Source organism: Homo sapiens, chromosome 7 (assembly GCF_000001405.40).
Source record: "Homo sapiens chromosome 7, GRCh38.p14 Primary Assembly".
Classification (NCBI taxonomy): Eukaryota; Metazoa; Chordata; class Mammalia; order Primates; family Hominidae; genus Homo; species Homo sapiens.
In genome coordinates this window covers 94877097-95453812 of record NC_000007.14, presented here as the reverse complement: position 1 = coordinate 95453812, position 576716 = coordinate 94877097, and the positions used below count along the sequence as shown (strand labels likewise).

Genomic DNA, 576716 nt, shown 5'->3' with positions numbered 1-576716 from the left:
AAAGAGAAAAGAGAGAGGAAGGGAGGATAGGGGAGGAGAGGGGAGGATAGTGGAGGGGAAGGGAGGGGAAGGGAGGGGAGGGGAGGAGAGGGGAAGGAAGAGAAGGGAAGAATAAGGGAAGATGGGAGAAAAGGGTTAAAGGGAAGAAGGGAAGAAGGGAAGAGAAGGGAAGAAGGGAAAGGAGAAACCCTGGTGGAACCTGAATAAAGTTTGTACCTGGGCCGGGCGCGGTGGCTCATGCCTGTAATCCCAGCACTTCGGGAAGCCAAGGCAGGCAGATTGCTTGAGGCCAGGGGTTTGAGACAAGCCTGGCCAACATGGCGAAACCCCGTCTCTACTAAAAATACAAAAATTAACCAGGTATGGTGGTGCACGCCTGTAATCCCAGCTATTCGAGAGGTTGAGGCACAAGAATCGCTTGAACCCGGGAGGCGGAGGTTGCAGTGAGCTGAGATCGTGCTACTGCACTCCAACCTGGGCAATAGAGTGAAATCTGTCTCCAAAAAACAAAAAAAAAGTCTGTACCTGAATTAATAGTATTGTACCAACATGAGTTTTCTGGAGAGTACGTAGAAATTCTCTGTACTATTTTGTTGCTTCCTGCAAATCTTAAGCTATATCAAAATAAAAATGTTATTTTTAAGAAAATGGTACTGCTCGATGCACATAAGTAAAGATATTTGAAGTAGGATGGCAACTTGGAGGCTTAGGACAGTGAATAGAAAGATAGTGTGGTTATTAGAGTAGGAACAGACAAGTAGGTCAACCGCCCCATGCTTCCTTCTGCATAAAGCATCAAGCAAAAGTGGTACCTGCCTTTAGGCAGCAGTAACAAATGTAGGGGCCTCAATTGGAAAGGAAGGACTAGGGCCTTTAGAATAATGGTCACTGTCAGGACAATGAGGAGTATCTAGCCCAGAGACTAGCTATAGGTACACCCCAACCAGCAGCCTATTCTGCCTCTCCCCAAAAGCAGCTAGCGGCAGTCTGCTGGTCCACTCCAGCATGACTTTAAGAGTTTCTTCCATAAGCAGACTGGAGTGATTAAATTGAGCTTTCTTAGGATGGCCTGGCAGGGCCTCCCAAATACAAAAATGCACACATGAATAATTGAAGTAAGCCAGCATCATGAGACAGAGGCACCAAATATGGAAGAATGAACACACAAACAAAGTTAATAGAGTAGGCAGCACTGGACTTTAGAAACACCATCATCACTTCATTCAACACATATTTCTTGAGCCTCTCTAATGTGTACCGGACACTCTTAATTTTGAGGGACACTGCAGTAAACAAAACAGGCAAGGTCTCTACCATCACAGACATTGCAGTTTACTGATTGAGACAGGCAATGAAAAAATAAGCAAAACAAAATATCTGTAGGCAAAAAGTATTTTGGACAAAAATAAAGCACAGTAAGTAAGCGGTGGGGGAAAGAGAATACATATGAGGATATGAAGTGCCACTTTGGGTAAGGTAGCCAGGGAATCCCTCTCTGCTGAGGAAATGACTGTTAAACAGAGACCTGAATAATGTGCCAGAGCAAGCTCCTATCATCCAGGGGGAGACCACAGCAGCAGGGCTAGGAACAAGTGTATGTGCTTAGAGCTTTGAAATGTTGACAACAGCAGGGAGGCCAAAATGTTTGGAGCAGAATGGGAATGAGGGGAAAAGGTCAGAGAATGCACAGGGGGCCCTGTCATATAGGCCATTCTAGGCCATTAGATTTTTTATTTTATTCTAATGTAGGCCATTCTAGGCCATTAGACTTTTGATTTTATTCTAAGTTTAATTAATACAGTATGTTCCAAGAGATACAAGAGAGTATTTTCACCAGCAATTCTTTTAAAAGAATCAACCAGCAGGCCAGGCACGGTAGCTTATGCCTGTAATCCCAGCACTTTGGGAGGCCGAGGTGGGTGGATTACCTGAGGTTGGGAGCTCAAGACCCACCTGGCTAACATGGTGAAACCCCGTCTCTATCACAAAATTAGCTGGGTGTGGTGGCAGTTGCCTGTAATCCCAGCTACTCGGGAGGCTGAGGCAGGAGAATCACTTGAACCCGGGAGGTAGAGGTTGCAGTGAGCCAGGATGGAGCCATTGCACTCCAGCCTGGGCAACAGAGTGGGACTCCATCTCAGAAAAAAAAAAAAAAAAAAAAAAAAAGATCAACAAGCAATCACGTAAAGGTTTCATTTTTGAAATGGATCATTCAATAGATGAGTAGAATAGCAGATGGGACACCAAAAAAAGAGCAAATTAGTGAGCTGTACAAAAAAAAAAAATTTTTTTCTCAGAATACAGGACACACACAGAAAAAGATGTAAAGGAAGAAAAGGAAGACTTAAATGACCCATCCAGGAGATCCAAATTTATTTAATACAAGTGTTGAAAGAGACTATTAGAAAAGTCCATTTAGGAAAAATGAAGATGGAGCAACAATATTCAAAACAATATAAATATAAACATATGCTTGAATTTTTATTAAAATCTTTAATTTATAGGAAACAGAAGAACTCCATATCTAATAAAGATACAAATACTTATCAAATAACCATTCATTATAAAATTTGGTCATATACTATACCACAAAAGAGATCTCAACATTTTCAGAGAACAGTCATGATACCAATCATGGTTTTGGACCTTATTGCAATAAAATTTCAAACAAATAAATTGATTCCTTTTTTAAATTCCATGAATTTATAAATAAAATATATTCTAAATAGTTTGAGTTAACAAAATCAAATACCATTTTACATCCACCAGAATGGAAAAGGGGTAAAAAAAAGACAATACCAAGTATTAAAGAGTGTGGAGGTGCCAGACGCGGTGGCTCACGCCTGTAATCCCAGCACTTTGGTAAGCCGAGGCAGGCAGATCACAAGATCAGAAGTTCGAGACCAGTCTGGCCAACATGGTGAAACCCTGTCTCTACTAAAAATACAAAAATTAGCCGGGTGTGGTGGTGTACCTTAGTTGGGGGAAAAACTGAGAAGCGCTGGTTAAGTGCACAGGCTCACCAGAAGACTCAGACTGTAAAACCATTTTCCGCCCCCAATACCTTACCGCCAGATCACTAAAGGTAGAACGGGATGACTAGACTAGAGCTGTCACTGGGTATTTTTCTTCCCTAAGGTAGGTTAGGCTCTGATGAAACCCTAGTAGGTTAGGTTTTTGTGAAACAGTTTCTTCTGAGGTCACACCTTGTTAAGAAGAGTAGAATGCAATGAAGTATTTCAGAATACTTTTTCCCTCCCTCTACCAAAAGCAGGAGGGGATTTTTCTCTGACACTCACTATGAAGACTTGTCAGAGCTCCTGGAAGTAAAATTCAGAAAAGCATGGGAATCTCCCTATGACTGGCTTTCCCTGGGGTTCGTAAACTGTCAGACTTGACCTCACTGCACCACCAGCAGTTGTAATTCAGGTGTTCCTTCCCTGGCATTGGATGGTCTGGAGATTTCTGCTCTTGGGTTTCTGCTCCTGTAAGTTGTGGTGATTCTTTGTAGTTGCCTATTTCTCTAATTTGGGGGGTGGTAGATTGCCCTGTGACCTCACTTCTCTGATGGATCTAAGAAGAGTTGCTGATTTTTCAGTTTGTTCAGATTTTTATTAATACTTGTTGTTAGAACACAGTGGCAACTTCTAAGCTTATATGCCCTATATTTTATCTTCTTAAATAGTCTTAGCACAGTAAGTATATAAGGAAACTTCTTTAACTTGAAAAAAGGTATCTATCAAAAACTTAGGCCAGGCATGGTGGTGCACACCTGTAATCCCAAGACTTTGAAAGGCCAAGATGGGAGGATTGCTTGAGCCCAGGAGCTTGAGACCAGACTGGGGAACATAAGGAGAGCCCATCTTTCCAAAAAAAAAAAAAATTAGCTTGGCATGGTGGCACACACATATGGTCCCAGTTTGAGCCCCAGAGGTTGAGTCTGTAGTGAGCTATAATTGCGCCACTGCACTCCAGCCAGAGCAACAGAGCCTAGATGTATAATTTACATGTAAAAATTAATATCTTTTCTATATTACATTAATTAGTGACCAGTTAGAATATATGTCAGAAAAAAAGTTATTTCCTAATTGTAATGTCCCCTGAAATTCATGTTTACTCAGAACCTCAAAATGTGACTTTATTGGGAAATAGAGTCTTTGCACATGTAATTATTCAAGGATCTCGAGATAAAATCATCTGGGATTTAGGATAAGCCCTAAATCCAGTGACTGGTATCTCTGCAGGAGAAAAGACATGAAAATTTTAGGGACACAGGGAGGAAGGCCATGTGAAGATGAAAGCGGAGATTGGAGTTATGCAGCCACAAACCAAGGAATATGAGGAGCCAGCAGAAACTGAACAGGGCAAGGAAGAATCCACTTCTAGAGCCACTGGAGGGAGTGTAGCCCTACCTATACCTTGATTTTTAACCTTTGGCCATCAGAACTATGAGAAAATAAATTTCTGTTCTTTTAAGCCACTGATTTTGTGGTAATTTTGTTGTTGTTTTGAGACAGGGTCTCATTCTATTACCCAGGCTGGAGTGTAGTAGCACAATCATGGCTCACTGCAGCCTCAAACTCCTGGGCTCAAGCAATTCTCCTGTCTCAGCCGCCTGAATAGCTGGGACTACAAGCATGCACAATCATACCTGGCTAATAGTTTTATTTTGTAGAGACAGGGATCTCACTTTGTTGCCCAGTTAGGGCTCAAACTCCTGGGCTCAAGCGATCCTCCAGCCTTGGCCTCCCAAAGTGTTGGGATTACAGGTGTGAGCCACCATGCCTGGCCTGTGGTAATTTTTTATGTCAGCCCTGGGAAACTAGTATGCCATGATATCACAAAAAAACTATAAATTACCTAGGAATAAATAAATATGCACAATACTTGTGAAAAAAATAACATTTTTTACAGACAAAAAGAAGAACTAAATAAATGAATAAATACCAAGTCCAAGGATGGGAACATCCACCATTTAAAAAAATGTCAATTCTCCAAAAATTAATCTATAAATTCAGTGTACAACATGCCTAAGGTCAAAATGATTTTTCATACCTTTACCTGGTGATTATAAAATTATATGAAACTGTACATTTTTAAGAATAACCAAGATTTAAAAAAAAAAAAATTGGGCTAGAACAATAAACTCATTCAACCTAATGTGAAGTTGTATTATAAATCTATAGTGATTAAAATAGTGAGCTATTGATACGATAAGTAAAACAGCTCAATACACAAAAGGATAAAGATTCCAGAAACAGATATATATATATCTGTTTCTATATAAGAAAGCCAATTGCAGAATATATAATATATAAGAATATATAAGAAAGCCAATTGCAGAATTATAAATGGCAAATGAATATCCAAAAAGTTACTTAGCTTCACAAGAATTCAGAAGAATGCAAATAAAAAGGAAAATAAAATACTCTTTTTTAATGCAAGTCTGGCAAAATATAAAATTTTTAAATTATATCTACTGGTAAGAATGAGGGGAAGAGGTATTTTCATATTGCTTATGTATTAAATTAGTATAACTACTCTGGAGGGCAATTGGCAGTATAGTCATTGATTAAAATTAATATGTGCACCCCAGCAAATCTAATTCTAAGCATTTATTCTATAGAAACACCTGTACTGTTGTATAAGAAACCACATCCAGGATTATTTATTGAAGAATTATTTATGGTAGCAAAAATTAGAAACAATCTGAATGACTATTCATATAAGAATGTAAACTATAAGATACATCTATAATATTTTATCAGTAAAACAAACTATGGTACACCCATTCAATGAACTATTATGCATCAAAAAATAAAGTACTATTAATACTTTATTATATTTATATATTATATTAATAAAGTACTTTAATAATACTATTTAATCAAAGAACAAAGTACCATTAAAGTACTTTGTACCATTAAGTAAATTACCAAATACGTTTTAACACTTAGTATTAGTATTTTAAAGTACTATTAAAGTACTTTGTACTATTAAGTACAAACAAAGTACTATTATGCATCAAAGAATAAAGTACTAATAAAGAATTAGAACCAACAAGGATAGTATGCATACGTGACCACCTGCTCAGAGATAATACTTAAATATTTGTAACAGTTTTATATGGTCTTAATGATAGACAGTATTGATAGACAGTATAATAAAAGAGTTCAGGTAGGTTTTATGCAAGTTCAAAAGTCTTAATGGTTACATGGAAATACATTTACTTAAAATTTTTTTTTGAAACAGGGTCTCACTCTGTCACCCAGGCTAATGTGCAGTGGTACAATCATGGCTCACTGCAGCCTCCACCTCCCAAGGTCCAAGCAATCTTCCTACCTTGGCCTCCTGAGTAGCTGGGACTGCAGGTGTGCACCACCATACCCAGCTAATTTTTAAATTATTTGTAGAGATGGCGTTTCCTGTGTTGCCCAGGCTGTTCTCAAACTTCTGAACTTTAGTGATCCTCCTACCTTGGCCTCCCATGCACTGGCATTATAGGTGTGAGCCACTGCTCCTGGCCAGATTTTCTTATTTTAGCCATAGAAACACAAAATTTAATCAAGTGATGTTGCCAACTGGGTGAGGAGTTCACATTCTAATCTGATTTAAATTATGAGTAACTGTAATGATCAATTTTATATGTCAACTTGGTTAGGCCAGTATGCTCAGATAGTTGGTCAAATGTTATTCTGGATGTTTCTGTGAAGGCGTTTTTTGGATAAGATTAACACTGAAATTCGTGGAGTTTACGTAAAGCAAATTACTCTTCATAATGTAGGTAGGCCTCATCCAATCAACTGAAGGTCTTAATAGAACAAAGACTGACCTTTCCCAAGGGAGAAGGAATGCTGATAGTAGACTGCCTTTAGATTGAGACAGTACCTCTTCCCTGAGTCGCCAGCGTGCAAGCCTTCCTTGCAGATTTCGGACTTACAAAGCCTCTGTAATTGCATGAGCAAGGTCTTCAAAATAAACCTCTCTTTCTATGTATAAATACTCTGTTACTTCTGTTTCTCTAGATAACCCAATGCAGTGATGATATGGCTAAAATCCAGGGATGTAAGATAGGTATGTGGCTAGCTCACTCTTGAGATTGGTGCATATCATCATGGTCACAGTGGTTCACTCATATAACAGTTTATATCCTCTGTTTGCTAGGAAACACCATCAAGCAAAGAAAGCAACCTCAAAATTATATAGCAAAATAAGCTCAAAAATCATGTGAGATAACGTAAGTTTTCTTTAGTAGGTAAGCATTTTTCAACCCCAAGAATATTTGAAATTAAGTATATAAATGTCAAGATAAATCTGTATTATCAACAATTTAGTATTAAGAATTTTACACATATTTATTGTCTATATACCTGTAATAATTTAGATTTGGTCTAGTAGAAGAATAGCTTATTTGAACAACAGTCTTGTGATTCTAATTTTAAATGTATTATTAAGTAATTTATTTAGACTTGTGAGTTTAATTTAGTATCATTTCTTTATAAACATTAATGGAGCGGAACATTAAGAAAACTTAAGAATCACCTCTTTGGCCAGGCTTGGAGGCTCATACCTGTAATCTCAGCACATTGGGAGGTTAAGATAAGAGAATGACTTGATCCCAGGAGTTCCAGACCAGCCTGGGCAATATAGTGAGACCTCGTCTCTACAAATATAAAAAAATTAGCCAGGCCTGGTGACACATGCCTGTAGTCCCACCTACTCGGGAGACTGAGGTGGGAGGACTACTTGATTTTTTGAGCTCAGGAAGTCGAGGCTACAGTGAACCATGATTGCACCACTGTACTTCAGCCTGGGCAACAGAGAGAAAGACCTTGTTTAAAAAAAAGAAAAGAATCAATTTATTTGATATATGAGTTATTTAAGTACTCAAAAAATTTTGTTAAATCACACAATGTAGAGCTTAAAAAGGAAAAAGAATATGTCAGTTTTTGTGAATACAGCTTGACATAAAGAAGTCTAGGTAACTACATTTATAAATTGGACTTCACATTAATCAAAGACCTCTTACAAGTGATTGCTAAAATTTGGTTTCATAGCCTATACCTTTAATAAACTGCTAATTTTTAAAACCAAAGATAACCTTTGAAAAGTATTTTCTTTTCTTTTCTTTTTTTTTTTTTAATTTTGAGACAGTTTCATTCTGTCACCCAGGCTGGAGTGCAGTGGCATGATCTTGGCTCACTGCAATATCTGCCTCCTGGGTTCAAGCGATTCCCCTGATTCAGCCTCCCGAGGCATGTAGCTGGGATTACAGGCATGCACCACCACATCCGGCTAATTTTTATATTTTTAGTAGAGACAGGGTTTCACAGTGTTGGCCAAGCTAGTCTCAAACTCCTGACCTCAGGTGATCTGCCTGCCTTGGCCTCCCAAAGTGTTGGGATTACAGGTGTGGGCCACTGCACCTGGATGGTAGAGTATTTTCTATGGCAAAAAAAAGTCATGCTTGGGGCACCAAAAAATTAGTTGACAATATTGCTGAATATATACACACACACACACACACACACACACACACACAATAGTACCATATGTTTCTACAGGAACTTTTTTTTTAATTACACATATGAAAATAAGAGAATGATAATAAGTAAGAAAATAAGATGATGATAAGAAAGGCATACATCTTAAGCTGAAAATAGTGTTTTCTTCTAGAAGAAAGCCAGGGAGACTATAATTTTACCAGTAACCTTTGAATATTTTGCAATGCAAGAGCATTCATGTATTGCCTGTGTATGGAAAAATAAAGAAAGCCCTTTATCAAGTTATGTGTACCTATTTTGGGTTCAATAATCTGGGTCAACATACTTCTGACCCTCTATCTTGTCTCAAAATGAGTCTGTGTCAAGGGGGTTAACCTTGCTCTTTTTATTAGCAACAGAAAGCTAATCTCCTAGCACTACATTTTCCAACCACCTTTCTGCTTGAGGAGCTTCACATAACGGGCAAAACTAAAAAATACAAACTATATTCAGAATGCAATTTTGGCACTAACGTTGAGAGTTTAGTTTTATTTGATAATATGACCGTGGCAAGGAGTGAAACATCTTCTAATGGTTTAGGGAATATTAATGAGAGAAGCAAAAAAGCATGCTTGAAAAGAGTCACTGGGGTGGGAAGCTATTGTCAATAGAGACCATATTTTCCAAATATAACCAGGAGAAAACACTTGTTATTTTCAAAGGACTAAAGGTAGAAATCTTCTTGAGGAACTAAGACTCTTGTTTGTTTGCTATATGTTGGTGCAAAAGTAATTGGGGTTCTTGCCATTACTTTTAATAGCAAAAGAACATGCAGGCAGGTTCCGTGTGAAGTAATAGCCTTTGAGGCATGGTCTGGAAGAGAAGGCAGAACAGAGAGAAAGCTGAAATCCTTGGCATAAAGCTTTCATCCTAGGGCAAAACTGGGAGGATCCTAATATTGAAGCTGAGTGTTCTTTTTTAGAGACGGAGTCTCACTCTTGTTGCCCAGGCTGGAGTACAATGGCGCAATCTCAGCCCACTGCAACCTCTGCCTCCTGAGTTCAAGCAATTCTCCTGCCTCAGCCTCCCAAGTAGCTGGAATTACAGACATGTGCCACCACGCCTGGCTAATTTTGTATTTTTAGTAGAGATGGGGTTTCGCCATGTTGGTCAGGCTGGTCTCGAACTCCTGACCTCATGTGATCCACCTGCCTTGGCCTCCCAAAGTGCTGGGACTACAGGCATGATCTTTTTAAAATTATCCTTTTTGATTTTGTCTTGAAGAAAAAATAGGCAAAATAAAGTGGCATTACTAGAGCTTGTATACAAAGGTTTGAGGAAGATGGAATATTTAATTAAAATTACAGCTACCTGTTGAAAACCTGTGCTTACAAAATTCTATTAGGTTATAAAATCATGAGGTTTTAATTTTATTTATTATTTTTTCTTAAGAAATAGATCAGTGATGCATATTGTCTTCCTTGATAACGCTTTAGTAATTATCTGTTAAGATTACCACCTTGTTGAAATTATTATTATTATTATTTTTTTTTTTGAGACAGGCTCTTACTCTGTCAGCCAGGCTGGAGTGCAGTGTCACGAACACAGCTCACTACAGCCTTGACCTCCCATCTGGGCTCCAGTTATCCTCTCACCTCAGCGTCCTGAGTAGCTGGATCTACAGGCATGTACAACCACACCCGTCTAATTTTTTTTTTTGGTAGAGACAGGGTCTCGCAATGTTGCCCAGGCTGGTCTCAAACTCCTGGGCTCAAGTGATCCTCCTGTTTTAGCCTCCCAAAGTGCTGGGACTACAGGCATGAGCCACTGTGCCCAGCTCCTTGCTGAAATTCTGTGTGAAAACTTGCCCAGCATAGGAGACAGCCCCACTTTGAGCTGGAAACCAGAGCCTGTTGCTGAAAGTTCTGATCCAACCTTCCTTTTCTCCCATGTGTTAAGCCTCAGAAGAACAAGAATCTCAGGCTTTCCAGGTGAGATACCCAACTGCTAAGCAGAGCTGAACTCTGCAGGACCCTCCAGGTGAGCATCAGCTCTCCTCTCCATGGCCCACCAGTGTCTCAGTGTGGCTGCAACCAAGATCATTTATTTTTCCACATAGTCAGGATGTTAGGTACAATTAATCAAGCAAAGACCAATTGGGATTATTTACAGAGAAACATTTTTCAGTGCTTTTCTGGAACAATAAGTAAATGGAAAGGATTTTGGATTTGCCCTTTGGAGACCAAAGAGGGGGAAAAAGGTGCTGGAGAAATGGATTGAGCACGAGGTTTCGGTGAGGACACAAATCCAAACCATGTCAGTATACTTACAGTGTACTATCTCCAGAATTTTACTAAAAACCCATATTATAAAGAATCAGCATAGGCTGGGTGTGGTGGCTCATGCCTGTAATCCCAGCACTTTGGGAGGCCAAGGTGGGCGGATCACCTGAGGTTGGGAGTTCGAGACCAGCCTGACCAGCACGGAGAAAGCCTGTCTCTACTAAAAATACAAAATTAGCCGAGTGTGGTGGCGCATGCCTATAAACTCAACCACTTAGAAGACTGAGACAGGAGAATTGCTTGAACCCGAGAAGCGGAGGTTGCAGTGAGCCAAGATCACACCATTGCACTCCAGCCTGGGCAACAAGAGCGAAACTCCTTCTCAAAAAAAAAAAAAAAAAAGAATCACCCAGCACTTTGGGAGGCCGAGGCGGGTGGATCACGAGGTCAGGAGATTGAGACCATCCTGGCTAACACGGTGAAACCCCATTTCTACTAAAAAATACAAAAAATTAGCCAGGCCTGGTGGTGGAAGCCTGTAGTCCCAGCTACTCGGGAGGCTGAGGAAGGAGAATGGCGTGAACCCAGGAGGGAGAGCTTGCAGTCAGCCGAGATCGTGCCACTGCACTCCAGCCTGGGCGACAGAGTGAGACTCTGCCTCAAAAAAAAAAAAACAACAAAAAAGAATCAGCACTGGACAAAGTAGAATAAAATGGAGTATGTGTGTAGTGAGAGGCAATAGTTCTAGCAGTCAGACATCAAAGCGGGGTCAAAAAGTTTCAAACGTGGAGTACAAGAGGGAATGAGCTAAAAAAAACAAGAGGTGGTGATTGGAAGATGAGATCTTAAAATTGTGATTTTGGAGGTGTTGTCATTACCAGTAATGGAAAAGTCTTCAAGTATAACCACAGGAGTAGGTGTCAAAGTGGAGTAGAGACAAGGTCATTGGAAGAGAGGAGATTATGGAACTGAAAAGTTAGGTATGAAAAGGTTACACATGGATGCTAAAATCACCAGGAATTTTGATGGTGTGTTATAAAAGAGAATGACTGTGAACCAGGAGCTAGAACCTTTTGGAACAGGTGGGAAAATGTCCTGGCATTGGGGGTCAGTAGATAACATGAAAGTATTGAAGAGACTATTTAGAGATATTGTGAATATAAGGGATTTTGCTAATGATTGACTATGATTTCCAGGGGACATAAGGAAGGAGTTTGGGGAGTTGGGGGTGAATTGGGAGATGGAGAAAAGTACCCAACCACATAGGGAAGAGAGTCTGGAAGATGAGGGTTGCTGGGGGAACCGCAACTTCTTTTGGGGACTGAAGAAATCTAGATCAAGGGATACCACAAATATTGGAAGTGAGGCAGTAAGCGCTGAAGAAGAGAGCGATCTTGCCAGAAGCACACTCCAGGGCTTGCTAGTCACTCCTGCTGCTGGGGGTGTAGAAAGCAGGAGACAGGCTGTCTTATGTCAAGCAAAACTAATAGGAGATTTCTTTCCAACCTCCTATCCCCATCCGCTTCTTCCAGTTGGTTTCCAGGCTCTGTGGAGGGATAGCAAATAAGGTTTCATTCTCCATAGACACAGAATGACTGCCTGGAGCCAGTATGAATTTCAAGGTCACATATACAGATTCAGGGGAAAGAGAAAAGGACACCTTTATGTCAGCATCTGCTTTCCTTGGTTTAAGGTGATCCCTAAAGCTCAAATCAATTTCTAATTCTCCATTCTATTTCTCTGCCTTTCCCCATCTCCTAGCCACCTGCATACTGATAAAGCTGTTAGGAATTCTACTTACACCACTTCAGGCTACAGCCTCAAACCTTCCTGTAAGTCATTTACTCAGATTGCTACACTCTCGGTTAATGATTCCCAAGTCTCCATCTCCAGACAAGATCTCATTCCTGAGCAGCAGAAACTTAGCTGCAAATGTTTACTGGGCCTTGAGCGCATCAAATGTGCTATGTCCCAGGCCGTACTCACTATTTTGTCCTATCCCTGCCACCCCAAACTGTTCATCCCCCATCCCAGTTAATATGCTCCCATTCACTCATTTCCTTCCATGTTTTTTCTCTTTTTAAAAAAACTCTAATCCCATAACAGATTACACCCGCATTAAAAAAAAAAAAAAAGAGTCTCATTATGTTGCTGAAACTGGACTGGAACTCCTGGGCTCAAGTGATCCTCCCACCTCAGCCTGCAGAAGAGTCTCTGCCCACCCCCATTTTATTAGCCATTTATATCCATTCAACCTTCAAAATTCATTAAATCTGCTCCTCTCCACCATCCCCATACCTCTGCCTTGTACACATCTGTATCTTCTCTTGAATAGACTCCAGTCCACCTTCTCAATATCCCCAGAGCCATCATAGTGACCTTTGAAAACACAAATGTGCCTCCCTTCCTAAAAAGTCATTAGTGGTTTTACATCATACACAGAATAGAGATCAAAGTTCTGAGCCCCTGTTACAACATTGCATGTTTGTCCAACTGCCTAGACTCTGACCGCCACCAAGGCAGGGAAGGTCTGCCTCCGTTATCTTTGAATTCCCAGTAACTGCTTGGATACACAGAATATCATCAATATTAAGTGAATTACTGAAAGCAGGCAGAGGAAAAGTATAAAAAGCAACCTAGTTTTAAACTCTCCCTCATGCAAGTTTATATGATGCAATTTTCTACAACTCTCACTACCAGCTCATTCATCTCTGCTCTGACCATGAATAGCAAAGAAATAGAAATCATATTTTATTTGACAATTAACAAAAGACATATCAAGGTGGGTATGTGGTCTCAGTATAAATTTTTTTATACTAGGTCCTGACCCTACCATTTCCAGGTGTATAACCCTGGGTCAGAGACTTAATCTCTGGCCTCAATTTCATCATTTATGAATTGGGGATAATAATAGTACCTAATTCAAATGGTTGTTAAATGAGGCAGTGTGTGGAATAAGAAGTGCTCAATAAATTATACCTGTAGTTGTTACTTCAGCAGACCCCTTCATTAAGCCTGTTTCATTAAGGCTTCTAAAAGGAGTAGAACGTACGGTTCATTCATGGAGAACTACAAACAATGCTGCTTTGGACAATGGAAAACGTGCATGCATTTCCTAGAAGAGGATGTAACATGTCTTTACTTTTTCCATAGAGTTCAGCCCATCCAAAGTCAGCCTCACATGGAGGTTGGGGAGTTTTTGTATCTTTCTCTTCCTGCTCCCCTCTTTTCTCCCAGTGTTTTCTTCCTCTCTGTCCTCTTCCCCAGGGTTCAATGGCTCCTGGAAGAGAGGCAGCAAAGCCTATAGCTCTCCAAATAAATAGGCTTGGGTCTCATGGGGACAGGCAAGCCAACTGGCCTAGACGTGAAGTTTACAAAGAGCCCTAAATGTTGACTTTCAACATTATCTCACAATTCATTTATTCATACATCACAAAGATACAGTGACACAACTGAAAAAACTCATTCATTTTAAACTTGAGTTCCATGACTGGACCACTCTTCCTATAGCAAACCAGGAATAAATATTTTTTATGAATTGCATAATTATTTTGTAACTAGCACATTACATTGTATTTTATCTCTGTTTATGAATTTGACCTCTACAAACAAGTTAATATCATTCAACCTATTATTTGAAGATGTTAATTTGTTGAACATAAATATTAAAAAAAAACTTTATGTTTCTGTTATGCCATTTCTTCACTTTTTAATATGTTGGAATTCTCAGAAAACGGCCTGGCTGTGGGGAGGTTTCCTTTACTCTTTGAGAAGCCACGGAGTGAGGCATCTACAAGGCAAATCTTTCTTTTGCTGATAATAACCATCTTTGATAGCATCCCTTCAATGCATTTTTGTTCCCTTTTTAAAACAGAAGTAAGGAGAAGAAGGGATAAAAGGAATATGGAGGGCCGAACTCCCTGTCACATATTATATAAAATTACAATAATCACGAGTCACCTATTTCACAAATTACTGTGAGCGTTACAATTAAGAATACACTGCAAAGAACTTTAAAGAGTTAAAAGTACAATTATGAAAGGCAGTGTGCTCCAGGGACCATTTCAGTCTGTGAACTCTTTGTTTCTGGTCCATGGCTAGTTAAGTATAAAAAATTGAAAGTAAGCATTTAGAAACTGTTACAGAAATTTGACAAAGTAATTTTATGTCTGTTGAACCAAATAATAAAAGATTTGGGCTTGTATTTTGTATGTCTGGTTTTTTTACTTCCTCTTCCAGTAAGTCATTTTCATTGCATTTTACAAAGGCCAAGAAAAACCTGTCCTTCACTGCACATAGTTTGAGAAGCACTGATAAAAGGTATTATTATTTCTGAAATTTTGCTTAAAAAACCACTTAATAACCACTAAATAAGTCAGAAGTCATTATTTGAGAAATACTGTTTCATACCAAGTATAAGGAGTTGCCAGCACACAAGCAAGTTCCAGAACAAGTTTGTTTTGTATTGAGTAACTTGGTTATTTGGTAGTCAGAAACCACTTTCCCCAGGAAACAAACGTAAACCAGGGGTTATGTTCTTGGTGTGGCCTATACATCCTAGTTATCTCAAAAGACAGCTAAACTATACTATACAATGTAACAACCACTATAACATTCTTACAATGGTTTCTGATTTCCAAATTAGAAAATACGTCTCATCTCCATCCCCATGTGAGGAATGACAATTCCAGCCCTAGCATGGTGGTGGGGCTGGGGGTAAAGATGGATACTACTTCTGCAAAAGTTGCTTCAACCGCAACATTCAGAAAGAGAAAGAATATGGGGGTAGAAGATTCCTCACACAGATTATTGGGGGAACTCACTGGTCATGTTAATAAAGTTAAAATAAGGTTTCCATTTCTCTTGATTCTCTGAGGGTGAGCTTAGGTAGGTTTTGGTGGACTTGAAAGTCCTGGCTCATTATCACAAATGCTTCCATGCTAAATCCCAAGGTGTTGTTCCTCCTGACCACCCAGCACCAAGATGGCAAACAGGTTTCATCCTGAACTGAAATCTGTTCCCTAGCTCAGGGATTCTTATTTCCCTTTCGTTGTTGTTTTAAAAAATTGTGAGGACAAGTCTGGGTGTGATGAGACACTTTGCCAAAATCAATTAGTGACGCCTACCATGGGCCAGGGAAGAAAGGAAAGTCAGCACAAAAGCTGGTTTTGGTTGTTGTTGTTGTTTTTGCTATCCTGAGACTAGCCTAAAAGATGTAGACCTCCAACCCTTTAATGTCACCTGGAACCAGGTTGAAGAACATGACTATTAAGAACATGACTTTTTTCTTTTTAAAAAATTGGGAATAGCAAAAGGGAAATAGACAGAGAATAGCATATACTTGGATATTCTTATTTGCCATCTATGTGGTTTCCTCATTTTGCGGAACTTGTGGAAAGACACGGTAGCCTGGCTCCTGACCCAGAATCCATGAGGCATAGTTGTATGTACTTCCCTTGGGGCCTAAGAGATTAAGAGAGAAGCCCAGACAATAGTCCAAGGCCCTCTGCTTTAGGTCTTTCTTCTAAATTCTGATTCTTTAATTTTTTTTTTTTGTTAATTTTAATTTTTTTTTTGTAGAGATGGGTTCTCCCTATGTTGCCCACAATGGTCTTGAACTCCCCGCTTCAAGTGATCCTCCCACCTGGGCCTTTCAAAGTGCTGAGATTATAGGCAAGAGCTACCTTGCCAGGCCTAAATTCTGATTTTGTATCTGAGGCTCTTCTCTTCCTCAATAATTGACACCAAAAATAGTCCTAGAAAGGAGATTCCACCCTTCTCTAAACAGTCATAGCCTTAGCCTATGTCAGAGTTCTTAACCCAGTGGTCCATTGATAGTTCAGAGGAATTAATGACCTTGGATAAGAAAAAAAAAATCTTGATTTCAAATGGAATTTAGCATTTTCTTCAATTACAAAACTAGCAGACAAACCTCAGAAGCATTTGCAGTACTTGTGACTGTTACTAATGGAAATAACAGTTATTTTCATTATTTCATTATAGTTGTTTTCAGTATCATGAAAGAACATTTGCACTCCTCTTTATTTAAAAGAATGTTGCTAGATCTTGTTATTTAATATGTTAAATAATGTTGCACACATTACATTACCACATTACTATAGCAAAAAATTATGTTTTAGATATTTTAACAATTACATTTCAATTGTTGACCTTTAATTTTAAAGCTAAGGCAAAATTAATGTAAGTAGAGAGTTTATTTGGGCCAAGTTTGAGTACTGCAACCCAGGAGTATAGATTCAAGTTTCCCTAAATATACACTCTGATTAGCAGCAGTTACACATAGATTTTTAAGGGGAAGGAAGAGGCAGTTCCTAAATTCCTTGCGTTAAAATAACATAAGCTGTGGATTGGTTATACTTTGTTCTTTGTATCATAAATTCCAGGAATATGAAGATAATGGGTGGGACAGCTACTCGGGAACAAAATGTCTTTAAACAACTGTCCCCAGGCATGGGTATTGGGGCGTGACTGAAGTCCCATACTCATGTCGCTCTGGGCCTGATAAATTTTGCATACCTCACAAAGCTCAGACTGCTCTCAGCTATTTTTTTTCCTTACAATGTAATTGATTTTCTTTGCAATCTATACATTTTATTCATTTATTTAAAATTTTTTTTTCTTCTTTCTTTTTTTCATGAACCGCACAGAGAAAATTTATGCATTTTATTGTAAGCATTTATAAACATTATTCTAAGAAGTTATCCACAGGCTCACCACTGCCAGAAGGGTCCACGACACAAAAAAGGTAATGCCTCATGGGCTTTCAAAGGACAACTTTTTACTTCTCTTTCTACCATCCAGTATAATCCAATATCCTTAGGACTGAAGCAGAGATACACACACACACAGGGAGAGAGGTGTTTGTGCTTTTTTTTTTTTTTTTTTTTTTTGGTGAGAGGCAGGTGGGAAATTGGCATCCACTTTTATTTACTGGTTCTTTATAAAACTGATATTTGTTGAAAATTGTCAAGTGTGACCATTTCTGCCTACATATTGTAGGGTGGCAATTAAATACCGAAAACCATTAGAAGCTTATTTCAGATGTACTCATTTATTGTAATGGTATCAATCTTGATGGGTAAATTTCATTTTACTTTTAAAATTGTATTTTAAATTATTCCTTCATGTTACGGTTGTTAGAGTAAAAACGGAAAAGAAAAAAACTACACTTCTTCCCTTTGAGTTTGGATGAAAAAGACGTGTCTAAGTCCTTAAGTCTGTAGTCTGGAAGTATTAATAGAGGCTGGGCATGGTGGCTCATTCCTGTAATTCTAGCACTTTGGGAGGCTGAGGCAGGAGGATGGCTTGAGTCCAGGAGTTTGAGACCAACCTGGGCAACACAGCAAGACTCGGTCTCCACACACACACACACAGACACACACACAACTTACACACACTTAGCTAGGTGTAACGGTACGTGCCTGCGGTCCCAGCTACTCAGGAGGCTGAGGCTGGAGGGTCCCTTGAGTCCGGGAGGTCCAGACTGCAGTGAGCTATGATTGTGCCAATGTACTCCAGCCTAGGCAACACAGCGAGACCCTGTTAAAAAAAAAAAAAAAAAGTATTACGAGGCACAGGATGTTTATTTATTCGCAACTACGTCCTGTTATAAAAAGTAGTGATTCCAACGTGAAATATTTACACGACGCATCCCGTTACTTTCCCTCCCTTGGCCACCGACCCCCATCCCCAAAAGCTGCTTTCTATGTAAGTTTCTCACTGGAATAGCGAGTGAGAAATGTGTTTGAAGACTAGGGAAACGAGAAAGGTATGCGGGCTGCTAGAGGGTTTCGGGTGGGTTGTTTGAAAAAGGAAGTGAAGGAATTCAAAGTTTCACATCATGAGCCTAATGTAAGGCGTGTCCGGGCCGTCCCGAAGGTATCTGGGGAAATAGGTTTGTGAGGACAAAGACCAGGGCCAGGCCCAGGGCGGAGCCTCCGCGGCCCCGACGCAGGGACTCGGCCTAGGCGGAGGACGGGGCGGAGCGCGGCCGGCACCATCGAGCCGGGAAGATGGCACCGCCCACGGAGCTGCTGGCCAGGCCGGAGCGAGGCAGCGCGCCCGGCTCCCGCGCCATGGGGCGGCTGGTGGCTGTGGGCTTGCTGGGGATCGCGCTGGCGCTCCTGGGCGAGAGGCTTCTGGCACTCAGGTAGGTGGGACTCCCGCGCGCCCCTCCTCGGCGGTCCCCAGGCTCGGGGTGGCCGCGTGGTGCGGGGAGGGCGCAGGCTGGGGGAGGGATTCCTGCGGGACCTGGCCCTGCGGCCGGGGGTGGAGAATTTTTGAATGCTGTCCCTCCCCCAGCTAGTTGAACCCCCATCACCCCGACTCTCCGCTTCTAGTGAAAAAACTAGCAAAGTTTGGAGTGAATCGCGACACTTTCTTGAAAGTTTATAAGCCCTTGCTGCTAACAAAGTTCTCTTCTGCTTAGGCTGACAAGAGAATGCTTTGCAATTACCCAAGGGCCAAACTAGTGGTTTAAATTGAAAACAAAATGACTACTCATGCATTGAAACCTTAACTATGAAGATTTATTTCAGGTCATTGGTGCTGTTTCTCCTTGTTGCCCAAACCAGACCCGTCTTTAATAAAGTTGTTCTCCACCCATTTCTGCATAGTTTGAGAAACTCTTCAGCTGTAGATCAAAGACACTTGAAATATTCAGCTACTGTTCTTACTTCCTATTTATTCACCAGGGAAGCCTGAAGCCAGAATGCCAGACAGCGCAGACACTATTCCATCTCGCATTTTAGTTTTAATGAAAATCTCTGGTAGGTAGACATCATCGTTTATAAATTACCAACTCAACGTTTGTTTTTTGTTTATTTTATTTTTTGTAGAGATGGGGTCTTGCTGTATTGCCCAGGCTGTTCCCTAACTCTTGCACTCAAGCAATCCTCCAGCCTAGGCCTCCCCACAGTGCTGGGATTACAGGTGTGAGCTGTTCTGCCCTGCCTCAACCAAAATTTTATAGGCCTCATGCAAAAGAGTTCCAGAAAGACTGAGCACCTGCTATGTGTAATGTTCTCTCTTAGGCTTCTATAGTAGAGTACGACCCTTATGGAGTTTGATACAGGGGAAGAGAGAATTAAAATACAGTAAATGTATAAATTAGGATGTTCTAAGGACAGACACAAATGAACCGCATAGGCTTAAAGAGGAAAGATTCCATCCCCTGAGGGTGGAGTTCTAGAGGGAGGAAGAGACATTCGACCTGACCTTGAAGGGTGGGTGCAACACATATGAGCATGAAGGGGCCCATGCCAAATGTATAGTGCAGCAGGAGCAAAGGGGCTAAGGTGGGAAGTTGGAAGACTAGCAAATGGGCCAATTTGAAGGGAGCATAAAGTCAGGAGATGAGAATAGTAGGGTGGTGGGAAGGATAGGTTTTGAGGCCATTAAATATAAGTTGAAAAATGGGGCCCCACTTTCATAGGCCCAATAGTGCTTCAAAAGGGAAATATTGGTGGGTTTTGCTTTTCAACAAGAACTTAATATAACTAGTTGTGTTTTATAGAGATAAGCCTGGAAGGGGGGATTGGAGGAGAGCAATGGTTCTCTGTACATTAGAATCTCCTGGAGGGCTGGTGTCTGAGTGGCACCACCAAAGATTCTGATTCAGCTGTTCTGGATCAGAATCTACAGCTCACACCTGTAATCCCAGCACTGTTGGAGGCCTAAGCCAGAAGATTGCTTGAGCCCAGGAGTTAGTGACAGGCCTGGGCAACATAGCAAGATCCCACCTCTACAAAATGAATAAATAAATAAATAAATAAATAAAAAACAAAATTTGAGTTGGTAATTTATAAACTATGGTGTCTACCTACCAGAGATTTTTCGTTATAATTAAAATGTGATATGGAATAATGTATTGTTTGGCAAGCTGGCTTCAGGGTTCCCAGGTAAATAGATAAATAAGGAAGTGCATAATGTAAGAACAGTGGCTGACAGTAGCAGTGGCATTTTTTATTTTTAAAAACATTCCTGATAATTCTAATGAGCAGTCAAGGTCGAGAACTACTAGAATAGAGAGCAGACATGGGGTAACTGGTTAAGGTATTGCAGTAGGTCAGAGAGGATAACAGGGACCCAAACTCTGGAACCCCAGGGATGAGGGAGAAGTCAAAGGTGCTACCAGAGTTTGTGCCACAGCTCCACTGTCCCATGGTTGTAGTTTCATCTACTGATAAAGCAGTGCAAAGAGGAAGCGTGTGGTGGCTGAGATGGGAGTGAGATTTGAGGAAAGAACGCTTATGGGTAGGAAATGGACATGTTGACCTTAATTTTCATGTTAGGTAATGCCCATTGTGCTCTACAGAACATTCATGAGTTGGATGACTTTGTATATGATCTGTCCTGCTCTCCATTTCAAAGGCAAGACCACCAAAATTCACAAGCTTATTATGTTGTCACTAATGTGTAAGCCACCAGTTTTTCTGCAAGTTGGAAGTTTTCTCAACAGTCAAATATTCCCCCTTCTCACTAATCTTAAGGTTTTAAAGTTATAGCTGCAAATCTAAAAAAAAAAGAAAAAGTAAATAAAACTTATTGACAGAATGCCTGATAGTTTATTTACAGGTTTTTGTTTGTTTGTTTTTTGTTTTTCTTTGTTTTTTATTTTGACACAAGGTCTTGCTCTGCCGCCCAAGCCAGAGTACAGTGGTACATCAAAGCTCACTGCAATCTCAAACACCTAGGCACAAGCAGTCCTCCCTCCTCAGCCTCCTGAGTAGCTGGGACTACAGATGCATGCTACCATGCCCAGCTAGTATTTTTATTTCTTGCAGAGACAGGGTCTCACTTTGTTGCCCAGGCTAATCTCAAACTCCCAGCCTCAAGTGATGCTCCTGCCTCAGCCTCCCAAAGTGGTAGGATTATACACATGAGCCACCACCCTCGGCCTACTTTACAATTTGATGCACCTTTTCTTTACGTGACTGTGATGCACTTTAATGGGCAGTGACTTTATAAAATGGTAACTTTATTGGATATGTGGAGCCCCAAATGGGCTGACGTGAGAATGTTGGGGTAGGTGGTGGGTGGCTGGATTTAGCAAAGAAAAATGTAGGCTACCCAGTTAACTTTGAATTTCACATGGATTTTTTTTTTTTTTTTTAGTATAAGCATGAAATACTTATACCATACTTTTAGCATTAAGCGTGGAATTTGGGACATAATTATACTAAAATATCATTCATTGTTTATCTCAAATTAAAATATCACTGGGTACCCTGTATTTTATCATATGTTCGAGTGCCTTCTGTCAGAATTTGGTGACCCTTTGAGTCTGTTTTAAAAAGGAGCATGTTTGGCCGGACACAGTGGCTCACGTCTGTAATCCCAGCACTTTGGGAGGCTGAGGCGGGCAGATCACTAGAGGTCAGGGGTTCAAGACCAGCCTGGCCAACATGGTGAAACCCCGTCTCTAATAAAAATACAAAAATTAGCCAGGTGTGGTGGTGCATCCCTGTAATCCCAGCTACTTGGGAGGCTGAGTCAGGAGAATTGCTTGAACCCCAGAGGTAGAGGTTGCAGTGAGCCAAGATTGAGCCACTGGACTCCAGCCTGGACAACAGAGAAAGACTCCCTCAAAAAAAAAAGAAAAAAAGCATGTTCCCACCTCCCCATAAGGAAAGGCTCTTCAGAGGAAGTTGAAGGAACAGAGGCTTTATGTTTGATTTTTGCTTTAATCTGATGCCTACTGTTTGATTATTCAATATTTAGAGATGGTACTTTGGCAATCAAGTTATTTCTCTCCCCAGGTTGCCCACTTCAATTTTTAGTATAAGGATGTCCCAGAGGGATAAATGCCATCAAAGTTGTCTTTCTTCTTCTGAACTGTAACTGGGATTCCACACCCTCCTTTTCCACCCCTCCCTAGTTGAGCAATAAAGGGGAAAATAACAGTATACAAATATTCCCAGGCCAGTTCCTGGTGTCAAGGTACACAGCCATGGATGAATCATGAGGCTTGAGTGCATCAGAGACCTAAGCGTGGGCAGGAACCCCCAGAGTACCCATGTGAATGTTCTGCTTGCTGCCTCGCACCTTTTATGACAATTCCCACAAGAAGCTATGTGGTCTGTTTCTACTTCTGAAAGAGCAGCCTTTTTCCCTTTTTTTTTTTTTTAAACCACCATCCTTTAAATCATTTATTATGTAACTCTTGTGTGCTGGTCAGTCAGTGTGTCAAAAGTGTAAAAACTTCTTTATTTATTTTTTTAATCTATCTTTTAAAAAATATTTTCTTTCTTTTTTTCTTTTTTCTTCAAGGCAGGTTCTTGCTCTGTCACCCAGGCTGGAGTGCAGCAGCACAATCATAGCTCATTGTAACCCAGAACACCTGGGCTCAAGCAATCCTCCCACCTCAGCCTCCTAAGCAGTGAGGACTATAGGCATGCACCACTACACCTGGCTAATTAAAAAAACATGGCCGGGCACGGTGGCTCATTACTATAATCCCAGCACTTTGGGAGGCTGAGGCGGGTGGATACCTGAGGTCGGGAGTTCAAGACCAGCCTGACCAACATGGTGAAACCCCATCTCTACTAAAAATACAAAATTAGCCAGGCACGGTGGCACATGCCTGTAATCCCAGCTACTCAGGAGGCTGAGGCAGGAGAATCACTTGAACCCGGGAGGCGGAGGTTGCAGTGAGCCATTGCACTCCAGCCTGGCAACAGAGCGAGACTCTGTCTCAAAAAAAAAAAAACAAAAAAATTTTTTTGTAGAGATGGGGGTCTTGCTGTGTTGCCCAGGCTGATCTCAAACTTCTAGCCATAAGTGATCCTACCGCATCAACTTCCCAAAGCACTGGGATTATGGGTATGAGCTACTGAGCCCTGCCAAATTTCTTTATATTAAACCAAAACGTACATTTACTGATATTTGGAAAGAAAGCTCTTTTACTTTTATGCCTTCATCCAGTCTTCATAGATATCTTCCCTTTTACATTATAACTGTAAATACTGAGGTTAGAGAGGTTAACTAGTTAGTTCAACAGAATAATATAAATATTGAATAATATAATTAATGAATAATTAGTGCTGAACCTGTCGCCTCAGCCAGGTCTCCTGATTCCAAATACAGTTTGCCCCAGCTCCCCACAGTCTTCTAGCTTCTCTGCCAGTGGAGCAAATTTTCCCTAGGTTTACAGGCCTAAGCACAGATTCTTAGTTACTTAGTGCAAGTATTGCCAGAGCCCAAGGGGTGAATTCCAAAGGGTTTTTACAAGGCTATACATAAAAGATAAAGCCCTGGCTTGTATATCACTTGCACATAGGAGATAAAGCCCCAGCAGTTGTATGTAAATTTCAAAAGCAGAGAAGTATGGCACAAAGAAACTCCTGATAGTAACACTGTGTTCCCACTTTGCTTAGGGGCATATTGGCACCGTAGCATGGTACACCCTTACTGCTACCTGCCATGAGGCCAGATAATAGCTAGCAGCCCCTGGTCTCATTCTACTCTGGATGGGTACTGCTGTTTCCTGAATGAAAGACACTGAGATTGATTTCATGCTAATGACTGTTGGTTAAGAGTTCATGCTTTCTATTCACAATAGCAAAGACTTGGAACCAACCCAAATGTCCGTCAATGATAGACTGGATTAAGAAAACGTGGCACATATACACCATGGAATACTATGCAGCCATAAAAAAGGATGAGTTCATGTCCTTTGTAGGGACATGGATGAAGCTGGAAACCGTCATTCTTAGCAAACTATTGGAAGGACAGAAAACCAAACACCACATGTTCTCACTTATAGGTGGGAATTGAACAATGAGAACACTTGGATACAGGAAGGGGAACATCACACACCGGGGCCTCTTGTGGGGTAGGGGGAGGGGGGAGGGATAGCATTAGGAGATATACCTAATGTAAATGACGAGTTAATGGGTGCAGCAGACCAACATGGCACATGTATACATATGTAACAAACCTGCACGTTGTGCACATGTACCCTAGAACTTAAAGTATAAAAAAAAAAAAAAGTTCATGCTTTGTGGACAGGTAGCCTGAGTTCATTCATAGCTCTACTATTTACCTGAAACCTTGGACTAATTATTTCACTTTTCTGTGCCCCAGTGTTGTAATCTGTAGGATGGGGTACTGCCTGCTCCACAGTGGGACTATGAGAATGCTTAAAATAATGCCAAGCGCACAGTCAGCTCAATAAATGTCATCTATGTAGACAATGAAATTCAAGCATAATTCCTTAAACCTTTGTGCCATACATCCCTTTGGCAGTCTGGTAAAGCCTTCATTCCTTCTCAGCATCATGTTTTTAAATGAGTAAAATAAAATATATAGGATTACACAGGAAACCAATTAAATACTGCTACCAAGCTATTTAAAAATCTATGATATAATATGCTTTTTAAATTAAACCCTTAAATGGATCTAGAGGTAGGTAAATGTCTAACAGCAGATATTTTGAAGTTGCAATGAATGTAAATGGCACTTTGAGCTATCTACAACTGAAATGCGATAGAAAAGTATCTATAATTTCTATTAGTGACAGTCACAAATACTACTAATAGTATTGTGGTTTGTTGCTTATACTCATCATCAAAGGAAATACTCAATTTGAGTTAAAGGTTTAAATAAAGATGTATTTTTCCCCCATCCAAGTTCATGGATCCCTGAATTCTACCCATGGATTCCTTGGTCACTGGACTCCATAGGGGTCACTTGGGGAATGATTGTGACACCAATGAAGGAAGCCAGCGGATACTGTTTGCTGTATTATACCTACCATAGGCTCGTGATGAGGAAATAATAAAATAAATAACTGTAATGAAAAAGAAAAGAAAGGAAAACAAAAGGAACCTAAAACAGAGAAGGCAAATAGCTTTCCTTTTGAGTGTCAATTTTAACAGACTCCCTGTGGTTGCGAAACAATGTGTCTGAGGCTGGCTCTGGGTTAGAGGGAGAGTGCTGTTATTGATTAGCAATTCCTGCATGACAGCAGAGTGGCAACAGCCATGCATCTCTGACCTGGCACAGTCATAAGCATGTTATAGACATAAAGTGTTAGGGAACAAATAGGCTCTAGCAAAAGTAAAGAGTGTTCCTCCTCTCATATCATCACTTATATGTGTTTATACCATTTATGTTGTATTTTTTACATGAATACTTTTAGATTTATTAATCTAATCCAAAAAGGTTTGTATAGCTTTCTCTATATTAAGAGAAATATATGTATTTCTTAAATACACAAAGTTCTTAAATCTGATGCCAGCGAGGATTGCTTCCAGCCACAAGTAACATATATCAGATTAATAGTAGTTCATTCAAAGAGGGATTTATTTTCCTCACATGAAAAACAGCTCTGTGGGTGACCCAATATAGAGCTTGTTCATTGAGCCAGTGATTATATCAAGGAACTGGGTTCTTCATATATTTTCATTCTTTGATCTCCCCCTATTGACTTTATAGCTGTATCTTTCTCAAGGATGCAGAATGGCTGCCGCAGTCTCAAACACTGCGTGTGTGTTCAAATCATGAAGAAAGGAGATTGAGTGATGCCAGCTAGCTCTCTTCTCGTGACTCTCCTTTGTATCTAGAACACAGTGTCTTTCCCCAAAACCTGGGTCATATGACTACACCTCAATACAGCGGAGTCTGGGAAAGCAAATATTTGCTTTGCCCACCACTACAATAGAAACGACAAGGGAGAAAGAAAGGGGGTTGGGCATGGCGTTAATTTTGTCAGCCGCTAGGGTCTGCCACCCAGAAAACAGAAGTCCACTAACAAGCAGGGAACTGATTGTTCTGCCAGGGAAAAAGTCTGGCAGTTTCCTACTGAAGAAATTTGGAAGTCTTGATGGTCCAGGAAGGATAAAGGCAAAACCTTCATTTTCTTTTATCAAAAAGGAAAGCCAAGAAAAAAATTAGTTAAGTAGAAGTTATGCACAACCCTCATGTAACTCTTCCATGTTAATAGCAGGTAGGCTGCATATGAAAACATGATATTATACAAGAAAACTAGTTGATGAAGATTGCCCTATTTAGCACCAATTACTTACGCAAACCTAAGTTGACTCTGAAACAGGAACCCCATATTAAACTTTTCAAACACATCAGAATATGTTACTTTGAACAGATTTTATTTAATCCAAAGAGATTATCTTTGAAAAAGGTAGATGGTAAACATCGTTATCCCTATTTTTGTATAGTCAAATAGGCATAGTAGTAAGTTGTGTAAAATTGACATCCAAACCAATGCATGATACTAAAACTTGGTGTACAAACAGCAGTTACATCCTATTGCTTTGTATCTACATCTGTTTCTGGAGTCATATAACATTTGTAGAATCTTGGAGGTGTTTTAGGCTCATCCTTATTTTATCCATAAAGAAGACTGACACCTATAGAGATTAACTGACCTGCCAAGGGTCATGGCAGTTTCACTGCTGAGACAAGAACACAGATCCCTTTACTTCTTTCTGAGAAAAGTACAAAGTAGTTTAAAGCAAAAGCTTCCCTGCTTCCAGCACTTCTGGCTAAGTTGCGCCGTGGGAAAATTGTTTTGTCTGATTCAGTTTTCTCATCTTTTAAACTGGAATAATGCTACCTAATTTACAGGGTTGTTTGAAGAATTAAATGAATGCATGGAGGTAAATCACTTAGAACAGCGGTAAATTATACTTTTTTATTATTTATTTCCTTTGACCACCCACAATTATCATCAGTGTCATCCTCATCATCACAATTAAGATTACTACCACATTAGGCTACATAAACTTTTTTTTTCTCTCTCTGTTTTATAATTTCAATTTTATTTTAGATTCAAGGGGTACATGTGCAGGTTTTACATGGGTATATTGTCTGATGCTGAGGTTTGGGGAACAACTGATGCCATCACCCAGGTAGTGAGTATAGTACCCTATAGTTTTTCAGCCCTTGTCTACTCCCTTCCCTTCCCCTTCTAGTAGTCCCCAGTGTCTACCATCGTCATCTTTATGTCCATGTGCACCATTGTTTAGCTCCCAGTTAAAGTGAGAACATGCAGTATTTGGTTTTCTAGCTTATTTTTCCTCTCTTAAATCACTTCTGTGACACGTAGGCCATGAGATTTATTGTATTTTTTAATGCCTTATTTAAAAATTTGTATTATTTAATACATTTAATGCATTATTTTTTATTATATTTAAATATTGATTTATTTGTACTTTTTGCCTTATTGCTATATTGTTTCAAAAAATTTAACATTATTTGAGTTACATGATTTCAAATACATACTGATTAACATTTTAATTAGAAACTTTATGTCTGATATGAATTGCCAAAATGTGTAGTTGGTACAACCTATGAGTCATTCTGGGTTATCTAGAAGAAACTGGTAGCCTGCCCCATACTCCAGAAGCCTTCCCCAGTGTCTAGACCTCAGAAGCTGTCAGGAATATGCACAGGAGAAGGACACATGGCAAATAGCTATTTCGTCTCTTAAATGTATGGTATGTGGGAACCACTGAAAAATGTAAAGTTTCTACAAGGTGCTATTTTTATTATTTATGGCTCTAGAGAACAGAGAAGGTGAAAAATGTGAGAGAGAAGGGAAAGCCAATAGTATGTGGCCTTCAAAACAAAAGATCCCACAGATATTGTCCCAAACTGCTTCCTGGCCCTCTAGAGTGGAGAGGGAGGGGGAAGACATCCTATTAGAGTTCAACATTCTCTTATTATTTCCTTCTTTTAATTTTCTGGGTATACAACAGCAAATAGTTTTGCTGAAGTAGTTACAGAACTAGTTGGTGTTCTCCAACCTTCCTATTCCAATACATACTGTCATGGATGGGTACACTAAAATCTCAGAATTCACTGCTATATCACTCATCCATGTAACCAAAAACCACATGTACCCCCAAAAGCTATTGAAATAAGATAAATACATTCTTATTTAAAAAAATACTGTCATAGGGATGCTACCTTCTTTTCTTTTTTGTTAGTAACTATTTGTGGGATGTCTTTGGTGTGTCAGGCTCTGAGCAATGCCATTTTCTCTTGGCTTCTTTGCAGTCTCTGTGTGAGGCTTACAGTCATTTTTCACGTTTGACTCTTCAGAAGGAAGACAGGGCTACTGGTTCTACATCTGGAACTCTTTTCCCACAACACCAACACTGAGAAATGTGACATGGTGCTGTGTTTACATTTGCATAGGAACTTGCATTATAAGTTTTATTTGTTGAGTTATTGGCTTTTTTTTTTTAATAACCCACATCAGTATATAGAACTTTGCAATAGGCATTTTTGTTTTAACTTCATTTCTGGTGCAGTTTTATTTTCCTACCCTTGTCTTTCTATTTTCTCTTTCATCTGCTTTAGACTTAAACTGTGTTTTATGTATTGCTGTAAGCCTCTTTAAACCCTTTCTAAAACAAAGCAGGGAATACATAAACAAATAGTTTTTTGTTTTTTGTTTTTTTTTCTTTGTAACAGAAATCGACTTAAAGCCTCCAGAGAAGTAGAATCTGTAGACCTTCCACACTGCCACCTGATTAAAGGAATTGGTATGTATATGAAAATGCTTGTTGGGCACATTGCATTTTTTGGCCATTAACATTAAAACACTCATTAATGGCATTTTAGCATGAAATTACTGCTTTTCAGTGGATAAATCACATTAGATCAACAAAAACCTCTTTGGTCAACCTCTTGATCTGATGAACCCTGTATTTATTCTTCTTTCCTACCCTCACTGTAAATTATTCTTTTTTGTGTGTAATTCTATGTTTAGCATTTGATTTCTTGCTTGTTTTGTGACTTCTCTGAACTATTTTTGTTGCGTCTGTATTGTTTGTCAGGTATGGCCGCTGCAGTCTGTGTTCTGTGAGCCTTGTGGTCAGCTAGTGAAGGAAGCTTTATGTAGGCAGTGACAGCATTTACCCTGCTCACTACTCTATAACTAGGATCTGATCTTATGGCTAACACGTAACTGACCAATATGGTTTGGTTGTGTCCCCACCCGAATCTCATCTTGAATTGTAGTTCCCATAATCCCCACGTGTTGTGGGAGGGACCCAGTGAGAGGTCATTGAATCATGAGGTGGTTACCCTGTGCTGCTGTTCTCGTGATAGTGAGTGAGTTCTCATGAGATCTGATGGTTTTATAAGGGCTTTTCCCCCTTTTGCTCGGCACTTCTCCTTGCTGCCGCCATGTGAAGAAGGGTGTGTTTTCTTCCCCTTCCACCAAGATTGTAAGTTTCCTGAAGCCTCCCCAACCACACGGAACAGTGAGTCAATTAAACCTCTTTCCTTTATAAATTACCCGGTCTCAGGTATGTCTTTATTAGCAGCCTGAGAACGGACTGATGTACCGGCACTTCACAATATGTATTGTAAAAACTTGTTTTTATTTTATCTTCTAAGCTATGACTGCAGAGGGGGAGTCTCCCTCTTCCCTTGACTTTATGTAGGATGTATTGTGGAGTCTGAGTCTTTGAGTAGGGGTTCCTAAGAGCAAGCCCCAATTTTGCTATAGATAAGGAGGGATCTGTCCAGATTCTTCTCCAGCACTGAGGGTCTCTCTGGTGTGTTTGCAGTTTTTCTCCAAGGTAGAGTCTGTGTCTTGCTGTCTTTTACCCTTTATCATCTACTAAGTACATGTCCCTAGTACATAATAGACTAGTAGTTAGATTATCAATGAACAATAAATATTGGCTTTCCTTTTTTTTAAATTTTAATTTTTTTTTTTTTTTTTTTTGAGAGGTGGCCTCACTTTGTCACCCAGGCCAGAATGCAGTAGCGCAATCTTGGCTCACTGCAGCCCTGATATCCTGGGCTCAAGCGATCCTCCCGCCTCGTCCTCCCAGGTAGCTGAGACTACAGGCACATGCCCCCACTCATGGCTAGTTTTTTATTTTTGTAGAGACAGGGTCTTGTTATGTTGTCCAGGCTGGTCTTGAACTCCTGGCCTCAAGCAATCCTCCCAGCTTGGTCTCCCAAAGTGCTGGGATTGCAGGCATGAGGCACTGAGCCCAGCCAATATTGGCTTTCCTTAGATATGGTTCATGGTATGATTAGAAACAAAAAGAATTAGCAGTCAAAACACCTAGTTTCTAGTTCTATTCTGCCACAATGTAACCTTAGGCAAAGTTGGTTTTTGTATTTGTCACCTATAATGATGAGTTTGTGATTAGACTAATGGTTTTTAGACTTTAAAAAGCCTGGGACCATTTATTTATAATCTTACTCTGAGAGCCACAGTGTGGAAATAACTAGACTGTCATTGAGTCACTTCTAGTCCTTTACAACAACATCCTTCTCTAGAGGTAGGAGAGACAATTTAATATTTTGTTTTACTCTTTAGAAATTAAAACTCGGGTTACATGGAAATGTTCTCTTCTCTGAATAGGTAACATTGTTAAACAAGTTTTGAGTGTCCTTCCATCTTTTTCTTTTTATGAATACTCCTGTACATAATTTTTAAAAACATAAGTGAGGTCAAATTATGCATAATATTTCAAAACTAGCTTTTTGTACTTAATACTAGGTTTTGGAAACTTATGTTTGTACATAATGTTACCTTTTCTTCACAACTGCACAGTATTTTTTGTGCAAAGTTCATATAAACAGTGTATGTGCAAACAATATAGAAAGATATAAAATGGAAAGTAAATAAAAATAAAAATCTCTCATCAAACTCTTCATCACCCCCAACAGAAATAACCCCAAAGATAAAGCTCCCTTTTTTATCTTTCCTGATAGTTTCAGTGCATTTGCAAACAAATATATTGACTCTTTTTTTCACAAATAGAATTTTAGTGTAAATATTTCACAACCTTCTTCATTCCTAAAACAGTGTGAGCAGCTTTCCACATCAGCATATATAGTTACTTTGTTCTTTTTAATATTTTCACATTCCATGATTTATTTAACCATTCCCCTTTTAATGTACATTTGGGTTGTTACAGTTTTTTGCAACTATGAACAAATCAGTGAACATCATTGCTGTTGAGTTTGTGTGTCTGTAGAATATGTCCTTAACAATGGGATTGTTGTTCCCTTAGAATATGTGTTTAGAGTTTTGACAGTCATTGCTAAGTTGCTCTCAATTTGGCAACAGTAATAAACTCAGTACCTCATAGTTGTAACCACATTCACTCCAGACAGAGTTCTCAGCACTCTTTTAGTAAAAATAAACCATCAGTTGACAGTGCCACCTTCAGAGTTTCTCTACAAATACCTTGCTTGCCTCCCTTTCTTTTTTTCTTCTTTTAAATCAGCTTCCTCAGGTTGATCTGCCTCTCATTCCTTAGGCATCTGTTTCCTATGTGTTCTTTCTCCTTTTTTTCATTGATACTTTTGTATTTCCCCAGTTCTACCTCCCCTCCCCTAGACTGGTTGGCTGTCCTGGAATTTCCCTTCCTTCTTTCAATTGCCCAAACACTAAGTGGGAGGAGGCAAACTCATATCAAATAGCAGATTGACTACATCTGTGCTGGATCATGCAGACAGTTCAAGAGTCCCAAGTAACTTAGCAGCTTCATCTTGCCTTCCAGCTGCAATCAAGAAGAGCCCTCTCAGAACTGGTCACTCAGCAAAAGCCAGATGGCATTAGTAAAAGATGTTGGGCAAGGGTGGGAGTTTGGGCCAGTGATCTCTTAGGTTACTTTTGCTGCTGAGTTAATAATTGTCACATTATTAAACAGCCCTTGGCCCTGGGAAGCCCACCTTCTGTGAATACAAGTCTCAGAGTAGACAATAGGGCACAACCAGCCATGTTACATGACAGACTGCCAAGTGCATTCCTCTTACAACTCACTGGGATGGAGCGCTCCTCAGAGAAAAACAAGCCCAGCAACATTTGTATTCTGAACAGGCATCTGTCTATGTTTGTGACCTTTATGTTGTGATGTGTGTGAGCTGCTGTCTGGAATTGGAAAGAATGAGGAAATATGTCACCTATGGCCCCTCTTGTGAAGTGTTAAATGCCTCTGAGGCACTTCAAAAGGCAACAGAGCGGAGAGGATGAGTGATTAGAAGCACATTTGGGATACATTTTTAGATCTAATTAGAATTGTCCTTTTTTTTTTCTTTTTTGCTTTTGCCCTGTGGTTAGCACACACCATATGAACGTTTGTCGAATGCTATGTTAGTGATGCATAATGGTTAATAATAACTTTTGGTTATATATCTTTAACAACAGTTGCTTATTCACAGGTCTTTGATAAGAAGAAATAACAATGTGCTGGACACACATTTCTATACAGGCAAAAGTGACTTTTTATGATAGAGAGGGCTGTTTCTTATTTTCTGTTTTGAAAACAGTAGTAGCTATGCACTTGAGGCCAACTAATCCCTCTAAGAGGTGAACCTTCCTTCCCCCTTGCCCTTGATTCCCATCAACACACACATACATATGCACACACTACCGTGCTTCAGTCACCATCACTGGAAGTGAACTATGTGCAACTTTTGGGTGCTTTATATATATCATATCATATTGTGTCTGCTTTAATAAATCATAGTTATTGACTACATATCATACAGGATGTGTGCCTTCTGTGGGTCAGAAAATAAGTTCACTATTTAGTCCTTTTCAAAAATTCCTTCCCGATCTATCTTATAGACAGAAACTAAGCTTTTATACACCCAAGATTTGGCAGATTAACATCTGCATATTAAAATGTCAAGAGCTAGTTAACTTTATTTGAGGCTTAAAAGTTAAAAAATCTGATTTTCTAAATGTCTGGCCTTCAAAATTTGAGTGGACTGTCTTTCTCAAGATAACTAACAATTTTATGCACTTGGCAGTCAAGACCTTTACAATAACTGCTGCTTGGGAGATTGAGGGGAAAAAAGCATTAAAGTTTGTGGCCCTTATAATCAAGTACTTTACAGTCTACTGATGGGAGAAAAGGAAAACAAAACAAAACAAAAAACCACTGTGAGATATAGATATGTCTTTTCTTTCTCTAGCAGATAAGTACCTGAGGCTCAAGGAGGTTAAGCAACTTTTGCAAATTCACTTTCCAATATAGTGTCTTTTCCCAGGGTGACTAATGTATATACTTGATGAGTGAACCAGAAAAGTAGGAAATAATATGTTACATATGGGATGCTCTATTGGGTATAGTAAAGGATGCGTTGCTGTTATAAAATTATAGTCACTTAGAAAAGAGATGTTTATTTTTATTTTTCTCTCATCAGTCTTAAGGTAAGTGAATGGCCTAGGGTAGTTAGGTGACTGTGTTCCATATGGTCATTCAGGGGCAAATGCTGATGAAGCAACACAGCTGTCTTCATCTAAGACTAGAACTCTGCTTGTTGCCATTTCCCAGCAGGAAGGGGTTGAAAGAAAATTTATGTAGATTTTTTTTTCTACCCAGTAGTTGCATATATATTGTATTCTCACATCCTATTGACCCAAACTTAGACATATGGCCACATCTGTCAGCCAGAAAGGGTGGGCAATGTTATCTATAGCTGTGTTGCTACGTGCCTATTGCTAAAAAGGCTAAAAAGGAAGAAGGGGAACATGGATGCTGGTGAACACTTGGCCACCTCTGACACAGATAATTGCTAAAGTAATAAGAAGAGATGGAAATTAAATGTGCTAAGCTAGGAGACTTTCTAAAGAAAGGGTTTGTCATGCTACGCTGTGCCATTCATGTGTTTTTTTGCTCATGCTGTTCCTTGTGCCTGGAAATTCTCCCCCTAATTCCCCTGAGCAGTGGATGCAGTGGATACCCTCCCCAGATCCCCCCCAACTTCCCTGAGTGTTGGCTACCAAAAGCTCTGAGTGCACCCAGGGAGCTAAGTCCTCCTGCCCACAGGCAATAATGGACTGACACGGGGTAGACTTAAAGAAATAAGAGGCACATCAATCAATTGAAATGTGTGGGACCTTACCTGGACTCTGAATTAAACAAACTGTAATTTTTTAAAGCTACACCTTTTAAACATGATTGGCTATTTGAACACTAACTAGATATTTGATGATATTGAGGAATTATTGTGAATTTTTAGTGTAGTAATGATATTGTGGTTTGTATAAATATATTTAGGGATAATATGATGCCTCAGATTTGCTTTAAAATAACACAGGATGAGGATAAGTGGTAGGACTGCAAGGGAAACAAGACTGGCCATGAGCTGATAACTGTTGAAGGTGGGTACTGGGTATATAAGGGCTCACCACACCATTCTCTTGATTTGTGTCTATTTCCCATAATAAAAAGTTTAAAGAGAGAGAACCGATGAAGGGGAGGGAGAGAGTCAAGCACACAATAAGAGTGACAAACAGTGCCAAATCAGCCCACAGTATTAAGTTTTCACATATTTACATAAATATCACCTGGAATGCAATATTGAAATTAATGTATATCACTAGAATAAAAAAAGTAAAGATTTAATAAATTTGTTTTGAAATAAAATAAGTTGAAATACGAAAAAGACAGAAAAGGTTTTGAAAGAGGTTTTAAAGAAAAGTGCAGGATATTCATTGGTAAAGATGTTGGTGAGAGGCTTGGAAGCAAAACTTCAGGGGAAAAAGACAACATATGGAATTGACCACAATTGAATTTACAAGTGAAGTGGCTTTACAGAGGAATCAGGGGATGTTTCTGAGAGAGGAAATTCATTAAATTCTAACTTGAATATTTTCTGTTTGCCTTTAAGTCAGAGCAAAGGCTTTGAGTCCCAGCTTCCCAGTTTGTGACCTTGAGCAATTGCTTAACTTTTCCAAAGCCTCCAATAGTCTTCACTCTAAAATAAAAGATAATCATATGAGATATTGTATGCAGGGTATTTACAAGGAGCCTGGTACTTGGTGTACCTAATGTATGTTAGTTATTATTATTAAATTAGAGGAGCAAAAATTTCTCTAGCATTGACTGCTCCTGACATAATCACACCGAAGAGGGGATACACGATGATAAAACCTTCCTGCAGTAGTGGCTATAGAAATGATGACGGGGAGAAGATCTGGAAAATATTCCAAAGAAGGCTACAGATAGATACATTTTTTCCATTGGAATTAGGCAATGGAGTTAAACAGAAGTTACAATATGGTTGAAATAAATGTATTTTTTTAAAAAAAGATTTCTCTTTCCTTAATTATTAAAAAATATACAATTTTGTAGAAAATTTTAAACAAAGTATAAAGAAAAAAATAAAAATCATTCATAATCCTATCAAAGAAGCATTGTTAATTTTTTCTATATATCTTCTTTTTCCACGTGTATACTTGGAAATTAAATTTTCTAAAATAATTTTCAGGAAAAACAAATTTTAATTAATTGAGCTTCTACTAAATAGGACTGAAAAGCAAAACCTGGACTAGAATTCTCTCTCGGTGTGTGTGTGTGTGTGTGTGTGTGTGTGTGTGTGTCTGTGTGTACATGTGTATGTGCTGTGTATACATGTGTATGTGGTGTAGCGTTCCCCTGATTCTTAACTTATTACCAGTGGACAACCACCGTGGAACTAGAGTCTAGTCATTCTTAACCTTTTTGGGGGAATCACAGTCTCTTTTTTGAATCTGATGAAAATCAAGGACCGTTTTTACAGAAACGTTCTCATCTGTGCATACATGAGACATTTTGCATTGCATAGAATTTCCGAGGGTTCACAGATACTTTGAAGCCCAAAAGTGATCCACAGACCCCAGATTGAGAACTCCTCCGCTATGCCATGCTTAAGCTTATTTCTGTGTATCTTCTTTCTGAGGAGCAGGCAGATGGGTCATCTTTACAATGTGAAGTTCTTGGCATTTTTATTTTGTTTTGTTTTTCTGCACTACGATGGAGCAAGCAACACTGGAGGCAACTGGCTAAATGCAAACTCATGAAGCAAGACCAAAATGGCTGGATAGATAGATGCTGTTTGGTTTTGACAACCTAGAAATAACCTTGAAGAAATCCTATGGAGAAGTCTTAAAGAGGAAGATTGGATTTTGTAGACTCAAAGAATGTGTCATGGTTTGGCTTAATCTAAGCCATTTTTATTCTTCTTTTCTTGTGTTTGGGTCTATTATCTGTCTGTAGAATTTATACAGTGAGACTGCTGGGGAAAGTCTTATGTCTAATTATTTGCTGTGCTGTGTGGAGTGTACTGCAGACAGTCAATAAACAATCAATAGTAATTGTAGCCTGCCTCAGAGACAGGAGTTAGAAACTTCAACTGGCTTAGGTGCATGGTATTTTTCATTAATTTTCTTCTGCTAGTTTTTTTCTCTAATTTAAAGCCTAAATTTAAAGATTAAATAGAAAAGCTTTCTTTGCTTATGAGCACAAGTAGGCACTGTTTTTAAAAGAAGGAATATATAATCCCAGGTGTTTTACCTCTGTTAATGAGAAAGATGTCTGTTTGCTTCAGATTGAATGAGCAAAGAAGAGGACAAGGATATTTGCATGGTTAAATGCCTATGAGCCCTTCCTTCAGAAAGTAATATTCCCCTGATGTCAATTACTTTTATACGGACATCTGGATGTTTATCATGAGAGTGTACAGATGTCAACTTTTTCAGTATTATAGCTGGAAATGTGGTGATAACTTGACTTTGATTTGAGTAAACATAAAATATCTAACATTTAAAGTCAGAAGTTCACTTCAGGAAGGGGTTTAAACTGACATTTATTAAAAAGAATGGTTCCTTGGAAAAAACATCAGAACCATCCCTAAAGATACAGTCACTCTGATAAAGTAAACAGAGTCCCAGTTATGCTCTGTGTAACAAATAACAGAACTTGAACATGACATTTATCTGTTCCTTAAACTTACAGAAGCTGGCTCTGAAGATATTGACATACTTCCCAATGGTCTGGCTTTTTTTAGTGTGGTGAGTGTCTTCTTCCTTCCCCAAATTCAGCAGAGGAGATACAAGGGTATTTGATGAGGGCTGCAGAACAGTAAGTTGCTTTTAAAATTCATTTTCCAAAATGCATTCTGAAGAAAAGAGAGGTCAAACAAGATCTTGGAAAACTTCCTCCAGCTTTTCTAAATGTAGAGATGAAGACTCTTTGCCCATTGAGATAGTGTTCTTTATTTCCCCATTGCATTGCACTAAAATATTCCAATGCAATCTGTGTTTTGTTTTGTTTTTTCTTTTTTAATTTTTTTTATTTTTTGAGACGGAGTCTTGTTCTGGTTGCCCCGGCTGGAGTGCAGTGGCATGATCTCAGCTTACTGCAACCTCCGCCTCCCGGGTTCAAGCAATTCTTTTGCCTCAGCCTCCCGAGTAGCTGGGATTACAGGCGCCCGCCACCATGCCCGGCTAATTTTTGTATTTTTAGTAGAGATGGGGTTTCGCCGTGTTGGCCAGGCTGGTCTCAAACACCTGACCTCAGGTGATCGCCTGCCTCAGCCTCCCAAAGTGCTGGCATTACGGGAGTGAGCCACCACGCCCAGCGCAATCTGTGTTTTAAATGTGCACTATTAAGAGGGATATTTGAGGTCTTACTGTGGATACTCAATACTAACATTATACTATTTTAAATACAGCATCTACTCATCTTTCTATTACTATTCAACTTGAAGCAAATATTCTTGCCATTATTATTTATTTTCAAATATTATACCAACCTTGCCCTTTTGCTTTCTTTCTTTTTTCCCCTGAATAGCCAATCATAAGTGGAAAGTCATTGAGTTTATTTACACCCTTCATTTTGCCTTGATTCTTGTAAGCTGAAAAACAATATCCTTTCTGGGTATACAATAGAAAGACTTTAAAAACAATTGGCTTGTGAATATTGTTGTGAATATTGTTGAAACTAGCTTGTAACAATGTCCATTCTAATTGGAAATCCAGATAAGGGGACAGATGAGGAGGTTCTGACCACCTACCTCCCTGGCTTGGGCAGACATAGGAGTTCTTGGCATCTTCATAGGTCCAGTTTTTCTGGAGGAAGAAGTAACCAACTCTGACACCTGACTGTAATTATTCCATTTCCTCTCAACATCCATTATTTTCAGGCTCTGAGACTCAAGAGGGATGTGAAATACTGGGAGATACTTAGAAGGGAGTCACCACACTAATAAAATAGTTGTTAGACTTATGAGAAAGGTGAGAGAACTCAGGTTGGAGTAGAATGAGAATTAGAACACTCTTCAGGTTCCTGATGGTTTTTATGTGAAAGACAGTGAGCAGCTGGTTATTACCACTGAGGCAATAAAGAGATACTGTGGGCTTTAGCAGAAACACCAGTATATGTATTTAGTTTTTAAAATAAGGTTTTAAAAGGAATGTTTTATTTAATTGCCTACACAGAATGAATAAAGTGATATTTATAGTAGGACTCTGGGTTTGTTTAGGAGCACATGCTTGCACATGTGTGGCTTAGGAAAAACCACTGGGACCACTAGTCTAAAATATTCATAAGTAAAGATGCAAACATTCTGAATAAAGTAGAAGGCAGTTGCATTGATTTTTTTATTTGTTTATTTGTGTTTTTTGTTGTTGTTTTGCAAGGATGTGTTCTTGGAGATTTTTATAATCTAGAATTCACCTATTTCAAGATTTCTCTCCAGCCCCCATAGTAATAAATCTGAAGTAGGAGGGATGAGGTCTCCAAACACATAAATCTACAGCCATTTTAGCTTGGGGGCATGTTATAGTTACAAAGATCTTATAGCCATATCAATAGAACTTTTTCTGCTTTTTTTCTGTTACCCTCCTTTGCTCATTTGACTTTTTTTAAAATTTAGAAACATTCCCAGTTTGCTGCTGTTTTTCATTTACTTGGCATTGTCTCTAATAAAACCTAGAGTGTACTCTCTTCTAAATAAAGAGGTCCTACATTGTGGAGGTTGTTCATTCTTCTTCCTAGCATTTTAGCTCATCTAACCCAACCTATTTTACAGTTATGGGTTGAGGGTCACCTCAAAACTAATGTCACACTTCATGAAGAATTGGATGACATAGAATAAAATATAAAAAATGTAAACAATGTGAGTGTGCTTAACACCACTGAACTGTACACTTAAAAATGGTGAAAGTGATGAATGTTGTATGTATTTTATCATAATTAAAAATAAATTTTTAAAAAGAGAAAAAATACTTAAATAAATAAGGAGTGCGAACATAACCATGACTAGTTATCACCATCTGATAGTGCTTCCTTTGCATGTAAATCATGCTTTTGTTTTGGGGACATTCATAAAGAATAGGGATTAACTGAAGTGGCACTGCCATGTAACAATAGCATAATTCCAGTTTGTTCTACTTACCAGGCTTGCCCTCCATGAAAATATACAATTGTAGATAATCTTTTTTAATTGGAGAGATTTCCTCTTATGTCCAATTTTATACATAAAGTAAGACTTTTTTATTGTGTGCCTAAATTTGTGTAAATATGACTGCATCGTATTAGTAAACTGAATTAGGTAGTGCATTCACATAAAATTTAACATCACCAAGAAGGCTTTACCTTAAGAATGTAATGATGAATCACCATTTTAGATAGACTGATAGGTAATTTATTAACTGATTTAAAAGAGAAAAGACCTATATCATCTCAGTGAGTACCAAAAAGCATTTAATAAAATTCAATACTCATTCCTAAAGTTCCAAGCAAACTAGAAAGATAAGGAAAATTCCCACAAAACTACAGCAAACATCATTCTTGATGGTGAAGCATTGGCTGCATTTGCATTAATGCTCAGAACAGGAAGAAAATACCCAACACCACAACCATCAGTAATCTACTAGAGTTCTTAGTAATTCAGTAAAACGAGAAAAAGAAATGTGAGATAGAAAAGAAAAAGACAAAACTGTCATTAGAGAAGCAGGGACTGGCTCAATTGCCCAGGCTGATGTGCAGTAGTGCAATCATAGCTCACTGCAGCCTGAACTCCTAAACTCCTGCGCTCAAGAGGTCCTTCCACCTCAGCCTTCCGAGCAGCTAGGACTACAAGTGCTCACCATAACACTCAGCTAATTTTTTTTTTTTTTTTTTTTTTTTTTTTTGTAGAGACAGAGTCTTGCTATGTTGCCCAGGCTGGTCTCAAACTGCTGGCCTCAAGCAGTCCTCCCACGTCAGCCTCCCAAAGTGCTGGAATTATAGGCATGAGCCACCAGGCCTGACCTAAAGCTGTAGTAATTTAAAAAGTGTTATATTGGCACAGGAATAGACATGAGACATTAAAATAACAAAACAGAGAGTCCCTAAATAGACCAATATGTAAATGTCAGAGATCTAGCACATGATAAAGGTGATATTTTGAATCAGTGGGAGAAGGATGGACTGTATGCCAGGCACTGTTCCAGGCACTGGGATCTAGCAGTGAACAAATTTCCACAGTCAGTATGTAGATGTCACTTTTCTCCACCCTCAGCTCTCCCTGGAATCACCTAGTCCACCAACCTTCTGATTACTCTCTGAAGAGAATAAATCCCTGATCTTCTTTTCAGTTATTTTCAGGCTTTCAGTATTCCACCTCCCCGTTATTATTTTTTCTGTTATCTTTTCTCTGTTTTTTGAGTTTTTGTGGCTTTATGCCACTACTTTAACCACAATCTCTATTTATCCTTCATGTACAGTTCCCATGTTAGTCCATAAAAATACTTAAGCTTTTGTATTTAACATTTTTCACCGTTTTGGAAAGGGTCTAAAATTCCCAGGACTCCACAGCTTTGCACCAGATAAGCCTGGAGGAATACTAATGATGGATCTAAAAGAAGAAAAACCAAGGGCACGGGAATTAAGAATCAGTCGTGGGTTTGATTTGGCCTCATTCAATCCACATGGCATCAGCACTTTCATAGACAACGGTAAGAGCCAATGGGCTACCAACATTTAGTAACGTGTGATGGTTCACAAATGACTGTGAAAAATAGATTTGGATCATATTTCTAGGAAGAGAAGAACAATTAACTCATGAGTGATTTCTGTATTCTTCATTACAAAGAACTTGTTCATTTGCCTCTTCAGCTGGCAGTAAGTTATGCTACATTTTGAAATTCCTAACAGGTAACACCTGAAAGAATGTTTAGATTTCATAATCTTTTCATATACCTACGATCATCACATTTAAAAAAGAACTGTATTTTTGAATTAAAGTAGAAACAGATTATGCATGAATTCTGTATATGGAGTAGGAAACACTTTCTTAAAGGTCAGGGAGCCAATGATCAGAAATAACACCAGACGGACAGCAATAGGAAAGACAGAGAATGATCTGTTAGGTCGTCTAACAGCTTATACATTCAACCTTTCCTTGCCTGTGGTATTTAAATGTCAGTGCCTGCCCAGAGGTCCCGTAGTTATGTCTTGTAAATTAACTCTGTTCTTTCAATTCTTTAGATGACACAGTTTATCTCTTTGTTGTAAACCACCCAGAATTCAAGAATACAGTGGAAATTTTTAAATTTGAAGAAGCAGAAAATTCTCTGTTGCATCTGAAAACAGTCAAACATGAGCTTCTTCCAAGGTACTTCCTCATTTTGTTCCTTCTCTAATTTATCCCCAGCATTTGCAAACAATCCCTATGGTGGGTTGTCCTGTCATCTTTTATAAGCGCTAATGTATATATTAGCTAATATGTAAGAGCTAAAGAGCTTATATTTCCTTATTTATAAATGTGTGTGTATAGTTTCCTTATAAACCAGGGCAAGCATGGCATATGAAAGTTGATGTCACTCATACTATTCACTGTTCTATGCGGACTCCTTTGAGAAATGATGAAGTGCCCGACTACAGGGTGATACTCTTCAGGCCCATCTTGAGGGTAGAAGGCAAACCCTAACATTTTTTCCTGCTGTCACCCTCCATCTTAGATGACTCATCACCCAGATGAGTGTCTTGCCAAGGAAGAATGGCCTGTTTTTTATTGGGTTTGTATGCTTTGCATGGGACTTTATACCAATCGCTTTCATAGGGTTAGTGATGGTTGCATGCTAGTAATCCCACAGAATTAGAGCCACTCAAGTTGAGAGTGAGTCATTACACTTCAAGAACATAAAGCTGGTTGAAAATGTGGCTAAGAGAGAATCATGTGTACCCCCACCCCCAGTTCAGTGTGTATTAGCCTACTGCTTCTTTTAGTTTAAACTTGATGAATATTTTTAATTTCTAATGAAATTTCATTTCTAATGAAATTAAAAATATTGCCTATCTAGGGCCTATCTATGCCTATCTAGGGCATAAGCATGTAACTTCCAATCATTCCTTCCAAAAATGCACTTGATAAAAAAAAATAGGAGCATAAATACCATCCAAGCATTATGGTGCTCTTTCAGAAAAATGAGACCTACCTTCCCTGTAGCTCTATATTTTTCATTTAGCAAAGAATAAAGCAGCTCTTTCAGAAATTTTTGCATAGAGTAATTGGAATTTAAATTTAATAACACCCTCACCTAACTGGTCTTAAAATGAAATTGTTTTTAGCATATAAATCTCTCACCTGAAGCATTGTACTATGGCAATTTTATCATCCATCTCTCTGCAAGTGTTTATTGAGTGCCTGTTCATTCTCGGCATGTCAGCTTTGTGAAGCAGGTAGAAATTGAACAGTCAACCTTAGTTTGACTAATAACTAAGCCAGGGAAATTAGAAAAATCCAGGAACTGAGTAAATGGAAGCTAGGTAAATGTTACTGACTGCCTAACCAGCTCACCAGCCAATCAGGCTCTCTCCAGCTCTGTACTGTGGACAGCTCTGTCCTTACGTATAATTGTTAAACCCTACATTTCTTGCTGTCAAAAAACATGCCCTGATGGCACTAAGTTCTTTCTTCTCTTATGGTAATCCTGCCATAATTGCTAAATGACCTGTGTTCAGATTACCTGGTACCATACAAAATTGTTCTCTGGCAACAATATTATAGTATATTGTATATGACTATAGTCGTGATTTTTAGCTCGTCTTTTCCTCTTACCAAAAATTTAAAGCACATGTTGCATAAATCTTATGAGTACTTAATATTTAATATGGAGACCAACAGGCCTTTTGTTTCCTCTCACATGCTATTTTTCTTTTTCAGTGTGAATGACATCACAGCTGTTGGACCGGCACATTTCTATGCCACAAATGACCACTACTTCTCTGATCCTTTCTTAAAGTATTTAGAAACATACTTGAACTTACACTGGGCAAATGTTGTTTACTACAGTCCAAATGAAGTTAAAGTGGTAGCAGAAGGATTTGATTCAGCAAATGGGATCAATATTTCACCTGATGATAAGTATGGCCCCTTATAGAATATCTTCATTTTTCTTCAGTTGTGGTGCTGGCCAAATTCTTTACTTTGCTTTCTTTGTCAATGTGAAAATAGTTTTCTTGACATTTATGGTATATTATACATATAATATATAGATACACTATATATATAATTATATATGTTTTGTATATATATTTACATATACTTAGTCACATGTATTTATATGCAAATACAATACCATATTTAAGTAAACTATATAATACAGTAATATATATGTATTTATATATAATATATAAAGTTTGGAATACATCATTGTCAAATTTAATTTTATAAATATAAATTTTAAAGTGTGATCATACTGATGCATACATATTGAAGTATCAGGTATTTCCTTTTAAATAAATGTATTATTTTTATTGGCTATACATTATTCCATTATAAGGATGATCTTAAACTAATTTAACCAATTCTCTATTGATGGATATGTGTATAGGGGTGGGGAGTTCTACATAAAAAATATTTTATACTTCTTATTTACCATGGAATTTTAAACAAGTATTTTTTTTAAAGAAAAAGTCCCTAGGAGAGTGTTTTTTTTTTGTTTTGTTTTTTGGAGATGGAGTCTCACTCCGTCGCCCAGGCTGGAGTGCAATGGCATGATCTCAGCTCACCTCAACCTCCGCCTCCTGGGTTCAAGTGATTCTCCTGCCTCAGCCTCCCAAGTAGCTGGGATTATAGGCATGCGCCACCATGCTTGGCTAATTTTGTATTTTTAGTAGAGATGAGGTTTCTCCATGTTGGTCAGGCTAGTCTTGAACCTCCAACCTCAGGTGATCCGCCCACCTCAGCCTCCCGAAGTGCTGGGATTACAGGCATATGCCACCACACCTGGCTCTAAGAGAGTATTATAACATAATGGTTAAACTTGCAGATTTTGGACTCATACAGGCCTGGGTTCAAATCCCACCCAGGGCACTGGCTAAATGGTTCTATGAGCTACTTTTCTGTAGAACAGACCCCTAGAAATAGAACTATTTGCTCAAACAGTGTGATTCTTTTAAATGTTAACTTTAATAGATATTGCCAAATTGTCCTCCAGAATTATCTCATTATTTTTATATGCACAACCACAACCTATAAGAGAAGATATTAAATTCTTGATAGCTTTCTTATCTACTGCCTCAGCACACTGAAAAATTTAAACTACTACAAATACAACATAAAATAAATTTGGCACTCCTTGACAACTAAATGCCCTTATTTTTGTAATCCAATTTCTCCTCCTTTCTTGTTGACTATAGAAAAAGAATGTAGAATCATTTAATTTAAATTGTCTCTAACTGACCTGATCCAACCTCTGCAGCCAAATCTGTTTTTCACTCTTATATTTCCATTATGAGAGTCAAACTTTCCAATCACCCAAGCTAACAAAAAAATAACAATAATGAAAAGGGAGAATCAGCTTTTACTCCTCTTTCACCATTCCTATCCAGCCTGTAGGCAGGTCCTGTTGGTTCTACCTGTGCCTCCTTCCTCTACCCCCAAACTCCTTTCCCTTTGAGTGAGACCTGCCTAATTTAGGTTGTCATCCTCTCTGACTAGCATATGAGACTTTCTTCCAATTTGTTTTCTGTCTACTTGGATTTTTTTCACTCTTGCCAATTTTGTCTGTCTATCTCTATTAGCCTTGAAGGGCTCCCCAAAGAGGGAACTCTGTCTTCCTCACCTTTGACTCCTTATGCCAGTACAGTGCCAGGCACAAAGCAAATGCTCAGGAATTGTGGAACAGAACTGACCATTTGTTGCCACTTTATTATTCTAAGATTTCAGTGGAATCCAATTGCTTATCAAATCAAGGCAGGGTAAAGGGTTGGACTTTGTTTAACAGGCCACCTCCAACCTCCCTTTTCTACTATTTCCATGCTTTCTATGCTTTAGACAAAGAACTCATTGTTTTAAACATTCCTTCCTCTTCTTGCTCCTGTGATTCTGCTCTTGTGCTTGCTTCTGCCTGGGAAGTGCCTCCTCCGTCCTCATCTCAAATCTCATCTCTCTTTACACAGCCACTGCAGATGCCCCTTCCTTGGTGAGCCTTTCTGTGTCCTCGGAAGTTAGCTATTTCTAGACCTGAACTATTTCTCATGCTTATTAGGTGTTTAATGTGTACAAACCAGTGAGATTTGTTCCAACACACTATAAACTTTCAAGGAGAGAGGCTGTGTCTTCTTCATGTTTATATCTGCTGCAACACTGAGTTCATGGCTTTTCACACATAATTGCTCAACAGAGCAGGTGCCATGGAAAGTCAATTCAATGAGTAAAATTACCTCAAAATAGTCTGTTAATTCACTCACCTTTGAAGTAGACAGATTATTCTGCATTGATACTTATCTCTTACTCTTAAAATTCGCTATGTATTAATAAATATTTTATTGAATATTAAGGAATGATCACTATTTTAATAAGATGTTCTTTACCATATATTTCTATATGTACATGATAATTAGAAGTATCAAATTATATTGTGGAATGTAAAAGCTTTTCTTCTGAAGCCAAGCATTTGTTTTATTGTCATTTCAGTGGCAAATATGGACTTCATATTCAAAATGATGTTCTATATTATTTTTCCTTACAAGCTTTTTGAAAAACAATTTAATAATTCCATGATTGTTGTAGCACCACTGAATTGATTCTGAAAGCTTACTTTTTAAATAAAAATTGACCTTTATCAAGCATTCCTTGAGGGCCCATGATTGATTAACTTCTTGGCAGGTTATTAAGACTTATTCTTTCACACTGTATTAATGAAGCTTTATATTGGCATGGAGCTCTAACCACTGTGTCCTTTCTGCAAAGGTATATCTATGTTGCTGACATATTGGCTCATGAAATTCATGTTTTGGAAAAACACACTAATATGAATTTAACTCAGTTGAAGGTAAAATATTTATTTTTACATATAGACAGTAATCTATTATGCTTTGCAATGACATAGTTTTTCTATAAGAGTACCACACGTAGAACAAAATATGGATGCCAGTGTAGCTATTCTGGGTTTTTAAATACTCCCTACAACTAGAGAAAGCTCCTGTTTCCAGCGATCTCAAGAACTGACCATGATTACATGCAGCAGCAGGTTGAGAGTGATATTCATCAGATTTAGGGCCCATTCCATGAAGTATTGATGGCAGTGGAAGAATTCCAATAAGAATTTTCACAATTGAAAATACTAATAGATGAATTCTCAAATGAAGGTTTATGCACAGTGTCAGTTCTTTCAATAATACATGAAGGTAGAAATTGGGTTCCACACCATTATTATTTTCTTCCTACTCAACAACACATATTTTAGGTTGATTAAGAATTTCCTATCTTGCTTTGATTGAGTTCCTTGAGCTAACTGATCATTGTGCATCTTTTAAAGGAAAAGGAGTTCAGTTTTTAAGATAGATTTTTACAGAGACCGATTATCACCCTAACTTTCTTAATTTCAGGGAAGAAGAAAAGTGGCTCCAAACCAGTTTTTAATACATTCCTTTTAAGCAATATTGGTGTTAGAAGGTGGAAGCAGGGCGATGTGTAATTTCCTCACATGCATAGAGGCAGGAAGGTTACCTCTAAATTATTTAATCAAGTTTCTCATGTCATTTAGATTTTGACAATTTCTCATTTGGAAGGTACTTGAGCTGGATACACTGGTGGATAATTTATCTATTGATCCTTCCTCGGGGGACATCTGGGTAGGCTGTCATCCTAATGGCCAGAAGCTCTTCGTGTATGACCCGAACAATCCTCCCTCGTCAGAGGTTTTTATATTTTCAGTTTTTTAAACTTAATTATTCAAGTCCTTTTGAACTAATAATACAATAAATTGTCACAGGGATGATTTGTTTAGTTATTTTAAAGCAATAATATAATAAGCTTATGTCGTGGTTTTGTAATTGCGTTAAGCCAATAATTGGCAGAATGTTACATTGTTCAAATACTTTAAGAAAGGTAATCTTTTGATGTATTAAATTATGGTGGAAACTAGTCAAAAGGCATTTTTATAAAGACATGTGCCCTTCTTGGGTGGTATACTGGCAATTTTTAAAATATCTGATTTATTGTCAGCTCACCACATGATGTGATATTTGTTCATGTTGAAGTAGTGTGAAAGTAGGCACATTAGTATGAAAGTATTTCTATTAAAGCTGAATTGCTATAATAACACTAAATCCTGTGTTGGCATGGAATAACTAGATGGTTTTAAGAAAGTACTTTCTTTGAAGATTGGAGAAAGTACTTTAATTTAAACATTAAAAAGATTGGTAACTGCTATTTTCAACAGCATGTCCCCTTAATCAGTGTGTCATTGTGGAAAACAGGGCTTATTGATGATTGAGTGACATGCATGTACGGTGGTCTTATATTCATACTTTGTATCCCCTGAATAGGTTCTCCGCATCCAGAACATTCTATCTGAGAAGCCTACAGTGACTACAGTTTATGCCAACAATGGGTCTGTTCTCCAAGGAAGTTCTGTAGCCTCAGTGTATGATGGGAAGCTGCTCATAGGCACTTTATACCACAGAGCCTTGTATTGTGAACTCTAAATTGTACTTTTGGCATGAAAGTGCGATAACTTAACAATTAATTTTCTATGAATTGCTAATTCTGAGGGAATTTAACCAGCAACATTGACCCAGAAATGTATGGCATGTGTAGTTAATTTTATTCCAGTAAGGAACGGCCCTTTTAGTTCTTAGAGCACTTTTAACAAAAAAGGAAAATGAACAGGTTCTTTAAAATGCCAAGCAAGGGACAGAAAAGAAAGCTGCTTTCGAATAAAGTGAATACATTTTGCACAAAGTAAGCCTCACCTTTGCCTTCCAACTGCCAGAACATGGATTCCACTGAAATAGAGTGAATTATATTTCCTTAAAATGTGAGTGACCTCACTTCTGGCACTGTGACTACTATGGCTGTTTAGAACTACTGATAACGTATTTTGATGTTTTGTACTTACATCTTTGTTTACCATTAAAAAGTTGGAGTTATATTAAAGACTAACTAAAATCCCAGTTTTGTCTGTGTTTAATTCTGAAGGCATATGGCTAGGAGAAATGGGAAAGCAGCTGCTTCCTTATGGAGTTTGGATAGGCAAGCATGGCCATATTAATTTCTCTTGTGGAAAGCTGAAAGTGAATGGACTCTTAATTTGAAACAACAACAACAAAAATCAATGAAATATTGCAACTCAAATTCCCAGTTCCTAAGGAGGTTTCCATCAGCTCTCTTCCTTAATGGGAGTCCACTTTAGAGACAAAGAGGAAATAAGGGTTGGGACAGGAAGGTCTTGCCACCTCCTCATTGAACAGAACTGTGAACTAAAGCCAGGAGAATGAAGTCAGTCGTCCGTGACCACATGGTTAAGCAGCAGCAATGCTAGGATCAGGGCCGCGTGCCCAGCTCACAGAGGGAGAGTTTTTCTGCTCACTGTACCTCCTATAAAATCATCATAAGCCCTAGAGAGAGACTTTCATGTGTTTCTTTCCATTGTAATTTATCAAACCACTTTACTTCACTTCTCATACTTTTTCCCTATCATCATCATGAAAATATTTGTCAGTTAATTACAATATGCCAAACAATGCAATGAAAGTATTACATTCGTTATCTTATTTAATCCTAATTGCAGCCTGGAGTAAGTATTGATATTATATCACTGTTAACATTTCACAGATATTCAGTCTATTTCTGATGCCAGAGCCTGTACCGCTAACCACTACATGATGCTACTGCCATAGAACGAACTAGTATTTTATTACTGTTTTTCCTGATGTATACAGTTTCTTCATGTTTTGTAGATATGTTTGAGTTCTGCTTTTAGATGAATCATTTAATGGATTTTAAATTTAAATTTCAGTAGTATTCTTAAATTTGGCCTGTATCCATTTGGCCTGTGTTGTTATTTATATATTTAAGTAGTTTGCTACATATTGTATTGGATTTATTTCATGCTAAAATAATTATTTTCTTTTTTGTTTACATTGTCCATGGGAAAATGCTAAGTCACAGATGAATACAGCAAGATTAAATATTGCAGACCTAGGGATCCAAATGAAGAACTAGATGTTTTAGATTTTATGAGATTATATCAGACTATCTAAAAAGCTACATTTATAAAAAGTACTGGAATACAGTAGGCATAAAACAAACTTGGTTTCTATTGCATTTATTACAAATTTTAGAACAAAACCATGTCCTTTGCAGCAACATGGATGCAGCTAGAGGTCATCCTAAGCAAATTAATGCAGGAACAGAAAACCAAATATTGCATGTCCTCACTTATAAGTGGGAGCTAAACATTGAATACACATAGACAAAAATGGGAACAACAGACACTGGGGACCACTAGACAGAAGGGAGAATGAGGCTATGGGCTGAAAAACTAACTGTTGGGTACTATGCTCATCACTTGGGTGACAGGACCATCCATATCCCAAACCTCAGCATCATGCAGTATACCCAGGTAACAACTCTACACCTGTACTCTTTCACTACCCCCTCAAAAAACACTGGGGAGTACAATTTGCTGGATCATATGGTAGAAGTATGTTTAATTTTGAAGGAAACTGCCAAATTATTCCAAGTGGCTATACTGCTTTGCATTTGCACCAAGCAGTGAATGAGAGCTCCTATTACTCCACATCCTGGCCAGCATTTGGTGGTGTCAGTATTTTGGATTATACTATTATGAAGTGGTATCTCATTTTGATTTCCAATTACCTGATGACATAAAATGTTGAACATTATGCTTGTTTGCTATCTGTATGTCTTCTCTGATAAGGTGCCTGTTTATACCATTGGCCCATTTTAAAAATCTTCCTTTTGTTGTTGTTTTGTTTTCTTATTAAGTTTTAAGAGTGCTTTGAATATTTGGAATAACAATCTTTTGTTAGGTATGTCTCTTGCAAATATTTTCTCCCAGTCTGTTGCTTGTCTTCTCATTCTCTTGACAGTGTGTTCTGCAGAGGATATTTATTTTTAAAAACAAAATCAGGGCACCTCTATAAGATAATATAGCCACTTCAAATGATACTACAGAATATTAGCATAGACATGTACTCACAGTGTATTTTGAATAAAGCATGCAAGTATTTTAAAAAAATTTATTTGGACAAAAGTATATGTAAGTTAATAAGCACATGTATGGCCAGCCACGGTGGCTCACTCCTGTAATCCCAGCACTTTGGGAGGTTGAGGTGGGCGGATCACCTGAGGTCGGGAGTTTGAGACCAGCTTGACCAACATGGAGAAACCCCGTCTCTACTAAAAATACAAAAATTAGCCGGGCGTGGTGGTGCATGCCTGTAATCCCAGCTACTCGGGAGGCTGAGGTAGGAGAATCCTTTGAACCCGGAAGGCAGAGGTAGGTTGCGGTGAGCCAAGGTAACACCACTGCACTCCAGCATGGGCAACAAGAGCAAAACTCTGTCTCAAACAACAACAACAACAACAGCAAAAAAAAAAAAAAAAAAAAAAAAAGCACATATATTATTTATCTTAGAAATAAAAAAAATGAATAATCTCTGATTTTTGGCTTCTCTGGACCATGAGGAATTCTATCAAACTCAGTATATTGTGCACTTATTTATGGTGTCTTCTCTCTGATCTTATACTGAGCTGAACAATTGAAAACAACTGAAACTGTAATTGGGATATGACACCATGAGGTGAATATAGGTCTTACAGGTGTGTATGTGTTAATTCTTTTTACTCCAAGATTCCGTTTAGTGACAATAATTGTTTTTTTACTTTTACAAAACCTCAGCTCTTTTATAACAAATGTGAACATGAATACTTAATACAAGGAGTAAGAAAGATTAAATATAAGCTATAATACAGTATTTTTTTCATGTTGCATATGGATTAATCCTTAATTGCAACTCATATAAAGCTGATTCTTTTCTCTGGACTTTGATTTGCTCAGTTTGAGTCCTATCTTGGAGTCACAGCCAACCTAGGCTAGTGAATATCTACTCTACTCAGCAAAGCAATGAAAAAGTAACAGCTTAAAAGTAACCCACCGCCACACCAGCCACTTCTACCTTTCTGTGGCTACTTGTAGTTTTCATTACTCACACTGTTTTCCAGGGAAGGATTTCTGGGTGTGAGAGAAGGAGCTGGGTGGGAGAATCCCAGTAGCATTCTCTTTTAGCTTTCTGCCCCTGCTTTTCAGCACTTTTCTTCTACTGTGTTTTAATTTTCATTCTCTTTTTATGAGTTTAAGTACACTTTGAGATATTTAAGGAGATCTGTATTTATTTTTCTGTGAACTTTTTTTTTCCTTCAAGGATGCTGGCCTTTTTCTATGAATTTCTAGTTCTTCATGTGTAAAGGAGGGAATTATTTTTCCAGTTCATAACTAAATCATCCATTATGCAATTCTTGACAGGGATTGAAAACATCAGGAAATGATGTTTTCCATTAGAAGAGAAAGCAGTACAGATATTTTCAAACTTTTAAAATGGAACCTGGTTGTCCCATCATAGGCAGTATTGAGTGCAGAAGACATTACTCAGACCTTTCTTAAGAAAGGGCTAATATAAAAAATACATTTATTACATGAATTGATTCAAGGCCTGAAAATGATGATTAGGATAAACATGACTTTTGTCACTCCACTTTGAAGAAAACTCTCCAGATTTCTCCTACAATATAAAATGGAAACCACAGCTTTAAATGGACTCTCTGAGGCTGGGAACAGTGGCTGACACTTGTAATCCCAGCATTTTGGGAGGCTGAGGCAGGAGGATCACTTCAGCCCAGGAGTTCATGACCAGTCCGGGCTACATAGCAAGACCCCCATCTCTATGTTAAAAAAAAAAAAACTTTAAAAAAAATTACTACAGCTTTATATATAAGATATATGGTGGCACCTGCTGTAGTCCCAGGTACATGAGAGGCTGAGGTGGGAGGATCACATGAGCCTGGGAAGTAGAGGCTGCAGTGAGCCATGATCACACCACTGCACTCAAGCCTGGCCAGCAGAGTGAGACCATTTCTCTAAAAATTGTTTAAAAATGAATTCCCTGTTTTTCTATTCATATTGCTTCTGTTTCTTGGTCCCCATATCCATAAATACAGCCCTCTTTAGCAGATTCTCCAAGCCTAGACACCTTTCATTTCTCCCTCTCCCTCACCACCCCTTTGCTCATATCCAAACAATTGCCAGTCCCTCCACCTAAACATTTCTCAAATCCATACAATTCTAAGAACTTTGAGAAACAATCTCCTCACCTTCTCCAATCACCCTCACATATCTCACCCAGAAAGGCATCTAACTATCTCCTAGCCTCCAGGAAGGGTAAGTGCTCCACCTGCTCCATAATCCACTCTCATCATTGTGTAGCAATGTTTCTAAAACACCTGCCAAAACATGTTACTTCCAGTGGCTTCCCAATGCCCCTTAGAATATAATTCAGGTTTCTTAACTTGGCCTACAATCTGCCTTCCTCTCCAGATTCAATTCTCACCATCTTCTTCCCAAATCTTTAAGCTCAGTGATTCTCAAAGCATGGTCCCTGGGCCAGCAGCATCAGCATCACCTGCAAACTTGTTAGAGATGCAAATTCTCAAGCCCCACCCCAAATCTAACAAATCTCAAACTCTGGGTCTAGGACTCAGCAATCTCTCTTTTAAGGAGCCCTCCAGGTGATTCTTAGGCCTGCTGAAGTTTGAGAACCACTGCTGTATCCATACTGGACTATTTCTGTTCCAATTCCCCTACTTGCGGATACCCCGACCTCTTTCTGTGAACCTCACCACCCTTTCTCCACTTAATTAACTCCTTCTCCTTGTCATACAATCTGACAAGTTCATGTAATATGTTGAATCTACCTTGAGATGTGTTCCAAACTAGAGTCGCTGAGGGGCTACCAGATATTGATGAAAAATCCCCTGAAGACAGTTAAAGTGGAAGATAAATCTGGAAAGAACCTTCCTGGCAAAGTGTGGCCCCTCAAGGATCCCCCCATTCACTTGGTGCTTACATAGTGAAATGTGAGCCTGCTGGAACCCTGGTGCTCATCCTGCTAAATACACTCAGCGCAGATGATTCCTAGCACACCACAGGTTGCACCTGAAGTCCTGAGTGGGGGAACCTTCCCCATGGTGAGTTGCAGGAAGTCACCAAACAAGGTATCAGACTTTCACTACCTGACTTCATTATTAAGTGCATCTTCAGAATGAAATTGAGAATTTTATTTAAATTCAGATATACCTAAATATTTAATACTTAAATAAGTATAAATTTAAAATAATAAATTTTCTAAATAATAGAAGTCATTTCTTAAAATAATACAAATATCTGGTCCTCTAGCATTTCTCTCTTCTGAGCAGCACTAGACTCATTAATGCCATGTAGTCGTACCCAGGTTTTAAACAGTGGTTTCTATGGCTTAGGACAATGTTTCCTAATGTTCTAAAATCCATATCCTCTTTTTAAAAAACAGCTTTATTGCAATATAATCATAATCTCTTTTGATTTGTTGCTCTTTTTCTCTATCGCCACCTCTTTTTCTTGGCAAGATTCACTGATAGAAACAATCTTTTTAAATTAAAAATGTAGCGATTGTAAACATGATCAAGATATAAAGTTTGAAAATTTTAAACATTACAGAGGGTCGTACAGTAAAAGCAAAGTCTCCTTCCATACTCACTGACCTCCCCACTCTCCACGACCCCAATCTTCTGCTCTCAAAGTAACTACTCTTCAGTTTATGTCTAGATTGTTTATATATATATATATATATACACACACACACACACACACACACACATATGTGGATAATATGTAATTCCCCTAATTTTATACCTTAGAATTATACCACATGTATATTCTGCATCCCCCTTAATGGCATTTTGATTATCAATGGTGTGGGACTCCCTAGATCTATATATAGTATTGTGTTACTTACTGTTTAAACGTATAGCATTGAATTTGGTCTACATTAGCTCTTTGAAAGCCCCACTATACATATAAGGAAAGAAGGGTCCAGAGGTGGTGATAAGTGATTTCAAAAGATTAAAGGGCCAACTACAAATGGAATTGGATCTTGAATTTAGGCCTTTTGAATTTATCTGTCCTGCTCTTTCAAAGTCAACAAACCCCTTTTACAATACTGATGTACCTGTGGCCTCTTGACCAAGTCAATTTGGCCTATTGCCAAGAGCAGATTTAGATGGTGACACTCGATACAGTGGCCTCCAAAGTTTGGAATTCTTTAATGCTAATTTACCATGCTGGGGATTTGAATTACTGATTATGGTATTCGAATAAAAACTAACCACTTCTAGGGTTTAAAGTTAATGTATACACACACACACACACACACACACACACATGCACACACACACACAGAGACTCCTCTGCCTAAAGTGAAGAATTTTTAAACAAATTATAGCTAACACAGAACTTCAATCAATTGCCCAAGAATACGCTTCTTTCTTTACCCCCTTCTTCATGCTATGCTGCAAACACAGTGATAAGGAACATGAGCTCTAGAGTCACCTGATCTGAGTCCAGATGGAGGCACTGACACTTAGTTATGTAACCTTAAGTGAATTATTACTTTACCTCTCTAAGCCTCAAAGCCTCACTTTCCTTCTTTTTAGTCCCATCAAACTTGCAGCAAGCAATTCACTTTACTTCTTTGTAGGTAAGGTTAATAAGAAGTAATGTGACAAGGCATGCAAACGCTGAGTGAAATAATAATATGACTATTATTATTTCATTATTCATTCCATTTATTTTTTATTCTTCTAATTTTTCTTTCTCCCAAGTCCATATTTTACATCCATCCATCTAATCATATTTATTGAGTCATTATTAAGCACAAAGTTCTATGGATGGCACGGGAAAACCCAGTGATCAATGCGATGGAGTCCTTCCCACAGGAGCCTACAATCTCAAGCAAAGTTCAGAATTAATTAGTGGTTAATCTTTACTGACTTCATAAAACGTATCAAGCACAGTGCAGAGCACTTGACACTCATTATCACATTTAATTTTAAGCTACCTATGAGGTGGACGTTCTTTTACAGAAGAGGAATCTGTAGCTCAATAAAGCTGAGTACTTTATCTAGGCTGGATCCAAACCCAGGCAGCCTGACTCCCAAACCCTGCATGCATGTCTACATCACACCCCAGGCCCCTCAGCTCTGTGAGCCCTCCTGACTTCGATTCCTCCTCTGCTTGCACTCTTTTAACATTAGTCATCTTAACAAGAACTCTAATCTATACAATTCAAGACGTTACACTGTCCTTTTAATACAACCCTTCTTCCATAGATTTTCTAGAGGCAGCATGGTAGAGGCAGCTCAGTTAAGGGCCCAGATTTTGGAGTCTGCTGCTTGACAGCTGCCTGACCTACAGCAAGCCACATAAGCAATCTGTGCTGCAGGTCTCACCTGTAAAATTGGGGTAAGGCTACCCACACTCCAGAGATTGTGTTGATAATTAAATGCGTTAACATAGGTGTCAGCACAGGCAAAGCACACAGTCAGTACTGCATAAGCGGTGGGCTTCATTATTCATCCTGTAATTACGTATTCATACTAGAATCATGTATCCCATAGGTCAGGGACCACCTTTTCTTTCCTTAATACCCCCAGGATTGGCAAATCTTGCTCTCTCAACAAATAGTTTACTCGGTGGAACCTAACAGAACTAATATTTCTTTCTGTCCGTAAATAAAAATAGATCATGCTTGAATGTGCTACTTTGCCCGAACTCCCCAAGTCTTCCCGCATCTTCAGTTCCTCCCCCTCCAACCTGGTGTTCATCAGGAGAGGGGAAAGAGCATTTCTTGCCTGGCAGGAACTCAAGACCTAGAAGAAAGAGGGCCTACCCTGCCAAGGAAATGACCTTCCCCTTCCTCGCCTCTGCTCCTCTTCCCGTTTCCTGTCTTTTCCTTCTTTTCTCCTGGTGTTTCCTTCTCCCGTTAACTATGGGGACAGACGCAGCTATTCACAAGTCCGTCTGGGCAGCACACTCCGAGGTAAGGCACGAAGGTCAGGAGACAGGTTCCCGTGCCCCAAATCCTGGAGAAGATGAGTTAAAGCTCTTCGCTTCGATTGCCTTCGCCCTTCCCGCGTCTCGGGAGCAATTCAGTGTCGCCTCACGTCTGGCCTTGCAGAAGTCCGGAGTTCCGGCTCTGAACTGGAGCTCCCCGCCATTCCCGGGCCCTCCGGTTTCTCCCTCAGGCCATCTGAGGAATTGAGGTAGGATTTCGCGGGTGTTAGGAGCAAACTCCCACCACAACTCGGTCCCGGGCTCCCTCTCCGTTGAGCCTTGACCTCTGCCCAAAAAACAAGGAATCGTGGGCGTGAAGGCGGCCTTGAACCCGGGCGGCGGGGCTCGGCGGGACTCGTCAGCGCCCTGCTGCGGCACCCGGGCCGCTCAGGTAAGTAGGAGGCGTGTGCGGGCGGGGCCGAGCGGGCCCCAATCCGTACGCGAGGCAGGAACCGCCCGCCGCGCCCCCGAGAGCTCTCGGCGCCGCGCAGTCGCCGCTGGGCACCCCGAGACCATGGGGAAGCTCGTGGCGCTGGTCCTGCTGGGGGTCGGCCTGTCCTTAGTCGGGGAGATGTTCCTGGCGTTTAGGTGAGTGGCATCTTGACAGGGCGTCTTCGACTCTCTTTCTCTCCTCTTCCAAGTGAGGTCAGGGGCTGCCTGGCGCCCCCTTCCTAGCGGGTAGGAAAGAGCAGCTTTGGAACCTCACTCCTCCATCTCACCCAGCAAACCGCCCCTTGAGACTCGCTTATGGGGAAAGTGAGCTACTTGCGTTTCCAAAGACTGCCGAGCCGAATTAGTCCCATTTATTTTTTGAAGGTTATGATCCCCCACTTTGCTTTCTGAAGGTCATGACCCCCTTTTACTTTCTGAACGTGATGACCCCTTTCCCAGCTCGCCCTCAACATTCTGCTTGGGAAAAAAGGACGTCCATTGGAAACGCCGGACTTGGGAGAGAGGATCAGGCTACCAGTTGGATGTTTACGGCTGACTGAGACATTGCCCAGGTCTGGCTAACCATGCAGAAGTACTGGGTTATGGAACCTATCCTAGATTTAAAGAGCTGGCCAGACAGCAGGGCAAACCAGCTGAAACCTGCAGGCGGTAACTGGCATTTTGTAGGCATTTGACCTTTTGAAGTGGAAGATACAATGGTGATAGCCAGCCTAGAAATGTCTCAGGAAAAGTCAATACTGGGCTAGAAAGAAGAACCTTTAAGTGATAATACACATTCATGAGTGGATCGAAAGCCTCTGCTTGCTTTCAGTTGTCTTTGAGTGTTTATGTATTTCTCTTAGTTGAAGCTGGTCTTCTTAGAGGATCACGTCTAGAATCTGTTGAGGTGCCTGGTGCCTATTAGTAATACTTCCAGTTTGAGAGTTTTATTGTTACATTTGCTCCCAGTGCAACCACATGGAGAATCATAAAATAATAGTAATAATAATAAAGTAGATCTAAGGGTATTTTTTTAAATAAATGACTGTAAGATAAGTATTGAGTCTTTCTGAATATACTTTAATAAAAATTTTAAATTATCCCTGATATTAGAAGAATGTGGAAACATTCCTTTTCACTCTGGAAACAAGAAAATTGTGTTGAAAAATAAATCGGCCAATTGTTTAAATTGTGGTTGGTTTAATGAATTTACATACTTGCGGAGTAAGTCAGCATAAAATTTAAAAATTAAAGCAAAAGTGATAGAGTTTGACTATTAGGAGACCCTGTTGAATTTTGGGAAAGCAGTTTGGAAGGAAAAGTTCAAAGGGCAAGACTGTAGGGGATTAAGTGCAGATTTATAACAGACGATACTTTAGAAAATTAGGGCTATTTCGTGCATTTAAATTAATAATATTGTTCAATTACTCATACTATTAAATAGTGTCTTTTATTTGGGCAGCAGAATTTTCCATGTTGAATCATATTATACAGTTTTTCAGCAATAACTGGGTAAGGTTAGCTGATATAGGTAAAATACCCACATAATGTCTACATTATGTAAATAAACATGAAAGGAAGTACCTACTTACTTGTTATGTCATTCATAAATTATGATAAAGATAGTTAACCAACACGAAGATGATTGAAGTCCACATTTAAACATACATTTTGAATGCTGTGCCTTGACTTCCAGGGTTGGGTTTTATCTTCTACAGAGAAAGGGTGAATGCCTCTCGAGAAGTGGAGCCAGTAGAACCTGAAAACTGCCACCTTATTGAGGAACTTGGTATGTATGTGACAGTACCAAGAGGAGCCAGCACAGCTTCTTGGTCGTCATCCACCTGACTGAGCCCTACCAGCTCATTTAATTACCTGTCACTACTTAAGCCCTCCCAGTGGGACATCTGCCCCGTCCACTCTGCCCCATGCAAGGTCTTCAGGGGTGTACTAAATGACATTCTTTGTGGGTTTTTCTCAGCACATTTCCTTACTGACATCTCTCCACATTACCTAAAGAATGTCATTGACCACTCCCTGGTTTTCCCCTCACTGAATGCTTCTCCTTTCCCATCTGTGGTATTTCACTCTCCTCCTTGTCCTCTGTTACCTTTCCTTTTTTTGCTTCTTTCTTCTTTCCTTCCTCCCTCCCTTTCCTTATTGTCATTCCTGGCTTCAAGTGTTATTTTTTTTCAAATAATATGACTCAGCCCCTCCCCTCAAGAACCTCACAGCAGGCTGGGCGCAGTGGCTCACACCTGTAATCCCAGCACTTGGGAGGCCGAGGGGGGCGGATCATGAGGTCAGGAGATCGAGACCATCCTGGCCAACATGGTGAAACCCCATCTCTACTAAAAATATAACAATTAGCCGGGCATGTTGGCGGCGTGTGCCTGTAATCCCAGCTACTCGGAAGGCTGAGGCAGGAGAATCACTTGAACCAGGGAGTCATCGGAGGTTGCAGTGAGCTGAGATCGCGCCACTGTACTCCAGCCTGGCGACAGAGCGAGACTTTGTCTTAAAAAAAATAATAAACGAAGGAACCTCACAGCCTACCTACCTTCTTTTAAAAAAATTCATAAAAAATCCATGGCCCAGTCCCTAACCTTTCAAACTGCAGCCCTTCTTTTTTAGTCAGTTAAAGGGCAGCTCCAGCTCAAACTCTCCCTAAGCTGAAATCTATTTTACATTTCTGTCGTTTTCTCCCTCATCCTCCCACCCACAACCAGCTCTGCTTCTAGACTTTTCCTATGTATGGTACCCCCATTCTCAAAAGATTCAGTTCAAAATCCAGGAACCATTGTTCCCCGCTTGTCCCTCATGCTTCTACGTGAGACATGGGCTAATCTCACCTACTAGTTAATGCCACACCTGCTTATTTGGGCTCCACAGCTCCAATTCTTCCTGACATTGCTAACAGAAAAATAAAATAAAATCAGGCTAGATTGTGTTCCCTGTTCTGGGAATATGTTCTTTCACCTTCTCACCTTTGCTTATGAAATTCCCTCCAAACTTACTGATTCCTCTGTCTCTGCTTACTAAAATCAGCTGCAAAATTCATCTCCTTCCTCTGAACTCTCACAGCACTCTGAAGCTCCGATTCACTTATGACACCTGCCACATGCCTTGTATTATAGCTAGCAGTGTTCTCTCTTTCACTATCAGATTGTAAACTCCCTAGGGCCAAGAACTGTGACTTATTTATTAGAATGTGATGAGATAGCTTATTTTGGGATATGATTTTCTATTTTATTGCTATATTTAAAAATACAGAAAAAGTACCCTTTTGATTTGAGTTTTCTGCCTTTTCTTGCCTCTCAATTTCTAAAAAATAAAGTAATCTGAACCTTGCACTCCCTAGTCTTAGAGGTGGTTTGTGCTAGCAGCTGGAAAGCAGAAGAAACCAAAGAAAACGCCTTTCCTGAATTGTTTTTAAAAACCTGAGCCCCTTCAAGGGATTCTGTTGGAGAAGGGATATGAATATGTGGATATCTTTGAATAATGGGGATCCTTACCCCACTGGCTGACAGCATTCTGGGAGAGGAGCAGGACCTCAGAAGGAATGGTTGCAAGGTATCTTTAGGGACGCTGGACCCTGTGTTCCAGCTAAGGTAAAGACCTTGTGTCAATGCATTACATGGAAGTAGCAGAATTGTCTAAATTAAAGGGACCAGTAACTTTGGCAATGAATAATTCGATGATACGTAGTGTAGAATGAATGCCAGATGGCCTTTCCAAAACATTCTGCTTAGGTTTAGAACCCACCACTTAAAATGATTTCATAACCCTAACAGACAAACCCAGTAATGACTCAGATTGGATTTTCCATCAACTTAGTGGAATAGGATATCAGAGTGATTTAATTTGATTTTAAAAATAAGGAAATGTGACATTTACTCATTTGTTTACTGTTTTGTGGTGTAGTAGTATTCATATTCACTATACAAATAACTGTCAAAATATATAAGCCTGCAAATAATCAAGAGGTATAATTAGACTAGATGATTGGTAGGGTCTAGTCTGACTCGAATTGTATCACTCAACTAGATTTGAGAAGGTAAAATTACAGTTAATATTGTGAGTCTTAGGTCAATGTTCTGATTTGCCAAATATTTTGAAGAAAATGGCTTAAATAGTTGGAAGCAGGCTGGGAGCAGAAGAAAGAAATGCCATGTTACTTCTCATGTCTATTGGCATATGTTTGGTGAACTAAACAAGTTAGAATGATGATGGGTCATGTGTCAGTAGGACAATACTGATATATATGTTTTGAAAAAGCTGCTTTATCAAAGGCCTGGTGACTATGAGCAGCCTGTTGAGTCCTTTACAAACATCTACATCATCCTCATAACCAATTTGTAAAGTGGATGCTGCTATCTATGCTTTGCAGATTAGGAAATTGACATACAGAAGAATTAAGTTGCTTGCCCAATGGTCCGGAACTAGGGGGTGATGGGCTTAGCTTATGAGCCAAGATCGTTTCCTTCTATGCCTTTTTACTCTCTGTTGTGTAACACTAACTTTCTGATCTACTGACAACACATTTTTTATTTTGGAAGCTTCAGGAAAGTATTGCAACAGTGGAAAACAGAAAATCTGAGATGCAAACAGCTGAAATATTACTAGATACAGGTTAATCAAAACAAGGCAGTCTAGATATTTAAATTAAGATAATGGATAAGATAATACTCACAAATCACAACTGGTTGAGGAGTAGAGGCTTTACAAAGCCCTGAAAAGCTGCTGAAGGATTTTAGGTAGGGTATAGTAGGCTGTAACAGAGCTGGAGAAAAATTCTTATTTGTGTTTTCAAGACCCAGACTTTTGAGGTTTATTTTATTGGTAGAAGAAACTCTTATTTTGTTTTCCTTCTCCAGCATTTTTTTCTGGGAAGAAAAGTTGAAAGGTGAAATATATCTTTCTCTGGAAATCATATCTCATAGATCTTTTTGTATTACGTTCATCTTTTTATCCAAGGCTTTTGAGGGTCAAGGATTGTTTTAACCAGGACGTTATCTGGCTGCCCTTGACATCTAATCAAAGCTGCACTTGAAATATGAATACTTCAGTAGGACTTTCACTAGGCAGGATTATCGAGTAGGTGGCCTCTGTATTTAATACCTACGTATCTTCTCTTCCACTCCTTTCCATTCTATAGCTTCCCATGTCTCCAATATATGCTTCTACTCCATAATAGGTTCCATGTGTTTTCTTAGCTGGCTATCAGAAACTTCTCTCCAAGATGTGAAGTGACGATAATAAAATTAACTGATAGTAATGCTTTGATGTGATCCTTTATCAGAGTGCCTGTAGGGGATGACTGGAGAAATGAAGAAAAGAGTAAAGAAATGAAGTTATGCCAAGTAGCAGTAGGGTTGACAGGCTAAGAAGCAGTAGGCACCTATTCATAAGACTGATTTTAGACTTAGCAGTGGGATTTTAATGATAGTTGTGCATAGGCTAATAAGTGTGTGGGAAAGTCTCAGAGGAAGGTATCCTGGGGGCTTTTGCTCCCACAGGTGCCATTGTTGCTGAGATGCATGGGGCCTGTCGTGCAGGCGTAGTGTAGGTGACAGCTCCTTTTTCAACTTGTTCTCAGTCAAAACTTACTTATTATATGTCTCTTTCCATAGAAAAAAATGCTGAAAACTAGCTCTTACTGAGAAAAAAGATCTAACTAAACTTTCATATTAATATTCAGTAATCTTTCATATTCATTTATACTCATTAGTTTATTACTCAATAATTTCCCAATATGATTGTATAATGTAGCGTTTTAGGCTTTACGTTGGAAGAGAAGGAATGCTTGGCAGAGAGGCCTGTAATAAAAGACCTTCACGATTATGACTTTCCAGATTTTATCACTGAGTCTATAGAGCAGCCTTCTATGGGGGATAAAGCTGAATCTCTCAGGATATGCCCTGGAAATTGTTACTTAAAGAGTAAATCTAGGATATGAGTTTATTTTCTAGGTATTTGCCTTTTTCTCCTGAAAATGGGGTTCTAAAAAAGGATTTAGTATTTGAGGAGTCTGACTCAAGCTTTACTATAGAGTAGCATGCCTGTGAGATTCTCCAAAGTTAATATGGTTTCCCAAGTAAATGGTTGAACAAGTCAACAATTTCCAAAAGAAGTTTCCAAAAGATATTTGTAGTTTGGACTGTGAGACGTATTTTTTAAGCCTTCATATATGCATTTTTCTGATTCTACCCTTCTTTTGCAGAAAGTGGCTCTGAAGATATTGATATACTTCCTAGTGGGCTGGCTTTTATCTCCAGTGTGAGTATTTTCCATGCTGCTCTCATGCTCACATCAATAGCTGTATAGACAGTGCATTAATGTTGTCCTCTGGAGCTGCCAGATGGATCCCTATGCTCTCATCCCACCTCCGGGTAAACCAGTCAACTAAAAAAGCCAAAACAGAATTTTGGAGGGCTAATTAGAACACCACAGGAATGCCCAGCTTTGACTGCCTCATGGTGGGCAACTCCCTGGGGGTAGTGGCATACTCAGTAGGGTCTTGATAAATGTGTATTGATTTCCACTCGATTCCTAGGCTAGTCTCCAGTTCTGTCCTATTGCTATCCATTCTCATCATTGCCCTATTTGACTGGGCTTCCGCTTCTGGTAGTCATCTTCCCACTAACTGGTATTCCTCTCACCATGTCTGCCTTTATTTGGAGCTCTGCAAATGTTTGTGGATCGAATATTAACCACGTTACTCGATTTAAAACTCTAAACACGTTCCATCTTGGGTTCCCTGCCATTCTTAACAAGTCTTTCAAAGAGAAATAGAGAACAGACTGCATTTTAATTCCCAGTACTGTCTTCACAGGAATAATCAAGAAGTTACACCAGGGACAGCATTTCGGTAAACAAACAAAAAAATGTGTATTTATGAGATGTTGAAATTTTTCATATATTAATATTTGTTAAATCAATTGCATTTTGAAATGGGGATATGATTTTGAAAAAGTATATTTACCACATTTTCAATGTGAATTCTGATTGCTGGAATTGGATGTCTAATATTCCATTTGGGGCAATAAAATACCACCAAAGAACATGGATTTTGAATTTAAATATTTTTGGCCAAAAAAGGGGTACTTATAATAACCGTGGCCTGAATTTATAAATTCATAAGTACACACAGTAGAATAGAGTGAGGCTCTCATTTGGACCTTAAACTGCTGCTGGTGTCACTGCTGGAACTGGTGCTAGTCTGTGTGGGCAATATTTTATTTCTTTATTTTTCCATCAAAATCAAGGATAAAACAAAATGGTCTAGAAAAGTTTTTTCCTTGTTGACCTAAATTTTCTATTGTCAGTTTAGATTTTTTTTTATTATACTTTTAAGTTCTAGGGTACATGTGCACAACGTGCAGGTTTGTTACATAGGTATACATGTGCCATGCTGGTTTCCTATACCTATTAACTTGTCATTTACATTAGGTATTTCTCCTAATGCTATCCCTCCCCCAGCCCCCCACACCCTGACAGGCCCCAGTGTGTGCTGTTCCCTGCCCTGTGTTTATGTGTTCTCATTGTTCAACTCCCACTTATGAGTGAAAACATGCAGTGTCTGGTTTTCTGTCCTTGTGATAGTTTGCTGAGAATTATAGTTTTCAGTTTCATCCATGTCCCTGCAAAGGACATGAACTCATCCTCTTTTATGGCTGCATAGTATTCCATGGTGTATATGTGCCACATTTTCTTAATCCAGTCTATCACTGATGGACATTTGGGTTGGTTCCAAGTCATTACTATTGTGAACAGTGCTGCAATAAACATACATGTGCATGTGTCTTTATAGTAGCATGATTTATAATCCTTTGGGTATATACCCAGTAATGGGATTGCTGGATCAAGTGGTATTTCTAGTGCTAGACCCTTGAGGAACTGCCACACGGTCTTCCACAATGGTTGAACTAATTTACACTCCCACCAACAGTGTAAAAGTGTTCCTATTTCTCCACATCTTCTCCACCATCTGTTGTTTCCTGACTTTTTAATGATTGCCATTCTAACTGGCATGAGATGGTATCTCATTGTGGTTTTCATTTACATTTCTCTGATGACCAGTGATGATGAGCATTTATTCATGTCTGTTGACTGCATAAATGTCTTCTTTTGAGAAGTGTCTCTTCATATTCTTTGCCCACTTTTTGACGGGGTTCTTTGTTTTTTTCTTGTAAATTTGTTTAAGTTCCTTGTAGATTCTGGATGTTAGCCCTTTGTCAGATGGGTAGATTGCAAAAATTTTCTCCCATTCCATAGGCTACCTCTTCACTCTGATGATAGTTTCTTTTGCTGTGCAGAAGCTCTTTAGTTTAATTAGATCCCATTTGTGAAGTCTTTGCCCATGCCTATGTCCTGAGTGTTATTGCCTAGGTTTTCTTCTAGGGTTTTTATGGTTTTAGGTCTTACATTTAAGTCTTTAATCCATCTTGAATTAACTTTTGTATAAGGTGTGAGGAAGGGATCCAGTTTTGGCTTTCTACGTATGGCTAGCCAGTTTTCCCAGCACCATTTATTACATAGGGAATCATTTTCCCATTGCTTGTTTTTGTCAGGTTTGTCAAAGATCAGATGGTTGTAGATGTGTGGTGTTATTTCTGAGGCTTCTGTTCTGTTCCATAGGTCTATATATCTGTTTTGGTACCAGTACCATGCTGTTTTGGTTACTGTAGCCTTGTAGTATAGTTTGAAGTCAGGTAGCAATGATGCCTCCAGCTTTGTTCTTTTTCCTGAGAATTGTCTTGGCTATGCGGGCCCTTATTTGATTCCCTATGAACTTTAAAGTAGTTTTTTCCAATTCTGTGAAGAAAATCATTGGTAGCTTGATGGGGATGACACTGAATCTATAAATTACCGTGGGCAGTATGGCCATTTTCATGTTATTGATTCTTCCTATCCATGAGCATGGAATGTTCTTCCATTTGTTTGTGTCATCTTTTATTTTGTTGAGCAGTGGTTTGTAGTTCTTCTTGAAGAGGTCGTTCACATCCCTTGTAAGTTGGATTCCCAGGTATTTTATTCTCTTTATAGTAATTGTGAATGGGAGTTCACTCATGATTGGCTCTCTGTCTGTTATTGGTGTATAGGAATGCTTGTGATTTTTGCACATTGATTTTGTATCCTGAAACTTTGCTGAAGTTGCTTATCAGCTGAAGGAGATTTGAGGCTCAGATGATGGGATTTTCTAAATATACAATCATGTCATCTGCAGACAGAGACAATTTGCCATCCTCTTTTCCTAACTGAATACCCTTTATTTCTTTCTCTTGTCCAATTGCCCTGGCCAGAATTTCCAATACTATGTTGAATAGGAGTGGTGAGAGAGGGCATCCTTGTCTTGTGCAGGTTTTCAAATGGAATGCTTCCAGTTTTTGCCTATTCAGTATGATATTGGCTGTGGATTTGTCATAAATAGCTCTTATTATTTTGAGATACGTTCTATCAATACCTAGTTTATTGAGAGTTTTTAGCATGAAGGGCTGTTGAATTTTGTCGAAGGCCTTTTCTGCATCTATTGAGATAATCATGTGGTTTTTGTCATTGGTTCTGTTTATGTGATGGATTACATTTATTGATTTGTGTATGTTGAACCAGCCTTGCATCTCTGGGATGAAGCTGACTTGATCATGGTGGATAAGCTTTTTGATGTGTTGCTGGATTCGGTTTGCCAGTATTTTTTTGAGGGAGGATTTTCGCATCAATGTTCATCAGGGTTATTGGCCTAAAATTATCTATTTTTGTTGTGTCTCTGCCAGGCTTTGGTATCAGGAAGATGCTAGCCTCATAAAATGAGTTATGGAGGATTCCTTCTTTTCTATTGATTGGAATAGTTTCAGAAGGAATCGTCCCAGCTCCTCTTTGTACCTCTGGTAGAATTTGTCTGTGAATCCATCTGGTCCTGGACTTTCATTGGTTGGTAGGCTATTAATTATTGCCTCAATTTCAGAGCCTGTTATTGGTCTATTCAGAGATTCAACTTTTTCCTGGTTTAATCTTGGGAGGATGTATGTGTCGAGGAATTTATCCATTTCTTCTAGATTTTCTAGTTTATTTGTGTAGAGGTGTTTTTAGTATTCTCTGATGGTAGTTTGTATTTCTGTGGGATCAGTGGTGATATCCCCTTTATCATTTTTTATTGCACCTATTTGATTCGTCTCTCATTTCTTCTTTATTAATCTTGCTAGTGGTCTATCTATTTTGTTGATTTTTTCAAAAGAGCAGCTCCTGCATTCATTGATTTTTTGAAGGGTTTTTCATGTATCTATCTCCTTCAGTTCTGCTCTGATCTTAGTTTTTTATTGCCTTCTGGTAGCTTTTGAATTTGTTTGCTCTTGCTTCTGTAGTTCTTTTAATCGTGAATAACCAGATAGCATCATGGTGATGGATCAAATTCACACATAAGAATGCTAACCTTAAATGTAAATGGGCTAGGTGTCGATTTTAGATCTTTCCTGCTTCCTCTTGTGGGCATTTAGTGCTATAAATTCCCCTCTACACACTGCTTTAAATGTGTTCCAGAGATTCTGGTACATTGTGTCTTTGATGTCATTGATGTCAAAGAAAATCTTTATTTCTGCCTTCATTTCATTATTTACCCAGTGTCATTCAGGAACAGGTTGTTCAGTTTCCATGTAGTTGTGTAGTTTTGAGTGAGTTTCTTAATCTGGTGTTCTAATTTGATTGCACTGTGGTCTGAGAGACAGTTTGTGATTTCTGTTCTTTTGCATTTGCTAAGGAATGTTTTACTTCCAATTATGTGGTCAATTTTAGAATAAGTGCGATGTGGTGCTGAGAAGAACATATATTGTGTTGTTTTGGGGTGAAGAGTTCTGTGTATGTCTATGAGGTCTGCTTGGTCCAGAGCTGAGTTCAAGTCCTGGATATCCTTATTAACCTTCTGTCTCGTTCATCTGTCTAATATTGACAGTGGGGTGTTAAAGTCTCCCAGTAGTATTGTGTGGGAGTCTAAGTCTCTTGGCAGGTCTCTAAGGACTTGCTTTATGAATCTGGGTGCTCCTGTATTGGATGCATGTATATATACTTTTTAAAATATATATTTTTTATTATACTTTAAGTTCTAGGGTACATGTGCACAATGTGCAGGTTTGTTACATATGTATACATGTGCCATGTTGGTGTGCTGCACCAATTAACTCATCATTTACATTAGGTATATCTTCTAATGCTATCCCTCCCTCTTCCCCCTACCCCACAACAGGCCCCAGTGTGTGATGTTCCCCTTCCCGTGTCCAAGTGTTCTCATCGTTCAATTCCCACCTATGAGTGAGAACATGCAGTGTTTGGTTTTTTGTCCTTGCGATAGTTTGCTCAGAATGGTGGTTTCCAGTTTCATCCATGTTCCTACAAAGGACATGAACTCATCATTTTTTATGTCTGCATAGTATTCCATGGTGTATATGTGCCACATTTTCTTAATCCAGTCTATCATTGTTGGACATTTGGGTTGGTTCCAAGTCTTTGCTATTGTGAGTAGTGCCGCAATAAACATACGTGTGCATGTGTCTTTATAGCAGCAGGATTTATATTCCTTTGGGTATATACCCAGTAATGGGATGGCTGGGTCAAATGGTATTTCTAGTTCTAGTTCTAGATCCCTGAGGAATCGCCACACTGTCTTCCACAAGGTTGAACTAGTTTACAGTCCCACCAGCAGTGTAAAAGTGTTCCTATTTCTCCATATCCTCTCTAGCCCTGTTGTTTCCTGACTTTTAATGATCGTCATTCTAACTGGTGTGAGATGGTATCCCACTGTGGTTTTGATTTGCATTTCTCTGATGGCCAGTGATGATGAGCATTTTTTCATGGGTCTGTTGGCTGCATAAATGTCTTCTTTTGAGAAGTGTCTGTTCATATCCGTTGCCCACTTTTTGGTGGGGTGTTTTTTTCTTGTAAATTTGTTTGAGTTATTTGTAGATTCTGGATATTAGCCCTTTGTCAGATGAGTAGACTGAAAAAATTTTCTTGCATTCTGTAGGTTGCCTGTTCATTCTGATGGTAGTTTCTTTTGCTATGCAGAAGCTCTTTAGTTTAATGAGATCCCATTTGTGAATTTTGGCTTTTGTTGCCATTGCTTTTGGTGTTTTAGTCATGAAGTCTTTGCCCATGCCTATGTCCTGAGTGTTATTGCCTAGGTTTTCTTCTAGGGTTTTTATGGTTTTAGGTCTTACATTTAAGTCTTTAATCCATCTTGAATTAATTTTTGTATAAGGTGTGAGGAAGGGATCCAGTTTTGGCTTTCTACATATGGCTAGCCAGTTTTCCCAGCACCATTTATTAAATAGGGAATCCTTTCCCCATTTCTTGTTTTTATCAGGTTTGTCAAAGATCAGATAGTTGTAGATGTGTGGTATTATCTCTGAGGCCTCTGTTCTGTTCCATAGGTCTATATATCTGTTTTGGTACCAGTACCATGCTGTTTTGGTTACTGTAGCCTTGTAGTATAGTTTGAAGTCAGGTAGCGTGATGCCTCCAGCTTTGTTCTCTTAGCTTAGGGTTGACTTGGCAATGCGGGCTCATTTTTGGTTCCACATGAACTTTAAAGTAGTTTTTTCCAATTCTGTGAAGAAAGTCATTGATAGCTTGATGGGGATGGCATTGAATCTATAAATTACCTTGGGCAGTATGGCCATTTTCACGATATTGATTCTTCCTATTCATGAGCATGGAATGTTCTTCCATTTGTTTGTGTTCTCTTTTATTTTGTTGAGCAGTGGTTTGTAGTTCTCCTTGAAGAGGTCCTTCACATCCCTTGTAAGTTGGATTCCTGGGTATTTTATTCTCTTTGAAGCAATTGTGAATGGGAGTTCACTCATGATTTGGCTCTCTGTTTGTCTGTTATTGGTGTATAAGAATGCTTGTGATTTTTGCACATTGATTTTGTATCCTGAGACTTTGCTGAATTTGCTTATGAGTTTAAGGAGATTTTGGGCTGAGACAATGGGGTTTTCTAGATATACAATCATGTCATCTGCAAACAGGGACAATTTGACTTCCTCTTTTCCTAATTGAATATCCTTTATTTCTTTCTCCTGCCTGATTGCCTTGGCGAGAACTTCCAACACTATGTAGAATAGGAGTGGTGAGAGAGGGCATCCCTGTCTTGTGCTGGTTTTCAAAGGGAATGCTTCCAGTTTTTGCCCATTCAGTATGATATTGGCTGTGGGTTTGTCATAGATAGCTCTTATTATTTTGAGATATGTCCCATCAATACCTAATTTATTGAGAGTTTTTAGCATGAAGGGCTGTTGAATTTTGTCGAAGGCCTTTTCTGCATCTAGTGAGATAATCATGTGGTTTTTATCTTCAGTTCTGTTTATATGCCGAATTACATTTATTGATTTGTGTATGTTGGACCAGCCTTGCATCCCAGGGATGAAGCCCACTTGATCTTGGTGCATAAGCTTTTTGATGTGCTGCTGGATTTGGTTTGCTAGTATTTTATTGAGGATTTTCACATCAATGTTCATCAGGAATATTGGCCTAAAATTCTCTTTTTTTGTTGTGTCTCTGCCAGGCCTTGGTATCAGGATGATGCTGGCCTCATAAAATGAGTTAGGGAGGATTCCCTCTTTTTCTATTGATTGGGATAGTTTAGGAAGAATGGTACCAGCTCCTCCTTGTACCTCTGGTAGAATTCGGCTGTGAATCCATCTGATCCTGGACTTTTTTTGGTTGGTAAGCTATTAATTATTGTCTCAATTTCAGAGCCTGTTATTGGTCTATTCAGAGATTCAAGTTCTTCCTGGTTTAGTCTTGGGAGGGTGTATGTGTTGAGGAATTTATCCATTTCTTCTAGATTTTCTAGTTTATTTGCATAGATGTGTTTATAGTATCCTGTGATGGTAGTTTGTATTTCTGTGGGATCAGTGGTGATATCCCCTTTATCATTTTTTATTGCATCTATTTGATTCTTCTCTCTTTTCTTCTTTATTAGTCTTGCTAGTGGTCTATCAATTTTGTTGATCTTTTCAAAATACCAGCTCCTGGATTCATTGATTTTTTGAAGGGTTTTTTGTGTCTCTATCTCCTTCAGTTCTGCTCTGATCTTAGTTATTTCTTGTCTTCTGCTAGCTTTTGAATGTGTTTGCTCTGGATTCTGTAGTTCTTTTAATTGTGATGTTAGGTTGTCGATTTTAGATCTTTCCTGCTTTCTCTTGTGGGCATTTAGTGCTATAAATTTCCCTCTACACACTGCTTTAAATGTGTCCCAGGGATTCTGATATGTTGTATCTTTGTTCTCGTCGGTTTCAAAGAACATCTTTATTTCTGCCTTCATTTCATTATGTACCCAGTAGTCATTCAGGAGCAGGTTGTTCAGTTTCCATGTAGCTCAGTGGTTTTGAGTGAGTTTCTTAATCCTGAGTGCTAGTTTGATTGCACTGTGGTCTGAGAGACAGTTTGTTATAATTTCTGTTCTTTTACATTTGCTGAGTAGTCCTTTACTTCCAACTATGTGGTCAATTTTGAAATAAGTGCAATGTGGTGCTGAGAAGAATGTATAGTGTGTTAATTTGGGTGGAGAGTTCTGTAGATGTCTATTAGGTCTGCTTGGTGCAGAGCTGAATTCAATTCCTGGATATCCTTTTTAACTTTCTGTCTCGTTGATCTGTCTAATATTGACAGTGGGGTATTAAAGTCTCCCATTATTGTTGTGTGGGAGTCTAAGTCTCTTTGTAGGTCTCTAAGGACTTGCTTTATGAATCTGGGTGCTCCTGTATTGGGTGCATATATATTTAGGATAGTTAGCTCTTCTCGTTGAATTGATCCCTCTACCATTGTTTAATGGCCTTCTTTGTCTGTTTTGATCTTTGTTGGTTTAAAGTCTATTTTATCAGAGACTAGGATTGCAACCCCTGCCTTTTTTTGTTTTCCATTTCTTTAGTAGATCTTCCTCTGTCCCTTTATTTTGAGCCTATGTGTGTCTCTGCACATGAGATGGGTTTCTTGAATACAGCATACTGATGGGTCTTGACTCTTTATCCAATTTGCCAGTCTGTGTCTTTTAATTGGAGCATTTAGCCCATTTACATTTAAGGTTAATATCGTTATGTGTGAATTTGATCCTGTCATTATGATGTTAGCTGGTTATTTTGCTCATTAGTTGATGCAGTTTCTTCCTAGCCTCGATGGTCTTTACAATTTGGCATGTTTTTGCAGTGGCTGGTACTGGTTGTTCCTTTCCATGTTTAGTGCTTCCTTCAGGAGCTCTTGTAGGGCAGGCCTGGTGGTGACCAAATTTCTCTGCATTTGCTTGTCTGTAAAGGATTTTATTTCTCCTTCACTTGTGAAGCTTAGTTTGGCTGGATATGAAATTCTGGGTTGAAAATTCTTTTCTTTAATATCGTTGAATATTGGCCCCCACCCTCTTCTGGCTTGTAGAGTTTCTGCCAAGAGATCAGCTGTTAGTCTGATGGGCTTCCCTTTGTCGGTAACTGGACCTTTCTCTCTGGCTGCCCTTAACATTTTTTCCTTCATTTCAACCTTGGTGAATCTGACAATTATGTGTCTTGGAGTTGCTGTTCTCGAGGAATATCTTTGTGGCATTCTCTGTATTTCCTGAATTTGAATGTTGGCCTACCTTGCTAGGTTGGGGAAGTTCTCCTGGATAATATCCTGCAGAGTGTTTTCCAACTTGGTTCCATTCTCCCCGTCACTTTCAGGTACACCAATCAGACGCAGATTTGGTCTTTTCACATAGTCCCATATTTCTTGGAGGCTTTGTTCATTTCTTTTTATTCTTTTTGCTCTAAACTTCTCTTGTTGTTTCATTTTATTCATTTGATCTTCAATCATTGTTACCCTTTCTTCCACTTGATCGAATTGGCTACTGAAGCTTGTGCATTCATCACGTAGTTCTCATGCCATGGTTTTCAGCTCCATCAGGTCCTTTAAGGACTTCTCTGCATTGGTTACTCTAGTTAGCCATTCATCTAATCTTTTTTCAAGGTTTTTAACTTCTTTGTCATGAGTTTGAACTTCCTCCTTTAGCTCAGAGAAGTTTGGTTGTCTGAAACCTTCTTCTCTCAACTCATCAAAGTCCTTTTCCATCCAGCTTTGTTCCATTGCTGGTGAGGAGCTGCATTCGTTTGGAGGAGGAGAGGTGCTCTGATTTTTAGAATTTTCAATTTTTCTGTTCTGTTTTTTCCCCATCTTTGTGGTTTTATCTACCTTTGGTCTTTGATGATGCTGACGTACAGATGGGGTTTTGGTGTGGATGTCCTTTCTGTTTGTTAGTTTTCCTTCTAAGAGTGAGGACCGTCAGCTGCAGGTCTGTTGGAGTTTGCTGGAGGTCCACTCCGACCCTGTTTGCCTGGGTATCAGCAGCGGAGGCTGCAGAACAGCGAATATTGCTGAACAGCAAATGTTACTGTTTGATTGTTCCTCTGGAGGTTTCGTCTCAGAGGGGTACCTGGCCATGTGAGGTGTCAGTCTGCCCGTACTGGGGTGTGCCTCCCAGTTAGGCTACTCAGGGGTCAGGGACCCACTTGAGGAGGCAGTCTTTCTGTTCTCAGATCTCAAGCTGCGTGCTGGGAGAACCACTACTCTCTTCAAAGCTGTCAGATAGGGACATTTAAGTCTGCAGAGGTTTCTGCTGCCTTTTGTTCGGCTATGCCCTGCCCCCAGAGGTGGAGTCTACAGAGGCAGGCAGGCATCCTTGAGCTGCGGTGGGCTCCACCCAGTTCGAGCTTCCTGACCACTTTGTTTACCTACTCAAGCCTCAGCAATGGCGGGCGCCCCTCCCCCAGCCTCGCTGCTCCCTTGCAGTTCGATCTCAAACTGCTGTGCTAGCAATGAGCAAGGCTCCATGGGTGTGGAACCCTCCGAGCCAGGCACGGAATATAATCTCCTGGTGTGCTGTTTGCTAAGACCATTGGAAAAGTGCAGTATTAGGGTGGGAGTGACCTGATTTTCCAGGTGCCGTCTGTCACAGCTTTGCTTTGCTATGAAAGGGAATTCCCTGACCCTTTGCACTTCCCGGCTGAGGTGATGCCTCACCCTGCTTCGGCTCACACTCGGTGCGCTGCACCCACTGTCCTGCACCCACTGTCTGACAAGCCCCAGTGAGATGAACCCGGTACCTCAGTTGGAAATGCAGAAATCACCAGTCTTCTGTGTCGCTCATGCTGGGTGCTGTAGATTGGGGCTGTTCCTATTTGGCCATCTTGGACAGATGCATGTATATTTAGGATAGTTAACTCTTGTTGAATTGTTCCCTTTACCATTATGTAATGGCCTTCTTTGTCTCTTTTGATATTTGTTAGTTTAAAATCTGTTTTATCAGAGACTAGGATTGCAACTCCTGCTTTTTTTTTTTTGCTTTTTATTTGCTTGGTAGATCTTCCTCCATCCCTTTATTTTGAGCCTATGTGTGTCTTTGCACATGAGATGGGTCTCCTGAATACAGCACACAGATGGGTCTTGACTCTATCCAATTTGCCAGTCTGTGTCTTTTAATCGGGGCATTTAGCCCATTTACATTTAAGGTTAATATTGTTATGTTTGAATTTGGCCCTGTCATTATGATGTTAGCTGGTTATTTTGCCCGTTAATTGATGCAGTTTCTTCATGTCATCAATGGTCTTTACAATTTGGCATGTTTTTGCAGTGGCTGGTACTGGTTGTTCCTTTCCATGTTTAGTGCTTCCTTCAGGAGCTCTTGTAAGGCAGGCCTGGCAGTGACAGAATCTCTCAGCATTTGTTGTCTGTAAAGGATTTTATTTCTCCTTCACTTATGAAGCTTAGTTTGGCTGGATATGAAATTCTGGGTTGAAAATTCTTTTCTTTAAGAATGTTGAATATTGGCCCCCACTCTCTTCTGGCTTGTAGGGTTTGTGCCGAGAGATCAGCTGTTAGTCTAATGGGCTTCCTTTTGTGGGTAACCCAGCCTTTCTCTCTGGCTGCCTTTAACATTTTGTCCTTCATTTCAACCTTGGTAAATCTGACAATTGTGTGTCTTGGAGTTGCTCTTCTCAAGGAGTATCTTTGTGGTGTTCTCTTTATTTCCTGAATTTGAATGTTGGCCTGCCTTGCTAGGTTGGGGAAGTTCTCCTGGATAATATCCTGAAGAGTGTTTTCTAAGTTGGATCCATTCTTCCTGTCACTTTCTGGTACACCAATCAAACGTAGATTTGGTCTTTTCACAGAGTCCCATATTTCTTGGAGGCTTTGTTCGTTTCTTTTCACTCTTCTCTCATCTTGTCATCTCACTTTATTTCATTACTTTGGTCTTCAATCACTGATATCCTTTCTTCCACTTGATCAAATCGGCTATTGAAGCTTGTGCATGCATGAGGAAGTTCTCATGCCTTGGTTTTCAGCTCCATCTGGTCATTTAAGGTCTTCTCTACACTGCTTATTCTAGTTATCCATTTGTATCACTTTTTTCAAGGTTTTTAGCTTCCTTGTGATGGGTTAGAACATGCTCCTTTAGCTCGGAGAAGTTTGTTATTACTGACCCTCTGAAGCCTACTTCTGTCAACTTGTCAAACTCATTCTTCATCCAGTTTTGTTTCTTTGCTGGCAAGGAGCTGTGATTCTTTGGATAAGAGGCACTCTGGTTTTTGGAATTTTCAGCTTCTCTGCTCTGCTTTCTCCCCATCTTTGTGGTTTTTGTTTGGTGACCTACAGATGGGGTTTTGGTGTAGATGTGCTCTTTGTTGATGTTGATGCTATTCCTTTCTGTTTGTTAGTTTTCCTTCTAACAGTCGCGCCTCTCAGCTGCAGGTCTGTTGGAGTTTGCTGGAAGTCCACTCCAGACCCTGTTTGCCTGGGTATCACCAGTGGAGGCTGCAGAACGGCAAATATTGCTGCCTGATTTTTCTTCTGGAAGCTTCATCCCAGAGGGGCATCCGCCTGTATGAGGTATCTGTCAGCCCCTACTGGGAGGTGTCTCCCAGTCAGGCTACATGGGTGTCAGAGACCCACTTGAGGAGACAGTCTATCTGTTCTCAGAGCTCGAATGCCATGCTGGGAGAACTACTGCTGTCTTCAGAGCTGTCAGACAGGGACGTTTAGGTCTGCTGAAGCTGTCTGCCGCCTTTTGTTCTGATTTGCCCTGCCCACAGAGGTGGAATCTACAGCAAGGCAGTAGGCCTTGCTGAGCTGTGGTGGGCTCTGCCCTGTTCAAGCTTCCCGGCCTCTTTGTTTACACTGTGAGCACAAAACCGCCTACTCAAGCCTCAGCAATGGTGGATGCCCCTCCCCCTGCCAAGCTGCAGCATCGCAGGTTGATCTCAGACTGCTGTGCTAGCCGTGAGCAAGGCTCTGTGGGCGTAGAACCCGCCGAGCCAGACACGGGAGGGAATTTCCTGGTCTGCTGGTTGCAAAGACTGTGGGAAAAGCACAGTATTTGGGCAGGAGCGTACCGTTCCTCCAGGTACAGACTGTCACGGCTTCCCTTGGCTAGGAAAGGGAAATCCCCTGACCCCTTGCACTTCCTGGGTGAGGTGACGCCCTGCCCCACTTTGGCTTGCCCTCCATGGGCTGCACCCACTGTCCAACCAGTCCCAATGAGATGGACCAGGTACCTCAGTCGGAAATGCAGAAATCACCTGTCTTCTGTGTTGATCTCACTGGGAGCCGCAGGCCGGAGCTGTTCCTATTCCGCCATCTTGGAAGCTTCCTTTCAGTTTAAATTTTCAATGTTATGCCAAATATACCACTAAAAGTGATGATTCTATAACTAGGAAATTTCTTTACTGTTGTGAAATAATGTTTGTCCTTCCTACTGTATGTTTTCTTTTTTTTTTTTAATTTTCACTGGAACTAAAAGTTCTGAATCATTGCTATACAGGAAGTATATATTTTCATCACAAATAATTTTATGAGAAATGTTAACATGAAGTTTTAAATAATGGATCTCCTTTTGTAAATGAACAAACAACTTATAGGATAAGGATTCTGTTGTTTTGCTTGTTTCTAATCCTTCTGCACTGTAATAAATTCAGGACCTTGTTCTTTTGGTTTCTCCTTTTACCCTTTCTTGCCATCCTAGAAGATGTTTGGAAGTTGCTGATTTGGAGAATAATTCTGTGCAATAGATATTTCTAGTCTATTTAGGGATGACAAACAGGATATTTTCTTCCCTGCCTTGGGACTTGACATGCTTCTCTTTGACTCCAAGATTACTCCCTTCTTCACACTTTGCCAGCTAACTCCCACTTCTTTGTGAGGGTTCATTGTGGTGGCACTTTACTTCCTCAGGAGAGTCTTCCCTGGCACTCTCTTGTGGGGTGAGGTGCCTCTTCAATGTTCCCTCTTGAATATTCCCTCACATCCCCTGAGTTTAGGCTGTTATAGACCACACCATACTTAAGTGCTTGCTCTAGGTTTCAAGATCCTTGAACTCAAGACTTTGGAACATGTATTGACATGCCCAACACCGAACATACTACCAGGCATTTGCAAGTCCTCGAATATTTACTGAGTTCATGTGGTGATGGATGAGTATAGTGGAAGAGTTCATTGATTGTCCACATTTACCTGTAGTTTGTTGGGAAAAATAAGATTCCTGCATGTCTAGATGATGATTTTCATCACTTTCACCAGTGAATGGTATGAAAAGAATTGCTTACAGTCATTAACACACAGTTGGTTTGCTGCCACAAATTCCTACCTAACTGCTTTACACAGAAAACTAGGTGAATGTGAAGCCATTTATCAGAAGTGTTTCTTTGATCATCACACTTAATCTAGACCAAGCTTGTTTGCAGTGCCCTGCCCTTATCTATCTATCAGATTATTTTATTTCTGTAACATCCAGTCTTTTCACTAGCTGGCTATGCTCCACCTTCCCCCAAGCTACCAAGGTACTTGCCATTGTGTTCTGTCTTGAGCTGCCTTCCTGAGCAATACTGTTTACTTCCAAACCTTTCTGTATGTGTGGCAGAGAGAGTCTGAACAATAAATGATCTGAGTGATTTAGGCAAATCACTCTTCTAGGCCTCATTTCCCTCATGTGAAAGGGAAGATGTGAGATAAGATGCCCCTAATATATTTATATGTATATAATTATTATATATTTTTTATTTTTAACATATGTGAGTGTGTATATATATACATACATATATACACACACATACATATATATGTATACATATACATATATACGTACATATATACACACATACATATATATATGTATACATATACATATATACATTAAATTTTTTCTTCAGTACTACTATTATCTGAGCCATTGAGCTTGGTGACAAATTGGTTATGGGGAAAAGAGTAGACTGAAAATTGAATTTTATGTTCTGATGTTGGGGAGCATAGTGATGTCCTTAACTGAGAAGAATAGATATAAATGAGAGGATGGATTCGAGGGGAGAGTGTTGATTTTGGTTTTGACTAGTTGATTTTGAGCTGCCCTTTGGGAGGAGGTTGGGAAGGCAAGCTAGAGTTACAGAGTTACAAATAAATGTGCAGACTTGAAAGTCCTTGATATAAAGGAAATACCTGAATCTTTATGTATAAGATCTGCAAGGAAAGAGTATAGAGTGAGAAGGGAGGAGGGATCGATAAAAACAGAAGGAGGTATAAATCCAAGAGTCAGGAAGAGGAGCAGGATTTCTATCTGGGAACTCAACTTTTGACGTTTTGATAAGAAAGAAGAAGGTATACTGTAGTGTCAAATGCCACAGAGAAGCAGATCAGAAGTAGAAAAGTTATCAAAATAAAGTAATTTGGAGACCATTTATATGATCTTTATAAGGGTATTTCTACAAACTGGTGGGAGTGGAATACTAACTTCAGGGAATTGAGAGTTGGAGCAGTTCACATTAGGCAATAAGATCAGGTGATGTTTCTAAGAAATTTGATGGTGAGGGGAAGAGAGATAAATGCATATATGAAGAGGCAGTAAAGTTAAGAAAATATTTATTTCAAGGAAGGAAACCTTGTAATTTTTTAGGCCAAAGAAGAAGCTGTTAGTGAAAAATGAGTGGTAAAGCAAGAGAGAGAGGGTGTAATCTCTAGAGACAGACCCTAGAGAACAGGGAACCAAGAAAGCAGGTAAAGGATTTAATCTAAGAACAGAGGAGGGACATTTCTTACTTGAGAAAAGAGGGAGAAAGAAAGAGAATGAATAAAACTGAAGAAGAATTACTGGGACAGAAAGGAAAGAATTATAGGAAATTCATGTTAAATGACATGACATTTTCAGAGAAGTAGTAAGTAAAGTCATCCACTCATAATAAAGAGGAAGAAAGTATGGGCTCTAGAACAGTGGTCCCAGCATTTTGGGCACCAGGGACCAGTTTCGTGGAAGACAATTTTTTCCACAGATCATGGAGGGGGAGTGGGGAATGGTCAAGATAAAACTGTTCTACCTCAGATCATCAGGCATTAGATTCTCATAAGGAGCATCCAACCTAGATCCCTTGCAGGCTCAGTTCACAATAGGGTTTGCACTCCTATGAGAATTTAATGCCACTGCTGATCTTACAGAAGGTGGAGCTCAGGCGGTAATGCTCACTCACCTGCAGCTCACCTCCTGTTGTTCCTTGTAAGGCCCAGCTCCTTACAGGCTACGGACAGGTACCAGTCTGTGGCACAGGGGTTGGGGACCCCTACTCTAGAAGATAATGAAATAAATTTAGAAGTGAGACATGAGGAAATCCAATAGATTGCCTATCATAATGAGCCAAAAAAATCAATAAACAGTACTAAATGTCTGGCTGAAGTTGGGATAGTGACTTTGTAGTGGAGTTTTTCAATCTGATTTTAGACTTGCCCTATATAAGAGCTAGACCAAGGCAAAGGGAGTTCGCACAGAATGTGATAAGGAAGCAAAGGGTGTAGCTATTGATGACGACAGGATTATGGTCTGGAAGCAGAAGTTTGTGGCTAGGGACATGCCAATCCCTTCTCCAGATGTGCTGACTTAAGGAGAATAAAGAGGGAACAGTGCCTCCTCTGATGAGCTTCAGTAGTGCCGGTGTTGTCTGGGAAAAGCCAGGTTTCCCTCAGACAACATTGGGACATACGAATTGGGCATAGAAGGACTGTTCTAAAAAAAGTTTGAAGATATAGCTGGGGTTGTTCAGAAAAGATTGACTACCTCAAGAGGGAGCAGTGGAAGAGCCAGTAATAGTATCATAAGTGTATGTGTACGTGTGTGTAGAAAGGACAGGGAGAGGGAAAGAGGCAGAAAGACAAGGTGAAATAGGAAAGAGAGAATTGCAATAGACTGTAAAAGAAGATAAAGGTAGCAGAGAAGATATAAAGTTATTGATATTGATATATATCCAGTGATAGATAGGGGACATGGAGAGGAAGTGGACTGTTTTGTAACTGGTGTAGAATAAACCAACCCCAAGGTTTGTCACAGTGGACTCAGATGCAGCAAAGGCTTCATGCATTCAGGATGCCTATTGTTGATTAATAGCTACCTGATCCTAATAGTAGAAAGGACCACTGTCCAAGTTACTGGAATAAACTTTTTGTGATGTTTGAGTAAAGCATTCATGTCAGAATTTTCAGACATACCTATAGGAACAAAATAGGTCAAAAATAGTCAACTATATAAGACTGGTATCCTTATGTTAATTCTTAGCCAGCTATACTGTTTGCCACTACATGATATAATCGATGTAGGAATGGGAACAATACAATTAAACTATACACCCCTTCTCTCTGCTTTGAGGAAGGTTAGTTATAGAATACCAGGACCGGAAATAATCTTATAATCATGTATTTGAACTTCTTCATTTTATAGATGAGGAATGTGAGGTACGGGCATGTGAAGGGATTCACACAAAGTAACAGCCTAGTCTCTTCTGTTATATTTTTTTGGCTTAACTCCTTTTCTCTAAATTAAAAACTCTTCCTTATCTTGAATATGGTTCTTTCTGTGTTCATAGCCAATGTTTAGATGACATCAGTAACACCCCAGATCAGATCATGGAAACAGCTGACAGAGTGAAAAAGCCCAGTAATCTAAATGAAATTTAGAACTTTGAACATTTTTATTTGGCTTTGAGATTTTAAATTCCTTATGAAAATATTGTTTTGATATGTATATGTGTGCACACTTGTTCTTTATTTTTAAAAGGGATTAAAATATCCAGGCATGCCAAACTTTGCGCCAGATGAACCAGGAAAAATCTTCTTGATGGATCTGAATGAACAAAACCCAAGGGCACAAGCGCTAGAAATCAGTGGTGGATTTGACAAAGAATTATTTAATCCACATGGGATCAGTATTTTCATCGACAAAGGTAAAACCTGTATGTTTAGGGATAAGGGGGAAATGAGGGAAATAGAAACCATTTATCTCCAGCCCCTCAATATTTATGTAACAGGAAGAGAGAAGATGCTATTTTACCATACAGATGTGTTTTTTTTAAATGATAAATAGGTATAAAACCTTGTAAACATTGCATTAAAGAAGGAACACTAGTATTTTTGGCCCTATGTGGCCTCCTCCTCTTCCTTCTATCCACTTGTCTTCTTGTTTGACTGTCACAACCTGTTTGAATACTGTTCTCAGAAATCTAACATGTAAACTAAAGGCCCTTTAGTTTAGTTGTCACTAAAGACAACTGTGAGACGTTAAAAAACATAACATAAGGGGGAAAAAAACAAATTAGACTCATCAAAGTTAAAAGCTTTTGTGCTTCAAAAGACACCATCAAGAAAGTGAAAAACAACCCAAAGAATGAGAGATAGTATTTGTAAATCATATATTAGATGAGAGACTTGTATTCAGACAATATAAATAATTCTTACAACTTAACAAAACACAAATAATGTAATTTAAAAATGGACAAAGTATCTACCTAGATAGACATTTCTCCTAAGATACACAAAGGCCTGTAAGCACATGAAAGATGTTTATCATCCTTAGACATTAGGAAACTACAAATCAAAACCAGAATGAGATACCATTTCACACCCACTAGGATGGTGATAATTAAAAAGACAGACAATAACAAATGTTGGCAAGGATGTAGAAAAATTGGAACCCTCATACTTTGCCAGTGGGATTGTGAAATAATGTAACCACTTTGGGAAGGAGTTTTGCATTTCCTCAACATGTTAAACATAGAGTTACCACACAATCCAGCAACTCTGCACCTTGGTGTATGCTCAAGAGAATTGAAAACCTATCCATGCAAAAACCCATATACAAATGTTCATAGCAGCATTACTCCTAATACAAAAGGTGGAAATAACCCAAATGTCTATCAACTGATGCATTCATAAACAAAATGTGATAGGTATTTATACAATAGAACACTATTTGGCAATAAAAAGAAATGAACTACTCATGCATGCTATAATATGGATGAAGCTTGTAAATATTATGCCAACTGAAGGAATTTAGTCACTAAAAGCCACACATTATGTGATTCCATTTATATGAAGTGTCCAGAATAGGTGAATTCACAGACAGAAAAATTGTTGGCAGGAGCCAGGGGAGTGGGGAAGGAGGAATGACAGCTAATGAGTAGGTGATTTCTTTTTGGGTGATGAAAATGTTCTGGAACTAAATAGTGGTTATGGTTGCACAATTCTGTGAATATACTAAAACCCACTGAAGTTTACATTTTAAAAGTCTGAATTCAGTGGTGTGTGAATTATATCTCAAAAATATATTATAAAAACATAAGTTATCAATATACCATATATGCTTTAAAAACAATAGTTTCCAATATTATTTTTGACTTGTTCACAGTTCATAATTTCAAACATTTAATTTTAAAATATTTTTGGGTCTATACAGCATGAAGAAAATTAAGAACAGGGAAACTTCACTAACAGTAACCACATGAAAGGAGGACCAAATTGAAGTGCTAGAATTCCATGAAATCTTATATACACTTTTATTTGCTTAGCAAGCTCTGCTTTAAAAGATAATTGAATCTAACAATTTTTCATTGGTTTATAGTATACAAACTATTTTCATATATAATGGTGTCTTTACTTCTCGAAATAAAATCCTGGGCCCAACCTTGACACTTCCTCTCCCTGGCCCTTTTGATCAACTCATTATAATGTTTTGTTTAATGTATCTCTCCAATATCTCTCCAGTCTGAAATATCTGTCCATCTCTCCCCATCCTCACTGCTACCAGCAGTTCAAGGCCCCAGCATGCCTTCCCTGATTCTGCATGGGCCCCCAACTGTACCTTCCTTCTCATACCACCTCAATTCATTGTCATAGTAAGGATTTCTTTTTATGCAAATCTGATTATGTCCCTCTTTTCATCAAATTTTTCATATTGTTCTGTCACTCTGAGGATAAACCCCAAATCTCCAGAACGGCCTGGGTTCCTGGGTGCTTCCCCTGTACCTTCTGGCACCTGTATGCTCTCCAGTTTCACTGGAAACCATTCTCCTCCAGACTCTCTGGACCAGCCATACTGGATTTCTTTTCATTCAGTGAAGTGTCTCATGCCTCAGGATCTTTACATCTGCTGTTCCCTCTGCCTGGAATGTCCGTCTGCCACTTCTGGCTCACTCTTTGTCATCATTGAAGACTCAGCTTAAATATCATCTTCTCAGGGAAGCCTGCCCACCATCTTGTTCCAATTTGTGTACCTTTCTATATTTCTTCTCAATGTACCTCTTTTTTAAAATCATTCATTACGGTGGTAACTAATTTTTTTTTTATGAGATGAAGTTTTGCTCGTCTCCCAAGCTGGAGTGCAGTGGCACAATCTAAGCTCACTGCAACCCCTGCCTCCCGGGTTCAAGCAATTCTCATGCCTCAGCCTCCCAAGTAGCTGGGATTACAGGCATGCGCCACCATGCCCGGCTAATTTTTTGTATTTTTAGTAGAGACAGGGTTTCACCATGTTGGCCAGGCTGGTCTCGAACTTCTGACCTCAGGTGATCCACCTGCCTTGGCCTCCCAAAGTGTTAGGATTACAGGTGTAAGCCACCACTCCCAGCCTACAGTAGTAACTTTTTTTTTTAAATGTTAAAGGATAGGAATTTTCTTTCCCTCTCCTGCTCTTGCTCTATAGCAAGTTCCTAAACTTAACTGTTACTCTTCAAATGAATGACACTCTATGAAGAACGTGTCTCCCCACTCTAGTATTCTTTGTTTTAATTTATTTAATAATTTTTCCTCCTTGTTTTCCTCTCTCAAATATAATCACCATAAAAGCATATTGATTTGTCCATTGCTGGATTCTGAGAGTCTAGAACAGTATCTGATGCACAGTAGGTACTCTATGAACACATATCAAATGAATAAATAAACGAACCCTATAGGACAGGCAGAGCACATAGTAATATTCAACTTTATAGATGGATACAATGAAGTTTAGAGGAATGCAGTGAAGTGTGACTTCACTTCTGCAATTAGTAAATGGCTGATCCAGAACTCAGACAGAGGAGGTCTCACTTCTAATCCTGTGTCTTTTACTAAAATGAGATTAGGACTCTATTTAAATAATTTTAAAACTGCAACTGTTTTGCCTCACACTGTACAAGACATAAGATTCTGCATTGGAGATGGTATAATAAGTGATTAGATTTACCTGAAACTATTTCATTGCATGGGATCATATTAGAGGTAGAGGTGGAGGTGGGTTTGGGGCTTTTTTTCTTTCTTTTTTTTTTTTTTGTTTGTTTTTGTTTTTGTTTTTGAGATGGGACATGTTTATACAATAACAGTCATATAATCAGGCTTCCATAAGTTGAGTATATTATGATTCACAGCTTATCTTATTTGTTTGTCATCTCCCTTAATTATGTATTTAATTCATAAGGCCAAAATATTACATATAGAAATAGAGATGGAATGAGGAGATGGAGAAGAAAAGTACTCTCACTAAGTATATCTTATTTGGAAAGAGGGATTCAGTAGATGCACTAGAAGAAATGAAATCAGGCTAGCACAAGTGATTGTTCACTATTGTGTCTAGCAAAAGACTGAAGGTCCGTGTTGGGGCTGAAATCCAACCCATGTTCTGTTTGCCACGCCCTGAGCCTTGGAACAGAGCTGGATCAGACCAGAAGGAAGATTTCCTCTGTGAGCAAGCACCTTTCCTTAATTTGCATCAAAGTGCCCAGTGTGTTTCAGAGGTCCTGGTTATGAATTTTGCATCTCAGGGTTTGGGCTTGTTCCATCACGTGCTTAAAAACTACATTTGGGAAAGGAATAGGGAAGATGAATACAGATCAAGTCCTACAGTGGGAGGATGGGACCAGACCCTTTAAAACTCCAGAGCTCATCAAACCTAGAACTCCTGATAAGTCAGAAGACAGCATTCTCAGAGGCCAAATTACTACCCTCAATCTTGTTCACAGCAGTTCACATTCCAATTGAAATGGGTAGGTGACATTTCTGAGGTGGGTACTACCTAGAATTAGTTAGTTTGTTTTATCTCGCATTCATATTTACATGCCATGTCCATTGAGCTCACTAAATATTGTTATGTTGGCTTGTGTCAGAAATTCATTGTCTAGCTGGGAAATGTTGCTTATTTTAAGGTGTTTACACTGCCCTGACATTCACTGAGCTTCTGTTGCAATGTAGATAATTATTGTACACACACAACATCTCAGCAAAGTTTTGTTTGCTTGCACTCACTTCTCTTGCTGAAGGGCCATCTGGGGAAACCACATCCCTGTTTATGCATCATTATAGTTCTGTAGGCTCCTGTTAGACAGGTTATGCATATAAGGGTGAAGTGACTATGGCAAAACATCTTGGCTCTGCCACTTTGTGGTGATGAAATTGCTGATGGATCATTCGCCTCCTGAGCTTCAATTTCCTCAACTAAATCTGGATTCTGGCATTTGTCTGACTTACCTATCATGTAGACTGTGAGGGTAAAATGCAAGATGTAAGAAGAAAACTTTTGGAAGTGACCAAGTTTTAAAACAAGTCTAATATTAGTTGTGATAGGGGTAACTTTCTTGGAAATTATCCCTTTTTTCCATGTAGACAATACTGTGTATCTTTATGTTGTGAATCATCCCCACATGAAGTCCACTGTGGAGATATTTAAATTTGAGGAACAACAACGTTCTCTGGTATACCTGAAAACTATAAAACATGAACTTCTCAAAAGGTATGGAATGAAAGTATTGTGCGGTTCTATTTACTTTGCACCTCTGCTGTGTGCTTTGTATTTTTTGGTTCAGCAGGCTTTCTTAAACTTTTGTTTTGAAATTGTTTTGATTTTTTTCTAAAGCTTTCTAATGATTCCCATGGTGACTCTTCCCAGCGCCTCACTAGAAATTGCCATGTTAGGTATTGAATATGCCTATATTTTCGAGCATTTTGAAAGCATTTTAATCCTATAAAGGTGCTCAATTAAATTCCCAGCTCTAATTCCATTCTCTTTACCACGGCAACTCAATACCTACTATCGGTCTCTGTTTAAACACCTACACCCTTTTTTGGTTGTCCTAGTAGGTTGTGTTCTGTGAGCCTCACCCACTGGGTGTTATAACCAACCTCCAGATGAGCCACTTCTTTGTTTAATTACAGCTTTAAAGTAGAATTTTTTAAAAGTCCTTGGGCACTTATAAAAATTACATTTGTTAAGCATTGACTATGTGCCAGGCACTATGCCAGAATACTTAATTTAACTTAATTCTCACAAAGCCTTTAATAATAGGCATGGGTAAACTAAGACTTAGAGAAGGTTTGGGTTAGATAACTTGCCCAAGTTACACAATTTGTAAGTGGCAGAAACAGGGTATAAACCCAGATCCATCTGAATTCAAAGCTGAGCTCTCAATTGCAATGAACATCTTTCTTACTGCATTCATTAAAATAACAGGCTTTTCAGTGGAGAGGCTGCCTGTTTAAAGGCTGTAGCAAACAATAAAGAATTCATCTTTTATCAAATGGGCTTAACATTAAAAAACTGGCTCCAAAACAGTAAATTGTTTCATGGGATAGAAGAATAGGAAAAGAAAAGAAAGTTCATCTTCTTTCCTTTGCTCTCTTTCTCAACATCATGTATTAATTTCTCCCCACAGAATATGGGGGAAACGAGTGCAGAGCATAGAAGTAAGAGAAGTTGAAGTTATTGAACTCTGCTCCTAATGCACCGTATGGGGTTCTGAGGCCATAGCGGAGAACAGGACTTCCACAGGGTTGCTGGGAAACTGTGGACAAGTCACTTAATTGGTGCCTCAATTTCTTGAGCATAATGGGGATTCTCATTTGCCTGACTTACCTAACTAGTGGATTGCGAGGATCAACTGCTTTAGCATAGGATCTCACAGGAAGAGTCTCCCAGAAAGTGCAGCCTGAGGGCACACCTGATATTTGGCCACTTCATTAGGGAGTACAATCCCAGGAAGCAGACTTGAGAAACCAGTGTGAGGCAAGGAAGGGAGAAGGTTATGGGTTGAATTTTGTGTCCCCCTGCCCTCCCCACCCCACTCCCCCTGCCAAAAAATATGTTAAAATCCCAACCACCACTTCCTCAGAAGGCGACACTTTGGAAATTGAGTCATTGCAGATGTAATTAGTAAAGATAAAATCATGCTGAAATAGAGTACCCTTAATGCAGTAGAACTGGTGTCCTTGCAAGAAGACAGGCAGATATACAGGGAGAATGCTATGTGAAGATGAATACTGACATTGGAGTGATATATCTACAAGCCAAGGAATGCCTGGGACTACTGGAATGCCTTGCTGGAAGAGGCAAGGAAGGATCCTTCCCTAGAACCTTCAGAGATAACATGGCCCTACCAATAACACGGTTTTGGATTCCTAGCCTCCAAAACTGCGAGGCAATACATTTCTGGTGTTTAAGCCACTGAGTTTGTGGTTCTTTGCTGTGCCAGCCCTAGGAAACACATGCAGTGAGGGAGGTACAGCAAAGGCGTCATTAAGCCAACCGCTGCTAACTGACTGCTTGAAATCATGGACTTATCCTCCAGTAATCAGCGTAAGCTGCATCTCAGGACAATCTGGTCAAGGAGAAAAAGGGAGAAGGGTTTATCCACCAGCCCCATCTCCTATTAGTCAAAGGTTTGCCTCAAGAGGCCTTCATTTTCCCACATTCTTGGTTGTTGTGCATGTGCAAGTCTAGTTTTGTGGTATCCTATGACTCAATGTCAACATGAAATCTGGAAGTGGGAGGCAAGAGGCCCACAGTAGGCATGAGCTGAGACACTGCTAGGCTGCCCCTCTGGGAAGTACATCAGACCTGTGCAGAACTGGTTGAAATAGCAGCAGCTGGAACAAGGTAGGTGAGGCTATGAGGATCTAAAGAGGAGCCTGAGGGTACACTGGCACAGGCATTGATAAGCACTTACAAGGGGGCATAACAGAGAGCTACAGAAACAAATTGTGAGGCAGTTTAACCTAATTTATGATGTCAGGCAATACTTTTTGGAGTAAAGAATGCTTAAGCTGAGATACAAAAGGTGAGTAGCCGAGTGACCTTGGGAAAGTCATTATATGTCAAAACTTCAAAGTATTTCCTGATTCACCCAAATTTTCCTCCCTAAAATTTAATCTAAAAATGTTTAAGCATTATTTTTTCAAGTCACTTTTTTTTTCTTTTCAAAAATAAAAATGACTTTATTTTTCTTACGGATTGTAAGAATAAGACTTGCTCTATTTTAAAATGTCAATGATATTGAAGAACGTAAGAAAGAATATCACCCATAATTCCATCTACTCAGAGAAAATATAAAGGTCCAGATGAACTGGGTTATGCTATGATAACAGGACAGCAAAACCCTAACATCTTGGTGGCTCAAAACTGCCAAGGTTTGTTATGTTTTTTCATGCATGCTATGTATCCAGTGTAGGTGATTTAGGGACTCAGTTTCATATTATCCTCATTAAGGGCCCTAGGAGGACCACAGTCTCTATCATCATAAAAGTTGCTCATTACTGTGGAAACATGAGGGAAACATGGTGAAGCAAGCAGTGGTTCTTAAAATCTTCCATCCACAAGCCACTCACCTCATTTCATTTCATTTCATTGGCCAAAGCAAGTCACATGGCTGTGCCTAACTGCAAGGGGATGGGGAAGTGTAATTCCTGAAGGAGGATAACCATAGCTATCAGTGAACTGCACTACAACTGTCACAGATAACCATGATCAACATTTACAAGTCAACAGATTTTGGGGTTTGAGATTTATTTGTGAATTTATTTCTTTTCACTGATTTCTGTGAAAGAGAAGAGTAAGAAAATAACAAATGGCTAAAGAAAACCCATCAGGGCAATGCAGAATCATGATTTTCTGTGGAATTCCTTAATCCATACTAGTTCATGTATCCTTTTTCAAATTGATGAACGTATTAGTCTATGTAGAGATGAGTGATTTTGACAAGGATAAAGGATATTTAAATACCTCATGGGTCTCTTTTTCCACCTCCCTTTCACTTTAGTGTGAATGACATTGTGGTTCTTGGACCAGAACAGTTCTATGCCACCAGAGACCACTATTTTACCAACTCCCTCCTGTCATTTTTTGAGATGATCTTGGATCTTCGCTGGACTTATGTTCTTTTCTACAGCCCAAGGGAGGTTAAAGTGGTGGCCAAAGGATTTTGTAGTGCCAATGGGATCACAGTCTCAGCAGACCAGAAGTAAGCTCTTTTGTGTATTTTTCTATCCTTTGCCCTTGACATTTTCGTGGACTCCTTTCCTTACGAGGAAGTTACTTCCTTACTTAGGCTTACGTAGTGAATATATGTGTGGAGGGATCAGTTGTGGCCAGGGTTCACACTAAATCTGTCATCCTAAGCAATCCATTTGTTTCCTTGGACTTTAGGTTCTTCCCAGTTAAAGGAGGGATGTGGACTTAAGGATATAAGGACCTCATTCCAAATTTTTACATAACTCTTGAAACACACTTTCCTAACACACTACAAAGGAAGATAAATGAGCAATACCCCTGCCCCTTATGAAAGTACAAAGTATTTGACCACTTATGCTAAGTTCAGTTACACAAAAGCTCTTAGGAGAGAGGGAAGGCTACCTTAGATTGGGCATAGGGATTGTATAAGTTTCAGACCTACTGACTTACAACAGCAGACCATTCAATGAGAAAACCCTATTTTAAACAGCATGAAATTTTATGAGAAAACACTTTTAAAAAGTGTTTAAAAATTGGAGGTTTTTTTATAAACAGAAGTACCTTGAATATTAACATGTATATTTGAGATAATGAGCAAAGATGATCCCTGTAGAAAACACCTCTCAGTGTCCTTCCTCTTTTAAAATATTGTGATTGAGCTTTATGGTCATTTGATACTTTTTTTCAAGCACTAGTTTTTAGAAGTATATACACTTTTGGCCTTGTAAGAGATCCACTTACCTTCATTCAATTTAAGGAAAAAGTTGTGACTTCGAAGTAATAAGATTGAGCCTATATATGTCATCTAGAAACACCAGTTTCATTATAGTCATAACTCATATTCAAAGCCTGTTTAAAGCACTTCAAGAATATTAAAAATACTACCCCATTATCTTCTTTTACTGTGGTTTAGAAAAGGATTGCAGTGGTACTTTCAAGGAGTGTGCATTTTTATACCTCTTCTCCAAAATAAAAGTGAGTGTTGTCTCTCATTACCACTTGCTTAAGTGTAAATGTCATTTACTTCAAAGGTATGTCTATGTAGCTGATGTAGCAGCTAAGAACATTCACATAATGGAAAAACATGATAACTGGGATTTAACTCAACTGAAGGTAAGAGTACCCTGTCTGGCCCACACAATCTGACTTCTTACCTTAGTCCCATACTTGACCCAGGAATGTGCCCCTTGAATGAGGAAAACATGGCTATTTGAGAGCAATGCCAGTGAGATTATGCATGCGTTTCTAAAATACAGAAGCAAAGCCCCCTAAAAACACCAACTTTAGGTGCCAGAAGAAGCTGTAGGGGTTGTGGGGATGAATAGGGAAGAAAGCGAGGAATCATTGAGACAATGTCTTCACTACTCCCTCTTTGTTGTAAGGTGATACAGTTGGGCACCTTAGTGGATAACCTGACTGTCGATCCTGCCACAGGAGACATTTTGGCAGGATGCCATCCTAATCCTATGAAGCTACTGAACTATAACCCTGAGGACCCTCCAGGATCAGAAGTAAGTTCCTATACCTCTCTGAGCTCACAGGCAAAGCTGCAAGAACAAATTTGTTGGGGTGACTTGGAAGAATTTAAGCCAGTCACATTTGGTGTTATAGAACTAAAGAAATTTTACGTATGAGAAAAGTAAAGTTTTTGACAGGTAGGGAGATAAGGTTCGTTAACTCTTTTAGGCCACCATTAACTTTTCAATAACTCTTGCTGTTGGGAATAATGGAAAAACATAAGCTCGATTATTCATATTGACCCAGATTGCCATATCGTATTTCCAATCAGGAGATAGTCTCTGAGCAGGTAGGTCTTGCAGTTAGACAAAGAGAGAGTTGTATATGGTACCATCTTCTTTCACACTGTCCAACATGAAGCTAAGATTAAAGGATTTAAATAACTGTCGCCTCAAAATAAAATGAGTTTTTGCCTGTAAGTTCTAACATATACGATGGTGTTGAAAATTGTCTTATTTTCAAGATATCATTTGTGTTATTTTAAAATATCTCTTCTAAAACAATAGCATAATCCATTGAATTTTCTACATTAAAAACAACATTATAAGACAACTGCATTTTCTATGGCATTAAGGTTAACAATTTAAAAATCTTTAGTGAATTTATATATAGCTATAAATTCTAGGCACACATACTCAGAGATTTATTCACAAAAATTTATTGAGTACCTGTAATGTGTCAGACATTGTACTTATGTTTAGGATATATCAGAAAAAATATACAGAGATCCCTGATCTTAAGAAAGGGGGACAAACAATGAACAATAAGCATAAGAAATAAGTAAATTACATAGTAACTTTGAAGATGGCAAATTTTATGGGAAAAAAGGCTCAGCAGAGTAAAGGGGATCAGGATTACTATATGCAGCAGGATGAGCAGGTCCTACTACTAAAGTCAGAGATCAGAGTAGGCCTCATTGAGAAAGTACAATTTGAAAAAAATTAAAATGTGTGAATCCACATTTGGTGATTTGAGAAACTGAAATTCAAATTCAAACCCAGTAATTGGCCTAGTGGGTAAATTAGGACATACAGTTATTTCTACTTCCAGTATTGCTGTCTTTCAGTTAAAAATATGATTATTTCTTTTTTTATTAATGTATTAGTCACAGCTTCTTAAAAAGAACACAAGAAATGTAAAAAGAAACAAAAGTCCAACCTAAGCCTAGAACCAGAATTGTTACCCTAAACTAGGAAGCAATCCTTGCCTCAGATATGTACCCCTAAGAGTGATAGACAAAACTTTCCTTTAAAAGCCCAACCACAATGTCTGTCTTAAGGAAATGAAATATGATACATAGGATTATTGGAGAATTGTTTAGGATCTTTTTCGTATCTCTATTTTCAAGTTGAATTATTTTTAAAATTTTAGATAAGACTTTTTGTCACAATTACTGACACCCTTTAATTTTGGTTGAATCTCATGTTTTGTACATGAAATCAAAGCTTAAGTATTTTTGTCTAACAAACCTGAGATGAAGGATCTCCCTTAAGATAAAAAAAAGAACAAACTCTGTTCTAATAAGAGATATCAATATAGACTCGTAACTCATAAATTTCTAATTGTTTTCCTTTAATTCCAAAATAAAAATTTTATTTTATTTTGTTTGAGTGAACTTCATCCAGCCTATTTGGAAGCCTGAGTGCTTAAATATACACTGATTAGCAAAGTTAAGTGTATTAATCCTGGGATCAATAACAGTACTAGGCAGTGATGTGTCAAATGAAATTCCAAAGTAGTATCCATTATTTATGCTTTCTAGCAACTTTGCAGATGTGAAGGGGCTCCAGCTGTGATGACTGCCATCCCATCAGTTACCATGTTGGGTTGGCTGGATAACTGGGTGTTTCTTCATTATTTTGTCTTGTTTCTCTCCCCATACTGTAATCTCAAAGGCAAGATTCTTCCCACAGAGGGAGGACCACCATCCACTTGAGAACTAAATAAGAGCATCTTAACTCCTTCTGTAAGGGATGCCTGCACTAAAAAAATTGTGTAAGTCATCCCTGAGGAATTTGGCTAATGTCAGAAAGCCAGTTCACTTTGGTGCATAGATATCTATGACATTAGTACTTTCATCAGAAGAAGAACAATTTATTGAAGATATACAGATTTTAGCTTCTGATTTCTGAAAAATAGATTTATCCTAGAATGTTTGGGAAGGACATCATGAAACAGGTGTTTACTCACATAATATACTAATAAACGATCTTTTCTCGACAGGTACTTCGCATCCAGAATGTTTTGTCTGAGAAGCCCAGGGTGAGCACCGTGTATGCCAACAATGGCTCTGTGCTTCAGGGCACCTCTGTGGCTTCTGTGTACCATGGGAAAATTCTCATAGGCACCGTATTTCACAAAACTCTGTACTGTGAGCTCTAGACTCTAGATAGTAAAAAAAAAAAAAAAAAGTCTACATATTTTGTAAAAGTAAACTGATAATTGTATGATAAGTGGCACTGTAAGTAAATAGCAAACACCAACCAGTGAGTGTGGCTTTTCTTATGGATAGAAGTAAAGGAGCAGACAGAGATTCCTTGATAGCCATCAAATTGCAAGTCAGGTTAATGACAGTCCAACAAGAAGCCAAACTTTACGGATCTTTGTTAGCAGCCCCAATGTTCTTTCTACAATAAAACATGTGGACTATGTCCAGTGAGGTCTCCGACTCACCTAGAGGTCCTTGGTAACTGGGTCCAAGTTTCCTCCTACAGTTTTGACGTTCTGGGTCTCCTACAGTCCAGACCAAGAGAAAAGCTAATGTTCAAGTATTTACAACCCCTGTTCTCTCCCCGCAGTTGTGCTGGGCACAGACAGTTAATTAAGTGTACCAGTCTGCAGATAAAGAATTAGCATCATGTGATTGCCCAAAGCCCTTAGAACTTGCATTCTCCCAGGGTACCGACACATAGGAAATTGGGTTCTGAGAAATCTGACAGTTGGGCCTCAGAGGCTACCTTAGGGCAGGGAGTGCTTATCTCTAATAGGCCCTTATTTGTATTGATGCTTGTATCTGAAATACAGTTGGCCCTCTGTAACTGTGAGTTCTACATCTATGGATTCAACCAACCAGAGATTGAAAATATTTGGAAAAAAATGGATGGTTGCATCCGTACTGAACATGTACAGACTTTTTTTGGTCATTAATCCCTAAACAACACAGTATAACACATATTTACATAATATTTAGATGATATTAGGTATTATAAGTGATCTAGAGAGTACCTACATAGGGGAATGAACATAGGTTATATGCAAATACTATGCCATTTTATATCAGGGACTTGAGCATCCGTGGATGTTGGTATCCATCAGAGTCCAGGAATCAATCCTCCATGGTTATTGAGGGACAACTGTTTTGCTAACCTACTGGGCTCTGAATCTTAGATGAAGCCTTAAGGCAGTTATCTTTGACTGCCTTTATCTTACCCTTCTGGTTTATTCAATAAACAGTTATTAAGCAACCTCCAGTAAATTTGGCCCTAAGGAATCTGAAATGAGTAGAATGGTTCTGGCCTAATGTCCTATCTTGAAGACCAACCTTAAACTTAATTTGATGAGAATGAATAGAAGTGTCCTTTTTTGGTCCCAAACCAGTACAACCTTTAGCAAACAAACCATTAATTAAAGTCAGAGCACCCAAGCACCTCCCTTCCCTTTTTGTGACTTTTATTCGGGAGTGGTTGGTTGATGCTTTTTCTCTTTTGGGGAGACCATTTTATATGCAAAAGAACATTGCTCAGTTTTATGTAGGTTTGCTGAAAAGTTTTGCAGGGTAAAATTCTCCTTTTTTCCAGTGTAACCCATTGTGATTTTGACTATAAGACTTTGTAGTTTTCATTGCTTCAAAGAGGAATAAACATTCAGCAGAATGCTATAGTCAGTTATTAGATTTTAAATTTCAAAAGCCTAGCTATCAAGAGAACACAGAATAAAAAAGACATTAAAGACATAATTTAAGAAAATAAGTAGAGTCAGTTTTGAAGAATATAATAGTCTTTGTTTTAGTCCCTAGCCCTCATACTTACTATATTATAATGTTTACCAGACTAGGGGAGAATAAAGAGAGATAGGAAAAGACAAAGATAATTTAGATGCTGGTAAGTTCCTGAGAATTGATCCTGCTCTGCCTTCTCCTCAGGCCAAGTTAGAAAGGCTGGGGGATAAAACTTTCCTCAGGAAATTTGGGTGATCTGATTGCTGAGGGACTAATGTGTCCTTTCCCTGGGAGGGCCTGGGAAAGTCACAAAGCCTTAGGGATTCTCTGTGCTCAGCCTGATGAAAAAACAGAGAAGAAATGCTAGTGTGATTTACTGGGGATGGCATCACACCTACACTTGAACTTGGCACAGAAGCAAATTCCCACGTGCCCAGAGGGGTATGGGGGTTAGCAGAGAAAGAACTGATAGACTTAAAAAGGTCTTGCTGTCAGGAAAAAGAAAATAAGTAGTCATCTGATTCAAATGAAGACCGAAGTTTAGACGGTGACATCAAAGACCAGCTGTCTCCCATGATGCTTTAGCTCTCCCTGCTGGATTTTAGAGAAAACTCCCAGGATTGGGAGGGGGCTTTGGAATTGCCTTATATATTGATTTGTGCTTCCAAACAATGTGTGGGGAGTCAAAAACAAAATTACATGAGGCTGTGGAAAAAATAAGTTCTGTTACACTTCATGGTTTTAGCTTTTTCAGAATTGGAACAGGATAGAGTGGAAAGAACTTAGTCTTTTGCTAATGGACATGTGATTAGTATCTTTTATTCCTTGTTCTGTGGCTAAGACCAATGGACTATTAAGTTGGTTTTCTCCTGGAAATGCCAGTGGAAGATCCAGCATAATCTCTTTTACACTTCACCCCTGCTCTTGCTCCAAGTAGGTCAGTCTCAACCTTCAGCTACTGGGATCCCCTCACTCAGTGTGTCCTCTCTTTGGGAGAGGCCTTGGCAAAGTGGTTGAAGCTTGGATTCCTCCTGGAGTAGGCAATTTACCCATTCTTTCCAAAGGATAGGGTTGTTGATTGTCCCATTATCATCCTCTCTTTGCCTTGTCATCTCCCTTCAATAAGTTTTTTCTCCCCTTCATAGGGAGGCACAGGTTTACCAACAGGCCTGCAGCCTAGACAGTTATCTCAACCAATTTTCCCTTTGCATAAGCACCCCCAATCTTTATGTGATTATCTTGAGCCTCTTCACTCACTTGGCTTGGGAAGGAGAAGAATCGCTCCTCACAATAAATGCTGCATTTTGATAATTCATTCTCTTCTCTTCCCTAGTCTTTCTGCTTAATTATCAGAGACATGAATTGGGAATACAAGGGTGAGGGTTAGAGGTAGATGAACTCTTCCAGGAGCCACAAGCAAGCTTTGGTTGTGATATTTGACTTCAAGTATTTTCAGCAATTTTCAGAATGTGGGGTACTTGGTGCTTTGTTGTTTTTATCTTTGAGCCCTTCGATGCTGATTCTATAATCACAGAAAAATTCTCATTCTGTATTCCTTTGGCATCAAACAGGTTTTAGTTTCAGGTAGCAGAAACCACTCTATCTAGTTTTTGGGGAAAGTGATCAAATGCAGGAACTAATGCTTCACAAAATGCTGGGGTATTTCCTTTGCGTTTGGAAATAAGACAAAGATTCTCTATTTTACCATGACTGTTGTTTAACATAGGATTGGAAGTCCTGACCAATGCTATAAGATAAGAAAAAGAAATAGGCTGGGCACAGTGGCTGACACTTGTAATCCCAGCACTTTGGGAGGCTAAAGAGGGCAGATTGCTTAAGTCTAGGAGTTCCACACCAGTCTGGGCAACATGGCAAAATCCCATCTCTACTAAAAATACAAAAAATTAACCAGCATGGTGGCACATTCTTGTAGTCCCAGCTACTTGGGAGGCTGAGGTGTGAGGATCACTTGATCCCAGAAGGTCAAGGCTGCAGTGAGCTGTGATCACACCACTGCACTCCAGTCTGGGCAACAGAGAGAGACCCTCACTCAAAAAACAAAAGAAAAATAAATTAGAACTGTAAGAATTGTAAGGGTAGAAATAGAACTATTATTGTTTGTAGATTACATAATCATCTACTTGAAAATAAAACAATAGAACCAAGAGATATACCATTAGGATACTCAACAGTGTTGCCTGATACAAGCTAAATAATAACATTTAATAGCAATGACAATTATGAATTTGAATCATAGAGAAGATAGCACTCACAATAGCAAGAAAATCTATACAGCATCTAAGAAATAAATATGTTAACTGGCCGGGCACGGTGGCTCACGCCTGTAATCCCAACACTTTGGGAGGCCGAGGCGGGTGGATCACGAGGTCAGGAGATCGAGACCATCCTGGCTAACACGGTGAAACCCCGTCTCTACTAAATATACAAAAAATTAGCTGGGCGTAGTGGCAGGCGACTGTATTCCCAGCTACTCGGGAGGCTGAGGCAGGAGAATGGCGGGAACCCAGGGGGCAGAGCTTGCAGTGAGCCAAGATCGCGCCATTGCACTCCAGCCGGGGTGACAGAGCGAGACTCCGTCTCAAAAAAAAAAAAAAGTTAACCAAGAGTACACAAGACCTCTGTGGAGAAAATGTTCAAACTCTAATAAAAGGTCTAGAAAATATTTTGAATATGTAGATACATATTCTAGGCTCCTGGATAAGGTGAACTTATAAGGATATAAATTCTCTCCAAATTAATCAGTAAATTCAAAGTCTAGTAGAATTCTTTTAAATAAATGACATAAACTTATTTATATCTTAAAGGGACAACTTTGATTTCTAGCAATACAACAGGCTAAATAATTCAGAACAAAACAGCCTAATATAAACAACAAAAGATAATAGAGAAAATATTTTTGAAAGCATCAAATATCACACAAGATAATATAGAATCAGCAAATCATAATTTAAAGGAAAGCAGAAATCCAGAAAGGTAAGCAGGATTGAATTCGGTCTTGTCCTGAGGGCATCCTAACTGATTGATCTTGTGCTTTGGGTTTTAATGTCTCAGAGGGCAAGGGGAACAGAAGCCAAATCACAGTTCATCCTAAAATGAGGAGTCTAATAAGGGACCAACACCTATAAAACCAAAACCCTCTGACCCCAAAGGGCTAAATATTCCTCTAAGGTTGAAATAAATATAAATCTGTTCAATATTTCGACTCCCAGAAACCTAAAAAGAAAATTGTCTTGGGACTGAGAAAAGTAAAATAAATACATTTAATATTGCTGATTAATTTAATATTGATGAAATAAATTCAAGATTGTTGTTGATATCCATCTGCTTATCATCACTCAGATTTTGAGCCAAATTCCCACTGATTGAACGGAAAAAAAAAAAAAACTCAAGCTGTAAATTTAGTATAAAGTCATACCATATTTGTAGTATATTTACTCACCTGGCAGAAACAAACACATATCCTCTCTGGATTTTATCCTAGATCTTAAGAAACCTAACAAATAATTATCTAAGCAATGAGCAACAAATCATAGTAAATAAATAAATAAATAAATAACCAAAGAAACAGAGCAGGAGAAACAAAAGCCAGCAGAAACAAGTGATGGCAGAAACAGACTTGCAGAGACCCCAAATACAGAAATGATCAAATAGAGGCTCAATAACTATACTTACAGAGTTTAAAGAAATAAAAGACAATTTTAAACCCAGGGTACAGTAAATTGTATAAAAAAATTGCAACAGATTTGAAAAATATAAAATTGAACTTTCAGAAATGAAAATCTAGTAATAGAAATTTAAAACTTAATGAGTAGCCAGGAAACATTTTATTATTGAGGTATAGCAGCTTAAAAATTGTTCACATATACATTTATAAAGGGTCTCACAATCTGAGGGAAACATTTTCCACTTTTTAATTTCAAAGCACACAAAAAGTGTTACTCCATTGGAAAGGCTATGAGGATGACTTCTAATCTTCGGGACTCAAATGCCTCGGGATAGTCACTCAAAGCCTTTTTTTTTTTTTTTTTTTTTTTTTTTTTTTGAGACAGGATTTCTCTCTGTCACCCAGGCTGGAGTGCAATGGCATGATCATGGCTCACTGCAGCTTTGACCTCCTGGGCTTAAGCAATCCCCCTACCTGAGCAGCTGGGACTGCAGGCGTGCACCACCACACCCAGTTAATTTTTTTTTTTTAATAGATAGGGTTTCCCCACATTGCCCAGGCTAGTCTCAAACCCCTGGGTTCAAGCAATCTACTTGCCTCAGCCTCCCAAAGTGCTGGGATTACAGGCATCAGCCACTGCACCTGGCCCCACACAAAGCCTCTAAATACACCCTCTTAAGGTAGATGACTGGTGAGGTCATGTAGGTTGCAAATAAAGACAGGCCAAAACATGCTCAGGCTCAGATAAAGTTATGGGTTATGTGATACATGTGGCTAATTATTGGAAAGGGGGAAAGGGACCTGAATTCATTCTTAAGTTTTTGAGGTCAGTTTTTCGGAAACAGTGTGGGGTTGTGTCAAGGACATTAGGGAGCAAAAAAAAAAAAGAAAAGAAAATGAGAGACAGAAACAAAAACCTTTAATGGGTGAATTTAACAGGAAATGTAGCAGATCTGAAGAGATAATTAATGAAATGAAAAATAGTTCATGGGAGATTATATTCAGTATAACACGGAAAAACTGAGAGAGGAAACTCTAAAAAAGACATGGAGGCTAAAAGTGAGAAGATCTAGCATAGGACAAATTGGATCCCCAGAAGGAAAGGAAAAAAAGAAAAGAGTTGGGTAGAGAAAATATTTTAATCATGCTGAGACTTAGAAATTCATACCTAGCCATATCTTGGTGAAACTGCAGAGCATCAAACACAAAGACTTTAAAAGGAGCCAAGGGTGGGAAGAACTATATTGTTCAATCAAAATAGACTTTAAAAGTAAAAGTATTACCATGGATAGAAGGGACCACCCAGAAGATAGAGTGATTTTAAGTGTACATGTTCCTTCTAATACAACCTTAAAATATACACAGCAAAAATTTGCTGAACTACTACAAGAAAAATACAAACAGTCGTACTGTCATCATGATTGATTTTAACTTGGCATTCATTGTTTATTGGTAGAACTAGCAAAATTTTTTTAAAAAGATTAGTGAGAATAGAGAGTACCTAAAACACACAATTTGCAAACTTAACCTAATAGGATTATATAGAACCTTGTGCCAAGTAATTGCAGATACACATTATTTCAAGCTCACAAGGAGCATCTACAAAAATTGACTATATACCTGGCTGTCAAGCGAGTCTTGATAATAGTATATATTGTCTGACTACAATGCAATCAAGCTTAGACTCAATTTTTTAAAAACCTAGAAAATTTGCATGTTGAAAAATTATGTAACATTTCTAAATAATCTGCGAGTCAAAAAAGAAAAAGAAGTAAAATGGAAATAAGAAAGTGATTTTAATTGAATAATAAAAATTTTCCAACAGATAAAATCTTATAGGAAACAGCTAAAATTAAATTTAAGTAAAATTTATACTCTTAAATGAGTACAATAGAAAAGAGGAAAAACTGATATTAAAGAGGTAATATCATCCTTTTGTTGATAGAAGAAAACAGCAAAGTAAGACCAAAGAAAGTTCAAGAAGGGAAATAGTAAACATCAGAGCAAAAACTAACATAGTAGATAGCTCTAGGATTGTTAGCAGTGGTGGATCCATATGGGTCTGCAGCAACTTGATTCTTGCCTCCTCAAAGGAAATAATTTACCTAAGGGGTATAAGGTAGAGTGAGAGACCAAGGCAAGTTTTTGAACAGGAATGAGAGCAGGAGTGAAAGGAAAGAAAGTATACTTGGAAGAGGGCCAAGCGGGCAACTTAAGAGATCCAAGTGCCTCATCCAACCCTTCACTTGGGGTTTTTATACATTGGCCTGGTTCTGAGGTTTGCATCTCTCCTTCCTTGATTTTTCCTTAAGGTGGGATTTCCACATGTGCAGTGGCCTGCCAGCACTTGGGAGGGGCTGCATATGCAATGTGTTTATTGAAGTTTTGTGTGTGCTCACTTGAGGCATTTTTCCCTTACCAGTTGAGCATTCCTAGAGGAAGGTCATATACCAGTTAAACTCCACCATTTTGCCTCTTAGTATGCATGCTCGGGCCCACTCACCCAACTCCTGAGACCTTATCGGGAAGCTGCTGATCTTGTTTCAGGTGTTTTCTATCTGTTGGGAGCCTGCCTGTCCCTGGCATCAGCTGCAACCAATTACTATTTTAGTGAGACAGCTTAACAATCACCTGGCCATCACCTGATCATCTGATGGTTGCCTGAGATTCATGGAAGCAGCGGCGGGGTGGGTGCCTCTTTTGCCCTGTTCATGTCTGCCAAACTACCTACTCTAACATTCCCGACCCAATTCTTTGGGAAAATGGACAAAGGTCAGTCTTCTGTAACTGCTTCCTGCTGACAGAAGGACGGTGATGATTGTTCTGTGGGTCTTGGCGTCTTGCTGTCAGGGCAGGGTGGCTTTGTGGGTTGGTGAAAGTGGTATCCAGCAAGGTCCAAGGGAGACAGGGGCAGGATTTCGCTTCTTTCATGTCTCACTGATGGGCAGTCTAGTGGTCCTCTGTAGAAGTGTGACTCTTGAATATTGAGACGATGGTATCTCTCACTGAGGATCATCTGAAGCTTGATGGCCTGAAGGTGTGAGGAGACAAATCGGGTTGCTAGATTTAGAAGACATGGCCCAAAACGGAGCAAAAGTAGGAGACTAACAAGTGGGCCTAAAAGGGGAATAACTCAGGAGAAGCATTTTCAGCTTCCTTCCCAATCTAACCAACCCTGAGAGGCTTGTTCCAGTAAACTGGAGGCTCAATTTAGGAGTTGTCTGATATTGTACTTTTCCTGATTGATTGACCCATAAGCAAAATTTTTCACCTAAGGCTAAACAAGTTTCTCTCTGTGCTGCTGTTAACTTGTCTAACTCCTGATAATTTTGGAGGACTATAGCTGCCAAAGAGTCAATTTGTTCTTGCACAGTTGTTAAGGTTTTAGCCGTAGCATCAATGTTCTTGGCTATTTCCCTTGAGGGCTGGCTATGGGTCAAGGAGGCTTTTGTGATTCTAGCAATTCTGGTTCCCATACTGGCTATAATACCAAGTCCTGTGAGAAGGAGAATTAATTGGATAGCCCTCCTCATCCTGGAAAAGATGGAATGCCTGTAGATTGGTGCTGGAAGAGAGAGATTGCCAGGGACTATGAAGATGTCTAGGGATACATAGCCTATGGTACAAGTTCCAGTCCGGTTAGTGGGGAGGCACTGGTGAACTGGCTGGCCACAAATATAGAAGGCTCCTTGGGTTTTAAGATAAGTAGAGATGTAAAAATGAAACAAGGGGGTGAGGACAGCTCCAAGAAATGCCAAGGCTGCCAACACACCCAGGTAGCTGGTGGCTATAGTCATGCCTGCTAAGACTTATGTGCATGGGCTTTGGTTCTGTTTAGTTCCCTTGGTTTTATTTTCCTAAAAAAGAGAATTTTGAGTCTGGTCCAATAGAACCCATTCTTCTGTAGAAATGAGATTGGCAATTTGCAGGCATTGGTTGTATCAGCAGGCCGGAACCAGAAATTTTGAATACTGCAGGAGCTTGGGTGTCCCTGGCAAAACTGGGTGGATTTATCCAGCAAAGTTCCCAGAGGAAAGGTAATATTTGAAGGTTTGGGAAATCTTGTGTGATGGTAGAATTAGTTGTGGGTGTACGTTTGGCAAGTTCGTTGGTTAGGATCTACAGTGAGAGTAACATTGCTAACTGTACTGGAAAGAGCCCCAACATCCATTCCATTTTTCTTATTGGCCGTAATGCAAATAGGGGCTAGTCCCATTAAAGTGGTATTAGAAAAGATGGATCCAAAATTGGGAGGTTCTTTGCAGATATCAGGGAAATCTTGCTTTACTTTTGCAAGAAGGCTATTTGCAGGCCCAAACATCTCCCATTAGCCTCCCATTGATAGAAAATATGCAGTTCTGCCTTTATACTTGTCCAATCTCTTGGTGAGGCTGAATAAGCTCTCCCTGCCGTTTTAGCAGAAGAGCTGGTACATAACCAGCAATTGGTGGAGTAAGGGGATCCTGTGCTTTGGAGCAGTTACTGAGCTTTTTCCAATAATGGGAAATCAGGATGGTAGTGTCCTGCTAGTAAAGGGGTGAGATTGAGAACCAACTGGAGCAGGCCCATAGCAACCTAAGGTGACTGTGAAGAGAGAAACTGGTCACAAAGAAAGCTGCCACTGGAAGGCCTAGTGGTGTACAAGTTAGGGTTAAAATAGTGATAATAATCAGAGCAATTGCAAGTAAGATTTCTAATATTAAGATCATCTTACTCTGAAGAGAAAGGATGTTGAGGGGCATTACTTATCTTTTCACTTAAAGAGGAATCACAGATTTTCCAGTGCCTCTCAAGTGTGTTCTGGAGCTGAGGGCATTGCTTCCAGATCTGGTGTTTTGGAGCCTTTCCATGGCTTCACTCAGGTGTGATGTATCCAACTGACAATCTCTGATACTTTAATGGCTCTAAGGGTGAAGAGGCCCCTTCGGACTGGAGTTAGTTGGGAATTCAGAGTTCCATCTCTCCAAGCTTTAATAAGAACTAGTGAGCCTGGAGGATACAGAGGCTGGTATTTTTCCCCTTCTGATTTTGGCTTTCTTTGTAACCAAAATTCCTGGAGAGCCTGTTGGAAACCTGCTAAAGAAGAGACACAGTAGGTGATTTTGGCAGTTTTTTCATCTAGCATTAAGTCTGAATATAGGAATGGCTTACCATATAAGGCCTCAAAGGGGATTAATTGCAAGGGAGTCTGAGGGGCAATATGGATCCAAAGTGGGGCTAAGAGTAAGAGGTCCACCCATGGCTGTGCTGTTTTCTGACAGAGTTTATTGAGTATGTGTTCGAGGGTTTCTTTAGTTCTTTCCACTTTTCCTGAAGGTTGTGATCACCAGGCAAAGTGAAGGTACATTTATGCTTACTAACGGCCCTACTAACCTGTTGAGTTACTTAGGAAATAAAGGATGGACCATTGTCACTTTGCAATGACCTGGGTAGCTCAAACCAGGAAATGCATTCCTTTAGGAGGAATTTAGCTACCTCCTGTGCCTTCTCAGTCTTTGTGGAGCAGGCTTCTACCCATTTTGTGAAGGTATCTACACAGACCAAGAGGTACTTTTACCTGAAGCCTGCAGGGAGATGAGTGAAGTCCATTTGCCAGTCCTCCCCAGGGTATGTACTTCTCCTCTGGATTGGACTTATTAATGGAGGGGGCTTCCCTCTCTGGGAATTATTTATGGTACATAGGGTATAGGCTTGACAAACCTGTTGAATGGTTTTGTTTAGTCCCTTCCCACTGAACACTTATTTACAAATTTGTCCTAGACTGTCCTTTGCAAGGTGGAAGAAGTTGTAAAAACTCTTAATGACTTTCCATTGGGAGGTTCCATTTTTGGACCCATCTTTTCTAATATCACTTTAATGGGAATAGCCCCTATTTGCATTATGGCTGAGAAGAAAAATGGAATAGATATAGGGGCTCTTCCCAGTACGGTTTGCAGTGTGACTCTCACTGTAGACCCTAACCAACAAACTTACCAAACATACACCCACAACCAATTCTGCCATCAACCAAGATTCCCCACACTTTTCTCCATCTACCTGCCAATTTCTTCATCTCTCCTCCAATTTCTCCATCTACCTCCCAATGGAAAGCTTTTCCCTGGGAGGCTTTCCATTGGGAGGTAGATGGAAAAATTCTTCCAATCTGTACCATCCACTGGTTTCTTCTTTATACCCATGTTGGCTGGACCAATCTATTTCTTCCTTAGTGTATTGGAGAAAGGGCAGTTCACTGGGGAGAGAGAGGAACAAGTCTCCCATGAAGGTATCATTTGACATGGCTGCCTCTTCAGCATTTTTGTCAGCTAACCTGTTTCCCCATGTAGTTTAATAGAAGCCCCTGTGGTGTCCTTCACAATGCTCTACTGCCACTTCCTGGGGCAAATGAGCAGCCTCCAGTAGCTCTAAGACTTGAGACCCATACTTAATAGGAGCATCCTGAGCTGTTAGGTACCTTCTTTCCTTCCAGATAGCCATGTGGGCATGAAGCACCAAGAAGGCATATTTGGAATCTGTATAGATGGTTATTCTTTTTCTTTCCCCTAGTTTTAGGGCTCTGGTTAGTGTGATGAATTCGGCTAGTTGCACTGAGGTCCCTGGGGACAGAGCTTTAGTCTCTACAACTTGGTGATGGGACTCTGTAGCATACCCTGCATATCTAGTTCCATCCCTGACGAAGCTACTGCCATCTGAAAACCATATTTTGTCTGGATTATCTATGGGCTGATCCTTTAAGTCTTCCCAGCTGGCATAAATTTTGTTAAGAATCTCACAGCATGAATATGTTGAGTTATCATCTCCTGGTAGTGGCAGTAAGAGGGCTGGGTTAATGGTGGAACACTGCTCAACTGTTACCTGTGGGTTTTCCAACAACAAGACTTGGTACTTTATCAATGTGTTGTCAGTGAGCCATTATGGTCCTTTTAAATTCAATAAAGGGTCTATTTGGTGGGACATTAGGAGCCAGATTGATTGTCCCATTGTGATATTGAAGTCCTCCTCGAGAATAAGGGCTGCTGTACCCACTACCTTGAGGCAATGTGGCCACCATTGTGCTGCTGGGTCTAGGTTCTTTGAAAAATAACCTACAGCATGTTTGACTGGCCCAAAGGTTTCAGTTAGAACTCCTAGTGCTATACCTTGCCTTTTCAGTGATGAAAAACTGAAATGGTTTGGTTAGTATGGGTAGCTCAAGGGCTGGGGCTTGTGAGAGGGCAGTTTTTAACTACCTAAAGGCTTGCTCCTGATTCTTTTCCCAGAGATTGTGTCCCTATTAGTCCCTTCTTTTAAAGCCTGATATAAGGATTTAATAATTCCACCACATTCCAGTATCCAAAGTCTGCAGTATCTTGTGATCCCCAGAAAAGCTCAAAATTGCTTTTGGGTGGTTGGTGTAGTATTCTAAGGATTGCCTGTATCTATTCTGCAGAAAGCTTGTGTTCTTTGAGGCTCATGATTATCCCCAGGTATTGGATTGCTTGTCTTAGTAGCTGTGTCTTGGCCTTGGACACTTTGTACCTTCTGTCTGCAAGGAAATTTAGATGTTGGATTCCTAACTCTCTTGTTGGGGAGCAGATTAACAGGTCATCCATGTACTGTAGGAGATGCCCTCCCATATAAAGACTTAGGTCCTGCAAATATCTAGCCAAGGCTTGCCCAAACAAATGGGGACTATCTCTGAAACCTTGTGGAAGCACTGTCCAGGTGAGCTGTTAACTTCTTCCTTTTTCATTCTCCAACTCCAATACAAATATAAATTGGGAGGATGGGTCTAGGGGGATACAGAAGAAATTTTTGAAGTCTAAGACCGAAAACCACTGAGCATCTGGAAATCTTCTAGAATTACATAAAGGTTGGGGACCATTGGGTGTATTCGGACTACTGCCTCATTTATGACTCACAGATTCTGGACTAACCTGTATTCTCCGTTAGTCTTTTTAACAGTTAAGATAGGGGTGTTATAGGGTGAGTTACAGGATATTAATCCATGTGTTAGAAATTTTTAAATCAGGGGCTGAAGTCCCTCTTTGGCCTCCAACTGAAGAGGAAACTGCCCTCTGCAAGGATAACTAGAAGGATCCTTGAGCTGAATTGCTATAGGCATGGCCATTACAGCCTTTCCTGGTATTCCTGGGGCCCAGACCTCTGGATTAATTGGAAGGTCTGTGGGCAGTTCATCCTTGTGTGTGGTTTCCTTGAGGAATAAGATTGCATTTGGAAAAGGGGGTGTTGGCCCTGGAGGAAAGGTTAACTGAACTCCTAGTCTAAACAAAATGTCTCTACCCAAAAGAGGCATAGGACATTCTGGCATCACTAAAAATGAATGAGAAAATACCATTTATCCCCACAGGCAGCACCAAGAAGGAGCAAACCTCTATATTATGGGCACCCCATTTACCCCCATTGCCTGGCAGGATTTGAGGATAATTGCCCAGAAAAAGAGGTAAGCACTGAGCAGGCAGCTCCTTTGTCCAAAAGAAACCTTACAGTCATACCTGCCGTGTCCAAAGCAGCCCTTAGCTTCATCCCCTCAATAGTGATGTTCAATCCAGGAGCTGGCCAGACCATAGGGCCCCTTCAGCTCAAGGTCATCAGGGGTTGGGATTCTGTCCCAGGGGCCCTTTGGCCCTCAGAGAAGTCTCAGATCCAGTGGCTGAGCTTGTGGCAGAGGGGCAAGCCATGCGGGGCTTTTTCCCATCTGCTCCACTGGGGCTGTTTGCCTTCCAGTGGCCTGACTTCTCACACCAATGTCAGTTATCTGGGAGGGTTGTCTGAGGGCAACCTGGAGGGGGCTAATGGACCCGTAGAGCAGCCAATAGTTGGAGCTCCCTCTTTTCCTTTCACTTCTCCTTTTCCTGAACACTTTCCTCTTCCTCCTGGTCCTGGTTGTAAAAGACTGAGGAAGCTATTTTGAGGGTGTCAGGCATAGGGGTGTTGGGACCCAGTGCTAGTTTCTGGAGTTTCTTCCAAATCATCTGGGGCTGCCTGAGTTAGGAAATGGTCCTTTAGGACCAGTTGCCCTTCTGGTGTCTCTGGGTCTAGGTTAGTATATCTCATTAGGGCCTCTTGTAGCCTCCCTAGGAAAGCAGAGGAGGTTTCAAGAAGGCCTTGATCTATTAAGGCCAATTTATTGTAGTTCACAGGCTTTGTTCTGCTAGCTTTCATTCCTTCTACCAGATAGAGGAATATGTGGTTCCTTGTCCACATGCCCCACTAGGTATTGTAATCCCAAAAGAGGTCCACCTGAGAAACTGTTGTGCCCCCTACCCGCCCCCACCCCCAGAGTAGGCACCAGGGTCAGTCATATGCATTGCATTTGCAAATTATTGGGCCACTTCCTTAATGGAGTCACGTTCTCCCTTAGACAGAGTTTGCCCTAGTATGACTGAGAGGTCCCTCCAGGTGAGTTTAAATGTTAAGCCTACCTTGTGGAACCCTTTCATGTATTTGTCAGGGTCTTCCATAAACTTACCTAGTTCCATTTTAATTTGGCTCAGGTATTGCATAGTGAATGGAGTTTGGACCCTAGTGGCTCTACTGGGGCTGCTAACCTCTTGAAGCGGCATAACTTAAGGGGGTGGTGTCCAGAGGATGGCCCTGGTTAGGGAAGGAAATGAGCCAGGGCTGGGAGACTTGGATATAATAGGGTAGAAGGGGAGTTTGAGCTAAGCTCTGCCCTTGGTTTCTCTGGGGCTTGAGCCCTGGATAAACACAATAATGGTCTCCCAAACCAACCAGAGGGGGCTGCCTGACTGTGGCTGCTATCATTGCTGGATCCATTTTACAAGCCTGACAAAGGTCAGGGTTGTTTCTTAGGACTATGAAGGCCTGTACATAGGAGATTTTTGCCCAATTTCCCTGCTGCCAGCAAAACAAATCCAGTCAATAGATCATATTAAAATTTATGATCTCATTTTCTGGCCAAGATTCCTGGTCCCTGAGCTTGGATTCAACCCAGGCTATATTACAGAAAAATGTTAGCCTTTTCTTTTTTAGAGTTTGGGGGTCAAACTTTTCCCAGTTCTTGAGGATGCATCTAGGGGTGTGTCCTGTCATATGGAGAGGCAATTACCCATCTGTGAAGAGAGAACAGAGGAGAAAAAAAGAAAAAAAGAATGCATTCCCTCTTATTCCCCTATCATCCTTTCCTAAACATTGCATCCCCCAATTCGTCCTTACAGTTCCAAAATAAACCAGTCTCACCAAGTACCCCTAACCTTGGTCCCATCTCATCATGATTACCCACTTGAGAACAAAGGAGATACTGGAGTAAACAGGGGGCCCCTTCTTCATCCTTGGGGTCCAGAATGAACTGGTCTTATTGGGAACCCCTAACCTTGCTTTCCTTCATCCCTATTCTAATGGTAATCTGTGCCTATAGCTTGGGACCAGCCTTCATCTCTGTCCTATGAGTACTTTTGTCTGTTGTGCCTGAAGCCTTGGGCTGGCTCATATCTGTCTCTATGACCTTATGGTGACCTCACTTGGAGCATTCTAGCAACAAAATGATTATTTCTTTTCTGATATTCCTATTTTGGGGGGCATAAAATTTGAATAAACTTTAATGAAAAAGGCAAATTAAATGTAAAAACATTGAAATTATTCTTCAGGCTTTCAAAGAAGTTGTTGGGTTTTTTAAAATTATACTTTAAGTTCTGGGGTACATGTACAGAATGTTCAGGTTTGTTACATAGGTATACATGTGCCATGGTGGTTTGGTGCACCCATCAACCCATCATCTACATTAGGTATTTCTCCTAATGCTATCCCTCCCCTAGTCTCCACCCCCTGACAGGCCCCGGTGTGTGATGTTCCCCGCCCTGTGTCCATGTGTTCTCATTGTTCAGCTCCCACTTATGAGTGAGAATATGCAGTGTTTGATTTTCTGTTCCTGTGTTAGTTTGCTGAGAATGATGTGCTTTAAGTAGACGGGAAGACTGGTTCTCAGCCAACGGCTGCAAGGGGTTGGACTTTCCTCCCTTCAAATATGGCCTTGAAGGTCCTTATACCTATTGAGAAGAATCTGGAAGTGATCAGAAGAATGGGGAAAATTTTGTATTTGGGGTTCCTTATCCTCCCGGGGTAACATGGAGAACAAATGCTTCAACAGGCAAGATAATCCCTCTGCTACAGGAGGAAATGGGAAGAAGCAAGAAGAATTCCCACGGAAAGCCTTCATGTGCTTGCAAAACCAGCAGCCCTTGGATTCAAAAGGGCAGCATTTTTTGCCTTCTTAACATAAAGGAGGAATCTCCAGAGGACTTGGGGCTTGGAAGAATAAGGGTTTGCAAATGGCAAAGGAAGAATTTTCCTTCCTCCCTAAGGATTGCTTACTCAAAAAAAAAAAAAAAAAAAGGTGGGGGGGCAGTGGTAGTAGGTGGGGTCCTTAAAAAGCCACAGAGTGAGATCCTATGCAGTGGATAAACAGCATCAAAAGACACCAAAAAACTTGGCCCTGGAGCATAGCATAAACGAAATGCATATGGTAAGTCATAAGGAGCTGGCAGAGTCAGGGTTCTGGTAAGTGTCTGTCCTAGAAATGAGCCAACAGACATCCACAAGGAAGCCCATTTCTTTGCTGCTATGCAAACAGCAAGAGCTTCAGGCATATAAATAACAAACTGGGAGTGTGTGTTTAAGGCAGAGTAGGAAGTCGTGTGGCATGCAAAGTGAAAGCGGGGAAAAGGCAGACTTGCCCCCTGGTGGGTACGCAAGACCATTTCAGAATTCACAGAGAGAAAACAGAATAGGTGGTGTTGGTTTTAGGAAAAAAGCCAATTTTAGTAGGAAAAAGAGAGGAAACCCCAGACATTGCACAGTCTTAGGCTTTAGCCCTACCCCTCTCATGAGCCTCCTATCCAGGAGAGCTGTTATTGTCTCAGGTCTACTTGGTGCAGTCTCCAAGGTTTTATTCACCCCTGTGAGCCACCATCAGGGCCAGCTGAGAGATCAGCTATGGGGACCAGAGCTACTGTGACTGAGAGGAACCATTTTGGGGGTTAGTTAATAAGCAGGAGAATGAAAGGGGAGAAGGAAACCATGTATGGGTATGGGGGTTGGATGCCTCCAGCCTAAGAAGGCAAGGCATAGAGATGTCTTACCAGTAGAGAATATATCCAAGTCATGGTAGCAAAGTATTTTTGCACTGGCAAATCTGTACAGCTCTACAACAGCTCAATTCTTGCCTCCTCAAAGGAAAGAATTCATCTTACTTGTATAAGGCAGAGTGAGAGACTGAGGCAAGTTTTTTAGCAGGAGTGAGAGTTTATTTAAGTTTTAGAGCAGGAATGAAAGGAAGTAAAGTACACTTGGAAGAGGGTCAAGTGGGTGACTTAAGAGATCCAAATGCCTCATGTGACCTTTGACTTGGGGTTTTAATACATTGGTATGATTCTGGGGTTTGCATTTCTTCTCCCCTGATTCTTCCCTTGGGGTAGGCTGTCCACATGCACAGTGGCCTGCCAGCACTTGGGAGGGGCCGCATGTGCAGTGTGTTTACTGAAGTTGTTCACATGCTCACTTGAGGTGTTTTTCCCTTACCAATCGAGTGGCAGGTTATATACCAGTTAAACTCTGCCATTTTACCTCTTAGTGCGCATGCTTGGACCCACTCACCCAAGCCAAGATCCTGAGATCTTATCAGGAAGCTGCTGATCACCAGCTTCAGGTAGTTTCTATCTATTGGGAGACTGGCTTTCTCTGGTGCCAGCTGCATCCAATTATTATTTTAGTGAGACAGTTTAATAACCACCTGACCATCACCTCATGGTCACCTGACATTCCTGGTGGTGGGCAGTGGGAGGGGGAGGCTCTCCTTCCCTGCACATGTCTGCCTAACTACCTACTCTAACCCCAATACCGGAATCCCAACATGAACCCCAACATCCTCACTTCCTGGTATTCATGCCCTTGCATATCCCCCTACAACATCAAATAGGGCTGACCTGTTTAACCAATAGGATACTCTAGAAATGATGATGTGTGATTGTCAAGGTCAGATCATACAATAACGCTACCATTTCCACCTTGCTCCCAGAAAGAATGTGTTATGATAAACATTTCTGATTATTTTTAGCTGCTAAGTTCCAAAGTAATTTGCTACGATAACCAGTACAATTAATGAAATAGAAAATGAACATATAATGGAGTGATTCAACAAACCTTAAAAGTTCATTCTTTAAAAAGATTGATAAAAACTAATACCCCTGTGATGAGACAATGAAGAAAAATAATGGCTCAAATATCCAATTTTAGAAATGAAAACTAAAACATGTAGATGCTATAGACAGAGAGGGAAAGAGGAGTCAATGAATCATTTTATGCCAACAAATTTGAAAATTTAATGAAATGGACAAACTTCTAGAAAAAATATATCATACTCTATTAATTAGGGTAAGACGAAATTACTATAACACATAGAACAGAAATATAGTAGCTTAAAAATCATGGATGTTTATTTCTCTCTCATCTAACAGTTCTTGTGAGAGTTATTAGTAGGGGAGTTTCTCTTGAGGGGGTCATTCAGAGACCCCACTCATCAAATCCTTCAGGAAAGAGAAGGCACACTCAGAACGGCTATTGAGGGAAGTTCTTTAAGGGGACTATTGATGTAAGGATGGGAAAACTAAGGGAAATTAACAAGACACAATACAATACTCCAGTGCTAGCAATGGGATAGAAGAGGTGGGGTGAGGGGAAGGCCAGGAGCTCTTACCATCTCTAGGTTTGAAGGAATAAGGAGTGGAAGCAGATACTGGCACAAGAAGAGGGTAGACAAAGTGGAGACTCTCCCAGTAGATGCTGTGGCCATTGGTAGAAGGATGAAGCCAACCTGTGACAGCTCAGCACAGAGGGCATGGAGGGAATAGATATCCTGACTTAACTTATTCCACCCTTTGAACTAGAAGCCAGAAGGCAAGGGAGCTATTGGTGGAGTTCATAATGCCTCCAGGGACGGAGCATTGAGGGGGCTGCATAGAGAGTGAATCTTGAGCAGTGAGTGGCTCTTTCATATTGCTAACCATTCCTAGGTGACTGCGGTTATCTGCATGGTTGAATCTAGGTCACTACTGTGTCTGTGTTCTGTCAAAGTGGAAGAAGAAAGACTAGAGGGAATGTAAAGAAGTACCCAATGTCTTAAGGCCCAGGACCAGCAATGGTACTCAGCACTTCAAATTCCCTTCTAATGGTAAAATCTAGCCACCTGGCCATACCCAACTAATTGCAAAAAAGAAATGGGTAATGTCAAATGACTGGAGAGACATGTTCAAGGAAAAAGAAAATAAATTTTAGTGAGCAATTAGCAATCTGTGCCTGCCATTTGGCCACCAAATAGCCATCTGCACCCTTCTCTCACACATTGACTCCCTCATCCCTCACCAAGGGATAAAACCCCAACCCCCATCCAATTTCTGCACCCACTTCAAAGTACAGTATCTCCAGGTGATGTTCTGACCTCCACGTTAGGTCCACTAGGGCTGCATGAGGAAGGCTAGAAAACAAAATTATTATCCACCAACACATCTAGATTACAATCTAGAGTGTGATCAGAGTAACTATAATAAGCAGTCTTAGGAAAAGAAAGGAAGAAGGGAATACACTTAATAGTCACTGAAAAGTTGTTTCTTTTCTTTTCACATTGCATAGCAATGAGATTATTATTCCACCAGAGAGGAAGTGAGATGGTCCCCTGTCCTGACCATGGTGTACTTCCCCATGTTCTTTATGATTTCAAATTTTGCCCTTTGGAAATTCTTCCTAGTCTGTTATGCTTTAAGGCCACCTCTGAAGTGGGTCTTGAAAAGACCATGTAATTTTAGTATCCATTTCCTACAGGTATAGGTCTGAGAGTCTGAGGACATTTTCAGGCCATGCTTCTGGTTGCTTTTGAAATATCAATACCTTAGAAACTTGATAGGCTTCTGGGTCTGTTTGGTTCCATGTGCCAGCAATGTCACCCAGATTTCATTTCAGAGCATGGTGTTAAAGCCAACTTTACTTCCTGGTTACCATGACCCATTTCCCTCTCTCATTTAAATGCTGTCTCTTTTGAGGCCATCAGAATATATGGGCAAGAAGAAGCAACACCTTTAATATAATCTCCCATGACTAGTTTTCCTAATTTGGAGGCATTGGGAAGGGCTGTGAGCCATAACAATCTTACCTCCTGGTGTTAAGGACATAGCACCATATTTCTAGACATTCTCTGTAGCTTTTTCCTTTATACCTGCTAGTTCTCTCTCTCTCTCTCTCTCTCTCTCTCTCTCTCTCTCTCTCTCTCTCTCTCTTTTTTTTTTTTGAGACAGAGTCTCACTCTGTCACCCTAGGTGGAGTGCAGTGGCGTGATCTCAGCTCACTGCAGCCTCCGCCTCTTGGGTTCAAGCAATTCTTCTGCCTCAGCCTCCTGAGTAGCTGGGATTACAAGCACACACCATCACACCTGGATAATTTTTGTATTTTTAGTAGAGACAAGGTTTCACCATGTTGGCCAGGCTGGTCTCAAACTCCTGGCATCAGATGACCAGCCCACATTGGCCTCCCAAAGTACTGGGATTACAGGCATGAGCCACCATGCCTATTCTACTAGTTCTCATTTGAAAACACAATTTTTCTTTTACTGACCTCTGCTAAAAGCATCAAGGAATGGCCAACACACATCAACATTCTGGTTGCTCTCTGGGTAAATGATCAATCTTTCAAGTTACTGCCAGAGAGAGTTTTACAAAATATTTTGTGATGACAGTACAAGAGTCCCCATTTTTGCAGCCTGTGTGTGAAATCTGTTTCCTCAGTTCTGCTCTAACGACGTATTTATCTAGGTTCAAGTTTCTATATTTTTAAGGTCATGCTAAGCTGTTGTAATGAAGACTCCAAATATAGTGGCTTACAGGACGTAGACATTGCTGGAAGGTAGTGCATCACAGTGGGTAAAAGCACAGATTTGGGAGTCCAATTTTCTGGATTTGAATCCCAGTTCAGTCACTTACTAACTGTGCAAATCTGGCCTTCTCTGAGCCTCAGTTTAAAAAAAAAATTAGGTAATAATAGTTACTACTACCTTCAGCTGGTAATAAATCTTTAAAATTGAGGTAATAATATTACCTAGCATTGGTAAGAATATTAAAAGAGTTAATACATATAACATTTAGAGTTAATGTATGTTATATGACAATGCCATAGAAGTATCTGCTAATTTTTTTAGAACATTTATATTCTCTTTCACATAAGAGATCTCAGATAATTATTCCAAATCAGTGTGAAAATTCTGATACTTCAGGGGACTAAGAGCTTTCCATTGAGTTGCTTACACTCTATGGGGCATTGTCATTAGCTTCCTGATCAAAATTCGCTCACCTTCACATCAGATTCCAGCCATGGAAAGAAGAAAGAGAGGATGAGAAAACACGTCAAATATCTTTGGGCCCAATTTGGAAATGGCACAAACTACCTCCACTGACATTCTATTGATAAGAGAATAGTTATACAATTATAGCTAATTGGAAGGAAGCTGGAAAATTTAGTTTAGCTGGTGGTATGGTTTAGCTGTGTCCCCACCCAAATCTCATCTTGAATTGTAATCCCTATAATTCCCAAGTGTCAAGGAAAGGATCAGTGGGAGGTGATTGGCTCATGGGGGCAGGTTCCCCCATGCTGTTCTTGTGATAGTGTGTGAGTTCTCATGAGATCTTATGGTTTTATAAGGCAGTTTTCCCTGCTCTTGTTCACACTCTCTCCTGCTGCCTTGTGAAGAAGGTGCCTGCTTCCCCCTCTGCCATAATTGTAAGTTTCCTGAGGCTTCCCCAGCCATGCAGAACTGTGAGTCAATTAAACCTCTTCCCTTTATAAATTACCCAGTCTTGGGTCTTTCTTTCTTTTCTTTCTTTTCTTTCTTTTCTTTCCTTTCTTTCCCTTCTTTCCTTTCTTTCGCTTTCTTTTCCTTCCTTCCTTCCTTTCATTCATTCATTCATTCATTCATTTTGAGACAGAGACAGAGTCTCACTCTGTCCCCCAGACTAGAGTGCACTGGTGTGATCTCAGCTCACTGCAACCTCCGCCTCCCGGGTTCAAGCAATTCTCCTGCCTCAGCCTCCCGAGTAGCTGGGATTACAGGCGCACACCACCACACTGGGCTAATTTTTGTATATTTAGTAGAGACAGGGTTTTACCACTTTTGGCCAGGCTAGTCTTGAACTCCTGACTTCAGATGATCCACCCACCTTGGCTTCCCAAAGTGTTGGGATTACAAACGTAAGCCACGGCACCCAGCCTCAGGTATGTCTTTATAGCAGTGTGAGAATGGACTAATACAGCTGGGTAGCCTCTTGCCAAGAACGGAAGGATTTTGGTAGGCAGTTAGTACATTCTACTACAGTTCCTTAAACTGACTCGAAAAGAGCTTGGAATGTATTATAATTCTATAATGATTGAGGAAATTAAGTTAGTGAATTAGTATAAAATATCTTTATATTAAAAGAAACTAAAAAGTCAAAACAATGAAAGGTCTATAAACATTGAAATGGATAAATAAATTATAGTAGATTCATACAATGAAATATGGACAGCAATTTATCCCACAACTAGAGATACATGCTAACAACATGTATGCATTTTACAAATAATGTTGAGCTAAAGAAAACAAAAGCAATTCATGTAGTATGATTTTGTTGTGGGGGAATTCCAAAATAAAAATCAAACAATGTTGTTTGAAGATGCATACCTAGGAGGTTAAACTAGAGAGAACAGAAAGGTGATGATTATCATAAGAGTTAGGACATTTGTTGCTTCAGGGAAAGCTGTCAAGGGAAGGTACAGGGGAGGCTTCTGGGTTGTTAGTAATATTATATTTTAACCTGGATGGTGATTTACATTGGTGTTTGTTTTATAACTGTCCTATAGAAGGATATATGTATTTTATACACTCTCAGGTATATATGATGTATGTCACAATTTTCTAATGGATATGAGAGAGCAAAGTCAGCTTCAAAAAATAAAGGGCAAGGGTAGGCCTAATAATAAATTAGTTTAGTATTTGTGCAAGAAAAAACAAATAGACCAATTGAACAGAAGAGAGATCTCAGAAAACAACATATTTATGTATGCAGAATTAATATAAGATAAAGTTAGCAGCACCAGTCAATAGGGAAAGGATGTTTTGTTTAGGAGATGGCATTGGGAGAATGGTCTCACTCTAAGGAAACAAAACTATATCTTATCCAACATCTCTAGATAACTACCTAAGAAAGGTGGACTCTGGATGGGTTAAAGATCTTAAGGTGAAGGATAACTCTTAGTTAATAGAAGGCAATAAAGGAGAGTATCTTTATGACCTAAAGGTAGGGAAGAACTTCTGAAACAAAATTTAAAAAGCATTAACCCTAAGACTAAAAAACCTGATTGAATTTGAATCATCAAAATTAAGGATTTCCACTCCTTGAAAAACACCATGGCAAAGATAAACTGACAAGGTATTAGTAAGTAGACTATATTAGGAACTCTTAAAAATAACGAAGTGGGGATAATAACCCCAAGGAATAACAGACAAATGGTGTGAAGAAGCAATTTACAGAAGAGGGGGAAAAATGACACACATGAAAGATGCTCAGAATCCTAGTAATCAGAGACGTGCCAATTGAAGCAGCACTTTTAAATTACTTTATACCTATTAGACTAGCAAAGAATTAAAAGGCTTGATATTGCCAAGTGTTGATGAGGAGGCGGGGATGTAGGGGACCTTATGCATCATTGGTGGCAGAGTAGATAGTTGTACCCGTGACAGTTAAGATCCAGAGCTCAAGGAACCACAAGAACTGTAGGCTCCAGAGCCACTCCTGCAGCCACAGGCCTCCCTGCAAAACAGATGCTTGCAATATTGCCTCTTTCCTCAGTTATTTCTAAATTTAATTTTGCTCAAGTCCTGGCTAACTTAGATACAAAATTACATCCTATACTCTGGCTTCAAGGCAGTTGAAGGAATATAGCCTTTAGTTTCTATCTCTGCAGGGCAGGTATGCACACTAGAAGAGTGAGGTCCAACCCCCCAGTTGGGGTTCAGGAACTGGTATTTTATAAAAACTCCATACATTATTCTAATGTATGAGCCGATATTTAACAACACTTCACCAAAAGGATGCTGGAAAAGAGCTTGAAGGTCCTGATTTAGTGTCCTCACTACACATCACAGAAGTAAGACCTAGGTGCACACTAAGTATTATTGATGTGTTCATGTTTCATTGTCACAATACAGCAGAAATTTGTCTACAGCAAGAAAACAAATCATTTACTTTTTGCCAAAGTTCATTTTTATTGTGCAATGAGATTTTCTAGAAGAGTGATTCACTAGAAATGTAAATGACCATATTAGCACAGCCAAGGGCAAGTCATCCAACTGAGGGAAACCAAGAGGAATGTTCTTAAGCAGAAGCAGAGAATGTAATGAAAATTTTTAACATATTCAGTTTCATATTCTGTCTAACAGATGTATCAGAAAAAGCTCAGTCCTTTAGGGATGACTTTGGGAAATGGTGAATGAATAGGTATCACATACTTGTGTTCATCAAGCTCCAGGCTTTGCATACCAGAGGAGTTCTGTGGTTTCTGACAGCTAACTGGTGAATCACATAAACCATAGAATGTAATTGATTCTATCAAGAAGTAAAATCAAATGAAGTATAGATGGAGCATTCTGTGGACTGCTATCAATTTTCTCTAAAGAAAAAAAGAATTGGCTTCTGCCATGAATCTGAAGATTGTCTGTGGGTAAAATGCAAATGGAAAGTAAATTGTTCATGAATGAATTCTAGAAAAGCCCACTGGTATTCATAGAGAGAGAAAGTAAATATCTATATAGAAATTTTGGGAATAATAAAGTCAGATGTGCCCTACTATTAATAGGTTTAAACATTTTGATCATTTCCCTATCTTTATCTTGCTTTACTCACTACTTTCCAGGACTTTTCCTACCAGGCACTGTCAATAAATCATGTGCTTCTGAATTCCTCTGTCTCCCATTCTAGGGAACCAGACAGACATCAAATATGTATCTAAGTTGCCCAAGACAGGAGCCAGATACTCACTTTATCAGCCTTTGTGGTACACTGGACAACTGTTTTCCATATATTCCATTTCTCTTCTTGCTGTGCCACTCTTAGTGGGCTGAGTATACATCTCTGTGTTATTAAACTCAGGAATGGCCATGTGACTTAGTTTGGCCAATGAAATACTGGTAGAAGTAACACAGATCACTTTCAGATAGAAATTTTAAGAGCCACTGTAGTTCACTGTGTCTCTTTTCTCTTTGCCCCCAGACTGGTAATGTTGTAGATATAGCTTGCTCTGCCAGACTGGACCCTGGATTAGTGATAATCAGAAGCAGAGCCAGAGCTAACTTGCAATGGACAAGTAGCATGAGCAATAAATGTTAAACATAAACAGTAAACCATTGCTGTTACCAGCCTCTGTTGCAGCATGCTGCAGTAGTTCATTCTTTTTCATTTGCTGTGTGTGGTATTTCATTGTATGAATATTTCACAATTTATCCATTCCACTATTGATAGACACTTATATTTATCCAAGTTTTTGTACATTATGAATAAACTGCAATGAATTTTCTTGTAAAATGTATTTTAATGCATGTATGTAAACATTTCTTTTGACTATATAGAATTGGAATTACTGATTAATAAATCACATATATGTGCAGCTTTTGCAAGTACTGTCAAGCAGTTTTCCAAAGTGGTTGTAGCAGCATACTCCTTCACGAATAATGTTGGAGAGTTCTAGTTGCTTCATTTCTTTGCCAGCACTTAATAATATTAGTTTTCCTTCTTTAACTTTTAACTATTTGGATTGTTATGTAAGAATATCTCATTGTGGTTTTATTTGCATTTCTTAGATAACTAATGGAGTTGAACACTTTGTCTTATGGTTGTTGGCCAGTTGGAATCCTTGTTTGTGCAGTGAATATTTAACATTTTGTTCATTTAAGAAATTAGGTTGACATTATTTTTCTTATTGATTTGTAGGTATGAATCCTTTGTGCATACATGTATTGAAAATATATTCTATTTTTTAGAGTCTTTTTCTTAATCACTTCTGTTGATGAACAGAAAGTCTGCAATTTTAATGAAATCTAACATCAATATTTTTGTTTATGAATGTTGCTTTGAATATCCTCTTTTAAAAATCTTTATGTACCCCAAAATTATGAAATATGCTTCCTTGTGATCTTATAAAATATTTATAGTTATTTTTCACATTTAGATTTTTCATCCACCCAGAATATACTTTTGGTTGTCCTGTGAGTAGGAATCAAGATTCATTTTGGCCATATGTATATCCAATATATACAGCATCATTTTATTGAAAAGAAAATCTTTTCCCCACTCATTGCAGTGGCACTTTATCATAAATAAGGTAACCATTTATGTGTTGGTCTACATCTGGACCTTTTTTTTTTTTTTTTTGAGATGGAGTTTCACTCTTGTTGCACAGGCTGGAGTGCAGTGGCACGATCTCGGCTCAGTGCAACCTCTGCCTTCTGGTTTCAGGCGATTCTCTGGCCTCAGCCTCCTGAGTAGCTGAGATTACAGGCGCCCACCACCACGCCCAGCTAATTTTTGTATTTTTAGTAGAGATGGGGTTTCACCATGTTGGCCAGGCTGGTCTCTAACTCCTGACCTCGTGATCCACCCGCCTTAGCTTCCCAAAGTGCTGGGATTACAGGCGTAAGCCACCGCGCCTGGCCTATATCTGGACTTTTTGTTCTGTTCCGTTGGATTATTTGTCAGTCATTCAACAAAATCACAGCGTTTTAATTATAATAGATTTATAATAAACCTTGATTTTTGGTATTAAAATCCCCCAAATTTGTTCTTCCTCAAAATTTTTTATGGATATTCTTAACTCTTCGTATTTTCACTTAAATTTAGAGTCAGATTGCCAATTTGTACAAAACCTTTCTAGGATTTGTGTTGGAATTTTATTGAGCTCCTTATAGATCAATGCGGGGAGAATGTACATCATTAAATTGCCACCTTTCCAAGATCTGAAGTTGGTATATGTGTCTCTTTAAATGTTTAGTTTCTGTTAGTGAAGTTGTAGATTTTCGTGTAGAGATTTTGAACATCTTCTGTTACATCCTAAGAGTTTAGCAGTTCTGATGCTCTTGTAGATAGTATCTTCTTAAAATTTCATTTTCTAATTGTTTGTTACTACACAAGAACAAATGATTCTGTATACTGACTCTATAGCTAGCTACCTTAGTAAATTTATGTTTTTATTTTAAAGTTTATCTGTAGAGTCTTTCGTATCATCTACATACCAAGCACATTGTCTGTAAATAATGAGTGTTCTAGATCTTCTTTTCCAGCCTTGACATCTCCTCTTTCTTTTTCTTACCTTTAGTTTAATATTGGGCATAAGGGATAATCACAAATGTCTTTGTTCCTTTCTCAATCACCAGGGAAAGCTTTCAAATTCTCATCGAGTGTGAAAATTGCTGTAACTTTTTCTCTTTGGCAAAATATTCTTCACCTGATTAAGAAATTTGCATTCTCTTTCTAGTTTACTAAAAATGTTTTTAATTGTAAATGAGTGTTGGATTTTTAAAATACTTTTTCTGCATCTATTGAGATCATCATTTTTCCCCTTTATTCTGTTAATTATATGTTGATTTAAAACTTCAAGCCAAACTCCCATATGGTGTATAAACCTTACTTGATTATGATATTATTATGTTTTTATAATTGTGGACTTACTTGACTAATATTTTAAGATATTAATGTCCATGTTCATAATAAAGATTGGCCTGTAATTTTAATTTCCCTTTTTTGTAATTAATTGTCAGGTTTTAGTATCAAGGTTATATTCACCTGGTGAAAGACTTGAGAGTTATTTCTTCTTTTTTTATTCTCCAAAAGTTAGTGTAAAATTTAGCATTTTTTCTTCCTTAAGTGTTTGGAATAATTCACTTATGAAGCTACCTGGGACTAAAGATTTCTTTAAGGGGGATTTTAAAGTATAGATTACATTTATTTAAAGAATATAGAAATATTACAATTAAATGTTTCTGCTTGTGTATGCTTTGATAAATTTAGCAATTCATTCTTTTCATTTAAATTTGCAGATTTAGTGGAATAAAGTAGTTCATAATATCCTTTTGTTACATATTTAGGATCTGCGGTAATATCCTCTTTATTTCTCACATTTAGAATTTGTTTTCTTTCTCATTTTCTTTCTGTCAGTCTTACCACAGTTTTATATCTTTCATTAGTCTTTTCAATAATCAACTTTTGAATGTTTTGTCCTAAGTTTTTATTGTAGTAAATTTCACATAGTATAAAATTCATCATTTAACCATTCAATGACATACAATTCAATGGCATTAAGTATGTTCACAATATTGTTCAACCATCACCATGATCTTGCGCCAGAATATTTTTCACCATCTCAGAAGGAAACCTATGTGCATTAAGTAGTTATTCCCCATCCTCCTCTCCCCTGCAGTTCCTGACAACTACTAATCTGCTTTCTGTCTTTATGGATTTGCCTTTTCTGGCTATTTCATGTAAATGGAATCCTATAATATGCTGCCTTTTGTGTTTGGCTTCTTTCACTTAGCATAATGATTTCAAGGTGCATCTATGTTGTGGCATGTATTAGGACTTTATTCTTTTTTTATAACTGAATGACACTTCATACAATGGATAGTCTCTCTTCAAGTTTGTTTTTTATTTCATTGATTGCTGATTTTATCTTCATTTCCATCCTTCTCCTTTCTTTGGATTTTTAAGCTTTTTGAGATGTGTGCTTAGACAATTGAAGTGAAGTGACATAGTTCTGTTAGCTTTCCCTTTTCGTACTTTCAGTTTCTGTTTTTAGGTGCACGTCAGTTTTGGTTTGCCCATATCTAGACATACAAACTTAGGGCTCCTACACTTCCTAATTGGATGACTTTGTATGAATGGGGATAATCGTATTGATCCTATCTCCTTGTCCAGGGTCTTGTGAGAGAATGTAAGGTAAAAGCATTTTGTAAACTAACTTCCAGACTTGGATAGTACCTTGTACTTTGCACTGCCATTGCTTTATATCTGCATAGTGCTTTCACAGGTTTTTAAAAATTTAATACAGCAAACCCACAGGAATTATCTCCATTTTACAGATGTTATTTCTGCTACTATAGAATTTTCAGGAAGTGACCATGAATTTAGTATTTAAAGCCCAGGGTTTTTGGGTTTTTTTTTCTTCCAGCTTTACTATAGCTGCCTCATGCAGAATGGTATTATTGGCATTCTTAGAACATTGGAATTTCACACTTTCAGAAACTTGAGAACATTGCAACAACTGCCAACAGGGCTCAGCATCCTCTGCAGATGAACAACACCAAGTGGTATAGTTACCCAATCAATCCTTTTGCACTTCTACAAAATTAAGCTTGGCAAACTTGGCTCTGGCTTTCTACCAATTCATTGACAGTTTTTACTGACTACTCCGTGAATTAGGCTTTTTGTGGGAAAATAAAAGAATGGGTTGATGTGATTGTTACCAAATATATTTAGGAAGAAGTATTTGAACATGTGCAAATAAATACTTAGCACATGAGGATCAAGGGAGGAAAGGAAAGGGATTCTAATAGTCAAGGTGAGATCTGAGTTTTTAAAGAAGTTTGCTTTTTAAATGTTTGGTTATACATTTCTGGTGATAAAAAAATTCTAAGTTTAAAACACCTTCATAACTTCTCATAACATTTAAAATCTTCACATAGCATGGACTCATACTCTTGTCTGCACATTTTAACATGTGTGAAATAGGAAATTATTGTATAATTAATAGTTTCTTAGAATTGTGTTGTAGATTAATTATAGTTTTTCTTTTTTAGTAGTACATAAAATAAAAGAATAATAGATAGTTATGTATTTAACACTGATGGCATTACAGTAAATAAAATATGGAACATTAAAGTATTCCAGAGGATTCTGTAATAACTTTTAAACATTCATTCATTCATTCATGTATTCAACAATATTTATTGAGCACCTAGATTTTGTTAGGTGCTGTACCAGGCGTTAGAGCTATAACAACAAGCAAGGCATTTTTATACAGGCTTCTGGTCTAGTGAGAAAAACAGTACCGTGATAAAGTATTAACAATACAGAGTGGCAGGAATAATAAAGAAGCAGCATGGTGCAATGAGACATATGAGAATGGTATCCAAGATTTAGACATCAGGAAAAACTAGTAGAAATAAATTGCAAACAGGTGCCTGAAGGAGCAGGTAGGATTTGATCATGTTAAGAATGGGGACTAGTATTCATACCCTCGTGTAATTCCTTCACCTTGAGAGAACAGAATGAATACAACATGGAAAAAATGATATGTCACTTTGAAAATTAGGTTACAAAGAGATGGTGACTTCCATCTGGCTTGTTAAAATGAGATCACAGTCCTGGCCAATGCCTGGGCTACGACCTTGGGAAAGACCCTGAGGCAGAGGCACCAGGTAAGTTGTAGTCATACTCCTGGCCCACAGAAAGTGAGAGGTGATAAGTGTTTGTTGTTATAAGCTGACACATTTCAGGCTTGTTTGTTACATGATGGTAGATAACTAATACATCTGTAGGGAAGTGGGGTGGACGTAGGTATGAGAGGGATTGCAAATAGGCATGAAGAAATTTGGAGGCAAAGGATATATTTATTACCTTGATGCCTGTGATGTTTTCATGGGTGAATATATATGCCAAAACTTATTGATTTATATATAATGACATATATTGAATTATAAACACATATAATTATATTTATATATTATAAATGTGTGCAGTTTATTGTATATAAATTATATCTCAATAAAGACGTTTGTATTTTAAAATGGGGAATAAAAAGCTTATGGAAAGACAGTGTTTCAGGCAAAAGAGCAAATGAAAACAAAAGCCCAGAGCAAGAGCTCCAGAAAAAGCAGACCATTTCAAAGTGTGCATTGACATGGGAAACCTTTGCTCTTGGATTTGAAAGAGATAAGTAGGTTAAGGGAAGGAAGGAGGACAAGATTGGTTGTGAAAAGAGGTAAAAGAGAACAAAGAGAACAAATAGTCAGTGACTTCAAACAAATACCATGGATTTTTGTGCAAGAAAGACCACTTGGGTTCTTTAAGGCCCATAGGACAACTGGGTCAGAAAAGGAGAGAGTGGCATCTCTAGTCTACTCCCAAACCATCTTTCAATCCCTGCTCCTCCTGCCTCCTTTATCCCCAACCCCTTGCCATTCATTTGTACTTTCCTTCCCTTTACAAATATTTGAGCATTTACTATGTGCCAGAAACTGTTCTAGGAGTTAGAGAGAAGGTAGTTAGCAAGTTAAGGTCTGTGACCTCTAAAAGTTTACATGCTAGTAGGGGAAGGCAGGTGGCATTAAGTAGGAAGATGATTTCCTATGGAGTGCTGTGAAGACAGTGGTGATAGAGTCCTTAACACCAGGTATGGCACAGCCTCAATCAGTCAGTTCAGTCCCAGCTGAACAAAACACTATTTGGGAGAAGAATCCTAGAGACCCTACTGTGCCAGGAAATAATACCTTGGTTGCTAGATCATGGTAAAGTGAGGGAGGATTCCAGGGAAGAGAGAATGGTCAGTATTGTGGAGGACCTCTTGGAGGGTCTGAGGAAGTGGTTATTTAACAACCACTGTAGAAATATGTCATTATTCTAATAACCAGTAATTCTGTACTGGTGCTAACCATTTGATATCAGCACTGAGGTCTTAGTAACTGGTGCAGAGAGAGGGTTCAGGAGAAGAGGGTGTGGAGGAAGTCTACTCTAGATGGTAATATTGGGAAAGGCCTCTCAGAAGAAGTGACATTTAAGCTATGACCTGAATGAAGAGAAAGAGAAATGCAAGGGGTAGTTGGGAAGTTAAGTCAGGGGGATGGGAAGAGGATTCTAGCCAAAGAATAGCAAAGACAATGATGGTGAAGTGCAATAAACTTGGTGTGTGTACCGAATGGTACAAAAGCTAATGTTGCTGCAACGTTATGCTGAGTGAATTATAAGAAATTAGGTCAGATGATAAGCACAGCCCAGATCTTGTGGGGCCTTTCAGGCCACAATAAGAAAATAAAATGAGAAGCCACAAGAGGGAGGATTTTAAGCATGGAAATGATATAATCTGATTTACATTTTTAAAGGATTACGTGGGCCTTGGTAAGAAGAATGGATTTGTGGGGAGGGTGATTAGGGAGAGAACAATGGAGAATCTGTTCTAGCCTGGAGATGATAGCAGCCTGAACCAGAGTAATGGCAGTGGAAATGGGGAAAATTGGGTTGATTCAAGATTATTTGAAAGTTGTAGTGGTTTCAAAGAGCTATCTATACATTCTTTGATATGTGGGCTAGGCATTTTTGCACTGCTATAAACACCTGAGGCTGGGTAATTTATATAAAAAAAGTTTTAATTGGTTCATGGTTCTGTAGGCTGTACAGGAAGCATGGTGTCAACATCTGCTCAGGTTCTGGTGAGGACCTCAGGAAGCTTAAAATCATGGGGGAAGGTGATGGGCATCACTAGCATGTCACATGGCAAGAGAGGGAGTGGGGGTGGGGGGAGGTGCTATAGTCTTTTAAACAACCAAATCTCACGTGAACTCAGAGCAAGAGAACTCACTCATTACCATGAGGATGGCACCAAGACAATTCAGAGGGATCTGCCACCATGACCCAACACCTCCTACCCTGTCCCACCTCCACCATTGGGGATCACATTTCAGCATGAGATTTGGAGGGGACAAACATCCAAACCATATCAATATGCCTCAAGGCATATGAAGGGGAGCCTCAAAAGGTGAAGTTTAATTCTTCTCACCTTGAATGTAAACTGGAGTTAGCAGTTTGCATCTAACAAACAGAATATGACAGAAGTTAGGGGATGTCATTTCAGAAGTTAGGTTAATAAAAGATTGTGGCATCCATTTTGGAGGCATGCTATCTCACTCTTTCAGATTGCTCATTCTAGTGAAAGTCAGCTACCTTGTTCTGTTGTAGTTCTGTAGAGAGGCCCACGTATCAAGGGACTGAAGTATCAAGGGACTGAAGTCTCTAAAGAGCTGTGTGAGTAATCTTGGAGGCTGATCTCACCTCCTTCACCCACTCCAGTTGAGCCTTCAGATAAGATGGCAATTCACACTGACAGCTCAGCTGCTAACTCATGAGAGACCTTGAGCCAGAGGTATCTAGCTGTGCCATGCCTGAATTCCTGACCCACAGAAATGATGAGATAATAAATGTTTGTTGTTTTTAATGGTGAGACTTTAGTATAATTTGTTATGCAGCATACGATAACTAATACAAAATAGAGCCTATAGGACTGACTGATCTGTTTGGTGCAAGAGGGTGTGAGGAAAAGAGATGGATGAAAGAAGATATGTAGATTTTGGACTTGAGCAACTGGATGGTAGTGATGCCATTTATTGAAGTGTGAGTTTGGGCAGGGGGGATTAAGAGTTTTCCTTTGGACACATTTTGAAAAGACTGTTAAACACCCCAGTGGGCATGTCAACCAGGTAGCCTGCTGGGCCCTGCCCAAATTCCTTATGCACTGTTTATGAGCATAAGAAAATGATTGTTTGGTTTAGCAGCTAACCTTGTGAAATATCTCCAATCTTCCATTCTCACCTTAACCCATTCTAATATGGTTTGTGTTCTTTTGACTCGTGTAGAATTTGTTCTTATTAAACCACCTATTGTATCCATGTTATCTAATTCAGTAGTTACTTCTCTGCCATAAGCATACTCAACTCATAGCCACATTGGACACAGATCATCATTCCCCCTCTTTTCGAATACTCTTCTCTTTTGGATTCATTGGTTCTACTTCTTAGGTAGATTCTTCTGCTCCACCTGGTGTTAACCAGGGTGGCTTAGCCAGTGGTATTCAGTTGGTGGCCAGGCTGTGGTGGCTGGGCTTGTCTAATAGCCCACTTCATTCATTTCTGCTTCCTTGGTGCCGATGGTTAAGAGGTTGGCTTCAGCTGACCACTTTCCCTCTCCATATGTTCATGGCCTTTCATGTGAATGCTCCAGTGGAGTGGTCAGGTTTTTTACATAGTAGCTCAAGGCTTAAGAGCAAGTGTTCAGAAGGAGCAGAGAGAGAGGGCAGTAGTTACAATGTGAGGCCAAAGAAGCTTCCCCCCAGAAAGCTAAAGGTGATAAGTAAAGCATGTTGGTATTGGCTGGCAATATTCCACAAGAGATGAAAGGACAGATATTGCAGAAGAGAGAAGGTATAACTGGGACCAAAAGCCTTGAGAAGGAAAGAGACATGGAGCAAATCATTCACAGTAACAGCAGACAGCAGAGAAGAGAGACATGGTTGTACAGAGGCACCTCCTTTGGGTCTTTACTCAAATGCCCCATTATCAGTGAGAACTTCTCTGACTGCTATTCTTCAGCAGAGGGTATTCCTTATCCCCTTTCTTGCTTTATGTGTTTTCTCCATAACATATGTGCATATCCATAACACACACATGCATCACCTAGAGCATTATATATGCCACAGTGACATGTTTTGCTGATTTCTCAATTGACTCCCCCCATTGGAATGAACGTAAGCTTGAGGAAGACGTTTTGTCCTGTTCTGTAGCATCTAGAACAGCGCCTGGCACATAGTAGGTACTCAATAAATGCCAGCTGCATGAGGAAATGAATGAGCTGTGTGGGGGATGTACTTGAGTGAACTCTAAAGTCAGAGTGGTGTTGAGAGAAAAATGCTTGAAATCCAGATGTTGGAAGGTGACACAGAGTAGTAGCCTGGTGAGAACAGTTAGATCTTAGGGGTTCCTACTACAGCCCTCCCTTCCGCACCTTTTTGGCTGTCACCATGATCAAGCTACTGAATCTCTCTGAGACGCAAGGACCGGGATGGCACAAAGTGAGTGCTCACCAAAGCTTGACTGTCCTTTCCCATGGCAATTTACTTCAGCTTGTTTGATTTCCCCTCCCCGACTGGACTAGGCACCTATTCTCTGTCTTCTCTCTTTACAGTTGGAAGGAGCAAAATGGGACTTTTGGCTGAAAGTGCTGAGCTCCTGCGGTGGGGGCTGACCGCAAGCCACGCCTTCTGTGCACCTGGTCGGCCCAGCTAGCTGCCGACCCGGCGGGGAGGGGCGGGGCGGGCCAATCGGCGCTGCCCCAGCAGGGCTGCGGCTGCAGGCAGGCAGAGCCTCCTAGCCCGTCGGTGTCTGCGCCCATCGATCCCTTTGTCTATCCCCGACCATGGCGAAGCTGATTGCGCTCACCCTCTTGGGGATGGGACTGGCACTCTTCAGGAACCACCAGTCTTCTTACCAGTAAGTTGGGTTGTGGTGAGGGCTGCAGCCTTCGTCCTCCTCACTCCCTGCCAGCTCCACGAGCCCCCAGAAAGTTGGGTCCAGGCTGTTAACAGAACATTTACAAGCAGGTGCTAGATGCACACTCTGCGGGGGTTTCATAAATGTTTGTCCAGCCGTCATGTGTCACTTGAAAACAAACTCTTGCTCATGGCCTGAGACATGGGATAAGGAGGCAATTGCCAGGGGTGTGAGTGCCCAGGTTGTCAGCATACACGAATTAATTTTTCATGAAGATTTGTGTGCCCTGGCTACAGATTCACTTCTCAACCTGGAAAGAAACAAACTAACCTGGCTGGGGGTTCTCCTGATATTTTGTGTATTAGAGAAAGGAGCCCCTGTCGCTTCTGCGCCTTGACTGCCTGGCCATGGCAAACCTTCCAGGCTTGAAGATTCTCAAATTGAGGCTACTGAGGGCCACAGCAAAACTGCGTGTGGACCCGAGCAGGTGGAGCTAACGTGTGCTGTGATGGTTCGCTTCAGTGGGGGCAGGCGGGGAAGAGGGAACCCTGGAGCCAGCATCTGATGTCCTGGGGTTTAGCTCTGCCCCATGAGTATGCGATTTGGGCAAATCACTTTACATCTCTAACCTTAGCTGCTTCAGTAAACTGGAAATAGTAATACACACTGCCTGCGACAGAGTAGCTATTCAATAAATGTTAGTTCCCTGCTTCCCTTTAAAGTATTTAATAAAGGGTTAAGTGCTATACAAGGGGGGTGGGGATATTTTAAGAATGTATCAAAAGTTTCATAACTTTTAACAGGAGTTCAAAGTCTACAGATCATCCTAGTCTCTAAGGCTTAGTCAACAATGCCTTATTTACTTTAAAGTAAAACCTAATAAAAATTAAATATAAAAAAATTATATGAGCTTATGGACTAATTAGAAGCTTACATTCAGAATGGGTTTTTACTATTTATTGTGGATGTTTTTCTAATTTTTTTAAGTTACAGAGTGCAGAAAAAAAGTAAGAAGCAGTTGGTATTCTTGGCTTTTAAATCATGTAAAAATTACAGTTTGTGAGTTTTTATTAATCACAGTGCTGGTGGCTGCCAAAGGAGATTATAGGTATAGATAAAAATATATAGATAAAGGATGGGTTGCTGAGCCTCCTGGAGTGACCCAGACAGAGGAAGGAAGGGAAATTTTACCCACTGTTGGAAACCCCTAAAACCTAGCTACTCAACTGGGTCTGGGGACCAGATGCCTGAGCATCACCTAGGGGCTCCCTGTACAGGCAGAATCTCAAGCCCTACCCCACACTATTGAATCAGAACCAGCGTCATGGAACAAACTCCCTGGGGGATTAGAGATCATGAATCTGCCCCAGGGAGAGAAGGCAAGAGATGATATCATGAGGCCTGCATCAGGAGCAAGCCAAATCCCCAGGATAGATGCATCCTTTTTTCTTCAGACTTGGAGTGTATGTGTGTGCGGCTCACAGGAAGCTATATATGCCTGGGCTGGAGGGAACTTAAGGAAGCACACAAGGGATGCCTCAAGAGATTTCTGAGTTTCCCAGGTGGGAGCAGTACAGAGAAAAGAACTGAGAGAGTTCCCCTAGACCACGAGTCTCCCACCCACGAGTCTCCCACCTTTGTAGTCGGCTGTATGTGCCGCACAAGTCCAGGGAATGCCTTGGATGATGGTAGAAACAGCTCCCCTCCCCTACCCCAACTTGGGCTATGGAATGTTGCAGCATCTGTATGGCAACTTCCTTGTCCCTACATTGCTAATTGCAATACGTGAGTCCACTGAGTTTCCCTTCTCAGAAGGAAACCACAAAGCTAACGTTGGGCCTCTCGATGCATTTCTGCCATTCCATGCTTACTGTAGGCAACACACAGTTGTGGGAAGAGAGTAGTTGTGGATTCCTGATGACCTGGGTTAGATATCATTTCTGCAACTTTCAAGTTATTTTACCACTTTATTCCAGAAAAGTTCCAGCCAGTTTCTCCACCCGAAAATTAGGGGATAATAATACATATTACAGCATATATATATATATATACACACACACACACACACACATACATATATTTATATTTATATAAAACATATAAATAAAACTAAGTATATATATATATATAAAAATCAGGCATATAGCAGATGTCCTGTAAACGTTAGCTTTTATAGCTGTCATATGTGATCTCAAAAATATAGAGTGATACTTGAATATGTATTATAATCATACTTCATTGAAAGTCTGAGATAAGGACAAATAATCCTCCAACCCTCCAGTCTCCCCTATGAATGCAACCAACACCATCTTCTCAGTCTGATGTACTTGCCTAGTATCTCCACAAAACACTTCAGTGGACATCTGCAGAGTACCTTCTCTTTGCAAACGTTGTGTTTCTGCTGGAGGTTATAGGAATGAATAGGTTGCAGTATTCACTCACCAATTTTAAAGTCTACTGGGAGCAAAAGAACAAAAACTGACAGCTGTGAAACTGACAACTATGACAACTATGGTAAGAAAGTTGACAGATGTATATGTGAAGGTTCCTGAGGGTAAACTAAGGAGTTATTAATCCCAATGCAGAAGACTGGAGAAGCTACAAAGCATCATGAGTAGGGGTCTTTCCAGTGGGTAATGGGCTAAAGAGCATTCTAGGTGAAGGGAAAAGTGTGAGCAAATAAAAAGAGGTATGAAAGAAATACAGGGAAGAGTCCTTAGTATCATGACACTTGATTTCAAATCCCAACTCTACCCTCTTAAATAAGCAACCACATGCAATTTACTCAGCCTCTCAGTGCCTCCATTTCCTTACCTACAAAACAGGGTAAATATTCATCTTTTTCTCAAAGGTGGCTAAAAAGATTAAATGAGGAAGTATGTGTGAGAGCCCTTATTGGAGCTTGGCACATAGTAGGCCATGAAAAGCAATTTGAATGAATGAGGCGTGTGTAGTAGCAGAAAATAGACTGATTAGAGTGAATTTGGCCCCAAGAAGAGTTTGAGAATCGATACGGATTTCTTAATGCCTAGGCAAAGATCTCTGCTTTTTTCTGCGAGCAGCCAGCATGTATTTTCACCGAATACTTCTGCCTTGGTTTGGATGTTCGTCCTCTCCAAACCTCGTATTTGATCTCTAATGTTGGAGGTGGGGCCCAATGGGAGGTGTTTGGGTCATGAAGATGGATCCCTCATGAATAGATTAATGACCTCCTTGGGAGTGAGTGAATTCTCACTCTATTCATTTCGAGAGAGCTGGTTGATTGAAAAGAGCCTGGTACCTCTCCCCTCTCTTACATTCTCTCTCATCCCATGATCTCTGTGAGTACTGGCTTCTCTTCATCTTCTGCAATGAGTGGAAGCAGCCAGAGCCCCTCACCAGATGCAGATACCCAATCCTGAACTTTCTAACCATCCAGAATCATAAGCCAAATAAACCTTTTTTCTTTATCAGTTGCTTAGCCTCAGATGTTCCTTTAGAGTGACACAAAGCAGACTCAGACAAGTTCACAGCAAAGGCTGTATGGTTTCTGCGCAGAGTTCAGAGTCTAGTGAATCAGAGATATATCTCAGACATTGACCCTTATCTCTTAGGCCCAGAACATTTGGACTTAAGCCTTTGACAAGATATTTCCTAATAAATTGAAAATGAGGTAGAAAAAATATGAGTTGGATGATAATAACACAGGTGGGTCAATTTTCAGGTGCATCTTCCAGCTTTTAAGCAGTGTTCTCTGTAGATTTTGCCTGGTCAGAGAGCTAAATGTGAGCTTTGTGTTCATACTTGAATTCCAATCCCTGCTCAGCCACTTTATAACTCTGTGGCCTTAGAAAGCCACTTAATCTTGGTCAACTATAACTTAGGGAAAATAACACCTCACGGAGGTGTTTGAGGATTAAACGCGGGCATATACGGTACCTGAACTATAGTAGTAATGATTATCCTGTTGAGATATGACATGTTTGGGCCACAAATTGGAACCCAAATCAACAAGTGCTGACTTAATGCCCCCTTGCCCACCCTGGGCTCCCTTTAACTGTGATTATTCTATGTTTTCCAGGCTAGAGATCATCTTCTATGAGAGAGAAGCCTGAATTAGAATAGGAGCTGACCAGTTCTGCCTTTCTCCATCTTTTGTGAACCCATATGTTTAGTGACCCTTGTGAGTCAGGCAGCATGAGTATTCTTCCCATTGGTTTTGAGTCTAAGAAAAGTGAATTTGACTATCCTTGGTGTTTTTCACAAGTCTTGGCCCATTCAGTGATTTTATGTCCTTGAATCTCTCCTTCCATGCCAGTCTTTGTGTTGTCCTCGGTTATGACCATCACCCTTAACATCTTGTACCTGCCCTTTGGTTCCTTGAGGGCATGCTACAAATATTCACTACACTTTCCCTAGACCAGAGTTTTTTCAAATGGTGGGTAACAAAGTCAATTTAGTAAATAATTACCAACATTTAAAAATAAATAAAACAGAATTGAACAGAAAAGTTATGAATGTATGACACAGATTAGGATGAGTATTGTTTTGTGAAGCTTGATTCAGATGTGTATGTGTATGTGTGTGCATGTGCTGGGTGTTCGCACCATATAAAATACTTTTCCTACTGTGAGTCTCTGTCTGAAAAGTTTGTAAGCCACTGCTTTATCACTTCCCCTTTTATTTCCTTATTGTCAATATTTGCAATTATAATGTCAGATTTTCATTTTGAAAATACCTTTCCCTTTCTTAGGTTATGGGACAGATTCCAACTTTCCTTTGAAGCCTGCTTTCTAAGTTCACATCTATCAATCAGGAAACCACAGTCTCCTCACAGTCCAAGCCTTCATCATCTATTCATTCATCTCTGTATTTCTAGTACCTAGACTGGTGGCTCTTTACTCTGGTTATACGTTGGGACAAACTGTGGCACTTTTACAAAGCAGATTATTAAGAGGCACTCCTTGCCTCTTACGTCAGATTTTTTTAGACAGCGAAAATGATAGCCAGTGGCCTGATGGTAGGAATGTACTCATTTTTTTCTGAATGAATAAATGAAAGATCAATCACCCCCAAATTCCTATCATTTTGTACCACGTCGGTAAGAATTTTATCTAGCGTGTCTGTTCCGCCTGTAGCCCATCCGCCTCCTGTGAGTTCAAGTCATCAGGAGGACAAGTAAATTTCTTAGCCTATCTGAAGCCAAATAAGATTTCTAGGGATATTTGGATAATTGTCACTACTTGCTATGACAATACTGTATCACTAGTTCTCTAAAAAAAAAAAAAAAAGTTTATTGTTTAAATCTCTTGGTTGTGCTAACGTCGTCTGTTTCTTTCAAATGCAGCATCAGTAGCTTCGCTCTGCTCAGGCAGCCGGCTGGCACTTCCTTCTCACATCTGTTCATTTTTCCTTTGTCCTTTACTCAGACATTTTCTATGGTGTTTATGCACTCATATCTAATAAGTCGCTCCTGTGTATGTGTGTGAGTGCACCTGTGTGTGTGAAATGCCTTTTTACATGCAGGCCTTGTGTATGATTTTCTGAAGTTACAAATCCTTTCAACGTACCTGTATTTTTCAAGCACTACATCACAAAGCAGATGCCCAGTCCAGGCTGCGGAGTCAGATTGGGCAGATGAGTAGGAGGCTGCCCATCTGTCAGCAACTCTAAAACATCAATGGAATAAACTGGAACCATGTTGCCATTTACCCGGACTTTCCACCTAGGAGTCCTTACACACTGATGAAATTGCTCCTGTTCCTGCCAAAGTACACAGAGCCCTAGAGAGGATATTATGTATCTCTTATGTGTACCTATCCACCTCTGCTAAATAAAAACTAAATATTGTACCCAGAGTTCCCCACTTGTCTTGCCCTGGCCTTGCCTGGAAAAATTGCAGGAAAAACTCTGGAGTTGAAACTCAGGCAAAGTACAGTGAAGGAGAACTTTTGTGGACTGCCTACCTTTGCAACTTATTATAATTTCTGAATAGTTTTGTGTGTGTTTTATTTCTTTCTCCCCCACAGAACACGACTTAATGCTCTCCGAGAGGTACAACCCGTAGAACTTCCTAACTGTAATTTAGTTAAAGGAATCGGTATGTATGTGAGAGGAAGAAGGGTCTCATTTGAACTTCCGGTATTTTTTTGCTCTTTGTGTGATTAATGTGCCTGTTCAATTCTGTCCAAAAATAAAATTTTGAATCAGGAGAGTCAGTGGTAGTTAATGATAAATACCATGTTGTTTGACTTTTGACTTCACCAACATACTGCCAAGGTGTTGGGAGTTTTGGTTGTTTGTTTTTGTTTGATCAATAGAGCAAAAAAAAAAAAAAGAAAAAAAGAAAAAAGAAAAATAGAATAATGTTTGATTCCATGGCAATCTAACCTGAGGAGATGGCAGAAGAGGGGAGGGAGAGCCAGATAAAGCATTGAATAAAGGTAACTTTTTTTTAGAAAGGCTCTGACAGGACTTTGCAATTACCACAAGGCTTCTCCTTATGCATCTCTCTTTTGATATTGGACAGGAAAATTTTTTCCAGAAGCTCTCAGCAGATTTCCCCTTAGATCTTATTTGTCAGAGCTGGAGGACAGGCTGGTGCCCTAGTTGCAAAGGATGCTGGGAAAGTAATTATCAAGCCTCCAATGTGGGAGGCAGGCCCTGTCAGCAAAGATAAAACGGTAGGAGAATAGCAGCTGGGAGGCAACCAACAAGGAGAGTCCCCGGGCTCAACTCTCCAGCTGGTTCCAACCAACCAGCTTTGTTATTTGAAGACAATTGGTTTGAGATCATGCTTTTGTGTGCTTTGGGTGTTTCTTTTTCTTTCTTTTTTTTTTTTTTTTTTTTGTTCTTTTAGAATTATTCATCTCAGTTGATTAAGGCTCAGGAGGCTAGATCAGATGACTTAGTACCACTAAATTTCACTAGATATCTTATGGTGCGATTGTTTTCTAGAAAAATATGATATTGATATCAAATATCACTGGGTTTTTGAAAAGCAAACTTTCCACTAAGTGTAGAAATACCTATCAAATAGTTCATTTTTCTCTAGATAAATTGAAATGTTAAAAATTTACATGTACTTAAAGTATAACTAACTTGAAGACAGTAATATTTAACCGATGTTTATAATTAGTAGTAAAAATTCATATTCTTGATCACCTAAAATGTATCCCCATTTTAACTCAACTATTTGGAATTTGCTTATATCTTCAATATGGCTTTCCAAGGGTTTAATTGATTTGGAAGTATTAAGTATCAACATATATTTGTAATTTACCTTGTATCTTTAGAAAACAAGTTCTTTTCAAATAATCATGGCTTTTGTACGTTTTGTGAATTTCCATGAACTTTAAGAGGATTCAGTCTTTGAGGAAAAAGCTCTAGTCCATCAATTTAAAACAAATATACTAAGTGTAAATTTTAATTAAACTTGTTAATGAATTAATATATTTTTAATTTCCATATAATCGCATTCATCAATTTGAATAAATGAAAGAATGAATTATTCTGAACCTATTAAAGAAGAGTGATGTATAGCCCCAGTTTCAAGTGAGGTGTGATAAAGAAATGGATCCACATCCTGCAATAATATGAAACAACCTGTACTTTCTGTTCTCTTTTCTGGCAGAAACTGGCTCTGAAGACTTGGAGATACTGCCTAATGGACTGGCTTTCATTAGCTCTGTGAGTGTTTTCTTTCACTTTTCTGTGTTCTAGAACGTTTTCTAGGACTGGCAGTTTAAGTCTTTCACTTAGGCTTTCTGTATACCCATGCCCACTTTCAAATAAAATGAACAGTCATGGTTTAAAAGACAAATTGTGTATGCATTTACACTTGTGCTATAATTATGATCATGCGTGTTCTATGCATATTTGTGTTCTTCGGTCTACATTGAACCATATTACGTTAGCTTCTATTGCAGCAATTTTTTTGTGAGTTCAGTGTATTCAAGAATTGTTTTCCTCTCAATTGTCTATTCCCTAAGCACTTAAAATTGCCATATTCAAATATTTGCTAAATTAAATATACATTTAATGTATACTACTTCACAGGTCATTTCAACTTTCACATTTTTAAACAAATTTCAGAATAAGCCCTTTAATTTAAAATTGTTGATAGGTCCCAATTCCCAATTCCCAAGCTTTGAAGACAGAATCCACCATATTTGCTGAAACTGTCCTGCATATAGATCGCTATGGTAGCTGATATAGTGCAAAACAAAAGAAGTCCACCATCTGGCCTAGGGATCATAACATAACAGAGTTGATAGGAAACGACAGACAATCATCCAGCCATTTAAAAACCTTTGCTACCCCTTGTAATTTACTTAGTCCAGTTTTCTCTTACAAAGATGATAGACTAGTCATCCTGCAAAGCAATGTCTTGCAAACTTTCTTGAGCAACATAAGGTGTATTTCAAGCAAAATCTTATATGGGAACACAATATATAAAACAACAGCTTTATTGTTTTGATTGAAGGCTAAGAAAGGAGTAGTTCCTCTGGCCCACCAAAACTCTGTCTTTGAGATGCTTCCAAGGACCTACCAGGGAACAGTTTAAAAGCCATAAGCAATATTCTCTCTGTATTCCTTGCTTATATCATTGAAGACTATTATTAATTGCCTTTTTGGTCTGCTCTTCCATTTTTGATCTTTCTCATGGGCTGGAAGCTGTAGTGTCGTGCACATATGACTTTGCTGCAGGGGATGAAAGGGTTTGTGTGGGGTGGCCTAGTGGAGCATGTGGCTTCCAGAAGACTTCTCCTGGGGACCCATTACAGAAGCTAACTAAGAGGCTTCCTATGTGGCCATCTGGCTAGCCCTGTGGTTTGGAGCAGTCAACATGAACCCATGGGCCATGCAGCGCCTCTATTAGCATTTGAAGTACTGGTATTGTGCTTGATTTTTCTCCTCCATGGTTTATAAGGGATTAAAGTATCCTGGAATAAAGAGCTTCAACCCCAACAGTCCTGGAAAAATACTTCTGATGGACCTGAATGAAGAAGATCCAACAGTGTTGGAATTGGGGATCACTGGAAGTAAATTTGATGTATCTTCATTTAACCCTCATGGGATTAGCACATTCACAGATGAAGGTAACAATATTTACTATTTATTAAAACCAAAACCAAACTTAAAACAAAAACAGAAAAACATGCCAATAAATGAATTATTTTTTCTCATTCAAACAAAGCATAGTCATGAATAATGTTCTTACTCTGGGTTTTAAACTTACCCTCTATGTTAATTGAACTTTATAGTAAAACCACTTAAATACTTGAGAATGCTAAAATATTTAAGATTTGTAAAGCATCTAATTTTGTAAAATACTAACATTCACATTATCCCTATAATTACCATAATAATAATATCCAGCCCTGATCATTATAGCTTTTCCATTTTAAACGATTTTCAAGACTCGGGCATTTACAGGAACAGATTTTTCTAACCCAAGGCATCTGTAAGCTATAGGTCCAGTGACAGAAAGTCACCATGGTCAGCTTTCTGCCGGTCCCATTATCTTCAATGCCTCCTGTCCGCTGGTTCCTCTGTTCTGTGTTCAAAATGCTCCTCTGCATGTTGGTCCCTTTCAACATAACTTGGTGTCATCCTTTATGTCTTTACTCCCTTTCTCCCTTTCCATTTGCTGTCACTTCCTTGTCTCTGTATTAATTTTCAGCCCCAGTTGCACAATGGTAGCACCTGAAGAGTTTAAAAAGACTCGATGCCCAGCCCCCAGCTTGACAGATTCCAATTCCGTTAGTCTGAGGGAGGCCTGGATCACAGTAGTTGTTAAAAGTTTTTCAGTTGATAAAAATGTCAGGCTAGGGTTAAGAACCACGTTTATACCCATTACCTCCATTTCATCATCAGACGATCCCTCATTCAGTTCCTCTTCTGGACTTTCCCCACTGTGGGTGGCTAAAATTGCTACCTTGAGAATCATCAGTGATGTTCCTACTAACAAATCTCCTCTCTTCCCTTCCTCCCTCTCCTTCCTTCCCTCTTCCCTTCCTTCCTTCCTTCACCTCCTTTTGTTTTTTGTTTTGTTTTGTTTTTGAGATGGAGTCTTGCTCTCTCCCAGGCTGGAGTGCAGTGGCGCAATCTTGGCTCACTGAAAACTTCACCTCCCGGGTTCAAGCAATTCTCCTGCCTCAGCCTCCTGAGTAGCGGGGACCACAGGTGCATGCCGCCATGCCTGGCTGATTTTTCGTATTTTAGTAGAGACGGGGGTTTCACCATGTTGCCCAGGCTGGTCTCGAACTCCTGAGCTCAGGCAATCCTCCCATCTCGGCCTCCCAAAGTGCTGGGATTACAGTTGTGAGCCACCGCGCCCAGCCTACTTCACCTGCTTTTATGCTGTTTACCATTTTCTCATTCACAAAACTTGCTCTTCCCTGATACTGCAGTGCACCTAGCTGTTCCAGTTCTCATCCTACTACAGGTTTTCTCCCCAATTCATTGTTTTGTCACTCATTGCTACTTCCCTGAGCACTACCCCAGAGGTTTGATCTTTTACTTCCTCTATATTTTCTCTATTTTAGAACTTTCAAACCAGTGTCACACTGCCTGCTTTCTAGGAGGACATCCCCAAATAGGGGTATTATTATTCTTCTTCTTTTCATTAGCCCTTCACTTTTAATGCCGCAGGTGCTTACTGGACACTTCTATTTGGATTCCTTTCCTATAGACACTTTAAACTCAAAATGTTGAAAGTGATTTTCCATCCTTTTATCTTTCCTTCTCTTCCCCATGTGAGACACACACACACACACACACACACACACACACACACACATATACATATATATCCCTTTCAATGGACTTTCCACTCATCCACCCATTCATCACCATTATGTTTTATTTTAAAAATATTTTTAAGTACAAAGAAATATAGTGTTTGATGTGTGGATACTTTTTAAAATAAAAATGAGGTAATATTACACAACCCCTTCTATAAATTTCTTCTGCATTAAACACTACATCATGGACTCCTTTATATATAGCACATTTGCAGTTGCTTTGCCAAGGCAGTTCGGGATTCAGTTGTGTGGGAGCACTGTAATATAGCTCATCTGCTAACAAATATTTAGGTTGTTCCCACCTTTATGCTCATTGCAAACAATGCCAAAATAAACTTTCTCGCACATGTATTTTCTGAGACTATATCCTTAGGATACATTTCTAGAAGTAGAATCCACTGCACAAAATGTGAATTCAGGTTTTAATCCTCACTTGAATTTGATTTCCAACACCCTCCTTCCTCAGCTGTATTCAGGGCCTTTGGATTCTTCCTGTCAAATGCCTCTCATGACCTTTCCTGCCTTTTATTGCCAGTGGCATCCTCTTGGTCCAGTCCTTTCTCTCCACATTGCTGGATTACTGCTGTAGCCTCAGCTCATGTTACTCCTTGGTTCAAATACCCCAGTGAGCAAAGCTTGGATCTTCATCTTAAGCCCTAACAAGACTGATTCTGGCTCCCTGTGGTTTCAGCCCTCTCACTCTCCCACTCTCTCTTGCCTTCACTCTGCTCCCAGCACAACCTCACAATTAAGTGAATATGTCCAGGAAGTTCTGCCCCGGGGCCTTTGCACACTCCCAGCACAACCTCACTATTAAGTGAATATGTCCCGGAAGTTCTGCCCCGGGGCCTTTGCACACTCCCAGCACAACCTCACTATTAAGTGAATATGTCCAGGAAGTTCTGCCCCAGGGCCTTTGCACACTTTCTCCCCTCAACCTGGAATGCTCTTTCCCTAGATATCCACATTATTCGTTCTCTTATTTCACTTAGGTTTTTGCTCTAACATCCCCTCATCAGAGAGAACATGCCTGACTCCCATGAAGATAATACTTCGTTACTCTCTATTCTTTTATCCTGTTGTATTTTTCCTTTGTAGCATTTAACGCCAACTAAAATAAATTAAACACTTGTTTGCTGAATGGGGTAATGAAAATCATTTTAGCAGCTTTCTCTGTTCAAATCTTCTCAATTCAACCTGCCAAATTTTGCATCTTAACATGGTGAAACCCCATCTCTACTAAAAACACAAAAATTAGCCAGGCATGGTGGTGGGCACCTGTAATCCCAGCTACTTGGGAGGCTGAGGCAGGAGAATCGCTTGAACCTGGGAGGCGGAGGTTGCAGTGAGCCGAGATGGCGCCATTGCACTCCAGCCTGGGCAACAGGAGTGAAACTCCGTCTCAAAAACAAAACAAAACAAAACAAAAACGCCAATTTGATCATGTCAGAGGTTTCAAAAGACCTACTCTTTCTTAAGGCAAAGACCATAATCTAACTTTTACTTGCCAGCTCTGATCACACATTCTTGACCGCTTAGACTGGTCACCTTTGTGTTCTTAAAGTCCCACTTATCCAAGGAAGCTGCTTCTGTTTGTTTGCTACTATTTCTCAGATGTTCTTCTATGGAATGTATCATCTCACACTGTGTAAATTACACCTGATCACACCTTCTCATATTGGGAGTTCCCATGGTTTTTATCCCTTTCATCGCAACTGTGCATTTCGTGGAGACCATTTGAACTGGAAAACTTAAAGGATTCTTTGGAGTTTTAGTGTCAGTGATACTCATTCTTGAGAATTTTTTTTTCTCCTGTGGAGTTTTGAGTTTTCAGAGACTGTCACTGGTTCTTCCTTGAGCCACTTTTGTTTGGAACAGGAGCAATCACCAATGCTTCTCTCTACAAAGAGATGAAAATATTCCATCTGCCTGACATCCTAACTACTAGCTGGAGGTGGGTTGAAATTGGTTTTTGGAGAGAGGGCTGACAGTGAGAGCTTAGTTAATGTTTCATTTTTGTTTTTAATCTCCTCTCAGATAATGCCATGTACCTCCTGGTGGTGAACCATCCAGATGCCAAGTCCACAGTGGAGTTGTTTAAATTTCAAGAAGAAGAAAAATCGCTTTTGCATCTAAAAACCATCAGACATAAACTTCTGCCTAAGTACTGAGATATATCACATTTCTATTTTCCTTTAGCTGTAGCGGATAGTTAATCCACTTTTAGTTTTTCCTTTTGGCCAGAGTAGGTATGGCTGTTCAACTCTCATTTCTAATGATCACAAACTCCTCCACATGCTCTTCTGAAGAACCTTCTGAGGACTCAAGCCCCTCAGAGACGGCCCATTCTTTTCCTCTCTTGTTTCTCGAGCTGATTGGATGCTGGCTCCTGGCCTCAGGATCTCCATTCAAGTTATTACCAGGAAAAAAATCCTCTTCTTCAGAACCAGACTTAGTATTTCAAACCCAAACCGGCTTCATAGATAAATTTGACATCATGAGCTTATTTATTTATATTAAAAAGTAGACTCTTAGATGTTTCCATGAATTAGAAACACAGACCCAAGAGGAGACCCTGAATCAAGTGCATCTAAGACCTCCTTATACTGCCTCCGCTGCTGTTTGATTGCACAAAATTTATGCAATAGCAGATCTGTGGTAACACTCAATTCCCCCTAGGCACCTTGTTCATGTAACATATGGTGAAATAAAACACTCAAGAATCTCCAATCTCAGTCAACTTCCTCACATGCCCTGTGAAGATTTGGCTTGTAAGGCCAGTGATGGATTTAGGAGAACAATCCGACTCTATCTTCTGAAACATTTACCTCCAACTGATTACGATTTTCTAGAATCCCAACCTATTTTTATATAATTTATGTACAGCATTTGACTACCTCCATATCTGTAAATCTAGATTTGTACTCTTTGCAGGTACCTAGCTAAGGGCCTGGTATGTAGTGTGCACTCTGTGTTACCAGGACCCCTTCCTCTTCTTTCTTATCTGGTGGTTTGAGGATGAGGAAAATGAGATTGGAGAGAAATTGAGTTACTGGATGAAGGCCAATCAACTCACTAGTGGCCAAGTAGGAACCCCAGCTCAGGTCATCTTCTGCCCCATCAAGATGAATAAAAGTTCAGAGAACAGCTTTTGGTGGAAGAGTTTATTCGTGCATTTATTTAACAAATATATTTTGGAGAGAGAATAAGGTCACTGAGTGGAGAATGTGAGGAACACCAAGATTTAAAGTAGAGAACAGTATGTAGAATGGAGAAGCTGGGCAAATGATAACACTAATAAATGAGCTTTCTCTGTAAGTCAGGTGCTACACTAACTAATTCAAACAGATTATTTTATTGATGTTTTACAAATACCTTCTGAATTAGGTGTTATTATTATATCCATTTTGGATTTTTAAAAAGTTGAGGCCTGGACTAATTGTTAAGTTTCCCCAGATGACATCATCAGTAAATGGTGCAGCTGTGATTCTAATCCTGGTAACATGAGTTCAGAGCTGGTGCTTTAAACCTCTACAAAATAGTGAAAAAAATTATGTGTTTTAACATTTAATCTTGGAAATCTCAGATTGGTCTACGTTACCGGATTGGAGTATTTTTTTCTTGAGCCAGTTGCAAAAATATTGGTCTTAGGCAGCATTGGAGACTGAAAATAACCACGGTGCCGTAATTAACTAGAGTTCTGCTCTCTCAATCCAAGGATTAGCTGTGTGTATTTTCTTCTTTGTATTTTATGGTTTTTTATAACATTAATATTCCAATAACTAAATCTATTATAATTTAAACTTGTTATTATTCATATATCACAACTGTTATTATTGGTCATTTACTGTATGCCAGGCATGGTGTGAAGGCCTTTGCATTCATTATTTCATTGTATTCTTACTCTAGCCTTTCAAGGTATACAGAGAAAACAGAGGTTCAGAATAGTGGCTCAAAATTTAGTGACAATGCTGTGGCCCCACATTATAAGGATAGCAAGCAGTGTCAGGATGCAAATGAAGTCCATCAGATTTCAAAGCTATTACTCTATTACCCTTTAAAAATTTGTTATTTATTTACTTATTTTACTACACCTGGGGGTAGTAAATTTTCAGCAATAAAAAGCTATTGCTCTAAACCATTCCACTCTGCCCCTTTCTGTGAAAAACAGACAAATGATAGTCCAGCATACTAATTTAAGAAATTTACTTTTAAAAAAGAGAGAGTAAAATCAGATTGTAGATTTATGTCTGGAGCCCATCCAGACTAATCCTAAATTCCGAGACCTTTTTTTTTTTTTCATGTTGTAATAGTGGCTAGCATTGATTGAGGGTTTATTGAATGTCATGCTCCCTGCAAAGCACACAACAGGCATTGTCTCATTGTAATTCCCACTGCAACTCCACAAATTAAGATCCTGACCCTTAGTTTTCTACTAATGAGCTGTATGATTTTGAGAATATCATTTAACCTCTCTTTACAGATGAGAAAACTGAGGCTCTGCATGCCTGTCTAACTTGCCTGAGAGCTCAGAGCTGCGTCAGAGCTGATGCGCTGGCCATGACGCCTCTGCAATAGAGCAGAGATAATTTTCTCCCAGATCATGCCCTGGGGAACTTCCATCACCTCAATCAGCAAAGAATGACTCACTTATGTGTTCCCTATTGTATCCATTAAAGCAGAAAAATAGACTCATATATCTTACATTTTCAGTAACAGAGAATCCTAATCAGAAAGGAAAAAAAAAAAGCCATAGCATTCTATTTCTGAGCATTCTTGTTCATGGACATTTCATTCAGTTTAGAATCACGAAATCTTAAGGCTGGAAGATCAACCAGTCTATCATCCTGCTTTCACAGATAAGAAAACTGAGGTCCTGACATGTGAAAAGATTGATTTTTCTTAGATCACACAGCTAATAGTAGCAGAGCTTAAACTAAAATGCAAGTATCCAGGCTGCTGGTTCAGCATTTTTTCAATTTCTTATGGGAGTTAGTTCTATGTGAGCCCAGATATGTGAGCACATTTTTGCCCTGACAATGATTTCTGGCTTAATTTAATTTCTACTGAATTTAGTGTATTTACACACAGACACACACAGATACACACACACACACACACACACACACACACACACACGACGTAACACTATTTTAAGATACATATAATAGGATTTTTATGTTACAGTGCTATAATCACCTCCTCAGATTTCTTAGACCAATGATTGTCTAAGGATTGTATCGGCAGGACTAATTTCATATTAATTGTGTTCCATTATAGCTAGCACGAAGGCTCCATCCCACATCTTGATTTTAGGAATAGACAGTGAGGAATGCCAGTTAATAATCCTGTAATGTTCAATACCTTCACCTTATATATTATGTGTGTATGTTTTAATTGCAGTTTGAATGATATTGTTGCTGTGGGACCTGAGCACTTTTATGGCACAAATGATCACTATTTTCTTGACCCCTACTTACAATCCTGGGAGATGTATTTGGGTTTAGCGTGGTCGTATGTTGTCTACTATAGTCCAAGTGAAGTTCGAGTGGTGGCAGAAGGATTTGATTTTGCTAATGGAATCAACATTTCACCCGATGGCAAGTATGTGAACTCTCTGAAATGTAGTGGATTTACTCAGATTCTCAGGAGATATCTTGGAATATATTCTTTTTTTAAGTAATATGATACATTTTAACATGTTACCCTAGTGAGATAAAATTAGGAAAAATGTAAAATGTCTTAATTTTTCAGGGGGTGAAATTTATCAAATCAAAAATTTCATTGTGAAGGCATACTGGTTTTATTTCCTTTTTGGAAAGAAAGTACATTTTAAGAGGGGGAACTGTGATGAAGATTTGATATGTCTGAATAGCTTTGTTTTGAGTAAAGATGTGAGTGTATAATGAGTTGAATAGTATGCAGGTATAGATACGTCAGTAGTGCAGGTTTATGACAAGATGAGGAATTTGTACCAAAATGTAAATCAAGGCAATACTTCCTTCATCAAGAAAGTATTACTGTGAAAAACAAGTCAGTTTAACTAAGCAGTGTGCTTAGTGATGTATTTGATTTATAATGTTATCTCATGGTGAGCTATAACAAACAATTTGCAAACCAACATTGGTCTGGAGACTGCATTTTGGGTAGCATTGGTATATACATGAAATATCTATATCCATCCACATATATGCCCTTTCTCATCTTGTGTCATCATCAAGGATTTTAGAGTCCGTAACATATGCTTAGAGAAAGCAACAGGGGCCAGGTGTGGTGGTTCATGCCTGTAATCCTAGCACTTCGGGAGGCCAAGGTGGGTGGATCACCTGAGGTCATAGACCAGCCTGGCCATCATGGCGAAACCCCATCTCTACTAAAAATACAAAAATTAGCCAGGCGTGGTGGCGCACTCCTGTAATCCCAGCTACCAGGGAGGCCAGGCAGGAGAATTGCTTGAACCTGGGAGGTGGAGGTTGCAGTGAGCTGAGATTGCACCACTGCACTCCAGCGTGGGTGACAGAGCAAGACTCTGTTTTTTTTTAAAAAAAAAAAAAAGAAAGAAAGAAAGAAAAGAAAAAGCAAGCAAGCAAGCAAGTGAGAGCAACAGGGACAGGGACAGCTTTTAATTATTCATATCATAGACCAGTTTTCAAAAAATAGAAGATAATTGAGCAGTAATTTCTTTTTTTTGTTGGGGGGATGCACAGTGCTTAGACTAACCCCAGATCTTTGTGGGGTATGACTAAAGCCACAGGGTCAGGACCACACTCAGGGCAGAAGAGGAGGAAGACTTCTCTTGATCCAAGCCAAGCAGCTTTTCTTCTCTCATATTTTCTCTGGATTAAAACAAGGGGCTGTTGTCCAAGGGCTTTCCTGCAACTTTCCCGAGAGAGAACTCACTAGCCCCTGAAATGCAGAACCTGGGCCTTGACACTAAATTGTCAAACCAAAAGAGAAACGCTGTAATGCATTTTACTCCCAGATACTAAAAGTTAGTGTTAGGGCTAAGTTCCTCCCATACTGATAAGGACAACTATGTCCCCTCCTTCAGAAACAACTTTTCAGAGATTAAACCCCTCTGTCACTGTAAACTCACTGAGTTCTTTCAGAATTTGGTGTGTTTGAGGTGGGTTCCATTTTCCATTCCTTAAGCAAAGTTCTTCCCTATGAATAGGTATTACAACTTCATCTTAATCTCTCAAGTTGTGTTACTTCTAGTACTTTGATGTAGCTCTTTCTTCTTTGAAGGTATGTCTATATAGCTGAGTTGCTGGCTCATAAGATTCATGTGTATGAAAAGCATGCTAATTGGACTTTAACTCCATTGAAGGTAAGACGTATTAACACTGTAAGTCTGCAGAGTGATAATTAGATTCTAATTGATTTGTGAAATTAAATGTGAAGAAAAAAGGACTGCTTAATTGGGGTGGGTGAGAACCAATTTTTCACTCCTTTATTAAGAGTCATTAGCTTGGTTATGTGTTTGTTGTTCATTTTTACTCAACTGCAGAGTGGCAAACAGCAAACCCCACCTCTTACCCGTGAACCTTGCATTCTTTCTGCTCTAGCAAATTTTAAGCTTGGCATTGTGTTCCCAGATCCTCCTTCCATCCCTCCCTTCCTGCCTTTCTTCTGATCTCCCTCTCCTCCACCTTCCTTCCCTCTCCTCCCTTTTCTTTCTCTTTTTTCCTCTATGTTGATGGAACAGCCAAGAAATAGCCTCAAATTGTACTTTATGCAGGGCTGCTCTCCACAATGTTTATGAAGTCCACGTGCTCACGATGGCTGCTAGGTGACCTGGCTGCCCCTCACCTCTCTGCCTTTACCTCCAACCATTGTGTCCCTGCCCCACGTCTCCTGCCACTGTCTCAGAACGGGGCACCATTCCCTCTGCTAGGAGGAGAAACCTTCCTCCAGATCTCCATGACCCCCTCCTTCATCTCCTTTCATTTTTACTAAAACGTCACCTCGATCTTCAAAACCTGGAACTGCTCCCTCCCGCTACGTATTTTCCCTCGCCTTTCCTGCTTTATTTTTCCATTCAGCACGTATTGCTAACATACTATATATTTTATTCATACCCTTTATTACCTGATTCCCCAACTAGGGTGTAAGCTCCACAAGGACAGGCTGTTTTTCTATTTGCTTCTGGTACAATTCACATTGACTAGTTGGCACTTAACAAATACTTGTTAAATTACTGCGGTGGGGCTGGGCATGCTTCAGGGATTCACCTGCTGCCCCCACCAATTCTGGTCATCTGAAGGTTGGAGTCAAAATGGGTGAAAACACAAAGGAGAGGAAAAAGAGACCAAGAGCAAACTAGAGCCCTAAGAAAGCAGCCCTCTACCTCCGAAAAACAGCAAGACGTTGCTTTCCTGCCATAAACGCCCACTGCAGGAAGCACTGTCAGCGCCAATTGTATGACTGTTCCTGTCAGCACATCTGAGAGACTGTCATGAGGGGCCTCACTCAGAGAAAATTACCTTAAAGCAACATCAAATGTAACATCGTGTTTGACATTAAAAATCACTGGCAGGGCTAGTTTGGTATTAGCTCAAGTAAAATGGAATTTCACACGCTCATACTGGCTAAGGGAATAAAAAACAAGCTGCGGTTTTAACAACAGGTATTTCTGTAAAACAAAAGTTAAAGAATTTTATGAGAATAGAACCCAATGTAACAGACATTCACCACAGAATGTCAAGGCTCTGCTCTCACCAGGGTGAGACTGAGGGCAAGGCCAGTTTCAGCAACAGACCAGGCCTGTCTCCCATCATGAAAACCCCAAAAAGGTTCTCCATCAATTGTCACATTATTCTTTCTTTTGAAAGACCGTATTAATTAATATCAGTTAATTAATGCCCGAGAGTGCCAAGTAATTTGATAAACTAGCTGAGGCTATTCTTAAATTTGTGATGAGGTGTGGATGGGTTTATGTCCAATTGGATATTGTTCAGCCTTAAAAAGGAATGAAGTTCTTGGCCGGGTGCGGTGGCTCACACCTGTAATCCCAGCACTGTGGGAGGCTGAGGTGGGTGGATCACGAGGTCAAGAGTTCAAGACCAGCCTGGCCAATATGGTGAAACCCCGTCTCTACTAAAGGTACAAAAAATTAGCCAGACATGGTGGCACATGCCTATAATCCCAGCTACCTGGGAGACTGAGGCAGGAGAATCACTTGAACCTGGGAGGCGGAGGTTGCAGTGAGCTGAGATCACACCATTGTACTCCAGTCTGGGCAACAAGAGCAAAACGCCATCTAAAAAAAAAAAAAAAAAAAAAAAGGAATGAAGTTCTGATACCTGCTACAACATGGATAAGCCTTGAAAAACATGATGCTAAATGACATAAGCCAGCAACAAAAGGATAAATATTGTACGATTTACTAATAGGAAGTACCTAGAACAGGCAAATTCATGGAGACAGAAAATAGAATAGAATGGTGATTGCTAGGAACTTGGGGGAGAGAAGAATAGGGAGCTATTGTTTAATGGGTACAGGATTTCTATTTGGGGCTGATTAAAAGTTCTGGAGAGGGATGGTGATGATGGTTGCACAACATTGTGAATATACTTAATGCCACTGAGTTTTACACTTAAAAATGGTTAAAATGTCAAATTTTTATATATTTTACCACGATAGAAATAATTCTCTCCTCTCTCCAAAAAAAGATTCCAGGACTTAGTCAATGAATTAGTCACACTTCAATGAACCTCAATGCGCAAAAACCTGGAATATTTGTTAACAGAGAATACTCTGTTTTTCCCAAAGAGAATAATTTATTATGTTTTCTTGACCAAGGAATGCGAATTTTTCGAGTTGCCTTTGTGGGAGTGTGAGATGTGATACGCAGGGGTCTTGCATGAGTTAGCATGGAGAGGAATTATTTATTTGCAAGGCAAAGAGTTCATTGCTGGACTCAGAACAGGCTCCCTGCTAGACTGTCAGCACTTCCATGGCATGAGCTGTGTCTGCTGGGTACCTGGTGCTCTCCAGGTGTTGCGTTCCTTGCAGAGCTCATGTAGGAGCTCAGTAATTGTGTCTTGAATGAATGGGACCCCAGGTTTCTGTGTCCTTCTCCCACTCCCACTCTCATCTCAGGTTTCATCTGCCGTGGAATTCACCAATTGGCTGTACTGCTTCCAAAGATAAGAGCAAAGCCCTGAAACAAACATTTTCCTCATTCAAAGACATTATGGTATCAGAGTGGTGTGCTGACACTGGGATGGACAGGGGTTTAGGGATGGAGAAAGCAAGCATGGAGCCGCCTGTCTTGCCTGTCTCTGGGGTAAGAAAGACTGATGGCTCTGCATGGTGGCGAGACTGAGGCTCTGCCATGATGCTTGAGCCCTCTAATCCCTCCTTGGGCATGTGAGGAACAGCTCTCATTTTGAGTAGGAGGCACAGGGAAACGTTGGTTTTCTGCAGCTGTCTGCTTATGCCCTGGCTTTTTCAATGAGTCATGACCAGTTATTTACAGGTTCTCTGGGCACTGAGGTATGCTGGCCTCTGAGGTACATGGTAGATATTATTTCTCCAACTGAGAATTAGAGGTAAACAAATAGATGGGATTTCTCCCCAGTAGAAGGCAGCCAAGATGATGAATGGTGGAATTAAGAATCATTGGTATTATTTATGATCCTTGTACAAAGCCTCGACAGCAATCTGTGCAGTCATCAAATGCTTGCAACTTATATTTAGAGAATAAACAGCAGAAGAACGGGGAGTTGAACAACATCAGGAAACTAAAGAACAAACTTTTCCTCAACTACAAGGCAAAAATGAGACCCTGGGTGATCATTTCTTCTCTGGCTGCACAGCCTATGATTAGCCATTAAAGAGTCCACATTTCATTGATATTCTTCTGAGAAAGAATCTACATTTCCTGGTTGTTTTCTGAATGCTTATAAAAATATCATTACCACATGCCATTTTAGAAGGAGATGTTTTATGATGCACCGAAAACTTCTTTTTTTTTTCAGTTTTAGGTTCATGCACAGATGTTGGTACAAATGATTTTGTCTAACTTTTAACAGTCTTTCTTGGCTTTCTGTATCTTCACCCTACCCAATTCTGCCCTGGAAACTGACAAAATACTAGCATAGATGAAAGGTCAGAGAAATTTTGTGAGTCTTATTGAAATGGGGCAGAATTGTATCCTTGGAAGCAGCAGCGTGGTGACCAAGGACAAGAGGCAACTTTTCTCTGATATATTTTGCTCCATCACAATTGTGTTTTACTTTATGTCTTGTTCTTTTCTTGTTTTTAATCTTTTAAGTCCCTTGACTTTAATACCCTCGTGGATAACATATCTGTGGATCCTGAGACAGGAGACCTTTGGGTTGGATGCCATCCCAATGGCATGAAAATCTTCTTCTATGACTCAGAGAATCCTCCTGCATCAGAGGTAAGTTTTAAAAATGAACCAGATAAGTGACTTTATTCCCAGCTACTGTTTTTTCAGTTGACAACATAATTCTCAATTCTTGGTTTTTTTTTTTTTTTTTTTTTTTTTGTGACAGAGTATCGCTCTGTCGCCCAGGCTGGAGTGCAGTGGCGCAATCTTGGCTCACTGCAAGCTCCGCCTCCCGGGTTCACACCATTCTCCTGCCTCAGCCTCCCAAGTAGTTGGGACCACAGGCGCATGCCACCATGCCTGGCTAATTTTTTGTATTTTTTTTTTTTTTTAGTAGAGACAGGGTTTCATCCTGTTGGCCAGGATGGTCTTGATCTGCTGACCTTGTGATCCACCCGCCTCGGCCTCCCAAAGTGCCGGGATTACAGGCGTGAGCCACCGTGCCCGGCCAATTCTCAATTCTATGTGCAAATAAAAGGGGGGACATGGATAGATGATCCAAATGATCAGAAATGAAGGCTTTTGGAGGTGCTTTAGTCAGAGTCTAGGCAAGAAACACATGGCACACTTAAATTGGATAATTTGAGGGGAGTTTAATCAACGGACTATACACAAAATGTGTGGACACAGTGTAGGGTAATCAACAGAGTTATAATGCAGTACCCCAGGGCTAGCAAGGGAGGGAGGAAATGAATACCAGAAGCCAGAACAGGTAGACGGTGGTGGGTGGAGAGGGTTGCCTGACAGGAACTTGGCCTCTGGTTAAGGGATCCTCAAAGAACATAATGATGCCATACTGCTATGGTTTAATCATTCATTACCTGCCTTCCTATTCAACTCCCCCTTCCTGTGTGGCGGTATACGCACAGGTCCATGCAATGGACCAGTCCTGGAGCACACTGGCCAGCCTCTCTAGATCTTCCTGCAGGTGGCAAGATAAATAGCTGGAATTATTCTGGCTTAGAAGATCTCATCTTCCACCTTAGTTACAGTACTCAAAGGTCCCATTTTTTGTCCACGGTCTTTATTCAGTGAACTATTTTGGGTACAAGTAAGAATTTGCAACCTACTTCAATATAGGTATTTGCACATTTACTGAGTTTTCAGTATCTACTAAGGATACTTATTACTTACATCATATATATGATATCATCTTGACATATTTGTCTACTGCTGTGTATTGTTAAAGCTCAGTTTTAAGAGTCCATTTCACCTGCCCAACAGGAAAAAAAAAAGTGTTAAAGCCCGTATCTCTTGGGTTAAAAAAAAAAGAAACAAATGTGTATTTCCATTTACATTATGGCTCTCTTACCTTTTATCTCTAGGTTTGCAGGACAATTGTGATCATGTTTAATGGCAACCCTTTGTGCCTTTTGCTAGTTTTTAGCTATTAGGGTTGCTGAATGGTATGTTTAATAGAATTGAAGAAATGTATGCTGTGGAGTGTTCAGTGCTCAGAACTGAGCAGAATGTTAGATTCTAATTTGTTCTTGCTTGTTAGCTCATTTAGTAACCTTGGGTCATTTGCTATAGCATGGACTTGGTTTGTTGTTCTGGAGAAAATACTTCATTTCTAATGATTGATCTGCAAAGGAGTAGCAAAAAGTAGTAACAATTCCTTATCCAATGCACTGCCCCTAGATGAGTGATTTAGTTTTATTAACAAGAAGCTTAGCTAAGCCAAGGTGTACCATCAACTATTTCCCTGTAACTACTACATGTTAATGCTATGGCAACTTCCTAAGACATCTGTCTTTGGTGCCAGCTGTTTTTAAGAGGTCATTTTGAACGTTCCCACAGACCCTTTTATATCCACGCAGTGGCCTTCACCGTCTGCCACATTTGTGATGTAGATATCCTTTCTTCAAGTCATTATATATTATCATAAAGGCTTAATAATAGAAAGCTAGAGCTGAAGGGGAATTTAGAGATAATCTAGTCCCACCCATTTCATTCTACAGATGAGAAACAAATGTGAGTGGAAGATCCAAGACATGACCCAGGTCTCCCACCTCAGTGTAGTGCTTTTCATACTAAGTTGAATCACACGCTATTGCTATTTTTTACAGTCAGAATGATCAGATATTGGCTATTTCATATGGTTGGCTTAACATGATACTACACTGTTATTATTGATACAATCACATTTCTCCTCAATTAAGTGAAGGAAACTGAACTTACAAAATCTTATACATTTAGAGACAGGAGGTTAAGTTCAGAACACATGAGTATGGTACACAGATATGGTTTTTTGAGGGCCACATTTTTTTTCTTGTCTGCATTTTAAAAACCAGGAATTAAGTGTAAACATCCAGTTAGTTCCCTGGCTTACCTGAAAATACATGAAAACGGACCTTAATTACTGCATGGCAACAGTTTGGCTATTGCTGAGTGTATTAGTCAAGGTTCCCTAGAGGGACAGAACTAATAGGATATATATATATGTAAAGGGGGTTTATTAAGTATTAACTTACCTGATCACAAGATCCCACAGTAGGCGGTCTGCAAGCCTGAGGAGCAAGGAGAGCCAGTCTGAGTCTCAAAACTGAAGAATTTGGAGTCTGATGTTTGAGGGCAGGAAGCATCAGCATGGGAGAAAGATGTAGGCTGGGAGGGTAGGCCAGTCTCTCCTCTTCATGTTTTTCTGCCTGCTTTATATTCGCTGGCAGCTGATTAGATTGTGCCCACCCAGATTAAGGGTGGGTCTGCCTTTTGCAGCCCACTGACTCAAATGTTAATCTCCTTTGGCAACACGCTCACAGACACCCAGGATCAATACTTTGCATCCTTCAATCCAATCAAGTTGACTCTCAGTATTAACTATCATACTGAGTAACAGCTTCCTCCCTCCACATTTACTGAAATCCCCACTGCTCCCTAATGTCCCACATCCAGGATGCGCTGCTCATTTGCATTTCCTGCCTCATCCCTGTAGGTCTAGATACTCTCCACCTCTGCTAAAGATCACTTGAGATCAGTACCCACCTGTTCCCAAATGAAGAAACAGGTGTGTTAAGTGTAATTTTGGAACAAAATAGGATTTATCTCATTGTATAAGATTATATGGCTTCTTATGGAGGATGACCCTATTATGCATAAGGTTGTTTTAAGTGACTTAACAAAAATATTAACCCAATGTTATTTCTTCCACAGGTGCTTCGAATCCAGAACATTCTAACAGAAGAACCTAAAGTGACACAGGTTTATGCAGAAAATGGCACAGTGTTGCAAGGCAGTACAGTTGCCTCTGTGTACAAAGGGAAACTGCTGATTGGCACAGTGTTTCACAAAGCTCTTTACTGTGAGCTCTAACAGACCGATTTGCACCCATGCCATAGAAACTGAGGCCATTATTTCAACCGCTTGCCATATTCCGAGGACCCAGTGTTCTTAGCTGAACAATGAATGCTGACCCTAAATGTGGACATCATGAAGCATCAAAGCACTGTTTAACTGGGAGTGATATGATGTGTAGGGCTTTTTTTTGAGAATACACTATCAAATCAGTCTTGGAATACTTGAAAACCTCATTTACCATAAAAATCCTTCTCACTAAAATGGATAAATCAGTTATGTCAATTGTCAGATATTAAATAACAGTGTGTGACCCCAAAAGTACTTACCCTAAAACATGTGTTGCCTGGAAGCACATGTGTGTATCGCTGCCTTGCCATGTCTTGTTCAGAAGACACAGGGGAGCAGGGTTAGCTCACGTGTCTTTAGAACTCCAGTACTCACCCAGGGACTCCAGTTCACAGGCCAGAAAACATATGCATTATGAAGTTCCCCTCTACTCCATGCACATAGTAAGTCTGACTATGGCAGTCAGACTTACTTACTCCCATTTTCCCTTCGATATATGACTTTTTCTCAGTAAATATTAACCTGAATTATTCCAACTCCCCTTGTACTCTTGCTTTTTCAATTCTCCTGTTGCAATGACACATAGGAAAATCTTAAAATTCTTGGGAGTGTTGTCACACCTGAAAATTATGAGTCTCTATGATCTTGGCACAAATTGTACATTTGAGTGTCTTTGACTTGGTTAAAGGAAGTTTGTTCACTTCGATGACTGGATACAGAATGAATCCCATAATTGACATGGGCGAAGCTAAAAGTGTCCCCAAAGACTACACTGTTGTTGAGGTGGTGGTAGTGCTGGTGGGTTTTTGTTTAATATTTAAACTTCTTGTTGTGGAGGCTGAAAAGAAAAAAAATAATAGAAAGGTAAACAAACAAATAAATAGAAAAGATCAACAACCCCTTTGGCTATCTACTGAGACATGACTAGGAAGAAAACATGACTTTATCATTTTGTTATAGAAACTGATATATAAAGGTTACACATTTTCATTTATTTGTTTTTCTGATTTGAAGGTATAACCTTCATGATGAATTACTTCTTCAGGGTGTTAAGGCAGTGACTTTAGAAACAAATTTTTTTCTTGTTTTTGTTTTGTTTTTGAGACCGAATCTCACTCTGTTGCCCAGGCTGGAGTGCAGTGGTGCGATCTTGGCTCACTGCAACTTCTACCTCCGAGGTTCAAGAGATTCTTGTGCCTCAGCCTCCCGGATAGCTGGGACTACAGGCACACACCACCATGCCCGGCTAATTTTTGTATTTTTAGTAGAGACGGGGTTTCACCATGTTGGCCAGCCTGGTCTCGAACACCTGACCTCAGGTGATCCACCCGCCTTGGCCTTCCAAAGTGCTGGGATTACAGGTGCGAGCCACCACACCCAGCCAGAAACGAAGTTTTTCTAAGGCACTTGTTATGATGATAGTCTGGCATTTCCGGGAAAATGTTTTGCCAATAAATTGAGAACCACCAACAGTTGTTTAAGAATCACTGACTTGAAGTAATAAACAGGAACATTTTGTTTGGGTCAAAAAACCACTTTATTCACAGCAAGATTGGAGTTACTCATGATTCCAGTGACATAATATCCCGTGCCCTACATGGGCTCAATTTTTCTGAGATGCTGCTCACAGCCCAGGATGCTGGGTTCTCTGAAAGACTGTCTTGAAATTATCAATGAGTGTGATGCTTAGGGAACACCCCCAACATATTTCATTATTTAGAAAGAAAGAATTTCCTGAGTAGTTAGGCTCCCTAACATCTTCAATAAAATGACCACATTCTGTTCTTTCTTGTTCTTGATGATAGATAAGCAAATTCCACTGAAGAAACAAAAGCCTATCCAATTTGACACAGCACATACTCAAGATCACTCAAAAAGGGACATGGCTTGGTTAGAAATTTCATAACATACATTGTGAAAAAGAGGAAAACAGCTTAATTCATGTATTCTGTGATTCCCAGATCTAAATTTTCGCACTGACATAGGCTTAGTCACATATAAATTATAGTTTGCGTGTGTAAGAATGAATGAAATTAATAGCCCTCACTTATTTTTAAGGCTTTAGAAAGAATATTGTTTAAAATAACCCCATACTCTACGATGGTCCTGATTCTTCCTTAGCTTGCCCCTCGCTATGTGAGACTGACTACTTAATGGATTTGTCACAGAGGTTTTCCTGGCTGAGAGATATCAGAGACTTTGATGGTGAAGCAGCGACAGGGGAACAAAATGACGGGCGAGGAAGCTTCGAGTGCAGGCTTTGCTCTTTTAACTTTATGCCCAGTTCCATAATTGTGCTTTCAAATGTAATTTCTAGCTGCCAATTTACACTTTACCACAGTTAAGACTTAGTTTCATTTCCATGAAAAATGTGCACTTTGCTCTTGATTGACAGATATATGCTTTGACAATTGATACAGGTTTACCCAGTCAAGGCTTGTTTTAGTTGAAGGTGAAAATGGAAGAGGGAAAAAAAATTGCTTCAACAGACCTCAGTATTTCTTTTTATTGCATTCGTTGTCTAACAACAATAATACTCATTGGCAAGAAATTTATTTACACTAACAAATTAAATTTAATCACAGGTATTGTTAGATTGGTCAGAAAACAAAAGACCACTGTGATATTTTGCTTGAATGCCTCTGAAAACCAAAGAGTAAGGAATGTCATTTGAAACTTTTTGAACAATCTAGAGAAGTACATATTAACCAAGCACAAGAGAACAATTCAGACGTGGCACTATTGTCTCTTCCATGCAAATGATCAGACATCAAAATGTACAAATTAAAAGCTTAGGTAACATGCTATCCATACTTATCAGACTTAAAATTATTTTCAAACAATTCGTGTTCTTTACTGATATACAAAGAAAGCTGAAAAGAAATCAACTTCTTACAGTGGAATAGAATTTATTCTCTTTTATTTTCAGCTGCCCAGTTTTGTCAGTAAGGTGTAGCAGGTGTACAAGTGGTTGCAACACCATTAAAAAATATAAAAGCAGTAGTTATATTAAATAATGTTGAAGAAAACATATACATATATATTTAAGGAATTTCACTAAGCACTAACTAAATTTCATGTTGTTGGGAGGTGTTATCTGGCTGGAGTGCCTCTTAATTCTTTTTAAGGTAATTTAATTATTTCTTGCCAATTGTTCTTTCTTGAATGAATGATTACATCCTTAACAGAAAACCTGGGTGTATAAATAATACAGCTGAAAGAAACAGAAGTGTACACCTTCCAACAACATACACTCCCAACCACTTGTGTTGTTTTTGGCAACAACCAAAATGCCATTGCTTGCACAAAAAGTAAATAAATGATCATATGATGGCAACATTCATCATAAGAGAGCCAGTAGGCAGTGACTGTAAGCATCACAGCCACCAATTATGTCATTTTAGAATTGTGAGCAAATTCACAAGAACACACAGTGCAATTTTTAGCTGCATACATTTCTTCTGAGCTCCAACTCAGCAATATGCAATCTTGACATCAAAGCATTAGCCAAATATTTGAGGAAATTTTCTTACTAAAATACCAAGTATCTGATAAATCAATTTTACCAAAATATATAAACATATAGAAGGATAAGTGCATTTAGTAGAAATACTTACAATAAAAAAATCTCTTAAAATCTATGAGCCATTCAATGTATACACAACGCAAGAAGTGGCAATAAGGCTATGATTACAGCTCCAGGTCCTGACTGACCTCGCCAAGTTCCATACACAATATATTTTTTAATGCCATGTGATTGCAGTGTGTGTGCGTGTGTAAGGTGGGAGTGATATTCACACATATGTAGTTCTGAACATCTACACAAACGGCATGCACATTGTTGAGAAGTTATCTGTTCTCTTATTGCATACATCTTACTCACTGTTGAATCCCTAGCAGTTTTGGGGTTGGGTTAGGGTCAAGCATAGGAAATCATCATATTTCTTTCCTTCTCCACTCTTGAGGATCTGGAATCAGGTCACAGACTGTGCTGGGTCCACACGCTTACATATGTGAACCTTCAAGTAACTACCATTCCCTCAATAGGCCCACATAGACACCACGGACAAGCAAATAAGGACCCTCTGTCTACCATAAATAGAACTTGATGCTTTCACTTTCCAGGAGAAGCTGATTCTGTCGGCTTTCTCTTTGCCCCTCCAACTTCTTAGTTGGGCCTATTCTATGCTGCTACTTCAAGTTACTCAAATGTGTTTTGTCTGGTGTTATTTTTTTCTCCAGTGTTTTGGACCAAGACTAGATTTCCTGAGACTTTAAATACGCAAGACAAATGCAAACAAAATCTGCCAACATACCCAGGCTGCTTTTCAGGAGTGAATCACTGAAGCGCATTTGGATTTCCTATAACACTACTTTCTTTTGGGAATGTACAGCCCTCCCCCAGCTCCCCATCCCCCATCATAATGTAAACCATTCTAATAGAAAATATGGATGTTTTGGCTGGGGGTGGTGGCACATGCCTGTAGTCCCAGCTACTTGGGAAGCTGAAGCAGGAGGACCACTTGAGCCCAGGAGTTTGAGGCTGCAGTAAGACATGATGGCACCACTGCAGTCCAGTCTGGGTGACAGATGACAGAAAAAAAAAAAAAAAAAGAAAAGAAAAGAAAATATGGACATTTTATTTCTGGACTTTATCCTTAAATGCTTAGCTTTAGAATAGTGCACAGGTACATCCTTAATAAAAAGTAAATTTGAAAAGACAGGAAAGGACTGTGCTTTTCTCTTCCATTTTACCTTTTCATTCTGAGACCACTAAGGTCTTTGCATTAAGTAGGTGACGTGAACCCTAGTGACCACTGCCCACCAAAATGCCCCTCATCTCCAGCTCTGTCAGGAGTACCTTTAGTTACTCAAATGGAAATATCTCAGTGTAATGATGGGGCTACAACATATCCAAAGTATAGATGGTTCTCTCAGGGCTGCTGGGGCAGCTTCCTTTAGAATCCTCTAGAACACTATTGTTAAACACTGGATCTCCTCTTGAAGTTTAGTCTGCATAACCTTTAACACTTAAACATGAATCAGAGTATCTATATAAATGCAAATTTTCATTTCCCTTTTATAAAATGCAATTTTCAAGCACATGCTAATTCTGGTGCACAATGAACCCAGACAAATTTGTCTTCAGCACAAACTCTAACGGCCGAGGTGCTAGATCAAACCACCTGTGACCATTTTTGTAGCTTGGGACTGGGATATTTTAAGATTTCAGGCTAGTGATGATTACAGGGTCACAGATAGTGGCAAAGGTAAATCTGGTTCCTCATTTTCCCTCTTGCCACTTTGTTTCCAACAACAATGGAGCAAAAGGTGACAGTCCCATTTTGTGCCAGTTGAAAGCTGAGTTTGGCTTTAGTACCTATCATACTGCAATCATGAACTGCTGTGGGTTAAAAAAAGCTTGTGATGTTGAGGGTGTGAAATCAATTGTCAATCCCAGCTAAAGGATGATAGCCACAGAACAGCTTTATTGTCATGAAACTAAAGGGGGACTTCATCAGGAGTGTTAGAATGGATGAAATGAGGTTTCTTCCCTAACTTAACATTCTGCAGAAAATTCCTGATTCAGGTAAAAAAAGAATGAGATTAGTATTACATAAACTGTGAGTTACTTGAAGGGAGATGGTCTTAAACAAAGTAATCTGTTATAAAACTAACATCCTTTAATGGGAAACCCTGACCCAGATACAGCTCATACAATGCTTTCTGTCTGCAGCTTGGCCTCCTCACCACACATTCCCTCCCAACAAAGCATAACCTATACCCCAAAACACTTTTGGCTATTGTTAGAATCATACTGAGCTCTCCTTTAGGGAATCAGTTCATAGCAACCAGATATTCCCTTTTTGTTCATTTTCTGATAATAAAAACTGCAGTTTTTAAGGTTGATGAAATAACAATTCTGTGTTAAATTGTAAGGACACTGAAAACCACTAGCATTAAAGTAGGAATTGTGCAAGACATTGGAGCCTTGATTAGGTATCATGCACTACAGTCAATAAAAGAAATAATAGGAAAACAAAATGTGCACAAGATCTGAGGTCTTTCACTTTGCTTTCATACCCTTAATCAGTTTACATCTTATGCTTTGTGGGGCAATCAAACCAAATGACTTTTACAATTTCATCCGTTTTAAGTGGTAATGTTAAAATAACTCACTTCGGCCTAAAATTACTATAATTTAACTTAAAAAATCAAAATACTTATAATACTAAATGATTTTAGGAATAAGAATTTGATTTATAACATTGTCAGTTGGACATTTATCTAAACATTCAATATACAAAGTTATAAAGAAAAATACTTCTAAGATATTTAAGAAAATGCAATATAATAGATCATAAATTAGGTGCAAAAACAAGACACTTACAGACATTTCCAGTATATACATCCATTTTCAAATATTACCAAAGTGTAAACATAACTTAAGATAATCATCCTTCTATTTCTACTCTTGAATACAGTGAAACTTCCAGTGTGATCCAGGTCACTTTTTTCCCAAAGATAAGCAAAAATGGCAAAAATTTACAATAGCAAGCACTAATATTACCAGATTTTTACTAATTTAGTGTTTTAGTATTTGAAAAGTTTTGCCAAATTGTATCACTCATTAATAGTGGCTTCTTATTTCTCATGATGTGAAAAAATAACAAAGCACCAGACATCTCAAGACATTAATAGAGTATCCAATACGGCAGTTTCATTATCATACCCCTAATGAAGACAGACAGAAAAACATAATGGTGACTTTGATAACTGTAAAACACAATGTTACTTCATGTCAACGTTTCTGAGGATTGAATGAAGGGTCTGTACCTAATGACAAAAGAGCTGACGCATAACCGACAATACTCTGGCAATGAAAAGAAAACAGGCCTTGGGGGTAAAACAGAATTAAAAATGTCCAGTTTAGATAATTTCTGAATTCAGATTTTCAGATAAAAAAAAATCACACTGTTATTAAAATACAAGATGGGGCTACAAGGGAGTTCCCTTAATCTGTTACACTCAAAAGCCTTGCCGAGGCTCTAAATATGGAATACTTCTAGTGGAAGATACGAGATGCTGGGAACAGAGCAGAGATTCCCATAAAGTAAAAGAAGTAAAATACTGTCCAAGAATTCATGTGGCCTCAAGTCTTATTCTGAAACTTGTCCTTTGGAAAGTGGATAACCTCATTTTTAGAGTCAACGCAGCAAAGAGAACCAGATACATGAGCATAAAAAACAAAAAACCCTCATCACATGAAATTTCTCAAAACGAGTTTATTTTCTCCTTCTTCTGCCCCAGTCTCCTGCACTTGACTTAGTTTGGTGAAACATGGAAATCCTTAATGCTGGCTTAAAATTAGTATAAGTTCCTCCACTACTAAAGTATACCTATGCACTGCCTTAAACAAACTTTTTCTGTAAAATTGAGAATCTTTGAAGTATGGAAAGGAATGGTTCGGAAAAACCATTCAAAATCTCTCTAAAATGTTAACTGACAGTTTCCTCTAACTGGTATTTCTATTTTTCTTAAAAGTACATTTGTTAAAATACTAACTGAGCCCACCTGGGAAATCTTGAGTAGAAAATATGTGATGAGTTCCTGATTGTGACATAGGCAGGCTGAAGACCAGCCAGAATGTTCCCCAGGAGAGGAAACCTGAAAATGGTGGTTTCCTTAAAAATCAATTTCCTGTTCAATTTCTTGGGTTAGGTAGGGGGAAGAGGAACTGTGTTGTGTTTGCCAGTGTTGCTGAAATGCTGAACACACAGCAGTAGCAAGGTCAACAGATCCCAATATCCCATGGCTGCATTAATGTCTGATTTTTTTCTTTCTTGTTCAGCCGTATCTAGAGGATAAATATTACCCTCAGAACCCCAAGGTAATACCCACATCCACATTCTTAAGGCTTTTGCTTTTTTCAGTGGTTAACAAATAGCTATAATTTATTTTCTTTCTTTTTGATGCCTAGCAAGCAGAATGACTTGCTTGCCTTTTCCCTTAGTAGGTAACTACAGAGCAGAGCACCCATGTTTCCACAGCGGGGTGGTCTCACTGTCCAGACTGAGAATTAAGAGCAAATCTTTCCCACACATTGGAGTAGGTGTTGCAGTCCTAGAAGTTAAGTACTGGTCTCAGATCTCATGGCAGGGTGCTCTCTGCCATGCAGACATGTGCAATTGCCATTTCAGGATCCCACACTGAAAATTCACGGCGCTCCATTAACAACACCAGGGTGTGTCATGCTCTTGGGTGGGGTCACACTAGTTCTCCAAGTGACAAAACACACCCAACACAACACAAGATGTTGGTAAGTTAGAGAAGAGCAAAACACAGCTACTTAAATGAAATCTCTGGTTTGTTAATGAACCAAAGGTGGCTTGGGATTATTTTAGTAGTTAAAATTAAGAGTGCATTCTATTGCAGAAAATGCAGTTATTCAACACACAGTTCCTCAGCCGGCCTAGAGCCGCATTACCCTTATCATTTAGTTTCTTTTTCATCCTCTGGAGGAGAGCAGGGCAGGAAGAGGTGGGGACTTCTCTTGGAGCATCTCCATCATCTGTAAGAGGGTATGTGTTACTGCTCACCAGCACCCTCGGCTGTAGTTGACGTCATCTTTTCTGTCTTTTTGGACTTCCTCTGCATTTGCTCTTGCTCCTTTCTCCTTAGCTTTTCTCTTTGTTTTTCCATTTTCTCTTGGGCCTTCCGAGCCTTCTCTAGAGACATCTTCATTTCCTTGAGTTTCTTTTTGACCACTGCTCGGTCCTGGGATGCTGTCATTCCAAGAGCCTAAGAAAGAAACACACACACAAACTGAATTTGAAAACCAATGAGCCCTCTGATGGTGTTAACATACCATATATCCAAGTTCGTAAACTAATTCAAACATTGAAGAGGTAAGAACAGAGGAAGAACTAGTTACATTTGCTAAAAACCAACACACTGGGGGCTACCCTTTATTTTTTCTTTTGTTCTTTGAAGTCCCTTGCAAAGTATACCCTAAAGCTCATTAATTAAATGCTTTCCAAATGAGTAATTAATGGGTGAATGAATGGAAAAAGGGCACAATTCTACTTCTCCAACCTTTGGGCTGTAGGCATTTACGGGTAAAGGTATTGCTAAACTCATCAATATTTTCAAAGCATAGGAGTGAGCACCTGCTGTCACAGAGGGCTCCAAGAAGGGCAAGAAGAATTGAAATGGCTTCCTTTCTGCCAATGTTTTCATTACAATGAGAACCAAAAATGTCTTTGGGGCCAGAATGCTCGTGTCAGCATGACTAGCCATTCTTTCCCTGTAGGCAGACCTATAAAGGAAGTTGATTATAATGAGGAGGTTGCTCGATGAACTTAGAATTCAGAATAAGGGGAGTTGCTTATGTACTTTAAATGTTTCGTGACCTTCAGAATCAACAGCAGGATGCATCTATCTATCTCCCCAACAGGGACAGCCTTGTCAATGAGGCCTTCATATTCACAAGCTATTGATTGATCTCTAACCTTTTCAAGATTGTCAAGAGATACTCGTCTGCCCGTCAGCCCAGCAGGGGGCTGAGGCGGGGGTGGGGCTTGGGGGTACATGGAGTTGGCTGTAAGCACCTTTTTCCCTTTCCCAAAGGGATGGATGCCACCTTGGTCTCTAAGAGAGATGGACTGGACAAGTGGAAATGAAAGTGCCATGGAGGGGAGGGAAGATGTGTGTACATATTTGGGGAAAAAACTTCTGGGGAGAACATCATCCCAGTTTGGGAGTGGTGTGTAAGGAAGAGTGGAGGTGAAGGAGAAATGAACAAGGAAAAGAAGACTCGTGGATCTGGGTCTTAATTCTAATGTGATGAAAAAGTCCACAGTGGCCATTATTAAAACTCATACTACATCAGATGTAAGGAGAGTTAATATATGGACCATGTGTTGCCAGGTGGAAGCAATGGAGTGGGTCCCTCACTCTCCTAATCAGCAGCCTACCATTTGATTTGGAACCCCTGATGGACTTTCTGAGACTTCATTTACTACTCAGAAAGAATTCAACATCCTTTCTGCTGAATATTGATGAGAATTACCTCTCAGATATGCAGAATGCTCTTACCTAATGAAAACATTTTAGGTGATATGAGTAATACAAATTATACCTGGTAACCTAAGACAGACATATAATTCTTTACCTTAAGTTTATTTCCATCCAACTGCAGGAGCTGTTCTCCAGTGATGTTTTGGGCACTGAATTCAGATACATACTGCTCCAGATTTAGGCTCATTAACCAGTGAGAAACCTGCTGCACACTCCATTCCTGAACGGCCCGATTCTGACACTGACTGTGTTTGGGAGACTGTCCATCATCAAGGATCTAAGATAGGAATGTTACGTAGTGTTGTTAAAGGACCAAGATACTATGGCTCATATTATGCTATCAAAAGGAATTTCTTAACCTATGAGAGCCACATTTATGTTTAAACCAAAATATGATAAGCTAATGGTTCTAGTGGTGTTAGAAAAAATACTTATTACCTATATGTTTTTATGTTTTTAGAAGTTTAGAAATTCCCCATAATAAAAAAGCACCATTATTAATGTAGGAAGTTTAATATTGAAGAAAATATATTAATGTTGCAAGCTTTTACATCAAAACAGTCTGGACAGATTATAAGATGTAGAAAATAAATATTTCATAAATTTCTATATGCAATGCATCACTTATCCTCTAATAAGACATTGGAATTTTGTAAAAATATATTAACAAATACTGAGGTATCTTTCACTTGCAAGAGGAGAGCATTAAGCTCTCAAGCCTTCTTAGGGGAAGTTTCACAACCATTATTTCACTTGAGCAGCAAGCAAACTGTGAGGAAGGTAGGGCATATAATATCCATCATTACTTTCAAGAAATGAGGAAATGGCTGGGCATGGTGGCTCACATCTGTAATCCCAGCACTTCGGGAGGCTGAAGTGGGTGGATCACTTGAGGCCAGGAGTTCAAGACCAGCCTGGCCAACATGTTGAAATCCCCTCTCTACTAAAAATACAAAAATTAGCCAGTGTGGTGGTGGCGCATGCCTGTAATCCCAGTTATTCGAGAGGCTGAGGCAGGAGAATCGCTTGAATCCAGGAGGTGGAGGTTGCAGTGAACCAAGATTGTGCCACTGCACTCCAGCCTGGGCAACAGAGTGAGACTGTCTTAAAAAACAAAAAAAGAAACAAGGAAACTGAGGCTGAGAAAGTCTATGTGATCTGCCCAAGATCACACAGTTAGTAAGTGGTAGAGCTCAATAGTTAGGAGTTTATTCTAAATTTCTGGCTCTGTCCACTGCAGAATATTCCTTTTAATAGTGCAAAGGGACAGGTTGGTTCCTAGACCCACTAAGCTGAGAGGAGATGAAGGTGATGATAGGTCTTGAAGGAAAGACAGGAGTCACCTTGGTGACCCACACAGGGAACACAGAAGAAGGGATAGGGTAAGCTGAGATGAAGGCAAAGGAGAGGAAGAAGAATGGACCATGTCAATGTAATGGTGATGGAAGAGAAATCGAGGAACTCTGGAGGTGCAATGCGGAGATCCTCTTAAGTTAGGAACATCTTTTAAACTAAGATATGACAAAGGCAGAGAGTAAAGCTATTTAACACAAGGAAACCCTTCACTACAGAGGAAGATATTCTTGTATTGTCTGATTTTTCAGTCATCTCCAAAGAGCGAAAAAACACATTCAAACAATAGCACACAAGCCACCACACACAGCCCACTGATAGCTCACCTCGTCATCTATCATATCCAGGCTCTGAGTGAGGGAGCAATAAAAGAATCAAGAAGAAAAGTGTTACAGAAACAGGAGACACAACATATATAGTACATAATTTTAATAAAATTAAAATTGCACCAAGCTTGAAGAATACGGGCAGAAAAGCTTACAAGAAAAAAAAAAGTTTTGTGAATAAAAAATCATGTTAGAAAGAAATAGTAAGAACAAATATTTAGAGCAAAAATATCTTTATTTATGGTGCCTTCTGTCCTCCCTCCATTTTTCAAGGAACTAAATCACTAACCTCATTTCCTGACTCTCTTGTACACATTTATCTCCTGATAATTTGTAGCAATACTAATTTTGACCCTTGTTTTTAAATAAATGGTTCTCATGCTATTTTCCCTCTTTATCAAAACTATTGATTCTCAATCAGAGACCTCACCCTAATCAGAGGCAGTATCAGAATCTTGGAGTGAGTGTGGTTGTCAGGGGAGGCAAGGAAAAAAAGAAAGGAGTAATTAGGAAACTTCTATGTGATTTCTGAGCTGTTCCCCCATGTTTAACTCTGCACTGCCCAGCCTCCCCATCATGTGTGTTTACATATACGTGTAAAAGGGGCCCCTGGAAAGCTTAAGAACAAGACTTTGCTTTTCTGTTGAGAAAGGGAGGGAGAGAAATCATGAAGACTTCAAATTAAACATAAACCACAGTCCTGATGATTTCTATGCAATATCTACCCTAAAAACATTTTCCTGGTGATGGTTCATGGGTAAAACGTCAGATTTGACAAAGCAGCTCTGTCATAGTGCCATGGAATTACCTCATCTGATGACAGTGCTAAGGACTGAGAGAGCCCTGGTGTTTTAGGTTCTGCTCCTAAGCCGCTGAGGTCTGCTGAACTGGTACTGCTGGGACTGAAGTCATCATTGAAGGTAAAATTCTGTAAAAATAAATGAAGCTCAGTGTTAAATGAGTGCAGTGAGTGAGCAAGAGGTAGGTGTGTCTACAAGCTCTAAAAGGGCTCTTTTAAACAATCTTAGCAGAAATTCATGTATGATTTGGTGATGACCTTCAATGGGGCAGCGGTTGAGAATGCTGCACCTTGTCTGGTTGAGGGAATTCTGGGTGCTTTCTCCATGTGATGAAAGGATAGATGTTTTAGAGAGACAATTCTTCAATTGCTCTTCAAGGGTACAGAATTCATTATCCTCTGCAACTGCTCAGAGGAATAATATTAATAAGCCTATCTTCTTTGACCCTAATCGTGATGAGTAACAGTGTAAGTAAAAATACAAGATGGTGTGGAGAGGCTGAGTTATTAGGAACAGATGGCAATTCATATTAGAAAGGTAGCTAGAGCACCTCCTGGGAAGGATCGCTTATTGTTGGCTGTGATAAATACTATGAGAAATGGCAGATCCTCTCCTGGATGTACCCTTCAAGATGATGAGTTCTGGGGGAGGTCACAGCCTGACAATACACTAGTAGTTACATGCTGAAATACAACTCTCTCACTGCACCCGCAGAGCATCAGAGAGGCTGCCACACAGCACAGACACAGGTTTCCAAATAATCACCTGGGGGTGGGGGAGGTGGGAGCGTGTAAATAAAACTTCCCCAGAACTTCATTAAAATATTCAGTGGATATGAAAATCAAACAACAATGACTACGTAGCTGCACTTGTAAAAACATTTTTAACCAAATCTGGAGTCTCTACAGTGCAAGATAATGGCAGAATTCTTCGAATTGCATTTAGATGCCTCAGATCCAATACTGAAAATGTTTCAAGACCAAAGTGATGTGCTGCTATCAAAACTTCTTTTGCTAGTAATTCTAAAATGGATGGATTTCCAGGAACTCTAAGCACTTGACCAACACCATCTTGTTTCTATTGCATTTCCTTAGGAATTGGACTGTTAGATTTCCACTAGGTTCCCTTATACTGGGTTTAGTTGGTTATCAAAAATAAATACCATGCCAGAGGCTGGAGAATTCAGTACCGAACAAACTCCAAAGTTTGCTAAAACTTCAGAAAAGAAGTCTAGGTTAGAGCACATGGAGCTAGGCCAGCAGAACATTTAAGCAGCAGGACATTTAACATGAACATTACCATTTGGTACCCCAGTCAAAACCCTTTGAGCTGTTGAAAAGATTTAAATTGAAACTGAAAAGAATTAAATTCAAGTAACATTAATCACGTTTCTGTTTGAGAAAGAAAAGCGAACACAGATAAAAGGAGACCAAACAACGTGTGAAAGTTAGCCACCATATGTGTTTCAATAAAATGTTAGATAAGGTTTGCAGTGTCATGCTGGAAATAACCATCATGCATTTAAAAACAAGTAACACCCATGCATATATTTCCTAATTCTGTTGAAGAACTTTGGTGATAGAATTATACAGCAGTTGTTCAACACAGAAGTTTGACATTAAAAGAAGAAATAAATAAGGATGCTATGTCATCATTGGTTTGTTTTAAAGAGTTTCACTTAGATGTACTGAACTCGTATTCAGTCCCAAATTTATTTGCTTTTCAGTAAATCTTGAGAAGCACAGTGAAATAGTTTAGTAATGTAATTTAAAGTAGAATACTGGGTAAACAGATCTATCATTCTGTTCTATGATTCAAATGCATCTTTCCCAGCATGGCTTAACTGTCAAACTGAGATTAAATAGCAATATGTGAAAAGATAGGCAAATCAAAGAGTAATGTACAATCTACAATGAAACAGCATTAAAGAAGGTGGTAGTTAAATGAGGCTTTCTTTTCCCCACATAAGAAATACCATGCATTGTTTATTGCAGTGTTATTACATTGGTTTCTTGGATCCAGACTACAGACATAAGTTGAGAATGCCTTCCAAAGATTGAAGAAGAGGAGGGATTTGGGTTTCTCTTGTTTGCTTTTGTAATCCATGTGTTTTCTACCTTGGACCCCTTTTTATCTGAAATTAGAGTCTCAGGAGAAGGCTGAAGGGAACTTGTAGGCGCAGGCAGGTTCCTGAAGGAATAGGATCCTTTCCGGCTGTCATTAAACCATGAGAAAGGCATGCAAGGGGAACGAGTGGAGGTCTGAGCTGTTGAACATGGCTTGGGTGTCCAGTTTTCCAGTCTGCCTCTGAAGATCCTGTTTTGTGAAAAGAATGGGTGTGTTAGATAAAGAAAGGGCGGATAAAAGACCTACTGAACCCAAGGACTCTGAATATAGTTTGAAGTAACAATTTGAGAAACTGTTCTATTCAACAGAGTAAAAAGTTTGCACTTTTGACTACAACACTAATCTTAATAGTTATCTTTTTGCCTCTAAATGGATTCTGTGACAATGATCAACATTTTCGTATTGCTATTGCCATGGTGAATTTTTATAAAATGTGCCTAATAAGTGTACGTAGATGAATTATAATCAGGGAGGGGCACAGTCTTTTAGGAACTGCTATTAGGTTAATCATCACTGCATTCCCTTTATCTGGGTGACATGCCTCACAGCTAGGGACATTAGCTCATAAGCAGCATTCTTTCCTGTCTTCCTCTGGACTTGTGTTCCGAAGGGTCTGAGACTTAAGAAAATGATATATTTAAATAATTTTGAAATTTCAGGGTTCAAAATACTTTAGGTGGAACACGTAGTTTATTGGTTTTTCACCAGAATCTTAGTGCCTTTTCACAGGAGGCGTAGGAGATCTGAAGTCCTCATCTCCCACTTGGAGGGCCAGGGTTTACCACCTCCTAAGTACATGGTCTCAGGCCTTCTCTCGGCTTTTAGTTCTCCATCTGTAAAAAGTGGATATTTTTATGTATCTCATATGTGTTTGTTAAGAATTAAATGAGATATGTGAAAGTGCTTACAAATTGTCAATGGTCTATGTTTATTGTTTAACATTTAAAGGATTCAAAGGCATTTGAAGAACGCAGTTTGAAAACAGATTTTTTTGTCTTAATGTAGGTTCTTTCATATCTGTAATTATCTTTTGGTTAAGAGAAAAAATAACTATCAGAAACCAAAGTAGGAACAGGCAGCAGTTTATGTGCATCTTGGAAGAGGTCACCCTTGCCGTTTGATGGAATGCCTATTATTTGATAGCTGCTGATACCACGATAACACAGAGATTCCCTTTCAATTAAAAGTGCCTGGACACCACAGCCAGACAACTTCTGTCCCACCACATGTATACTGAATTTCAGTCTTCTTACATCTCATTTCAAATATATTTTGAAATATATTTCCAGTTTATATAAATAGTATAACACCTAACAATTCCCATTTATTTGCAAATATTATTGTGAGGATCGACTGGGACATAAATGTAAAAGCATCTTGTAAACTGTAAAGCAAGATACAAATGTAAAGGGATTATAAGGCTGATAACTGAAGAGAATGAAGAAGTCAGTGAGGTTCTGATAAAATATTGAGATCAGCATGCTGGGGGAACCAGATGTCATCCTACACATGGTCTACACTCTAGGTGAGGAACTCCAAAAACATGAATCTGGTTGATTATATAGGAGAGGGAAAGCTGTCCCCTCTGCAGCCTCTGGGGAGGGTGGAGGGAGAAATCTTATCTCCTTAATGTAAATTCAACTTGGGAAGGATCTTGGGCTCTGACCCTTTGGGATGTAAACATGTGTCTCTAGGGAAAGATATGACTAGTGGCTCCAGCTTTACAACTCTAGGAATGTCTCCATGGAGATGGTCTCATCCCCCTCTTCCACTTAGCCTCCTTAAAATGTAACCACATTACCTCTGCAGAGGTCAATCTCTCTGGAGTTCTCACTATCTATGCACCCACAATTCAACTTCTGTTTTCTTTTTTTTGAGACAGGGTCTCGCTCTGTAACCCAGGCTAGAGTGCAGTGGCACAGTCATGGCTCCCTGCAGCCTGGACCTCCTGGGCTCAAGCAATCTTCACACCTCAGCTTCCAGAGTAGCTAGGACTTATAGGCGTGTGCCACCGTGCCTGGCTAACTTTTTTATTTTTTGTAGAGATAGGGGTTTATTATGCTATTGACCTCCTGCCTTGGCCTCCCAAAGTGCTGCGATTACAGGTGTGAATCACAACACTCAGCCTCATAATTTATTTTCTGAGGCTTGTTTTTTAGCTTAGGTTCCACATTCTAGTAAAAATGCCTAGAAAGCTCTAGCTGTGTAGAAACATATAAATATTTTCTCTGCAGTCCCATACTCTTATAATTGGGTATCTCTGAGGAAAAACTGGACCGGATGATCATTATCTCCTCTGGTTATAGATTTCTGAATCAAGGGAATTTTTAAATGAGTTCATCCACAATTTTCAATAAAATATAGTAGTGCTTAAATATATGGATATTGTTTTAAAGTTTATAAATAGGCCATGATTAATGACAGCATGACAATCTTGTCCTACTCCCAGTGAACAGCCTTTGTAACAATGCTTTTAGAACAATCACTATTACCTTTAAAAGCAAATAGGGACAAAATAAGAATTGTTTTCTACTTGTGGTCATTCCATTGCTTTAGTTGAAAAGGACTTTTGGTAGTCCAAATCCTGTCCAAGCAACATTTGAAAAGAAAAAAATCTGAAGGTCACATCTAATTAAACTCTCTCACAACATTTTCACTGTCAGAAAAATATTCAAGACTAATAATTCCACATGGACCTGTGCATCCAGCACTGAGGAGGGTCTTGAGGCCATGTGGTTCTTACATGTGCGGTGAAGGAGATCACAGAAGCTGGGCCTCTGGTGATACCCAGAGGCTTCCTTTCCCTAGCTTTGCACACCAAGTAATAGACAGGAAGGAGGAAGAGCCAGGCAGAAGGCAATGAGAGGCCACTTCCGAGAAGACACCTACGTCTCTACAGTGGCAAATCACCAGATTCAGGGATATTTTGAAGAATATTTTTCAGTTTCCCATGAGGCTTGGCTGTGCCCCTGCTGAAGTTGTATCCTGTATCTCTCATTCCTCTGTGAGTATCTGTGATTTTAAAACCCCATGAACTGATGTAACCCCTGGGTACTTGCTAGTATCCTTAAAGAACTGAACAGTGAGTGGTATGCTTTCATTTCTCGGACCTAGAGAACATTCATTTAAAAAACGAAATTTTTGCTTTAAAATTACAGACCTATCAGCTTAGCAGACATGCTTTCTAAAATAAATGTCAATTTCCTTCTGAATAAATTGAACTCTTGGGCCCACAATAGAAGCAGAAAGGGTTTGGCAGCAGTTATTCCATGTTGACCACTCTTATAGTCTATTTCACTTTGTGGAGAAATCCATTAGGAATAACATAAAATCCTTCTTTCCTTTCTTATTTGCTTCCTCCCTCCCTTTCTTCTTCTCCTCCTCGTTCCTTCCTTTTCTTTCCTTTTCACCTTCCTTTCTCCCCAAAATCGAGATTGGTAGAAATGAACTCTTGATGAATCTGAAAATAATTTTTCCAGTGGATCAAAATAGGTAGATAGTCTATATTCCCTTCACCTTCTTTTTTAGCTATAATTTACTGGCTTGCTATCATTTTTGGAAAAAAGAGAATCATAAGTCACTCCTAGGAACTGGGAGAAAGAATGGCTTCAAATTCGTCCTCATAATCCAAAGATACCATTTCAGAGGTAGCTGTTTCCTGGCATTTAAATGGTTTATGTAATATCTCTTATAAGTAATGAACTCATTTACATATATCTTGAATCCAGTGTATCCTGGGGCTGGCATCCCAAAATTAAATTGCCAGCTAAACATTCCAAGGTGATCTTTGTTGTTGTCATTCTAACTTTGAATACAGGTGTGTGAAGTATTCAGCATCTAACTGGATGTCATCAAAATATCATTAAGAGTTCAGAAACTGCCAGAACAGATGAAGTATAAAAGAAATACAGAATTTAAGCCCAGGAGTAAAAGAAGTTAATTGAAGAAAATTAGTTGCAACCAGAGGAAGATTGCAGACTTGTATTTACCTAAATCGAATGAAGTAATTCTATAAGGTTCTAACATCCACCAAGGAGTTTGAGGTTGTAAAGCTAGCCTCATCTAAATGGGATCTAGAGACCCTAATGGATAACAGCTGTGAGAAACATGTCCATCTAAAGCTCAGGGCCAACCCCCGCCCCCTACTCAGACATATCCTGCTCCCAGATCCTGAGTTCTGATCTAATCAATAATAGTTCATCTGAGATGGTCACTGTAGTGTTCAACTCTGAATCATTCGAGATGGTGAAACTATTCCCTTAATGAGTCTTCCCCATACTGGAGGGGTTTAAAATGAAATAGAAGAGGATCACGTAAATAAAATCCATACTATCAAAATCTAAATGCTAAGTTTAAGAATAACAGATATATTGCTTAGGTGTTTAAGAAAATTTGTATGAATAGAAATCTGAAAGAGAAATGTGTCCACTGATTCTACCTTAAAATGTTAAACTCATTTTAATGATCTAAACTCATTTTAAATTTGAGTTTTTAACAAACACACAATATATTAAGCACTTTGATAACTATATTGGGACGTTTAGAGTCACTACAGTTAAACAGTAACTTATTAGATTTTCAAGAGCTTTTTTAAGTATGGAAAAGTGTTTGCCTGTTAAGAATGTAAGTTTGTCAGGCTTCAGGCATTTGAAATACTGTACTTAAAAAGAAAACTGAATATTAAATTGATAAATGCAGCTAAAAATGGGCTAGACAGTTATGGGGAATAAGTCCGATCTACTAGGGCTAAGCTGACATTATTCAAAGGTCTCCATGAAAATGACTACATTCACTGGGCCAGGCTTAGGCAGAGATGGGGTGTTTTTCTACTCACACACATGTGCTCATCTCCATCAATTCTTCTAAAAGGTGTGTTTCCAGCCAGCTCAGATGATTCTTAAGCAGGGGTTTTGCTCTTACTCAGCAACAGGGGCAGAGTGGACCCTCCAGGTACTTGTCATAGGATATAATTTCAAACTCACTGTCATGCCATGATTTATCTAAAGCCTCTTTGAGAGAAATAGCCTATGAAGTACAGCCTGAAGTATAATCCATATAGCCCATTCATTCTTCAAGATATAACAAAAGTCATCCTTGGATGAACAAGACTGCCAGCAAAATACGCAAGAAGAATGTCATTTTGTATCCTTCCCATCAAACCTGCTTTAATAAACAATGATAACAATAGACATTTTTATTTAAGGATTTGAAATGTACTTCAATGTGACCATCTTAATCCTCCTAATAACATGAAGAAGTATGTGAGGGGCGGGTGTGTGTGTGTGTGTCTATGTCTCCATTTTACAGATGAGAAAACTGAGGTACAGAAAGGTTAAGAAACCTGTCCAAGAAGTAAGTGGCAGAGTTGGGATTTCAACCCAGGCTTTTAACCATATTGACATTGTGTTTTTGGCTTTCACTGGAAGGTCACTCTTATACTTACTATGAAGATGTTATTGAAGATGTTGTATTTTAAGTAACAATTTTACTTACTTTTTAATCTAACTTTTCCCTATTCAATTTACTTTTTAATAAATTATATTGTTGTAGCATATGTACTTTTGTATGTAAACAAATTATTTTGGAATAACGAGGAGTAGAATATAAATAAGAAAATAAACAATAAATGAATAGACCAACTGAATAATGGGGTAGAAATTAAAGGAAGATTTGTTTTTCATGGAATCCTACAGATCAACACTATCCAAAAAGAAATATAAATGAACCACATTGTAAACTAAAATTTTCTAGTAGCACCATGGGAAAAAAAGAGGTAAAATAATTTTAACAATAATACATTTTATTTACCCTCCAAACCCAAAATATTATTTTGACATGTAATCAATATTATAATATTATGAAGATATTTTATGTTCTTTTTGTTCATACTAAGTCTTTGAGTCCAGCATTCATTATTCTCCTACACATATCCCAATATAGACTAGCCTTATCTGACTAGAGGCAACCATACTGGACAGTGTACGCAGAGGTGAATGGGAAGTCAGAGCCATGCAGTGTCAGCCCAATCCACTTATTTTTTGGTAGGAAACCAAGGTCCCAGGAATTCAGAGACTTGCCTAATGGAAAAGTAAGGACTACTACCTTGGATTCCAGCTCAGTGTTGTTTCTGTTGTTCACACTTTCTACTTGAATGCAAATTCATTTCCATAGAAGACTGCCATCTCCTTTCCTTATCATTTTCTCAACATACTATCACCTAGCCCCATCTGAGATACACACATCTCCCCATCTGAGATACACACATCTCACAGAGTTTTCCATTCCGTGACTACACTGGAAACTTATCTACAGAGCTCCAAAGTAGATGCTCCACTGACATCAGTGGCTACTTACTCCAGAATACAGAATAGGATTTTATTTTACCCTTTGGTATACATTTTAAGGGGTGAACAAGCTCTGACAACTAAATGTTTCCTGCTTTTGTTATCTGCTATGCTGCCTGTTTAAAATCAGAATGTTGGCTGGGTGTAGTGGCTTGTGCCTATAATCCCAGCACTTTGGGAAGCTGAGGTGGGAGAACTGCTTGAGCCCAGGAGTTCAACAACAGCCTGGGCAACATAGCAAGACCCCACCTCTACAATTTTTTTTTTAAGCTGGACATGGTGGCACACACCTGTAGTCCCAGGTACTCAGAAGGCTGAGCTGAGAGGATCACTTGAGCCCAGGAGGTCAAGGCTGCAATGAGCTGTGATTGTGCCATAGTCCTCCAGCCTGGGCAACAGAGTGAGACACTGTCTCAAACAAACAAACAAACAAACAAAAAGACAATGCCACTGAGCACATATTTGAAAAGGGATGGAACCAAGTCATATTTCTTTGTTGGGTTTATTTGTTTATTATTATTAGCCTCATCCATTTTCTCTAGTTGTCTCATGTCGCGCATGTATCTGAGTCATTATGTATCCACAGAAACACAACAAGGTAAACTCTTTATAGAGAGGAAAAAACTAAAACCAAGACCAAATAGTGAAAGTCTTGCCTCTTTAAAATCTAACAGCCATAGGTTATAGCTGACCAATGATCTTATCAGAATCTTAGCCTAATAAGAATTGGATGAAATGCTTCAAAAAGATAACATTACTCAGTCCAAGGATCCTTCCCTCCTTTTTCTGAGGAAGTCTCCCAGGGTTGGTGAGTGTATTCCCAGTTGCCCACTACAATCATAGTGCGACCCTGCAGCTGATGGTGCTTACAGCCCACAGACTTTCAGGACCCTGAGAATCCAACTCAATTGCATTAAGCTCCTACTGGGCAGCAATTCTGTTCTTCCTGGGATAGGTTTTATAAGGTTCTGTACCCATTATCAATCTATACAGAAGAATATAGCTGTCCACAGATTTTATTAGTGTTAACCAATTACTATAGCAGCTCAAAATTTTTTTTCTTGCAAGAGAAAAGTGTCCTTCTTCTTTCCTTGTTCTTCTATTCCAATTATATGAATTCCTTTCCATCCTGCCAAAATTCTACTATAATTACTAATAATTATAAAACTATGATTTTATTTTTTTTGGGTATGCCAATGTCATAACAAGGTTTGAGGGAGGCCATCTCACACATGCCTGTGAACACCCAATCATCACACTTAGGAACTACAAAAGATCAAAATCATGATTCTAATTAGAAACTAGTTTGTAGTGTGGGTATGTGTACAATAATTTCTGACTGCTGAATCAGGGGGACTCCAGAGTTTTAAAAATACAGTGGTGGCGAGGCAGCCAATCTAGAAGTCTAGCTGTGGGTTCAAAGCAGGCATCGACTGTGGTGAAGCAGTGTGCTGATGGCCACCTGCCCTTGACAAGCTGTGGTTTTGCCTATAGTGAGGTGGGCAGGCACTCACCAACACAATCAAGATTGGCTTGACTTTCATTTGTGATTTATACAAGGAGGTGAATCATCTCTGGCTACTATGGCAAAATTCCATCAAACACCCTCCCCCTTTCTGGCTGCAGGTGCTCACATCCCTCTCAGGTGGTGCCTCAAAGATGAGAGGGAGTGACTGTCTTCAAAGCCCAGAGACCAAAGGAAGGACAGTGTCATTTTCAGTATCTGAGTTTCTCTCCCATCATGTATTTATGCATCTCTTTCTCCCCTAAACGGTTTCATTATTTGTTTTTTTCCATGAGTATGTTTGATTTTATTTTTCTATTCTTAATTTTAACACACAAAGTGGATCATTCTCACTCCCGAACCACACAAAGTTAAACTACTTTCGAGATGCATATAGCCTCAGATTTACCTTTATTTTCCTGAGATTGTTGTCCTCATTCTGAGAGCATTCTACCCTTTTCCAATGTACAGTATAAAGGAAAGCCACACTAACAAAGATAATTAATTTGGGAATTCTCTCTCCTCATCTCCCGCCCATTATGCTCCTTTAATGCTCCTTTAATTCCAAGAAGAAGGTACAATTTCTCACCAAGGTATATGTCAGAAAAGAGAAAAAAGAAAAGTAAACAGCAGTGGACAACCCATGAAGTGGAGAAGTGGTCCTTGCATGATTTTATAGTATTTTATTTTTAGTGTGTTTCTTCCTTAGTCTATGATATTGAGATTATTTCCAAATTTTATAAAGAAATTTAAGCATCATTAGATGCATAAGTAACTGAAGGTGGCATAGTATGTTGGAAAAACATCTACACAGGAGGAGCAAGCCCCAGGTTGACATTAACTGCCTGCTGCATAACCCTGGGCAAATCAATTAAATTCTATGAAGGTAAAGTTCTTCATCAATAAAGTATGGTATTATTATCTACTCTCCCAATCTTTTTTTTTTTTTTTTTTTGAGACGGAGTCTCGCTCTATCGCCCAGGAGTGCAGTGGTGCGATCTTGGCTCACTCAAACCTCCGCCTCCCGGGTTCAAGCAATTCTCCTGCCTCAGCCTCCCGAGTAGCTGGGATTACAGGTGTGCGCCACCACGCCTGGCTAATTTTTGTATTTTTGGTAGAGACGGGGTTTCGCCATGTTGGCCGGGCTGGTCTCAAACTCCTGACCTCAGGTGATCCACCCGCCTTGGCCTCCCAAAGTGCTGGGATTACAGGTGTGGGCCACCAAGCCTTGCCATCCTCTCAATCCTATAAGGATCAAATGAAATGATAAATATAAAACTACTTTGTAACTTGCAAATAATAATAAGGTAACAGTAATGGCAATAGCAGCAAATTGTTATCTTTATTATTCTTTGAATACCTCCTACATGCCAAGTATCATTTTAAATGTTTTACATGAAAACTCATTGAATCCTTACACTGACCTTATGTAAAAGGTACTGTTATTACTCTCATTTTACATGAGGAAATGAAGGCACAGAGGGTAACTCACTTGCCCAAGATTTAAAAGTTATAAGTAGGAGAGCCATGATTCAAATCCAGGCAGCTGGGCTTCAGAGCTTGATGCTTTACTGACTCCCTATACAAATCTCAGCTTAAAATTATATAATCTCAGAAAACAACTGGGAAAATTTGATAACATGCTGTTCAAAGCTCGCTCTTTATGGGAAGGTCTTTACTGAAGACTAAGCATAGTTGACAGTGCCCACAAAATCAATTAAATAGCCAAGTGCAGCAAAAGATGGTGGTCACTCCTACATACATGTGGACAAGACAATCTTGAATGTCAACAAGGTACTTAAATGCAAAATGATTATCCTTTTAGACTTAATACAATGCACTAGCATTGTGGGTAGCCAGGCAAAAAATCTGAAGTATCACATAAATATATTTGATATTTCTGAAGTATCACATAGATATATTTGTGCTGAATTTAGATAAACACTTATTGAAATGGTTCATGTGGCCATAATTCTGCAATTAAGAACCAATGGATATGCCCAAGGCTAGATGGAGGCTATAATTGGAGTAAGACCAATATAAACTAATTGTGCAATTTTTCTTCCATCTCAATTCTTGGCATATCACTTTAGCTCAAAGATACTGACCACTGATTTTGGTTAACAATAGAAGAGGGGGCCAGAAAGTTTAGGTATAGAAATACACGTGTTCTTAATCACACAACCGTACCTGCTACCTGCAGAAAACCTACTGGCTTCTTTTTCTTTTTCTTTCCACTTCTTTCCCTTGCTGGAATTCCTTCGCAAAGGCGCCCTGTAATGATAGTAAGCAGTCAGAAAGGGGAAGCTGAAATTTTCTCTTTCAATCCTCCTTTTACAGAGGGCTTTCTTTTTACATCGTGAAGTGCTTACCCCAGATCCACAAACTTCCGCTTAATTTTTCCTCCTTGCACCGCCAATGAACTGGATGCCCTTAGTGATTTGGGATCTTTGGCATCATCTAGGATATACACATTTGTGAAAAAGATCAATTATTATTATTTTTAAAGTCACAATTCAAAAGTCAATGCATCTCTGAATCTAAGGGCTTTGCCTAAATTCCTAATTGTAAAATAAATAATCAATGCCTTCTTATACGACCTAGGAGACACAGTTACATTGAGGAACTCGCAGTTAAGCAGGGGAGGTCCTCTATAGGACAGAGGCTCAACATTCATCACAAAGAGTTTTAGCTTCAACTGCATGGGAATGAACAAGGGAGAATAAATACTCTCAAATCATCCTCTGCATTCGAAGTAGGGACCAACATGACTTTTGTTCCTTCTCTGGCTCCAAATTCTTGGCTTCAAGTGCCTGGGCTCTGTCCTCCATTCCTTTCTTGCCTTGGGGTTGTAGTGCCTTCTAACAGGAACATAGCCCACTTCTCCCGTATCTCCAAAGCCCAGCGCAGAATATCACCTCTGAGAGTCTGGGAGATTTAGGGGGAAAGTCAGAGTCAAAGTTTTCTTCTCTGGCTCTCCTTTGCTAATGGCCTGTGGCCGGTCCTGGAACAGAGGAGGGGAGGACATGGGGGAGACTCCTTAAACAGGGGCTCAGCTACAAAACATTTATATCTTTGAAAGGGCCTTCTTAATAGTTAGGTTACAGCAAAACTTGGCTGGTTCCCCTTAATGTGGAAGATGCCAAAATCTCCTCAGTGTTCAGAGCAGACTGATCTTTGCCTCTAGGACTCTCAAAGGTAGCAGCTGCTGGGGAATGGGGACCCTCGAAATGATACCAAAAGCCAATAGGAAGACAGGCTTTGCAAATGGAGTTCAATGTCAAGGTGGGAACCAATTCCACTGGTGGCACTTGTTCCATCTCGGACAGGCTCTACCCAAACTATTCAGCAGAGGGTACTGATCGGCATCACGTTTCAGCATATCCAATTAGCTCAGATGATTAACAAATGCTGTTTTAAATTTGATGTTTTTTATGTGTGAAACTCTTCCTCCCCAGTTCTTTTTTGGTATCTGTTTTTCTGTCTCTTATCTTTTAAAATGTGTTTTAAATTTCTAGGAACTTTCTAGTATGGAAGGCAAAGAGAATGGCCCTCTTAAAAAAGTGTTCAATTAACTTTGCAGGTTAATGTTGCTCATGATTTTTGTTTACTTCAAGAGAAATTTCTCAACACACATCGACATACACCTTTAAAAAACATGAAGTACACACACAGTTCATGGATAGCAGTCTAGGTTCAAAGCTCTCAAGCAGCACAGGACACTGACAAATACTCCAAATGTTTTTAGCAATGAGCTTTTCATATTTTTAGTTAATGATACTTAGATTACAATAAGCAACTCACTGAAATGTACATAATGAAACACAAGAGTCAGAAATATGTCTGTGTCAAAAATCCACTTCAAGCCTCAAATATTTATTATGCATATTTGCATCATTACTCTTTGGGTAACTGAATTGTCACAGATGTGACACAATCATATAAAAAAATCCATAGACATAGACATGGCACAAACACCTTCTAAGGTGATTTTACTAATGGATTTTATTTTTAAAAGCAAGATTTAAATTTTCTTAATAGAAGCTGAAGAAAAGAAAGTGCCAAATTCTTCCAGATCAATCCTAAAGCAACTCTTAATGGCTAGGACTATGCAAAGTTAAAAGGAGACTGCCTAATTATTTCCTGAATGAGAGGTAGCTGGGAGATGTTACAATGAGCGCTGAGAAGACCAGCTGAGGCAATGTACACGAAAACACTCTGTAACCCATGAGTGTTGCAGTTATTTGGACATCATGCGACTAAAAGCCTGATTCTGCCTATCACAGAGCTTGGTGCTAGGCAACCTTACATCTTTATCTCACACATTTGCCAAAGTGCGTTCCCAGGAACACTGAAATGAATGCTTCCATAGGGCTGAAGATGTTAAGAATAAGGAATAATGTACTTTCCCATTTAAAATCGATTAAATCCATCTTTAATGCACACTAGAACTTCTAGTCTGCATAAAATCCAACATTAGATTGGTATGATTTCAGGAAAAAAGAAACATACATTTTGTTTATTTAGCTCTACGTAAGACTTCTGTTAGGCTTTTTAAAATCTCTCCAATACTACCTTTGTGACCAATTATACATCTGAGCCCCCAGATTGGGTGCCTCAACTTTAAGCTGTGGCAACCTGGTTTTCATTTTCAAATAATAAATGATCTCCTGATGGCCAAATCCTAAGGTCTTGTACTGGACTGCATCTCCTTAATCTCACTGTAATAAGATACTTGACTATCTCTTCCTTTATAATGGGGACTCCCAAATCTACCTGGCAGTCCTGACCTCTCTCTTGCGCTCATGACCTCCTCTGTTAAAAAAATGAGTTAATCCTATTTCCCCCATCATGTTGCTGATTTCCTATTTTCTGTTAATGACAAGACCATATGTTCTGAGGCGTGAAGCCCATGATAGTTTTGCCTCACTTTCTTACCTGTTACCTAGTCAAGGTATGTCTCAAGGGTCCTTGAATCATTCTTTCCTGTCACTGTCTACTGCTCCTCTTTAGAGGGCACCACCTCATAGGGTCTCCTAACTCAGCTTCTCCATACCTGGTGGTGTCTTTTCCTTTTTATTCCTCTGGTCAAACTTCTTGTGGTTTCCTAGTAATATGGCAAGTTATCTAAGATGTTTAACTTCTAAAGCTATATACTTAACCTACTGGCTCACTTTTGTGTGTAACTACTCCACCCTGCATAAGCAAACTGCTACAGCCAGGCTGGGATAGCCTTGTACCTTTAAATCATATGATATGTGCCTGTCTCTGTTAATGACATCACTTTACCCGCTATTCCCTCCTTACCTACCCTTTTTTTCCCTTAAGTGCTTTGATGGCTATTCTAATTGTACTTCCTTGGATAGGTTTTGTTTACCAACCTCAGCTGGACGCAATCTCTCTCTCTTCTGAGCGTTGATATAATTGTACTCTATCTATACTTGCAGAGGCCCAATGCTTTTAATAAGCAATAAATCCTGTAAAGCTTTAAAAAAGCCAGTTTCTATTTACTAGACATTAATTCAATGAATATTTTTGAACACATCTTCTGGGTCAAATAATGTGTTATTAACCACACAAAAAATTAGAATAATAATCTCTAGTAATTGTGAGTAGAAAATTGATAGTGTTCAATTTACTTTATTTAATCTTGACTGAACAAAGGCCCAGTGCTATGTAAGCCTCGGGACCAAAACTTTAGTATTAGGTTGTTTATATAACAGGAACGAGGAAAATATTTTCATGCCTTCTACTGGCATATAACCTGTTTTACAAATCTCTAGAAAAAAATCTTTTACTTCCTCTAATTTGATATTCCGTTAGATGCTTATCATTTAGCCAGTTATAATGGGACTTCTCCATCCTAATTTCCACTGATGTCCCTCAGATATGAAAAAAAATGATTTGTAAATGTGGTATTGACACAATTCAGAAAATCGCCAACTCCTGTTAGGGTAACCAGAGCCTTATCCTCAAGCCTGCAATCAAACATGGCTGTAATTAATCATCTTTGTGGTAACTTGATAGACCAAAAGTAAAGGTATAACACTTTTTAAAAATTCTAGATAAATGGCAACCAATGATGAAGCCATTTTCAGAGTTTATCCAGCAATTTTGAGTATAAGAAAATATACTTCTAGACCAGGCATCAGGAAGCTTTCTTTACCTTTCAGGGGCCACAGAGTAAAATATTTTAGGTTTGTGAGATACACAGTCTCTGTCACAACGACTCAACACTGCTACTGTAGCATGAAAATAGATAGTATGTAAGTAAAAAAGTGTGACTGTACTCCCATAAGACTTCATTTACAAAAGCAGGTGGAGACTACATTCGGTTGATTATCCCTCTTCTAGAAGATCTGCACTGGTTACGTGGAGAGGTATATTAGCAATTCATCCAAGAACATTATTAAGTATCAATTATATGCCTGTGTTACTTTGATCTTCGTCTTTTTTTCCTATATGACTACGTTAGTGTTTACTGAAACTCTGGGCTGCTATTCTACAAAATCGCTCTATATTTTTCTATATGACTATGTAGTGTTTTTTTCTTTATGACTGTGTTAGTGTTTGTTGAAACTCTGGGCTGCCCCACTCCCCTGAAGAACTCCCTTGAGTAGTAAACTTATAGAGAGCTGAAGAGATAAAAATACTGAACCAGATAGGAAAAGATAAAACTAAATTAAAGTAAAATACATGGAGGGGTTGTTTCTCTTATTCTATAATATAAAAAGAAATTAATATTAATTATTAGCTATGAGAAAACAAATGACTTATGATTATGAGAAAAAGTCATTTTTATACTGTACAAGCTGAGGTGTTATGAAGTCAGAAAAAGAAATTAACAATACCTTTTTCTCGTAATATTTTCTTGTTGGTGGTTTGGTGATGGCAAGGAGATTCTTCCACATCATGATCAGACTTTGAAGTAGAAAACAGTGAAGTGTCTCCCCACATAGAGGAGAGAGGCCCCATTTCTGGGTCCAGTGGTTCTTCTTGAAATTCAGCTATGTGGTCAGACGAGAAGGGCACATTGCTATCCACCGGGGTGAGGGGTGGAACACCAGAATCTGATTCTGGAGAAGACGTTCTCAAACCCTTAGGTGGAAGTAATTTGGTAATATGCATGTGGTTATAGAAACTGTTTGATGGCTGTTGGTATAAGAGATTATAAGGAAGGTTATGCCACTGAGTATCAGTTCTATGCAATACTTACTTTGAAATAAGACCAACCTTTTATTAGTGAATCCCCATGAAAACCAGTTTTTGTTGATTTACAGATGAGAATGCATGGTTCATACCAATTCACCATATTAACATCGTCACTAATACATATACCTAAGACCTACAGAAACAATTACTTGTACGTTCATTATTTCCCACTAAGTAAAACCAATAGCTGAATATCAAAAGCACCATCATGAAATATGACAATACAGATAATGCTCTTGGTTAGTTCACTGAATGAATAGACAAAATATTTTGAATTACAACAATATAAAGAATTCAGGAGACAAAGACGTGAACTATTCTAGCTGCTTACCAACTAGGACATAGACTCTGTTTGCAGAAAAATCATAATCTTCAATAAGCTGTAGGAACAATGATATACTCCAACAGTACAAATCAGGAAACGGTCAAGGGTGCTCACCTTTCTCTCTAGACTGTCCTCCCCATCTGTGGAACTAACACTATCATACAGTCTTGTCCTAGAGGGTCTCTGGCGTCTGTTCTTCACAGAGAGCTGGGCTCGAGTTTTCAGTGCTTTTGAATCCAGGCGCTCTGTCTCTGGGACTGCTTCATTCAAGTCTAAGAATATTGAAAGATAATCAGTGAGAGAAACCTTTGGAGAGAACTGATGAAGAGACCACAGACACTGATAAAATCTCAAGGTAACCAGTAACATCAGGTAAGGATCAGGTGACCACCATGACAGCCTGTAACCAAGAAATAACCAAGAAATCAGTGGGGCTTAGGAGAAATATACAAAGTCAAAGGAAGAAACCAACACTAAAGATGATGAAGGCGCTATAAAAATCCAACATCCGAAAAGCATACAACCTTCCTGCAATATAATTATAAAAATCACTAATTTGTATTTACTATTTATGTGTATGCATGTTGGGAAGTTAGATGACCAAAGATATAGAGGAGGGTATATCAAAAGTTGACAGATCTTAGAAACCAAGGACAAAAAACCTACAAAGTCAGGTTTCCAGTTCAACTACAGGCAACAGAAGGTAACTATCATAAATTTACTGTAGCAAAATTTACTAGCAGTCTTCAGGTACTATATCATTTTCATTTTAATATATAATTTTCAACCCAAAACAGTTTCTGAAAATCTACCTTGTTCCTTTTTGAAACCTGTAGAAAGACCAGTGAGGAATTTACCTAATCAGCAAATTGACGATAGCTGGGGAAAAGAAACAAGGTCTGGCTACACAAATGAAGAAACAAACAGTTAAAAAATCGTAAGTACTTAGTTTACTAGTATTGTGGATGAGGTAGGATAAACATTTCCTTTTCTTTCATTAACATCTAACTTTGTATTACAAGTTATTTGTATGTGCCTCTGACTCATCTCTGTGAATACCTTCTCTCCCCACCAGAAACGACACTGATTTTCGAAGGGTAAATACTTAAGTCTTTAAATAAAAAGGCTAAAAGAAAAAGAGAGTAAAGTGGGACACAAAGAAAATGAACTATTAACAGCAAAGGCCACAGAGAGAATTCAATTAGTCCTCTTTAGCCTGGCTCTTACCACCTTTAATTTTGCTACCTAGATTTTAAGTTAGGACCCCGAAGTTAACATTCTAAAGGAAAGGTACCCATTAACATACCTGGATATTGGTTAAGGAAAAGTACTCTCTGGTGGAACTTATTTGAAATGCTACTACTCCTTTCATTTGCATATGTAATCACTCCTTAGAAATAAAGGAGTTTGATCATTAATCCTATTTTATCTCTTCAGAGTGGCAGTCATTAGCTGAAGTCATGTTCAAGGAGTTAATAATTGAGTGCAAATAACTGAGTTGCAGAAAATTATGTACTTGTATTAACAGAATAAACAATTTCTTATAATATTATTAGCTCAGGCAATTCCTTTTTACAGCATTATTCTAGATGTGCTCTAAATATGCTATACTACAAAACCAAAGCAAGGAAGCACCTCAGTTTGTGCCTCTTGTCTATGAAACCTAGCACTTAGTATATGGCTCTAACAAACAAAATTAACTACATTTTTGCCCAGGAGATACATCCATTGAATGACAATATTTAGAGAAGGTTTTGACTTTTCATTTCCTATATCTGAATGAAGAATGAATACTCAGAAAATTCAGACCATTCAGGTACTTATAAAGAACAGCTAAATATTTTCTAATTAGCAGTCTCTTTACTTTTTACATGTCAGGGGAGAAAAAATAATTCCTTGATCACTTTAATTTCCTCCTTCCGATAAAATCTATATTTGTAGCTGCCCATTAAGAGTTCATTAGTTGTGATAACTGGGAGAGAGTCAATCTTATAAGCTCTTGCTTAAATATAAAATGTGGAACACCACGTAGATGAAAGCTGTAATATAATTAGAAACACTGTATGTAGTACTTGCACGTTTTATGCCTTATCTAGCTCATATTTGGATTGTATGCTCTATAATACAAATCATGCCACATACTCTATCTCATTTGTTCCTTACAACAGCCCCATGAGGTACCAATCAAGTATTTTTTTTCTCTCCTGAAGCTCAGAGAACTTGAGTAGCATGCCCTCATTTACATAACTAATTAATGCGCTACCATGATTACTCTAGTGTCTTGATTTCCAGGCTACTAGGCTATCCACTATGATTTAGCTAGTGTTGATAAACCTCCCATTGCAAGATTTTAATGCCATTAGAGTTTGGTGTTTTGGGTTATAAAATCATATATGACGTGACTAGTCTAGGAAACTCATTTCTCCAATAGGCTCCATCTAAAATATTATAATTAATCTTCCCTATATGTTAGATAACATGATAAAAAAAAAGGATGACATGTTGAAAAGTATAGAATAAATTACTTCCTGGATGATTTTTTATTTTGGTCTGGTTGGTTTAATAACAGCTTTGGCTACTAAGTGACAAAAAGACCCAAGGAAGAATCTCACTCCACTTTTGTAAACATGGTTCCTTTTGCAGTAGAATGCTGGCCCTGAGGATCTGGTATGGAACCCAATATCCAGGACTACAATAGGTACTCCATCAATGGAAGCTGAACAAATATAAGTGAGAGAAAATCAGAACTACTTATTAGCAGGTTTTAATAGTGCAGAAAATTTACTCTGGGACTCCTTGCTCTATTACTATTCAATAATTTGCCTGGTGCTTGTGTCAGACAACCCAAAAATGGCAATCTGGTGTATCTGCTTTAACATTAGCTGACTAGGTGCAAACTGCTTGAGCACACACATAAAATTATATCTATTTATGATGCTGTTAGCTGGAATCTAAAAAGTTGTGCCTTATATCCGGTACCTAAGTAGCCAACAACACATTGTATGCAGTTAACAATTTTTGAAGGTCTGAAAGCAAATATCACAGAGCTACTTTATTGCAGTGATTCATGGATTACAAATCAGTAATTTATATTCCATTCTAAAAATAATTTTTTAAAAGAACCAGAAAAATAGGATGAAGTTGAAAACTTTCGCCTTAATAGCATTTACACCAGAAGGAAGCTGGAAGGAATACTGTCCACAAGAAGCACCTACCAAAGACACTACATGCAATATGTCTCCCTTAACAGTATTAGAGGACACGTGTGTACACGGAAGGAAAATGTGTATAAGATTTATGCTGCTGGGTAACTAGAAGGGTGACTGACCATCACATGCTATCTTTTTCCATCATGTAATACAAAAATCCTAATATTACAACTCAAAATAACCTTGGGATTCTGGTCCCAGCTTATTTCTCATATAAGAAAACTGAGGCTTAAAGAAGGTCAATTTGTGTATTAACTTGCACCACACAGTTAATCTGTGACAGAGAGTGAATAGAGCTCAGGCTTCAGAAGCCTATTCTCCTTCTGGAAGGTCAATCTCAAGTCTGGAAGTAAACTTCACATTCTTCTGCCTTCTTTGAGTCCTCTTTTTGGTCTTACTTTATGTTCCCAACAAAAGCACATGTCAAGGGCTAACTTTGCAAACTTGCAGAAGCATATAGCATCAGAGGAAACAAAAACCCCCAACACTGAGGGATTTTTTTTGGCTTTACATATATCCAAGAATAAAATTCTTACAAAGAAAAATAGCTGTCAGTTTTGTGGATGGCAGTGTGGCAGGGGAAATCCAACTGGCTCAGTGTTTCTAAGTTATGTGCTGCTAGATGTAAAGGCTTAAGTGGCCATTTCTCTCACTGTCATTCGTTCTCTACAGATATTTTAGTCAATAATATTACACTGCTTTCATAAGCCCAAGACCTCAGTTCTTTCTTTTCCTCGTTTCTCCAGTGTGCCTTGTTCTGTTGTCCATAAGGGTCAGCGGAAAATTTCCTTTTCCTCCTCTGCTTTCTTATCTTCCATTTTTCTCAGACCCTCCAGTCTCTGAAATAGCCTACCTCTGACGCAATGCAGCTAGAAATACAGAACAGGAGAAGACTGAGGTGAATCAATAAATACAGACAGATAAATACACAGAAGATATGAAGTAGCTAATGACAGAGCAGTTTTGAGTGAGAGAGACTCCACCTCTATACCTGCATTTTAAGACTATTTTCAATACTGCTACAAATTGGATCCTTTAAAAGAATTTAATGGATTTGATGATTTTAGCAGCTGTTATGAAAAATGCTCTAAGAAATTAGGATGCTATATATCATATTACACAGAGACCAGTTCCCTACAGTAATACTGTGAGTCATACAGTTTTTTTCACTAGATTGACGTTATTTTTGACGTAAGTGGAATGCTGCCCACAGATCAGATACAGGCAGCGAGGGAACTAGGGGAATGGAGCAGCATAACAATGGGGTCTGCTCCGCAGTTACGTGCACTAACCCACTCAGAAACAGCCATACTTCATGCCATCACACTGCCTCGCCTGTGCTATTACCAATGGAGGTGCTGAGCATCATGAGGCACTTGGTGGCATTTTAAAACTTGAACAGTATCTGCATATCATTTGCAGCCACTGCAAGTTCATAAAAGGTGGGCCCACTGGGGTTTGGGTTAATAGATAATTGCCTTCAGGAGGTAAGTTTATGTATCTCAGAGAGGCAGTGTAAAACAGTTACCATGAGAGTAGACCTGGAGTTGTTCCTTGAATAGAATTCAGAACAAGCGGCTGTCCCATTAAATTGGGCAATTTATCTAACCTCTGTCCCTCAGGATCCTCAATTGCAAAACAGTCATGATAACAAAACATAATAACTGTATTGCTATGAAGATTATATATGCATTAATAGATATAAAAGTGCTTAGAAGAGTGGTATGTAATAAGCACTCAATAAATATCTTTATAAAGAGATTAGCAAGATGTTAAGTGGGTAAAGCAAGTTGCAGAATAACATGTACACTCATTTAAAATATTTAGAAAACATTAACACAAAATACATTTTCTAGTGGTAAACATATGCATATAGTTGCATAGAAAAACTGGAAAGAGGCCGGGTACAGTGGCTCATGCCATGCCTGTAATCTCAGCACTTTGGGAGGCCGAGGTGGGCAGATCATGAGGTCAGGAGTTCAACAACATGGTGAAACCCTGTCTCTACTAAAAATACAAAAATTAGCCAGGTGTGATGGCGTGCACCTGTAATCCCAGCTACTCAGGCAGGTGAATCACTTGAACTCAGGAGGCAGGTTGCAGTGAGCCAAGATCGGGCCACTGCACTCCAGCATGGGTGACAGAGCAAGACTCCGTCTCAAAACAACAACAACAACAACAACAGCAACAACAACAACAAACTGGAAAGATATACTTCCTACTGATATAGTGCTTACTTACAAAGAAGGTATTAGATTAGGAGATGTTGGTCAAAGGGTACTTTAATCTTATTTGCAATGTTTAAAAATTTGGTATTATATTTTGTATTATGTAATTGTTTACATTTATGTATTACTTGCGTAGTTAAAATGAATAAAAATAGAGAAAAACATATATTTAGTATATTTTCTCTTAAAGGCACCTTAATTCTATTTTAATTTAATTAGATCTGGTGTCCTAGGACTCAGTATCTCCACATGTTGATATAAGCCCAGGGAACTTTGTCAAAATCTGCATGACTATCAGTCTTCCCCATGAGAGAAGGCTGCTCTTTCATTACATCTGTGGTGATTGTCTGCCTGGCTTGCTACCTTACTAACTGCCAGATAATTTGGCCTAAGGTCTATGGCTTAGCTTTCAGTTATTACTTCATTTTAGTATTGTATGGGGAAGATGTACTGAATTAGACACGGTTATGGAGGAAGGGTATCTTTCAACAGTTCCAGAACAAGCAGAAGATTATTGCTATTTTCTAATCTTCTAACTAGGTCTGAACTTTTGTTGTATGAGCTATACATTTAATTTGCTAATCATTGAAAGAATATTAAGAAATCCCTTTTTCAGTTTTTTTGTCAATACATGCAATCTCAAAACTATCTGTATAGCCTTCAAAATGTAAGTTGGTTATTTGTTAGTGTAGTGCTTCTCTGGTGCAATCTGATATCTAATATACCCTTCTTCAGTTTATGATCAGCCTACACTCCTGTTCTCAGTGGACAGAGAGGCTTAAATTCTGTTATCCATATCTCAGAAACAACTCTTCAGTAATACCGCTAGACTACCTGGAAAGGCAGTGACTACCAGTCAGAAAAAACTATAGGAAATGTCCTAACTGCTATCAAATATCATTTGAAACACTTGTAAGAGTTGCTTGATTCTAGACTATGAAAGGATATGGAATTTAGATTTAGACCACAGGGAAAGGCATTTAAATATCTCAGGGTTCTTTCAGTGTCAGATGTCTTTAGATTCTGATGGAAAAGAGATCTGCATAACCTAAAAGCCAGGGAAATACAAAAATGTAATCAAATGACAAACTAGTTGGGGACTGCAGGCATCTATGAGTAGAACTATGACATCATGTGGATAAGCTGGGTCATGGGAGCTAGGATATGTGAATGTCTTTTTCTTGACATTGATATTGTAGTGTCTTTGACATGGCAACAATAAGCAAGATTCTGTGTTTTCACTCAGGGTTGCCTACAAGAATCTAATCAGTTTCTCAATCAAAATCTATGGATATTAGGTAACCCCAAGCATGCTAAGTAGACACCCTCCCATTACATATTGTGATACAATAGCATCCTTGATTAGTACAGGAAGAATTCAGATTGTAGGCCTCTTACAGAAAGTAAACTCAGTTACCTGAGATGATAGTTATTTCCCTAAAAAGGAAAGCATCTTTCAATCATGGGAAGATTTTGTTATGTAAAGCATTAGAAAATGTAAGAAAACTGAAGGTTCACAATCCTTGGAAGTGTAATATAATAGATGTATAAGAATTTTTTAAGTACTTGCAAAGACTGTCAGTCTCCTAGTAATAGTACTTAATAGTACTTTAATAGAAAATGGAATATATCAAATTTGTAAATGTATCGTTAAATTTTTATAGGTGTTTCATTAGTTAAGCTTGGAAATAGTTTGTAATAAAGTTTGTAAATAAATAATAAAAATCCCTCAACAGTGACTTTCAACAAATTAAAAGATTTAAAGAATTAGGTTTTTGATAATGTCACTTGAGTAAATCAAACATTAACTTAAAACCAAAAATTAATACCTGAATGACCTTTTCAATGTTCAAAAAAAAACCCTTAGTGTCATCAAAAACTCACAAGCAACAGTGTTTTTTGGTATACCTATGTTCTAATGTTTCTTTAGTTTCCTTGTAAGTGGATTTATTCCTTATAGGTCTTAGACATGATTACTGTATAGTATTAAAACAGAATTATTTCATGTCTACTTAAAGGAACTCAGTCATAACCTGATGGACCTGATACTCTAATTGCTGAAATAATATGGTTGGCACAATTTTCAGAACCATACACAGAGCAGAATTTTCTGGTACTAAATAACTGTTCATCTGTTCAGTTTTAACTTTACAGATGCTTCAACCTCTGTGACTGGTCATGTTTCCCTCTTGGCTATTAGATATCTTACGTGAACACTGTGACCCACCTTGAAAACAATGTAGGAGCCCAGGGCAACACTTCATATACAAACCACACTGGGTAGCATCTTCTCCTTCATACTTTTAGATCCCTCTACCCTGATATCCTAGCCTAGTCAATTTTATCTTAGCATAGCTATATGGTTATTATTTAATCTATAATTAGAATTTCATGGTGAACCAGGTGAACCAGACCATAATATGTATATATCATGGTGAATCAGACCATATATCAATATAAGAAATAATTTGGAATACAGTAGTCTTCTGAAGTTTCCTTGAAAAGAAATTACTCACATTTGGGTTAAAATGATCTTTACTTATAAAAGATCATAATGTATCTTGTTCTATTAAAAGCAAGTAAAATTCAAAAGCCAAAACAAAGTAGCCCACTTTTCCTAAAATGAACAGAAAATTACTAAGTTAAAGCTCATTCTGACAAAGTAACATTGTGTTTCCTCTTGAAGCAACTTTTTTTTTTTTTTTTTTGAGTCAGAGTCTTGCTCTGTCCCAGGCTGGAGTGTAGGGGCACTATCTTGGTTCACTGCAACCTCCGCCTCCCGGGTTCAGGTGATTCTCCCATCTCAGCCTCCCGAGTAGCTGGGATTACAGGTGCCCACCACCAGGCCCAGCTAATTTTTGTATTTTTAGTAGAGACAGGGTTTCCCCATGTTGGCCAGGCTGGTCTTGAACTCCTGACCTCAGGTGATCCACCCGCCTTGGCCTCCCAAAGTGCTGGGAAGACAGGCATGAGCCACCGTGCCTGGCCTAGATATCTCCCAGTACTATTTTATAACTCAGTATGACTGAAGGGTCTGGTGGATTCTACGAACTTATGAAGATGCAGTGAGAAATATGAATGAAGCAGAGCTGTCAATTTGCAACTGAATACCTCCTTTAGAATGTCTCACTGATTTGGCAACAAAAGTTTTAATAGTTTACAAGTAGTCAGATTCAAAACTTGCACAAAACTAGACAGGCAATTTAGGTGCTTTGCTTTTTAAGTAAGAGGACAGATTTTGGCCTTAATGATACACCAGAAAATAATCAATAAATATTGATTTCTCATTCACTTGGCTTGTTCATTAAAATTTCCCATAGTGATTTACCAGGAATGTTCACCCTTTAATTATTAGTGCAATTCAATATTTCATGGTCAAAATTATTTATTGGGGATTAAACAAAATTGAAAATAAGTTTTCAGGAAAAATGAAAATTGTGAAAGTTTACATTATATCTGTATGCAAAAAATATATATATATTTTTAAAAAGGCTGAATCTACTCTAGAATTCCCTAGGCTCCAATTTAGAACTAAACAGTGTGACAGCATGAAATAATTACCTCATTGCTCTGTATCTAATGCTCTTGTATGAGACTCTCCTGATAATGCAGTGCAAGCATTCACTTTTCTTTTAATGACTTTCCATCTAATAAATTCTGGCTTTAATCATGCCTTTAACCTTATTTTAAAATTCTAGGTTCCTATGCTAAAAGAGAATGCTTAATGTACTCTCAAACTCTATCAGGAAATAAATCAGATATGGTGGTAGGGGTCTGGCCTGGCCTCAAACCCACAGGTATCTGAAAAGAGCTGCTGATTTTGAGGGCTCAAGAGAAAGGCAAAAAGGACAAAGGAAATGATTTCTTGGAGGAGTCCAATGACCTTAGGAGCACCCTTATGGATATAAATGTCTGGCTGATGCTATCCTTTTTTATTTTCTTACTAAACCTTAAACTAATATATATTTTTTAGCTTAAAAACTCTTTTGTGGTTTTCTTATTCTTACCTTTTAATTATTTTAAAGTTTCTAGTCTAAAACATTTATATAAAAATGTATACCATATATGTAACTCATATGAAGAAAGAAAAAAAAAAAGACAACCATGTACCTCCATCAAGCCTAAACTATAAAATTATTACTTTTGAAGCCCTCTCTGTTCTCTATTTCTAGTTGTAACCCCTGTATTTTCTTCTAGTTATTCCATAAATTTATCCCTAAAGAATATATTGATTAGTCTTTCTTGCTTTTAAACTTCAGATGCGTGGTAGTGAATTGTATATAATATTCTGCAAATTGTTTTTTAGTTAGCTGGTTTGTTTAACATTATGTTGAAAGGTGTAACTAAAATTAATTAACTTTTTACTGCAGCTATACAAACAATGCTACATGGAATGTTTTTGAATATGCCTTTTGGTATACACTGACAAGAGTTTCTGGAGGATATATATACACATCGAAGTAAATTTGTCGGGCCATAGGATTTTCACATCTTCTATTTTAATGGATAATGCCAAATTATTTTAATGAAACAGTTTTATGAATTTTCCTGTTTTTCCATGTGCTGGCTATCACATTTTACTGTGACACTTTATCTTTGCCAATTGTTTGATTTTTGCCAGTGAAGTTGAATGTCTATGTTTACTAATGTTTAGGTTCCTGCTTTTGTGAACTTCTTATGCGTTTTGCCCATTTTTCTACTATGTTGGTTGTGTTTTTCTTATGATTTATGTGAGTTCTTAATTTATTGTGGACAACAATATTTTTTTCTTAGTTATACGTGCTACAAATACCCTCTTCAACTTTCGGTTTCTCTTTCCATTTACTTTATAATGTCTTTTAATGATCAGATTTTCTTAATATTACTGTGGTCAAATTCATCCAACCTTTTTACGATTTGGAATTTTTGTGAACAGGCAACCTACAGAATGGAAGAAAATTTTTGCAATCTACTCATCTGACAAAGGGCTAATATCCAGAATCTACAATGAACTCAAACAAATTTACAAGAAAAAAACAAACAACCTCATCAAAAAGTGGGCGAAGGATATGAACAGACACTTCTCAAAAGAAGACATTTATGCAGCCAAAAGACACATGAAAAAATGCTCATCATCACTGGCCATCAGAGAAATGCAAATCAAAACCACAATGAGGTACCATCTCACACCAGTTAGAATGGTGATCATTAAAAAGTCAGGAAACAACAGGTGCTGGAGAGGATGTGGAGAAATAGGAACACTTTTACACTGTTGGTGGGACTGTAAACTAGTTCAACCATTGTGGAAGTCAGTGTGGCGATTCCTCAGGGATCTAGAACTAGAAATACCATTTGACCCAGCCATCCCATTACTGGGTATATACCCAAAGGATTATAAATCATGCTGCTATTAAGACACATGCACACATATGTTTATTGCAGCACTATTCACAATAGCAAAGACTTGGAACCAACCCAAATGTCCAACAATGATAGAGTGGATTAAGAAAATGTGGCACATATACACCAGGGAATACTATGCAGCCATAAAAAATGATGAGTTCATGTCCTTTGCAGGGACATGGATGAAGCTGGAAACCATCATTCTCAGCAAACTATGGCAAGGACAAAAAACCAAACACCGCATGTTCTCACTCATAGGTGAGAATTGAACAGTGAGAACACATGGACACAGGAAGGGGAACATCACACATAGGGGCCTGTTGTGGGGTGGGGGGAGCAGGGAGGGATAGCATTAGGAGATATACCTAATGTTAAATGACGAGTTAATGGGTGCAGCACACCAACATGGCACATGTATACATATGTAACAAACCTGCACATTGTGCACATGTACCCTAAAACTTAAAGCATAATAATAAAAAAAAAAAGAAATCATATGAAATCCCACATTTTCTTCTAAGAGTGTTAAGTATCGTCTTTCAAATTTGAGACTGTAATCCATTTGGAACTTATTTCATGAATAATGTGAGGTAGAATCCAATTCATTTTTTCCATATGGATGGTCAATTTTCCTAGCACCATTTATTAGTCCATCCTTTACCCACAGAACTGCAGTGTCTGCTCTGTATTATTCTCAAACTGACATAAATGTGTCAGTCTGCTTCTGGACTCTGTATTCTGCATATTAGACCACTTGACAATTGCTGGGACTATATCACGTGGTCTTAATCACTTTTACTTCATAATGAATCTCAGTATCTAGAAGAACAAGTTCCTCACCTTGTTCTTCCTCAGGAGAACCTGGCCCTATTCTGGGCCAAGCAATTCACCTTGGCCCTATTCTGGGCCAAGCAATTCATCCATATATATTTTAGAAACAACTTACCAAATTCTAAAGAAGTTAAAAGCCTTGTTTGAATTCTAATTAAAACTGCATGGGATATATAGATTAATTTTGCATAAAAAGCATTTTTATAATATTGAGGCTTCCTTTCTCTTTCAATTTATGTAAGTCTTCTTTCATGTCTTTCCATGGGTCTTGAGATCTTTTGTTAAATTCATCACTGACTACCTTATACATAGTTTTTGCTATTTTTATGGCATATTTTAGAAAATTACATTTTGTTTGTTGGAAATGATTGATGTCTGATGCTTCTTAAATCCATCTACCCTGTTAATTCTTATAACATCTAATAATCAGAAGACTCGAGTTTTTTAATGTATTCAATTTTATTATGAGTGAATAATGAAAATTTTGATTATTTTCACTCCTTAAATTTTTGATTTCTTTTGCTTATCTGGTAGTACTTACTAGGACCTCTAGGACAACACTGAATAGAAGCAGTAGTAATACACTTAGTGATGAAATATTAAAAGCATTCTTAATTTTAAAGGAAATTCTTGGAGTATAACATTTTTCCACTTCATATAATGTGTGACAGAGACTTTTGTTAGCCTCACAATATCAAGTTATGGAAGTTCCTCCATATTTTTAGTTTGATAAAACTTTTAAACTTGAAAAGGTATTAAACTTCATTAAATGTTTGTCTTCATTCATTGAAATAATTATATGTATTTTTCCTCTAGTTAATGTGTTGATTTTATATGAGTAGGTTTTCTAATGTTAAAACAATTTTGTGTTGTTTACATAGACTCAAGTTAGTCATATATATTTTAATTACATTTCTGGATTCAGGTTGCTAATATTAACAGGATATTTAATAGCTTTCAATGTCACTTTTTTTTTTTTTGAGACAGGATCTTGCTCTATCACTCAGGCTGGAGTATATTTTTTTCTTGCTCAGTTCTCATTAGAGCTAAGGAACAGTAAGTAACTAAGGGAACAAAGTATAAAATGCCTTATATAACCCTCCTTGTTCACACTTTTGGGAAGATAACATGCAGTATTACCTAACTGGTGGTCCACTCACTGAGTAGGTAGGTGTGAAAATGAAATGAAGCAGCACTTGGTAGCAATATTCAAATTTCACAGAAATCCTTGAATCACATTTACAAACCTACAAGTGACTAAGTTCCTGTTATGCTTCAAAACTGTGAATGGGTCACAATGCTTACAAGATTATGTACAAACCCTTCTGCAGTCAAAGCCCACTTCTACTCCAAGAACACACTATGTCATTTCAAATGGCTCTACCTTTTCAACATAAAGACCATGAATCAGAAAAAAAATTATGCTAATGTTATTCAATTTTCTCTTCTTTGAATTCCCTCTCATCTTTTGAGATGCTTACATAGTGCCTTAAATTCTATTTATTTGTCTCCTACCAAACTTTTCCTCTTTCATTCTTGATCCCACAAATCATATACCTTGCAGTATAATCGGCAGGACCTAGTACTTTCTTTCTGCCTAGTAGCCACTTTCTCTTACAAGTCAGTGTACCACCTAAGGCCTGCCTGGAAGCAGGTTTTCGGTGTTCAAAATAATTTTTTAAATGATATCACACTTACTCCTGATCTCTCACGGTAGAATAGTCAGAAATATGCCTTCATAGGTAACTTCCACCTACTGGCCCTAGTCTTTCTTTCAGTATCTCTATGGGATATGCACAATCCTTTAGCAAACCAGCCTTCAAAATATTTGAAGCAGCAAATGGTATCAACATAAGGATCCTGGAATATCTAGAAGCTCAGAATGTATTGCTTCTGTGACTTTTCTAGGAAATCCAATAAAACTAATATTACAAGCTTTTAGCCTACCAAGATCACTCTAACATACCTATTCTCTGTTTTTATCCTAATCCTGGCATTATTTAGGCACTAAGAAATGACAAGCATGAAACATAGCAGCAGGGCATAATTATCATTTTTCCTTTCCTGGAACACAAGGAAAATACTTGACCAGCACATTGATATAAACTAGAATGGATTTGGGGTCTGTTATGGCTCTTGGTGGAAAAAAATTTGTTACGTCTGCTTTATGTAATCATGATAAGATAAAAGTGTTACAATATATTAAATAACAAATTTGTACTGATGATTGTTATCAAAATTTTAATAATACTTGAGTTGGCTTAGGTTTTAGTGAGAAACATACAAATGGTGGTCAAACGTAATTTTAAATTTGTGCTAAATTTCTGTATGGTTTGGAAAAAGGTTTTACTCCTCAAAAATTTATAATTCAATATTAAGAGTCACATCATTTTGGAAGAGCATGAGTACACATGAAGAAACGGCTGCTCAGAGGCTCTTCCTTTCTTCCTCCTTAGCTTGCCTTCCCTTCCTTTTACTATTTCATTCTGACCATTTTCATTGACCTACACTTGATCATTCTTTTGCTTCATGAGCTACCTCAATGCCTAAAAACATGCTAAACCACTCATCCTACCACTCCAGTGCCTGAAAAGCAAATCAGAATTGGACAGTCAGTAGAAGGTCGGGAGGATAACACTTGCATCTAGGAACTTTGGGAACTACTGGAAGTGCTATACCTCTCCTGGTACAAAACGTTGGTGATGGATTTTTAAATGTGGAATGGCCTATGTTAGGTCTGCAGCCTTACTTTCCTTTCTAAACCTCTAGTATTTCAGCATTCCCTAGCAACAGAAGCAAGGGATCAATTTAGAAAAGTGCTTTCCAGAGCATTCCTATCTAGCTACTGACCACGCCATTTTAGTTTATGTGATCAAGCAACTGAAATTCAAAGAGATTTATCACTGACTGTCCTCACAGCAAAACTGGAAGAGCACTTGATATGTATGCTACTAATGTCTGAGATGACTGATTCTACCTCTACTGCACAAGCATGGATTGGCTTCAGTAAGAATTAGTAGTCTCCACATCTCACTGTGAACCAACAGTGTTGCTAGGGAAACTGATAATTATGTGGCAAAATGGAGGGTGTAGAATAGAAAAAGGGTTCAGATGAAATGTAAGGTTTTGATCCAAATCAGCATGTTAATAGTATAGTGTGTTGATCTTCTGTAGTCATATAATTTAATAAACACCATTAATTATATGTTTGAAAAGATACAGATTTCTAAACTGAAAGAAATGAATAGAAATGAAAAGCTACTAGATACTGCTCATACTTTGAGTATGCCACAGCAGGAATATGTATTTATTATATATAAACTATAATTTTTTAAAAATTAAAATATTCAAAAAGGTAAAAAATTTGGTTTGATTCCTGATGTTTTTCTTTAGATATCAATCTTATAGTGTTCCAGGTATAAAAATTATAATTCCATAAGAGCTCAAATAAATTACTTTTTTGGCTTCAAAGACTAAACCATATAGTTTCAAAACAGGCCTTAAAGTGGTGAAGAAGGAAATACTACTTTTAAAATAATATGCACAGTAATATCAACCCAGAGAAGCTAAATACTCTTCCTGAAGTCACACAGCTCCTCACTTAGTCGTAATGCTAATGCTAAATCCTCCTCTTTCAGCTGCCTAAGAGGCACTATTTATAAATTACATCCTATTTAGGGAAAACCCATTAGAAGGATATAAACCCAGTGAATGGATTCAAATCTCTAGATATCATTTTAATTTTAAATGAAGATTTCTAATCCTTTCCATTTTTAATGGCTAAGAGCTTAGTTCTAAAAGTTCATGATAGGATATAAACACTTGCTTATCAGGAAAACTTCACTGGAGACAGTTTAATATGTGAGAAAGATCACGAAAAAACTAAAAAGCCCATTATAACAGGGTTTTACTGCACGTCAAAGTGTTGCCTCTGAGTTGTCGGTCCTGTCATGACAACCCTGCTGCACCACATTCTTTTATTTTCATTTTCCAGGGACTACTATGTATATATTTAAAAAGATGAAGCCACACATTCCTGTGTATTTATCTTTATAATTATTATGTGTTTTCTAATTTGCAAATATACCACAGATATTAAAACAGTCATTCATGTTCATACACGTGCAATCTAAGAATGTTGTGTGTGTAAGAACATAAGTAATTTATTTATGGTTGGTGTATGAATGAAGATAATCATTTATAATACCAAATGTTTCCAGTGTTTTGGTCTTACTTGGTCTTTGACATGAAAGACCTAAGAAGTATACACAGTACACCATGGTAAAAGCACAAAACTATATGGACTTCGTTAACTACATGAATCTCAAGTGCTGAAAGCAGCAGTCTGCCTTCTGATATTATGAAAAAGATCTTTATTCTAGTGACTTAAACATTCTAAAGCTTGGCTGGGCGCGGTGGCTCATGCCTGTAATCCTAGCACTCTAGGAAGCCAAGGCAGGTGGATCACCTGAGGTCAGGAGTTCGAGACCAGCCTGGCCAACAAGGCAAAAGCCCACCTCTACTAAAAATACAAAAATTAGCCAGACGTGGTAGCACATGCCTATAGTCACAGCTACTGGGGAGGCTGAGGCATGAGAATCGCTTGAACCTGGGAGGCGAAGGTTGTAGTGAGCTGAGATTGCACCACTGTACTCCAGCCTGGATGACAGAGTGAGACTCTCAAAAAAAAAAAAAAAAAAAAAATCTAAACCTTAGTCATTAACACATAAGTAGTGTAGTTCATCCTAGATAGGATGAACTACAATTTGTAAGGCAGTTTATTAAATCTGTCAATTGTATGATGATTTTAAAATAGTATTTGGCTTATCTTTAGTTGTGATTTGTTAATGCTACATATTAAAGTATTTATTTTTGATAAGACGAGAGCTAAAATGATTGACTCCTATTTTGATAAGCCTTTTCTTCTTTCCCATAGTAGGAAGGTATTTCCAACTTTTAAATCTCTGGGTCAGAAAAAGAAAAATAAAAGGCCAAATTACACAGTCATCAAAAATGATTTTTGTGGTTGGGTTAAACAAACCTTGACTTAGGCCATCTTGGCAAGATGTCTGCTTGCCATCCAAGTTCTCCATGGTATCCCCTTTAGAGACTTCACCAAGAGATGTTCTTCTCTCAAAGATGTTGTTATTATTGTTAACTTGAGTCCCATTTTGCTTCAGTAGCCTGAATACCTCAGCTTCCAAATCTCTAATCTAGGAAAAACAAATCCATTTATAAAACTCTAAACTAGCGCTCCCCTCCAAGTACAGCAAAACCATCTTATTATTTAGTGTCTTAGGGAACACAACTTACCCGCACTTGGAGGCCTTGCACTTCCACAAGATGAGCTTTTTCCAAATCTTCTATTTTCTTTCTTTCTGCTTCCTGTCTTTTGATGAAATCAAGCTCTCTTAAGAAGAAAATAATAGTTCTGATTATATCATACACTCAATAAATGAAAGTTCTTATCTGAAACAATAAACTGCATAGTAGGATAAGCAACTGAACAGTTATTTAAATGGACAACATTCAATCAGTTAGAGGAAAAAGTATAGTAATGAAAGAAACTAAAACATCTTTAATGGGTCACAAGGCAAAGAAAAATGATTCGATTCTGCTTACTATAATTTTCTTTCGTAGCTCCTGATTCTAGAACACCCATACATATTTAGATAGGAAAGACTGCACTAATGACCCACATTGGGTAATTTAGTGGAGATAATTACTTGTCAGGTAGAAATAATTCCATTTTTCCAATGTCATAAGCATAGTATAGTAAACTGATGTAACTAGATAAGAGTTCGAAAAAGATAATTGTAAGATTTCTATGAATAACAGTGAAGAGGGGGCTGGGTGGGTCAGAAACATCGAGAGGGGCACTCACTTATAGACCTAAGGATAATATGGGGAGAAGAGAAACAGTTCCATTTTGAAAACCTGGAATAGAATATGCAAATTTAGCAAAATTTACTATAAAATTATTTCATGAAAAAGAGTTTGGCAAATAGTTAAAACAGTGATGTATTGAATTTATAGTCACAGAGAATAATTACTCCCCTTTTAACAAGAAACTTTTGATAGCAAAACTCTTTTAAATATTAAAAACATTCTTCCACATAATAGGAAATAAAAGAAATATGGTTAATCTTACATATATGCTTAGCTTCTGAGGCTTGGCATGGAAGACCAGAAAAGGTACTGGTACTACTTATTTGTTCTAACTAGCCAGAAGTAACTGATGAAAAAAATCTAGTAAAAATCTCCGTGGTCAGTCTCCGTGACATTACACCGAGATCCAAGAGATGGAAGCAAAGGAGCAGTAGCTCAGAAACAGCTGTTGAAAATCAAAAGCAGAATGTGGTAATGGTCTCTCTCCCTGCAGTGAAAGGAGGCCCTCCTGATTCTCTCAACAGCTGAGAAATGCAGAGTGGCAGGGCAGGGGGCCTTGCTAGTCGATATGTGCACTGTCTGTAGTGGGAAATTCTGTAGTTACTGATCTAAGAATAGAGAGGAGCAGCCTGATTCAGGCCCCAGCTGTGGCTTGCGTGCTCCACATCCAATAGTCAGTCATTCTACATGACTTTCCGCTGGGCTTCTTGTTTCTAAATCATAGAGGTGTTTCAAAAAGAATAAAGAAATTCAGATGTTTTAACAGTTATAAACAACGATTAATTATCAAAAATAGCAAAGAGGCCCTGGCAGCCAAAAACTATAAAATATACAAAACATAATCTCATGAAAAAGTGATAGAAGTGACTTCCAAAACTTAATGTGTATTTATGCTGTAACTATGCTCCTGGATAGGAAAGATATCTCTAAGGTCATCTTTTCTGTTCCACTAGATATTACAAAATTATTGGACATAAACCTTCTTTAGACAAACATAACTATTCTTTAGTTATTAGAAGCGGCTTACTTTTGTTGAAAATCCTTGATCAACTTCTTTGCCTTGTTGTATTTCTTTTCCAAGGCCTGATACTGGCTTTGAGTCTCTTTGAGATGCTCATTCACTGTGTGGCATAATGTTTGGGCCTCAATCCAGTAGCTTTCCAACTTCAACATTCTTTCCTTATTCTCTTCTATGTTTTGTTGGAGTTGGGTTTTTTCTAGTTCCCACCTCACTTTCTCATTTTCTGCTGCCTGCAGCTGGAGAAAGCAAACGTCAAGGCAAAGATAATTTGGCCACTTTTGTGGCAAAAATCTCTCATTTTTATAGCATGTTGTAGATCAAGTTCTATTATCATAAACAATCACTGAATCCACTTGAGATGAGAAAAGCAGGTATTATTTTTATAATTCCACAGATGATAAAATGGAAGCCTTGAAAAGTGAAATGATTTGTCCAAGGTCACACATTTGATAAGTGATAAAACATGGATTGGATTCCACCTCACACGATATTTCCATCACACCAGGTGATCTGAAATTCTGTGAGCAGTAAAAGATGTTTCAGAGTTTGATATATCCAACGAATGTCAACATGTTTTGAGAGTTTTTAAAAAATATATAATTATATATAAAAAATTAACTAAAAAGGGAGTGGAGAGGGCCAGGGAGGAGAGAGGAGTTAGAAGCACAGTATGGCTTAATGGTTAAGAGGGGATCTCTGGAGTCATTCAGCATGGATTTGAATCCCAGTTCTGTCATTATTGGCCATTAAACCTTGGACATGTAATTGAAGTTCTCCAAGACTCAATTACATCATCCATACAACAGAATTGTGATATAACACATCAGAATGCTTGAAATAGCTCCTTGGGCATAAGAATCATCTGATAAACATTAACCACTTTCACTCTGCTTTTAACCCTTTTGGTGATCTTATTTCATTCTTTATTTCAAGGAACATGAACATATTCTATAGCTCATTATTTTACATGTAGTGTAATGAATTTCTCAAGCTTTATAAACCTCAATTCCCATAAAAATATAAAAGATAGTGTAAGTAAAAGTATAAATTTTTGCTTGGTTAATTTAATTCCCTCCCACGGAACAGAAAGCCATAACCAGCTTTTTGTTTTTCTGCTTCTAGGGACTCTTAGGAATAGATAGTAAACTAGTCTAATACCCTCATTTCTACAGAAATCCAATACTGATCATTTAGGTGAGGGCTCAAAAGTCATTCCCAATAACTCTCTGGCCTTCAAACTGGTACTTTATCTACTTTATATGCCTTCTTTAAAGTTCAAAAGGATGCAAAGTCATTATAAACTATCAATGTTCAAAATCATATAGCACTTAGCAAAAGTAAACATGTATTTATATACACACACATCTATGTTTTTGCAAATATTTTTAACTAAACACATTTGCAAAACAGTTTACAAAGTTAGAAAGCATCCAAAACAATGTCAAGATTAGGAATTCTATTATCAAAATGAATAATAAAGAATCATAATAAAGTGCTAATCTGTGGATATTACATGCCAATATAATGATGAAAAAATATAAAATGCTAATTTATAGTATTTTCTAAGTTAAATGTCTATAGTCTAATACATAAGCGCCATTAAAACACAATCACAGGGAAAAAGAGATCTTTTTAAAACAACAATTTAAAAAATCTTCAATTCTTTCTATGTCAAGAGACAATGACAATTTAAAACAGGAATAGGTTATTTACTGCATCTTTTATTAAGCAATGTTTTGTATCAAGTTGTTTATTTAGCAACCGCCACTAATTTAAAATTATTATTCACGGAGCTGGACTAACACCGTGAATGATGTATAGTCGTATTTTGACTAAAGAGCTGCAGAGTGAATTAGCTGAGAATAGCATTTAACCAAAATAGCCTTGCTAATTCATCTCCATTTAAAACACACGGAGAAACCAAAACAAGTGTTCAATGTGAACAACAAAAGAGATCATTAGTGGTAGTGGTGGTGGTGATTGGGGGCGGGGGAGGGTAATTATGTTTTAATTTTTAAAAGACCATTGAAACAATAAAGAATATTGCTTTAAAAGTAATTTAAAATATATTTTTAAATCTTTGAAATTGTATATTTGATAAAACTAAACAAAATTGCTAGAATTGTGTCTCATACGAGTGCCTTAAAGTTTGTCAATGAAAATATATAGACTAATAATACATACTCCCTTTTATCAAGACCTTTTCTCCCCCACAAATTTAAATTATGTGAACCAAACAACTAAAAATTTCCAGTAGTACCTGGCACTTAAATTATGCATGTATTAAGTTTATAAGATTTAATTATTAGAAATTAGAAATGGTTTATAAAACATTGATGTGCTATACTAAATTTGTTCCTACAAATGATTAAATCTATTTATAATAAGGTAAGTGAAGAGGAGATATAGTAGCTTTGCTTAAGGAATTAGTAATCAAAACATACTTTGCATACTTGAACCATTAAAAATATTACTTTTTAAGGAAATCTCAGAGGCCACATATGTGCAAATACATAAATATATATATCTAAAATATTGTGTTATTTGCACTGAGGGGGATGTGGGTGTTTGCTCTCACTGGCAGGTTTGTCTACGTACCTGACAGTGAAAATGAATCTATCACATTTGCATTCTTTCAAATATACAGGGACAAAACCTTTAGTCCTAGGATTGGATTTATTCATAGTATCTGAAGTTTAAAAAGTAAAATTCAAACACCATGTTTCGGTGCTTACCTTGGTCTTCAATTTTTGAATCTCTGCTTCTGTAACTGCATGTTTGATTTGCAACTGAAAATTGAAAAGAAAGAAAAAATCTGAACTAAGAAAGTGTATCTATATTTGTAAAGCCTCAGCAGCTACAAGAATGCCTTATTACATAGTAAAAGGCCTAGAAAAGTGCTGCAGTGCAGCAAGTTGTAAATTAAAGTGTCTACTGTGTGAAATGACACTGGGTGCAAACTAATTAAACACAGTTTATGGTCTATACTCCCTAACATCAGATTAGGTTACCAATTTAATTGCTCAGGGACCAAGAGAAGAAAACACTTTTTATTGCCCTCTTTGCAGCTCTTCCTTTATGATTTGAGCGTCAAGGAACTGTTTCCTTGCTAAGTCTAGCTAACTGAACGGCATACACAGGCAAGTGAGCTGATAGTGTGATTTAATTCCAAACCTGGACGTGTGAAGATTTATTCCAAATCTGCAAGAAAGGTGGCGCTATGGTCCTGTGAGTTGCAAGCACATTCTGATCAGCAGCTCCACTGCAAAGGGAGAGAGGAGGAGGACTGCAGTTGCACGGGGAAATCTCTGATACATATTTTTTTCTTTTAATTGCAGGAAAGGTACAGATCCAGATTTCTGTCCTCCAAAAGATCTGCTCCTTTTGAAGACTCAGACCCCCAACAGCTTCTGCCACAGCTTATTAGCAATAAGAGTCACAGTTTACATTTGTTTTGCTTGTCCCTCCCCCCGCTTTGTTTTCTTTGTAAGGGAAGAAGAAGGAACTGAACGAATCATTCGTTTCCTTAGGGGATCAATAAATACTCCCAAATTTAAGAAAAACAACTTATGGGTTCACAATTTCTTGTCTGAAATCCTTGGGGCCAGATGTTTTTGGAAGTCAGCATTCTTCCAACTTCAGAAAAGTAGTTACGATGTATCTTCTACAAATTGCTTATTATCCACAGCAGGGTCTTTGGAGGCACTCTATAGTCAAAAACACATGAATTATTTTTGCCACCAAACATGAATATTCCCACTAAGCGAGGTACATGAAGACTGTAAATAGCATCCTGTTAGGTCAGGTTGTACCACTAAATTAGTTTGACACAAAATTACAAAAAAGACTGGGAGCGTTTTGGATTTAAGACTGTACATGAGGGACCATAAACTTTTACTATTACTGTAATCAAGTAAGGCTAAGAGGTTTTCTTATCAGAAGTGAGTGAGTCTGACAGAAGGACAGAAATGTGGAGTTTTCAGACTAGCAATGTGAACCTGTGGAGACCACAGCACCTCATAAACCTCAGCCCTCTCTTGGGTTTGCAACCTGTATTCCCTTGGGTTTTTACCAAGTTCATGGGGACACATGGGAAGGATGATAAAGGGAAGATGGAAGAACCAAGGACAGGTCTATTCGACCCCCTTGGATGCCTGTGGCTAACTGCCCAGAACCTGAGGGTTCCTAAGTTCCTTGTAAAGTGCTCCTCCTGTTATGCAAAAGGCATGAGGTCTGCACTGCCACAGCTCTTGTTACTGCTCTTGGTGCTGAGAGTGATTTTGAAACTTTTCAGTTTGATTCTGCCGCACTCACACTGCTTACATTCTTCCTGACCTGGTCACTCTGGCCATCTTGCTGGTGTGGCTATTGCTCCTTGCACCCTCACCGGCTCCTAGGGGCTTCTATGCTTGAACAGTTTCTAGAGTAGGACCCTATGTGGAAATGTTATTTTTATAAGACACAAAATCTGGCTCTTTTAGTTTCTTACCACAGCACAAGTGGTACAATTCTTACTTACCTGCCTTTAGCAGATGCTCAGAGTATTAGTGCACCTGGCAAGGAACCTAATCACAAGTTTTCTCAATGACTAGATTGGAAGAAGGTGTAAAGACACAACAGTGCTGCTCAGAAATCCCTGCAATTCCTACCCCTTCACTGATGAGGTCTATACTCATCCTAAGTCCTAGTCTGGATGGATCTTTTGGAATCCTGACACACCAGGCTAGCCAGTCAGATAGGCTTGAATGCCCAGTGGACGCTCCAACTGTAGGCTCTTCTGAACTCATTTTAGACACGGGAAGACTAAAGATTGGAGAAGACAGCCAACCTGGTCTTTTCCTCACAGTGAATCACCATTAAAACCAGAACTAAAACCTGGATCTTCTCGTTCTGATCCATTGCCACTTTCCTTAGAAAATAAGGATGAATTCAATAGGCATTCGTTGAAGAGTTGCTATGTGCAGGATGCTGTAAAAATGACTTTTTCTCCCTCTAATAAATATTAGGGCTAATCTCCCCCACCAGTATAAACTAATAACGTAAAAAAGGGCAAAAGTACTTAGACATTAGACACATTATTTATATATAAATCTACAAAAACAAATAATGTATATGCACACAAACATACATGGCTATGTGCTAAGGCATCCAGAAAATCCATACACTTAGGTGATTTTATAGGATTTGCAATCGCTATTGACAAGATATACTTCTTGTTCTTTCAACCATGTGCCAAGCATGAAGAGTAGTTAACTTAGACTGCTTGAATTCATCTCTGGTCTACCATGTACTCTATGGAGCATTAGAAAATTACTTAACCTCTTTCATTTCACTTTCCTTGCCTGTAAAATTCAGTTCCTTATAAGTCATAACCTTCCTTATTGGATGATTAAGTGATAAAACCCATATAAAGCACTTAGCACAGTGGCTAGCATATAGTATGTCCTCAATAAACTCAGCTAGGACCAAGAAAGAATGATCTGAATAACTCAAATATGATTACCCCAGCTTCACCTCTCAGTTAAATGTGCTAACTGCTGTAAAATGTCACACCTGAAGTAAAATGAACACCTCTGATTCAATTTAAAGAGAAACAAGAAATCAAAAGGGCAGATTCCACAGTGAACACTGCACTATGGGCAAGTGACAGATTTTATTAACTCCTCGTAGGGTAACCAAATACGTGGCATGCAGCTTGTTGGCATTTTGGACTTTCTTTTCTCAGATCACTGTGTCTTCTATAAGTTGCTTCTCTGGGCCTCAGTTTCCCATATGAAAAATGCTAGATGTGAGGAACTCCAAGGGCCCTTTCACATACAACAGGTGTGACATTTATGAAACAAAGAACCTGAAGGTAGTTGTCAAGGTTGCAGAGCTTAGAAATTCTTGTCCTGAGCCAATATTTTCCTTCTTGTGAATAAATACACTAGATTAATCCACAAATTGTGGGACAAACCCAGGTAAAACTGTGAAACAGCCCATGTTGATCTATTCTACCCTTTCCATCTCACCAAAAATGGATAACAGGAGGGAACTGAACTAATTAGCAGTGAGGTGAGAACAACTGCGCAAAGTTTGGAGTGTTACTAAGTATAGCTAAATTCTTTACATATAGGAAAGCAGAATGAATTGTGTAAATTCACATTATTCAGAATGGACAAGATTTTCTTAGTACACATGAGGCCTAAAATTAAAAATATGCGATTATTTTAATTCTGTATGTACATTAAGAGAATTTCTACAAATCCATCACTTTTGACAAGAAAAGCATCAAAATACACTAACTGAACCCTTTTTGTTTTATATAGTATGGACCTGTGTCTAGTGAGCTTACCTTGGAAGGCTATTAGGTGCCAAAGCCAGGTTTTAGAAATCCCAGCCCATGGTTCTTTCCACTAATACTAAATTTCTTACATTTGTAGGCCCCTTTATTTTTAATCATCTCCCTTTATCATTGCAAATGACTGGGGGAGGCAGGGCAGGTGTTGTGAACCTCATGGTTCAGATGAGGAAAGAGGCTCAGGGAAGTCACACACCTTTTCAAGTTCCCACTAGAAACAGGTGATGGAGCGGAAACAAAACCAGATTTGACTCTTCCTACCTCTGTTCCTCCCTTAACCATGTATCTAACTGAACCAGTTGCTTTGGGATATATTTTTCATTTAATCTTCCCCCAAACCCCAAGCCATATGTCATCATCATAACCTCTCAGATGAGAAGTTATTACTCCAACTGGAAACCATGGATCACTTCTGGTAGTCTCTGAGCATTCTGACAGTGAATGCAAAATGGTGCTCAATCAGCTGCTGTTATTATTAATGAAGCTTAGAAAGCAGACCTCCACCTCCCTTAATAATCAATTGGCCTTTAGTGACTGAGACTACGTGCTAGGTACTATGCTAATCACTGAGGATACATGAACATGACATAGAATCTACTTTCAAGATACTTCAGGGAGATTAATAAAAACACCTTGTAAGAATTCTCCAGATCACCCTGTGAGAAAGGTCAGAGGCAACCTGCTGCTGGATGGCTTGTTTAGTCTTTTGTTCCTATAGCCAGATCAGATGTCATGTGTCTTTGGCCTGTTTGTCCAGACGTGGACCCTACTTTCCAAGCAAAGTGAGCAAGATGGACCCAAGTTATCTCCATTTCATGAGGAAAAGAAAATTGCTTTTCACAGGGGTGAAGGACCTCGACAAATGAAGCATAGTTGGTAAAAGGTTGAGTTTTCTTATTCTAGAGCAGTTCCCTTTCCACATGTTTAAGAGATTTATGTCAAGAATCAATAACCTTTTCAAAGTACAGGTCCAAGAGTTTGCAAGAATGGTCAGGCACGCTGACTGCAGGGATAGAAGGTTAACAGGGCTGGTTAATAGAAATAGAGCCTGAGATGCCTGTTGGAGTTTTTGGGCTTCAGAGAAGCTAGGTTTGGAGAAAAGAGTTGGGATTAGGAGGGCATAAATAAAAAGAAAAGGTTAAGGACTGCAGGTAAAAGTCTTTTAACTTACAAGACCATCATTTTCATCTCTTCAGTCATCTTTAATATGAAAGCCATAGATATGCACCTCAGGATTTCAGCACAAATAAACATACACATTCCTATGAGAACAGGAGCTTTCATTTAACATTCTGAAGGTGTACCTGCTGTGTATAATTTTTTTTTCAAAAAGATGAATACAGAACATGCACTCATATTACCGGATCGATATAATCCAAATATAACTGTGCTAGAAATAGAAACATCCTTTACACAGAAACTTAAATAGTGAGACTGAACTTTTGCCCTCTCTCTACTTATCCTGTGAGAGCATGGAAACATTTTTCTTTAAAAAGTGAAAAATATCTTTGCAGGAAATGTTTTAAGAGAGCTCTAGTTCTAGAAATATTACAATCAGATAAGGGCAACATTTTCTGCTGTTGCTTTACAAAAGCAAATCAATAACTAATATTTGCATAGAACTTTATAAAGTGCTTTCTAGATTGGGATCTAAATTTTTAGTTATCTTTGTGAGTATTTGAGTGATGTATGTCTTACCTACAACAATATAGCTTCACAAAAGAAATCAAAGCTGTTTTTAACTACATTTTGGTGTTAAGATGAAGCTTTGCCATATTTCTTTGTAATTTCTGCTGAAAAGTTTACATATGGTATCTATCCAGTATTAACGAAAGTGTTTTACTTAGGGAATCATGTATGCAAAATGAACTAAAACTGGCTGACTGAACAATATCACAATCTAATCTGAATGGTAACACTAATGGCAGCATATGTAGCATTGGGTGAGATTCTCTAACAAGGTCACTCCCTAAGTAGGTACTCATAAACTTGTTATTAATGATGCTGCTGCTGGATGTAGTTGATGGCCTGTAATTACAGCTCTTTTTTAAATAAGTAACTGTTTGCTATTAAGTAGGCAGCAATTTATAGCTTCCCTACATGGTAGTGGAAACTTCCATAAAGATAACTTAATGTTATTATCCCATGCATTTTATAACTTTTCTAGATTCTTTTTCATAGAATTAAATAAATAAAATAAACCAACTTTTAGACTCCATTTTTTCTTCAAGAGAAATGTCGAATTTTTTTAATTGTTGCAATTGCTGTGACTCCTGAGGAGGAATGGCAAGGGAGAAATTGGACAGTCACTTTAAATGGTACCTGGCTAACAGTTCCTGAGCCAGCCTCGCCGTACCTTCCATTAAACTGCCAGTGTAATCACATTAAAAACAAAAAAACTCACAATCAAAAATGAACACCACAACTAAAAACAACAGTTCATAGAATATAAAAGAGTCATGAAGTTGAATTAAGAAAAATCTATCCAAGATCCCCTCTGACATCAGGGAGACACTTTGTACCACCCTCACTGATGGCTTGAGATCCATTCTGTCCCAAGCAAAAAGTGGACAACCCCTACTGTCTTGCCCAGGAATGGGGCCTCAAACTGGGCTCTCTAACTTCCTCAGTATTCCATATTTGCTCAGAAAGCAACTGTTAGGGGGAAATGCAGGAAGGTGGCTGATGCATGGCACACTGCATACTTTCAGCTGCAGACCTATATAGACATGGGTGGCTTCAGTAAGTGCCTTGCTAGCAGTGAAGACTGGAAATTACCTTTTTTATCTCTTTAACTTAGAGAACTGTGTGGCAATACTTGGGAGTATCTGACCTTAGTACAGAGAATTGCCCTAGATGTCAGACTGCTAGAAAATAGCAACTGGGCTGGACACGAGGCACCTAAATATCCCTCCTGATCTAAGTCTAGAAATGAGATTCATAATCAAAAAGTGAATAATTACTGACTAACCTACTAAAAGATTTTTGTTTCATTTCAAGATAAGGAAAGAAAAAACAGGTCACCTTAGGTCTATTAACAAATACTGCAAATCAAGGTAAAGAAAATATCAACTTGAACACACAAATAAGTAAACTTGTGAAAATGATGTATCCCATAAGTAAAAAAATATTTTAAGATCACTTTTTGAAATTCTAGGCTGAAGAGAAAGTAAAGAAAAGCGAGAAAGAATGAAGAGTAAGAAGACTAAACATTTAATAAGAGAATTAAGTCATGTTAGAAGTGCTAAAAAGCATAAATGAATTTGAATTTAAAAGCATATTTAATTACAATTAAACTGTACACTTAAAATGGTAAAGACAGTAAACTATACATGTATATTTTACCCAATAAAAAATTAACAAAAAGCATAATTAATGCTATAAAAAATAAAATCACTGATATGACAAGACAAATTTAAGAAACAATCTCAGACACGAAAAAAAGACAAAATAAAACCATAAAAAAACGTAATAGATACTGATGACAGTATTTCTAGAAAAAAAACAGAAATAGGAAAAAACTGAAGGAAACATTAATGAACTAAAATGAAAACAAAACAAAAACAGAGCAATGAAAGCAAATTAAAAAGACAAATAATCAATGAAAGAAGGCCTACTTCAATAAATTGTGCTAAAGATTTTTAAAGTACAAGGTGAAAACAATACAAGCATCCAAATGCAAGCTTTATGTTAGACTTTTCCTTTAAAACACTCTTAAAACAATAAAACTTGCCCTACCACTTTTTCAGGGAAAAAGTTCATAAATGAATTAGAATGTCATTCTCAGTATGGGAAGCTCATGGAAACTATATCCTCCACAAATACTTAACAAATTACTTAAAGATATACTCTGAGAATGAGAAAAAATTCAGAATATAAGAATGAAGAAATTATTCTTTAAAAGGAATAATAGTGGATACTGATTAACCTGAGAGTATAACTATCTGTTGTAAATATCTTTAGAAAACTAACCAAAAACATAAGTTTTTAAAAAATGTAACAATTATATTTTAATAATCTCGCTTAGAACCCAAGAGTGTATCAAAATCTTCCATATGAAACATTCAAATGATTATTTGAATTCAAATTATATTTTGTTCTTAATTTTTAATTTTTAAATTAAATTTTAATTTCATTTTTAATATTTTAATTTTTATTTTGTCCTTAAATTTTTAAACACTTTTCAAAAACTTAAAGACAAGCCTTAGTGTGAAAGCCAATAAACATAAAAGAAACATATAGCATAAAATAAGGTGGGAACACCTATATCTTGCATAATTATAATTATAAACTTAAATTGGTTAAATTTTCTTGTAAAAAATACAGATTCCAATATTATATTTTTATTTGTTTATTTATTTTGAGACAAGGTCTCACTCTCTTGCAAAGATTGGGGTGCAATGGCACAATCACCACTCAACTGAAGCCTCTACCTCCCAGGCTAACGTGATCCTCCCACCTCAGCCCTCTGAATAGCTGGAACCACAGGTGATTATATTATTTTAAAGCTACTATAAAACAAAGTGCTACAATTATGTTTATGTTAAAAATAGGTACACACTTATACACTGGTGTTTATCCAGCAACTGCAAACAAAAGTAGCAGTAAGAATATTAACATCAAAGTATACTTAAAGGTTGATAAATCTTGAAGTCATATTTTATGTACTTTCAACATGCCATCAACATAGATAACCAAAGCTGTAAGACACAAAATACAACAATGAGGTATAATTTCAGTATATATAATTCTCAATTTCCTAGATTAAGGAAAAATGAATATGGATCCAGAAGGTCTAAAACACATCGTGTCACTTTTACCAAAAACACCAGTATTAGTCTACAATAAAAGCAACACATTCAAAAAAAGAAAAACTTGAAAAGACACTATTATCTGGCCTCAATGTAATAAAACATTAAATAGATTAAAAAGTTACAAATTAAAAAGTTTCCCCAATTGTTCAAGTCAAAGAGAAAATGAAAGTAAAAATAAAAAATATAGACTATTTATGAAGTGATGAAAATGAGAAGAATGCACGTTGAAACGAGATGTGGCCAAAGGCATAATAAGAGACAGGTTCATAATTTTAACTGCTCTCATATTTAAACAATCAAGTATGACAATAAATTCAGCATTGGTTTCAAGAAGTTAGAATATGAGTAATCAAACATTCCTAAGAGAAACAGGATGATGGAATAAATAAAAATACAAAGTTAGGGAGGGGGAAAGTGCCAGTGCAGTACAACATAGCAAACTAACATGAGCTATTCCCTGTCTCTCTTGAATTCAACTTCGGAGATGCCAAAAAAGAAAAATAGACTTTGTATGGGCTTCAGGGTCTTATTCATCAATTAATAAAACAGCTGATGAGAAACTCATACAGAACACAAGTAGTTGCAGATGTCTTTGGAAAACTGAGGATCTGAAGCAGGAGAGTACAGTAACCAGGAATGGGGGCCAGCAATTTAATCTTTAGTCTTCTCCACATAACCTGAGTAAGCCTGTATCTGGAGGTACATCAGGGATAGCCTATTTCAGGCCCTGAAGCTTAGACCTCCTAGACACTAACTTATTATCCTTTGGTGCCTTTGGTAGAAACCTTTGGTGTAATGTGGTAGGTAAGCTGCAGCACCAGAGATAATAGTGAATTAACACTAGGGCAGCACCAGAATCCCATTACAGTTGGACAGAAAGAAGTATAGGTGAGCTGGAACTAATTATTTTGTAAAAAGTACACTTACAAATATATGTAACTAAAACTCCTGAAATACAAAAAGTTGGCAACAAGAGGAGAGGTAGAGGATGGTATGCTATGGGTATTATTTTGTTAAACGATAAAGACATAGATATTGATCTGCTTTATATATTGCCAGGAAAAAATAACCTAAGACTAAGTCAAAATAAGTCAAGGTAATAAAATACAAATGTATAACTTTAAAGCAGCAGATGAAAATTTGATGTACCTAATGGCAAGTAGGTAGAAAGACTTAAAAAAGAAATAAGAAAAAAGAATGGACATTGTAAAATATGAAATAAGGTGGCATACATAAGTTGGAAAAAATACATACATAAGATGGAAAAAATAGATGCTGTGAAACAAATATAAAGCAAAAGAAAGCCAGAGTTAATTTTTTATTATGAGACAAAATATAATTTGGGACAAAGTGCACCATAAAGGACAAGAGAGATATTATAAATAAAGAAGTTGTAATAATCCTCAACATATATGCAGTTAACAACAAAGATGTAAAATATCTAAAACTACCACTGGTAGGATTACAGGAAGAAATAAATGATGGTAACTGGTGATTTTAATATATGCTTTTTCAGATTTGGTAGATCAAATAGACAAAATATAAGCCATAGTACAGAAAAAATGTGTATATGTGTTTGTATTATTAATCTTATTTATATATAAAAAAATATGGCTGGGCATGGTGGCTCATGCCTGTAATCCTAGCACTTTGGCAGGCCAAGGTGGGCAGATCACCTGAGGTCAGGAGTTTGAGAACAGCCTGGCCAACATGGCGAAACCACGTCTCTACTAAAAATACAAAAATTAGCTGGGTGTGGTGGCGCATACTTGTAATCCCAGCTACTTGGGAGGCCGAAGTAGGAGAATCACTTGAACCCAGGAGGCAGAGGTTGCAGTGAACTGAGACGGCACCACTGCTCTCCAGCCTGGGAGACAGAGTGAGACTCCATCTCAAAAAAAAAACAAAAAACCATAAAAAAAAAAAAATATATATATATATACACATACACACACATAAACTTCACATCTAAATATGGAACAAGGGTGCTTTTTGCATAAATGAGGATTATTAAATAAAAACTGTTTATGTATCAAGCTATTAATATAAAATATCTTAAAAAATTCTACACAATAGCTATTATATGGAATATGTTTTCTGATCAGAGTGCAATAAAGTTGCAACCCATAACACAATATAGCAAAATAAAGTTCTACATGTCTGGAAAATGAAAAAAAACACTATATCATTCTTTTGTTAAAAAGAAAATTGCAAGAAAAAATACATATAAATAACAATGGCATTCTATCTGTAAAAAATTGTGACATGTAGTTAAAGCAATATTCAGAAAAAAATCAGTACAGGTGTCAGAATGTAAGAGTTATTAAAAATAAATAAACTAAGTGCAATTAATCAACCAAGAAGAAAAAAAGAAGAAAGAAAAAAGAAATATTGGTCTTTGTTTTTTTTCTTTTTTTAATCAAAGAAGAAACAATTAGGAACTAAAAAGCTAGAATGACAGATAAAATTCTACAAAAAAACCTAAAAAAGTAAAAATATTCAAATAAAGAGAAGAAAGAATATAAAAGGGATAACTACTTATAAATATAAAATACTTCAATACTTAAAAATTATTTTATAAAAATATAAGTTAATAAGTATAATAGCCTAAAGGAAATATCTACATTTCTTGAAAAATGCAAAATACCAAAATCGTCCCCCTGAAATTGAAAACTTGAACAGAGTAATAATTATTATGAAAGGTACTTAAAATATTCCTCCACTAATGCACAGATGGTTTATATAAGGTTAGTGCAAAAGTAATTGTGGTTTCTGTCATTACCTTTAATATGCTGAATTAAAAGCTGAATAATAACAAACTTCCAGGAACGGAACTTTCTATCTTATCTACATCATTAAGTCTCTTTTATAAAAGTAATTTCTGAAAATAAAAAAATACGGAAAAACTTCCTAATTTATATTGAAGCAAATATAATCTTTGTGGCAGTTAAAATTTTTTTGTTGTTGTTATAATAGGTTTTTGGGGAACAGGTGGTGTTTGGTTACATTAAAAAATTCTTTAGTGGTGATTTCTGAGGTTTTGGTAAACCCATCACCTGAGCAGTGTACACTGTACCCAATGTGTAGTCTTTAACCTCTTGCCACCCCACCTTTTCACTTGAGTCTCCAAAGTCCAACTTATCACTCATGCCTTTGTGTACCCATAGCTTAGCTCCCACATTTAAGTGAGAACATACGATGTTTGGTTTTCCATTCCTGAGTTACTTCACTTAGAATAATAGTCTCCAATTCCATCCAGGTTGCTGTGAATGCCATTATTTCTTTCCTCTTTATGGCTGAGTAGTATTCCATGGTACATATAAACCACATTTTCTTTATCCACTTATTGATTGATGGGCATTTGGGCTGGTTCCATATTTTTGCAAATGCAAATTGTACTGCTATAAAAATGTATGTGCAAGTATCTTTTCCATACAATGAGTTCTTTTCCACTGGATCAAATGATAGATCTACTTTTAGTTCTTTAAGGAATCTCCACACTGTTTTCCATAGTGGTTGTACTAGTTTACATTCCCACCAACAGTGTAAAAGTTGTTCCCTTTTCACCATATCCATGCCAACATCAGTTATTTTTTGATTTTTTGATTATGGCCATTCTTGCAGGAGTGAGGTGGTATCACATTGTGATTTTGATTTACATTTCCCTGATAATTAGTGATGTTGAGCATTTTTCCATATGTTTGTTGGACATTTGTTTATCTTCTTTTGAGAACTGTCTATTCATTCATGTCCTTAGCCCACTTTTTGATGGGATTGTTTGTTTTGTCTTGCTGATTTGTTTGAGTTCTTTGTGGATTCTGGATATTCGTTCTTTGTCAGATGTATAGATGGCAAAGACTTTCTCCCAGTCTGTGGATTGTCTGTTTACTCTGCTGATTGTTTCTTTCACTGAACAGAAGCTTTTTAGTTTAATTACGTCCCATCTATTTACCTTTGTTTTTGTTGCATTTGCTTTTGGATTCTTGGTCATGAACTCTTTGCCTAAGCCAGTGTCTAGAAGAGTTTTTCTGATGTTATCGTCTAGAATTTTTATGGTTTCAGATCTTAGATTTAAGTCTTTGATCCATCTTGAGTTGATTTTTGTATAAGTTGAGAGATAAGCATCCAGTTTCAGTCTTCTACACCTGGCTTGCCAATTGTCCCAGCACCATTTGTTAGTAATGTGTCCTTTCCCCACTTCATGTTTTTGTTTGCTTTGTCGAACATCAGTTGGCTGTAAATATTTGGGTTTATTTCTGGGTTCTCTATTCTGCTCCATTGGTCTATGTGCTTAATTTTATACCAGTACCATGCTATATCGGTGACTGATAGTATAGTTTGAAGTTGGGTAATGTGATGCCTCCAAATTTGTTCTTCTTGCTTAGCCTTCCTTTGGCTATGTGGGCTCTTTTTTGGTTCCATATGAATTTTAGTCCTGAATGGTACTGTGAAGAATGATGGTGGTATTTTTATGGGAATTGCAAGGAATTTGTAGATTGCTTTTTGCAATATGGTCATTTTCACAATATTGATTCTACCCATCCATGAGCATGGAATGTGTTTCCATTTGTTTGTGTCGTCTATGATTTCTTTCAGCAGTGTTTTGTAGTTTTCCTTATAGAGGTCTTTTACCTTCTTGGTTAGGTATATTCCTAAGTATTTTATTTTTCTTTGCAGCTATTGTGAACGGCGTTGAGTTCTTGATTCGATTCTCAGCTTGGTCGCTGTTGGTGTATAGCAGAGCTACTGATTTGTGTACATTAATTTTGTATCCTGAAACTGTGCTGAATTCATTTACCAGTTCTAGGAACTTTTTGGATGAGTCTTTATAGTTTTTTAGGTATACAATCATATCAACAGCAAACAGTGACAGTTTGGCTTCCTCTTTACTGATTTGGATGCCCTTTCTTTCTTTTTCTTGTTTGCTCTGGCTAGGACTTCCAGTACTATGTTGAATGCAAGTACTGAAAGTGGGCATCCTTGTCTTGTTCCAGTTTTCACGGGGAATGCTTTCAACTTATCCCCACTCAGTATAATGTTGGTTGTGGGTCTGTCATAGATGGCTTTTATTACCTTAAGGTATGTCTCTTCTATGCCTATTTTGCTGATGGTTTTCATCATAAAGGGATGCTGGATTCTGTCAAATGCTTTTTTCTGCATCTATTGAGATGACCATGTGATTTTTAAATTTTAATTCTGTTTATGTGATGTATCACATTTATTGACTTGCATATGTTAAATCATTCCTGCATCCCTGGTATGAAATCCACTTGATCATGGTAGGTTATCTTTTTGATATACTGTTGGATTCAGTTCACTAGTAATTTGTTGAGAATTTCTGCACCCATGTTCATCAGGGATGTTGGTCTGTAGTTTTCTTTTTTTGTTATGTCCCTTCCCGGTTTGGGTATTAGGGTGACACCAGTTTCAGAGAGTGATTTAGGAAGGATTCCCTCTTTCTCTGTCTTTTGGAAAAGTGTCAGTAGGATTGGTACCAATTCTTCTTTGAATGTCTGACAGAATGCAGCTGTGAATGTGTATGGTCCTGGACTATTTTTGTTGGCAATTTTTTACATTATTTTTCTTTTTTTTATTATACTTTAAGTTCTGGGATACATGTGCAGAACATGCAGTTTTGTTACATAGGTATACATGTGCCACGGTAGGCTGCTGCACCCATCAACCCATCATCTACATTAGGTATTTCTAATGCTATCCCTCCCCTTGCCCCCCACCCCCTGACAGGCCCTGGTGTGTGACATTCCCCTCCCTGTGCCCATATCTTCTCATTGTTCAACTCCCACTTATGAGTGAGAACATGTGGTGTTTGGTTTTCTGTTCCTGTGTTAGTTTGCTGAGAATGATGGTTTCCAGCTTCATCCATGTCCCTGCAAAGGACATTAAGTCATCCTTTTTTATGACTGCATAGTATTCCATGGTGTATATGTGCCACATTTTCTTTATCCAGTCTATCAATGATGGGCATTTGGGTTGGTTCCAAGTCTTTGCTATTGTGAATAGTGCTGCAATAAACATAGGTGTGCATGTGTCTTTATAGTAGAATGATTTATAATCCTTTGGGTATATACCCAGTAATGGGATTGCTGGGTCAAATGGTATTTCTAGTTCTAGACCCCTGAGGAATCACCACACTGTCTTCCACAATGGTCGAACTAATTTACACTCCCACCAACAGTGTAAAAGCATTCCTATTTCTCCATATCCTCTCCAGCATCTGTTGTTTCCTGACTTTTTAATGATTGTCATTCTAACTGGTATGAGATGGTATCTCATTGTCGTTTTGATTCACATTTCTCCAATGACCAGTGATGATAAGCTTTTTTTCATATGTTTGTTGGCCACATAAATTTCTTGTTTTGAAAAGTGTCTGTTCATATCCTTAGCCCACTTTTTGATGGGGTTGTTTTTTTCTTGTAAATTTGTTTAAGTTCCTTGTAGATTCTGGATATTAGCCCTTTGTCAGATGGATAGATTGCAAAAATTTTCTCCCATTCTGTAGGTTGCCTGTTCACTCTGATAATAGTTTCTTTTGCTATGCAGAAGCTCTTTAGATTAGTTAGATCCCATTTGTCAACTTTGGCTTTTGTTGCTATTGCTTTTTGTGTTTTAGTCATGAAGTCTTTGCCTATGCTTGTGTCCTGAATGGTATTGCCTAGGTTTTCTTCTAGGGTTTTTATGGTTTTAGATGTTACGTTTAAGTCTTTAATCCATCTTGAAATAATTTTTGTATAAGGTGTAAGGAAGGGGTCCAGTTTCAGTTTTCTGCATATGGCTAGCCAGTTTTCCTAACACTATTTATTAAACAGGGAATCCTTTCCTCATTGTTGGCAATTTTTTTTAATTACCATTTCAATCTCTCTGCCTGCTATTGGTCTGTTCAGAGATTTTTATATCTTCCTGGTTTAATCTAGGGTGATTGTATATTTCCAGGAATTTAAACATCTCCTCTAGATTTTCTAGTTTATGCGTGTAAAGGTTTTCATAGTAGCCTTGAATGATCTTTTCTATTTCTGTGGTATCAGCTGTAGTATCTCCCGTTTCATTTGTAACTGAGCTTATCTGGATCTTCTCTCTTCTTTTCTTGGTTAATCTCGCTAGAGATCTATCAATTTTATTTATCTTTTCAAAGAACCAGCTTTTTATTTCATTTATCTTTTGCATTTGTTTGTTTCAATTTGATTTAGTTTTGCTCTGATCTTCATTATTTCTTTTCTTCTGCTGGGTTTGGGTTTGGATTGTTCTTGTTTCTTCAGTTCTGTGAAGTGGGACCTTAGATTGTCAGTTTGAGCCCTTTCAGACTTTTTGATGTAGTTATTTAATGCTATAAACTTTCCTCTTAGCACCGCTTTTGCTGTATCCCAGAGGTTTTGACAGGTTGTGTCACTATTATCATATAGTTCGAATAACTTTTAAATTTCCATCTTGATTGTTGACCCAACAATCATTCAGGAGCAGGGTTATTTAATTACCATGTATTTGCATTGTTTTGAGGGTGCCTTTCAGAGTTGATTTCCAATTTTATTTCACTGTGGTCTTAGAGAACTTGAGATAATTTCAATTTTCTTAAATTTACTGAGACTTGTTTTGTGGCCTATCATAAGGTCTATCTTGGAGAAGTTCCATGTGCCGATGAATAGAATGTATATTCTGCAATTGTTGGGTAGAATGTTCCACAAATATCTGTGAAGTCCATTTGTTGTAGGGTATAGTTTAAGCCTATTGTTTCTTTGTTGACTTTCTGTCTTGATGACCCACCTGTCTAGTGCTGACAGTAGAGTATGAAAGTCCCCCACTATTATTGTGTTGCCATCTATCTCATTTCTTAGGTCTAACAGTAATAAATTTCGGAGCTCCAGTGTTAGCTGCAAATATAGTTAGAATTGTAATATTTTCTTGTTGGACTAGTCCTTTTATCATTATATAATTTCTCTCTTTGTCTTTTTTTAACTGCTGTTGCTTTAGTTTGTTTTGTCTAAGAATAGCTACTCCTACTTGCTTTTGGTGTCCATTTGCATACGGTATCTTTTTCCACCCCTTTACCTTAAGTTTATGTGAGTCCTTACGTGTTAGGTGAGTTTCCTGAAGACAGCAGAAACTTGATTGGTGAATTCTTATCCATTCTGCCATTCTGTATCTTTTAGGTGGAGTATTTAGGCCATTTACATTCAATGTTAGTATTGACATGTGAGGTACTATTCTACTCATTGTGCTATTTATTGCTTGAATACCTTTTTTTCTATTGTGCTATTGTTATAAAGGTCCTGTGAGATTTATGCTTGAAGAAGGTTCTATTTTGGTGTATTTCGAGGATTTGTTTCTCTTTGTTTTGGGGAGGTTTTCCTCAATTATTCCCTCAAATATCCGTTTTCCAAACTTTTAGATTTCTCTCCTTCCTCAGGAACACTAATTATTTTTAGTTTGGACATTTAACATAGTCCCAAACTTCTTGGAGGCTTTACTCATTTTTTAAAATTCTTTTTTATTTGTCTTTGGTGGACTGGGTTAATTTGAAAGCCTTGTCTTCAAGTTCTTTCTTCTGCTTGTTTGATTCTACTGCTGAGACCTTCCAGTGCATTTTGCATTTGTGTGTGTCCTTGATTTCCAGAAGTTGTGACTGTTTTTTTATTTATGCTATCTATTTCACTGAAAAACTTTTTTCATTTCTTGTATTATGTTTTTGATGTCTTTAAGTTGGACTTCACCTTCCTCTGGTGCCTCCTTGATTAGCTTAATAATTGACCTTCTAAAATATTTTTCTGGCAATTCAGAGATTTCATCTTGGTTTGGATCCATTGCTGGCTAACTGGTATGATCTTTTGGGGGTGTTAAAGAACCTTGTTTTGTCATATACCAGAATTGTTTTTCTGATTCCTTCTCATTTGGATAGACTACATCAGAGGGAAGATCTGGGATTCAAGGGCTACTGTTCAGATTCTTTTGTCCCACAGTGTGCTGCCTTGATTTGGTGTTCTCTCCCTTACCCTAGGAATGGGGTTTCCTGAGAGCTGAAATGTAGTGATTATTTTTGCTTTTCTGGATCTAGCACCCAGTGGAGCTACCAGGCTCTGCACTGGTACTTGGGAGTATCTGCAAAGAGTACTGTGATGTGATTCATCTTCAGGTCTTGTAGCCATGGATACCAGCACCTGCTTTGATGGAGGTAGCAAGGGAGTGAAGTGGACTCTGCAGGGTCCTTGGTTGTATTTTTATTGAGTGTGCTGGTCTTGTATTGGTTGGATTCCAGCCAGGAGTTGGCACTTTCAAGAGCACATGAGCTGGGGTCCTATAGGGAGGATGCAAATTTGCCCTAGGAACACCTGGTCAAGTATTCAGGTTTCTCAGGCAGTCAGCAGGGCCACAGAGCTCCCAAGAGATTATAACCTTTGTCTTCAGCTACCAGGGTGGGTAGAGTAAGACCACCAGGTTGGGGGAGGGACAGGAGTGTCTTAGCTCAGTCTCTCCTTTGGTGGGGCTTGCTATGGCTGCTGTGGGGGAGGAGGTTGTGGTTCCCAGTCCAATGGAGTTATATTCCCAGGGGGATTATGGCTGCCTCTGATGAGTCATATACGCCACCAGGGAAGTGGGGGAAAGCCGGAAGTCATAGGCCTCACTCTGCTCCCACGCAGCCCAGAGTCCTAAAGGCCAGTCTCACTCCCACCGTGCCCTCCACAACAGCACCAAGTCTATTTCCAGGCAGCTTATGACCAGGGCTGAGAACTCACCCTAAATCACGAGCTTCCCTGTTGAGAAAGCAAGCAGACTCACACTTTTTTGGCATTTTAGGGAGCCTGCAGCGGTGATCCAGTTCCTTCAAAAGGTCTGTGGATTCTCTTGGCTTTCCTGGTATTTTCCTGTGGTAGTTCTTGGGGCAAAAGTTCACAATGTGAGTCTCCACATGCTGTTCTGTCCAACCAAGCAGAAGCTGCAGCAGTTCTCCCTCCTACCTGCCATCTTAATCCTCCCAGTTTTTGTTTATTTGAGATGGGGTCTTGTGTGGTTCTGTCACTCAGGCTGGAGTGCTGTGGCAACCTTCATTGCTCATTGTAACTTTGAACTCCTGAGCTCAAGCCATTTTCCCACCTCAGCCTCCCAAAGAACTAAGATTATAGATGTGAGCCAGCATGACTGGCCATGTGGCAGCTTTTATTTAACCCACTCCAGTAATATGTCCTGTTACTTATAGCTCGATACTTAGGTAACTTATGTATGTATGTGACTTATATAATGAATAAAGGGCACGATAAAATTTTAGGGAGGATGAGAAAAAAGGCTTGAATTAAACAAATATATTCCATGAACTTGGATTAAAAGATTCGATGTGATTTTTAAAATGCCAGTTCTCTAGAAATTTACTAGTTTAACATAATTACAACAAAAAATGCAGCGTATTTTTCAAGGGTATTTATAAAGTGATTCAAATATTTTCTTGAATAAGTTGAAAAATAAAGGCATTTTTGAAAAGTTGGAATGATGCGACTTAGCTCATCAATATTGACGTATATTCTAATAGTATTGCACTGAAGAAAAATGAGAAGATGGAGCAGACTATGAAGCCATAAGCAGTTCAGAAGGTAAAGGCACAAATTCTTTAGATAATAATGTTGGCCCTCCCACCAAAGGGAAATTGGTAAAGGAGCATTTAATAAAAGGGCTAGCCAACTTTTGTTGGCTATTTGGAAACATTAAATTGGGTACATGTCTTATATCATACAACAAATTCCAGTATATGTTTGACACCATTCATTCCATAAATATTTCACCACTAACTATATGCCAAGAATTGTACAAAGACTGAGGACATGATAATAAGCAAAAACATGCGAGCTTTGAGTTTAGCAGGAAGATAGATACAAAACAGGCCCAAAGTATGACTGATTGAGATAATGTCAGTCTAATGTATTTTGCCCGAGTAGTAAAACACATACTTTTGCTTAAAATAATTAAGACAATCCTGTAACATGAAACTTTGTAAAGACTCTAATACAATATGATCCTTCACACTCACCCCAAGTTTTGTGGATGATCCTGTGAAAAGTGCCCAGTGCTATATAATATTTGGACATGTATATTAATCACATAAAGAAATTTAAGACTATGATAGTGACAGTGTACAAGATACAAATGTCACAAAAGAGTGCCACACAGGTGATACACAGGGGCAATATTCTGAAGAAATGAATATATTAATGTTAAATGTAAAACAAAAGAGGATAAAAGAATTGTTAAGTGGAACGATGTGATATTGCCTGTTATTGAGGTGAGGATGAAATTCCAATTCTTAGAAACCAAAACTAAAATAAAGTTACAGATCTGGTTACTCAAGCTAAAAATAAATCAGCCACATTACACAGAATGAATCGAGATCACACAGCAGTCTACACCAGGGTCAGTAACATTTTTCAGTAAAGGGCCAGAAAGCAAATAATTTAGGATTTGCAGGCCATACAGTCTCTATTGCAACTACTCAACTTTGCTGTTGTAGTATGTTATCAGCCACAAACAATAAAGAGATGGGCATGCTTGTGTTCAAATAAAACTTTATTTATAAAAAGTAGCCCAGATTTGGACAATGTATCATAATTTGCTAACCCCTGGTCTAGATCACTCTACACAATGGTGCATGCTTAAAACAATATTTATGGAACTTTGAGTCCTTAGCTCAATTTTGAAAATGGAAGATATAACTTTCCATATATTATCTGTGCCCTGTAGGCTCTTCACCTCCCATAAAAGAATGTGGACCCTTCTTCCAGCTCAATTATCTACCAAAGACTAGGGGTCATACTCAACTGGTAAAATGAAAGAGCTGTATTATAGGCTTTCGCCAGGGAATACTATTTTGATCTCACTGCCTTCAATATTTGTTAAAGTTGGGTTGTGAGTTAAAATATTCTTAGAGAACAAGTCATCTACCTACTTTTCTTGATAACTTATATTCTTTGGCCAAATAAGGGCTGCAGAGAAACAGGTAACTAGATTACACCTCTTTCTCCCACTCAGCCACTTTCTGCAGACCTTTTCTTTTTCTGCATTGCTCTTTGGTTTGAAGATATCAGTTAATTTAGAAAGTCTTTAGAAGAAATGAACAAGTTGTAAATAATGACACATTTCTCTTCAATGATGGAGGATACTCTTCCAAAACAATGAAGGATAGATAAACTGCTTTGGGACCTATTAATCACTGTTTCTGTTTTACATGTGTCATGGTTCTGAGAAGCTACTTTGGAAGAGTTATCCACATTTCCTCTCCCAAGGTTCTATTCTTGGCCCTTCTCTGAGAGCACATTGCCTCAGGAGTCTGATCTCTTCAAACTCTGAGACTGCATCACCATACTCCCTTGCCTGGGTTTGGAAGCATCAGCAGAAAAGGAAAGCAGAGTCAGGGTGTATTCTTACCCTTGCCCCAAGGATGCAGCTTTTACCAGTGGCTGTGCATCTTATAAAGCTGCAGATGTTGATGGTAACAGCCTCCTGCTGTTGCCAGTCCCTGTGCACTTCACCACCCCTTGTTAGTACTATTAACTCTGTTCAAAGTCTGTGTATTAAACTCTCTTCAAGTAAACCCTTTGGGTATGCCATCTGATGCTTATTAGAAACCTATTTCATGAACAGAAAGACAAAAAGAGACTTTTTAGGAAGTCTCTGCCTTGAGAGAAAAGCTTATCACTAGTTACCAAAACTTCTGTAAAACTGAAAAAATATAACTTAAACATCATAAAACTGCACATTTAAGTTACTGCTTGAAATTATGGGCTACAGGTATGTCACTATGACAAATAAGCGTTTAAATCAATGACCGTGGAACGAGATCTACTTAAATTCTACTTGAAATTCAATGAGACTCAAGACAACCTGTTATTAAAAAGCTTTGATTTGCAAACTGATTATTCTTAATATATTATTTGAACAGAAATATATACTTAATGAAATGGACAGGCATAAAGAAATATTTTGCAGCTTAGTGGCATACCTCTTTGAACTTGTGACTGAGCTTGCTTGTGTCCAGTTCTGATGGGGAAAACATGTCCTCATTCTCAGGCAGCTCAAAGACTTCAATGGCCATGTCGCTGCCAGGAAGGACAGGTCCTACCTCATCTTCTTCTTCATCTGTGGCATATTCTCCTGTCTGAAAGGAAGGGGATTTCAGAAATCCAGCTGTCCTTACCCCAGGTGGAGGTGAGTTATTTGAAAATATTTTATAAAAGACAAGTAAGACATGTACCCAAATGGTAAAAGTGTAAGTAGGTTTTTCAGCCAAGCATGCCTCATGCAGCCAATGTTATAAACAAATGTTAGTTTAAAGATCCAAAGTGACAAACCTATGCCATATACAAGTGCGTTTCTAAAAATCTACTAGTATCAGTGGCATCTTTAATACAGAAACAAGAGTTGTTTTTTCTGAGTATTTGATTATTTTACCAAATAAAATTATGTTGCTGAGGGAAATAAGTCATTTCTTTAAATTCTCTTTGTGAATACGCCACCCAATACTGAGAGCAATGAAAAGGGAAGGGGAGTTTAATGAATCACAGAGTTGGAAGGGACCTTAATTAAGCCTTGCAAAGGTTTAGCTGATTAATTCTCCTAAGCGTTAGAGTTCAAACAGTTCTGTTTTGTTTGCTTGTTAATTATTGTGGTGAACTAGTGAGCTAAAGAATAAACCAAAGGTTTCTAACTTGCAGCCTGCACCAAGTGTATTGTTTTGCCTGCCTAGCACATTTACAAATCTGAGTATTCTGTCAATGTGAGAAAAATGTTTCACATAAAGTTCTAGATTTCCAGCTTTCCTTGAGAAAGCCAAGCATCCGTTAATATTAGGCATATTGGGACATGATAACAATTGGCCAGTTAGTAGTGGTTGCCCCTTTTAGAAGAGTTATATGCTTTCTAATACCCCACAATTTTTCTAATGTCATATAGTTCTATATTGTTAGCTTCACTCCTTTGTAATACCCACCTGTCCCTGTAGGTATCTGAGTTCCTGACCCCTGGAATAAACATTCCTCTTTGCCACTAACTTCCTTAACTTTATTAGAAAGTAGATCCTCTCCTGGCAGCATCAAGCTATGATACTGTAATTCAAAATAATTGTTTGAAATCTATACCTTATGATATAATTTAAAGATAAATCACTGACAGGGTTAAAAAAACAAAGTTCATTGAACTCATCCCTGTTCCTTCAGGTAGCACGTTATCTAACACATAAAACAGAGACAGGAATTCATATTGCCTTTAAAAAACTTCCATGAACGGTGTACTGAATGATCTATTCCTTTGAGTAAATAGGCTCAGCATCTGATTGCTGTTTTTTTTTCTTTTGATTCTGTATTATATTCTTCCTGCCAAAGCAGGAGCCCCTCACTTCCCCTTTCCCCCCACCTATGTTTGCACGTGAAGGAAATCTGGTCCTTAATCCCAATCTAATAATTCCCAATGTCTGAAAGACCATTATTAAATTGCCTTCAGATTTCTCTTTTTCAAATAAAATAATTCTAGTTGCCTCCAAGGTAATTTGCTGTAATTGTCTTTGTGGTTGTGCTCTGATTTCTCTCCAACTTTTCCACATTTCTCTAAATTGCAGAGCCTGAAAGTAGACACAGTTTCTAGTAAGGAATTTGAAGGTCATCAACCATGATGAACACACTGCCACAGCATCCTTCACACTCTACCTCCCCACACAGAGGCTATTATCATGGAGAACTTGACATTGGTGGCATCTGTGTACAGAAGTAAGCTCAGAATATTCCATGTGGAGCAATGATTTTCCAAACTGGTTACAGGTTAGTTGGAACCTTTACTTTCCCCAAATATAATCACAGGTGATTTGACTGAAAGGAAAAGAGGTTGGTGGCCTCCAGTTGGATCCTATGTATCTCCTGAGTACCTGGAACTCTAGATCTCTGTAGAAATCAGTCTGAAAATGTCTAAACTATAAATACCAATTCAAGTGTCTTTGCCACTGGCAGGTGAAGGTAGCTGAAGAATGGGAGCTGGTTGGTCAGATAGCTTGTACTTATTTATTAGCACAATGAGATCCTACAAATCTTAAAAAACTCTAATTCCAGATTTGGCTTTTTTTTTTCTTTTGTATTCTTGAATCAATTCATCTCCTGTTCATACCCATTTCTAGAACCAACAAATACTTGGTAAATTCCAGTGAAGTTAATTAATAGGAATGCAGCAAGACTGGCAAGTAAATAATCTCAAGATACCTTGCTGAAAAATTTTCATATAGAGGTATAAAACTGTGTACTTGTTTTTAACCCTATCATTACAAATGGCAGCAAAACCCAAGCCTTTATTATGAAGGCTTAAACCAGGTATATAGAACTCACTATATACAGCATTGAATGACTCAAGAAACTCTTATGCTAAATTTAAAGTATGACTAAGCCCTAACAATGTGGCACGTTTTAAACATGAGTTGAAATGAACAATTTGATTTCCTTTTGCTAGCTTGAAAATAAATACTTGTTCACTACATGTGAGAGAATTAATATAAATATGTGCCTAGGATGGGACCTGACATATAACAGGATCTCAGCAAATATTTTTAAAAGAATAAATCCAAGAATGCCAACGCATTAACTTGGTAATAGACAGAACTTCCTAAGGAGATTTTCAATATCAAGAAAATGAACTGTGGTCACTTGTTAAGAAGGCAGTAGTATATTATACTAACAACCTTACTGTGAATAACAGGATTAGGGTATGCATAACATATGCAATTCTTACCTTTTAGCTGCACTTTGTCATCCATATACACTTTCATTATGAAAATTATCTTAATAAACATACGTTGTTAAGCGTTCTTCTTGATTCTTTTGTGGACTTTGCCAGTATCCTCTCCTTCCCAATACCCAAATTACCTGCAGTACTGTTAAAATTCTTATCACTCATTTCATCTTTTCATTTACTAATGCCTTCTTTCTCCAATTAGCCTTATAAGCATCCTGAGGACAAATATGTCTTTTGCTGTCTTGATTCTACTTATTACTTATTATAGGCTAAGGATGGCATGTTTAAAACATTATGTTATAACTCTCTCTTGCTGATCATTTGCCATTCCAACCTTAAATAGGCTTTAGGATGATACATTTACTACAGAATCTCATAAATACCTGGAAATAAAAAAGTTACACTTAGTGGACTAAGAAAAATAGGTTCTTCTAATATTTTATCTTTATTGAAAATGGAAATTATTTTTGTGGTTACACTGCAAATAAAATAAGTAACATGGAATGTGTCAGCAGAATGTTGTAAACCGCAAAATTAGATTGGATTAAATCTGCCATTTACAAAGGAAGATGAACAATGTTGTACCAAAAAAACCCAAAACCAACAAAACCCAAAATTACTATAACAAAGTATTTCCATTGGTATCTAGCTCTATTTCTGTTCAAATTAAAAATCTTTCAAGTAACCAGAGACTCTTGAAATTCTTTGTCCTAACACGCAAATCCACTTCAAATGTGGCAGTAACAGTTTTTTGGGTAAAAAACTGACAGAGATAGTAAATTTTCCCTTTCATGTCTTTACCTACCTTTCTGATTAATATATGATATTTTTAGTAGCCCCACACAAAGGGGTAAAAAATGAAGAGCAATACTTTTGCAACTTACTGTGTGCCCAGCATTGGACATTCCTCAACAACTATGGGATATGGGTGTTACCATACTATCTTAATTTGAGGAAACTGAGACTCAGAGACCATACCTAAGGTCAATTAATTAAGTTGTTGAAGCTGCATTCAACATATTTTAAAGCCCATGCTCCTTCTTTTATGCTATGATGCTTCCAGTCTACAGAAACTAAAGTTCTGCAGAAAAAAAAATTGGGAATATATTTTTTAATGATCCCATCCCCAAACCTGGGTGGATAATCCTGTTGTATTGAAATTCACCTTCCACGGCTTTAAACATTATCACTGAATTCACTTTGAAGACTTGCACCTCTGTATAGTGGGCTCCAAAGTTCTTGTCCTCTTCTCTTCTCTCATAATATGCTTACCCTGGACAAGAATATAGAATTCCCCTTTGAAAGAATCGGGAGCAGTACTTGTGGGTTAATTGCAATACAGAGAGGAATCGCTGACAAACAAACGAACACACACACATATGCATACCATTTTATGTTAACTTAAATCACAGAAGTATTCATTTATTTGCTCATCTTTTAATTGCAGGGCCAAGTCTTCCTCTTGGCTTATGGGTCTGCTGACTGACATTTTATGCACTCTTGTATAAACTACAACCATAACATATAGTGTATGAAATTACTGTAGCATCTTTAAAACAGATGAAAAAGATCCTTCCAAGGCAAAATGAATGCAAAATTTCTATAGAATTTTATGGTTTTCCCCTCTTTTATATTTCCTTCTCATACCTAATTTTCTTGAGCTGCCAGTCTTTATTAAATCTTCCCAAAGCACTGTATTTAGTTTTCATAGATACAACAACTTCATTTACACACATATTACATCACTTAATATTTTATAAAATAACATAATTATAGTAACAAGTACAACCAACAGGTTGTGTCTCTTGGTAAACATATAACTTTTGACTAGTGGGAGACGTATGTAGACATACTAGAGCCTGGGACACTCATGAGAGCTATAGATATCAGTCTAGGTTTTGCAGAAGGAACAGAGAGTATCTGTTATATTGGGGAGTTGGTTAAGTGGGGATCAATGAAAGGATTTTGGTTTTGAAGTCACGTAGAACTGTGTTCAAGTCCTGGTCCTGAGACATTGGGAATTAGCGTCTATATCTAAGCTTTAATCTTTTCATCTATAAAGTAAGGACAAAACAGTTCCTTAGCATAAGAAAGCTGTCATAAGATTAAGTTAGATGGTGCCTATGTATTTAACACAAGGTCTGGCACATGGTAGGTGCTCAAAACGAGTGACCGCTATTGTTGCTGCTGCTGGTGTCAAAATACTGCAATAGCAAAATGCTAACGATTTTCTCATCTGTATCTTGTAACCACATTTGCTAAACTTTGGTCTCATAAATGTAAGTTCCTAGAAGACCTCAACACATGAATCTTTTATAAGCAAATTGGTCATTTCTGAAGTAAAACTTTTCCTTTCCTCTATATATACCTGTTCCTCTACTTATATTCCCAGTTTGGGGTAGGCACCAGCTTCTACCCAAGCCCAAGAAAACTTCCATGCCTCTGTCCTCCTCATTTACTGGCCCCAACCTGCCCCAAGGATTCAAGATGAATAACCGTGTACATGAGAACATCCTGTGAAGCTGCTGCCCTTAAGACTCTCCTAATTCACTCCTTTATGCTCCCACTGTATAGCTGACATCACTCATAATGCTTTGATGTTTCTATATCTGCCTTCTCTCATCAACTTCTTTCATCTGAACATTCCTAGAGAGTGCCAGGTACAATTTATCCCTGCAATCCCGGTGTGGCTAGTACATTGCTTGGCATATAGTGGGCACTGAACAAATGTTTGCTGAATAAATTCAGATAGTTGTAGCCACATCTGCATAGCACAGTAGAGCCTGATTTTCCTGTTAATCTCAGCTTTCCAGGATGAAATATAGTGAAACACAGCTGCAGCTGGGGCCTAAATGACCCTTCTGGGGATTTTCTCTTGTTGTTAGGTTCAACCATTAGCAGTAATTTTTGCTGTAGCAATGTTTGCTCTGGTAAATTCAGGGAAACTAAATGGCGCTAATCACAAAAATAGCCTTAATTATGCAGTTTTTGATGGAATTTGTTTACCGGATTTGAATTTGGTGCTATGTATTTTCAGACGCACTTCTGTGAGAGAATAAAGGAGAGCTGCTTCTTCCCTGGAGGAGGAAAACGTCAAACTCACATTTTAATGTTTAAAATTCCTAAATCTGCACCAACCATCCAGAGGCCTTTCGGCAAAAACATCCCTCTCTCTGCCGAAGCATCTCTCTTTCCATTTTTTTGTCAGTGACTCCTGTGTGTCCTAATTTTATAATGTTAGTACACTTAGTCTCTTTGAATGTTGTTTCCTCATCTATAAAATGGAAATAACAGCACCTTCTTCATTTAAAGAGGTTGCTATGAGAATTCATTGTAGTGATATGAAAGAGTTAACCACAGTGCCTAGAATATGCTAACTGACTGCATGACGTTATGATTATGATTGTTTTCACCATCCCTTATTTCTCCAGGACAACACCATAAACTAATGCAACAAAAAAAGCATTTGGGGTTGGAGAGATGAGGGCCAGAAGAGAGAAAAATCCTAATGTCCCAGTTGCATAACAGTAAGTAAGTCATTTAGTTTGTATCTTTTGTGGTCTCTTCTATAAAATGGTGTAAAAGATACCAATCTCATAGGATATTGAGAGGATTCGAAGAAATGAAATATGCAAAATATCCAAAATGATGCCTGGCCCAGCATATATATTTATTTTTTTCTCCCACTTATCAACTCATTCAAAATTTTCTTTTCAATCTTTTGTTATCAGAATATTTCCTGATTTTATCTGAAAGTGACAGGGAGAATGGAACCAAGTTGGAAAACACTCTGTAGGATATTATCCAGGAAAACTTCCCCAATCTAGCAAGGCAGGCCAACATTCAAATTCAGGAAATACAGAGAACGCCACAAAGATACTCCTTGAGAAGAGCAACTCCAAGACACATAATTGTCAAATTCACCAAAGTTGAAATGAAGGAAAAAATGTTAAGGGCAGCCAGAGAGAAACATCGGGTTACCCACAAAGGGCAACCCACCAGACTAACAGCGGATCTCTCAGCAGAAACTCTACAAGCCAGAAGAGAGTGGGGGCCAATATTCAGCATTCTTAAAGAAAAGAATTTTAAACCCAGAATTTCATATCCAGCCAAACTAAGCTTCATAAGTGAAGGAGAAATAAAATCCTTTACAGACAAGCAAATGCTGAGAGATTCTGTCACCACCAGACCTGCCCTACAAGAGCTCCTGAAGGAAGCATTAAACATGGAAAGGAACAACCAGTACCACCCACTGCAAAAGCATGACAAATTGTAAAGACCATCGAGGCTAAGAAGAAACTGCATCAACTAACGAGCAAAATAACCAGCTAACATCATAATGACAGGATCAAATTCACACATAACAATATTAACCTTAAATGTAAATGGGCTAAATGCTCCAATTAAAAGACACAGACTGGCAAATTGGATAAAGAGTCAAGACCCATCAGTGTGCTGTATTCAGGAAACCCATCTCATGTGCAGAGACACACATAGGCTCAAAACAAAGGGATGGAGGAAGATCCACTAAGCAAAAGGAAAACAAAAAAAGGCAGGGGTTGCAATCCTAGTCTCTGATAAAACAGACTTTAAACCAGCAAAGATCAAAAGAGACAAAGAAGGCCATTACATAATGGTAAAGGGATCAATTCAACAAGAAGAGCTAACTATCCTAAATATATATGCACCCAATACAGGAGCACCCAGATTCATAAAGCAAGTCCTTAGAGATCTACAAAGAGACTTAGACTCCCACACAATAATAATGGGAGACTTTAACACCCCACTGTCAACATTAGACAGATCAACGAGACAGAAAGTTAACAAGGATATCCAGGAATTGAACTCAGCTCTGCACCAAGAGAACCTAATAGACATCTACAGAACTCTCCACCCCAAATCAACAGAATATACATTCTTCTCAGCACCACATCGCACTTATTCCAAAATTGACCACATAGTTGGAAGTAAAGCCCTCCTGAGCAAATGGAAAAGAACAGAAATTATAACAAACTGTCTCTCAGACCACACTGCAATCAAACTAGCACTCAGGATTAAGAAACTCACTCAAAATCGCTCAACTACATGGAAACTGAACAAGCTGCTCCTGAATGACTACTGGGTACGTAAGGAAGTGAAGGCAGAAATAATGATGTTCTTTGAAACCAATGAGAACAAAGACACTACATACCAGAATCTCTGGGACACATTTGCAGTGTGTAGAAGGAAATTTATAGCACTAAATGCCCACAAGAGAAAGCAGGAAAGATAGAAAATTGACACCCTAACATCACAATTAAAAGAACTAGAGAAGCAAGAGCAAACACATTCAAAAGCTAGCAGAAGACAAGAAATCACTAAGATCAGAGTGGAACTGAAGGAGATAGAGACACAAAAAACCCTTCAAAAAATCCGTGAATCCAGGAGCTGGTTGTTTGAAAAGATCAACAAAATTGATAGACTGATAGCAAGACTAATAACAAATAAAAGAGAGAAGAATCAAATAGATGCAATTAGAAATGATAAAGGGGATATCACCACTGATCCCACAGAAATACAAACTACCATCACAGAATACTATAAACACATCTACGCAAATAAACTAGAAAATCTAGAAGAAATGGATAAATTCCCAGACACATACACTCTCCTAAGACTAAACCAGGAAGAAGTTGAATCTCTGAATATACCAATAACAGGCTCTGAAATTGAGGCAATAATTAAGAGCCTACCAACCAAAAAAAGTCCAGGACCAGACGGATTCACAGCTGAATTCTACCAGAGGTACAAGGAGGAGCTGGTACCATTCCTTCTGAAACTATTCCAATCAATAGAAAAAGAGGGAATCCTCCCTAACTCATTTTATGAGGCCAGCATCATCCTGATGCCAAAGCCTGGCAGAGACACAACAAAAAAAAAGAGAATTTTAGACCAATATCCCTGATGAACATTGATGTGAATATCCTCAATAAAATATTGGCAAACCAAATCCAGCAGCACATCAAAAAGCTTATCCACCATGATCAAGTGGGCTTCATCACTGGGATGCAAGGCTGGTTCCTCACACGCAAATCAATAAACGTAATCCAGCATGTAAACAGAACCAAAGACAAAAACCACATGATTATCTCAATAGATGCAGAAAAGGCCTTTGACAAAATTCAACAGCGCTTCATGCTAAAAACTCTCAATGAATTAGGTATTGTTGGGACATATCTCAAAATAATAAGAGCTATTTATGACAAACCCACAGCCAATATCATACTGAATGGCCCAAAACTGGAAGCCTTCCCTTTGAAAACTGGCACAAGACAGGGATGCCCTCTCTCACCACTCCTATTCAACATAGTGTTGGAAGTTCTGGCCAGGGCAATCAGGCAGGAGAAAGAAATAAAGGGTATTCAATGAGGAAAAGAGGAAGTCAAATTGTCCCTGTTTGCAGATGACATTATTGTATATTTAGAAAACCCCATCGTCTCAGCCCAAAATCTCCTTAAGCTGATAAACAACTTCAGCAAAGTCTCAGGATACAAAACCAATGTGCAAAAATCACAAGCATTCTTATACACCAATAACAGACAAACAGAGAGCCAAATCATGAGTGAACTCCCTTTCACAATTGGTTCAAAGAGAATAAAATACCTAGGAATCCCAACTTACAAGGGATGTGAAGGACCTCCCCAAGGAGAACTACAAACCACTGCTCAACGAAATAAAAGAGGATACAAACAAATGGAAGAACATTCCATGCTCATGGATAGGTAGAATCAATATCGTGAAAATGGCCATACTGCCCAAGGTAATTTATAGATTCAATGCCATCCCCATCAAGCTATCAATGACTTTCTTCACAGAACTGGAAAAAACTACTCTAAAGTTCATACGGAACCAAAAAAGAGCCTGCATTGCCAAGACAATCCTAAGCCAAAAGAAGAAAGCTGGAGGCATCATGCTACCTGACTTCAAACTATACTACAAGGCTACAGTAACCAAAACAGCATGGTACTGGTGCCAAAACAGACATATAGACCAATGGAACAGAACAGAGCCCTCAGAAATAATACCACACATCTACAACCATCTGATCTTTGATAAACCTGACAAAAACAAGCAATGGGGAAAGGATTCCCTATTTAATAAATGGAAAACTGGCTAGCCATATGTAGAAAGCTGAAACTGGATCCCTTCCTTATACCTTATACAAAAATTCATTCAAGATGGATTAAAGACTTAAATGTTAGACCTAAAACCATAAAAACCCTAGAGGAAAACCTAGGCAATACCATTCAGAACATAGGCATGGGCAAGGACTTCATGTCTAATACACCAAAAGCAATGGCAACAAAAGCCAAAATTGACAAATGGGATCTAATTAAATTAAAGGGCTTCTTCACAGCAAAAGAAACTACCATCAGAGTGAACAGGCAACCTACAGAATGGGAGAAAATTTTTGCAATCTACTCATCTGACAAAGGGCTAATATCCAGAATCTACAAAGAACTGAAACAAATTTACAAGAAAAAAACAAACAACCCCATCAAAAAGTGGGCGAAGGATATGAACATACACTTCTCAAAAGTAGACATTTATGCAGCCAACAGACATATGAAAAAATGCTCATCATCACTGGCCATCAGAGAAATGCAAATCAAAACCACAATGAGATACCATCTCATGCCAGTTAGAATGGCGATCATTAAAAAGTCAGGAAACAAAAGGTGCTGGAGAGGATGTGGAGAAATAGGAACACTTTTACACTGTTGGTGGGACTGTAAACTAGTTCAACCATTGTGGAAGACAGTGTGGCGATTCCTCAAGGATCTAGAACTAGAAATACCATTTGACCCAGCAATCCCATTACTGGGTATATACCCAAAGGATTATAAATCATGCTGCTATAAAGACACATGCACACGTATGTTTATTGTGGCACTATTCACAATAGCAAGGACTTGGAACCAACCCAAATGTCCAACAATGATAGAGTGGATTAAGAAAATGTGGCACATATACACCATGGAATACTATGCAGCCATAAAAAAGGATGAGCTCATGTCCTTTGTTGGGACATGGATGAAGCTGGAAACCATCATTCTCAGTAAACTGTTGCAAGAACAAAAAAAACAAACACCGCATGTTCTCATTCATAGGTGGGAATTGAACAATGAGAACACTTGGACACAGGAAGGGGAACATCACACACCGGGGCCTGTTGTGGGTGGGGGGAGGGGGGAGGGAAAGCATTAGGAGATATACCCAATATAAATGACGAGTTAATGGGTGCAGCATACCAACATGGCACATGTATACATATGTAACAAACCTGCACATTGTGCACATGTACCCTAGAACTTAAAGTTTATATATATTAAAAAAAAAGAATATTTCCTGATTTTTCACTCCATTCTCATTGTCTAGTCACCCACTCAAGAAACATCTAAAATCCTTCTCTAGATTACTCATATGGCGTCTGTGTTCCTTACCTTCAGGCTCTCACCTTGTCAGGTCATTGGTAATATTGCTGAAAAATTATTCTTCCTAAAATTTTGACCAAAAAAATCATTATTTGCCAATAAAATATTTTCCGACAACTCAAATCCATTCTTTAGTTTTTATCCCCTTCCTTTTAGAAAGTATACTCCAGAAGCTGGGACTCTATTTCCTACTATAGGAGGCAGACTCCAAAATGACCCCAATGACCTTGCTTTCTGGGTGTTCATGCCCTTGTATAATCCCTTCCCACTGAGTGAGGGCTGAATGACAGATTTCCAACAACCAGAATACAACAAAAGTAATGGAATGCCACTTCTCAGATTAGTTGAAAAAAAAAGACTGTGATTTGTGCCTCTTTTGTCCTCTTGCTCTCTCTCTCTCAGCCCTCACTATTGGGAAGCAAGTTGCCATCTTATGAGCAGGGAGAGGCCCACATCCCAAGGAGCTGATGTTTCTGGCCAACAGCCAGTGAGGACCTGAGGCCTGCCAGGTCACATGAGGGAGCCTGGAAGTGGGTCTTCTCAGTCCTGCCAACAGCTGTGAGTGAGCATGGACGCAGATCCTCTCCCAGTGGAGCATTTGGATGACCACGGCTCTGGCTAACACCTCACTTACAGCCTTGGGAGAGATTCTGAGTCAGAGGCATCCAGCTAAATTGACCCACAGACACGGTAATGTACAAATATTTCTTCTTTTAAGTTGCTAAGTTTTGGTGGTAGTTTGTAATGCAGCAAATTGAAGAGGGATGCTGCCAAAACAAATACAGAAAAAAACAGGGAAGTGGCTTGGAAACAGGCAGTGGGCGAAGGCTAGGATTCTGAAGAGTGTATTGGAGCAAGACTAAATTGCACTGCACAGATTGTGAGTGGAAACTGGAAGGGAGCGTGCTTATTATGTAGTGACACAAAGCTTAGCAACATTATCACCTTCTCTAACGAGAAAGTAGGAAGTGTTCCTTGTGAACAGGGTGATCTGGCTAAGTAGACTTCTAAACACAGTGGTGAAGGTGCAGCCTGATTTCTTCTTGCTGCTTGTAGTAAAATGTAAAAAGAATAGAGTTCAGCTGAGAGTACTATTAAACAGAAAGGAATTCTTTCTGTTTAAACAGAAACTTGATGGTTTTCAAAGTCTTAAAATTAAGTCTACAGTTAAGAAATGGCTTCCAAACAGAGTTCAAATCCATGGAACTGCCAGAAGAATGCGGTTTAAAAATGAAGCAGAATGTATAACCAGGCTGGGCGTGGAGGCTCACACCTGTAATCCCAACACTTTGGAAGGCTGAGGTGGGTGGATCACTTGAGGTCAGGAGTTTGAGACCAGCCTGGCCAACATGGTGAAACCTTGTTTCTACTAAAACAAAATACAAAATTAGCTGGGAATGGTGGCACTGGCCTGTAATCCCAGCTACTTGGGAGGCTGAGGCATGAGAAACGCTTGAACCCGTAAGGCAGAGATTGCAGTCAGCCAAGATTGCATCAATGTGCTGTAGTCTAGGCAACAGAGCAAAACTCTGTCTCCAAAAAAAAAAAAAAAAAGAAAGAGAAAGAAAGATAGTACAACCAATAAAATCTTAAGAATTCTGCCCTTAGGAAATTCAAATTTTTGAATAATGAGTGATAAACAAACCTGTCACTGCCTAAAGGGACATACTGTCTCCCAATGATACCAACATCATTGGAAAGATAATCTGAAACATAGGCTGCTGGTGCTGCTGCTGCTCAAAAAACAAGCAGAGAAGGGAGAACCCATGGAGGAATTGTCTCCAAACAACGTCCACCCTCATTTCTACACAGTCTTGGCTTGAGGTGAATTTTCTCCGAGTATGGCATTCCCTTGGCCACACTGATCAATGTAACCAAGAGTGGCTAGGACCAAAGCCATTCAGTCTATCTCAGAGCATATGATTAATACTACTATCAATAGGATTCCAAGCAGCAGAATTAGTCTAACTTTCGGCATTGATAACAACTATATTCTCTAGGCTCCCAGACCCAACTGGTTAAAGAAATCCCATAAACCATCAGGATATACCTTAGAAACCCAGGACTTTCTCCTTAAGCTTCTGTATTGACCTTTCCACTTGGCCTAAGGTATTGAACCAGGTACAGCAGGATCAATAATTACATAGACTCAAACCTTGGCATACAAGGAGGAAGTCTAGGGGTTAGAGCAATTCTACTGTCCAGAAAAACCCTGGCCAAAAGGTTGAGGCTGACATGACTGCCTTCCAGGACTGAGGTGGTACCAATAACCACATTACCTAAAATCAGGAACCATTTTCATAAGATCTTATCTGATTAAATGACTTTAATCATAAGGACAATTGCCTGTAGGGCTCATACAAATAATAAATTAGTTATCCCTCAGGAAAGCTCCCTTTAGTAACTAAGAGTAGCCTCATTTTGGAGGGATCTCTATAATCATCTGAAGGCTACATGATCTAATGGTGGTCTTTCTTTAAATACATATATATATTTTAAAATTCTTTAAAATATCCTAAAGAAAAGATTTCATTTTTTCTTTATTTTTAAGAAAAGACTTCTTACAAAGGTCTTTCTTTGGTGATGGATATCCCAAGTAAACGGATTTGATCTTTACAAATTAAATGAATATATTAAATTGTCACATGTACCCTGAAATGATGTATATCTTATGCATCAATAAAAATATTTTTAAAAGAATCACCTGGAGATCCTATTAAACTGCAGATTCTGATTCTATTTTTAAAAGCCTTTCTTTAAATACATTTAAATATATAAAAATTCCTCTAAGGTGCAGCTACATAAGCAGTTCAAAGAATGTGACCAGTTGCCACAATTTGCTTCCACTGTTTGCCATCCCAAACTTTTTTTTAATTGATTGATTAGAGACAGGGACTCATTCTGTCACCCAGGCTGGAATGTAATGGCACAATCATAGCTCACTGCAGCTTCAAACTCCTGGGCTCAAGTGATCTTCCCACCTCAGCTTCCCATGCAGTTGGGACTATAGGCATGCAGCAATGCCATGCCGGGCTTTTACAAAATTATTTTTTTAGAGACACGTCTTGCTATGTTGTCCAGGCTGGTCTTGAACTCCTGGCCTCAAGTTATTCTCCCACCTCAACCTCCCAAAGTATTGAAATTCCAGGTGTGAGCCACCACTCCTAACCCTATCTATCCCAAACTTTTATATGTCAGTCTGTAATTTTAGGAGTGACAGACCCAACAAGTCAGTCGTAATAGACCCAGAGTTAGTAAAAATATAACATGTTTCATCAAGGGGAGTATTGGCCAGTGATATAAATGGGCTTGAGTGCTGCCTATTGAGCAGAGTGGCCATGTCCATTCTGGTGTCTGCATAACTAGTGCTGAGATTGAAAAACCAGAAGACAACATTGAACAACTTGGCAGAACTATCAGTGAACCAATACCAGGGATTTAAAGAAAACCTATGAATTGAAGACATCATCAAGCCAAACTCCCTGTTTCAGGAGGCAGAGAGACAAAGTTTTAATCAAACAGAAGGCTACCACTTGTAGCCAGGTTGGCAGCTTTCTGGAATCTGTCATTTCTATTTGACAAACAATGTTTGTTGAACCCTTCCAATCCTGTTGGTCATGAGTTCAAGTTGACCCATCTCAAACTGAGAGTATCAGGCCAAAGGTATTGTCTGTCCATGGGTCAGACATTCAATTTCTTTTTATTATTATTTTTAATGTTTTTTTTTTTTTATACTTTAAGTTCTGGGATACATGTGCAGAACATGCAGGTTTGTTACATAGGTATGCATGTGCCATGGTGGTTTGCTGCACCCATCAACCGGTCATCTACATTAGGTATTTCTCCTAATGCTATCCCTCCCCTAGCCCTCCACCCTCTGACGGGCCCCAGTGTGTGATATTCTCCTCCCTGTGTCCGTGTGTTCTCATTGATCCACTCACACTTATGAGTGAGAACATGCGGTGTTTGGTTTTCTGTTCCTGTGTTAATTTGCTAAGAATGATGGTTTCCAGCTTCAACCATGTCCTTGCAAAGGACATTAACTCATCCTTTTTTATGACTGCATAGTACTGCATGGTGTATATGTGCCACATTTTCTTTATCCAGTCTATCATTGGTGGGCATTTGGGTTGGTTCCAAGTCTTTGCTATTGTGAATAGTGCTGCAATAAACATACGTGTGCATGTGTCTTTACAGTAGAATGATTTATAATCCTTTGGGTATATACCCAGCAATTGGATTGCTGGGTCAAATGGTGGCATGTGCCTGTAGTCCCAGCTAGTGAGGAGGCTGAGGCAGGAGAATCGCTTGAACCGGGGAGGCGGAGGTTGCAGTGAGCTGAGATCATGCCACTGCACTCCAGCCTGAGCGACAGAGCAAGACTCTGTCTCAAAAAAAAAAAAATTTTTTTGAACACACCCTTCATTGCCACAGCTGCTTGTGCTACAGAAAATAAACAAAAACAACAAAAATATCCTTTCAAATAAAAATAGAAACCAGAAATATCAAATTAATTTTTATTTTTTATGCCTTAAAATTGTGATGATTCTTTTACACTATCGTTATTGGATCTTTTGACAGGTTGCCTTGAAAAGGATTTAAATTTTTTATCATACATATTTACTGTTTCCACAGCAAAATAAGCTGCTTGTGAGCATAAAATATATTCACCATGTCTTAATATTCTTAATTCAATTCCATTTAATACATTTACCTACTTATAAAGAGAGAAATGCTATTGTATTTAAGTCCCTGATAAATATATTCTATATGAGAAGGGAACCAGTGATCTTTTTTCCCACTGAGATCCTGAACTAAACGGTCGACAGACCAAAGTGGACCTCTATAATTCAAATGTCACACTGCAAATTCAAACTGGCAGTCTTCCTTGAGTTTCATTTTACTTGCCAAGAGAACAATGAAGTACTTATTCTGATGCCAGTAGAACTGTGGGAAGAAACTAAGAGATTTGTATTTCCCTGAATTTTCCTCTATAGAAGAGGGCAGCTATGAGTGACTGAAGAGACATGTTATCATTATTTTAGTAATTCTATAATTGTACAAGTAATTGAATGTTGAAAAATATGGTGTTTATATAAAAATTGATTCGTGTAATTGCAAAAATGCTATCAGATCATCAGATAGAACCAGAAATTACAGTTACAGAATTTAAAGTACAAAAAAAAGTAAAACCAACACAAATGTCATTGGTGGTATTACATGGATTATGGTATTACATAGATTAATGATAAACATAGTCTCAATCTTACAATCTCCTTCTAGGGAGAATAATTCTAGTCCTTTCCTCACATGGCTGACTTGTGGTTTGTGGCAGCCATTCCTTCTTGCAAAGTGCTTGCAATACCAGGACTCAAAGATCTTTACTGCAAGATTCCTGGCATCTTTACACTGGACCACTCCAATACTGATTGCATGTAACCGCTTCCCACAAACACCCGCAGGTGACACCCTTGCAAGCCATATTCAGATTTGGTAGGTCTGAGGCTGGGTGGGTAAATCTGTACTTTTAAAGAAGTACCATGATATTCTCATACTGAAGCAAGTTGAAGACACAGAGTTTTAAGCCATTTTGTAAGTCCTCAGAGAGCAGGAACTATGTCATATTCATTTTATATCCACATAATCACATAACTGCAAAGTACATTATACACAGCAGATTTTAAATTATATTAAATACTGAGTTGACATAAAGCCTATTCAATAAATAAATTTAAAACATAATGAATAATTATATAACCACCACCAATAAACTAACAACTTATTTAAGGAAAAGGAACAGAACCACTCATTTTCATTGAAGTCCTCTGTGTGTGCCTCCTTGATTCCATTTCAGTTGCTTACTCTTCTGGAGTAATTCTGCTGAATTTTATCAGAGTTTTTTTTTTTTTTTTTTTTTTAGTTTTGCTATATTTTTATATCCAAACTATGTGTCATTTTGACATGATTTTATGCTTTATATAAATGGAATAATATTGTGTGTATTTTTTAAACATTTTACTCCAGCGTATGGTTTATCTTTTCACTGTCTTAAAAGTATTCTTTCGATGAACAGAAGTTAAGTTTTAATGTAGTCAGTTTTCTTAGTGGCTCATTTAGGAAACATTTATTTTTATTTATTTATTTTTTTTTTGAGACAGAGTCTCGCTCTGTGGCCCAGGATGGAGTGCCGTGGTGTGATCTCGGCTCACTGCAAGCTCTGCCTCCCAGGTTCATGCCATTCTCCTGCCTCAGCCTCCCAAGTAGCTGGGACTACAGGCACCCACCACCATGCCCGGCTAATTTTTTGCATTTTTAGTAAAGACGGGATTTCACCGTGTTAGCCAGGATGGTCTCAATCTCCTGACCTCGTGATCCACCTGCCTCAGCCTCCCAAAGTCCTGGGATTACAGGCATAAGCCACCACACCCAGCTGTAAGAAACATTGCTAAAAACTGAGGTCATAAAGGCATTCTTCTATGCTATCTTCCAAATTTTATATTTTTGCTTTTCACATTTACGTAGTCAGTCCACTTGAGATGGAATTTTGGGTATGGATTATATGGGGGCTCAACTTCACTATATTCTCTTTATTGAAGAGCCAAACATTTCTCAACTCTTCTAGAGTGTAATCTATGTCATAAATCAGGTTTCTGTATATCTACAGTGCTGTTTCTGGGCTCCCTGACCAACTTGCCCATTCTTTTGCCCCAAAGTATAAATTTATTAAAGTTTAATAATAATTATTTCCATTTTAAAGCATGTGAAATGCCATGGTTATTTCTCATGTATTGCCCTTTCATGTATATTTTAGCAATAGCTTATCAAATTCCATTTAAAAATCTTTTGAAATTATTTTTACTAGAATTGCACCAAATCAACAGTTACTGAATCTTCCAATCCATGAACAAGGTTTCTTTGTCCTATTTTATACACTTTCTTTGGTATATCTCAATACAATTTTGTTTTTCTCTATGAAGCTCTTCCCTATCATTTATGTCTTGAAGTCTTGTAAATGGTAACTTATAAATTATGTTTTCTCCTGGTTTGCAGACATATTGAAATAGATGTTTTATTTTACATTAATTATGTATTCAGCAAAGTTGCTATAACTTTATATTATTTCTAATAACTTATCTATAGGTACTTTTTGAGATTTTTTAAATAGACAATCTCATCATATGTGAATAACAGTTTCATTTCTTTACAATTTATTTCTTTAATTTCTTTTACTTGCCTTCCAGTACAATGTCAAATATAAAAAGTGACAGATTTTCCAATGTTAAACCATACTTGCATTCCTGGCTAAACCCAACCTAGCTATGATATATTATCTCTTTTATATGTTGCTTCATATGGTTTGCTAATATTTTGTTTAGGACCTTTTTGCATTGTTTTTATGAATGGGATGGACCTATAAGTTTTCTTTCTCATCATTGTTAGCTTTTGGTACCAAAGTTATGTTTTATTACTTCATACATCTCACACTGTCAAAGTTTTACTGCATTCCTGGTATCAAAGTTGTACTACTTTTGTTTTTCTGTCTTCTGGAATAAGTTATATGCAATTGGAGATATTTGTTCTAGTTTGGTATAATTGATAATAAAATGATTTTGACCTTATATTTATTTTCTTTCTTCTCTTTTTTTTCTTTTCCTCCCTCCCTTTCTTCTATTTTCTGCTGTTTTTTACTCATGGTGCTTTATTTTCCTGCGAACTTTGTACCTTGAAACCGTCAACTCATATTTCTCGAAACTTTAACTTTTTTTCTTTGAGTAAAGATGAACGCCCAAGGAAAGATATGCTTTTTTTTTTCTTCTGAAAAGTAACATAAATTAAGGCTACTTGTGATCATAATTTGTTAGAAAAAATTTTTTTGGCTTTTCCACTCAGCACCCAAGGTTTGACACTGGCAATTTTCCATGCAGTCCCTGGGGTGATAGATTTATTTTCACCTTACAGAAAGGTGTAGTCCATGGGGTTCCAGCTTTATGATGAAGTTTCCTAATTAGGCATCCCATATCAGGTGGACCCTGGGTTTTGTCTACTATAACTCAAAGCAATACCAATTACAGTATCATCATAACATTTAAGCATTAACGATAATTATGACATTATGATGAGTGAAAGAAGCAGTTCAAGAAAAGTATGTTCTGCTTTTATTGTAATTATATTCTAGAATTAAGTATGTTGTGCTTTTATTCTAATTACATTCTAGAATTGGAGAAATTAACTTATAGTTTCAAAAAGCAGACTGAATAGTTGTCTCAGGCTGAGAGTGACTACAAAGTTCCCTAAGGTAACTATTTGAGGTAATAAAAATGTCTTGTATCTTGATTATGGTGGTGGTTACTCATCAAACCATTAACTTAAATACACTTAAAATTAGTGCATTTATTGTATGTAAATTATTACTCATTAAAGTTAATATTTAAATGGAGCTATGTAATGATAATATATAAAATTATATCTTTAAGATCTGTGCATTTCACTCTATGTCAAATTTATCTCAATAAATCCATTAAAAAAATCCCTTTAGGAACTGAAACTTCAGAAATCAATTAGAGTTTTTAACATCTTTTATCAAGCCTGGCAAAACTCCATGATAAAGCAGCTTTACCATCTCAGTCCTTGGCCACATCACCATTCAGTTTTTATTGCAAATGGAAATGTGTTTCTGTGATAGAAAATATGTTTCTATGATTTAAGGCTATTTCTAAGTGAATACATTGGGAAGGAGATAAGGACATATATGCAGTATTGTAATTTAGGCCATTTTGACTATTCTGTTTCAACTGCAGGTTTATTCAGTTATGACTAAAAAGAAGGCATGTTACTGTGAGTCACCAAGTTGCTATTTTGATATTCCCAAAGGTTTTCAAGGGCTAAAATATGCACGTTTGTTTTTTTTTCTGGTTTTACATGAAGAAGATTGTGGTTTAGTGTGATAGAGATAGGGTCTTCTTGCAAATTCATGGACTCTCAAGACAATTAAAATGCTGTAGCAAGCAAAAGCCCATTGAAACCTGTCATTGAAGAGATTACAGGCTAATGGGGGGAATTTATGGATAAATAATGACAGAAAGAGATACACACAGTGCTACTGACACACTTTTAAAAGACCACTAGCCCAGCAATGCTTTGTGAAGGAGATGAAACTTAAATGGAACCCTGAAAGGTGCACAGGATTAAGCTGACATACAAGGGCAACAGAGTCAGTGTACTAGACACCATAAAAGGTATAGGAAACAAAAGGCATAGAAAATCCAGGGGATCCCGATGGCCCCTGGGAAAGTAAGTCTGTTTCCCAGGCATCCGTCTCTCACTATGTCTTTTAGCATTTTAGAATGTTTTGGTAAATTATTCAACTAATAAAATATATGTTTTTAAAGTCAGAAAAATACTGTCATTTGTGGTAGTTTCTATGACATCTCTTTAACACTGCAAACTCTGTGTTTCATCATTGTAATATTGAATTGTTCTAGCATTGTTTCTAGGGAGTACAAAGTCTACACTTTCAGAGAAATTTAATTACATGGAAGAATTTGATAAAGTTTATTTGGTATTTCGTATCTAGCTCATGAGTAAATAATATCACAATGTGGCAGTGGGAAGGAAAATATATTCAAATCATTTGCATCATAATTTTTTTAAATCAAAGAAAATGATCTGCAAAAAGATGACATTGTTTAGATGAAGGTTCCTATCCTAACCTGTATCTCCCCTTTACCCATCTTTCTGTCTGTACACAGTGTATTAAAAAATAACATCTCCATATATGAAGAATATTTCTAGAGAGAATCTTTCAAGTACAGGAGGATGTCTACCCCGTGGGATCAGAGTGAGTGTGTGTGTGTGTGGCGTGTGTGTGGTGTGTATGGTGTGTGCGTCTGTGGTGTGTGTGGGTATGTGTGGTGTGTGCGTGTCGTGTGTGGGTATGTGGTGTGTGTATGGTGTGGGGGCGTGAGGTGTGTATGTATTTGTGGTGTGTGTGGTGTGTGAGGGTGGTGTTTGTCGTGTGTGTGGTGTGTGTGTGGTTGTGAGGGTATGTGTGGTGTGTGTGATGTGTGTGTGGGCATGTGTGGTGTGTGTGTGGTGTGTGTGTGTGGTGTTTGTGGGTATGTGTGGTGGGTGTGTGTGGGTATGTGTGGTGTGAGTGTGGTGTGTGTGTGTGGTGTGTGTGGGTATGTGTGGTGTGTGTGTGGTGTGTGTGTGGATATGTGTGGTGTGTGTGCATGGGTATGTGTGGTGTGAGTGTGGTGTGTGTGTGGTGTGTGTGTGTGTTAAGCATGTGTATACACTACTTAGGCCAGTGCACATATGGATAGGGTCTTAAACGGAATGTTTTCCAAGCACCTTGTGATTCTTGGCTTTGGTGACAATGACTGTTGCTATAGATTTGGGGATCATAAAACAAAGGATATAATTAAATTTAATGATTTTAGAGATTAGACCAAATTGGAGTCTGTGAACAGGCTGTTAAATATATTTCCTTTATTCTTCAGTTTCCTCTAATTGCCATAAATCAGCCTGCCTTTTACATACACTCAACCTCCATTTTTAAGCACTGCTATCTATATTAACAGCAACTAAACATAACGAGAATTATTTTATTATTTAAAGTATAGTATCATTTTAGATATTTTGATATTTTAGATATTTTGATATGTCTACCATATAAATCATGCAACTAAATACTACTATAATTTAAAGATATATTTAGTGTTTTGAGAAATCAAGAATTTTGTATCAAAAGATTATTTTCTAAAAAAGTACTGGATTTACAGACAGTATAAATCACTATGTGCATTATTACTGTGTAAACATCATACAGACCTGCTGTTGGACATTTGCTTTTTCCCTTTAATTTGAATCACAAGATATTTAAAGTGTTAGGGGTTAAAAATATCCATGGCTAAATATTAAGAAATGAGTCTAAATTGCAGAACCTATACCTAAAATATATGCTATGTTTCAGAATTGTTTTTTGAATGATTATTTTCAAACTATTATTCAATGCACAAAACACATCACTCTAGAGAAGTTCTTCAGAACATACAGATAGTTAATAAGACACAAAGAATATTTAATTTTACATATGAAGCAGGAAAGTACAGGTAAGCATTACTTTAAACCAAAAAACAAACCTTAAGAAAATAGTTGTTATTGTTATTGCAGTTGCCAGACATTCCTTGCAATTCAGCCACAGTGTTCTAAAATGGTTGACAAAAAATATTAAAGAAGGCTTAACCCCCACCGCAGAGAGCAGCCTGATAAAGGATTGAAAAACACTGAGTCCCAGTGCTTACTGTAATACACACTGTTAAGTACTAAGACAATATTGCGGCATGTTGGTAAAAAATGCCCACACTCTTGGTTTCTCAGTATTATAGATACAGTATAAAGTCTATTTACATTATTATATTCACATTATTAAAAGGCCAACCATAATAATTGCATTCTCTTGTTTACACACACAAGCTGTTTCCAACTAGGAATGGCAAACAGTATGAGTCAAACTTAATGTTATCCCTCTAACACTTTTTATAACATAAATATTATATTATTGTATACCTTTTAATACTTATGCAAACCAAAGCTTCCATTATATTTTTGCCTCTAATTATGACATGCTAACACAAGCAATAAAAAACCATACCCATGAGGGCAGCTACTCTAAACTGTATTCAATACTTTAAAAGATTCTAAAAAAAAAGTTGCTATAATATTGTTATAATGATATTAATTTCCAGTAATGAAAACAAATTATGAAAGAAAGATTAAATTATATTTTAGGGGCTTCAGTATAGAAGGGGCTTCAGTTTCTGGAGTGATGATTAACCTTCTTATGAACTACTGCCTAAGGAGACTTTGAAATGCTATCTATAGCTAAGACTTTACAATGTAACAAATACTATATCTTAAAAGAATATTTAAGGAAGCCAAATAATCATAATTTTTAAAGTGTAATACTTTATTTTAATTTCAATGACCATACCTATTTTCTAACTCAAAAATGGAATATAGCACTAGTTCATACTGTATTTCCAGTCTAAGCCTGCAGCATTTCAAACGGCATAATGCTCTTAAATAAAAAATACTCATAATATATACACACTACACAAAATATATACCATAATTACATCATCTCACTACTAAAAGGCTACAAACTGATAGTGGTGGAGTATGACAAGAGATTAAATGTTACTAAAAAGTTAAATTCTAGTTGAAAAATTTATCATACCCCCCGAGTGTCATGAAATAGTGCTGATTGTCTGAGAGATTTATTGAAATCCTCCATGGCAACCTTTCAGATTATTAAAAAAAAGAAAAGAGAAAGAAAGAAAAAAAAAACAAGTGATCAATACTTCGATTAAACAGAAATTAAATCATGAATCACAGATATATTCAGATATACATTTAAAATTTTTCAATTGTTCAAATATTCATCTCCCTCTTCTTAAATAGGATCCTCCTTTTTATTCTACAGCTTTTAGGCAGAGCCATTTTAACATTTTTTTTTAATCAGAATGTTTAACAGAGAGTAAACAAAAACAGGGATGCAAATTAAAATAAAATTGGCTGTTTGCTTATTTTAAACCCTTCTAAAGATGTAGAGGAAGAAAAAAACAGAAAAAGCAGAAATTTAAATAGTTTGAAAATTATCTACATAGCTTAAATTCTACTAGAGTATGACTTATAATTTCCTAAAGCATTGAAACAGATATGTCTAAGCATAAGCAATATATTGTAAGTTAATCTTTCTCAATATAGTTTTTAGAGCTCCACTGTAGGTTTATAATTTCAGGATCTATTTCTCCCATTGTGATGTTTTCCATGTAGTGAATGCAAGCAAGCAAATACCCTCTGTCAATGTGACAAGTTCCAAGTTACAATCAACTTTGGATGATTTGATCAAAAACAGAAGCTATCTATCCTTCAGCAGAAAATGCTGACTAAGAGCTGGCTCTGGAAATCAGTTGGATGAACTTGGTTGTTCTGTATCTAAATGGAGGTTTTCCTGGCTGGTGCAGGGAATGTCACAGGAGATACTGTCAAATAAAAATAACTCTAACTTTGAAATCACAAGATGATTCTATAAATCATAAAAGTAAAAAAACCAAGTGACTGATTAACAAAGATATACTAATCAATAAATTGTTCAATTATATATGAAATTAACTCAATTATTCAAGGAGCATTTATCCATTAGCTATCCAATATTTGTTCTTCTCATTTCCTTTATGCCTCTTGGACATTTTATTCTTCATTCACAAAGAAAGACAGAGAGTAAATAGAAAATAGGGAAAAAGCACTCAAATCAATCCATTTAATAATTTTTTCAGCATTAGAAAAAAGAATTTGAATCAAGTGACAATTTGAAGTTTTAACATTGGAGTGGATTTTCACTATTTGTACAGCTTTCATCTCTCCTATGCACTGAAAATTAACAGTTGGTTTTATCTGGGCATGTTTTGTTGAGGCAGTGTGTAACATACAAGAAAGGGAAAAAACCCAAGTCACAGAGGATGAGAGACAGATACAAAGGAGAAGTCTCCTTGACTTTTTTCCATAAAGTGAGTTACTTGGAGTAACATAGCAAGCACCTCGTTTTTACTTCTACAACTTGCAGAAAGAAAAACAGTTTAACTTAAAGCTAAACTAATTAAAAAAAATTTGAGTACTCAATTATTCTTCTCTTTAAACTCTATAAAGATGATTCTTATGGACTGTTGCATAGAGAAAATAATTATCCAAAGACTTGATTTCCCTATTATTAGAAATACAGAACAAAGAATCATAGAACCTAAACTCCATCACCGCAAACAGTAATTCTCTTAACATCTTTTGTTACCCAGTTATTCTGTGTCTGCAGGAGTGTTCTTACATGCTACTCAAAAACAGCACAGTGTGTTGCAAAGAGTCCAGGCTTTGGAGCCAGCAAGACTTTATTCCAATTTCAACTCTGCCAGCTACTGGATGTACCACTAGAAAAAAACCTCAGTTGCTGCATTTCTAGGGAAAAAAAGAAAATCTCTTCTGGCTGCATTAAAGATTAAATGAGATCATGTAAGAAAGACACCTTGCAAAGTGCTTGCCACTGAATATTTACTTAATTTCCTTGCCCCTGAAAATATCTGCTCAGGTGACAACTCTGATTACTTTACAAAAACAGGCAAACAAAAAAAATCTATAAACAATCTTCCATTTAAGATGTGATACATTCCTAAGTATAAATGTCAAGTAAAAACTATTCTTTTTCCATCTATTCCAATTATCAAGTTAAAGAAAAATCTGGGCCAGGTAGGGTGGCTCACACCTGTAATCCCAGCACTTTGGAAGGCTGAGGCAGGAGGACTGCTTGAGGCCAGGAGTTCAAGACAGGCCTGGACAACATAGTGAGACCTCATCTATAAAAAAAAAATTTTTTTTTTTTAATTAGCAGGATGTGGTTCTGTGTGCTTGTTGCCCCAGCTACTCAGGAGGCTGAGGCAAGGCAGGAGGTTGGCTTGAGCCCAGGAGCTCAAGGATATAGTGAGCTATGCTTGCACCACTGCACTCCAGCCTGGGTGGCAGAGCAAGACCCTGTGTCGTAAAAAAAAAAAAAGAGCAAAATTTTATATCAACTTTTGGGGATGAATGTGATCAGCGCCTCAAAATACCTGCAGAAAATGTGTGGTCTGTGATCTAAATGTTTTACTTGGAGTGCCTTAAAAATGTGACTATCTTCTTTCTTTGCCCCCTCTGCTTGTTAGACTTGATGTCTTATTTCATATTCATGGAACATTAGAAGCTGGAAGGAATTTTGTGATCTAGCCCAATCCCTGTGCTTTCATGCCAAAGACACCAAGGCACACAGACTAGAAAGCCTGGCCATGTCCCCTTCCACCACTTGATGTCACTGTACTCCCCTGAACCTAAGACCAAAAATCCTAGCACAGTGAGGACGCAAAAATCAAACCTGCAGAAAATGATTCTACAATCTCAGAATAAGCTTGCAGCAAAAGCAAATCAGTGTCTCTGATAAAATACAAAATACTAATGTAAAGAATTGAAAACCAGGTAAGATACAAGTTCAAAATATTTGAGGAAATCCCTTTTTTAGTTTGAAAATTCAAGAGAACATTTTTCATACAAAATATCTCAGTGTAATGAAAATATACTTGCCATTTCAAATGGACTCACCAAGTAAGAAAATAAATTAAATCAAGTTCTAAGAGTCTAATTCATTCATTTAAAGGATTTCTAATATATTATTCTTTGATCAAAAGTTAACGGATATACCACCTCTAATTTTCTGCTATAAGTGGAGAATATATCCTCATTATACCACATATTCATGAGATCTTAATATACATTGGGATTAAAACATCTCAGATTAAAAATATGTGAAAATATTTGAATGTCTGTTTATTAATATCTATATCCTGGCTAGAAAGCAAAATTCTGAAAAATTATATATTCAGATAAGAAGGGGTTGAATACATGAAGTTTCACTGTGGTTATATTAGCTGGAATGAAGAATATTTGTTTTACCTGAATATGTACTAGTTTATGGAGTATAAAATACTACAATTAAATTGTTGATGGATCTTTTGACACACCAATATGAAACACATGAATGTTTAAACGTGTTTATAATAAAGCATGTTGTCCCATTATATCAATGTACATTTCAAAGACATTAGAAATAGACCAGCATCTGTATTATATTACAGCACACAAGGGTTCTGGAGAGCTGTTTTCACTTGGGGGTTAGCTTCTATTCATTTACTTGATCTTTTACAGAAAGCAGGATGTAAAATTATTCCAATATGTATCTGCTCTATGGAACATGTGCTAGTGGAAAGCTTTGTTCTGCATTATGTTAGCACAAATCATAGTAAGCAGATCCAAAGAACTTTTTCTTCCTGGGGGAAAAAGACACTGGAAACACTCAGCAATCTTTAGTACTTTTCTATGTATATTTGTTTGTGTATGGGTGTGTTTACTGATTTTTTGGAAAAGCATTACATACTATTGTAGAACATTTGGAAAAGATTGAAAAAATATAAAGCAGAGAGAGAAAATCACCCAATTCCACCAATAAAGATGACATTATTCACATTTTTGTGTTTTTATCCTTTTCTGTTTCTATGACTTCCTTTATAATAGTGCAAAAGATAAGACTTATTTGTGTCCACAGTCTTCATACTGTAAACAGGATACCATGACTTGATTCTTAAGCGTATATCAGATGCGAGTAGTATTTCTTTTCTAAGGTAGAATTTTAGTTCAATGTGGACACACCTTCCTCAAGAAACTGCATAAAACCTGTCATACTGTTATACAGTAGAGAGAGTTTCATGAATTAGAAAATGTGGGAAAAAGAATCTTTGCAAGCACTACTGACCTCGTCATCGTCGGCATCATACTGGGCATAGTGCTGTTCCAGCAGCTCTCTCTGGCGCCTCTCCTGTTCCAGTGTCTGGCTTATCAACTGGGCAACCTCGCTCACTTGTCCTGGTTTTTCCCGCCCAATAACAAATCTGTGGAAAGGTTAACAAAGACTAATATTTAAGACTCTCCAACAAAAAGGAGTTTTAAGAAAAGTAAACAGGTTTGATCTCAGCAGGGTCCATCAAGCCTCAAGAAAGTAATATCACCTACGTACTTCAAAATGGTTTTCTTGGGTGAGAAGAAAGCTTAGATGTGCAATTAAAGTGATTTTTAGGGACACAGCTCATAAAGGAAAAGAAGGGGGAAAAAAGTAAAGGACCATAAAAATTATCATTTTAAGAGAAGATGTAATATACGTAACCCATTCTGCAGTACTTTACACATTTTTGATGCCATACAAAATAGAAGCAAGCTCATAATTTCCTGTACCATTGAACTAAAGAAGCATTTGTGTAACTATAACAAAAATTACTTCAAAAACATTTTGAGGGCTGGGCTCAGTGGCTCAAGCCTATAATCCCAACACTTTGGGAGGCAAAGGTGGGTGGATCACCTGAGGCCCGGAGTTCGAGAGCAGCCTGGCCAAGAAGGCAAAATCCCGTCTCTACTAAAAATACAAAAATTAGCCGGGCGTGGTGGCGCGCACCTGTAGTCCCAGCTACTCTGGAGGCTGAGGCAGGAGAATCGTTTGAATCCGAGAGGCGGAGGTTGCAGTGAGCCAAGACCGCGCCACTGCACTCCAGCCTGGGTGACAGAGACTCTGTCTCAAACCAACAACAACAACAACAACAAACATTTTGACGCATAGCATAACTCAGGTGGCTAAATATATAACTTTGAAATAAGAGAAAAGGAAAACTTAAGTGTTTTTTGTTTTTAAAATGAAAAACTGTAATAACAAGAGGTAGTGAATTAATTCACTTCCTTTGGGGGGAAAGATAGTATGAGAAGGGGTGTGATTCAATAAATAAGGGAGGAAAGGAAATATTTGTTATTAATGCCTATAAAAAAAGCCTAAAGAGAAAAACAAGTAAGATATTTCCTTATTGCAAGCTACAGTCACTTATGGTATATTGTTGCCAACATAATGTGTTGTGCTCAACAATTTAATATTCATTTTTTAACATCTTTTCACACTAATATGTTTCTGTTTTTCTAAAAATACGAATAATGTGTCTCTAGGATGCAGTTTCTAAGTATTACTTATCATTATTTTAATATGAATCTTTGTTTAAATCTTGTTTCTACATTTAATTGATGCTTTCCTCTGATTAATGTATGTTGCTGTCTTTGATCAATTTTAAATGAAATATACCACAATTTTTCTGCACAATACACTAAAGGTCAAAATTTTCACACTTGGATGTTAGTAATTAATTGCCTTTTAATAAATACTTTTATATAGTTTCAAGCAAGATTTACTTTGAAATTATCTTTAAGTGTTCACTTATCTTTTGTGTTATTTTCCTTTGGAAATCAATTATTAATAGAATTTATAAATACTACCTTTTTCATCTTTATTCAGGTACAATTTACACACAATAAAATACATGAATTTTAAATGTACAGTTCAATAACTGTGATACATATGTAAACGCGTAATTACCACACCAATGAAGATACAGAACATTTCCATCAACCCAAACTATTTCCTTATAATCCTTTCCAGTAAGTCATCTTCATCCTGGGCCTATATTAATCTTTTCTAGAATTCTATAAAAATGGAATTTTAGAGTATCTAGCTTGTTTTGCTCACCACAATGATTTGGAGGTTTATCCATGTTGCTGTAAGTATCAGTTATTTGCTCTTTTTTATCACTAAATAGTTTTCCATTGTATTCAATATACCACATTTGGATTATCTATTTTTCTACTGATAGGCATTTGGGTTGATATTATAAAGAAAGTTACTATAAACATTTGTGAACAAGTCTTTATGTGAACATAAGTTTTCATTTCCTTTAGACAAATAATGGAATTGATAAGTCATATGGTAAATGTATAATTAACTTATAAAGAAATTGTCAAATTGTTTTTCGAAGTAATAGTATCATTTCATATTCCCACTAGCAATGCATAAAAGCTGTAGTTGCTTTGCATCCTCATCAACACTTAGTACTGTCTTTAAAAATTTTGGCCATTCTAGTAGGTATCTTGTGGTATTTCATAATGTTTTTAATTTCCATTGCCCTGATGACTGATGATATTATCTTTTCATGCACTTACTGACCATTCACATATCTTCTGCAGTGAAATATCTTTTCAACTGTTTTACCCATTACTGAAAATTGGGTTGTCTTTCTATTATTGAGTTATAATTGTTCTTTATAGACAAAAATACACATACACACACACACACACACACACGTATGTGTGTATTTTATTTTTAAAACAGAGTCTTGCTCTGTCACCCATGCTGGAGTGCAGTGGCATGATCACAGCTCATTGTATCCTAGAACTCCTGGGCTCAAGCAATTCTCCTGCCTCAGCCTTCTGAGTAGCTAACAAGCATGTGCCCCATGCCTGGCAAAGCTCATTTTATAATTTTTTGTAGAGATGACATCTCATTGTTTTGCCCAGGCTGTTCTTGAACTCTTGGCCTCAAGTGATCCTCTCACTTTGGCCCCCCAAAGTGCTGGGATTACAGGCATGAGCCACTGCACCTGGCCCTTTATATATTCTTGACACATATCCTTGTCCATGTATGTTCAATATACATATACAAACATACACAATATACATGTAGGTGTTTATGCATTTAATTTATTTATTAACTCGTCCTAGTCTGTGGCTTGCTTTTTCATTTTTTAAATTGTATCTCTCAAGGAAGTCTAATTTATCACTTTGTTATAAATATTCATGCTGGACACGGTGGCTCATGCCTGTAACCCCAGCACTTCGGGAGGCCAAGGTGGGAAGAATGTTTGAGCCCAGGAGTTCAAGATCAGCCTAAGTAACACAATGAGACCCGTCCCTTAAAAAAAAAAAAAAAAGCCAGGTGTGGTGGCATGCACCTGTAGTTTTAGCTACTTGAGAGGCTGAAGTGGGGAGACTGCTTGACCCCAGGAGGTCAAGGCTGCAGTGAGCCATGATTGCACCAATGCCCTCCAGACTGGGTGACAAAGCAAGACCCTGTCTCAAGAAAAAAAAAAAAAAACTGATGGCTTTTGCTTCCTATCTAAAAAGCCTCTGCCTGATTTAAGATTGCTAAGATTTTCTCCTATTTTTCTCCTTAAAGTGTTTATGTTTTGCTTTTATATTAGGTCTATGATATCTTGTAAATTGATTTCCATGTATGATGTGTGGTAAGGGTGGAGTTTCCTTTTGTATTTCTAAATGGATAATGAATTGTTTCAACATCATATGCTAATAACACACTTCTCTGATTACTATATAATAAATATTTAGGTGGTGTGAGTTTTCTAACTCTGTATCAATTGTTTTTCCTCTGCAATTCCATATAAATTTTAAAATCAGCTTGTCAATTTCTAAAATAAAGCCCATTGGGTTTAATTTAGAATTGCTTTGAATTCTAAATTAATTTGTGGAGAACTGACATCTTAGCAAAATTGACTTATCTGATCCCTGAACATGGTGTATCTCTATATTCATTCAGATTTTTACTTTCTCTCAATAATATACTATGGTTTTCAGTATATAGGTCTTAAAAAATGTTTGTTAAATTTACCTCTAAGTATTTCATTTTTTTTTTTTTTTTGGTATTGTAAGTGATACTGGCTTTTAAATTTCTGTTTCTGGTTATTTGTTTTTAAAGTATAGACATATAATTGATCTTTGAATACTGGCCTTGTATTCTGCGACCTTGCTAAAGTCATTTATTAATCCTAGTACCTTTGCAGATTTCCTAGAATCATTTGATATATAATATCACATCTACTATGAAGAAATACATATTTTACTTCTTCCTTTCCTATCTGTCTATTTATTTGTCTATGTATTTACTGCCTTAATGCCCTGGCTAAAACTTCCAACATATATTAAAAAGAAGGGGTAAGAGTAGACATCCTCACTTTGTTCACTGCTGATCTAGAATTCTAGAATATGAGTTCTAGACTGCCTAGAGATACACAGAATAATTTTATTTAGCAATATTATGTTTTTTATGGTTAAAGATACATAAAGTCTTTAACATGCTTAAAGAATCCATAGACATATAATGACTACCTTGAATTCATTACATTTTTGGTAAATTTTTAAATGTCAGAAATTACGTCTAATGATACAAATACAAAGCAATTCAGAAGCTTATATCCTAGAATGGTAACTTTAGAAAAGCCTAGATTGACCTTTTATCTTTATTTAAATGCATCATAGAGTAGCATTTGACAGAGTATCACTTACTACAAAGTTGACAGGAAATTGAGGGTAGCAGTTAATGTATAAAATGCATATAAATTGAAAACAGCAGCCAAGCTCAAGGTAAAAGGTAAATTAGAATTCAGATTAATTTAAGCCATAAATTCTTTAAACTTATTCAAGAATGTTGTTGTCAGATCTTTTAGTTTAACAGTTTTTCTAATAGGAATAAAGTTCATTTTCTCTGAAAGACAAGTGCTACTCAAACTACAATTCGGGGAGAAAGAAAAATGATTTTAGAAATTATCTGCTAGCCAAAGATTAGAAACTACTGCTGCTATTTCCAGAGGTGAATGAAAGTGTCTTAAGAAAGACCCTGTGAGAGATTTTAAAGCAGAAAATTATTTTTAAATAGTTCAGATTATAACAGGTTATATAATAAATTAGTCAATTATCACAATAAATCAAAACTCAAATATAATTTGCAAATTTCTTCCTATCCTCAAAAAAAGATCCCTAATTCCAAACCAGAATTATCTGTGAAGCTAAAATTAAAAAGAATAAATGCATTTATAATAGAAGTTTGAGAGGAAATAAGAATTGTTCCATACTGCATAAGAAAGTTGCATTTTAAATCATGAAGGCACAGTTGCTCAAAATCACAGCTTCGCTTTCTCAATTTGCCCTACAATTTAACATAATTTGCTATTTGTCCAATATTGCTTTGTATTCAAAATCACTCTACAGTCTTATGAAATAGAAATGATTTATAATTGCGCATAAGACAGACAATTCATCTCATGAAATATACTCACTTTTAAAAGTGTAATGTTAAAGTACATATATCTCTTCATTCAGGCAGCTATTTTGAGCAGTGTTATAGCACCCAGATCCACACATCTTTAAAGCTTTGTAATCCAATAAATTTAAAGCACAGATTTGCAATAATAGAATGTCATCCTGATAAGTACGATCCAGATGGAAAGCACACAGAAGTGGAACCAAACAACAGTCCCCTGCCTCATTTTCCTCATGTGGAGATCAGTATATAACCTCATGTGTCTGAAGGAGTGATAAAAGAATAAGATGTGGTACATACATGAAAGAATTTGAATGCACTATTGTTATTATGATGAAACTGATAAAATCTCCCATATTGAAAAATCTGTAACATTCAAATTACCTTCCTATACGTTCTTAAGTGTCTGGTCTATTTTAAGCTGTCTTTATAAATATGTCCTGTAAGATTATATATGCAACTAGCATAAAGAGAATTCAGCAGAAAATGTAAAATTTAAAGTAAGGTTATTATTTCAGTTATGAATTCAGAGTATGGGTATGCTATGATAGTACAACTTAGGAGTTAAAATGGTAAGTAAAAGGGAAAACCAACTTTGATGGGACAAATCCACCAAACTATAAATACCACCTACTGATTCTGTGACCTTGGATGTATTAATATTTCTAAGCCTTTGTTTCCACAGTTGTAAAATGAGTATACTAACCAGAACAAATATTATATAATCCTTAAAAAAACTAAGTATCTGGTGCTTAGTGAGTGTTTAATAAATGTAAGCTGTTGTTTTAATCTAGACAAGGCCAAATGCATTTAAAAGTACCTCCTATAGACTGTTCTGAAACTTTGGTGGCAACATCAATAGATCATGTATCATCTTTTCACTAGTAAGCAAAGAACATTAAATTGAAAAGAAAATAGAGATGCCATTTCCTATCTATCCAGTTAATAATAAAATAATAAATTAAAATAATAAAATTTAATAGTGCTGAGGCCATGGTGAAACTGCATATTTATACATTACTTATTGATTACAACGCACACTGTTACAATATCTTTGCTGGGCAATCTGAGAGCAGGTAATAAACACGATGAAATGATGAAAAAAAAGTACTTACTCTACACACTGTCCCAATTCCCTTTTATTTGATCACAGTATTGAAAATAGAGTTGATTTTTTATGAGTCAACCATAGGAAAAGGATAAAATCTTTAATCTCAGATGTGCTCTGAAAACCAAAATTTCTGTTGCCACTGAAATATTAAAGTATAAATCTATATAATCACTTTAATTGAATTTTTAAAACCTTCAAAAATATAACAATAGTCAGCAATAATCAGTCCTAAATATGTGTGACCAAATCAATTGATATTTCTGCACAACTATGATTCATATCTTATACATTGTCTGAAACTGAACTGACAACATGTGTTGAATCAGCCTGTTTTAAAACTTAAATTTTCTTTAAGATTAATAATATTTTCTCTTGTCACATTCTAAATTTTTTTCTTTGCTTCAACAAACAAAAATAATGTGTGATAGTAAAATAGTGTGATCTTTTTATCTTTTAGCTATAAAGAATAAATTAACAGAAACAAAATCTAATGAATTAAATTAAAAATTAAGTATTTTTTCTAAGCTTATCATCGCCAAATAATACAATACCAAAACTAAAATCTACAATTAAGGTTTATGTTTTTAGCATGGTTTTTTATTGTGTTAAACAAAATTACCTTGGACAAAATTACCACTATATAGAAGGAATAAATACTAGTGTTCTATACCGTTGTGGGATGACTCTAGTTAACAATAATATATTACAGAGTTTCAAATAGCTAGGAGGACATTGAATGTTCCCAACATAAAGAAATGATAATGTTTGAGATCATAGATATGCTAATTACCATGATATGATCACTATACATTATAAATCAAAACATAATTATGTACCACTTCAATATATGCAATCATTATGTCAATTAAAATTTTTTATCTTGTTTTAATGTGCATTATTTCACTAAGAACTGCCCTCTCTCCCCTTCATGTTGAGATACAATAAGTCAAGGCAGATACATCAGTTATTCCTTTCTTTTCATTTATTATCAGGCCAAGAAATATCCATGTACTGTTCTTTGGAGTGTAGGTATCTAGATTACGTGGGATTCATTTCATTAGTTTATTTGGTAAGCTGTCAAATACAAGTTAAACAACAATTAAACTGTATTTACAATTTACTAAATTGAAGTCATAAAGATTCTACATGTTCCATGTAAATGACGAGAGGTTATAAAAATGATAATTTATGAATTCCTTATTTTTCAGATGTAGTTGTTTTAATAAAATTTATATACTAGTCAAAAATGGCACTTATTCAATGCTGAAATTTAAAAACTCTCAATGTGGAATTAAGTTTCAGTAAAAATGAAAAAGCTGATTGTGGAGTCAAGATGGCAGACAGGAGACAGGGCTGACATGCAGCTCCCACTTGGACAGACAGAACAATGTGTGGGGACTCACAATGTGGACTTTTAATCCAGGAACCACCACAGGAATGTACCAGGAAAACTAAAAGAATTCACAGATGCTTTGAAAGAAGTGGCAAGCCACTGCAAGTTCTGAAAGACAGGCCAAAAACTCTGGGGCTCTCTTGAAAGCGCCACCTCCTGGATGGAGGCCGACCAACTTAGGACATTACAGCAACTCATGACAGAACAATCCTGTTCCAAGGAGGGAGAAGACAACAGCTAATTTCACTGCCTGCAAAATCCCAGCAAACCAGTGGTTCTCAGTGTGTCCACGTGACAACTTTACTGCTGGCATAACCAGCATTCAAGAAAGCCAGCATCCTCAACGTGTCTAAAACCAAGGACTCTCACACAGTCTATTTCACAGCCCTGCCAACTCCACCAGAGCAGGTACTGGTATCCATGGCTGGGAGACCTGAAGAAGGATCACATCACAGGATTCTTTACAGACATTTCCCAGCACTAACACAGAGCCTAGTAACCCTGCTAGGTGTCTAAACCCAGAGGAGCAATAACAGTCACTGAAGTCTGGCTTGCAGGAAGTCCCATCCCTAGGGAAAGAAGAAATGTACCACATCAAGGGATCACCCATGGGACAAAAGAATCTGAACAGCAGCCCTTGAGTTCCATATTTTTCCACTGAAACAGGTTGCTCAAATGAGAAGGAATCGGAAAAGTAATTCTGGTAATGTGGCAAAACAAGATTCTATAACATGCGCAAGGGATCCAAACCAAGAAGAAATCTCTGATTTGCCAGATAAAGAATTCAGAAGGTTGATTACTAAACTACTCAAGTAGATACCAGAGAAAGATGAAAACCAGCTTAAAGAAATTAAGGAAAAAATACAGTATATGGATGAAAAATGCTCCAGAAAAACAGATACCATAAAGAAAAACAATTACAACTTCTGGAAATGAAGTACACACTTAGAGAAATAAAAAAAGGCACTGGAAAATTTCGACAATAAAATTGAATGAGTAGAAGAAAGAACTTCAGAGCTCAAAGTCAAGGTCTTTAACCCAATCAGAAAAAGACAAATAATTTTTAAAGAATAAACAAACCCGGCCGGGCGCGGTGGCTCACGCCTGTAATCCCAGCACTTTGGGAGGCCGAGGCAGGCGGATCACGAGGTCAGGAGATCGAGACCATCCCGGCTAAAATGGTGAAACCCCGTCTCTACTAAAAATACAAAAAATTAGCCGGGCGTAGTGGCGGGCGCCTGTAGTCCCAGCTACTTGGGAGGCTGAGGCAGGAGAATGGCGTGAACCCGGGAGGCGGAGCTTGCAGTGAGCCGAGATCCCGCCACTGCACTCCAGCCTGGGCGACAGAGCGAGACTCCGTCTCAAAAAAAAAAAAAAAAAAAAAGAATAAACAAACCCTCCAAAAAATTTAGGATTATGTTAAACAGCCAAACCTAAGAATAACTGGTGTTCCTGAGGAGGAAGAGGATCCAAATACAATGAGGCTCAAAGAACACCTGGGAAATAAATCACAAAAAGATGACCACCAGCAAAAAGATCATCACCCAGGCACGTAGCCATCAGGTTATCTAAGGAAAGAATCTTAAGAGCTGCGAGGCAAAAGCAAGCGGTAACCTAAAGGAACATAAAGTGGTAACATAAAGGAAAACCTACCAGATTAACAGCAGATTTCTCAGCAGAAACCCTACAAGCCAAAAGGGATTAGGGTCCTAACTTTAGCATCCTCAAACAAAATACTTACAAACCAAGAACTCTGTATCCAGCAAAACTAAGCTTCAAAATGGAGAGATAAAGGATTTTTCAAAGAAATAAATGCTGAGAGAATTCATCACCACCACACCAGCACTACAAGAATCTTGAAACAAACCCTTGAAATGCACCAAAATTGAACCTCCTTGAAGCATAAATCTCATGGGGCCTATAAAACAATAACACAATGAAGAAAAAACAAAGTATTCTTTGGGAGGCTGAGGCAGATGGATCACTATGTCAGGAATTCAAGACCAGCCTGGCCAAGATGGTAAAACCCTATCTCTACTAAAACTACAAAAATTATCCAGGTGCAGTGGCAGGTGCCTGTAATCCCAGCTACTCAGGAGGCTGAGGAAGTAGAATCACTTGAACCCAGGAGGCAGAGGTTACAGTGAGCCGAGATTGCACCACTGCACTCCAGCCTAGGCAACAGAGTGAGATTCTGTCTCAAAAAAAAAAAAAAAACAAAACACAACACAGACACACACACACACACAAACAAAAACAAACAAACAAACAAAGTATTCAGGCAATAACTAGTGTGATGAATAAAATAGTACCTCACATCCCAATACTAACACTGAGTGTAAATGACCTAAAGGCTCCACTTAAAAGATACAGAATGGTAGAATGGATTAAAAATCCACCAACCAAGTATATGCTATCTTCAAGAGACTTACCTAAGGCATAAGGATTCACATAAACTTAAGGTAAAGGGGTGGAAAAAGATATTTCATGTAAATGGAAACGAAAAGCAATCAGGAATAGCCATTCTTATATCAGACAAAACAGACTTTAAAGCAACAACAGTTAAAAAAGACAAAGAGGGAAATCATACAATGATGAAAGGACTAGTCCAACAGGAAAATATCACAATCCTAAATATGTATGTACCTAACGCAGCACTCCTAAATTTATAAAACAATTATTACTAGATATAAGAAATGAGATAGATGGCAACCCAATAATAGGGGACTTCAATACTCACCTGACAGCACTAGACAGGTCATTAAGAGAGAAAGTCAACAAAATAATGGACTTCAAATGGACTTAACAGATATTTAGAGAACATTCTACCCAACAACTGCAGAGTATACATTTTTTTCATCAGCACATGGAAAATTCTCGAAGATAGACCAATAAATTAATAAATTAAACAAGTCTCAATAAATTAAGGAAAATCAAAATTATATCCAGTGCCCTCTCAGACCACAGGGGAATAAAACTGGAAATCGACTCAAAAAAAACCCTCAAAACTAAACAAATACAGGCAAATAAAATAATCTGGTCCTGAATGATCTTTGGGTCAACAATGAAATCAAGATAGAAATTTAAACATTCTTTGAACTAAACAATAATAGTGACACAACATATTAAAACTTCTAGGACACAGCAAAAGCAGTGCTAGGAGGAAAGTTCATAGCATTAACTGCCTACATCAAAAAGTCCAACAGAGCACAAACAGACAATCTAAGGACACAACTCAAGGAACTAGAGAAAGAACAAAATCCAAACCCAGCAGAAGAAAAGAACCAACATTAGAGCAGAACTAAATGAAATTGAAACAAACAACAAAAAATACAAAAAATCAATGAAATAAAAAGCTGGGTTTTTGAAAAGATGAACAAAATTGATAGACCATTAGTGCAACTAACCAAGAAGAGAAAATATCCGAATAAGCTCAATTAGAAATGAAATGGGAGATACTGCAACCAATACCACAGAAATACAAAAGATCATTCAAGGCTACTATAAACACCTTTATGCATGAATCTAGAAAATCTAGAGGAAATGGATAAATTCCTGAAAATATACAACCCTCCTAGATTAAATCAGGAAGAAATGAAAACTCTGATCAGATCAATAATGAGTAATAAGATTGAAATAGTAATTTTAAAAACTGCCAACAACTACAACAAAAGTCCAGGACCAGAAGGATTCACAGATGAATTCTGTCAGGTGTTTAAAGAATAATTGGTACCAACCTTTCTGAAACTAGTCCAAAAGACAGAGAAGAAGGGAATCCTCCCTAAATCATCATATAAAGCCAGTATCACCCTAATACCAGAACCAGGAAAGGACAGAACAAAAAAAGAAAACTACAGACCAACATTCCTGATGAACATAGATGCAAAAATCCTCAATAAAATACTAGTAAACCAAATCCAACAGCATATCAAAAAGATAATCCACCATGATCAAGTGAGCTTCAAATCAGAGATGCAGGGATGATTTAATATATACAAGTCAATAAATGAGACACACCACATAAACAGAATTAAAAACAAAATCATATAATCAACAGATGCAGGAAAAGCACTGACAAAATCCAGCATCCCTTTACAATTAAAACCCTCAGCAAAATTGGCATAAAAGAGCCATACCTTAAGGTAATAAAAGCCATCTATGACAAACCCACAGACAACATTACACTGAATGGGGAAAAGTTGAAAGCATTCCTCCTGAGAACTAGAACAAGAAAAAGATGCCCACTTTGACCACTTCTATTCAACATAGTACTGAAAAGTTCTAGCCATAGCAATCAGACAAAAGAAATAAATAAAGGGTATCCAAATTGGTAAAGAGGAAGTCAAACTGTCGCTGTTTGCAGATGATATGATCGTTTACCTAGAAAACACTAAATACTCATTCAAAAAGCTCCTGGATCTGACAAATAAGTTCAGTAAGATTTCAGGATGCAAAATGAATGTACACAAATCAGTAGCACTGCTGTACACCAATATCGACCAAGCTGAGAATCAAATCAAGAACTCAACCTTTTTTACAACAGCTCCTCACCCTCCTAAAAAAATATTTAGGGAGTTTCGAAAGATCTCTACAAGGAAAACTACAAAACGTTGCTGAAGGAAATCATAGATGGCACAAATGAATGGAAACATATCCCATGCTCACGGATTGGTAGAATCAATATTGTGAAAATGACCACACTGCCAAAAGCAATCTACAAATTCAATGCAATTCCTATCAAAACACTATCATCATTCTTCACAGAACTAGAAAAAAAAAATCCTAAAAATTTCTATGGAACAAAAAAAGAGCCTGCATAGCCAAAGCAAGAATAAGCAAAAAGAACAAATCTGGAGGCATCACATTACCTGACTTCAAATTATACTACATGGCTATACCAAAACAGCATGGTACTGGTATAAAAATAGGCATGTAGAAAAAAGGAACAGAATAGAGAACCCAGAAATAAACCCAAATATTTACAGCCAACTGATGTTTGACAAAGCAAACAAAAACATGAAGTGGGGAAAGGATACCCTATTCAACAAAAGGTGTTGGGGTAATTGGAAAGCCACATGTAGAAGAATGAAACTGCATCCTCACCTCTCACCTTATACAAAAATCAATTCAAGATGGATCAAAGACTTAAATCTAAGATCTGAAACCATAAAAATTCTAGATAACACTGGAAAAAACTCTTCTAGACATTGGCTTAGGCAAAGAGTTCATGACCAAGAATCCAAAAGCAAATGCAACAAAAACAAAGGTAAATAGATGGGACCTAATTAAACTAAAAAGCTTCTGCACAGCAAAGAATGTTTTCAGCAGAGTAAACAGAAAACCCCAAGAGTGGGAGAAAATCTTTGCCATCTATACATCCGACACAGGACTAATACCCAGAATCTATAGAGAATGCCAATCAGTAAGACAAAAAAAAAATCCCATAAAAAAGTGGGCTAGGGACATGAATAGACAGTTCTCAAAGAAGATATATATAAGTGGCTAACAAATGTATGAAAAAATGCTCAACATCACTAATGATCAGGGAAATGCAAACCGAAACCACAGTGTGATACCACCTTACTCCTGAAAGAATGGCCATAATTAAAAGACAAAAAACATAGATGTTGGCATGGATGTGGTGAAAAGGGAACACTTTTACACGGCTGGTGGGAATGTAATCTAGTATAACCACAATGGAAAACAGTATGGAGTAACTAACCTGCACAATGTGCACATGTACCCTAAAACTTAAAGTATAATAAAAATAAATAAATTAAAAAAAAAAAAACTTAAAAGTAGAACTACTATTTGACCTAGCAATTTAACTACCAGGTAGCTACACAGACAAAAGAAAGTCATTATATGAAAAAGACACCCACACACTCACGTTTATTGCAGCAGAATTCTCAACTGCAAAAAGATAGAACACCCTAAATGCCATCTATCAATGAGTGGATAAAGAAAAGCTGGTACATATATATACAGCATGGAATACTACTGAGCTATAAAAAGGAAGAAAATAATGACATTTGCAGCAACCTGGATGGAGTTGGACACCATTATTCTAAGTAAAGTAACTCAGTAATGAAAAACCAAACATCATATGTTCTCACTTATATGTGGGAGCTAAGCTATGAAGATGCAAAGGCATAAAAACGTTATAAGGGACTATGGGGACTTGGGAGGAAAGGTGGGAGTGGGATGAGGGATAACAGACTACACATTGGGAACAGTGTACACTGCTTGGGTGATGGGTGCACCAAAATCTCAGAAATCACTACTAAAGAACTTTTTCATGCAACCAAACACCACCTGTTCCCCCAAAACTACTGACATAAATAAATAAATAAAATGAAATAATTTTTTTAAATGAAAAAGCTACACCAGGATATAGTTACCAGTTCTTATATAACAAATAATTTCATTCAAACAAATATTTATTGTATGTACATTTAATACCTGAAACATATATCTCTAAAAAATAAAAACAGATGCACACAACTTATACTTGAATATTGGAATACCCTCGTGAACTATGGGTCACAAGATCCTAGAGTGTTTTAGAAAAGCACAGTGCCTAATTGTTTCTGTTTGATTATATTAAATGGCTTTTCTCTGAATTTGATAGCTTTTTAATATTTAACTTGATTTCGATGAGCATGTAGTGGTAAATTTAACTCCAGCCACTTTCACTAGTTTGCTGACAGTAGTTAAGAGTTAAAAGTCCTAGACAACCAAACTCTTGCTCCTTATTTGTAACTGCATATTCTTACATATTTTTCCTTTCTATATTGAGAGCTAGATTAATATACCTTACTACATACTTAACATTAAAAAATTTAAAAATTCATCTATGAAGATGATTGCTTTTGAAAGCTGGATCTGGCCACTGCACTCCAGCCTGGGTGACATGGTGAGACTCCATTTAAAAATAAAATAAAATAGAATAAAATAAAAAATTTTTAAAATAAAGAAAGCTGGATCTGAAATATTTAAATTTAATTATAGGCATTAGTTCTTTGAAATGAATTTCCTATCTAACCCAATACTAATTATAAGAATATTTTTGGCTGGGCGCTGTGGCTCACGCCTGTAATCTCAGCACTTTGGGAGCCCGAGGCGGGTGGACCACGAAGTCAAGAGATCGAGACCATCCTGGCCAACATGGTGAAACCCCGTCTCTACTAAAAATACAAAAAAGCCATGTGTGGTGGTGGGCGCCTATAGTCCCACCTACTCGGGAGGCTGAGGCAGGAGAATCACTTGAACCCGGGAGGCAGAGGTTGCAGTGAGCCAAGATTGTGCCACTGCACTCCAGCCTGGGCAACAGAGCAAGACTCTGTCTCAAAAAAAAAAAAAAAAAAAAGAATATTTTTGCCAGGAAGGGTGACTCATGCCTGTAATCCCAGCACTTTGGGAGGCCAAGGTGGGCAGATCACCTGAGGCCAGGAGTTTGAGACCAGCCTGGCAAACATGGTGAAACCCCATCTTTACTAAAAATACAAAAAAATTAGCCAGGCGTGGTGGTGAGTGCCTGTAATCCCAGCTACTTGGGAGGGTGACGCAGGAGAATCACTTGAACCTGGGAGGCAGAGGCTGCAGTAAGCCGAGATTGCACCACTGCACTCTAGCCTGGGTAACAGAGAGAGACCCTGTCTCAAAAAAAAAAGAAAGAGTATTTTTCTATGCTATATTTCATTGTAAACAAAAAGTTGAATTCTTAAAAAAAAAAATTGCCTAACACATGCTACTTCAAGAACTACACACTATTTAACAGGCATAAACTTAAGATATTTTCCAAAAATACTACATCCCTTCCAGGAACAACATTTCTCTGCTTAGTAGTTAGCCTTGATGTCTTAGGTTTAAATATTAATGTATATGAACATTAAAAAGGTAGTTTGCAAAATGTTAATCTGTATATAGTGACACCAGAAAATGCCTCATCAAGGCAAAATCACATTTAATTAGTTTTTTTGAAATCCTTGCTGGTTTTACTCTTTCTCTCAACAGTGGTTGTTGGCCATTCTGATATATTCAACATTAAGGAGATCTAACATCCATGATCCAAAATCCATAGTAGTTGCTTCTCTCATCTTAGGGCAAGCGGTAGTCTTAGGAATAAGTACAAAATCCACAATGGTGGATGATTTCCATGAATATGAAGATTCCCTCACTGCCCTCCACTGCATATAACACTTTATTATTCAAAATCACAAAACTAAAAGCTCTAATAAAAAGTGAAATTCTCAATTGCCCCTTGTACTATAGTGGCAACAAAAACAATGAAATGATATAAATAAAGTAAAAACATTTTGAGGTTTATTGCATTTCAAATGGAAATGATCTTAAGTAAATATAAAAGAAACAAAAGCTTCCATGTATAGAAATTACACATCCAGGTGTATATCCAAATATAAACGTGCATATCTATTAAAAAACTCATGTGTCATTCATTTATATTTTATTTTATTTTGAGACAGGGTCTCATTCTGTTGCCCAGGCTGGAGTGCAGTGGTGCCATCATTGCTCACTGCAGCCTTGAACTCCTGTCTCAAGCAACCCTCTTGCCTTGGCTCCCAAGTGTTGGGATTACAGGTGTGAGTCACTGCACCTAGCCTATATATACATTTTTATTTTTTTATTTTTCAGTTTATTGGGGTACAGGTGGTGTTTGGTTACATGAGTAAGTCCTTTAGTGATTTGTGAGATTTTGGTGCACCCATCACCCAGCAGTATACACTGCACCCTATTTGTAGTCTTTTATCCCTTGCCACCCCAACCTTCCCAAGTCCCCAGAGTCCATTGTATCATTCTTATGCCTTTACATCCTCATAGCTTAGCCCCCACATATCAGTGAGAACATACAATGTTTGGTTTTTCTGTTTCTGAGTTACTTCACTTAGTATAATAGTCTCCAATCTCATCGAGGTTGCCGTGAATGCCATTAATTCATTCCTTTATATGGTTGAGTAGTATTCTATCATATATGTATATATATATGATGGAATATATATATATTCTATATATATGTGACGGAATATATATATATTCTATATATATGTGACGGAATATATATATATTCTATATATATGTGACGGAATATATATATATTCTATATATATGTGACGGAATATATATATATTCTATATATATGTGACGGAATATATATATTCTATATATATGTGATGGAATATATATGTGTGACAGAATATATATATTCTATATATATGTGATGGAATATATATATATTCTATATATATTCTCTCTCTATATTCTATATATATATGATGGAATATATATATTCTCTATATATATTCTATATATATGATGGAATATATATATTCTCTATATATATTCTATATATATGATGGAATATATATATTCTCTATATTCTATATATATGATGGAATATATATATTCTCTCTATTCTCTCTATATATTCCATACATATTCTATATATACTATATATATTCTATATATTCTATATATATATTCTATATATATTCTCTCTATTCTATATATATGATGGAATATATATTCTCCCTATATATTCTATATATATTCTCTATATACTATATATATTCTATATATTTTCTCTATATATTCTATATATATTCTATATATATAGATAGATATATCTATATATATATCACAGTTTCTATATCGACTCTTTGATTGATGGGCATTTGCGTTGGCTCCATGATGTTGCAGTTGTGAACTGTGTTGCTATAAAAGTGTGTGTGCAAGTATCTTTATCATGTAATGACTTCTTTTCCTCTGGGTAGATATCCAGTAGTGGGATTGCTGGATCACATGGTAGTTCTACTTTTAGGCCTTTAAGAACTCTCCACACTGTTTTCCATAGTGGTTGTACTAGTTTACATTCCCACCAGCAGTGTAGAAGTGTTCCATGATCACTGCATCCATGTCAGTCAACATCAGTTTTTTTATTTTTTGATTATGCCCAATTCTTGCAGGAGTAAGGTGGTATCACACTGTGGTTTTGATTTGCATTTCCCCGATTATTAGTGATGTTGAGCATTTTTTCATGTTTTTTGGCCATTTGTATATCTTCTTTTGTTTTGAGAACTGTGTATGTCCTTAGCCCACTTTTTGATGGGATTTTTTTTCTTGCTGATTTGTTTGAGATTGTCGTAGATTCTGGATATTAGTCCTATGTCAGATGTGTAGATGGCAAAGATTTTCTCCCACTCTGTGGGTTGTCTGTTTACTCTGCTGACTGTGACTTTGGCTGTGCAAAATCTCTTTAGTTTAATTAAGTCACAGCTATTTATCTTCGTTTTTATTGCATTTGCTTTTGGGTTCTTGGTCATGAAACCCAAAACTGCCTAAGCCAATGTCTAGAAGGGTTTTTCCAATGTTATTTTCTAGAATTCTTATACTTTTGGCTCTTAAAGTCCTTAATCCATCTTGAGTTGATTTTTATATAAGGTGAGAGATGAGGATCCAGTTTCATTCTCCTACAGGTAGCTAGCCAATCTGTATCCCAGCACCATTTGTTAAAAAGGGTGTCCATTCCCCATTTTATGGTTTTGTTTGCTTTGTCGAAAATCAGTAGGCTGTAAGTATTTGGGTTTATTCCTGGGTTCTCTATTCTGTTCCATTGGTCTATATGCCTATTTTTATACCAGTACCATGCTGTTTTGGTGACTATGGCCTTATAGTATAGTTTGAAGTCAGGTAATGTGATGGCTCCAGATTTGTTCTTTTTGCTTAGTCTTGCTTTGGCTATACAGGCTTTTTTGGTTCCATATGAATTTTAGAATTGTTTTTTCCTAATTCTGTGAAGAATGATGGTGGTATTTTGATGGGAATTGCATTGCATTTGGAGATTGCTTTTGTCAGTATGGTCATTTTCACAATATTGATTCTACCTATCAATGAGCACGGGACGTGTTTCCATTTGTTTGTGTCATCTATGATTTCTTTCAGCAGGTTTTGTAGTTTTCCTTGTAGAGGTCTTTCCCCTTCTTGGTTAGGTATATTCCTACGTATTTTTTTTTTTTTTTTTTGCAGCTATTGTAAAAGGGGTTGAGTTCTTGATTTGATACTCCACTTTGTTGCTACTGGTATATAGAAGAGATAGTGATTTGTGTATATTAATTTTGTATCCAGAAACTTTGCTGAATTCTTTTATCAGTTCTAGGAGTTTTCTGGAGGAGTCTTTAGGGTTTTTGAAGTAAATGATCATATCATCAGCAAACAGTGACACTTCTGACTTCCTCTTTATGGATTTGGATGCCCTTTATTTCTCCTCTCTGATTGCCCTGGCTAGGACTTCCAGTACTATGTTGAAGGGGAGTGGTGAGAGTGGGCATCCTTGTCTTGTTCCAGTTCTCAGAGGGAATGCTTTCAACTTTTCACCATTGAGTATTATGATGGCTGTGGGTTTGTCATAGATGGCTTTTACTACATTGAGGTATGTCCCTTGCATGCCAATGTTACTGTGAGTTTTAATTATAAAGGAATGCTGAAGTCTGTTGAATGCTTTTTCTGCATCTATTGAGATGATCTTGTAATTTTTGTTTTTAATTCTGTTTATGTAGTGTATCACATCTATTCACTTATGTATGTTAAGCCATCCCTGCATCCCTAGTATGAAACCCACTTGATCATGGTGGATTGGCTTTTTGATATGCTGTTGGATTTGGATAACTAGTATTTTGTTAAGGATTTTGGCATCTGTGTTCATTAGAGATATTGGTCTTCAGTTTCTTTTTTGGTTATGTCCTTTTCTGGTCTTGATATTAGGGTGATGCCGGCTTCATAGAATGATTTAGGGAGGGTTCCCTCTTTCTCTATCTGGAATTGTGTCAATAGGATTGGTACCAATTCTTCTTTGAATGTCTGATAGAATTCTGCTGTGAATCTCTCTGGTCCTGGACATTTCTTTGTTGGTAATTTTTAAATTACCATTTCAATCTCACTACTTGTTATTGGAGTGTTCAGGGTATCTAATTCTTCCTGATTTAAGCTAGGAGGGTTGTATCTTACAAAGAATTTATCCATCTCTTCTAGGTTTTCTAGTGTATGCACATAAAGTTATTCATAGTAGCCTTGAATGATCTTTTGTATTTCTGTGGTGTCAGTTATAATAGCTCCCGTTTTGTTTCTTATTGAGGTTATTTGGATTTTCTCTCTTCTTTTCTTGGTTAATGTTGCTAATGGTCTATCAATTTTATTTATCTTTTCAAAAAACCAACTTTTCATTTATCTTTTGTATTTTTTTTCTTTCAATTTCATTTAGTTCTGCTCTGATCTTGGTTATTTCCCTTCTTTTTCTGGGTTTGGGTTTGGTTTGTTCTTGTTTCTCTAGTTCCCTGAGGTGTGACCTTAGATGATCAGTTTGTGCTCTTTCAGTCTTTTTGATGTAGGTGTTTAGGGCCATGAACTTTCCTCTTAGCACCACATTTGCTGTATCCCTGAGGTTTTGATAAGTTGTGTCACTGCTGTCATTCAGTTTGAAGAATTTTTAAGTTTTCATCTTGATTTCATTTTTGACCCAATGATCATTCAGGAGCAGGTTATTTAATTTCCATGTATTTGCATGGTTTTGAAGGTTTATATTGGAGTTGATTTCCAGCTTTATTACACTGTGGTCAGAAAGAGTGCTTGACATAATTTCAATTTTCTTAAATTTATTGAGGCTCATTTTGTGGTCTATCACATGGTCTATCTTGGAGAAAGTTCCATGCACTGTTGAATAGAATGTATATTCTGTGGCTTTGGATGGAATGTTCTGTATATATCTGTTAAGTCTATTTGTTCCAAGGTATAGTTTAAATCCATTGTTTCTTTGTTGACTTTCAGTCTTGATGACCTGTCTAGTGCTGTCAGTGGAGTACTGAAGTCCCCCACTATTACTGTGTTGTTGTCTATCTCATTTCTTAGGTCTAGCAGTAATTGTTTTATAAATTTGGGAGCTCCTCTTTTAGGTGTGCAGCTCCCAAATATGTTTAGGATTGTGATATTTTCCTGTTGGACAAAGCCTTTTACCATTATATAATGTCCCTCTTTGTCTTTTTTTTAATTGCTGTTGCTTTAAAGTTTTGTCTTTTGTAAGAATAGCTACTCCTCGCTTTTGGTGTCCATTTGCATGAAATGCCTTTTTCTGCTTCTTTAAGTTTATGTGAGTCTTTATGTGTTAGGTGAGTCTCTTGAAGGCAGCAGATAGTTGGTTGGTGAATTCTTACCCATTCTGCTGTTCTGTTTCTTTAAAGTGGAGCATTTAGGCCATTTACATTCAATGTTAGTATTGAGATGTGTGAGGTACCATTCCATACGTCATGCTATTTGTTGCCTGTGTACCCTGGTTTTTGTTTGTTTGTTAACTTGTATTTTTGTTTTGTTGGTCCTGTGAGATTTATGCTTTAATGACATTTTGTTTTGATGCGTTTCCATGATTTGTTTCAAGATTTAGAGCTTCTTTTAGCAGTTCTTGTAGTGGTGGCTTGTTAGTGGTGAATTCTCTTGGCATTTGTTTGTCTGAAAAAGACTGTATCTTTCCTTCATATTTGATGCTTAGTTTCACTAGATACAAAATTCTTGGGTGATCATTGTTTTGTTTGAGGAGGCTCAAGATTGGGCCCCAATCCCTTCTAGCTTGTAGGGTTTCTGCTGAGAAGTCTGCCATTAATCTGATAGGTTTTGCCTTACAGGTTACCTGGTACTTTTGTCTCACAGCTCTTAAGATTCTTTCCTTCATCTTAACTTTAGTTAACCTGATGACAATGCGCCTGGGTGATAATCTTTTTGCAATGAATTTCCCAGGTGTTCTTTCTGTTTCTTGTATTTTGATGTCTAGGTCTCTAGCAAGGCCTGGGAAGTTTTCCTCAATTATTTCCCCAAATATGTTGTCCAAACGTTTAGATTTGTCTTCTTCCTCAGGAACGCTGATTATTCTTAGGTTTGGTGGATTAACATAATCCCAGACTTCTTGGAGGCTTTGTTCATATTTTCATATTCTTTTTTCTTTGTCTTTGTTGGATTGGGTTAATTCGAAGATCTTATCTTCAAGCTCTGAATTTCTTCTACTTGTTCAATTCTATTGCTGAGATTTCCCAGAGCATTTTGCATTTCTATAAGTGTGTCCAGTGTTTTGTGAAGTTTTGGGGTTTTTTTATTTATACTATCTATTTCATTGAATGTTTCTCCCTTCACTTCGTGTATTGTTTTTTTTTTGGATTTCCTTGCATTAGGCTTTGCCTTTCTCTGGTGCCTTCCTGATTAGCTTAATAACTAATATGAATTCTTTTGCAGGTAAATCAGGGATTTCTTCTTGGTTTGGATCCACTGTTGGTGAGCTACTGTGATTTTTTTTCTGGGGGGGAGGGGCGGTGTTAAACAGCCTTGTTTTGTCATATTACCAGAGTTGGTTTTCTGGTTCCTTCTCATTTGGGTAGCCTCTGTCAGAGGAAAGGTCTAAGGCTGAAGGCTGTTGTTCAGATTCTTTTGTGCCATGGGTGCTCCCTTGATGTAGTACTCTCCCCCTTTTCCTGTGGATATGGCTTCCTAACAGTGAAGTTGTAGTTACTGTTATCTCTCTTCTGGATCTAGCCACCCAGCAAATCCACCAGGCTCCGGGCTGGTACTGGGGGTTGTGTGCACAGAGTCCTGTGATGTGAACCATCTATGGGTCTCTCAGCCATGGATACTAGCAAAATATTTGGGGTGTCTCCTGGGTCCTGCAGGAGAAATCTGCTTCTTTCAGAGGGTCTGTGGGTCCTCTCGGGTTTTCTGATTATTCCTGCAGTCGTTATGGAGCTAAAATTCATGATGAGAGCCTACACATCCTGCTCTGTCTGTCCAAGTCAGAGCTGCAATCTAGTCCTGCCTCCTGTCGGCCATGATCCCAGCCTATATTTTCTTTTATGTATTTTAACCTTTTCCAAAAAAGATAAATATTTAAGACCCTCAGATTAATTATTTTCTATTGTTATAATTCCTAGAAAATTATGACCATCAGAAGTTATATGGTTCCCTGTCAAAGTTATTAAACCCATATGCTAGGGATAAAAGTGAAATGAATGCATAGTTATTGATCATGGGTAGCAGATAGTTTCTTGAAAGCATTTAAAGTTTAATGTGAATGACACTGAAGAGCAAACATATAAATCATTGAAAATTTCTTCAAATTGAAACAAAATCTCTGTCTTATATCAAATTTTGCCAAATTGCTGACAGTACTAGAATGATTGTCTGGAGTTAAAAAAAAATCTAATCCTTTTTCCAGAGTTCACTTTTTCAAATGCTTTATAATTATTACCATGTCTTTTAAGTTTTTTTTTTTTTAAAGGCAAAGGGTTATAGAATATTTTAACTTTTATATATAGAAGGAAAATAGTTATACCTCTCACCATCCTGGTCAATCTTTCCTAAATAGTCTCAAGTTTTTCAGGATTAAGTTGGGTATGCAACATAAATTAAATTATATTGTGGTATAGCATTAATCTATTTGCCCATCATCTGTCTGCCTGACTGACCATCCCTCCACATCCATCCATCCATCCATCCATCCATCCATCCATCCATCCAACTAGTTATTGATCCGTACTATGATAGGCTGCCTCTAACATAGACCCAAGTGATCCTTGACTCCTTTTATTTAAGTCTGAATGTAATTATCTATCCTTGCATGTAGGCTGGACATATTAACTCACTTTTATCAAATAAAATACAGAGCTGACGGGATGTCATTTCAGATTTTAGGTTACAAAAAGATGGCAGATTGCATCTTGGGCACTCTCTTGTATGACTTTTTGGAGAAGCCAGTTTTCATGTTGTGAGAGGCCTGGCAGAGGGGCCCAAATGAGTTCGCTGGGAAGCGGATCACAGAAACCATGAGGTAATAAAAGTTAGTTGTTTCAGGTCACTGAATTTTATAGTAATATGTTACACAACAATAGGTACACCAACTATGCCAGTGGTCAACAAGACAGGCAAGGTCCTGTTTATAGCTGTAGACTCAAGAAACATGAGTTTTCAAAAATTATGTTGCAAATTCATGTTTGATAAAAAAATTAGATGCAAGAAATTGTACAGAAAATATTTTCTGGTAAAAAGTCAATAATAATATTTTAAAAGTAAAAGTACACAGAACCATAAAATCTAGAGATTGCTAATGAAATTCACATTGATTACATCTGCCTTTGTTAAAGAGACACAGTCCTTTTCACATCACTATCACTATCAACAATAATCAATTCGTATGGTGCTTTTTAAGTTAACGATAGCTATTATCTCACATTTTAAAATTCAGTTTTACTGAGTTCAATCTATATACATTAAAATTGATCAAATTTAAGTTGTATAATCTGAGGAGTTTCGATAAATGTATACATAGTTGTGTAAGAAATACAGTAATCACAATATAGAACATTTTCATCACCTCAGAAATGGTCCTTCCTTCTTGTTTGCAGACAATTCCCTCCCTTCGTGATTCTGAGCAATCATAGATCTGCTATTAGCACAGTTTTGTATTTTCCAGAATTTTATACAAATGTATTCAAACAGTACACAGGCTATTGGCATCTGGCTTCTTTTACTCAGTATAATGGTTTTGAGAGTCATACATGGTATTGAAAGGATTGGTAGTTTGTTCCTTCATATCACTGGGAAATATTTCATTATATGGGATATAATACAATTTGTATATCCATTTATCAGTTAAAGAACACTTGAGTTGTTTCCAGTTTTTAGTTATTATGAAAAAGCTGCTATGAATATGCAAATATGAGTCTTTATATAAATATATGTTTTTATTGTTCTTGAGTAAATACCGAGGTGCGGAATTGCTAGCTGGTATAAGTGTATGCCTAACTTTGGAAAACCCTACCAGACTGTTCTGCAAAGTGGTTGTGCTATTTTGCATTCCGATCAGCAAATAAATGTGAACCTCAGTCCATATGCTTATCAATGCATAGTGGTATCAGTCTTTTTAATTTCAGCCTTTTTAGCAGGTGTACAGTAGAACCTCATTGTGGATTTAATTTACCTGCCCCTAATAACTAATAATGTTAAGCAGCATTTCATGTTTAATGGTATATCTACTTTGATGAACTGTCTCTTTAAGTGATTTGTACATTTTAATAGGACTTGCACATTTAAAAACTCCATTATATAGTTGTTATAATAATCTTATTGAATTACAAGAGTTCTTTATCAGAAAATTGTTTTACAGATATTCATTCTGTGGCTTGTTTTTCCATTTTCTTAAGTGGCTTGTTTTTCCATTTTCTTAAGGGTATTTTGTAACAAATGTTTTAAATTTTGACGCAGTTTATCATTATTTCCTCTTACACTTTTTGCTTTTGTGCCCTAAAAAAATTTTTAAATTGTTATATTGCATTAAAAATTTTTTTTCATTCATTTAGAGGGTATATATGCAGATTTGTTACATGGATATATTGCATAGTAGTGGGGTTTGAGCTTCTAGCATACTCATCACCTTAACAATGAACATTGTGCCCAACAGATAATTTTTCAACATTCATCCTCCTCCAGTTCTCCTCTTTTAGAGTCCCCAGTGTATATTACCTACAGCGTTTCCCTCTGTATGTCCATGGATACCCATGTCTAGCTCCAATTTATATATGAGAATATAAGGTATTTGATTTTCTATTCCTGAGTTATTTCACTAAATCTAAAATTACAGATTTTTGCCTGTTTTCTAGAAATCTTAGTGTTCTAGCTGCTGCAATTAGGGTTGTGATCAGTTCTAAGTTAATTTTTATATATACTGTGAGATGAAGGTCAAGGCATTTTTTGGTTTGTATTTTGTTTTCAATGAGACTATTTAATTTTTTCAGCCCCATTTTTTGAGTTAACTATAATTTCCTCCACGGAATTACCTTGGTACCTTTATAAAAAAAAATCAATTCTTCATATCTGCGCAGGTCTGCACTGCAAAGTTCTATTCTGATCCATTAATCTATATTACTATTCTTATACCTCAACCAGATTGCCTTGATTAGTGATGCTTTCAGGCAGGGAAAGTCCTCCGAAATTTTTTTTAACAATAACATCTACAAAATAATCTTCTAAAATTTTTACTAGGGTTATGTTTAATCTACAGACTAATTTAGGGAAAGTTGAAATCTTAACAATATTGAATATTATAATACATTGAACATGGTCTACTTCTTCCCTCATTTAAATTGTCTTTGTGTTCTGTCAGCAATATTTTGTTGTTTTAAGTGTGGAAGTCTGCAATATATTGTTAGATTTACCTTTAAGTATTTAATATTTTGGATGCTGTCATCAATGTTATTTTCAATCTGAATTTTCAATTATTAATGTTGATAGTATATACACTCTGATTTCTGCACATCAACTTCATCTTCTGTAACATGATTGGACAACTTCATCTTCTATAACATGATTGGACTCAGTTATCAGTTCAAGTAGCATCTTTTGTAGATACTTTAGGATTTTCTTCATGGTCATCTGTGTATAAATGACCATATTGCCTGTGAATAAAGAGTTTTACTTCCTCCTTTTCATTCTATGGGCTTTCAATTAGTTATTACTGTCTCAGTGAATTAGCTATGGCCTCTGGTACAATCTTGAATGGAAGTGGTGAGGGTAGAGATATTTGCATTGTTCTTAATACCAAGAGAAAAGCATTAGGTCTTTCACCATTAAGAATGTTATTAGTTGCAGGCTTCACTAAGATCCTATTTATCTCATTGAGGAAATTCCCTTCTATTTCAAGTTTCCTGAGAGCTTTTTTAAAAAAATCTACATCTATTGAGAAGAACAAATGACTTTTACCTTAATCCTATCAGTAAGAAAAATTCCATGGGTTGATTCATAAACATTAAATCAACCATACATTCAAACAATAAATGTCACCTGGCTATTGGATTTATAATCCAATTTGGACTTCTGTATTTACATTCATGAGGAATATTGGTTTGTGATAGTTTGTATTTTAATGCCTTTTAAAAATTATACTATCATAGCAACATTGGCTTCATAAAAGTAGTTGAGAAGTATACCATCTTCTATGTTCTGAAAGAGTATATGTTGAGTTGGTATTATTTCTCCATCTAATGCTAAGATTCACCAGTGAAACAAACAATTTTCTTTTTAAGAGGATCTTAAATCTAAACTCATCTTCATGTATACACATAAACAATTTTTTCTTGAGTGAACTTTGGTAATTTTTCATAGCACTGTCTTCCATAAAATTTAACCATTTAGTCTAACTTGTTGTATTCACTGGCATAAAGTTCTTCATAATATTGGTTAATCCTTAAAGTATCTGTGGAATATGTAATTACACCTTCTCATTCTAACTTGTGTCTTTGTTCTTTTTATATCAAACAAGTCTGACTAAAGATTTACTAACTTTATGTTTTCAAAACTGACTTTTAAAATTTATTTTGTCTAATATCAATATAACCACACTAGTGCTCTTTTGATTAATGCTAGCGTGACACATTTTTTCTATCCTGTTACTTTTAACCTATTTGAGACTTACTTTCTAAAAATATAATATGACAATCTCTGCCTTTAAATTGGTCATTAGACCATTTACATTTAAGAAATTCCTGATAAGTTTGGGTTTAAAGCTACCATTGTGCTGTTAGTTTTCTATACATCTCTTCATTTTTTGTTCCCCTGTGCTCTTTTTCTTTTTTGCATTTTTTGGATAAAGTACTTTTATAATTATGTTTTATCCTTGTTGTATAACTCTTTATTGGTATAACTCTTTGCTGGGGTTTCTTCAGTGTTTATTTATGTCTTATAGCATACCTCTTCAATTTATTTCAGTCTGTCTCCAAGTAATATACTACTACTTCATGCACAGCATAATCACCTTACAAAAGTATACTTCCATGTTGTCATAAAAACCGACATGCTATTGTTCTAAATTTTACTTCTCGATATTATAAATCTCAAACAACACAGTCATGTCCTTTGTTTTAAAAAGTTAATAATCCTTTAAATAATTTTTTAAAAAATGAAGTAGCCTATATTTACCCACATAATTTCTATTTCTCTTCATTTCCTTCTGTAGGTCTAGAATTTCGTTTTATATTATTTACATTATTAAAGACTTCCCCTGACATTTCTTATAATAGTATTCTCCAGGTAATGAATTCTTTTAGCTTCTGTATAGAAGGTCTTCATTTCATCTTCAATTTTGAAAGCTATTTCCTTGAGTATAAAATTCCAATTTTTCTTTCAAAACTTTTAAATTATTATTCACTTTCCTTGGTGATGTATTATTTCTACTGCAAAGTCTACTGTATTCTCATCTTTGGTTCACTGTACACAATATGCCTTTCTTCTCAGAATGCTTTTATAATTTTCTTCTTTACTACTGATTTCAAGTATTTTGATTATGATGTCTCTTCATGTAGTTTTCATCATATTCCTTCTATTTGGGATTTCTTGAATGTCTTGGATCTGTGATATTATAAATCTTAAAAATTTCATCAAATTTGAAAAATTTTCAGCCATTATCTCTTCAGTTATCTTTTCTAGCACCTCTCTCATTCTAACCTTCTGAGATTCCAAAAGCGTATATTAGTAGCTTATAATTATGCCACAGCCTCTTGAAGTTCTGTTCATCCTTTCCTGTCTTTTATTTCTGTGTTTAAATTTTGATACTTTCTATTGTAGTATGTCTTAAAATTAACTAATTTTTTCTTCTGCATATTTGAATCTGTTATCCCATCCAATGTACATTTCATAACACATATGTTTCATTTTAGAAGTTGGAGTAGAACCTTCTTTTTATCTTTTCTGTATCTACTTATCATACTCAGCCCTTTTGCTACCTTATTGTATTTTTGAAATCTAATTATAACAACTATTTTAATGTTTTCATCTACTGCTTTTATTTCTAACATTGCTGGATCTGTTTCAATTAATTTTTCCACTGATTGTGGCTCATATTTTCCTCATTCTTTGCATGCCCAGAAATTGTTGACTGCATGCCAGATATAAAGATATTTTTTGTAATACAATAAGTATTCTTGAGTATTCCTCTGGGACAATTAAAGTACTAAAAAACAAATCTTTCTGAGGCTTGCTTTTAAGGCTTTTGAATGTGGGATCAGAGCTACATTTAGTTTGAGGGTAAGTTCTATTAATTTTTAAATTTTTTAATTGATATAAACATTTGTACATATTTATGGGATAAAAGTGACATTTTCTTACATGCTATACTGTATAATGACCAAATCAGGGTATCTGGAGTCTTCATTACCTCTACTATTTATCATTTCTACGTGCTGGGAACATTTCAAGTGCTCTGTTCTAGCTATTTTGTAATATACATACATTGTTATTAACTTTCTGCTACTGAACATTAAATCTTATTTCTTCTAGGGACTGTATTTTTGTACATTTTAAGCAACCTCTCTTCATCCGCCCACCCACACCCCTACACTCTTCCCAGCCTCTGGTAACTATCATTCTACTCTCTACCTCTATAAGATCAACATTTTTAGCTCCTATATAGGACTGAAAACATGTCATAGTTGTCTCTCTGTGTCTGGCTTATTTCAGTTAACATAATGACCTCCAGTTCCCATCCACGTTGCTACAAATGACATGATTCACCTTTTTTATGGCAAAATAGTATTTCACCGTGTATATATACCACTTAAAAAAATCCATTCATCCTTTGATGGACACTTAGGTAGGTTGATTCCATATCACTGCTATTGTGAATAGTGCTGCAATAAACACTGAGATGCTGCCATCTCTTTGATATACTGATTTCTTTTCTTTAAATAAACACTTAGTAGCAGGACTGCTGGATCATTTGGTAGTTCTATTTTTAGTTTTTTGAGAAGTCTCCTTACTGTTTTCCCTAATGACTGTATTAACTTATATCCCCAGCAGTGGTGTGTAAGAGTTCCTTTTTCTCCACATCCTTGTCAGCGTCTGTTACCTTTTGTCTCTTTAATAACAGCCATTCTAATTGGGGTAAGCGGATATCTTAGTACAGTTTTATTTTGCATTTCTCTGATGATTACTGATGTTGAGCATCTTCACATATATCAGTCATTTCTATGTCTTATTTTGAGAAATGTCTATTCATATCCTTTGCCGACTTTTTAATGAGACTATTTTTGCTTTTTTACTGTTGCTTTGAGTTCCTTTAATATTCTAGATATTAGAATCTTGTTGAACAAATAGTTTATAAATATTTTCTCCCATTCAACAGGCTGTCTCTTCACTCTGTTGTTTCCTTTGCTGTGCAGAAGTCTTTTAGATTAATATAGTCCCACTTATCCTTTTTTTTTTTCATTGCCTGTGCTTCTGAGGTCTTAGCCATAAAGTATTTGCCTAGACCAATGTCCTGAAGTGTTTCCTCTATGCTTCCTTCTAGTTGTTTTGCAGATGTGGGGCTTACATTTCAGTCTTTAATCCATATTGAGTTGATTTTTATATATAGTGAGGGATAAGGGTCCAGTTTCATTCTCCTGCAAATAGATAAGCAATTTTCCCAGCATGATTTATTGAAGAGGGTGCCCTTTCCCCAATGTATGTTCTTGGTGTCTTTGTCAAAAATCAGTTGGCCATAAAGGTGTGAATTTGTTTCTGGGTCCTCCATTCTGTTTTATTGGTCTGTGTTTCTGTTTTTATACCAATATCTTGCTGTTCTGGTTACTAAAGCCTTGTGATACATTTTGAAGTCAGGTAATGTGATGCCTCCAACTTTGTTCTTTTTGCACAGAATCACTTTGGTATTTGAGCCGTACTTGGTTTCTTACACATTTTAGGATCTTTTTTCTATTTCTGTGAAAAATGACATTGATATTTAGACAGGGATTGTACTGAATCAGTAGACTGCTCTGGGGAGTGTGGTCATTTTAACAACGTTAATTCTCCTAATCCATGAGCATGGGCTCTTTGTTTTGTTTGTGTCCTCTTCAATTTTTTTCATCAGTGTTTGTAGTTTTCCTTGTGAAGGTCTTTCATCTCCTTGGTTAAACTTATTCCTAGGTATTTTTTTTTTAACTATTGTAAATTTGGTTGTCTTCTTGTGTTCTTTCTCAGCTAGTTCATTATTTTTGTATAGAAACAGCACTTATTTTCTGTATGCTGATTTTGTAACCTGTGACTAACTTTACTGAATTTGTTTTATCAGATCTAAGAGTTTTCTCGTGGAGTCTTCAAATTTTTCTAGCTATAAGATCACATCATCTGAAAAGAGGGACCGTTTGACATTCTCTTTTCTTATTCAGATGCCTTTTATTTCTTTCTCTTGCCTGATTACTCTGGCTAGGACTTCCAGTACTATGTTGAATAGGAATGGTGAAAGTGGGCATTCTTGTCTTGTTCCAGCTCTTAGAGAAAAGGCTTTCAGCTTTTCCCCACTCAATACAATGTTAGCTGTGAGTTTGTCATATGTGGCCTTTATTATGTTGAGGTATTGATATGGTTTGGCTGTGTCCCCACCCAAATCTCATCTTCAATTGTTACGCCCACAATTCCCACATGTCATGGGAGGAACCTGGTGGGAAGTGATTGAATTATGGGGACAGGTCTTTCCTGTGCTGTTCTTGTGATAGTGAATGGGTCTCACGAGATAAGACGGTTTTAAAAATGGGAGTTTCCCTACATAAGCACTCTCTCTTTGCCTGCTGTCATCCATGTAAGATGTAAGATGTGACTTGCTCCTCCTTGCCTTCCACCATGATTGTGAGGCCTCCCCCAGCCACATGGAACTGTAAGTTGACTAAATCTCTTTCTTTTGTAAAATGCCCAGTCTCAGGTATGTCTTCAGCAGCAGCATGAAAATGGACTAATACAGGTTTTTTCCTTCTATGCGTGTTTTGTTGAGGGTTTTCATCATGAAGGGATACTGAATTTTATCAAATGTTTTTTCTGCATCTACTGAGATGATCATATGGTTTTTGTCCTTCATTCTGTTGATGTGATGTAGCATATTTTATTGATTTGCATATGTTGAGCCATTCTTGTATCCCTGGGATAAATCCCACTTAATCATGGTGTATTATCTTTTTAATGTACTGTTGGACTTGGTTTGCTAGTATTTCGCTGAGAAATTTTGCCTCTGTGTTCATTGGGAATATTGGCCTGCAGTTTTCCTTTTGGTTCTGTCCTTATCTCCTTTTGGTATCAGGGTAATGCTTGCCTCATAGAAAGAATCAGGGAGAAGTTCCTCTGCTTCAATTTTTTGGAATAGTTTGAGGAGAACTGGTGTTAGTTCTTGTTTGAAAGTTTGCTAGAATTTGGCATTTAAGCCATCCAGTCCTGGACTTTTCTTTGTTGGGAGAATTTTTATTACTGATTCAATCTTGTTACTCATTATTGGTCTGTTCCAGTTTTCTATTTCTTCCTGATTCAATCTTGGTAGGCTACATATATGTATCCAGAAATTTATCCAGTTTGTCTAAGTTTTCTAGTTTGTTTAACTTGCTTTATTTTTAACAGTTCTTCCTTTAGCTTATCTATCTTCTCATAAATTTTACTTATACACAGCAAAAAGCAGCTAGTGACACTTTCAACAATGGCTAGAAATCTTATGAGTTAAATGTCCCAGTCAATATTCTACTTTCCATATTACTAGAGGTAAGTTTTGTTAAATGTTCTGTTATTACATAATGAAGATACTCTTTCTTCTAATTTTCTTTCTTTTTTTTTTTTTTTTTTGAAATGGAGTTTCACTCTTGTTGCCCAGGCTGGAGTGCAATGGTGCATCTCGGCTCACTGCAACCTCTGCCTCCCAGGTTCAAGTGATTCTCCTGCCTCAGCCTCCCAAGTAGCTGGGATTACAGGCATGTGCCACCACACCTGGCTAATTTTGTATATTTTTAGTAGAGACGGGGTTTTACTATGTTGGCCAGGCTGGTCTCGAATTCCTGACCTCAGATGATCCACCTGCCTCAGCTTCCCAAAATGATGGGATTCCAGGCATGAGCCACTGCGCCTGACCCAATTTTCAATAACATTTATAGTTTTCTTCTTTAAGCCCTCACCAGCTTCCTCCTCACAGACCATCAGTTTTCTCCCAGCAATCACTGTAAGATCTCTTTGGCTTTTACTAATACTCTCCTCATAGTCCTTCCAGCCTCACTAACAGTCCAGTCCCAAAGCTACTCCCACATTTTCAGTTTTTGTTAAACTGGAGCCCACATTCAGGTACCAAAATATGTGTAAGTTGTAGCTGCTGATACAAATTACCCCAAAACTTATAAACAGTTACTATCTTCCATAGTTTCTGTGAGTCAAGAATTCAAGGAAGGCTTGTCTGTTCAATTGTGGCTTGGTGATTCTCACAAAATTCAACCAGTTGTTAGCTGAAGCTGCAGGTATCTGAATGCTTTAGTAAGGCTGGAAGATCTTCAAAGGTGCCTCCCCACATGTCTGGTTAAGTTAGTGCTGGCTGCTGGTAGGCCCAACGTCTTCCCTGTGTGGGCATCTTCAAAAGGGTATTTGAAAGCCTCCTGATATGGCAGCTACATTTCCCTAAAACTGGTGATCCAAAAGAGCAGGATGAAAGCCACAGTGCCTTTTATAACCTAGCCTAAAAAGTCACAGATCATTACTTTCATATTCAAATTATCATACAGACTAGACAGGAATCAATACAGTAGAAAACCCAAAAGAAAGTCAATAACCAGGTGGAGAGGATCAGAAGAGGATCAGTAAATGAATGCTATGTAGAAAACATGGTAATTGAGATAGAGTGAATTTGAGTTTGGACAACATAAATATGAGAAAAGCTCATTCATTGAAGAATTGATATTTGAACTGAGACTTGATAAGGTAGAAGCAGCCAATTGTATGTCATGTGACATGGAGTTTTTTGGGGGAAGGGGGCAAAGCAGGAAAGTGGGGCAGAAGACAGGGAATGGCACAAATAAAGGATAATACTTGGAGTATATTAAATTTGATGTTCCTTTTAGAATGCCATATGAAGATGTCAAGTAGGAAGCTGGATATACTATTCTTAAGCTCTAGGAAGAGAGAATGGAGCTAGAAATAAAAACAGAAAATAGAGAATAAAGCATGGAACAGTTAAAATAGGCCATGCCTGAAAAAAAAAAAAAAAAAAAAGAAAAGAAAAGAAAAAAAACCATGGTAATCTGGAAGAGAAAATTAAAGAAACTCTTATACTAGCAAAAATTCAAACAGATGGAGATCCTGAGAGAAAATAAGATTCTAGAGGATATGCCCAGGAAATCTAAGCCCCATTTAATACTGGTTTGAGAAGAGAGGCCAAAGACAATGCAGAAGAAATAAAGCAAATAACCAAAGCATAATAGAAACTTTCTGAAATCCAAGTCTTCAGATTGAATCCCAAGCAGAATTTCACAAAACCAAATAAACAAACACAGATCTAGTTACAGTCTGATAAAAATTACAAAAGCCCAATTATAAGAGAAAAAAATCCAAAAGAGGTAAAAAAAGAAAATACTATAAAGGATTACAAATCATATTAACATGAAACTTTTCATTACCAGTTGTAAATATTAATGGACAATGGAGGTAAATGGAAATTAAAGCAATCAGATTCCACTATACACCTATTTGAATGGTCAAAATCCAAAACACTGACAACAAATGCTGGCAAGGATGTGGAGCAATAGGAACTCTCACTCATTGCTGATAGGAATACAAAATGGTATAGCCAGTTTGAAGATGGGTTGGTGGTTTCTTGCAAAACTAAACATACACTTACCACATGATATAGCAATTATGCTCCATGCTTGGTATTTACCCAGTAGAAAACTTATGTCCACACAAAAACCTGCACATGGGGCCAGGCGCAGTGGCTCACACCTGTGATCCTAGCACTTTGGGAGGCTAAGGTGGGTGGATTACCTGAGGTCAGGAGTTCAAGACCAGCCTGGCCAACAGGGCAAAACCCTGTCTCTACTAAAAATACAAAATTAGCTGGATGTGGTGGTGGATGCCTGTAATCCAGCTACTTGCGAGGCTGAGGCAGGAGAACTGCTTGAACCCAGGAGGCAGAGATTGCAATGAGTTGAGACTGCGCCACTGCACTCCAGCCTGGGTGACAGAGCAAGACTCTGTCTCAAAAAATAACAACTACAAAAAACAAAACAAAACAAAAAAAACCCCTGCACATGGAAGTTTATACAGGTTGAGCATCCCACATCAAAATATCTGAAATCCAAAATGTTCAGAACACTCAGAACTTTTTGAGCACTGACATGACACCCAAAGGAAATATTCATTAGAGCATTTCAGATTTCGAATTTTCACATTAGGGAGGCTCAACTACTAAGTATATAATGCAAATATTTTAATATGCCAAAACAATCTGAAATCGGAAACACTTCTGGTTGCAAGCATTTAACATAAGGGATACTCAACCTGTACTAGAGTTAAGCAGAATAAGGTCAATTTCTTTTTCCATGATAGCCCTTCATTTACTTAAAAACTGTAATTATGTCCTTCCATGAGAGTAATGATGAACAGAGCAGACTGAGGAAGTGAGAATGTGAAAACAGACAGACCAGTTAAGAAGACATTTGAAGACTTTTGAAATTTGTACAAGGCTGAAAATAATAACACAAGATTACGCAGTCAACAGAGGGGAAAAAAGGGATGGCTATGGTTTCATGTAACTACAAATTCTTTTCCAACTGAGAAATGTTCTTATGAGTTGAATGTATATCTTACCTATTTCATTTTAAAATTTACTTTAAAGTCTAATGGACAGCTTCAAAACCAAGTTCTATACAGACATGGGAAAGTGCTGTCTTAAGAACACATAGTGATCTTCAAAAAGACAATCACATTTACTGAATGGGCCCACCCACACAACTCAGAGAGCACCACACAGTTTTGCAATTATTTTACATTCTTTTCTCAGGACTGTGGATATTCTAGAAACATCAACATAGCGCCCACAGAAGTAGTTTAGGTAATATTCCTTAAGGCATCCCTTTAGCATTAGAAGATGATTTACAGTTGAAAAAGCCTAAAGTCTAAAACTTAAATCATGCTTCAGCAAAATTAGACATACTGCAATAATATCCTAATGTTACTGCCTGTATAGCAATGTTAACTCATTAATATTTTCAGAATATTTAGCAGTTTCATTTTGATAATGAGAACACCCAACCATTTTCATCATTACACATACTAAATAATGTTTCCTTAATGTTTCTTACACAAGATGTATGGAAAAGTATATGATATAAGCAATACTGAAGATAAATAAGTAACCTATAAGCAAAAAAAAGACCTGATTTCAAACCTTGACTTCAACTAGCTCTAAACTGCTTCTTACTTGTTTTCCAATATACAATATTCACAATCCCAAGTTTGAATATAAATTTCAAGGTCCAAAAAAAATGCACCCTAAGTGCATTAAGTTGGAAAAGTTATAATTCATCAAACATTGGTCATGGCTGATTCCTTAAAAGAATGTATACATTTAAAAAATATACTTATCTTTATTCAACCTGATTGTCTAAAAAACACAGAAAATTGAATATATGTATAATCATTTCAAGTATTGTATAACTGTTTTCCTTAAAAAGATTTGGGACCTAATTCATATTTATTGAGGTTTTAACTAGAAATTATATCTTCCTGGAAACCATAGTATTTTAGAAAGATATGAAGACAAGTGCTTGTTTTTGTATCTTTCTAAAATACTATGATTTGTAATTTTAAATTCTATTTTCATGAACTAATTATAATAAAGGTGAAAATATTTAAAACTAAAAGCAAAGTTTTACTATTCAGGTAAAATTGTCATTGTAATTACATTTATTTGCAGGTTAAACTATAGAAAATTAAAATTCAACTAAAGTAACAACATGGTGTATATTAGAAGGCACGTATTTACCTGACGTTGCCCTTGGTGTTTCTGAGAACTGTTGCTGCAAAATTCTGTGTCACACCCACCAAGCTGATTCCATCCACTTCCACAATCTGGTCATTGACTTGTATTCTTTAGAAAGAGGAAAAAATTACCCACATAAATTACATAAAAAATTAATTTATGTAATAATCATTTCCAACAAATCAGTTGACAAAATATGTGATTTTTAAGATACTCTTTTTGATCCAAAATCTATCTTTTACATACAGTCAGTTCTGCTTCCTGTTATCAGTGGGTTCCACATTTGTGGATTCAACCAATTGTGGATATAAAATATTTTGAAAAAATAAAAAAAGTAATACAATAAAAAGTACAAAGTAAAAAACTTAACTACACAGCATTTGCATTGTATTACATATTAGAAGTAATCCAGAGACGATTTAAACTATTTGAAAGATGTGCACAGGTTATATGCAAATACTATCTCTATACTATACTGTAAGAGACTTGAGCATCGGCAGATTTTGGTATCCACTGAGGTCTTACAAAGAATCACCTGTGGATTCCCAGGGATGACTATAGAAGCCCCAGATCTTAGTCAAACACTTAATGTTTTAAAAAGACTATTTCCATTAAAAACTGGGCAAAAGACACAAACAGACATTTCCCAAAAGAAGACATACAAATGACCAACAAACATAAAACAATGCTCCACTTCACTAATCATCAGAGAAATGCAAATCAAAACCGCAGTGAGTTACCATCTCACACCAGTCAGAATGGCTATTACTAAAAAGTTAAAAAAAAAACAAACAGATGCTGGGAAGAATGTGGAGAAGAGGGAATGCTTATCCACTATTGGGAGGAATATAAATTAGTTCAGCCACTGTGGAAAGCAGTTTAAAGATTTCTCAAAGAACTTAAAACAGAACTACCATGTGATCCAGTAATCCCATTACTGGGTATATATTCAAAAGAAAACAAACCTTTCTACCAAAATGATACATGCATGTTCACTGCAGCACTGTTCACAACAGCAAAGACATGGAATCAACCTAAATGTCCACAAATGGTGGATGAGATAAAGAAACTGTGGTAGATATACACTGTGGAATACTATGTAGCCATAAAAAAGAATGAAATCATGCCCTTTACAGCAACACGGATGCATCTGGAGGCCATTATCCTAAGCAAACTAACACAGGAACAGAAAATCAAATACCGCACATTCTCACTTATAAGTGTAAGTTAAACATTGGGAACTCATGGACATAAAGGCGGCAACAATAGAAACTGGGGACTACTAGAGGGGAAAGGAAGAGAGGGAAGCAAGGGCTGAAAAACTAAATATTGGGTACTATGCCTGGTACCTAGGCGACAGGATCATTCATATCCCAAACCTCAGCCTCACACAATATACCCAGGTAACAAATCTGCACATGTACCCCCTGAATCAAAAATACAAGTTGAAAAAAAAAATAAAAATAAAGACTGTTTTAAAGGATAGAAACAAGTAATACTAAATGGAGACATTCAGTTTACCAAACATACATATTCCTATCACAAAAATTGATAACTGCAAATGATATATTTACATATTTATATCATTTTTGTCCTTAATAACTGTACATAAAACATAAGAGATCCAGATGAAATATGCTTTGGGCCTAATACCTAGTCTCACAACACACCTATCTTCCCTAAGGAAAAACTTAACCAGGAATTACAGGGAATCCTTCCCATTCAAGGTGTATACTTCAAATATGTAATGCTCATTCATGTGCATCTGTATACTTACATATACATACAAGTGTTTTTGTGTGTGTTCATACTTATGTTTATGAGCATTGTATGTATTGATACTGTTTATTGTATAATACTTTTACATTTCTATATATATTTTATATATATCATTTTTATTCTTCATAATGAAATACTTCAAACATGAGAAATGTAGTCAAACAGATAATAAACTTTCATGTACCCAATACTCACCTTTATAAAATCCTAGCATTGTGCTATATTTGAGTCACATTTTTTCTTTCTTTCTTTCTTTTTTTTTTTTTTTTTGAGACAATGTCTCCCTCTGTCACCCAGGCTGGAGTGCAGTGGTGTGATCTTGGCTCACTACAACCTCCGCCTCCCGGGTTCAAGAGATTCTCCTGCCTCAGCCTCCTGAATAGCTGGGATTACAGGCATGCACCACCAAGCCCGGCTAATGTTTTTTTGTATTTTTAGTAGAGATGGGGTTTCATCATGTTGGTCAGGCTGGTCTTGAACTCCTGACCTTGTGATCTTCCCGCCTCGGCCTCCCAAAATGCTGGGATTACAGGTGTGAGCCACCACGGTCGGCCCGAGTCATATTTTTTCTAAAGAAGCACATTACAGAAAAGTTGAAGCCCATTTATTATTTGTCTCTAGTTTTATTCTCTTCATTGCTTATACAGAGGTAATCACCACACTAATTAAATGATGGGTTGACAGGTATAGCAAACAACCGTGGCACATGTATACCTATGTAACAAACCTGTACGTTCTGCACATGTACCCCAGAACTTGAAGTATAATACTAATAATAATAATAAAAGAATAAAGTGTTTGACCTTTCTACGGATTTTTTGAAACAGGATCTATATATATGCATGAATAGGCATAATTTACATACAATCGTTTATTTTCAAAAATTATGATGTATACCTCTCTTTTTGCAACTTAGTTTGCTTCATTCAGCATTACATTTGAGATTTAACCATGACTATTATAACTGTAATTCTACCTAATTTATTTTAACAACTATATAGTATCATCTTTTATCAATATGCCAAAATGTATTTATTCATTATTTTGCAGCTGGACAATTGTGTTGTTTTCCAATTTAGGTATAATAAAATATTGCTGTAATAGTCAACTTCATACATGCCTCCTTATGCACATGAATGAGTTTTCTCCAGGATATATACCCAGAAATAAAATTCCTGAGTCAAAGAAAAGATTATAAGCATTTTCAATTTTATTAGACATTAACAAATCTCCATGCCCTCAGGAATACTTGGTATGCTCAGATCCTTTAAGTACTGCCAATCATACAGCTGTAAAAAGATATTACAATGTGATTTCAATTGCATTTCACTGATTACTAGTGCGGGTAAACATTTTTTCATATGTTTGTAAGTCACCTGTCTACTTCCACAAATTGTCAAATCATTTCTTTTACCCATTTGTTACACTGTTGTTGTTGGGTTGAGTGACTTTTCTTATTAACTTAAATGAGATATCTTTATATATCTTGGATATTAATATTTCCTTAAACATATTGCAAATACTTTCACCCTATCTGTAGCTTGTCTTTTTATATATCTTTGAAACATGGTGGTTTAGAGGAAAATAATTTTCTAAAGTATATCCACATTTGTAAGTAGGTATTTTTTTGTGTTTTGTTTAAGAAGTACTTTTCTGCCCAAAGTTTATAAAAAGATTCTATATTTTCTTCCTTTTTTGGGGAGGTGGGGGATGGGGTCTCACTATGTTGCCTAGGCTGCTCTCAAACTCCTCGTCTCAAGTGATCCTCCTGCCTTGGCATCCCAAAGTGCTAGGATCACAGCTGTGAGCCACTGCCTTGGGCCTATGTTTTCTTCAAAATGCATTAACATTCTGATTTTCTGTATTTAGGCAGTTATCCACCTGGAAATTTTCTAAAATTATAATATGTGTTGGCAATCTAATTTTATTTTTTTTCAAATGTATAAACAACTGGCCAAACAACATTTAATAGAGTCCATTTCCCCCCCAGAGTTAAGTAGTGCAATATATGTCAAGTTTTCAAATGTGCATCATCATGTTTGTAGGTTCCCTATAGGTTCTATTTATCTCTTTGTTTATCCTTGCATCAATGCTACATTGTCTTAGCTAATAAAGCTTTATAACTAGTTTTTGCATTTCATAGGGCAATTCTCCTAAAATGGTTCATTTTCTTCAAATTTGTCTGAGTCATTCTTGATCCTTTGCTCTTCCTAATTAGTTTTGGGTTTATTTACCAAGTAATATGAAAATATTTGTTGGAGTTTTAATGAAATCATATTGATTTTAAAGATTCCCTTGGGGAGAACTGACAACTTTATCGTATTGACTTTTCCCTTCAAAGAAAATTTGAGTGTTACCATAAGCACCCCTGGGTAAGAGTGGCATAAATCACATTTTGATCCCAAATGTTAAGAAAAGTTATTCAAAGCTTGGAAATAAGGTCAAAAGTAGGGCAACATATTCTTTCAATGTCATATGAATGCATTAACAGATCCACATAAGGATAATTAAGGGAAATTTACTTATTTGATTCACTGTTTACTACTGATTAAAGATCCTAGTTATAGCAGCAGCCACTCCAGACGGCCTGCCGCTGCCATCACGCCGACTGCAGCAGGGAGGTGCTGCCGAGGATACATGCTCCATGGAGCTCCAGGCAGCAGGGGACAAGCGTAAGCCCTTCTCCTTCTGAGGTGGGGTGGGAACTCCCCGGGTGCAGCTGCAGCTGCCCAAATTGCAGCTGCAGACCTGGGCCTCTGCCTCCTTGGAGGAGGCAGGAGCCTAACCCTCCTGGGAAGGGCTGCAGGTGCCCGAGCTGTGGCTGCAGAATGGAGCTTCCCTTTACTTTTGGGGGACCAGGAGCTCCACTTCCCTAGGGTCAAGGGAGCAGCCCATATTGCGGCTGCAGACCCAGGTATCCCTGCACTCTGGGGGGGGAGAGGGGGAGCTGAGAAGGCCCCCCTGCCCCTGCAGGCTCAGAAGTGCCTGCTCCCGCTGCTTGGCTTCTCCCTGCTGTGGGCACCTGCTCCCATCTTGGAGCAAATCGGGGTCAAGCCCATGTGCCATGAACAGCAGGGGGAGGCAGACAGATACTTGGGCAGAAGAGGGCAGATCCCTGAGAGAAGGCCTGAAGCCTGGGGACAGGACTGGCAGTGCTGATTTGGAGGGCAAACTCGTGGTGGTTTTTCCTGGATCTGCCCATGGCTGCCCATGGACTGATCAGCATGCACTTCCCCTCTAATAGGCCTATAAAAGCCCCAGGCTCAGCCAGAGCAGAGCAGATGATGGATGACCAGCTGCAGAGAAGAGCTACCCTTTCTGCTGACAGCAGAAGATGTCCCAACAACCAGCAGAAGAGAGAAGCTATCCATTCTAGGGCCTCTTCTCTGCTGAGAGCTTCAGAAACCTGCAGAGACATCGAGACTACCAGCTGCAGAGTGGAACAATCCACTCCAGGGCCACCTCTCTGCTGAGAGCTAAGAAGACAATGAGATGACCTGCCTGCTAGGAGGAGCTTCCCTCTCCAGGGTCTCCTTTCTGCTAGGAGCTGAACTCTCATTGGAACATCCTGGCTGTGGAAAGGAGCTACCCTCTGCAGGTCTCCTGTGTGCTGTTCTATTGATCAATAAAGCTCCCCTTCATCTCGCTCATCCTCCACTTGGCTCTGTACCTCATGCTTCCTAGTTGCAGGACAAGAACTCGGGACCTACCAAATGGCAGAGCTAAAAGAGCTATAACACAGGACTGAAACATGCCCCCTGCTTGCCACATTGAGGGCAAAGAGAAGGAGATAAGATCTGTGCCTTCTCAGGCAGCCCAGACCTGGGAGCTCCCTGAGCCAGGGCTGTGACTCCCTCTTTGGGGTCCTGTGGTGCCTAGTATCTCCAAGCTTCCAGGTGCCACTGCATTTCCCGGTGCCAGCTGGGGAAGCTTCCTGCAGTGCACCTGGTCTGGCCACAGCCTCACAGAGAGTCAGTGCCTGTGCCAGCACCTGTAACTGCCCGCCCCATTGCAGCAGCCGGCATGTCCGATTGCACACTGGCTGAACCCCATGCTCCCTCACACACCCCTTGCCACTCCATGCCTGACTTACCCTTGGCAGGTATGGGATCCAGGCCAGTAGTGTCAGCCAAGTAAAGCCTGCCAGGCCAGGTAGGCAGAACAAACCCAGCGGGCCTAAGCAAGACTTGGGCAAAGACATCACCAGCCAGAAAAACAATATCCCAAGAATCTTGTGACACTAGGCATAGTGAAGTTCTTTATTAATTTGTAGATTTTTAACCTGGAAAATTCTAATATTTTCAACTATTAAAAAAGATAATCCCCAAAATAATGCTTTATTGTCATGTAAAATATTAAATAGATTGTATGTAACTTAGCTATATTATTCTAAGATAAAATTCATTAACTTGTCTTTAAGAAACTAGTTCCTAAAATGCACTTTGAACTGTATTTATAATCTCACTAGTCCTCTACTTAATTAGGAAGTGGAATAAAATATTTGATATATTTTCTTTTTATATTTACAAAAGTCACCATTTAAATTCTTTGAATTTTAACATGTTATACTTTTGGAGGATCCACTGAGACACTAAAGTGGGTTCATAAAGCCAACCAAACTGTGATAGCACAGAAATGTACTTCAGGAGCTGTTTAGGAGGAGAGACTTTTCTTTCTCCTCAAAGTGATTCTCAAATAGCAATAGAGTCCTGGTGCAGTGGCTCATGCCTACAATCGAGCACTTTGGGAGGCCAAGGTGGGAGAATTGTTTGAGCCCAGGAGTTCAAGATCAGCATAGGCAACATAGCGAGACCTCATCTCTACAAAAAATACAGAAATTAGCCAGGTGTGCCGGCATGTGCTGTGTTTTTTGTCCAGCTACTTGGGAGGCTGAAGTGGAGGGATTTCTTGAAACTGGGAGGTCAAGACTGAAGTAAGCCATGATCCTGCCACTATACTCCTACATGGGGGAAAGAGCAAGACTCTGTCTCAAAAAAAAAAAAAAAAAAAGAAAAAAAGAAAAAAAAGGCAATAGAACTGTACCTTTGCTGTGATGCTAGTCTACTACAAGTTGGCTTTTTTCTTTAAATTTTGAATTTTTCATTTTCTTTTCTAGTTCTTCACCATTTTGGTTCTGGATATAGTTTCCACTAGAAGATGATAATGATGATAATGATAATCCCCATGCATGCATTAATAATTGGGAATGTAATTTTATAATCTGAACTTTAAAGACCTCTGTTAAGATTAAAGGGATTTCTTGTCCTTCATATGAGACATGACAAGGAATGAGAGTTGCATTTTTTAAATTCTTTGTTTCTCTATTTGTGTATCCAAATAATTTCATAAAACATTTTATAACTACTAGAAGGGAAAATAATCCTTTGAAATCTTGAACAGTGTATTTTGGTGTTTCCTTGATTACTTAATCTGTTGCAGAGATTGTTATAATTAAAGCTACAATTTTCTCTGTGTTGCTATAACTCAGAAGTCATTCTCTCTCATTCTGTATGAAGTATTTTCCTAAGAAGAGTATTAATAAATAAAATTTAGAAGTCTCTGAATTTTAAGGAGCTAAGATATAATTGGTTTACATAGTATAAGAAGTTCATGAATCTATAGTAATATCTAAAGAAAACTTCAAATGTACTAGTAATTTAGGGAAAAAATTCTTCTTAAAGGATCTGCTAGCAGCTTAGAAAGATTTTAATTTACGAATCTAAATTCATGCAATAAAAGTGAATCTTTGTAGACTATGTGTTAAGCCACAAGACAAGCCTCAACAAATTTTTAAAAAATGAAATCACATCAACTATCTTCTCAGACCACAATGGAATATAACTAAAAACCAGTAACAAGAGAAACTTTTTAAAAAATGTACAAATACAAGAAAATTTAAAACTATGCTCCTGAACAAACACTGGATCAATGATGAAATTAAGCAGCAAATATAAAAATTTATTGAAACAAATGAAAATGGAAACACAACTTACCAAAACCTATGGTAGATAGCAAATGCAGTGCTAAGAGGAAAGTTGATACCCATAAACTCTACATAAAAAAAAATACAAAGAAAAAAACCACAACTAAAAATGAGTAGAAGGAAACATATAATAAAAACTAGAATTAAACAAAATGGACACTAAAAAAGCAACCAAGAAAAGGATAAGATCAAAATAAACAAAATCAGAAACAGAAACAGAAAACAGACATTACAACTAATACTACAGAAATACAAAAGTTCATCAAAGACTATTATAAGCAACTAAATCTTAATGAACTGGAAAGTTGGAGGAAATGGATAAATTTCTAGATACACATATATAGCCTACTGAGAGTGAATCAGGAAGAAATAAAAAACTGGAACAGATCAATAATAAGTAATGAGATTGACTCAGTAATAAAGTCTCCCAACAAAGAAATGTCCAGGACTGGATGGCTTCAATGCCAAATTCTACCAAACTTTCAAGCAAGAACTAACAACAATTCTCCTCATTCGATGCATGTAAGAAAATATCACATGTACCACATAAATATGTACCAATATAAGGTATCAATTAAAAACTGTTTAAAAATTTAAAGCTAAAAACTGATTCTTTGGACAAATCAGACTGATTTAAAAATTTTGTCTGAAATACATAGCTGTGTTTTCTCCATAATTTTGTAGGGATGTTGAGTTTCTGTTTTCAGAAAATACTAGTTAACCTGAACTTCTTAAAATTCTGATAATAGTGTATTGATCAGATAAGCTAATGATATCCATACCTAAAGCTTAAAATGATAAAAAAGTAAAACTGTTTGACTGAACTGAATCATGATTCTAACAATGTTTTATATCAATAATTACATTTTTTAGTGTCCTCTGAAATGTGATTTCTAAGATTCTTGTGTACTTAACTTCAAGATCTTGAATAGCAAGCATAGCGCTTACAATATACAACTCTACTTCTTACCTTAAAATGTTACGATGTTACCATGATTTTATATCATGTTAATGAATGTGCTCATTCTTGTCACTTGAAGACATAAATATAATGTATGTGAGGCTGGGCGCGCAGTGGCTCATGCGTGTAATCCCAGCATTTTGGGAGGCTGAGGTGAGTGAATCATTTGAGGTCAGGAGTTCGAGACCAGCCTGGCCAATATGGTGAAACTCTACCTCTATTAAAAATAAAAAAATTAGCCGGATATGGTGGCAGGTGCCTGTAGTCTCAGCTACTTGGGAGGCTGAGGCAGGAGAATCGGTTTGAACCCAGGAGGTGAAGGTTGCAGTGAGCTGAGATAGTGCCACTGCACTCCAGCCTGGAGGACAGAGTGAGACTGTCTCTGCCTCAAAGAAAAAAAAAAAAAAAAAAAAGGGTGTGGCTGTAGAGAATGATATTTCCTAGTCACCTAAATTGCTTGTGCATGATAGGCATTATTATCAAGTTCCTATCCACCAGAGAAGGTTAAATACAAGTTAATTAACAATGGTAATATGGGTAACTGAGTCTATTTTAGCAGGGACAGTTTTAAGAAAAAGTGTAACTATGTAGGTGATGTAATAGGATAAATGTTTATTTTTCAAGAAAAGGGACAGAATTTTAGTTCTCAGATAAAGTGAAAGGTTGCTCCAGAATTAAAAAGAAACAAAATGAGGACAAAAACTTGAGCGTACATAGTGAGGAGAGGAAGGTTTAAATAAGAATTTTTATTTGCCTTGATTTATAACATATGGGACAAAACGGAAGCTGTAAATGGGTTAAAAATTTGACACAATTCACTCAACTTTGAAAGCCTTATAATATAAATTAGAAAGAAGAATGCATGGATCTTTACTGTAAAATATTAACTTAATGTAAACATAGAATAGATTACATATCAAAATAACAATTTACCTGGAATTATTTAGCATTCTCTTATTAAGGGATTTTAAGAGATTATGCTTCTCATCAGAATGATTTTCAGGCCAGGCGCAGTGGCTCACTTCTGTAATCCCAGCACTGTGGAAAGCCAAGGCGGGTGGATCACGAGGTCAAGAGATGGAGACCATCCTGGCCAACATGGTGAAACCCCGTCTCTACTAAAAATACAAAAATTAGCCCCACGTGGTGGCACGCACCTGTAGTCCCAGCTACTCAGGAAGGTGAGGCAGGAGAATTGCTTGAACCTGGGAGGTGGAGGTTGCAGTGAGCCAAGATTGTGCTACTGCATTCTAGCCTGGTGACAGAGTGAGACACAGTCTCAAAAAAAAAAAAAAAAAAAAAAAAAAAAAGATTCTCAGTACTATGTGCTGACATTATCACTTCCTTTATTAATGTAAAAAATAAAAACAAACTTATAAATAAGCAAAGCTTCCTACAGTAACATTACCCTTCTCCTACCTGTTTTGGAAATTAATAAACTTTCCTTTTGTAGAGTTTTTTTATGTTCAGAACAAAATTAAGTGGGAAATTTGGAGAGCTTCTCTATAGATCCTGTCTGCACACATGCACAGTCTCCCCCCATCAACCCATCAACATCTTACATGATAGTGGTTCACATATTACAGAAAAAAAAAAAAACCTTTAAAGACACATCATTATTGTTCAAAGCCCACAGCTGACATAAGCATTCACTCTTGGTATTGCACATTCTACGGGTTTTGACAAATGTATGATGGATGACATGTATCCACCATTATAGTATCATACAGAATGGTTTCATTGCCCTAAAAAAATCCTCTGTGCTCCACTTAGTCATCCCTCCCTCCCACCAAATCCCCGGCAAACAATGATCTTTTTACTGTCTCCATAGTTTTGCATTTGCAAGAAAGTCAGATAATAGGAATTATAAAGTATGTAGGCTTTTCACATTAGCTTCCTTCATTTACTGATATGCATTCTTCCATGTCTTCCATGGCTTGACAGCTCATTTCTTTTTAGCACTGAATAATATTCCAATGTCTGGATCTACCACACTTTTTACATTCACCCAGTGTAGGACATCCTGGTGGCTTCCAAACTGGAGTAGTTATAAATAAAACTGCTATAAACATCTATGTGTAAGTTTTTGTGTGGACAAAAGTTTTCAGCTGGGTCAGATCATGAGAGTGTGTTTATTTTCATTAAAGAACTGTCAGTCTGTCCCCCAGAGTGGCTGTACCATTTTGCATTCCCACTAGCAATGAATGAGACACCTTATTGCTCTACATCCTTGTCAGCATTTGTTGTCAGTGTTTTGAATTTTAGCTATTGTAACAGGTATATAGTGGTATCTCATTATTGTTTTAAATAGCAATTCTCTCATAACATGATATTAAACAACTTCTCATATGCTTACTTGTTTTCTGTATATCTTCTTTGGTGAAACGTATGATCAGGTCTTTTGAGCATTTTAAAATCAAGTTATAGTTTTCTTATTATTTAGGTTTTAAGAGCTTTTCGTATACTTTAAATAACAGTCCTTTATTAGTTTTATCTGTTTTAAATATTTGTCCTAGTCTATAGCTTCTCTTCTCATTCCGTTAACACTACTTATCACAAAACACAAGTTTTTGATTTAAAAGAAGTGCAGCTTATCAATTATTTCTTTCATAGATTATGCCTTTGGTGTTGTTTCTAAAAAATCATTGCCAGCCGGACGCGGTGGCTCATGCCTGTAATCCCAGCACTTTGGGGGCTCAGACGGGCAGATAACAAGGTCAGGAGTTCGAGATCAGCATGGCCAATACGGTGAAACTCCGTCTCTACTGAAAATACAAAAAAATTAGCCAGGCACGGTGGCACACTCCTATAATCCCAGCTACTCAGGAGGCTGAGGCAGGAGAATTGCTTGAACTTGGGAGGCACAGGTTGCAGTGAGCCGAGATTGTGCCACGGCACTCCAGCCTGGGCGACAGAGCAAGACTCCGTCTCAAAAATAAAAAATAAAAAGTCATTGCCATACCTAAGCTTACCTAGATATTCTGTGTTGTCATTTAGGAGTTTTGCTTTTGCATTTTACATTTAGGTCTGCAATTCATTTTGAGTTAATTCTTGTGAAGGGTGTAAGGTACTTCTTCAGATTTTTTTTTTTTTTTTTGGCAGGGGGATGTCCAGTTATTCCAGTACTATTGTTGAAAAGACTGTATTTTCTCTAATGTATTGCTTTTGCTCCTTTGCAAGGTTCAGTTGAGTATATTTATGTGGGTCTATTTCTGGGCTTTCTGTTCTGTTCCACTGATCTCTTTGTCTATTCTTTTGCCAGTACCACACAGTCTTGATTACTGAAGCTTTATAGTAAGTCTTGAAGTCAACTAATGTCACTCCTCCAACTTTGTTATTTCCCTTAAATATTAAGTTGGCCATTTTGTGTCTTTTGTCTTTCCATATAAACTTTAGAATCAATTTGTTGATATACACAAATTAACTTGCTGAAATTTGGATTGAAATTTCATTGAATCTTTAGATTAAGTAGGGAAGAACTGACATCTTCTTATCCATGAATGTAGAATATCTTACCATTTATTAATTATTTCAAAACTTTGATCACAGTTTTGTAGTTTTCCTCATACAGACTTCAGATTTTATTAGGTTTATACCTAAGTATTTCATTTTTAGGGGTGTTAACAGAAATGAATTTTAATATGTTTTTAATTTCCAATTCTACTTGCTCATTGCTGTTATATAGGAAAATGAATGACTTTTGTATAATAAGCTTGTATTCTGAAACCTTGCTATAATTGCTTATCAATTTTCAGAGGTTTTTTACTCTATTTTTGAACAGTTATACATAGACAAGGATGTCATTGTGATCAAAGACTTTTACTTCTTCCTTCCAAATCTGTGTATTGTTCATTTATTTTTCTTATCCTACTGCATTAGCTAGAAAATAACTGTAAGAAAGGATATCATTGTCTAGTTCCTAATCTTAGCAGGAAAGTTTTTTAGTTTCTCACTATTAAATATAATGTTAGCTCTAGGTGTTTTGTAGGTATTTTTTTTCAAGTTGAGAAAATTCTGCTCTACTCCTAGTATACTTAGAGTTTTTCTCATAAATGGATGATTTTTGTCAAATGCTTTTTTCTGCATCTACTGATATAATCATGTTATTTTTCTTCTTTAGCCTGCAGATGTGATGGACTATATTCATTGACTTTTGAATGTTGAACCAGCCTTCTATACCTGGGATAAATCCCACCTGGTCTCTGTATATAATTCCTTTTATATGTTGTTGGACTCGATTTGTTAATATTTTACTGATATATATTTGTATATATCAATATACATATTGATATATATTTGTTTTTGCATTTATGTTCATGAGAGATATTAATCTATAGTTTACTTTTCTTGTAACATTTTTGTCTGATTTTGGTGTTAGAGTTCTGGTGGCCTCATAGAATGGAACACGAAGTATTTATTATCTTTGCTTTTATATTCTGGAAGAGATAGGAGAGGATTGGTACACTTTCTTCCTTAAGTGTTGGGCAGAATTCACCAGTAAATCCACCTGGCCCTGTGTTGTTCTCTCTTTTTGAAGGTTGTTAATTTTTTTTTTTTTTTTTTGTATTTTTAGAGAATTGGGGTTTTACCATATTGGCCAGGCTGGCAATAAACTCCTGGCTTCAAGTGATCTGCCCATCTTGGCCTCCCAAAGTGCTGAGTTTACAGGCATGAGCTGCTGTGCCCAGCTGGTTGTTAAATATTGATTCAATTTCTCTACTAGATATAGGCCTATTCAGATTGCCGATTCTTGTAAAGTTTTGACAGATTTACACCTTGGAAAAAATTGGTCTATTTCATCTTGGTTGTCAAACTTGTGGGCACAGAGGGGCTCATAATATTCTTTTATTGTCCTTTTAGTGCCCATGCCATCCACAGTGAATTTTTCTCTCTCATTTTTAATATTACTAATTTGTGTCATCTCTCTTTTTTTCTTAGCCTGGTTAGAGGCTTATCAAAAATATCGATCTTTGCTAAGAACCAGCTTTTGGTGTTACTGACTTTCTCTACTGATTTCCTGTTTTCAATTTCACTGAATTCTGCCCTAATTTTTATTATTTCTTTTGTTCTCCTTACTTTGGATTTAATTTCCTCTCCTTTTTATAGTTTCCTAATGAAGATGCTTAGATAGCTGATTTTAGATCTTTCTTCTTTTCTAATATATATGCATTCAATAATATGAATTTCCCTCAAAGCGCTGCTTTTACAGCATCCCAAAATTTTTAACATGATCTATTTTCATTTTCAATGAGGTCAAAATATTTTCTAAAAAATGACTCTTCACAACAAAAAAAGAAAATTTCAGGCCAATATCCCTGATGAACATCAATGCAAAAATCCTCAATAAAATACTGGCAAACCAAATCCAGCAGCACATCAAAAAAGTTATCCATCATGATCAAGTTGGCTTCATCCCTGGGATGCAAGGCTGGTTCAACATATGCAAATCAATAAACATAATCCATCACATAAGTAGAACGAATGACAAAAACCACATGATTATCTCAATAGATGTGGAAAAGGCCTTCGATAAAATTCAACACCTCTTCATGATAAAAACACTCAATAAACTAGGTACTGATGGCACATCTCTCAAAATAATAAGAACTATTTATGACAAACCCATAGCCAATATCATATCGAATGGGCAAAAGCTGCAAGCATTCCCTTTAAAAACCGACACAAGACAAGGAAGCCCTCTCTCCCCACTCCTATTCAACACAGTATTGGAAGTTCTAGCCAGGGCAATCAGGCAAGAGAAAGAAATAAAGACTATTCAAATAGGAAGAGAGGAAGTCAAATTGTCTCTGTTTGCAGATGACATGATTGTATATTTAGAAAACCCCATCATCTCAGTCCAAAAACTCCTTAAGCTGGTAAGCAACTTCAGCAAAGTCTCAGGATACAAAATCAATGTGCAAAAATCACAAGCATTCCTATACACCAATAATAGACAAACAGAGAGCCAAATCATGATTGAACTCCCATTCACAATTGCTACAAGGAGAATAAAATATCTAGGAATACAACTTACAAGCGATGTGGAGGACCTCTTCAAGGAGAAAAACAAATGACTGCTCAAGGAAATAAGAGAGGACACAAACAAATGGAAAAACATTCCGTGTTCATGGATAGGAAGAATCAATATCATGAAAATGGCCATACTGTCCAAAGTAATTTACAGATTCAATGTATTCCCATCAAGCTACCATTGACTTTCTTCATAGAATTTGAAAATCTACTTTAAATTTCATATGAAACCACAAAAGAGCCCATATAGCCAAGATAATCCTAAGCAAAAACAACAAAGCTGAAGGCATCATGTTACCTGACTTCAAATTATACTACAAGGCTGCAGTAACCAAAACAGCAAGATACTGGTACCAAAACAGATATATAAGCCAATGGAACACAACAGAGGCCTCAGAAACAACACCACACATCTACAACCATCTGATCTTTGACAAACCTCACAAAAACAACCAATGGGGAAAGGATTTCCTATTTAATAAATGGTGTTGAGAAAACTAGCTAGCTATATGCAGAAAACTGAAACTGGACCTCTTCCTTACACCTTATACAAAAATTAACTCAAGATGGATTAAAGATTTAAATGTAAGACCTAAAACCATAAAAACACTAGAAGAAAACCTAGGCAATATGATTCAGGACATAGGCATGAGCAAAGACTTCATGACTAAAACACCAAAAACAATGGCAACAAAAGCCAAAATTCACAAATGGGATCTAATTAAACTAAAGAGCTTCTGCACAGCAAAAGAAACTATCATCAGGGTGAACAGGCAACCTACAGAATGGGAGAAAATTTTTGCAATCTATCCATCTGACAAAGGGCTAATATCCAGAATCTACAAAGAACTTAAATTTACAAGAAAAAAACAAACAACCCCATCAAAAAGTGGGCAAAGGATATGAACGGGCACTTTTCAAAAGAAGGCATTTATGTGGCCAAAAAACTTATGAAAACAAGCTCATCATCACCGGTCATTAGAGAAATGCAAATCAAAACCACAAAGAGATACCATCTCACGCCAGTAAGAATGGCAATCATTAAAAAGTCGGGAAACAACAGATGCTGGAGCAGATGTGGAGAAATAGGAATGCTTTTACACTGCCGGTGGGAATGTAAATTTGTCCAACCATTGTGAAAGACAGTGTGGAGATTCCTCAAGGATCTAGAACTAGAAATGCCATTTGACCTAGCAATCCCATTACTTGGTATATACCCAAAGGATATAAATCATTCTACTGTAAAGACATATGCACACTTATGTTTACTGCAGCACTATTCACAACAGCAAAGACTTGGAACCAACCCAAATGCCCATCAATGATAGACTGGATAAAGAAAATGTGGAATATATACACCATGGATTACTATGCAGCCATACAAAAGGATGAGTTAATGTCCTTTGCAGGGACATGGATGAAGCTGTAAACCATCATTCTCAGCAAACTAACACAGGAACAGAAAACCAAACACCACATGTTCTCTCTCGTAAGTGGGGGTTGAACAATGAGAACATAGGGGCACAGGGAGGGGAACATCACACACCAGGGCCTGACAGCAGTGAGATTACAGGTGTGAGCCGCCATGCCCAGCAATTTCTGTCTTTTAGTAGATGCATGTAAACCACTGACATTCAAAGTGATTAACTGATGTACTTAAACCACTGACATTCAAAAGTAACAAATATTGACTAATATCTACAATATTTGCTACTTTTTTTCTATTTTTTGCCTTTGTACTTTCTTCCAACGTTTGTCTTCAATTCTTTTTCTGCCTTTTGTGGTTTTAACTTTTAATGAATCTTGAAGACTGAATTTTGGGGCTGGTTTCCCATGCTCATTCTCATGCTTATTTGCATCCCTTAAACTTTAATATAGTTTGGTCTTCACCACTAACAATATATTCACTGCAGACAGCATCAGTGATGAAAAGGTGAGAAGGTACTCTTTTCTGTTTTATCTTAGCTCTTCTACTTGTAAATATTAGGTGATCTCCTCTAAAGAAGTGGCATTGTATTATTTCCCTGAATACTTGAAATGTTTATTACATATTTAGATCTGGGATAGCTAGTACGGACATTTCTACAATATTCTACCAATCCATGAACACGAGGTATCTTTCCATTTATTTGTGTCTTCTTCAATTTCTTTCACCAATGTATTACAGTTTTCAGTGTGCATATCTTTCACTTCCTCAGTTAAATATATTACAAAGTATTTTATTCTTTTTGATGTTATTGGAAATGGGATTGTTTTCTTAATTTTTCAGGTAGTTCACTGTTAGTGTGTAAAATACAGCTGATTTTTGTACGTTGTCCACTCAGTAAAGTTGATCCTGCAAGTTTGCTGAATTTATTTATTAGTTCTAACAAATTTTGGTGCATGCTTTAGCATTTTCTTTAATCAGGTCATGTCATCTACAACAGGAATAGTTTACCTTCTTCCCTTCCCGTCTGGATGCCTTTTACTTCTTTTTCTTGTCTAATTATTAGGCTAGGACTCCAGTACTATGTTGATAAGTGGCAAGAGTATCTGTGTCTTATCCCTGATCTTAAAGGTAATGTTTTCAATTTTTCACCGTTAGTATGATGTTAGCTGTGGGCTTGTCATATGTGGACTTTATTGTGCCGCGGTACATTCCATAATAGAAAACAACATAGAGGTTCCTCAAAAATTAAACTAGAACTACCACATGATCCAGCAATCTACTTCTGGGAATATATCCAAAGGAAATAAAATCACTATGTGGAATCAGTATTTTCCATGTTCATTGCAGCATTATACACAATAGCCAAAATATGGAAAAAAAAACCCAGTGTCTGTTGATGGATAAATGGATAAAGAAAATGTGATTTTACACACGCACACATGATAAAGTATTATTCAGCCTTAAAAAAGGAAATCTTATTATTTGCAATAACATGGATGAATCTGGAAGACATTATGCTAAGTGAAATAAGTCAGACACAGACAAATTCTGCATGATCTCATATATATGTGGCATCTCAAAAAGTCAAACACACAAAAACAGAGTAGAAGGCTGGTTATCAGGGACTGGGGGGAGTGGGGCAAATGGGGAGAGGTTTGTCAAAGAGTAGAAACTTTCTGTTATAAGATGAATAAATTCTGGAGACCAAATGTATAGCATAGTGAGTATAGTTAACAATAACATATTGTGTACTTATAATTCACTAGTAGAGTAGACCTTAAATGTTCTCATCACACACGAAATTAACTATGTGAGCTGATGAATATGTTAATTAGCTTGATGAATATGTTAATGATACACTCATTTCACAATGTATATGCACATCAAAATATCACAATTTTTACTTGTTAATTATACTTCAATAAGCCTGAAAAAAAAACAAATTAAAAATTAAAAGACGATTTGGGACAGGAAGTAGAACTAGGAAATGTCAAATAAAATATTAGCTAATTCATGTGACCAGACCTGCGTCTATTATACTTGCTAGATAATAATGCCCAGGAAGTACCAGCCCAGGTAATAATGTATTAGCTCTTAGCCTCCTACTAAGCCAAGATTCCTTTCTCACATGGGCCTCTGCCAGGGGTTTCATAAGGAGGAAAACTGAATGTTAGGATTTAGGCACTACTGACTCGGTAGGGTAAATACCAATAAAATCACCTCTAATATCCTTGCAACCAAAATAACAAATTGGCTTAGAAACACTCGAAAGCAGAGTTCCTCTAACCATCTATATCAGAATTACCTGGGGGTACGTGTTTAAAATACAGTGGGCCCCACTCTGAGAGCAGATCTCACCAATCAGTATAATAAGTCTGAGATCTATGGTCTTATGATATCTAAGAGGTTTTAAGTAGAAAAAAAGAAAAAAATTGTAATATTTGTCTTCTAGCAAGGCAGAATGGCCTGGCAGCTATGGAATGCCAATAAAGACTAAACCAGACCAAAAACAAGAGATGATACCTGAAAATCACAAATGACACCAGAAAGCTAAGCAACTAATAACTAATAGGAAGATACGACAGTTCATTAGAAATTGATTATAAAAAGCCAGAGGGTCCAGAGCTGTACATTGGAATAATATGGGCAGCTATATAAAATACAAGTAACTTGGTCTAACCCTAATGTGCTAAATCAAATTCAACAAAGAGGGCCAGGACTCCAATCTTCAGAGAATTCCTTGGGATATTCAAGGATATTTCACAGCTGAGAAGACTTACAGGAGACTCCTCTGTTCCCAAATTCATTTCACACAGTCCAGTTAGTATGAAATAATAACATAATATTAAGTCATTGGATAAAAGAGAAGGAATGATTATAATGGAAATATAAATAATATATATAACACATAATATACACAAAATGCATACTGAAGACATAATAATTCAGCTTTGTCTCTTTACATGTATCACCCAACAAACTTCACTGGTTTAGGTCCATACAGTTTCACAATGGTACTTCCTCTAACTCATCTCATTATCATTGGCTCTATGTGTTCCTCAAATTCATTCTGCATATCACTCATTAAAAAAATTAATCTTGTCCATATAATAAACACTTATATTTATGATCAACAGATTTTCAACAAGGATGCCAAGATCATTCAATGGAAAAAGACTAGTCTTTTCAAAAAATGATGCTAGAAAACTAAATATCCATATGGAAAAGAATGAAGCTATGAATATATCCCTTCCTCACACCTTATACAAAATTAACTAAAATGGATCATAGACCTAAATATAAGAAAGACTAAAAACTACAAAACTCTTAGAGGAAGATGAACGAGTAAATCTTTATGATCTCAGAATATGTAAAGTCTTCTAGGATATGAGATCAAAGTATAAGTGACAAAAAAAACTAGATGAATTGAACTTCATCAAAATTAAAATATTTTATGTTTCTAAGGAAACTATCAAGAAAGTGAAAAGGCAACTCATAAGTTAAAAGAAAATGTTTACATATTATGTATCTGATAAGAAACTTCTGTCCAGAATATCATAAAAAACTCTAACTCAATAATAAAACAACCGAATTTTAAAATGGGGAAAGAATCTGAATATTCATTTATCCAAAGTAGATATAAAAATGGCCAATAAGCACATGAAAAAAATGTTCAACATCATTAGCCACCAGGGAAATGCAAACCAAAACTAAAATGAAATACTTCATACCCACTCAATAATCAAAGAGATAAAAACAAGCGCTCATGAGGATGTAAAGAAATTGGAACCCTCATACATTGCTCGTGAATAGGTAATATGACTCAGCTGCTTATGAAACCACTCTAGTAGTTGCTCAAAAGGCTAAACATAGTTATTATATGACCCAGAAACTCTACCACTAGATATATTCCCAAGAGAAATGAAAATATGTCCACACAAAAACTATCACATGAATGTTCATTGCAGCATTATTCTTAAGAGCCCAAAAGTGAAAACAACCCAAATATCCATCAACTAATATCAAAATGAATAAACTAAATGTGGTATTATCAAGTCAATGGAATATTATTTTGCAATAAAAATGAATTAAGTACTGATAAATGCTACAACATGAATGAACCTTGAAAACGTTTCTCTAGTTAAAAAAAAAAAAGCCAGTCACAAAAGACCACATACTGTATTCCATTTACATGAAATGGCCAGGAGAGCCAAATGTATAGAGACAGAAAGTAGATTTGTGCCTATGGCAGAGAAGGGAGAGGAGAGCTGGGGGGAAAGGAAAGTGACTGTTAATGGATTTGGGGTTTCTTTTTGAGTGGTAAAAATATTGGGTGGTAAAAATTCTAAAATGAATTGTGATGGTTATATAACTCTTGAATATTCACAAAACCACTGAATTGTACACTTTAAATGAGTAAACTATATGGTATGTGAATTACATATCAATAAAGGTGTAAAAAAATAAATCTTAGAGAACAATTTTATCTGAAACACCATCAGCTTCATCATTCCAATAAAATATATTTCTAATCACTTGGCCTAGTTTTCAAGTTTCTTCAGCACTGGGTCTTCACCTAATTCTGGTATTTTCATCCTAGATTATCATTTTTGACATTTAAATTTTTTTATTATCTGTCCCTTATCTGACTTCACCTCACCCTTATTTCACCATGCATAAGACTGAAATACTTTACCCATAGAAAATAGGAATGTTAGTTAAGTTCAAGAATATTTTATTGTTTATTGTGGTGGTTTCATTAAAACTAATTAAGGCTGGGAGTAGTGGCTCAAGCCTGTAATCCTAGCACTTTGGGAGGGCAGGGCAGGCGGATTGCTTAAGCCCAGGAGTTCGAGACCAGACTGGGCAACATGGCGAAGCCCCACTTCTTTAAAAAAAATAAATAAATAAATTAGCCAGGTGTGGCAGTGTGCACCAGTGGTCCCAGTTACTCTGGAGGCTGAGGTGGGAGGATTGCTTGAGCTTTGGAGGCAGAGGATTTCAGTGAGCCAAGACTGTGCCACTGCACTCCAGCCTGGGTGATAGAGTGAAACTCTGTCTCAAAAAAATAAAAATAAAAACTAAAACTACTCTCATCTCCTGGCCAGTTGTGGTGGGTCATGCCGGTAATCCCAGCACTTTAGGAGCCTCAGATAGGTAGACCACTTGGGACCAGGAATTCAAGACCAGCCTGGCCAACATGGCAAAACCCCGTCTATACTAAAAATACAAAAAAATTAGCTGGGCACAATGGCATGCCTGTAGTCCCAGCTACTTGGGAAGCTGAGGCAAAAGAATCACTTGAACCCAGGAGGCAAAGGCTGCAGTGAGCTAAGATTATGCCACTACAGTCCAGCCTGGGCAACAGAACAGGACTCTGTCAAAAAAATAAAGTGAAATAAGCAATTATAATTGATTGAAAATTAATTAATGGATTAAATATTATAGTGGATTAAAAATTCTAGAATACTGTATATATGCCTTCTCCCACTTGATCCATGTGGTTAGAGGGACAGAGGTTCTGTTCTCTCATACAGTAGGTCCATAATCACTTTTTCCCTTTGTTAGTCATTCTTCCCAGAAATTTAGAAAAGCATGGCCTTCTCTAGTTCTCTCTAGCTTACGCTCCACTCCCCTACAGTGGAAAAATGAATGGAGCTACAACCACCTACTTCTACTTTCATTTCTTCTTTTCTTTCTAGCAAGTAGCAAGAGCTGGGTTCACTTTGAGCTACTCAGCCATTCTCTTATTTTCTTCCAGTATAGCCTCTTTCTACTTTTCCTCTAGCTCTAAGTAGTAATGCCTTTGGTAGCAATGTGGTAGTAGTATTAGAGATTTGCTTTAAAGGAAAACAAAAAACAAAAAGTCTTCTAGCTAATTCCAGACTCATCTAGCTTAAATACTCTGCCAGATTAAGCTTACTCATGATGAGGTTGGGAGTCAAAGCTTCAGGGTTTTTTTTTTCTTTTTTTTTTTTTTTTAATGTTTTGCTTTATGTAATGTACATGAAACAATGAACTACAGCTCCCACATGAGGGAATATAAAGAAAGCTGAAATTCAGTCTTCATTCTAGCTGCCAGGCCATACATCAATAAGACTGCATCTTTCCAGAAAAGGCATGTTTTTCCAAATTTGCAAAAAAGTACTCTACGAATTAGCAGCGTCCCTACCTTACTGGATAAGATAGTCTAGGGCACTGGTTCCCAAACTGCCTCACTGCAACAGAATAACATGAAGCAATTTTGAAAATCACAGATTCCTGAAGTTGCACCTTCTGCAAAAGTCTCATTCAGAAGACATGAGGCAAAAGCACAAAATAGAAATTTGAGTTGTGATATGGTTTGGCTTTGTGTCCCCACCCTAATCTCATCTTAAATTGTAATCTCATAATCCTCACATGTTGTGGGAGGGACCCGATAGGAGGTAATTGAATCATGGGGCTGGTTTTCCTCCATACTGTTCTCGTGATAGTGAGGAAGTTCTCATGAGATCAGGTGGTTTTATAAGTATAGGGCTTCCCCCTTCGCTCTGCACTCATTCTCTCTCCTGCTGCCCTGTGAGGAGGTGCCTTCTGCCATGACTATAAGTTTCCTGAGGCCTCCCCAGCCATGCTGAACTGTGAGTCAATTAAACCGCTTTCATTTATCAATTACCCAGCCTTGGGTATTTCTTCATAGCAGTGTGAGAATGGACTAATATAAGTTGTTTCCTGATTTTGTCTATTATGAATAAAGTTGTCATTCACATGCAAGACTTTATGTAGACATATGTTTTCATTTCTATTGGAAAATATCTTGGAGTGGAATTGCTGGATCAAAAAGTTAAGTGTACATTTAACTTTAAAAAAAACTTCCAAACTGTTTTCCTAAGTGGCAGTGAAATTCTGCATTCCCACTAGCCATAAGGGAGCGTTTCACTTCTCTGTATCCATGTCAGCACTTTATATTGTTAGCATTCTTATCTTTAGCCATTCTACTAGGTGTGCAGTAATATCTCATTAAAGTTTAATTTGCATTGCTATTACATTGAATATATTTTCACATACTATTGGCCAGTCATAAGTTTTCCACTTTGAAGTGGCTGTTGAATCTTCTGTCCATATTTTAAACATTCAGTGGTTATTCTTCTTGTCATTATTAGTGTTCTTCATATTCTGGATACAAGTTCTTATATATATTTGAAAATATTTTCTCCTTGTCTATGTCTTTGCTTTTCAGTTCTTAACTGTGTTTCTCAAAGAACGAAAATTTGGATATAATGAAGTTCAATTTCTCAGTTTTTTCTTTCATGGTTCGTACTTTGTGTCCTGTCTCAGAAATCTTTGTTTAATATGATTTTATAAAGATTTTCACCTCTGTATTCTTTTAGAGCTTTTATAATATTAGACCTATGTCCAGATCTACAATTAATTTTGAATTAACTTTGTATATGGTGTGAAACAGGGTTTGTGGTCCAATTTTTTATTTCTCCATATGGGTATCTAATTGTTCTAGCACTTTGCTGAAAAGGCTATACTTTTTCCAATGGAATTATCATGGTACTTTTATTGAAAGTCAGCTGGCCGGGCGCGGTGGCTCATGCCTGTAATCCCAGCACTTTGGGAGACCAAGGCGGGCGGATCACGAGGTCAGGAGATCGAGACCATCCTGGCTAATACGGTGAAACCCCATCTCTACTAAAAATACAAAAAATTAGCCGGGTGTGATGGCGGGCACCTTTAGTCCCAGCTACTTGGGAAGCTGAGGCAGGAGAATGGTGTGAACCTGGGAGGCGGGGTTCGCAGTGAGCCGAGATCGCGCCACTGCACTCCAGCCTGGGTGACAAAGCAAGACTCCGTCTCAAAAAAAAAAAAAAAAGAAAAAAAGAAAGTCAACTGACTATATGTTTTCATCTATTCCTGACTTTTTTTCTATTACATTGATCTATATTTCTATACCAATGGCATACTGTCCTGATTATTGAAGCTTTATAGCAAGTCTTGAAAAACCAAATAAGGTCAGTCCTCTAACTTTGTTCTTTTTCAGAACTGTTATCTTGGTCCTTTGCATTTCCATATGCATTTTAGAACAATCTTGTCAATTTCTCCAAAAACAACAAGAACAACAAAAAACCTGCTAGAGTTTGATTGGGATTTCTTTGACTCTACAGATCAATATGGGGAAATTTCACATCTGAAAGACAGTGAGCCTTCTGTTCTACAAACATCATGTATGTTTCCATTTATTTACCTGCCAAATATCCTACTGCCATCAACCCTTAATTTCATTTCAACAGGACTTGATTTTTTTCCAGCAACATCCTCACATTAACTAAAAGCTTTAAGGCAAGCCACACTCTGAAAAGACTTGCATCTTTTTTTTTTTTTTTTTTTTTTTGAGTTCATGTCCTTTGTAGGGACATGGATGAAGCTGGAAACCATCATTCTCAGCAAACTATCGCAAGGACAAAAAACCAAACACCCCATGTTCTTACTCATAGGTGGGAACTGAACAATGAGAACACTTGGACACAGGAAGGGGAATATCACATACCAGAGTCTCTTGTGGGGTTGGGGGAGGGGGGAGGGATAGCATTAGGAGATATACCTAATGTAAATGATGAGTTAATGGGTGCAGCACACCAACATGGCACACGTATACATATGTAACAAACCTGCATGCTGTGCACATGTACCCTAGAACTTAAAGTATTATAAAAAGATACATTAAAAAAAAAGACTTGCATCTTTTATGAAACTTTGCCCATAAGTCCTTTCTCTACCCTTTCAAAAGCCTTTTCTTGAAGGTCCAGCTCAAATAACTTCTCTTTGAAGTCACCTGCCTATCCAAGCTTATGATCTTTTCCAACCTTTGAACCTCTTCTATATCACTGAATACCTCAAACTTACATTACATATTACCAGATATTGTGTGGTATTTCTTGATGTATAAGGTCTCTTTAAGCAGACAGAGTGCAAACTTCTTGGGTCTTATAGCTAAACCCAGAGCAATAAATATGTTTTCCTAATCTTATTAAGACATTTTAGGAAAAGAAAGAATTCCTTTTATTTGTGGTTTTATTTTCTGGATGGAACAAAAGTTAGGATGTCAAATATTAGGAAAGTATTTCTGATACACACTTGTTAATGAGACTTAAAAGAAGCAAATATCCTGCTGAGTTCTCCATCATTATGTATATGCCATTCTCTTTCCCACAATCACATATTCTCCTAGCCAATCATCATTTAAAATGTTATTTTCTCAGACTATCTAGAAAACATCTTTCCTGACTAAATGTTACATGACCTTAATACCATTTTTAACTTTATATCTTTGTGCATGTTTATATACGACTTGCATCATTTTATTTATTTATGATTTTAATTTTGAAATAAGGTCTTGATATGTTGCCAAGGCTGGTCTCAAACTCCTGGGATCAAGTAATCCTCCCACCTTGGCCTCCCTGGTAGCTGAGACTATAGGTGCATGTCACTGTGCCCAACCACATAATTTAATATTTAGTTGTATTGCTTTATAAAAGTTATTATGTTGTGTAAAGATGTGTTAGGAGCAGAGACTTTGTGTTATAAGTTGATTCTAGACTACCTTAAAGCATGAAATTATGCCTTTTATTTCTTTTTAACTTATGCATAAAATAAAATAGAATGCTATGGAATTAACAAGTACTCAATATATTCTTTGATAGCAATAATCATCAATGTTTCTGAGTGACAAATGACTACAAATGGCAATCCTGCCAAGCAACTTTCATGGCACTACAAGTTGGTGGACTTAGGGACGTATACGGAAGATAAAGGCAAGAAGAAATTCTTTATCTTTCAAATATTTAATTTATAATATACTTTGTATTTTGAAAGCCAAATTAAAGTTGAGCCATGGCATTTGAAGGATGAACAGAGGTGGCTTTCCAGCAAAAAAAAAAAAAAAAAAAAAAAAAGTAAAGCTGAAAGCTTAATCTCTCAAACAGAAAGATAATCACTGTCACATACTTTCATGAAGTGAAAGGATTAATAATGCAACTTTAATAAGGCAAGAGCACTTGAGAAGGCAAATATTTTTTTAAAGGGCAAAAAATTAAGAGTGAGTAAGAGGAATACTAAATAATAGATTATAAAAAAACTTTGAAAACAAGTTTTAAAAATCAAATATGTACAGAGCTAGTATTTACTGGGAAGAAAAAAATAAAAGCAAAATACAGGTTTGTACAATATCAATAGATAGAATGATCAGAAGTGAACGAAAACTAAGGTGATAATTGCCTTAATGGGCAAAAATAAAGAAAGAACAAACTAGATCAAAAAATGTCTGAAAATAAGCATCCTGTCAATTCTGATAAAATGCAATGAAATAAGTACAACTGAAGGGACTAAGTAATCTAATCAGAAGAAAGATAGCAAAAATGCTGGAAAAATATAAATAGGGAAAATAATATGCTTGCTTCATTGGTTTGGTTGAATAATCCAGTTAGTAATTTAGCAAAAGTAATTTGATCCTGACTATAGCAAAAGGACAGAGAGTTACTGGGATACAAATTTAAATAAGACATGATCTCTGTTTAAGGATACCATACACATACACAAATACGCACATGTACACATACATGTAAATATGTGTATATGCATATACAGGATATGTGTTGCAGGCATTAGAGACACAGGAGTGTGATAAGCTATAAAAAACACTATAAGTGTGCTAAGAAAGGTATGAATAAAATAGGTTGATGTTAAGAGGAGGGGCTGCTGACTCTTTAAAGTGAAGATAAAACAAAATGAGAGCAACAAGAAGACTGAGAATAGATGGATTCAGAAGTCACAGTGTTTTTCCAAATAACGAAAGTCATCAGCCCTAACGTATAATACTGTTTTTTAAAAAAAGTAAATGGCAATATGACCCTCACAAAGACTAGAGATTATTGAAAATTGCCTTTAGGAAAAGTAATAGAACAAACATTAAAAACTAAAGTTATAAGGAAATTTGCCAAGAAAAAAAATTGGTTCCTGAAACTGGAATCATTCCACTCACAAATGTGTTTGAATACTTATCAAGAGTCTAACATAGGCCGGGCGTGGTGGCTCATGCCTGTAATCCCAACACTTTGGGGGGCCAAGGTGGGTACATCACCTGAGGTCGGGAGTTTGAGACCAGCTTGACCAACATGAAGAAACCCCATCTCTATTAAAAATACAAAACTAGCTGGGCGTAGTGGTACATGCCGTAATCCCAGCTACTCAGGAGGCTGAGACAGGAGAATCACTTGAACCTGGGAGGCAGAGGTTGTGGTGAGCCGAGATCACGCCATTGCACTCTAGACTGGGCAACAAGAGTGAATACATGTGCAGAATGTGCAGGTTTGTTATACAGGTATACATGTGTCATGGTGGTTTGCTGCACCCATCAACCTTCATCTAGGTTTTAAGCCCAGCATGCATTAGGTATTTATCCTAATGTTCTCCCTCCCCTTGACCCCCACCCACCAACAGGCCCCAGTGTGTGATGTTCGCCTCCCTGTGTCCATGTATTCTCATTGTTCAACTCCCACTTAAAAGTGAGAACATGTGGTGTTTGGTTTTCTGTTCCTGTATTAGTTTGCTGAGAACAATGGCTTCCAGCTTCATCCATGTCCCTGCAAAGGACATGAACTCATTCTTTTTTTATGGCTGCATAGTATTCCAAGGTGCCTATGTGCCACATTTTCTTTATCCAGTCTATCGTTGATGGGCATTTGGGTTGGTTCCAAGTCTTTGCTATTGTAAATAGTGCTGCAATAAACATATATGTTTTTAAAGCATTTAAAATTTAATGCACCTAGGGCCGAGTGTTGTGGCTCATGCCTTAACCCCAGAACTTTGGGAGGCTGAGGCAGGAGGATGGCTGCCTGGTTCAAGACCAGCCTGGGAAACATGGTGAAAACCTGTCTCTACTAAAAATATAAAAATCAACCAGGCATGGTGGTGTGCACATGTGGTCCCAACTACTTGGGAGCAGGAGAATTGCTTGAACCCGGGAGGTGGAGGTTGCAGTGAGCCAAGATCATGCCACTGCACTCCAGCCTGGGTGACAGGGCAAGACTCTGTCTCCAAATAAATAAATAAATAATGAAATCAAATAAAATGTAATGCACCTGGACATGGTCTTCTGGTCCTAAGAATTCATTTCAAAGAATGATGAACAATAATTTTTATGTAAAAATGCTTACCTCACCAATATCTTGAAACAACATACTCGTAAAACAATATATAAATGATGTGCATATATATATATATATATATATATATATAATACGACTGCATAATATATCCTTAAAGTCTATTATAAAAACTAATGACATTATATAAAGTAATATATTATTTAAGTATAAGCACTAGAGTCAGATATCCTAGGTATACAGGCAGGCTCTGCTACTTATTTGCTATGAATGACAGCATAAGGAGGCAGACAAATTCCTAGGCAGACAGGGACAGGTCCCTGGTGAAACCCGACCTACAAGCCAAAGACAGTTTAAAGACTGAAAACTGAGCTACCAGTCCATAGAGCCCGTGACTGGAATGAGAACTTCCTTGATGCCTTTTAACCAATTGAATGGTGCTTTTTCCAGGCAGGCCCATGGACCAATCAGCATGCACTTTCCTATTATTAGCCCATAAAAATCCTGGACTCAGCCTCACAGAGGGCTACCTGCTCTTGGGTCCCTTCTCTGCTGAGAGATCTCCTTCTGTCGCTCAATATAATTCTTCTCTGCCCTACTCAGTCTCTGGTGTCTGAGTATCTAATTCTTCTTGGTCATGGCACAAGAACCCAGAATTTGCCACTCTGCAGGCAGCAGGAGCAAACGATCTGTAACACGAAGAAGGTATAACATTTCTTGGGGATCTCAGACCTTGGGACTCTCTGGGTGAGAGCTGTAACAGCACTTGGGGCTCAACAGTTGCTGGCACCTCTGAGTTTCTGGGTGTCACCACATTACCCTTGTCTAGATGCCAGCACCCAAGACCGAAGCAGGTTGCTGCACACCCAGCCCAGCCATAGACTAAGTGTGGATCCTGTGGCGGGTGCAGCATCCAGACTGGGGTGCAAGCCAAGTGCAGCCTGCAGCGGGCGGGTGAGCAGCGTGAACCCAGTGAGCCTGAGCAAAGAGACATCGGCCGCAGAGATTTCCAGCTGGCGAAGCGGCACCGAAGGGGTCATGTAACACCGGAATCCTCCCTCCTGCTCACCAAACTGTGGGGGAAAAGAGCTGCTAGGTGTGTTTCTCACCCACCACTGAACTACAAAAGCCATGACAGTTGGTTCAACATATACAAATCAATAAATATGATTCACCACATAAACATAATTAAAAACAAAAACCATACGATCTTCTCAGACAGGGAAAAATTTTAGATAAAATCTAATATTGCTTCATGATGAAAACCTCAAGAAACTAGGCACTAAAGAAACATACCTCAAAATAACAAAACCAATCTATGATAAACCCACAGTCAACATTAGGCCAAATGGGCAGAAATCTGGCAGCATTCCCCTTAAAAACTGGAACAAGATAAGGGTGCCCACTCTCATTACTCCTATTCAACATAGTACTGGGAGTTCTAGCCAGAGCAATCAGGTAAGAGAAAGAAATAAGACATCCAAATAAGAAAAGAAGAAGTCAAACTATCTTCATGGACAATATAATTCTATACCTAGAAAGCCCTAAAGACTCCACCAAAAAGCTTCTGAAACTGATAAACAACTTCAGGAAAGTTTTAAGAGACAAAATCAATGCACAAAAATCAGTAGCATTTCTATACATCAATACCACTCATGTTGAAAGCTAAAGCAAGAACAAAATTCCATTTACAATAACACACACACAAAATGAAATACCTAGGAATACATCTAACCAAGAAAGTGAAAGATATCTATAAGAAGAACTATAAAACACTACTAAAAGAAATTATAGATGACAACAACAAATGGAAAAACATTCCATGCTCATGGATTAGAAGAATCAATATCAGCAAAATGGCCATACTGACCAAAGCAATCTGCAAATTCAACACTAGTCCTATCAAACTACCAATGTCATTTTTCATAGAACTAGAAAAAATATATAAAATTAAAAATTCAGATAGATTCCAGCACCTACCTCCTGAAAGACAAAAAAAAAAAAAAGTTAAAATTCATATAGAACCTAAAAAGAGCTGAAATAGCCAAAGCAATCGTAAGCAAAAAGAACAAAGCAGGAGGCATCACGTTGCCCAACCTCAAACTATACTCTAATGCTACAGTAACCAAAACAGCATACTACTGGTACAAACACAGACATATAAACCAATGGAACAGAATAGAGAACCCAGAAATAATGCCCCATACCATTCTGTTTTCATGCTGCTGATTAAGACATATCAAAGATTGGGTAATTTATAAAGGAAAAAGGTTTATTGGACTTACAGTTCCACATGGCTGGGAAGGCCCCACAATCATGGCGGAAGGTGAAAGGCACATCTCACATGGCAGCAGACAAGAGAACAGCTTCTGCAGGGAAACTCCCCTTTTTAAAACCATCATTATCTCGTGAGACTCATTCACTGTCACGACAACAGCACAGGAAAGACCCATTCCCATAATTCAATCACTTCCTAGCAGGTTCCTCCCACGACATGGGAATTGTGGGAGTTACAATTCAAGAGGAGATTTGGGTGAGGACACAGCCAAACCATATCATTCTGCCCCAGCCCCTGCCAAATCACATGTCCTGACATTTCAAAACCAATTACACCTTCCAAACAGTCCCCCATAGTCTTAACTTATTTCAGCATTAACTCAAAAGTCCACAGTTCAACATCTCATCCGAGACAAGGCAAGTCCCTTCTGCCTATGAGCCTGTAAAATCAAAAGCAAGTTAGATAGTTGATATAATGGGGGTACAGGCATTGGTTAAATACTGCTGTTCCAAATGGAAGAAACTGGCCAAAACAAAGAGGCTACAGTCCCCATGCAAGTCTCAAATCCAGCAGGGCAGTCAAATCTTAAAGTTCCAAAATGATCTCCTTTGACTCCATGTCTCACATCCAGGTCACATGATATAAGAGGTGGGTTCCTGTGGTTTTGGGAAGCTCCACCCCTGTGGCTCTGTAGGGTACAGCCTCCCTCCCAGCTGCTTTCATGGGCTGGTGTTAAGTGTCTGTGGCTTTTCCAGGCATAGAGTGCAAGCTGTCAGTGGATGTACCCATCTGAGGTCTAGAGGACAGTGGCCCTCTTCTCATAGCTCCACTAGGCAGTGCCCCAGTAGGAATTCTGTGTGGGGGCTCTGACCCCACATTTCCCTTCCACACTGCTCTATCAGAGATTCTCCATGAGAGCCCCACCCCTGCAGCAAACTTCTGCCTGGGCATCTGGGCATTTCCATACGTCCTCTGAAATCTAGGCAAAGGTTCTCAAACCCCAATTCTTGACTTTTGTGCACTTGCAGGCTCAACACCATATGGAAGCTGCCAAGGCTTGGGGCTTGCATCCTCTGAAGCCACAGCCCAAGCGCTAGCTACCTTGGCCCCTTTCAGCCAAGGCTGGAACAGCTGGGAAACAGGGCACTAAGTCCCTAGGGTGCAAGCAGCATGGGGACCCTAGGACCAGCCCATGAAACCACTTTTCCTTCTAGGCCTCCCAGCCTGTGATGGGAGGGGCTGCCCTGAAGACCTCTGATATGCCCTGGAGACATTTTCCCCCATTGTCTTGGGGATTAACACTCAGCTACTTATTACTTGTGCAAATTTCTGCAGCTGATTTGAATTTCACTTCAGGAAATGGGATTTTCTTTTCTATCTCATTGTCAGGCTGCAAGTTTTCCAAACTTTTATTCTGTTTCCCTTTTGAAACTGAGTGCCTTTGACAGCACCTAAGTCACTTCTTGAAGCCTTTGCTGCTTAGAAATTTCTTATGCCAGATATCCTACATCATCTCTCTCACGTTCAAAGTTCCACAGATCTCTAGGGTAGGGGCAAAATGACAACAGTCTCTTTGCTAAAACATAACAAGAATCACCTTTGCTCCAGTTCCCAACAAGTTCCTCTTCTCCATCTGAGGACACCTCAGCCTGGACCTTATTGTTCATATCACTATCAGCATTTTGGTCAAAGCCATTCAACAAGTCTCTAGGAAGTTCCAAATTTTCCCACATTTTCCTGTCTTCTTCTGAGCCCTCCAAACTGTTCCAACCTCTGCCTGTTGTCCAGTTCCAAAGTCGCTTCCACATTTTCAGGTGTCTTTTCAGCAATACCCCACTTTTTCTGTGGGGTATTAGTCTGTTTTCAAACTGCTGATAAACACCTACCTGAGACTGGGTAATTTATACAGGAAAAAGGTTTATTGGACTTATAGTTCCATGTGGGTGGGGAGGCCTCACGTTCATGGCAGAAGGTGAATGACACATCTCACATGGCGGCAGACAAGAGAAGAGCTTGTGCAGAGAATCTCTCCTTTTTAAAATCATCAGATCTCATGAGGTTCATTCACTATCACAAGAATAATGTAGGAATGCCTCCACCCCCAAAATTCAATCACCTCCCACCAGGTTCCTCCCACAACATGTGGGAACTGTGGGACTTACAATTCAAGATGAGATTTGGGTGGGGACACAGCCAAACTCTATCACCTACAGACATCTAATCTTTGACAAAATTGACAAAAATAAGCAATGGAGAAAGGACTCCCTATGCAATAAATAGTGCTAGGATAGCTAACTAGTCATGCTCAGAAGAATGCAACTGGACCCCTAGCTTTCACTGTATATAAAAATTTAACTCCAGATGGATTAAAGATTTAAACGTAAGACCTCAAACTATAAGAATCATAGACGAAAACCTAGGAAACACCATTCAGGACATTGGCCTTGGGAGAGAATTTATGACTAAGTCTTCAAAAGAAATTGCAACAAAAGGCCGGGCATGATGGCTCATGCCTGTAAGCCCAGCACTTTGGGAGGCCGAGGCGGGTGGATCACCTGAGGTCAGGAGTTTGAGACCAGTCTGACCAACATGGTAGAAACCCTGTCTCTACTAAAAATACAAAAATTAGCCAGGCGTGGTGGCACGTGCCTGTAATTCCAGCTACTCAGAAGGCTGAGGCAGGAGAATCGCTTGAACCCAGGAGGCAGAGGTTGCAGTGAGCCAAGATCGCACCATTGCACTCTAGCCTGGGCAACAAAAGCGAAACTCCATCTCAAAACAAACAAACAAACAAACAAACGAACAGAAAACAAAACAGAAAAGAAAAGAAAAATTGATGAGTGGGACCTAATTAAACTAAAGAGATTCTGCACAGCAAAATAAATTATCAACAGAGTAAACAGACAAGCTACAGAATGGGAGAAAATATTTGCAAACTATGCATCTGACAAAAGTCGAATACCCAGAATCTACAAAGAACTTAAACAACTGAACAAGTGAAAAACAAATAACCCAATTTAAAAATGGGCAAAAGACATAAACAGCACTTCTCAATAGAGGGCATACAAGCAGCCAACAAACATATTAAAAAATGCTCCATATCACTAATCACCAGGGAAATGCAAATCAAAACCTCAATGAGATATTATTTCACACCAATCAGTATGGCTATTATTAAAAAGTCAAAACAACAGATGCTGGTGAGGCTGTGGAGAAAAGGGAATGCTTACACGCTGTTGGTGGGCATACAAATTAGTTCAGTCACTGTGGCAGGCAGTTTAAAGATTTCTCAAAGAACACAGAAGTACCATTCAATCCAGCAATCCCATTACTGGGTAGATATCCAAAAGAAAACAAATCATTTTACCAGAAAGACACATGCACTTACATGTTCACTGCAAATCTATTAATGACAGCAAAGACACAGAACCAACCTAGGTGTCCACTAACAGTGGACTAGACAGAGAAAAATGTGGCACATATGCACCATAGAATACTATACACCTATAAAAAAGAATGAAATCATGTCCTTCACAGCAACAAGGATGAAACTGGAGGCCATCATCCTAAGCAAACTAATGCAGTAACAGAAAACCAAATACTGCATATTCTCACTTATAAGTGGGAGCTAAATCCTGGGTAATCATGGACATAAAGATGGCAACAAGCGAAACTGGGAACTAATAGAGGGGAGAGCAAGAGAGGGAGACAAGGGTTGAAAAATTAACTATTGGGTACTATGATCAGTACCTGGGTGATGAGATCATTCATACCCCACACCTTAGCATGACACAATATACCCAGTTAACAAAAGTGCACATATACCTCCTGAATCTAAAATAAAAGTTTAAAAAAAAAAAAGAAAGAAAAAAAGAAGACAGAAGAGATACAAGATGCAAAGTATTCCATGCAACAGAAACAGTAACGATAGACTTTCGGCTGGATTTGCTCTTTGCATTCAGAGATCAGAGATCAATGTGAAAAAGAGGAATCCTATGACTAAAATACTGATTCTACATAGTTCTTCCTGTCTACCTTAATACTGAAAACATTAAGGGGGACAAAGAAAGCTTCATGCTATTTGATTATCATTTTCATCAAAAGGGTGTCCATTTAAATTTTTTTCTCATTTCAAAGTGATACATTCATTAAAGAAAAAATTTGAAAATCTGATAATTAAAAAAATGAGGAAATAAAAACCATCTTTAACGTTTTTAAAAAGAGTGAGAGAGGGAGGGAGGAAGAGAAGTGGAGTTCTATGGAGTTTGCTATATAACGGGCTTTTCAATTTACCTTTTTATGGAGGTAAACTGTGATGATTAAGGTGGAGATAAGTTCAAGAAACTAAAAATGAGGAGAAGAGGAAAGAGAGGTAAAGAGGGTTGGGTGAGAGATGAGGGGAATAATGGATGAAAAAGGCAGTGGTTCAGGTTTATTCCCACTATAGATTGCTCCTACAACTCCCTAGAACATGAGCCAGCAGAGTATTAAATACAAAAATGGTTACTGTGACGGGAAAAATTTTCTGGTGTCTAACACCCACTTTGCTTGTATCTTTTATCTCATGAGAAGACAACTTTTAGATGCAACCTCACAGAACAGTAACACTGATAATCTCTCTTAAATCTTAGCTGTAATGAAAAGCACAGAAAAGACAAGGGAAGACTCTCAGTGGTTAAAAACAAAAGAATACCTAGACAGAGTTCTGTATCAGACCATCCCAGACTACAAAGAATAACCAGTTCTATGGATTATCTAAACTTTCCAAAGTTTTCCAGGATAGCAGAGGAAATAGCCTGTTTCCCCTGGAAATACTGTCGACTGGAATGGAATTTATGGGAACATACCTGGCTAGTTTGTAAAAACTATCTCATCCTGGCCAGTTCCTCAATAGTTTCCATGTGCTTACCATAAACAAAAGTGCACAACACTACTGCTCTTCAGTCTCACTGTGATATTGCTGAGATCCTGCAATTCTTAATCTGAAAACCAGAATCAATAGGGATAAGGGTAATGAAAATACATAAATTGGATTTTTCTAGGGTTTGTTTAATGTTACTGGATAGTTACTTATTGACACAGTGTTTCTGGGAAGGGAAAAAAAATAACCCTACCTCACGGGGCTTTTGTCAACAAAGCCACCAAAGAAGAATGACAGGGAGACCAGCTGGAGCAACATTAATGTACTTAGGTCAACAGAGATCTTCCTCAAAATGCTAGATACTGAAGTTTTAAATGTATGTGAAAATTGTGAAAATACATATCAAAGCAGTAATAGCCCAAATCTAAGGGGTGAATAGGCAAAATATTTTATTAGAAGACTAACATGAGAGTGTGTGCACAGAGAGGAAACCATCGAATAGGGGACCATGACAGATTCAATTAAAACAAGTTTCCATCCAGGGTTCTCTTAGGCTGAAGGGTACTTCAGGCAAAGATGGGTCCTAAGAGGGGGTGAATTTGCTGCAGGATAAGCAAAAGAATAGGACTCTTTAATCTATTGTATATGTTGGTATTACCCAAAAGATGTGAAAAAAAACAATTAAAATCATTTAAAAACCAAACTTGAATGAGGATAAACTACATAGAACCTTAATTTCATATGTGGTATCTCTTCCAATAAAATTGAAAAGGACAGTGATTGAAAATGATGATGAGCAAAAGCTTGTGAAACAAAAACAGGACCCAAAAACAACGTGTGTCCAAAATGGACTTTTAATTTGCCTCTAATTTAGCACAGCATTATTAACATCCTTTGTCAGTTACCATCCATGTGATTTACTCTACAATTCAGCATTTTGAATTGTTTTTATGAAACTAATTTTGCTTTATGGAATCATGAATGAGGACTGGAAAATCATTAGTGTGTGAAAGTGTCCTCTGTGCAATCCCAAAAATTACATTTATGACAACAAAAACTAATAGTCAATGTATTTAATATTATTTTACTAAAAATTTAGAAACAGGAAATAGAAATGGCTATCATATCATTCAACTAAATTAAAAGCTACTCTGTAAAAGGAAGGTAGCACAAAACCAAAACAGAGAAAAATGATAAGCCCAAGTAAAGGTTTCAAAAGTGACTAAAAGCCCCGCACTGTGGCACTCGCTTATACTCCCAGTTACTTGGGAGGCTGAGGTGGGGAGTTCACTTGAGCCCAAGAGTTTGAGGTCAGCCTGGGCAACACAGTGAGACCTCGCCTCTAAAAATAAAAAATAAAAAGTGACTAAAGCACAAGGATTCACTCATTCAACAAATATTTATTGAGCACCCTGTAAGTTTAAGGCATCATAGGATAAAGTACACACATGAAAAGCTTGACAAAAGAAAATTTTGAATGTAAGAGATAATATCAAAGAATAAGGAAGGGTCAAAACTTTTTAACTATTTAACTATACTGGATAAACTCAGGAGGATAAATACCCACGGCAAATTTTTTAAACTACTCAAAATGTGGTGAGAGTTTACAAGCCATTTAAACAGGAATACAAACGATCACAATGAAAAGGCTTCTTGTGGGGGCAGGAAGGAGGGAGGAGGGGGAGAAAAAAAACTTTCTATGTATACATGTCTGCTCATTTAACATTCCTTGAAGGAGGTATGACTAAATCTGAGTTTAAATTGAAATAAATTTTCTTAAATAGAAAGAGTTATTAAGAATCTAAAGCAAGCTAGAAAGCTAGAAAACAATAATACAGAATCTTATCCTTTCAAGGCTAAAAGGAACTACCTTAGAGAACATCTAACCCAGAACTTTAATTCTGTCAATAAAGGAGGTCTGACAAGTAATTTCCTCGGGGTGAAAATCTTATCATTTTTAGTTTTAATTCAGAAACTATACACAAGTGGTATATATTCTCTACAAAATTAGATATTCTATATCAGCCAAAATTTTAAAAAACCCATACACTAGAGCCATTCAACACTTTTGTATATATTAATTTTAGGTTTTTTAAGAAAGAGAATGACTGAGAGATAAGGACAAAAAGGAACAAAGAGAGAGAAAAGAAGAAATAGAATATATACCCTACACAAGAAGGGCATCATATTAATCACACTATTTTGTAAATCCTTAATGGAATATTTTTCTATATCAGTAAGTGTACATAACTTAAAATGTATTATTGACTAGAGGAACTGCACTTTTGTATGTTGATACCTTTTAAATAGTAAACATCAGTAAACAGTAAACACTGTGCAAATGAACACACCAGTAGTGGTGGAAATAATAATTTAAAAGATATAAATCTGTTGTAAGTGTAATAATAATTTTATTTTGTCATTTTCTGACACCCACACACATATGCACATATACAACCACCCTCAATTTTCTTATTAATAGACAAGAAAATGTATTGATTATAAAAACTCTAAAGTTTCTCTGACCTCTAAAATTTTGATTCTGTACTTATGTTGTACACCTTTAATAGTTTTCCATGAGGCTTCTCCCATAATAACTATTTTTTTTATTAAGTTTCAAGCTTACTCTTACTTGGTTCAAGAACAGTTTCATATATATGAATAGCACTATGGAAGGTTATTCACACAAACTTAGTTAATGCTTACCACAACCTGCGATGTAGATAACATGAAAATTAAGTAATTTGTTGAATATCCCCAGATGATAAGTAGAGGGAATGGAATGAAGGCTCCTAGTTACATTTTCTTAAAGATTCTATCCATTACATCACATGAAGTTTTTTTTTGTTTTTTGTTTTTGAGACTGAGTCTCATTCTGTCCCCCAGGCTGGAGCTCAATGGCACAATCTTGGCTCACTGCCACCTCTACCTCCCAGGTTCAAGCGATTCTCCCGCCTCAGTCTCCCAGGTAGCTGGGATTAGAGGCGCCCACTACCACGCCCAGCTAATTTTTGTATTTTTAGTAGAGATGGGGTTTCACCATGTTGGCCAGGCTGGTCTCGAACTCCGGACCTCAGGTGATCCACCTGCCTCAGCCTCCCAAAGTGCTGGGATTACAGGCATAAGCCACCTCGCCTGGCCCAAGTTACATGTCTTAATATATTCACTGAGGCATTTATTAAGCACCTATTATAACAACAACAGGATTAGTATACTAGGAAAATACTCATTTAAAAGGACTGAGGAAATAAATGTACACTGGGACTGGTAAAGCAGAGTTCTAATGTAGTTATAAATAATGAAACTATGTAGAAGAATAAATAATTAGTAAATAGGTTAATAGAAAGCAAACCTAATTTTAAAATGATTGAAGGAAAAATAAATATGTCTATGTTTAGAACAACAGGAACTGGTTAACTACTAAATGCAAAATTTTATTTTTCTTTCTTTTTTTTTTCAGGACATCTGTTACATGGCTATTAATGCAAAATATTCTGACTTTTTCTTCTTTTAATCAAGTTGTACTTTGGTTTGGCTTTCTGGATGGTTCATAACAATTAAGCATGTTTGAATACTAACTGTAGCATTATTTCCCATGATCTTAAAATTTTCATCAAACTTAATAAGAAATGAGGTATATTTTACAAACAAGTTTTAGCTCTCTTGGAAGAAAGGTGGTAAATTAATAACTGGAAATACTACTATCATTATATATAATTTATTAAAGGGGCAAAGAGGTTATTTCCTTAACTACTCTGAAAAGGAGGAAGACTGTTAATAAGTTAATTTGGGACACAAGATAGTCATATTCCACATTCTTTGTTTTAAATGTAGACAGCTGAATGTTCACTCAAAAGATTTATTTCAAACCTTCTCTATGCAAAGCATTATGCTAAGTGCTATATGAATACAAACAAGGCTACCAACTAAGATGTTATCCCTAACCTCATGGAAAAGAAGATATAAGGTGTGGTTTTGTATTTACATAAATCAATTTAGCTCTCTTTGAGAACTATCTGTGGGTATCAGTATGCATTTTTAGGATTAAAACAGAAACAATGGGCCAGGCAAGGTGGCTCACACCCGTAATCCTAGCACTTTGGGAGGCCAAGGCAGGTGGGTCACTTGAGGTCAGGAGTTCGAGGCCATTCTGACCAACATGGTGAAACCCCGTCTCTACTAAAAATACAAAAATTAGCTGGGCGTGGTGGTCCACACCTGTGGTCCCAGCTACTCAGAAGGCTGAGGCAGGAGAATCACTTGAACCTGGGAAGCAGAGGCTGCAGTGAGCAGAGATCATGCCACTGTACTCCAGCTTAGGCAACACAATGAGATGCCATCTCAAAAAAAAAAAAAAAAAATGGTGCTCTGGGTCTCCTCACAGATTCACAAATTCTTTCCAACATGCTTTATTATTTCTTGATAAGATGGTCAAATGATACATACTTAAACATAAAAAAATTTAAAGCTATTCATTAAATGTACATAAAACAACATAATAATTCTTTGAATTTAGCAGTCGTATATTTGGGTCTACTTTTATTATATTGCCAACTGCTATGGTTTGAATGTTATATGTTGAAAACGATCCTTAACGCAACAGTGTTGAGAGGTTAGACCTTTAAAAGGTGATTAGGTCATAGGGCACTGGCCTCACAAATAGATCAATGTCATTATCATGGAAGTGGATTTATTTCTTTGAGAGTGGGTTTGTTATAAAAGCAAGTTTTGCCCCTTCTTGCTCTCTCTCACTTGGCCTTTGCACCTTTTGCCACGGGATGACTCAGCTGGAGGGTCCTCATCAGATGTGGCCCCTTAATCTTGGACTTCCCAGCCTCCAGAACCATGAGCCATATAAATTTATGTTCATTATAAATTACCCAGTCTCAGGTATTCTGCCATAGCAGCACAAAACAAACTAAGACACCACCTTCTGCTTCTAGCCTCAACCTGATATATCAGAGCCAAGTATGAGGGTTAATCAAAATCTTCGCCTAAGATAGATAGATAGATAGATAGATAGATAGATAGATAGATAGATAGATAGACAGACAGACAGACAGACAAATAGCTTGAGATTATGAAAGCTAAGACAAAACAGTGATAATCTGGATGCTCTGCTGTGTACTAGAATTATCCAAGGTGCAGACTGCCAGACCCCTCTACTGGAGATTTTAATTCTACAGGTTTAGGTGCACCCAAGAACCTGTGTTTTTACATAAATATATTTGGAGAAACACTGACCTTCAGAATTACCATCAATACAGAATTAGAGTTCCTAACTTACCATCTACATGTGTCATTTTTTAAGATGCCAGAACTATTATCATTTCTTTCAATATTTCTGAAGTGAAACTATGTGCTGACCTCCATAGCACACATTTACAACTATATACACCCATGTTTCTGCCCACTTCCCACCAGATAGATGAATGGATAAAGACAGGTATAGACTGATAGATCTGCCCACTCATTTACCTAATATATATTAAAGAAAGCAGATATTTTGCCTGCATATCAGAAAATAATTCAAGTGTTTAAAGATTTTCACATCTGAGAAACCTGAAATTCTATCCTAAAAAATCAACAAACAAAAGCAAAAAGCTACAACTGAAGGAAACTTCCAGGAAAGTTCTCTAAAGATTTTAAGTTATTAACAACAGTCCTTAATTTACCTGCCATCCCGTTGAGCAGCACCACCTTCTGTTACTGTCTTGACGAATATTCCCAGCTTTTCAAGTCCAGCATCTGCTCCAACACCCATTCCAATAATACTTATACCAAGACCATCCTCATCTATTAAAAAGAAAAAAAGGGGGGAGGTGAAACAACTTAAGTTTTACACTAGTCTGCAATTAGCTGGTGAGACCTACTTGCTGTTTCTAATTTTATTTTTCCTTATGGATAGGACAATAACATGCTTGCTTTAGCAGAATTCTTTTCTAAGCTACGCAGTAAGGGTATCTAATGAGATCCTCCAAAAGGCTCATGCATTTAGCATCATTTTACTACTACTGTTGGTAATTCACTGTGGTCTCAAGAAAAGGTAACAACTTGATTATTGAATAGTCACTCTGCCTTAAAACCTAGATTCTCTAAATAATGCAATGAATTATTTTAGGCGTAAGAGTACACATATTCAAACATATAATTTTAAATAAATCTGATCATAACATATCTGGAATTCCTCCTTCATTTATATGGTCTTTTCTTCTTTACTTGTTTATTCATGTTAATAAGATAGTACATGTGGCTGGGCATGGTGGCTCATGCTAGCAATCCCAGAACTTTGGGAGGCTGAGGCAGGTGGATGGCTTGAGGCCAGGAGTTCAAGACCAGCCTGGCAACATGGTGAAAGCCTGTCTCTACTAAAAATACAAAAAGTTAGCCGGGTGTGGGGGCAGGCACTTGTAGTCCCAGCTACTTGGGAGGTTGAGGCAGGAGAATCGTTTGAACCCAGGAGGCGGAGGTTGCAGTGAGCCAAGATTGTGCCATTGCACTCCACCCTGGGTGACAAAGCGAGACTCCATCTCAAAAAAAAAAAAAAAAAAAAAGATAGTATATTTGAGTACTTTCCTCTGTGCTTCTATACCCAAGAATATATACTCATCAACAACTATAATATATACATATACTTAGACATATATGAATGTATATATATGTATATATAGCTTGTTTTTCCTTCTTATTTGCTTACACAAATGAGATTATACCTACTTCTCTTTACTGCTTACTTTTTAAAAACCAATGAAGCGCCTGGGCACAGTGGCTCACGTCTGTAATCCCATCACTTTGGGAGGCTGAGGTGGGAGAATCCCTTGAGCCCAGGAGTTCAAGACAAGCCTGGGCAACAGGGTGAAACCCTGTCTCTACTACAAATAGAAAAATTAGCTGGGCATGGTGGGGCACACCTGTAGTCCCAGCTGTTTGGGGGCTGACGTGGGAGGATCACCTGAGTCTGGGAGGCAGATGTTGCAGTGAGCTGAGATCATGCCACAGTGCTCCACCATGGGCAACACTGCGAGACCCTGTCTAAAAAAAAGATAAGTCATGGATATCAATGTCCTCAATGTCCATATCTCTAAATTATTTCTAATGACTGAATAATATTTCATGGTGAGATGGTATCATAATGTATCCAACCATTCTGTATTCACATTTTTATTTCCATTTTACTGGTCCTATGAACAATACTGTGTGACTTTTTTTTTTAATTCACTTACAAATCACGTTTATCCATATTTCCATTTGTCCTTTCTGTGAATATATAAAAGATACACTATTTTGCGTGCCACATGTTTTAGTTAAAGTTCAAGGTTATTTTCTGATAGCCTCAAAGTCTTTGTAATCATGCTTTACTAGCAGCATAAAAATACTAACTAATCAACAGTGATGGATTATTAAAGAAATATTGGTCCATATACTCAACAGAATGACACTTTTAAAAGACTTTTCAGCAATAACCTTCACTTTCTTAAGCATTTTTTCTGTTTTTCTTTCTTCTTCTTCTTTTTTTTTTTTTGTTTGAGACAAGGTCTCACTCTGTTGATCAGGCTGGAGTGCAGTGGCGCCATCATGGCTCACTGCAGCCTCAACCTCCTGGGTTCTGGTGATCCTCCCACCTCAGCCTCCGAGGTGCTGGAACTATAGCCATGTGCCACCACATCTGGGTAATTTTTTGTGTTTTTTTTTTTTTTTTTGTACAGACAGGGTTTCACCATGTTGCCCAGGCTGGTCTCAACCTCCTGGGCTCAAGCAATCTCCTGCCTCAGCCTCCCAAAGTGCTGGTATTATGGATATGAGTCACCAGGCCTGGCCAGGATTCTTGTAATTAGTATTCTTCGGATGAAGGTTTATCTCATACATTACTACTTATAACCAACTTATGCCTGAAGTATTTCCAAGTACACCTGACAATCTTATATCTTTATTCTACATATGTTTTAAAAGATGTCACTTGGCAAAAGTGTGATTTGTTTGCTCAGTGGTATGCTAGAGGAATCTTTACAGTGTTTCCCCTGGATGAGCTGCCTGATGCAAACCCCAGCTGAAGGCACTTCCACATTGATTCTAAGCATAGGTGTCTCTTTAGTGTGAAAACTTTAATGCTGACTAACATAAATAATCTCTGAAGACTTTCCTCATTCATTACATTTATTAAGTTTATATACATGTGATTTCTCCTATTTATTCAAATTGTTTCTCTGGTATAAAGACTGATTTCATCAAGAGGATTTATCTTGTTAAAGATTTTCTACATTCATTATAGTTTTAAAGTTTCGCCACAGAAACTTTAAAATCTTCGTACACAGAGATTTGTTGTGTACATGAAGGTTAGATGTGTGCTGAAGGCTCTCCCACACTGGTTACATGCATAGGGTTTTTCTCTCTCCCACCATGAATTCTCTTGTGTGTATAAGGTTAGCGGATAGCTGAATTCTTATTGACATTCGTCACATTCATAGGGTTTCTCAAGAAAATGAATTTTTTTTCACACTGATGAAGGATGAATGATTGCTGAAAGCCTTCCCATAGTGTTTACATCCATGTAAGTTTTTCCCCTTAGTGTATTGCTCTTGTGTTGTTTAAGAGATGATCAATGTAGCCTCTTCCATGCAGAAAAATACCATAGAATTTCTCTCCTGTATGAAATCTCTGGTGTATATATGTATTAGTATTCTGGCTGAATTCTTGCTCACTTTCATTATACTCACAGGGTTTCTCTTCAGTATAACTTATCACATGTCAAGCCAATGTAGAGCTGTGAGTCAAACTTTCCCATACTCATTACCGTACAAAAGGCTCCTCTCAAATGTGAAATCTCCATACTGTCACACCATTAAATAATTTCTTCCTGCAACTATCTTGAGTGAAAATTACTTCTTGGTTTCTAAATCCATTTTCTCTGCCTAGACTCAGGTCTTGGTAGAATTCTCTTTCTTCCTTCCATTGCTCCTCTCATTGCTTTTAACTGGAAAATTACTCAGATTTGCAGAGCTGAAAATCCAGTTGCAGAAAAAGCAATATTAACTCAAGCCATCCTCAATTCTAATGCAAATTACTTACAAGGACAACATGATGACTGAAGGGCAATACAAGAAAGAGCACAATCAACGCACAGAGACCAGAAGACTGATGTTCTCCAGCATCTTATTTACATACAGCTTTCTCTGAGTGAAGTCTGGAACCTCATCCTTAAAGGCCACTTATTATTCCTGTGGCTGACCCATCGAGAACCCAGCTGCACCCTGTCTTCCTCTCCATACATTCCTAGGGACAGGCAAAGCACCAAGGCAAAACAGCCATAAAATGACGGCAAAGACAGAGGGACTATGTTATTATGGAAGACACTATTGTCATACTATGGAGCCCAAAGCTTATTTTCTAACTTCTGGTTTCCCATTTTGGTTAAGACTCTCCTGCCACAAGCCTAGATGATATATGCAGTCATTTAAATTTTCTTTACAACATCTTTAATATGTTATTATTTAACCCATGTAGAGTTATTTATTTTTACCTATGCTGTAATGAAGGTATCCAACTTTAGATTCTTCTAGATAGATTCTCAGTTATGCCAGAACAATTTATAAAGCACATAATTACTTCTAAGCTGAAATATCATGTGTGTCATATATTAAATTCTCACACATACTAACATCTTTTTCTGGATTTTCTATTTTGTTCCACTGATCAATTGCCATTTGAATACAATTTGTTCTGATTACAAAAGCTTTACATTATATTTAGATATTTGGAAAATTAAGTCATTCATATTCCTTTTCATACTTAAGTCTGTATTTCTCCAGACTTAAATTTTACCAAAAAAATTTAATACTGTTTTTTGCAATTCTCCTCTCCCAACCCAACTTTGTTGGCAGTTCTATTTGGAGCCTTCTTGTCCAAGAATATGGTTTGTCTTTCAATTTGCTTTCAAATAGAAATGACTTTCAAAAAGATGTTATTATTTTATCTAGATAAATTTCATGTTTTTCTTAGTAATAAATATTTTGTTGTTTTGGTGCTACTGTAAATAAAATATTTTTCCCATTTTCATTTCTAAATTCTTAATGTGATTACATAGAAAAAATTGATTTTTATACATATCTTGAATGTAACCTCTTCCTCCACAAATTATTTTACCAAATCTAATATTGAATCAATTTGGTTTTCTAGATAGATATGGATATGAATATATCAGCAAAAGATGATGCTTTTCATCTTTTATTTGCTGTTATTTATACTGGTCATTTCATTTAAAGGGCATTACAAATTTGATTTCTGGTTTTAATTAAAATATCTTTAGTGTTTACTCAATTTAGAATTAGAATTCTCTGTAGGTATTGTAAATTTATAGTTTGCATAAATTTAGGCAGCTTCCATCATGTGTTAATTTACAGTCTTTCTTTAAAGTGGTAAATGTTACCAAATTGACATCTTTTCATACCAATTTGACATGAAATTTAAAAAATTTAAGGGCTTTTCCTTTAAATTGTATGTGGATGAATCTTTGAATAATGAACCACTCTATATCCTTGTATCTAAAACTCCATTTGATCCTAATGAGTCTTTCTTTCTTTTTTTTTTTTTTTTTGAGACAGAGTCTTGTTCTGTCACCCAGGCTGGAGTGCAGTGGTGTGGTCTCGGCTCACTGCAACCTCCACCTCCCAGGTTCAAGCAATTCTTCTGCCTCAGCCTCCTGAGTAGCTGGGACTACAGGCACGTGCCACCACGCCGGGCTAATTTTTTTTATTTTTAGTAGAGATGAGGTTTCATGTGTTAGCCAGGATGGTCTCAGCCTCCTGATTTCGTGATCCGCCCATCTCAGCCTCCCAAAGTGCTGGGATTATAGACATGAGCCACCGCACCTGGCCTTTTCTCTTCAACTATTTCTATATTTGATATTTTATTTCATTTAGCATTTTAAAATATATATTCACAATTGTAGTTGTATTATAGCAATCTTTTTTGTAGCATATTAGTTTTGGGTATAAACTTATATGGTATTTCAATGAAATGAAGAGTTTTCCTTTATTATCTATGATCTAAAATAGTTTAACACTGGCTTTATGCATTCTTTAAAGGTACAATAGAATCATCTGGTTGTGATGACATTTTAATGTTTTATCTGTAGTTATCATTCTAGTTTCTTCTATAGCAATTAGTCTATTTTACTAAAGTTGATTCTGGTAATTCAAATTTTGTTAGGACATAAATTATTTCTGGGCATTCACCTCATTTGACAAAGAAATGCAGTGACTGACTGATCTTTTATAGTAACACTATATATTTTTCTTCCATTCCTAATTTGCATAAGTTTACTTTCAATTTTCTCCACTCAGTATTATGATTGATATATTTTATAGATGTATTCAATGAAAAGGATTTGTATTACCTTATTTTACTAGATTTTCTTTTCTATGTTATTAATAGTGTTTTTACATATACTACTCTTCCTTGCTAGTTTGTTTGATTTATTTGGTTTACTTTTCCTGATTTCTAAGACAGGTCCATTTTTTGCTTTTCAAGTTTTTTATTTTAAAGAAAGAAATCAAGGATATAGCTTTTCCTCTGAGTAAAGGTTTTGCTGTGTGCTACAGACTTTTTTTTTTTTTTTTTGAGACGGACTTTTTAAGTTTAATCCTTTCCACGATGGTTTGGGATATGAGTTATAATTTTCTCTTCAATCAAACATCTACCTAGGAATGTATTATGTAATTTCCAAATTCTCATATTAAAGGAACCTTTAACATTTTTCCAAAGGATAAAACTTTTTCTTTTAAAATACAGCTTGAAATAGAGTTCATTATATTAACCCACTCCTTGATTTTTGTTTTCTGTCCATAAATCTGTCCAGTTCTGAAAGAAATATATTGAAATCTCCAATAATTGTATTTGATTTGGTTACCTTCTAGTTTAATTTTTAGTATGAAATATGGCAACATACAAATGAGTTTAATATTTATCTACAAAACATTATGTTTAAAGCATAAAAATAAAACAAACATCCATGTACAAAGACACAGAATATTACCGACATCACAAAAGCCACTATATATCCCTCCCTGACACAGCAACTCTTTCCTCAGTGACCATTATACTAAACATTGTGTTAATCATTCCCTACTTTTTAATACTACTTTTTAAAAACTACTCATTTGTGTATCCCAAAACAATATGCTATTTAATTTTTTTGGTTTGAAATGTAAGTAAATGCAATTATATTACACTAAATGGTTTCTTCTGTGGTTTGCTATTTTTACTTTCCCTCGATATCATGTTAAGAATCATACATACTGCTGCATGAAGTGTGGCACCTCCATTTTCGCTGCTGAGTAATATTTTATTGCCTAGATATGCTACAATTTATAGACCCTTTCTACCATTGATGAATATTTGGATTGGTCTTGTTTTTTTGCTACTACCAAAATAAGTAATATGATGGCCCAGCTGTGTTTGTATGGCCAATGAACTAAGAATGGCTTTTATGTTTTAAAATGTATGAAAAATGTAAGCATTACTCTTTAATTCACTTTAACTCCAAATGAAAGTGTCTTTTAACAGGAGTAATCCATCAGTCATGTTTGGTGTAATATGACTAGTATTCTTCATACTTTTTCATTTAAGCAATTGTATGTTTAATACTTCATAGTTTTCACCTCTTTTTTCCTTGCCCTTGCTGTTTTGAACAAGCTGCTCTTTGTTTCACTCCCTCCCTGCTAAATTGGACAGTGAATTACTCAGATAAAGTATGTAGGCAATGTGTTCTTTAAATCCTTAGATAGCAGCAGATGTCTTTCTTTCACCAGGATAGGTAAATGCTTTCTGGGATGGATATGGGATTCTTGGATCACCATCCTTTTTACCCTCAGTGGCATGTAAAATTATTTCTACATCTCCCTGCTTCTAGTGTTACAGTCTGATGCTAGTCTAATTATTTTGCCTTTGCAAGTATATTTGCTTGTTTGTTTGGTTGGGTATTTTTTGGCCTGGAATTTTTTAAGCTCTTTCACTTTATCTTTGAATATTAGGATTTTTTCCCAGGCTATGCCTAAGTGTGGGATCAGTTTGGGGTTATTTAGCCCTCTCACTCATAAATGGATAAGTTCTTCCTAATATAAGCCTCAGATCTTCTTTTTAAGGACAAGAAATTTTTCTTCTATGATTATTATTAGTCTGTCCTTCTCCATTGTCGTTTTTCTCTTCTGTTGCCTACAACTTATATATTGGGACTCTTTCATGATTTTTCTTGGATTTTTGCTCTGTCATTTGAGAATTCTTTTTGGAATATCTCTCAAACGTCATCTTCTAGATCGCCAACTTAAGTCTCAACAATAACTATCCTTTTCAATTCTTCCGGTGAAATTTTTCATTTCAAAATCAAGAAATTTGTTCTTGTTGCTAAGTTGCTCAAGAACGTCTTTTTTTAAATCTGTATAAATTCAGGGGAGTACATGTGCAGGTGTGCTATATGGATATATTACATAGTGGTGAGTCTGGGCTTTTAGTGTAACCTTTACCTGAATAGTTCGCATTGTGCGCAAGTGGTTATTTGTCAAGCCCCATCCCCCTCCCACCCTCGTAAACTTTTGGAGTCCCCAGTGTCTATTACTCTGCTCTGTATGTTGATGTGTACCCACTGTTTAGCTCTCACTTATAAGTGAGAACATGCAGCAAATAACTCTGTGTTTCTGAGTTATTTCATGTAGGGATAATGGCCTCCAGCTCCAACCATGTTGCTGCAAAAGACATGATTTCATTCTTTCTTATAGCTGCACAGTAGTCCATAGTGTATACATGCCCCATTTTCTTTATCCAGTCATCTATTGATGAATACTTAGGTTGATTCCATGACTTTGCTATTTCCAAGACTATTTCCATTGGATAGTATTCTGTTAAACATACAAGCACAAGTCTCTTTTTGATACCATTTCTTTTCCTTTGGGGAGATATTCAGTAGTGGGAGTGCTTGGTCAAATGATAGTTCTATGTTCAATTATTTGAGAAATCTCCACACTGTTTTCCAGAGATTGTACTGATTTACATTTCCCCCAACAGTATCTAACCATTTTCTTTTCTCTGCATCCTTGCTAACATCTGCTGTTTTTGACTTATTAATAATAGCTGTTCTGACTGGTGTGAGATGGTGTCTCATTGTGGTTTTGATTTCCATTTCTCTGATGATTAGTGATGTGGAGTGTTTTTTCATGTTTGTTGACTGCTTGTAAGTCTTCTTTTAAGAAATACCTGTTCGTGTCCTTTGCCCACTTATTAATGGGTTTCTTTCTTTTTGTTGTTGTTGTTGTTGAGTATTTGAGTTCCACATAGATTCTGAATATTAGTCCTTTGTTAGAGGCATAATTTGCAAATGTCTTTTTTTAAGCCATGCTTGAGTATCCTTGGGTAGGTTTTTGTTTCTTTTTTTCTTGTTATTCAAGTCATCATCTGTTTGTTCTACTCTTTTTTTTTTCAAAGCTCTCTCAGAGGTGTTATTTCTCTGTTCACTGAGTGACAGTTCAGTTCTTGGGTGCCCATCTTACATCTTACCTGGTAATCTCTGATCCCACGGGTCAGCAGTTACTACAGTAGGCAGGGTGTCATTCCTGGGAGAGAAATCAGAAGGAAGCCTTTCTGCTCCCTCTTCTCCCTGCTCTCTTTCAACCTTCTCCCCTCAGAGGGGGAGAGGATGTAGCCCTACTATTTAAATTTCCTTGGATTCTACCGCCTTTATTAAAAATCTCCATAATTTTCCAATTATCCACCAAAACAAAAGAAAGCGACCATCTGCCCCAAGCTCTCATATACCAGCTCTTTCTGGGCTCTCAGCTGTAGCAGCCCTTTCCAGGAATACCAACAAAGCATTAGGCCTCACTTATACCTCCCTGATCCTAACCACCATCGCAGCCAGCTAAGATAGATGGGTTTCAGTTGGGAGTAAAACTTTCAATCCACCATCTACTCAGAATCCATATCAACTATTTTTGAAACTTAATAAATAAGATCCTCTGTTAGAATTAAAATTTTATCCAATCCTTAGAAAAAAGGCTACATTTTGGAAAAATAATTCTGTATTATTAACATAGCAACATAATGATATTAACACTGTAGCACTCACGAACCTTTCTCTAGCTCCACTGGGAAAAGTTCCAGCTTTTCTACACGTTTTTCAAGTTCATACTCAGCTGAAGCAGCCACAGGGTCAACTTCGTCATTTCTCCTGTCATAGTCTTCATTGGAGTATGTGTTGAAAACCTGTAGTAAGAGGCCAACAAGATGATAATACAGAAAAAAAAAAAAACCTGCCAGGTATCCAAAACTATGTAAGTTTAAACATTCATGTGATGAATTTCTTCTAAACAACTGTTTTGTCTTTAAAATCAATTGAGATGTTAAGAAAAGGAAAATTGAGTCAGTATAAAAGTAACTTACTAATTTTTAAAATGTGTAAGCGATAGTACCACTTTTAATCATTTAAGAGACAAAGTAGCCTCAGAACACATTATGTGAATAGCAATATTTATCGCCTTTTATAGAATCAGAATGAATCATATTAGCTGGAACGCTCTGCTGTTTCCCAATAAAACTAAGGTAAACCATCTTGAAGCTACCTAAGCAAATACCTACACTGAACCTGTTTCATGGTATGACCTATACTAGCCCTGAAGTAGCAGGGTGTCAGTATTATAATGCTGTCTCAATCATAAGATCACTGAACCTGACCTCCATTCTAACACTGTCCTGGGCTCTTGTTTGTCATCCCTCATTTTACTTGCATATACATTTAAATTGAATTCTCATTGAAACTTTTATGAAATTATTATGAAAATATCGCTAAAGGGCTGTACAGCAAACAGGATATTGAAGCTGTTTATTTCTTACCTACATCATTTAAAAGACAACTAAATGTGGCCTTCAGATATAGCCATAAGAAACTTGATTGTCCTTATTTCTGCTGAAATGTTTATCTTAAAAGGAACTGAAGTAGTTGTCCAATCCCTCTCTTAATACAGGAAAAAATATATGAAAGAAATAAATGTATAATTCATCAAGTCCAATTAATATACATAACAGACACTGGCATTTTCAATAAAATTCAATAATTATTATGCATCTAAACTGTGCCTAAAGAAACTGTGCTCCCCCAAAAATCATAAAATCTAGGATTAGATTTTAAAATAATATTTATAAAAAGATGCAGTAGAAACAGAAGGCAGAAAAGAAGGCCAAAGACTAAAGAAATCATGTCTATTTCCTACAAAGCTGGCCCTGCTGTTCTATGGACACTTTACATTTGTATTATTGGAAAACAAGTAATTCCTATATTCTATATATGGTAACCTATAAACCAAAAATACATACGCATATATAGAAGCAGATATAATGTAGCTCCTAATGGTACATGCTTCTTAAATAGTATCATTTGTAGGATTTGTACCTGAGTGGGTACTGTTTTCTTCTTGACTTTCAACATGTTTTCATAGCCTCATGCCACTTGGATCCCTATTTGGTCTCTACCATGTTTCTTCACCATAGTAAACCTTACTGCATCAAAATGCACATTTCCATAGTATAGGGTTAGTGCTTTTATTTATCTTTTCATAATATTCATAAATATTAGCATGTTTCCCATGCTAATATTTTTCTTTTTCTTTTCTTCTTCTTTTTTTTTTCATTGAGATAGGGTCTTGCTCTGCACTCCAAGCTGGAGTGCAGTAGTAGGCTCACTGTAGCTTCTGCTTTCTGAGCTCAAGTAATTCTCCCACTGTAGCCTCCTGAGTAGCTAGGATTACAGGCACATGCCATCACACTCAGCTAATTAAAAAAAATTTTTTTTTAGAGGCGAGGTCTCACTATATTGCCCATGCTGGTCTTGAATTCCCAGGCTCAAGCAATCCTCCCATCTTGGCCTCCCAAAGTGCTGGGATTACCAGCTTAAGCTACTATGCCTGGCCTAATATTCTTCTTACATTGTCATACTTACAACTTTCTCTTAGACAGCTCTTTTGATCCTTCACTTCCTCTTATATTTTTAGTAATCACTTATTCACATTTATTCATTCAACAATATTTTACAGTTCTAAACTCATGTTTGACATTGTGCTAGGCACTGGAGAAGGAATAGTTTCTAGTAGCTTACAGTTTAGGAAGGACACAGAAATCAAAATAAGCACCTACAAAATAATGTGGTAACTGATATAAAAGCAGCATATACCAACTATTTTGTTTTTATTTTCCTGAGAAGGTAAAGAAGTTGTGAAGGCAAAGATATTTGACCTGAGTCTTGAAGAATAAACAGAAATTCACATATTTGACTGCAGAAGAGAAGGAATATATATTTCAAATATAAGACCCTAGACCAAAATATATATACACACACATACACATATCTATAGTTTTTTGGAAAACATTGATAGTTGAGTGTACTGCAATGGAAAATGCCTATAGAAGCAAGCTTTACACACAAAATAACAGTTAGCTGGGCCTGGGTCTCATGCGTCCCGGAAATCACTGGCAGATATGACTGGAAATTATTCATTAATATTTACCACTTCTCTACTTCTGCTAATAGGTCCCGGTTTATGACTGCAAAACAATGGTTTAAACAGTATTCATTCTGGAACATCACTCAATTTCACTAATACTAGTAAGTAAATAAATATGTATGCGTGTGTCTATATATAAAGTAAGTATGAAATAACTGTTTCAAATAAATAACTCCTTCCCAACATTTTTTTTTTCAGGATCCCAAACACTCTGATATCAGAATGTTCTTCCCTATTCGGGCTAGTTTATAAAGTTCATTTGAGAGTATTCTGAAATTAAATAAAACAAACCTAAAACAGTAAGACTGCATATTGGAAAATGATACTGTGTATAATTTTTGAGACATCTAGCAATCAGATGACTATGCCACCATTTCATTCTTTAATCTCAGCATTTTGGGAGGCCGAGGTGGGCAGATCATGAGGTCAGGAGATCCAGACTGTCCTCGCTAACACGGTGAAACCCCATCTCCACTAAAAATACAAAAAATTAGCCGGGTGTGGTGGCAGGCACCTGTAGTCCCAGCTACTAGGGAGGCTGAAGCAGGAGAATGGCATGAACCCAGGAGGCGGAGATTGCAGTGAGCTCCCGCGCCACTGCACTCCAGCCTGGGTGACAGAGCGAGACTGTCTCAAAAAAAAAAAAAAAAAAAAAAAAAAGAAAAGAAACGAAAAAGAAAAGAAAAGAAAAAGAAAAAGAAAATAATGTAATACACTCTTCATCTTCAGCTTACTTATAGGCTTGTAAATTAAGTAGGCATGCAGAAAACACTGCAAATTATTGAAAAAGAAAAGCCAGAAGTCGTTATTTGCAGATTAAACAACTGATTACTTGGAAAATCCAAGAGCTTTAACAGAAAAAGTATTAGAACTAATAAGAGTTCAGTAAAGCGATGTAACTTTTAAAACTCAATACCTATATACAAAAACTTAGAAAATACAACAAAATGATCAAAACAATAAAACACTTAGTAATTACCAACCATAAATGTACAAGCATTTTTCTCTCTATAAAACTAAGTGATGAGTACAAAAAGCCCTGAAGAAAGTGCAATGCCATATTATTTCCCTGGATTAAAATCCTTAATATTATAAAGACATCCACATTTCTAAATAACTGTAAATATCAGTTTACCCTAAGTTAATTTATGAATTCAAGACAATAAAAAATAAAATCCTACCTACATTTTTCGTGAAAACTAACAAGCAGTTTGAAAAAGAATAAGGGTAGAATCAGGCCCTAGTGGATATCAAAACACATAATAAAACTTCGCTTATTAAGGCAATATAGTTTGAGCTCTGGGATAGATCCATTTTTATATTCTATTCTGTTCCACTCCTTTTCTATTCAAATTAGAGTGGTCTATTTAATAAATTATGAAAAGAATTAGATACCTATCTGAAAAACATTCCTATTTATATCACAAAGAAAAATACAATTCAGAACAAAAATATATACATATATAAAAAGTGCCAAAAGAAAATTTGGGACAATGTTTAGCTAACAGGTTAGAAAGAAATTCACAGATCCTAGAAGTTCTAAAGGAAATAAATAATTTGATTAAAAATAAAGCCCAAAAACTTCTAGGCAATAAAATATACCATAATGAAGTTAGAAGAAAAGTCACAGATTAGCAGAAAGTATGACCAAATATTAAGATGAAACATGAATATTCCTAATATATAAAGGGCTTTATCAACTCAAACAATTGCATGTATAAGTAGGTAAAGGAAATTGAGAATTGAACAAAGAAGAAATACTAATGTCCAATTAATGATATAAAGATGTTCAGCTTTATTAAAAATTAAGCAAATGCAAATTAAAACAAGGAGATACTATGCATTCATCCATAAGAATAGATTTTTTTTAAAGACTACCACATCCAGGCAGGACACAGTGGCTCATGCCTGTAATCCCAGCATTTTGTGAGATCTAGGAGGGCCGATCACTTGAGGTCAGGGGCTTGAAACCAGTCTGGCCAACATGGCGAAACCCCATCTCTACTAAAAATACAACAATTAACTGGGCGTGGTGGCGTGCACCTCGGGAGGCTGTGGCAGAATTGCTTGAACCTGGGAGGCAGAGGTTGCAGTGAGCTAAAATCATGCCATTGCACTCAAGCCTGGGTGACATAATAAGACTCAAAAAAACAAACAAAAAAAAGACTACAACATCCAGTGTTTGTGAGGATATAGAAAAAAAGGATACTTTTGAAGAGGAAAGCATAACTAGAAAGTAGTTATCAATATTTTAAATGTAAATGTCTTTTACATAATCATGTCACATTTAAGTGTTTACAGAAATACTTGCAAATGTGTACAAAGATGTATTTCAAAAGAAGTTCATTACAGCACTATCTGTAATAGCCCAAAGCAGGAAATTGCCTAATTGTCCACCAGTAGAGAAAATGGCTTGCTAAATCATGATATATACAAATATGTAATTCAATGCAGTGATTGAAGAGATGTATATCTCTCTACTGACATGGAAGACCCCAAGATACATACATCGTTAAGCTGAAGAGCATGCTGCAGATAAAGAGAAAGATATTCCCAATTCATACGATCCCCAATTGGTATGGTCCCAATTTTAACCTAATTTAAAGCCCCCTAAATTCCCTAGCTATGTAGCACTTGCCAAGTTGTAAAACCATGCTAAGGCGCAGTCTCCTTATTTACAAAATGGTTTTTATAATAATGCCTATCCCCATAAGAGTATTAGGAAAATAAAATGAAATAGTCCATGTAATTATGCTTGGTTCAATGAGGGGAGAGGAAAAGCTTTCTCAGGGTAATATGAGGGATAATATTTCCCCTGATACCTACTACCCATATCATACTCTCTTTTTTTAAATTAAATTTAAAAACATTTTTAATAGAGATTGGGGTCTCACCATATTGCACAGGCTGGTCTTGATCTCTTGGCCTCAAACGATCCTTCCACCTTGGTCTCCCAAAGTACTGGGATTATAGGCATGAGCCCAGCCTCATACTCTCTTTCATAAACATGTTTTGAATATATCACCCACTAGGATGTTTAATGCCCTTTAAGCAAAAATCTGCATAACTGACTTAGTATTAGAACATAGATTAGGCTGCCAAAATCCCCACCTATGTCTAGAGCAATGCACTGTCATTACACAATGGCTCATGGCCTGCCAGGCTTTCTGTGTTTTCTCTGACCAGGAAGCCCTTTCATCTACATGATCTTGATTCTTTCCATTTTCTTACAATAGTTCTATTATTTTTATTAACCTTAATTGCTCTACAAAAAAATGGATAATTAATCAGATAATAATCAGAGCATGACTCCTCCTGGTATTCCAGCAACACAAAAAACTCTAAAGGCCAACAGCATTCTGAGTCCTAATGTTCAACACCAACAAGATATATGTATTTTTGTAGTTCAAGCTACCTTCACATTGTTCCTGTTTTATTTCACTGAGAAAAGTAAACAAAAGATGTTTAAATTTAAGACTTCTTGTTTCAGAGCCAATAAGTGATATTCTGGTTTCTCGATCAAAGGAAACAAAACAAGACCTCATCCACTGCTTCACAGCAGAGACAGGCTTTCAGGGGTAACAAGTTTACAAACACGGTTAGCAAGGACATTTCTGAACGAACAACCCAAGGCTATGAAAAGCAAATAAAGTAAAAATTAGCTTATTTTAAGATTTCAACTAGAATCATTATCTTATATACATTTTCAGTAGTTTGAACCACAACACTTTTTCAAAACAGCAGCAATACATTTTCAACAATAAGAAAAAAACTTATTTCCTTCACTTCTTTATGACACATTTTCTTTAATCAATGCAGGTCTAAATAAATTCAGCATATTCTATAAATACTGACTGGAAGGAATCTCCCACAATGCTTCCACACGGTCTCAGTTCAGGCTATGGTCCAGGTTCTGTAAAATCTTCCTGACACATCAAAGATGAAAAATGTTCCAGGTCCTAGCATGCTGAGTTTCAGATGATGGCTAGCAAAGTGTGCTCCTGGAGATAAGCCAAACATTCACATGCTTCCACAAACAGGTTACACTCATCACAAGCTTCCTTGGCAGAACCCTGACTCACCTTCACATGATTTCAGTGGCTCTGCAAAATAAGCTCTAAATTGAAACTAACAATAAGCCTGGAGAAGATAGCCACATATTAACATTCCAAAAACCAACCTGGCAAGCCTCACAAAGGAGGATTCTAATAGCTTTAGAGCAATGTATAATCTCAACTTTCCTTTTCTTCCCCCAAATTAAGGTTAGTTCACTGATCGACAATAGGTAGAATTATCTAGTGTATTGATTGTCCAGTGTGTGCCCGGGAGTATGTTAGGTGCTTGCTGCAAAATGAAGTAAGCCAAACTGGAGTTTATAATCATCAGACAATTTAGGGTAAACACTGGTAGTCTCCAAAGATGTAAACAGCTGAGGGCTTTAGTCTACTCCTCTGCAAGCTTTTAACATAAGGAGTATGTTACAATGAAAAGAAATTTCAAACTAAATTCTGCTCATGTAAAAACATTGCTTAACTGGAAGGTGCAAAAAACAGACTCATAGGCCTATCTCATAAAACTCTAAAATCCCAGATTTCTGTCCTTAAAAGTCATTTTGAAAAGTAGCCTGTGTGAAAGGTTTACTTAAAGCAGTTGCAACTACATTCTACAGTAGGATACATTTAACCTTCTAAGTGGATCACTCACCAGAATCCTACATACCACAAAACAGGATCAAATGGAGTACTAGTTAGGTTATTACTCCAAAAGCTGTTAATCTGCAAGCCTCGCCTGACCCAAAGTCTAGTTACATAAAATATTTCTAAGGCTAACCCCTGTATCTTCAACATCATTCATTTCACCAATTATTTGTAGCATACTTAACGTTAATACATTGTCTTGTGTAGATTTAAAGTACCAATATCTGGGTGCAGGCTTCTAATCAGTGTCTTTCAAATAATAACTTACTAATCCTAGTGTGTGGATTCATGATTGAAATACCTAGAAAATTAACTAAAGGGTCCTAAAACAAAGTTACTCCCATAAATATTATGTTATATATGCCAAAGTACTTTAAATTATAGACAATATAGCACTTTACACAAATTATCTCTTTACCAACCAATCTAGGGAGTAAGGCAGAAAAGGGTAAAGAGAGTTCCCACGGTTTTTCATATTTTTACACGAGAAGTTCAGAGGACAATACACATGCTATATATAAGACAAAGTCTATTAGGACAAAAAGTACATTTCACTAATTGTAAGCCTAGTGTTTTAATGGATTACTAAAGAACAAGAAGTTGGGCTGGGCGTGGGGGCTCACGCCTGTAATCCCAGCACTTTGGGAGGCCGAGGCAGGCGGATCACCAGGTCAGGAGATCTAGACCAACCTGGCTAACACGGTGAAACCCCGTCTCTACTAAAAATACAAAAAAATTAGCTGGGCGTGATGGCAGGTGCCTGTAGTCCCAGCTACTCAGGAGGCTGAGGCGGGAGAATGGCATGAACCCAGGAGGCGGAGCTTGCAGTGAGCCAAGATCGCACCACTGCACTCCAGACTCCAGCCTGGGCAACAGAGCGAGACTGTCTCAAAAAAAAAAAAAAAAAAGAAGTGAAAAAAAACCAAACATACTCTATATAATGGGAGGTAGAGAGCATGCTAGTTCAAACGGCAACACAAGGAAGCCTACGTTTGTCAAGGTTTTCCAGAAAAATAGAATTAATATCTTTATATGTGTTTTTTTTATACATACTATATATATTTATATTAAAATTGATTTTAAGGAATTGTCTCATATGACAGTAGGGACTAGCAAATCCAAAATCTGCAGGGTAGGCCTGCAGGCCAGAGACCCAGGAAAGAACTAATGTTGCAGTTCAAGTCCAAAGACAGTCTGCTGGCAGAATCCCCTCTTCTCTGATGGAAGTCAGTCTTCTTCTATGAAGGTCTTCAATGAATTTGATGAGGCCAATCCACGTTAAGGAAGGTAATCTGCTTTAGCCCACTGCTTTAAATGTTCATCTCATCTAAAAGATACTTCATAGACTCTAGAATAATGTTTACCCACATATCTGGGTACTGTGGCCTACCAACGTTGACCCATAAAATGAGTCATCACAAAGTCTTTCAAACAGGATATTCTCTGGCTGCAAAACTGAACTTTTTGGTATTTGACAAGGTAGTCAGGAATATGACTTCCTTACAAGTAAGTAGAAATAAGACCGCAGATTTACAACACCTACAAGTTACAGAGACACTTTTGACAAGTTAAAGCATTTCATAAGGATAATATCATTATTTCCATACTTAAACTCCTAGCTTAGAAAAGAAAAAGCCAACCTAGCTAGGACTGCAGTAGGAAAGAATATTGAGGGGAAACTGCATGGGGCCCACATGTAAGGCAGCGGTCAATGAGAACTTGTGCTGCCACACGCTGTGGGCTTGGCCAACTCACTGGGCCTTTCTGAGCTCAGGCTTTTATGTGCAAGAAGGTAGGATCGATTATGATACTGAGGCTGCTGGATTCTAGGGTCAATCGCGACTCTGAAACCTAATCAAAATTCTTATCACTATGTGTCTCTGATGACAAGTCTTCAACTATTCATACCTACATTTGATGGTAAGTTAACTAAAAGCATGAATTCTAAGTTGTGGCTTATTTATAGCAAGTTATCTGTTCCACGTTTTTTAATATTGCCACATAAATACACAATCCTATAGAGCATTTCAGGAATGGATAATCTGGGACCCATATTTCTATCTAGAAGATATTATTATGTTTTTTAGATAGTTAAGCTTTTAGTTAATTTTACCACTCTGCTAGTTTCATTCTCATATCTAAATCATCTAATAGGCATTATAAATGCCAAACCAAAACACTTAGTCTACTGCCCTCCACTAAATATAGGTCAGCAAGGCAGCTGAAACCCCTCTACCCAGGTAAAAGATAATATCCATAAGCTACTTTTGCAAGGAGAGGTTTCTGAGGGATACCCCATTTGAGAGCATTAACAGGCTGGATGCTCTCCTTAACAACCAAAAATCCACATAATGACTCAAACTCTGAATTCAGCAGTTAATGTACAAAAAGGAGGAAAAGGAAATGTAAAGATTAATACATGTAAAAATCATAAAAGTAAGTTTTTTCTTGCAAAACTACGGGAAAAAAAGAGAAAGTAAAGGTCAATTTATATTTGTTCATATAAATAGTAAGCTCACTTCTGTAATCCATGTGAGCTAGCCCAAAGAAAGGTAAACTAGTCTATTTATGAAGATGTTAGTGCCGCTAAGCAGTATTTCCAGTTCTCCTTCTGGGTAGAAAGGGTATTTTCTTTCTTTACCCTTTGTTGCCTTGGGGTGGGGCTATGTAAATAATTCTCGCCAATGGGTTCTGGGCAGTGGTGGTGTGTGTCACTTCTTGACTGAGCCATTTTACTGCGGAGGCAAGACCTTTCAGTGTTTTTTTCTTCTTATATTTCTGGAATCTGGAAAGTACGTATGATGGAAATGGACAAGTTTAAGTACCTTAGTGACTATACTGAATACAAGGAGCTTCCCTTTGACCTAACATGGACATGTAACATCAGTGAGAAGTAAACATCTGTTAGAAGATATTAGGATCATTTAGTAATGCAATATAAACTAGCCTATGTTAACCAGGCTACCATCTAAAAGAATCACTTGCTCACTATTACTATGGATTGCAAAGATCCTGTCTTGGTTTAAAAACACAAGATTTGGGGCCAAGAGATTAATATAACTAAGAACGTTTCACCTCATTTTAAGTGAAAACATTAATGACAATAAATCAGACAAAGAGGCCGGGCGCGGTGGCTCACGCCTGTAATCCCAGCACTTTGGGAGGCCGAGGCGGGCGGATCACGAGGTCAGGAGATCGAGACCATCCTGGCTAACACGGTGAAACCCCGTCTCTACTAAAAATACAAAAAATTAGCCGGGCGTGGTAGCGGGCGCCTGTAGTCCCAGCTACTCGGGAGGCTGAGGCAGGAGAATGGCGTGAACCCGGGAGGCGGAGCTTGCAGTGAGCCGAGATCCCGCCACTGCACTCCAGCCTGGGCGACAGAGCGAGACTCCGTCTCAAAAAAAAAAAAAAAAAAAAAAAAAATCAGACAAAGAACCTGGGGATGTGTCAAAAGCATTAATCTCAAGTCAAGGCCCTATTTTCTGTTCTTCTGCTCTAAGCCCAGTTCCAAAAGCCTAGGGGCCTCAGGAAGGGGACTGAATACCACCTTCCATCCAAGGTGGTCATAGATCTTCTTCCCAGCTTTTCCTCACACAAGGCTGTGGTAACCTAGGCATGGCTGCTTATAGTGGCATCCATCATATCTTCCATATTACCTACCTCTCATGTGTTTCTTCCCTTATGCAATACAAAGAGGGATAGTTTTCAGAATCAGTTCTTATCTAAGGACAAAAGAAGGCGTGAGCAAAATAGTCTTCAGAAGTATGTGGTAAAGATACTGGAAAACACAACTTACGCTGCTTACTAAGTCCTCTCAATTCATATCTCCATAGTATTCTTCTTATATTATTTGGAGTAAATTGTTGTATCCCCAACATATTCATATTCAAACATATACAAAAGTCCATGATAAAATCAAGTATGTATTTTTGTATTATCAATAGCACCAACCACCTCAAATACAGAGGATGCAAACTCTCTAAATTTTTAAATTATTTATTATTATTTTTAATAGAGACAGGGTCTTGCTATGTTGCCCAGGCTGGTCTCAAACTCCCGGGGTCAAACAATCCTCCCACCTCGGCCTCCGAAAGTGCTGGGATTACAGGCATGAGCCACCACGACTCCTCAAATTTAAAATAGCTACAGTTGACTTTGTGGAAAGTTTTACATATACATACATGCACACACATACACACACATGCATACACACACATATATAAGTAAAATATATATGTAACACATATATGAAAAGTTAAATTTTCATATATATGAAGATTTTTAGTGAAATAATATTTCAAGATAAGCAGAGTTTTATTAAGGTCACACATATAGAAATATTAATGAAATAAGATTAAGTCTCTTGCTTTTGACAACATAGAATTCAATCATAATTGGTACCATTTATTGGCAAATATGTGTTGTTAAAATACTTGAAAAGTATTTTTTTATTTTAATTTTCATTTTTATTCTAGTGAGACTGAATACTTTCAAGCAATGGTTGGTCTTTTTTCCATCTTCTATTTATGACTTACTGGTTACTATACATTATTTTTCATTGATTTTTAATAAATTTTAAGGTATAGTATTGCCTAGAAAAGCCTTAAAAATAAGTTCTTCCTGTAAAAATAGTTTATGCCATTAAAGTAATCAGGGAAAAAAATCCTTCATAAATGTAAACTTAGCTCATCCTGAATTTGGACAAATTCTAAGACAATTAAACCTAAATTAGCGAGTTTTTTAACAGAGAACTGGGAAATTCCACTGATGTTCATGTTTTCCTCAGTATTTTTCAATTTATTGTAAACAATTGAACTATCCATGAGAAATTAGCAATGTTCTCTTTCAGTTCAGCCAGAGTTTTAAACTGGAGACGTATGTTTTGCTAACTGACAACTGGTGGCCAGCATGAAATAAATTGGTGGCCTTGGTCCAGTTTCCACTGGACAGGTGTCCTCATCACAGAAACATTTAACTAATTAACCCAATTGGCAACCATTTGGGGGCAGTGGACAGTCTCCTAGATGAAATAACTTACTCCTCATTCCAAGAAGTAAACACTCTTTTACAGATGCAGCAAGTTAAGTTAGTAAATCAATTTTTGTTCTAGCATGTGTCTCAGCAGTTGGTCCTTCCTGCTTCTTTTACTACAACTGCCAGCACTGTGTTTCTAAAAGCCCATGGAGGAAAATTAGTCTAAATTGTCTAAATAAGAAAACAGATGGAGAGGACCAATACAAGGTGTATGTGTGTGCACACATGGTGAGATTACAGAGGGGAAATGGGGATAAGGGGATGCCGGGCACACCAAAGAGGGTTTGAGAGCTTCTCTTGAGCGTGAAAATGGAAAGTGAGACTTTTAAGCTTCTCCAGTACAGAAGTTTACACTCTCCCATGAAAATCCCCCAGGGGTGACTGGACCTCTGAATGGAAGGGAGAGTGGGGTAAAGAGTATCATGAAAAGCAAACATTAAACTCTGAGGTCTTGAGTACCTTGGGAAGAGTACCTCAAGCCCCAAATTTTACCTGGAAACAGAATGAAACAGCCTTGAAAGGAACTTAACTGTTCATTCAAGGAGGTCATCAGAAACAACTGCGGGCTAAAGTGAAAGGGGCTCTCAACACAAGGACCTCTGTAAAACTCCCAGGAACCGTACATACATTTACCCAGGGTGGTGGAAGAGAATGCCAAAACACGGATGAGGCCAAATAAGTGGGTGAGGATCTTAAGAAGGTTAACATTAGTGCAGAGGAAAAAAGGAATGTGATATAAAGTGGTGGGCAAACTAAAATGGATTCCTACTCCTTACATAAAAAAGGATGATGACCAGGCTCTTCACAGTACTATGATGGTCTTTTTTTTTTTTACATTTATTTTTTATTTATTTATTTTTATTCAGTCTCCATAAAGACTGCCAAAAAATGTTAATGCCGACTGTATTGTAAGTCCTCACAGCGGGATATTGGGAAAAGTCTTCAATTAGCTATAATCACGCCTAGGATAAACCTCATTTGCTGTGATACTGCCACTGCACAAAGCTATGGTGATCCTTCCATATGTCAACATGACTAGGCTACAATTCCCAGTTATTTAATCAAACATCAATCCAAGTGTCACTTTGAAGGTATTCTGTAGATGCGATTAAAGTTCAAAATCAGTTGACTTTAAGTAAGGGAAATTATCCTAAATAATCTGGGTGGGCCTCACTGAATCAGTTGAAAGGCCTGAAGAGCAGAGCTGAAGTTTCCTGACGATAAAAGAAATTCTGCCTGTGACAGCAGCTTCAACTTATGCTTGAGGCTTCCAGCCTCCCATCTTCACTGCCTGCCCTACAGATTTCAGACCTTCATAGCCAGACTCAACATATGCATAAACCAATTCCTGGTGGTAAATCTCTTAAAATGTTATCTTCTACTGGCGGTGCTTCTTTGGTTGACCCTGACTGATACACCAACAGTTCAACTCTTCCTCATAGAAAAGGTACAGTAATTTAGAGCAGTAGTTTTCAAAGTGCTGACTGTGACCTAAGGAGGTTGTGAATCAATCTAATAGGTCATGAAGAGCATTGAGAAAAGTAAAATTAAAAAGGATAGAATAGAAAAACATCAGCATTCATTATAAGTAGTAAGAGGACATATTGTACTTCAAAACTTTTGGTTTCAAATATACACATACGTATACACATATGTATGTATCATATCTCGATGTGAAATGGTTTTGATTTAGAGACTAAAAGAACAGTAGCACTTAAGAAATAGTGAAAAAGTCAAAGCAGGAAATACAGGTTTCTCAAACTACTGAGCCTGTGAATGCTGACTGCAGATACAGAAATTACACTTCATACTTTCTCTCTCTTTTGAGCCATTGATTCTTACTTCAAATCCTTATTAAGCACCAGCTCACTGGTTGGCACTATGCTCAGTATTGAAAATACCTTATGAGGCTAGACACGGTGGCTCACACCTGTAATCACAGCAATTTGGGAGGCCAAGGTGGGCGCATCACCTGAGATCAGGAGTTCAGGACCAGCCTGGCCAACATGGTGAAACCCCTTCTCTACTAAAAATACAAAAAAATTAGCTGGGCGTAGTGGCAGGTGCCTGTAATCCCAGCTACTCAGGAGGGTGAGGCAGGAGAATCGCTTGAATCTGGGAGGCGGTTGCAGTAAGACAAGATCGCACCACTGCACTCCAGACTGGGTGACAGGAAAAAAAAGGAAAAAAATAAAAACTTTATTAATCTCAGACCTGTCATTGTAACCAACATAAGGGCCGTAATAAAGGGATGTGGGCCATGCTATGGGAGCACACAGTAGAGACATCTAAACCTACCTGGGAAGAGAGGTGAGCAAGAAAGGATTTCCCAAGTGACCCCGAAAGCAAAGACTTCAGCCTGCAATGGTTAGCGTGAGCAAACATAAGGCGGGTTGGGGGTAGTATGTGTGGAAGGCATTCTGAGAAGAAGAGTAGCATGTGCAAGGTAGGAGTAAGACAGAAGAACCCAATAACAGGACAGGAAGTAAGCCAACATGGCCAAGGCTACATACAGCAGTGAATGAACAGGAAGAGATGGTAGAAAAATAGGTAGGGGAGCTCTGGGACACAGTTTTTGTGAGTAAAATCCACATGCCATGCAGAGTCCCTAAAAGCATTTGTCTTTCAGAGAATGGGAGTTTACAAAGAAGATTAGAGAGAACCAGCACTAAAAAGAAAGAGAGGAGCCAGAAGCTCTAGGAAACCTCTATCTTCAGTCCTTTTGGAGGACTCAGTGGGAGTCTAGGCCCTCTCAGAATACTAAGAGATTTTTCTCCAAGTGATCCTGGTGAGGGGGGCCAGTCATTTGTGCAACAGAAGAAGGAAGGCAAGAATATGATTGCACTGTCCTTGCAACAAGAGCAAAAAGAGGAAAGGCAGCATCAATCTCAGAAGGCCATGAGCAAACCAAGGTCCTGAGAACTAAAGTTCCCCCTGCAGAGTCAGTCAGGCACAAGAGGAACACATGAGGGAGAATGACAGCAACAAAAGCCCTTCCTTTGCCAAATACATGTTACATTTTTAGGGTGAAATTATGTAAAATATATGCATTGTAAAGGCCTATCTAAAATCCTGTATTTCCACAGTGTTCTGGTCTCATATAAAGAGAATTCATACTTGAGGTTTAGCACTATCTGTAAGAGTCAAATAATAAAACAAAGGTTGCACAATTTTCTACAATCTCAAACTGCTTCAAATGCTGATAGAGGTTTAAAAAAACTGTTTTAGCAAGCATTTCTAGCACTGAGACCTACACAGTACAACCAAAAATTTTAATTTCTGTAAAGGTCAGGAGTAAAATATGCTTAATTTTTAAACTCTTCAAGCTGAGGCCAGACATCACATGGTGGGAAAAAAAAACCTTCAAAACAAGATTGAAGCACAAACAACTAATTGTTAGGGAATGCATATATACATGAGGACACTGATGCTGTGGTACAAGGCTGAGCTTGTAAACCTAAGATTAGACTCACAAAAAATCTTTACTGCATTCTGGGCAGCTGTGATCCATGTTAAAAAATAATCATGTTACCCTGAAAAAGCAGGAAAGACTCCATTTCCTTACAGATTGTCCCTTCCATTTAGACTTCTCCAGGAACTGCAGTCATATGTAATTGACCAATTCTGGATCATGACTGAAAATGTCAATATACAGCTAAATCTACAAATGGTATCTGTCTCATGTTCCCCTTACTTATTGGAAAAACTCAGAGGGTGGAAATCCTTTACAGGAAACAAGATAATCAACTATCTTTGTTAAAACATGTCGAGGACAGTGTTATCTCATTATTCTTAGTGTTTTTGAAGTAAAAGCTGCCATCACTTCCGTTAGTATAGGATTAATGGTCAAATCTGGGGATCACTGACCTTGAATCACACTAACTTTGACCTCATGTATCTTTTAATAGAACTGATGGTTTTGTAAATAGGCTTCTTAAATCAGTTGTCACCACAGCCTCAGAAACCATCCACATAAAAGAACACACTAGAAAAACTGGTAATTTCTTTATTAAAATAAATAGGTGAATGCTCTGTAAGCAAAAAATCAAATGCAGCAATCATCTGTACCTCCTACCTGGGTTCCTGATTCTGTATAGACAGTTCATACTTCTGGACCAGTTAGGTGACTTGATAGCACCTCAGATTTAAAGTACCCCAAAGCAAAATTATAGTGTCTCCCATTCTGTCTTCTGTAAGGTTTCTCATGTTTGAGGACAACAGGATCCTTTTGGCCACAGGGGCTTGAAAGGGCAGTCAATCACACAACCAAACTTCCTCTTCTCCTCCTACACACCCACATGAAATCAGTAAAAATCGCCTTTTGTTCCTTTTTTTTTTTTTTTTTTTTTTTTTTGAGACGCAGTCTCCCTCTGTCGCCCAGGCTGGAGTGCAGTGGTGTGATCTCAGCTCATTGGAACCTCTGCCTCCCAGGTTCAAGCGATTCTCCTGCCTCAGCCTCCCAAGTAGCTGGGATTACAGGCGCATGCCACCATGCCCGGCTAATTTTTGTATTTTTAGTAGAGACAGAATTTCACCATGTTAGCCAGGCTGGTCTCAAACTCCTGACCTCAAATGATCCACGTGCCTTGGCCTCCCAAAGTGCTGGGATTACAGGTGTGAGCCACCATGCCCAGCCTGTTTCTATCTTTAAAAGGATTCTTGTTCTACTCACTCCTTCCTATTCCCTCTGCACACTAAGATTCCTAATAAGTTATCCTGCAACTTATGATACACCACATCTAGGTGCCATTCCTAAAGCGTGGCTCTAATCACATCACTGTGGGTCAGGAAACAGCACTGGAAGACGGGATGGAGTAGAGTGACAGAGGAGAGAGAATGAATTTACGAATGATTTTACATTTCTTTTGTATACTTTTTTGTACTTTCCAAATTCTGTATAATGAGCAAGTATTACTTTCTAATGGAGATGGAGAAGGGCATAAAAAGTCCTCCTAAGTTTCTCCATATTACCTGGAGAATATAGTTCAAACATGCAGAAAGACATCCAAAGTCTTCTAAGATCTGGCTCCAGCATACATGGCCAGCCTTCACTTAGCACTACTCTTCCTTTCACTCATCCTATCATCCAAAAATTGTTACTATTTTGTTATATGTTTGCTAAGCTTTCTTTCATATTTGTTGGTCTCTCCTATAGATTTATTACATTATGCTATATATTGTATTTATCTGTGACTACAGTTTTTATTCAAATAAATCAGCCGCTTTGGAGTGAGGCAGAGTCTTATCTTTCTATCACTTAATGTTCACAGTACAATGTTTTAGAAGCAATGTGTCTTTAATAATTGTCAGTGAAACATTTAAGGTTGGTGCCTTAAATCAGAACCACTTCTGAACAAAAGAAAAGTGACCTGTGAGAGGCAAAAACTCACAAAAGGATAATAATAAAATTTATAACTTCAAAACAAAGAAGTCTTATGCATAGTTCAGGCTGTATTCTAGAAGACATGACTTAATAACATAGATGTAATGTTTATGTCAGGAATCAAGTATTACCAAAAAAGGAACATTTGTTAATATTACCAAAATTAATTTTTGTATCATATGGTAGACAATATAAAAAAAGACTTCTCTCCTTTTGATGGGTAGGTTTTTCCTGGCAAAAAATTTTATAATGTTTCCATTTTTTGATCATTTTAATGTGACTAAGTAGAGAATCTAGTTTGGAAGAACTCATAATTTACTTTTCAAATGTATTTTGAAATGCTAAAATAAAATTGTATTAGAAATGCTACAGTCAAGGGTAATTAGCTTTACTGTTGTGGATGAAATTGTATTATTTGGGTCCTCAGGTTGAAATACAGAGCCGGCAGGAAGAATTAAAATGCTTACAAGTATTTCAATTGTTGCTGGAGAATGGATTTAAATATGTAAATATATAAAAGTGGTTGGCTCCCTTTGCAGCCTTGAGTGCAGCACCTATCTTTAGGTGATGTAGGGTCAATTAGGGCTTTAATGTCCCACAACTGTGGCAGATTTGCTGATTAAAATATAGCAGTCACTTTTACAGTTTTGCATTCTAGTCATGGTGGTCTATCCTGAGAAAGTCTATCTGTTGGTGCCTGTCCTCTCCCGAGCCAAAAAAACAAAACAAAATAAAACAAAACATCATCCCATGTATAAGAACTCAAGTCTACCAAAACCTGTTGGCATGGCATGTCATCTCCACCTGCCATATTGATATCGGGAAGGTAAATACATATGCCATATGTCTTAAACAAAAGTGTAGTTGCACTCAAATGTCCATTTGCTTCTTACAAGTCACCCTGACATAGACAAAGCAATTATAGCAACACAGTTTAATACAGGAGAGAATTAAGCCTCACTCTCTCACTTTGGAAGAAACCAAAACCTCTTCCAAATTATAGGTCTCAATTTCTTGAATATCTTGGAACTTTCCTATGACAATATCCTCCAATATTAGATGACTATCCTCTTGTCTAGAACACCTGTAGTCCTTTCGTACTTATATGCCGCATTTCATTTGTTAATGCTATTTTCTTGTTTAAATCTGCCATCTTCAGCACAGGACTAGTGTCTTACTTCCACTGTATCTCCAAAATTTGGCATTGTGCCTGACAGAGGATCTACTCAACAGGTGCTTACAGGGAGTCTGCCTGATAAAAGCAGTTCTTTTGGAAGTTCTGTAACTCCCTTTAATATGTACTTCATTCATTCATTCAAACAGCTGTTCAAGATTTCAGATAAGCTGACAACATGAGCAAAGGAATCTTTTTCACTGTCTGGTCCACCCTGCTGGCTTCCACTGTAAGCACTGGTATTTAGGGCATCCAAGATTCTGGCAGCAGCTAAAGTTGGCATAAAAATGCAACACAGAGAACTAGTCTTTAATCAAAAAAAAAAAAAAAGCGTGTAGTATAAGATACAGACAAGAAAAAGCTGCTCCTCTGATGGCTGTGCCTGTTCCAGTGCTGGCTCTCTTTCCACTCCTTTCTCACTAAATATAATGTAAAAGTATATCCATCAGCTGTCATCATAAGAATTGAAAAGATTTTAACAGTGACTATTGGGTGGTCAGTGAGATTGTATCCACTCTGTTTACAGGCAAATAGCAGACTTGAATGGCGTTTTCCTTCAATTCTGTTCAAAAATGCCTAAAGAGAGAAATAACAGGTAGGTGATAATGAGGAGGTGAGGAAAAGGAGAAGTGCAGCTACCATCGAGTGATTCTTCTGGGATAGGTGTCTCATTTAAATCTCATAATCATCTTTTTTGGCAGGTCAGTCAACTTCAGGCTCACAGATGACAGACAGTTGGCCCAAAGACACACAGGAAATACATAAGTGACAACGAAATACAAGTCCATGAATTAAAAAACCATGCTTTTCTCTCCTTGCCACACAGCTTTAGTTTGAAAAAAAAAAAAAAGCATTATTAACGCACCAAATGCCAAAACTAAAATAAGCACCCCTACATAGAATAAACAACACATGCCCTGCCCCCACAACTGCAAAGGGCCATAAATTGAAGGGGGTAGAGATTCAAACTTACTAGTAACTAAAGAAATGCAAATTAAATTACATAAGTAATTTTTCATCTACAAAGATTTAAGGCTGGTCATGGTGGCTCACGCCTGTAATCCCAGCACTTTGGGAGGCCAAGACGGGCAGATCACTTGAGGTCAGGAGTTCAAGACCAGCCTAGCCAACATAGCAAAACCCCATCTCTACTAAAAATACAAAAATTAGCTGGGCGTGGTGTCATGTGCTTATAATCCCAGCTACTTGGGAGACTGAGGCAGAGGAATCACTTGAACTCTGTAGGCAGAGGTTGCGGTGAGGTGAGATTGTGCCACTGCACTCCAGCCTGGGTGACAGAGCAAGACTCTGTCTCAAAAAAAAAAAAAAAAAAAAAAAAGAGTTAAAACAAGGCAAAGAGACAGACCAACTCACTCTAATACACTGTGAATAAAATTTTAACAGGCATAACTTTCTGGGGGACAAAAATATTGAAAACTTTAGTATAAGCTGACCTAACAGATTCTAACAGTTTAATGAAATCACAGATATACAGAAATATTTCTGCACACTGACATTAATCACAACATTACTTTAAAAAGTAAAAAAAATCAAGTCCAACAGAACTTAAAGAAGAAAATAAAAATTTAAAAGAGGAAAAACTTGGAAGCCATCTAAATGTCAAAAAGGAAGGGTTAAAGAAGTGGTACATTGATATGATGGAATATACTGATTCTTATAGATGTATCCTAAAAATCATGCTCTATAAGGTTATTCAGTGACACAGAAAATATTCAAATATTTGGTATGTGAAAAGATTATAAAACTACATCAGTATGTACATACATGATCCCAATTATGTAAATACATATAGACATCATAATTTCTGGATGCTAAGATTATGAATGATTTTTTTCTTTTTCTTTTTTTGAGATGGAGTCTCACTCTGTTGCCGAGGCTGGAGTACAGTGGGGTGATCTCAGCTTACTGTAACCTCTGGCTCCTGGGTTCAAGCGAGTCTCCTGCCTTAGCCTCCCAAGTAGCTGGGATTATATGTGCACACCACCACACCTGGCTAATTTGTGCATTTTTAGTAGAGATGGTGTTTCACTATGTTGACCAGGCTGGTCAGAAACTCCAGACCTCAGGTGATCTGCCTACCTTGGCCTCCAAAGTGCTGAGATTACAGGCTTGAGCCATCGTGCCTGGCTGATTTTTTATTTTCTTTATAGTTTTCTGGATTATTAAAATATAGAGCTTTGGTAAATGTTATCTTAAAAACGCTCATTACAAAACCATGAATGATCAATGGGCATAAGTCTTTCCATACACTATAAAAGCAAATTTGTCTATATATTAACTTAAAATATATGTTAATAGCACTTCCAGTGTTCATTTACTTAGTGATAACTGATGTTTACAATGATGAGACTATGATACAAAAAGACCTTGTATTCTATAAATTTCAAATGCAAAATAAAATCAGGCGTTTTTTTTTAATAAGCTTGTATTTGCCAGGCAGTAAACTGAAACTATGCTTTGCAGTTAAGCTGTCATTCACCCCTCAAAAAAAGGATTAGTGAGTGTTGACCTTAAATACTAAAAACCACCAAAGACTTGATCCTTAATAACAAAGGGAATCTAAGATCTCACTTCCCATTTAAGACAGCTTAGTTACTGGGACACTTTGATTTTAATTCTCAGACTATGTTATAGGAAAGTCCACTGTACTTTATCTTCTTTCAGACATTTGGCTGAGGGTCTGGAAAACTACTGCTCATGCTGAGAAACATAATAATAATAATACCATGCTTCAGTTGAAATTTCCTGAGCTTAGTTCACAATGGCTTTTTTAGTATGTGTGTTTGTGTGGAATAATCTGTCATATGACAACAGAAGAACTAGTTCCCTGAGTTACATCTATAGATGGTTCTAGCATATTGATTAGTCTAAAGAATAAAACTTTATGTAAAACTCAGTAATATTATAAGTTAGTTTAATTCAGAAAAAAAAAAACGAGCTTCTAAAATATACAGTTGCAGAATGTTATAACCCAATGGGAGCTGAGCAATTACCTAAGTAGGGATGAAAAGAACCACAAGGCATGGGACTCCGCTCCCTGTGGTGGATTATCCAGGTGAAGAATGTGAGGCAAGTGCAGCCATCTTCCCAGAATCTCCAAAGCAGTTAACTATGAGATCAATTTAAGGGAAGGACAAAAGAAACGTATTTGCCATATCTGGTCTAATCTTATTTTAGATTCAAGGAAAGAAGTACACATTCACACAGCTATTCAAAGCTTATGTTAGAAAAAAATTCCAGATACAGAGTATTCTTGATATATCTACCTTGTATTCTTTCAGAATGGTTCTCTATAAAAAAGACAAGCAGCAAAATGAGTCCTTTCACATGAAAGAGATGGAGCCCTCTTGTATTCCAATTTGGATGCTGCAGTTACACCTCACATATAAATTGTATGCATTAAAAAGCATTTGAAAAGAAATGTGTAAAAGTGGTAGTAGTCATTGTAAAGTAGCTGGAGTACTAATTTGCTTTATTGTGTTTAAGATTCTCATATTTTGGTTTTCTATATAAGAAAATAGAAATGAGAAATTTCACTTAATTTTCTATTGAAAAAGCAATGCATTAGCATTCCTACTTATAAATAGACGTTGGCATGGTGACTCAGAAGATCTGCTCTTCCACTTGTGTTATCTTAAGTAAGTTGACCTTTTTAGGCCCACATCTTCCTCATCTGTAAAAACGAGGGGAGTTAAGTAAATGATCTCCAAGATCACGTTCAGCTTTGAAATTCCAAAACTGTACCTACAATAAACCTGCTATTTGAGAGTAGCAAATTATCACTGCATTAATGTTTTCCAGTCTCAGCAGTAAATACTGACTAAAAGACAAGCAATCACCTTTTCCCAGCTTTATTTTTCAAGGGAAGAGATATCCATTAGTGTATGCCTCCAGGTCCTCCCACTTACTCACATCACCCCAGGCAAAAGTGATTTACTTGTCTGGCTGGTCCCTTAGGTACAAGAAACTGGGCCTGTGTAACAACCTCCTACCTAGTATTTAACTGGATACTTTGATCTCTACAGCTCTAACTTTTGTCTTACCTCTCAAGTAGTTCAGAATTAGTCAGAGAAAAAAAATATTGTTCAATAGGCTTCTCGAACTTCCAACTTCCAAAACAATATTCAGTTAACACAAGCATTTGCAATCACGGGTGTGATTTTTCCTCTACTATCTTTAAACTGCCCTGATTGCATGGTGGTTTTCCCAGTGCCATGAACTTCAGTGAAACTTTCCAAATTCAATGTTAGAAAGCACATAATACTGAACACCATGGTCCTTTAAAAAAAAAATGGAGTCTCCTATAAGGGTACCACCATATATTTTAAATCAGAGGTTGAGGTCCAATATATTCCACCTTCTTTAAAAGCTTGAGTTTCTTTCCTCTTCTCCCAGGTGATGAATGCTCTTCTCATTGATAAATTATATTGACTATTACATCCCAATTCTCAGCTACTACTCAAGTACCACTCTAATCATACCAAATTGTTTATTAGGATTCTACTCTGATTAAAGAGCCAACATTTCTTTTTCTTGGTTTCAATTTTTAAACCCTCCAAGAGCTTCTTATAAGCCACAGAATAAAGCTCAAACAATATAGTGTATCTTGCAAGATTTTATTTTTTAAAATTCTTATTTCCCATCTTCTCTCTGACACACTCTTACTGGTATCTCCAGAAATCTCAAGATCTCAAGCTACTTAAAGTGAACAGAATTCCCTTTCATGATTCCTTTTTTTTTTTTTCTCTCTCTCTTTTTTTTGAGATGGAGTCTCACTCTGTCACCTAGGCTGGAGTGCAGTGGCACGATCTCGGCTCACTGCAACCTCTGCCGCCCAGGATCAAGAGATTTTCCTGCTTCTGCCTCCTGAGTAGCTGGGATTACAGACGCCTGCCACCGCACCCAGCTAATTTTTGTAGTTTTAGTAGAGACAAGGTTTCACCATCTTGGCTAGGCTGGTCTTGAACTCCTGACCTCGTGATCTACTCGCCTCGACCTCCCAAAGTGCTGGGATTAAAGGCGTGAGCCAGCGGCACCCGGCCCATGATTCTTCTTATCCATCCAAAAAACTACTTATCCTTCAAGGTTAAATGTAGACATCTATCCTTTTACTATCAATATTTCATCATGTTTCACTTTTTCCCCATCAGAGGGAGTTCTTCAAGCATTACGCCCATGACCCAGCAAAAACACTGACCCATATTAGAGATTCCATAGTACTGTGAATGAAGAAAATTTACTTTATTTGTAGTTTAAAATTATAGAGACTAATACTTCTAGTAAGCTACAATTCTTAAAACTGAAGTATTTATCTTTATATAAAACATTGAGACTATTTGATTAGAGAAAGAGAAATCTAAAACGGGTTAGCAATTCTCATGAGATAAAAGTAAACATCTGAGTGCTATACACCCATATCTAAATTATGTTTATTTCTGTGTCTTAAAGAGTGAGAAACTATTACAGAAGGCAGATTCACAATCGTAGCGCAACTACACTAAGTGTGTTAGGTGGCTTCTCAGAATGAAATTACCATAATTTGAACACTCAGTAAAATGGGTCAGCCTTATGCTTTTGGCTTTCTCTCTCTCTTTCTTTTTTTTAGAAAATCCATCTTTTATTTACTTGTCTTATTTTTTGAGACAGTGTCTCACTATGTTGCTCAGGCTGGTCTCAAACTCCAGGGCTGGAGAGATCCTCCCTCCTCAGCCTCCCAAAGTGCTAGGATTACAGGTGTGAGCCACTTGCTCCCGACCTAAACTCTCTTTTCTGAACCAAAATAGCATTTTCATGAATTTCACTGACTTCTTGTCTAAACTAGCAACTACTTTATAAGTTATGTTCACTATCTTCCTTGATGTGATTTTCACTGATCTTGGACTAAATTTCAAATATGAGTGCTACATGCCCCCTTTTGAGTCTCCAAATTTTAGTATACATATTTTATCAGTGAAGTGCAGTAGAAAAGAATAAAAGTAAACAAAAGAGTGCTTGGCCTAGTGCAGCAAAACTAGGAGTAGGTTTTAAGAAAAACCTTTATTCCCTGTTTCCCCATTCTAGAATTTAGAACTGACTACAAAGTCCCCTTAGTTAGTAATCAACAAACTCTATAGCTGTAAATGTTGCAAGGAAATTCAAGATATTTTGGCAATAAAAAGGCAACAGACTAAAACATCATTTGCCAAGTTAAGATTCTTCTCCAAATCTTTTTCAGGTAAAACACTTATTTATATTTGTGTCAAAATTTATAACACAGTCACCCCAAATCTTTTTTAGGTAAAATGCTTACTTATATTTGTGTCAAAGTTTATGACACAATCACCCTGTTTTGATTTAAACTACCTATAAAATATGTGTTAAGACATAAAAATCCTAAACTAAAATTCCCTAATGTTTTGTTGTAAAAATAAAAACCACTTCTACAATGTGTAGAGCAATATGTACTACAGTCTATTTTAAAACTATTCTAACATAAGATGTTAACAATTGAGGAAACTGGGTGTGGAGTATATAGGAATTCTCTGTACTATCTTTGCAGGTTTCCTACAAATTTAGAACTATTTTAAATTTTAATATTATTTTGGAAAAAATTTGGGGGAGAGGAATTGGTTACTTACATAAAATAAAATAAATTTAAAAAAAGAAAAAAAACACATTAAATTATATCCCTACCTCACGTCATACAGAAAATAAATTCCAAGTGGATTAGTGTATTGAAGACAAACTGAAAAGCAAACTCTTAAAACCTTTAGATGAAATTACACAAGAAAATGTTTATGGTCTTAGGAAGATTTTTAAAACAAAAAGAAATCAAACATTAACCATTATGATAGTATTAAAATTTAAAACTCCTGTATTATAAGGAAACATATACCAAGTGAAAATACAAGTTATAAACTGAGAGAATATACTAATAAAATGCTATTCACAATGTATTTTTGGGCTGGGTGCAGTGGCTCATGCCTGTAATCTCAGCACTTTGGGAGGCCAAGGCAGGTGGATCACTTGAGGTCAGGAGTTGGAGACCAGCCTGGCCAATATGGCGAAACCCCGTCACTACTAAAAATACAAAAATTAGCCAGGCATTGTGGTGAGCATCTGTAATCCCAGCTACTCAGGAAGCTGAGGCAGGAGAATCGCTTGAACCCAGCAGGCGGAGGTTGCAGTGAGCCGAGATCGTGCCACTGTACTCAGCCTGGGTGACAGAGCAAGACTCAAAAAAAAAAAAAAAAAACCAAAAATTTTTTTTTCTTTTTTGCTGAGCGCAGTGGCTCATGCCTATAATCCTAGCGCTCTGAGAGGCCGAGATGGGAGAATCGCTAAGTCCAGAAGTTTGGGTTAGCCTGGGCGACACAGTGGGATCTCATCTCTTGTTTTCCTCTTTTTATGAGACAGCTCTCAAATTCATATAAATAAGAGAAATAAAAATCAAACAAAAAAATGGGGCTAAGATATAAACACATCATTCACAGAAAAGGAAAATCTAATGGTTAATAAACACATGACATAGGGTCCTACTTTACTAGTAATAGGCAATATAAATTAAAACACTGAATTCCATTTTACATCCATTGGAGAGGCCGAGTATGGGTGAGAATGTGGAAAAACAGGAACTAGTAAATCATGTGAGGGTGGGTATGGCCCAGTGATAAGTAATGTGACAACAGACACTAACGGTAAAGATACATATACGAACCTAAAACCTGGCTAGTTCACATGGAGACACACAACACAGAGAAACACTTGCTCATGTGCCTATGTAAACGTGCACAAGGATACTCACTGCAGCATGGTTTGCGATGGTGATGAATTATAAACAATCTTAATGTCCATAACAAGAAAATGATTACAAATTCTGTACTATTCATACAATAGAATACATGTACTAACTATATAGATTACAACTAAGTGGGCTATGGCTCATGTATCAATAAAGACACATCTCAAAATAAAAAAATTCAACAAAGTATATTTATCTGACACCATTTATAACAAGTACAATATGTTGTAAAAGAATATAAAATGCTTGGTAACTAAAAGCACCAAATTCAAAAGAGTGATTACTTCTGGGAAGGGCTACAAAACGATTTTATATTAGGGAGTGAACACTGTGGAAATCTAAGTCTGTAATATTATATTTCTTTAAATAGAAAAATACAAAGCAAGCATGAAAAAAATTAAAATTTTACAAAGCTAAATGGTGGGTACCCAAGTTGTCATACTATATGTTCTATGTTCAAAATCCTTTATAATAAAAATGTGTAAAGATAAAACTTGGCAAAAATAATTTCTTAGTGACGTTTAGCCTATTTTTTCAAGATTTCACTATTAAAGTTAATTTTTATTTCATCATGTCCTTCTAAGTTCTCTGCCCTTAGGTATATCATCCTTATGTAAATAGCAACAGACTGACTTCTCTGTCTACATCCAATAACTCAGAATTTTTCCCTAAACTTTTCTTTCAACATGGGCATTAAATTTTGTGTTAGCTCACTGGTAAGTGGTAACACATTGTTCTTTTCTATTTTAATAAACTGATGCCTATGGCATATACATGCTATCTAAGTATGAACAATTTTTTAAGAACTTTAAAAAGATGTCTTTGCCTTGTTTTCTAGCATACAATATTCCTGATAAGAAATCTGCTGTCGTCTTTATTTTTATTCCTTTCTGTGCAATGTTCCCTTTGTCTCTGGCTACTTTCAAAATTTCTCATATTCACTGATTTTAAGCAATGTGATTATGATTGCAACTTGGTGTAGTTTTCATTTTTCTTGTGGTTGGGTTCATTGAACTCCTTGGATCTGTGAACTTAGTGTTTTCACCCAATTCAGCAATTTTTCAGCATTATTTCTTCAAATATTTTTTCATCCCTCATCTACTTTTTGGAACCCAATTACAAATATATTTCTTGCTGCTGTTTTATTGTGGAGGTGGTTGAGATTGTTTGTTTAGAGACTTCTACACTAAAGTCTATATTCCCTGTGGTACGGAGCCTCCGAAATCTCTGCTTGATTAGCTTAGCAGTTAGCTAAGCTGGAACGACCTGGAACCACCTGGAACCACTATGTTTCCTAGTCTTTGCAGCAGAGCTCTGAAGTGTTAAGGTACACTTTTGACAAAGTTCAAGACATGCTACCCCAAAATATGGCACCTTGGAAGTTGAGGAAACAGCAGAAGCAAGAGGCCACTTGAACCTTCCCCTCCTCACATTCCTCCCTGAAACAGGCCATAAGACCTAGGTTACTGTGTAACCTTCTCCCTCCCTTCTCCCTTGAAGAATGTAATGTGACAGGTGTCTTGCCCTATACCGGGGGCAAGGAATGTCACACAGGGACAAGAAGAAGAATCTGAAAAAACAGACATTGCCAAGTTCCCCTAGTTTATTATCATTAGATCATACCCTTTTGTCCTCCAATCATAGTTCTGCATGACTGTCCATAAAAATACACAGATTTACCTGTTTCTCTGGGTCTTCATTCCTGAAGGCTCCTATATCACATAAAATATATACAAAATATATATGCTTTTCTCTTGTTAATATGTCTTTTGTTATGGGACCACAGCCATGAACCTTGCAATGGGTGAGAAAAGAAATCCCGGCTGGGCGCAGTGGCTCACGCCTGTAATCCCAGCACTTTGGGAGGCCGAGGTGGGCGGATCATGAGGTCAGGAGATTGAGACCATCCTGGCTAACACGGTGAAACCCCGTCTCTTCTAAAAATACAAAAAATTAGCCGGGCGTGGTGGTGGGCGCCTGTAGTCCCAGCTACTTGGGAGGCTGAGGCAGGAGAATGGCGTGAACCCAGGAGGTGGAGCTTGCAGTGAGCCGAGTTCGCCTGGGCAACAGAGCAAGACTCCGTCTCAAAAAAAAAAAAAAAAAAAAAAAGAAATCCCTTCCACCCTACACTTTTTTTCTTTTTTAAGAGACAGGATCACCCAGGCTGGGGTGCAGTGGCATGATCATAGCTCACTGTAGCCTCAAAATCCAGGGCTCAAGCCATCCTCCCACCTCAGCCTCCCAGGTAGCTGGAATTACAGGCACACGCCCCCATGCCATGCTCATTTTAAATTTTTTTGTAGAGACAGTGTCTCGCTATGTTGCCCAGGCTGGTCTCCCACTCCAAGCCTCTAGCAGTTCTCCTGACTTGGCCTCCCAAAGTGCTGGGATTACAGGAATCACCCATCACACCAGGTCTCTACCCTCTACACTTTAAATGTGCACCAGGCAGCAGACAACTCTGCCTTAGCCTCCACTTCTGGCTTACACAGAGCCTCAAGGTCAGCCTAAGGTGAGGGCCTTCTTAGGTATTTTCCGAGCATGCTCACAGCTCTACACATGCATGTAAGTCTTCTGAATTCCCAAGAATGTGTCAGAACTTCCTTCAAACCTCATATGAACATCTAATTCCCCAGCTTCTCCTATTAAGTTTTTTGGTTAGCCCTATTTTTCGTTTTAACTGCTATCTACTAGTAAGACAGCAGAAACGTAAAGCAAGTATTTATGACAAACACCCCTCTTTCACACCTCGCCCCAAAAAAACAACGTGTTAGCACTGAGTCAGGTCAAATAAAAATAATCTTTGTGAGTGGGGTTATCCAGACAATCACCACACAGGTCAAACAATGACAATTCAATGAAAATGGGATTTCTAAGGCAATCCAATACTATAAGCCCCCTGAAGTGGCTGCCAAGGTGGTGGTTTTCACCGTGATTTCAGGCTGTTGGTTTCAAGGCTATCATGGCACTGGGAAGTTTGTTGGGGGCAGGGGAGAAGGTAAAGGTAATAGAGCAAATTAAAATCCCACTAAATTTGCTGTTCTTACAGAGCTTATGGTCATTTTCCTTAAATGCTTCATAATTGTAGCAAGACTTTGGTTAATTTCCAAAATTCTGAAAAAAGGTGACTGACCATTTTGCCAGTATTGCTTTTATGAAGAGGAGCATTTCCAGAGTGCCTTATCCCACCATTCCCGCTGATGTCACTACATATTTGGCCACTTAAGTTACCTCATGGTTTACTAATGCACCTTTCAGGGAGTTCCTCCCCAGTCATTTTTATTCTCTCTGTTTAATTTTGGAAAGTTTCTATAGCTGTATCTTAAATTTCACTTACCTTCATTTGTTCACTGTCTAATGCACAGTTAATTCCATCCAGTACATTTTTCATCTCATTTTTCATTATAGTGCTTATCTCTAGAAGTTTGATTTGGACCTTTTTCATAGTTTCCATATCTCTTCCTAATACGTTTTTCTCTAGCACCTCAAAACATATGGAACACAGTTAAAATAACTATTTTAATATTCTTGTATACTAATTCTTCCATTTATGTCATTTCAGGGTCAATTTTGATTGATTTTTCTCCTTGTTATGCTCTTTTTAAAGTCCCTGCCTCTTTGCATGCCTGGAAATTTCTGAATGAATGTGAAATATTGTGAATTTTACCCTGTTACTGCTGGCTATTTTTGTGTTTCTACAAATATCCTTAAGCTTTTTTTTCTGGGATGTGGTTAAATTATGCAGAAAGTTTGATCCATTCAGGTCTTGATTTTAAGCTTTGTTAGGAATAGATGAAGCTACATACCCTTCTGAATTAATTGATTCTAGTCTTATTCTTTGTCTTTGAGCTTTTTCTCAACTCTTTGTAAACAATAGTTAACAAGCAGATATGTAAATTGACCTGCCTGATAATGTTTTAATTGACATCTTACCCCATATGGAAAAATAGTTTTGTTCCATGTGCAAGTCATCTGGACATTTCTTTATCTCATATAAATCTCTGCTGTTTTGACTTTCTCTGAACCTGTTATAACATCTACTTCGTTCTGTAGGAAACCAGAATATGCCACCCAAAAATATGACTGTAGGAGACCAGAATGCCACCCTAAAACATGCCTCTTTTGCATATTGATTATTTTGAGAAACAGCGGACACATGAGAAGCTCTAAAAACAGAGTAGAAGTATAGTTTGAAGTCAGGTAGCGTGATGCCTCCAGCTTTGTTCTTTTGGCTTAGGATTGACTTGGCGATGCGGGCTCTTTTTTGGTTCCATATGAACTTTAAAGTAGTTTTTTCCAATTCTGTGAAGAAAGTCATTGGTAGTTTGATGGAGATGGCATTGAATCTATAAATTACCTTGGGCAGTATGGCCATTTTCATGATATTGATTCTTCCTACCCATGAGCATGGAATGTTCTTCCATTTCTTTGTATCCTCTTTTATTTCACTGAGCAGTGGTTTGTAGTTCTCCTTGAAGAGGTCCTTCACGTCCCTTGTAAGTTGGATTCCTAGGTATTTTATTCTCTTTGAAGCAATTGTGAATGGGAGTTCACTCATGATTTGGCTCTCTGTTTGTCTGTTATTGGTGTATAAGAATGCTTGTGATTTTTGCACATTGATTTTGTATCCTGAGACTTTGCTGAAGTTGCTTATCAGCTTAAGGAGATTTTGGGCTAAGACAATGGGGGTTTTCTAGCTATACAATCATGTCATCTGCAAACAGGGACAATTTGACTTCCTCTTTTCCTAATTGAATGCCCTTTATTTCCTTCTCCTGCCTAATTGCCCTGGCCAGAACTTCCAACACTATGTTGAATAGGAGTGGTGAGAGAGGGCATCCCTGTCTTGTGCCAGTTTTCAAAGGAAATGCTTCCAGTTTTTGCCCATTCAGTATGATATTGGCTGTGGGTTTGTCATAGATAGCTCTTATTATTTTGAGATACGTCCCATCAATACCTAATTTATTGAGTTTTTAGCATGAAGCGTTGTTGAATTTTGTCAAAGGCCTTTTCTGCATCTATTGAGATAATCATGCGGTTTTTGTCTTTGGTTCTGTTTATATGCCGGATTACATTTATTGATTTGCATATATTGAACCAGCCTTGCATCCCAGGGATGAAGCCCACTTGATCATGGTGGATAAGCCTTTTGATGTGCTGCTGGATTCAGTTTGCCAGTATTTTATTGAGGATTTTTGGATCAATGTTCATCAAGGATATTGGTCTAAAATTCTCTTTTTTGGTTGTGTCTCTGCCCGGCTTTGGTATCAGGATGATGCTGGCCTCATAAAATGAGTTAGGGAGGATTCCCTCTTTTTCTATTGATTGGAATAGTTTCAGAAGGAATGGTACCAGTTCCTCCTTGTACCTCTGGTAGAATTCGGCTGTGAATCCATCTGGTCCTGGACTCTTTTTGGTTGGTAAGCTATTGATTATTGCCACAATTTCAGAGCCTGTTATTGGTCTATTCAGAGAGTCAACTTCTACCAGGCTACAGTAACCAAAACAGCATGGTACTGGTACCAAAACAGAGATATAGATCAATGGAACAGAACAGAGCCCTCAGAAATAATGCCGCATATCTACAACTATCTGATCTTTGACAAACCTGAGAAAAACAAGAAATGGGGAAAGGATTCCCTATTTAATAAATGGTGCTAGGAAAACTGGCTAGCCATATGTAGAAAGCTGAAACTGGATCCCTTCCTTACACCTTATACAAAAATTAATTCAAGACGGATTAAAGACTTAAACGTTAGACCTAAAACCATAAATACGCTAGAAGAAAACCTAGGCATTACCATTCAGGACATAGGCATGGGCAAGGACTTCATGTCCAAAACACCAAAAGCAATGGCAACAAAAGCCAAAATTGACAAATGGGATCTCATTAAACTAAAGAGCTTCTGCACAGCAAAAGAAACTACCATCAGAGTGAACAGGCAACCTACAAAATGGGAGAAAATTTTCGCAAACCTACTCATCTGACAAAGGGCTAATATCCAGAATCTACAATGAACTCAAACAAATTTACAAGAAAAAAACAAACAACCCCATCAAAAAGTGGGCGAAGGACATGAACAGACACTTCTCAAAAGAAGACATTTATGCAGCCAAAAAACACATGAAAAAATGCTCACCATCACTGGCCATCAGAGAAATGCAAATCAAAACCACAATGAGATAGCATCTCACACCAGTTAGAATGGCAATCATTAAAAAGTCAGGAAACAACAGTTGCTGGAGAGGATGTGGAGAAATAGAACACTTTTACACTGTTGTTGGGACTGTAAACTAGTTCAACCCTTGTGGAAGTCAGTGTGGCGATTCCTCAGGGATCTAGAACTAGAAATACCATTTGACCCAGCCATCCCATTACTGGGTATATACCCAAAGGACTATAAATAATGCTGCTATAAAGACACATGCACACGTATGTTTATTGCGGCACTATTCACAATAGCAAAGACTTGGAACCAACCCAAATGTCCAACAATGATAGACTGGATTAAGAAAATGTGGCACATATATACCATGGAATACTATGCAGCCATAAAAAATGATGAGTTCATGTCCTTTGTAGGGACATGGATGAAATTGGAAATCATCATTGTCAGTAAACTATCACAAGAACAAAAAACCAAACACCGCATATTCTCACTCATAGGTGGGAATTGAACAGTGAGAACACATGGACACAGGAAGGGGAACATCACACTCTGGGGACTGATGTGGGGTGGGGGGAGGGGGGAGGGATAGCTTTAGGAGATATACCTAATGCTAAATGATGAGTTAATGGGTACAGCACACCAGCATGGCACATGTATACATATGTAACTAACCTGCACGTTGTGCACATGTACCCTAAAACTTAAAAGTATAATTAAAAAAAAAAAAAACAGAGTAGAAGATACTGTTTTGTAAGGGAAACTTAGATCTATGAAGAAAAGCTCCATTTGTAAGAGTATCTCCCTCTGTGGCAGGAAATGAAGAATTACTAAATCATAAGAGACTCCTATCAATGGAGAAGGCACTGACTCAAATCTGCATAACAAACCTTACTCTTCACCATGCTTTTCCTGGTCACCTCCCCACAACTGGCCTCACACACAACCTTTCTTCGTTTTTAGCTGAAGATGTTATTTAAATCTGAATCCTAGCTATCTCTTTGAGATTTACCATTATTTCTTACATACCTCCCTTATATACAAGAGGTGTACATATTAATAAACTTCTGTTTGTTTGTTTTTTCTTGTTAATCTGTCTTTGTTATTGGGGGGGCAGCTAACAATGCAGAGGATATAGGAAAAATTATTTTTTCCTCCTCTACAGTTCCCTCATATTATACTATGGAAAGAAATCCTTTAATGTGCATTCACTCTTAAATCTGTATAAGAGATACATTTTTCCTTTCTCTTAAAAATTATCTTTTAACTCAGTAAAATAACAAAAGTCAAAAAGATGAGGGGGAAGTCAAGGGATTAAAAAAATGGAAGTAAACTAAGATCCTCATATTCACTAACATGTCGGTAAAAGTCTACTGATTTTTAAAAATCACAGATTATATAAATTAACTGTTTGAAGATCACTACTTAAGTGAAAGTAACAAAGACACAGACCACAAAGCGAAAACCAGAAAACAAAGTGATTATTAGAAACAAAAAAATAAAAAGAAGTTGATATAATTAAGAGCAAACATTTATCTCATAACAATCATTGCTTACTGAAGTCAGATATTTGAGGGAAAGAAAATTTCAGACTAAATTAAAAATCAAAAGCCAACTCTATATTTACACAAGTGGCTTATTTTGAATAAAGTCATTCTAAAAGGTTAAAAGTAAAATGGCATTATTTGAAAGGAATCATTCTGTGAAATCAGACAAGAAAAAAAATAAAAGGTATAAACATTGGAATGAAGGCATAAACGTTGGAAAGAAAGAGATAAAACTATAATTTGTAAAGAATATAACTAAAAAATAAACTGGAAAAGATTAGCAGTGTAACTAAGAAGTCAGGTTATAAAACTAGTAAACATAACCTAAAGCCATTTTCATATATATACAATAATGAGAGAAAATAAAATGAAAGAAAATATCTCATTTCTGATTACCTCAGGAATTAAGTTCTATTTAAGGTATTAAGTCCTACTGAACTCAGAAACTCCAATGGATTCTCACAAAATAATGAACAAATACTATTTTTATTTTGAAATATGACAAAAAAGTTTAAGTTTGCCTGGAAAAAGTACACACTAACAAACTAAAAATTTTTTAATAAAAATAGTATTGGGGGAGAGCAGCTAGATATAAGAGAAAATTTAAAGTTTTGTAAACATACAATAATTGTTATTACTAGTGTAGGAGTAGACAGATTGATGAAACAGAGAGTCCAGAAAGATCCAAATTCAAATATATAAAACTTTGGTTTATGAGATACAAAATATGTCAAAATAATGAAGAGAAGGTGGATTATACAATAAATGGTATTAGGAAATTATGCTAACCTTATGAAGAAAAATAAAGCTAGATCCTCACATAATTACTTTCACCATGTGAGTCTGTGAAGGGAATCAGAGTAGGCCATTGCAAAATATGCCACTTTAGACTAAGAACTGTGTTTAACTAAAGGCAATTGTTCTGTGACCTGCAACATTCTGTCTAAAACTAGGACATAGGCTGAGTGCGGTGGCTCACACCTCTAATCCCAGCACTTTCGGAGGCCAAGGTGGGAGGATCACATCAGCCCAGGAGTTTGAGACTAGACTGGGCAACAGAGTGAGACCCGATCTGTATGAAAAATAAACACAAAACCAGGACATAAATTTCCTTTCGTAAAGATGACATATTTTTCCATTTGTGAAGGTGTTCTCCTCTTCCATATCAGAAAGACGACCCCTAATCTGCAAAACAAATCTTAGTAAACAACTCTTAATTACTATACATTTTCTAGTTACTTTCCCACAAGTTACCCATTGCTCTGCCCCACAGAAGCCCCAAACCCCTTTCCTTTGTCTAGCTACCTCTCCATACATTTTTTTTTGAGATGGAGTCTCGCTCTGTCGCCCAGGCTGGAGTGCAGTGGCGCGATCTCGGCTCACTGCAACCTCTGACTCCCAGGTTCACACCACTCTCCTGCCTCAGCCTCCTGAGTAGCTGGGACTACAGGCACCCGCCACCACACCAGGCTAATTTTTTTTGTATTTTTAGTAGAGACGGGGTTTCACCGTGTTAGCCAGGATGGTCTTGATCCCCTGACATTGTGATCCGCCTGCCTCAGCCTCCCAAAGTGCTGGGATTACTTTACAGGCATGAGCCACCATGCCCAGCCTACCTCTCCATACTTTATCACCTTTTGTTAAGTTGGTATATAAGCCCCAAATTCTAACCACCTCCCTGAGTCACATTTCGTCATGAACTCCCATGCAGATGTATTAAGTGAATGTTTTTCTTCCTGGTAATGTCTTTAGTTTGATTCCTGGGTTCTAGACTCTGAACTTAAGAGGGCAGAAGATGACTTTTTTTTCCTCCCCTACATTTTTAGTAGATCTAAGATTTAAAGGTAAAAATAAAATTACAAGAGGATCTAGGAACAGATTAGTGAATCTTTTTAAATGTGATCCTGTGTTGGCAAAGATATTTTGAAGAATGACATAATACTCAGAAGCAATAACAAAATAACAAATATAAGAATCTGAAAACATAAAAATTGGAACAATCTATATGACTATAAAGGAAGAGAAGTCAATAATAAACAGAGAAAATTATTCATGGCACAAATGAACTAGCTAATGGTTATTTTACAACAAAGTGTTCTTTCAAAAGCAATATGAAAAACATTGATAAACCAATAGAAAAATGAACCAATTACATGGACATGTAGTTCATGAGAAAAAAATACAAATGTCTCAAAAATATAAATAAATATTCAACTCCACTTACAATATATCTTAAAACAAAAATTAGCATTCATCACCTATCATATTATTAAAACTTAAAAATTAAGTGATACTTAGTATTGGAGAGAGTAGGAGGAGAAAAGCAATCTCACAAACCTGAAGGACAATTTAGCAACACCCATGGAAACTTCAAATATGTAGTCTTTGGGCCGGGCACGATGGATCACGCCTGTAATCCCAGCACTTTGGGAGGCCGAGACGGGTGGATCACCTGAGGTTGGAAGTTTGAGACCAGCCTGACCAACATGGAGAAACCCCATCTCTACTAAAAATACAAAATTAGCTGGGCGTGGTGGCGCATGTCTGTAATCCCACCTATTCGGGAGGCTGAGGCAGCAGAATCACTTGAACCTGGGAGGCAGAGGTTGGGGTGAGCCAAGATCGCGCCATTGCACTCCAGCCTGGGCAACAAGAGAGAAACTCCGTCTCAAAAAAAACAACAAAAAAAAAAAAAACAAAAAAAAGCAATGTAGTCTTTGACACAGGAATTATACTTCTAGGACTTCATCCTATATATTTACTTCACAAGTACAAAATCCTAATAATAAAGACGGTCTTTGCAGCATTGTTTCAATAATATAAAATAGGGAAATAACACGATGGCTTGTAATGGGGGATCAATAAATTATAGTAATATTAAGATGGGATAGTCTAAAAATATTAGAATAAATTTATATTCTCTTACATAAAAAGGTAACGGCTAAATACAATGACTCTATTTTGCCAATAACTAAGTACTTTTCATACACAAGTTTACTGAAAGCTCACATCAACTCTATGAGATAGACATTTGTATTGTTCACCACGCTAAGCATGAGGAAACTGAGACACATTAAGATGTGAAATAACTTTCCCAAGATGTCACACATAGTAAACGTGGGAATTGGGGTTCAATTCCAAGCAGCATAGCTGAAGATACTGTGCTTCTAACCTCATTCATCATTCTTACAACATATCTTAAAATGAAAATTCATGTTGCCTAATAGCGTGTGTGAGTGTGAACATGCTTGTATAATATTTTTTGTTTAAAGAAGTTATGGGCTGGGTTCCATGGCTTATGACTATAATCTCAGCACTTTGGGAGGCTGAGGCAGGAGGATTGCTTGGGCCCAGGAGTTAAAGACCAACCTAGGCAACACAGCAAGACTGTCTCTACCAAAAAAGCAAAAAAACAGTATTTATTTATATATATATGTATTTATATATGCATCTAAAATTTCTAGAAGATTACAAAGAATATTTATCATTAGTTCTTCTGGTGTGTGAGCCTTGACAAAAAAAAAAAAAAAAAAAAAACTTATTTCTTTCAGGTATTGCATTGAATAACAGTGCAAAATCAAAAGAAACTAATTGTGTAGAAATTAGGTAAAAAATAAAACAATTGGGATAAGCATCAATTAATTTTAGAGAAAGGTAGCTGCAAATGTGTTATTAAGTTATAAAAGAGACAGGCAAAATCATTAAAAAGCAAGCCCTTGGCAAGAAGTCTTTCAAGAAAGTAAGTTCTAAAACAACTATACCAGAGTCAAATCCAAAGTTACTCTTATGCTATGTTCTACATATTCCGGTAGCTTTACATGTAGCTATAATTAAAACAATATAAATTCATAATATAAACCCTGAAATATAAAAGTAGGCCAGGCAGAGTGGCTCATGCCTGTAATCTCACCACTTTGAGAGACCGAGGCAGGTGGATCACCTGCGGTCAGGAGTTTGAGACCAGCCTGGCCAACATGGTGAAACCCTGTCTCTACAAAAAATACAAAAATTAGCTGGGTGTGGTGGTGGATGCCTATAATCCCAGAAACTCAGGAGGATAAGGCAGTAGAATCGCTTGAACTCAGGAAGCGGAGCTCACAGTGAGCCAAGATTGCACCAGTGCACTCCAGCCTGGGCAAGAGAGTGAGACTCTGTCTCAAAATAATAATAATAATAATATTATTATTATATTATATATAACATATTATAATATATAATATATATAATATATATGCAATATATAATATATATTGCACATATATGCTATATATGGTATATTATATAATATTATATTATATTATATAACTTATATTATATATAATAATTATTATATATATAATAATTATTATATATAATAATTATAAATATAATATATAAATATATATATTTAATATATATATTTAATATAATATTATATATTATATTATATGTAATAAATATACATATAATATATTATATATTATATTACATAATATATAATATGTAATATAATATATAATATATATTTTATAATATATTATATATTATAAAATTTCAAAATTTTACATTTTTTAAAAAATCACTAATATACTTAAAATTTCCTATAATGAGATATTGCCTGCTAATTCTGACAGACACCGTAATAGCATGAAACCATTTCTAAGTATGGTGACTTAGTTTTATGAGTCCTGAATACATGTGAATCAAGTGACAATCTTTAGTGTATAGTCACAATTGAAAACTACCTTCCAGTTTGAGATGAATCATAAATAAATGTCCCTGTCTCCTCTTTTTCCCCTTGATATTCTCACAAATAATAATATTATATAATAATATAACTTATATTATTATATATAATATATATTATATAATACAATATTATTAATTTTTATAATATATATTATATTATATATTATTATATAATATTATATATTTAGTAAGGCAAAAGCTATGTGTATTATACAAATATGAGTTTATAATAAATAAGAAAATAAAAAGAACAGTTTCCCTTTAAAAAGAAGTAAGTAACAAAAGAGAAGTTTGGTTAATATATTATGGATTTAACATGAATATACATATTTCTTTTATAATAAACCTAGTTAATAAAATAGAATTTGTTCATTTAAATTAAACATGACATTATGGTTCACTTATGTAATATAACAGTAAGCAGCCATTAAAATTATACCACAGAACAATATTTAATAAAATGGGCTGCTCTTTTAAATATGATATAAAGTAGGCAAAAGACTACAAAAAGGTAGATAAAATACGATCTTTTAGAAAATAAAAGCATATGTCTTCATAGGGAAATAGCCTGGAAATCCAATTTCAAATCGTAATAGTGTAATAATTAACACTGGGTAGTGGGGCTACAAAAAAAGTTTATTTCTGTATTTTCTAAAACAAACATGCTTTTATATTAAAATAATTACCTTAATGTATTTCATAATGTAACATTAAATAATACAGATTTAAATTTTACTAAGCATATTCTTTCTTTTATAATAAAACATTTTCTTTTAATTTTAAAACTACTAGATAATCAGCTATTCAAAATGACCCCAGATAGCTAACATTTTTGTAAACTCTATTTTGTGACATTTAAAAGAAATAAAAGTGGAAGGTAAGTTGAGCTAAGCTTTTCACATTCCTCTTTTCCCACGCATCCACAGTACTCCTAGAACTGCCACATAAAAAAAATTTCAACTAGATATTGTATCTAGGAAAAGTAAAATTTAAAAACTAAAACATTCCTAAAGATCTGGTACTATTATACCTTTGCAAGGAACTCCCGAAATAGATTATTCTGTATTACATGGCCTCAATATCACCCTAGTGAGCTTGTTTCCTAGTTTCTCTCACTATATTACAAATACTTCTGTCCCATTGCTAATTCACAACAAAGAGGATGGGCTCAGGTAGTTATTCTCCAAATCCTAAAATCTCAAAATTTTACATTTTTTAAAAAATCACTAATATACTTAAAATTTCCTATAATGAGATATTGCCTGCTAATTCTGACAGACACCGTGATAGCATGAAACCATTTCTAAGTATGATGACTTAGTTTTATAAGCCCTGAATACATGTGAATCAAGTGACAATCTTTAGTGTATAGTCACAATTGAAAACTACCTTCCAGTTTGATATGAATCATAAATAAATGTCCCTGTCTCCTCTTTTTCCCCTTGATATTCTCACAAAAAATATTCCTCAATTTTTTTAGCCAATTAACATTACCTTGATCATCTGAGGCCTGCCTCTCTTGGTGTTCAAAGTCTCAAAGTAGAAGTCATTGTTCACTAATATTCTCTTTCCATATGATAGAATACATATAATGACTTCATAATACTCTTGAAAGAACAAAGTTACTAAATACCTATAAAGTAGAATTAGATAATGACTCTAAAATGGGGAAATTGAAAGCATAATCTGACAAAATGCTCCAAATAATCACAAAAAGTCTCACTTCTTATGATCCTGAACTTAGAATTTTACAAGTACATGAATTCTGACAAAAGTCTTACTTCATAAGCAAAAACACCTTATATATATGTGTGTGTGTGTGTATATATATATATATATACCAGAGATTTAAAAAATAATTGAAATTTAAATTTTAGTATTAGTCATTTAAGTGGGGTGCTCTGTATAGTCCTATGAAATAGAAAACAAACAAAAAAAGCTGTTTATTTCCTTCCTTGATCACTGGTTTTCAGTAATTGCCTAAATTTGCTTTCACTAAATAATTTCAAGGGAAACTATTACAAGGTCATGGTGATCTATGTTTACTCAAGCAATTATTTCAACATCTCTTTCTTAAGATGTATCTCCATTCGACAATTTTTTTTCAAACATAATTAGGCCAGAAACCACCTCCAATTAACACAGAAATTTTTCCATGACATACAGGGAAAGAAAGCAGGCTTACAAGGGTGAGGTTACATATATGATGTTTACCCACTTGGGAATGATTTCTAGACAAAATCAGGTGCCACTGGAATGTTACATCAAGGTTAACAAAGAAAACCAAGTAAGCCAATAGCCTGGAAACCTGTGATATGCACAGATTTTCTGTAAGTAGGGCTAGGAAATGTCTTTCTTGCAATAACATAATAGTTGCACCCACAAAGGGAATCATGTATATTTTTTAAAAATGCTTGAAGACAATAAGAAATAGAAGGGAATTTTATGGTTGTAGGCTCAAAGAGTAAGAAGAGATCAGTTTACTGTGTGCTAACAACATGAACAGCATATAGTAGTATTTCCTACATTGACAACATGAAGCTAAAGGACATACAGTAAGCTAAGTAACATGAAGCTAAAGGACATACACATACAGTAAGATGTAATGGTTCACTTTACTCTCTTCCCCCTTGGCTGTCTCTTCGCTTGGTCTCTGACAAGAACATTCTCATGAAAAAGAAAAACAAGTCCTTAGAAACATAAAGGGCTTTCAAGAAATGGCAGGCACCTAACAAGAAAAACACAGCATATAGGTGGAGAACCCTGACTGCTACTAATCTAACTTCAAGTGTCAACACTGAAAAGAACACAAGCTGACTGGGGAGCAAGTAACTGCAAACAAATACAATGGTTGGGGCATATTAATATTTATTAATATGTATATACATAACCTCCACTGGGGTACCCGTGGAGTGTCTCAACAGTGTCCTGATTTTTCCTTTCTTCTCTCTCTCCCTAAAGTACTTCAAACCCAACCTATACTCCTCCTTCCCTCTCCTTCCATTTTAACTGCCCTCCCTTCTGAATGTACTCTATCTAAAGTGTAGCCCTACTTCCTTTACTAGTATTAATATTTTTCCAAAAGAATATAATTATAGAAGTTTAAAAGCCAAACACTTAGGTTTGTTATATAACAAAGTGTAATCCTCTGCCCTCCCCCTCCACATTTCTGATTCTTGTCCTCCATCCCTCCTTTAAGGCAGTCATACACACACTATCCTCCTCACATGTTGGGAAAATCATTAGGTAGACAGCCCTTCATATCCATGAGTTCTGCAGATGGCTGCATTTGTACTGAGCATGTACAGGCTTTTTTTCTTGTCATTATTCCTTAAACAATATACTATAACAACTATTTACACAGCATTTACATCACATTAGGTATTATAAGTAATCTAGAGATGGTTTAAAGTAGACAGGAGGACGTGTGTGGGTTATATGCAAATACTATGCCATTTTAGGAGACTGATTTGGGTAGTAATAAACTCCAGTCTCCTGCACAGCCGGCTCTGCATGAATTACTCTTTCTCTATTGTAATTCCCTTGTCTTGAGAAATCTGCTCTGTCTAAGCAGTGGGCAAGGTGAACTCATTGGGTGGTTACAAAAGCAAGTACCTGACTGCTGGGCCTAGGTCCCCTCTTCACCATCTCCACTCAAGTGTGTAGACCAACATCTTCTTCTAGCCTTCCTTGGTCCTACAGCCCACTATCCACCACAGGGATGCTGAGAGCATAAGCTCAATTTTTGAAGGGTGGTAGACATGACTAGGGAAGGGAAGCCAGAGACCTGAGTTTGGGGCTGGCTCTGACATTTTCTACCTATAAACTTAAGGCTCTCTGACCCTCAGTTTCTTCATCATTAAAAGAGGCATAAAACTAACCCAGGCTATTTGGAAGTTAAGATGAATGTCACTTTTGCTTTTTGTGTTTTGTTTGTCTTTTTTTTTTTTTTTTTTTTTTCTTGAGACAAGAGTCTTGCTCTGTCACCCAGGCTGGAGTGTAATGGTGCGATCTCGGCTCACCGCAATCTCCACCTCCCAGGTTCAAGCAATTCTCCTGCCTCAGCCTCCCAAGTAGCTGGGACTACAGGCGTGTGCCACCACGCCCAGCTAATTTTTGTATTTTTAGTAGAGATGGGCTTTCACCATGTTGGCCAGGCTGGTCTCAAACTCCTGATCTCAAATGATCTGCCCACCTCGGCCTCCCAAAGTGCTGGGATTACAGGCGTGAGCCACCACGCCTGGCCGAATGTCACTTCTTGTCTCCCAATTCTTGCTAACAGTCGTTACTTCTTAATAGGCGCTGAGGTTTGCAATATTTTAGGAGTTTGCTGGAGGGCTAGGCCACATATCCAGTTTTTTTTTGGTTGTTTGTTTTTGTTCCTTTAGCAACAAGGATGTTTATTTCACCTGGGTGCAGGCGAGCTGAGTCCGAAAAGAGAGTCAGTGAAGGGAGATAAGGGTGGGGCTGTTTCATAGTTTGACTGTAATTTTCCACATATCCAGTTTTAACCAGGATCTAGCCAGATAGCCAGATCTGAGGCCTAGATAGAAATTTGGTCCTTTGTGGAATTGCTTTTACTGAACTTCCATTTGTAGCTGACCAGTAGTTACCTGGGTATACACAGGTGTGTTACTGAAGCTGTAGACCACCTGATTGGGCACTGCTGTATTTATGAGCTTCTTGGAGAAATTCTCTCAAACCTCAGCACTTAGAAAAGAAAAAAAAAATACTTTGCCATACATGAGTTGAGCATCCATGGATTTTGGTATCCGTGGGGAATCTGGAACCTATCCCCCACAGACACTGAGGGATGACTGTGTTATTATTATCATAAAAGTTGTTTATACCTGAGCTACTTCATGTATATAAGTATCTCTTCTTTCTCACACAAATTTTTGTTAACTATAAAGTTATAAACTGTCTTTGTTTTTTGAATAACTTTTTGGTGTACATTCACTAATTCAGCCCTAGGCATTCCAAAAGGACTATAAAACTTCCTTCCCGCCAGTGTATCGCCTCAGATAATATATTAGCTTCATGCTTGTTTGTTTTCCTTAGACACTGTCCTGGAGTCTTCTGACTGTTTTAATCTGGACTATAAACTCTCTAGGCACTGAGCCAACTATTAGCCTAAACTTCACAGTCATTGTGGGAATTCCCTTCACATCTCTCTGCTGGATCCCATTTCCTGGATTCCACATTTTCCTTCTTCATTTATTAATTCCCTGAATTTCATGGTACACAACTCCAGTAGCTTTCTGAGAAACAGCAGACAAAACATATCTTTAAGACACTGTATGTATAAAAATATCTTTATTCTACTCATGCATATGATTGATAATTTTGGTATAGAATTCTAAGATGAAAATTACTTTTCCTCAGAATTTTTAAGGCATTGCTCTGTTTTCTCCTTTCTTTGTTAAAACGGAGAAATCCGATACCATCCAGATTTCCCAACCATTAACGTGGCCTGTTGTTTCCCCTGAAAGTTTTCAAGTTCTCCTTATCTCTGGTGCATAAGAATTTCTAAATGACATGTCTTGGTGAAAATTCCTTTCTTCTTTATTGCACATTTAATAAGGCTTTCTATCTCAATATTCACTCACGTCTAGCTCTAGGACAATCTCAGTATTACTTGCTTGATAATTTCACTTCCTTTTCCTCTGTTCTCTAAGTTTCTGTGTATTAGTTGGATGTTGGACCTCCTGGATTGATTATCTTCTACTGTATAATTTTTCTCTCCTATTCTCCATATCTACTATTTCTACTTCATTGGGAAATTCTCCTAACTTTATCTTCAAAAATGTAAGACATCTTAAAATGTCCACTCTCCTTTTAATGTCCTTTTGTCCTCTGAATATCACTTTATTAGAAAACTTTATTCCTTCTACATATAGTATCTTCTCTTCTATTAATTATAATATTTTTAAAGTTTACTTCTCCTTCCTACATTATCTCCATTCTCTTCTACTCCCATTTTTCCTTTGGGTTATCTTACATGTTTGGCTCTACGTACTTAATTCTTTAAGAGTGCTAAAATATTAGTTTACTAGGGCTGCCATAACAAAATACCACAGTCTGGATGACTTAAACAGAAACTTATCTTCTCACAGTTAGGCAGGCTGGAAGTGCAAGAATGCAAGATCAAGGTGTTGGCAGGGTAGGTTTCTTCTGAGGCCTCTCTCCTAGGCTTGCGGTCTAGTCACCTTTTGTATCCACACAGTGTTTCCTCTGTGCAAATACCGCTAAGTATGTCCAAATTTCCTATTCTTATAAGGACACCAGTCAGATTGTATGACAGCCAATCCAAAAGGCCTCATTTTAACTTCACCGTGTCCAAATTCAGTCACATTCTGAGGTGCTGGGGTTTGGGACTTTAACACATGAACTTGGGGGTAGGGACACAATTTGGACCATAACAATACATTTCTATAAAGTTGATTGGAGTACTGTGCCCTTGCCTAGGCTTATTAACTAGTGAATCTCTTTGTAGGATGAAAAAGTAGTGACCACATGAGCCAGTGCTTATTTCTCTTCTCCACATGGAAAAGCCTATTTTTTTTCCTTGAATTTTAGACTACCTAGATGTTATCAATCTCAGCTGTCTAGTAGGTTAAAAAAATTGAAATTGTGTAGATTATCTGTCTTTATCCTTATTGTTCTGTGGGAGTGATATCACTATGGGAGTGACATTCTTTCTGGCTTTTCACATCCCAAGACAAAGTACAACCGAGCTGTGCACTCAAATTAAATCACTACTTTGGTCTGTGCAGAAGATGGATGTTTCTTGAAGAATAACAGTAGTTTATTGTCAGCTTAATCCAGTGATGACTCCAGTCACAACAGACAATTCCATTTTCTTGGAATAAGTCATCAAAGCCCCTGAAAACAGGCAGGTACCTAACAATCTTGAAAATTCCTTTTTTAAAAAAAGTAAACTTAAAGTTGTCCAAAGTAATTTTAAATCACCATACTTACTAAGATGTATATATCTAGAATAATTCTGAACTAGCTATCTAGAAAAAGGTGAAAAATTAAGAGTGAATTAAAAATGAAAGCAACTTGGGGCGAGGTGCAGTGGCTCACGCCTGTAATCCTAGTACTTTGGGAGGCCCATGGGAGGATTGCTTGGGGCCAGGAGTTCAAGACCAGCCTGGGCATCACAGCAAGACTATGTCTCTATGCAAAATTTTAAAAATTCACCAGGTGTGGTGGTGCACACCTGTAGTCACAGCTACTCAGGAGGCTGATGTGGGAAAATTGTTTGAGCCCAGGAGGTCGAGGCTGCAGTGAGCTATGAGCATGCCACTGCACTCTAGCCTCAGTGACAGAGTGAGATCATGTCTGAAAGAAAAAATAAATAAATAAAAAATAAAAACACTTGGGCTCCAGTTTCATTTCCACAACATATTAGGCAGGTCAACAGTGGTAAGTCACTTACTTAATCTGTCAGAATCATAGTTTTTCAACTACAGAGCAAATTAATTATGTACCTGAAGTACTATAAAAATTTTATAAGACATTATACAAATGTGGTTAATTTCATTATTTAAATCAAAGATGTTACAGTAAAGTCATTTTAATATGTTATACCACATCAAAAGTTCTCATTAATTCTCCAGATTCTGCAAGCATTTAAGTGACTACACAGGTTATTCCATAATTTACAATTTTTGGCAAAACTACTTGTAGTCAATTCTCATTATTCGTGGATTTCAATATTTGAAAAGTTGCCCACTTGCTAAAACTTATTTGTTACCTCAAATCTGTAGAGCTTTTTTGGCATTTGCTGACAGGTCAGAGTGACAAAAACTTTGAGTTGCCCAATGGGCACGTTCCCAGCTGAGGTCAAATAAGGTGCACTTTTCCTTCATTTTTCAGCTCTTATTCTGTAAGCAAATGTCCTTTCTTCACTCCACTTAGTGCCATACTTTTTGTAAGTTTGTGCTTTTTGTTGGTGATTTTGCTGTTGAGAATATCTCCTATGCACAGTGCCAAAGTGCTGTCTAGTGTTCCTAAGTGCAAGAAGGTTGTGATGTGCCTTACGGAGAAAATACTCGTGATGTACCTTATAGAGAAAATATTCGTATCAAATAAGCTTCATTCAGGTATGAGCTATAGCAGTATACTAGCCATGAGTTCAAAGTTAATGAATCAAAAATGTACATTAAAGTGTCTTTAAAAAGAAACACACGTGAAACATGGTTATATAATGATTTACTGATGAAAATGTGACCAGAGGCTGGCAGGGACCTAATGCCATATTTTGCAAACAACAATGGTTCTATATGCACTGATTCAGTGTTTTCTGTGACTTTACAGAACTTAAATAACAGCAAATAACAGTACTACAGTTTAAATGATACAAGAAATTCTTCTGAATGTACAGAGTTAAACAATTTAAGAAGTCCTAGTTAACTATTACCAAGATAAGTGGATCTCAAAAGTCCCCATTTTTATAGTAAATTTATAAGGCTCTCTTTACAAACTTGAAGTGAATTAACATGGTAAAACCTGCCCCCACACATAATTTCAAAACAAGTATTATGCTCTGAGTAATATAAAGAAAAAATAAGACTATAATTTATGTTAAATAATGTATTTCATTATGAATACGTCTCAGACTCAACTACATTAGAAAACACATCCCCACAAATTTCCGCAACTCTCCTGATGAGAATCATCCACATTCATTTGGCCCTTTTGCAGTTTCAAGAAAACTGTTTATAGTGTACAAGTGCACGCCAAAGTAGCATCCAATATGCAAACCTATCACATCCAAATTTCATCACATACACATGTAAGAATCTGCAGCAAATGAGAAGATAAAGGTAAGATGCACCTTTATTTTATTTAAAATTTTTTTTTAAAAAAGTCTTGCTCTGTTGCCCAGGCTGGAGTACAGTGGCACAATCACAGCTCACTGCAGACTTGACCGCCTGGGCTCAAGTGATTCTCTTGTCTCAAATTCCCAAGTAGCTGGGATAACAGGCATGTGCTGCCACACCGAGCTAATTTTTTTAATGTTTTGTAGAGATGGGGTCTAACTATGATGCCCAGGCTGATCTTAAACTGCTGGACTCAAGCAATCCTCCTGCCTCAGCCTCCTATTAAATTGCTGGTATTACAGGTGTGAGCCATTCCCTCCACCAAATGTACCTTTAATTGAGTAAGGCACATATACAGGGTCACACAAGATTAGTTTGTGACATGAAACATTCTTACAATAAATAAAGGAATTGTTTTCTCTTCCATCAAAATACTCTATTAGTGATACTTTTCTCCAGTCATTCCCTTGAGTCCTCTCAGACTTACAGCCCACCAATTCCCTGCCAAGAAATCACATCAATACTGGTCTGCATAAAAGTTTACATGGCTCAGATACATGCTTTTCCTCTTTTTCACATTAGACTTTCAGCTCTGCTTCATCACAACACTCTATTTGACCAGTCAATTTCCAATGGAAGTTTATTTTAACAATATTTGCAGGACTGCAGCTGCAACCCTGCAGTCCCCCATCTGCCATCTAACACCCACAGCCGCTACTGCTACCAAGCAACACTCCTCCTTTCATAATAGAAGAAACATGGATATGTAAGTGCTCTATGGCAGCAAAGCCTGTTATGGCTATTTTTTTTTTAAAACATAGAAGCAGAAAAAAGTGGGGCAGGGTAAAGAAAAAGTATAGTTTTATAATCATACTTAGGGCAACTAAACTGAAAGGAGAAAAAAAAATCCCCCTTGGCCGGGTGCGGTGGCTCACACCTGTAATCCCAGCACTTTGGGAGGCCGAGGCGGGCAGATCACCTGAGGTCAGGAGTTCAAGACCAGCCTGGCCAACATGGCAAAACCCCATCTCTACTAAAAATACAAAAATAAGCCAGGTGTGGTGGCACACACCTGTAGTCCCAGCTGGCTCAGGAGGCTGAGGGTGCAGTGAGCTGAGACTGCACCACTGTACTCCAGCCTGGGTGACAGAGTGAGACTCCATCTAAAAAAAAAAAAAAAAAAATTCCCTAATCTATGGAACTGAACTACTTCCACTTGAAGGAGCAAGAAAGACCTGCACAGGACATTTTGGGTTCTCTTTCACACTGATGCACAGGGAATTTGGGAAGTTAATGCCCTTCTTATGCCATCTCAAATGTGAACTGTCATGTGACTTCATACAAGCAAGGGTGAGTGTGAATCTGAAGACACTGGTTTCCAAAACTTTACAATAATGAACAGTCTCAGGCAGATTGCTCCACTCACCCTCAAGGGCCACCTAATGCATGCTCCTGACTGCAAGCACCCTGCCAGCTGTGCAGAGGAGTCACTCCACCATCTTCAACATCTACACAATTGCCAAAGGAAAATAAGAACAGAAACAATTACCAGAGGATGCAAGTTAAAGAAATTCTCCTCAATTACACTGCCTGAGTGGTTTAATTTAAAAAGAATTTGGGGCCCTAATATAACATCTTGTCAGGGTCATACAAGTTTGTTCAAGTCACTAAGATATTTTCAGCAAATTATATCTTCATTAGCCTAATATCTCACTTTTATTTTAAAAACCATTAATTCACAAGCCATTTTCAGGAATATTGCTGTGTGTTAATAAAGTTTTATTGTATCTTGGGTAAGACTAACATTAGTCTGTATTATGTTGCAAACACAGACAAAGCCATGGCTCTTTATTTTCATTCATTCATTCGACACAGGGTCTCATTCTGTCACCCAGCTGGAGGGCAGTGGCACAATCATGGCCCACTACAGCCATGACCTCCTGGGCTCAAGCAATCCTCCCACCTCAACCTCCCAAGTAGCTGAGACCACGGGTGTGCACCACCACATCTGACTAGTTTCTGTATTTTTTGTAGAGATGGAGTCTCCCTACGTTGCCCAGCCTGGTCTCAAACTCTTGGGCTCAAGCAATTTGCCTGCCTTGGCCTCCTGAAGTGCTGGGGTAATAGGCATGAGCCACCGCGTCCAGCGCCATAGCTCTTTGCACATCATTCAAAGAATGATAACAAGTTATATTGTAAAGACCTATGGTATTGTTAAAGAATTATTTTATAAGTGATAGCATTCCAAACTGCAATTAGAATATCACTTACAAAATTTTTGCCTATTCACTTAACATTTTTATAGATGTTAGCTCATACACGTATTTTTAAACTTCCTATAGATTTCCATAGAGAACTTCATATGGGTGACATTATATTGAGTCCCAGTACAAGCCCAGGAAGGCAAGAAGTTCAGAAAATCCCAGGTGTTTTGTTTTTGATTATCTGGACTTAGGAGTCCCCTTATAACACAAATGATTTTCTTAAATTCCATGTTACTATGGGATTCTGTTGTAATCAATTTATACACGCACATACAGGGTCAGAGGTAATGTTCTATTTATGTACTCCACCAACAGTCCATATCACAGTCACAATACACTGGCTCGCAACTTTCCTGGGTCATCTACCCCTTAAACTAGTGCTAGCTCCCACGGTAACATTTGTACATTCATAGTGTGAGTTATACTGGGATTAACGGAATACTTACATTCATTCCAGAGGCCTTGTCTGGAGACTGTATAGTCAGGTTATGTGCATGTGAATTTGCTGCCACATGGCACAAGCATATTTTATTAAAATCTTTTCTAAACTGGAATATAAATCCCTATAGCCAATCAGGTCATACTGCCCACCCCTCTGACAACCTGACTCAGTAAGGTTTGGGTCGAGTAAAAGTGCCAACTTCTTAAGGCTGCAAAACCATATCTAGATGATGTCAGCATCTAAATCCAGTTGTAACTTATGGGGGAAAGTTTGGGGTCTTCGGACCTTACATTTTCAACTGTGCTATCTAACTAACCAAGACTGATTCCATCATCTAATTTATATAAACAGCAGACCTCAGTTTACAGTCCTACTCATAAAAGACCCTCTTATTTGGCACTGGTGAAGGAGGCACAGCCTGGGTGATGGGTCATGGTCACTTCACCTTTCTTTTACATATCTACTCTTTATTAGTTCATTCCAAGTTCAAATCCTAACCTGTACCTTAATCCCTGGTTCCATAAAGTTGATTTATACAAATCCCCAAATCTGCCCCACCCCCTTGCTAAAGCATGGCTGACTCAAGCTTCCACTGTCGGAGAGGTCCAGCACAGGATGTTCAGTCAACTCAAGACACTTACTTGTCAGCCTCTCAAAACTGTGTGGCAAGAACCTGGATACCTTAGATTTCAGTTTCCTAAGTAAGTCTCAGCCTATGAAAGGCAGGGCTATAGCTCCATTAGAGTGAAGGCACTATGGTACTTACAGAGCTGGTGTTTCAGAGTCAGACAACCTCTGCTGTGTGGGAGAACTGGGGATGGGGTAGACTTCAGAGAATCACCAGTCTATTTCCAGGAGTGTTTTCACTTCCAGGACTGCTGCCAAGTTGTCTGCTCAGTCTCTCTCAGCCTGTATCTTCTCCCGCACCTTAACCCCTCCCAACATCTGAGGCAAAACACCTCAACCACACATTTTTCAGAGTCCTTGATGTTCCCGTCTCCCCTCCAAGTCTTGCAAAACGAAAGCAAAAGGGGTGAAACAAGGTCTAGATCAGAATCCAAGGTTTCCACAGTCCCAAAATGACACAGTACACATTAGGAATGAAGGAAGCTAAATAAAATTCAAGTCTAGGTGGTAGAGTATTGAGCTACGAAGTTCCTTTATAGGGACTAATATATCACAAAATTTTTGTCCTTCAAAGTCACACTCAGCATACATACATTCTGTTATGCTCAACCTCATACAAACTGCTTATGCTCTAGAAATAACAGATACAGAAAAATGAAGTAATAAAATATGAACTTTAGGACTACCTTTCATGCTCAGGCTAGTCTATTTTGGGACATATGTTTAACATTAAACTGATCATACAGTCAGATGCACTGACTCAAGGCCTTCTAAAGTCTGGGCTGAGAAACTTCAACCTATTACTACTTGGTTATTCTCTTGTATGGTTAGCCTCCGTAAAATGTGAATAAAGAAAAAGTGGGGTTTTCACAGGACTAAAAAGCTATTAAAAGAGTTCTCTGGGATTTTGTAAAAAGAAATATAAAAGTATACACAAGAAACTAGTAAGAATGGCTGTTATAATCAATGAGGAGAAGGGTAGAAGACGTTTGGGATGACTGGTAAAATAAATCTTAGCCTATACCTTTTAATAAAATTTGTATTTTTTAACCATGAAATTATAATACCTACAAAAGTAAAGATAAAATAGTGAAAAATAGTTAGCATGGCAATTGGAAATGGAAAAAAAACACATGGAGGTGATACATGAATAACTAAAGTTTGAAAATTACCACTTTGAGTCTGGGTGTGGTGGCTCATGCCTGTAATCCCAACACTTTGGGAGGCCAAGGTGGGTAGATCACTGGAGGTCAGGAGTTCGAGACCAGCCTGGCCACCATGGTGAAACCCTGTCTCCACTAAAAATACAAAAATTAGCTGGATGTGGTGGCACACGCCTACAATCCCAACTATTTGGGAGGCTGAGGCAGAAGAATCACTTGAACCAGGGAGTCAGAGGTTGCAGTGAGTTGAGATCATGCCACTGCACCCTAGCCTGGGTAACAGAGCGAGACTTCATCTCAAAAAAAAAAAGAAAAGAAAAGAAAAGAAAACTAAAGCTTTGATGTAAGAACCTTCTCCCTACTCCACCCCGCTCCACCCCCGATCCCACTCCCATCCCTTTTCTTTCCTTTGCTAAAGCCAATTTTCTTGTATCATTTTTCTTGACCTCTTACAACAGCTTCAGCACATTTGACTATTTCCTTCTGGAAACCTTCCTTTGGCCTGATAGTCATGACATATCTTTCTCGTCTTCTTCCTGCCTCTCTAGCAACTAGTCCACAATCTCCCTTTCAGACCCTTTCTCCTTTAACCAGACACTAAAGACTGTACTTCCTGAGGATTCCACAGCCCTCTTCTCTTCTCAGTTTACATTCTCCCCTTTAGTCTCATTTACTTGGTTCAAATTACAACAAAGAAGCTGCCACTCTAAAAGCATCTTCGGCCCAGATGTACATCTTCTTGTGTGTAATTTTGTTTTGTTTTGTTTTTTCCAGGAAAAACATATTGAAATTCCTTGCATTCTCTATCTTACCCAGTTATAACATCTAATACCTAGTAAGGGATCTGTAAATAGTCCAGTTAACAATTTTAATTTAGCCTAAGCCATTATTTTTTACTTATAAATTCAACTAAACAATCTAACTAAAGGTAGAACTTTTGGGAGGTCAATCTACAAAGGAACAAAAGACCAATCCTTACAGTATTATTTAAGATGATTATTTACAGTACTCATTCACAGGGCCACTTCTGACTTACTGAATCAGACTCTCCAGTTACAAACTTCAGAATACATGTTCCCTGATGTTCTACAAGAATTTCTAGTACTCTGGTTTATAACCATTGGTCTACATATCTCTCTAATTGACAAATATGGTCATTCCAATTATTTAGAACAAAGGTCTCCCCAATTCCTGATCTATTACCCATACCTAAAGTTCAAACTGAGAAGAAAATGGATTATTAGAGAGGAAGTAAGTGAAACAAATTTAAGAACATTCATTCAATATAATGAATTCCTCTTCAATACTATACTGAAAGGGCATAGGAAGAAGGAGTCAAGTGGATTCTATCACACTGAAAATTATCCCAAGCAGAAAGCTGGGTAAGTGCAAGGAATAAAAATGAGTAAGAATAGGGTTATTAACAAATGAGATCTGAGAGGAATTTAAAAAATTAAACAGAGGGATGGTTTCCCAAGTTTTAGACGTTGTATAAGCTGTCTATAATCATTTCTTTAATGTACCTAAATTCATCTGCTAGTTCTTTGTGGGGAAAATGCCTCAAGTTCATGGAGTAGACCCAAATTAAATCTCTCTACCATGACCATAATTTCTTTTAAACCGTTCTAGAGATGTAGACTATTTCACATCTGCACTAAATGAGAAACAAACCATCAGCTTTTGATGTCACATTAAAAACAAGGTAGTTACTACTAAAATATAGCACTTTGGCTGTATGAGTTATTTAATTACTACGGAGACAATTTAAATTTTCCCCCTTTTCTTTTCTTTATTATTTGCTTTTTCTCCATGTTCAGGGGAAAAAATCAAGTTCATAGAACTACAATTTGTGGCATATCTAAAACAGCTGTGGTTGAATGATACAGTATTTGAAATCCCCCAAATTATGTGAGTTCAAAGACTGTGAATTTCTTGGGAACAAACAACAGCAGAAAAAAAGAAAAGGAAAAAAAGACAACTCAACATGAAAGCCAAACATATTCCCTAATGAGGCTTCTGATGAAGTCATAAATTCCTCTTTTTCTTTTCTAAGTGAAGTCTCCAAATAATACATTTGTCATGGAGAGAGAGATCAAAATTCAACAATTTTTAAAGCAGTAAATCACATTAATAACTTAATCTATTCTTATATATAACTTGAAGTTGTCTAACAAAGTTTAGTGAAGGTGTGTCTGATAATTTTTAAAAACTGGTCTGGCAGAATGACATAATTAATGTCCAAACATAAATATTCATTTAGATTTTGGCCTTTTTAAGATTGAATCATTTTTTCTTAGGAGCTTCTCCTAAAGCAAATACCTGCAAAAATATACTAGTTAAAATATTTCATTTAAACAGATCAGTGATAACTTTCATGAGTTGAATTCATATTACATACAGCTGTAAATGCCATTAGTATTACTTCAGGCAAACTTGACTATCACAAAGCAACTTCTGGGAATATGGTCAAACAATGCATGCAATATTTGCAAACTGAAAAATACTGCAAAATCATATGGCAGGGGAAAAACTCATATGGCAAGGAAAGCCTGTTATTTTGTGACACCATAAGATTACCATGGTTAATAAGAATGCAACACTTCATTAACCTCAAACCACTGTGAGCCCCAGGGTTTGAAGTAACCAGTACTACAAGAAAAAATATATCTGCTATGCTGCTCAAAGTACTCCAGTGTTATACTGAAATTATCTTTGCATGACGATAAACCAGCATATTGATCTGTTGGGTGGCAGGGTGAATACCACATAAATCCTATGTCTATAAACTTGTTCCTGAATAATGAAAGATTACAAGAAAAATACCAAATTCACTGAACTTTTGTCATTCCAATTTAATTGTTTAGATAAGAACTTCTTGGACCATTAAAGTTCTTTAGCACACAAATCCATAGGTATCAAGTGTGCCCATGATAAGAAATGTCAGCCTTTAGGAAATGTAAAATATGCATGCCATTTTAACAAGTAAAAGTGAGAAATTAATATTGCTAATAGTATATGCAAGTAAAGAAGTATGAGACATGAGTCTTGCCTTCTGAAAGCTTTTGAAATTTTTATAATGGAAACATATTTATATACAACAGTTAAATAACAATACAAGTTAGTAAATAACTGGATTAATACTTATTTGGGGTTGCTCTGTATTGATTAGCAATGCTTATTAGTATGTTATTCTGGCACATGGTAGGTTCTCAGTAGGTAGAAGCTCAAATAGGTATGCAATGGTTTATGTGAGAGAAAATAAGAACAAGAAATTCCTAACGTATGTTGAGGTCAAACTTAGAGTGTATTGTCAGGAAACGCTTCCTAGAGTACAAGGTACTTGAGCAAAAGGGCATTCTGGGGTAGAATGAGAGACAAAAGAAAAAGACAGAAATGAGTGTACTAATAAGAAACCAAGGAGATGTACATGATGCAGAATTAACATGACTAAAGTCAAAGGCTAGGCTTAAAAATATGGATATTATCAAATAAGCTATGGGGATCACTAAAGGTTATTGGCAAACATCACTTTTAAAGAAGATTAACCTGTCTTTGGTGAGCTCGATGGAGAAGAGAAAACAAACATGTTAAATGTTTTCATAGCAATCTAGAAAAAAGTGATGACACTAGGGGTGGGTGTTAAGTAGTGGTAATAAAAACTGAAACTGGAGATGTTTCCAAGGAAGAATTAACAGGACTTATAAAATTAACTCCATATCAAGAACAAAAGAATGGGTAGGGTTAAGAATTTTGAAGTTTTCAACAGAAAACTTCAGTACTAGAGTTCTCAACAGAAAACTTCAGTACTAGAGTTCTCAACAGAAATGGGGAGGTTGGAAAATAGCAATATTTTAACTGGGGAGAGGAATGGAAAATATATAATAATACTTCTAGTCATAAAATGCCCCCTAACACTCTGCACAGTCCTTTCCCAAACATTTATTTTATGCTAATAGTGGCAAAATGAGCAATGCACATATTATCTCCACTTAACAGATTTGGAAATAGAAGTATCAAGGAGGGAAGGACAGTCAGTGAATGCTTAATCCAATACATAGATTTCTCTCCCTCCTATACCAAGGTTCTTTTTCCTAAAATAACTTTGTTTTTAACACCATGACATATAATTCATCAGGAATTGATCACGTAAGTTAAAATAGTTAACTTGCTTTTATTTATTCAAAGAACATTTTTGAACATTACAAATAGGCCCTGTGCTAAGCACTGGAAGTAGGGTAATGAATGAGATCAACACAGTCCCCACTTTCCATTTTATGAAGAAACAAGTAAACAAATATAAAACAAAAATTTTCAAATACTATTCAATGCTATGAAACACAAATGTCAATGTGCTGGGAAGAAGAGCTCATCTGGGGGCAAGTACAAACCTAGACCAGTCAAGAAAGAGAAAAAGGTCAGATGTGGAAGATGGAAAAAACAAGCAGTTAGTGTGGCAGGGACAAGCAGGGACCAGGGAGCCAGGACGCATAGGGCCTTATAGCTCCAGTAACCACACCTTCTACTTCACCTGGGACAGGACTGGACACACCTGTGCTCCAGGTACAATCAGTAATAGCACTTCCTTTTACTCTCAAAAGAGTTCTAATTTCAATGATAAATTAAATGGTCACCCTAGTTCCAGACAATGTACGGTAATGATATAGAATTAAATCCAAAATAAAAGCCAGGCATGGTGGCTCACACCTATAATCCCAGCACTTTGGGAGGCCAAGGCAGATGGATCATTTGAGGTCAGAAGTTTGAGACCAGCCTGACCAACATGGTGAAACCCCGTCTCTACTAAAAATACAAAAAAAAAAAAAATTAGCTGGGCGTGGTGGTGGGCGCCTGTAATCTCAGCTACTCGGGAGGCCAAGGCAGGGGAATAGCTTGAACCCAGAAGGCAGAGGTTGCAGTCAGCCAAGATTGTGCCACTGCACTCCAGCTGGGCAAGAGAGCAAGACTCCCTCTCAGAAAAAAAAAAAAAAAAAACACAGTGGGGAACCACTGGAGGAAGCCATAGTGGACTAATCTAATATTATCAATGTATCTATTCTAAAATGTCATGCTTCTCTGTATACTCAACATAAACTGTCTATGTATACTTATTTTAGCTGATTTAACATTTCTTTCTTTTTAGGCTAAACGTTGTTTTGTGATTGCCCTTCAGATCTTTCCTATCTTCAATAGACCTGTCTGAGCTGAACGCTATATACTTCTATAGAGCAATGTATAATGAATTTTGTTAGGGAGCTTTCCAAAGCATGCAGTTCCCTTTCTCCAAGCTACTGCCTACTGCCCAAATAGACCAAAGTTTGGTGAGGTCAGTAGAAACCTAAATGAGGGAAGATCCTTGTAAGCCTACTTTACAGACCACCACATACAGCAATGTAACAAGTGCCTCACAAACAGATTCTGTATTGAGCTGCCATCCTTCTCTTCAGGATTAGGAATCCAAGTTGTAAGCACCCTCTCCAAAATTGAGTATTGGACTTCACTTTCATCCCCCTCTCCCATCATAGTTCAAAAGTAAAATTACATCTACGAATAGGCTTTCTACGCAGTTTCCAATATTGTTATTCCTGTTATCTAGCATTTTTATTTTTATTGGTGTTAAGAAACTTACTTAAAACCTTATTGAATTTTGCTGCAATACTTCTTTTGTGTACATGAATGAAATTTCCCCAGAGCCAGTTGCATTGTGGGAAAATTATACAAAAACTTCCTTAGTGTGAGGTTCAAGTTCCACATTCACTCTATTCCCTGTTCCCTCTGCTTTGTAAAAAACTGACAAGCACATACCAACACCTTACTGATGAAAGCCATAACCCATTTCTATTACATTCCTTCAGATTTGATTTTATGAAAACTTTAATCACTTTATTTGCTTTTCTTTTAACAATGAGTTTCTTCACATCCATCTCAACACAGAGAGACCCTAACTGTGAACAACATTTTAATGAAACTTCCCCTGAGTGAGGATGGAGGGAAGTCGTCCCACCAATGCTACTATTAATACAAAGAAATGAAACAGGCTCCATGAAGGCAGCATGCTTTATCACACAGGAAGATTGTTCTGGGGGCTTAGTCAATAATAGGCTGGAAGAAGGGGAGACTAGAGGCATGCAGAGAATCCCAGGCTTTTGAGCTTTTCCAGGGTAGAAATGATGAGAGCATGATATAGAGCAGACACAACGACAAGAGAAATGAGCAGAGGTAAAAGAGATATTGCAGACTTAGAATTGATGGCACTTGGCAACTGACCGGACACATAAGGTGAGGGAAACAGAACATTGAAAATGACTTCAAGATTGCTGTCCTAAGTTCCTGACTATTGGTTGATGCCAATAACTAAAACTGGGAACACAGAAGAAAAATCTGGCTTTGGAGAGAAGATGAGGAACTGACAAGGCCCTCCCATTTAGAGATATCCAGCAGGAAGAAGAAAATTTAATGACTTAACATTATAAAATTGTATGACATAAATTCTTAAGCATGTCCTTATCCTTACCTACTTCAAAAATTAAAATGCCTACAATTCAACACATCTGTCATGAAACTCACTATCTTCTCCTATAGCCTGCTTTCTTGCTTGTATTTCTTATCTTGAAGGATGGCAACACAATCCACGGGGCTCCCCAGCCAGAAACCTGGGTACGATTCTTAACTCCTCCTTTTCAACCATTAGATTCCTGCCACCTTCTAACTAACTCTTCAATCCTTCCACTTTTCTCCATTCCCTCTATCACAGTCTTGCTTCAGGCCATCATAATCTCTTATATGAACTACTAAAATAGCTTCTTATCTTGCCTTCTTTCTCATTCTTGCTTTTTACCAATTAACAAGTTTGGCAAAACAATCTTCCTAAATTTCAAGCCAGTTCGTAGTCTCCCTGACATTAAGCCCATTACTGACTGTTTATTATTTCCTTATAGTAAAGAGAGGCAATGACTATAAAATTCATCTGGGCCAGGCACAGTGGCTCCTGCCTATAATCCCAGCACTTTGGGAGGCCGAGACAGGTGAATCACTTGAGGTCAGGAGTTTAAGACCAACCTGGCCAACTCGGCGAAACCCCATCTCTACTAAAAATACAAAAGTTAGCTGGGCATGGTGGTGTGCACCTGTAATCCCAGCTACTCAGTAAGCTGAGGCAGGAGAATCACTTGAACCCTGGAGGAGGAGGTTGCAGTGAGCTGAGATCACACCACTGCACTGCAGCCTGAGTGAGAGAGAGACTCTGTCTCAAAAAAAAAAAAAAAATTAAAATAAAAAAAAAATTTTAATGCATCTGGTTCTGTAGATGTTCAATAAATAGTGATGGTCATGGCTGACTTTTTTTGTTGTTTTGGCATAAAGGATCTTTTGTAATTGAGTTTCTAAATACCTCTCCAGTTTTATCTTCTAACTCTGAATGGTATGTTCCAATAGTAGCAAACTGGGTAACCCCAGAAAATAGTATACTTTTTCATACCTCAGTAAATTTATACATACTATTTCCTCTTTCTGAAATGACATGTATAAAGATGCCAATTTTTCCCAATTAAATATATGGATTCAACATAATCCCAATCAAAATCTCAGAAAGTTATTTTGTGGATATTGATAAACTGGTTCTAAAGTTTATATGGAGAAACAAAAGACCCAGAATAATTAACACAATACTGAAGGAGAAGAACAAAGTTGGAGGACCAACACTACCTAACTTCAAGACTTACTATAAAACTACAGTAATCAAGACAGTGAGGTACTGGTGAAAGAAGACAAACAGATCAATTGTACACGATAGCCTAGAAACACACCCATATAAATATGCTTGACTGATCTTTGACAAAAGAGCAAAGACAATACAATGGAGAAAAGACAGTCTTTTCAACAAATTGTCCTGGAATAACTGGACATCCCTATTCGAAAGAAAAAAAAAAGAATCAATAAAAAAAAAGAACCAAGACACAGACCATAACCCTTCCCAAGAATTAACTAAAAATGAATCACAGACTTAAATGTAAAAATGTAAGATGCAAAACTATAAAACTCCTAGAAGACAATGTAGGAGAAAATCTAGATAACTCTGGATAGTGATGACTTTTTAGATATAACACAAATGCACAAACCATGAAAGAAAGAATTGATAAGCTGGACTTATTAAAATTTACTTGTGCCAGTAAACAAGTTTGGCACTGATGGGACCCCCATTTAGAGACATCCAGCAGGAAGAAGAAAATTTAATGATGCAATATTATAAAATTCTATGATATAAATGCTTAAAAATGTCTATATCCTTACCTACTTATAAAATTAAAATGCCTTAAATTCAACACACTTATAATGAAACTATCTTCTCCTATAGCCTGCTTTCTTGCTTGTATTTATTTCTTTTGAGATGGAGTTTAACTCTTGTTGCCCAGGGTGGAGTGCAATGGCACAATCTTGGCTCACTGCAACCTCCACCTCCCAGGTTCAAGCGATTCTCCTGCCTCGCCTCCCATGTAGCTGGAATTACAGGCATGCATCACCACGCCCAGCTAATTTTGCATTTTTATTAGAGACAGGGTATCACCACATTGGTCAGGCTGGTTTGGAACTCTTGACCTCAAGTGATCCACCTGCCTCAGACTCCCAAAGTGCTGGGATTATAGGTGTGAGCCACCAAGCCCAGCCTCTTGTTTATATTTCTTATCTTGAAGGATGGCAACACATCCTTCAGATATGCCTATCACAAGAGGTATCAGATAAAGGAGTATTATCTAAAGTAATTTAAAAATTCTTAAAAGCCAACAATAACAAAACAATCAATTTGATTAAACAGATATATCCCACCAATGAAGATATACACATGGTAAATAAGTAGATGAAAAGATGCTCCACATATGTCATTAGGGAACTGCAAATTAAAACAACAACATGATACCCACTACATGTATTAGAATAGCCAAAATCCAAAATACTAACAATACCGAATGCTGCTAAGGACGTGATACAACAGGAGCTCTCATCATTGCTGGTACAGCCACTTTGGAAGACAGTTTGGCAATTTTGTACAAAACTAAATATACTCTAACCATACAATCCAGCAATCACACTCCTTGGTATTTATCCAGATGAACTGAAAAATTATGTGCACACAAAAATCTGCACACAGATGTTTATACCAGCTTATTCATAACTGTCAAAACTTGAAAGCACCCACAGGTGAATGGATAAACTGTGGTATACTCAGAAAATGGAATACTATTCAGAGCTAAAAAGAAATGATCTATCAAGCCATGAAAAGACAGGGAGGAAACTGAGATGCATTTTAAGTGAAAGAAGTCAATCTGGAAAGGTTGTATACTACAAAATTCCAACTATAGTACATTCTGAAAAGGGCAAAATGTAGGGAGACAGTAAAAACATTAGCAATTGGCAGGAGGAAGGGATTAATTGGCAGAGCACAGTGGATTTTTAAGGCCAGAAAATAATACCACAGTGCATGATGTGGATATATGTCATTATACATATATCAAAACCCATGAAAAATACAACACTAACAGTGAACCCCAATGTAAACTATGGACTTTAGGTGATAATGATGTGTCAAAGTAGTGTCACTGATTGAAACAAATGTACCACAGTAAGGCAGGATCTTAACAGTAGGAGAGGCTGGGAAGGAGCCAGGGTATGTATGGAGCCTCTCTTTACTTTCCACTCAATCTTACTATGAACCTAAAACTGCTCTAAAAAGTAAAGCCTATTTTTAAAAGTAGGTGGGGTCCTCTTTTTTTAACCCAATCTCTTCGCAAATTAGTGGTTTATCCCCTGGAGGTAAAAATTGACCTTTCTTCTCCAAAATAAACAAATTGGAACAATTCCTTCTGATCTTAATCCCTGAAATTTTAATATATGGAGCCTGGAAGTGACTGTTGATGAAGTTTATTCCACATGTGACCTTCTACATACTCCTATGCATATCTCTTTCCGGCATGGTGTGGGTTTGGGATGCTACAACCAAGCACCCAGTGGTCACACAAACAGAAGCATGATAGCCCAGGGTCTGACCAGACTTCTCCCTGTGCTTGTTTGTGTTTGTTTTATTCTCTTTTGCTTTATTTTTCAACTGTTCAATACATTGTAGAACATGATTTTGAAATGCCCAAGTCATTTTTACTTCTCAGTATTTGTAAATTTATAGATATAACTGAAATAATTTCAAATAACAGATACACTTATATAAATGGTTATATCAATAAAAACACAGTAATTAAAAATAATAGCTGTCATAGGGCCGGGCATGGTGGCTCACACCTGTAATCCCAGCACTTTCGGAGGCTGAGGTGCGCAGATCACAAGGTCAGGAGTTTGAGACCAGCCTGACCGGCATAGTGAAACCCCGTTTCTACTAAAAAAAATACAAAAAATTAGCTCGGCGTGGTGGCAGGCACCTGTAATCCCAGCTACTTGGGAGGTTGAGGCAGGAGAATAGATTGAACCCAGGAGGCGAAGGCTGCAGTGAGCCAAGATCGCGCCACTGCACTCCAGCCTGGGCAACAGAATGAGACTCTGTCTCAAAACAACAACAACAACAACAACAACAACAACAACAAAACGCTGTCATGGTTAAAAAAAAATACCAGTATATACGTTAATTTCTCCAGAAAATTTACCCTTAACTACTCAAGCCAATTACTTGCTCTTCCAAGACACTGCTATAATAATATTTCTATTATTGTACTCATCATATAGTATTTCCTTATCTTTCATATCCAAACTTCTCAGATTACTTCTTTGAGGCTAAGTATGATCTGATCCTGTTTATCTTAAAACTTTGTTATGTAACTTTTTGTTGAATGAATACTTAAAAATGATAAATGAATGAATTACAAGAAGCCATAAATTAGACTTAATAGATGCTAACTATTAAGGAGAAAATGCTCTCAATTTTTGTCATCCTAGTGAACAAGAAATAAATATCAACATTTGTACTATAGGCAGTTTTATGCTGGACTTTATGTACTACCATTTAATGTACATTTCATTTTACATAAAATTAGATGAGTAATTAAAAATATAATGAAGTTTTCTTATTCTGTTAACAGCTATTCCTTTTTAAAATAAATATTCTACTTGGGAAAGTATAATTAAAGTCTTACTCTTGTTTAATAATACAAATAAAACTGAATTCTGTCTAAGGAAAAACAGGAAAGATTTATTAACCAGCATGTTTTTATACTTATAGTTTGTTCTATCTGTTCAGCCTACAGCATACATTTTTGTAAAAACTTCAAACACTTTCTATATGGAGTACTTCCAACTGCAAAGGCCTAATAGAAAAAGCTACCCCAAGAATGTGTCCCCTTTACATCTGTGCCTCATACCACAATGCAAAAGATAAAGTGGTCCCCAATGAATCACTCTCTATAACTGGCAAAAGTTATTGCAAATTTAAATGGAAAATTTAAGGCCATTAAAATAATCTGGTGAAATCAAGAAAATTCTTCAAAATCTCCTTCTTCAGTTTCAGCAAAGGTACCACCTGACAAAAAGTGTACTCAAACAGTCTTTTTGGGCTCAACAAGGATGTCAGCTAGGGCACTCAACTATATTTACAACAAAGCAGTATCAGAAACATTCTTTACTGTGAATAAACAATAAGCTCATTCAAAACAGACAGAAAAAGATCCTGGAGAATTGAAGCCATTATGTCTCAAAAAGTGAATTTCTAAAAAGAAAGGTTTCTAGCAAGTTAGAAAATGATAGATTTTGTCACTGAAGACTGAAACTGTATTGACAGCTCTCTATAACTGGCATAGTACACATCAACTAAAAAATGTACTCTAAAGCATTTGTGCCGAAACACTGCTTAATAGTCCCTGCTGATAAAATTTATTCATGTATACTATAAAAGTAAAAAGCCATTCGAAATAATAAAAAGAGATGACATGCTGACTTTAATCTTGGGGCTGGAACCACCACAACGCCCTTAGAGATAAATATGAAGCAAATCTCAGCTGCTGCCAACTATGGTGTGTGTTACACAGAACCTGGAGAGCTCTAACTGGTCCCTCTCTGTTCTCCTGAATTACTCCATTGTTGAAATCAACAAATCCAGGAGAGAGCCCAGCACCACAACCAAGACATACAAAAAGCTTTCAATTACAAACACCGCAATAGATTTAGCTTAGTGGTCACAGTTGGCTGCAAACCGTTTCTCTGAGAAGGAAAAAGAAGACTTTATCTACCAAGGTGGTTATAAACATTAGAGAATAATTTTGGAATGCAGGGTCAAGAAGACCAGAATGTGTGCTTTTCATTCAAGGATTCACGAGCTTTTATTACTGGTCTAATTTAATCAAAGATAACGCATTGTTTAGAAACAAGCAATTGAAAGCTGGTATGAAAAAGAAGGAAGTGAGAAATCAGTAGCAAATAAGTAGCAGCTGATGTCCCCATAGCTAAAATGCATGACAGAGAATTCCCTGGGCTCAATCCAAGTATTACCCATGCAGGCCTCTATCTTTTCTCTCTTAAAAAGTATCTTCTTAGAAAATGTGCATATTAAGAAAGAATTTAAATACAACAGAAGAGAAAAATAAGAGTTTCATATGATATTCCACAATTCCGTGTTATCAAATAGCAGAGTCCAAAAGGTTTTAGGCAATGCCAAAGGCCATCGGGTTATCTGCTTTTAGAAAATACAATATCTGAAACATTTAATAGAAATACTACCTAATCTTGACCAGGTATGGTGGCTCATGCTGGTAATCACAGCCTTTTGGTAGACTGAGGCAGATGGATCACTTGAAGTCCAAGACCAAGAACTTGAAGTTCAGGACCAGCCTGTCAACATGGTGAAACCCCATCTGTACTAAAAATACAAAAATTAGCCAGGCGTGGTGGCACATACTCCTGTAATCCCAGCTACTCGGGAGGCTGAGGCAGGAGAATTGCTTGAACCCAGGAGTCAGAGGTTGCAGGGAACCGAGATTGTGCCATTGCACTCCAGCCTGGGCGGCAGAGCGAGACTCTGTCTCAAAAAAAAAAAAAAAAGAAAAGAAATACTACCTAATCTTAATGATACTCAACACTGATAATTATACAAAAGAAAAGAAATACTACCTAATCTTAATGATACTCAACACTGATAATTATACAGCCTTCTTTAGTAGCCTGGTATGTGTTTAATAACCCGTTAAATTCAGAAATTATAATTAACTATTTTCTGTTGCTCCATTATAAGCCCATTTTCTCCATTTGATTTTTGTTGCATCAATATATTACAGTAGGTAGTTAGGCATGAGCAGGGCAGAAGAGGGCTCCCCTCGCCTACTAGAAATGTCAGGCAACCATACAGTAGGTAGTTAGGCATGAGCAGGGCAGAAGAGGGCTCCCCTCGCCCACTAGAAATGTCAGGCAACCATCAGGTGATGGTCCCACAGTTGACACACCACTTCTCTAAAAATGATCATTGGTCACAGGCGCCAAAAAGAGGCAATTTCACAATAGATAAAAACACTTGAAATTGGTAACTGGCAGCTCAGGAATTGGGCAAGTAGGCTTGGGCATGTGCATTAAGAGACAAAATGGCAGAGTATGACCTTCCAGGGGCATTCCACTGAAAAAGGGAAGAAAGCCTCAAGTGAGCATGTGTACAACTTCTTAAACACACTGCGCATGCTCACCTCCCAAGGGTTAGCAGGCCACTGCGCATGCGGGCAGCCCACCCTAAGAGATGGGAAAAGGTAAACAAGGCCCTGTAAGGATGCCAACATATAAAACTCCAAATCAAAAGGTCATACGCCACCATTGACCTCCAAAGTGCCCGTTTAGGTCTCTTCCAAGTGTACTTTCCTTTGTTTCCTGCTCTAAAGCATTTTAATAAACTTCCATTCCTGCTCGGAAACTTGCCTTGGTCTCTTTTTCCACTGCATGCCCCTCGGTCGAATTATTTCTTCTTAGGAAGCAAGAATTGAGGTTGCCATAGATTCGTATAGCTTTGCTGCCAGTAACTCGGATATTTGCCACCACTAACAAATATATTATTTCACATGCTTGAAGGAGTTAAAAGGAGTCAATCATCTTACCTAATTTTCTAAGGACAAAATGAAGACCCAAGCCTTTTCAACTCTAGTCCTAGAACCCATTTTCTATTATTTTCATCATTTTTATTGCCCTTTACTGAAACCACTTAAATTTTTAAAACCAAACCTATTCCACTAACAAAAACTGGGTCAAACTATGTCAAAATCAAAGACTGAGGTCAGGCACAGTGGCTCACTCTGTAAATCCCAGCACTTTGAGAGGCTGAGGAGGGAGGACCACTTGAGCGCAGGCATTCCAGACCAGGTTGGACCACACAGTGAGACACCTCCATCTCTACAAAAAAATATATATATATTATATATATATATATATTTAATTAGCTGGGTGTGGTGGCTCACACCTGTAATCTCAACACTTTGGGAGGCAGAGTTGGAAGAACTGCTTGAGCCCAGGAGTTTGAGGCTGCAGTGAGGTTTGATTGTGTCACTTAACTCCAGCCTGCATGACAGAGCAAGACTGTCTCAAAAAAAAAAAAAAAAATCCTGAAAAAAATAGTTAATAATATCAGCTTATTGATTGTATAGTCCCTTACTTTTCAAGACATTTTCAGCTTTTTTCTCTTTTAGACTCATTAGACCCTTTCAAGTTAGAAACTTGAGATAATATTCCTGATCTTGCAAATGATACTGCATGGGCAAAAATGTTCATATTTTTTTTCTTTTAAACTTCAATTACTTACATAAAGCAGAGGAAACACAGGAGGAAAAGAGTATAAAGAGCCACAGTTAAGGTAGAGGAGGAGAAAGTAGAGGGAAGTCCCTTCAGGTGGCTCATTCTTTTTAGTAAATAGGTGAGAATGATGGATAAAGTGTGGCTTTCAAGATCTGAGGCAAGAGGGAGCAGTTAGAACAGCCACTGGCAGACCCCCTCCAGAAATAAAGGACAAACAACTAAAACACTGTAACTGCCTCATTTCCTGTTCACCTAGCCTAAGGCTTCTTTTGATTTTTCTCTTTTTCAGTTGAGTTTTGAAGCAGTCTCCAATGTATTGTTGTGCTTCTGCAATAAGAAGGATTTAAATCTTGATCAAACTAAGGAGTGATCCACTAATCTTATTTCTGATATTAATGTACTTTAAACCCTAAGAAAATTAATGAACAAGAGGCTTAGGTATTTCAGGACAGAACTGGAAGAATCAGAGTACAAAACAAATGGCATGGAGTAGCCAGTAAGAGGAAAGTTAAGACTGGGTCTAGAGATGATGTTTTAACAGTTTATCGTTAGAGGAATTTGATGTTAGAATTCCCTAAATGTTGCCAGCTAGTGACTATCTGGGCCCGGTGGCACAGGCAGTAAGGAAATTTAACAAGACAATAGTAGATAAAGAAAAGCAGATTTATTAGAGAAAGTATGAAAATATGTTGTAAGACAGGCAGCACAGCAGAGAAGGGGGCTGTCCGCAAAGATGCAGGGGCTGGAGGGAAGTTTTACAGGGTCATGCTAGAGGGGGTACCTGGAGAACAAGGTCACTGTGCCTGCAGAAGTAGGTCGAGATCACTGTGCCCTTGTGTTGTTTGTGATTAGCCATCTCTCAGAACAGTTGTTCACTGTTCTTCCCCATCTGGGGCCCTTCCTCCTTGTTGCTTACTTATCAGGACTCCACACAAAACATCATGTACAAGTTTTTATTCATTTGTGTTGTATGTTATTACTGTCCAAAATATTTTAATTTTATAGAAAGCACAAGCAAGGGTATTTAGTGAAATGTGCCTGTTTTTTCTCACACAGTTATTCAAGGCAGATATGTCTTACCACTCTGCTTATATTATCCTACTGAGGTACCACTAATTACCCCATAGCATAGGCATACCTCAAGTAAAAGAAAACTCAAGGGGAATTTAAGTCTCTCTAGAATTTAATTTGAAATCTCATTCCCTTAAGTGATGGAAATATCACAAAAGAATAACGTAGGTTTAAAGAAGGTAAAGAAGAAAAGACCTAATTTAGCAGCCTCATTTTTTATATATGCTACAGGGACTGCATAGTAGCAAATTTTCCATATGTATCTTACTTGTGTGGAGAAAACATTTTAAAAATATGGTTCTAAGTTAATGAAATTGTGTAGCAAATGGAGTACCTAAAATCTGTCTTAAAGGGACTTTTTTTTTTAACAAAAATATACTTTTAGATGTACCAGAAAAATAAAATTTCAAAGTGAGAGTCATCAGCTAAACTCTGTTTATTTCAATGTGTGGATTATTTCAAAACATGAAATTTATTTTAACATGTAGATGATACAAAAACCATTGTATTTTGTCAGCTTGATGATATCTTTCACCTTTTCTTGAGCATAAAAATAACCTATTGACTAAATTCAACATCGACAAGAAGTTTTACTTTAGATCAACACATCATGAAGTCCTCATTAATATACACCTGTGAAGAGCAGGTGTGTTGAACAGAAAGATATTATTTTGCATAATAAAACTGACACACTATCAACAGCCTAAATGTGTAATAAATGAATCACGTGTATGGTTTATTTTTCAAGGCATCATAAATGAAGTACAACTTTACCAAAATTTGGTATTTTCACTTGATGAGATGAAAAATGGTATAGATGCCTTCATGCAAAAACAAGGTCATAAGATAGCATTCTTAAATTCATTTGATATAAAAAGTTCTACTTCTAAACAGACATGTCATCTGACTCTTCTAATAAAACATATCAGTTTTTAAAAATAGTAGCATAAGTAGGAATTTTAGGTTGTGTAGACAAAATTTCAGAAAAAGACCCATTGCACTGCACATGATGCATGAGTATCACGTATTCCTTAAATGCTTATTCTTCCTTGTCTACTCACAACTCCACACCTCCTGGAAAACGGAATATTTTTGGTATCATCTTAAATGCTTACATATAGGTCTATTTCATGCACAAGTAGACTAGGAACTCCCTGAGGGCAGTAAAAGCACACCTGGCTACCTGCCTTCCCTGACATCACCTTCCCAAGTAAAACCTATTGCCCAAGGGCCTCGAGATGGATGGTAGGACCCTCTCCCCACCAGTGAGTGAAGCAAATAATGTCCTGTTCCCAAGGATGTACTACATTACTGGCCATGTATTTTGACCTCTGATTAAATAAAGGTGCCATGTAAAGTGTTGTAACTTCTATTTGCACCACCTAGTGTGCAAATAGATCTCAAATTTATCCTTCCAGCACAGGTTCTGGAAGTCTCACTGAAAAAATTTTCAGGAAATAATGAAATTTTAAATTATAATAATAAGTAAAATAATGTATAGTAATAATGTATAGTTAATATTTTTGATGTGCCATAAGTCACTTCAGAGTGATATAGTACTCCTTAAGGACATGTCAATAAATATTCAATTATTCCTATTTCAGAAAAGCATGAGATTTCTAGTTACGAGAAACTACAAATAAAAGAAAACTGAACGAAGCACAGCCTTTGCAATAGGAACATTAACAAGTATACATTCATATTTTAGAGTGACAATTGGATAAATACAAATAGTATTTAGGGAGGCTATAGAAAAGCTGCACAAAAATGCATAAGAAATGAAAACACATTCTTCTTAAATTTGTCAAACAATCTACACTTACATTGTCAAGATGAAATATGATAACAAATGAAATAAAACTGAGCTCTCTGGAAGACTTTAAATTCTACCAATGCAAGTTTCCAGAAACATGATTAAAATCTTTTTTTCTCCTGAGATTCAGAGCGGAAAGGTTTTTCCTCCTATTTTTCTGCATGACAGTCTCTGCAGATTACAAACAGACGCAGGGGATCATTCTAAAAACCTTGGAGAAGAAATCAGCATTTTGAGATTCGTCTACTAATGTATGTCATAACCTCATATGCAGCTGGGCTATTCTCCATGCTCATTACTACTAAGATGACCTTAGTCATGCATTTCCCTCCTGTTCCCTTTCCCAAATGTTCACGTTCTTCCTTCAATCCCAGCATTTCCCAAACTGTACTCTGCAAAACATTAGAGACCCAGGAGATACAAAGTGGATATTTCTGTCAAATAAATTTGGAAAATATTTCATGGGATATCTCCTCTCAGAAATCACAAACTATAGTTTGGGGCAGAATAAGAAGGCCCTTGAAAGACAGGCTAAAGAGGTAGATTTTATTCTGGAGGCCAAGGTGAGAACTGTAGAGGATTTTCAGCAGGGAGAGAGAGGATTAATCTCTTTCATGGAGAATGCATATTATGCTGGGAGGGCAGTATTGGGGAAAAAATTCAACAGATCATCAAAATAATCATGCAAGACAAGCCAGTAACTAAAATTCGAGAGTAGATTAAACAATTTCTTCAGAGAATGAAAAGTGCCTAGTGAAATCTAGATGTGGCACAAGGGAAAGGATGGAGATAAAGATGGCCTAAGTTCTCTATGATCACTATTTTCTCAGTAAAACAGAAAGCAAAATAACCTGAGTAAGGGAGAAGATACAAATTTCAAGAAACGAGAGGAAAATAACAAAGGTCAAGTTCTGAGTCAACTCCTGTGGGCAACAGGAGTACATCCTGTATTATTATTATTAAAATAATATCCTGTATTATTTTTAATTTTTTTTTGTAGAAACAAGGTTTCCCTATATTGCCCAGGCTGGTCTCAAAGGATGCTGGCTGCTTATAAGTAAAATAACTCCTTAACATCATCATGCATGGAGCCGTTACTGACTCAGCCATGCTATCTTTTCCTCCTCTAAATCCCTTATAGCACTTTTTTTTTTTGGTACCTCCCTAGGATACTTTAAAATCTGTGTTATATTTTTACTTATACACTTTTTTTACTTTCTTCTACTAGATTTTAGTTATTTGACTGGGGGAGAGAGAGAAGTTATTAGGTCTTATTTATCTGTATTATCTTTCATAAAACATGCTATATGGTAGGTGTTTAAAACATCTATGTGAAATTGAAGGTACAATTACATGTCATAGAATATATGCAACCTTGCTTCAAAATCCACCTTTCTGATCCTCGTTCCTCTATAGGATAGATGTATCTTCCACCGTCTCTCTTATTTCAAGATCTTCTCCGTCTTTGATTTTTGGCAGTTTGAATATGATGTGCTCAGGTGTGGGCTGTTGGTATTTGGTTTTTGTTTGTTTTGATATTTATGCTACCTGGTATTCTCTGAGCTTCCTGTGTTTGTGGGTTTCTATCTGTCATTAATTTTAGAAAGTTGTTAGCCATTATCACTTCAAATATTTTTCTCCTTTATCTCTTTCTCCTCCTGTTATTCCAATTATGGGTATGTCACACCTTTAAAAATTGATCCACAGTTCTTAGATGCTCTATTCTGATTTTTTTTTCCTTCATTCCTTTTTTCCCTTACATTTCAATTTGGGAAGCTTCTATTGACCTATTTTCAAACTTATTTATTCTTTCCTCATCCTTATCAAGTCTATTGATACACTGAAGGCATTCTTCATTTCTGTTACAGTGTCTTTGATTTATAGCATTTCCTTTTAATACTTTTTTTTTTTTTTCAGATGTAGTCTCCCTCTGTCGCCCAGGCTGGAGTACAGTGGCATGATCTTGGCTCACTGCAACCTCTGCCTCCCAGATTCAAGCAATTCTCCTGCCTCAGCCTCCAGAGTAGCTGGGATTATAGGCACACACCACCAAGCCCAACTAAAAAGTAGAGACGGGGTTTCACCATGTTGGCCAGCCTGGTCTTGAACTCCTGACCTGAAGTGATCTGCCTGCCTCAGCCTCCCAAAGTGCTGGATTACAGGCATAAGCCACTGTGCCTGGCCTCCTTTTAATTTTTTATTCGAGTTTTCGACTCCATTCTTACATAGCCCATCTGTGCTTGCATGTTGTCTACTTCTTAAATTAGAGTCCTTAATATATTAATCAGTTATTTTAAACTGCCTGTCTTATAATTCCAACCTCTGTGTCATCTATGATAAGGGCTCTGATGATGGCTTTGTCTCTTCAGACTGTGTTCTTTCTTGCCTTTGGCATGCCTTATAAGTTTTTGTTGAAAGTGGACATGTTATAATGGGAAATAGGAATGAGGTACATGGGCTTTTGGTATGAGGATTTATGTTCTGCTGGCTATGTGTTGGGCTGTCTAACGTTTGCTGTAGGGTGCTAGAGGTATAAAATTTCTGCAGTGCCCTTGTTTTCATCTTCCCTTTTAACTATGGGTTTCTTTAAGTACTCTTCCTCGGAGGGAATTTGTGTCTTGAAGTTCTTTCAGCTGTCATCTGCTGTTATTAAACTGGAGACGTGCCAGTGTGATAGTGAAATGGGGGCAAGGAGTAGCATTCTATAATCTCTGATTATACTAAACCTCTGTTTAATCAGAGATTACAGAATGTCTTTTAGTGAGTCTTTGTCTCTAGCCTGTGACCTTTACAAGTTTTTTCATGAATTGTTTTTTCCAATTCCTTCAGTGAAGCAGGAAGGCTACAGGGCCCAGGCAGTAATATCCTACTCCCATGGCTGCAGCACAAGGCTCTGATACAGTCTTTCACCCTGGAGTGTGGACATTTTATTAAAAAAAGGCTCTGGGTACATTTTAGGATGATTACTTGTCCACTTCTCCCACCAGGGCCATGAGGGAATCATTCTCAGATCATCTGTGAGAAACTGGTGGGGTTCCTTATAGGTAAAGCCCATGAACACTGGTGGGGAGGTAGGTAGGAGTTTCTAAGTCACACCCTGCTGAATACTTAGTCTTCAGCAATTTATCAAAATTGCCATTTAAACTGTTCCTACCAGTTTATGACTCTAGCAGCTTCTTCTCCAGGTAAATAGATCTTGGCTGAGACTCTCTGGAGGCACCTGTCTCCAGATTTCAGGGAGGGGGTTTGCCCTGTAACCTCAAATATCTGCTTCAGGGTCCAAGAAAAGTCACTAGTTTTTCAGTTTGTCCAGTTTTTTCTTGTTCTAACGATGTGAATAATAACGTCTTTTTTTTTTTTAAGACATGGTCTTGTTCTGTCACCCAGGCTGGAGTGCAATGACACAATCACAGCTCACTACAGCCTCAAACTCCTGGGCTCAAGCAATCTTCCTACCTCAGCCTTCTGAGTAGCTGGGATTACAGGCACTTGCCACCACACTTAGCTTTTTTTTTTTTTTTAAATTATTTTGTAGAACAAGGTTTCCCTATATTGCCCAGGCTGGTCTCAAACTCCTGGGCTCAAACAATCCTCCTGCCTTGGCCTCCCAAAGTGTTGGGATTACAGGTGTGAGCCACCACACCTAGCCAAGATTAACAACTTCCTTGATCTTAAAATGTCAGAACTGAAACTGGGAGACTCAATATCTAATTTTTATATTAATCCAGTGTTAAAGTGCACGTGTGTGCACGCACACACACACGCGCGCACGCACACACACAGCATTCTTTCAGATTTGTATTCTCAACAAGGGCTAAGGAAAGAAAATGTATGAATAGAGCATATTCAAAGGTGCTAATGATAGAGAGCAACTTAAGGATATTACAATAGTGCAAACCTGGTATTTAGAGTAAGAAGATTCAGCCATGAACCTTTCAGATGTACTAAGTTGATTATTTAACTCCTCTAATCCTAATTCATTAAAATAGATATGAAATCACTTTTGGTCATAACACATGTGGTCCTAATAATTATTATCATAACTCCAGGTGACATTTTCATTTTAAAATAACAGGCCAAGAGTGACAATGCTTTATATTTATGAATGTAATCACTAATTTAAAAATTTCAGAAAACAAGGAGAATCAATATTCTTTGTATAGTTATCTCAATTTTTTTCAGTTAAAGAAAAGCAGATACATTTATATATAAAATTTCCATTACTAATAATGGAAATTTTCCAACATATACAAAAACAGAGAAAAATAATGGACCACTATATGCTCATAATTGATTCTCAATAATTATCAACATTTCTGCCATGAAGTCTCATCTCTCCCTCCCCCTCTTTTTTTTCCAGAGTACTTTAAAGCAAATCCCAGACAATATGCGAATACTTCAGTATGTATCTCTATGGGATAGAAAAGTCTCTCCACTGGGTACAGTGACTTTGCTCTCACTCACTTTGGAGGAGAAGTGAACTACTTTTCCTGTGTATGAACGACAGCAGCATGTTTTCACCACTAGTGTTGCCATTTGGAAACTTAAGCATGAATGGAAGAGTGAGTGTGAGTGGTGAGAAATCAAATTGATGAACTGAGTTGGATAGTGTGTATGGATTCTCTTATCTGCCCTCCTACCCTCAGTCTAGATCACTGGAGAGGTCAATAATAAAACATTTCTCTTGCAGTTCAAATTCTGGATGAGAATTCGCTTCTGCAAATTAGAAGCAATTCATCTAAGATAATGAACACAGAAGCGAAGCAGAAGCCATTTTCCTACATCCTTTCGACTGTTTTAACTGCAAACAAAGATAAAGAAATGCAAGGTGTTAGCAGTGCTTTTTGTGGCACTTTCCAATTTTCTGGGTGTCAAGAGGCAATTGTGACTACAGCATTAGCAGTGTAACTCTGGCTTCCTGATTACTGGATTGCAGCAAGAGGAGTATATTCATAACACACAGTTGCAGCAACCATATTAGCTATAACTGGCTCTTGGGTGGATCATTTCTGTACTCCCTAAAGTCATTCCAGCAAGAACAGCCTAGAACTCATATCTTAGATCTTCCAACTATTTTATAAGCATCAAATTCTCTTGTATTAAATATCTTCCTGTTTTAAATAAATGTAATTTTTGTTTCCTGGACTAAATCCTGACTCACACGCTATTTGATGTATCTGTGTGTCTGTGGAACTAATACTAAAGTTTCATGAAAATCCCCTTTTTATGTGTGATACATTAATTTTTCTATTTTACTTGTCCTATTTACAATTCTCTTAAGTCTATAGTCACTCTTAAATTTCCATGCTATTCTATGTCTATTCATTAAATAAAATGCTAATTGCAATGTTTAAAATCTACTTCATGACCCACCAACAGGTTGCAAGCTTCAGTTAAAAGACACTGCTTACAGCATGATCTTATTAAGAGAGCCGAAGTATACTGCAGAATATCACAACTGCATTACTTATTTTTCTTTTATTCCATCCTGGTCTTCATGATAGACAATCGAAGCTTTTCCAGCTATCATCTTATTGGCCTCTACCTAAATAGGAGACAGCATTCAGGCAAGTCTCCACATAGCTAAAAAATGTTTTCAACAAATAAGCAAAAATGGAGAACAGAAAATAAGAAGAAGAAAATCGTACGACTGACATTAAGGTTTGGGGGAAAACTGCTCTTGATCTAAAAAGAATGCAAGGTTTTTTTATAAAACCATTTTCTGAAAGCTTTCATTGACCAGACTTGATTTTGTTATTAAAACATACCTCCAGAAACCATATGCAGTGTTTGATTCTTTTTCCTCCATCTACTTATTAGTCAAACAGAAATAAATCTAATATGGACCAAAAGAACTTTTAAAAACTAAACATCCTTAAATCTTGTTATATGAATAGTGAACTATATTCAGATTTTGGTTCTTGATTCCAAAACCAATAAAATCACAGCAAAATGTTAAATGAATCCACAGATCTCAGAGGATAACAGATCATAAAACTCCCACAGATTTGGCAAGGTGGCAGTCACTGACAGAAGGAGAAAAGATATATAAATATAAGCTAAAATTTCACATTTTTTCCTATGCTAAAAAATTGGGCTCTATGTACAATGTGGAGTATTTAAATATAAAACATTTTTCTATTTTAACAAATATATAGCATTAATGAGTACTACATTCATGCATTATATGTTCTCTTTACTATAGGAAAAATATTTTTAATTAATTTGAATCATTAATTGAAGCTCAGCAGGCTTAAACTTTGATTTTAATGTTTTGAATAGAAATCTGAAAAATGTAGTACCCTCTTTTACGCCTAATAAAACAGAATAAACTGAATATTAATTAGTCTTTTGATGCTTCAGATTTCTCATTATCATAATCAATTACCATCCCCATGCTGAAATACTGCACTGAGCTCAGGAGTTATTGATATGTGGCAAAATATTATAGTGAAAACATCATGGATGTTGGTGTTAAACACAGCCTGGTTCAGATCATGGTACTCACAACTTTCTAGCCCTGTGATATTGTGCAAATTAATTAACATCCCTGCATTTAGGTCTCATCTGCTATAGAACAGAAATCATAATGCTCTACTCTTAAGGTTGTTAAAAAGATTAAACAAAAATATAGGCAAGAAAGTAAAGCATTTTTTCTTGCTATTAACACTATAAAATCAAGTATCTCTTACTTCTCAAACTAGAATATTCCATAATTCTGAATAATTGATACAAATGTACAAATAATTGGTAAATGCAGCACTACTGTATTTGTAGACTCAAATACCATAAACTTTTAGAGTTCAAAGGACAAAATACGACCGGGTGTGGTGGCTCATGCCTGTAATCCCTGCACTTTGGGAGGCTGAGGCTGGCAGACCAATTGAAGTCAGGAGTTCGAGACCAGCTGGACCAACGTGGTGAAACCCTGTGTCTACTAAAAATGTGAAAATTAGCTGGCTGTAATTCCAGCTATTCGGGAGGCTGAGGCATGAGAATCACCTGAACCTGGGAGGCAGAGGTTGTAGTCTCAAAAAAGAAACAAAGGACAAAACACGATGTGTGAGAAATTTACACCTTAATTTTAAATATATTTAGAATAAATGCTATTGTATTGCTTAGAATATTTTTTTAATTAATGCTGTATTTTAAAAATGTTATTATGTTTATTGATATTATATAGATATAACTAATTTTTATTTTAATCTTGTATACCAGAAATCTTGCTAAATGGGACTACAGCTAGCAAAGGACATACAAAAATCTCTAAAGATAACTTCATAAAATGTTATTGAGACATTTAAAAAGACCTGGATAAATGAAAATATACACTATTTATATGGATTGAAGAGTAAATATAAAGATGACAGTTTTCTCCAAATTACCATGGACTAAATGTTATCCCAGTCTAAATTCACAAAAAAGTTTCTGTGGAAACTGACTGATTCTCAAATTTATATGCAAACGCAAAAGGCCAAGAATAAAAAACAAGGCAATTTTGAAGAACAATGTGTAAGAACTTTATGAGATATGAATATTTATTATAAATAAATAGCAATGAAGATAGTGCAGCATTGGTATATAGCATCACAAAAACAAAAGACAAATGGGACAGACCAGAAAAACCTAGAAACAGACCCATACATATATGAATCATTGATTTAAGACAAAACTGGCACACTTCATAGAAGCAGAAAAAGGACAGACTTTTCAATGACAATATTGAGACCACTAGATGTCCATATGGAAAAAAAAATGGAATTGGATCCTTCTCTGACACACACAAAAATCAACTTCAGGTAAGTTTTCAGGACTTAATGTGAACACAAGCAAAATATAAAACTTTTAGGATACAGGAGAAAAATCTTCATGACCTTGAGGTGGGAAAGATTTCTAAAATGACACACAAAAAGCACTAACCATCAAGGAAATAACTGATAAATTTGGCTAAATTGAAAAAAAACTTTTGCTCAACAGAAAACATAATGAAGAGTGAAAAGACATGGTGCAGAATGAGACAGGACACTGTGACCCATAGAAGCAATTAGGTTTCCAGTCAAACTACATATATAAATTGTACAAACTGATAAGAAAAGATAGCTCACTAGAATGAAAAATAGACAAAGGACTTGAACACATACTTAAAAATAAAAAATTAGGCCAGGAGCGGTGGCTCATGCCTGTAATCCCAGCACTTTGGGAGGCCAAGGCGGGCGGATCACGAGGTCAGGAGATCGAGACCATCCTGGCTAACACGGTGAAAACCCGTCTCTACTAAAAAAAAAAAAAAAAAAAAAAAATTAGCCAGGCATGGTGGCGGGTGCCTGTAGTTCCAGCTACTCGGGAGGCTGAGGCAAGAGAATGGCGTGAATCCAGGAGGCAGAGTTTGCAGTGAGCCAACAGCATGCCACTACACTCCAGCCCAGGCGACAGAGCAAGACTCTGTCTCAAAATAAAAAAATTAAAAAATTAAAAATTAAAGAGTAAGGTATACTACTACTATTTAGGAATGCATTAAATAATATTATTTTAAAGGTAACAGAATGATTACTGTTAAATCAGGAACAGTGGTTACCTCTAAGAATTAGAGACTTCTGAGGTGAAGACAATATTCTACTTCTTAATGTAGGAGGTGGTTTACACAGGTGTTTATTTTATAATTACTCGTAATTATACACAATATAAGACAGTTTTACACACTTTTGTATATATTTTGTAATATAGCAGACTGTCTTAATTGTACTAAAAGAACTCAGTGACAATTTTCCAGACAACACAGGCTATATAGCCCAAAATAAAGATTCTCCTGAAAAATGGAACTTCTAGATTCAGATTTTCCCCATTTTGTTGTTCTAGAGTCAGACTCACCATTGTGGGGTAGAATATAATAAGATATATTGCTTTTGCCAGAGAAGGTTACAGGGAAGTGGGGGCATTGGTCTAGAAATTGACCAGCTAAAGCTGAAGAAATAAGCTTTAGATAAGGGTAGATTTGGGGGAAATGATTCAATTAGTTTTACTATTCCTACCCTTAGTTTGATGAGTAAATCTTCCTGAATAGTGAGCTTGCTCCTCTAGATCTCAGTTTCTCATTCAATTTAAAAAAAAAAAGATTATGTCTTAGTAAAAACACAAGTATCAAGTTTTCTCTCTCTGTGACATGTTTTCATAAAATGCATTTTGAGAAATCGTCCATGAACCTGCACCATCTACTAACTCTCACCATAATTTTATGCAACCAAGAGAAGCACGGATGGATACCTTTGGCTAGCTACACAGGAATGGTGATAAACTGCATCTTTGACATCCACCAGCATGACAAGTGAAATAAGACCTAAAACCAGGAAATTCTGGGACTCAGTTTCCCCAAATTTCAAACAGAAACAATAAAATCCATGCTACATATCTCAAAAGGCTATATATCATAATGGTTGCCAAAGTGATTTGAAGCAGACAGATTATAAAATAGACCATCACTTCTGAATACAGATAGGGTACAGTAGAAATAATAGGAAACAGAAATCCGAGGTTTTGCCTCAGGCATTTACTAGCTGAGTGACTGACTGACTGACTACAGATGACTTGGACCAGTCTAGTTGAAATAATTTAAGGTTATCTTCCCATTTCCATAATTACATATGAATTAGTCCTTCAAAAACTATATACTATTTAAGGTTCTATATTGACTTTTCTTTTTTTTTTTTTTTTGAAACTGAATCACCAAATCTCACTCTCTTGCCCAGGCTGCAGTGCAGTGATGCAATCTTAGCTCACTGCAGCCTCCGCCTCCCAGGTTCAAGTGATTCGTCTGCCTCAGCCTCCTGAGTACCTGGGATTACAGGTGTACACCATCAGGCCTAGTTAATTTTGATATTTTTAGTAGAAACGGCATTTCACCATGTTGGTCAGGCTGGTCTTGAACTCCTGACCTAAGGTGATCCCACCCACCTGAAACTCCTAAAGTACTCGGATTACAGGCATTAGCCACTGTGCCTAGCCAGTTTCTATAATACTGATTTTACAGCAAAGATTTTATTAAAGATCCAATATTATGCCCAAGATAAATTAAAATTATCACTTTATGAAAGGATTCCAAATAGGGTTTCTTTAAATAATTTTCCCAGAACTTATATTTTTACTTATTAGAGGTAACGCTTTCTGTATACCTTCCTAAAAATGTTAGAAATTTAATGTTACATCTAAGTTATACATTCAGCTGCCAACGTTAGGAATTAAATGTTATATTAAGTTATTCCTTCAACTATCTCCTACAACTGATTAAAGTAAACAAAAGGAAGAACAAGTTTCCATAAGACAAAATTGAAAACCAGTATTATGAATCCAGTTTTGGGTAGACACATTCAGGTAAACGCAAGGTTGATATTCAATAGTCACACATGGGTTTCTGCCCTACTTGGCCATCAGCTGCTGTTTAATAGAGGGCCCAACTACCCCTTTCCCACACGAGGTTCCCAGTCTCCTCTCCCAGAATCCCTGAATAAGCCACCTGCCCTATATTCCCCACAACTCCACAACTAAAGAGCGAAACCCCAGGAGGAAAGGGCAGGCCCAGTATGCTGTTCCAGTCCTGAATCCTTGGTGCCTATGCCACATAGGTTGTTAAATATTTGGAATATCACCCTTGGGTAAACGCTATGTGGGTGAAATATACTTTATGCCTTCTAAAGGAAGAGTAAGAGATTTAGTGGATCTGACTTCAAATTTTTCTATCTCTTTGGTTGAGTCGATCAAATTACTGGCAGCTTTATGCATGTAGGTAGGCAACGTTGCTCCCTGTTCTTTTTGGGGTTACCACCTCTTTTTTCTTTGTTGTCATTATAATGGTAAGAACTTCAGAGCTAACACTTGGACAGGAAAACTCAGTCCAAAATATTTGCCTCTAGGAAATCAGACATCTAAAAGTATATGTCAGTCTCTTTCCCTGATCTCAATCTGTGCAAAATTAAAAAAAAAATTAAAAGATTACAAAAATGTTTTTCAACAAAACATATCAAAATGTACAGTTTTTCTCTACAGTCTCAGAGGAACTTAACGGAATAGTAACTACTGGCTATCTAGAACACCACCAAATGCCAAAGAGACTGTCAGTTTGATTCAACTTGCTAATTAAAGTGAACTAAGATAACATTTGAAAGATGTTTTTAAAAAGTGTTTTACTAAACACTTGTTTACTTATTAAAAATCTTTCTAAATATTTCTCATTTGGATCTGACCAGCTACACTGTGATATATGTTATTAACACTATTTCACAGATGAGGATATTGATGCTCTCAGACATTTGCCCAATATTACTCTGCTGTTAATTAAGAGAGGGCACTGTGCACAGCAAAAGAAGCCTAAGAAGTACCCTAGAGAAACTTAAAATTCTAACTAAAGGACGAGCTCAAAGGGCTAAAATAGAGTTAGCGATGAGATATACGTCTTTGGAATCTCTCTTGCACTGTCATTACCATATTCATCCTACTGCAAAGGCGAGAGCCCTAGTACCTGCAACAGCCATGATGCTCAAGTTAAGCCTGCTGTCGCTTTAAAACAATAACATGTAAACTTAGTAAATGTACCAATCATTTAGTAAAGTAAATGCCAACTAAAACGGCAATGTATGTCAGTTTTGATTCACTAAGATATGCATCAGAAATATGAAATCAAACACATGTCTAAAATAATTTTCCAAAAAGCCAATAATGAGTGTGATAGGAAAGACATGCTTCAAAATAAAATTTTCTTCCCTGGGATTTATTAGATAAAATTCCCATTTAAAAATTAATTACAATAATTCCAGCAGTAGCATGATATAAGTCTCCTATCCCTAATAGTTCTTTACCAAAGTTATTAAGTGGAAAAATCACTTTACAACACACAAGTTGTCTTCTGTAATTACTTAAGACTAAACAGACCTTCTGGGCTCCCTTCATTCACTGATGGTTAAACAGTTGAGCAATATTTTAATATACATTCTATGTAATTGCACAGAATTTTAACATCATAAGCTATTGCCTGGAATCAATTATCTCAATCACAATTTCTCTAATTGTTTTTCCAAATATTTTTTATAAATCAAAATCTGGTCTACTTCCAATGGACTCAAAACTTGCTTACAGTTCCAGAACACAAAAATTTCCATTAAGTTAGGACTTACTACACAACAATAATAACAATAACAATAATACATTTCAATTCATGTTTTCATACCATCTTTTAAAAAGTAGCTTGGCCTCCCATAAAACACTTCCTCACCCTGTGAAAAAGATTTGTGACAGAACAGTGTGAACAAGGAAAGTATTTGGTGCAAAGAATATACGCGGCCTCTGTATGTTAACATTTATCAATGCTACAGTGTCTAGGATATAGTCTAGCACCTACACTCCAAAAGGCAAAAATTATTAAATGAAGCTCTTCAAACAGAAAGGCTCAGCTGTGACATATGCACCAAAAACAGGAGTTCTATTTTCCTTGGCTTTAAAAAAAAATCACTTCTGAGAATTTCTTCTGAGACCAATCTGCAAATAGACTTTTCACACTGACCTCCTTGTTTGTCCAAGCAGGTCTAAAGAGTGAAACCACAAGGTTCAATCAGTTAAGCTATCTTCCTGCTTTAGGCTCCACTCAAAGAGGGCTATTATGTCAATGCAGCCCTGCTACAAACAACTTCTGTAGGTGTTTAATTTCTGTCACCAGGGAACATCTGTCTATGGAATTTGTTTGTATGTATTAAATAGGATGTTCTTTACGTAACAAGCATAATAGAGTAAAACATATGCACATTCTAAGAACTTTAAACTTCATAAAAAGCACTTTTTCAAAAACTTCCCCACTTATGCTCCACATTCTATTCAGCCAAGTGAACACACATTATTTCCTCTAGCCCTAAAATGTTACCTAATATTTATTCCATCACACGATTTCTAATAAAACTTACCTAGATTACATGTTAATATATGCAATTACATGAACAATATATTAATAAAATGTGTTGTGTTAATTTTTAAATTTCCCTTCAGCAGAGCATTTGAGATTGCTATTCTAATTCCAAATATATAGTAAGCAATATGAATTCATTTTTATGAAAGAAAATTTCATATTTCTCATATTTCATTTATACCCCTGATTAGAAATATCAGTTATTCTAGGCTGAGTTTTCATCTTTGGGCAGCTGCTTTCTGTTTGTCCAACTTTGCATTACTAAATTGATCTAAAATCATCAAAATATTCTCTAAAAGGATTACACATGAGTTGTATGATTAAATATACTTGATTTCTCTACAGTATTGTCTTCTGAGGTGATTCTGAATCCTGAAAGACTCATTTATCCATAATCACAATACAGAATTTTAGTCACAGAAGAACCTTTGGTGATATGAGACAGCCCTAAATTTATGGTTGAGAAAAGTGAGGCTGAATAAAATGAAAATAATTTTATGTTATCCTGAAAACGAATATATGTCACTCAATGGACCTAAAAGTAAATACACAGGCAGGTCATTCATGAAGCCACAGCACAAAAAAACAAAATACATAAATCAAATACAGTCACATGAGGCATGCAGCATAAAGAGGTTTTGGCTGACAATAGACCACAAAAATGAGGGTGGTCCCATAAGATTATAATACCATACAGTAATTTTACTGTACCTCTTCTATGTTTAGATATATTAAACTATACAAATACTTACCATCGTGATACAACTGCCAACAGTATTCAGTACAGTAACATGCTGCACATGTTTGTTGCTAAGAGCAATAGACTAAACCATATAGCCTAGGTGTGTAGCAGGCTATATCATTTAGGTTTAAATAAAGTCCATGATGTTTGCACAACAACAAAATCACCTTGAAGCATCTCTCAGAACGTATCCCCGTCGCTAAGTGACACATGACTATAAAAATGTAGCTCTTTTCAAGAGAGGCTGGCAAGATAGCTGAATAGGAACAGCTATGGTCTGCAGCACCCAGCTAGATCAACGCAGAACGTGGGTGATTTCTGCATTTCCAACCGAGGTACACAGCTCATCTCATGGGGACTGGTTAGACAGTGGGTGCAGCCCACTTGGGGCGAGCCGAAGCAGGGTGGGGCATCACCTCACCCAGGAAGTGCAAGAGGTCAGAAAACTCCCTCCCATAGCCAAGGGAAGCCGTGAGGGACTGTGCTGTGAGGAATGGTGCATTCTGGCCCAGATACTACACTTTTCCCACGGTCTTTGCAACCTTTAGACCAGGAGATTCCCTCCAGTGCCTATGCCACCAGGGCCCTGGGTTTCAAGCACAAAACTGGGTGGCTGTTTAGGCAGACACCAAGCTAGCTGCAGGAGTATTTTTTCATACCCCGGTGGCACCTGTAACACCAGCAAGACAGAACCATTCACTCCCTTGGAAAGGGGGCTGAAGTCAGGGAGCCAAGTGGTCTAGCTCAGCAGATCCCACCCCTATGGAGTCCAGCAAGCTAAGATCCACTGGCTTGAAATTCTCACTACCAGCACAGCAGTCTGAAGTCGAACTGGGACACTCAAGCTTGGTGGGGGTAGGGGTGTCCGCCATTGCTGAGGCTTGAGTACGTGGTTTTCCCCTCACAGTGTAAACAAAGCAGAGGGGAAGTTCCAGCTGGGCAGAGCTTTCCACACCTCAGCAAAGCCACTGTAGCCAGACTGCCTCTCCAGATTCCCACATTCTGGGCAGGGTATCTCTGAAAAAAAGGCAGCAACCCCAGTCAGAGGCTTATAAATAAAACCCCCATCTCCCTGGGACAGAGCACCTCAGGGAAGGGGCAACTGTGGGTGCAGCTTCAGCAGATTTAAACGTCCCTGCCTGCCAGCTCTGAAGAGAGCAGCAGATCTCCCAGCACAGTATTTGAGTTCCACTAAGGGTCAGACTAGACCACCTCCTCAAGTAGGTCGCTGACACCTGTGTCTCCTGACTGGGAAACACCTCACAGCAGGGACCAATAGACACCTCACACAGGAGAGCTCCGGCTGGCATCTGGAGGGTGCCCCTCTAGGACAAAGCTTCCAGAGCAAGGAACAGGCAGCAATCTTTGCTGATCTGCAGCCTCCACTGGTGATACCCAGGTAAACTGGGTCTGGAGTAGACCTCCAGCAAACTCCAGCAGACCTGCAGTAGAGAGGCCTAACTGTTAGAAGGAAAACTAACAAACAGAAACAAATAGCATCAACATCAACAAAAAGGATGTGCACACAGAAACCCCATCTGAAGGTCACCAACATCAAAAACCAAAGGTAAATAAATCCACAAAGATCAGAAGAAACCAGCATGAAAAGGCTGAAAATTCCAAACACCAGAAAGCCTCTTCCTCCAAAGGATCACAACTCCTTGCCAGCAAGAAAACAAAACTGAATGGAGAATGAGTTTGACAAACTGACAGAAATAGGCTTCAGAAGACAGGTAATAACAAACTCCTCTGAGCTAAAGGAACATGTTCTAACCCAATGCAAGGAAGCTAAGAACCTTGATAAAAGGACAGAGGAATTTGCTAACTAGAATAACCAGTTTAGAGAAGAACATAAATGATCTGATGGAGCTGAAAAGCAAAGCCCAAGAACTTCGTGAATTATACACAAGTATCAATAGCCAAATTGATCAAACTGAAGAAAGGGTATCAAGAGATTGAAGATCAACTTAATGAAATAAAGCATGAAGACAATATTAGAGAAAAAGGAATGAAAAGGAATGAATAAAGCCTCCAAGAAATATGGGACTATGTGAAAAGACCAAATCTATGGTTGATTGGTGTACCTGAAAGTGACAGGGGGAATGGAACCAAGTCGGAAAACACTCTTCAGGATTTTATCCAGGAGAACTTGCCCAACCTAGCAAGACAGGCCAACATTTAAATTCAGGAAATACAGAGAATACTAAAAAGTTACTCCTCAAGAAGAGCAACTGCAAGACACATAATCGTCAGATTCACCAAGGTTGAAATAAAGGAAAAAATGTTAAGGGCAGCCAGAGAGAAATGTCGGGTTACCCACAAAGGCAAGCCCATCAGGCTAACAGTGAATCTCTCTGCAGAAACCCTACAAGCCAGAAGAGAGTGGGGGCCAATATTCAACATTCTTAAAGAAAAGAATTTTCGCCAGGCACAGTGGTTCACGCCTGTAATTCCAGCACTTTGGGAGGCTGAGGAGGGTGGATCACGAGGTCAGGAGTTCAAGAACAGCCTGGCCAACATGGTGAAACCCCGTCTCTACTAAAAATACAAAAATTAGCCAGACATGGTGGTGACCACCTGTAATCTCAACTACTCGGGAGGCTGAGGCAGGAGAATTGCTTGAACCCAGGAGGCAGAGGTTGCAGTGAGCTGAGATCATGCCATTGCACTCAAGCCAGGTGACAGCGAGACTCCATCTCAAAAAAAAAAAGGATTTTCAACCCAGAATTTCATACCCAGCCAAACTAAGCTTCATACGCAAAGGAGAAATAAAATCCTTCACAGACAAGCAAAGGCTGAGAGATTTTCTCACAACCAGGCCTGCCTTACAAGAGCTCCTGAAGGAAGCACTAAACTTGGAAAGGAATAATCGATACGAGCCACTGCAAAAACATACCAAATTACAAAGCCTATTGACACTAGGAAGAAACTGCATCAACTAATGGGCAAAATAACCAGCTAGCATCATAATGACAGTATCAAATTCACACATAACAATATTAACCTTAAATGTAAATGGTCTAAATGCCCCAATTAAAAGACACAGACTGGCAAATTGGATAAAGGCTCAAAACCTATCGGTGTGCTGTATTCAGGAGACCTATCTCATGTGCTAAGATACACATAGGCTCAAAATAAAGGGATGAAGAAATATTTACCAAGCAAATGGAAAACAAAAAAAAAGCAGAGGTTGCGATCCCACTCTAAGAGAAAACAGACTTTAAACCAACAAAGATCAAATGAGACAAAGAAAGGCATTATATAATGGTAAAGGGATCAACGCAACAAGAAGACCTAATTATCCTAAATATACATGCACCCACTACAGGAACACCCAGATTCATATAGCAAGTTCTTAGAGACCTACAAAGAGATTTAGACTCCCACACAATAATAGTGGGAGATTTTAACACCCCACTGTGTATATCAGACACCTCAAGGAGGCAGAAAATTAACAAGGATATTCAGGACTTGAACTGAGCTCTGGTCCAAGTGACCTAACAGACATCTACAGAAATCTCCACCCCAAATCAACAGAATATACATTCTGAGCACCACATCACACTTACTCTAAAATTGACCACATAATTGGAAGTAAAACACTCCTCAGCAAATGGAAAAGAATGGAAATCTTAACAGTCTCTCAGATCACAGTGCAATCAAATTAGAACTCAGGATTAAGAAACTCACTCAAAACCACACAATTACATGGAAACTGAACAACGTGCTACTAAAGGACTACTGGGTAAACAAAGAAATTAGGGCAGAAAACATTTCTTCGAAACCAATGAAAACAAAGACACAACATACCAGAATCTCTGGGACACGGCTAAAGCAGTGTTTCGAGAGAAACTTATAGCACTAAATGCCCACAAGAGAAAGCAGGAAAGATCTAAAATCGACACCCTAACATCACAATTAAAAGAACTAGAGAAGGCCGGGCATGGTGGCTCACGCCTGTAATCCCAACACTTTGGGAGGCCAAGGCGGGCAGATCACAGGGTCAGGAGATTAACACCCTCCTGGCTAACACGGTGAAACTCCAACTCTAATAAAAATACAAAAGAATTAGCCAGGTGTGGTGATGGGTGCCTGTAGTCCCAGCTACTCAGGAAGGAGGCAGGAGAATGGCGTGAAACCAGGAGGCAGAGCTTGCAGTGAGCCAAGATCGCGCCACTGCACTCCAGCCTGGGCAACAGAGCAAGACTCCATCTCAAACAAACAAAAAAAAGAACTAGAAAAGCAACGGGCAAATAAATAATTCAAAAGCTAGCAGAAGACGAGAAATACCTAATATGAGAGCAGAACTGAAGGAGATAGAGACATGAAAAACCATTCAAAAAAATCAATGAATCCAGGAGCTGCATTTTTGAAAAGATCAACAAAATAGACCGCTAGCCAGACTAATAAAGAAGAAAAGAGAGAAGAATCAAATAGATGCAATTAAAAATGATAAAGGGGATATCACCACTGATCCCAAAGAAATACAAACTACCATCAGAGAATACTATAAACAACTCTACAAAAATAAACTAGAAAATCTAGAAGAAATGAATAAATTTCTCGACACATACACCCTCCCAAGTCTAAACAAGGAAGAATTCGAATCACTGAATAGACCAATAACAAGTTCTAAAACTGAGGCAGTAATTAACAGCCTACCAACCAAAAAAAGTCCAGGACCAGACAGAATCACAGCCGAATTCTACCAGAGGTACAAAGAGGAGCTGGTACCATTCCTTCTGAAACTATTCCAAACGATAGAAAAAGAGGGAATTCTCCTAAACTCATTTTATGAGGCCAGCATCATCCTGATACCAAAACCTGGCAGAGACACAACAAAAAAGAAAATTTCAGGCCAATATTCCTGATGAACATTGATGCTAAAATCCTCAATAAAATACTGGCAAACCAAATCCAGCAGGACATCAAAAAGCTTATCCACCACGATCAAGTTGGCTTCATCCCTGAGATGCAAGTCTGGTTCAACATACACAAATCAATAAATGTAATCCATCACATAAACAGAACCAATGAAAAAAACCACATGATTACCTCAATAGATGCAGAAAAGGCCTTCAATAAAATTCAACACCCCTTCATGCTAAAAACTCTCAATAAACTAGATATTGATGGCACATATCTCAAAATAAGACCAGCTATTTGTGACAAACCCATAGCCAATATCATACTGAATGGGCAAAAACTGGAAGCATTCCCTTTGAAAACCAGCACAAGACAAAGATGCCCTCTCTTACCACTACTATTCAATATAGTATTGGAAGTTCTGGCCAGGGCAGTCAGGCAAGAGAAAGAAATAAAGGATATTCAAATAGGAATAGAGGAAGTCAAATTGTCTCTATTTGCAGATGACATAATTGTATATTGTATATTTACAAACTCCATCATCTCAGCCCCAAATCTCCTTAAGCTGATAAGCAACTTGAGCAAAGTCTCAGGATAAAAAAATCAAGTTGCAAAAATCACAAGCATTCCTATACATCAATAATAGACAAACAGAGAGGCAAGTCATGAGTGAACTCCCATTCACAATTGCTACAAAGAGAATAAAATACCTAGGAATATAACTTACAAGGGATGTGAAGGACCTCTTCAAGGAGAACTACAAACCACTGCTCAAGGAAATAAGAGAGGACACACACAAATGGAAAACATTCCATGCTCATGGATAGGAAAGAATCAATATTGTGAAAATGGCCATACTGCCCAAAGTAATTTATAGATTCAGTGTGATTCCCATCAAGCTACCATTGACTTTCTTCACAGAATTAGGAAAAAACTACTTTAAATTTCATATGGAACCAAAAAACAGCCCACATAGCCAAGACAATCCTAAGCAAAAAGAACAAAGCTGGAGCCATCACGCTACCTAACTTCAAACTACACTACAAGGCTACAGTAACCAAAACAGCATGGTACTGGTACAAAAACAGAGATATAGACCAACGGAACAGAACAGAGCCCTTGGAAATAACACCACACATCTACAACCATCTGATCTTTGACAAACCTCACAAAAACAACCAATGGGGAAAGGATTCCCTATTTAATAAATGGTGTTGGGAAAACTGGCTAGCCATATGCAAAAAACTGAAACTGGACCCCTTCCTTACATCTTATACAAACATTAACTCAAGATGGATTAAAGACTTAAACATAAGACCTAAAACCATAAAAACCCTAGAAGTAACCCTAGGCAATACCATTCAGGACACAGGCATGGGCAAAGACTTCATGACTAAAACACCAAAAGTAATGGCAACAAAAGCCAAAATTGACAAATGGGATCTAATTAAACTAGAGCTTCTTCAAAGCAAAAGAAACTATCATCAGAGTGAACAGGCAACCTACAGAATGGGAGAAAATTTTTGCAATCTATCCATCTGACAAAGGGCTAATATCCAGAATCTAGAAAGAACTTAAATAAATTTACAAGAAAAAAAAAAAACCAACCCCATCAAAAAGTGAGCAAAGAATATGAACACTTTTCAAAAGAAGACATTTATGCGGCCAACAAACATGAAAAAATGCTCATCATCACTGGTCATTAGAGAAATGCAAATCAAAACCACAATGAGACACCATCTCACACCAGTTAGAATGGCGATCATTAAAATGTCAGGAAACAACAGATGCTGGAGAGGATGTGGAGAAATAGGAATGCTTTTACACTACTGGTGGGAGTGTAAATTAGTTCAACCATTGTGGAAGACAGTGCGGCGATTCCTCAAGGATCTAGAACTAGAAATACCATTTGACTCAGCAATCCCATTACTGGGTATATACCCAAAGGATTATAAATCATTCTACTGTAAAGACACATGCACACGTATGTTTACTGCAGCACTGTTCACAATAGCAAAGACTTGGAACCAACCCAAATGCCCAGCAATGACAGACTGGATAAAGAAAATGTGACACATATACACCACGGAATACTATGCAGCTATGGCTGAGTTCATGTTATTTGAAAAGGATGAGTTCATGTTATTTGTAGGGACATGGATGAAGCTGGAAACCATCATTCTCAGCAAACTAACACAAGAACAGAAAACCAAACACTACATGTTCTCACTCATAAGTGGGAGCTGAACAATGAGAACACATGGACACAAGAAGGGGCCTGTCTGGGGGACAGGATGGGGGCTGGTGGCTAGGGGAGGGATAGCAGTAGGAGAAATACCTAATGTAGATGACGGGTTGATGGGTGCAGCAAACCACCATGGCACATGTATACCTATGTAACAAACCTGCACGTGCTGCACATGTACCCTAGAACTTAAAGTATAATACAAATAAATAAATAAATAACAACAAAAATGTAGCTCTTTTCTATGATAAAGTTGAACTTACAAATTGAATATTCTAAAAAATAATAAAATATTTAATTTATATCTTCGTTTTAAATTTTATTGACATTTGATTCACAATGACCTGGATATGTAAACTGTACAATTTGATGATTTCTGACCTATATATTCCCATGAAACCATCACTACACCTAAGATAACAAGCATTTCTACCAGACCCTTTACAATCCAATTCTCACTGTACCCTGTTTCCAGGTAACATTGATCTGCTTTATGTCACTACAGGTTCATTGCACTTTCTAGAACTGTATATAAGTAGAATTATATAATAAATATTTCTCTATTGGTCTGGCTTCTTTAAGGGTAATTATTTTGAAATTCATCAATGATGATGATGATGATGATGATGATGATAATGATATAGCCATTTGTTCCTTTTGACTGCTGAGTCCACTGTTTGGGTATGATACAGTTTGTTTCTCCATTCACCTGTTGATGGATATTGGGTTGTTTCCAGTTTTGGCTATTGCAAATGAAACTGCTATCAACATTCATGTACAAATTTCTGTATGGGCACATGTTTTCATTTCTCTTGTATAAATAACTAGGAGTGGAATGGCTGGTTTGGGCGAGGGGGGATGTTTAATGCTTCAAGCAATTGCCAAACTGTTTACTGTTTTACATTTACTTCAGCGATATATATAATTTCCAGTTGTTCCACATGCTTGCCATCCTAATGGATGTAGAGTAAGATAAAATTGTGATTTTACTTTGCACTTCTCTGATAACAACCTATGCTAATCATCTTTTTATGGTTTATCGATTATTCATGTATTTTCTTTTATCAAGTATTAGTTCAAAAATTTTGCCCACTATTTTAAAATTGGATTGTCCTGTTATTATTAAATGGAAAGAGTACTTTATATATTCTGGACACAAGTCCTTTGTCTGATATATGTTTTGGAAATGTTTTCTTCAATTCTTGCTTTTTTGTGATGTGACCTTACTGTGTCATGCCCCAACGGTGAAGATTTTAAGTTATATGTTACTTTATTTATTTATTTATTTTAATTGAGACTGAGTCTCGCTCTATCGCCCAGGCTGGAGTGCAGTGTTGCGATCTGGGCTCACTGCAACCTCCACCTCATGGGTTCAATTGATTCTTGTGCCTCAGCTGGGATTACAGGCGCCTGCCACCACACCCAACTAATTTTTGTACTTTCAGTAGAGATGGAGTTTCACCATGTTAGCCAGGCTGGTCTCGAACTCCTAACCTCAAGTGATCTGCCTGCCTTGGCCTCCCAAAGTGCTAGGATTACAGGCGTGAGCCACCACGCCCAGCCTATTTTTTCTAAGTAGTATGGTTTTAAGTTTTACATGTTGGTCTATGATCCAATCAAATTTTTATGTCTGGTATGAAGTTAAGAGTTAATGTTAATTGTTTTCCAGATGGATATCCAGTTAATATGGTGCCATTTCTGAAAAGATTTTCCTTTTCCCTTTTAATTACCTTGGTAATGTCAAGAACCATGAAGGGTCTGAGATTTTACCCTACTTGCAAGCTACAAGTTAGCCCGCAATGGCTTCCCTCATGCCAGCAGAAGACCCAAGACACCTGAATCAGAGACAAAGCACCTTATTACTCTCAGCACGTCAGGCAGTAAGAGCTTCATGTTTGCATTGGTCCTCCTTAACCACCAACGCCCACAGGGAAATGCAGAAGCAAGGTCAGATGAAGGCTGGCACACAGCGGGTCAGTGTCACAACTGAGGAACCATAAACTTAGCAAACACTCACTCTTACACAGTGGCTGCTAGCAACCCTACCCAGGCTTTGCCTAAGTTGAAGACATTATGCTTACTATCGTGGTCAGAAAACAAATCCAGTTCCTCCCTCCTGTTAGCGCTTGAGGGAAAATGTCATGGAAAGCAAGATACTAGTCATACTTAAAAGTGATTTTAGCTGGGATTTCTTTGTGGAAAATATTCCCAAAGATTGTGTTGTCACCAGGCCAAACGACATGAGCCTTAGTGATGTCATCTGCCATCTTGGCCTCTTCCAACACATTTTCTAGTGATACACAAGAAACATATCCCAGATTTCTGCTGCAGAAGATGATAACGAGAGCCTTCTTGGACATTTAATGATTGTTGGCAAGAAATGTGCTGCTCATCTGGGCCTGAGTAAGGGTTACTGAATGAATGGGTGGTGAATGAACATTCAGATGGTGGACAGTCTGTCTATCATGTTCATCTTCATGTTCTTGGAGTCAGCAGATGAATCAGCCTCCTGGTTAAGCATGTTTTGGGGATAATTTTCCCTTCTCTAGGCAATGATTAAGTTTGCACATTCCAATATGTTAAATAGCACATTTATTTTTGCCTGTGTATGGAGAGATTCAGGAAATAATTTTTGAAACCTTTAAAACCCATACATAATAAGCTATTGTTGCATGGTTAAAAATAAAAGAAAACAAATCCAGACTCTTCTCCCAGAGAAAGGCACTATCTCAATCTCCCAAGCAAGTTTACTATACAAATGTCTTTGGAAAGATAGTCTAGAACAAACATGCCAATGCATCTTGCTCAAAAGATGTGTAGAAATGTCAGAGAACCACAAGAATTTGTCTTAGAACAGGTACATCTATTAAAAAAATCAATTGATCATATATGTGTGGGCCTACTTTTAGATTCTCTATCGTGTATAATTTCATCATACCAAAATGTGTTGATTATTGTAGCCTTATATTAGTTCTTCAAATCAGGTAGGATAAGTCCTCCAACCTTCTTTTTTTTAAACTTCTTTGGTTATTCCAGGTCCTTTTTAACTTCCACATAGTTTTTATAATCAGCTTCTCAGTTTCTACCCTCCTATTCTATTGGCAACATTTTGTATTTTTCAGTGTAGGGGTCTTAGACATCTTTGTTTTGTTTATACCCAAGTATTTTATGATTTTTGGTGCTATTATAAACGGGATTCTTTTAAAATTCATTTTCCAACAGTACGCTGTTAGGATAAATGAATGCACCAATTTTAGTATATTAACCTTGTAGTTTGCAATTATGAAGATTCACTTACTAGTTCTAGTAGTTGTTTTATAGGGTTCCTAAAATATTTTCATGTAATAATCATAACATCTGTAAACAGTAACAGTATTATTTCTCATTTCCCCATCTTTATTCCTTTCATTTCTTTTACTTGCTATATTTCAGTTTCCCAGAGAGTACCACAAACTGCTTGGTTTAAAACAACAAAAATTTATTATCTTGCAGTTCTAGAGGCTAGAAATCCAAAATTAAGGTGTTACTGGGCCATGCTCCCTCCAAAGCCTCTAGGAAAAAATTCTTCCTTCCCTCTTCTAGCTTCTGGTTGTCCTAGAAGTTCCTTGGCTTGAGGGAATATAATTCCAGTATCTGTCTCCATCTTCATATGGCTGTCTTCCCACTGCGTCTCTTCTCTTCTAATAAGGACACCAGTCATATTGGATTAGGACCCACCCTAAATCAGCATGGCCTCATTTTAACTTGATTACATTGCAAAGACCCTATTTCCAGATAAGAATACATTGAAAGGTACCAGAGGTTAGGACTTCAACATAACTTCTTGAGGTACACGATTCAATCCATAACACATACCTTATTACAATGGCTGGGACCTCCATTACAATGCTGAATGAAGTGGACGAAAGTAGGCATCCTTGTCTTGTTCTTATTCTCAGGGGAATAAGATTCTGTCTTTCACCATTAAATATGAGTTACAGATTCTTCCTAGGTGTGCAGAGTTTGAAGAATTTCCTAATTTTTCTTTAATAAATGGATTATTGTCACAGGCCTTAAATGCATCTACCAAAATAATAATGAGATTCATTTCTTTTTTTAATTACACTGATTGACTTTAGGATGTTAAATAAACCTTGTATTCTTAGGATACCTTCTACTTAGGCATGTATTATCCTTTTATATATTATTACATTTGATTTACTAATATTCTGTTAAGATTCTTGCATTTACATTCATGATAGATTTTTGTCTATAATTACCAGCTTTTCAATGTTTTTATCCGGTTTTGGCAATTTTTGAAATTTTCAAAACATTTATTTATTTCATCTCATTGTCAAATGTGTGGCATAAGACTGTTGCTGTATTCTCTAATTATCCTTTTAATGTCTGTAGTACTATTATATATCCCCCTTTTCATTCCTGATATTGATAACTTTTTTTTCTTCATCTATCTGTCTCTAGCCCCCATGATTTCCAATGAGAAATCTGTGGTCATTTAAGTCATTATTCCATTGTATATGATAAGTAATTTTTCTCTGTTTTAAGACTTTGTTTTCATCTGTGGTTTCAGCAGCTTGATTACAATCTATCTAGGCAAGATTTTCTTTCTTATTCTTTAGAGACAGGGTCTTAGGTCTTACTGTTGCCCAAGCTGAAGTGCAGTAGCGCAATCATGGTTCACTGTAACCTTGAACTCCTAGGTTCAAAAGATCTTCTTGCCTCAGTCTCCTGAGTAGCTAGGCCTACAGGCACACACCACCATGCCTGCCCTAATTTTTTTTATTTTTTGTAGAGGCAGGGGTCTCACCATGTTGCCCAGGATATTATTAAACTCCTGGCCTCAAGTAATCCTCCCACCTTAGCCTCCCAAAGTACTGGGATTACAGACATGAGCCACCATAAATCACCTAGATTTTCTTTGTACTTATCCTAACTGGTGTTCACTGACCTTCTTGAATCATTAAATGTGACTTTCTCTTCATTTACAAGACTTTTCACCCATTATTTCTTCAAACATATTTTCCTTGTCAGTCTCTCTTCTCTAAGAGTCTAATTATATTAACATCATAAATTTTGATATTATTCAGCAGGTCCATGAAACTCTGTTCATTTTTTCTCAATCTTTTATCTCTACTTTTCAGACACAATAATTTCTAATGATCTATCTTCTAGTTCACTGACACTTTCCTCTGTTACATCCATTCTATTATTAAGCCTATCTAGTGAGATTTCATTCAGAATTCTATATCCAGTGAAAATAATCCTTACAAATGAAAGCAAAATAAAGACATATTTGATAAAGCTTCCTATCATTCTGTGTAGACATTAAGTTGTGGCAATGATAAATAGCATTACACACTGTAGATTTTTAAATATAGATAGATCAACACAGAAACAGATATATATGTATATGTATGTGTGTGTGTATGTGTGTGTGTGTGTGTGTGTATATATATATTCGTGTGTGTACATATATATTTTATGTTTGCCCACTAAGAGCAACTAGAAGCAATGATAATCCATTATAAATTTTCACATGAAGTGCCCAGGTCCTGGTTTCTAAAAATTATATTCAAATAAAAGAAACTATAGCTCCTTGGAAAAATGGATTATTCCTAGACAGGAAGAGATCCGTATACAATGAGTCTAGAATATCTTTTTGTGCCACAGAATAAAGAAGAATTCAAGGAATCATGGAGATTTTTCAACAGGAAACAGAAACCATCCAGAAAAGGTTCCAATAGGCCAAATCTGGGATAATTCGAGCAAAACACTAAACCACAGTAATGGATTTTAACTCATAGATTAAGATAAGAATCCATGAGTTCATGCTAATATAAATAAATAAGTCAGTAAGCAAATGAGAAAGGAAACTTCTTCCTTACAGTACAATGACAATTAGTAAATACGGAAGTGACAGGATGAGAAAAATCATTTTACAACTATCATAGTAATGCTTTTTTTAAAGCAGTAGTGCTTCAGTCATGCAAGAATCAACAGGTGCTAAAACTAGAGCATTTAACTTTGATGAGAAATAGATATTTACAAAGTCTCAAAGTATTTTCACACAAGATATTTATTAAAGGATAAAATAATAACTTCATAGGGGACAAACTGGCAAAGTGGAGAAACCACCTTAACAAAATGATCAAAGTTAATATAATCAATAATTGGACAAATCTTTATAATGTGTCTCCAGATCTGATGCACTGAAAAGAAAACAAAAACACTTCCACAGTATTCCTGCCAAGACTGCATAAATTGAAAGCTAATCATGAGGAAAGAGCAGATAAACCCAAGCTTATGAATATTTTATCAATTAACTGGCCTACACATTTCAAAATATGTCAGTATCATAAAAGACGAAGAAAAAATAAGGAACTCTTCCAAATTAAGGGAGACATGATGTCTAAATGTAATTAATGTCTGAGCCTAGATCAGATTCTAAATCAGACTTCTTTTGTTTTCCCATAAAGGACATTACTGGGCCAACGGGTCTAATTTGAATAAAGGATACAGATTAAATAAATAAAAGTACTGTATCAATGTTAAGTTTCTGACTTTGATCAATGCATTATGGTTGTTTTAGACCATGTTCCTGATTTTAGGAAATGCATACTTGAGTATTTGGGGATAAAAACATAATCATGACTGTAACTTTATCTCAAATAGTTCAAAAAGAAAAAAGAAGAAGGCAGAGAAAACAACTATGATAAAATGTTTCCATTTTTCATTTAGGAAATCTGGGTTATGAGTACATGAGAATTATCTGTAATTCTTTCTACAATCTTTCTTTAAATCTGAAATTATTTCAAAACAAAAAGTTAGAAAAGTAAAGAGAAAATGCTAAAAACTTGTTGATCAAGTGAAAGATTTGAGAAGGGCTGCAATATTAATAATTTTTAAATCACTTCTACCTTTTAAATGTGAACTGAAAAATTTCTTTTTGCACTGGTAGCAAACCAAACTAAATAATTTCTTAATTAATAAGCACAAGCACTAATTATTTCCAAATGAACGAAAAAAGTATATGTTACTAAACTGGGGATCAAAATCTGTCCCACTACAACAGCAGTCAGGTAGGAGTCTCTTCAATGACTACACAGAAAAGATTTGGTGAAATTTGCAGAAAAGTATCTATTACTTGTATATCATCTTACTCTGGTTTAGTTCTTAAACATTTGGATAACCCTCTGTTTGCTAGTACTAGACTAATGCAATCAGCAGGGACAGAGAAACTATATAATAAAAAATGATAGTCCATGGAACAAAAACTATTTAAGGAATATGAATGAAGGAAGGAAACCACTGAACTGTGTAAATGGATGGGAAGAATATACAGTAATTAAAAATTGACTAAACTTTACCATACTGAATTAAGGTTATGAATGTCTAGGAATTATATTCCCATATATATATCAGTAAAACAATGAGACTGCCCCATCGGTAAACCCCTATCCTTCAAATAAAACCATCAGTTGGTTAATTTCTTATGCAGTGAAAATGACAAAGGCTCACAAGATTAAAAATGGTCAAGTGGCATGGGTAGTGAGTCTGCATGTATCATGAAGCCTGTTACAATTCCAACACCAACCTCTTTCCCAATTCATACTTTGAGGAATAATGTGAATTCAAAGGGGTCCACAACAAAAACAAAAACTTCCCAACTCTTCAATAAAACCTACTACATATACAAAAAAAATGGAAGGGGCCAGAGAAGTCATCCCATCCCGCTAGTAAATTAATCCCCTCTTTACAATAATAATCTAGACAAATTGCCATTTAGCTTGACAGGGAAAGGACTCACTTTGTGAAGGCAGCCCAATCAATCCATATTGAGTGATTCCAACTTTTCACATCATTACATATTAATGTAATCTACTTCCCTAAAATTTCTATATACTCAGTGATCCTAGTCCTGCCTTTTATAAGAAGGTGGAATAATTTTATGCTCATTGTCAGAAATCTTTTCTCCAGATCAGGTTCCCTAGAATTGAGAAGTCCTTCTCTAGACTTCTCATGCATTCCCTCCAAATAAAGTATCTCTTCCTAAAAGCATGATCTTGTTCATCTTACGGATATCCAATTATTCCTTAATATATAAAGTGTAGAATGAAACAAATACTCCAAAGGTATCCTAAAGAGCAGACAACAGAGTACAGGTTTGATATGGTTTGGATCTGTGTCCCTGCCCAAACATCATGTGAAATTGTAATCCCCCATGTTGGAGGTGGGGCCTGGTGGGAGGTGATTGGATCATGGGGGTGATTTCTCATGAATGGTTTAGCACTATTCCCCTAGTGCTGTTCTCATAATAGAGTTCTCAGGGTATGTGGTTGTTTAAAAGTGTGTAGCACCTCCCCTCCCTGTTCCTCCTATTCTGCCCATGTAAGTCGAGCCTGCTTCCTCTTTACCTTCCGCCATGACCTCAGTAAGTTTCCTGAGGTCTCCCCAGAAGCAGAGGCCGCTATGCTTCCTGTACGGCCTGTAGAACCATGAGCCAATTAAACCTCTTTTCTTTATAAATTACTCAGTCTCAGGTATTTCTTTACAGCAGTGCAAGAACTGACTAATACCAGGGGCCTCTTGGAAACTATTTAGAAACTATTAACTGCTATAGTCCATTATTATTTTGACAGTTTTACCAGCTTTATCATATTGTTGGCTCATATAAAACATGCAGTCAACTAAAACCTTTCTGCACTGTTTCCTCGAAATTAAGTGAATATTTTATATATCATTAATGCAGACATATATATTTATTCACATTAAATAACATATTATTTGCCATGACATAGCACATCAGTCCACTGTGATAATGTTAAATTCCTATTTCTCTACTCAATATATTAGCTATTCCTTTCAACTTTTCATGCCCTAAAAATTTATTTTGTGTACCTTCATCTAAGTCATTCATAAGAAATGTGGAGCAGATTTCAAGAGCTCCCTTTCCAAGCCAGTGCTGATTCATCCAAACCACTCTCTTTTGGAATCTTTAGTCACCCAACCATGAAGAATTTCAACTGAAAGTTGTTCTCTCCAGTAGAGTAGTTTTTAAATTCCAGTCTTCATAATTCCTGATTAGTAGTAAATGTGTGATTAATAAATTTTAACTGAAGAAAGTGAAAAATATTAAGAAATCAGAAGAGCAGAAAAGGAATCACTTACAGAGAAAATAAGGATAAAAGGATAAGACCACATATATAGTGATTACTTTTGAAACATTATCTTAGGTTTTAACTTGATTGTTCAGTTTGAAGAAAATCACAAAAGTAAATAGCATCATTATTTCCCCCTACAATCAGTAGCTCATAGAACAGAGCACAGTCTGCCAAGATTCCCTTATAAAAAGAAACTCCGAGAAAGACTAAGTAAGCCAAAATTTTTCAGATGCTTTTACTGTAAGATAATCTAAAAATCAACCTTGTGAAAGAAAGCTCTATTGTAATTCCATATTTGAAAGAATAAAATTAATTTTGGTATGTTTAATTCAGATATTAATGTTTGCATGATTCTCATTTTAAATATAACATAATATTGAGCATGAGGTATTTTGGATGTAATATGCTGATATGAAAAATATCTTTAAAGAAAGGCTGAATTCTGAAAGGCAACACTGTTACCTTAAACTTAGGCCAAATGTAAAGAGATTATATTGAAAGAGAAAAGTTTTCTCTCAGACTGCATTCTGTCAGGCAGACTCCAATTTATCATTTTTACCTACTTTCTACGTGCAATACCAACATCAGTGGTACTTGTATATCTTTATGAACAGTAACATCTGCAACTAAATGCAGAACATCAATATAAGAATACTGCTCCCCTAACACAGCCTCCTGTTTATCTTTAAATTTTAAAATATTATCTGTTATAGCAATAGTACCTGGTTCAAATAGTTATAATTTTCAAAAACAGTAGTATATAGAATTTTTTAAAATTATATATTTTGATTATATATTTTGGGGTAAACTAAAGGTGAAGGCAAAAAGGAAAAAAACTGCCTGAAGGCCTACTAACCACATAAGGGACTACTCCATCTTGCTAACATACATTTTCAATATTGAGTAACTACGCTAGAAACACAGACTTCGACTAAATTCATTGTGAGTAGAATTCAGTAACAGAAACCAAAAAGACCAAGTAAAATTTAAAGAATGAATTTCCTTTAATTTAAAAGCAGAGATAATTATCAAACTTGTAAAGAAAAATAGAAGTTCCGAAATCAGACTGCATTTAAAGGAAGCTATTTTTTTTTTCTTGCCATCTCTGATGGGTCTAGAGTCTCACTCTGTTACCCAGGCTGGAGTGCAGTGGCACAATCACAGCTCATGGCAGCCCTGACCTCCCGGACTCAAGCAATCCTTCCACCTCAGCCTCCAGAGCAGCTAGGACTACAGGTGTGTGCCACCATGCCCAGCTATTTTTATTATTATTATTATCATTATTTGTAGAGACAGTGTCTCACTGTGTTGCTCAGGCTGGCCTCAAACTCCTAAGCTCAAGTGATCCTCCTGCCTCAGCCCCCTAAAGTGCTGGGATTACAGGCGTAAGCCACAGCATCCAGCCAGTATGAAATTTAATATATAGGCAAATGCTCTTTGATATTAACATTTCTGGAACTGTGAATAGTTTGTACCCTCTGAATAGTACATACAGTACCAGAAATGCTAAGATCTCTAGCATGGAAAGGCTCTTAATAGAACACATCATTCATTAAATAATTTAATACTAAGTTCCATTTTTATTATAATCAAATATTTGCTGCTGCTCAAGCCTACAAAACCTGAGGAACTATTTTCCCTATGTGGCAAGGAACACTACTTTCCTGCTAAGCCATTCTGCCCCTGTCCTCCTCTTTACCTGGCTGGATATGCTGTGTGCACTATTCCTGCCTCTTTACAGCCAAGTAACCAGAATTCACTTCATCACTCTATGAATATATATTTATTCCTTTCATTTCAACTGGCTGTCAATAATTCCAAGCTCCTAGTTGCTTGGCTAACAACATTAAGCCCTAACTGCTCAAACTGCTGAAGCACAAGTTCTGGCAGAATTGTACAACTCCCAGTATTCTTGAAAATCCAAAGGAGCACTTGTAAGGGTCCAGTGATTACTCCTGACCTCTACATTTCATTACAAGTCATCAGGATGCATCTCTGATGGGTCTAGAGAAGTGCTAATCAAAGCTGGAACTCAAAACTTCCCTACTACCTAGCCACTGGTAGCATTAGGAAACCGCCACATCTTGATGGCGAAGACGTTAAGAATCCCAGCACACCTGGATGCTAGAGAACAATGCTATCATCCCTGTCAAGAGAGTAGGCAGCAACCTCTTTCTTTAAAGCAAGAGTCTTTTTTTAATATATATTTTCTTCATTATACTTTAAGTTCTAGTGTACATGTGCACAACGTGCAGGTTTGTTACATATGTATCCATGTGCCATGATGGTGTGCTGCACCCATTAACTCCTTATTTACATTAGGTATATCTTCTAATGCTATCCCTCCCCCCTTCCCCGACCCCATGACAGGCCCCGGTGTGTGATGTTCCCCTTCCTGTGTCCAAGTGTTTTCATTGTTCAATTCCCACCTATGAGTGAGAACATGCGGTGTTTGGTTTTCTGTCCTTGCGATAGTTTGCTGAGAATGATGGTTTCCAGCTTCATCCATGTCCCTACAAAGGACATGAACTCAACCTTTTTTACGGCTGCATAGTATTCCATGGTGTACAGGTGCCACATTTTCTTAATCCAGTCTATCACTGATGGACATTTGGGTTGGTTCCAAGTCTCTGCTATTGTGAATAGTGCCAAAATAAACATACGTGTGCATGTGTCTTTATAGTAGCATGATTTATAATCCTTTGGGTATATACCCAAAACTCCACTCTCTCCCATTCTTCAATGGGGTAGGTGTGACCATGATACCAAGTTCTCACCAAATAAGAACAAATAGAATATGAGCAGAATTTAAATATCCCACTTCCAGACCACTGCTTTTAGGAAAGCAGTGGTACTCCTTTTACACGTTTACCTCTTCTACCAGAGGACAACAGTGAAGCTTACAACGTACATGGTGATCCCATTAGACAGAAGGAGCTTCATGTTCCTGAAAGAATGTCCAACAAACCTGAAGCAGTAAGGACTATCATGTGAGTAGGAAATAAACTTTACTGAACTGAGCCATTAAAGTGTGGATTTGTTACTGCAACTTAGCCTACTCTTTAACTAAAACAGAATCCCACAATAAGGCTGATTCCTTCATCCATTGTTCCTCTTGGCAAATAGAGATAAATCTATAAGGAGTCTCTCTAATGCATTTTAAAGCTTCATATATATCTGTATGCCGATTGTAGGGAGATTTCAAGTAGGTGTTTCCCCCTAAAAACCCCTTTTATGAATCAGATAACAGAAATGTTAAAATGGAGTAGAAGAGTACCATCAAACTACAACCCACCAAAGGCATCTGATTCTCAGCTGAGCTTAGCTGACCATATTTATCATGTAATTTGTTTCTTACCATAAAACCATAAAATAGACATTATTTCAATTTTACAGGAGAAAAAACTGAAGCTTGGTTTGTTTGTGTGTTTGTTTATTTATTTGAGATGGAGTCTCACTCTGTCCCCCAGGCTGAAGCGCAATGGCATAATCTCAGCTCACTGCAACCTCCACCTCCCAGGTTCAAGTAATTCTCATGCCTCAGCCTTCTGAGTAGCTGGGATTACAGGCATGCACCACCACGCCCAGCTAATTTTTGTATTTTTAGTAGAGACAGGGTTTCACCATGTTGATCAGGTTGGTCTCGAGCTCCTGACCTCAGGTGATCCGCCCGCCTCGGCCTCCCAAAGTGCTGGTATTACAGGCGTGAGCCACCACGCCTGACAAAGCTTCGTTTCTATAACTTTGTAACAGCCACATATGGAATACTAAGGATAGTATTTAAAATCGATCCAACAGATACCTAAAGCTAACTCTTATTTATACTATACATGGATTATACAATATTTCCTCTCCAGGTTTTTACATATTTGTTGATACATACAGGCTATAACATAAAAATTACCATTTCAATACAAGATAATCAGGCCTTAAAATAAAGTTACTATTTCAATTAAGTAAAAATTACTGGGTTCTTATACATAATAACACAATTGAGGAGACATATGTATGGGAAATGAGAGAATACAAACACAAAAGACCTTCTTGCCCTAGAGCAGTGGTTCTCAACCGCAGATTTTGCCCTCCAGAGGACATTCAAGCAACGTCATCTTAAGACATTTTTATTTGTCACAAATTGGGCGAGGAGGTACCACTGGCATCTATTGGGGTGAGGCTGGGAACGCTGCTAAACATCCTACAATGCACAGGACAGTCTCCCATGACAAAGAATTATCTGGGTTAAATGTCAATAGCATCAAAAATATCTCCCTAGAATAATTTACAATCTATGGCAAAACTCTGTACTCCAATGAGGCACCTAAAATTTAGGATGGCCATTCAAAAATTTATTATGGCCGGGCACGATGGCTCACGCCTGTAATCCCAGCACTTTGGGAGGCTGAGATGGGCGGATCACCTGAGGTCGGGAGTTCAAGACCAGCCTGACCAACATGGTAAAACCTCGTCTCTACTAAAAATACAAAATTATCCTAGTGTAGTGGCGTGCTCCTGTAGTCCTAGCTACTTAGGAGGCTGAGGCAGGAGACCTGCTTGAACCTGGGAGGTGGAGGTTGCGATGAGCCAAGATCGCAGCATTGCACTCCAGCCTGGGCAACAAGCGCGAAACTCCGTCTCTCAAAAAAAAAAAAAATTATTATGGCCATTCAATGAAAAAAGATCAGGCAGGGAAAGGAGACAATGGTAAGACAACTGAATTGCTCAACAGGCTATTAGCAAATAAACCCTGTCTCACCTCCAGGAGACCATATCAGAATTGAGAAGGGTAAGGGATATGGCAAAGTACTCTTTATAATTAGAATGTAGTAAATTTTATTTTTTCTCAGTAGTTTACCAGAAGGTATTATCCTACTAAATAAAATGTTAATTTCCTGTGTTGCAGAAATATATAATAGGTCATGCACTTTATATTTAGGATCTTCCTTTCAAAAAATCAAAGGCCTAGCCAAATATCTTCTTATATAAACAAGCATTAAAAATGTTCTTGGCCGGGCAAGGTGGTTCACGCCTGTAATTCCAGCACTTTGGGAGGCTGAGGCAGGTGAATCACCTGAGTTCGAGACCAGCCTGGCCAACACGGTAAAACCCTGTCTCTACTAAAAATAACAAAAATTAGCCGGGTCTGGTGATGCATGCCTGTAATCCCAGCTACTCGGGGAGCTGAAGCAGGAGAATCACTTGAACCTGGGAGGCGGAGGTTATAGTGAGCGGAGATTGTGCGGCTTCACTCCAGCCTGGGCAAAAGAGTGAAACTCCATCTCAAATAAATAAATAAATAAATAAATAAATAAATAAATAAATAAGTTCTTAAGATCTCAATTTATTTTAATCCTTATGAAAGGTGCAAATTGAAGCAAGTAATTCAGATTTTGTGGAAAGATTCTTGGCAAAAATTAACAAATAAGGCTACAGAGAGAACATTAAGACATTTAAAAACTTAATAAAAATATCCTACCATCAAAATACCACTAAGGTTTTTACAAAATTGAAATCTATAAGCAAGATGCTAAAAATAAGTGTAGATTACTTCTAAGATACTTTCCACTTCTAAAAATTCTATGATTCTTCTCATCAATTTTTTTTTGTATCTTTAGAAGAGAATAATAATTTATGTCTGGTAACAAGGGAAAGGCTAATTAATTTTTCTATTTGCATCTGTTCAATGGAGAAAAAGAATTCACAAAAATTGTGAAGTGGTAAGGTTTGTAGCACTTATTTATATAGGCTACTATAAATATAGCCAGAACATTTTTCTAAACCAAAGATCTTAAAGAAATGCTTTATTAACTTTCTTGGCAGGTGCTGACCATAACCAGATGCTAGTATATATCACTTTTACAACATATAAATGATCCTAAAATGAGCTGAAAATTGAACTTTTGAAAATGAAATTAGGTTTAAATTCACAAGGTGAGTTTGTAATTTAAAACCATTCTGTGGATTTTCTTTTTTGCATATTTAAGTGTTTTGAAATGTGAATAAATCTGTGCGATTCTGAATAGGTTTTCTTAATGCATTTTATATCTGTGATTATATGCCTTGAAACTTCTAAAAATTTTCTTTAAACTTTTTTAAAAAGTTTATTGTAAGACAAAAGTTCAATACTAATGTTCCAGTCATTAGTTTTTTTAAACTGTTATTCTCTATAAAATGAATTCATACAGTATTCACAAATCCTCAGTTTACTGAGTGCCCTGAATAAACAATAAATTGTTACCATATTTAGCCCTGTGGAGAAAACTAAAAATAGATTATATCATATAATTACAAAGTGAAATAACAAGTGGAAAAAATGAAAAAATTAAAAAGTAAATAAATCACTTTATCAAAATTAAAATCATTTACCTTTCATCAGGAATACAACATTGAGCAAAACAAAATCCCTGCCCACGTGGTGCATAGTCTAGCAGCCTGGCACCCAACCAACAAAATGCCAATTCTAACAGCTTACAAACGAAAGTATATAGTTTTTCCATGAAAAATTACCTCCATTATCTCTGTTCTAGGATAATCAGAAATCTTTACTCAAGTCAGCAAGAGAAAAATATATTAAAATCCTCTTTTCCACAGGGAAACATTCGACAGATCTTTGTTAAGATATGGACTGTAGTCTGTGGGAAGGAATCATCATTTGTAGTGTGTCCTTCCCCTTCACCATGACAACGTGCAGCAGCAAAGCTGGATGAAGTGCATGTACCCATCTGTCATCAGGAGTATATTTAACCAATGACTACAGGACAGCGACATCCAACAGGTCACCAGTCATACCACAGTATACGGTATCTACTCTCAGTCATATCCAGTCATATCCATTCTATTATTGAGCCTATCCAGTAAGCTTTTATTCTATGCATGAGTACTCTGGATTAGCCCTCTAAAGAAGGTTCATTTAGGCACGTAGTATCCAGAATTGATATTAATAAGACATTCCTATTCTTTTCAGAGTCTTTAAGCAGCTCCATATACATGGAACTCATTCATTAAGTCGGTACTCATAGATTAGTTAATTTAAAAAGGTATAATTATGTTGATTATAGCAGAAATGGGATAGTGACAAAGTAAGCTTTCTTTAAAGATTTTTAAACATGTCTCACAGACTTAAAAGAGGCCAAATGTAACCTAGGTGTGTCCTCTCTTCCTCTCCTTCCAATAGCTTTTTTTTGGCCGTCATACTGTTTTAAAATAAATTTCTTTACAAAATAACCAGTGATTGTGCTGTCACAGCTTAGCAAAAAAGCACAAAGGAATGCTTTTATATATCTTTAGTTTGAAGTGATGCACAGATCTGCTCCATTCATATATTTTTATGACAGATTACCTGATACTCTTGGCACAATAATTTTTTTCCTAAAATGCTAAAAAAGCAGGAGATGCTCAACTTTTTACTCAAAGTCAAGCAGAAGAAGAAAAGTTAAAACAATCTATCATTCCCTTCTCTCCTGACAAGAAATGCCACCACACTGTAACATCCAAGAACTTTACTTCCAGTACTGCACACTGGCCCATGTGTTCTGGTACAAAGGGTGCAAAATCCAAGCCTTCACCTGCTCCCTACCTTGATCTTTTAGAATAAGTACAGATGGGTAGCTAATCTACAGGTCACTCCTTTTCTTCCTCTTTACTTTTCTGATTCCATATGAAGATAAAAGAAAGTTCAACTGTGTGTTTCTAAGGCAGTGGTTTTCAATTCTGACTACACATTAGAATTACCTAAGGAATCCAATTAACCATGCCTAGGCCCTAACCCAGACCAACAATAAATCAGAATCTCTGGGGTTAAGATCACACTGGTAATTTTAAGAAGCTCCCAGGTGATTGTAAAGAGTAGCCAGGGTTGAGAACCAGCATTATAGGTCAAATAAATTACTAAGTATTTGATCTATGTTTGGGATTGAAAGTTACCTCTCCCTATTTTAAATTATTTCTGCAAAAAGTTACATAAATATTAAAACCAGGGTTATATTTTTGTTCCCTCATTAGAGAGTTTTCAGAATAAAGGAGCATCCCCTTAACAATCTCATTTTTATACTCTACATGGTAGACTTTAGTTTCTAAATGATCTTACTTGGAATCAACAAGGAAGCATTTTTTTCCCAAGGTGCAGAATAACAAGTTGAGTTACCATGTTTTCTAACAACTAACAGAACCCGGAAATTTTATTTCCTTGTTTATTTTAGAGATAAGCATGGACTACATTTTATGCATGATTCTTCATATTAATGGAGACGTGTAAGAATAATTATTCAAGTTTTTCCTAATAGGCTTGAATCTGATGACTGAAAACAGGAGACGACTGTTTTCTTTAGCAACTAAGAATGACACTTTACTAAAATTACTTATTAAAGAATCCTAAAGAAAAGAAAGACACAATCACCAGCTAAAAAGCTTTTTAAAAAGCTTTTTTTTAAAAAAGGCAATTTTCTGATTTATTCTTACATACTTTAAGACTTATCCTTTACAAGTGTCTTATGGGACTTTTTTTACAAGTTATGATGACACTGGCAACTCTCCAACCAGCAGGACTCAGGATCAGATTCCCATACTCACATCCTCTGGGTCCTACTGCAGTGTAGCCATCCAAGGAGTAATGAGGCTGGCCCTCCCTTTTATAGTCATAGCTATTACAGACATCATGGATAGAATGTAAATACAGAGTAAATTCAGATGAACACTTACATCACAGTTTAAGGACACCTGAAGAGAGTAAACTATGTACGGGTAAGTTAGACACCTATACTGTGCCATCCAATTAACTAATCTCAGCTTGAAGACAAATCATGATTTCTTCCTGACTCTACACTGTTCTGTTTTTGCCTAGGAGATGATAGTTCCTCTTTCACTTTTCTTTCCTGCGAAATCATTCTACTTCCAATTTTAGGCCAGGTAATATTTTTCAATTCTGTATATTTTCTTTTAACTCTGGGTTCCAAGCTCACAAATGCAACATCACGTCTAAGTTGCTCTCCTCACCTCCCTAAAAGGAATCCCTAATTTGACTTTCCTCTGACTTTAGGCACCAAGCACCTTTCTCAGGTCCCCTGAACTTATTCCCATCTTCACGTGTCCTACCTGGAGACACCCACCTCAGCTACCTCTCAACTCTTCCTTCTTATAACTTACAGGTCTTGGATAAACTCTCAGATTGTTCATGATCCTGACTCCTCCTCCCAAGGCCTTCTTAAATGAAATATAGTTCATATCAACATATGAGACCTTCAGTGTATGAATAAATCCTAATCTATAATATTACAATTTTTGTAGTAATAGTCATGTACTTAAAATATCACACTCATTATTTTTAATAACATGTTTTTGAACATGAAATGGCCTCTTAATCACTGGGGGTTAGTAAGTTTCAGTACGAAAGGTAATTTTCACTCCCACAAAGGTATTTTGAAGGGCTAGCTATTTCCCTCTCAATAGACCAACTTAGTGTTTACCATAGATGACGCCACTTTTTAATTGCTGCAGAGAGAGCACTTATTACAAAATTCTGGTTTCTAAAAAGCATGGCTTGTGACACTCACACGAACACTAAAACATTTCAAAGAATTTTGTCAGTGATTAACTTTTTGAGTAGAAACTCCTGAATTAAAGCATCTCAGGAAGAGCTCTATGGTTTCCCTTGTGTTTTTTTTGTTTGTTTGTTTTTCTGTTTTTCAAATATGCCTCTGGAAAGTGACAGTTTAATATCAGATTTTAATAAATGGCTTTGTCTTCAATACATTTAGAAAACTTCTAATGTAGGCTCCAGCTTTCAGAGGGCTGCAAATAGTAACTCTGAACTGATTAACAAAAAATACTAATCAAAATGATGGTAAATGGAAAATGAAAAATAACTGGTTGGATTGGACTCACAAATCAAAATAAAATTTGTGTTTCAACTGGGCTTGATGTTGCAAAAGTCACACTAAGCATCCTTTTATTCTCCTCATAAAGGATAACATTGTGAGAGTCACATGGCAATTGGATCTCTTAAGATTTTCAGAACATACTTCTTAGTGTATTACATGACTTACAGGCTCTCATTTACCATAAAGATTTAATACCTCTGGACTTTGAACTTTTTTGCCTTTATATATAATTGTACGCTTATCACCATCATGGTTATGCGACATGAGAGAGGAAAACACCATTGAAAAGCTTCAACTTTTCTGTCAACAACAACACAAAGCGTTTTTTGCTATTGTTGTTTGTTTGTTTGTATGTTTTACTTTCAATAGCTCAACTGAATAGCTATATAAAGAAATGTTACTTATCATGCAAGCCAAGTCCTTATTTATAACAGCCTTCCCTGAATTCAAATACAAGTATACCTCCAAATCCAAACAATACAGGTCCCCAGAGACATGTGAATTCTAGATCAGCCTTCTACCAGTCAAAATTCTTAACTATAAAACATCAAATTACCACAGCAGTAATGACAGATCTGGGAATCACTGTTTTCTCACCATCTGCTTATATGACAAACAAATTATTAAATGAGGATGTTAAGACACAGGGCTCTACACAAGATAATTACAATTACAATTTTTAAAGATCAGAATCAACCTTTGAAATGACATTTTCCCACTAAATACAGTGATTTCCTTTTCATTCTCTTTAACCAAAATTGCAAGTCAATTCTGCGTTAACTAAAGCAAATAGATTATGTATCCTTTTTTGAAAGAGAATATTCAGAGATAGTGTAGAATCAGCAAAAGGAACAATGACCCTGGAATCCTAACCCTGCAACTTAACTGTGTGACTTGGAGAGAGACGATTAGCCTATCTGCATCATTTACCTCATCTGTTCACCTACCTTACAAAGAAGTTGAGGGAGAAAACAAAATAATATGCATAAAAATTCTTCCTAAATGCCCTATCTTTTATCAATATAAGATAAATCAGTCAAAAACTACAAATTATATTTCCAATAGGTAGGAAATTTTCACCTGGAAAAAGGAAAAAAATAAAGGAAAAAGAACTCAAATTATGTAGGCTATAGTAAGAGTACATGAAAAAGCATCAATTACTACATAAAATAAGATTTGTTTAAAAAAAAATCAAACTACTAAGTACCAATGTTAGAAAGGAAATGGCTACTAATATACATCATAGAGATGTAAACATATGTGTATGTGAAGTGTACATGCAAAAATCTACATGAAATCAACAGCCATGAAAGAACAGTTTTCTTGAGATCTGTTAGGCCTGTCATGTGCACACACTGCAATGCAATAGAACAGATTTATTTTCTCATTCTACAAACACTTCCTGAACACCTATATCATGTATGAAGCATTATTTTGAGTGTTTAGGACACAATGATGGGTATGAAAAATTTTGCCGCACTACTTACAAAAGAACTACATCAGAACTGCATGATGAATCTTAATTTAAATAAGGTATCTTGGCTGGGCGCGGTGGCTCATGCCTGTAATCCCAGAACTTTGGGAGGCCAAGGCGAGCAGATCAGTTGAGGTCAGGATTTTAAGACCAGCCCAGTCAACATGGTGAAACCCTATCTCTACTAAAAATACAAAAAATTAGCCTGGCGTGGTGGCAGGCACCTGTAATCCCATCTACTCAGAAGGCTGAGGCACAAGAATCGCTTGAACCCGGCAGTCCGAGGTTGCCAAGAGCTAAGATCATGCCACTGCACTCCAGCCTGGGCAACAGAGTGAGACTCTATCTAAATAAATAAATAAATAAATAAATAAATAAATAAATAAATAAAATAAGATATCTCAGCTGGTTTTGGTAGTGATGCTATTCTTCTTGTGCTAAAAAGTAATGCAACTCAAACAGTTGCACACGATCAACAATTTCTTAGGAGATGTTTTGTTGATTTTATTGGGCTTAGTTCATCTGTTCATTGGATGAATATTCATTGAGTCCCTAGTAGCCACTACAGATGCATTTCAAAGGAAACCTTTCTAAGACTATCTGAGGACATATGTATAACTAAATTATTTGGTGTTTTCTGTTGATTTTCTTTTTTAAGTAAGAAGAAAATGAAATAATAGAATAGCAGCAACATAATTCTTCAATATTAAAGTCTAGCTATAACCAGTAGACTGAAGAGATGAACCTAGTGCTGTATCTATCCTGCCTGTCCACCTCTCATCCATCTAGAGTGGCTGTCCCATTTCTATACCATAGGCCATACTGATGAAGCAGTGACTGAACACAGGACAGCTTTCAGGAAGAATTAAACTGTAGCTCTTAGATTCAGACTGCAGACTGCCCATAAAGAAGATTTCTGCCAAGTAACACAGTGAAAGCTGTTGACATTCCCTGCTTCCTTCAATATGAAACTTCCCCAACAATTCAAAGTCACAATCCATGATCTACTACTTAGAGTTCAAAGTACATCATTCATCACAATATAGTCCAAATAGTTTCTAGGAGATTAAATGACATAAACACAACAATTGAAGAGGAATAAGGAATAAAACAAGATGGATGGCAGTGGCTCACACCTGTAATCACAGGACTTTGGGAAGCCAAGCGGGGAGAATCACTTGAGCCCAGGGGTTCAAGATCAGCCTGGCAGCATGGTGAGACCCTGTCTCTACCAAACATTTGCCAGGCATAGTGGCTTATATCTGTAGTCCCTGCTACTTGGGAGGCTGAGATGGAAGGACCACTTGAGCCCCAAGGTCAAGGATGCAGTGAGCCATGGTTACACTACTGTACCCCAACCTGGGTGACAGAGTAAGATTCTGTCTCAAAAACAAACAAAAAAACACCAAGAAGTATGTAGCCATCTTCATACAGTTTTTGTAAAACGGATAAGCAGAAATCTTATATACTGAAGTGTGAGAAAACAGAATAAACCAAATGTTGGACTGGATTTAATATAAACTATTCCAAGATTGTTTAAACAGCTAGAAGTTACAACAGAGCCCATGTGGACTCAATGCGCCATACAAAGATTAATAGGAAATGGAGTTCTCAAGAATCTCATGCTGAAACAGCTCAAAATCAAAGAGACCTTTTAAAAAAAATCAAGCTGACTAAGAAAAATCAGACACTGAGTTAGGATATAAGAGGTCTTATTTCAAATGCTAGAAAAACTCATATAAGCCAGACAGTTTAAGATTCATTACTTTAAGACAAAACATTTGACCCTTCTAGAAGTTAGTTTCCTCCTGTAAAATGAGAGGGGTAAATAGTTCACAGGTTTTCAAATTTTATTTTTGGGAGTACCAGATTGCTTTGGTGTTAGGTAGAGACCAACAGAGCTATAAACCTAATTTAAATGAGAGCAGATGAAGTTTTAACTATTTTCTATATTGGGGTCCTGTGTAGAATTTCATTTTTTAAAAAAGGAGGGAGGGCTCTAATTCTGTGAAGAGCTACTCACTAAACAAGAAAAATAAACAACCTCAGGTTATATTTATTCAAAGTCACAATTAAAATAAATTCTTCTATTAAAAACAGAAACTGTTCCACTTCTGCCATGATGGAATAAGTAAAATTGTCCATACCTTCTTACTGTAAGCTACTAGAAAACTGAGGAAAAAAAATTTTTTTTCAAACATTGAGACAACAGGCAGCCCAGAATTATGATCCATGAGTGAAGGAAAAAAACTGAGTAAATCCCTTTTCCATAAGACCCTTTCCATAACAGTGCAGGCTAGGAATCCCAAGTAGATCACAGCAGTCTCACTCGGTTGAGGAGTTAAAAATAAGACTCTAGGGAGACTGAAGAGGCCAGAGTTTGTAGGGCTGAGTACTAGTGAGCTCAGAGCTTGGCAGAGAAAAACTCCAGAAATCTTCACAGAGGCCCCTTACGCCAATAGCTAACTACTAAGTTACACATATACACAGAGGAGAAAATTCTATGAGACTGGGTGACCTATTACTGGGGAGCTGCAAGCTAAATAATTCCCAGTGGTCTCACTGGGCTGCAAGATGCTTGAGTTCTGACAGACATGAATAGAGAGACTCAAACACCCTAAACACTGAGCAGAGTGTTACATCTTAGTAGGAGAGCTACCCTGCCTCCACAGGGGTGTCACCAGACCCACTATAACGAAGTTTTGATAAAAGCCTCAAAAAATGAAGCTAAACCACAGTAGCTTTGACAGCACTCAAAACAAATTTCAAAAAATTTAAAAGAAGATAATAAAATCTAGACAATAGTATAATAGTCATAATATCCAACATCCAATAAAAAATTTCAGATATGAATTTTAAAATGTGATTCATAAATGGGTGAAAAAAAGAGACTAGAACAGACCCAAAAATCTAAGAAATAATAAACTTAGTAGACCATGGAAATGTTAAAATAATTAATATAAATAGGCTCAAATATTTACAACAAAATATGAATATGATTTAAAAAATGGAAGATATATAAAAGAAAATGGAACTTTTAGAGACCAAAAACATACAGAGTATCTGGCCAGGTGTGGTGGCTCACGCCTGTAATCCCAACACTTTGGGAGGCCGAGGCAGGTGGATCGCCTGAGGTCAGGAGTTTGAGACCAGCCTGACCAACATGGTGAAACCCCGTGTCTCTACCAAATACAAAAAATTAGCCGGGCGTGGTAGCACATGCCTGTAATCCCAGCTACTTGGGCGGCTGGGGCAGGGGAATTGCTTGAACCTGGGAGGTGGAGGTTGCAGTGAGCTGCAATTGTGCCATTGCACTCCAGCCTGGGCAACAAGAGCAAAAACTCCATCTCAAAAAAAAAAAAAAAAAAACACAGAGTATCTGAACTGAAAAATGAAAATTACAGTAAATTTTAACACACTGCAATACAAACTAACAAAAATGGAAGAGTGAGAAAAAATGGACTGCAAAAAATTAATAGAGCCTAAGTAGCCTATAATAGTAAACAAGTGACATATGTGTACTTTGAATCCAAGAATAAGAGAAGGTCACAAAAGGAATTTGAGGAAACAGTGGCCAATAATTTCCCAAATTTTTATGAAAACAATAACTCACAGATGCTCAAGTAAGATATGCATAATGAAAACCACACCAAAGCCACATCAGTATCACATTAGTAAAAACCAGCAAAAAAGAGAAAATCTTAACTCATCTGTAGGAGTTCTTTAAAAAGTCTAAAGAGGACTTTTTTTGTCAGATACATACATGACAAATATTTTCTCCCAGTATCTAGTTTTCTTATCCATTTATTAACAGTGACTTTTTATAAAAAGCTTTTAATTTTTATCATGTTCAATTTATCAACGTCTTTTATGCATATTTTCTATGTTCTGTATAATAAATCATTTCTTATCTTCAGGACATGAAAATGTTATTCTGTTTTTTTCCTAGAGATGTTAAAGTTTCAGCTATCTATTTAGGTCTACAATTCATCACATATTAACTTTTGTATAGCATAAGTTAGAGGTCAAGGTACATTTTTTTCCCCAAGATATATCCAGTCCTTCTACCAGACTGGAAAACATTGTAATTTATGGAGAAATAGACTGGGTATTCAGAAGGACTTTGTCTCACTAGTGAAATAATTATGAGCCATGGACCAGATGCTGTTCTTGTACTGTTCAAAACTTTTTAAAGCAAGATCCAAAAGGATAAAATTATTTCTATATAACTTAAGTGCATCCCAGAAAAAAACTCAAGAATATTTATAGAAATACAAAAATATCTAGTACTCAATAAGGTAATTTTCAGAATGGTATCCAATCACAGAGTCTCAGAAATGTAAAGAAGCAAGAAAGTTTGAACAATAATGCTGAGAAAAATCAATTCATTGAAATCAATATAGAATGGACACAATGGGCACAAATTTTAGAAATGGTAAATATGGACATAAAACCATCATTATAACTGTATCATAGAGTCAAAAATTAAGTAGAGGTATGGGAGATACTAAAGAAGACTCAAGCTTCTAGATGTGAAAATTATAATGTCTAAGATAAAAAATATGCTGAATAAGATTAACAGTAGAGTACAGAAATTGCAGAAGAAAAGTGTAGTAAATTTAAGACATAATGGAAACTATCCAAAATGAGACACACAGGAAAAAAAAATTTATAATAAAAAAATTAAAAGAGCATCAAGTAAAATATGGGACAACTTCAAGCAACCTAACATATGTGTGATTTGAGTCCCCTAAGGAAAAGAAAAAGAAGGGAAAGAAAACATTGGGGGGAAAAAATGGCCAAATTTTTCCAAGTTTTATAAAAACTCTAAACCCATAGATCCAAGAAGCTCAACAAAACCCAAGCATGAGAAACATGGAGAAAAAGGCACCAAGGCATATCATAACCAAATTACTCAAAATCAGCAATAAAAGGAAACTCTTAAGAGCAGCCAAAGATGAGGATGAGAGGCCATTTCTCTTGAAAAACAATGACAGCAAGAAGATAATGCAGCAACTTCTTTAAAGTAATGAAAAAAAATATCAACTTAGAATTGTATAATCAGTAAAAATATCTTCAAAAATAAAGGCAAGAAAAATACTTTTTTTCAGATACATAAAAGCTGGAAGAATTCATCACTACATTAGCAAACTGCATTAAACAGTATGTTGAAAGGATAATATATTATGACCATGTGAGTTTTATCCCAAAAATGCAAATTTGGCTTACCTTGAAAAAGCAATTTGGGTTTTGTGGGTTTTTTGTGTTTTTTTTTTTTGAGACGGAGTCTCGTTTGGTCACCAGGCTAGAGTGTGGTGGCGCGATGTCAACTCTGCAACCTCCGCCTCCCAGGTTCAAGTGATTCTCCTGCCTCAGCCTCCCAAGTAGCTGGGACTACAGGTGCACACCACCATGCCCAGCTAATTTTTGTATTTTTAGTAAAGACGGGGTTTCACCATGTTGGCCAGGATGGTCTCAATCTCTTGACCTCGTGATCCGTCTGCCTCAGCCTCCCAAAGTGCTGGAATTACAGGCATGAGCCACCACACCCGCCCAGCAATTAGTTTTTTAAAAAATTAATGTAATTAACCAAATTAATAACTTAAAAATCTAACATTATTCCTAATAAAAACTCTCTATTTAACAAAGAATAGAAAGGAACTTCATCAATTTGATAAAAAGTACATTTTTTAAAAATCCAGCTAACATCTTACTTAATGGTGAAAGACTCAGTGTTTTCCTTTTCAGGGCTCAGGACATTATATCCCAAAATACGGCATCTTGGCATGAACACAAAGATCACTCTGATCTTCTCCCGCCCTTTCTTCCTGGGTCCATAAAAAGAATTCTCCCCACCTTCTCCCCTGAAGACCCTATGTGACTGGTGTCCTGCCCTATACCCAGCGGGAAGGAATGAAGACACAGAAGAATCTGAACAAACAGGCCTTTCTAAGTTTCCTCTATGATCCCAATAGATTATATCTTTTCAGTCCAATCATACTTCTACATGACTATTTATTTGTTCATCGCACCTATGAAAAAAAAAATACACAGTTTTCCCTGGGTCTTTAAGTCTTCATTTCTGAGGGCTCTTGTGTCAGATAAAACTTCGGTTAAATAAATTTGTTAGGCTTCTCTCTTGTCAGTCTGTCTTTTGTTATAGGATGTCAGCCATAAACCTTGTAATGGGCAAGGAAAAGATATTTCTTTTCCTCCCCTACATCCCTACAATCAGGAATATGACAAAGATGTCTGCTTCACCATTTTTATCCAACATTCAGCTGGAGGCTTTAGCCAGTTCAGTAACTCGAGCAAAGAGAAAAGGAAGATGTAAAAGTATCTTTATTCACAGACAACATGGCAGTCTGGGTAAAAAATCTGACAAAATTTCCAAGCTACTTCTACTAATAGAGTCCAGTAAGATTAAAAGATATAAAATAAAAGTATTTTTAAAACCCACTGCATTTCTAGATACTAGCACCGAAAATTGAAATTTTAAAAATTGCCATCTACCTTAGCAGCAAAAATAGGAAATATTTAGGAATAAACCCAGCAAAAAAAAAGTGTGTAAGATATGTACACTAGAAACTAGAAAGCACTGCTGAGAGAAATTAAAGAGACCTATACAAATAGAGCTACAGCTTGTTCACAAAAACTCCATATTGCTAAGATGCCAATTCTCCCCAAATTGATTCACAGATTCCAAACAATACAAATCAAAATACCAGCAGGCTCTTTTGTATAAATTGACAAGCTAATTCTAAAATTCATAGACAAAAGAAAATACTTAGAGGAGCCAAACAACTGGAAAAGAACACAGTTCAAAGGCTAACTGTTCCTGCTTTTAAGGATTATTATTAAGCTACCATAACAGAATGTGGTACTGGCATCAACACAAGACAAATAGATCAATGGAACAGAATAGAGAACCCAGAAATATATAAAATACATAAAATAGAGCACCCACACATATATAAAAAACTGATTTTTGACAGAAGCAATTCTGTAGAAAAAGGATGGTCTTTTTGAAAAAAGGTACAGGAACAACTGGATATCCAGATGCAAAAAAGAAAAAAAAAACCATACACATACTAATCCATACCTCTCAACATACATAAAATTAACTCAAAATACATCATATACTTAAAAGTAAAACTAAAACTACAAAAATCTAGAAGAAAAAGTAGAATATATTTGTGACCTTGGATTAACCAAAGATTTCTTAGATATGACACCAAAAGATGATCCATGAAAGAAAAACTTGCTAAAGCGGACTTCAACAAAATATTCAGAATAAATATATTACTTATATTCAGAATAAATAACTCTTAAAACAGTAAGAAAACAACTTAATTTTTAAAAAATCAGAAAATATTTAAGCAAATTTTTCACAAAATAAGATACACATATGATTGCAAAAAAAGGCAATAAAAAGATGCAAAATCATTAGCCATTAGAGAAATCTAAATTGAAACCACAGTAACATTCTACTACATATCTATTACAATGGCTAAAATTTAAAAAGACTGCCCAGCCCAAGTGCTGGCATGGATGTAAAGGAAATTGAATGTTCACATACTATTAGTGGGAATATAAAAATGGTACAATCACTTTGAAAAACAGTTTGGCAGTTTCTTTAAAAGTAAACATACACCTACAATACGATCCACTCCTAGGTGATTACCCAAAAGAAAAGTGCATGTTTATATTAAAATTTGTATACATCTGTTCATAGCAGCTCTATTTGTAATACCCAAAACTGAAAACAATTCCCACATCTGTCATCAGGCGAACAAACAAATGAATTGTGGCACAGCCATAAAAAAAAGAATCCTAGCTAGCAACAAGAAGTTAGAAAGTATTGATACTTGCACAACATGGACAATTATGCTGAACAAAAAGGCTGGATTTAAAAAAGAGTACATACTCTGTACTTCCATTTATATACAATCCTAGAAAATGCAAACTAGTCTATTATGACAGGAAGCGTATCAGTAGTTGTCTGAAGTGGGGGAAGGGAAGATTATAGAAGGACTCAAAGAAAACTTTGGGGTGTGACATTCATTTTCCTCATTGCTATGATGATCACATAGGGTATACATTATGTTTAAACTTACCAAATAGTATACTTTAAATACGTGCAGTACATTGGATGTCAACTATACCTCAATAAAGCAATTTTAAAAGGAGAAACTTTGAATAAGAGTGGTGACAACAGGCCGGGTGCACTGGCCCACGCCTGTAATCCCAACACTTTGGAAGGCCAAGGCGGGTGGATCGTTTGAGCTCAGGAGTTCAAGAACAGCAGGGGCAACATGGCGAAACCTCATCTCTGCCAAAAGTACAGAAGTTAGCTGGGTGTCTTGGTGTGAACCTGTGTTCCCAGCTACTCGGAAGGCTGAAGTGGGAGGATCACTGGAGCCCAGAAAGTCAAGGCTGCGGTGAGCCATGACCACGCCACTGCACTCCAGCCCTGGGTGACAGAGCGAGACTCTGTCTCAAAAATTTAAAAACTAAAAAAATATAAAGAGTGGTGAAAATAAAAAGGAAAGAAAAAATAAAGATTAAGAAAAGAAGAACTATTACCAATCAGACTCCCAAAAGCATAGGCAACAAACACAAACAAATGGGACTATATTAAACTAAAAAGCCTCAGCACAGTAAAGGAAACAATCAACAGAGTGAAGAGATAACATGTTGAATAAGAAAAAATATTTTCAAACTATTCATCTGACAGGAGATTAATATCCAGAATATACAAGAAACTCAAACAGAAAAACAAACAAAAAGGCAAGTGATCCAATTTAAAAATGGGCAAATGGTCTGAACAGACATTTCCCTAAAAAAGACAAACAAATTGCCAACCAATTTAGGAAAAAATGCTCAACATCACTAATCATCAGGGAATTACAAATCAAAACAATTAGGTATTATCTCATTCTAAAATGGCTATTATCAAAAAGACAAGACATAGCAAATGCTAGCAAGAATGGGGAGATAAGGGAACTCATACACTATTGGTGGGAATGGAAACTAGTACAGCCACTATGAAGAACAGTATGGAAGTTTCTCAAAAAACTACAAATAGAACTACCATTGCTGGGGCATTTTTCCAAAGGAAAAGAAATCAGTATATTGCAGAGACACCTGCAACCCTATACTTACTTACTACAGCACTATTCACAATAGCCAAGATATGAAATTAAATCAGGTGTCCGACAACAGAGATAAAGAAAATGTGGTGTATTTATACACAATGGAGTACTATTCAGCCATAAAAAAGAAGGAAATCCTGTAATTTGCAATAACAAGGATGGAACTGGCGGACATTATGTTAAGTAAAATAAGCCAAAAACAGAAAGTTAAACACCACATGTCTCATTCATATGAGGAAGCTAAAAAAATGTTGATCTCATAGAAGTAAAGTAGAACAGAAAATACTAGATGCTAAGAAGGGGAAGCACAAGGAAGGGAAAGGGAGAGATTTGTTAAAGAATACAAAATTACAGCTAGATAAGAAGAGTAAATTCTAGTGTTCTATAGTATTGTAAAATGAATACATTTAACAATAATACATAGTTTCATATAGCTAGAAAGAGGATATTAAACATTCCCAACACAAAGAAATGATAAATATTTGAGGTGATGGATATGCTAATTACCCTGATATGCAACATCATTATGTACTCAATAAATATACACAATTATTACGTGTCAGTTTTAAAAGTTAAAAAAAAGAAAAATGAGAGAGAAATGGTGAACAACTCCGATTTAGCACACACTTGTTTAATGTTTTCCACTGTGCAATATTCAAAGTATCACATAATGTTAGTGCTTAAGACAACCTTGGGTCTCATTTGGCTCTATAATCCTTATTTTGCACATGAGAAAACTGAAATCCAGAAAGCAAGCACTTATGTCATCACAAGAGCTGTGATGCATTTATCTTTATGCCCTCACCACCATTGTGAATTACAAATTAAATAACTTACTAGCTACAAAAAGGGAATAAACTAAGACTGACCTCCTAAATCCAGGGCTCTTTATATTACATCACCCAGCTTCTTAAATTCGCTAGGTCCTTTCAGAATTGTGAGAGGCATTTTATTATGTATAAAATGACTGACTAAAGATAAGCCCTATTAAAAGCTCTTCAACTAAAATTTTTCATATTTTAACTAATCAAACGCTTCATGAAGCACATTTTATACTCGATCAACAAAGAGTCTTTTTTCTAATTATGTTCAAAAACTTCACAACTACTTTATTATATAAATGCATATTTAATTCCTTTATAGGCAATCAAGAGGTTAAAATATCAGCTAACAGGGGCAATCTGACCTTGATTTTTCAAATAATGAACTGGCTACGTATGAAATAATCTGTATAAGAAATAAGTTGTATAAGAAAACATGATTTAGTAAATAAGTATTACAAATATACTAAATATTTTGTCTGTTACATTAAGCCGATGGTTCTCAAACTTCAGACTGCATCAGAATCACCTGAGGAGTTTGGTAAAAAGCCACTGTAAGGAAATTGGGAATGAGAAAAAAGATGACAGTGCACTCAAGATGAAAAAATATGGACTTTGTGGTACAAAACCTTCCACGTTTTCTAATTCTAGCTTTTCATTGACTTCGAGCTATACTGCAACTCAAATTGTTGATTAACTGCTGTAGATAACTGAGAGCAATGTAAATTATTCTAGTCTGGAGACATGCAAGAAAATTCTGTCCCATGGAGGTTCAACTGACTACCCCCAATAGAAAGTCAGTTTGCTGACCACTTGGAAATTTAGTTCAATATCCTTTACTCCACATAAATTTGTGCTTCTTTGAACTGTTTATAATATCTGACTAGTTCCATCATTAATGACTTAAATAAAATCTTCAAAATGTGTTCAATACTTAGATAACTCATTATTTGTATCTAGATAAGAGTGTTAATTTTACATCTCTTTGAAACCCTAAGTCAGTGGGGTTTTTTTTCACATATGGTTCTAAAACCAGCCTCATTAACATCACCTGGAAACTTGTTAGAAATGCACATTCTCAGGCTACATTTAGACCTACTTTTCTAACCAAACTTCCAGGTAATTCTGATGCAAGCTAAAATCTGAAAGCTACTGGACTAAAAGAGTCCTCAAAACTGTGATAACCATTGTTTTAGAGTTAACTATTTTGATTGTTTTCTGTTGTAAAGTCAAAGGGTTCACCAAATTTAATCAGTAGTTTTACATGGGAGTAAAATAACCTAAAAGATTTAATGCAAATTTTAAAACTCCTGAACAGCTAAGGACTGAAAAAAAAAATCAGGCTAAATTATGGGGTGGGAGGCAGGTTATCAATCCAGGATGTTAGGATATGAAACAGTATAAGTATATGTATATGTATTTGTATTACATCTATTCTAAAGCTGAAACTCTGCCTACTTTACACCTACAGAATGGTTTACTCTCAACATATATTTTGACTCATAACTTCTTATTTTCATTTTTTTAGAAAGTAGACGTTTCTCATTTCACTTTTCCACTGTTTTCAATAAAGGTTAAGAAAATGTAACAGAAGTAAATACCTACATAATTCAGACACTCAAATTCTGTTTCTATACTCACTAGGAATTATTTAGCCTAGTTTTCAGATCTAATCAGATCTGCTGGAAATTGGCTCATCCCTCCAATTCACTAATTACTTAAATACACACAGTGTCACCACTTGGAAACATTACTAAAACAAAAAAAACTTACTAAACTGTTGAGCTGGTGTCTTATCCAATAATTTTTAATAAATTGGAAAGGTCTCTTCTTAAATACTTAAGTTACAAATATGTAAAATAAGCACCAGAATATGAGAAGATATGGAGGATCTATTGTCAAATTATAAAAGACTTTTAATATTCTTGATTTTTGTTTTGTTTTAACTGAGGTATTTCCTCCAGAATTGTAATATACACATATTTGGGTTATGTCTTCATATTCCCAATATCTCCTTCTAACAAAATTTTCTGGTATTTTAATTGTAATAAAGACCAAACATCAGCAGGCAGAGTTTCCCATCTGGAAACAGATGAAAAATTCCTAGGCCTTTAGCCCACAAGTGTCCAGGGTAATGAACCTCTGATCCAATTCCAAGTATTTACTGTGTTAACTATTTTTTTAATCAAATAAATAAAACTTATACACAGTAGGATGTGTTTTATCACCTTTAAGTTAGAATATTAAGTGACTTACAATGCAAAACATGACAAGAACTGTACTTCAAATGACAGTTAATATTTTACAAAGAGAATAAAGCTGGAAATCTGAATAACATCTCAAATGTATGTAATAAGATAAGGAGGAATTGAGAAAAAACAATAATAGTAAGTTAGCAAATAAGCTAACAACTATTCTAAACATGTTTTCAAAAGAAGAGAACATCTTTTTAAAGTTAAAAAATGGCTCATACATAATAGTGTACAAATTGCATTTTATAAAACATTTTTACATGTCCCATACCACTATAAATAATTTCATAAATATCCCTTTCAATGGTTGCATAAAATAGCATTCAGGGAAGATACCTAAAATGTGTCACTTTTAGGGTAAGGGTATGTGACTGTTCACTAGTTTAAATAACGCTACAGAGAACTTTCATCCTTTTGAATTATTTACATAGAATACACTATGAGAAGTAGGCTTACTAGCTCAAAGGATACGAATACATCTTGATTTTTACTGGAAGAAATACCTCCTCTCCTACTATCACACTTGATGCAAAAGGAGTATTACTTTATCTATATAGTTAAGATACTGTTTTCTTAATAGGATTTAATTTCTAAATCTTCAACCATATTTGCAGTTTCACTAAATTTACAATTTTTTCTTTTAAATAAATTTTGAGACGCTGCTTATCTGCTGAATAGGACACAACAGAATGAATTACTTTATGTGACATAAACAGCAGAGCCACAGCCAAAGCTAGGTTTAAAAGAGAAAAAGGTTTGAAAACGACAAATATTCCCTACTTTGTCAACCACACAATGTTCTCCTCTGGTTGATATTTTATCAATTTCTGACCATTTGCAAACATTTTATTTTTATTCCTAAACTTCACTGGTCTCTTACTTTGAGATCACCAAGGAACTGGATAGTTCATGTTATCAATTATAAGAGAAAAGTGGCCCAATCCATACCCCGACAAGAGAACAGCTCCACACCAAAGGCTGCTGCCCAAACCCTACTGGCCAGCTCCTATATGGCTGGTGAGCAATGGATACTTTTACAACATTAAAGATCTGGCATAAGCCAATCTTATAATAAAAAAGACAAAACAAAGTTACCTAAAACTAGAAGCAGCAGCAGCTTTTTAAAAGTATATAGTCTATTCAAAAGTCAAAATCATAAATCTATTTCTTTTTCCCTTTTCTTTTTAATTGACACATAATAATTGTACATATTCATGGAATACAGTGTGCTATTTCAATGCCTGTGTATCCAGTGTATAATGATTAAATCTGGATAATTAAGATATGCAGCACCTCAAACATTTATCATTTTGTGCTGTGAACATTCAAAATCTTCTAGCTTTTTGAAAATATACACTAAATTACTGTTACCCATAATCATCCTACATTGCTGTACAACACTGGAATTTATTCCTCTCTTCTAGCTATAATTTTGTATCTGTTAACCAACCTCTCCTAGCCTCTAATAACCACAATTCTACTCTCTACCTCTATCCGCTCATGTTTTAGCTCCTATATATGAGTGAGAACACAGTATTTATCTTTCTGTGCCTGACTTAGTTCACTTAGTATAATGTCCTCCAGGTTCATCCATGTTGCAGAGAAGCATGAATCTATTTCTGAATGTCAATATTTTAATCCATGTAACAATAATTTTAATAATTTTATTATAAGAGAGCATGAAGTCAAGTGGACAAGAATATTGGAAAAGGAAGAGACAACAGAACAGGTTCTTCTAGAATTTGAGCAATGGAAATGCAAGTTTAACTAAAAAGAAAATAATGGTAGTGGTAAAAGTATAACACAACCTTGAAAGAACCTACCTAACATATTATTCACCAAAACCAGTGCTACAAACTTTCCCCAACCATCAAAATTTTCTCCATTATATTTTTTGCTTGCTGATATCAAGTTAGCTTCCAAAGATTTTAAAACTTGTGCAAACTCACTTACACTGAATATCTGAAAAAAGCTATTATGTCTCCTCCTCCCAACAGCCAAATCTTCCTCAAGATAAATATCTCATTTTTCTGAAAACTTTCTCATATCCATCCATACATGGCAATTGCCATTAGCTATTAAAATTAAGTTGAAGAATATTTAACAATCTGAAAGAAAATTTTATGATTCCATTTTTTTATAGAGTAATAGAGAAGAATTGGGGCAAGTGCCCTCAATCATAAGAAACTCTCCTCTAAGACCTATCTCACGTGCAGAGACACACACAGGCTCAAAATAAAGGGACGGAGGAAGATGTACCAAGCAAATGGAAAGCAAAAAAAAATAAAAGCAGGAGTTGCAATCCCAGTCTCTGATAAAACAGATTTTAAACCAACAAAGATCAAAAGAAACAAAGAAGTCCATCACATAATGGTAAAGGGATCAATTCAACAAGAAGAGCTAAGTATCCTAAATATATATGCATCCAATACAGGAGCACCCAGATTCATAAGGTAAGTCCTGAGAGATCTAAAAAGAGACTTACACTCCCACACAATAATAATGGGAGACTTTAATACCCCACTGTGAATATTAGACAGATCAACGAGACGGAAGGTTAACAAGGATATCCAGGACTTGAACTCAGCTCTGCACCAAGCAGACCTAATAGACATCTACAGAACTCTCCACCCCAAATCAACAAAATATACATTATTCTCAGCATCACATTGCACTTATTCCAAAATTGACCACATAGTAAAGCACTCCTCAGCAAATGTAAAAGAACAGAAATAATAAACTGTCTCTCAGACCACAGTGCAATCAAACTAGAACTCAGGGTTAAGAAACTCACTCAAAACTGCACAACTACATGGAAACTGAACAATCTGCTCCTGAATGACGACTGGGTAAATAACAAAATGAAGGCAGAAATAAAGATGTACTTTGAAACCAATGAGAACGAAGACACAACATACCAGAATTTCTGGGACATATTTAAAACAGTGCGTAGAAGGAAATTTACAGCACTAAATGCCCACAAGAGAAAGCAGGAAAGATCAAAAATTGACACCCTAACATCACAATTAAAAGAACTAGAGAAGCAAGAGCAAACAAATTCAAAAGTTAGCAGAAGGCAAGAAATAACTAAGATCAGAAAAGAACTGAAGGAGATAGAGACACAAAAAACCCTTCAAAAAAATCAATGAATCCAGGAGCTGCTTTTTTGAAAAGATCAACAAAATTGATAGACCACTACCAAGACTAATAAAGAAGGAAAGAGAGAAGAATCAAATAGATGCAATAAAAAATGATAAAGGGGATATCACCACCGATCTCAAGGAAATACAAACTACCATCAGAGAATACTATAAACACCTCTATGCAAATAAATTAGGAAATCTGGAAGAAATGGATAAATTCCTGGACACATACACCCTCCCAAGACTAAACAAGGAAGAAGCTGAATCTCTGAATAGACCAATAACAGGCTCTGAAATTGAGGCAATAATTAAGAGCCTACCAACCAAAAAAACTCCGAGACCAGATGGATTCACAGCCAAATTCTATCAGAGGTACAGAAAGGAGCTGGTCCCATTCCTTTTGAAACTATTCCAATCAATAGAAAAAGAGAGAATTCTCCCTAACTCATTTTATGAGGCAAACATCACCCTGATACCAAAGCCTGGCAGAGACACAGCAAAAAAAGAGAATTTTAGACCAATATCCCTGACGAACATTGATGCAAAAATCCTCAATAAAATATTGGCAAACCGAATCCAGCAGCACATCAAAAAGCTTATCCACTAAGATCAAGTGGGCTTCATCCCTGGGATGCAAGGCTGGTTCAACATACGCAAATCAATAAATGTAATCCAGCATGTAAACAGAACCAAAGACAAAAACCACATGATTATCTCAATAGATGCAAAAAAGGCCTTCGATAAAATTCAACAGGCCTTCATGCTAAAAACTCTCAATAAACTAGGTATTGATGGAACCTATCTCAAAATAATAAGAGCTATTTATGACAAACCCACAGCCAGTATCATACTGAATGGGCAAAAACTGAAAGCATTCCCTTTGAAAACTGGCACAAGACAGGGATGCCCTCTCTCACCACTCCTATTCAACATAGTGTTGGAAGTTCTGGCCAGGGAAATCAGGCAAGAGAAAGAAATAAAAGGTATTCGATTAGGAAACGAGGAAGTCAAACTGTCCCTGTTTGCAGATGACATGATTGTATATTTAGAAAATCCCATCATCTCAGCCCAAAATCTCCTTAGGCTGATAAGCAACTTCAGCAAAGTCGCAGGATACAAAATCAATGTGCAAAAATCACAAGCATTCTTATACACCAATAACAGACAGACAGAGAGCCAAATCATGAGTGTACCCTCATTCACAATTGCTACAAAGAGAATAAAATACCCAGGAATACAACTTACAAGGGATGTGAACGACCTCTTCAAGGAGAACTACAAACCACTGCTCAATGAAATAAAAGATGACACAAACAAATTGAAGAATATTCCATGCTCATGGATAGGAAGAATCAGTATCATGAAAATGGCCATACTGCTCAAGGTAATTTATAGATTCAATGCCATCCCCATCAAGCTACCAATGACTTTCTTCACAGAATTGGAAAAAACTACTTTAAAGTTCATATGGAACCAAAAAAGAGCCCAAATGGCCAAGACAATCCTAAGCAAAAAGAACAATGCTGGAGGCATCAAGTTACCTGACTTCAAACTATACTACAAGGCTACAGTAACCAAAACAGCATGGTACTGGTACAAAAACAGAGATATAGACCAATAGAACAGAACAGAGCCCTCAGAAATAACACCACACATCTACAACCATCTGATCTTTGACAAATTTGACAAAAACAAGCAATGAGGAATTTATTAAATAGGAATTCCCTATTTAATAAATGTTGCTGGGGAAACTGGCTAGCCATATGTAGAAAGCTGAAACTGGATCCTTTCCTTATACCTTATACAAAAATTAATTCAAGATGGATTAAAGACTTAAATGTTAGACCTAAAACCATAAAAACCCTAGAAGAAAACCTAGGCAATACCCATTCAGGACATAAGCATGGGCAAGGACTTCATGACTAAAACACCAAAAGCAATGGCAACAAAAGCCAAAATGGGATCTAATTAAACTGAAGAGCTTCTGCACAGCAAAAGAAACTACCATCAGAGTGAACAGGCAACCTACAGAATGGGAGAAAATTTTTGCAATCTACTCATCTGACAAAGGGCTAATATCCAGAATCTACAAAGAACTCAAACAAATTTACAAGAAAAAATCAAACAACCCCATCAAAAAGTGGGCAAAGGATATGAACAGACACTTTTCAAAAGAAGACATTTATGCAGCCAACAGACACATGAAAAAATGCTCATCATCACTGGTCATCAGAGAAATGCAAATCAAAACCACAATGAGATACCATCTCATGCCAGTTAGAATGGCGATCATTAAAAAGTCAGGAAACAACGGGTGCTGGAGAGGATGTGGAGAAATGGGAACACTTTTACATTGTGGGTGGGACTGTAAAGTAGTTCAACCATTGTGGAAGACAGTGTGGCAATTCCTCAAGGATCTAGAACTAGAAATACCATTTGACCCAGTGATCCCATTACTGGGTATATACCCAAAGAATTATAAATCATACTACTATAAAGACACATGCACACCTATGTTTACTGTGGCACTATTCACAATAGCAAAGACTTGGAACCAACCCAAATGTCCATCAATGATAGACTGGATTAAGAAAATGTGTCACATATACACCATGGAATACTATGCAGCCATAAAAAATGATGAGTTCATGTCCTTTGTAGGGACATGGATGAAGCTGGAAACCATCATTCTGAGCAAACTATAGCAAGGATGGAAAACCAAACACTGCATGTTCTTGCTCATAGATGGGAATTGAACGATGAGAACTCTTGGGCACAGGGCGGGGAACATCACACACTGAGGCCTGTAGTGGGGTGGGGGGTTGGGGGAGGGATAGCATTAGGAGAAATACCTAATGTAAATGATGAGTTAATGGGTGCGGCAAACCAACATGGCACGTGTATACATATGCAACAAACCTGCACATTGTGCACAGGTACCCTAGAACTTAAAGTATAATTAAAAAAAATTAAATTAAATTAAAAAAAGAAACTCTTCTCTGTAATAATCACAGCAACTTGTAACAACCTCAATTTTGCTTCATGACTGCTATGAAAATATGGACACTAGTGTGAAAAGACAAGAAATACAAAATTGTATTAGAATATATGTACATATGTATGTATAATAGCCTAAGATGAAGACTTCACCTGAAAATAACACCAGCTGGAGGTTGAAAAGAAAATTATCTGTAATACAAGGTGAAAATATGCCCACAAGATAATTATCTGTAATAATAAGTTTTTTTTAAAAAAAACGTAGGCCAGGCACAGTGGCTCATGCCTGTAAACCCAACACTTTGGGAGGCTGAGGCAGGCTCATCAGAGGTCAGGAGTTTGAGACCAGCCTGGCCAACATGGTGAAACCCCATCTGTACTAAAAATACAAAAATTAGCCGGCTGCGGTAGCGCACTCCTGTAGTCTCAGCAATTCAGGAGGCTGAGGCAGGAGAATTGCTTGAACCTGAGAGACAGAGGTTGCAGTGAGCCGAGATCGAGATCTTGCCACTGCACTACAGCCTGGGCGACAGAGTGAGACTGTGTCTCAAAAAAAATAAATAAATAAGTACACTGGGCCCCCTGCCTAAGAAGGTTTATGGGAACAAGGGTACCCTACTCAACAGAAAGAATGTGACATCTGAGACCAAAAACCTAAGCTTCTAGCTCACATTTTCTTCTTTAAGCTAGATACAAATGAGATGATGAAAAACTGTGAGCAAGCAACCATCTCCCATTATTCTCTAGCACAGCTGCACAGCAATTTACAAATATTTATTCACTTGCTTATTATCTCTTCCACTACACTGAAATTCCTGGAGATAAGGACGGCCTGTTTGTTCACCTTCAAATAGGCAGTGGTAAGTTCAGAGCGTGGCACACAGATGCCACTCAACAAAGATTAGTTATACAAATATATGACTCTTCTATATGCATTTTTAAAATTATCTGATGGTAGAGATCACTTTCTTATGGTCAGTGGGCTTTGAGTAATATTCAATATTTTTATCCTTCTCATAAGAACCCAGATCAAAGAAGTTATTTTTATGTACACTGTCACAGTAACATACTCCATAGTTGTGCGGCACCTCAGAGATAAGGTAGGCCAGGATTTTTCAAAAAGCAAGTTATGACTCAGTAAGGGTTATGAAATCAATTTAGCTCATGTCCAACTTTTTCTAAAAAAAAAAAAAAACACTAAACTGGGCATGGTAGCATGCGCCTGTAGTCCCAGCTACTTGGGAGGCTGAGGTGAGAGGATTACCTGAGCCCAGGAGGTTGCGTCACCACACTCTAGCCTGAGCGACAGAGTGAGACCCTGTCTCAAAAACTGAATATTTTATAAACAGCTAGAAAAGTATTAGAATGTACTGTACAATGTAAAAGTAAGTACTATTTCATGAAACTTTTATTTTATATATATAACTGTAATATTAATACAATATTAATACACACACACGCACATAAATGTGCCAATGCACTGCTTAGAGCAAGCTTGTCCAACCTGTGGCCCACGGGCCGCATGAGGCCCAGGGTGGCTTTGAAAGCGGCCCAACACAAATTCGTAAACTTTCTTAAACATTATGAGATTTTCTGTGATTTTTTTTTTTTTTTTTTTAGCTCATCAGCTATTGTTAGTATATTTCATGTGTGGCCCAAGGCGATTCTTCTTCCAGTGTGACCCAGGGAAGCCAAAAGATTGGACACCCCAGCTTAGAGTGTAGAGTTGTGGCCAAATTTTAAGAACAAGCATCAATCTAGACAATTACGCCAATGGTAAAAGAAGCATTAGTCTAGACAATTATACCAATTCACAAGTATTATGAATTTTCTGACTTAATATTTCAATCCTTACAGGTAAATACTAAAAAGGTACCCCAAAACCAAAAAAAAATACCTTTAACATTGTCAACCAAAGTAACATATACTCAACCATTCTTTTTCTCTTGTCAGATAATTGAGTTATGCCTGCACACCACCAAACTAGCATTTGGCTTTCACTATTTTAAATAACTGGCCATAGGACATAGGAGACATCTGCACAGTTACAATTAAAAACAAAAGCTGAGTAAAGAGCCTTACTCCTTCACCTAAGCCACCACAGAATTTGGTGTTTCCCCTGGAGAAAATTAAGAGGTAATAATGACACTTGCCTCATTGGGTATTCAGAGATCTTCCATGGGGTGACCTTGATAATAACAGATTACAAGTAACTCTAAGTCAACTGAAAACAGCTTTCTAAAAAACTTTTTTTAAGTCCACACTATCTAGAAATAACCTAAAATTACTGTCAAAGCTTTGCATCCATTTGCTAAGTAGCATTTAACATTAGTGCTTATTATCTTTTGTAAAAACCTAAGGGTGATACACTCAAACCACAAATCCCATTGAGAGATCTCCAAGAAAATTCACAGAGACAGCACTGATTAACAGCTACACTCTCCTATAAAGACTCACTAATGGAGATATACAGGATATACCTGGCTATTAATAAACTGAATTTAATACAATTTATTGCAGAAAAACTAAAAATGTAATCTGGCACTACAAATATATGACAAATCTGATTAACAAAATAAAAGAGTTTGCTCAAACAAGTAAACTCTAATAGTAAACCAACTGTCTCTCCCTTCAGAATTTGCCCAGAAAGCACCATAAACTTGATCTAAACAACTCAAATTCTATCACTACAAATGTTGATGTTGGCTGGACATGGTAGCTCATGCCTATAATCCCAGCACTTTGTGGGGCCAAGGCGGAGGAATCACTTGAGGTCAGCAGTTCGAGACCAGCCTGGCCAACATGGCAAAACCCCATCTTTACCAAAAATACAAAAATTAGCTGGGCCTGGTGGCACATGCCTGTAATCCTAGCTACTCGGGAGGCTGAGGCAGGAGAATAGCTTGAACCCAGGAGGCGAAGGTTGTAGTGAGCTGAGATCACGCCACTGCACTCCAGCCTGCGCAACAGAGCGAGACCGTGTCTCACAAAACAAAACAAAAACTGTTGATGTTTTAAGAAGAAGCACTACTCTGAACATCTAAATTAAATGGATTCTGGAAAATAAATCAGTCTAGAATTTTCAGAAATGTTGAAAAGTTGAAACAGTATTCAGAATACTTACACTAGGTCATTATTTCATTCTAAATATGACTGGTGTTTATTTTGGGAAAAGCACTCAGCGAAGAAACCACTGAATGAAAATGAATGCAGCCCACAAAAAAAAGATCAAGATAGAAAAAAGTGTCGAGAAATGAATTGGCAATGTAAAATTTTTAAGCAGCCTCCAAGAAAAGGAGTAAGTTTTTAGGAAAAATACTATCATGCCTAGAATTATTTATCAGGCTTTCATAACTTTACTGAAGGAGAATCTGTAATATTTATTCAGTCTTTCAAGCATTTATTCTTTCAGTAGCCATTTACATGTCACATAAAAATTTAGTCTACTCTATAATCATAAATCAATTAAAAACATGCAGGCTCTATATTTAGTAGATAGCCATAATTTGGCTTTTTGGTACAATTCAATCTCAGGTAAACTGAAACAATTTACTCTCCTAGATTATTCCTTAGCTAGGTATCTTATAAGAAATCACTTTATGGCCTAGGAGAATTATGCCACTCCCCATTCCCTATCCCTCAACGTTCACAGGCTTTGCATCACAATCTACTTTGAAGACACTGGAGCTAAACACTCACTTTATCCCCTTCATATCAGTCACCACAAGAAGCCCAAGATGGGCCGGGCATGGTGGCTCACGCCTGTAATCCCAGCACTTTGGGAGGCCGAGGCGGGTGGATCATGAGGTCAGGGATTCAAGACCAGCCTGGCCAATATGGTGAAATCCCATCTCTACTAAAAATACAAAAATTAGCCGGGCATGGTGGCACGTGCCTGTAGTCCCAGCTACTCAGGAGGCTGAGGCAGAAGAATCGCTTGAACCTGGGAGGCAGTGGTTGCAGTGAGCCGAGATCACGCCACTGAACTCCAGCCTGGGTGACAGAGCAAGATTCCATTTCAAAAAAAAAAAAAAAAGAAAATGAAAAAGAAGACCAAGATACCCAAGTCATCCTTCACCACCTAGCCTCTTATCACCATAACATTCTCTATATCCCCTGATTTGGCCTCATATCCCAACCATCCTCTCAGGAACTCATTGTCAATTGTCTACAGATTGATAAACAGTCTGACTTGTTAATCTTCAATTTAATTATCTCCTCTAAATTCTCTCCTGAACTCACCCCATTCAAGCTTTTGTCCCACCTCTCCATGAAAATGACTCCATTCAAAGATTACCAATGTCTTCAATGTTGCTCAATGGTCAATTCTCATCTTAGTCGAACCATCAGCAACATTTAACAAAACTGATCACCCCATTTTCTTGAAACATGTTTCTTAACTTGGCTTTTGGGGAACCATCTACCTCAGCTATTCTTGATGGTCACAGTTGCTCTTCTTGGTCTACTTTGCTGATTCCTTGTCTTCCCAGCCCCTCAATAATGGAGAGCTCTGGGGCTTGTGACTCGAATCTCTTCTTTTCCTATATTCACTCTCTAGTGACAACTGCCAAATTTCTCTTCAACCCAGACATCTCCCCTAAACTGCCTTTCGAACACCTCAATTTGAATGTCTAACAGGCACCTCAAGTTTAATATGTAAAAACCATATCCTTGATCCCCTCTTACTCCCACAAGCCCCCATATCCTTCAGTCTTCCCCACTGTAGGGAAAGGCAATTACAGGATTCTAGCTGTTTAGACCAAAAACCTGGCTGATATCCTTTACTCTCATATACCATAGCCAATCTGTTAGCCAAGTTGGATCTACCTTCCCAATATATCGCAACACACACTTACTTATTCAATTCTCATTTATTCTCTAGATCCCCAGCAAGAATATAACCTACATAAAGAAGGGACCATGTCTGTTTTGGTCACTGTAGTATCCCCAATACCTAGAATAGAGCCTGACACCAAGCAGATACTCAATAAATACATGTAGAGTGAATGATTAATAAATAAAAGATTCCAGATCCTTGATTCCATTCAAAATAACAGCCATCCCATCAAAGTAAAACATTCCCTGAGGCTGAAGTTAAAACAGCCTTACTCCCTGCTAAAAAGAACCTCTTTTATTTAATGAACACATATATTCACCAACCACAACCAGTCAAAACAAAATATGCATTAAGAATAAAACATGTTAGGCTGAGATAGGTGGATCACGAGGTCAGGAGATCGAGACCATCCTGGCTAACACACTGAAACCCCGTCTCCACTAAAAATATAAAAAATTAGCCAGACGTGGTGGCACATGCCTATAGTCTCAGCTACTCGGGAGGCTGAGGCAGGAGAATCGCCTGAACCCAGGAGTCAGAGGTGCAGTGGGCCGAGATCACACCACTGCACTCCAGCCTGGGTGACAGAGCGAGACTTCATCTCAAAAAAAAAAAAAAAGAATAAAACATGTTAAATATAACAGATAATGTATTATGCATGACTCACCAAAGAACTAAAATCCAACATAATAAACAATGCCGTAATAATTTTTGTATTATTTTATGTTATTAATAATTTAGTAGGTATTTTAGTTTTCTGTCCTGTACAATACCAGTCATCACCATACTTGACAGATAACAGATAATTTCCCAAATAAACTTTATATCATAAGCCCTTATCAGTCTCTTTTAAAGACAGAAAGTGATTAACTCTGTTAATCAATGCTGGCTAAAAAAAATACAGGAGCACTAACCATTTTGTAACCAAACCTGAACACACAATCCCTGATATAGAGACATAAACTTAATAATGACCCAACATTTAGAGAGAAAAGAGAAAGTAAAGAAAGAGGAAGACAGAGAAACCGGGGCTACTTTCTAAAATAGTAATCACTAGGGGAATGAATAACCTGAAATTGTACCTTTATAATTGAGAGGAAGGGGTTAAAAATGTACAATTAATAAATTACTGGTTTTTATGAATGACCAGTGACATCTTCTGAGAAGACCCCAATCCAGCTAAGCAAAGATAACCTATTTCTTTCAAACTGATTTGGGATATATTTTCCCACAGAAACAAAAATATCAACTCAATAAATGGAAATTGTACAGTTAATACTTAAAGTACATTTGGGTGAAAAATATTTGTGAACTGGCCTGGGAACATAGCCAGTAATTTTTGTACTGCTTCAATAAGGAAAAAAAAAATGTGTTCTGAGTTCCAAACAGCTGTCTTACACATAAACTTCTGAAACACAACTAGCTCATGTTCTGGAAACTGTGTATACAGGTTATATTTCAAGGGATTCAATTTGGCCCACAGCATTTCTGAATATGTTTAAGAATGAGTCACTTTACACTAGACCTCTTCCACTCAGATGCAGTTTCAAAGACCTCTAGCTTCAAGGATCTTAATCCTTAAAAAAAAAAAAAAAAAAAAAAAAAAACAAAAAAAAACTACAGCCTGTCCAGAGGTAAATGGAAATGTTGAACATTTTATAAATCTGCAGCAAAGCTAAAAGAACAGCTTCAAGCTACCAGGCTACTTTTCTTCATCTATGAATAAACTAGAGTAAACTTCCTTTATCACAGTGATTCATATCAATTTTTAGGTTATAGCACAATGTCACTGCTTATTTGATTTTGAGACCAGAGTATGTTATATACTAAGATTCTTCTAAAGACTGCAACACAGTATTTTTTTTCCAAATTAAGAGAAGAGTTCATTTTTTCAATAATTTAAAAATGCTAGCTAAACTTATCTGAAAAGCTCCCTAAGGGTCCTGAAAAATATGGATTAAGAATCATTTATATATAGGGACATATCAGATACTATAAACTTTCCTCTCAAATTCTATTACTGCTTACCAGAGCCCAGGATCTTAAAACTACAATCAATTTCCTGTATGGTGTCTATATTTCCTCAAATTAAAACACCATTTCTGTTTTCTCTTCTCTATAACTTTCTCTTCTCTATAACTTGTCTTGACTTATTTATGAGTTATTTTAATGTGCCTCTACTGAACAACTCAAATAGCTGACTTTAGTGATTGAAAATGCTGTTATCCAGTCAAGACCAGCTTGACTGTGGCAAAGACATTTATGTACGTTTCCCAGGAGTTAAGAAAATAAAACAAGAAGCGTCAATGTTTTTTTAGAAGAGAAACAAGAATGAAACTGTGTTGACCTGACGTAACTAAAGAGACCCATCACTGCCCCAGTGTTTCTTAGATGAATTAATCAGAAGAAAAGGACATGCTCTTGTTCTTTTTCCAACACCTTCCTCTGATACATCATCCACTCTCACACTACAATCCAACACAAAGATCTATTTTTATTGGACAGCTCGTTCCATTTGGATGTCCTGTCATCAAACTCATTGCAATATATAAAGATAACACTCAACTTATCCAAAACTAAACTTACCATTTCATCTTATAAAACTATTCTCCTAATTTCCATTTCTCTATCTATGATTATCCTGGTGTCTCTGGCTAGGAACTTGTTTACCATTTACATCAGAAATGCCGAGACTGCCTTTAAAAATGCAATTTCTGTCCTCTTACCCAACCTGCCAAAATCAGAACCTTACCAAGCTCCTTAGGCGATCCTAATACACACTCAAGTTTCAGAACCTCTATCTCAGATTCATCCTTAACTCATGCAGTTCATCCAATATCACATCCTTCATCTCTCAAAGCCTACTATTGTTGCCAGAGTGCAGGATCCTAAAACCACAATCAATTTCCTAAATGGTGTCTACATTTCCTCAAATTAAAATTTCTGAGGTCAGGCATAGTGGCTCATGCCTGCAATCCTAGCACTTAGGGAGGCTGAAGTGGAAGGATTGCTTGAGCTCAGTAGTCTGAGACCAGCCTAGGCAACATAATGAGACCCTGTCTCTACGAAAAATAAAAAATTAGCTGGATGTGACAGCATGCGCCTGTAATTCCAGCTACTTGGGAGGCTGAGATGGAAAGATCACTTGAGCCTTGAGGTTGAGGCAACAGTGAGCTATGATTGTGCCACTGCACTCCAGCCTGGGCAATAGAGCGAGACATTTTCTCAAAAAAAAAAAAAAAGAAAGAAAGAAAAAAAATAAAATTTCTAAAACACCACTTTTGTTTTCTCTGTTCTATAACTTGACTTATATACCATAAATAAAGGTCATCTTCCTAATTCTGACACTATCTAATCCCTATCTCTCTCTTGTCCCCTATGAATTATCTACTCTGATTACAAATGTTCATTCAACATGCTAATTCCTATCTCACTTACTATATTCATTTTAGTCTGTCATTCTCCACCACCAACAGTTCAACTCTCCAAAATCTATAACGTTCACTTTTTTTCTTATCCATCTATTCTTCAAGGGAATGCTTAAGTCCCAAACTCGCTTTTTGGTTCTCAACACATGACATCATTACAATTCAAGGCATTTTTTTAGCCTATCATTCTCTCTACATCTCCTAAACAATAATCTTATTAAATCACTTTTTAAAAATAAGCAGTTCAGCCCTTTTCAACTCTAGTTTATAACCTAAGGTAGAAAATAACTTAGTAAACAATAACCAAAATATAAAAACACATTATTTTTATGATGTGGTAGATATATTTCTTGCTTCAATATTTTGTGGAGGTTTCTTGTTTTCACAGTATTTAAGACAAGGGACAAAATCTCATAAAGCAAAAAAGTGAAGGAAGTGAAATCTCAGCATTGTTTTAAATGACTGAAACATCCTGGAAAAGTACGAAGTAATTTCTACTTCCGGTTTTTAAAAATATATTGTGTCCAGGAAGTCATTATTTCCTTACCATTAAGAATCTATTCATTCCATTGGTCTTTATAACTGTTATGGAATGGAAAGAACATGAAACTTGGATTCAGTAAGAGTGTATTAAATTTAGAATGGGATGACTTTTTGACAAGATCCTCTAACTCTCTAAGATCCAGTCTCCCCATCAGTAACATGGTAGTTACCAGGTCCCATGACTTGGCAACACTTAATAGTCAGATCACCTAAATCCTAAAATGTTCCAGGTGCTCTCAACCTGTCTTCAGATTAATCTTCCTCTAGGCTGCCAGTGTACACCTACTGCAAATCTACTTAATCGGCCATTCATTCTCTTCTTGCTCAGAAAGGCCAGTTCCTGGGAAGAAAACTCAAACCCAGGAAACACAGCTGGAATAAGTTAGTATCCTAGTCACTGTGCTAATGCTAGCAAAATCATAAATCTATTATTCACGGGATAATGCTTAGCTACTTGTGACAAATTGAAGGTTGAGAAAATATTTGCACAAAGAACCATCATACCAGCTGAGTCAGGGCCAAGGTAGAGGTCACTGCTAGAGAACAAGAAGCCTGTCACATTTGCAGGGAAAAAAAAAAAAAATTGGTCCTAACAGCATAAGTTAGGAATGCATTGTTTCATCTAAGAAAGGTTGTTGCTTTTCTCTCTGGTCAATGTTTGATTTGCATTAATGTAATAAATCATGAAAGTCAAAATCAATGTGAATCTTATCCACTTACATAACTAGAACTAAAACTTAGATAAACTACCTAATAAAAATAACAAGACCATATATACACAGTACAAAAGACCAGTAATAAGTACAGTACAATACCAAGGTTGTATGAAAAAACAGACAACTGCTTTTATGAATTAAAATTAGGCATTATTATTCACATCCCACAGCCACCTTCTATGTGTGCCTGGGTCATCATGGCCATAACAGAAATATCTCTGTATTTTAATTTAGAATCAACTCATTATGAGAATACAAACTGGGTAATAAGTTGTACTGAAGTATGTAAATAAATTGCATAAGGAGAGTTTGTAATGATGGAAGCCTTCTTCAACACAAAGCTTTAAATCAGGTTTTAAAGGAAATGACTATGAAAGCAAAGGGAAAAACTTAGGAAGAAAGAATTCTTATATCCTAACCAATTTAAAAATCCTGAAAATCTCAATAGATTAACAAAGTTCAATGTATTTGTCTTCTGAATAGCACTGAAGAGATTGTTAAAATACTTCAACTAGATTACTATGTCTATGAGTTGAAACAGCAACTTTCAGCACACCTTTTTTGGTTATTGCTTTGTTTGCTTCTCCGCTGACCTGCAATCACATGCAAACACTCCTATATAAAGACTACTGTGAGTACCACAGACTGACCCATACAGAGGGTTCCAAAGGTACATAATTTCACCTGCTAGCAACAAAAAGAATAGAAAACTGTGAATTCTCAAGATGATCTCAAAGAGTTTTGAAGATGACTACGATAGTCTAAATAAGAGTTAAGAGTTATTTTACACTTAATCAGTTTGTTTCACATTCTTTTGCAATGAGAAAATAACTAGGAAATCTGGCCATGGGTAATAAAGAAAAAAAGCGTTGCAGTCTTTTCTTGCTTGGTCATCTTTAGCAATTCATTTATCCAAAATTTCAAGCATGAAATGATTACCAAGTAGCTTTTGTCATAAAATGCCATTTGCCCATTAATACACTTGGCTGACTACCTGAGGATTACTTAAATGTGATTTCTACCAAGAAATCTTCCTAGACCTCCCCCACTGCACCCTGACCCCCAGTGGGAGGCTCCTCAGTGGTCCACCACTAAGTGATTATCACTCTTGAGGCACTCACCACACTGGCTTCTAACGGTTGACTTACAAGTATTGCTTTTTTTTCTCTTTTGTCCCTTTCCCCTCTCTCCTACTAGACTCTGAGCTCATCTGAAGACAGACTATCCCCAAGTTCTTACACAAATTCTGCCACAGAGTAGACACTTGACAAATGTTTGCTGAATGAGAAAGCATAGAGAGAGGGTGAGGACGCTAAAGACCACAGAGATCTTCCAGTTGTTGAACTTCCACTTACTATGTAAGAAATTAGAGGTACAGAAGATTTAAATACTAAAGCCATGGTTAGAAAACCCATTTCCACTACTCAAGGATGCTTCCTTATGTCAGTTCTTTATATACAGAATACAGAACCCTGTTTACTCTTAACAATGTAAAATTAAGTAGTCCCAGCTACTGAGGAGACTGAGGCAGAAGAATCGCTTGAACCCAGGAGGCGGAGGTTGCAATATGCTGAAATCGCACCACTGCACTCCAGCCTGGGCAACAGAGAGAGACTCTATCTCAAAAAAAAAAAAAAAAAAAAAGGTGGCTGGCAAGATGGTCAAATAGGAACAGCTCCAGTCTGCAGTTCCCAACAAGGTCAACACAGAAGATGGGTGATTTCTACATTTCTAACCGAGGTACGCAGCTCATCTCATTGGGACTGGTTAGAGAGTGGGTACAGCCCACAGACAGTGAGACAAAGCAGGGTGGGGCATGAGCCAAAGCAGGTTGGGGCATTGCCTCTCCCGGTAAGTGCAAGGGGTCAGGGAACTCCCTCCACTAGCCAAGTGAAGCCGTGAGGGACTGTGGAGTGAGGAACGGTTCACTCCAGCCCAGATACTATACTTTTCCCATGGTCTTTGCAATCTGCAGACCAGGAGTTTCCCTTTGGTGCCTATGCCACCAGGGCCTTGGGTTTCAAGCACAAAACTGGATGGCCGTTTGGGCAGACACCAAGCTAGCTGCTGGAGTGTTTTTTCATACCCCAGTGGCACCTGGAATGCCTGTGAGACAGAACCGTTCACTCCCTGGAAAGGGGGCTGAAGGCAGGGAGCCAAGCAGTCTAGCTCAGTGGATCCCACCCCCATGGAGCCCACCAAGCTAAGACCCACTGGCTTGAAACTCTCGTTGCCAGCACAGCAGTATGAAGTCGACCTGGGACACCCCAGCTTGGTGGGGGCAGGGGTGTCGACCATTACTGAGGCTTGAGTAGGCGGTTCTCCCCCTCACAGTGTAAACAAAGCCACCAGAAAGGTCGAACTGGGTGGGGCCCAACACAGCTCAGCAAAGGCACAATAGCCAGACTGACTCTCTACATTCCTCCTCTCTGGGCAGGGCATCTCCAAAAGAAAGGCAGCAGCCCCAGTCAGAGGCTTATAGATAAAACTCCCATCTCCTTGGGACAGAGCACCTGGGGGAAAGGGTGGCTCTGGGCGCAGCTTCAGCAGACTTAAACACTCCTGCCTGCCAGCTCTGAAGAGAGCAGGGAGTCTCCCAGCACAGTGCTTAAGCTCTGCTAAGCATCAGATTGCCTCCTCAAGTGCGTTGCTGACCCCTGTACCTCCTGATTGGGAGACACCTCCCAGCAGGGGTCGACAGATACCTCATACAGGAGAGATCTGACTGGCATCTGGAAGGTGCCCCACTGAGACAAAGCTTCCAGAGGCAGGAACAGGCAGCAATCTTTGCTGTTTGACAGCCTCCACTGGTAATACCCAGGCAAACAGGCTCTGGGGTAGACCTGCAGCAAACCCCAGCAGACCTGCAGCAGGGGGGCCTGACTGTTAGAAGGAAAACTAACAATCAGAAAGGAATAGCATCAATATTAACAAAAAGGACGTCCACACAGAAACCCCATCCAAAGGTCAACATGAAAACACAAAGGTAGATAAATCCACAAAGATGAGGAAAAACCAGCACAAAAAGGCTGAAAATTCCAAAAACCAGAATGCCTCTTCTCCTCCAAAGGATCATCACAACTCTTTGCCAGTAAGGGAACAAAACTGGATGGAGAATGAGTTTGACGAATTGACAGAAGTAGGCTTCAGAACATGGGTAATAACAAACTCCTCCAAGCTAAAGGAGCATGTTCTAACCCAATGCAAAGAAGCTAAGAACTTTGAAAAAAGGTTAGATGAATTGCTAACTAGAATAACCAGTTTAGAGAGGAACATAAATGACCTGATGGAGCTAAAAAACACAGCACGAGAACTTCGTGAAGCATACACAAGTATCAATAGCCGAATCGATCAAGCAGAAGAAAGCGTATCCAAGATTGAAGATCAACTTAATGAAATAAAGCATGAAGACAAGATTAGAGAAAAAAGAATCAAAAGGAACAAACAAAGCCTCCAAGAAATATGGGGCTATGTGAAAAGACCAAACCTACATTTGATTAGTGTACCTGAAAGTGACAGGGAGAATGGAACCAAGCTGGAAAACACTCTTTAGGATATTATCCAGGAGAACTTCTTAACCTTAAATGTAAACAAGTTATATGCCACAATTAAAAGACACAGACTGGCAAATTGGATGGAGTCAAGACTCATCGGTGTGCTGTATTCAGGAGACCGATCTTATGTGCTAAGACACACATAGGCTCAAAATAAAGAGATGGAAGAATATTTACCAGGCAAACGGAAAGCAAAAAAAAAGCAGGGGTTGCAATCCTAGTCTCTGATAAAACAGACTTTAAACCAACAAAGATCAAAAGAGACGCTCACGCCTGTAATCCCAGCACTTTGGGAGGCCGAGGCGGGTGGATCACGAGGTCAGGAGATCGAGACCATCCCGGCTAAAACGGTGAAACCCCGTCTCTACTAAAAATATAAAAAATTAGCCGGGCGTAGTGGCGGGCGCCTGTAGTCCCAGCTACTTGGGAGGCTGAGGCAGGAGAATGGCGTGAACCCGGGAGGCGGAGCTTGCAGTGAGCCGAGATCCCGCCACTGCACTCCAGCCTGGGCGACAGAGCGAGACTCCGTCTCAAAAAAAAAAGAGACAAAGAAGGGCATTACATAATGGTATAGGGATCAATGCGACAAGAAGAGCTAACTATCCTAAAAACACATGCACCCACTACAGGAGCACCCAGATTCATAAAGCAAGTTCTTAGAGACCTACGAAGAGATTTAGACTCCCACACAATAATAGTGGGAGACTTGAACACTTCACAGTCAGTATTTGACAGATAAACAAGACAGAAAATTAACAAGGATATTCAGGACTTGAACTCAGCTCTGGACCAAGTTGACCTAATAGGCATCTACAGAACTCTCCACCCCAAATCAACAGAATATACATTCTTCTCAGAACCACATTGCACTTATTCTAAAATTGACCACATAATTGGAAGTAAAACACTCCTCAAAAAATGTAAAAGAATGGAAATCACAACAAACAGTCTCCCAGACCACAGTGCAATCAAATTAGAATTCAGGATTAAGAAACTCACTCAAGAGCTTGCACTGAGCCAGGATCGCACCACTGCACTCCAGCCTGGCAACAGAGCAAGACTCCACCTCAAAACAAAAAAAAAGAAACTCACTCAAAACCACGCAACTACATGGAAACTGAACAACCTGCTCCTGAATGACTACTGGGTAAGTAACAAAATTAAAGTATAAATAAATAAGTTCTTTGAAACCAATGAGAACAAAGACACAAATGTACCAGAATCTCTGGGACACAGCTAAAGCAGTGTTTAGAGAAAAATTTATAGCACTAAATGCCCACAAGAGAAAGCAGGAAAGATCTAAAATTGATACTCTAACATCACAATTAAAAGAACTAGAGAAGCAAGAGCAAACAAATTCAAAAGCTAGCAGAAGACAAGAAATACCTAAGATCAGAGCAGAAATGAAGGAGACAGAGACATGAAAAACCCTTCAAAAAAAAATCAATGAATCCAGGAGCTGCTTTTTTGAAAAGATCAACAAAATAGACCACTAGCCAGACTAATAAAGAAAAAAAGGGATAAGATACAAATAGACACAACAAAAATGATAAGGGGGATATCACCACTGATCTCCCACAGAAATACAAACTACCATCAGAGAATACTATAAACACCTCTATGCAAATAAACTAGAAACTCTAGTAAGAAATGGATAAATTCCTGAACATATACACTCTCCCAAGTCTAAACCAGGAAGAATTCGAATCCCTGAATAGATCAATAACCAGTTCTAAATTGAGGCAGTAATTAATAGCCTACCAACGAAAAAAAGCCCAGGACCAGACGAATTCACAGCCAAATGCTACCAAAGGTACAAAGAGGAGCAGTAACCATTCCTGCTGAAACTATTTCAAACAACAGAAAAAGAGGGACTCCTCCCAAACTCATTTTATGAGGCCAGCATCATCCTGATACCAAAACCCTGCAGGGACACAATAAAAAAAGAACATTTCAGGCCAATATTCCTGAAGAACATCAATACGAAAATCCTCAATAAAACACTGGCAAACCAAATCCAGCAGCACATTAAAAAGCCTATCCTCCATGATCAAGTCAGCTTCATCCCTGGGATGCAAGGCTGGTTCAACACAGGCAAATTAATAAACGTAATCCATCACATAAACAGAACCAATGACAAAAACCACATGATTATCTCAATAGATGCAGAAAAGGCCTTCAATAAAATTCAACACCCCTTCATGCTAAAAATTCAGTAAACTAAGCATTGATGGAATGTATCTCAAAATAAGAAGAGTTTTTTATGACAAACCCACAGTCAATATCATAATCAATGGCCAAAAATTGGAAGCATTCCCTTTGAAAACCAGCACAAGACAAGGATGCCCTCTCTCACCACTCCTATTCAACACAGTATTGGAAGTTCTGGCCAGGGCAGAAAGAAATAAAGGTATTCACACAGGAAGAGAGGAAGTCAAATTGTCTCTGTTTGCAGATGACATGACTGTATATGTTGTATATTTAGAAACCCCAGGGTCTCAGCCCAAAATCTCCTTAAGCTGATAAGCAATTTCAGCAAAATCTCAGGATAAAAAAATCAATGTGCAAAAATCACAAGCATTCCTATACACCAATAAGAGACAAACAGAGAGCCAAATAATACGTGAACTCACATTCACAATTGCTACAAAGAGAATAAACTACCTACGAATACAACTTAAAGGAATGTGAAGGACCTCTTCAAGGAGAACTACAAACCACTGCTCAAGGAAATAAGAGAGGACACAAACAAATGGAAAAACATTCCATACTCATGGATAGGAAGAATCAACATTGTGAAAATGGCCATACTGCCCAAAGTAATTTATAGATTCAATGCCATCCCCATCAAGCTACCATTGACTTTCTTCACAGAATTAGAAAAAAACTACTTTAATTTTACATGAAACAAAAAAAAAAGCCCATATAGCCAAGACAATCCTAAGCAAAAAGAACAAAGCTAGAGGCATCATGTTACCTGACTTCAAACTATACTACAAGGCTACAGTAACCAAAACAGCATGGTACTGCTACCCAAAACAAATATATAGACCAATGGAACAGAACAGAGGCCTCGGAAATAATGCCACACATACAACCATCTGATCCTTGACAAACCTGACAAAAACAAGCAATGGGTAATGGATTCCCTATTTAATAAACGGTGTTGGGAAAACTGGCTAGCCATAAGCAGAAAACTGAAACTGGACCCCTTACTTAAACCATATACAAAAATTAATTCAAGATGGATTACAGACTTAAACATAAGACCTAAAACCATAAAAACCCTAGAAGAAAATCTAGGCAGTACCATCCAAGACATAGGTATGGGCAAAGACTTCATGACTAAAACACCAAAAGCAATAGCAATGAAAGCCAAAATTGATAAATGAGACCTAATTAAATTAAAGAGCTTCTGCACAGCAAAAGAAACTATTACCAGAGTGAACAGGCAACCTATAGAATGGGAGAAAATTTTTGCAATCTATCCATCTAACAAAGGGCTAATATCCAGAATCTACAAAGAACTTAAACAAATTTACAAGAAAAAAAAACAAACAACCCCACCAAGAAGTGGGCAAAGAATATGAACAGACACTTTTCAAAAGAAGATATTTTTGCAGCCAACAAACATAAGCTCATCATCACTGCTCATTAGAGAAATACAAATGAAAACCACAATGAGATACCATCTCATGCTAGTTAGAATGGCAATTATTAAAAAGTCAGGAAACAGCAGATGCTGGAGAGGATGTGGAGAAATAGGAACACTTTTACACTGTTGGTGGGAGTGTAAGTTAGTTCAACCACTGTGAAAGACATTGTGGTGATTCCTCAAGGATCTAGAACTAGAAATACCATTTGACTCAGCAATCCCATTACTGGGTATATACTCAAATCATTCTACTAAAAAGACACATGCACACGTATGTTTATTACAGCAATGTTCACAATAGCAAAGACTTGGAACCAACCCAAATGCCCATCAATGACAGACTGGATAGAGAAATTGTGGCACATATATACCATGGAATACTATGCAGCCATAAAAAGGATAAGTTCATGTCCTTTGCAGGGACATGGATGAAGCTGGAAACCATCATTTACAGCAAACTACGACAGGAACAGAAAACCAAACACCACATGTTCTCATTCATAATTTGGAGTTGAACAATGAGATCACATGGACACAGGGAGGGGAACATCACACACCAGGGCCTGTCAGCGGGTGGGGATTTAGGCGAGGGATAGCATTAGGAGAAATACCTAATGTAGATGACAGGTTGATGGGTGCAGCAAACCACCATGGCACATGTATACCTATGTAAACTGCACATTCTGCACATGTATCCCAGAACTTAAAGTATAAATTTAAAAAAGTAAAATTAATCTTTCAAATATTAACCATACACTCCCAGATAATTATCTAAAAAAAAGAAAGCCTATGTCCCTGCAAAAATTTCCACATGAATGTTTACAGCAGCATTATTAATAACAGCCAAAATGAGGAAACTACCCAAATGTCTCTCAACTGATAAATGGATAAATAAAATATGGTACAGTTTGGGCAACCCTAACCCAGAAATTCAAAACATTTTGAGCACAAATATAACTCCATAAATGGAAAATTCCACACCTGACTTCTTGTGACAAGTTGCATTCAGAACACAGGCGCACAATAAACAATTTAGTCAGTGTCCCCAAGGGAAAAAAGACCCCTCCAACCCTCTTCAGTTGGAATATATATTTTCCTACATGCCCTTATTCTCCTACACAAACACTCAGACAAAGGGTAATAAAATGGCACATGTGCAGGTGGATATGCCAATGGGATATGCCAATGCCAGGTTCCCCACAATGCCCCCACATGAGGCCAAGACCTATGTGCATCACTTATTGTGGTTTTTCTGCTTATTCTCTACTATCTGGTGTAAAGATATTGTTGAATATGTCACAAAGGCTTGCCTAATACATAAAGTATTGCAAATATTCAAAACTTCAAAAAATCAAAAATCCAAAACATTCTGGTCCCACGCATTTCTGAAAAGGGAAACTCAACATGTATATCCATGCAATGAATATTATTTGACTACAAAAAGGAACTAAATATTGGTATACACTACAACATGGATGAAAACATTGTTAGGTGAAAGGTAGAAGACACAGAAGACCACATATTATATGATTCTATTTACATAAAATGTACAGAACAAGCCAATCCAGAAAAAAACATATGATTAGCAGCTGCCTGTGGCTAATGTGAGCCAGGGATGGGGTGATGGAAATTTCTAAAATTGATTGTGGCTGACCAATTCTGCAAGTATACTAAAAATTTTATGGTATGTGAATTATATCTCAATAAAGCTGCTATAAAAAATAGAAACTATACTTTAAAATTGAGTTATCCATCATATTAAAATTTAGAAAGTCTCATTAAGAAAGGGTTTTCATTTCCATGCTTCACCAATCCAAGTTAAGTGTGGCATAACTGGTAAACCCAAAATTCATTTCAAATTCCTAAAATGTCACATTTACACAAAAACTACTTATTCAAAGAAGTTTCCATATTAAATATATTTTAATATTTTGAGAATTGTTTGTTTATATTTTATGGCTATGTGGTTTCATAAACCCAAATGCCTGATTCCCCAAGTATCTTGAATAACTAGATTTTTTTGCTGTATTTAAGCAATTTCTATTTTGAATTTTCAATTCTGTGACTTCATGTATTTAAAAGTAAGTCATTTTACTGATAAAGCATGTATGAACAGGAAGCAAATCCAGGAAAGGAAAGTTCTACTGTGAATTATCCTGTTATTCTGTGGCAAGTCTTCTGCCTACACCAAAACCCACAGATACAGAAATTCAAAGGGAGCTGTGTTAATATGCGAGCTTGACTCCAGCAGGAATATACTTAGTCCTTTCATGCTCAAGTCAATGACACTGTAGTCACTCAGACTCCCAAGATCAAGCCCAAAATTAAGGTGGAATTCACTGCATTTCACGTATATTAATTTTTTTTAGATTACACATACATCATTTCAATGTATTTTTTAATGTGTGATTTTGCTAGCTATTTATCTGAATTTTCAACATGAGTTTTTTGATTGAATACTATACGCTTATAAATAGAACTCCTGATGTTTTCCTTATAAGGAATAACTTCTGCATTCCTTTAACAGAAAAGTGAGATTTTTTTTATGAGAAAGAGGTTAAAGAAATCCAATTTAGAGTCATATGTCATACATTCACAACATGGGGAAAACCCTTGAATATTTTACAATATTTTACAAAATTCTGAGTGGCTTTTTCTTAATTAAAAAAACCACTAATTTCAACTGACAATCCAATATAATAATATATGAGAACTTTGCTTTATCAGGATATTCTTTAAAAACCTAAGAACAGCTAAGGCACCAGAGTTGACAAAAGATTATTTATAAAAATAATTAATTACTGACATCTCAGCAGCAGCACATTTTTGTGGTTTATAAAATTTGGAGACAACAAACTACCCAGAAACATACCATGAGTTAATGTGAGGATGGATTAGACATAAACAAATATTTTTTAAAGTCTCATTCTATATAAAGGACCCATTCACAGGTGACCTGCAACAAAAAAACCTGTCACTCCTGATGTTGAAAAGATTTAAATTAAGACTAGGGGATTAGTTGATGTACAGTGAATCCCAGAAAATTCATTTGACTCTAAAGTTTCTATCCCGAAACCCAATGAAGATTCAAAAAGTAGATTCAATACATTTCTCATAGAATACTTTTAGGCACATAGTAGGCATTGAAATATTTATAAAATAGTCAACAATATTGATTAAAAAAATAAGGCAAAATGACCACCCTCTGACATATCAATACTTGGGCTCCACTCAAATACATTGGCTGTACCAATACAAATCTGTTCTACGATTTGTGCTTAATTCACGAGTAAAACATGAATGTGTTAAACGATAAGGGCAAACATTTTCCAAATACTTTAATTCATACTTTAAATAGTACTTTGCTGCCTAAAAGGACATTTGTATCCAAATTTGGCACTATTTGATACTACAATTCATATAAATAGTTCAAAACAGTTTTTGCAAAAGGGCACCCAGTCATTTCTAAAAATAACCTTAACTCTGAATACTTAAACTTCCTATAAAGATAACCAGATAGAACTCCTAAATCTATCCAATTTTATACATATAAGGAACCTCACAGTCTTTCAAACATAACCTTTTGCTTAAAATATTATAGATTTTTGGCTCTGAATTTGTCCGGCCCGATGACTCAGGCTATCAGTTTTTTTTATTTACTTATTAATGAAATGGGAATAATACCTAGTATACTCAACCTACTGGGTTATTAGAATAATACTAATATTATTATTCATGATATGATTTTGAAAAGCACAAAACATTCAATACAACCAAAAGACACCCAAGTTATCTGAAAAAATAAACCACCCCTCATTAAGGTTCAAGTTTCCCTTTTAAGGCAAATGTGTCATTTATTTATAAGTTTTGTTTTTTTTATTAACCAGTCTTGTTTTCTTATAAAGCAGAGGAAGGAGAAGAGAACATTTAAAAGAGTCAGGAAGTTAGTGAATTTACAATTTTCCTTCCAGACTAAATACATCATATCACTACTCAATTCTCCCCTTTACCTATTCAAACTAATTTACATAGAGGAAAGGCTATAGAAACCTGCAAGCAGATGCCAGCTCTATAGAACATGTATCTTCCCTGCCAATAAATGGGTCTACAAAACCAATAGGGATGATTTAGAAAGCACATTGGAACTTTGCTTTTCTATTAAATACATCTGCAGGGAAAACAAGCAAATGAAAAGAAACATAGCCACAAGAAACATCTTTTAAATGAACACAATTTTAATTTTATTGTCATTTATCTTCTGACGAAGGAGATCTGGATTAAAAAAAAGAGATCTGGATTTAAAAAAAATAAACACATCTAGATTCAAATTTTGGCTCCTTTGCTTAATAGTTTTATGACCCCTGAAAAGTTGTTAACTTTACTGAATAACAGTCTCCTTATGTGTAAATAAACTTTATGAGGGATTAATATTACTTACCTGGGGGTTTATGGTAAGAATGAAATCAATTTAAATTAAATAGTCTATGCAAAACATCTGCTAAGGTGTAGGCATTTAGTGTTATTTCCTTTTTCTACCCCTACTTTCAAAAAGGGTTTCAGGAGCTTTCTCTTCATTTTATTTTGACCTCAACTGAAAGGAACACAGACTATCATTTATAACATAAAGGACACTATAGGATTAGTATCAGTGTACTTTTTAAGAGAACTCTTATTTCCCCCTCCCTCCCTCAGCATAGAGGACACACACAAAGCTGGAAGAAGGGTCAAAGGACTAAAAGATTTCACTGATCAGTTTTACTTAGGATCAGTAGAATCATCTTGTAAGTTATAACTGAACAGTCTTAAGAGAGTGCCAGAATTCAATCAGATATTTTAATAACAGTAAGATTTCTGTGCTTCTGCCAGATAGGAAGAACATGAAGAAAAAAAAAAAAAAAGAGAGAGAGAGAAAGAAGTCCATATAGTTCAAGGATCTTTAAAGCTTGGTGAAAAGGTATTTAATTATCTTAACAGCCAAAGAAATAGAAAATCCAATCAAGTATTACAGACAACATTCTACAAATGAATAGAATAGGGGTATAGACCACATGGTGAAGCAGAAATTAATTTTTACATGCCTGTTATCAATAAATAAAGTTTGATATATCTTAAATGAACTAACAAAAATCTGATGAACATCTTGCTCAAATTCTTCACGCAGCCTCAAATAATTGAGAAAATTGCTTGGGATAATATACTTCTGAGGAGATTTAAAATATGAAATATTTAGGAGAATCAAATTCATACTGTTAACATTTTATAATAACAAAACCAATCATATTTTAAGTATGTGTAACTTATAAGAGAATATGACCTATTAGAGTGACAGGACAATAATTCCTTGTAGTTCTGATTAAAATTAAAAATTGAATAACTGATTGAGACTTGTGATTATAAGTAGAAATCTTATTAGCACTAAACATAGTATTGACATATTTAAGAGAACATTACAGTCACTATATTTGTAAGTTTAATTTGTGACATGCATAAAATTTTTTCAATTCTCAGAAAAGTAATTAAAAATCAAATATATTAAATGTATAGAGTTTTAAATGGTTTAATGTGGTTAAATTTATAAATGACTAAGTATCATTCAAAAACCCTTAAATGTTTAAAATTTGATATACTTATAACAAGAATAATGTGTTTTATAAACAGAACTTAGAAGCCAAAGATAAAACTAGGTGTTTGAATCTGTAACATTAATAAATTTAATATTAATTTTTAAAATCAAAATAATCTTTTCATTTTTTTATGTCCACAACCACTATTGCTCAGAAAACACCAAACACATCACATTAAATAAAGCAAATTTAATGACAGGTTTTAGAAGTGACTATTTCTTTTATAGAATCTGAATTCATAGAATCCTCCAACTATAGGTAGTTATTAAATACCGAGTAACTAAGTAACTTGATAAATCTAAGTAAATGATTCTTTCCATAGGCAAAATGAAATACTAATCTTGCAACATTTTGTGCTTTTTCATTTACATCCAAACTAAGTCAAGAGTTGTCCTTCCATTATCATATGCTGGATTTAGTTTGGATATAAATGAAAATTTTATTCCTACATTCAAGTGGTTGTCCATTAACTATTTCTATTAACTTTCTAGTAGTTGTTCATTAACTATTCTCCAAACTTTGAAATCAGCAAAATATGTAACCATATCCATCTTTGGTATTTTAAGCTTAATTATCATAAAAGCTCTTAGGGAAATTTAAGCATTAATACAGAAAATGTATCTTTTCTTTGAAAATAACCAAATCCATTTTAAAAAGGAATTGTTTATACAGTCTGGGATTTTACCCAAGTTACAATTTTTAATGAATGAAAATAAATATATAATCAATGTAACAAGAGAGCGAATACAATCTCAAAGCTTAATTTAACATTGCTGATGACTTAATGAAACTGTATTTACCTCAGAGCCCTGATTTGATAAGGCTGTTCATTATTTTTTAGGGCACACCTATTATTTATTCCCATAATAACTCTAACAAATAACAACATAATAACTCTAACAAATAAAAGTAAGCAAAAAAGAAAAAAGAAGGTGAGAGTAAGAAAATGTACCCATTCACTTGGTGAATATTTTTTCTGTACCTGCCTTGTGCTAGGCAGTGGCCTAGGCACTGGGGATAAAGAGGTGAATGAGATAGACAAGGGCTCTACTATCCTGGAACCTATAAGTTCTAATATGAGAAAAATAAATGAAGAAGAAACATCAAGTAATGATAAGTTACACTCTGGAAATAAAAAGAGTGATATGATAGAGCCTGAGAAGCCAATTTAAACTGCAGAACAGGGGAGGTCTCCAAGGAAGTGATATTTAGGCAAGTGGTTTGGAGGTGAGAAACTATCCATACACAAACTCCTTCCGGCAAATCATTCACAAAATTTAACTAGTTTTATTAAGTTCTAGGCAAGTGCTGGATCTACTGAGACCAACAACCACATTTTAGGCTTTTTTTGCACACAAAATACAAAGTATGTCTTGTCCTCAAAGGGCACTTATAATCCACATTTGAAACTGATTAATGATTAATAAAGAATAAGGGTCTAACACTAGTACCTTACCACTAAGCCACTTTCTAATCTAAAAATGAGTAGATTAGAAAGCTGCTTATGAAATTTCTACCCAGAAATCATGACAGCAGGCCTCTCAAATATATAGTTGCTTTCTCATAACTAGTTAGTCAAAGGTAGAAAAACAATTAAAATTGCTTTAGTTAGTATGGCTTACTGCCTACTATTCCTGTCGTTCCTACAAAAAGAAGTGTGAAGAAAGGGGTCGTACAGTAAAGTGGGCTAAGTAGGATATCTCAGGCACCAATTTTTAACTCCTCCAAAGCTAGGCATTGTATATCTCCATGAAATCAACAGAAAGAATAATAATACAGATTCTTTCTTTTGTTAAAAGATGAACGTTTGCTCCCAAATCCTATAATTTCAAAGGTAACAGTCAGCATTTGGAAAAGGAATTAAAATCATCTCCCTTCCCTAAGCTTTGGAACCCAGTTCTAACCATAACTGCCAATCTAGTCACACTTACTTTTGCTTCCTGATAACTCCCTAAAATTCTGACTTTCATCCTCCCATATGTACTCCAAGAATTTCTTTTCTCCCATTCTATCTAGCAAAATCATTTATTTTCAAAATTCTTCCTTCCTTAGGACACAGTCTTCCAAGAATGTTGTCAATAATCTTAACAGGATTGAACTCAGAAACATAAAAATGTTTAAGAGATAAGGAACTTCAAGTTTTAACCCCTGTCAAGCATGACACCCAAGCAGCTAGACTGAAGTCCAGGCTGTCCCATGGCTTTAAACTGTACAGCACATGAGTGACTGAGGCAAAAACTATGTCTTCCCTTCAACTATCTGATGCAGTGCCTTAAGAATAAGTCTATTATTAACCGATAAAACTGTAGTGTAGCTTTAAAATAAAGAACACAAGGAAACAAATCTTCCACTTGTTCCAAAATAAGATGTGAAATTATGGCAGAGAACTCTGCCATTTCATAAGTCCCATTTATACTAAAAACCACTTTGATGTTTAACACTTTATTTGTGAAAAGGAAAACTGATCAAACTGATCACGTACATTTATATCTGGATATAAATTACTTCAGTATGCAGTTATCTTATAATTACCTATATTTCTGCAATTGATAAATGAAAATTCGGAATCCAAACTTTAATGCTAGCTCATCTGGTTGATTTCTATTCAAAACATTAATGGAAGACTGACTATGCACTATGGGTAGGCACTGAGCCAGTAACTGTGAAATTAAAAATAATAATAAGATTTGCCTTCGGGGAGCTGACCATCTCTACATACCACTTTTTTTTCCTTAGGAGACAAGGTCTCACCCTGTTGCCCAGGCTGGAGTGCAGTAGCGCAATCATAGCTCACTGCAGCCTTCAACTCCTAAGCCAGCCTCCAACTCCTGAGCTCAAGCTATCTTCCTACCTCAGCTTTCCAAGTATCTATGACTACAGTACAATGATATTACAGTATAGTCCTATTACTTCTGCTGATTTACAGAAATTAATCACCAGGTAACAACCAGAAAATGAAATAAATCAATGAGGTAGTATTTCAGTACTGTAGGAAAATAATCCATTTGTTTAGATAAATTAAATAGAATAATATGAAATTCAACATGAATAAAGTTAAGAAATCAACCTTTACATAGAAAATAAAAGATCTAAAATTCTACTTCTATGGCACGCAGGTTTTTGTTTAGAAATAAACTAGAACCAAAGAATATTAACACTCAATATGTTTACAATAAAAAGAAGGTTCTTAATTGCAGCTAATTTTCTCTTGAAAGCTTGTGTCCTTTCTGAAATGCTCACCGGTACTTTAGAGCCAAGGGTTCAACTACCAACAAAATGGGCTGTCTGAGAAAATTAAACATGCCTACAGAAATGTTTTCCTTGGAAGTCTGTCCAACCAGCATCACTGATGAAAAAAATCCAACCAAGCTAGGGGCCAGCAGTAACTGGAGAACGTAGTGTCAGGCAACAGGACAGAGTGAGCAACACTGTCACAGGTACAGGCTGGCAGGTAGGCAAGTAGGCAGGCAAACCTGGCAGCAGATAGCGAGATCCCAGTTAAAGTTGTCCAGGTAATCATGAAGGCAGGTAACCAAACACAGAAAGCAAGACAGGAACTCTCATCCTACAACAGGGGCACAGAAGACCTAAACTTCCCCAACTCTAACAATACTGGCCCCAAAGTCTCTATCAAGACTGACACAGAAAATGAGGCAATCTTATAGGATACTGGTAGACTTTAGTGACACTTAGTCATTCAAGTTATCACAATGTGACAACTACAAATATGCAAATGAAGAACTCCTAAGTCCTAGTTCTGCTTCAAATAAGCACTGATTTTCTAAACCATACAAAATAACAAATTTGTGACAAGTGAGAATGCATTGAGAATAGCTATACCCGTTTCAGTGCCCAGACAGTTAAGGGAACTAAAGAAAATTAACACAAGTCAAGTTCAGACATTTTTTTAGAACAGAACAGCAATTAGAGCAAGCAAGAAAGTACTATCCAGTGGGAATAAAAAGAAATAGGAGAACTATTTTGGACTAATTTTGTAATAGGAAAAAAAAAGATTCTGAATCTCCTACAGGTTATTCTTGATTATCCATGTCGCAAGAACAGTATAGGAGTATGGATAAAACAAAGCAATAGATAATACACAAATCATTATACTTTGATAGATATTTTAAGAAGTAAAATTTTATACTAAGTTTATCTTACTATTTATGTTTTCTTTTGAACAACAGGAATCAGATAGTGTGCTATTTACAGTTGCTTAAGAGTAAGCATAAGATTTCAGACAAAAAAATGAGAGGGCTTAATAATCCTTTATTAAAAGATGTACACTTCAGGAAAAAGGAAACTAATACTAGAGGAAAATCTATGATACATGAATAAACAGTGAAAAGAAAAACAGGTATGTAAATGAAAATAAATAATAATTGTATTAATGACAGTAAGAATTATCTGATTCAGAAAGTTTTTTTAAAAATCTAAATACGAGCAATTTTGTAAACACAAGAAGCAGAATAACAAAAATGACCTAAATGGTTCACAAGGAGAGTAAGAATATTGAATAACTGTAGACTTTGTTAAGATACACATATATAAATACAAACATATGTGGACATATACATATACACACACACACACACACACACACACACACGCATATTTACAAACATATATTCTAAAATAACAGAATAAACAATTTTAAAAATAACTAAGCTCCCTGCTAGTGGAGGGGACAAAACAAATGAGAAGGAAAAACTCAAAAAAATCACCAAAAAAGAGGAAAAAAAAAACCAACAGAAATGGAAATGTTACATTAAAATGCTAAAAATAATCACAAATATATTAATAATTATAATAAATCTAAGTGAACCAAATTCCCTGTTATCTTTAAAAGTCTGAATTTTTAAGAAATCTATTGATATGCTGTTCATAAGACATTCTTAAAAAATAAGGACACAAAAATATTGCAAATAAAAGACTTTAAAAGAGGCCTTCAAGGAAAGCCAATTTAGCTATATTTGCATCCAACATATAGACTTAAGTAGAAATAAGGAAATGGCATATAAGTACATAAGGAAAGAATGACTTTTAAAATTATAAAGGAAGACATAAGTCTAAACTTATATATACTTAACAAAGAGCTTTGAAATATATTAGTAAAAAACTGTCAGTAAAAAAATTAATACTTACAAATAATTCATGGCCAAAGGAGTAAACAATAGAAATCAGAAAACACAAAACTAATGACAAACATACAAATATAAAAACTTGCGAGATGCAGCTAAGCAGTAAAATTTAGTCTTAAAATCTTCTGTTAGAAAAAAAGGCTGAAAATTAATGAGCTAAGCATCAAAATAAGAAAAACAACAAAAAAAGTAAAATAGAAGGAAAAAACCCACAGCCAATATCATACTGAATGGCCCAAAACTGGAAGCATTCCCTTTGAAAACCAGCACAAGACAAGGATGCCCTCTCTCACCACTCCTATTCAACATAGTATTGGAAGTTCTGGCCAGGACAATCAGGCAAGAGAAAGAAATAAAGGGTCTTCAAATAGGAAGAGAGGAAGTCAAATTGTCTCTGTTTGCAGATGACATGATTATATATTTAGAAAACCCCATCGTCTCAGCCCAAAATCTCCTTAAGTTGATAAGCAACTTCAGCAAAGTCTCAGGATAAAAAATCAATCTGCCAAAATTACAAGCATTCCTATACACCAATAATAGACAAACAGAGAGCCAAATCATGAGTGAACTTCCATTCATAACTGCTACAAAGAGAATAAAATACCTAGGAATAAAACTCACAAGAAATGTGAAGGATCTTTTCAAGGAGAACCACAAACCACTGCTCAAGGAAATAAGAGAGGACACAAACAAATGGAAAAACATTACATGCTTGTGGACAGGAAGAATCAATATCATGAAAATGGCCATACTGCCCAAAGTAATTTACAGATTCAATGCTATCCCCATGAAGCTACCATTGACTTTCTTCACAGAATTAGAAAAAACTACTTTAAGTTTCATATGGAAGCAAAAAAGAGCCCATATAGTCAAGACAATCCTAAGCAAAAAGAACAAAGCTGGAGGCATCATGCTACCTGACTTCAAATTATACTACAAGGCTACAGTAACTAAAACAGCATGGTACTGCTACCCAAAACAGATATATAGACCAATGGAACAGAACAGAAGCCTCAGCAATAATGCCACACATCTACAACCATCTGATCTTTGACAAACCTGACAGAAACAAGCAATGGGTAATGGATACCTTATTTAATAAATGGTGTTGGGAAAACTGGCTAGCCATAAGCAGAAAACTGAAACTGAACCCCTTCCTTACACCATATACAAAAATTAACTCAAGATGGATTACAGACTTAAATGTAAGACCTAAACCCATAAAAACCCTAGAAGAAAACCAAGGCAATATGATTCAGGACATAGGCATGGGCAAAGACTTCATGGCTAAAACACCAAAAGCAATGGCAACAAAAGCCAAAATTGACAAATGGGCTCCAGTTAAACTAAAGAGCTTCTGCACAGCAAAAGGAACTATCACCAGAGTGAACAGGCAACCTACAGAATGGGAGAAAATTTTTGCAATCTATCCATCTGACAAAGGGCTAATATCCAGAATCTACAAGGAATTTAAACAAATTTACAAGAAAAAAAAACAGACAACTCCATCAAAAAGTAGGTGAAGGATATGAACAGGCAATTATCAAAAGAAGACATTTATGTGGCCAAGAAACTTATGAAAAAAGCTCAGCATCACTGGTCATTAGAGAAATGCAAATCAAAACCACAATGAGATACCATCTCATGCCAGTTAGAATGGCAATCATTAAAAAGTCAGGAAACAACAGATGCTGGAGAGGATGTAGAGAAATAGGAACACTTTTACACTGTTGGTGGGTGTGTAAATTACTTCAACCATTGTGGAAGACAGTGTGGCAATTCCTCAAGGATGTAGAACTAGAAATACCATTTGACTCAGCAATCTCATTACTGGGTATATACTCAAAGGATATTATAAATCATTCTACTATAAAGACACATGCACATGTATGTTTATTGCAGCACTGTCCACAATAGCAAAGACTTGGAACCAACCCAAATGCCCATCAATGATAGACTGGATAAAGAAAATGTGCCACATATACACCATGGAATACTATGCAGCCATAAAAATGGATGAGTTCATTTCCTTTGCAGGGACATGGATGAAGCTGGAAACCATCATTCTCAGCAAACTAACACAGGGACAGAAAACCAAATACCGCATGTTCTCACTCATAAGTGGGAGTTGAACAATGAGAACACATGGACACAGGGAGGGGAACATCACACACTGGGGCCTGGAGGTGGGGTGCTAGGGGAGGGATAACCTTAGAAGAAATATCTAATGTAGGTGACGGGTTGATGGGTGCAGCAAACCACCACGGCACATGTATACCTATGTAACAAACCTGCACATTCTGCACATGTATCCCAGAACTTAAAGTATAATAATAATTTAAAAAGAAAGAAAATATAACCTTACCAAAATCGACTCCAAAAAATGGTTTTAAAGTAGAGTGCTATAGTCTTCAAAGAGGTTGAATGAAAAATTTAAAACTCATAATGCAAAAAAAAAAAAGTCCTAAATGGTCTTAGAGGAAACTGAATGAAGCACTCAAAGAACAAACCAATCTAGTATTACAAAAACTGCTTCAGAAAACCTAAGAGGTGAAAACATTCCTCAGGTCATTCTAGGAGACTGGTATAACCCTTATACCAAAACCCAGAAGGACAGTAGGAGGAAGGAAAATTATGGGTCTATCTCACTCACAACCATTGACGCAAAACTCTGAAAAAAATATTAGCAAATATGATCAGCCAGTGAATAAAAACATAAAATACAACAAAGACTTATCCCATGAATTCAAGTGGTTTAACATGAAAAGTACCTATTAATATCATTAAAGGAGAAATCTTATATGATTATATCTATATAGATGTATTTTAAAAGTTCAATGAAACTCAATATCCATTCACAATTTTTTAACACATGGCAAATAAATAAATGGCAATTGAAGAGAACTTCCTTAACCTGATCAAATATACCTAACAAAAATTAACACCAAATGCCATATATAATAATAAAATATTAAAATCTTTAACATTAAAATCAGAAACAAGACAAAAATGTCCACTACCCTCACCTTTGGTCAATATTTTAAAGGAGGTCCAAGTAAGACAAAGAAGAAAAAAAACAAAAGTATAAGCATTTTTTTTTCTTTTCTAACAAAGAAATAAACTATCATTATTGGAATACTATACAATCACCTATTTAGAAAATCTGAAATCTGCAGGCAAATTTTTAAAATTGATAATAACTCAGAAGTTCTAAGAAAGTTAGTATCAAAAATTAATTGCCTTTCAGGCTGGACATGGTAATCATACAGGTGATTACCTGTAATCCCAGCACTTTGGTAGGCTGAGGTGGGCAGATCACTTGAGCCCAAGAGTTCGAGACCAGCCTGGGCAACATGGCGAAACCTCATCTCTACCAAAAGTACAAAAATTAGCCCAGTGAGGTGGCACATGCCTGTGGCCCCAACTACTAGGGGAGGCTGAGGTGGAAAGATCACTGAAGTCTAGGAAGTTGAGGCTGCAGTGAGCCATGATTGCACCACTACATTCCAGCCTGGGTAACAAAGTGAGACCTTGTCTCAGAAAAAATGATCTTTTTAAATTAATTGCCTTTTAATTCATGGACAAAAAGAAGACACTATCCACAACAGTAGCAAAAAATGTTTTAAACAAAAGTTGTATAATTATATAATAAATATATTAAAGAAGACCCAAAGAGATAGAAAAGTATGATCTTAGCCAAGGACCGGAAAATTCATTATTTTAAACATTCTCTCAAATTTAATCTACAGATTCAATGAAATTCCAATCAAACTGAAAGAAAAATGTTTTATGAGCAATTGCACAGGCTAATTCTAAATTACACAGAAGAACAAAGGGCTAAGAAGAGCTCTCTTATGAAGAACAAGATGAGAAAACTTGCCCTATATGATACCAAACGTATAAAACTATAAAAATTGACAAAATCAGTTTGTGACATAGAAATAAAGCAAATAAAGCATCATGACAGAAAAGAGACCCCAGAAGCAGAATCCTGCTTACATGGAAATGAACATAAAAAAAGAGCTGGCCTAGTCAACTATTCCCAGCTAAGCAATTCAGGTCTCTGAACTATACCAAACTATATATAAATTTCATATTCCAAGAATGACAGAAATCTCACTCATCCTATCTCAAGTTTTTGAGAGGAAAAAGGTATACATTACTGAAGATATGTAAACAGGCAAAACAGTAGAGACAGTTACTTTCCATAAAATCCTAACTTATTCTTCTTGTGCAATAGATATAATTCACCTAGACAAAGTGTTTTTGGGATCCTTCATAATTTTTAGGTAAAAGGGTCTTGACACCAAAAAGTTTGAGAATAGCTGCTTCTGAAAAAATAAGAAAAGCAGAAAAGTTCAAAAAAAAAGTGACCATTCAAAAAAAAAAAAAAAAGAACTGTTTTACTGGGGAAAGAAAACATGTCATTTTGAAGCATGAACCATTTTGGAATGCCTCCTTTACTAGCCAGAAGACAACCTTAGTAGAGAAGCACTCAGTGGAAAGGAGCAAACTATCTCAACATCACACCCTATGATTCACCTCCCCTAGGCGCTCTCTAACTTGTTTCCTCCATCACCACCCCACCCTCCCCCAGGTGAGGTTCCTGCCCCATTAGGAAGCCTTCCAGAGCTGTGTGTCCTGTCATAGCACTGTCATTAAAAGGCTCAGCATACTTAGATAAATTCCCACCACTGTCTGAGCTGCTAACTAGCCCAATAGAGGCTTCATAGTCTCTAAAGTAAGTCAGAGTAGCCTTCTATTTTGGGTAAATCCCATTTTTGTTTTATATGGGGGCCACAACACTTGCATCCAATTCTGAGGACCCTATTTTATGCCCTCCTTGACCTGACCTAAGTATCCCATTCCCTGCTTCATACCTCCAATGTCAGACCAGCAAGACATTTGAGTATTACACTTCTTAATACAACAATAGTCCTCATGAAATTCACCTTTCATTGCTCCTATTCCTCCTCCCTGCATGTGTGGGAGAATGGTGGAAATCTGTGAGTGTAGAAACCAAAAGGCATATGAGAGTTTTGAGAAAACTGACATTTCAACTCCCAAAAGCAAGTGCTAGCCCTTGAGTCACCTCCATGTAAGCCCAGCCAAGCTCACACACAGGCAAAATCCCACAAACCTGCTCTGCTTAGACTAATCAAAACTGGATAGAAATGGGCAAAGCTCTGTAATACATTTGTCAGTTTTAAAAAGTATTTTCTTACCATTCTCCCTTGGTATTTAAGAATTTCTTTTTGAAAATTCTGGCTTATCCCAGGTGTGCTTAATGGAAACAAAGGTAAAAACATTAGGCCATGCTTGGACCAGAATGTTAAGGCCAAAGTTTTCTAAGGAACATAAAGGTTGCAAGTTAGCCCCAGGGTTTTGGCGTAGTGATATATACCCTTGACACAAAATGAATAATAATAATTGGAGTACTTAGCCTTTCTCTCTCTTGGGAAATACATTGTCCCCAGAGCTCTCTGTTTAAACCTGGAAAAGTTCTGAAAGACCATGGAGTCCCAAGTTTCAAGTATGCTATAAATGCCAGGAGAATGACAAAAGGATTACCAGGATGCACAAAGAGAAGTTACAAGATGCAAAAGATGGATTTTACTTACTTCAAAATTATGCTTGGGACTAACCATGTAACTTGGAAAGAGAGGGGAAAGCTAGCTATACTTCCTTTCTACCCCTTAGTATATCTCAGAGACATAATAAGTTAAATAAGCTTCTGTAGGCTAGCCTGGAAACTAAATCATCAGCATCTTTGGGAAAATGTGTCATGGTACACACCCCTCTGCCCCCTCCCAATGACTGGCAAACCAACATCAGGCATATGACCACTAGCTACTTAGAGGATACCCAAATAGAAACCTCCAGCTGCTAGGAATGGGAGTGATGGGGGAATGGGGAAAACATAGGAATGAAGAGGGAAAATGTAAAAACAAAACCACCCCATTATGGTAAATAAAGTAAAAGTGGTTAGAGTTTGCCAGATAACTCTAATGTGCACATTTGGCCTGTCCCTCCCTGCTCCTGCCCCACCACTGTACCAACTAAGTGACAGGTTTCTAATTCATCATGACCATCATGTTCCAAATTTAGAATTAATTCACTCATTACTTATTATAATATATACCAATATATTCCTACGGACCCATACTGAATATGAAAGACCTGCTCTTGGGAAGGAGAACCCACCATGGGATTACAAGGTGGCATGGGAAAAGGAGAACACGACATCAGGAGACCTAGATGGACTGTATACAGAGCTGAGCATCAGGTGGATGGGTCCATTATTTGAGTAATAAAACAGACTTAGTCACATGGCCAGACTCAATATTTCACTCAGGCCTCCCCAAACCCCAGCCAAAAGGACCTGACTACTTGGCTATAAGTGTCAATCCTATCAGGAGGCTACATTTTTGAAACAAGCTTTCATCTTACTGTTTTGACCTGCACCTGTTATTAGCATACATATTTTCCCCTATTGTTTCACCTTCTAGTTTGTTTTTTCATGAAACTTATTACAAATTCTAAGTCACTATCATATATACTCAAAACATTAAACACAGCAAAAACTATAAATTAGCACCAATCTGCCTTTCAAAATATATACTAGAACTCTTCTCAACATAAGTGACACCTGTACTATGGTAGTACAGGTTCTGAAAGTTTCTTGTCCCTTCTAGCATGTCACTTTACAGCTCTCTGGGAATGTAGCAACTGCCCCCAGAGAAAGCACTGTTCAGTACCCAGCATCTGAACCCACTTTCTGTGTTTGAAGAATCTCTTACTTCATGAGGCAGAGCTCACTCTTCACTGTAGCTGTAGAAAATGCCACATACGGCTCTGCTCAACCTTCCTTGTAGCTAGGACTTAGGCTCAGGATATAGGCCCAGCCAACTAATCCAAGGGTCCACAGATTTTCAACAGAAGCTAGGGATGAGAAGAAGCTAGGACCACAGGAATTCAGGAGAGGGTGGCAAAACTACATTCCGTTTCCAGAGGCAGCAATTCTGGAGCTTGATAAAGGAGTGTCCAGCACTGATGGTCAGGCAATGCAAGCCAATGTCTGTCCCTGGAAGCAGGGGTGATATGTCTTCACCTGACCAGCTCCAGAGGGTGAGCATATCAGTTCCTGGCTCCATGGCCTGCAAGCCGACTTTTCTATAAAGTAACAACTTTCACTTAAAAGTAACAACCATATTCAAGTACTGTGCCAAATCCTCAAAGAAAAAAATTAAAAAGATAGAATGTCTGACCATTGGGCTTTTAGTATTTACTAATAACAATAATAAAAGGATACAAATAATAGAATGCAAAATTCATAAGAAAGTGATGCAAAGATATAAACACAGTTCTCTGAGGTAGGACACATCAGATCAATGCAGTTATACAAAAAATGAGCCAAAAATCCACATATTTAACTTAGGATGACAACAGTTCAAACAGTAAACAGACATCTTGCCCTTACCTTGCATTTTGTGCAAGCATTTAAAATACAGTAACTAAGATCAAGTCAAAATATTGTTGGTACAGTGAAGTGGTATCTTCAGAACGCAGAAAGTAAATTTGAATTACATAATCAATCATGTGGGTCTTTGTATTCCATCATCCCCAAATAATGTATGCCTGAAGTCTGACAGTCAATATACACAGGCTAAATCCTATGGAAAGAATATATAAATTATTTTAAGTGTTTTCTGACTAAAGAAAAAGAAATAAAATATGCAAATGAGTATTAATGAATTTCCTGTAAAATTAACTGAAGTGAGACCACCTAGACACATGACCTGAAAAAAGTAAGGTAAAATTGGCCACTGTGTTATATCCCTAAACCATGATTCTGACTATGGGATTTTCACCTGACTGCTAGATGCAACTCACTCTACACAGTGCCTCCATAACAAAGTAGAGATTGTCCAACTAAGATTCCTAGTTATATTGACTTCTAAATTACACTTCAAAAAAGGCAAGTCCTAATACTATGTTCTTCTACAAACTCTCCAGGCATGGCATCTAGAAGCCCAAATCAGACAGAAGAAACCAGTTGCTTCACACATTTTTATCTATTCCCCATTTTAGAGAATGAAAAAAAAATCACTCTTATTTAAGTAATGGTACCTATGGAAACTGAAGACACTAAAATATAAAATGCTGGAAATACCAATGTGTTCTACATATTTGCTATCCTATTAGATTTCCTTTCATCTGTCCATAGTGTTTTATCTAAGTACTTAAACTTATCTTTAATCACAATAAATTTTCAAATCTTTCTAATCAAAGCTTAAAATCTACAGATTCATTTTCATGTGTAATTTTGAACTTTTTTGGAATCTCTTATATTTTTAGCATATTAGTTATCTGAAGATGAAACATTCCCAGAATGAATAGTGTGTGAGTTACTGATCTAGTAAAGTATATTAAAATTAATATTCAAACTCATAAAATAAAATCCAAGAATTAAACTCTATACATAAGTATATAAGTAAGCCTCTTAACAAATTCTTTTGTTTCTATCCCGCTTTGGGCATGTCAAATAATCAGATCAGTAAGAAAATCTTTAAAAGGTTCAAATTGTTTTAGCAAAACAAGTTTATATCTTTATTGATTCTTTTCTTCCAACATGCTTCCAATTTCAAAACATATATTCATAAATATTTAGCCTATTTCAACTGATACACTGTAATAGAATATTATTATCTTTTGTCTGTGACTAAACAGCAAGGAGATATTTGTGAACTGGGCATAAATATGAAGTGACTACAGTTTTCATGTCAATTTGATACAAAACAAAATGAAAGACTGGTAATTTTTCAATGACCCGGACATCCACAATGAATCAAGTTAAATTATTTAAATACTCTCCCTAATATATGTCCCTCCATCCCAATGAAATCTTTTTTCTCCAAGCTTTCAGCTTTAATTATCCAGATAACCTAACCCTAGCTGTATTCATTTGACCTTAAGAATCCCTGTCTTTTGTATATGTCATGAAAACAAGCCTCATAAACTTCACTTAAGAAGGTATAATCACCCTCATTTTTAAAAGGAAAGAAAAGCACCAGAGGTTAAGCAACTTATATGAGATTATTCAAACTTCTAAGAGCTGAGAGACCTAACACAAATCCTTTTACTATCATACTTGATTTTTATTTACATATATATGAATATATCATATATACAGGCATATAAACATATACAGGGTATATTCATGGCCCATGAAAGCTAAAAGGTACGTATCTCATGTAAGGAGATGAAATCAAGGTAATCAATAGATCCTTAGGAGCAAAAGTTTACCTCTTGGCTATCACACACTTTCAAAAAGCTTTTAGTCTTATCAAACACAGACATTATACGTCATCCCCTCAAACCCATTGGAACTAGCTGGTGAATCTGGACTTGGAATCCAAAATTTGTTTAAGAATTTCATTTTTTTTTAATCCTTGGAATCTAACTTTCCATATACATCTGAAAAGCATTACCTCCAATGCAATTAAAATTCTACAGTATCTCTCAAAATCTTCTTTTCAGAAGTACCTGGAATAGCAAATCCAGGCATCTACTATTTTGAGAAAAAGATTCTGAGAATCCAACAAACACCACAAAAAGTGATTACAAAAACTGCTCTGAAAAGGGTTTGGGATTTCCACAAATGAACAAATCTGTCAAAGAAACGGTTCTGATCACTAGGTCATCACTCTGCTTTTAGTCAGTTTAACTCTACAGTTTTATAAGAAACGAGGTGCCCTCTTCCCCCTTAAGTAAAAATTAGCAAATCTAAAGAACGATGACTCACTTCCCAGGCATAGATAGTAATGACCTTTTTTTTTAATCGGGGGGTGGGGGGGTGGATATTTCTACTATAGTCACAAACTACTTCGCTAAATGTTTAGTGAGTGTGTAAGGGGCATGGTGCTAAGCACTACTGGTGATAAACTCCAGCATTATTTTATGTAAATATCATAGGAGGTGTCTGAAAGAACAGGTGATCAAAGGGGATATGTGTTAGAGTAGAAGGGCAGGGAAGGCAGGAAAAATTCAATGAGGAAGTGTCATCAGACATAAGCTTGGAAAACTATAGTAAACAATAATTTATTGTATATTTCAAAATAGCTAGAAGAGAAGAATTGGAATGTTCCCAACACAAGGAAAGATGAAAGTATAACGTGATGGATATCTCAGTTACCCTGATTTGATCACTAGGGATTGTATACATGTATCAAAATATCACATATACCCCCAAAATGTATACAACTATTATATATCAATTTTAAAAAAGAAATGGACTTGGAAGTTTGGTAGGACACTCACACAGATAGCATGAGGTAAGTACTTTACAAACAAAGGGAATAACAAACTCAGTAATTAGAAAACTGACTATATTTTTAAAACAAATAACCTACTTTTGCTAAAATGTAGGTCACAATTTGTCCTTCACTGATTTTCTCAACATCACTCTCCACTGCAAGAAATCCATTTCTAAACTCTTTCATAAGCTATCACTATTTTCCATGCATAGAAATGAGGGTTATTTGTTTTAAATATCATTATGAACAAAGACCTAGTTTTGTATCTGAAACATAATAAATAATATCTCCATCCCATCTCCCAAGGTCTACCACACTGCCTTGAACCTTGATAGTTCAAAGCATGTCAGTAGATGACTTAAGAGGCAATCATAAGCTTGACTTCCTCAAGACCTCTCCTTTTAGACAGCTATAAAATTTGCCTGGGAAGGCAAAGCAAAATCTCTGAGTAACAGACCTAATCAAAGTTGACTTATTTCAGTAAATATTACCTTACTTTTTCCCCCATTTTATTGCCTAAGAACCTGAACTCATTCATTCACTGATAAACATTTCTACAGAGCTTAAATGGCACAAGCTAGGAAATCTCCATGTGAAAATATAAAGCATTTGTTTACAGGAAGAAATTTCAGAAAGCCTTTGTTTACATTCTAACTGATGTGCCAACAATCTTTTAGGAGAGATTTAGAAAGCTCAGCTTTAATAATGACAGAAAGCTATACCCCTCTGGGGAGATATTTAATGGCCTATAGTTTATCCCAGAGAGATGAAAACAGATGTCTACATAATATAAATAAAAATACTTATGAAATTATTTTAATCAGCAGTTTACTCAATTTTAGTAACCTTGAAACAACTTCTGAAATTTTAAGAAAACATATGAAGAACAGTAAACAGTACATGTTCTACCCAAAATAACTAAATAGTCCATGAATGATGAAATGAGATCTATGAATTCCAGACCATCTTTTAGCTCACCCAGAATCATTGTAGCAAACACTTGAAAGTTATGAGATTGATTTTTTAATGAGAAAATTTGCAGATATTTAAACATGATTTTAAACCAGTTTGTCAGGAATATTCACCTAAAGAAATGATCACAATTTTCTAAATCAGCAGTTGGCAAACTTTTATTTATTTATTTATTTATTTATTTATTTATTTATTTATTTATTTATTTATTGAGAGACAGTCTTGCTCTGTCACCCAGGCTGGAGTGCAGTGGTGCGATCTTGGCTCACTGCAACCTCTGCCTCCCAGGTTCAAGTGATTCCCCTGCCTCAGCCTCCTGAGTAGCTGGGATTACAGGTGCCCGCCACCATGCCCAGCTAATTTTTTGTATTTTTAGTTGAGACAGGTTTTCATTATGTTGGCCAGGCTTGCCTCGAACTCCTGACTTCAGGTGATCCACCCGCCTCAGCCTCCCAAAGTGCTGGGAAGGCAGACAACTACTTGCTCTGCCTTTACAGTAGGAAAGCAGCCATAGACAATACTTACAGGCATGAGTATGGCTGTATTCAATAAACCTTTATTTACAAAAGCAAACAGAGGTCTAGATTTGGCCTAGGGGCCATAGTTTGCCAACCTCTGTCCTAAATTACTCAGTTAAAATCATGATCTTTTCATTGATAGGGTTGACTTATTCCTAGACAAGTTCATAATATTTATTCTCCCACCCAAGTCTAGGAAGTGGTTGTTTCCTGCTGCAGAATACAAAAGGAGAACTAATTTGAAGCTCAGGTTAAATTCTCTAGAGCCTAGCAAAATTGACTTTAGTGCTATTATGGCTTCTGAGTGACAGGCCAAGTGACTAAGAATTGGAGAAATATATTCTGACTGAGAAGAGAGAAGTGGGAGAAATGATATTTAGATATTTAATCATTAAATTTCTTTTCTTTTTTTTCCTAACCTCATTAAGAATTATAAAATTCTGAGTCAGCACTATATATTAGACACAAAACCGGGCCCTTCATATATATATTTCATGTGATGTACCAAACCATATGTGCCAGAAATTATTCCACTTTTCAGGTAAGGAAACTAAGGACCAAAAAAGAAACTTTGGCTTAAGGTCACAAAGATGCAAAAACATAGCCAATTGCTCTTTCCATTAACTACATTGTTTCTCTAAAAATTCAATGATTTTTTTTTCATTCTCTTGTCTATTTCAAAAATAGGACTCCAACTTTCATCATCAAATCATAAAAGATCATTTGTAAGACATATATAATTTACAACTTAATTATACAAAAATCAAGATTTAAATGGACATTAGGTTCCCACACTTGCCAGCCCACAAACACTTATTTATCAGACCCCAAATATGAGTGGCTTTTAATTTTGAGAAACGGGTCAGCCTAGGCCAAAAAAAAAAAATAGTTGCTGATTAATTGAGAGTTGAAACCTTTCCATATCAAACTATACTTTAAGAGCATTTAGATAAACTCCTTTCTAAAGTATGCAAACACACTTTCTTCCCTTCTTAAAAAGAGTACAATGAAGAGGTTCAAATTATCAATGAATCATACCATCACATATGCAGAAGTACAGATACCACTTACCAGGGATAAAGATGCATATAAAGATACAATTCCAATCTTGTAATTACTAGGGATAAAGATGCATGTAAAGATACAATTCCATATCTTACTGAGGTTTAGGCAATTGTCTTACCACTTACACATACTCTCATCACAGCACCCCTTGAAGGCAAAACTGATCTCTGCTTTGTCCATTTGTTACTAACTCTAAGCCTTGTTTGTCCTGTTTGATCTCTGCAACAGCTTCTAAATGCCACTGCTTTTTCTTTTAACTTCTTCCCCTCTCTACTCCCATTTTATTTTCATCTCTTCTATATTACTGTCTGTCCTGCGACTTCTGAATTTTAAAAAATATTAGTCTTTCACAGACAATATCAAACCAAGTAGAGTATACTTTTCTTTCTGCAAAATGAAGACACACAGTAACTGTGCATAATGTATTCCCCAAATCTTCAGCTCTTCTCTGATTTTGTTGTTGCCTAAAGGGGTCTGTTTCTTCATTATGAACAACTCCTTATAGCTTACAGAAAGATGGGAGCTGGGCAAGGTGTATTTTGGCAGAATTAATTCCCTAAGACTTCCAGTGTCCTAACTTATTTTTTAAGTGTTCTAATTTACAAAAGATTTTTCCTATTCTAAAAAATAAAATAAGATTGTTTCCAGCTTTGAAATTCTATGAATCTACCAGAAATCAATATTATATATAATATTTGATTTTTTGATCTTGCATTCTGGTCTTTCAAGAGAAGCAGTTTTAAGCAGATAAAGACAATAAAGGAGATGAAGACATTTAGAGGGATTCTGAAGAGACTTATAATTATTTTTAAGAACTCTAGAGGCTAACAGAGCCAACTTATTTTACTTTAAGGCTAAATGTTTTCCTTTTCTTTTATTATACAAACATATAATATTAATACCAAACTCATGTTTATGAGCTATGATTAGCATCATCTTTGGCTCACAGATCTAGTGAAGAAAGGGAAAGAATTCTCAGAGTAACTGGGAATAAGAAGAAAAATAGTATTAAGGAGGATGTTACACATCTGGATGAAATAGGCTAAGTTCCAATGAGCTGTACTTAAAAAAAAATTAAAAGAAAAAGAAAAAGGACACCCTACATTATACTTGATCCTGCTAAATGGAAAAAAAATATGAGAGATGGTTATATGACACTGGCAAATTATCTAACCTCTCTGAGACTCCAATTCTTCAAATGTCAAATGTGAATAGTAACAGCAGCCTCCTCAAGATGTTATAAAAGGATTAGTTACTGTCCGAAAGTTACTTAGCCTAGAGCATGACACATTATAGGGGTTTAATTAATAATAGCCATCATGATTATTATGGTTCAAATTCTTTTCCATAGAAATACTGCTAAATCAGAACTTTCATCTATTCATGACTCAACAAATATTAACTGAGCAGTTATTATGTCCTAGGGGCCTACCAAGTGCTGGTCATAGAAGTGAATGACATAAAACCTCCTACTTGTAGAGCATGCAATCAGTGATTAGCACAGGTCAAGGTAAGGAATGAAGAGATAGTGTGTTTAGGTGTCTATAAGTTTGGGTCATAACACTATACAATCTCCTGGGACGTGTGTGTGTGTGTGTGTGTGTGTGTGTGTGTACACATATATACATGTATGTATACATATATATACATATATATATATATATAATCTTGTCCCTGTCATAACATTATACAATCTTCTGGGATGGGACACATGGTATCCTCCCAGTCAATGTTCACCTAAGTCACTAAGTGCTAAGTACATAGTGTATGTTCAAAAAATATTTGTTACATAAACTGTTCAATGATATGAATAATTTGTATGCTTAGTCTGTTTTGCTGACTAAAGCACTATATAAAGTCCACTGGAATACTCAGCAACTCATTATTATTATCAAAACCTTGCCTCTATGAAAAATCTATATTGGATTAATATTTATTTTCTTGAATTGAAACATACAGAAGAAAGAAAATAAAAAGGGGTAATCTGAATGCTTCTGCTAAGAAGCAAATTCCTCCAGTTCAGTGTTACTCTGTTTCATTTATTCAGCAAGTAGTTATTGTAGACTCACTTTCTACCAGCACTGCTGTAAGTGCTGCCATAATAATATCTATCAACAATATAGGTATCTGCCAATGTAAATAATAATGCTTTTAAGTTTAGAAAGTGTCTTGACATATTAATTTAATTCCCAAAACAACACTGTGAAAAAGTATTATTATCCCTTTTCCTAGATGAAGAAATGAGGCTGGGAAGACATTTACACAAAGTCATACAACTAGTAAGCACCAGAGCTGAGTCTCAAACCCAGATCTTCTTGTTCCAAATCCATCATCCTTCTCAGTGCCTCCACTGAGATTCATTTCATCACACAGTAATGAATTCCTGGCTGAGCATCTCTATACCAGTAAACAAATAATACTAATATATTTGCTTATAAAAATTCATCCTCTTCCACAATTTGAGGGAAAAAACACCATTTATCTCTCCCTTTAAAAACACAGGAATAGCGTATCCACATCACGATACGTGTCTAAGATTATATGAGAAAATACTGCAAGAACTCTTTCAATCCTCACAACTACGTACAGCATGGCATATTTCAGTTTCTACCCCCCAAAAAGGAACTTAGAGGAGAACCAACTGATTCTATCTCTGATAGCTTATGCTTTTGAAAGCAGTTTTACTGTTTGTTCACATGGTTTAATGAAATTTACAGATTAGTTTAAAAATTGGCTTGCCCAAGAAAGATGAGAGCCAGGACCATTTCTGATCTTTTCAACAGCATAATCATTCAATTTGAAACAGGACCAGTCAAAGAAATTTTTTAAATAAACCACATTAAGGAAGATGACAGAAAAAAAAGATAAGAGCTAGCAATGAAAACATGAAATGATTAACACTGGTAAATTAGGAACACTTTTTTCCTAGTAATAGCAGTGCCACAGTCAACATACTCATACTAAGAAAAAAAAAAGAAAACCTTCTGAAAGCATCAGGTATGTCTGAATGGCAAAAAATTGAACAGTAATTGTCCAAAATCTCTGAAGTACTTATCAGTTATGACCTTCTACTCCAGCACTCCCCAACCTTTTTGGCATAAGGGACCGGTTTCATGGAAGACAATTTTTCCACAAAAAATTCAGGGGCAGGTGATAGTTTCAGGTCTCATAAGGAACCTGCAACCTAGATCCCTCCACATGCAGAGTTCACAATAGGGTTCATGCACCTTTAAGAATCAAATGCAGCCACTCATCTGACAAGAGAAGGAGCTCAGGCAGTAATGCTCACTCACCCACCACTCACCTCCTGCTATGCAGCCCAGTATCTAACAGGCCACAGACTGGTACCAGACCACGGCCCAGGGTCTGAGGACCCCTGTTCTACTCTACCAGAGTACCCCACTGATATAGAAAACTATAGTGAATATGTTGTCAGCCCAGCTCCCCTCAAGATTGAAAACTCTGATGGTACCTGGGAAGGGAACTAATATTTCACAAGTACGTACCTGTACCAAGTCCCACATTAAACATTTCACATTCAAGACCTCCATTAGCCTTTCCAGTGCCCTATCTTAATATAGAATACTATCTTCATTTTACAGAGGAAAAAACTGGATCTCCCATAAACCAGTAAACTCAGCCTAAGTAAATGGCTATAGAATACCACAGAGAAGATGCTTTCAAACATCAACTCCAAAACCTGTATTCTTTTCAATCTACCACAATGCTGATTACATAAAGGTTCTCACCCCTGATTTCTAATTAGGAGAATTATCTCAAGAGACTTGGAAAACATTTATTCTGTAAGAAACTACGCCTGTGTAATTGGGTCATGACAAGCTTCTGAAATGTAAGTTGCAAAGAACTGAGTTACCTATATGTTGATAGCTGTGGCCATCAGGAGATCTATGTTATGATCCAATTATACTAGGGAAAAAAATTATTGCAACATTGAAGAAGTCTGTAAAAGACAGGCCAAGACTTTAAAATTAAAACATTGGATATTGATTTTCAAGTTTCAAGTTCAGTTCAAATTTATTTTTAACTACCGTGTGCTCAGTGCTGAGGATATAACAATGAATAAATGACAATCTGTGTCCCCTAGGAACTTCCAGTGAAGGGAACAGCCTCATACTTTCAATAAAATATGGTTCATTACATGCTAGAAGGATTTGCAGGGAGCTTAGGAGAGGGAGAGCTTGGAGGACAAGAAAGGGCTCTGAGCAGCACTACTTCTAGGAGCCTATCCCACAACACTCAGACATGTACACAAAATATATCAAGATGCAGCATTATTCATAGAAGCAAAAACATCGGAAATAATCTAATATCCATCAATAAAGAAAGGATGAATAATAAGTTAGGGCACATTTATACTACGGAGCTATTAAAAATGCTAATACATGGACATGGAATGGTCTTACATGCCTGTCAACTGTCATACTACCAATTGAAAAAAGCCAGAGGGATAAAACAAAAAAAATTCCTCCTATTTTTGCTTTAATATGTATAAATTTATTCAGAATACCCTAAGTATATACAAGAGCTAAAGAGTCTTTTAACAACTAGAGAAATTACTTGCCCAAAGTCAAGGAAGCAATTAATGACCAGGGACTGGTCATTTACTAAACAAAACATATTACAGAATTAATGTTTTACCATTTGGTAACATTTCCCACCAGTATGTTTAGAATTCTTAATTATTTAAGTTGTTAGATCACTTTTGGAGGGAAAAAATATATACACAAACACACACACACACACACACACACACACACACCCCTACACAGTCTCCCCATACTTAGTGAAAGGTTTTATTAGTACACTGTTTAAACAACTTTAACATTACTTGAAGGCAAAGTACCTTAAAAGGTTCTTTCATGCAATCTTTGCTCAGGTTTTCCTGTTTACAATACTCAAGTCCCTTTAGAATACGGAATACAGAACATGACATAAGATAGTAAATGGTAAGATGAAAACAGAGATGTCCTTTATCCCTGGACCTCCAGTATTGCTAAAGAGCAAAGACTACTACTGGCAGAAGCCTGATTTAATGTTAAAAGCTTTCCTGGGCAAAACAGAAATAAGAACTAGAATTATTGTTTAGATACAGAATTAAAGAAGACTGATTTTAGGAGCTCAAACAGATCTTAGATCATCTAATAGAACCTTTTCAATTTAGAGAAGAGGAAACTGGCGCCCAGAGGAAAAAGATCACCCATAACAAATAATTACCACTAAGAAAACACAGACAGGAAAGTCTAAAAGTATCCACACTCCAAGTCCATTGTCTTCTCTGGTACCCAGACATCAACACTTAAACCTAATTATTGAGGAAAATTACTTTAATTTAGACTTGATTACCCAAATGGGCTTTCTCTAAGGGATGAAATTACTGCTCAAATCTTCTTTTACAAATGTAAACATAGCCTAAAATATTTACTTTACTACTATCAATTATTTAAACAAAACAATGTTTATAATTTTCTCATATTTTACAGCAATATGGTTATCATGAGACAGAAAATACAGCATGTTATAATCCAGGCTGATTCAGGAGATTAAAAGAAAATTTAAAATCCGCAATCTCTGGTTTCCAGAATGAAATGGCAAAAATGGTCCACTTAGTGCAATCAACAAGTTTTACTCAAAGGTGAAACTACTTTATCACAGCAATACTTTTGTTAATTGAAACCACTTTATCATAAGCCTACATTCATTATTATAAAATTTTCAGATTTCTGGGATAATCATTGAGGTGGGAAAGGCAATAAGAACTGAACTTATGAAACGCAATTCAAAAGAATAATTCTGTTTTTAAAACTGTACAACAATAATTTTTATCCAACTGTGTTCCAGAAGCCACAGAATGTTAAATAATATCACATTTAAAACAAGGCAAGAAGAGAACTTTTTAAAAAATGTAACAATGTGGTCTTTCAGGGGCCCTGCATACGTTAATAGCTTTATGATTTTCTAAGAAGGGGGCATGGTATGAAGTTTCCCAAACATATTCAACCACAGAACCATTTTTTTCACAATGCTCCCTAATATCTACTAAAACCTATCTTTGGCATAGGCCACATGTTGTCATCATTTGGCTCTAGACTGTACAAAGTCCTTGGTTCACTGGTGCTATATGAAGGGTTATGAAAAGGAATAATATTTAAGTAGTAGCTTAGCCCTGCAATCTTCTTTTCATACTTTGGCGGAGAGATGAGAAGGAATTGAAGGTGACCAATTTCAGGCAGTGAAAATGACTCTCCATAGACAATGTATGAAAACACAATGTACATTATTCATGAACATAAAATTCGTATGTCTTAAAGTTCAAACCACTGCACTAATTATTCTCACACTTCATTACATAATATTCTCTTAGAATTGCTGTTAATCAAAAAATTATAAGCTGGGTGCAGTGGAGCGCAACTGTACTCCAAGCTACTAGGAAGGCTTGGTGCAGTAGGATCACTTGAGCCCAGGAGTTTGAAGCTTCAGTGAATTATGACCACACCTGTGAATAACCACTGTACTCCAGCCTGGGCAACACATCTCTTAAAATATATGTGTGTGTGTGTGTGTGTATGTATACGTACATATACATGTATGTGTGTATATACATACACACACACACACATTTGATAAAAGCTTTTAACATCAAATATATACACATATATATGTATATAGACGTATATATGTGTACATATACGTATACACACACAGACATATATGTAGTTCCAGAAACATGTATATATTTTTAAAACATAACATCGATAACAAAAGCACCAAAAATGGTAAATAAAGGCTCAGCTAATAGCCTAAACAGAACACAAAGGTACTGTGAATTTCTGACTATATTTGTTTTGACATATTTTCTTAACTACACTGAATCTGATCTGAATTCAAAGGCCAGATCTTTTTGACAAAAAAAAAAAATGTTCTATAAACATGAGGGATAATACTTGGGTGATAAAACTCAGGATAGATCTCAACAATAAAGGTTGAGAAGCTCTCAAATTCATACCACATGTTAGAGATCTTGAAAGGTCACATTAAAGGAGATGAAACAAAGGACAAAATGTTCAAAGCAAGTGTTTGATGTCTAAATTGTTACAGGTGTGCTGTTGTGACTCAATTACTTTCTGAACTGTCAGTGTGAGTCTGATACAGGGAAGACACATTAACTGACCCCTGATCTAGTGCTCTCCTCTGCTCATATGCATTTTATACAGTAAAAAGGCCAAAATATTGCCCAAACAAAATTCTACATTCAAATAATTCCTGGGTCACCTCTTACTTTACCCTCATTTTGTGGATTTAAGACTCTGCCTCTGGTTCCTCATCTGTTAAATATGAACTATTTCACAAAAGTTTTCAAAGACTAGTAAATAAAATAACATTAACAAAAAAACTAAAAATGTTAGAGTTTTATTTGTCCCAAATTGAGAACATACGTCTTTACTTTGATCACGTTATTCAATGGCAGTCTGCTTCAAATTCAATTAAAAGCATTAAAGGGATTTTCCAAATGGGATAAAAATAGAGCAAGAAGATAGCTTATCATGAAGGGCCTATTCTAAAACCTGACTCTTACATCAGTAAACACAGGCTCAGGCCAGACTACCTAGGCTGCATGCTGGGTCTGTTCATAAGCTGTGGACTCCATGCTTAAGTTCTTGGTGCCTGGGTTTCCACTGCTAAAAAGTGATCAGCTATTGTAAGGACCAAGTTAATTAGCATAAATAAAGCCCTTTACTTGGTGCCTGGTATGGTGAATGTTATCTATTTTATTATCATCATCAAAATGATAATGTCCCATTATCATTTTGGAACAAAACAAAAGCTTTGTTTCTTCTGAGGTAAAAAGATGCCATTCGTCCTTAGCACTAGAAGCATGTAATTGAGTATACCTCCTTTTCACAGTGTTAATCACACTGGAGCTGTGTCTCCAATACAGTTGAGAGAGGGAGGAGAATGCCTCCCACTTCACATTCTATTCTGATCTCTCTGCCTGTCTACCTAAATTCAGTCATGACTTAAGAAGCACTTTGATACTTTACATGTTTCAGCAGCATTTCTGCAAATAGTTCAGAATATGTTAATTTCACCTTGGTTGTATTTCTGACTTTCCAGAGAAGTAGCAGGCCTTATTTAAAAACTAAACCATAATACATTTATCTTCCTTAATCTCTTCGTAAATTTGCACATTTCAAGTGGAATCATGGCAAACTACATTCCCAAAGAATTTCTTTCAGCTTTGTAGTTCAATAATGTAACTGTTCTTAATAATTACAGCACTGAAATCTTCCTACATGATGATAGGACGCTAAATATGCTGTGTATATATATGTCATATATATACATATATATGACACTAAATATGTGTATATATATATGCAGAGATGTGTGTATGCCTAAATTGTCAGAGAAAATCTATATCTGTGTGTGCTTATTTATAGACAAAGTTAATTCATTCCTGACTTTTTATCATATAGTCACATCTTTAGTCACATTGTGCTGGTTCACTCTGTTCCACATATATTTACTGCACTCCCAACCATCTGTCTCTCAGGTATGTGACAGCAGTCACACGGGAGAATGCATAGTGGAATGAAGATGGGTTCAAACCCTGTTACCTCTCCTGACCAAAAAAAAAAAAAAAAAAAAATGCTTCAGGTAGATTGGAATGCCCAGCACCATCTTTGTAAATGAAGAGAGGCATATGAAAAAGATGTATCATACTTATTATTGGTAGAGCAGGTAGTTAATTTAATTCATGAACTGTCGTGATGTTGAGTTCCACCACCCCTTTCCCTTCTCCACCACTCCTACATATAATTTCAAGGTCAAATGCCATGAATACATACTCTCTCAATTTTAAGATAGGTAAAAATTTAACTTCCAGAATTAGCTCTACTCCAAGGGTCTCCAAAACTCTGCCTCAATTCTAACAAACTTAGCAAACACTGAATACATACCTCAAAATAACATTCACAAAAACAAGGGGTCTGACTATTTATGTAGCATATTAAGAAGAATTCAATAATAAATGTTTGAAATGTTTTATCTAGATAGATCATCTAAACCAGCACTTATTTTTTAGAGAATTCAAACATGGAGCTGGCACCAATTCAATCTTTTTGACACAATTTACAAAATCATAAAGCAAAATATAATGACACAAAAGCCTTTTGGCTGGTAAGTACTCATCTGTTTTGAAAAATCATCATCATCATAATCCATTATTTCTAAGAAGGGCAATACTAAGTTAATGGATTTCTGACCACCCCTAAGGTGGAAAGGCTCAATCACAACCACTTGCCAATTTATCTATATAACAGCAGAGAAAACTAAACTTGTCTTTAAAACTGGCTAATGACTCTTCCATCACCTACCTACTTCAAGTGAAGCTAATACCCAGAGCCAGGTCACTGAAGACTCAGCAACAAAAATTCACTGAAGAAGAAATAGCCATGGAAACAGCCACTCCCCTGCATTTACCATCCAAACACTCTGAGACACACATAGAAACTGTATTTTAAGAATCCACAGTCAGTCGGGCACGGTGGCTCACACCTGTAATCCCAGCACTTTGGGAGGCCAAGCCTGGCAGATGACCTGAGGTCGGCAGTTCGAGACCAGCCTGACCAACATGGAGAAACCCTGTCTCTACTAAAAATACGAAATTAGCCGGATGTAGTGGCGCATGCTTATAATCCCAGCTACTCAGGAGGCTGAGGCAGGAGAATCACTTAAACCTGGGAGGTGGAGGTTGCGGTGAGCCGAGGTTGCACCATTGTACTCCAGCCTGGGCAACAAGAGCAAAACTCCTTCTCAAAAAAATAAAAATAAGAAAGAATCCAGTCAGTCTAATTCATGCAGAAAAAAAATCCCTAAAAGGAGCATTTACATTATTATCATGTTGGTTAGTATACCTAGTATTTGCATAAATATACACTGTAAGTTCTCTTTATTCATTTTCATGACTAATTGTAGTATTTTTATAATATGATATCTGTTTCCGGAAACAAAATACCACTGTACGACACTGGGCCAATAGGAAAGGGATTTTAATTTACAATGAGCTGTCAAGTCTATTACTTGAAATCAACTGGGTCAATTGGGTCAATAGCGTTCCTGTAACTTAGGAGTTACCAGAACATTATCTGAAGTTCACCTGCCGTCAGAAAAGAACATAAAACCTCTTACTGGTGAGCACTTCTTTTTTCAGTGTAAATTAATATTGAAAGAGAAATTACTTCATTCTACTGCTGATGAAGAATAATATTCATGTATATTTCTCTGAAGACTTTAAGATCATTATAGACCCAGTACTTCAGAGGGCAAAACAACAGCTGGAAAAATCTGCAAAGGAAAAAAAGAAAAACTTCCAGCTGACCAGGCAAAATCATTCTACAGAAGGCAACATTAATCTTCATAACTATTTTGTACGGATACGCTAACAGTCTAGCTTAACCTGCAAAACTGACAGCTAAGCCCAGCACTGGTTCTTTCAGGACCTCATCTCTGATTCCAAATCTGCCATGACCTTGTGCACAGCTCTAAGTTACTATTACATATTTTAAATGGCTCATTTTAAATGGCTAAATAGGTAATGTTAACCTACTTTACCAGAAATAAATGCAAGTCTCTATCTTTGTATCTCTGTAACTCCTTTCCCCTTCCTGATGTGCAGTACTCTTTCCCCAGTCTCAATCCACATATACCATTGGCTTTCCTCAGAGTTACTTACTTCACCTACCAACCCATCTCTATAAAAGTATAAAGATAGGGCTGGGCATGGTGGTTCACGCCTGTAATCCCAGCACTTTAGGAGGCCGAGGCGGGCAAAATCACTTGAGGTCAGGAGTTGGAGACTGGCCTGACCAACACAGTGAAACGCCGTCTCTACTAAAAATACAAAAATTAGCCAGGCATTGTTTGGGGGCACCTGTAATGCCAGCTACTTGGGAGGCTGAGGCAGGAGAATCGCTTGAACCTGGGAGGCAGAGGTTGCAGTGAGCTCAGATTGCACCACTGTACTCCAGCTGGGGTGACAGAGTGAGACTCCATCTCAAAAAAAGAAAGAAAATGTTTAGCAACCTTTATGCTTCTTAAAATCTTTCTAATCTTTTTCTCCAAACTTTCTCTGAAGCGCTATTTCTCAAACTCTATTTCTCCAAAATGTGGGGCTCCCCCATCATGCTGCCTCCCAACACTCTCCTGCTGTCTTACCCCTTATTCTCATGTTTCCTCTCCTCACAGTATCCCAATGACATATATACCTGGATCTAACACTCAGATCCACAGCCTTGGCTCTAAGGCCCCTATGAGTTCATCCCTCGTATTTTGCAACTATTGGATCAAAGACAATCAATTCCCTGTTTATGTCTAGTTAATTCCTACATTAGCTCTCATTTGCTGAGCATCTGTTATCAACCAAGCACTAGGCAAGATCCTTTGTGGGGAGAGTAGGAAAAATACATGGATAAATAAAAAATAGTCACATATGATTTTTGCACTTAAAAGTTAATTTCACACAAAATAGCACCTCTTATCATCTTCTGCCTAATCCAGCTTGCCCAGTTTACCCTTTGCCTGTTTCAGCCTCCATTCTGACAAACATTCATCAGTCTCATCCGTGTTCACTGTGACTGCTGCATTCCCACCCCACACCTAGCCTTTCTATCTATCTCCACTCTCTATTAGAGTGGTTTTCTAATATACAAATCTAAAAATGCCTTTCCATGCTCAAAACCCCCTCCAACTAGTATGTTTTCAGAAAAGTGTGCAAACTAAGTCTAGCACAAAGGAAGCTTCTTAATCTGCCCTTGCCTTAACATGTACCAACAATATTAAACTTTGTGGTACATGCCTTACCATGTACCAACAATATTTTGCCTATAAATAAATCATACTCTGAGATCTGCAAAAGACAGCATTTTTTTCTCTTTTCTGTGCCTCGCTGTTAGGTTGCACACTTGTCCCTTTTTCTACCAACACTTATTAAACCTTCGAAACTCAGATAGAGTTTGGCTTCTCCCAGGAGTTTCCTGGAACTTGCCTCCAGAACCCAAGTGTCCCCTCTCCGCACTCACAGCATCCTGTGCACACCTCTATTGCAATGCAACTCTCAGTACATTGTGACTTACGTGTCCGTCTCTCCCAAGCGAATTCAAGCTCCTTGGGAGATGTATTCTAATATGTAATTCAGGTGATTAGCATACTGCCTAGCTTAAAGCAGACACTTTTTACAAAAAGATGCTCTCTTAGAAGAAGCAATTTAGACTAAGAATTTGTCCGATAATTGAAAATGGCAGTTAAAGTTAGAAATCATAAAAACTGATGTATATTTTAATAGGTCTATATTAATGTAAGACACCTAGAAGTATATTCATTTACCAATCTTTTGACATCAGGCCAACACCTTTACTTTGAGCTTAGGTCTGCAAATTAATGATCCACAGTATCTTTCCTGCATAATTCATTGGCTATGATGGCCAGTTTGGTTTTCTTTAAAGTGGGACAAAAACTTGAAGACACTCACAAAATAATTGGAGTGGCACATCTTTTTAGATATTTGTTGAAAGAGTTTCTGTCATCTATATCTCCCTCATCTAATTTAACAAGATCTTTAAGTGACATATTTTATCAGCTCTTCCCCAAAGAATTCAATTTACATTTTTATAGCAAAAAAAAATATTTTCACACTCATGTTTTATCAATTTACATAGTACTGAATACACACTTAGAAAGACAAATAAAGAGGGCAAAAAGGTTTAGGAATGTACACAACCAACTCCTAGTCAGCCTATGACTGTAGGTGGTGAGGTGAGTAGTGAGGGCATAAGAACAGTCTGTGAGGTCATCAGTCAGCATGTCCTATCCAGCAAATGGAAGACATCAGTTAATCCAGAAAGCTGAATAAACAGAAGTTGGTTGAAAGCTTCTAGGATAAATGTTTACTGAAAGAACAGAGAGAAAAAATGGGGGACCAATGGATCTTCTCCACCCTTCCATAACCACCAACAAATAGGAGAGGTATATATAGCAAAGTGATGATGTCATCTATCCCTTTAAATTATTCAATGACTCCCCATAGTTTGCATTTCATTTCCAACTCCTATGTATACAAGTCCCTCCTTGAACTACCACCTGCCTACATTCTTACACTACACACACACACACCCCCTTCATGTTCCTCCAACTGTTCTGGTTTACTCTTTTCTCAAACACACTTTTCCCTCAGCTTAGGATTTTTCACTTCTCTACCTAATTAATTCTTATTCATCTTTAAAGCTTCAACTCAAGCATCACTTCCTCTGAGAAGTCCTCCCTAATGATTCCTCTCCTCCTGATAAAGGTAGACTCCCCTGCTTAGGAGCACCACAGCAAGCTGCTATATCAAAGTTGACATGTGTACTGGCTTCCCTGGGTCAGTTCCAGATTATGTCTGCTGCCCCAGTGTAAGTATTCATAACATCCCCTTTCATTCTCAAAAAGTGTCCCAATTTTGACAATAAATCCCAATGGTCACCCTAGACATTGCATGATCCAAAGAGGACTAAACAATGGTCTGTGCCCTTATTTTTAAAGACAGTAATAATAATCAGAACACTGAATTTCTCAACAGTTTGGACAATAAATTATATATGGTCACCCTATGTATATACCTCTATCACAGCACTTATCACACTATCCTACAAATGTTTACTTCTCTATCTCCTTCAAAGTCTATAGTCTCAAGGAGAAAAGGTTTGTCTTATTTATCTCAATATCTACACAGCAGAGCTCGAAATCAACACATTTTAAACATATTCAATGTTTGTTGACTTTTATCAATCAACTCAGAAGACAATGCTTCTCTAAATAGCTGTAGCATAACCACTTATTTATAAACACTTGAATAATAGGCGATTTATCAGCCTTGACTAATGCCTATATAGTAATTATAAAATGTTATAATATTAATCTCAAGATGAAAAACAGCAGTAACAAAATCACATCTGACATAGTAGCTCAATTCATTCAAATAATATAATGAACCTTCATATTAAGTCATATATTCTTACCAACATCCTGCTAAAAGGTGCTTTTATTAAATTCATTTTAGAAATGGAAAAACAATAACTTTTATAGTTACATTTTTAAATAAAGAGGATATTATCAAGGGCCCTGAAAATACTAAGATTCTTCTACTTCAATGTCTACAATGCATTTTACAAAACATGGTTTTTACGTATCTGCAAAAACATACATAACCCCCCCAAAAAATTATTGTACATTTAAAAAGAAAATGCAGAAAACAGCTTAACCATTCTCTTCCTTAGGATGCTATCAAAAGCTATTTCTGCCTAGGAAAAACTTGTTTCTACATAAACAAATTTGCATGAACAAGCAAAGCTATTTCATATTTCAGCTTAATAACAACTGTCAGACATTTTCCAGATAATGTAATTCACGGAGGAAACATCCAGGCAAAAAATACGATTTCAAGACCTTGGATTATTTGGTCCCATGCAATTTATTACTAATTACAAGTCACCAAGAAAATGAAAAACTGTTTTCTGGATAAACAAATTCACAGTCAGCAAAAGCTTGATTAGAGAATGAGACAACCGACTACAAAAATAATTACAAAATTATAACTTAGCTATGGAATTAAAACCAAGCACATTTCTAAAATCAATATTAAGGGAGTAGGGGGACAGAAATGACCCCAAAAAAGTAATTCCTCTCTAACCACTGAAAAAAAACAAAAGAAACCACATTTTAGTAAACAAGTCAGGAAATAAAAGGAAGACAAAAAGACTAAATAGTAAAAGAAATAATTCAAATTTTTTAGTTAATTAAATTTTTGATAACTTTCATTTTCAGAATATAGATACACTCACATACTCAAGTTACCAAAGGTGAGGCAAGTTACTGCAACCTCTAAATAAGTAGCTTTACAACTTTCTGATGGAATCTCAATTTTTAGATTTTCTTGCAACTAATTACAAGCTTTGGTGATCAAAGTAAATATAAAGTTAAGGCAAAATGAGTACTCTCCCCTTCAGCTTCCATAGTTATATCTCAAACAACCATATTTTAATGACTGTGGTTACTTATGAACTGTCATTACCTTACAGGGCAATAGATTGAGATTTCCCAAACGAAAGAGAGCACAACAGCTTCAGCAAGCCAGAGCAGTGGCCAGGAAAGATTTTAATCTGTAATGGAATCACCCAGCTTTCATTTGTAACTGCTAACCTGAAGGATTTTACCTATAAATAAATCATACAAGCATTATACATATAAAAATGTTAGCCCAGCAGTGGCCCACACCTGTAATCCCAGCACTTTAGAGGCTGAGGTGGGAGGATCGCTTGAGCCCAGGAGTTCCAGACTAGCCTGAGAAACACAGTGAGACTCTGTCTCTACAAAAATGGAAAAAAAATTAGCTGGGCATGGCAGCGCACGCCTGTAATCCCAGCTACTCAAGAGCCTAAGGCAGGAGAATCCCTTGAGCCCAGAGGTCGAGGCTGTAGTGAGCTGTGATCATGTCACTGCACTCCAGCCTAGGCAACAGAGTAAGACCTTGTCTCGAAATATAATAAAAATAATAATATTAATATCATCCCAACTTGGACCTTCAGGTGGGGGGAGGGGGAGAAGAGGAAGGAGAAAGGGCAGAGATGATGAACATAACAGGTTATTAACACCAACTGTGTACCTACAATGTGCCAAGCGGTGTGACAATCCTAGAGACACAACCATAAAACAAATTCCCTGCCCTCAAAATTTAAACAAACTTTCTTAAAAGATCAGGTGTCTGCAGGATCTGAATACAGGTCTGTCTGATTCCAAACATATAATCCTCTCCTACAACACACTGCCCAACAGAGGGAATCCCTTCAGCAAATTTTCTAAGAATGAGAGGGAGAGAGGAACCAACTCCCCCACTAAGACATGTGGGGGGAAAAATGAGTTTCCTCCCCGAAACAGCTTCAGAAGGGGCAATCAAAACAAGAAAGCTTGACCGTGATGGTTAATTTTATAAGTCAACTTGGCTGGGCCATGGTGCGCAGATATCTAATCAAACATTATTCTAGATGTTTCTGTGGGGGTGTTTTTAAATATAATTTGAGGAAAGCTCATTTCTTTCCATAATGTGGGTGGGCCTCATTGAAACAGTTGAAGGCCTGAATAGGACAACAGACTGACTCCCCCACAAGCAAAAAAAAAATTTTCCAGCAAAAGGCTTTTATACTTGAACTGCAATGTCAGCTCTTCCCTGAATCTCTAGCCTGCCAACCCACCCTGCAGCTTTTTGACTTGCCAGTCTCCATAATCCTGTGAGCCAACTCCTTACATTTTTCTCTGTATATATACACATCCTATTGGTTCTGTTTCTCTGGACAACTCTAATATGCCAGCTAAGTTAAATATAGGATATGGAAAAAGGATACCTTCAGAAATATTTCATATCAATATTCTGTTTATTTCAACCGTCCTCCAGCTACAGACTTTCAACCATCTGAGGGACAGGCTTCAAGGGTTCTAATGGATGAACTCTCAATAGTTCTCATTCTAGATTAAGAGTAAGAATTTCGTTTGGTAGGCCAGACGCAGTGGCACACTCCTGTAATCCCAGCACTTTGGGAGGCCGAGGTGGGTAGATCACCTGAGGTCAGGAGTTTGAGACCAGCCTGGCCAACATGGTGAAACCCCGTCTCTACGAAAAAAAGAAAAATTAAGCCAGGCATGGTGGTGCGTGCCTGTAATTCCAGCTACTCAGGAGGCTGAGGTGGGAGAATCGCTTGAACTCGGGAGACGGAAGTTGCAGTAAGCTGAGATCACACCACAGCACTCCAGCCTGGGCAACAGAGCAAGACTCCGTCTCAAAAAAATGCTAATAATGCAGTCAGAGTTAGACTCCATCTCAAAACTAAATAAATAAAGAATTGTATTAGGTAATAAGAGTCAAAACCCAGTAACTCAAACTAAAACTCTTCTGATTGCCACATCTGCAAATGGGACAATCTCCTGAGGGAGCTCCAGTTCACTAATGCTACTACTCACAGAACTCGTTATACAGAGAAGGAGCCAGCAAGATAAAAATTCCACAAGTGTCATAGTCTCTATGGAAAAACATAAGCCTCGTCTCAAACTTGATTGGGTACATGATTAACTAAAAAAAGATATCACTGCCTCAAATCATTCACAAATTTACATAAATATGCAAAATCACAACCAGTGAAATTATTTTTTTCTTGAACTCCAATTTTCTTTTTCCAGTGTAACCATTTTATAGAAAAGAGTCAAAATTTTACATGGTTTGTCTGTTAATGTTGCCTCTTTTTCTTTAAATAGTTCTTATAATTATATACAATCATCTATATATCACTACTAGAAACCCAGTATACAATAAAATATTAACAGAATTTATCAACCATATTGTAGTAAGGTTTAAGAATACTTAACAAAAAGTGATAATCCAAACACCAGATTATATTGTAAGGCAATTTAATTAGGACTTCACCAGAACTTATAAAATCCCAGAACTGCTTAAAACTGTAAGATCAGAGTAATCTGCTCATCTCATTAAACAAAAAGCAATAATTTAAACTTCCAATTTCAGAAAACTCTGCCACCCAACAAAAATATGTTTGTCATCATTTATATACTACAACATTATCTACCAAAGCTTTTCAAAGGTGGAAAATTACCCAATAGATGAGAGGAACTGACCCTTTGACTCTAACTAAAAATATAACATACTACCATATAGTCTAACCATACATCAAATGAATCTCTTTTCAACTAATATGTTTTTTAAGAGGAACAACAGGAAACCACATATTGGCTGGTGTTTTAGGACAGGAAACATATTCAAATGGATTCTGTGGAGGCCTAGAACTCAAAATCCTATTTTTAACTGGGTGTGTACATGAGTTTTTTCAAAGGATTATATATAAGCAAGATAATGAACTTGACATCTCCACTGTCTCACCTTCACAGAGAGCAAGCCTGTTGAGGCTCAATAATCTAAGACATCAGAAAGACATTATGCCACATGGGAAAATGGTTAAGTTTCCTTTAAGTACATGTTTATTATTTTTAGTAAGACTACTCATTAAAATATGTTTCACTTCAAATTCATTATACCCAGTGTTTGAAAGCATATTTTAAGTAACACATTAGAATATCATATACACAATAGTCGAACTTAAGGAAAACATCTCAGGCCTATGCAAATGCTATATAATCACAATTTAAAATGAATTGGAGGGTCTCCTTCCCCATAATACTTACAAGGTTAGCCACAAATGTGGGATCAATTTTACCAAGGTTTAAGAAATATGCACTTAATGAATTCAACTGTCAAAAGTTCATCCATTTTCTTAAAGTAACACCTTCTTCAGTGTTACATAAATTTACACTATTAAACCAAATTTTTTTTCTGTGACATGTTGTCCTCCAAATAAAAGTACATTAAAAGACTAATTATTAGAATTTGGGGCAGCATTTTAAAAAGTGTTTTTGTTAACTTCCTTATGTTGTTATTGCTGATCATTCCAATTGTGTCCCACCACTATCTTTTAATGTAATTAAAGAAGTAATACATGCTTATTGTAGAAAATTAAGTAAATTCAGAAAAGTATACATTCATTTAACATTATCACTGTTCTCTCAATCCAGAAATTACCAGAGTTGACATTTTGATGTATGTGTTTTTAATCTTTGTCCTAGCTGCAAATACACATATTTTTAAAGTAAAAATATGACAGAAATGCATATTCAGCATTTAACCAGACTTTTTACTATGAAGTATTTACATCTTTAAGTAATCTTAGAAAACATGAGTAATACAGCTTTATCCTATTATACTATATGCATTTATCGTAATGAATTTAACCATATCCCTATTACTGGATATGTGAGTTGCTTTAACTTTTACCAACTCATTTAAATAACACATTGATGTAGTCTTTACTAACAAACACTGATTTAGAAAGTAATAAAAACCACTCAGAAGTCATATCAAAAAAGCCTATAAGCACATAAAAAATCTTCAATCTCAACAATATATCAAGTAGAAATTATAACAGTTATTTTCACCTACCAAACTGAAAACTACAAAGCATATAAATAAAACTAAGTACTGGCGCAGGGATTGTGAGAAAACTATTCCAATGCAGTGCTGATTATAAACTAATACACCCTTTCTGAATAACAATTCCGGCAATAACAATATAATTCACCCTTTCTGAATTATATATAAAGGGCTTTAAAATAATTTTATTTTTAATTAATTTAAATATAATTTAATAAAATTATAAATAATATTATAAATTAATAAAATTATATTTTTTTAGGAATCTATCCTAAATAATAGGTAATTCTAGACGCTAAGCAAGAAACTGTATATAATACAGATATGAAAATCATAGATTTCGGGCCCAGCCCTTCTTTTTCTTTTTTGAAACAGGGTCTTGCTCTGTTGCCCAGGCTGGAGTGTGGTGGCTCAATCACAGCTCACTGCAGCCTCAATCTTCCAGCCAGCCTTTATTTTTCAAAAGACTTACTTACAGGTTTGTTTGTTTTAGTGCTCAGTGCTCAATGATAAGATTTCTAAAAGGAAATAGATGCTCTGGACATAGAATATTATATAACACCTGGTGTATAATTTAAATTACTGTATTTTATTATTCCACCTACAGAATAAACTTCTAAAAATAAACACATTCTAGGTAATGGTAGATAAGGTGTCATTCAAACATCCTACAATAAGTTTTGCCTTTCCCCCTGAGAAATGGGTTATTTAAAAAAATAATAATTTTATACATATATAATATCAATTAACAATGAAAAGTGCAAATTTATGTCTTTCTCTTCCTTTACAAAACAATTTTGCACATCAATTTTACCCAAAACAAGTACTTCGTAAAGGAATCCATCAAAATAACACTACTCAAAAACAGATCTTTTTTTTTTTTTTTGAGCCGGAGTCTAGCTCTGTCGCCCAGGCTGGAGTGCAGTGGCGCCCTCTCAGCTCACTGCAACTTCCGCCTCCCGGGTTCACGCCATTCTCCTGCCTCAGCCTCCCGAGTAGCTGGGACTACAGGCGCCCGCAACCACGCCCAGCTAATTTTTTTGTATTTTTAGTAGAGAGGGGTTTTCACAGTGTTCGCCAGGATGGTCTCGATTTCCTGACCTCGTGATCCGCCCGCCACAGCCTCCCAAAGTGTTGGAATTACAGGCGTGAGCCACCGCGCCCGGCCTCAAAAACAGATCTTAAAAACTAACCAATAAACCTGCTTTTCCCTCTCCTCTGTGGACCCTAACCATGAAAAGAAAACTCTTCACAAGCCTGAAAAGGTACCTCTGACTGTGAGTACTATTTAAGATTGTTATATTGAAGATTAGACAATTTTCTGATATGAATGTAGCCTCCATGAGGCTGTATACTTACATATTTTTAAAAGAGGAGGAGTAAAAAGAAATTTTTGGAGGAGAAATCCGAGGTGAATAAAAGAGAAAAGACCATCTTACTATACAGCAACAGACTCAACATGCAGGTCACTCAGTTTCATAGGGTCATGCCAGTTCAAAGGCATCAAGACAGAAATACCAAAGACCTAATCCGCAAGATTCTCACTGCTTATTCCTGTAAAGAAACCTTCATGGTCATGACTCTATTCACCTTTTTGACCCTTGCCAACCACTCTATGTCCGAATCTAGCCCTATATATTTCAACTGGCATGGAAAACAACTTGGAAGATTAGCTTTCCCCGGCACAAAACTCATCTGACTTATAAAAGAGGGCAGGAGACTAACAGATCTGTGAGCAGTTTCATTTACCATTATCCATAAATACTTGGTGAACAGTTTTAACTCCACAAATACTTTTTAAAAATACCAATGAAATAGATTAAGTAAGCAAAGAACAAAACTTTCCTCCTAAAATATAAAATTTCCTGATATCTTCATACTGTATTTCGCTGTCTTCTTTGTAAGGATATGTGCATGAGAAAGAGTAAGTTAGGCTGAAAACCGGGAACTGTAAAAAAAAAAAAAATTATCAATATTTCAATCATGTTGAACTGTGCTATGAAGCTATTTCCAGAGCAAAAGTGAGTGAAGCAATTAATATGTCAGCAACTATATTACAAAACATTTCTTTCTTTATTCTTAGTTTCCTCAGCAGGGTGTTTTAACATATAGTTAAACCCATACTTTCAAAAGTCAAGTTGCTCTAAAAATCCACTCTATAAAATTGTGCTCCCATGGACTTAATATTTTACTCATTTTAAGGTTTCTACTATAATCTATAGAATTATTGTTCTCAAGAACAATTTAACATAAATTTTTCATTTTGATATTTCAACAAAAGATGTCCAGAATTTTCTCTTTGAAATCATAGCACAAATATTTATGATTATGGTATAGTACAAATATGTTTAAGACACAGAGAATTACAGGATGGTAAAGCCGAGAAACAATCTTAGTGATAAATTACAAGTAAGACAGCCTCAATTACAGGTAAGAAATTCAAGGCTTCAAGAGGCACACTTGTCCAACCTGACAGAATATCAAGTACCTCTCGATGTTACCATTATTATTACTAGTTAATGATATTTAATAGTAATATAGACTATATAGTAATATGCTCCAACAGACAATACATAGTAAACTAAATAAATATCTGCTTCAAATCACTCATCTTATAGATGGTTACAGTACAGATAATAGCATGTAGGCACAGGAAATCTATATCGAAATATTGAAGGATGAGAAAAAATTTTAAAGTAGTGAAGCTGTCCGTGAACAATTCCAATCAAAGTAAAAGAATAAGGAAAGTGACAATATAAGAGAAGTAGGATAGAAATAAGCATCAGATTATTAGAAAAGGAACAGGATTCCTTCACGCTATAAAAAGACCAATGTAAAGATGAAACTCAGCATCAATGCCACTTGTACCTTTAAAGAAACCCTATGTTGGCAGGACATGGTGGCTCACACCTACAATCCCAGCATTTTGGGAGGGTGAGGCAAGAGGGTCACTTGAGCCCAGGAGTTCAAGACCAGCCTAGACAATATAGCAAGACCCTGAATCTACAAAAAAAAAAAAAAAAAAAAAAAATGTAATTATCCAGGCACTGTGGCACACACCTGTAGTCCCAGCTACTTGGGAGGCTGGGGCAGGAAGATCCCTTGTGCGCAGGAGTTCAAGGCTGCAGTGAGCTTTGATCGTGCCACTGAACTCCAGCCTGAGCAACAGGGCAAGACCCTGTCTCTAAAAGGAAATAAAGAAACCCTATGCTGAATCAAACACTCATGCTTCATGTGTAGCAATTTTAGATTACATTAAGAGAAGTGCGGTGTCCCACGCAAGGGAGTTGTTCAGCCATCCTCTCAGCCACATAAACCTATTCTTCCTCAGTTATACATTTCATTCTTCTTGAATCCTACTGTCTCCTCAGCTTCATGTGTTCTTCCTCTCTATGAAACACATAAAATGGCAGATAGCATTTGTTGCTCCCACATCATGCCACTTAACTTTTAGACCATATCACCAACCAGAAGAAAATTCTTTATGCCATTGCTCTCTAGACTTTCCTGTAGTGTGCTATCCTTTTGATATCTTAAATTTAATATATTCCAAGCCATACTCCTATATTCTTCTTCAAGTCTCCTATATTCTTTTTTAAAAGCATTTGTAAGAAATGTCCAGAAGTAAGTCTACAGAAAAAGCAAGTCAATTACTGCTTTCCAGAGGATGAAGAAGGAAGGGGAATTGGGAATGACAATTCACAGACACAGGGTCTCTTTCTAGGATGATGAAAAAGTTCTAGAATCAGATAAAAGTGATGGCTGCACAACACTGTGAATATACTAAAAACCACTGAATTGTGCACTTCAAAGTGGTGAACTTTGTTACCTGAATTTTATCTTAATAAAAAATTGCAAATTAAAATTAAATAAAAAGAAGAGTGAGTGCACCACCTCCCTACACACACCAGCATGCCCCTCCTTCTAACTTTCCTTTTACCTTCCAAAGTAATAAACTCTCCATCGGTAGAATTATTCAAGCAGAAGCTGAAACATCATCTGTCAGGAGTATGCTACTGAAGGGCTTCCTGAAGTGACTGGGAAATGACGCTAGATTACCTTCAAGTATATTTCATCTCTAAATGTCTATGTCACAAACTAAAGAGATGAGAACCAGGAGAAAACTGTAAAAGTGACCAGAAGAAAAACTATAAAGCATAACTTGAAAAGTTTTCTTCCTTTTCAAAACCATAGCTATAGAATATAATGAAGCAAAAGAACAAAAAGAAAATAGGTCCAAATGAGAGCATAGAAAATCAAGAAAAATATCAGGTAAATTAGATAACAGCATAAAAAGCAACAATCTATAGTAATGTTTGTTTTGTTTATACAGAATTTATCCCACATCTAACTATATTTCTCTATGAAAATTCCTAAACTTGTTTTCAAGTGGTAGAGAAAGTGTTAGAAAAAAATCTAATGCAGATGAGATTTCAATCAAATTACTTGTAATGGGCATATTAACTGGGTTAACAAGGTAAACGACACATGGATAACATAACACAAAGTGATTTTCCTCCAAATTTGGCATCTTATCTTTCAAGTACATGAACCCAACAATTAGTGTCATTTGTGAGAAAGTTTAGAGGGAACACAAAGTATGTATGATCCAAAAAGCAAGCAACTGCTGGGCACAGTGGCTCATGCCTTTAATCTCAGCACTTCGGGAGGCCAAGGCAGGAGGGTCGCTTGAACCCAGGAGTTCAAGACAAGCCTAGACAACATAGTGAGACTTCATCTCTACAAAAAAAAAAAAAATAATAACAGGCATGGTGGCGCTTGCCTGTAGTCCTAGCTGCATGGGAGGCTGAGGCAGGAGAATTACTTGTGCCCCAGAGGTCAGGGCTGCAGTGAGCCATGACTGCATCACTGCACTACAGCCAGGGTGACAGAGCAAGACCTTGTCTCAAAAAAAATTAATTAAATTAACAAAAAACAAGAAACTTTAAATATTTCTATTACAAATAAATACCAGTAAACATCTGAAATAATCTGCTGTCAAAAGAATCCCTTTTTAAACACTAAATGATCACTGTTCAGTTTAAAAGTATAGCTATACCTCTGGATTTTAGAAAAGGGGTTCATTCAACAAATCTTCATTATTTGATTTTACAAAGTATATTAAAATATTTGACATATTTCATTTACCTGGTTATGAAGCATAGGTCATAAAACATAAAAATTTAAAAGGAAATCCAATTTAAATGTTATACCATCGGCTGGGCACAGTGGTTCACGCCTATAATCTCAGCACTTTGGGAGGCCAACGCGGTCAGATCACTTGAGGTCAGGAGTTCGAGACTAGCCTGGCCAACATGGTAAAAACCCTGTCTCTACTAAAAATATAAAAATTAGTCTGGAATAGTTGTGCATGCCTGTTGTCCCAGCTACTCAGAGGGCTGAGGCCTGAGAATCTCTTGAACCCAGGAGGTGGAGGTTTCAGTGAGCTGAGATCGTGCCACTGCACTCCAACCTGGGTGACAGAGCAAAGCTCCCTCTCAAAAAACAAAAAACAAAAAACAAACAAAAAAAAAGTTGTACCATCAAAGTTATCCAAGAAAAGCAAGTTAAATCATATGACCATTCTTATACTAAGTTTATTAATTTACACTTGCAAAAGAATGAAAGAAATGAAATTTCTGATTCCATTAAAAACTTCTTCCTCCCAACTTTTTATAACTAAAAACTTAAACCACACAAAGAGCCTAGGATGTGACTTTTTAATGACCCAAATGCCTTGAGTTAAGGATAATAATCCACTTTGGGATCCAGAAACAGAGTATTCATGCACTTTACAAGATTATACCTTATTTCATCTTCAGAGAATATTATTCCACCCAACCAGATATAGCAGCCCATCTGGAAAGGAAATTTATTACATGTTGCTTCCCTAACATGCTATGGCCAGCCACTTTCAGAAGCCAGAAGATTGTACTTCAAATTCATATTCCAAAGAGTGATCTCTTGATCAGCGGCATCGGCACCACTTGAGAGCTTGTTAGAAATGTAAAATCTAAGGTTCCCCTCCAGACATACTGTTAACGTGGTTTTCCTGTATTATTTCAGAATATGAAATTCTATTATAGAGGTAAACAAAACTAATGGGATGGATGAAACACTTAAGAAGTGATAATCATAGATGGTAAATAAACTAACAACTTATGAGACAGAGGCAACACTCAGGCTGGGCCAAGTATTGATAATGAGAATGCAAGCTGGTGAAATGAAGGCAGTCAGCAGATGCGTAATAAATAGGTAAGCTGGGAGTAAGACATGACAACAATAAAATAAATAGAAATTATGATAAAATGAATGAGATTTACTTATAGACAAAAAGCAGTGGAAATACCAAGTCACCATTATGCCTGGACTGATAGCTACATTACTTCCATATCAGTCATCTACTGAAGACACCAAGGATGGTCCCATGGCTCATCAGCAGGCAAACTAGCAAAGCTACGGCTGTACCTAAGTGTATTTGTCACATCTCTTCAACAGAACAAGTGTGTATCATCGACCCAGGAAATCATTAGTCTATGGAGTCTTGGCTCAAACATCAGCTCTGGTCCTCATAACCACATCATTAATGGGGAAGGGTTATGTGAAAGAAAGATGGGACATAGGAACATTGTTTATCCAGGACAGGTAGCGTGGTCCTTCCAACCTGGTTTGAACCTGAAGTGTGTTAACTTACTCCATAGCTTTCCTCTTGCTTCTGGATTTGTGTTTAACTGGTTTGGTAAATCATGTGATTCAAGCATTTTAATTTGTTTTCTGAGTCTTCTATTCCATAACCTCTGAGATAGCTTGCCTGCTGGTGTACTTGTAGCTCAACCATTGTATCAAGGTAATTTCCCATAGAATACCTACTGAATCAGAATCTTGATGCTAACAAGATCTCCCAAGTGATTCATATGCATATTAAAGTTTAAGAAGCACTGACAAAACTGTTATAAAGGAAGCCTCCGCAAAGACAAAAAGTTGGATCTCAACAGAACTATTCCCTGAAAACCATCCTGAACAAAAAAACTTCATATATCCATGAATGCCCTAACTATGACTCGGAGCCCCCAAAAAGGGAGAGAATACAAGAAGATCCATTTTCAACAACTATCATGTAAGGTTTGAAGAAGCTCTGGTGCCCTTGCTGATTATTTGAATTCTAATCCTGTAAAGCTCCATATGATTTGAGAAAACACAAAATATAGCACAATGTACCTCAATATTAACTCTGCAATATCCTTCTTACTGTGAGTTAGAAAAATCTTTTTCAGATATGCTGTTTCAAGAATAACAATCCATTGTAACACAATAGTATTTGAGGGGAAAAAAAAATACCAATCCAAAGGACATAAGAAACAGAGAAAGGTTGTGACTTCCTTAATGAGGCTGCAGCAACCTTAGAAAGATCATCAAAGCACAGAGTTGGGAACAGCCTGAGAGCTTCCTTAATGGGCTGTACACGTCCCACCGACCAGCAGCTCCTTACTTCATCAGCTCCTCATTTTATGTATTTGTTGTATTTGTTATATTTGCATTGTCCCTGACACATATTAGGGGCTCCATAAATGTTCTGAATTAGTAGAAAAAAATGACATGTCACCCTCTCTTGTTTTGATTCATCTAAGACAAATTTACTTTAATTCAATCCTTTCATTTTGAAAAATTCCTGAAAATGAAGGCATAATTCCATCTCGAATTAGCATGGTCCATAACATTCTCCCATGCCATATCTCAAAGTTGGATTTTAATTTGCTATTATTAATCCCATTCTAATATTTCATGACCCTATGAAACATAACAATCTATCTAATAAGAAATAACTGTCTGTGAAAGATAGGAAAGTCATACTAACTGATGGCTGGCAATACAGTCTGACCATTTTTAAAAATCAAGGTATATGTACAAGTACAAGGTATATGCTACACAGGAAAGATCAACTATTATTCTGATGTTTTTCTAAGTCCAGATTTAAGACATCTTATGGAAATATCTATGTAAAACATCTATAAAAAGAACTGAAGTAGTCACTGAGGACAATATTACACATACAAAGATGATAAATAAGATCTATAACAAAAAACTAAAGGTGCTAGGAATTTTTAACCTAGTACAGAATAAAGTGACAGCCAGGAAAAGAATGTAAAAGTTCTAAAAATCATTTATTTAAAGAATACATTCCCTGTTGCTTCTTTAAGAGGAAGTATGTTTAAGCTTCAAAGGAAAAGACTGAGGTTAGGAATTGCAACTTCCCATTCCATAAATAAAGTTTTATGAAAAGAATAAAGAAACACAGATAGAAAATGGTTGCATGTATTCCTTTCCAAATAATCTATCAAATCCCTTTCACTATATGCATTTAGTACAACCAAGTGCCACTAAAGGACTCACAGGACATTAAAAATTTTGGCATAGTTTTTTATACTGTTTTTTATGGATTTTAAATACAATGTGTTTAAGAATTGACTCTACAAACTCACAGAGGAAAGGGGTAACCTTACAGATTTTTGTGTCTTCTTCAGCTAACAGCATGAGAGAACACACATGATAAGCCTTCAATAAATACTTTAATTGGATCTAATAAGGTATTACCACCCTCTGCAGCAAAAAAAATCTTAATTGGAGAATAACCTAAACACTATGGCCACCACCATGACCAGTAGAAAGCAGCTCTCAAATTTTCCAAGTGAATCCACTTGCATATTTAACAATGGAAGCAGCAAGAAAGAGTAATTGTGTTATTCATTACAAAGGGCTAAGAATGAATCTTCTGTTTGCAAACTTAATCCACTCCAAGAAGTCCTGTTAACTGCCCAATCAAATGCAATACATTATCTTTGTTTCACAAGTCTTATGCTTGATCTAATTTGTTTTAGAAATCTTATTCTTGATGAAATGCATTAAATGTAGGTAATGTTTCATTATTTGCTAGATAAAATTGTCATTATATGAAAATTAAGAGGCAAAATACTTATTGTTATAAGCAATCATAGCACAAATTAGTTGAACTTCAAAATATCATTCCCAAAAAGCTGGTTTGTTCACATATAAACAGACACATTTCAATGATAAATCCTTTAAAATCCATTAAACCAACTAGTGCACAGTTATGTTTTGTGCAGCACAGGACCCAAATACAGGCTGGTGTCCCACTTGGTTGACTGGGTAGTGGTCTACTTGATAAATTTTCATAAGCTGCTATCCCTTGTATTAAAAAGTTAGTCACTGGGTTTAACAACTCCTTGAAGAGTTCATTTCAGTTATTCCTGCCTTTCTCAATGTGAAACGATTTAATCTTATTGCTTTCTTCCTAAAGGGTAGAAAGATGATGTTCAAGGGGGATGCGAATGGCAAAGTTTAGGAGCTCACTGGATAGGCTTGGGGGAAAGGCACCTTTAAAGACCATCTAGAGTAGGGCAGTGGGGGTTGGGGAGGAATAGGAAGGCAGGAGGAGATAATCACAAAGGAAGGTGGTAAAGCACTGCAAAGAAACTTACTTTCAAACTGAATTGACATCTGTAGTTTATTTTAAACTACAGTTTAACTTAACATGACCCATTCTGACCCAGAACTTCTGCCTTACACTAATAAAATGAAAGTCTGCCTGCTAACATCTGTAAATAATTTCATAGATTATTACTTTATTTCAGAATAGTATTTCATAATCAGAACAATGTCAGATTTCTCTTTAAATATTTCTATGTAAATTTATATTTTAGAGCCTTATATGGAAGGTCCCAAAATGAAAATAACAGACAGTGATTTTAGATTTTGAGGAGAAAATTTACAGGAATATATCAAATTCCAAGTCTATCATATATACACACTGTGTAAGCTAGAAGCCCCTAGAATGTGGTCTAAAACTACACATTCTGCCACCATAACCTTCCAGATTCCCCAAGGAGAGCATGCCAGCATCTCAGGACTGAGCTGTGGGCAAGTACACTTTGAAAAAGCACCCCAGGAGATTCTGGTACTCAACCAACCACCTCCTGCCCCTATTGCCATTATCCACTAATAACATTCTACCACCCACTGCTGATGTACTTTGTGCTATTCTTCCATACCAAATGTTAACTAAGTGAAGTCATTAGAGCATGTGAATTCCATTGGCATTTATCCAGTTTTTAAGAGGTAAAAATAAATCCATGAATGGCAAATCAATGTTATTTCTTTCAAAAAATTCATTTTAAAGCTATGTAACAAATTTTGAACTCAGACTGTTTACAGTCAAAGCTTTTCAAAGTATTTAAGTCAGCTAATATATTTCCATAAATTAAATTTTCACCACCAACTAGCAGTACCCCCCAAAAAAAGTTCCAACAAAATTCCTCACAATCCACTTACACTTAATAACTCAGATTTTTTTAAGAAAGTAAATCGAATATTATTCCCAGATTACCAAAACTCTCCCATTGTACATTATACTTCATACCTTAAAGTGTGTACATTCAGAAAATATTATTTATGAATAATTTTAGGTAAAACTAAAGTAATTACATTTCAAACTAACACTCCTGGTTTTCAGTACTCACAATACTCATACTCCAGTTCATTGGAACGTATCTCACAATTCCCGAACTTCTTCAGCTTTAATATTACTCACTATTGATGTATGCCATTATAAAGCACATTTAAGAAATGTAATTGATATCTCTCAAACTCTGAACTTTTAAAATCACCTGACAACAGGTGATTTTAAAGGTATCAACAATCTTGAATCCCTTACAAAAACTCCTACTAGTTGTCAAGTCTATTCTACATACAATTAGGCCCTAGTACTAAAAACAAATTTAGAAAACAAAATGGAGAAAACACACTTACCTTAATAGGAGCACTACTAAACTTAATTTTCCTATTTGCTGGGATTTCTTCTTCTTCTGGCAATCCAACAATTTCCGAGTACTCCATATCAGGCTGATAGTAACTGTTCTCATCACTATCTTCCTCCTCATCCTGCTCAGTGCCTGTCTCTCCCCAGTCTGAATTATACCTGGATCTCACCCTATACACATTATAGTCACTGTGCATGTACACATGGGAACCATCAAAATTATTTGAATCTTCAGGTACTTCTTTTCCACAACTGGATGCAGAAGCATCAGGAGAGGTGAAATCACCACCTGCAAGTTCTTTCCTCTGTTGCTTTGCTGCCTCCCTTCCAACCAAATTAGCTTCAGCATCTTCTAACAGTTGGCTTTGTGGTGAAGGGATTTCGGACTTTGGCATTGCCTTACTTTCAGCACAAGGTTCTTCAGGACCATCTTTGTCAATGCTGTCGGGAGTCTGTTGATTAGATGTGGAGTCCTCGGGTTCCTTGCTCTGCTGGATCTCTTCACCAGGTATCGAAGCTAGAGAGGTACTTTTAGAAGCCACTTCTGGTACTGGAGTTGCATTACTCTTGTGAGCATCCTCTGTATCAACACCTCGCTTGTTTGAAGGAGGCCAGGAATTAGAATCCTTCAGGTGACCAAATGTGTCAAGATTTGTAACAGTAACAGATGGTAAATTCAAGGGATAATGCCCAGTCACTGAGTATTCATTGTTTTCAGCCTTCTCAGAAATGATGGCACTGGGAGAATCAGTGTTCTCAAATACTGCACTCAGTTGACTCACAGTTGGGGAGACAGCCTCAGTTCGGGAGCTAAGGCTGTCCAAGGAATCAGTACTGCCTCTGTTGGACTTGGAACCTCCCCATTCATCCTGAGGTTCACTCCCTCCAGCTTTCTCTTTCTTTGGGGAATAGCGGTTGTTCTGTCCTGATTCATGCACACTTCTCTCAAACATCTTTCGAGTCTCAGTGAACTTGGAATATGAAGGGCCATCGTACATAGTGTCAAATCTACTAATTCGTTCAGAAACAGAAGACTCCAACTTAACAACTGAGCCATCTGTTTTTTCCAGAAATTCTTTGGGCTTCATTCTTCTCTGAGGAGATGAATGTCCACCTTTCCCCCTTGTTTTGGCAATGACTGCAGCATTCTCGTTGGGTTCCATACCCATCTGCATAAATAGGTTTTTAATTCTGTTGACATTGGAGCCATATTTCCTCCCCCTGCTCTGCTGGGAGCCCTCACCTTCTTTTGTTTTTTGTTCCCCATCTGACTTGGGTTTGTCAAAGGTACTTTTCAGTGCCTGAAACTCAGTTCGATATGCATTCCTGTGAGGAGAGGCACTTCTGAGAGTGGTTCGTTCACCTGAAGACTCAGTTTTCAACATTTTCACTTCAGGGGTGAAAAGCCAATGTTCATAATGATCAAAGAAAAAAACCAAAAACCAAGATACCTCTCTTCTCTAATCACCAGTATTGGGTCAAGAAAAGTACCTCTCAAATGGTATACGGTGTCAGTGATCGTCCCAACAGGTGTATTAGGAACTTAGTCACAGTCAAGAGTTACACAGAATGATTTTTTCAAAGCAAGACTAGAGGTTCATCTGCAATAGAAAAGAATGAATTTCTGAATTCATTTACTTATTTGAATTTATGTCTAGTCAAATAACATACATTTTTTTTTCCAAATGGCTTAGCCACGTGGCAAACAGAAGAGATTACTCATTGAAATGGGAAGTTAAAAGTCAAAAAGTTATCATTCTGATTGGTCTTTGGTAAAAAAAAAAAAAAAAAAGTTCCAAACACAATTTGGAGATACCTATCAAAATCTCACACACACACAAACACATACACACACTCACAAATACAAGCTACACATAAGTATATTTGAAAGCAATACTTTAGCCCAAGTTTTGGTCGCTTTTGTGAATGCCCTTTAAAAAGAAACCAGCAGTTCATCGATCTTTAAGAAATCATCAAACTGTCCAGAAAATCAACTTCATTTAGGATTCTCCACAATTAGGTAGAACTTATTCTTTCTAAGTACAATTAAGTTTGGAATCTATGTTTACAAACTCCAAAACATGCCTACAGCGGCATATTTTACTTTTTTTGGTCCAATGTTCTCATCTACAGCATCCCCAAAGCAATACTAATGCAATTTCAGATCAAAACAAGGAGAAAAAAAGTTCCTGAATAGCAATAAGTTTCACTAAGTTCAGTTATAACAAGTATTTGGAAGTTTCCTAACAGTGGTTATTATTAATTATGGAGTGGGATGCAGACTACCAAGGGAATAAATGCGTAAGAATGTGACAATCAGAAAGCAAATATACTGTGACACCCCTTTTCACAGCCCTGATTTGTTTATTCTTTCTTGCCTCTAACTTACTACAGTTCAACACGCAACGCAATGCATGCTTGCTGGTCTCTTTAAGCCCACAGCAGGATTTTATATCAATAAGCCAGCAATCAAATACTTCAAGATATGCTGAGGAGCAGACAATGCAGGCAGTTCTAAAGATTTTTCATTTTATTTTTGTTTTGTTTTGATATTAGACCGAGCCACATCACCCTCACGCACAATCAGCTGAGGAGGCACACACTTTCACTTAAACCGTCTCCAAACTCGGCTCCTGGCCCAGCACGCATGCATGGCCCATGCAGACAAACAAGAAAGGCTTTGGAGTGTGGTGCCTGTTTTTTTCTTTTTTTGTAAAGCATCGACAATCTCCTTTTACCCTGACCATTCTTTTTAAAGCCACAAACACCCTCCCCTCTCCCCTACACACACCCCCCATTCCCTCCCCCGCCAATTCCAACCCAAGGAGGCGGGGGCGGGGGAGATGGGGCCGCCGGGGGATTCAAAACCTGCCCTCACAAAAGACAAACATAAATAACACCAACTTGAGAGGCAGCCGATTCCCAAGCCCGGTTCGGGACGCAATCCCTCGGCCCTGGGGCAGGACCGGGAGAGCAGGTGACGCCAAGCGCTATGGTAGGAGGTCGCAGTCTAGCTTTGTGCCAAGAAGCACCTGAAGTCCTAACACATTGGCTGCAGCTCCCGGCGGCTGCCAGGCGGATCCCACTGTGACACGGAGAGAGACGAGCTCCCTGGCCACATTTAAAAAAATAGAAAAGAAAAAAAATTACAGGGTAATGAAAATAAATCCCTTTGTTTTTCCTCCCAATGTGCCAGGAAACAATAGATCCCACTGATAATGCCTCCGATCTTCAACCTATTGCTCCTCCACCACAACCCACCCCCACCCCCAGCCTGCAACTCAGCCTTTGTACAAGCCGATTTTTTCCTCCTCTCCACCCTCCCCAACTCCTCGCCCCGCGCTCAGCCTCCCCCTTACCCGAGCGGGAGCGCCGCGGGCGGGGAGGGTCGGGCCGCCGCGGCTCCCACCCCCTCCTCGCAGGCGCCCCCCGCCCCACGGTGGACGCGGCGGCTCGGCTCGGCGCCGGCCCGCTGGGTACACCGCAACCCGCTCCTCACGGCGCAGCGCGTAGGGCGGCTGCGGCGGCCGCTTCCACTCGCGCGTCGGCCCCCAGGCGCTCCCTGCCCGCGGCGGGCGGCCCCGGGAGGCGCGCTGCGCTCCCCAACGCCATTGCGGGCGGGCGGCGGCCCGAGCAGCGACGCGCCCGCACGCTCGGGCCGGCCTGGGGCCAGGGGTGCCGGCCGGGGAAGGGGTTTGGCCCACGTGCGGTCGCCACGCCGGGCCGTTTCGGCGGCCGCGGTGTAATGGAGGAGAGGCCGCGGGGGTGAGGAAGGCCGGGGTAACAGGTGCCTCACCTCGGCTGATGGGATTAACTCTAGGGCCGCAGAGAGAGGGAGCCCGGCAGCAAAATCCCGGGAGAGGGAGAGAGAGGGAGCCTCTGGCGGCCAAGGAAGGGCGAAAAGCACCGGCCCGAGGCGAGGCCGCCCCACCCCCTCGGCCGTGGGCGAGGGGCCTCTCCGGCCTGGGGCAAGGCCCCTTCCTGTTCGGGTGTTGGCTCCGGAACTTGGTTCTGGGGCTGACCGCTGCTGGGGCCCCACTTAGTCTGAGTCTGCAGTTAACTCCGTGACCCCAAGGCATCCAAGTCCCAGGCCACTCTGCTGACCTGGAAGGCCAAGACGTAGGCCCAAGTCTGGTGTGGCCTTCACCTAAGCCACTGCGCCTGGCCTACTACTCACCTTGACCTTAAGATCTCACTGCCAAAGAGAAAGGGATGAGGAGGTCTTCTACCTTTCCTGTCTAGGGAGAGTTTTTCAGCTCACTCCCCCCCGAACCCCGCCCTTTTCTAAAGGCTCAGTACAACCTCTTACACCCCCAAGTACCGGAAGTGTTACCACCTTCCTGCAAGATATAAAACTGATCATGACTGTCAATACAGATGTTTAAACCAATCCTTCCAAAAAGCCTAGGGAGCAGGAACTCTTAAAAAATAATTTTTCAAGAAGGTAAAAACATGACAATGGTAGAAATATAAAATGAACATTGGTCAAAATTTTTATAACTCTTTTAATTAGGAAGGGAACCCCAGCAAGATACTGCAACCCATTCACGTGAGACTGTGAAGAGTAGACATAGAGGCAAGAAGAGGCAAATCTGCTTACTATTCTATAGAGCACTGAAATGTAATGTTTATTATTATCTGCTTTACAGGGCGGTAACCAGTTGTATCTGTAAAGTAACAAATTTGCATTCTGTAGATAAAACTCATTTACATTACCAAACGTTTCTACAGCTTACTGAGTAGTAAAATAGCCTAGTGAAAGTCAGTCTAAGTAAGGTGCAGACGACTGTAAATTTCACAACACTCCGGAGTCCTGTAGATAACATCCAGCATTCCATTGAAAGGACAAACAGTAATCTTTTGCTCATTTCAAAGTCTTTCACAAGTTTTCCCAACATAACTATTTTTAGCCCCATTTCACTGATGGAAAAACTAAGGTTTAGGTTTTGTAACTTACCCGCTTCTTTATTGGCTATTAATAGTAAATGATTATGGCTGAATATGAACCCAGGCAAGTCCGTACACAAATTCTATATACTCTGGGAGCAAAATCTTTTCATTTCAGAAGGATTTTGTAACTACTCAATACTCAGTTCTATGTATTTTTTAATTTTAAGCAGCAAGGGCTTTTTTTTCCTTTAAGCATCACCAAATTCTGGGTCCTTTCCCAAGAAATTGGCATTCTCTGTCTACGAAGTGGATGTCACTTCTATAAGCATAAACAGATGTAACAGGCAATGTGAGGGGGCTGTGGTTCCAGGCTCCACTTTTGGAAAGAACATTTCTGCTGTCTGGGATAATCTAGTGGAAAAGTTCCTGTCATTTATTTGCAGTATGGAAACCAGGTTTTTTAGGCGAATAACCTAAATAAATGCAGAATCTAATCACTGAGTTCTGTCTGTAGAAGAGGGGGCAGAGTTGGCAATAAAGACAGTCTTACACCTCTTTGCAGAAAGATGATTCATACAGAAAAGCACCCTAAAGGATTTGGTTGGTTTGAGTTTTATCTTTTGAAAATCTGAAACTTCTGGAAAAGTTCATACTGAAGGAATGATAGAGTTTTAAACCCGATGGTGAGAATTTAAGATTCCTAGATTTCCTATAATGGACCTTCCATTTCCAACACTTACTTGAATGTTTGAAGGGTCTATTAGACTGCTAATCCAATACATGCGGCTATTTAACTTTAATTAAAATTAAATACAATTTAAAATTCAGTTCCTTAGTCACACAAGCCGCATTTGAAAGGCTTGATGGCTACATGTGCCTAGTGGCCACTCTGTTGCACAGTGTAGATACGCAACATTTCCATCACAGAAAGTTCTATCAAACAGTGTTGTTCTAGACCACATTTTCACTTCTATGAACTTTATAAGGGTTAACTTAGTTCAATAGATCATTAATGTATTAGGCATTAGAGGTCATACATTTTATATGTTCCAACTGGAAAGGTGGTGAAAAGTGAACTTCATTACTGACATGCAAAAAATCCAAAATGTGTTTGGGGTGGGGGAGTTCTCAGTTTTCATATATGATACCTTAACCTTTCATAAATTATATAGAATATTGTGGGCTGTTATTTTCATTTCCTTTGCAACCAATAATACCATGATTAGTATTAACCATGTGGTCACAAGGTTAGAGGATAAACAAAAAGTACAAAGTATATTCTATATTGTTTTAGGGGTTTTCTCAATGTATTTTTAAGTTTTCGTGATGGACATTCTAAGAACTATTCAAAGAATTAAGTTATTCATGTGTGTATGTGAATCATTGGGTGCAGCTGTGAAATTAAGCCCAAACTAAGCCTGAATCAAATTTTAAGACTAGGGAAAACTGGCTAAGCTGGTACTAAAGACTGCCCATCACACTTTCATTTCTAACAGGAAGATACCTAGCTGGTTGTGTACTAATGGAAGTTCCTGAAGGGAGAGAAAAGACCAGAACAAACTAAAAGGTCTCTAGACTTAACTTCTTTATGGAGAAGGCAAAGTAATGGGAGAGCAATTTCAGTAGGTAATTTTACACATAATTGTAGCGTAAAAGGACATGTTATTCATACCACTGTTTTCTTACCGATATGCATAATGTTTTGATAGTGACGAGGCAGCTTTTTAATTAAAAGTTTAATTATAACTACTTATTTCACATTTGTAAGTATCACAGAATGCTTTGTTGACTTCAGTCTTGAATGTTGATATTCAATTTTCTTAAAGGTCTCTTTAAAATAAATATCTGTATTTGAGGATAAAAGTTTAAGTTTACTTTTGAGTCTTATAATATTTCACACAAACTCCATCATAGAGGTAGAATATACTTCTCTAAAATAGTCCTCAGGCTCACATTCAGATTCAAAGATATCTATGATCAGTCTTATTTTGTGATGTTAGCTATAAAATTAACATTAAAGGTGTCATTTCTACCCCAATAAATTGATAATGATTCAGCATGGCTTTCTACCTACACTCATGGCTTGGACATGCCACTGAAAATTTAAACCATCATCTCTGTCCATTTCCCATTCTACAAGTATCTTGGATTTTCAGCTTTAAAAGTTCATAAGGTTGAGTATTTAGTTTTACTTGCCATGAGTAATGAACTGTAGAACTCTTCGGGATTCCTTTAGGTCATTTTTAAGTTACTAATATCTTATCTCTACAAATAAACAACAACAAATTTACACAGTGTGTTTAGGCTAAAGTGATACAACTTCTCTTTCTTTGCTATTATTACTTTGTCCACCCACACAAAACACAGGAAACCAAGAGTTTTATTGGACCAGACATTGGTATAATGTTTTCATTGCTGTCACAGCTTCTGAGGTTGAAACAACAGCTGCTATAACCATTAGTTTTCAGTTTTGTAGTGGTGCATGTTACACTTTTAAAGACAAGTATGAGGCATTTATTTGTTTCTACAGAAGCTCATTTTTCTTTCAACAGATTAGCCCCTCTAGCAGGACTCTAGTTGTGGTTTTCTGTCTGCAAATCCTCCACCTACAAGTTGCACCTGAACTCAAATTGGCATGTTGCTGATCTTACTTCAGAATAATTTATTCATAATCTATTATTTCGAAGTAGGCTCTGTTCCATATTATTTTGAAGTAGCTCTATTCCATAGCATTAGCCTTGGTGAATTAACTATTAAAGTAAATAAATAAGCATCCATGTTTGTCTACAATTAAACAGGAGATTTCTGTGACTTTATTTCCATTTTCAATCTAGTTCTAGTAATAAACCTTCTTGGTGAGGTCCACAATAGTCCCATTTTATACAAAATTTACATTATAACAGAATGCATTTTAAGAACATCGTAATATTTAATTTGTGTATGCAGTCATCAGCTTTTGGAAATAATTCAATGATAAATTTGCTCTGAAGTTACTAGTACATTTTTCATAGGTTCTTAAACAGCCATAATCCATGTTCATCCAGCATAGTAATTTATTACCATTACTTTAACGCATTGTTTCAAATAAAGTTTGAAAATGTATCACAATCCCTTACATTGTTTGCACACCATTAAATTTCTCAGTTGGATCAATAATGAACAAGTGCTTATCCCCATCCATCAGAAGGCAGATCTTGAGCTGGTAGCATTCTCATTCTTGTCCCTGGACGGTACTCAACATCGTGATTACATCTGGAAATGTTGCATGTCTTAGACTCTCCTTAAGTAAATGATACTACGAAGTTATAATCACTTAACTAGTATTTTTTATTAGATTCTAAATGCATGGATGGATCACATACTTTAGAAAGGCTTTTTGGCATTATTAGAAGAAAAAATTTTCAAACAAATTGTAACATTTTAGATTTCTAAAAATATATATAGACAAGATGAAATAAACAGTCTGGAAAATCTTGTATCTGAATCCTGTTATTACTTTTTTTAATTGAACAAAACACTGTTACATTTAAGTTGCTCTTTGGCATGGAATTCTCTGAGCACAGCAATCCCAGACACAATGATGGGTTAACAATTATTTGGTGAACATGGATATTTCACAGAGAGGTCAAGATGTCAGTTTGGGCATCAATTAGATCCAGATTCCGTGGGATAACCCGGACTGCACATCGAGGTCTTCAGCCTTTGCCTCTGATAATTCTCTGGACTACAAGCCAAGTGTTTGTTTCCTTATACCAAGTTACTTTTAAAGGAAAGCTATGGACACCAAGGTTATATGTGTATATGCAAAATGACAAGATGCTTTTACTTTCAATATTGAATTTTGACCAAAAACCATAAAAGCTAATCTAAATATTTATTTTGTGAATACAGAAACAGCATGTGGACAGTTAAAAGCAATACCTAGCTGCGTCCTCAAAGGACATGAAATTCATATCTGATGATACCAAAAATAGAAATAAACATATTAATGTGAAATGAAATGGAATTGATATGAATTAAAATTGTAAAAGAAGCTTAAATGTATCATTTTTTTAAAGAAAAACGAGATATCATTTTTATGAGGAATGCAAAGTTGGCCTGTTGTAGCTTTAAAGGGAAAGAAACCAAAGTCTATGGATTTTTTTAAATTACACTTTGTTCTAGAATCTAACGATCTAGTCTGACATTATTTTGTGTAGCTGGAATCATTTTCTTATAATAAATTACATGTCTGTGAGTGCAGTGTACTATAATGTAATTTATGCAAAGCGTACATATTTTGTTATTGCTTTTTGAACTCATCTCAAGAGCCTCAAAAATTAAGCAAGGCCAGCAACATACCAAATGATAGACTACCACATGCTTACCCAAAGGAGAGTTGGACCAAGGCCAAGTGAAGCATTTAGATGCATAAATAAATAGTCGTTTATTATGCGATGTAGCTTTATTTTCCAAAAATCTAACACTAAGCTTAAAATTGACACTGAGATACTCTTGGATGACTACTGACCTAGAAACATCCATATTTAGAGAAAGGCTCAGTTTCCAAAATATTTGTACATCATTATCACCTCATTAAAACTGTTCTGATCTCTTCTGTGGGATTTTCAAATCACAAGATTATTGCATATTACAATGATTTTATTTTGCTTTAAATGAAATTGTTCCCAAGTATGGAGAATATGACTTCTCTAAAAGATTCTAACCATATATTTGGGTTGTAAAGTCTAAGAAATAAAACGACTATATAATTCAGAACTGACCAAGGGATCAATAAAAATAACACAACATGCTTCCAGTAGACAGTACTATCTTGTAAGATTACCTATGAAATTTGTAAAAATCAAATATGCAATTGATATTGAATAGTTCTTGGCAGGATTTACACTTTGAAAAAAAAGGAAACTGCCATGTAGGTTAGATTAAAATAAAAAACAATGTTGTGGCCTACATAATTTATATTAAATAAGTTAATAAAATCCCACTATGTTCCTTGCTCATAGAAAGTTTGATTATCTGGATTTAAATCCTCATCCTAGTGCTAGGCACCAAAGATTAATTTTAGTTGCCCTTGTCTTTGTAAAAGATGCTTGGAAAGCAGTGTAAGAAAACACATAAATTATATTGCAAAACTGGAAAAGTTTTCCCTTTTTATGAGTATCATATTCACTGACTCAAAACCTTGGGTGATAATCAGAATCACCTAGAGAGCTTAATCAGATTCAGATCCCTGGGTCCCATGCCAGCCTTTCTGAACAAGAATCTCTTGGGTAGGATCTAGTAAACTCCAGAATGCTCTGAAGGTGATTCTGTTGAGCAGCTGGGCTAAGGATGGATGTTAGGGAACACTAACTAGATTATGTAACTGATATTAAAATCTAGTAAGTTGTTAGCGTCTAGTGTACACCTAAAGTTCTCACTCTTGTATTACTATTTGGTGGACCCTGTGTAGTAGGGTGTTCATATACATGGAGACGCTTATGGGACTATGAGCAGGAGATACTAGAACCCATTCTAACCCCATCTTCCCTGATGTTTTTGCTTAAAAAGCTCTACTCCTGGCTTTTTGGTTAAGATGATAGTGACAGCCATTGCTTCTATAGTTACTACCCTGATTAGCTCTCTACATTGATCCAAGTAGGCTAGAAAAATGTATAAATGTGGTACTCACATTTCCAAGAACTGAGAAGTCTTCTTGAGTTCCACTGTTCAAAACTTTCCTCTAACTTCAAGACTATTCAGAAAAATGTTAGTCTCTTAGTTAGAATTTATTTAAATATGTAAGTACTGTAGTATATTAGCTACCTCTGTTGAGATTTCAGAAATGTTTAGAACTGGTGGATATTTCTCAGAGTCACTGAAATTCTATTTCCAGCAGAAAAAGAAATTATGGAGTCAGTCGAATATTGAGCATGTTGCTAAAATATCATTCTAACAAAACAGGTAAGATCATGACTCTCATACATATATAAAATGAAAACAGGCTAACAATTTTATTTAACTCATTAATTAGGAAACTGGCAAGGTATTACAACCAGATCAATGGACGTCGTAAAAAAAAAAAAAAGACACAGTTATAGTCAGGAATACTGAACTGAAGGTGTAAATGAAAGCAAAAATGGCGTCTTCCTCAGTGAAGGTGGGAAGGCAAGGAAACCTCCAACTGACAGAATTTACAGGTCTATACGTGGGAATTATTTTGCATTGTTATCAGCTCTCTATAATTCAGAGAGCTGTAAAATAGCTCAAAAACAAGGAAAGATTAGAATTGAATACCTGGAAGAGTGTAATCTAAACAATGTATAGTTTTCCATTAAAGCATAATGTTCTTCTTACAATGTCAGACAACAGGACTTCTATAAGGTTTTTATTTTTATTCTCAAACACTTATACTAAGAATCTTTGGGCTATGCACAGAAATGTTCATAGCAACATTATTCATAATAGCCAAAAAAGAAAAGCAACACAAATGTCCATCAAATGATGAATAAATGAAACATAGCATATCCATACAATGGAATATATTTGGCAATAAAAAGAATTGAAGTACTGACATGTACTAAAACATGGATGACGCTTGAAAACATTGTGCTGAGTGAAAGAAGTCATCACGAAAGGCCACATACCGCATGATTCCATTTACACAAAATGTCTAGTATAGGTAAATCTACAGAGACAGAAAATAGTTTGTGGTTGCTTAAGGCTGGGGCTAGAGGCTTGGGGCTGGTAAGGGATAGCAAATGAGTACAGAGTTTCTTTTAAGGGATACAAAAATATTCTCAAATTAGATCATGGTGCTGGTAGCACAACCCTGTGAATACGCTAAAACACACTGAATTGCGTACTTTAAATTGAGCAATTGTACAGTAATGTGAATTATATCTCAGTAAAGTCATAAAAAAATACTTGGGCTAATCAATATTGAAGACCACAGCCTCATAACCAATTGCCTATCTCTGGTGAAATTTTCGTATCTTAACCAAGTTTATTGATTAACACTGTTGTCTACCACTGAATGATTCTCTTAAAGGACTAGACACATGAGTCAGGGCTATTCAAATTATAGCTTAAGAGTTACTGAACTAAAACTAAGTGTAATAATTCAGATTCTTACAGTTATGTGAGAGTTTGCACACAGAGGGGAAACAAAATTGGAAATAAATAATATGTTTCATCTCTATACAAAAGCATTAGATAAATAATTTCACTCTCTGTTGGGATTTACAGAATCTCCATGATTTGAAATGAGTTAACTATACCTTGCTTAAAATCCTTTTTGGAATACAGGGAATATAAATTAATATATAAATAAATAACACTGCTGATTTGACACATCTAAAAATTTAGAAGGGAATATGTGAGGTATTCATGGATAGATAACCTCTGTGGATACCTGGTTTTATTTGTTTGGTGTTTTCTTTATTTTCTCAGATGCCTCATAGTCAAAATTTTTTCTACGCATAAATAAGTATATGTCAGGCAATGTGAGTGATTTTTAAATAAATATGTCAAAAATTTGCATCTAAACGAGTTTCATCTCAATGTAATTTCCTAAGTCTACTCAGTAATGAACATCTTCATACCTTGAGATAGAATTTGACATATATCAACAATCTAAAGTCATTTGCAGTCAAATATGACATGAGAAATGAAAGTAGTGAATCCACTTTTATAAAGTAGCGCAATGACTGAATCAGAGGCTGATTTATAACAAAAGAGAAGTTCCAAAGGATTTTTTTTTTTTGGCATTATTTGAAAAGGCATATTCTTGGAAGGGGACAAGACTCATTTCAATGCATTGGTTAGGTATTTATTTTATTGCATTTTAGTCACATCTCATTATTGTCACAGCAACAGCTTAACAATATTTTACAATTTATTATACAAAAAATTTCAAAGACAAATAAGAATTATTGCTTGTAATGTAGTTACACTGCACAGCTTCATTATACAATGTGTGTTGTTAACATGGCACAGCTTCACTATGCAATGGATAGTTGTCACTGACATGCCAAATAATGGATAAGAAGCTGACACAGAACATTGTCTCATAGACAATTTTCTTGTTAAAAGTATGACATCATTTTGAGAAAGGAAAACAAAGCTGGAGGCCTCACACTTTCTGATTTCAAAACATGTCATCAAGCTACAGCAATCAGAACCACATGGTGCTGGCAAAAATACAGACATATAGACCAACAGAGAGCCCTAAAATAAACCTTCTTATATATGGTCAAATGATCTTTGATGAAGGTACCAAGGCTACACAATGGGGAAATGATAGTCTTTTCAATAAATGGTGCAGAGAAAACTGGGTACCACATGCAAAAGAATGAAGTTGGACCCTTACCTGATACCACCTATAAAAATTAACTCAAAATGGATTAAAGATCTTAATATCAGATCTGAAACTATAAAATTCCTAAAAGAAAACAGGGAGAAAGCTTCTCGACATTGGATTTGGCAATGATTTCTTGGACATGACACTAAAAGCACAGGCAACAAAAGCAAAAACGGACAGGTTGGACTATATCAAACTTTAAAACTGCACAGCAAAGAAATAATCTAACAGAGCAAAAGTGCAAACTATGTGATGAGAGAAAATACTTGAGAGTATATATCTGATAAGGTGTTAATATTCAAAATATATGAAGAACTACAACTGAACAACAAAAGCCCAAACAATACAATTAAAACATAGGCAAAGGACTTGAATAGACATTTCTCCAAATAAGATATACAAATGGCCAGAAGCATATGAATTACTAATCATTAGGGAAATGCAATTCAAAACCACAATGAGAAATTACCTCATACCCAGTAGGATGATAGGGGTGTGCAGAAACTGGAATCCCTGTGCATTGCTGGTATTAATATAAATGGTACTGTTGCTATGGAAACCGGTCTGGTAGGTCCTCAAAAATAATTAACATAGAATTACCATAGAATCCAGCAATTTTACTTCTAGGTACATATCCTCAAGAATTGAAAGCAGAGTCTCAAAGAGATTTTTGTACATCCATGTTCATTATAGCATTATTCACAATAGCCAAAAGGTAAAAACAATCTAAATGTCCATCAACAGATGGATGGATAGAGAAAATGTGGTGTATGCGTAGAATAGAATATTATTCAGCCTTAATAAAAGGAGGAAATGTCATATGCCTCAATATGATGTACTCTAAGGACATTATGCTAAGTGAAATAAGGCAGTCACAAAAAGACAAATAGTTGACTAAAATAGTCAAACTCAGAACAGAAAGTAGGACAGTGGTTGCCACAGGCTGGGGTTGGGGAGGTGAGAAGGGAATTTGTTCAATGGATGTGAAGTTTCAGTTTTGTAAAATGAAAAAGTTCTGGAGCTGCATTACACAATAATGTACATATAGTTAACAGCACTGTGCTTTACACTTTAAAAAGATTGATTATAAATTTTTTGTTATGTGTTTTTGGCCACAATTTTTAAAAGGGTGATTTCATTGCTGCAAGACAAACCTATAGCAAAGAGAACCGATTTTACACGTATGATAGTCCCTGAAGAATCAATGGAATCAAGGTGAATTGGTAGGAGAAATGTACTTTGTTAGTTTTTGCATTTCTAGCTTCGCAAATGCCCCAGAAGGTATAGCAATTGCCTCCTAATTTGGGGAGCACTTTATTACTTAGCTGTGTTTTAAAAAGATCCTACAACACAGGTGAATGGCATTAAGTCACTTAGAGACTCAAACAGTTTGAGACCTGGCTAAATTCTGTTCTGCTCCCAAGGTGTTTTAAAATGTAGGTTTTATTATTATTCAGGTTTGACTAGTTTGAATAATTTCGGCAGGCTCTAGGGTGTAGAGGTTGTCTCTAGTTTTCAGGTACCTGGTCCTGGGGTGATTATGGAAAGGAACAGTAACTCAGAGTGTGAGAGCTCCCTGAGAGCCTCATAAAGGAGGTGGTAGTGGGCATGGGCTCTGGATAAATTGGTTTACATTTGAAGGGTGCTCTCCCTGGAACTGACTAGCTCTGGGAGGGGTGGTCCCTCCAGGTTCAGCGAGGCCCCAGATGTAAAAGCATTAAAACTACAAAAAATAAAAAAGTATAATTAATGCAAAAGGAGAAATGGACTTTAAATATTTCTATCAATTCTCCAAGAAATTTGTATTTTTTCTCCTATAGGGCTTATAAGAATTGGGTAATCAGCAATCTAGGGACATACTCTTTGGTAGGAATCTGGAATGAATATATTCTGTTTTGCCAAAAAAAAAGAAAGGGCAGATGTGCTGTGACAATCAACTAATTGTCAAAGTTGGAAGATTCCTTCTTAAAAAAATTAAAGCTGTCAAGGAGGCACATGTTTTAATAGAAGGCCACTCCATATCTGTAATGATTTGGCTGTGTTCTCACCCAAATCTCATCTTGAATTCCCATGTGTTGTGGGAGGGACCCGGGGGGAGGTAATTGAATCATGGGGGCATGTTTTTCCCATGCTGTTCTTGTGATAGTGAATGAGTCTCACGAGATCTGATGGTCTTAAAAATGGGAGTCTTGGCCGGGCACCGTGGCTCTCCCCTGTAATCTCAGCACTTTGGGAGGCCGAGGTGGGCAGATCCCTTGAGGTCAGGAGTTCAAGACCAGCCTGGCCAACATGGTGAAACGCTATCTCTACTAAAAGTACAAAAATTAGCTGGACATGGTAGCCCACACCCGTAATCCCAGTTACTAGGGAGGCTGAGGCAGGAGAATTGCTTGAATGTAGGGGCAGAAGGAGGTTGCTGTGAGCCAAGAACGCACTACTGCACTCCAGGCTAGGTGACAGAGCAAGACTCCACCTCAAAAAAAAAAAAAAAAAACAAAAAAAAAACAACAAAACAAAAACAAAAAACCAACAACAACAAAAAAGCAAAAATGGGAGTCTCCCTGCACAAGCTCTTTTTTTTTTTTTTTTTGAGACAGAGTTTTGCTCTTGTACTCCAGCCTGGAGTGCAATAGTATGATCTCAGCCCACTGCAACCTCCGCCTCCCAGGTTGAAGCGATTCTCCTGCCTCAGCCTCCTGAGTAGCTGGGATTACAGGCATGCACCACCACGCCAAGCTAATTATTGTATGTTTAGTAGAGACAGGGTTTCACCATGTTGGCCAGGCTGGTTTCGAATTCCTGACCTCAAGTGATCTGCCTGCCTTGGCCTCCCAAAATGCTGTGATTGCAGGTATGAGCCACTGCACCCAGCTGTTCTCTTGTCTCCTGCCATGTGAGACGTGCCTTTCACTTTTTGCCGTGATTGTGAGGGCTCCCCAGCCACATGGAACTGTAAGTCCATTAAATCTCTTTCTTTTGTAATTTGCCCAGTCTTGGGGTTGTCTTTATCAGCAGCATGAAAATGGACTAATACAACTTCCAACAGAGATGGACCCAGGGCCTATTTGTGGGCAAAGCCAACATTTTCTTCCACAAGCAATTCTAGGTCTTCTTAGTACTTAGAGAAACGAATGAGGGAGACTGCCAAGTCCTGCTCCGGAGAGCAACAGAACTTTGCCATAATTATTTTTGCCTGGGGAATTTTTAAAGATGATACATAAAATAACTCAAAAGCTCCCACAAAATGTGTGACTTTGAAATATATTCTAGTGAACCCTCCAAGATAAACTGGTTGCAAAATATATCTCTAGCTATATTCATTTGATCGTCCATGTAAGATCATTACCAAATATTAGCAAATATCTGCCTCAAATGATTATTTACAACTCATACTGGTGGCTCTTAAACCATTCTTTCTGGGAATGATTTAATAAAAAAATCACAGTTTATTGAGGTATTATTTAGTTCATTGACAATAAAAATATTTCATTGGGACACTTAATTTAGCATTATCTCCTTGGGACTATGTTTATTACATAAAGCAAAGTATATCATGAGTGGTTATACTAAACCCACATAAGTGATCAATCACACAAATTCAAACACATGTGTGTGCACAATTTTGGTTGTGGTTTTCTGGGTTTGTAAGTGCAATAGCTTCTGAAAGTTTGAAGTTGCTGAGTAGAAGGGGTGCTTTTTGTCCTGATAAACCTGTGGCTGGAGTTGTCCTAAAAGCAGAAGCAAGGGAGTACCCACTGGGGAATGTCCCAAATCGTCAAACAGGGCCAGTTGGGATTCAAAAAAAAAGAAGCCGTAAATGCCAGTATGATCAGTCCAAAGCATTCATTTGGGAAACTTACCTACCAAGCAGGCTCCAGCAATCCTCGAGTTGGACAGCAAGAGAAAAGGGATATCCCACCTAGGTATGTCTACAGTGAGGGGGTCAGGGTATGGAGTTTATATGAAGGCTTAACAGATTTGGCTTAGGGCTGCTGCCAATTTATTTCTAGTAAACCTAGATACTTTTATCAGTGTCTGGGAATACTCAAGGTTTGGGTTCAAGCCTTCTGGGAAAAAAATCTGCAACTGGCAGGGTCACAAAGTGATGTAGGCACTCTGTGATTTTTGGTGTGGACATAGAAAGAAATGGGGAAGTGTGGGGGATAGGGGATAACTGGGGGACCCTGCAAGGGGTGAGGAGCAGTCAAAAGCCAGCCAGATGGCAAATTGTATTTTGTGTTCATCTACATAGATAGCTCCCTGGTTCTTTTAATGCTCCTCAATTCCCAAGGTGCCAGAGACATTGTTTTCTTCTGGTCACAAACATTTCCTTTCCCTAGTAGAATCTCTCAATGCAGTGCTTCGTGTTCCTGACTTTCTCCTCTCCATTGTCAAAACTTTCCAATCTAGTGTTTCAGTCATGGAAACTTTTGCTTTTGTTGCCAACTAAACAGTGTTGGCAGTTCAATAATAGTCGGATTCTTTTTAAAAAATATTAGTGGGCCTCGGCCGGGTGTGGTGGCTCATGCCTGTAATACCAGCACTTTGGGAGGCCAAGGTGGGCAGATCACGAGGTCAGGAGATTGAGACCATCCTGTTTAACACGGTGAAACCCTGTCTCTACTAAAAATACAAAAAATTAGCCGGGCGTGGTGGCAGGTGTCTGTCGTCCCAGCTACTCCGGAGGCTGAGGCAGGAGAATGGTATGAACTTGGGAGGTAGAGCTTGCAGTGAGCCAAGATGGCGCCACTGCACTCCAGCCTGGGCAACAGAGCAAGACTTCATCTCAAAGAAAAAAAGAGTGGGCCTCATCAATTAAAGGCAAGTGGTTAACTCTTGGGACCAGATCTCAGGTTATACTAAACATCTTAGGTAAAAATCTTGGCCTGTTTTTATTAGGGTTCATGCATTTTCCTTGCTGATATGCAAGAACTCCTCATGTATTACATATTGATCTCTTTTAGGTTTTAAGCACTGCTAATATCACATATCCCAGTCTGTCATGTCTCTAACTTTGCTCATGTTGATGCTTAATTTTTATGTACTCATGATCTTCTTTTTTTTTTTCTTGCCTTGTAACTTTTGCTTTTTGGATTTTCTTAATGAACTGATTCCTTATCTTTATATCACAAAGATATTCTCCTACATTATCTGTTTTTTAACACAATGGTTTCACTTTTCATATTTAGTTATTTTGTATTAGCCCACTTTCATGCTGCTGATAAAGATGTACCCAAAACTGGATAATTTATACAGGAAAAAGGATTTAATGGACTTATAGTTCCATGTGGCTGGGGAAGCCTCACAATTATGGCAGAAGGTGAGGAGGAGCAAGTCACGTCTTAAGTGGATGGCAGCAGGCAAAGGGAGAGTTTGTGCAAGGAAACACCTCCTTATAGAACCATTAGATCTCCTGAGACTTACTCACTATCACAAGAACAGCACTGGAAAGACCCACCCCCATGATTCAATTACCTCTCACTAGGTCCCTCCCACAACACATGGGAATTCAAGATGAGATTTGGAGGCCTGGAGCAGTGGCTCATGCCTGTAATCCCAGCATTTTGGGAGGCCACAGCAGGTGGATCACTTGAGGCCAGGAGTTGGAGACCAGTTTGGCCAACATGGTGAAATCCTGTCTCTACTAAAAAATATAAAAATTAGCTGAGTGTGGTGGTGCACACCTGTGGTCCCAGCTACTCAGGAGGGTGAAGCAGGAGAATCATTTGAATCCAGGAGGCGGAGGTTGCAATGAGCCAAGATCACACCACTACACTCCAGCCTGGGTGACAGAGTAAGACTCTGTCTCAAAATAAAATAAAATAAAAATAAATAAATAAAATTAGGGTTTTTTTTTCTACCTATATGTGCTAGCCACTAATATTTGGAGGTAAAGGCTAGTACAATCTCACTATTAGGTGATATGTATTACAATTAAGGAACTCCTGGACTAAATTTTACCACACTTACATACACTTATTAGCAAGCAGGCTCAAGTTGTTCTATAAGCTCAAACAAGTCCTAATTATCTCTTCTTTTAGGCACTCCAACAAGCTCCTTGTATGAAAATTTATTTGGAAATACTGTGTAATATTATAGCAGCAGGATCCAACGAACGTTTTAGGAGTCAGAGGAGGAAATTTTAAGCTATGTAATTGAATACAGGACAGTTCAAATATTACATGTGGTGTACCACTCAGTGCATTTCAAACTTTAAAGCGCATTCAAATCTTGTTGAAATGTAAATCTTTTAAAAATACTAATCTGGAATAGGTCTGGGGTGAATCTGAGATTCTCAGTTTCTAACAAAATTCCTCCTGTTGCTGGTGCTGCTAGTTTAGATTTCACTTTGTCTATCAAGGGTATTAAACCACTGATCTTGGTAAATTATTTCTTCTTTTCTTTTTTGAGACAGGTTCTTGCTCTGTCACCCAGGCTGGAGTGCAGTCACGCGATCTCAGCTCACTGAAACCTCGACCTCTTAGGCTCAGGTGATCCTCCCACCTCAGCCTCTTAAGGAACTGGGACTACAGGCACACACCACCATGCCTGGCTAATTTTTGTATTTTTTTGTAGAGACTGGGTTTTGCCATGTTGCCCAGGCTGGTCTTGAACTCCTGAGCTCAAGCAATCCTCCCACCTTGGCCTTCCATAGTGCTGAGATAATAGGCATGAGCCACTGCGTCTGGCCTAGTCTTGATAATTTTTTTTTTTTTTGAGACTGAGTTTTCACTTTTGTTGCCCAGGCTGGAATGCAGTGGCACAATCTCGGCTCACTGCAACCTCCGCCTCCCAGGTTCAAGCGATTCTCTTTCCTCAGCCTCCCAAGTAGCTGGGATTACAGGCGCCTGCCACCACACCCGGCTAATTTTTGTATTTTTAGTAGAGATGTGGTTTTCACCATGTTGGCCAGGCTGGTCTCAAACTCCTGACCTCAGTTGATCCGTCTGCCTCAGCCTCCCAAAGTGCTGGGATTACAGGCACGAACCACCGCGCCTGGCCTAGTCTTGGTAAATTTTTATACCCTGTTCATTCAGGGGTAGGAGGGCCTATACAGTCTTCTTAGTCACACATATATCTTGAACACCAATGAACAATTTCTAACATTTTTTGTATTTTAAAATGCACCTGGTGTTGATAGTAATTGGAACAGCTACCTCTCTAAAGCCTGGATTACGGAATTACTTGGTCTTTCAAATTGAAACTACCTATCCCTGAACTGTGTATTCAGTATTAGGGTGCTTATAATGTTAGCTCACATTTATATTATGGTGCCTGTGGTGGATCATTTGATATAAATTAGCCTCATTCCCACTCTGAAACTCTAAGTTTGATCCTCCTCTTTACCATTTCTTCTTCTCTGTTTCAAATCTGAATGCAGGCCAGGCTCAGTGGCTCACACCTGTAATTCCAGCACTTTGGGAGGCTGAGGTGAAAGGATCCCTTGAGGCCAGGAGTTTGAGACCAGCATAGGCAAAATAATGAGAAGTTGTTTCTACAAAAATAAATAAATAAATAAATAAATAAATAAAGACAATAAGCTTTTCTCCTCACCACTCTCCCTCATTTTCACTTTGAATTGTGACTGTAGTGCCTTTACCTTCAACCCAGGCTGAGACATTGAACATCCTGGGTAACATTGTATAACAGAGTAACTTTTACAGAAATGTTGGTGCCAGATTAATTAAATGAGATTCTCTGGAAGTGAATCTCCAGGTTGTTGTAGTTTAGTTTGTACACTTTCCCTAGGTAATCCTAATATGCAGCCAGGGTTGAGAATTATGACTGTAGTACACTGATTCTCAAACTTGGCTGAATTTTGGAATCCCCTGAGGAGTTTTCTAAAAATACAGCTGCATGGGTCTCACCCCAAAAGATCCTGACTTCATTTTTCCGGAGTGCAACCTAGGCATCAGGATTTTTAGGAGTTCCCCAAGGGATGTTAATATTTCTTAAAATTTGAAAAGCACTACCCCAGTAAGTGATAATTAGTAAGATCATAACTCGACAGCCAATTCCCAGAATGCTGCTTGGTTCTGTTTATAACCTCAACTTCCAGAATTGGTTGAAGCAAAACAGCAGGATGCCTAGCAATTTCTTTCACATTAGGGAAAAGGATTTGGTTTACTTTCAAGGCATACCATACCCAGGTCTCACTGAAATCTGGTCAATGTTATTTGTAAGAAAGTTATATTTGTTTTATTATATGCATGTGCCTAAGGATACACTAACAGAGTTTTAACACAACTTAAGTTGCATAACTAAATTGACAATGCAGATCAGAATCTGGAGAGATGGGTTAGGAAGAAGGCTTATTAGTCTACATTTTTAAGGAGGCTCACAGTTGATGCTAACAGCATTTGTGAGACTATGGTGAGCATGCCATAAAAGTAGAATTGCCTAAGTGCTTGGTAGCCATCTAATTGTTTATCTGGTGTCTTTTGAGGCTGAAGGGGATCAGGATATGCCACACCAAAATTTGCCACTTTGGTATAAGAATTATTTTGAATTGAAGGCAACTGAAAATCAACAGATGCAGGAGGACTTCTCTGCTCTTCCCTTATCTGCCTAAAAGCAGCACATAGATTTTCTCTTGTGCTGTTTCCCTTTCCTGTACCAGGAAGAGGAGAGTAGCTCATCACTGGAGATGGAGAATTAACACTAAGATGAGTTTGCATCAACAGACTTTACTAAAATAATCTTATTCTCCATCAGTTCTCCCATATATTTCCTAATCACTTCCCCATGATTTATTATTGGGTTTTAAAGCCCAACTCCCTTTCCCTTTGTCATAATGGTATGCAAGTCCCTGAGTTTAACTGTTTCTTTTAGTTCTTTTTTATGAACTCTCATGCAGGTAAATATTATAAAATAAGTGTGTCTTTACTCCTGTTAACCTGTCTTTTGTTAGTTTAGTTCATAGGCCCTGAGTCACTGATCTAAGAGGGTGGCAAAAAACATTTTCCCCTCCTTGACAGTTTTGGCAATGAGGATGGGCTGGTTGGGCTTGAAGTCTTTGCTTGCTCCTGAGGCTCTGGCTGAGATCTCAGGACGTCCAACAAAGCTGGCAAGATAAGAATAATTACCAATGCAGCCACCTGGATTCCTACTTAGAGTCTAGTTAAGTGAGGCCTGTAAGGACCTCTTCCTAAGTTTAGCTTAACAGGAAAAAAATGTTCGTAAGAACTAGTTCTTTGGATATTGCAACTCTTGGGATTTTGATTTGAGTCATTTTGTTATTGATCTTTTCCTTCCCTGGGATGGTCACTGTTTTATCTTAATCTCTGTGTTTTGTGTCATTTCTCCATAAGGAGGAGAATCATAGAACACAAGAATAAGTCTTACAAGCCTATTGTTCAAGTCGGCCTCACAGACTGGTGAATTTATAGTTCTCACCAACCCAGCATTCACGTTGACAAACTTTGTCGTGGGTCACTGATTAAAAAATACCGGATAATGTTCTCCTTCCTTGTTTTGTGTTCTGAGAGCTTGGCTTGGATCCAGAGAGTGTTCTCTCTCTGGTGTTCTGCCTGCAGGGGGAGGAGAGTAGCAGGCACAGGTTCTTGGGCCTTTGTCTAGCAATGACTAGCTATCAGGATAGGGCACCCAAGACACAAGGTGCACAAGCAACCGTTTCTGTCTGACTATGCCAGCTCTCAGAGGAATTAGTCTAAATAATTTTGTTTTTTCCCTCCTGCAGTTTGCATTCAAAGAATTAGTCTAAATAAAGGGCCCTAGTCCATAAGGAGCCCTTGTCTCTTCCCACATTGCCTTGTCAGTACTGGGGAAGTCCCATCTCTGTATTGCCTGCCTGGTGTCAGTCTCATGGATTAGCTGGGCTGTGATTGGCAGCATCTCACTATTTGGGAGACTGGAGACATGACTTTTCACAAACACCATTCTTCACTGCCTGTGGCAATGAAGTCCTTTGCTTTAGTTCTTTTTAGCTATCTTTGGGAAAGCCTTTGGATCATGAGAGCTATATCTTCTGCATTCTCTTTGGGAATCCCTCTTGTGACCATGGTTAAGTCATAAAAAGGCTTATTGGTTTTGAGTCACATTAAGAATAGATACGCCTTTGGAGGTATCTATTTTTAAAGAACTTTAAATCCTTTTAAAAGGATTTAGCTCTCACCCTAAACAAATGTCCTATTTGTACCTATGGGAGGATCAAATTGAAAGAGGATGCAAAAAAGCACCGTGGCTAGCCTAAAAGACTTTCTTAACAAGATTAAAGAGCAGAAATCAGATTTAAAAGTTTTTATTATTTTTATTTATTTATTTATTTGACGAAGTCTTGCTCTGTTGCCCAGGCTGGAGTGCAGTGGCTTGATCTTGGCTCACTGTGACCTCTGGCACCTGGGTTTAAGCGATTCTCCTGCCTCAGCCTCCGAAGTAGCTGGGATTACAGGCTCGTGCCACCACGCCCAGCTAATTTTTGTATATTTAGTAGAGATGGGGTTTCAGCATCTTGGCCAGGCTGGTCTTGAACTCCTGACCTTGTGATCCACCCACCTCAGCCTCCCAAAGTGCTGGGATTACAGGCGTGAGCCACTGCACCCGGCCTGAAAGTTAAATTCCACACCCACTGTAAATTCCTCCTCTCACCTCCCTCCTATACTTCCCTTTACTCCAACTCCCTTTCCCCGACCCTATAGAAGATTTTTTTGAATCTCTGGATCTCTGCCTCAAATTCTCCTCTCCATGATCTGGCCCTACCTCCACAAAAATTACTTTAATTCCTGAAACTCCTCTGATTTTCCCAGAAAATCCCTCAATCACTCAACTGTCCACTTTAACTTCTCTTTCTTCGCAAGAATTGCAAAAAGTACTCTAGCCTGACCTACAGGTGTAGACATACACATTACTATGTAAATGACAATAACCACAGATAGTTCTGGCAGAGGCTCTGTGAATGCTCAGCAAGACTTATTTTACTTTCCCTTATAATCCCACCTTCTTCCTAGGACTCCGTAATCAGATCCCATCAGCTCCAGGTCTTCCCATGCAATATGCATTGTGAATGTATCCTGGATTCCCACCATGAAGAATTCGTTTACCCTGGACAGTAGCAGGTCTTTTAAATTTTATATCCCTCTTACCTCCACTTTCTGAAAATTCTATCAAATTTAGAAAGTATGTAGAAAGAATCGTGGCTGTCCATAGCTTGACTCATAGGGCCCACAACAGGTTTCCAAGAGGTTTTCTTCCCACTCATGATTATATTGTAGTTATTCAACAAGCCAGGCGGCCCTCTGGGGAAAATCCTCTTCAACAGGGAAACAGATGGCTAGTACCCCTCCTTGGACCCCCATGAATGACCAGGAATTGACACAGTTGGAGACTGACATTCAAAGCTTAATAAGCGTGATTGTGAGGATTTCTCCCTCTAAGGTTGAATTCTTCACTTAGAAAGAAGGTGAACATCAAGCTGAGTGTGGTGGTTCATGCCTGTAATCCCAGCACATTGGGATGCTGAGGCAGGAGGATTACTTGATCCCAGGAGTTTGAGACCAGCCTAGGCAACATAGTGACCCTGTCTCTACAAAAAAAATAAAAAATCTTCCAGGAGTAGTGGTACATACCTGTACCACTCACCTCCTACATACCTGTAGTCCCAGCTACTTGTGTGCCTGAGGTGAGAGGATTGCGTGAGCCCAGGAGGTCAAGATTGCAGTGAACAGTGATTTTGCCATTGCACTCCATCCAGGGCAACAGAGTGAGACCCTGTCTCAAAAAAAGAAGAGGAGAAGGAAGAAGAATAAGAATAAGAAGGAAGAGGAGGAAGAGAGGGAGGGGGAGGGGGAGATGAAGAATAGAAGAAAAGAAGAAGAAGAAGAGGAGGAGGAGGAGAAGAAGGTGAACAACCTAAAGACTTCATTCAACAATTTACAAAAACATTCTTTTTTTTTTTTTTTTTCTTGAGACGGTCTCACTTTCTTACCCAGGCTAGAATACTGTAACATGAACATGGCTCCCTGAAGCCTCAACCTCCTGGGCTCAAGTGATCTTCCCACTTCATCCCTCCAAATAACTGGGACTACAGGAGTGCACCACCATGCCTGGCTATTTTTGTATTTTTTTTTGTAGATATAGCGTGTCACTATGTTGCCCAGGCTGGACTTGACACCTGAGCTCAAGCGATCTACCTGCCTCAGCCTCCCAAAGTGCTGGGATTATAGGTGTGAGCCACCGCACCCAGCCAATTTATAAAAACATTCTGTTACAGTAGGTAGCTAGTCAGGCATGAGCAGGGTGAGAGAGGGCTCTGCCTGACCAGGAATGTCAGGCAACCATCAGGTGATGGTTAGGCAGTTGTTAACTGACTCTACAATAATGACTGGCCCGTAGCCAGCGCCAGGGAAAGGCAGCCTCCCTATAGTCAGAAAAAATCTGAAACTAGTGATCAGCAGCTTCCCAATAAGATCTCAGGAATTGGGCAAGTGGGCTCACACATGCACATTAAGAGGCAAAATGGTGGAGTTTAACTGGTATATGACCTTCTAGGAGCATTTGCTGGTAAGGGAAGAATGCCCCAAGTGAGCATGCATACGACTCCAGTAAACACACTGTACATGCTCCCCTCCCAAGTGCTGGCAGGCCACCCACTGCACATGTGGACAGCTTACCCCCAAAGGAAGAATCAGGGGAGAAGGGATGCAAGACCCCAGGAGTATGCCAGTGTACAAAACCCCAAGTCAAAAGGTCAAGCTATGCACTTGATCTCTCAAGTCACCCCCTTGGCCCTCTTACAATTGTACTTTACATCCTTTCATTCCTGCTTTAAGCTTTTCAATAAACTTTCACTCCTTTTCTAAAACTTGCCTCAGTCTCTCTTCCTGACTTACGTCCCTCAGTCAAATTCTTTCTTCTGGGGAGGCAAGAATTGAGGTTGCTGCAGACCCCATATGGATACAAATTCTCCACTGGCGCAATTCTAAAGGTACATTGCAGTAAATCCACAGGTTCCAGAACATAGGAATTGCTTAATTTCTGCCTTAGTTTGCAATCTTCTCTCAAAAGACAAAAGCAAAATACAGATGCTCCTCAACTTACAATGGGGTTACGTCTCAAATTCACTATAAGTGGAAAATATCCTAAGTCAAAAATGCATTTAATATACCTAACACTATCATCATATGAACATCAAAGCCTAGCCTCGCCTACCTTAATCACGTTCAGAACACTTATATAAGCCTACAGTTGGGCAAAATCATCTGTCAACAAAGTACCTTATATTGACCTAAAAGGAAGAAGCTGGCCGGCACGGTGGCTTACACCTGTAATCCTAGCACTTTGGGAGGCTGAGGCGGCTGGATCACCTGAGGTCAGGAGTTCAAGACCAGCCTGACCAACATGGTGAAACACCATCTCTACCGAAAATACAAAAAATTAGCCAGGCATGGTGGCAGGCACCTGTAATCCCAACTACTCGGGAGGCTGAGGCAGGAGAATCACTTGAACCCAGGGGGCGGAGATTGCAGTGAACTGAGATGGTGCCATTGCACTCCAGCCTGGGCAACAAGAGCAAAACTCCATCTCAAAAAAATAAAATAAAAGGAAGAAGCTGAGGCAAAATTAATATAAGTAGAGTTTATTTGGCCAGCCTTGAGGATTGCAATACAGGAGCATAGATTCAGATTGCCCTGAATATACACTCTGATCAGTAGCAGTTACAAGTGGATTTTTAAAGGCAAAAAAAAAAAAAAAAGATGGGCACAGGGAGCGGGCTGATACAAATTTGTTTGTTCAGAAATTCTCATTGGTTTATAGAAATAACATTGATTAGTGATTGTACATTGTTAAGCTATAGGGTATGGGTTAGCGTGTCCACTGTGGCATTATTGGGCTAATTTATAGCTACTTGTGGCAATAGCCAGAAGTTTCAAGAGATGAATACATAGCTCAAAGGTGGAGGAGGGAGTGATTGCTGTCTCATTTTAATGCCTCTCTGGGCCTAATAATAGGAAAGGGCTCATATTCCTCAGATGAAAGTTCTCTTTATTCCTCACCTGTGGAGTATCAGTTGTGGTCATCCTTGTGATTGTGTGACCGACTGGGTGCTGACACTTGCTGTTGATGCCCTACACCACAAGAGTAGCATATTGCTAGCCCTGAAAAAGATCATTCAACACTTGAAGTACAGTTTCCACTGACTGTATGACTTTCACACCATCATACAGTTGAAAAATCCGAAATGGAAACATTGTAATGAGGCAGGATAGTAACCAGGTAGTCAAGAAAGTAACTATGTCCTCAGGATTCAGCAACAATGCCGCCCCAATAAGCCCAGTGTTTGCATTGTAGTCAAGCTCATTCAAGCAAAACTATCTCCAGTAGGAAACCTCCCCTGTAGAGAGCATGTGCATTGTGATTTGACCAGTCATCAGACTGACCCTTTGCTTATTATAACAGTAAAAATCACACCCCTGGGTGGAGCTTTAAAATATTAATGAGACATGTGATGTATAAACAAGCATGTACAGCTACTGTGCATGTGCACCCAGAGGACCACCCAAAACATGCTTCCTAGCAACCTCTTCCCACCCCCTTATGAATAATCATGTAAGCCTCCATAAAGGGAGTTTCCTTAGTAATGGTCAATGCTGTCTCATCCTCATGAGCAGTCCCCTCTGAATTGCCTCTTAGGGTATACTGTCTATTCTGAACCTAACTTTCAGAGTATTCTTTCTCCTTTGCAATAAATTGCTCTATGCAATATCTCCCTTGCTGTGTGTCTTTTGTTGAAATTCTTTTAAACTAAGAAGACAAGAACCTAGGATTCACAACAGCCATCAACAGTAAGTCAGGGACCATCTGTAGTGTGTAGTTGGATGGACAGGCAAGGTTATCATTGATTTTGTCAACCAATTCTTTCAAGAGTTAAAAACAACAGTTCTTGTCTTACTAATTGAGTCTTTACAAAAACAGAAATGCAGCTCTAGAGGTAATGCAAAGCCCACCTATGTTTCTTACCAATCTCAAAATTCATCTCAAAATGCTTGTAGATAATGTAGTAGAAGGTCAGGACATTGCAAAAGGGACTGTCCTATACTAAAAAAAGAAACTTAAATACTAATTACTCTAGGTTCTGATAATAGGCAAATATGCTCCTGAACTCCTCCTTAGAGCTTTAGAAAGCTAACATCATTTCTCTGTCATTCTGTGGTCAGAATGAGTTGGGACAGAGCAAGTAATCAGAATGAGTCAGGGAGGAGCAGGTAATCGGAATGAGTCAGGGTGGAGCAGGTAACCGAAAAATGTTGCTTTATGAGGAAATAAAGTTTAAAAGTAGAAGGCAAAGAATTGAACATACTGACATATTGATTCTTTGAAGAGAAATTTAGAACTCATATCTAACATTCCCTCCTCTTGCATCTTCCTTACAGTTCTTTCTCTTCAAACTTCTTTAACATGTCTTGGCTTAGTTGTTCTGCTTGATTTTCCAAAAGAAGAAGCTTCTCTGGATAAGGTGGAGGATAGCTAAGTGAGGTTTTAGTAAGTGCCATTCTTTTGAGCCTCTGCACCAACCCACAGATGCATGGTGTGACATAGCACCCGACAAGAATAAGTACACCCATTAAGACTGTGAGTGAAGTAAGAATTGAGGCTATTATTCTTTTCCATTTACTGAACCATTGTTCTAGCCATCCTGTAAAGAGGTCATTTACCCTGAGTTGTTGGCTAACTCATTGGACAGAGCAGTCAGACCTTGCAATGTCTTTGTTATACTTCCATCAGGGGCGGTGTTGTCTGGGATGAAGATACAACATTGAGTTTTAATTATGATGCAAACTCCTCCTTTTTTTGCAAATATCATGTCTAAGGCTATCCTATTTTTTCCAAGCCATCTGGCTAGTAGCCCCTAATTGCTCAGCTATTCCTTTAACAGCATTTCTAGTGTAGTTAACAGATCGCTGTTGGTTTTAATAGATGTAGTTTATCTAATCTACATTTTATTAATTGTCACCCACCAAAATATTGACTCAAATCCTGCAGGTGTTTGATTTCGGGCTTTAAATTGATCTGGTATTCCCCATGGGACTCTAATTGTGTCTAAATAGACTTGAGAGTCGAAAGACAAAGACACATAAGGGGCTTCTTTTGCTTTACGATGTCTTATTTTTCCTTTCTCTGACTGATGAAATGCAAGGGTGAACCAATTGGACTAAAGCACAAGTGCCACTTCAGTTACTTGGCAGAGTGTCCAGTCAAGGTCCGCCATAATACCAGTACACATCTGCTCAGGGATGAATAAAGGCTGATTGATTGGTAAGCTCCTGAAAATTCTTAAGGTCACTGCATCCCTTCAGGTCTCCAAGGAACACTAAGTTGCCTCCCTGTCGTGAGGGACATAAAATGAACTTAGTGTTGAGAGACGGAAGCTGGATAGCCCTCGGGGGCTGACCCTCAGGGTGTCAAACTTTGGGATATAGCAGACAGAGAGCTTGGCACAACTTGTTACCTCAGGCTGCAGAATCCTGGAAAAGAGCTACCATGCAGCCCACACCCGGTCGACTGGAGGACCACCCTAGTGGAAAGGGGACAATCTGGGCCTCTGGCCTGCTGTGCACACAAGCATAACAATTGCCTTTGTTTAACGTATGGACGGAATATTTAATCCATTTTAACCAGGCATTTACGGCTTTATACCCCGTTTCAATGGCTATGGTTTGCCTTAGGTTTCCTATTTTTACTACTGAGACCTTGCTTTTGTCACTTGGCATAAGGCGAGTCATAGTTTGACTTCGTAGGTTTGGAAAAGGGGCAGCTGTAGGAGGTGGAGAAGGGAGAACAAAGCACACCTTAAAGAAGCCTATAGGATCTTTTCCAGTGACTTCTGCTCCTAACACAGAAATGCTCTAAAGTGGGGTTAGAGTTGCTAGGGTTAGGAATAGTAACGGATGTAAGCACCGGGTAAGGAAAGGAAAGGAAAAGATAGATAGACTAAGCTTCCCTTAGCTTTAATTTGGTAGGGCTTGATCCAGGAATAATGGCCCATGATTCTGATAATAATGGCACTTGCTTGACTCAGGTGTGATGTGTCCATCCTTTTCCACTGTACGAACAGCAGTCTCGGTGGTTAGTAGCACAAGGTAGGTCCTTCCCAGGCTGGCTCAAGTTTCCCTTCTTCCCACCCTTTGATGAAAATGTGATCCCCAGGCCGATGCTGATGTACTGGAAACTCCAAAGTCGGTGCCTGTGCTAAAAGACCTCTTGTTTTAAGGGAAAAGAATGTGGAGGATAAAACAAGTATATAATTTCTAAGAAACTGATCTTTTGTTTTAAATGTGGGGACATCAGCAGTGGACTTTATTGTTCTTGGTGCCTTCTTGCTGAGAAATTTTCTTTAGCACCTATTTTTATTAGTTTTTAGACAAAGAAAGCCAAACACCATTTTATATTTCACAATGCTTCCTGTATGATTGTTATACCAGATAAGCTAAATTTCACCTTTAGCGTGTTGTTAATGTTAAACTTAATTTTAATAAAACCTTGTAGACATATTTATCCAACTTTAATTTCTGACCATAAGGTAAGATTTTTATACTCTTTTTAACTTTTTATAATTTTTGTTAAAGAGCAGGTTAGTGCTTTAAGAAAAACCAGTTGTGCTTTTAATGTCCAGTTCACAGAAAAACTGGATGATACCCCTTTAACTGTAGCCAATATGTTTACACACAGAATTTCCTTTACAATTAATGTTTCAAAACTTACTTAAATCTTTTAATAAAATATTTTTTAACCTTTTAATGTAGGTAAAAATCCAAATTCTTATGCTTCCTTATAATCCTTTTACCAAAAGTATATTTTACTTTCCTTACACACCTTGCACATAAACTGTTTCTTCAATAGTTTTACATTCAGGAGGCCTAATTGCTTTTAAATTATACAACATTTCTCGCATAAATTCCCTTTTATAACATTTTTTTCATGACTTTCACAGACAATTCCTCAACATGTCTCAACTTTCTGACTTGTTGCAAACATCCCTTTCTTTAAACAACCAGTTATTTTAGAACAAGAATTTACCATATAACATTCTTTCTACATAAATTCTCCGCTGCCCCACCCCCTGCTTTTTTTTTTTTTTTTTTTTTTTCCCAAAAATGATAACCATTCTTTTCCAAAGCAAACTTCCTTTAGGTCTGTGGATTAGACTGCCTAAGGCCACAAAATTAGAAGTTAGGATAGTACATGTTACACTATTAACTTTTAGCAAACTTTACTTTTGTTGAAAACCTTGTAAGTTTGGGAATTCAATTATTCTTTGCCATTAATAAGACCTCATTCAGTCCATATTAACTTAGAATTGGTATAGATGGCTCCTTCCTGATTCTGTTAAGTACTTTTAGGCTTGGTTGAGTGCAAACAGCTCGCAGGTTTGAGCAGACCATTTATTAGGCAATTTTCCTAACTTTTTCTACGAGAGTTTCCTTATCACTTACTGAATACCCACTGTGTCTTTTTCCCTCAATCACCCGGGAGGAACTATCTATCGTACTGTACTGAAGGGAGTTCCCCCAAGGTCGGGTCGGACCTTTGTATAGTAATTAATTAAGATTTAGATCGCCTGTTAGGAAACCTGCTGGGTTAAGGGAATTTTCAGTGGTTACTATTAAATCATCTTTTTCTAACAGAATAGCCTCATACTTTAAGGTTCTTGAGTTAGTAAGCTACCTTTTTGCTATTTTTCTTTTTTTAACTTAGGATAGTTCTGTCCTGATGAGGTGTGCTCAAAATGAGGTTTCCTCTAAAAGTTATTCTTCTACTTTCTTCTGTTAGCAAAGCAGTTGCTGCGACAGATTGAATGCATTTGGGCCATCCGTGGATTACTGGGTTAAGGATTTTTGATTACGAAGGCTATAGGTTGTCAGTGGCCTCAGTGCTTTCAGGCCATGCCCTTGTTTACACTGATGACAAGGTGGTATTGGAGTGTTATAGGGTCATGGAGAAGACCTTCAATTATCAATTATACGTTTTAAATTTACCCTGGCTTTTAAAGGAATAGGGTACACTATTTTCTCTTTATCACTTCTCTTTCTTTCTTTGACTCCCTCTCTCTTTCTCTCTCTCTCTTTGACTTCTTCTTTTTCTGTCTCTTTCTCCCTCTCCCTGCCTCTCTCTTTCTCTCTCTCTCTGACTGTCTCTTTCTCTCTATTTCTGACTTCCTCTCCCAGTTTCTCTTTCCTCTCTGCTGGTCTTTCTCTGCCTCTGCCAGCCGCTCATGCTGCTGTTCTCCCCTCTCCTTCCCCTTCCCCTCGGGGAGGGACTGGCGGGAGTGGAGCTACTCTTTCTTCCCCTGAGAAGAAAGGAAAGGGGAGTTCTGAATATACATATATATTTTTTACTACCGAGGTTTGTGTGAGGTTCAACCCCCTGAAATTTGCAGAAGGCTCAACCACTCAAACCAGCGGTGTCTTGCCTTGCCTGTCCCGGAAGCCTCAACCCCTCAAACCAGGGATGTCTTGCCTTGCCTGTCCTGGGAGGTTGACCTGTTTCTCCCCATTCCCCACTCTGAAGGTCCTTTGCACACTTCCCACTCATGCTGTCCTCTCTGGCCACTCCCCTAAGGGGGAATTAGGATCGTCTTAGTGTTGGTGTGCCGGTATAAATCCTATGGGAGGATCCACCCTAAGCCATATGAGGTAGCTACGGAAACACAGAGAGGACCCACTCACTCCGTCCAGCAGTAGAACTTATCACCATCCACATGAACAACACCGCAAATAGGGTTGTTTGTGATGATTCATGCACACATACATTCAGCCCTCCAGAATTTGACTACCAAGGAAGTACTTTACTGGCTCCCATGGCTTCTCCTTCCTTGGTCTGTGCACAGAGTCATCGCCACAAGTATGTGAGGATCCTTTACCCCAGGTTGCCAACCAGTTTCTTTCTGTGTTGCTGAGAGCTCGTGTTATTCCTGGCACTGAGTGGGTCCTGATTTCTCACCCCTGAGGCCACCACAAGGGGTGGGACATGCCTTCTCACAAGAAAGAAACACAGACTGCCCCCAGAGGGGAATGTAACCCCAAATTGTTATAAATAAAGTTTTGGTGCTGCAAAAGAAATAACACTCAAATGTAAAATTTTCTTTTTTTCTTCTCAGCAAGGCAATTTACTTCTACAGAAGGGTGCTCCCTCACAGATGGAGCAAAGGTGAGTGCACACCTGGGCCAAGAGAGGGGAAGGGGTTCTTATTCCTGAGCACGTGGCCCCTGCTGCTGTGCGGTTCCCCTATTGGCTAATGTTAAAATGGTTATGGAGTCAGGGTGGAGCAGGTAATTGGAATAAGTCAGGGTGGGGCAGGTGATCAGAATGAGTCAGGGCAGAGCAGGTAATCGGAATAAATCAGGGTGGAGCAGGTGATAGGAATGGAGTGAGTCAGTATGGTGCAGGTGATCAGAATGAGTCAGGGTGGAGCAGGTGATCGAAAAAGGTTGCTTTACGAGGAAGTTAAGTTTAAAAGTAGAAGGCAAAGAATTGAACATACTGACATATTGATTATTTGAAGAGAAATTTAGAACTCATATCTAACATTTAAAAATAAATATTGTTAAAAAGCTTTAGCCCTCATATTGAGCAAGTAATCTTAACTTGCTACATCTGCTAGAAATATAATTCAGATTTTAAAAAATGAAGCAGAGGCCGCGTGCAGTGGCTCACACCTGTAATCCCAGCACTTTGGGAGGCTGAGGTGGGTGGATCATCTGAGGTCAGGAGTCATAGACCTGCCTGACCAACATGGTGAAACCCTGTCTCTACTAAAAATACAGAATTAGCCAGGCATGGTGGCACACACCTATAATCCCAGATACTCAGGAGGCTGAGACAGGAGAATAGCTTGAACCCGGGAGGCGGAGGTTGCAGTGAGCTGAGATCACGCCATTGCACTCCAGCCTGGGCAATAAGAGTGAAACTCTGTTTCAAAATAATAATAATAATAATAATAATAATAATAATAAAAACAAAATGAAGCAGAAATGATTCATATAAATGAGTGAATTTTGTGTTTCTGTATTTATACCTCACTCATGGCTAAAATTTTATAAGATCTCTACGTGCATCTGTCTGTATGTTTATGTATATGTATGTACCCTGTGTAGATGTGATATTTATCTACCTCCAAATGATCTTAAGGTCAATTGACAATCAAGAAATGCAGGA

General features: G+C 37.4%; 4 protein-coding genes, 2 long non-coding RNA genes, 1 other non-coding gene and 3 pseudogenes across 60 annotated transcripts, besides 15 other annotated features; 5 read left to right on the top strand and 5 right to left on the bottom strand.

The window, feature by feature from the left end:
• Positions 13042 to 13336: an enhancer, noted in NCBI's record as "tiled region #10642; HepG2 Activating DNase matched - State 5:Enh". NCBI's record gives its function as "activates a minimal TATA promoter and a strong SV40 promoter by Sharpr-MPRA in HepG2 cells {active_cell/tissue: HepG2}" and the evidence as "EXISTENCE:reporter gene assay evidence [ECO:0000049][PMID:27701403]".
• Positions 18428 to 18998: an enhancer, noted in NCBI's record as "H3K27ac hESC enhancer chr7:95064127-95064697 (GRCh37/hg19 assembly coordinates)". NCBI's record gives its function as "activates a minimal SCP1, AML or CMV promoter by ChIP-STARR-seq in naive H9 embryonic stem cells {active_cell/tissue: H9 hESC(naive)}" and the evidence as "EXISTENCE:reporter gene assay evidence [ECO:0000049][PMID:30033119]".
• Positions 18428 to 19102: a biological region, named in NCBI's record as "H3K27ac hESC enhancer GRCh37_chr7:95064127-95064697".
• Positions 18673 to 19102: a silencer, noted in NCBI's record as "silent region_18383". NCBI's record gives its function as "represses an Ori minimal core promoter by ATAC-STARR-seq in GM12878 lymphoblastoid cells {active_cell/tissue: GM12878}" and the evidence as "EXISTENCE:reporter gene assay evidence [ECO:0000049][PMID:35858748]".
• Positions 18785 to 48951, top strand: PON2 (paraoxonase 2). 4 transcript variants are annotated; one of them, NM_001018161.2, is made up of 9 exons: positions 18785 to 18935; positions 29228 to 29298; positions 37516 to 37571; positions 41336 to 41501; positions 42070 to 42160; positions 43712 to 43912; positions 46745 to 46826; positions 47566 to 47694; positions 48325 to 48951. In NM_001018161.2, exons 1-9 carry the CDS (start codon positions 18862 to 18864, stop codon positions 48481 to 48483), a joined length of 1029 nt encoding a protein of 342 aa, NP_001018171.1. In that variant the 5' UTR covers positions 18785 to 18861; the 3' UTR covers positions 48484 to 48951. The 4 variants fall into 4 exon arrangements, with proteins under 4 accessions (NP_001018171.1, NP_000296.2, XP_005250510.1 ...); NM_000305.3 differs by having other exon boundaries at positions 42034 to 42160; XM_005250453.2 differs by lacking the exon at positions 18785 to 18935 and having other exon boundaries at positions 29240 to 29298; positions 41362 to 41501; positions 42034 to 42160.
• Positions 30125 to 57341, bottom strand: LOC107986822 (uncharacterized). Of its 2 annotated transcripts, none has more exons than XR_007060439.1 (2): positions 56785 to 57341; positions 30125 to 35497 (listed from the first exon to the last, which is right to left on the bottom strand). It is a non-coding gene; the product is annotated as an uncharacterized LOC107986822 (long non-coding RNA). The 2 variants fall into 2 exon arrangements; XR_001745283.2 differs by lacking the exon at positions 30125 to 35497 and adding an exon at positions 55664 to 55835.
• Positions 57438 to 93941, top strand: PON3 (paraoxonase 3). The gene is made up of 9 exons (NM_000940.3): positions 57438 to 57536; positions 59099 to 59169; positions 63604 to 63659; positions 81475 to 81640; positions 86325 to 86451; positions 89750 to 89950; positions 90972 to 91053; positions 91323 to 91451; positions 93682 to 93941. Exons 1-9 carry the CDS (start codon positions 57463 to 57465, stop codon positions 93838 to 93840), a joined length of 1065 nt encoding a protein of 354 aa, NP_000931.1. The 5' UTR covers positions 57438 to 57462; the 3' UTR covers positions 93841 to 93941.
• Positions 76143 to 76699: an enhancer, noted in NCBI's record as "H3K27ac-H3K4me1 hESC enhancer chr7:95006426-95006982 (GRCh37/hg19 assembly coordinates)". NCBI's record gives its function as "activates a minimal SCP1, AML or CMV promoter by ChIP-STARR-seq in naive H9 embryonic stem cells {active_cell/tissue: H9 hESC(naive)}" and the evidence as "EXISTENCE:reporter gene assay evidence [ECO:0000049][PMID:30033119]".
• Positions 76143 to 77908: a biological region, named in NCBI's record as "BRD4-independent group 4 enhancer GRCh37_chr7:95005217-95006416".
• Positions 76564 to 76773: a silencer, noted in NCBI's record as "fragment chr7:95006352-95006561 (GRCh37/hg19 assembly coordinates)". NCBI's record gives its function as "represses an EF-1alpha promoter that drives an FKBP-Casp9 reporter gene in an ReSE screen in phorbol 12-myristate 13-acetate-treated (for megakaryocytic differentiation) K562 erythroleukemia cells {active_cell/tissue: K562(+PMA)}" and the evidence as "EXISTENCE:reporter gene assay evidence [ECO:0000049][PMID:32094911]".
• Positions 76700 to 77257: an enhancer, noted in NCBI's record as "H3K27ac-H3K4me1 hESC enhancer chr7:95005868-95006425 (GRCh37/hg19 assembly coordinates)". NCBI's record gives its function as "activates a minimal SCP1, AML or CMV promoter by ChIP-STARR-seq in naive H9 embryonic stem cells {active_cell/tissue: H9 hESC(naive)}" and the evidence as "EXISTENCE:reporter gene assay evidence [ECO:0000049][PMID:30033119]".
• Positions 76709 to 77908: an enhancer, noted in NCBI's record as "BRD4-independent group 4 enhancer chr7:95005217-95006416 (GRCh37/hg19 assembly coordinates)". NCBI's record gives its function as "activates an origin of replication core promoter dependent on BRD2, P300/CBP, MED14 and CDK7 cofactors, and independent of BRD4, by STARR-seq in HCT116 cells {active_cell/tissue: HCT116}" and the evidence as "EXISTENCE:reporter gene assay evidence [ECO:0000049][PMID:35650434]".
• LOC100533722 (endogenous retrovirus group FRD member 1, envelope pseudogene) lies at positions 101846 to 103849 on the bottom strand (annotated as a pseudogene).
• Positions 129158 to 129337: a silencer, noted in NCBI's record as "silent region_18382". NCBI's record gives its function as "represses an Ori minimal core promoter by ATAC-STARR-seq in GM12878 lymphoblastoid cells {active_cell/tissue: GM12878}" and the evidence as "EXISTENCE:reporter gene assay evidence [ECO:0000049][PMID:35858748]".
• Positions 129281 to 156137, top strand: PON1 (paraoxonase 1). The gene is made up of 9 exons (NM_000446.7): positions 129281 to 129411; positions 135420 to 135490; positions 137024 to 137079; positions 138323 to 138491; positions 142236 to 142362; positions 145602 to 145802; positions 147447 to 147528; positions 151480 to 151608; positions 154711 to 156137. The coding sequence occupies exons 1-9, from the start codon at positions 129338 to 129340 to the stop codon at positions 154867 to 154869; spliced, it is 1068 nt and encodes a 355-aa protein (NP_000437.3). The 5' UTR covers positions 129281 to 129337; the 3' UTR covers positions 154870 to 156137.
• Positions 157398 to 546577, bottom strand: PPP1R9A (protein phosphatase 1 regulatory subunit 9A). Of its 47 annotated transcripts, none has more exons than XM_047420574.1 (22): positions 546492 to 546577; positions 542305 to 543915; positions 342422 to 342554; positions 332981 to 333101; positions 291842 to 291946; positions 255329 to 255464; positions 251180 to 251242; positions 250083 to 250148; positions 227697 to 227852; positions 206287 to 206340; positions 203558 to 203787; positions 201955 to 202051; positions 201683 to 201854; positions 185106 to 185263; positions 184306 to 184606; positions 179827 to 179914; positions 179645 to 179728; positions 169483 to 169795; positions 167488 to 167607; positions 166680 to 166703; positions 165095 to 165277; positions 157398 to 163722 (listed from the first exon to the last, which is right to left on the bottom strand). In XM_047420574.1, the coding sequence occupies exons 2-22, from the start codon at positions 543697 to 543699 to the stop codon at positions 163510 to 163512; spliced, it is 4212 nt and encodes a 1403-aa protein (XP_047276530.1). In that variant the 5' UTR covers positions 543700 to 543915; positions 546492 to 546577; the 3' UTR covers positions 157398 to 163509. The 47 variants fall into 47 exon arrangements, with proteins under 47 accessions (XP_047276530.1, XP_047276529.1, XP_016867884.1 ...); XM_047420573.1 differs by lacking the exon at positions 546492 to 546577 and adding an exon at positions 546111 to 546219; XM_017012395.2 differs by lacking the exon at positions 546492 to 546577 and adding an exon at positions 546111 to 546219 and having other exon boundaries at positions 169597 to 169795.
• On the bottom strand, positions 177129 to 177227 carry LOC124901848 (small nucleolar RNA U13). Its single transcript, XR_007060682.1, has one exon. It is a non-coding gene; the product is annotated as a small nucleolar RNA U13 (small nucleolar RNA).
• Positions 183956 to 185155: an enhancer, noted in NCBI's record as "CDK7 strongly-dependent group 2 enhancer chr7:94897970-94899169 (GRCh37/hg19 assembly coordinates)". NCBI's record gives its function as "activates an origin of replication core promoter dependent on BRD2, BRD4, P300/CBP, MED14 and CDK7 cofactors, with strong dependence on CDK7, by STARR-seq in HCT116 cells {active_cell/tissue: HCT116}" and the evidence as "EXISTENCE:reporter gene assay evidence [ECO:0000049][PMID:35650434]".
• On the top strand, positions 239481 to 418121 carry PPP1R9A-AS1 (PPP1R9A antisense RNA 1). 4 transcript variants are annotated; one of them, NR_183324.1, is made up of 4 exons: positions 239481 to 239628; positions 278724 to 278866; positions 344872 to 344946; positions 417032 to 418121. It is a non-coding gene; the product is annotated as a PPP1R9A antisense RNA 1 (long non-coding RNA). The 4 variants fall into 4 exon arrangements; NR_183326.1 differs by lacking the exons at positions 344872 to 344946; positions 417032 to 418121 and adding exons at positions 277282 to 277320; positions 296862 to 299100; NR_183323.1 differs by lacking the exons at positions 278724 to 278866; positions 344872 to 344946.
• On the bottom strand, positions 355446 to 355586 carry RNU4-16P (RNA, U4 small nuclear 16, pseudogene; annotated as a pseudogene).
• Positions 426729 to 427228: an enhancer, noted in NCBI's record as "H3K27ac hESC enhancer chr7:94655897-94656396 (GRCh37/hg19 assembly coordinates)". NCBI's record gives its function as "activates a minimal SCP1, AML or CMV promoter by ChIP-STARR-seq in naive H9 embryonic stem cells {active_cell/tissue: H9 hESC(naive)}" and the evidence as "EXISTENCE:reporter gene assay evidence [ECO:0000049][PMID:30033119]".
• HINT1P2 (histidine triad nucleotide binding protein 1 pseudogene 2) lies at positions 435375 to 435813 on the top strand (annotated as a pseudogene).
• Positions 483873 to 484715: an enhancer, noted in NCBI's record as "H3K27ac-H3K4me1 hESC enhancer chr7:94598410-94599252 (GRCh37/hg19 assembly coordinates)". NCBI's record gives its function as "activates a minimal SCP1, AML or CMV promoter by ChIP-STARR-seq in naive H9 embryonic stem cells {active_cell/tissue: H9 hESC(naive)}" and the evidence as "EXISTENCE:reporter gene assay evidence [ECO:0000049][PMID:30033119]".
• Positions 545402 to 546162: an enhancer, noted in NCBI's record as "NANOG-H3K27ac-H3K4me1 hESC enhancer chr7:94536963-94537723 (GRCh37/hg19 assembly coordinates)". NCBI's record gives its function as "activates a minimal SCP1, AML or CMV promoter by ChIP-STARR-seq in naive H9 embryonic stem cells {active_cell/tissue: H9 hESC(naive)}" and the evidence as "EXISTENCE:reporter gene assay evidence [ECO:0000049][PMID:30033119]".
• Positions 575086 to 576285: an enhancer, noted in NCBI's record as "CDK7 strongly-dependent group 2 enhancer chr7:94506840-94508039 (GRCh37/hg19 assembly coordinates)". NCBI's record gives its function as "activates an origin of replication core promoter dependent on BRD2, BRD4, P300/CBP, MED14 and CDK7 cofactors, with strong dependence on CDK7, by STARR-seq in HCT116 cells {active_cell/tissue: HCT116}" and the evidence as "EXISTENCE:reporter gene assay evidence [ECO:0000049][PMID:35650434]".

Bases quoted from the DNA above. Each gene is read 5' to 3' on its own strand.
- PPP1R9A (XM_047420574.1), bottom strand. From the start codon at position 543,699: ATGTTGAAAACTGAGTCTTCAGGTGAACGAACCACTCTCAGAAGTGCC. The intron at 342,555-542,304 runs GTAAGTGTGTTT...CTCTTACTACAG, and splicing joins TTAGTAGTGCTCCTATTAAG to GTTTTCAACACATACTCCAA. The intron at 201,855-201,954 runs GTAAGTTGTGTT...TGTTTTTCCTAG, and splicing joins TGCAAGGCCTCCAAGTGCGG to ATTAGAGATTTGGAAGCTGA.
- PON3 (NM_000940.3), top strand. From the start codon at position 57,463: ATGGGGAAGCTCGTGGCGCTGGTCCTGCTGGGGGTCGGCCTGTCCTTA. The intron at 57,537-59,098 runs GTGAGTGGCATC...TATCTTCTACAG, and splicing joins GAGATGTTCCTGGCGTTTAG to AGAAAGGGTGAATGCCTCTC. The intron at 63,660-81,474 runs GTGAGTATTTTC...TATTTTTAAAAG, and splicing joins GGCTGGCTTTTATCTCCAGT to GGATTAAAATATCCAGGCAT.
- PON2 (NM_000305.3), top strand. From the start codon at position 18,862: ATGGGGCGGCTGGTGGCTGTGGGCTTGCTGGGGATCGCGCTGGCGCTC. The intron at 37,572-41,335 runs GTGAGTGTCTTC...CGTTTTGGAAAG, and splicing joins GTCTGGCTTTTTTTAGTGTG to GGTCTAAAATTCCCAGGACT. The intron at 46,827-47,565 runs GTAAAATATTTA...CTCATTTGGAAG, and splicing joins TGAATTTAACTCAGTTGAAG to GTACTTGAGCTGGATACACT.
- PON1 (NM_000446.7), top strand. From the start codon at position 129,338: ATGGCGAAGCTGATTGCGCTCACCCTCTTGGGGATGGGACTGGCACTC. The intron at 147,529-151,479 runs GTAAGACGTATT...TAATCTTTTAAG, and splicing joins GGACTTTAACTCCATTGAAG to TCCCTTGACTTTAATACCCT. The intron at 151,609-154,710 runs GTAAGTTTTAAA...TTTCTTCCACAG, and splicing joins AGAATCCTCCTGCATCAGAG to GTGCTTCGAATCCAGAACAT.